A 490,509-nucleotide genomic window follows, 5' to 3' on the forward strand; every position below is an offset into this window, starting at 1 on the left:
GGCTTGCTTCAGCTGAGCATATTAGTAATTCTTGTGGTAATACCTAAATGTTTTTTAGCAGTGAACTTTTGTCAAAGATTAAAGAATTAGGAAAACATCCATTTAGCAAACCCGGAAAATAGGCATATGGACCATGCTCCCACAGAATCTGTTCCAAGGACTCTGAATCTAATAGCCTTAACAGAAACTGGATTTTTTCATTCCTGGGATGATATAAACCTTTGAATTTTTCCTCATCTACATGAAGATATTTCCAAGATGACAAATGAGGATGCCTTACCTAAATATCTGTGGTTTTGACCTACTAACCTTCCTCAGTAACAATATACCCTCTCTCTATATTCCTGTGATATGTAATCTTGAACCTCGGTAGGATAAAAATGATAGAGCAGAACCTCCTCCAAGGATGAATTTTTAGGACTATATGTTGTTTGACAATTAGTTCTGTCTATTTGTGGGGTCTCCTTAATCCATGCTTCCAAATGAATTGAGTTCAAATACCACATCTGGTTTACCATTTGTGTGATCTTCAGCAAGGCAGATGGGGGGGGGGGGGGGTGGCGGCGGTATTTCTCTAACTTTAAAATGGCAACACTGGCCTCTGAGGTCCTTTCCAGCCCCACATCTATGATCCTTCTCTAGTACAGTGAGATCTGAGTGCATCACATGGAGCCTTCTTGGAACTGCCCTGGTTGCTTCTAAGCTTTCATGGGTGAGTCAGCGCTGAAGAACCTGGGTGCTTTGGGTGATGAAGAAATCCCCTTATCAGGTCTTCGGATCCAGATGGTGGCAAAGAACATTTATATCAAGAGGACCAACCACTATGCCAAAAAGATCCACCCACTGAGTCAATTTTTAAAAGGAGAGATAGCTTCTTTCTGTCTCTTTCTCATATATAGATGAGACAGATAGACAGATAGACAGATAGACAGATAGACAGATAGACAGACAGACAGACAGACAGACAGACAGACAGACAGACAGATAGATAGATAGATAGATAGATAGATAGATAGATAGATAGATAGATAGATAGATGGATGGATGGATAGACAGACAGACAGATGATAGATAGATAGATAGATAGATAGATAGATAGATAGATAGATAGATAGATAGATAGATAGATGGATGGATGGATAGACAGACAGACAGATGATAGATAGATAGATAGATAGATAGATAGATAGATAGATAGATAGATAGATAGATAGATAACGCCTCTCTCTGCCTCTTTGTTCTGTCTTGGTGCCTCTGTGTCTCCCTCTGTCTCAGTATCTCTGTCTCTGTGTCTCTGTTTCTCTGTCTTTTGTGTCTCTCTTTCTCTCTGTCTATATTGATCTCTCTGTTTCTGTCTCTATCTCTGTCTGACTCTGTTTCTATCTCTATTTCTCTCTATGTCATTGTGTCTCTGTCTCCATCTCTCTGTCTCTGCCTCTCTGTCTCTGTGTGTTTCTCTCTTTCTTTTGTGTGTGTGTGTGTGTTTATGTAAAGGGGAACAGGGAAGAGGAGAGAGCAATATTACCCCTAATCATCCTTCAAAAATTAGCTGTTCGTACATACCAAGCCCAACTAGACTTTAAAGTTTTTTGCTCTGTTTCTTTCCTAAGCATGGGTGACTAAGTGGTGATCCTAGATGGACAACTTGTGAATTCCAGAGGTTGGGTGCTCTTAGGTCCCTCAGTTGGTGCTGGATGAACTGGTTGCATTGGTTGGTACTGGATGTAGAGATTTCCCCTTCCATCACTCTAGAACCTCTTGGGATTGAAGATGACCACTGAAGGATGGCCCAAGCCCTTACCTTGGTTGCTAGAAGACACAAACCTAGAAGAAAACAGTAAGGATCAAATGTAAAGATAAAATGCTTATGGGACAATTCTACAAAATGCTACATGTTGGATTTTTAAATATCAATATTCTGGAAGAATATAATAGCAATCATAAGGGGATGTTTCATATTTAAGTTTTAGCCAGTTGTGCCCTTATGAGTTTTTGTGTGTTTAGCATTGTGTGAATGTGTGAGAAAGGAAATAATTAAGTATCCTATATGTGATTGACATTGTACTTTGAGTATCTTTCTACTCACTCTTTTAGGTGAGATTCTAAGAGACGTGCTAAACCTAAGCTCTAAATGATTCTTCTAGGGACTCAAGCATAAAGTTTAAAAAGCCAAAGAATTTTTTTAAGAGCTTAATTCTTCCTATGAAACTAGACTCCTCCAGGACTGAACTTAGTTTGCATTCATGGGTCCAGAGCTAAGAGGGCCCCTTTGGTAGAACTATTAGTTTTGTCTCTCCAACTAGAAGTCAGGGATTCGTTCATATATTTAATCATATATCTCCAGTACATTGAATATCTACTAGGCTCTTACTTGATGGATAGATGGATATACAATATGTCTGTCCAATGGGTGCCCAGGTACTTATTTCAGCAACATTTTCTGTGACTAAAATTACTTACAGATTTCTACCTTCCAGCCCACCCTAAAGATTCTGATTTTAAAAATCCATGTTTTTCAAAAGAAGTTGATTCTGGCTTAATGCAAAAGAAGAGAAAGTCTTTTCCCGGGAAAGTCTTTGTTTTGTTTTCATAAAGAACACAAAAAACCTCAGCATGTCTCATTTAATGGTTTAGGAATTCCCTTTACCAAATCAGTTGAGCAACTAACTCTTCAATTTCTAGTTTTAGGGAGTTTCCTGAACCACTGTTAAGTGACTTCCCCAAGGTCATAGCCACCAGTTTCTACCAGAAGTGGGCTTGAATCCAGATGGCATAATTCCAGGCCAACTTTCAATCTACTAACTCACAGAGGACTCGTTACAATTAATCACATAAAAATCAAGCAGGTAAATCTGATAGAAGTCAAGAGAAAGGAGTAATGAATGTGGATGGGAGAAGATGGAGATAGAGGGGAGAGAGAGAGAAAGAGACAGACAGAGGAGGAGGAGGAGAAAAAGAAGGAGAAAGAGGAGAGAGAAGCTTGTAGAGGAGGCAGAATAATCAGCTATGAACCTAGATAAGTAGCTAACAAGAATATGCTTTTGGAACTCAATAGCTATTTGTTGAATAAATGGATGGATGGAGGAATGAGTGAATGAATGGGTAAGTGAGTGAATAAATTAATCAATGAGCCTAGATTTGGAAAAACAGATAAAGAGAGGGGTAGTAGTGAAACTGGCCTGATTGGAATTGAGTACATATGTTTCAGAGTAGAAAAAAAAAATTAACTTGGGAAGGCAAGATGGGGCCAAATTATGAAGTCTCATATTTTTTTTAAAGTTAATTAAAGGAATTTGGAGTTTTGAACTTGATGCAGCAGGCTGTATAGGAAGTCATAGCAGAATCCAGAACAGAAGAATGACAAGAAAAATGTTTAAGTTTAAAAAGATTAATCTAACAGTGGTCAAGCTTGTACTTCTTCCAGTCTTTGTTTAGGTCAATTCTTAGGATCACAGATTTGACCTTAGAAGAGGACTTTGAAAGTAATTTAATTCAATTTTCATCCTACTGAGATGGAAACGGAGGGCTAGGGAGATGAAGGCTTGCCCAAGGTCATGCAGGTACTAAGTAATAAAGGTAGTATTCAAACCCAAGTCCTCTGCCTCCAAAGCCAGCGCCCTTTCAAGGACACCATACTTTCTTCCTCTAGTAAAATTCTTCAACTGGCTGGCCTTCCAAAGGAAATCTAAATTCCTCATTGTTTCTTCTGGTTGAAAGGATCCAGTCATTCCCAGCTTTTCTGAGAGCTTGGTGTCTGAATTAGATCTGTGCTGGAAAGACCACTGAATTTATATCAGAAAGCCTGGCTTACTTTTTGCTACATGTGTGACCTTGAAGAAGCCATTCAGCTGCCACTTGCCTTCATTTTTAAAAGATGACTAGAAGAGGTCCTTTCCAACTCTAAGTCATATTCTCTTCAGGCTTGACTGCATTGCAGGTCACAGGAATACATACAGGAGAGGTGTGGTTAAGGCCCTGAACCAATGGAACTAGTTGGTAGCATCTGCAAGGTTACTTTTAGGTGATTTGGTTGCAGTCCCAAAGCACTTTCAAAAATAATTAACCACTTCCGACTTCGACACCTGGACCATTGGGAAAGGGGGAGCTGGGATGATCGTGCAGGAGTTCTATTTCTTTAGCCATTAAGCTTAGCATTTTGACGGCAGGGTAAAAGCTAGCTGGACCGTGTGGTGAAAGGTGCAGTACGGAATGTCATCCCGTTGTATGCCTCACGGTCCTTAGTGATTCTTTTGCTTGTTGCTATTTTCTGGACCCAGCTTTAGAATTTTCTTTTTAGTGACCTATGATGGATCTATTTGGGCAACTTGAGCCTGGGTTCTGAGGCCAAGTGCTGAAGGTCTCTCCTGTCTTTCTAACCTCCCCGCCTCGCCCCCCCCCCCCTCCACCCCAACACCGCCCCTTCTAGGAGGGCAAGAGGAGGCGGACGCAGTGGGCTAGGGCTGGGACGGGGGTCCATCCTGCCTGCTGTGTGCAAGGGCGCTGGAATCTTCAGGCCTCCGCCCCCGCCCCCACCTCCTCCTTCCCTCCGCCCCAGAGAGTGGGGGAAGGAGGGAGAGGAAAGAAGGAGGGAAGAGTTGGGGCGGGAGGGGCGCAGGGGAAGCCAGGCTGCGCTGACGTCACTGGGCGCGCAATTCGGGCCGGAGCCCTTTAAAAAAAAGCGTGAACTGGGAGATGTTGCTCCAGCCCTCCTGCAGCAGCCCCGCAGCAGTGGCGGCAAGATCAACGCAGAGGCCAACGCCGCGGTGACCGCAGCAGCTGCAGCAGCAGCAGCCGCAGCCACAGCAGCCGCCGCAGCAACCTCAGCAGCCGCAGCCGCTGCAGCAGCCGGCGAGCCCCCAGGCTCTGCAGTTTCGCGTCCTCCCTCCTTTCCCCTAAAGGGCAGGATCACAGAGCTCCCAGCTGCAGGCCAGCGCTGAGAGACTTAACTGGAGAAGGCGACCAAGTGAGGAGTCCAGTGGAGCCCCTCTCCTCCGCGGAGGGACTGTCTACCCGCCAGCTCTGCGGACTGCCCCGCTCTCCCTTAGCTCCTTCCCCTGCCCTGGTATCCCTGGCACCATGGACACTTCCCCGGCCGGTGCGCTCCTGTTCTGGGCGCTCTTGCTGCAGTGGGGGCGGCTAGCGAGTGGGAGTCCCGCGGAGACCCTGGCGGCCAGGCAGCTAGGGTGCCCTACCCACTGTCAGTGTGATCAGGACTCCAGGATGCTGCTCAGGGTGGACTGCTCCGACCTGGGACTCACGGGAGTCCCATCCAACCTCAGCGTCTTCACTTCTTACCTGTAAGTGCTCTGGGTTCAGGGTCAAGTGGTGCTCAGATGAAATGGGAACCTGGCAAGAGTAGGGGCGGGGGCGGGGGGTTTGTGCAAAAGAGGTGGCATTCGTGAGAGACTTGGGAGGGGGAGCCTCTCCTGCCTTCGCAGTGGGTAGCAAGAGGTAGCATCTCGAGTGGTGAAAGTTCGCTTCCACAGCGTGCGTCTAGACAGCGTGCACACTCGTTTGCAGACGCATCCCTCCGTCCATTCATTCATTCATTCATTCATTCATTTTACAAACATTTACTGAGCGCCCACTATGTGCAGGAAACATTTAGTCGAGAAATCTTGATGAAACGACCCGAAGAAAAGGCAGACTTCTACCCTTCCGACCACAATGATGAATGGTCAAAAACAAGTACTTATTGAACTGAAAGATTGGAGGCTTGAAGGCAATTCTGTCTTGAGCCTTACAGAACCCAGCAGCTGGACACTGAGTGTTCCATGAAGAGACTGATCCTTTCCTTAATCGCTAAAAACACAGCGATGAAAGTTTATTCTGAAAGGAGCTTCTGTAACTAGAAAGGGACTCCCAAACTTCCATCCCACTGCCTCCTGATGTAACTTTTTTTTTTTAACTTTAAAACCAGGTGATTAAAAATGGGGCAACCGCAGGACCTGATTAGACCTGCAAGAATGTTATCTTTACCTTTGGCTCAGGCGGGGAGGCTTTGAAGTTTGCCGGCTGCAGAGTAATCTTTAACTGATCTCCTATCTGGGAGGAAGAGGGAAATGGGAGGTAGGTAGTAAGAGGGAGGAAACAACGCTACCAGACCTGTGACTTAGCTCCTGCTTTCTGTCATCCCTCTACAAACCCCTCGTGTAAGTCTGTGCTGCCTCTGCCTGCCTCCGCGCCCCCCTCCCCCCTCCTTGGTTCTTTTCCTTTTTCTCCCTTTCCCTTGTAACTCTGGGCAAGTCACTTACCCTGTTTCATCCTCACTTTCCTCATCTGCAAAATGGGGATAACAGCACCTACCTTACGTGACTGTTGTGAGGATCAAATATGTAAAACTCTACGAATCTTAAAGCTCTATATAATTCCAAAATTATTAAGACAGAGAGGAAGTGGGGCTGCTTTTTCGTACGTGTCTTATTAGGAAATAAGGATCCGGCAGCATAGCAAGTGATTGGAAACGCAATCCTGGGGAAGTATGATATTCCCTGCGCTTCCCTCTGTCCCCTGTGAACGTGTAGGTACCGTGAACTTGAGCCAGAGTCCTGAGGTTGGCCGCGCTGTTTCTTGGCACTAGTGACATGCGGTATGGCTAGGAGTTGACACGTTTTAAGTTTTAACACGAGGTGTTGACGAAGCAGTGAGCCTGCCCCAAGACAAATGCAATTCCATTTTCCGCTTCTGTACCACACTGTGGCGTTTGGATGCCATGCTGTTTTAAAATTCTTTTTTTCCTTTGTCGTTTTCTGGAAGAAGAAGGCAGGAGATGTCAATGTTTTCCCCAAAGTAGCCATTCTTTTCCTGAAGAGGAAGGAGAGAAAAATGGTAATCTTTGAAATCATTCTTGTGTCTGCTTTAATATTGGTTTCGTAGAGATGACCACGTCTGCTAGATTTCGATAAGAATAGATGACACTCTTTCTAATTTACTCTGTTTTAAAGGCACTTGCCTCTTCACACCATGAATTATTATAAAAAACTGTGCCAGTCACTTTCCTATTAATATATTTAGTACACCGTTCAATCTGTATTTTTATAATATCAGAAATATGATCTTTACATTGACCATCCTTCCAAAAGTCACATTTCCCTTCTATGAACAGTGCTATCCCTACTAGAGAGTGAAACATATTGTGTTTCTGATTTCAAAGCTTAGTCCGGAAAGAAATCCACATATACTCTGGGAACCTCATTTAGTAATCTAGAAATAGTATAATGCATCAAGCTAAAGGAATTAAAGTTACTACATGAGAATTTAGTATCAAGCTAAAAACAGATCAATACATGACTATAAAAAAAATGTAATGTCTCCAAAGACAAATTAAATAATAAACTCTGATTTTAAAACTCATTCAAGAAGACAGAGAAATGGTTGGGGAAATGATGTAAAAACATACTTGATTTTTTTCTTCTGCTTGAAAGGGCATTTTCTGTACTTTTGTTGTCAAATATGAAAAACTACCTTCTAAAAAAGCCTTTTTCCACAAAACTCTGGTTGTAGCTTCAATATGTTTACCTGAAGTCAAGAGCTCACCTATTCTGGGGCCTTGTTTCTCTTATCTCTATATTATTAAAAAATGAAGCAAACTTTTGGAAGATGACTACATGGTTTTCCTTTTTTAGTTGAATATAGTAGGTGCTTAATATTTGCTTGTTGAATTGTATTGAATTTCCAAGTATTATTTAAACTAGTGATGCTTTTTCTGGAATTGCTACATTTTATTTTTACTGATGGATGACAATTTATAATCTCACATGAGAGGGAATTTTTGCCAGGGCATATGAAATTTCACGTCCAAAAAATTCTTATTACAGTGAAGCATTTAATGCTGATTTTTAACTTTCAGAGGAAGATTGCTAAATGGTGATATAGCTCCTGCATTAAATAACCCACCAAATGCTGCTAAATTACAGTGGCTAGTTGATTTATTGGAAAACTCTGCTATGTAGTTTCTGTGTTTGCTTTCCTGGTAGAGTTTAGAATGCCTATGGCCCTGTGGGGCCTGGTCCCATGTGTTGAGACTCCTTTGACAAATACGGGAGTTTTCTAAAAGACACTAAGGGTGGAATATGCCCTCTTTTGGTTACACCTAGTATTGTCCTATTTTTTTGTTTGTTTTAAGTACAATGACCATACCTCAAACCAATTAGAAAAAGAAAAAATGAAACCAAAGCAAAAGTGGGAGCTTTATTTTTCTTAACTCTGTCTGGAAAAAGATTATCAACTAGCTATGAATTCAACTTTTAAAATAAGAATGTTCCTGTAACTCTGAAACCAGTGCTCTTTCTACTATCCAATAGAATATGAGTCCTAAGAAAATCTTGTCTTGATTAGCCTGAGGGTAGGCTTGGATGAGAAAGTTAAAGAAATGTGCAAAGATTGAAGAGAGTGTAGAGAAACATCACTATTTTTTTTTTATCATTTGCAATTGATTATTAACATTTATTCAAGTCAAAATGCTTTCTCCTAACCCACCTGAAGTAAGGAACCAACCTTGCTCTACAGACTAACGGGGGTGAATTCCAACTATTTGTCAAATCACTATCCAGTAACTGGCTAGTAAGTTTTATTTTTTAAGGGTCTTATGATTCCTTAGCAGAAAGTGAGAGTTATTTGCTCAGCACTATTTATACTTTTTCTCTCCATGATTAGCTAAATTCTTAAACTGAAGCCCAACACTAGGTACCTCTGTTCCTGAACTTAATACCTTAGCAAGGAACAAATTGGACCATTGAACCTAGTAGAGATGCTGAAAATTCTTTCTACTGATATCCAGTGGACACAGACTCTGGTTTTTACTAGTAGAACCTCATAAAGTTTACTTACTGGAAAATGAGAAGCAAAATAAACTTATGATGTGAAAACAGATGAAAAAGTGTTTCTAACTTTTGATTCCTTTAAGGGTGTCTGCTTAGATGTTTAGTAGCTAAGTTTATTTAAATAGGTTCAGTTAGTCTGCATGACATATTAATATGTATTATGGATATGATTAAAATGATGCCCCATAACCCACTAGAGTCTTATTTAACCTGTGATATAAGTAGAAAAGGAAATTCTAACAAACATTCTAGGTCAATAAAATATTATATTCTTTTTTGTTTTTTAAAAAAGCATATAACTTACAGAATTTTTTTCCTTTAGCTACTCAGTAATATAAGAATGTTGATCACACAGATCAAATTTGTCACCAGTTCCCTGAGTAGCGGAGGTTTATAGTTAATAATTTTAGCTATGTAATTATCAGATAATAAATCTGGAAAGGACCTTACGGGATATAGTTTAAAAGAAATTGAACTTGATTTTATAGAGGGAGAAACTGAGGTCAGAGATGACTTGGCTAAAGTTACCCAGGGAGTAAATGACACACTGGAACATGAATCATGTTCTCTGACTCTGAAATCAGTGCTTTTTCCTATAGACCATGTTCTTGTAATAAAGATCAATTTCTGTTTACACTTTGAACTCATTTTAAGTAGGAAGTGTTCAGACACATCAAATGGTGAGTATATGCATGGTTCTAAAGATGCACAGCTCTGAATTACAAAGAATCTTTGACGCAGCTTCAAGATCCAAAAGAATTTTTTAAAAAATCTTTCCTTGTGGGAGAATAAAATACTATTTTTTCCTCTAACCTTCAACAAAAGACCTTAAATAAAAGCCCTCTAAATTTAGAAATTATATCAGCCATACAGTTTTATTTCTTTTCAAAAAAATATGCAGCATACTCTATAATCTGCCTTAATCTATTCCAAACAAAATTACTTTAAGGTCTTTTGGGGATTTGAATAAATGCCTCTGTTTTTGCAGGGTATCCAATATTTATTTGTAACATTTTTCATATATAGGGAGAATGAGAATTGGAGTACATTTTGAGCATAACATTTAAAGAGTTGAATTTTAATGAGATCACTTTAGGAAGTGAACTTTTATTTTATTTTGTCTATTTGTTGTTACATTTTGAGTTTTCTCATCCTTCCCTTCCTCCCAAACCTGTATTAGAAAAAGCTAACATTTGAAATAGATTTATATGTTGAACCATACAACACATACTTCCATACATCAGTTCTTTCTCTGGAGGTGGATAGCATTTTCCTTCATAAGAACTTTGTAGTGGATTTGAATTATCATATTACTCAAAACAGCTTAGTTACTTACAATTGTTTTTCAAACAATCTTGCTGTTCCAGTACACAACATTATCTTGGTCCTACTTGTTTCACTCTGCATTATTTCATGCAAGTCTTTCCATGGTTTTCTAAAACCAACCTGCTCATCATTTCTTTCAACACAGTAGAACTCCATCACAATTATATCAACTTATTCAGCCATTCCCCAATTGATGGGCATCCTCTCAATGTCTATTTCTTTGCCTCCACAAAGAGAAATATTTTAGAACAGATCATTTCTTTTCGTTTTCCCCGATCACCTTGGGAAACAGACCTAATAGTGGTATTGCTGTATCAAAGGGTATACACAATTTTGTAGTTCTTTGGGCATAATTCCAGATTGCTCTCCAGAATGGTTGGATCCCCTCATAGTTCCACCAATATTATATTAGTATTCCAATTTTTCCACACCCCCTTCAATATTTTTCATTTTCCCCTTCTATCATTTTAGCCAATCTGATGGTACCTCAGAGATGTTTTAATTTGCATTTGAGCGTTTTTATATGACTACAGATAACTTTGATTTCTTACTCCAAAAACTGCTGTTCATACAATTGCAGAATGACTAATATTCTTATATGTTTGACTCATGAGACCTTTATTCGAGAAACTGGCTATAAAAGTTTTTCCAAGTTTCTGCTTTCCATCTAATCTTGGTTACATTGGTTTTATTTGTATAAAATTTTAAATTTAACATAATCAAAATTAACCATTTTACATCCCACAATACTCTCTATCTCTTGCTTATGCATATCGTTCTCTTATCCATAAGTCAGATAGGTAATATGTTCCATACTCTTCTAATTTACTTATGACATCATCCCTTATGTATAGATCATATATTCATTTTGACCTTATCTTGGTAAATGGTGTAAGATATTGGTCTATACCTAGTTTCTGCCAGACTGCTTTCCAGTTTTCCCGGCAATTTTTACCAAATAATGAGTTCTTATCCCAAAAGTGTAGAGCTGTGTTTATTAAACATGAGGTTACTATAATCATTTGCTACTGTGTATTGTATACCTACTCAGTTCCATTGATCCACTATTCAATTTCTTAGCAAGTACCAAATGGTTTTGATCCCTTCTTGAATGAGTTGTTGGTGATATATAGAAATGCTGATCATTTATGTGAGTTTATTTTGTATCCTGACTTGCTAAAATTGTTAATTGTTTAAACCAATTTTAGTTGAATCTTTCGGACTTTCCAAGTATATTATCATACCATCTGCAAAAAGAGGTAGTTTTAGTTCCTGATTACCCATTCTGACCTTTTTCAATTTCTTTTTCTTCTTTTGTTGCTCTTGTTAGCATTTCTAATACAATACTGAATAATACTGGTGATAATGGACATCCTTGTTTCACTCCTGATCTCAGTGGTAGGCTTATCTCCATTATAGATAATGCTTGTTGATGGTTTTAGGTAGGTGTTTCTTATCATATTAAGGAAAGATCCATTTATACCTATGCTTTCAGGAGTTTTTAATAGGAATGAGTGTTATATTTTGTCAAAAGCTTTTTCTCCATCTATTGCTATAATCACATGATTTTTGTTTATTTTATTTTATGTAATCAATTATGTTAACAGTTTTACTTAAATTGAATCAGCTTTGCATTCCTGGTATAAATCCCAGTTGGTTACAATATATAATCTTTGGAATATATTGCTACATTCTCCTAGCTGGTATTTTATTTAGGATTTTTGTACTAATTAGTGAAAATTGCCTTTCTCTGTTTTTGTTTCTCCTTGTTTAGTTATCAGTACCATGTTTGTTTCATAAAAGGAGTTTGGTAGAACTCCTTCTTTGCCTGATATTCCAAATAACTTATTTCATATTAGAATTAGTTAATCTTTACATGTTTTGGTAGAATTCACTTGTAAATCCATCTGGTCCTCATGCTTTTTTCATAGGAAGCTCATTTATGGCCTGTTCAATTTCTTTTTCTGAGATAGGTTTATTTAGATATTCTAATTCCTCTTCTGTTAATCTGAGCAGTTCATATTTTTGTAAGTATTCTTCTATTTCACTTAAATTGTTAAATTTATTGGCATATAATTTGATAATATTACTTTAATTTCATCTTCATTTGTGATATATTCACCTTTTTCATTTTTTATACTAGTGATTTGCTTTTCCTTGGTTTTTCAAATTATATTAATGAGTGATTATCTATTTTATTGTTTTTAAAGTTAAAACCAACTCCTAGTTGTATTTATTAATCCAATGTTTTTCTTGCATTCAATTTTATTAATCTCATCTTTAATTTTCAAAATTTCCATTGTGGTGTTTAATTGGGGATTTTTTAATTTGTTCTTTTCCTAGTTTTTTTTTAATTGCATACTCAATTCATTGATCTGTTCCTTCTCTATTTTATTGGTGTGAGCATTTAAAGATATAAATTTTCCTCTAATTATTGCTTTTTGTAGCATACCATAAGTTTTGTTATGCCGTCTCATTATTACCATATCTTTAATAAAATTACTTATTGTTTATATGATTTGTTCTTTGACCCACCCATTCTTTAAGATTAGGTTATTTAGTTTCCAAATAATTTTTAATCTGTATTTCCATGATTCTTTGTTAAATACAATTTATTGCATTATGATTTGAAAATGATGCATTTAATATTTCTGCTTTTCTGTATTTGACTATAAAGTTTTTATGCTCTAATATATGGTCAATTTTTGTAAAGGTGCCATATACCACTGAGAAAAAATATATTCTTTTCTATTGTCTTTCAGTTTTCTTCAGATGTCTATCATATCTAACTTATCTAAGATTCTATTCATCTCCTTTCTTCTTATTTATTTTTTGGTTAGGGAAACAAACTTGTAAAAAAAAATGTTTAAAATGGCACTTCCCATGAATGATATTTTAACAAATATGTATCATTTGTGGATTTTGTCATAGAATTGTGGATTTGAAACTGGAAAGGAACCTTAGAACCTGTCTAATCCACATCTTAATTTTACAGATGAGAAAATTAAGGTCAAAGGTGGTTAGGCAACTTGCTCAAGTTCACCCAGGTATCACTAGAGGTGGGATTTGAATACATGTCTTCCAACCCCATAGGCAATGCTTTTTTCACTATACCACGTCTGCTTTTCTAGATCCATGGCTGCAAATTTGGCTCTAAATGTGTGAGACATGGGAGGAAATTAGGAATCTGACTCTAAGATACCATAAGATGTCTTACTGGGAAGAAGTTTAAAGTGTGAATATCTGTATGTCAAATAATAATACATCTAAAGGTAATTTGGGGAAATTTCCTTTATGCCATGGAAATACCCCTTCTTTCCATCAAGGCAAAAACTTTTGTAAATAGTAAAGAATTCATAGGACCAGGGTAATGTTAGACTCCTTTGACCGATTTTTTTTTAACTTTTCTTCCTATGCATTTTTTTCATGGAAAAGATGCTTAGACAAAGCAAGGAAAGGTAATGTGCACAACGGAATGGAAAGAACAATGATTAGGAACATGTTCCTTAAGTAAGAACCTTTGTAATAAAGTAGAATTGTGCTCCTGGAAGCATTCAGTTTCTCAGAGATACTTAAAAATAAGGGTAACCCAAAAGTTGATGTGTGACCTATTGTTAATATCTTTCATCTGATACAGTTGGCTGTATGGGCCAGTCTCAACAGGTATTTGCCTGAGGCAATATTCTGCAATACCACCTAAGCTGGATGTTGTAATAGCTAAACGTTATTAAAACAACAAATTCATATAAATTCAAGGCATCATTGATAGAAATGTTTCAAATACCCTCAATCATGTTAAAAGGTTTCTTCTCTTTAAAATGATAATACTCAGATAAGACCATGCATATTGAGATATGTTTTGAAAGATTAAGCCCTATAGAGAAACCCTCAAGTGAATATTGGTCTGACCTCACAATTGGTGCCTCCTTACAGAAAAGGGAATCCCCTCTCCTAATGTCTAAGCTAATCTTCTCCCATACTGTGATTTTTCCACACTAGACAGCACTCTCATTTTGTATCAAAGCAAAGGATGGGAAGGTGGGGATTATTCAGTGTAGACTGATTATTAACTCACTTTTATATAGTACTAATGTGTATGTTGTCAAGAAATCCTCACAATTTCAGCCCTGAAAGGTGGATGATACAAGTATAATTTGACCCATTTTTAAAGATGTGGGGATCAATCAAAAAGCATTTATCAATCACCTACTATGTTCCAGGCACTGTGTTAAGTGCTAGGGAATACAAAGACAAGAATGAAATAGTCCCTGCCCTCAGGAAGCTTTTATTCTATGAGAGGAGGTGAAGATGAGAGACACAAAAACAGGTTTCATTCTGAATTAGAAAAATTTCTGTTAAAAAATTCCCACTGCAGAACACCCTCAACACCCTCTGGCTTATCTGTTGTATCTTCTTCCCACTGATGGGCTACCCCCATTTCTATATTTCCTGGTCTGACGCTTTATTTTTCAAATCTACATTTTCATTCACCCAAGACAGAAATGGCATACACAATCAATTTCACAGGATACATTTCTTATCATCAGTGGGAAGAAAACACAACAGAGGAGCCAGAGGGTGTTGAGGGTGTTCTGCGGTGGAAATTTTTTAACAGAAATTTTTCTAATTCAGAAATGTAACCTGTTTCACACAATGATCAAAAAACGATTTTACAATAATACTAAGATGTTTTCATTCCTAATATGGAAAATGTCAATAACTTTAGCCAACATAAATAAAAGCTTTTGGAAGGTTTTCTCAGTAATTTTTAAGAATGTAAGACTAAAGAGACTAAATACTTTGAGAACCACTGGACTTTATGATCTCCAAAAGTCCCCCCTGCTCTGAGATTTTAAGCCCGGAATTATGATGCTGCTGAAATTTGCCTTGAGCTCCTGAAGAGAAACAGCCCCAAATCATCTTGTGATGCCATTCCGCAATACATGATCTATATTAATATTAATATTCATTCCAGCTTTCTCAGAAACCTAGTCAAATTCCTGGGGCCAAGCATCCACTCTCTCTGATCCAGCCGCTCAAATAACAATGGAAGAGCACACATTCTGAGTTCAAATCTAACTTCTGATGCTTAACACCTAGGTGCTTTGGGCAAATAACTTAAATTCCTTGGGCCTCAGTTTCAATATTTATAAAATGAGGGGCTTGGATGAGATAGCTGAGGTCCCCTTCAAGGTTGTTTTTTTTTTTTTTGCTTGTTCTAAAAGGGTCTCTTTGGGGCATGAATTACCTAGAAAATACCAATTTCTACTACACATGGTCATTAATGTTTCAGAATGAAATATTGAAAAATACTTAAAGGGAAAAGTGTGAAAAAAAGAAATAAATTTTCATTCTGAATTATTTATCTAATAATTATACAGAAATAATAATACTTTATGGATATTATCTTAGTAGTCCAGCTTCCCTTCCCTTCCCCTCAGTTAGGTAAAGTTAAAAACTCAAATGAGATTGACTCATTTCAGAAAGTCCCTTCCATGTCTCAGAATAATCAGGAATAATTCAAAGGAAGGCAGTTATTTTACCAGACAACTGGTTACTCATATGTCTGGAAATGGGAGAAGAAAGGTGGTGATAGTGGTATGGTGGGGAGAGCTTTGTTCTTGTCTAGGGAGGTACTGACCTATTGATCACTTTTTATAGTATTCTGACAGCTGTTACCATTTATCTCTGACTTGGAGACAGTGAAGGAAGATAGTGTTTGCAGTAGAAAGCAATTTTTTTAAAAGTCACATACCGACTAAAATCTTACTCCTAAGCTTTGAAATGTATGTGGACACATCTGAAATATCATGGATAATTTTTTGACATCTTATGTCTTTTATCTCATAATTTCTTAAATGAACATTTCTCAGCAAATTGATTTTACAAAATGCACTCCTGAAAAGGAAAGCCTTCTAGCATAACCAACCACCCAAAAGGTGGTCTCCTTGCTAGCCATAAACAAGACATTCTATCTCTTGGTTCAGGACATTTTCTCTGACTCTTCCCTTTGCCTAGAATGCTCTCCCTTCTCATCTCTGCCTATAGGCTTCTTTGGTTTCCTTTAAGTCCTAAAGGTAGCTAGGTGGTACAATGGATAGAGCATCAGGCAAGGAGTAAGGAAGAGCTGAGTTCAAATATGGCCTTAGATACTATGTGACCTTGGTCACATCACTTAACCCTGTTTGCTTCAGTTCCTCATCTGTAAAATGAACTGGAGAAGGAAATGGCAAACCACTCTAGTAAGTGCCAAGACAACCCCAAAAGGGGTCATGAAGAGTCAGACATAATTGGCCAACAACAAAGAAGACTTTAAATCCCTTCTCAGAACGATATTCTTAAACACATAAAATACAATAGGATTACAAAGGACAATAATTATGGTGAAATATAATTATCAAAATACATTTCTTAAAAATACAATTTTATGGACCCTAGTTCAAGAATCTCTGTTTTAAAAGGAGTGATTTTTTTTCTTGCCTACAGATTTTTTTTTTGTCTATCATTTTAATCTTTCCTGTCTTCTAAGACAGTGCCAAAAAATAAGTGTGTGTTTCAACTTCTAAAGAACATTAGTCAGGAAAAAAAGAAACTCTCTCACACACGTCCAAATAGAAAAAAATCCCACCCCCAAACCCTCTTTGTACCATTTCCTCTGTAGAAATGATACCCATGTTGACAAGGGAATGATGGGGGGCGGCCCGATCTTTTAAGTAGAGAAACTCTGAAGAGCTAGCTGAATGGAAGGCACCTTCCTTTTGGTTCGGTAGCTGAAATGCGGAAGAAAATTGTCCAGGCAGAGGAAGCCCAACTCCAGCTGGGAACTTGTGGACTGAGCTGACCTTCCTACTCAGCATGCCAGCTGAAATTAAGTTTTCCTCAAGTGCTCCCTTGTTAACCCAGGCCTTTCTGTCGTGTTGCTCATCTTTCACAACTGGAAGCCAAGTGATTCAAATCCTTACTCAATTTTGCTGCCAAATTCCTTCTCTCTCCCCTCCCTTTCCTCACTTTTTCTTTATAAAAAAAACTCAAATACATATATTCCTCTCCAAATTCTGCAATAAAAAGGAATGCTTTACATTTTACTCTTAAGTAACTGATAAATTCTCTTTTCACAATCTCTTTTTTTTTCTTCTCTTTTCTTTTTTTGACCCTAAAAAAAATTGGGCAGAGGCCTTCAAAAAAGATGCTTATTTCCATTCACAGAATTCACAGTCCTTTGATCTATAAGCCACAAAAGTGAATTTCTCTTCAGGACAGTTTTTTTTAAAACCACACATGATCTCAGATGGAAAAAATGGGAAGAGATTGCTGCATTCATAACCTTAGCATGTTGCTGAGATATTATTTTAAAGGCAGTTGGTTCATATGGTCTCTGATGTATCTTTCAGTGGACTTTGTCTTGCTTCAATCAACGTTATTTTAATATATTTATGGTTTCAACACACCACACACTAGATGGGAACAAGTTTTCAGGTTAGCAATGTAGGCCTGTGATGTTTAAGAGAAGTTGGTTATATAATAAACTAGAGTTTAAGGAGTTTGGCATGAAAGTAACCTTTGTGAGTCTTACTGCATATACAGGGAATACAATTAATTCCCAGAAGCTTGAGAGAAAAATCTAAGACAGCAATATAGAATGAACCCATTTCAAGAAAACAATAGTAAATGAAAATGAAGATTTACATACATATGTATCAAAAATTAGGATTTTCAAAAGCATTTAGACATTGAGATTCCATGGTGTGTTTAAGATATAACTCAAGTTATCAAATGTTGGTTAGCCCACAATGTTACAGAATTCCATAGAGTTAGAGGAGTCATTTAGTCTAAGTCTCTCATTCTGCATAGTAGTCTCTCTCTGCTCATAGCAAATATCCACAATTTTCATCGTGTTTTGGTTTTTCCCTTCAATGCAACTTTTATCTCTCAGTAGAAATATGGGCAGTTCTTAAAGGAGATTGAGGGTAGAGGCAGATTTAGGAATCATTTGCACATAGGTGAAGTTACCAATGTAGTTATGTTCACTAAAAGGGAAGGTAAGTGACTTACTCAAGTTCATACAGATAGCAGGTGTCAGAGCCAGAACTCGAATCCAAGTCTTCTGACTTTTCCTCATTCTCATGACCAATGCATATTTCTGTTTCTTCATACCAGAAGCATATAAAATTACCCTTAAATGTTGCCTGAATCTATACTTTGGTATTTGTAGAATTTAGAGACAGAAGAAACTTTAGAAGTCATCTCTCTAAACCCCCTCATTTACGGAAGAGGAAACTGAGGCCCAGAGGAAAAAAATCATTTGTCCGAAGTCATACAGCAAGCCACATGATACAGTGGAAAGAACCCTAGATTTAAAGCCAAAGGTTCTGGGTTCAATAACTGGGATCATCCACTTACCACCTATGTGACCTTTAGCGAATCACTTCTTCTCTCTAGATCCAAGTTTCCTTACCTGTCTAATAAGTGGTTTGGAACTGAGGACCTTGAGAGTCAGGTAGATGGCCCAGTGGATAGAGCACTGGGTCTGGAGTCAGGAAGACCTAAGTTCAGATTCTGATTCAGGTACTTGTTAGCTGTCTGACCCTGAGCAAGTACCTTAACTTATGTGTGCCTCAGTTCCTCAATAATAAAATAGAGATAATAACAATACCCCCTCTCAGAATTGTTGTGAGAATAAAATGAGGTAATAGTTGTAAAGCACTTAGCACAGTTGGTTCTTTGGTTGTAGTCCTTCATTTTAGCCCAGGGCCAAAATGATGTCACTGCATTAGAGTCAAGTCAAGTAGGTCCAACTGTGGCTGATCAGACCAATACAAGATTGGAATGCTCTACCATAGGTCAGGCACGAATAGTCAATGTGAACATTTGGGGTAGATTCTCTAAATTTGCACATCCCTCACTTCTTTTGAACTACTTCAATTCTGCTTTGCTTTTAGAGCACGGCACTTTCTCTGATGAGGTCATGCCATACTAGGCAGTCCTGTGCCGGTGTCTCCCATGTTAGACAATCAGTTCCAAAGCTAAGAGAGACCTTGAAAGTGTCCTTGCATTTTTTCTGACCACCATGTGAGCACCTGCCCTGTGTGAGTTCTCCATAAAATAGTCTTTTTGGCAAGCATACATTTGGCATTCACACAACATGGCCAGCCCTGCGGAGTTGTACTCTTTGCAGTAGAATTTGAATGCTTGGCAGCTTAGTTCAAGTAAGGACCTCAGTGTCTGGTACCTTATCCTGCTAGGTGATCTTCAGAATCTTCCTAAGACAATTCAAATGGAAGTGATTTCATTTCTTGACAAGGTGCTGGTATATTATACAGGTTTCACAGGCATACAAAAATGAGGTCAGCATAATGGATCTGTAGACCTTCAGTTTGGTAGTCAGTCTCTTCTCTCTTACACTTCCTTTCAGTCTCCCAAACACTAAGCTAGCTCTGGCAACGGGTATGTCAACCACATTATCAATGTGTAAATACCTGAAAAGTATATTGCCAAGGTAAGTGGCAATATACTTCTCCATTTGCTTTAACTGATGGTTCCACATATAGATTGTTGTTTATCTTTCATTCTTGAAGGGGACCATGACATCAGGAAGGTAATGCCATGACTTGCAAATGAATTGGATTTAAGTGAGGGAGGGCTGGTGTGGTGCTGGCTAATGGAGCACCTGTGTTTTCTTGGTGTTAACTGTTTGGTCAAAATTAACACAAGCAACAGAGAATCAATCCATACTTTGTTGTGTCTCAGCTTAAGAAGTTGTGTTGAATATACAATCATCAGCAAACAAAACATCATGCACCAACACTCCCTCCGCTTTAGTCTTGGCTTGTAGCCTTTTCAAGTTGAAGAATTTATAATCAATATGGTAGCTGACCTAAAAAGTATGGGAGCAAGCACACAGCCTTGTTTCACTCCGTCAGTGACTGGGAAAGCACAAAAGCATTGTCCATTATCCAGAACCCAGGCAAGCATGCTGTCATGAAATGGACATATAGTACTGACAAACTTCTTTTGGGAAACCAATTTTGACTAAGTTTCTATACACCCTTATGATTGACAGTATCAAAAACCTTGGTCATATCTACAAATGTTGTGTACAGACCTCTGTCCTTATCCTGGCATTTCTCCTGGAATTATTGGACAGCAAACACTGTATCAACTATTCCTCAGCCCTTTTGAAGCTTCCCTGGTTCTCAAATAGATGCACATCTTCCAGGTGAAGGATTAGCCTATTAAGGAGGACTCTGGCAAGAATCTTGCTTGCAATCATTAAGAAAGAGAGCCATCCCCACCCTGTGATTGTCACAAGACAATCTATTTCCTTTGCCTTTATAGAGATGGATGACATCCTTGAACTCCTGGGGGAATAACCTTCTTTTGCCATATAACCCAGAAAATTTCTGTCAGTTTTTGTAAGAACAATGGACCCTCCACCTTGTAAATTTCAGCTGCAGTAGAATCAGCATCAGATGCTTTAACCCATGAAAGGAGCCTAATGGCCCTCAAAATTTCTTCTTCAGTTGGAAGTTCAGCTAAGGAGGGATTGACTTCAACCTGAGGTTAACAGTCAATGACTTCAGCATTGATTGATGATGATCTGTTGAGACTTTATGAAAGTACTCCTATCTCTCTAGGATCATGTCTTTATCACTAATCAATATGACTCCATCAGCACTGAGTAATTGAGATGAAGTTTATGGGTCTTTGGCCCATAAATAGTCTTCAGGGTGTGGGCAGCTAAGTGGTGCAGTAGATAGAGCACCAGTGCAGGAGTCAGAAGGACCTGAGTTAAAATCTCACCTCAGACACTTGACACTCACTAGCTGTGTGACCTTGGGCAAGTCACTTAACCCCAATTGCCTCATCCTGGGTCATCTCCAGTCATCCTGATGAATATCTGGTCACTGGATCCAGATGGCTCTGGAGGAGAAGTGAGGAAGGCGACCTACACAGCCCTTCCTCACTCAAAACAAAGTCAAGTGCAAGTCATGTCATTATTTCTCCGATGGCATGGTCTTCTTCAGCAACGAAGGATGAACACACACACAGTCTTCAGGGTACCATAAAAGTGCATTGATTGTTACTATCAGCATAAAACTTGATTTCATCTGTCTTCTTACTGAGCCAAGAATCCTGCATCTCTCTTTACTTGTACTTTACTTTTGATGGCATTAAATGCTGCCTTCTTAGAGATGGATGAACAATCCTGCTGGTAAACCCTCTGGAGTTTTCATTTAGCAATTTCTGAATTTCCCCATCATTTTTGTCAGACCAGTCTTGATGCTTGTGAGTATTCTGACCCAGATGAGCAAAATCAGAGCAAATCTCTAAAAGCCACCTACTCCTTTTCTGCTCCACTATTGCCAAGTTTACGTTGGCTCAACTTTCCCTCCAAGTTAGCAACAGACTGTTCCCACTCAAAAATACCCTCTAATCTATTGACATTAATTCTTCTGGTTGTCATTTGCCTTGGGGCAAATTTTTTTGAATGCAAACATTTAACTTGGATAGGATAAGTCTATGATCAGTCCAGCACTTTGCACCACACATTGCCTTCATCTCTGAGGTCACAGTTGGGTAAGTAGACAATTTTTAGGGCACTCTTTCTAGACCCTTCCTCCCACCAGAAAATGAGCAGTATGGTCTTTAAAAGGCTGCTCAGACACCCAGGGGGCTGACAAATCCCACTGTCACTTCCAGTGAAAAGACCACCCTCTAGCCTAGGCCACCTGTGTGCAGGGTTGTGACTGCAGAACCCAGTGCATCTACACTTGGTACTTTGTCGCTACAGGACTTTGAGATAGGTAAAAATGGTAAAAATGCTGTGGGTGATGTCTTTTGATTTGTGCATATATTGGATTTAAGTGAGGCAGAGTTGAATGAAGCTTTCGACCTCACTCTCTCCTCCAGAGTCACAGTGCAGTGGCAGGACAGAGTCAAGATGACTGGTGATGGCCTGAGATGCAGTGGATGACCTTGATGTTCTTGATGTCTAACAAAGTTCTAAGTGTTCCACCAAGCCTTCTTCAACTGCCTTCATGGCTATTGGAACAAATTATTCCCATCCACCCCTTCCACCAAATGATGTCTTCACAGGCTTGGGGTAGACACCCCATTAACTCCCGATGGGTTTGAGACCTGTCTACTGGTTTAGCCTGTCTACTGAAATGGTTATACTAGGGTGTGACCATTGTGCATGCTACAGCTTCTCGGAGTCATAGGTGAGAATTTAATATGTCGGGTGGACACCAAAGGTCGAAAACAGCTCTGAAAAAGTGCTCAGCAGCCTTCACACCAGAGTCTTCCCTGAAGACACCCTCCACCCCATGGTATACAGTAGGTGCTAAATAAATGTTTCCTTCTTTCCTCTACTGCCAAATTGTGTGTTCCTTCTGTAACCTGCTGTTCACATCAGGTGACCTCATTCTCCTTGTCAGTGAAGTTCAGTCATTGCTTTAAGTGTTCAAGTCAATAAAGATTTATTAAGCACCTACTATGTGCCAGACACTGAGTTGAGGCTTTGGTTGAGGTTAGAATCTTAAAAAGAGGTGAAATGTTTGGAAGTCTCTTAGAAACAAGCTGTGGAATAATTAGGAGTAGTTTGTATTTGTTAATTCCTACACAATCTGGTGCACATCACATTTACTGTTGTTATATGAGCTATTCCAAAAGTCCTGTTGCTTAAAATTGCCCTAGGAATGAAATGAGTATAAATCCAGGTGGAGAAAGATGGAGATTCAAGAATTAAACCATTTCACTTTTCTAGATATATTGAATTAACTCAAAAAAGGGAGTTGTTGCAGGTGTGCTAATTGCTAACTGCAGCCACTACTTACCCACCTATTTGTAGCCTACTCAATGTCAATAATAATTAATAATGATAACTTGCATTCATATAATGCCTTAAATGTTACCCTCTGGATACAGTAACTCAGTATTTCAGTATTGCAGAATTATCATCCCCATTTTACAGAGGAGAAAATTAAGGCTTAGAATGAGAGAGAAGCGACAAGTCCATGATCACACAGCCAGTGTTAGTGGCAGGATTTTAATTGTCCTTCCTATCTGATCATTGCTGCTGTTGTTTCTCCTTTGTTCTTAAAGAAGACCAATGGCCTGAGGAGGGTGATGTCTTGAGTTGCAGAAAAATAGGATTTAATAAAGGGATTTGTTCTGCAAAGTCTGGATTCAGTCAAAGACTACACTTGAGGATCTAGAGGGCCATGTGTCCTTGAGGCCACGGGTTCCCTACCCCTAAAGCTAAGATCTTATCCGCATCTTAGAACTACTCATTCAGTAGTTAAAGGCTAGGCAAGAGTTGAGGTAACTGTTCAGAATCAGCCTCACTCTCTCCTCCAGTCATCTCCAAAGACCAGATATAAATCAAGAAGAATTACTGGCTCAGGATACAATGGGAGATCTTGCTAAGGCAGGGGCGGGAAACCTGAGGCCTTAAGGCTACATGTGGCCCTCTAGGTCCTCAAGTGTTGCCCTTTGACAAAATCCAAACTTCAGAGAACAAATCTTTTTAATAAGGATTTAATAAATTTACTTATTTTAAATTTAATTGTATTTATATGTAATATATAATTTATATACAAATATATAATAAATAATAAATTTAATAAATCCTTAATAAAGAGATTTGTTCTGTAAAGTTTGGATTCAGTCAAAGGCTGCACTTGAGGACCTAGAAGGTCAAGTGTCCTCAAGGCCACAGGTTTCCTACCCCAAAGTTAAGATCTTTCCCACATCTCAGAACTACTCATTCAGTAGTTAAAGGCTAGGCAAGAGTTGAGGCAACTGTTCAGAATGAAGGAGCCTTGAGAAATGAATAAGAGAGTTGGAGAAAAGTACCAACGAGACCTGTGTTCCCATGCCAGAGGAACAAGAAAACCTAAGGATGGGCATATGAGTTAAAGGGTGAAGTGGTGAAGCAGCAAGTGATATTAGACTCTTAAGGAGAGATGAAAACGTTTGGAATGGTCTCTTAGAACTGAGATGGAATAAACAAATGGAAGTAGCTTACATTTCCTGATTTCCTATGCAATAGATTCACATGGAATTTAATGGTGTTATACCGGGTGTTCCAAAAGTCTTACTGCAGTTTTAAGCTCTTAAAACTTGAGGATTTTGGAATACCCTGCAGTATAGATCTAGAGAAAGGCTTGGAATTTTTTACAATTCACTTATTCCCAATTGCCAAACCATATTCCTATATTCATTGAAGCTTCCTATCCCTCACTTGCACTAGCTCTGTTACCCCAGGCAAGTTATGTCATCCTGTTGCCTCAGTTTGCTCATCTGTAAAGTGAGCTGGAGAAAGAAATGGAGTACCTTTGCCAAGAAAACCTCAAATGGGGTCAAGAAGAATCAGACATGACTGAGCAGCAGCAGCAGCACCCCTCATTTTCAGAGGGTTTTAGACAGGTATTTGATTTGCTTTTCACCCTTCACCCAGATATTTCCATCCCAGTAATTTTCTTATAAGCTTAAGGAAAAGTGTTATTAGGTGGAGGGGGGTATCCATAAGGGTGAGATCATCACAGTCATATTTGCCCACTTGTGGGATCAAAGACAGCCTGGAACAGTAGAATGAACACTAGATGTGGAATTAGACTCTGGAGTTTGAATCCCAGCTCTTCCACTAACTACCTGCGTAACTGTTGGCAAAGTAATTCAATTCTCTAGGCCCTAGTTTACTCATCTGCAAAATGGGGGAATTGGACTAACTGATCTCAAGGGTCTCTTCCAGATCTAAATCTCCAGTTCTATGATCTTAGCTCAGAAATCAGGAGCAGCACCAGAGTGAGGGACCTGGAACCCACACCTCCACTCCCATCCCCCAGCCTTAACCTTCTAGGCTTCATGCAGTCTAAGGAGTTCAAGGTCTTTTCTCCCCCAGTGAATCTTCAGTTTATCACAGAAGGAAATAAGACTCTATTAAATTAGCTTCTCTAAAGCTGAAAGCATATCTCATTTGATGATTTCAAAGTTCTTTGGCACCATAAATAACTGATAGCAAGTAATCTCCATCTTGCCGTCACTACCTCTTTCAATGACTTCTATATCCCAAGTAGGAACATGGACAAGAGCTATAAAATTTGGGAGGGAAGACAGACTTAAGAGGTATCTGCAGGTATGTGAAGCCATGGCTATAGATTGATGAAATGGAGAAGAGAAGGAGAGCATTTGCTACAAAAAAAAGAGGAGATGAATGCCTAGACATGAAAAGTCATTGAACTCCTTTCCTCCGCAGAAGAAAATAGAACCAACTTTCTGCTGCAATTGGTATAGCGGAAAGAGTAGAGGCTCCAAATTCCAAGGACCTGGGTTCCAATCCCATCTCTGAGTCTTTTTACCTGGGAAAGTAATATAACCATTCTAGGCCTCAGTTTCCTTATCTTTAAAGTGAACTTGGCCTGTAAGCTGCCTTACCCCACTCGATCTATAGTTCTATAACGTCACTTTTGCTCTCTAGGTCTCAGTTTCCTTACCTGTAATGTGAGAGGTTTGGTAGCTTCTGAGGTCCCTTCCATGATCCTATGAAGTCACCTAAGCTCCCTGGGTCTCCATTCTTCATCTGTGTAATAAGGGGATTGGACTATATCATCTCCAGTTCTGGATTTATGATCCTATAATCTTAAATCCCTTAACCTCCCTGGGCCTCAGTTTTCTCATCTGTAACTAGGTGGTCTCCCTCCTAAAATCCCAAAATAGTTTATTGGATTACCATGTATTATGGTTGGGAAATCTAATTTGGAGAAAGTATGTTATAGTAAAACAAGTTCAGAGGTCAGAACTACTAGCTGACTATATTTGGCGCAAATTCAGCTGTGGGGACCTTGAGGGATAAGCCTTTATAAACAAACTGTAAGATCAAACTAAGCAGTACTGACCCTTGCATATAATGCAGAAAGCCTCACAATTAGGTAGTAAAAGACTATGAAATGTAATCTCTATTGATAGGGAATTGGCCTAATTACCCTAATAAACCGATTAAACATCTTTCTGTTAGGTGCTGTGTAAGGGCTTTGGATGAATCAAAGCTAGGTCTAAGAGATGCTAAAACATTCAAACACAAAATAAAAATCATGGCCAGATTTCTTTTAAATGTTGCCAAATGGAATGTACTAAATCCAAGTGTTTGTTAGGACGTAGGTGAAATATTCAGAGAGGTGACTTCCTTGTTCATTAACTTTTCCGACTCTTATAAGGAGGAGAATTCCTGTCCCCATCACTCTATCAAAACTCCCCCTTTTAAGTCAAGAATGACCTCTTTGTTGGCCAGTCCAACACTTTTTCCCCCACCTTGTCCTCTTTCTCCTTGAACTCTGTAAGCTTTGCCACTATTGAGTCTTACCGTTCTCAACCTCCTTCTATATAAGCTTCTCCTTGATTGGCTTCTGTAACTGTAATACTGAACTTTCACTAACTCCTACCTCTCTGACTACCCCTTCTCCGTCTCCTTTGCTAACACCTCCACATCCCCCACTTCCACATACTATTTTGTTATGAAGAAGAGTTCTTCTCTGCAGTTTTTACATAGGATATTAAGTAAGACTGTCTCTTCCCTCTTGATTCATCTCTCCCATATTCAATCTTTCTTCCTTTTTCTCCCTACTGTATTAGGAGCTCCTGGCCAGCTTGATGAATCTTCCAATCAGATTGATAAGATCCAAGGGCCAGAACCTTTATCAGAAAGGTTATCTCCCATAGAGATAAACATAAAGACTAGCCCCTTACTGGGATGACTCATGGAATTCTTCAAAGTTCTTTTCAACAGTACCTGCTTTTTCCTTGCTTGATTCTTAATGAAAGGATATTTACTTAGCTGTGGTAGGGAAAGGATATTCAGTAAGAATACAGTATTCACTCATATAGCTGCAGGTTCCATCATTTGTCATATGGAAGGTTACCAAGGACAGGATTTAGTGATTCATGGAGCAGTGGAAATCTGTCAACTGTGAGGGGCATTAAATCTTCATAGGACGGCCTCTTTTATTTCCTTAGGAGAACCAAAAGTTGTATTTAATGACTTGAGTAGTAGCTTTTTGGATCAATCAAGTATCAGGGACATCTGGGTACAATACCCAAATGGATCATCATCAGTTTTTTGCCACTATTAGCCATAAATGGAATTTGTATTCCCAAACAACCAAAGTCTGAGAACATCTGCTACTGTGGAGAGCTGCTCCTAGCCCCATATCTTCTGACCTTGAACCAGACCAGCAGGCTGATGACAGCAAAAGATAGATTGTCAACAAGAATTGGAAGAGAAAGTTGGCAAGAGTTTTGAAGAAGAATGAATGAAAATGCATTTATTAAGGGATTGCTATACAACAAGCACCATGCTACTTGGGGTATGAATTAAAAGGCAAAGATAATCCATTACTTAAATGTCTTCCTATTCTAAAGGGAGAAAACACACATAGGGGAGTGGTGAGGAGGGACATGCACTTTGGTCTGAAAAGTTCCAGGAATGGTAAATGCAATTCCTTGTGCCCTCTCCACCTAGGTACTAGAAAGTACCTCTATGGAAAATGGAGGCAGCCAGATAGCATAGTGGATAGAGCTCTGGACCTAGTATCTGAAAGACTTGAGTCCAAATTAGGTCTCAGACACTTACTAGCTGTGTAACCTTGGGCAAATCACAACTACTATTTACCTTAGTTTCTTCAATAATAAAATGAAGGTGATAATAATAATACCTCCCAGGGTAATTATGAGGATCAAATGAAATATTTGTAAAGCACTCAGCAGAGTGATTGACTCATTGTGGGCTCTCTATAAATACTAGTTATCATCATCATCATTAAAATGGCCCTTCCTGCCGAGATTCACACCGTAATCTCACCAGGTTGATAAAGGGCTTCCCTGACCAACTCCTATTATACTACATGACAACCCTAAACCTTACTTAGCATACAAGGGCATATCCAAAGGGGAGTCATAGTGTGTCCTACCCTCCTCCTCCCCACCCCATTATGCTCTCCAAGGGCTGCTTTCTCTTTTAAGAATGGCTATACACAAAAATAGAATACATAGGGGGCCACTTTCCTGGTCACCATAGGATCAGAGATTTATTGCTGGAAGGGACCTTTAAGGTCATCAGTTCCAACCCCCTCATTTTAAAAATGAGTAAGTAGGCCCAGAGAGGGTAAGAGACTTCCCCACAGTCATACTACTAACAAGTAGAAGAGATAAGACTTAAACCAAAGTCTTCCTATTTCCAAGATTGGCTCTCAATCTAAGATGTCATGCCATCTCCCAAACTTCAGGTGGCAAGGGATTGACTCAGCTGATCTAAGTACAGAGGTAGAGATGGCAGTGCTATTCTTCTTCCAACACCTGGGCAAGTGCATTATGTGTGTCCCACCAGATCCAAAGGGAGGAAAGAATGAATCCAATGTGTAATTTTGTGTCTGTTGTTATAATAATGACAAATCCCATGTATGTAGGGTTCTATAGTTTATAAAGTAATTTTATCACCAAAATGATCACAAAAGGGGCTGAAGCAAATACTGGGGAGAAGTGCTTGGTCAAATATCAAAGACACCAAAGTCATCCCAGGCCATCACTGATTGTCCTGACTTTTATCTCATCACTGAACTTTGATGAGTCTGGAAGAGAGAGTAAGGCTGATGACTGTGGAACTCTGACTCACTTAAATCCAATACACTAGCAAGTCAAGATATCACCCCTTGATGTACTTGGCATCCTTCAAAATTGAAGGATAATCAGCAAGTCTAATAGGGAATGGGCAGCTAGGTGGAACAGTGGATAAAATTCCAGGACTGGACTTAGGAAGGTTTACCTTCCTGCATTCAAATCTGGCCTCAGACACTTGCTAGCTGTGTGACCCTGGGGTAAGCCACTTCACCCTGTTTGCCTCAGTTTCCTCATTTGTAAAATGAACTGGAGAAGGAAATGACAAACTACTCCAGTATCTATGCCAAGAAAATCCCAAACTGGATAAAGAATTGGAGGCACCTGAAAACAACTGAACAGCAATAGGGGGAAATGACACAAATACAAAGAATGTTTGCTTCAGAATGTTTTCTTCCTTTGATTTCCTAAGTAGAGTGCATTCCAGATGGTGCTTTCACCAACACAGGGAAGGAATAATAATCTTTAAAAAATACCCTCAATAAAACTTTTTAAAAAACCAACAGAGGCATCATACCTCCTTAGAGCAGTAGAATATCTCATGATGAATCTTTGCAACCATCTTTAAACATAAAAGCAGTTGATTTGACTTTCTTAATCACAGGGAAAAAAACCCAAACCTGTTTACTAACAGATAACATGAAGACCAAAATTCTCTCTCCAGGGAGAAAATGAACCAGCTTGTTTGGCTCTGTGACAAATGACAAATTACAGGTTCAGTGAAGATAGGGAGGAACCATTTGTATATGACCTGAGAGGTATCCTGAAGAAAGCTGAGTAAGATCTGGAAAGAAATGTAAGATATCAGGACTTGGGACTGAGTATCTATCACTGGTGCTACATTGTTCTCAAATTTTCTCTTTTCTAGATTTCATATACCATTGTTAAATGTAAGCTTCTTAAATATTATGACTGACGACTGTTGTTTTTGTCTTGGTAAGCCGCAATTCCTTTCTGATTGTCAATGTCTTTTTTAATTTCCAAAGTGAACACAATACTCCAGATGAAGGATAATGAGGGCAATTGTCTGTCACTCTGCTTTGTGATCATCTCCCTCATTCTGAATATTGTTGGCCAGTCATTTCAGTCATATCCAACTTTCTGTGGCTTGATTTGAGATTTTCTTGGCAAAGCTATTGGAATGGTTTGCATTTCTTTCTCCAGCTTATTTTACCAATGAGGAAACTGAGGCAAACAGGGTGAAGTGACTTGCCCACGGTCTCACAGTTAGTAGGTAACTGGGGCTAGATTTGAACTCATGAACAAGAGTCTTCCTGATTCCAAGCCCAATGCTCTATCCACTGTGCCACCTAGCTGCCAATTCTGAACATTATGCTTCTATTAATTTGCCTTGTCATGTCATATTGAGCTTATAGCTCACTAAAACCCCCAGATCTTTTTCATGAATTAATGAATGAAAAAGTGTTTAAGTTCTCACTATTGTGCCAAGACTAGAGATACAAATAGCTCATTGAACTGTTGTACGATCGTACCTATACCATTCTGTATTTATGCAGTTGGTTTTTTGAGGTCAACCAGCAATTCTGAGAAAGGAGAATGTTAGAGCTTCTTGGACTATCTTACATGTGAAAGAATAGTCAGATCACTGAGTTCCTCAAGCACTGACAAAATAAGAGAGTAATTTATTTGACACCACCTGGAGCACCAACTTAAGGAATTTTTCTGCTTGTGATATGTTATGTCCATTATATTAACTTGCATTTGGCTTTTTTTTTTTTTGCAAACTTGACCGATTCATGTAATGTTGATCAACTGAGATGTTAGGTCCATAATACTGCCCACAACGACTGTCAAAGATAACAAATCTTAGTGACAAGATTATTAGTCTTAGAGTCAGTAGACCTGAGTTTGAGTCCCAATTCTGACATAATCATTGGGTAACCCTGGGCATCACTTTGTTCCCCTGAGACATGCATTTCCTTAACTGTAAAATGAGGATAATCATTCTTGTGTCTTTCCTATAGCATGGTGGTAAGTCTTAATTTAATTAAATTTTATTTTAAGATGAGCTAATATTATTATTTCACATGAGAAAGTTGTCCCATGATGTGAAGAGCACATTATAATTACCCAGTGTGCAATGAAAAGATTAACATTTTTCTGTAGAACTGCAGGACAAATGAGGCAACCTATGGTGTGAAAAGATGCTGGATAGATAATGTAGCAAGGATGACAGATCACAGATAGACCACCTGACAGATTGGATTCCAAAGGACCATAAACAAATTATCTAGCAGCTCAAAACTCAATTGGATAAGCCAGCATTTCAACAATTAAAACAAAGATAGAATTGACAAATGTAACATACTCAATTCTTTTGTTCAGAACTTGGAACACACAGAGCAGCACTTACTGGTAAGTGTGGTATTGTAGTTCATCTTTATTAGGAGCCAAAATAATGCAGGATGATCATTTGCTAAAGCTGAGAAGAGATGTAGACTGGTATGCATCTCTATTTTCCAACATAAATAATCATTCAACAAGAAGAAAAGCAAAGGAGCAAAGTGATAGGAATTCTAAGTGTGCATTCAAGAGATCCTCAAGTATGGAAGCAATTTCAAAGGTGGAAAAGACTGTAAACAAAAGTGACAGAGATTGTGGAGGGGAAAAAAAGGAAAAAGAAATGACCTGATGGGGGGGGAGGGGGAATAAAGCAATGTCTCAATAAGCATACAACTGCTGATGTACCACAGTTCCCAACATGCCACATCACAGACTACCATCTCTCCCATGGGACTGGCTCACCAAAAATGTTTGGTTCAGTCTGTTGAGGTCTCAATTTGTAAGCAAAGTGAAAAAAACAAAATTGACTTTAGAACCAAGTTGGGTAGAATGTATTTACTCCATATAATGTGTCTACTCCAGAAAATAACCTACTTATAATCTGATAAAAGAAGCCACATACTAACAATGAAGCTAAGCCTTACTTTACCAGAAGTAATTACTAACTTGACATTTGGCTAGTATCTAATACTCAAAGTCATTGAATGATGTTGCAGGTTTAGAGGAAAGAAGGCCTTCCTCCCCCCCCACCCCCACCCCCACCCCCTTGAGATTACAGACCTAGAAGGGCTTGCTTGCTTCTTTCTCTATACTGAGCATTATTTAAAATGACTATTTGTTTTACAGTTTAGAAGACTCCACAGGTAGCCTCAGGAGCCTATTCAATTCATTAACATTAAATCAACAAGCAGCCCCTCTTCCTGTCTCTTTCTGGCGGGATTAATGGATGTGGGCAGGGTTTGGGCAGCTCATAGCAAGCCTCTCACTGAGAAAGCTCCCAAGCTTGACTAATTCCTCACAGTGCTAACTTCATAAACTTACTTTAGGCTTTTTAACTTTGACTGAAGATTAAAGGTAATGACTTCATGCTGTTACCATTTGAATGTGGGATACTCCAAGAACTGTTCTGCTTAATAACTGTGTATGTGTGTATATATGTATATGTGCATATATTTTAAAATACAGAAATATACATATATATTTTAAAATACAGAAAGAATAAACATAACTTATTTAATGAATATATCTTATTAGTCTAGGTGCATGGGTATGTGTGCATGCATAATCTTTAAGACTGTATTTGGCATATATCCCCATGAACATTCAATAATGTAATAATATTAATATAAATAGAGATGTTTATATTATCATAATAATATAAATATGACTACTTATATTATTATAATAATATAACTATTTATATTATTATAATAATATAAGTAATTATATTATTATAATATGTGTTCATATTATAATAATATATTATATTATAATATGATATAATATGTAAATAATATAAAAATTAACAAGAAGAATGATAGTAATAATAATATTAACAATCACTGGTATTTATACAGAACTTAATGGTTTTCAAAGCATTTCACATGTGTGTATCAATAATGTCATTTGATCCAGTCAGCCAAATTACAAAATAAATTTGGAAAAAAACAAAGAGGTAGAATCATATTCCAATTGTAGTATCTAGGCATGTGTTTGTAAAATGTAAACATGAAAGAGCATGGTTAGAGTATCAAAAGTGCTATGATGTATTCTGGTTATCTGTGAAGGCTTAGCTTCACAGGGAATTTTGAGTTTAACCCCGCCCCCCTAAAGTTGAGTATGATTTCCCACTTAACAAAATTGATTGTCTGAGAAAAGACTTTCATCACCTGTAAAGAATTCCACACATGACTATGTTTATATCTCTTTTTTCTCCCTAGACAGTCTTAAATTAAATTCAGAATTCGAAGAAAGGCATACAAAGAGAGGGGGAGAAAAGGGGAAAATACAATATTTCCAGCCCATCTGACAAGACTACATAAAAAGCCCCTGATCAAAGGGTCTTAAGTACACTTTACTGGTGTGACAAACATCATTTTTATCCTTTTATTAGATTTATTTTTCTTCTGAAAACTGCAGCGGGCAGTGCAGCGTTTGTGAAAGAAAGGTGGCAGGGCTGTGTTCTTTGATTCCTAATTAACACCTTTAGTCTCCAAAGAGAAAGAACAGAAATACCATAAAATGTTGCCTCTGCATTGTTCTTCCGCTCCGTTGGTTCGCTAAAAGTCGGCTTGGGCACTGGCAGCTGCGATAAAGGACCAACTCAATGGATGTTTTGTATTGTGCCTACTGGAGTGAAAGAAGGCAACCATTTTATTTTCAAATGGGCAGCTGCATAGTGATGTTTAAATGGAGCTAAATGCAAGATTTACTGTTAATTTATAGTAATTGATTATAAATAAAGAAAATACAGTGCACTTTCAAGTTTGTTTATGTGAGCTCTCTCTCTTTTTTGAAGTAGTCTCAGAAAAGAAATTTGGTAGAAGAATATTAGGGACAAAGAAACAATATTTATAACATGGGTCAATGACTAAAATGCTCTCTGGAGAAGTTAGCAACAAGGAAAAGCATTCATGCATTATTTTAAAAAATCAAAATACTAACTTTGCAACATCCAAGCAAATATATTCTTTAGAAATTAACATGTACCCTTTGAAATGCAAAAGCTATATGATTACACTACATATAAAAGGTTCACTTGGTTAACATGATCATCACTACATATACACCCTTTTCCCATTTTATCAAAATCCTAAAATTTGCCTGGATGGGTGTTGTGTAAGAATTCATACACTTCCCCCCCCCCCCCCCCCATCTTTTTTTTCTCTTCAGAGTATAGAGTTGTATTTTGCCTTGGTTAGCAGAATAAAAGGGGCATTTAACTCTGGTCAGATAAATCTCACTCACATTCAAAAAAATGCAATTAAGGAAATATGTAAATCTAGATGTTTCATCAAATGCTAGCTAAGGGGTTAGTAGTTCTTTACTCACACAATGACTGAACTGAAGAACTTTAATGTCTGTATGAGGACCATTGTCCCAGCAGCAGTGCCTGTTGGAAACAGAGTCCAGCCTGGCCGTGGGAAATACCTACATATTTGACACAGACCCTGTTTCTGAGAGAAAAGGGGGTGGAATAGAAAGTATGGAGATTTTACTGTTGCATTCTAATCAGCCATGATCTGCCTAATTTGCTTTGATCAGGAAGATAAACTAATTTTCCTATAGGCTGGATAAAAGTAATTAGCAATCCAATGCTTTCATGTGATTTGAAAGGGACCAAAGAAAGGGGGAGCAGAAATTGTAATGGTGGGAGCTAAGTACATCTTTGCGGCTCATCTGAGAGCATTGTGAGTTCAAAATAGGATGCTGACATAGAAGAGAGGCTCAGGATAAAGATAGTTTCATGGGCCGACTGCCATTGTCAACCCGTGATCTACAATACTTTGTAACTTAAACAAAATTACGGAAGGGTGATTTATAATTGGTTTCAGCCAATTCCTGCTCTTTTGTGGGGATTCTTTTACCTTCCTGTGAAAAGGTACAACTACAGTCTCACCAAAAACATTGTTACACTTTCACAAAGTTCAAGATATTTTTACTTTTACATTTTATTGCAGAGTATCATGTGATTTATTTGAACCCCAAGCCACTGTTCCAATGAGATACGTGGAACCGGGCATTTTCTATCAGAATTGTGATTCTAGAGATGGAGAGAAAAAGTCTGGTCAGCTATCTAACTCTAATACGCTAGAGTTTGACAGAGTGGGCGGATCCTAGACCTTTGAAGCAAGAATCTCTGGGGTTTTTTTCCTTTTTCTCTTTTTTCCCCTAAACACACAAAACTATATAGTTGAGAGATAAGAAGGGGTTTGGGGGAGGGCAGGGTAGAAATGGATATTTTCAATGGCCAAGGAAGTCAATCTTTGGTGTGACCTTTTTTTTTTTGTTGATGTAACCTTTGCATCCTGGTACTACTTCCTGGTGTACACTCCAATATTTGATGCTACATTTGTAACTCTGTTACAGGTTTAATTGCCTTTTTGGCTTCCATTCTTCCTTCTGCAATGTTTTGGGGCACTTGGCTAATTTGTATTTCATGTCAAATGCTATGTACCTACAACATAAGTGGCTCTTTTAAAAGTTTCTCATGAAATTAGATTGCACTGAATTTCAACATTAGGTAGATATGATGGCTTCAATACTTTAAAGACTGATCATTTCATAACCCCTCTGCAGATTTACAGAGTGACTCTGATGTCTTTAGAGGAGTTCCTCTGGCACAGGGACTCTTTAGCTGGGTTCATGGGTAGATTTAAGGGGGTCTGTAAACTTGAATGGGGGAAAAATTACATTTCACTAACCTCTGATTTCTTTTGTTATCCTGTGTGTTTTATTTAATGAATTGGGGAAAAGAAAAACCATTATTCAGAGAAGAGGACCGCAGGAAACTGTAGCGTGCCAAAGGGGGTCCATGACACAGAAAAAGTTAAGAATCCTAATTGCGGCAGCCAGCTTTCTAATGATAAACTTCTGAATTTCACAAGCCTAGCCCAAATTTTTCAGGTTTGGTAAGATCTGACAATGTGATCAAATGCTGGCAAAGTCCTTGAGAGCTCAGAATCACACTATGGTGAGAAGGTGAAGTTGGACATTATGAAAGATAGATTATATAGTAATTCTATAATGGGGGGAATTTGATAAATCTGATTTTGAGGCTTTGTCATTTTATCTTGCTTTTAGGATGTCACCATTTCGAGATTTCATGGGTGTGGGTACTCTATTGGTGCATATCATAGCCCCTCCATAGCTTGGTAGAGCATCTTTGTAAATAGTTTTAGTCACATACACACAAAAAATAAAATCATCCATTGACCATATTTCTGCCAATCTGACTAATCTTAACTAGTCTAGTTTTAGATGACTTAACTAGTCTTAAAGGACAAGCATAGAGCCAATAACACACCATTCCTGGAGTCTTTTCACATGGATGGAATTTGTGAGAGTTTATGCTCTACAGGGTTTTCTGTATGCTCCAGTGAGACATAGGAATAAGACTTTAGTGGAGATATGTTTGTTTTTAAAATTATTTTAAACAGAGCAATATTGGTCTAATGAATTGTGGGTGTGGATTCAAATCCACTCCTGTTCATTAATTGTGTGATCTTAGAAAATCAATCATTCAGCAAACATTTGTTTATAACTGCTATGGGCTAGACACTGTACTAGATGTTGGAAGTACGAGACAAAAATGAAATAGTGCCTGCCATCAAGAAGCTTACATTATATAGAAGGAAACCACATGGGCATATGTGTAAAATGTATACAAGGTAAATCAAAGGTAATGGATGGAGAGAGTACTAGAAAGTCATTGAACGTCTCTGAGCCTCAGTGACTTTATCAAAAAAAATGAAGAGTGTGCTCTCAGTGACTTCTAAGGTTCTTTCTACCTCTAAATATTAGAGAGAGGGGGTGGAATGGAGGGAGAGAGATTGAGAGAGAGAGATGATGATGGTGGTGGTGGTGGTGGTGATGGTGATGATGGTGGTGATGATGAAGAAGAAGAAAATAGGAAGGTAGGTAGATATAACAAGATTAAGATGAGAGGATAAAGATGATAGATGGATGGATTAGAGATAGGTGATAGAAAGAAAGAATAGAGGTAGAAATAAAGGACAGGATTGAGATGCTAGATAGGATAAGAAATACTAGATGACAGGACAGAAATGAAAGATGCTGGATAGATAGAGATAGAGACAGATGATAGGTAGATAGATGAGAGAGGTGATTCAAAATATCAAACACCTGCCCTCCTCATTACTTCTAAAACAGCCAAACTCCAGTAAAGAGCATTACATTCTCAGTGCCTCCATTTCCTCATCATCTTTAATCCCTTGCAATTTGACTTCTTCCCACACACCATCGTTCTTGTTGTTATACTGTGTTGTTGTTCAGTTGTTTCAGTCATGTCCAACTCTTCATGACCCCATTTGGGGTTTTCTTGGCAAAGATACTGCCATTTTAGTCTACAATTCATTTTAAAGATGAGGAAACAGGCAAACAGAGTTAAGTGAATTGTCCAGGATTATACAACTGGTAAGTTTCTGGGGCCACATATGAACTCAGGTCTTCCTGAATCCAGGTCTGGCACTCTATCCCCTGCACCACCTAGCTGCCCATGCAATATTAGTACCAATCAATTGTATTCCACAGACATTAAGCTTAAATTTCATACTAAGTGATACGGAAAAAACAGCCCAGTTTTTGCTCTCATGGAGTATTACATCCATGAGGTGTAATAATAGGGGCTTTATACATCATGTACAAATATACATGACACAGGTCAAAAGTAATGGGAGAAATCCAGAAAAGGTGCTCTTGGATCTAACATAGAAACAGATCCTTGAAGGCCATACTGACTTACAAAACCACAAATTTACATTATTTCTGTTGCATTGTATGTTTATTTACTTTATTGAATATTTGCCAATTACATTTTAATCTATTTGGGGGAGTTTTGCTGATGAGTTTGACATCTCTGCTCCAGGAAATTTTGAGGAGGAAGAAATAACTTCCAGCTAGCAGAGTCAGGAAAGTGTCATGAAAAATGGGCACCTAAGTTAGGCCTCTGAAAAGGAATTGACACAAGCCCAGATGAGGCAAAACATCCCTGGGAGAGGCATTGAGTTTAGAGAATATAGGAAACATATGAATGGATAACTATAACAACAAGTTATCATTAAGTATATATTGTTCAATCATTTTCATGACTCTATTTAGGGTTTTCTTGGCAAAGATACTGGAGTAGTTTGCCATTCCCTTCTGTAAGTCATTTCACAGATGAGGAAACTGAAGCAAACAGGGTTAAATGACAGCTAGTAAGTGTCTGAGGTAGGATTTGAACTCAGGTCTTCCTGATTCCAACTCCAGAACTCTTACCTTCTATACATCCTAGATGACTCTGGTCTAGCCTGTCTCAGTTCTTACTGAATATCCCCACATATATATCCCACTGGCATCTCAAAGGTAAGAAGCCAAAAGCAAGCTCTTCTCCAAAAGACCAGCTCTTAATCTTTCACTTTCCAATTTCTCTTAATAGGCTCTATCATTTTGAGTCACCCAGAATGAATCATAATTCATTCCTCCTTCATTTCTCCCTACTTTCAATTGGTTGCCAACAACAAGCAATCTTACCTCTAACATATCATAATTTTTGCATTTCTGGTGCTACCATATTAGTCCAGACTCTCATTATCTCTGGTCTTGACTATCAAAAAAACCTTCTAATTTTGCATTATAGCTGTTTACATGCATCTCTTATGTTCTCTACCATATTATCAACTCCTTTAGGGCAGGGATCATGTCTAACTCATCACTGGATATTCCCTGGCATCTAGGGCAATACTTTTTAAGTTGTACATGTTCAGGAAATATTTGCTGAATGAATTACTTACCCTGTTTTAGCAGATCAGTGAAGTCACTATGACTCTCCCCTAAAAACTAACTGTACTTCATCATTGATAAATTATTGAGAGAAGGTTATGAACAAGTTTTTATTAAGTGTCTACTGCATACTAAGCACTTTGCAAGAAATAACTTAGTTCATCCTCAATAACCCTGGGAGGTAGGTGGTATTATGATCCCCATTTTTGCAGTTTGGAGGAAACTGCCAGAATCATAGCGCTAAAAATGTCTCAGTCGGGATTTGAACTCAGATATTCCTGACTCCCAGTCCAGCTTTCTGATCATTGAACTACCTTTCAAGAAATTTCAAAGCTGCAGACTTTGACAGCTTCAAATCCACTATCAATTCTACAACACAAAACCAGATGATCCAAACGGGACTCGTTCACTTCCACATTCGCAAGTTATTTATTTCCTCCTTTATCCCTGTAAATGCCTAAAACTACATCTACAAATTAAGAATATAATTCTTAACAATAACTCAGAGCAGAGGTGCAAAAGTTTTCCTGTGAGTTTAGTAGAAATAAATTATATATCATTATTTTTCAAGGTCTTCATTGGACTTAACTTGACATGTGGTCATATAAGTGGTAGAAGAGGGACACAGAAGGGGGAGGGAGGAGGGAGGGAGGAGGAGAAGGAGAGAGAGAGAGAGAGAGAGAGAGAGAGAGAGAGAGAGAGAGAGAGAGAGAGAGAGAGAGAGAGAGAGAGAGAGAGAGAGAGAGAGAGACTCTAGCACTGAGCCGAGAAAAAAGGGAAATGTGGCCTCTGACCTGGTTACAAGAAAAGAGAAAGCCAGAAAGAAGAAACTGTTGCCAGGACTGGCTAGAAGCCAGACTCAGACAGAACATTGCAACCCCTGACCCAGGCACAGAAAAACAAAGCCAACCAGACAATCCTGTATGTGGCCTTCACAATCACCATCCCATTACTGCTGACTGTTGCCCTTGAGAGTTGGTGGTAAGATTGTAACACTTCACCTTTTGCTTTTCAAACTTGCATTGATACATTTCATGGTCGTTTGGGGAATGCCTTCCTAATTAAGGCAGAGGTGCTTAACTGGAGGTCTATCAACTGTGTATTTACCGATTTTATAGTATATATGTGTATATATGGTATAAATATGTGTACATATATATGTGTGTAAACATAGAGATGTTTATATGTATTTATGTATATATGAATATAAAATATAAATTGTTAAAACTGTATTTCAATATGATTGATTTATTTTGTAATCCTATGCATCTAAAAATCTCATTCTGAGAAGGGGATCATAGACTTCATTAGCCTGCCAGAGAGTTCTAACACACACACATGCACACACACACACACCACCCATGGTTAAAAACCATTTCTTTAGACCTGTTTTAAACCAAGAAAGTCCAACTCTATTAATAACAGAATTCTATCTTCTCAATTCAGTCTCCCTTGATCATTGCTTCCTTTTCTAATACCTATGATTCTGGAGAGATCTTTGAAACAAGGTAACAATATATTTCTAGTCTTCTCTTCCAAGTAGCTAGGAGATACAAGGTATCAGCAGGGTAGCTAGGTGATGTAATAGATAGACTGCCTGGTCTAGAGTTACAAAGACTCTTCTCCTTGAGTTCAAATCTGGCCTCAGACATTTATTTGCTGTGTGACTTTGGGTAAGTCATATAAATCCTTTTTCCCTCAGTTTCTTCATTTGTAAAATGAACTAGAGAAAAAAATGGCAAACCACTCTAGGATCTTTTCCAAGAAAACCCCAAATGGGGTCCCAAAGAATTGGACACCACTCAATAATATCAGCGGAGATTACAAAGTAAGATGTTAACCTTAGTCAGTTCTTTCTCTTGAACCTCTCTAGTCCAGGAAGAAAAACTCCACTTCTATTTCTTTTCATGTCAGTTTTATACTCACCCATGTGTCACACCCCTGAGATGCAGGCCTTTGTTTCCTTCACTTTACCCTGTAAATAATGAAAACACAGAAGCACTGTTTTTGAACTCCTGTAACGCTTTTGCCCACATGTTCTATAAATACATGGAAAGATAATAGATAAGATAAATTTCCACTTTACGTAGGTATTATTCACCCATCAGATCTAGACATGAATTCAGTTTGTCCTAGATCTGAGGCCTACTTTCTATCCACCACCTCAGTCTGCCTGCCTCTGCCATACATATGGAGCAAGCCATTTAACCTGTGAAGTGCCAACCCTATCCCCCCACTCCTGCCCCTGCTTCTCCTAGGCAATTCTGTGATACAAATTGCAGAAAAAGTGTTGGGCTACAGTGGTAGAAGGGATTTCCTCATCTGAGTCCAAGTATCACTGAAATCACACAGGTCTAATCCCTACCCCTAAGGTTTACGTATCCTCTTCTTGTGCCTTAATATAGTGACTCATGAAGGTACATTCCTGAGGGCTGTAATAAAAGATCATGAGCTCCATTAGAACAAAAGCTCCTTGAGGACAGAAACAGGGTGTGTTGTTTTTGGTTTGGGGGGTTTTTGCTTTACTTTACTTTGTAGCCCAGTTCATAAAATGCAGTGCTTTTTAAAAAAAAAAAATTATTTATTTTATTCTGAACTTAAGAAATAAAACAAGCATTTCCATAACAGTAGAATAAAAAAAAAAAGTTGTACACGGAACTACAAATCTATTGTGTACAACTTTTTATTCTTTTTAAGTATATAATAAAATTATCATTATGTAACTTTCTTTTTTCCCCTTTTTTCTCTTCCCTGCCTTAGATATGTCTACCATTAGACACAAATATGTATACATATATATATGTATGTATATATGTAAAACCATTCTATACATATTCCTATTAGTTCTTTCTCTATATACAGATAGCATCTTCCTTCATATGTCCTTTGCAGTTCATTTGGGTGGTTAATAAATGCTTGATAACTAACTATTGTCATACCAAGACAAGAAGTCTTTGAATTCAGTGACAATTTGTAGTCTCATTATGTCTTTTATCCAAACACCAACCAATCTAATTTGAAAGGGACTTGTTACCACAAGCCACCAGGTGATTATTTTTTTAAGCTTCTGCTACCTGTAAAAACCACTTCCTGAACCACAGAGTGGTTTTTATTTACATTGCCAAAAGGGAGGATTACCTGTGCAATGAAGCTATGAGTCATTGTCATATAAATAGATTTGCCTAAAACATAGTCATCACCATATGCTTAGAGGTGGGATAAAATGAAGAGGATGACCTTTTTGTTCATGTTTCTAAAATAAATGAGAGTCAGGATGGTATAGCTGATAATGAACTGGTCTCTGCAGCCAGGAAGACCTGGGTTGAAATCTCTTCTCTGACCCCATCTGGCTGTGGGACTCTGGACAAGTCTATATTGGATTCTGGGCAAATATCTCAGTGTTCTAGGAAGCTCTCAAAGAGTCCAAGTTCCAGAGAAGGTATCAGCTTTCACTGTTGAGAGGAATTTTATCATCTAAGAATTCCTTACATTAAAAAAAATACAGCTGCATTTTCTATCCCTTCTAAAATAATTTTGAAAACATACAACCTTTTACCTAAAATTTTTTCAACCACATAAATGTGAGTTTGTGTGAATGTGTCTGCCTTTCACAGTAAATTCCTAAATGCCAGGAACCATGTCTTTGTAATGCTATCATATATGTGTGTATATGTATATAATATGTGTATATGTATATATGTGTATATGTATATGTATTTGTATTGCATGCATGCATTTATATATGTGTATGTGTGTATATCACACCTGTAGATTATTCAACAAATATCGGTTACCTACTATATATATATATGGGAGATAAAATGAGTAAGGTAACAGCCCTTGACCTGAATAAGCTTACATTTTGATAAAAGAGACAAGGCATACTCACAAATATCTATAACACAAGGCCAGTAGTCATATGATAAATGGCAGTTAGTCACTTGGATTAAATAATAGTCAGCCAACAAATAGTTATTAAGTGTCTACTAGCATGTAGCTTATGTAGTAACTCCCCAAAAGAATAAGGTTAGTCTGATTCTTCTCATTTCAAAAAGGGTTGATTGTGCAAGAAGGGGATCAGCTTTTGAGTCAAGTGATTGTGATAAAAGAGAAACAGGAACCAACAGGCCAACCTGGGAGAGGATGGATCAAGGACCTCCATGAGCCTAGTAACAGGCAGCTTCTAAGAGAGAACCTTACCTTGTTGGTGAAGCTGGGTGGTATTTGGAAAGGAGATAAAAGTGGGGAATGATAACTAAATAACAGGAGATTGAGAGAGTGTGCAATGATGTGCCTGGGCCTGGAGGGAGAGCTATTGTGGACTGCTTCAGGTTGCAGCGGGAAGAAGCAGAAGCTGGTCAGAATGGTGAACTGAAAATGAAAGCCACTAGCTTCCATGTTTCTAGGATCTAAGTCTGAGTAATTCTGTAAGTTTGGGGACTGTGCCAAATATGGAGGGGGGGGAGAGGTTGGAGAAGAGCACCTACCCAAAGAGACTCAATTGCTTTGACCTGGTATTGTCTGAATCCATTATTACTTTAAATAAAAATCTGTTTTTTATTTAATACCCTTCATAGTCTAAGTACTTGCAGAAGGGCTGAAGGTCCTTTGAAAGGAGTAAAATAAGCCAGATATAAAGTTGTTACGGTCTCCCTTGGTTGTAAACTAGAGAAATTTTGTGAGTTATACCTAAGCTTTCATATCAGAAAGGATTTTCTGATAGCAGGTCCTCAGGTGTAAGACAAAACTTTCCTTACTATTACTATTATTAAAGTAATACTTAGAATACAGATGAGTTCCTTAAGGCAGTTAAGAAAAAGCAAGCAAAGCTGAGGGTTGATCTTGAACCTTAGAGGATGTCTACATTTAATGAAGGAAAAACCAGCAGACAAAAAAAGATCACTCAGAAAGCTGAGAACCATTCTTGCTATCACAGAAGTCTGTTACATATGGTACTAAGGTTTGAGGGGATGTGGGAGTCAACAGCATCAAGGACCACATAGAAATCAAAAAAAGATGGTAAAAGAAAAAGTGGTCATTTGTCAGGAAGGAGGAAACTGACCTAGCACCACGCACCATGGGAGAGTTTCAGTCCCATAAAAACATGACTTTCTCAAGGATGAAAACTGTCTTTTGTCTTTCTTTGTCTCTCTAACACTTAGCACAGTTCCTAGAACAAATGAGGCACTTAATAAATGTTCATTGATGAACTGGATCTAAGTATGATGATAGCGGTGATGATGGTGGCAATGATCATTTAACTTTTATAGCACTTTAAAGTTTGCAAAGTAATTTTATTATCTCACTTGAGCCTCACACCCACCCTGTAAGGTAAACACTAGTATCCTTATATTGCAGATGATGTAACTGAGGTTCATAGAGGTTAAATGACTGATCCAAGATCATATAACTAGAAAGTGTCCAGGTAGGATCTGACCTTGGGTCTTCTTGATGTCAAGTCCTGCATTTTAATTCTCTACATTATCAATCAAGAATTTTGGCAGTCAAATGAATTTTCATTTTTTGATTTTGTTTTGCCCCATTCTTTTCCATGGGTGGTAAGGAGATCTTCTGTTCAGTTATGCTACTGGTTCTTTCACATATTTACATGCTTTCATCATTTCCACAGTGCCAGAGAAGCTTAACGTCTAGGATTCTGCATCCTTATTCCTTTGCCCTTCTTTAGAATAAGACACCTCAGAAATAACACCCATTATTTCGCCTTTATGCCCTAATTCCGCCTCATCAGTCTTTTCCCTTCCACCATTTTAGTCACCCAATCCACCTACGCATCACACTTGACAAATGAGCTCTCTTCTCCCCCAATTAGGTAACTCAGAACCTGATTTTTCAAATTCATAACCTGGTCAAGTGAAAGTGAGAAAAATTTTCCTGTATTTCCTATATTCTTATTGATTCTTTGCATCTAAATGACCACTTCCTGACATGCCAGAAAGACTGAAATGACAAATTAAATTTAAAAACTGTAGCCAAGGTGCTTTGTTGATCTTTAAATATAATTCCTCAAAAAGTAAGAGATTCCTTTTTTACTGTAAAATACCAAACTGTTAAAGGTCAATAATGTAAAACAATTTCTTCACCAAAAATGCACCTGGAAAAATTGACCTAAAGTCAAAAACCAGACTACTAGTATAGGTGAGTCAGTCTTCTGCCTTTTCATAGCACTAGGAAATAATCCTGGATTAACTATTGAATAGACTAGGGTTTGGTTTTGGATGGAAGTTCCTTGCTTTTTTGTGGGAACAAAATCTACTATGTTTAGTTGCAGAGTAATCTTTTATGATGGCAGGTAGATGACCATAGTGGAGAGAGGGGACAGGATAAAAGGAAAATGCAGTGATGCGTTTCCTGTATTATTTTTCCATTATGCTCCCATTGAATTTCTGCCATTGACAGTCTACAGGGAGAAGAATAAGGGAGAACAAAAGTATATTATGCTGAAAGAGGGGGATCTCCAAACTGGAGGTAAATTAAATAACTCAGTAAAAAGAGACATTGACCTTAGAAGTTTCAGGACCTAAGCTCAAATTTATTTCTACCATTTACTAATGTGACCTTAAGCAAGTTATTCAGCCTTTAAGAGCCTCAGTTTCCTCATCTGTAACATGAGTATGTGTGTTTGTCCTTTGTTGCCAAAGAAGACCATGCCATCAGAGAAATAATGACATGAATCGCACTTGACTTTGTTTTGAGTGAGGGAGGACTGTGCAGGTCACCAGCCTCACTTCTCCTCCAGAGCCACCTGGATCCAGTGATCAGATATTCATCAGGATGACTGGAGATGACCCAAGATGAGGCAATTGGGGCTAAGTGACTTGCCCAAGGTCACACAGCTAGTGTGTCAAGTGTTGGAGGTGAGATTTGAACTTAGGTCCTCTAACTCCTGTACTGGTGCTCTATCCACTGTACCGCCTAGCTGCCCCTACTCTGTAACATGAAGAGGTTGACTAGATGACCTTTAAGGCCTTCTTGTCTATGTCTATGATCTTAATATTGACAGATTGAGTCTAAAATCATTCATTTAAAAAATAGCTTTGACCACAATCAAGAAGGAAAATCATTAGACCCCAAGGGTCAAGGTAGCAGCACAAGCAATGACTCTTGGAAGCAGTACCTGGCAATCTGATCCTACAGTGCTGCTAGTAATTAACATTTCTAGTGTCATTGGTCTTCCTAAACTAGCCATTGTCATTCTAAAGACATGAAGTTGAGTGTTGTATAGTCATGATGTAAAGAAATCTCTGATGCAAACAAACCAATACAACGTTGGGGTGTTTAAGAGTCCTGTATCTTCTCCTTTTCTGTCAATCCTCTGGGAACTTCTTGACTCAAGAGGATTCCCACAGTCTAGCTCTTGTGTTCTATATTATAAGGGAATAAGTTGCAAGGTAGTCCCTTGTCTTCAGGTGGGGGCCATCCTGACCTATGTCTTGCCAGTAGACTCCAAGAACTCTGGAGAAGAGAGTGAGGCTGATGACTTTGCACAGCCCTGCCTCACTTAAATACAATTCACTTGCAAGTCAAGACATCATCTCCTGATGTCACTGATCTTCTTTGAGAATGAAGGATAAACAGCAATAATAGTCTGTCTTTGGAGATAATTACTAAAAATTTAGGGCAAAATGGGCACCAGGAATTCAAACAGGAACCAGAAGTGGTGACTGCAGGTTCCAATGTCTGCTACAGGTTTGATTCCATTTTCCCTGAAAGGTCAACGAATTCCAGACACCTAGGTCTCTGACGATGGGTAAATAAGGGACATTACTCCTATCAGTATCCGATCCTTTTGAGCTCCTTGGGGAGAGCTAGATAAGGCTTAGGAAGGGTGATAAGGATATATGCACATGGGTCATGTTTGTTCTCTGTTCACCAACATCTTTCATGAGCACTATCCACCCTATAGCCAACAATATGGTGGGACATGGAAAGCTGAAAGTATCCCAGATTTAACGGTTCCTATTTTGATTTGTTTTGTTTAATTTGTAGAAACTTGCTACATAAAAGTATAAATATATTGTGATGGAATATTACTGTGCTATAAGAAATAATGAGCTCAATGATCTTAGAAAGGCAAGAAAGACATACGTGAAATGGTAAAGAGGGAGGTGAGCAGAACCACGAGAACATTGTATACAGTAACAGCAATATTGTTTGAAGAACAACTCTGAGCATTTTCAATTTGGATATTTTCAATATCCAAATTAAAAATAAAGGACATACACAGAAAGATGCTATCTCTATAACATATATGTGTGCATGTGTGTATATGTGTGTGTGTATGTAGGGGGGGGTGTATTCCCTCGGTCTTCCAACTATTTATTTAGTAAAATAGGAAGCATAGCCTCTTTGGGGGCATCTTTTTTGTGAAATAAAGCTACATCAAAGTCATAAGGACTCTTTTTGTGTGACACTTGGAGCTACCGAAAAAGTAGAAATTTGATGTAAAAGCTGAATATTTTAGGGATAAGGGACTTTAAAAAAATGTTTTATTAAAAGATTAGCATTACTCATCTAAACTAAACTAAAATGGTTTGGTAACTATTCATATTTTTCCTGGTGGGACCTGGGATTTCACTGATACAGGAAATGCCCTTTATCAGTACAGATGAGCAACTATTCTTCAGCTCTTAATTTTAATGAGTTTCCTGGGAGCACAGGGTATTTAAGAAAGAGATTGGCCCAAGATCAGAGAGCCAGAATGTATTTGAAGTAGAACCCAAATTCAAGTCTTCTGGCTCTGAGATCAACTCTGCTACACTGTACTATTTGTCATACATTCATACTAAATTAATTCCAGTGCATAAAATATTGCAATAAAATTTTAGCTATTCCCTCTTAGTCTGAAAGAAAGGATGAAGGGAGGGAGGGAGATTTTGCATCAAGATCAGTTGAGGAAAGACTTTTTTTTACTTGATTCTAGATGGTGGCAAACTAGTTTTAAAATTTATCTTGAATGAGGAATAATTTTAGATTCCATGCTTCTGGAAGTGCCTATAGCAGATCTGACTTGACGCTATAGGGCTCAGGTCAGTGCTGGGAGTATCTTTACAGAAGGTAACAGAGAGGGTCTGATTGTGGCCCTTTAAGTTGGAAATTTGCAAGTCATTGGTTTTCTTGTAGGATGGTTCTATTGCTTTTTATCTATTTGTACATTCTAGTGTATGCTTGTTTTATTACTATTATTTATCATGTGCTAATGGCTAACAGAAAAGAGGGAGAGATGCATGGCTATCCTCAGTTGACCTACTTCACAACCAGAGAAGATTCATTGTTATTTTAACTCTCTCTTGCTTTCATAATCATACCCTTTCAAGGATTAATGTCATTACTCCACTTGTATGACTTTGTGTAGGGAAAAGAAAAATATGAAATTGTTGAGGGCTAGGATGGAATGCTGTTGGCAAAGTTAGGATAGAACTTCAGGGAACCTGTTCTTTGAGACTGTGCTCATTATCATCCACAATGGCTCTCCAGGCTCCCCCTACCCCTACCCCCTCCATGTTGCCGTCTCCATGAGATAAACAAGAGACCTAGGGAATATAAGGGATATGTAAAATGGATGCCCTCTAGGCTAACCTTCCTTAAGACAATAAAACTGGCCAAATTACTATGAGCAGATTGTCATATAGACTTAGAGTTTCTGTCCTTAAATACCCTGACCCTCAGATCAATAAATGGAGTTGTCCTATCTTCTTCCACCTGCCCATGTATCTTTCTTTTTCACTGCTGTCTCCGAGCCATGTCATCATCATTTTGTCTTCTTCTGAGTATGTATTTTGATCTTCCTTGTCACCATAGTAACTTGCTGTGGTCAGAATTTTTTATCTTTTGTTTTTTAATTTTCCCAGTCTATCACCTGATTTTTAACTCTTAGTTAAAGTAGGACTCTGCTTCCTGGGTAGAGGGCACACTGTCCCAAGCTTCAGGGGTTTTGTGCAGCTGTTTTCAGAGATACAGGAATCTATAAGTTTTCAGTTCTTCCAACATTAGATGATCTAAGGAGAGATGTTTACGACTCTCCTGGCCTGTGTTCTAGTCTGTGAATGACCACAAGCACTCTTTTCTGCCCTGGAATTCTGGGGAGAGTCCTTGCTCCACTGTAGTCACAAGATTGTGAGTGCTACTGCTCCTAGGCTGAACTGCCACCCAGGATTGTGACCTGGATCCGAATATGGGCAAAACAATGCAGTCCTGCTTTGGTGCTAGCAAACAGCCCTTTGTAATCTCCTTCTGATCACTTGTTTGACCCCTTATAATTTGTGGTCTGAGAGCTCTGGAAACAGCTGCTGCCACTGCTGACTTAGTGGCTCCAAGGGCTTGCTCCTGGTTTGCTGGGTTAGGGGCTGTGCTGGCATAGCCTGTACTGTTCCACTCTCACCCAGGTGAGACAGACCTTTCCTGCTGACCTTCTAAGTTGTCTTTGGAATCTGTGGGCTGAGTGGTCTGAAAACCATTACTGCTGCCAGTGATTCAGTTGCCCTAAGGTCTGTTCCATGTTTGCTAGGGCTGGGACTGTGCTGGTGCAGCCTGCTCTCTTACCCTAGTATAAGAGACCTTTACTGCTGACCTTCTAAGTTGTCTTGGGCTGGAAAATTGTTTCACTCTGTCTTTTGTGGGTTCTGCCACTCTAGAATTTGTTTAGAACCATTATTCACAGATATTTGGAGGGGTTGAGAGCATAACTCAGGTGAGTTCCTGCCTTTACTCTGCCATCTTGCATATGCAACTTTTTAAAACTATAAGTTGCATGGACAGTGACAGTTTGCTTTGATAGAGGGTGTTTGTTCTTCTGGGAGCTCCCATATAAATGAAATCGCAGGTCCAGTGCCTATCCATTCACTAAAGTGATGTGATCTTATGCAATTTACTTACCTTCTCTCGACTACCATTTTTTCCTCTTTAAAATGAAGGAGCTGAACTAGATGATCTCTCAGTCCTAAACCCAACTCCTATGAAGAAGGTAGCAAGGTTAGGCAGAAAGAATACCAGCTCTTGAGTCAGCAGTTCAGGCTTCAAATTCTCCTTCTTACTCTTACTACCACTGCGACCTTAAGCAAGTCAACTTCTCCATCTGTAAAATGAGGGGGTTGGACTGGTGGGCTTCCTAGCACTAGATCTGTGATTCAAAAGTGGCAAGTTCAGCTCTCTAGGCCTCAGTTTCCTTTGAAAGTTCTGCAAACTATTATTAAGCACCAGCTATGTGCAAAATATTGGAGATCAATTCAACACTAACCATCGCTGGCTCTCCAAAAGTTTAATATTCACAATAACAGTTCAACCCTCTGAGACTAAAAATTTTGAATCAGAGGCAGACCTGTACCATTAGAGGATGTTTTACAATCAGGAATGAAATTCCAGTTTTTGTCACGTTTAAAAAACCCCCAAAACAAAAATTCTTTTTTTTATATGATGTTTTTCTCCCAATTCTATGAGGTCACTAATACAAGTATTATTGTCTATGTGCTTCAGATGAGGGAATTGAGGCTCTAAGAGGTTAAATCAGCAACTTGTGACCATACAGTTAACAAACACCTGCAACAGATTTTAATGAGGCCTGCAGACACCTAATTCCAAGCACTTGCTACATCGGACTACTGAAGAAAGCAAAGACTGTAGCAATTCATATTTAGTTATATATGAAAATAAAAGCTTTTGGATGAGGGGATCTGGAGGGTCAGATTCCATCTCTTCTGATTCCAAGATTAAGCTTTGTGACAGTTTGTATAGCTAATGATATTTGCTGTTGGCTTGATTGTTATCTGGGGCTGGGGTGGAGGAGTTGTTTGATCATCGGAAACATCAAAAAAAGAATCTGGGCATTTTGATTGTGGACATCAAAGCTGATGTTTGCAGTTGACTAGGAGGGCCAAAGCAATCGATGGCCTTTTGGGCAGCAGACAGGGAAATGTTATGTAACAGAAGTGAAGACTAAACAGCTTTGCCCCCACAAAAACTACAGTTGTTTCTCTGACATTGTGCCTTCTGCCGCAGAGCTTTCTGAGCCATCTGTTGCCAAAAGGGAGGGAACCACCTTTTAAAGTAAAAAGCTCCACATTCAGTCACAAGGAGTTCTATCATTCCACTGTTTGATTTCTTAGAATCAGATGCAGTACAATAGAGAAGCCAATATAGGCTTGTTGGATAGAAAACCTTCCTGGCATAGCCATTCAAAAGTAAAACGGGCTGCCCCCAGAGGTGATGGGGTTGCCACTCAGGCTAGGACTTCAAGCAAAGAATGGAAAAGCACTTATTTGGAATGCTTATAGAAAGAATTCTTGTTCAAATATTAGCTGGACTAGCCATTGAGTTCTTGTCAAACTGTGAGTATCTGTGATTCTGTGATATGAGTGAGAGCAGCAACCTGGAATAATAGACTTAAACTGAAGCCTCTGAATGGGTATATCTTGGCCAGATGATAATCAAAAAGAATTTAATAATTTGGGCTTTTTATACAAAGCTTTCTGGAGATTTCTGAGAGCCTGGACTAAAGGAAACCAAGAATTTCTTGAGCATTTACTACGTGTTAGGCATTGAGCTAAGTATCAGGGATACAAATACAAGCAAAAAAAGAGAGACAGTCCCTGCCCTCAAGGAGCTTATATTCTAATGGGGAAAGACAACACGAAATGGAACTGAAGAGAAAGAGTAGGGATGATGAAGGTCCCTGGCATGGGGTCGTGGTTTTGTAGTACAGAAAGTAAGAAGTAGGTGATCTGTTCCAGGTGGAGGCAGCCCCAGGCACTGAGGGAAGTTCCAAAATGATTTTGAAGTACAGAAAATCAGGAACAGGTCCAAGATGGAAATGAAGGAGTAGACAAGATTATATAATTATATATGATATTTAATAGAGCCTATAAATTTGGAAGCACTCTTTAATATTGTTGTTGTTTTTCAGTCATTCTATCACTTGCAATGCTTTATAACTCCATGGGCCATAGCACACTAGACCTCTTTATCCTCCACTGTCTTCCTAAGTCTGTCCAAGCTCATGTTGGTTGCTTCCATGACACTGTCTATCCATCTCATCCTTTGCCATGACCTTTTCCTTTTGTCTTTAATCTTTCCCAACATCAGGATCTTTTCCAATGAGTCCTGTCTTCTCGTTATGTGACCAAAGTATTTAAACTTTCATTATTTGACCTTTCAGTGAATAGTCTGAATTAATTTCTTTAAATATTAACTGATTTGATCTCCTTGCTGTTCAAAGGAATCTCAAAAGTCCTCTCCAGCACAAGTCAAAAGTGTCAGTTCTGTGGTGCTCAACTTGCCTTATTATAGTCCAACTCTCACAATCATGCACTGTTACTGAAAAAAGGATAACTTTAACTCTATGGGCATTTGTCAGCAAAGCAATGTCTCTGCTTTTTAGTATGCTGTCCAGTTTTGCCATAATTTTCTTTCCAAGGAGAAAATATCTTTTAATTTCATGGCTGCAGTCACCATCTGCAGTGATCTTTGAGCCCAAGAATACAAAATCTGACACTGCTTCCATTTCTTCTCCCTCTATTTGTCAGGAAGTAGGACCAGTTACTAAGATAGTAGGGTTTTTTAGGTTAAGCTTCAAGTCAGGTTTTGCATTTTCCTCTTTTGCCCTCAGCAAGAGGCTGCTTAATTCTTCACTTTCTGCCATCAGAGTGGTATCATTTGCAGATTTTAACATTACTATCATTATTATAAAATAATATTGCATTTATAACCAATTACTTTTCCAAAGTTACTTACATATATAACATTTATACCATGTAAGCAGTCTAAATCAACTACATGCTATCTTCCTTAAATATTCAGAAAGGCACTCTTACATTTGGGTCCCAAAATTCAACTTAACCAGAACAAGATGAAAACACCAGCTTGTCTGAAACATATTTAGGGTTTTATTTTGGTTTGGTTTGAGTTTGGGTTTTTTGTGGTCTGCAAGATATGAATCAGTTATATGATATTGTAGTCAAAAAATATTATTCAATAGTGGGCTTCATTCAGAGAAGAATAACTTCCAGGGCAAATGAAGTAATAATTTTCATATTATTTGTCCTTATCTTGGATATTGTGCTCAATCTGAGGCATCTCTGTTTAAAAAGAATTAGCTGGAGTTCACAGAAGAGTAACCAGGTTTGAGTCCATGTCATATGAGGATCATTTACAGGAACTGGACATGGCTAATTTGGAGAACAGAAGACTGGGGGAAGAAGGGAAGAGAAATTATATCTGTGTTTATATATTGAAGGACTCTCATGTGGAAGTGTGACTGCACTTCTATTTGGTCTGAGAGGGGAGAACCAAGAGGATGGATGATGGAATGAAGCCAATTTAAACTTGATGTCAGAAAAATACTTCCTAACATTAGAGTTGTCCAAAAGAGGAAATGGCCTCCTGAAGAGGTGGTACAGTACCCTCCTTGGAGGTCTTCAAAAAGGGATTAAGGGATCCCTAATCAGGCATATTATAGCCAGGATGCCTTTTAGGGATGGATGGAATCAGATGGCCACTAACATCCCTTCTAACTCTTAAACTCCATGGTTCTGTGATTGTGCAATGTATCATTATAACGATTATCTTTGGAAGAAATGAAAAAATCACAAACAATTCAATATTCCGTGAAAGCATAAAAGAGAATTATATAAAGAAATGTGAACTTCTGTTACACATAGGTTGATATTATACATATATTTGTATATGTGTGTATGCATACATATACATACATACTATATATGTATATAACACCACCTTGTCAAATTATATATATGTATATATTTACATATTAAATTATATATATACATATATATATAATTTAACAAGGTAGTGGCAAATTTCTCTGTTCCCTTCTATACCTTTTTCAACTTTTTATATTCACTTTAAATGCTCTATTAATGCCAAATTTGCATATCTATCTTTACCCACTAACTCATTCCTCAAAATAGAAACTCTCCCTTGTAACGAATGTATATAGTCTAGCAAAACAAATCAACACATTAACTTCAAAATTACATCTCAATTATCCATCTTCTAAAGGCAATATCTAATTTGCACACCAGGTGGAGATCTACTCAAGCCACCAACCAAGTGGTCTCCCCAGAGGTTGTCTGGCACATCTGTAGGTTAACCACCCAAATGTCTACAGTATTTTCTGGGGTTACCAGAAAACACTCAGCTGCAATGTCTAAATTGCCCCCATACCACAAAAGTGTCAGCCTACAAACCACTGTAATGAGTTGACTGAATTTGAATTTAACTAGGAAATGCCATGGAATATTGCTTTTAAAATAAAACTAAAAAGTTGAGAATTTCTTATTCTGAATTCCTACCCCACATCTGAAATCTCCTCTTGCTCCATAACTCCCACATTTACAATGCACAGGCACTCAACATACTCTAGGTACACAGTTTATTGAACACAGTGAAATTTGTCTTTAAATTGCTAAATATCTTCCCATGGACCCTACAGTGTCTAACCGCCTCCCTAACCTCCTCCTTCTTACCCTTTCAGTTTTTTCAGATATGTGTGGTCATGATCTAAACTAATTACATTTGATAAAAATAAGCCAGGACAAATAGAGGGGCTAATTCACTAAAGATTGCCTACACCTAGCTTTGGAGGCCTAATATCCTGTTTTGCAATATCAAGTTAGAGTTGAAGTAAACAATGTTGAAATATAAATGAGACTGCTATATCCAAGCTGAATGCTAAGGTGGTTGAATTCTTCTAACCACGCTCATACAGAAATCATGGAAAAGTTGAATAATGGGGAAGTGTTATGTGTCTGGAATCCTAGCTCTGGACTATGGAGTATAAACAAGACAAGCCAGAAGCAAAGAAGGGTCCTTGGGCTATTCCTAAGCTCAGCAAACTACCAGGATTCTGCATAGCTCACAGTGTCAGGTTTGGGGAGACAATCTCTTCTCCTAGAGATTCCTATCCTTACCTTGGCTTCCAATCTAGGTCAGTGCTGCAGTGCTGGTAGAGATCTTTGTCCTCTGATTCGAGTAACCACTGAGGGATTCTTGGGCTGTAGCATCCTACCACCAATGTTGTTACCCAACAGTCCCTGTGTGACAAACAGGAAGCTCCTTCTAATTTCAGTGGCTCTCTGATTTCCATTCCCAATGTAAGAGAGGCAGTTGGTCTCTGACCATCCCTGCATCCCAAGTTAAATTAAATGTAAAAAAGTATATACATCCTGCATTCTTCAAAAAATTGTATAAAAGATTTTTTTATTTTAATTGCAAGGTATAATTGACATTGACCAGTTGAAGATTGGCCACACCTCTCTTTATCCTAAAAATCTAGTTTGTCAACTCTGCAGTCAGTCTAGATGGCAGCCAACAATGACAAAGAAACTAGCCTGTGAGTGGGAAACAGAAGCAAAAGAATCAATCCACACAGGATAAAAGTTAAGTAGATGAAGGGTGTACATTGTTTTGATGATGGCATAGTTTATCAGTTCATATACATATATATATATATATTCTGATAAACTATGCCTGCCATCATATATATATATATATATATATATATATATATATATATGTACATATATATGGAAAGCACTTAGATCATACAGTCAGTTCATCTGTCTATCTATCTAATCCATTGATACATGTGTGCATGCATACACCAATAGCCATGCCCATCTTGTTCTTGTGAAACTGATTTATTTTTTGGTACCCAAATCTAATATAGCCTTACCATGGGTTTCATATCTCATGAGCCTATTTAAACTGCTTACACTGTAGTGAATCTAGTGTTATAAGTCATCAGTTTCACAATAATAAAAGGCTCAAAGTGTGCTATTATTACTAATTAGATATTAATGTTAAATAATGCTAATTTATTGTTACTGTTGTTGTTCAGTCATTTCAGTTATATCTAACTTTTCATGACCCCATTTTGGAGTTTTCTTGGTAGGCATAACTGGAGTGGTTCGCCATTTCCTTCTTGAGCTCATTTTACATTTGAGGAAAAATGAGGCAAACAGGATTAAGTGACTTGCCCAGGGTCACACAGCAAGGCAGTATGAAACCAGATTTTAACTCAGGAAGAGGAATCTTTCTGACCTGGTACTCTACCCACTGTACCACCTCACTGTCCCAATACTAATTTTTATACTTTTAAAAATATATATCAAATGCTTATATATTATTTATATATTTTGTATCCATATACATGTGTATATTCACATCTCTATATACATATGTGTGTGTAAATGAATGACAGGCAATGAGTTGTAATATGATGGCCTCAGAACTTAGAAGGGGCTGAGAACAGGCTGTGGAATTGAGCAACATTTTCAATGACAGACTATTTTCTGATGTAAAAAAAATCCTTTTAACTTTTCAAAACCCTGTCATTTTCCACTGAACATTACAATACATCTAAGAAGCAAAAGTGAGGACTCCAACCTTATGTACTGGATTGGAGATCTGGCCACTGCTTTGGCTCCTCACACTGCTTGTCACCCACTGGGAACATGCTGGTGTCTCACAAATTCCATAACCCCTATCCTGGGTCCCTATAGAGATGAAATATCAAGGCAATGACACCTGATACATATGCATCATCTTTTATGTCCACTACAATGCTATGAGATTAATAAGGCAAATATTATATTCCCATTTAAAAGATTAATTTGCTAAGGTTCAGAAAGATGAAGAAACATGAAATGTTCTTTCTATAAAGCCATGCAGTCTCAAAAAAGAAAAATTATTCTAATGTACTAAAAAACTCTCACATAAGAAAAAGGAAATCCAGAGCATGGCATTTTTGTCTCAATAAAATGTAAGAATGCTTTTTCAAAGAAACAAGTTAATTGTTTTTTAAAATGCTCCAGTAAATCATTTGCAAGAAATAGGTAGGGGGAGGAGGCAGGGAGATAGGAAGAGAAGCAAAAAATAATAAAATAACCCTCTTATTTTCCCTTGTTCCTTTTTTTAATCATATTGTTGGTTAAATGATAAGCAGGTAGGAGAGATAATATTCCAGACAGGTAGTAAAACACAGTTCAAATAAAACTGCAAGTGATATAGAAGAACCAAACCTTTTTCCTTGTAAAATAGTAATGTCATTGTAAACTTGTCCGTCTAGGGTTATGATCCAAACTAATTACTCTTGATAAAAATAAGCCAGGACAAATAGAGGGTCTAATTCACTAAAGATTGCCTGTGCCCAGCTTTGGAAGCCTAATATCTTGTTTTGCAATACCAGTACAGAGTTGAAGTAACAACCTGGAAATATAACTGAGGAGATTGCTATGTCTACAAGGGGAATGCTAAGGCTTTCATGTCTGAATGGGTCTTTTAATAGAGGCATGATTTAGTCTGTGGAAAAAGTCTTAAATGGATTTTTATGTGTAGATTACTGGGAAAAACTGAAATTAATAGTTGGGTTATTTGCAGTAGAAATTATTTTAAAGATTTACTGTTTGTTGACTATAGCATTTAAGCTTTCAAAGTCATTAATATGACCTTGGAAAGGATTTTAAGGGAAATCTCCTACTTATGGAGAAAAACTTATGGTATTTTTTTTTTGAGACCTATATGTATATTACAGGGTGTGCTGATCTTTCTTTGGATTGATTATGAAAACTGAACCTTTCCCATAAGTCTATGAATTTTGTTAACCTCTCAATGTACTTTTAACATTACTTTCCATATAGAAGCTAAAAATAGCTCCAAATGCAATTATTCCTTTGCAGATTTTAATGGAAATTGATGTTTTGCTGTAACCTTCAAGTGATAAAATTGCTTGCTATTTCAAAAGAAGTTGCTTACCCTAGAATCTTAACTGTTGGAAGCCACCTTAAGGAAGTTGTGGAATTCAACTTCCTATCCAAACCAGGAATTGCCTCTATAGTATCCCTAATAGAAAGACATTCACCTTTTTAATACTTCCCTTTAAAAAGAAATTCATAGCTCCTTCTAGTCATTATAAAGACCTTCCTCAGATTATACTGAAAATTGCTTCCTTGTAACTTCCTTGAGAGTCAGCTAGTTGGTACCATGGATAGAGCACCAGGCCTGGCTTGAGGAAGACCTGAGTTCAAACTCATCCTCAGATTTTCACTAGCTGTTTGACCCTGGGAAAGTCACTTCACTTCTGTCTGTTTCAGTACCATCATCCGTAAAATGGGAATAATAACAGCACCTACTTCCCAGGATTAGAATGAGGATAAAATGAGATATTATTTATGAAGTACTTTGTAAACTTCTAAGTACTATATAAATCCTAATTATTCTTATTCTTACTTTCCCTCATTGATTCTAATTTTTTCCTTTGGAGCAGCACAGATACTTCTAATATTCTGAGTTCTTTCAATCATTTTTATATGACCTGGTTTCCAATTCTGCCACCATCTTGGTTGACCTCCAGACATATTCTAATTTGTCAGTTTCCCTCTTAAAATGTGATATCTGAACATGCAAAAGCATGTTATCCATCTTTGTCATAGTCACTGACAATCAGCTAATTGTCTATGTGCTTTTGTGGAAGTAAAAAAAAAATGTATCTCAGACTTTCAAAATGTATACTATTTTCAAAAGTACCATGCAAATAGGGTTTTATTGGCCATATACATCACTTGTGATGCCATATTTTTACATTTTATTGAGGAAATGTGTCTTAGTGGACAGAAAGTCAGCCTCAAAGCCAGGAAGACATGGATTTGTCTCATCTGGGATACATATTCACTGCATGACCCTAAGCAAATCAGTGTTCTGCATTGGCAGAAAAAGTTTCCTCTGATGGCATTTCCTTATACTAATGTAATCATTATTTGTATATCTAAATCTTGTAGATCTTGTATATAAATTTGTATATCTAAATCTAAAATAAATATCTTTTGTGATTATGAGCATCACATTTCAGGAAGATTATTAAGAAACCAGAGAAGTGTTCTCCAGACCTTTCTGATCATGCACTCTTATCAGTAAAGAATTTTTGAACTTGTATTCAAAATGTGTACATATTTGCTTATTTATAAACCATATTCATATGCTACTGTACAAATAATAATTTACAATACAGAACTTAATCAAAAATAAAGAGGAGATAATACTTGATCCTATAGTCAATAAGAAACCTGAATGAGTAAAGGAGTAACATGGTCACACCTACCCTCTAGGAAAGTTTCTTTGGCAACTCTGCGAAGGGTGGATTGGAATGAAAAAAACTTGAGACAGGAAGCCTAATTAGGAGACTACTACAATAGTCTGACCAAGAGGTGGTGAGATCCTGAACTAGGGTGATGACTAAGTGAGCAGAGAGAAAGAAATAGATGAAAGAGAGACTATGGAGGTAGAAGCAAGTTTTGGCAACAGATTGTATATATGGGATAATAAAAGGTGAGGAATGAAGAATGAAATTGGTAGCTAGTATGGCAGTCTTCAACAGTAAAAAGAAAGTCTGGATGAGGGATAGGTTTAGAGGGAAAAGACAATGTAATGAGTTTGAAGATGCAAATCAACACCTGCTCATTTGGGGCAACTTACTCTGATCCACCCAAAATAAAAAGGGGGGAGGTGAGGATCTTACTCACTGGTCACTGCCCCAAAGCTCAGAGCCCTCCTTCTGAACCATGAGGTGATTTGCTGGGTATGCTGGTGGGGGTGTCCCAGTGAGATTTGCTGAATTGCTGCTGTGGGTGGCCAGATTAGGTATCAAGAGATCAGAAAGAGGAAAGCTGAATACTTTCACAATAAAAGGAGAGAACAGAGTAGAGAGGTGTTTATGTTAGAGACAACCCCTTTGATTATTCTCAGGGAAGGGTAGAATGCAACCCATATTCCCACCTTGTGATTAGTTCATCACATACTAGTTGGGGTCAGGCCACAGCCTCCACTTTGGAGGCCATTGAACTAGAGAATCAATCAATCAGTAATCATTTATTAAGCACCTACTAGTTACCCCTTTGGAGCACTGTGGTGACAAAACCAAAACTGAAAGTCCCTACTAACAATGAAATTACATTCTATCAGGGGAAAAGAACATACAAAAGAAGGCAGGAAAGGGTGGGAAAGGTGGAAGGAAATCAAGGAGTACCTGGTAGAGAGGTACCATTTTCTATACTGTTAAAACCAGGCAAGGTAAAAGAAGTGATCCAGGAGCCCAGTTTCTGACTTTTACAGGAAGGCATTGGGAAGTTTAGTTCTCCACCCTTCAGCTTTCCAAACAAAGAACAAAAGAGCCTAAAGGAGGTAGAGTCAATCAGGACTTGAATTAGCAGCATGATGATGAATTTAGAAGTGATTAGCTTAATGGGGGGTGGGGGAAAGTAGAGTATCTTGTTCTCTGGAGTTGAAACTAGGCAAGGCAAGAGAGGAGTAAGAGTTTTTAAAATTTATATAAAATATATACAAGGTCATTTTGGTGGGGAGCCACTAGACACAGAGTGGATGAGGAAAAGTTACAATTTAAGAAGTGACTTTTTTTTTAAAATTAAATTTATATATTTAACTTTTAACATTCATTTTCACAAAATTTTGGGTTACAAATTTTCTCCCCTTTTATCCCCTCCCCCCCCCAAACACCAAGCATTCTAATTGCCCCTATGACCAATCTGCTCTCTCTTCTATCATCCCTCTCTGCCCTTGTCTCCATCTTCTCTTTTGTCCTGTAGGGCCAGATAGCTTTCTATACCCCTTTACCTGTATTTCTTATTTCCTAGTGGCAAGAACATTACAGTTGATCCTAACACTTTGAGTTCCAACTTCTTTACCTCTCTCCCTCTCCACCCCTTCCCTTTGGAAAGCAAGCAATTCAATATAGGCCAAATCTGTGTAGTTTTGCAAATGACTTCCATAATAGTTGTGTTGTATAGGACAAACTATATTTCCCTCCATCCTATCCTGTCCCCCATTACTTCTATTCTCTTTTGATCCTATCCCTCCCCATGAGTGTTGACCTCGAATTGCACTCTCCTCCCCATGCCCTCCTTTCTATCATCCCACCCACCCTACTTGTCCCCTTATCCCCCACTTTCCTGTATTGTGAGATAGGTTTTCCTACCAAAATGAGTGTGCATTTTATTCTTTCCTTTAGTGGAATGTGATGAGAGTAGACTTCATGTTTTTCTCTCACCTCCCCTCTTTATCCCTCCACTAATGAGTCTTTTGCTTGCCTCTTTTATGAGAGATAATTTGTCCCATTCAATTTCTCCCTTTCTCCTCCCAATATATTTCTCTCTCACTGCTTGATTTCATTTTTTTTTTAAGATATGATCCCATCCTCTTCAATTCACTCTGTGCACTCTGTCTCTATGTATGTGTGCGTGTGTGCATGTGTGTGTGTGTAATCCCACCCAGTACCCAGATACTGAAATGTTTCAAGAGTTACAAATATTGTCTTTCCATGTAGGAATGTAAACAGTTCAGCTTTAGTAAGTCCCTTATGACTTCTCTTTGCTGTTCACCTTTTCATGGTTCTCTTCATTCTTGTGTTTGAAAGTCAAATTTTCTTTTCAGCTCTGGTCTTTTCATCAAGAATATTTGAAAATCCTCTATTTCATTGAAAGACCAATTTTTACCCTGAAGTATTATACTCAGTTTTGCTGGGTAGGTGATTCTTGGTTTTAGTCCTAGTTCCTTTGACTTCTGGAATATCCTATTCCATGCCCTTCGATTCCTTAATGTAGAGGCTGCTAGATCTTGTGTTATCCTGATTGTATTTCCACAATACTTGAATTGTTTCTTTCTAGCTGCTTGCAATATTTTCTCCTTGACCTGGGAACTCTGGAATTTGGCCACAATGTTCCTAGGAGTTTCTCTTTTTGGATCTCTTTCAGGCGGTGTTCTGTGGATTCCTTGAATATTTATTTTGCCCTCTGGTTCTAGAATCTCAGGGCAGTTTTCCTTGATAATTTCATGAAAGATGATGTCTAGGCTCTTCTTTTGATCATGGCTTTCAGGTAGGCCCATAATTTTTAAATTGTCTCTCCTGGATCTATTTTCCAGGTCTGTTGTTTTTCCAATGAGATATTTCACATTATCTTCCATTTTTCCATTCTTCTCTCTTTGTTCTGTGATATCTTGCTTTCTCATAAAGTCATTAGCCTCCATCTGTGCCATTTTAATTTTGAAAGAACTATTTTCTTCATTGAGCTTTTGAATTTCCTTTTCCATTTGGCTAATTCTGCTTTTGAAAGCATTCTTCTCCTCATTGGCTTTTTGAACCTCTTTTGCCAATTGAGTTAGGCTAGTTTTCAAGGTGTTAATTTCTTCAACATTTTTTTGGGTCTCCTTTAGCAGGGAGCTAATCTGCTGTTCATGCTTTGACTTCATGTTTCTCATTTCTCTTCCCAGCTTTTCCTCTACCTCTCTAACTTGATTTTCAAAATTCTTTTTGAGCTCTTCCATGGCCTGAGCCCATTGAGTGGGCTGGGACACAGAAGCCTTGATTTCTGTGTCTTTGCCTGATGGTAAGCATTGTTCTTCCTCATCAGAAAGGAAGGGAGGAAATGCCTGTTCTCCAAGAAAGTAACCTTCTATAGTCTTATTTCTTTTCCCTTTTCTGGGCATTTTCCCAGCCAGTGACTTGACCTCTGAATATTCTCCTCACACCCACCTCGCCTCCTGATCCTCCCAGCCAGCGCTTGGGGTCTGAGACTCAAATGCTGCTTCCAGCCTTAAGGCTTTTGGTGGGGGTGGGGCTGCTATTCAGTGTGAGATTAAGTTCGGGTGGTCAGGTTGGGGCAGGACCGCCTCTCAGGCTCAGTTCCCTCAGGGGGTTTATGCATAGACCTTCCACAATGGATTCAGGCTCCCGCCCTCTTGGGGAGCCCCAGTCTGCAGCCACCTCTCAGCTTCTACCTCCCAGGGGGGCCTGAATTATGGGGGCACCCCACTCCCCTCTCAACCTGCCAAAGAGACTCTCTCACCAACCCCTGTCACCTGTGGGTGGAGGTACTTGTGCGGCTGCTGGAGATCCCATCCCTGAAGCCTGCTCAGATCTGTTTCTCTCGGTGCCACGGCCATGGCTGCAGCAGTTCTGGGCTGGGCTCTGCATCTGCAGCGCAACGGACCTTTTGCAAGAGGTTTGCAGGTCCCTCTGTGGGTGGAGGGACCCACGTGGCCACTGGAGATCCCTTCCCTGAAGCCCACTCGGATCTTTTCCTCTCGGTGGCACGGCCGCGGCAGGGCTGCACTCAGCTCCCAGTCCCGGCACCCAGTCCACAGCATGAAGGACCCCCCGCGAGAGGTTTGCAGGTCTCTCCGGAACAGAAATCTCCCTCGCTCCAATGTTCCGTGGCTTCTGGGTGCAGAATTCGCCGTGAGTTACTTCCCTGTAGCCGTTCTATAGGTTGTGGGTTCGGAGCTATGTGTATGTGCGTCTTTCTACTCCGCCATCTTGGCTCCACCCCTTAAGAAGTGACTTTTGAGTTGAATTTTGAAGGAATTCTAAAAGATAGAGAGGGGAAAAGAATGAATTCCAGGCATAGTGGTCAGCCAACGTAAAGGCATTAATATTTAAGATGGAAGGTCACATGTGAAGAACCACAAAAAAAGTCAATTTGGCTAAACCATACAATGCACGAAGGGGAATCATGTATAATATGGCTGGAAAAGTAAAGTGGAGCCAAATCTTGAAGGACTTTAAGTGATATGAATCTGTATTTGATGCTAGAGGTAAGAGGGCATCATAATTTATTGAACAGGGGAATGACATGGTCAGACCTGTGTTTTGGGGAAATCATTTTGGCAGCTGTATGGAAACTAGATTAGAGAGTGGAGAAATGAGACAAGGAGAAAAGAAGACAGAAATGCTAAATGTTGCAATGGAAACTGACTAAGATGAGGGAACTGAAACCATATATAATGAGAGTTAGCTGAAGGTACTAGGTGTGTTTGGCATGGAGTGGGGAAGCAGGGGGAATGGAAACATGATGACTTTCTTCAAATATGTGAGGGATTGTCATATGGAAGAAGGTTTAGACATGTTCTGCTTCCTTCCCAGAGGACAGAACTAGCAACAATGGACAGAAGTTGCAGCAGCAAACTTGAGCTTGGAATAAAACAAAATCTCCTAACAATCAGAGCTACTTAAAAGTGAAATGTGCTGCCCTGGGCTTCCAGGGGAGGCAGTAGATTCCTCCTCTCTGGATATCTGTAGGTACAACTTGGTGACTTCTTATTGGATTTATTGTTAGGGGATTCCTTTTCAGATACAGCATGGACTAGACTGAGGCAGCTGGGAGGCACAGTAGATAGAGAGCACTGGACTTGGATTCAGAAAGACCTGAGTTCCAATCCAGCCTCAGACACTGACTAACTATAAGAGTCTGGGAAAGTCATTTAATCTCTGTCTATACATTACTTTATTTGTAAAGCTGAATAATAATGGTATCTACCTCCCAGGGTTATTGTGAGAATAAAATGAAATAATATTTGTAAGGCATTTTATGAAATTTAATGCCCTATGTAAGGAAATTCTTAAAAAAAAAAAAAAAGCCTGTGTCTCCCTATTACAGCTAGGATGGAAGAAGCTGGGCTATTCATGAATCTACTCCCACTACTGACTGGCACAGGAACTTTGACCCACTCCATTTTCAACTTAAAATGGTTTGTTCCTCCTCAGACAATTTGGTGTCTATTCCCTCTGCTCTTGGAGGCTCACCACACTGAACTTCGTGTGGACACTCAATTGGCATAGCTCAATATAACTAAAACTCCTCAGCTCCATAGATCTGCCAGGCTTAGCCTTCCCAGAAAACTGTAATTACCAGAGTGTGCTACCACACCTGGCTCCCTTTAAACTCTTGAGATTCTATGAGTCTTTGATACTGAGTCATCAAGGAAAAAATTAGTGTAACTCTTAGTGTTATGTTTTAATTCCTTCAAACTTGGTAATTTACATGTGATTAAATCTTGACTCTGACATTTATTGACTGTGAGCAGTCATTTAACTCTCTGCTCTTCAGTTCCCACACTTGTAAAATGTGAGTAATAATATTTACTCTACCTACTTATCTGAGTTATTGTGAAAATCAAGTGTGATAAAGTATGTAACGCTCTTCATAAGCCTTAAAACATTATGTAATTATAAACTATTATTGTGGTGTAAGTGATAATTTTCAGCTAATCAGTCATTCTGGATAAACAGTTTACGTAAAAATATAAATAATGTGCCAAAATGCCTTGCAAATAATAGGCACTCTGGCAATAATTTCTTTAACACATGCATGAATCAATCAGCAACATAGCCCTGTATTCAGTCAGCCCTGCAAAGGTAGAGAATCTAAAGAGTGTGTTTTGGTGGATATCTCAAAAGCATTTCTATCACTGACCTACCCTCCTAGATGGACATGGAACCCTACCATAAAGGTTTCTCTTTGGGATTTAAAAACAAAGTCAGATACAAGTATGTTACTTAAGGAAGAGTCATTGAGGACTTCTAGCTTTCCTTCATTAATGGGTTACTTGAGCAGATCTTTTGATTGTCTGTTTAATAAGAAAATTGGACCTCAAAGATAAAGGTGTGAGAGATGTTAAGTTTAATGCAGGATAGAGAAGAAAGGTGAATGACAGCAACAGGCTATAGGCAGCCATGACACAGTCTTAGGTAATCAGTAGGAAGGCAGGCTACCCATAGTGAGGGCTGTATCAATGAGGAGGCTGGGCCACAAGCACAATGAAGGAGAAAGAATGCATTAGGCCAGAAAAGATGATCCTATACCAGATGGTTGAAAATAAATTTCTGAGTAGAGGGAGCAGTCAGAACGATGGAGTTCTGTTCTGGACTTTTCATTTCATTTGTTTAAGCGGCCTCCTTATGAGAATATTCACTCTGCAGATGCATATTAACAATTACTCTGAAATCTATAGTCTTAGTTTTCTAGACCATCAAGAGATTAAGTAATTTGCCCTGGGTCACACAGCCAGTATGTGTCAGAGGCTAGATTTGTACTCAGATCTTCGAATTGCAAGGCTAGCTCTATGCTATTCCATGCCACATCTCCAAAAAGGTGGGAGGGACATACAAAAAGTTGAGGTGCATGCAACCTTCATCTACTTCACAGTCAGTTCTTTGTATCTCTACAATGGTGTTTAATGTGTTTTGCAATTCCAAAGTAGTTTAGCCTTATAAAGATGTGTCCAGATATCTAAATTCCTGGTCATCATGTAAGCAAAACATCCATATCATTAACTTGGTGTTTCCCTTTTCATCCACATGGATACTTTACTTTGGCTTTGGAGGTCCTCTCAGCTTGCCTACTTTTATAACTCTAGATCAGGAGTTCATCTTTTTTTATATCATGGACCCTTTTGGAAGTTTGGTGAGGCTTATGGACCCCTTCTCATAATAATGTTTTTAAATGTATAAAGGAAACTATATTGAAACACAATTGTCAAAATATCTTTTTAAAAACAAATTGTTGGTGAATACTACACAGATTGGACTGGCGATCATACTGTACCAAAGTCATTCATTCATTTAAACTACAGTCATTTATTAAGTACATATGTGAAAAGTAGAATGCTAGGCATTGAGAAAGGATCACTGAGGAAAATGTTAGGGGGAAAGTCGGTGGTTTATTGGGTTGAAATCTTTATATAAGTACCAAACTTGCCTCTCATATACACATGCAACTCATTATACACTATTATAAAATGCTACATTGGATTTGACTCTATTTTAGATTAAATCACAGCCTCCACATACATGATGATGTATTTCTCATTATGTAGCAACATATAAAGTAGTATCTTCCTCCCCATTGACAATGTGATGGTTTCACTGCATTAGAAATATTGGCAAATTTGAGGACATGTGGCATGTGTCCTCCATAGGAGTAGGTTGCACAGACCTACTAAACATGGCACATTCTTCACCACGATTGTATTATCTAGTTGCTAGAAGAGTTTGTTATGTCCAAGAAAGAACAATGTAGAATGTATATTGAATTGATAATAGAGTTCTGATACCATTAACTCGAGTCATCCATGAGCTCTATAGGAAGCAGAGAGGGAGCATGTTGCTCTGGATTTGACATCAGAAGACCTGGATTCATATCTTCCCTCTGCTGCGTATGTGACCTGGCACAAGTCACTTCACCTCTTCAGACCTGCCCCCATCTATAAAATGAAAGGATGGGACTCAATAAAAATCAATAAAACTCATTAAATCTAAGTCCCTTCCATCTCTAAATTGCTATTCCTATGATCTCTGATAACCTCCACTAGGGCAACAACTAGCGTTTTCTGACTGCTTGAGTGGGAGAAGACAGAAAAACTCTTTTAAAGTGTGGCTACCTGCTATATTTAGCCCAGAGGAAAAGTTGCCTCATAAATCTCTAAGAGCATGACTAAATTATTGAGTAGCAGAATAAATGCTATTGAAAATTATGAGTCATCAAAAAGTTAAATTTTTTCAGTTTACTCAGGCTAGGTAGACAGAGAAATATGGAATATCCTTTGACAGAGTGTCATCTAATAGGTTAAAATACAGAAAATTTGGTATTTAAAGGAGATGCCTTCTACTTGCTGGAAAAGCCTTAAATATGAAACACTTCATTCCCTAACCATGGTCATAAAAAATGTGTTAGTGCTTTAGTACATCTAAGGTGTGCATATGAGGGATTGGTTCCAAGAGTCTTCCTCAATACCAACAGCAGGTAAGTCAATTACCTACTGATACTTAACATTTGGGTTGATATACTTTGGTTTGCATGACCTCACTTCTAGTCTATTTCACGTGACAATACGCAGCTACTCATTCTAATCTTGTATGGTTTCCCATTTGATCGCCATGTTTGGGATCAAAAACATCATAGCCACTGACCATCTGCATAAACAGGCCCGGAAGAGAATGAATTATATAATGCTTGAACTTGGAGGATGAGGAAAACATACTTCATAGCATAGAGTTACTTTAAAGCTTTAATATTAGCCAAGCCAGATTAAATTGCCTTTGGGTTTTACAGACGCAGGAGATTCCATTGGTGTGCTTTTCAAAGCAAAGACAGATGATATTAGGAAATAAAGCATGAGTGCTCTTGCCTTAATCTGTCCACACTAATGTTTTGATCTATGACTAATCTGAATTGTAAGTGGGGTTCAAGAAGATCCTGCTAACCAGCCTGAGCCCAGCAAACACTGGAGTCTCCAAATATATAAAAATTGTAAGACTGCCTGACCACAAGAGAGAGAAAACATGAGAAGAATTGTTCTGGTTTAAGCCAGTTAGTGTGTCCAGCTGAAAAATAATGCTAAATATACACAGGGATTGATAAAATTTCACTCTTCACTTTCAAATAAGAGAGAGAAGAAGAAATTAGAGTATCATAGAGTTTAGAGCTGAAAGAGACCATAGAGCAGGGTTCTTAAGTTGGTTGTTTTTTGTTGTGTTTTTTTGTTTTGTTTTTTTTTTGTGGCATGGACACTTTTGGCAATCTGGTGAAACCTATGGACTTCTCGAAATCATATTTTTAAATTCATAAAATGCCTATGATTGTAAAAAAAAAAAAAAAGCTAATTCTATAAAAATACACTTATCAAAGTGTATTTGGGGACCCAAAGTGTAAGTTTGGGGACCCAAGGCTAAGAATCTCTGCCTTAGATGCTATCTAATCCAGCCCTTTCATTTGACAGACAAGGAAACAGAGGCACAAAGAAGTTAAGTGACTTGGAAACTACTTCCAACACCAAGTACAGCTCTTTTTTCATCATACCCCATTGTCACTAATAAACCTCACAATTCCTACAGTGTGCTAGACACTGTGCTAAACATTTGCTTTCATAACATTTCTTCATGCTTCCTAAGTAGGCATTTGGAGGACAAATTAAGGGGTTCAGAAATGAATTACCAACTCCTGGGCACATTCTAACAGAACCTGCAGCAACTTCAGAGTAATTTATTCTAATTTTGTCCAGTTTCCCAGTTGATCACTATGACTGGAATCAAAAAACAACATAAGCATTGACCATCTGACCAAACAGACCTGGTAAAGAGAGAATTACATAATACTTGAACTTGAAAGATGAAGAAAACATGAGGATGGAGAGGGGAGGGAGATAGTCCTTTAATCACTTGCCAATAAGTAAAAGTAGGAGCTTTTTTCCTTCATTTCTTATAACTAGAACAAGTCTGTTTTCTATTTGATCTAATCGCCTTTGTTTTTGCCAGGGAAATTTCCTTAAATTCACCTTCATCATTCACCTACAAACTGCCAGGTAACTGGCCTTGAAAGTAATGAAGATGTTGGTTCATAGCCTAACTTGGGTACTTAGTAGAGTGTGACCCTGGCCAAGTCATTTAACATTTCTGTACCTTGATTTCCTCATCTGTAAAGTGAAAGGTTTGGACTCAATGACCTCTAAGGGCTTTAATAACTCTAGCTCTAGTATGCTATGAAGTTTCTTCTCAACCCTTTTCTTGGGACTGTAGAGCAGCTGAGTGGTACAGTAGTTGAAGTGCCAGACCTGGAGTCAGGAAGATCTGAGTTGAAACCTGGTCTCAGATATTACTAGCTATGTGACCCTGGGCAAATCACTTAACCCTGTTGGTCTCAGTTCCTCATCTGTAAAATGAGCTGGAAAAGGAAATGTCAAACCACTCCAGTATCTTTGCCAAGAAAATCCCAAATAGAGTAATAAAGATTCAGACATGACTGAAAAATGACTGACTGAACTTCCTGACTATAGCTCCTAGTGCCAAGAGATTTCTTTTTTAAGGTAGAAGATTTGATGTATAAAAATAAAATGTATATAAATACAAATGTGTAGAATATAAAAATATGTGTGCCACAAATTTCCTAACATAAAATGATTATTGCAATTTTATTTGACTGTAAGTTTCTTTAGGAAATTATCTATACCAATTATCTTTGTATTTCTGACATCACCTTGCCCTGTACCTTACACATAGAAGAGGCAAGTAAATATTTATTGAATGTATGTATGAATGATATAGATGCTGATATTCATCTTACCATAAAGGAGTAGTTCTTTTCATTGTTGATTCATAGGAATGCACAGCTACAGAAAGTTTCAACCTTATATGATCGGGGGATTGGGAGCTAGAAATAACTATAGATACATCTGGTACAACTTCTTTATTTTACAGATGAGGAAATTAATTCCCAGAGATAGGACATATTTTACCAGAGATTACAAGGAGATGATAATGATGATGATGATGATGATGATGATGATGATGATGATGATGATGATGATGATGTTGATGATGATGATAATTATTATTATAATTGTTACTAGCCTAAACCAGTAAATTTATCAGTATGGGTAAGTCCCAGTATGGGAACTCCCTTCACCAAATGCAGACTTCAAGGCATGCCCTCTATCCATACCATACTATCTCTCTAATAATAAAATTAGCTAACATTTGTTCAGTACTTGAATGTTTTCAAAGTTCATTACACACATCAACACAAAAAGGATGAAGTAATGAAAATATTGGTTCGGTAGGTGCTGATGTCTCCTTTGTTAACTTGGAGGAGGGAAAGTAATAGTACAGTCTATGATGTTTTCCATTCTTGTGAAATTCGTCCTCTTTAAAATGCATTAAAAGTCAGTTTCTGAGTACCTTTATATTGGCTCCAGCACGTATTCCTTCTGTGTCTATTTGATTGTATCCAGCCATTCTTCCTAACTTAATTTTGTTAAATCACATTGGATACTAACATATTAAAATCCAAATGTGATGCTTGTACTATCATTGGTGATAAAGCTCACTGCGGAAACATGGATAAATCGGTCTTGTTTTTCACCTATTTATTATCCTTCTAATTTCATCTATACATCTTTTCACCTAGCTTAGTGGAACCTCACGCAAAGCTTGTTGCAGACATTATTCATGTGTGTTGGGGCTGGGGTAGTTGATGTTAGGTTGACAATCTGAATTCTTAAAAGTTTATATGAGAATAACATTTTTATGTGTCAGTCGTTAGACTCAAAAGTCTTGCCGCGGTGTCTGCTTATTTTTCCATTTTCTCAAGCCTTATAACATATTAACCAACCATCATAAATGATTACTACCTTCAGTTGTTTTTGTAACCTAGGCTGGTGACTTATTGCTTTCCAAGGCACTCATAGCATGTGAATGAGCAGCCCTGTAGCATATTTGGAGGAAAGTCATATAATGATTTTAAGGTCATAAATGATATTTGGAAAAGCAATAAGCCCCATAATTAGTCTCTAGAATTAAATGGCACTTGGTTGATTAATTCAGCTCATTAACTTTTCTGTGTCTTTTTTCTTCTGTTTTCATTTTTCTTCCTAGCTGTTGTTCTGCTCTCTCTACTGAAGTCTTGGTTAAACTGAGTCAGAGGAGAAATATTTCCCTGAAAGATTACTCATGTGTAAAATACTTATGTCAGGAAGGCATTCCAGATTTAAACAAAGATAAATATTGATTGCTAGGAAGAAATTCACATGAGAAAAGCAAAAAGTGCTATTTAAAAGAAGTTTTGGCATGATTTAAATCAATTCTTCCCCCCCCCCCCCCCTTTCTAACTAAACCTTGTTTTCCTAAGATTGCTTTAGTTTAAGGGAGGTTTTTAATATGAGTGCTAAACTGTGCATTTCAAGCAATAGGCCTTTAATAAATGCCTGTTAAATTTAGCCAATACTCAAATCTTAGGTAACTCAAAATGTTTTTAAAACCAATTTACTGTTCACCTCATAACAATTTTTATTTTGTAGAGAATCGCATTTAGGTTTCAACTTGTGGCATATAATCTCTTGGATGTATCTGAAAAAACAGGAATTCATTTATATCCATCATTTTGCACATATTCCTATATATTATATATGTCAGAGAAGTGTAAAATAACCTTTATATACCATTGGGCCATTTTAAAGCCACCAAATGCTTTGGAGGAAAGTAGAGAACACGTTGTCATTGGAGATGTTAGAAGGTTTGAGTCCTGCTACTTTTTAGCTGGGTGATCTTGAACAATCTTCTCCACACAATAGCTTCTACAGTAACATATATAGGATTATATATCAGTACCCACAGAATTTCACATGTGTGGGGAATTTCTCTTATGGAAACTTTCTGTACATACATATACATATGTATATATGTATATAGCTGTTGCATGTCTGCATGTTTCCAATTTTTTCCTGGGGCATTGGGAGATTAAATGGTCACCCAGCCAGTATGTTTCAGAGACAGGACCTGAATTGAGGTCTTTCTTACTCCAAAGTCGATCCTCCATTACCACAGGACACTGTCATCATGGTCCTTAATAAGTCTTCATTGAATTGGGTCATTCTCCTCTGTATATGAATATATAGTATATATGAGAAGCTGGATTTGAACTCAGGTCTTCCTGATTCTGAGGCCAACTCATTTCACCAAAATGGGAGGCGGGAGGAGAAGATGCTTATATTAAAAAACAAATATTATTTATATATTTGAGCTTCAACTATTAATAACATTCCTCATCTCTTACTATCTACTAGACCATAAGCACCATGAGATCAGGAATCATGTCCTATCAAAACTTCATATCTCCCCCAGTGCATCACAGAGTAAACATACCCCAGTAGACTCATAATAAATGTCGCTAACTCCTACTACATAAGGTTTTTATGCAAATCATATTCCCTCAAATAGGACCCCTTAGAAACAGATATTATTGTGGTTGTTTTGTCTTAAACTTGTGATGTCATCAGGGTAGGGAACCCCCAGTTTAGAAAGTTCATCTTGCATGTAGATGATAGCCAATAGTCTTAGTGAGTTGCACTGAGGAGTGAAATCGCATGCATGCACATAGGTATATTGCCAGTACGTGTCAAAGCCAGGACTTGAACCTTGAGGTTCCTAACTCAAAAACTGGTCGTCTATCCACTATATCCCACTGTCTCTCTCCTACCCATAATAGGTGCTTAATAAAGGTTTATTAATTTTAATTGGATTGAATCATTCTCACTTACATGTGACCATACTACTATTCAAAATAATTCATGTGTGATAGTGGAATTCTGAAAGTAAAAAGAGTCAGCAGTTCCCATGACTGTGACGTCTGTGGATTTATTTCCTGAATGTTCATGGAGCATTTAAGATGCGTGACGATGACTGAAGAGCTCACAGGTGAATTACCAGCTATGGGGGCATAAGCCAATTAATTCCAGGAATACTTCTGCTCTCCTCTAATGCGGCTAGGAACCAAGATTAAATAAACACATTTGCAGTGCATTTAATTTTATATGTCCTACATGCAATAGTTTTCTCTTAATGCTTCTTGGAAAAAATATAACCTTCATACTATAAATATCCAAATCAGTTATTTAAACTGCTATCTGTTAAACTCCCTCCCTGAAAACTATATCATTTCAATGCTTTTGTTTAGAATTTCTCAAAAAACATTGAAAAAGCTCCATTTATTTTCAATTTGATAATATGAATTTTTGTTGTTTAAATCATTTCAGTCGCATCTAACTCTTTGTGACCCCATTTGAAATTTTCTTTGCAAAGATACTGGAGTGGTTTGCCATTTCCTTCTCATTTTACAGATGAGGAAACTGAGGTAAACAGGATTAAGTGACTTGCCCAGGGTCACCCAGATAGTAAGTGTCTGAGGCCAGATTTGAACTCAGAAAGATGATTCTTTCTGATTCCAGGCCTCGCACTCTATCCATTGTGCCACCTAGCTGCCCTGATAATATGAACACCAATGATTTAAATCTATTATTTATGATTTCTTCTCATCTGAACTTTTTTTACTTGCTTTTTTGAGATGTGCCTACAAATGAACAAGGCATTACTGTGGTTTCTTGGTAAGTGAATAATTGTAATGACTAACAATAACTCATTTGCAAAATGCTTTAGATGCCATTTTGTTTGTTTGCTTGTTTCATGGATTGCCATGGCTGGAGAATTCATAACCTTATGGTCAATCTGCTGATGGCGAGTCACTCTATTACTAGCTAAATTGTTCTTCAGACAACAGACCCAAAGATCTCATAGGCTTTCTGGTGAAACTTGTTAGGGTTTTCACTTCTCTGGCACAGTGTTCAAGAGCTCAGGGTACTTTGCATACCACAATGAGGTATGAGAACTAAGTAGACCCTAGGCTTATAGGGCAACTAGGTGGCAAAGTGCATAGAAGACTGGGCTTGGAATCAGAAAGATTCATCTTCCTGAGTTCAAATCTGGCCTCAGGCATTTATTAGCTTTGTGTCGTTGGACAACTTTTGGCCTCAGTTTCCTCATCTGTAAGGTGTGTGTTCATCCATCATTGCCGAAGAAGACCATGCCATCACAGAAATAGTGACATGACTTGCACTTGACTTTGTTTTGAGTGAGGGAGGACTGTGCAGGTCACCAGCCTCACTTCTCCCAAGCCATCTGAATCCAGTGACCAGATATTCATCAGGATGACTGGAGATGACCCAGGGTGAGGCAATTGGGGTTAAGTGACTTGCCCAAGGTCACACAGCTAGTGAGTGTCAAGTGTCTGAGGTGAGATTTGAATTCAGATCCTCCTGACTCCTGCACTGGTGCTCTATCCACTGCACCACCTAGCTGCCCATGTGGACTATGTAATATTTTGACTTCTGAAAAGCCACTTTTTTTCTTTTTCCTTGCATTCTGATTCTCCATTGCAGTCTGATTATGTGAGGTATTAAATGAGTGATTTCCAAATACACTTACTAGGAAAAATAAGGATAGCTAATGGCTAGCATTTATATAGCAGTCTAAGATTTGCAAAGTGCTTTACAGGTATTATCTCATTTGATCTTCACAACAACCTTAAGTGGTTGTGAAGGTGCATTCTGTATTATTTTCAACATTTGTCTTTAATTCAATAATACCAGGGATAGGATCTAGAACTGTGATTTCAGTTGTCATAGGGAACTTCTGACTAAGGAAATTCCCCCTACCAATTTAGGCTGGCAACTTCAACTGATTGTTTTAGAGACTTTGAATTTAGAGTTGTCTGGAGAAATGCAAAATAAAAGAATTCTGAGTTGTCACCTCACACCCATCAGATTAGAAAAGTTTAAAATAAAAAAAAAGGAAAATAACAAATGCTGTAGATGCCATGGAAAAACAGGTACATTAATGTGATGTTGATGGAGCTGTGAACCAGTCCAACAATTCTTTTTTTTTCCTTTCTTTCTTTCTTTCTTTATTTAACTTTTAACAGTCATTTTCACAAAATTTTGGGTTCCAAATTTTCTCCCCTATTGTCCCCTCCCCCCAAAAAAACACTGAGCATTCTAATTGCCCCTATCACCAATCTGCTCTCTCTTCTATCATCCCTCTCTGCCCTTGTCTCCATCTTCTCTTTTGTCCTGTAGGGCCAGATAGCTTTCTATACCCCTTTACCTGTATTTCTTATTTCCTAGTGGCAAGAACATTACAGTTGATCCTAACACTTTGAGTTCCAACTTCTTTACCTCTCTCCCTCTCCACCCCTCCCCTTTGGAAGGCAAGCAATTCAATATAGGCCAAATCTGTGTAGTTTTGCAAATGACTTCCATAATAGTTGTGTTGTATAAGACTAACTATATTTCCCTCCATCCTATCCTGTCCCCTATTACTTCTATTCTCTCTTTTGATCCTGTCCCTCCCCATGAGTGTCAACCTCAAATTGCTCCCTCCTCTCCATGCCCTCCCTTCCATCATCCCCCCCACCCTGCTTATCCCCTTATCCCCCACTTTCCTGTATTGTAAGATAGGTTTTCATACCAAAATGAGTATGCATTTTATTCCTTCCTTTAGTCGAATGTGATGAGAATAAACTTCATGTTTTTCTCTCACCTCCCCTCTTTTTCCCTCCACTAATAAGTCTTTTGCTTACCTCTTTTATGAGAGATAATTTGCCCCATTCCATTTCTCCCTTTCTCCTCCCAATACATTTCTCTCTCACTGCTTGATTTCATTTTTTTAAGATATGATCCCATCCTCTTCAATTCACTCTGTGCACTCTGTCTCTATGTGTGTGTGTGTGTGTAATCCCACCCAGTACCCAGATACTGAATAGTTTCAAGAGTTACAAATATTGTCTTTCCATGTAGGAATGTAAACAGTTCAATTTTAGTAAGTCCCTTATGACTTCTCTTTGCTATTTACTTTTTCAAGCTTCTCTTCATTCTTGTGTTTGAAAGTCAAATTTTCTTTTCAGCTCTGGTCTTTTCATCAAGAATGCTTGAAAGTCCTCTATTTCATTGAAAGACCAATTTTGCTGGGTAGGTGATTCTTGGTTTTAGTCCTAGTTCCTTTGACTTCTGGAATATCCTATTCCATGCCCTTCAATCCCTTAATGTAGAAGCTGCTAGATCTTTTGTTATCCTGATTGTATTTCCACAATACTTGAAGTGTTTCTTTCTAGCTGCTTGCAATATTTTCTCCTTGACCTGGGAACTCTGGAATTTGGCCACAAGGTTCCTAGGAGTTTCTCTTTTTGGATCTCTTTCAGGCGGTGATCTGTGGATTCCTTGAATATTTATTTTGCCCTCTGGTTCTAGAATCTCAGGGCAGTTTTCCTTGATAATTTCATGAAAGATGATGTCTAGGCTCTTTTTTTGATCATGGCTTTCAGGTAGGCCCATAATTTTTAAATTGTCTCTCCTGGATCTATTTTCCAGGTCTGTTGTTTTTCCAATGAGATATTTCCCATTCTCTTCCATTTTTTCATTCTTTTGGTTTTGTTTTGTGATTTCTTGGTTTCTCATAAAGTCATTGGCCTCCATCTGTTCCATTCTAATTTTGAAAGAACTGTTTTCTTCAGTGAGCTTTTGAACCTCCTTTTCCATTTGGCTAATTCTGCTTTTGAAAGCATTCTTCTCCTCATTGGCTTTTTGAACCTCTTTTGCCAGTTGAGTTAGCCTATTTTTCAAGGTGTTATTTTCTTCAGCATTTTTTTGGGTCTCCTTTAGCAAGGTGTTGACCTGCTTTTCATACTTTACTTGCATGTCTCTCATTTCTCTTCCCAGTTTTTCCTCCACCTCTCTAACTTGATTTTCAAAATCCTTTTTGAGCTCTTCCATGGCCTGAGCCCATTGGGTGGGCTGGGATACAGAAGCCTTGACTTCTGTGTCTTTCCCTGATGGTAAGCATTGTTCTTCCTCATCAGAAAGGAAGGGAGGAAATGCCTGCTCACCAAGAAAGTAACCTTCTATAGTCTTATCTTTTTCCCTTTTCTGGGCATTTTCCCAGCCAGTGACTTGACTTCTGAGTATTCTCTTCACACCCACTTTGCCTCCAGATCTGCCCAGCCAGCGCTTGGGGTTTGAGATTCAAATGCTGCTTCCCAGCCTCAGGGCTTTGGGCAGGGGCAGAGCTGCTATTCAGTGTGAGATTAAGTTTAGGTGCTCAGGTGGGGGCAGGGCTGCCTGTCGGGGCTCAGTTCCCTTAGGGGGTTTATGCAGAGACCTTCAACAATGGATCCAGGCTCCTGCCTGTTTGGGGAGCCCTGGTCTGCTGCCTCTCGAGGGGGCCTGAGTTATGGGGCACCCCACTCCCCTCTCAGCAAGCCGAGAAGCCCCTCTCACCAACCTTTGGGGCCCATGGGTGGAGGGACCCGCGCGGCCACTGGAGATTCCATCCCTGAAGCCTGCTCGGATCTGCTCCTCTCGGTGCCGTGCGGCCAAGGCAGGGCTGGGCTCAGCTCCGGGTCTGCAGCACGATGGACCTTTGGTGTCTGTTTTCAGGGCTCTCTGGAACAGAAATCTCATCTGCTCCATTGTTCTGTGGCTTCTGCTGCTCCAGAATTTGTTGGGAGTTCTTTTTCACAGATATTTTATGGGCTGTGGGTTCGGAGCTAGTGTATGTGTGTCTTTCTACTCCGCCATCTTGGCTCCGCCCCCCCATCCAACAATTCTTGAGGACAATTTGCCCAAAAATCTGTACATATCCTTTGACTCAGCAATATTACTAGGTATATAACCCCTAAAAGTTTGAAAAAAGGAAGGAAAGGACCAATATATACAAAAATATTTATAACTGATGGTAAAAAAAAAAGGAACCAAGTAAGAGGGGAAGGTCTTCAACTGAGGAATGACTGTAAAAGTTATTGTGTTTGAATGGGGATGGAATACTGTTGTTCTATAAGAAACAATGAAGGAGATAGTTTCAGAGAAACTCAAAAAGATTGGTGTGAACTGATACAAAGTAAACTGAATGGAGCCAGGACAACAACTTATATAACACCAATCTTGTAAAGACAAACTACTTTGAAAAACTTGGGAACACTGATTAATGCAGTAACCTAACACAGTCCCCAAGGACATGTGATGAAGTATGCTACCATACCTCCTGTTAGAGAAGTGATAAATTCAGGAAGATCGAGACTTTTCTTTTATACAAGGCCAATGTGAGAATTTGTTTTGTTTAACTATACATGTTATAACAGGGGTTTCGTTTTTCTTACTTTCTTAATGAATTGGAAAAGAAAGGTGGGAAGGAAAGTAGGCAGATTTTCATTTTTAAAGATTTTTATTTTTAAAAAGAGTTGCCTAGAAAATTAAGGGTTAAGTAACTGTCCCAGAGTCACACAATCAGTATATGTCCAAGATGGGACTTGAATTCATGTCTTCCTGGCTTTTATGATAATAATATTAATGATGATGATGGTAATTCGCATTTTTATATTTTTAGGCTTGCAAAGCATTTTTCAAGTATTATCTCATTTAATCTTCACAACGATCTTACAATTTAAGTGCTGTTATTATTATCCCCAATTTACAGATGAGGAAACTTAGGGAAAATTAGGTGCCTTGCTTTAGGTCATGCATCTAAGGCAGAATTTGAATTCAGGATTTCCTAGACTCCAAGTCCTGGGATCTACTGACTATGCTACCTTGCCACCAGCTCTCTATCCACTACACCCAGCAGGCAGAGTTAAATATCACTAGGCCATGGATCAAGGAAACATTCCCCACTAATGAGAACAAAGCAATAGTAGTATAATGTTTTCTGTTTGTTGTTTGGAATATTTGGGCTTATTGCTTTTAGAAGTTCTCATGAATGGGCAGATAAGTGGATACAGCACTGTCCTGGAGTCAAGAGGGACTAAGTTCCCAAATCTGGCCTCAGACACTTACAAGTTGTATGATCCTGGGTAAATCGAAACCCTGATTGCCTCCAAAGAAAAGGTTTCCCCCAAAAACAGGCATTATTGTATCCTATTTGCAATGACTCCAGGGAAGTTAATTTAGTAGCAGAAAAAAATGATACTTTTTAAAATTAAATAATTATTCCATGGGATTTTTTTTCAGGTTTTCAAGTTAGTTATAAAAATTGATAAATGAAAAGATACCTCTCCCGACAAGAGTGGCCTCTACAACAATGTGGAATGGTTCCATATTATAGGATGAGAATTCAAATTAAATGGCCCTGAGGTTGAAAACACCAAGTAAGAAAAGTAGCTGGAAATAAGACTCTGAGGAGAAGGCCCAGGACAGCCTGAGGCAACCTCTCTGGAAATGCACTTCAAAAATGAAAGTGTCTCGTCTAACCTGTTGAGAGCCTCTGTTTGGCAGAATGATTTTCAGAAAGATAAAGGCTATTATACCCTTGGAGACATATTTGAAGTGATTGTTTTAAGATAATTTGGGAATTGGCTTAAGGCACTTTTTTATGATTAATTAAATGTTTTTACTGATGCTCCTTTTTATAGCTTTGATGTCATTTCCTGATGATTCATATACCCCACCCCCAACAGAGCTCACTCTGGAAACAAAGAAGCATAGCTTAGCAAAGCAAATGCACACACCGGACTTGTCTGATAATGTACGCCTAATTAGATTCCAATAATCCAGCCTCTCTCCACTGAGAGGAGGGTGACAGAGCTTGCCAGCTGAAGTCACTATTTGGACCAAGCTTCTCAGCAAAGAGTCGGCTTAGATTGAGGCAGAGTTTGGGCAAGGGAAGAGTGAACTATATGATGATTTTCATTTGAAGTTCACTTTAATATAGATTTAAGTCTGTAATCTCTCATAATGGTGAGAGTTCAGGTCCCGTTGAATTGACATTCTCATACTACCCACTTCCATCTTTGTCCAAATTGCCAAATCATTAATTCACTCGATTGAGTCATAAGGTCATCAACTTAGAATTGGACAGAAGAACTTTAGAAGATCATTTAATACAGAGATTTCTAAAACTTTTTATGTGTCATGGTCTAACAGTCCCTCTCAGATTGTCTTTAAATGCATAAGATGCATATGATTGCAAGCAAAAACCAATTATATTTAAATTGTCAAGTCCTAAAATAAGTCAAACTTGTGAGTGGAGGAATAAAGTGTCTTTAATCCAGATAATGGAGTAGCAAGCTTGCTACCCTGGAGGATGTCCCACCAGCACACTCATAGGAAAAGGTTCTTATACTTTTAGGAGAAAAGTTGGAGGGGGTCACAATAGTTAGCTAGACCTGGTCATGAGATGCTAGTCACCCTTGCCAGTTGGAGCAAAGAAAACCCATTCATTCTGGTTAATTTACCCTTTGTGCCATAAATCTCCATGAAAAGGACCAGAACATTAGGAGCTGAGATCCAGCCCAAGCTTAGTTCCTTTGCAAAGCCAGGTTTCAGGGTGGCGACTTAAGGTGTGGTTCAACTCAACCTAATAGAGAGTAAATATCTCAAGAACGGGAATACAACAGCATTACTAGAATTCTGACATTAATAGTATTATTAAGAAGAGTGGCAGGTAATAAATAATACTATTTAATATAAACAACTTTTCTGTCAAAATACAGTTGTCAAAATATTGGGAGGGAGGGAGAATCAAGGACTCCAGTGTTAAGAACATTTGATCCAATCTCTCATTTCACAAATGAGAAAGGAGAGGCCCAGAGAATTTAAATGATGCACCCAGAGTCATGCTGGAGCAGAATTGAGATTTGAATTCAAATCCTCTGATGACAAATGCACACCACCATAATAATCCTCAGATTCCTGGGATCTTTCACCTGCCTGAGAGATCTGATCTAATCTATTGGTTAGCCCATTTAGCTTTCAAGTACTGAGTTGTTTGACTTAAAGATAATTCTAGTTTTGGGGGACTTCCCTATTCACAATTACTGGTTCAGAGTTTCAGTTATTCATTAGACTATGTCTGCTTGTAAACCAGTCTTTCTCCTCCTGAATCATGAAGATTTCAGGGACAGTACTCCTGATTTGCTGTGGCTCCCTTAATTCAATTCAAGCATTTATTAAGTGAAAGGCATTGTAGAATACTAAGAATAAAAAGGCAAAGCTGGAACAGTCCCAATCCTTAAGGAGCTTAAATCCTACTGAGGGGATGTGGTGTGTATAATTAGGTATAATGCAAAGTATAGAGTCAAGGGGTGGGAATGTCAAGTAAACGAGAGATCAGGTAAAGTGTCCCAGAAATATCCAAAGACAGAGAAGACATCAAAAGAGAAGTCATCAGAGCACCATTTGAGTTGAGCCTTGAAGGCAAGACAAGATATCTAAGATGGAAGGACTTGGATTGGTGATAAAGATGGAAAAAGTCAAAAACTGCTAGAAATTCTCCAACACCTGCCAAAACAAAATTCATCTTAATTCATTTTAAGCTGTTTTTTTTAAAAAACATTTGTCACAGCGCCTTGAACATAGGTGCTTACTAGCTGTTTAAAACAGGACTTTTGTTATAAAGTAATGACACCACTTTCCATATGCCAAGAAAAAAGTCCTGCTATGACTTTACTGTTATGGTACACAGATCAACACTTTTTGGAGGAGGAAATATTGTTGCAGTGGTCTATAATCATTTTTAGCTAATGCAAAAAAAAAAAAAAAAGATTCCCAGAACTTACCCTCCACCCAAAACAAAACAGAAAAAACAAAACCCTTGCATAGTTAATCTAAGACCATTAACAAGGAGAGGAATAGAGGTATTGCTCAGGACTATGAAAGAAAACATTCTGATAAGAGACTGTGTAGAATGCTTAGAATTTGGGATAAGAAAGTAATATAGATGACACAAAGAGACCATCAGGCATCTAGGTAGAACAGTAGATAGAGTGCCAGGTCTGGAGTCAGGAAGACTCCCCTTTGTAAGTTCAAATTTGGTTTCAGGCATTAGCTATGTGACCCTAGGCAAGTCATTTAACCCTATTGGCCTCAGTTTCCTCATCTGTAAAATGAGTTGGAGAAAGAAATGGGAAACTATTTCAGTATCTTTGCCAAGAAAAGTCAAAACAAGGCCATGAAGAGTTTCCAAATCAAGTCCCCTATCCACTACACCACACTGTCTTTGGCTGTCATCATACCAGTTTCACAAATATATAACCAAATGCAATGCTGTAGCTGATTGAGAAATCTGACTGATTCAGGAAAATGTGGTGGTTAAGGGTAAATGTTTAGCCATTATGAGGGAGGGTTCAATGTAAAGCAATTGCTTCTCTGTAACAGGGAGAATAAAGACTAGGAACAGCCAAAATTTCTTGTTTACAAAACTTTTTCAACTACTGGGTCTCTACTGGACTCTGATTGATTAATTTCAAGTCTTTTCAAGGATTTGGGAAATAAGAAAATGTAGAAGTGAGAAGGTAAAGGGCTCAACATGAGAATTCTTTGTGAGCAGAGTTAATGCATCACAGGTACAAAGGGATCTTTGGGAAATTAATTTTCTTCCTTCGGCTACTATTCTCTCTCCTACATGAATTATTTCAAGAGCCCCTGACCCAAAATCCATTTCCTTAGAACCTTTGAAGCAAAATAAAAAGAGCAGCAGGGCGGAATGAAAACAGGAGAAAGATGGAAAGTATGTGGATGGAAGGGAAGTTAAACCTCAGCCTGCTGCCCATTCCTTCCTAAACCCCCAAACTCTCATCTCTAAATTTCCTTCACCTTCCTCATTGTACCACATCCACTTCCACTCTTACCTCACTCATCTTGCTCATCACCTTTTCATTTCCCTGTCTCAGATCCTCAGTTTCTTCAAGAATCCTTCTGGCTCTTTAGGCCACAGTTGTTACTCTAACCTCTCAACTACCTAGAATCTTACCAGTGTTAAGAGCAGTTACATCTTACTACAGATGCAAATTTCAAGCCACACCTAGCAACTGATGATCTTGTATATAGAATTACATACATATATATGTATATGTGTGTACATATACATATATATGTATGTATATATATGTATGCATATTATATTTCCTCATGTGTGGGAGATTCCTTCACTCACAAAGAATACCATATATAATAATAATATAATATGTAACAAATGTATATTGTATAGAAAATAAAACATTTTCTAAGACAAAAGTGAAAAATCACTCCCTTTGATGGGGGAAAAAGAGGTACAGAGACTCTAAAATAAAGATATACTTAAATAACTGTATTTTCTCTCTGTTCTTGCTGCCTGGAGGAAAGGAAGGAAGAGTGCATAAAGAGAGAGGTTGTAGTTATTCTGTCTTTTTGCTGACATTTGATCATTAATAGCAGTAATCTAAAGCAGCTAAGAAAGAATAACTAAAATAGCATTCATGGTACATAGTTCTGAAAGTAACTAGTATGATATTGAATCATGTGTGTAAGAGAAAAGAATCCATCAAAGGAAAAGAGTGGGAAAACTAAGGATTAGTAGTTAAATTACCAAAATCTAGGCATTTAATTAAATATTTGTTGTTCTTGCTGTTCAGTCATTTTAGCCCAACTCCTCATGACCCCATTTTGGGGTTTTCTTGGAAAAAATATTGGTGTGGTTTTCAATTTCCTTCTCTAACTTATTTTACAAATGAGGAAACTGAGGTAAACACAACTAAATGACTGGCCAGGGTCCGACAGCTTATAAGTGTCATGATTGGAACTCATGAATCTGAGTCTTCCTGACTTCAGGCCCAGCACTCCTATCCACTGTGCCACCTCGCTGCCCTTAATTAATTAAATATAGCTCTTCAAAAGTAGTATTTTTTGTGACACAGAGAAAGTCCAGGTTCAAGACTCAGGGCTTCAAGTCACCTGAGCACAGACAAGTCACTGAACCTCCCTGATCCTTGATTTTTTTCTACATGCAAAATGGATGAAAAATGATTACAATTCTAGTATTTTCAAGAGAGTCAAATATATTTTTTAATCCATTTTTTTCAATTGGCGAGCATTTATTTTCTTTCACTGAAAGAAAAGAAAAATACCATGGCAAGGAATAAATTTAGTCAAGCAAAACAAATTTACACATTAGCCATAGCTAAAAATGCATGTTTTATTTTGCATCTTGAGTCTATCACCTGTCTCTCAAGAGGTAGTGGGTAGCAAGCTTTATTGTCAGTGCTCTGGAATCATGATTGATCGTTGCATTGATCTGAGTTGTTATATTTTTCAAAGTTGATCATTTTTTATGATACTATTATTATTGTACAAATTATTCTTCTGGTTCTGCTCACTCTCTGCCTCAGTCCATTTGTTTTAAGCAGCAAATAAAAATTTTAGACTCACTATTTGGGAGTTATGGCTATACAAAGGAATCAAACCTAAAACAAACCAGTTAGACAAGATGTACATGTTTCATTCAAGTAAATATTTGAATTTGAACCTAAATAAAAGTAAACTAATTATCTTTCTCAACTTTCCACATAATTTCAGTTATACAAACCTGGCCCCTGGGTAGTACAATACTAGCATTTAATTCATTTTTGACCCCCCCCCCCAAAAATACCAAGCCCGGACTGGCTGCTTGTATAGCTAGATCTGAAGTCAGCCATGTATCTTTTAGTCTCCAGACTATGAGTTGCAAATCTGGGTGATTTTACAGAAGGATGTGAAATACAGTAAAGAAATATAAAAGTAAAAATTAGATTAAACCTAATTATGTGGAATTTAGCCTAAAACAAAAATTGATTGAGTTCTGCCCGGAGTAGCTAGTTGTTTCCTGAGCCAGGAACTACTGTGGAACCCCAGCAGGAAGTGTGCTGCATAGCAGGATCACATTACCCCCTTGTTTTATGGTTCATTTCACTTATTTAATGCAATCTGAGAACCTGCAAAAGGAGCATGCGAGAAGGGAGGAAAGTTGTTGTTTTTTATAATTGAGTTTCTTTGAATCAAAATATTTGTCTTTACAAGGTGCTTAAAGTTAATAGGCTTTTTACAGATACTCAACAAAGGCATTTTTCATCCCCCAAATAGGATCACCACTGAAAAATGTATTTCTCCAGTAGTTGAGTTCTGTGTTCTTCATTCACCATCTTACATGTTCATTTTTGAAGCCAGGAGGAAAAACTTGACTACCTTGCCTCTAGCCACTCTGAATGATTTTAAATGTTAGTTGTGAGCACTATTAAGGCCTCTCTTTGTGCTGAGGCTGATTGTTGCGTTAGAGAAATCAGGATGGCTTTTAAGATGCAAAAGAGCCATTCATTAGTCTTGGCAAAGGCTCTGGTTCTTTCAAATGTATTCCTTGAAAATGTGTGGAATGAACAGCTGGATATCGCCACTGCAGCATATGTTGTATTAACACTGTCTGTTTTTCCCTACAGTGATCTCAGTATGAACAACATCAGTAAGCTGTCCCCAAACCCCCTGCACAATCTCCGCTTCCTGGAAGAGTTGTAAGTATCATTGTATTCCTGATGGGCACAGTCAACACTGGACACATGGCTATATTTGTCCCTCATACTTACTGTGGGAACCAGATAAAACGGTGCAAGAAAGCTGTCAGCACCCAATGCTTTTGGCACATGAGGAAACACTTATAAAGGTTTAAAAAAACCAGATTCCTTGTGATTCTGGAAATGAACTTATTAAAAAAAAAAAGTTAACGGTGAGGCTACAACTTTCTAAGGTGAGGCTGAGCCAAGCAAATTAAAATTTTAAAACAAGGGCTGTTTAAAAGAGCTGGATGGCTTTTTGGAAATAGTTAAGCAGCAGGATATTAAAAGTTTGAATACTGGTTCATGTTTATTAAAATAGCAAGTAAGACCATAATCAAAACCAAAAACCTGTGGCCTCATTCCGGTTGTGTCAAGGACAATTGAGTCCACATTTCATAGCACCGAGACTTCTTGTCCTAATCACTTTTAATTACTATTTCCCTACTTTCAAATTTAGCTTCCCTCAAGGCTAACTAGTAAAACATGACATCCCACAAAGAATTTAGAACTGAACTATTACAAACTCACTGTAAAAAAAATGTAGGCAGCAAAAATTCCTTAACGATACACAAAGGAATTTTGATTAAGACTGGTAATCACTTGCCAGAAGATAAAAGGAACTATGTACACCAAAAATCTATATTTTAAAAAATTCATCTGAAACTCTTACCCTTTGGAGGGCTGAAGATTAATCAAGTGATACCCTGTGGTCTTCAAGAAGAGAGTTTGGTACCACCAGTTGTCGAAATCCTTTGATTATTGATTAAAGGAATTTCAGATCTCTTTTGAAAAAGATTTCCTTATAAACCCAAAAAGAGCCAGGACCCAATCTGGGGAGTAGTTTAAATTGCTAGTTGACCACAAAATTCACTGTTGGAGGTGGAAATAAATCTAAGATCAGAACCAAATTACATTATACTTATTTCTTTAAGAGGAAATCATCCTCAAATTTCAGCTTTCTGGCATTGTCTCTCCTATTTATCTTTGGATAACTCCACATTTTAATCAACCTCTCTGTGCTCCTGAAATCAGTTGAATCAGTACGTTATTATTAAGGGTTATCTTACATGTCTAGATTCTATAGCCAACTCTTGATTAGTCCTGGGATGAATCTTGACCTAAATTATCCAGGTGTCTGGTTTTTCCTCCACTCTCTGGCTCTTTGCCTGACTTCTGGCTGTTTAACTGCTCATTAGCACCTCTCCTAGAGAGTGCTGAGCAGGAAAAGTAAGAGAGGCTGCTACTTGTTAACAACTTGTATACACATTTTCATGATAGATAAAGTTAATTCTATTACCTGAATTGTTTTATGTTTGCTGGGTATATTTCAATTATCTGCATTTATCCTCTTTCCTCATTGCAGTGAAATGCATTGAGGAATACACAGATGATTTTTCCCAGAGATATAGTCTCTGGAAACATTTTAGGCATGGATTTTATCATCTTATTTTCTTTCGCTCACCCAGGTTTATGGTGGAGCCCTGAGACATTCACTTTCATTGAAATTTTTCTGGTCAATCCAAACATAAATAGTTCTTGACTTAGCCTCCCAATTTGCTCACAAATTTACTTGACTTCATGAAATAGTTTCCATCTCTATCCAAGAGATCATTTCCGATAAAAGCCACTGAAGATTCTTCAAATAATAATAAATGGAAACCATTTTTTGTATAATCCTATTTTTGTACTTTGTGTGCAACATTTTGTCATAATTTGAGTGCTATTGTGATGTGTGTCTGGCATGGTGCTTCAGACTAACATTTTAGGGAGTCAAAAGAAAAAAACAATTTTTCATTTCTACTTCCATTATTAGTTAAATGGTTGACTTCACTTAACCAATAGCTCTTTGAATTCATTCTTCATTAGTGACACAAAGAAATAGGATTTGTTGAACCTGGCAGAATGATCGATTGTACTTGGTTTACTCTTTTGTTACCAAGGCTAAATATTGTTGATGACCATGGTAGTGGCTGGTAGTGGGGATGGGGATGCATTGGATGGGAAAACAAAGAAAAGGAGGAAGGTACAAAACAACTGTTATTACCTACTATGCTTATAACCATAGGCAATTAATTTCTCTAAGTCTCAGTTTCCTTCGACAGGAGAATAGATGATCTCTAAAGTCCCTTTCATGTCTACATTCTATAATACTATAACTTGTTTATTTGCAATTTGATTCTCAATTCTAATTATTTGGTTATTCATAGAAACCTGTGTTTTTCAACTCTATGGCTCTGGACAAATAATAGTCTGTAGCAAAATCCTTACAACTTTTACTGTCAAAAATCATGTCTTAACATCTATAAACTCAACAAACTAACCTGTCACTCTCTTCCTTCTTCTTTCATTATGTTCTTCCCATCCCAGCTTCTTTCTTTCTTCGGTCTTCTAGATGTCAATTCCCAAACCTCAGAGAGAAGCACAGAGGCTATAGACTTGAGTGAATTGAAGCAGGAATTTTGCATGTTATACAACAACATAGTTTGGGTTCAAAAATACCTATATAAAATCTTTCCTCTTTATGGTAATTAATGTCTATCACAAAATTTTCATCTGTTTGGATTTCATATATCTTATATTTCAGAGTAGGGATGGAGCCTCAGTAAATAGTTGGACATGCAAATAAGTTTAAGAAATAGTATTTATGGCCATCCATAAAGCCAAATATAAGTATATGTATGTATATATATGTACATATATGTGTATAATATGCACGTGTGCATATGTGCAATTAATTCTGTGAATCCATGTAGGTAGACACTGTTTCTAATGGCAAGGATTATAGTCCCTCCATTATTTCTCATCCTGTGACTTTGTCCATATCTTTCCATAAATCCTCTTTAGTAGTTCTAACCTCACAATACAAGCCGTTCTCCAATTATTTTAATATTTCATGGAGACTATTGAAGAGCTGGTGTTTGTAAAGAAAAAAGTCAATTAAAATGAAGATCCAATGTTGCCTATAAACTCCCATTATCTATCAAGTTTCTCCTTAGTATCTTTAAATAATCTATATAGCATATAAATCTTTTAAATGGCAATTTTATCCTTCCTCCATAGAAGAAGAAGAATATTTAATCTATATGGATCATAAACCTCCTAGACAGTAAGATTCTCCTGTGGCAGGAGTCCTTAATCAAGAGTCCATAAATGGGGGTGGGGGGTGGGTATGGGTTCTATTTTAATGACTGTATTTGAATATAATTGGTTTCCTTTGAAATTCTATATATTTTATTTTCTGCATTAAAAACATCATTCTTGGAAAGAGTCCACAGGCTTAGCCAGACTTGCAAAGAAGTCCATAACTCAAAAAGTTTAGGGACTACTCTTCCATAGACAGATATACAACACTTTCTTCAGACTACTTCCTCAACTTGCACTTGCAGATTAAGTCCTCAGAGGGTAGCTGCTACCTGAAGCTTCTAGGAGTGCTCACTTCTAAAATTATAGCTTACAAGCCCCCACTAGTGCATTCATTGACAACAGTAAATACAATTAGCTCATAGCAAAAGTATTTACTGAGATGCTATAGTAAGAATAGTAACAAAAAAAGTCACTCCCTATGAACTTCTATATGTACACTCTCCCACAAATATACACAACGTCAATCACAAGAGTTAGCACAAATGGAGTACAATAATCGTGAAGCACATATGCTGCCAAAGCTCTCACTGCTGTAGTATTGCAGGGTCTCCACAAGCAGCTCCAACCTAAGTGCAGCAGCATCCCTTGGGCTCTTGTGGTCTGCTTCTCTCCTTTGACTCCAGATTGCCAGAGCTAGTTATCTCTTGAATATACAGCTGACTCTCCTCTGCTACCTGAGGATTACTTCTTGATGTTCCTTCATCCCTCTGTTGACTACTTCTCTTTAATTATGTCTATTAAGAATGTGCATTTCTGTTCCCTGCTAAATGCAGTGTCTTCTACTGTTTGAGTAACTGTACTCCAATGTGATATTGCTAATGAGGGAAGGGACAGAGAGAAATCTCCCCTCTTTCTTCCAAGGTATTCCCCCTTAGGGTATAGGGAAAGGCAGTTCATCTCCTTTTCTACCTCTTGGTTTAAATTCCCTTGAATGAATCATAGGTCTAGCTATTTATAGCCTTGATGAAGCATCCAAGTTTTCTTCATCCAATAAGACTGCTTGCTCTCCTTAATTCTTTCAAAGAAAAATGCTTAAAAATTCACAAAGAGAACACCAAGAAAACATTTGTAAGCACATTAACACCTCATTACCCTTTATCTTCAGGTTAGAGACAAGAAGGCTGCTTTTACAGTATATGACTGACTGAGACTGGACTGAACTGGCCTGTGGTTCCCTTGCTTATACCCCGGTCCTTTGATCTAGGCAACCACCTTGACCAGACTTTCAGTCTAAGTCTGTCTTATTCCCTTTATGCACAAAAAAGAAGCAACAGGTAAACCCTAGTCACAAGAGCAGTGTCTTTCAGATCCTGTAATCATGCCTAGCAAATATTCTGCAAGCGCAATACACTGAATAGTCTCAATGAACTGAAACAATTAAATATAGAGAGATAAAAACCAGTAATGAGTGGATACATTATGTGGTTGTGGTGGTAGATGGATAGATGTTGATCTACTAAGCCACACTTCATAGTCAACCCTCCTAGAGCCACATCAGAATAGAGATTGCAAGAGCCCAAGTTTAAAGCTATACAAGACCTTAAACATCATCTAGTCCAGTTTCTTCATCTTACAGATGAGGAAATTTAGGTCCAGAGAAGTCCTTTGACCCACATAGTAAGTGAAAGAGACTAAATTTGAACTGAACTGACATTCTCTAACTACAAATCCAACACGTTTTCCCTTGTACCATCTGCCTCTCTAATCAATAAAATACATACTTCATGGATAGCCTGTTAGCTTTCAAGCGAACAAGTAATTGGCAAATCCCATGGTTAACAACTATTAATTAATTAATTAACAACTATTAATTCATAGTTGTCCTGAAGCTTTCAAAACACTTCCTTTGAGAGATGAGGTGGTATCTCACAACAAGCCCACATGAGAAATATAATCAAAATTGTCTCAGAAAGGCCTTCTCTTTCTAAGAATGTTTTAGACATTATTGCTATTGAACTTCTATTTTATTCATTTATGATTAAGCTCAGATTTTCAATGTAGTTCACCCTGGGCTGCATTCTGAGAGCCAATGTTCTTTGTAACATAAATTTTTATTCCCTTCTGATTTTCTTGTGAGTATAGAATGGTTTTGTGTTATTTCAATTCCCTTCATATTTCAAGGTTTTTCTCTTGATTGCTTGTAGAACTTGTTATTTATGAATTGAATTATGAAATTTCCAAGATATCACTATATGTCTTAGAGTTTGTAGTCTTGGTTTTTTTCTGTAGATCAATTTGCATTTTCCAACTAATATTTCATTTTCAGTGCTCAGAGGTTCTGGGCAATTTTATCGTATAATTCTTGCATCATGATATGAATTTTTTTTTACTTGAAAGTTTCTCCTGAGAGATCTATAATCCTTTTGTTTTCTCTATGCATACTATCTTCAAGATCAAAATGTTTTGTTCAGACAGAGTATATTTTCTTCTGATATTGGTTTTTACTTCTCTGTTGCTCTTCTTTTAGATTGTCCTTCACCTTTGTGCATTTACATTCTCAGTCAGTTCTCTCTTTTGTTTCTCTGGTGAGACTTGCCATTACAGATTCAGGTTCTCCTGTTCTGTAAACTATTTTTGCTGTACAAGTCGTAAATTCTGTTATCATACTTCTTATTTCTCTTCTAAGTCACCTAGGAACAGTGTGTTATAATTCCATGTCCTGATCAAATTCCACAGAATTGTCTCTCTCATCAAGAGCTGAGTCATTTTCCTTTGTTTTACAAGTATTTATTCAGATGCCTGAACTCAATTACTAGATCTAAAAGTCATATTTCCTTCTACCCTTAATGTTTTCCCTTTTGACTTATCTAATTATGTTCAGGGTCATTGAGTTTTCTTATTCCTGAGATATTTCATAATTTCTGTATATTTCTCCCTCATTTTTCCCTGTTACTCACTTTCTGACTCCTTCCCCTCTGATGGTGGTTCCTCTGGGAGTTGAATCTCAAAACCTCGGTCTCCTCTGACAGTGGACAATTCACAGTTCACTACTCTAAGTCTTTTCCCCTATGTAACTTTTGGGGGAAATATAGCTGGCCCCAGTTGGGCTCTTTCCCTCAGGCTTAGTGGAATGTCACACAATCTGCCACACATGGTGTCTTTCCTATTCTCTCTATTCCTCAGTTCCCTGGCTTGGCAGTTCAGAGAACTGCCATACTAGTGCCACTGCAGCTAAGAATGGCAGTTGTCATTCGGAGTTTGGATGTCTAAAGTCTCTGAGAGGAGAGTAGTATTATAGCATTGAGCTATTTTAAGCTCAGATCCTTATCCTGCCTCTTTCCACTCTCTTGAAGGATTAATGCTGCATGGTACTAGCCACTGCTGCCCTACTGACATTGCACAGCTAGCAGCCTGGATCTTCATGGCACTGGAATAAAAGAGGACAAGGTGTGGGATTATGCTTTGTTATAAGCCCATAGGTTGGATCTTTGGGTCAGCTAGTCCAGTCTCATTGACTATAATGTGGTGGGTTGTAGGGGTTCCAGGAGAGCTCTGTTAATGGGTTTTGTTTGGTTTGTTTTTACCTTCTTTGGGGTTCCAAGTGTCCTAAATCATAGAAAGAGCTGAACTTGCTTTACTTTAGGTGTATAATTTCTCTTGGGGAGGTGTGAGAAGCTGTGAGGATCAGAGAAAATGTCCAGTCCTCCATCTTGTTGGTTATATGACCTAGAACACTCTCTCCAAAAAGGCTTTCTCATTACAAACTCAATCTTTATTGGAACACTGAAGTCCTCATGACAAATGGGTGGTAACAAATGTTGCCATAAGGCACCAGACTCCTAGGAAAAGAAGACATAAACAGACATTTTTCCTTGGCTACTTCCCTGTGGGATAATACAGTCATTCTACAAACACTCCAGGTCACAAAAAGGAACAAAAGTTTGCCAGCCTAATTAAATTTACTGGCCTACAAACAGCCTTTCCTCCTTATTAAATATTCCCAGGAGCATTAGTTCTACAAGTTACACAATGGAATAGTGTGTTTCAACTAGGGGCCTGGTGCTGTCCACTATCCCAGTGCTGAACAAACCTTCTTCTTTAATCTTCATCACAATCACTGAATGTGGTACTGAGGCTTCTTTGATTTGCTACACTATTAGCCCCCTTCCAAGTTAATACACAGAAGGACACAGATACACAGGAAAATTTGCTAGAAAGTGTTGTGCCATTGTTGTGTGGCATGTAAATCTGGAGATAATAGAGACATTTAAGGAGAAAGGACTTTTACTGTTCCAGTTATCAGATAAACAAGCTCCCTAGAACTCCCTGTGATGTCCCCCAAACTGCCATGTTACTCTTCCACTGTTTCTACTGCCTATTAATACACTCAATTCTATAGCCACTTTATAATAGGGATTACTTTAGGAACAGCAGCCTCAAAACCTGTGCTATCTTCAATAAACACTTATTAAGGTAATCTTCTGGTAGCCATGCTGGAAACTACCCATTCATTGAAAGGAATGAACGTAGAAGGCCTTCCCTCCTCTGAACTCCATTTTAATAAATTTTCCTTGATACCTTAAAAAAAAACTTATTAATCACCTACTATGTGACAGGAACTGAGCTAAGCACTGGGGACATAAAACAAGAAAGACAGTCCCTGTCTTCAAAGAGTTCATAAACTAATGGGGGGAAAAAACACACAAAGGAAACTGAAATGGGGGAGAAAGTCCAGGGGGTTCCCAACTGAGAGGCATGATGCTGCCTAGAGTCAAATCAAGCAGAACTGCTGATGGAAATTTGAGAGCTGTCTAGAAAGTTCAGCTCCCAGTCCTCTATTAAGGAAAGCTTGGGGGAAGTTTAGTGCTCCATTCTTCAGTTCTCCAATCAGAGGTAACTGAGGGAGTTGAGAAGATTCTGATTATTCAAAGCTAAGTTAATCATCACAGAATGAGATTCCAGGTGACTAGCTTTTAATATTGGAAGAGACAGGATGTTCCATGTAGACAAAACTGAGCAAAGCCACTGATGGAAAGTGTATATACATATGTATAGTGCATATGCATACACACATGAAATGCCTACTGTGTGCAGAGACAAAAAAAATTTGTCCCTGCCCTCTTTGGACTTACAGGCTACTAAGAAGTAAAGTAATATAGAAGGAAGTACTTGATAAATATACACCTCCTCCCTTTTCAAGGTGACTAGTATTAGTGTTGGTAGATTTTGTATAATTCTTTAAACAAAAGGTTTTTTGAAATGCTATTGAGATATAAAACATTTGTTTCATCATGGTATAAATTTAGAAGGGGCCACATATAAATATACACACATATTATATATATTCTATTTACACAAATAAGATTAGTGTTCCTATAGTATGCTATTTATTCATCTACATAATATTAGTACATATTTTAATATTTAAGTTTTAAAAAGCCTACAACTACACTAAGATTTTTGGGACACCCTGTATATCTTTGCTAACCAGACCTGTGATATGTCAGGTCATCATCTTCTCTGCAACTTTTCAATTTAGTGAGTTGCCTGGGCACTGAGAAATTAAGTACTGGTCTCTAGTCATACAGCCAACATACTTCAGAAATGGGACTTCAGTTCAGGTCTTCCTGCCTGTGAGGCTGACTTGCTATCCACTACACCATTTGTTCCCAGCGTTTTTGTTCTTTAAACTCCTTTCAACAACAACAGCAAAGTGTTGTGAATCTCTAGGATTATATTACATTCTATTCAGAATATTCCTTTTTAGCTCAAACTCCTTGGTCCACTAAATGGGAACCATTACATTATGCCATACTGCTTCTCTGGGCAGCTTATGTAAATAATGATTAGGCAGATGATAGGCACTTAATAAATGTTTATTAATCAATTAATTGATTGACTGTAATATAAATGAAATAATTTCTAATAATATAAATGAAAAAGAACATTAATGTGAAGCTGCCTAATTGTAATAACCAGTCTTGGCCCTGGAAATTGTAGGATGAAACCCATCTCCCTCCTTTTGATAAATAGGTGGGGGACTATGGCTGTGGAAAACTTCATACACTATCAAATCTCATCACAGAATTACTTCAGTTTATTGAACTGTTTAACTTTGTTAAAAGGAAACCCTCAATAGGGAGTGGTAGTGGTGGTGGTAGGCATATCTTGGAATATCAACAATGTAAAAACTCAGAAGAATCATTGAAACATTATTTTTAAATCTGTATCAAGTTAGTTCATATATCAAAAATATGCCTACCAAGCTCAATAATTGACTTGAAATATTATGTGAGGCATTTATCAGGGAGCTTATACTCTTTGCCAGTTATTGAGCTTTGTCTATGTATATTGTTGACTGTCAAATAACCTTTTTACATTTTAAAAATTAAAAGTTTTATTGATGCTTTTTTCATTTTGCATCTTGGCAATTCCAGTTAAACCTACTATCACTATCACTATACAGGTTTACTCTGATTTTAAAGATTCATCAAGCAAAACTTTTTTTTGATTCTTTGGAGATGTCAGGATATTCAGTTCACTGTGGAATGATGCTATAAGGAGCTAAATATGAATGAGCACTCCATATTAACAAAACTACAATAAACTGCTAACCAAAACTGGCTTTCACAATGACCAGGTCTATCAGTATATGAAATATTCAGCACCTGTTGTCCTTTATTTTCTACCAAAAGGAGGAAGACAGGATCTCTCTCTCTCTTGTTGTCCAGGGCCAGTATTGCTCATTATAAATATGTTAAGTTCATCTTCATTTTAATGTTTTTTTTGTTTACCTTTTCATAATCCTAGTTTATATTACTCTCTTGGCTCTGTTTTAATGGATTCTGTATTAACAACTTTCATATGTTTCTGAAATTCATCCTAGTCATCATTTCATCATGGTTATGTTGGGATAAAAATATTAAAAGATGAGGTACCCAAATGTATTTCCAAAGAAAGTCTTTTGCATGAGAGCCAACATTTTTAAAAAGTCACCAATACAGGTTTGATTTACAGAACGACTATCTGTAAAGGCAAAGGAAGTAAGCCAATAGTGATGTCAAAAGTAGTTAGAGCAAGGATGAATGAGACAGATCTGGTTTCCTTTCACGTATTGAAAAGTTTGTTCTTCTAGCACAAAAGCAGGATACAGTGGGCAAAAATCCAAGCAATTTCTTTTTTACTTTAACTCTTATTCAGGAGCCCCAAAGCAGGTGTTTTAAGCAAAACAGAACAAGGGAGGAAATGCAAGTTCTTCTAATTGTTGGGTGTTACAATTTTAAAAAATTTTTAATAGAATGATTTTACAGTAAGGGTTTCATATAACATCCTTTTTGCCCAATGATGCAACAAAGCCATCTTTCATTTAATTCTGCCCACTTAGCAGGTGCAAAACAATTTGTTGCTATTAATATTACTTTACAGACTTTGAGAGCTTTCTCCTTCATCTTTCTGAAGCTTTTCAGGTGGACCACAACAGCACACCATCTATTATTGGATGTATTGTGTCTGCGTCTATTGTTACTTGGAGACTTACTTTTTCCTTTTGCAAATGGTCTGATTATGGAGTAAAGCCAACTTATTTCAGGAAGTACATGGCTATATAATTCAACTTGCATGAAGAATAGAATCAAGTGTAAAACATTCATACATCAACTATGCATTTTATGTTGCTTATATTACTACCAACATTTAAGGGGAGGGGGAGGAAAAGAGATGCTCCTACAAAGGAAATTAGAAATAGAAGAAAACTTTAGTCAAATGTGCACAGATGTCCAGAGATAAAAACAGCAGCAGATGAGGATAATGGTCATCACTACTCATCTCTTTAAGGATTGCAACATGCTTGGTCAATCTGGTAGTTCAAAAGCAAGTAAAGAATTATACCTGAAAATTGTTCATTACTTTGTATATGGTTGTCGCCGTTGGTTTGTTTATTCTAATGCCCTTTTCCTTCAAGAGTGAATGAGCATTTATTTTTCAAAAGAAAAATTTAAACCATCACTTAAATTACAATGTGGAAGTGGAAAGATACAATGATGTACTCTGTTGTTCATGGATGATAGATAGGTAGATAGATAGATAGATAGATAGATAGATAGATAGATAGATAGATAGATAGATAGATAGATCGATTACCAGGTAGGAGAGCAACCAAGGACACATCATAAATTTCTTTATCTGATCCATACTGGCATGCAAGACCAGAAGTTGAGCTCTCATTCCATATATATAGTATTCTCTCCAATGAAAAAAAATCCTCTCCCTGTTGTTAAGAGGAGGTTATCCTCCAGGAGTTCAAGGATGTCTCCATTGTCCATCTCTATAAAGGTAAAGGGAATAGATTATCCTGCAACAATCACAGAAGGATTTCTCTCTCAGTTATTGCTGGCAAAATTCTTGCTAGAGTCCTCCTTAATAGGCTGATCCTTCACCTGGAAGATGGTTTTATACCTGAAAGCCAGTGTGGTTTCAGAAAGTCCTGAGGAACAGTCACTATGATGTTTGCTGCCTGACAACTCCAGGAGAAATGCCAGGAGCAGAACAGAGGTCTGTACACAACATTTGTAGATCTGACCAAGGCCTTTGACGCTGTTAGTCATGAGGGCTTATGGACAATTATGTCAAAATTTGGTTGCCCAAAGTTCATCAGTATTGTACCTCAATTTCATAATAGCATGTTTGCCTGGGTTCTGGATAATGGACAATGCTCTCTTGCCTTTTTAGTCACCATTGGAGTGAAATAGGACTGTGTGCTTGCTCCCATACTTTTTTAGCATGATGTTTTCAGTCATGTCAAATGCTTTCAATGAGGATGAACACAGAATCAAGGTCAGCTACCATACTGGTGATAAGGTCTTCAATTTGAAAAGGCTACAAGCCAAGACCAAAGCGGAGGGAGTGTTGGTGCATGATTTTCTGTTTGCAGATGATTGTGCACTCAATGCTGCCTCTGAAACTGAGATGCAACAAAGTATGGATCAATTCTCTGCTGTCTGTGCTAATTTTGGCCTAATAATTAACACCAAGGAAACACAGCTACCACCACACCATTCATATGTAGAGCCATCAATTACAACAAATGGAGAAGTTTTGAATGCTGTGGATAAGTTCACTTACCTTGGTAAGGTACTTTCCAGGGATGTACACATTGACAATGAGGTTGACACAAGCATTGCCAAAGCTAGCTAAGTGTTTGGGAGGCTCCTAAGAAAAGTTTGGGAGAAAAGAGGTATTAGACTGATTACCAAACTGAAGGTCTACGGAGCCATTGTGTTGACCTCATTGTTGTATGCCTGTGAAACATGGACAGTCTACCAGCACCATGGCAGGAAACTGAATTGCTTCCATTTGAACTGTCTTAGGAAGATCTGAGGATCACTTGGCAGGATAAGGTACCAGACACTGAATTCCTTGTTCAAGCTAAACTGCCAAGCATTCAAACTATGCTTCAGAGAGCACAACTCCGATGGGCTGATCACATTGTTCAAATGCCAAATATGCACTTGGTGAAAAGACTATTTTATGGAGAACTCTCATTGGGCAGGTGGTCAGAAGAAGTGATACAAGGACATTCTCAAGGTCTATCTCAAGAACTCTGGATTTGACTGTGCAACATGGGAGACACTGGCACAGGACCACTCAGTATGGCATGCCCACATCAAAAAGTGCACTCTGCTCTTTGAGCAAAGCAGAATTGAGACAGCACAAAGTAAACATAGGATGCTCAAATTTAGAGTATCAACCTCAAAAATTCATATGAGCTATCTGTTCCCAACCTGTGGTAGAGCATTCCGAGCTCAGGTTGGTCTGATCAGCCACAATCAGACACACTAAACTTCTCTTTATTAAGGTCATGTCATTTTGATCCTCTGAAAACAAAGGACAACAACCAACCAGCTCAGACCAATGGACCTGGGATCTCTGGACCTCTGAAGCTCACAAAGTTACCTACAAAACTGAATATACCCATCTTGGGAATGATGTTTACTCAGTTATGTTTAGGGATGGAACACAAAGTTTAAAAAGGTAGTTAGAGACCCCTAGAATGCTTAATTGAGCCTCCTTACTTTAGCTACTGAGTGGGAGTCATTGACATGCTATTGGGGGGAGGGGAAGAACAGGTTCCTCCCCTTCTCCCCACAGGAGAATTATTTGCTTTATATTTTGGAGAGTTAAACAAAGAAAGCAATAACATAGAAGGTCCCTTTCCTTTTTTACTGATGTGGTACCCTATCCCCTGCTGGCAAGAATCAAGGGGAGGATCAAGGGATTAACCAACCACTCAGGGTTTTCCAGCCTTGGGACGTATAGGGTTGACCAGAAGCAGACAGGGCAACTCTACACATGATCCATGTTCATTATATATTTAAATTTATTCACCACTATATACATATAACATTGTACTAATAAATTGTCTATATCCTAAAACACAGAAAAGAACCCAAGAATGATATACTAGAGATGAAATAATATTTTAAATTTTAGTTTCATCTATTAACAGTGCCAAAGAAATATTTTTGCTCTTAAGAACATTGTGATTAATAGATCATTATTTCAAAACTCCTTGTGTATGTTTTGGAGTAATAGGACAGACTAACAAATGGGTAAGTATATTAGTAATTGTTCAGTTATTTAATATTCTGTAGCTATATAAAAAGATAATTTTTTTCAAAATGTTTTAATTGAAAGATTTATGATCCAACATCAAACGATAGGTCCTAATAGTGAACAAAACAGGTTTTTCAGCACAAGTGATGTCTGGATGTGTGGCTAGTCAGTGTAAAAAATGCAAAAACAGCAAATAAAATTGAATTACCTATAATTTCAACCTAGCTGAAAGTTTTCAATATAAATCTATTCTTATTCTTAGTGTGATTTTACTTTGTAGACAATATCATACCTTAATTTCTTATCCATGTTTGGATATCTTAATTGTGTGTTTGTATTAGGGTGAGGGTAAGTATAGATGGACCACAGAGTATCAGAAGGGAAATAATGCATAATAAGTCTAGAGAGGTGGGCTAGGACCAAATCATAAATGGATTTCATTGCCAAACAGAAGAGTTTATAGTTGATCCTAGGGATGATAGGGAGCCATTAGAGTTTGTTGAGTAAGTCAGATCTATGTTTTTGAAAAAATAACTTTGACAAGAGTAAAAGGAATAGATTGGCATGGGGGAGGGACTTGAGTAAGGTAGACCAATTAGAAGGCCATCCCAACTTATTTTGCATCATTCAAAATAAAAAAGGGAAAACACTTAGTGGTCACTGCCCAAGAACTAACCCAACTTCTGAATTATCACTCCTTTGGCCATGATGTCATCTAAGAAACAGGAGTGGGGAAGGAGAAATTTTCCCAATTAGACCTCCACAGCAGTTGTCATGAAAGCCTGGATCTGAGTTAGATTATAACTGAGAGTCCAGCACCAAAAGAGACAAGGTAGGGATCTTATATATAACAGTAAAAGAAGTTGGAGTGTGGCTATGTTGGAGACAAAACCCATGATTGGTTATCTCAAGGAAGGAGGGATACAACCTTCTTTGTTCTTATGATTAGTTCATCATGAACCCCTAGGGGTTTTTCCACAACCCCCAGAGGACTATGACCCCTATTTGGAGATCACTGCTCTGGAGAGCTGCCCTCTCCTAGTACAACTATAACTGATTTATTCTTTAAGTCATTCAGTTCATTTTCTACTTCCTAAGATTGTTTCATCTTGACATAACCAAAAAACAACTTGTGCGAAGGCAAACTGACAGACTAGATCTTTTTGCATTGTACCTTGCAGAAAAAGCAGATAGCTGGTACAGTGGATACAGCACCAGGCCTGGAGTCAGGAAGAGCTGAGTTCAAATACAGTAAGTTCAAACACTTACTAGCTGTGTGACCCTGGGCAAGTCACTTAACCCTGTTTGCTTCAGTTTCCTCATCGTAAAATGAGCTAGAGAAGGAAATGGCAAACAATTTCAGTATTTTGGTCAAGAAAATCCCAAATGGGATCCCAGAGTCAGGCACAACTGGAACAACATAACAACAACAAACCTTTCAGAAACTTTAAAATCTTTATGATGGAAAGGGTCTTAGCAATCATCCTGTCTGGGCATTCCTAATATGAAGTCCATAGGCCCAGAGGGTCTGTTGATAGATTTCCAGGGATCCATAAATTTGGGAAAAAATGACATCTTGATTTCAATATTTTTTTTCTTTTGTAATCTCATGTATTTTATGAATCTAAAACATGATTCTAACGTTTCACCAAAATGCTAAAGGAGTCTATGATACAAAAATGGTTTAGGAATCCCTGATCTAGTCCTACCCCACCTCATTTTCCAAAGAAGGAAACTGAGGTCCAGAGAGCAGAAGAGATTTGAACACAGAGAGCAGAGGATCAAGAGCTAAAAATCAAATCTTCTGACTCCTGTATACACAAGAGTGATTTTTACTACTTCAGCTTGCCCTTCTCCACCAACAGAAGGTTGATGGAACAATTAAGCTAATGTCTCCATAAGTGAGATTGGCTCAGAGTCCATTTGACTGCTGGCAAAAACAGCCACAATCCTCAAACGAATCCAAGGCATTTCATGAGCACCTGCAGCATTGCTAGGGAAGAAACATGGGCAGGGAAATAAATGAACAGCATGACTTGGAGCAACTTTGTAAACAAGATGATTGGTACAGGAAGCATCCAGGCAGGTGTGATCCAGTCTTCTATTTCTGTTCCTTATGCAAGGTTTACAAATCCTGCCAGGTGAATCGCACCTTCAAACACTGCCTCGTGTGAACTGTTTCCAGGAAAGGACTTAGGCATCCAGACTCCTTCAGTTAGCTCTATTTGCTCATGGAAGTAGACTTGGAAGGCATGGAGTAATGAATAAAGGCCCAAAGCCATGAGAAGAGAAAAAAAACTCATTGGCAAATAGACCCAGGAGATGTGAAAGAATGAGCTGAAACTAATGATTGTTTTTGAATTGAAGGAATAGTTCAATTATCCTTACACAACAAAGTACTTTTAAAAATGTTTTCTAGATTTTACTACTTCTTGCATAATAAGAAAGTGTGAGAGGGTAGTAAACGTAAGTAATTATCTTAGCATTGGAAGGAAGGAAACAAAGATGTTTTAAACACCTACTATTTGCTAGTTGCTTTACAAATATTTTCTCATTTGGTCCTCACAACAAAAGTAGGTGCTATCCTCATTTTACAGTTGAGGGAAACTGAGGCAGACAATAAATAAGTTATTTTCTCAGGGTCACGTATCTAATAAGTATCTGAGGCCAGATTTGAACTCATGTCTTCTTGATTCCAGACCCATTATTCTATCCACTTCACCACCTACCTGTCTCTGGACACCATCCCCTTATTTTCCTCATAAAGAAAGCATCATCGAACAGTATCCAAATTATGAATACATGCTCACTTAGGGCATAGTGTAACAGAAAGCACATTAGTCTTACAGTCAGAAGACAAAGGATGAATCTTGACTAATGTTTATTAACTTTATAAGCAAGAATATCAGTTAGCATTCTGAGCCTCAGTTTCCAAATCTATAAAATGGAGATAGATCAACCAGTAGACAAGCACTTACTAATGAGTTACTTCATAACAGGGACTGTATTAGGCAATGGGAATAAAAACACAATAGTGAGACAAGCATTCTGATGGGAAATGCAGCCGATTCACTGGTAGATTCAGACAAAGAAACATGTTTACATAGAACTTTTGTGGCCCTAGTAAGTACTATGCTAAGCACTGAGGGGCAGAAATACAAGGAAGCAAGACAATCCCTGCTCTTGGAGAGTTTGTATTCTAATGGAGGAAGGGGCAGTTAGGTGGTACAGTGGATAGAGCACCAGTGCAGGAGTCAGGAGGACCTGAGTTCAAATCTCACCTCAGACACTTGGCACTCACTAGCTGTGCGACCATGGGCAAGTCACTTAACCCCAACTGCCTCATTCTGGGTCATCTCCAGTCATCCTGATGAATATCTGATCACTGGATTCAGTTGGCTCTGGAGGAGAAGTGAGGCTGGTGACCTATATAGCCCTCCCTCACTCAAAACAAAGTCAAGTGCAAGTCATGTCATTATTTCTCTGATGACATGGTCTTCTTTGGCAACAAAGGACAAATATGCACATTCTAATGGGGGGAAATAATAAATGAAGAGGACCTTCAAGGGGGAGGAGATACAGGTGAGCATGGTGCTATAATGACCTAGAAGTGATATGGAGACCTGGTTCTGGGCAAGATAAGACAAAATCCCACTCGTCCCAAGAGCAATGTGCAAGATTCTTGGGCAATGAAGAGAGCCTAGCCAGAATTCAGGCAGCATGGTGTGGAGAGCCAGGAAGTAACATATGCAAAATAAATACACAATGTATTAAGATTATAACATAGGAATGGGAAGAGGGTATTGATATGATGGTTATTCTAGAAAGGAAATTCCTAGCACTTGTTAATGGATTAGATAAGAGAAATGATAGAAAGTGAAGTCAGAGATAACTCCAAAATTTTTAATGTAGAAGATAGCATGAAGGGTAGTACCACTGATAGAAAAGTGAAGCATGAAAGAGGAACAGGTTTAGCAGAAAAGATAATGAACTCAGTTTTGAACATGTTGGATTTGAGGGGAATGAGTGAAAAATGCAGGTCAAGATTTCCACTAATGCAGAAATATGTTTTGATGTAAATTGATGTGAATTTGAAGTGAAGACTTGATGTGAATAATAGGTATCATATCTAGTGTCCTCTTAATGGGTGGAGGAGGGGATGATGGAAGGGAGAGAATCTGAAACTAAAAATAAAATTGAAAAATACATTTTTAAAAGGATTTCTTATAGACAGTGATTTTCAGGTCAGGGTAAGGAGGAGAACACTAACTCAGGACATCACAAAAGGTTTCTTTAAGCGTCATGTTTAAACTGAGCCTTGAAGGAAGTCATGGGTTTCAAGAGGTTAAAGGCAGGAATGTGGGCAAGCCTGAGGGACATCCTGTACAAAGGCCCAGAGATGGGAGATGGAATAGCATGTAGAGGGCACAAGTAGGCTAGTTTGTTGGTGTACAGGATACATGAGAGGGTAAAATGTGTAATCAGCTTTCAATAGACTTGGAGCCCAAATGGGAGAAATTTTATTTTATATTAAAGGCATATGGAGCCACTGATAATCCTTGAGTAGAAGAGTCATGTGAGCAAACCTATGCTTTATAATGATCAGTTTGACAGCTATATAGAAGATTATTAAAGATGAGAGGGACTGGAGGCAAAAAGAAAATTTAGGAGGGTCTTAGAGGAACACAGGCAAAAGCTGATGGGAGCCTGAAACCAAGGAGATTTCAATGCAAGTTAGAGGAGATGGATGAAAGAGATATTGAAGAGTTATCATCTACAAGACTTAGCAACTGATTGGTTATGGGATATAGAGGAAAATAAAGATTCAAGTGTGACTAAAATGAGGAAGTTTGGGGGATAATGGGCTTAACGGAAATGGTGACTTTTGTTCTGAACGGATGAGTGTGAGATGCCTATGATAAAAATAGTCAACAAGAAGCTTGGAGATATGGGAATGGAACTGAAAAACACAGGGTGGATATGTACAGCTGAATAAATATGTATATCTGCATAGACATGATAATTGAATCTATGAGGGCTGAAAGAGAATATAATGAGAAATAATATAAACAGAAAAAAGGAAAGGGTCCAGGACAAAATCTTGAGGAATATCCAAGGATTATATCCAAGGATAAGGATCTAGCAAAGGAGTTAAAAAGGAGTGGTCAGAAAGGGAGGAGAACTAAGAGAGAACAATATCATGAAAAGAGTATCCAAAAAGAGGGACTTGACAACAATATCAAATTCTTTTCTGTTGTTGTTCAGTCACTTTTCACCTGTTTCCAAATCTTCATGACCCCATGTGGGGTTTTCTTGGCAGAGACATTAGAGTGGTTTGCCATTTCCTTATCCAGCTCATTTTACAGATGAGGAAACTGAGGCAAACAGGGTCAAGTTACTTGCTCAGGATCTCACAGCTAGTAAGTATAAAGTGTCTGAGGCTGGATTTGAACTCAGATCCTCCTGACTCCAGGGCCAGCTGCCACAGCTAAGCACTTTTTACATGTGGTATTACATTTGACCCTCACAACAATCCTGTGAGGTAGGTGCTATTATTATCCCCATTTTACAGGTGAGGAAACTGTGGCAAACAGATTTACCTAGAGTTGGGCAGATAGTAGGAATCTGAGGCTAGATTTGAACTCAGGATGTTCTGACTTCAGACCCAGCACTCTATCAATCCAAAGCCCACCAAATTGCATTTTACAGATTCAAAAGGCACTCTTTTTCTATTTATCTTTTCATCATTATGCAAATTTCAGTAGATTGTTTAATTCAAATACCCTCAAAAAGAAAGGAAGAGAAGTGGAGTCAGCTGCTAAAAGCATAGGCTGGCCCTTATGACTTAGATGGAACACAGCAGCCACTACCTACATTATTAACATATATGAACCATTTTTACTTATCTATAAAATAGTTACAATAATGCTTACATTGTCTATTTCACAGGGTGGCTGTGAAGAAAATATTTTCTAATCATAAAGGCAGTATATAAATGTGAGCTATTATTATTCTTGGAAGAAAAGTACCTGTCATTTGATCCTTTTGCCCAATTGTAAGACACTCTTGAGAGATATGTGACTTCAGACTTGCAGAAAAATTCTCCTACGTAGCAAAAAATATATATATGCCAAGAGATTAACTATGGCAATGCCTCCACCATTGAGTATTGCCAGGTAAAACACATAATATTTACACTAAAAGTACATAAATATTACTATCCTATAACTTTTTGCTAACCGGAGTTTCCCTGGAAAGTAAGAAAAATTTTATGATACATGTAATTAACACTCAATCTCAATATCTCTTTCTATTTTATTTAGCATCCTTTGTCCAAAACTTCCATCTGCAAAAATCAAACTCTAATGCCTTCTCCTGATTCTGGAAGCCATCCTTAGTCCTTGAAGGCTATACAAGAAAAGGCTTCATAACTTTCTAGTGGGAAGAGAAATAGAGTCAGAGAGACTGGTTCCAGCCCTGGTCCCATTATTTAATCTGGAAAGTCTTACAAACTCTAAATCTATGGATCTTAAGTATACACGCAACAACAGATCATGTCTGCTATACTAATCAAATAAGTACAGAGAGACTCATCAGCAAAAGATTGGTCCTAAATGATGAATTTTATGGTCATAGTAATCCACAAAAGAAATAAAAAATGTCTTTGAATCTTGTGTGCCCTGAATCTTGTGTGCCCCTTTTCTGCTTTCAATGAATTACCAAGTACTATTTTTTTTGAGGCAATCTGAGTTAAGTGACTTGCCCAGGGTCATGCAGCTAATAAATGTCTGAAGCCCAAGTACTATTAATTCTACTTCTATGATGTCCTTTGCATCCATATTCTTTTTTCTATTCCCATTGTTACCCAGATAACACAATCAACCTGAAAGATTCCAGCACCATCATCAGTGATTTTATTGTTACCACCTTTTTAGCATCCAAATTCATCCTTTCTGTGCTGCTATCAAATTAACTTCTTATACAATGATCTGGTCTCATTATTCCTTTGTCCAAAATTCTTCAGTAGTTTTCTACTACCTACGAAAGTGCAAAGCCTTTGATCTAGTATTCAAGATCCTCTGCAATCGAGCCCCACCTTACCTTTTCACATGCTGCCGTATTGTAGAGAGGGGTAGTTTTCATTATCCCTCTGCACAAACTCAGTATTAGAAGCTAGAGTAGGTCCCCAGAAGGGTGATCAAGATAGTGGTAGAGAAGATCAGCTAAAGCAACTAAAGATGTTTAGCCTGGAGAAGGAAGATTTCAGGGAAGACATAATCACTGTCAGTATCTGACACAATAAGGGGCATAGTGTTCCTGGCCTGGACTCAGGAATACTTGAGTTCCTGAGTTCAATCTGGCCTCTAGCTGTGTGACCCTGAGCAAGTCATTTCACCCTGTTTTCTTCATCTTGCCTCATCTGTAAAATGAACTGGAGAAGGAAATGGCAAACCACTACAGAAGTTTTGCCAAGAAAATCCCAAATGAGATCATGAAAAGTTGTATATGACTAAAAATCAACTGAACAACACTGAAAAGAGGCATAAGCCTTTATTTGCTTGGCTCCAGAGGGCAGAACTAATAGGAAGAGAAGCAGAGAAGCAAATTTGACCTTGATATAAGAAAAAAAATATTCCTAACCATAGAACTGTCCAAAAGTGAAAAGGGATGTCTTCATCACTGGAGATCAACAAGTGGAAGTTAGATGGTACCATCTCAGAGGTGTTGTAGAGAGGGCTTCTATTTACATTGGGACTGGACAACTATCATAGGTTCCCTTCTAATCCCAACCTTCTATGTTTCTGTGTGATTCTGTGAAATGCCCCATGATGCCTTGCATGATCTCTTAAATAGGTAATGACCTTCCCCCTACAGTGTATGTGCTACCTGACTTTGCAACTCACTAATGTACTTATTCTACATTATCTGATCCCTCCTTCCTTTCCTATATTTTTATATTTTATTCCCCACCCCATGTACTCTACATGCAACTACATTGATCTGTTTGCTTTCCCTCAAAAACAACATGTCATCTCTTGTCTCAATGCAATGCATACTCTAACCCCTCATCTCTATCACTTAGTTTCTCTGGCTACCTTCAAGAATTAGTGCAAATATCACCTTCAGGGAGTATTTCTTGATCCTCCTTCACTCAGCTAATAGTCCCTTCCCTTCTCAAATTACTTCTCATCTATTCTATATATATCTTGTAAATACTTAGCTATTTACAAGTCATCTCCCCATTAGATGGTGAGCTTTATGAAGGGAAGGATGGTTCTTTTTCTTTGTAATCCCTTCACTTAACACAGTGCCTGATACAAAGTATTTAATAAATGCTTCATAAATGTTATTATAACAATTTATACATAATAGATTTGCAGTTCCATGTGCAATCATATTTTTTAAATCCAACTATGTTACAGAAATGCTTGTTTTATTTCATAAATTAAAAATAAAATAAATAGAAAGCTTCCTGGCTGATGATATGGTGATCTGTGTTTGTGCCTTATTGGACTGTGAGATCCACAGAGCAGAGACCATCTCTTATTTAAATTTTGAACCTGCTACTATTTTACTCTCTGCAAATAGATAGTTGATAAACATTTGTTGAAAAAATTACTTTTTAAATGAGGCCCACAGAAGTTGAATCAGTTCGCTGTGCTAGCTAGTAGAACCAGGTCTTTGTTATTTCCTCCTTATTTGTTGAAGATTATAGCTGCAACATGAATGAATTGCTTTTTGGTTTTTTATAGCTCCTTCTGTTCTAAGAGATATTTTGAATACTGTTCAATTCCATGATTCAATTCAATTCGATTTGGTCTTACTCCCTGCTTCATCCCTTCTATCAGGGGAAAAAAGGAAAGGAAAAGAGAGGAGAGGAGAGCAGAGGAGAGGAGAGGAGAGGAGAGGAGAGGAGAGGAGAGGAGAGGAGAGGAGAGGAGAGGAGAGGAGAGGAGAGGAGAGAGAGGAGAGGAGAGGAGAGGAGAGGAGAGGAGAGGAGAGAAAGGAAAGAAAGGAAAGGAAAGGGAAAGGAAAGGAAAGGAAAGGAAAGGAAAGGAAAGGAAAGGAAAGGAAAGGAAAGGAAAGGAAAGGAAAAGGAAAGGAAAGGAAAGGAAAGGAAAGGAAAGGAAAGGAAAGGAAAGGAAAGGAAAGGAAAGGAAAGGAAAGGAAAGGAAAGGAAAGGAAAGGAAAGGAAAGGAAAGGAAAGGAAAGGAAAGGAAAGGAAAGGAAAGGAGGAAGATGTTGCCTATTAAGCTTGCCAAAACACTAAGCTACAGGATTTGTAAATTCACAAGTCGCGTCTACTCAGTTAACTCTGACCAATTTCCCAACTACATATGAACTTACTGTTCAATAAAGAAATATGGTTTTTTAAGCCTCTTTGTGGATCATAAACAGGAAAGAGGTCCCAGTTGCCTTCTAAATTCAGAATCTTTCATGCTTCTATTATACTATTGTCCCTTGCTTGCCCAAACCTTTTAAACAAATCAGAAAGCTCTTCTTCTCTGATCTTTGCAAGTGTAGCACTCCCTCTGAGCTACTTCCCCAGCTTGCACTCCCCTTTATGGGTTGGGTCCTCAGAGAGAGGTCATTGCTCCAAAATCTTGGTGTACCCAGTGGGTCTATACTTGTGAGATCCCATTGGTACACTTCTCCTTAATAACCAATAGACATAATTGACTCAGAGCAAAGGTATTTGCTAAAATGGCATAGGAAGAACATTCTTTTCCATAAAATCTAGGATGCATTCTCTCATTGATATACACAGCATCCATGAGAAGAGGAGGCACAGAGTACAATGGTAGTGGTGTGCCCATTTAGGAGCACGTGTTTTCAAGGTAACACATGCTTCCAAAACCAAACAGGTTTGATGTCCTATCTTTCCTTGTGGAGTACTCACATAGTTCCCCTGTGAGTACAACTTCTTTCCTGGGTAGGTTGCTCAGCTGGACTCCCAAGGGTCTGCCCTTCTCCACTGATCACCTGAAAACTATCAGGGCTAATTCTCTCTTGAATCCATGATCAGCTCTTTTTTTGCTGCTAAAAGTCACAATCCTTAAAAGCTACTCCCAACCCTGAATCTTTTCCACTCTATGTCTTTCCTGAGATTGTGTGTTTCTGCTCTCTATTGGATGCAATGTCTTCTTTTGGGTAAAGGACACCATGGCCAATTGAGGTAGAAAGGAGAGACTATCTGACCTCCCATCTTCTGCCCTCTTATGGCAGACTTGCACAACTTGGTAGTAGCTAGAGATCAAAACTAAAATAGGCAAAACATCTTTGGGCCACAGACAGGTTAGGCTAGAGACAGACAGACAGATGGTTGGTTGCCATCGGTCATGTGACAAAGAGGAGAGTGTCCAATGACAACTCTACATTTTTCCGTGGCCCCTGAAATCCTTTGGCAGAAGTGACCCATGGGTCATATGTTATGCTGGCCTGTCTTACAGTATAGATGTAAATGTCGTACTCTATAACCCAGATCTGATGGCAGAGCTGGTACACTCGGCATTTTAAGGTGTTGTCTGGGACATGACCAATCATTATCCAGTCATGGTTAGATAACTATCTGCTCTTTGTTTTCCGTGATTATATCCTGGGTCTCCTGGGTTGAGAGAAGTAATATTCAGAAACTAATTCCACTACACAAGAATAAAGGATTTTTAGGAAGTATTTTGAGGAAGACAGAAGAACATGTATTTACCTCAAAATCAGAGGACAGTGAGAGTAAGTTCATGAGCAGTGAAACCATTAAAATTTTCCTTCTTTGATGAAAATTAAGTATTTCCCATATGAATGCATCTTGCTTCTCCATTTCAGTGGCACATTATGCTGATTTTACCCAGAGTTCAGGAATTCAAATGATCAGGTACTCAAAAGAGTTTTGCATTTAAAAATCCTAAACTCAACCAACTCACAGATGTCAAGCTGGAGGGGACCTTAGAGATGGACTATTCCAGAAGTTCTTAATCTTTTATTGTGTCATGGACCCCTTTGGCAATGAAATGTGAGAATAAAGTTTTTGTTACATACATTCATAATTAAAAGAAATGCTAAATTTCAGCTAGAGGTTAGTAAAAATAAAGATGCAATGTTCTCCCATCTTAGTTCACTAACCCCCAGAGATCTATTCACAAATACCTTCAAGGTCTGTTAAGAACTTCTAACCTAGCTAGACCCTTATTTTACAGATGAGGAGACTAAGGCGAGAGAGATTAAATGGCTTACCCAAAGTTGAACAGTTAGTACATCACAGACCCAGAATCTGATTGAATAGTCTTAGAGATCATTCTGAATGAGTGAAGACTTGGAATTCGAATGATTTCATGCAATTCTCTGATCTATTCTGATCTATAGCCTTCAGAAACTCTTTATTGTCTAAAAGTTCAGTTCCTTTGTCATTCAGTTTTCCAAAATCTCACACCAATCTCTTCATGCATTTTACACTCCACTTAAACTGAAATACTCTGAGTTGTGTCCTGTGCATGCTCTAAACTTTTCTATTTGCTGTTACTGTGCTCCTTCCCTGTGCCTGGAAAACCCTACTTTGCCAAGATTAGCTGTGGAATTCCAGCTTAGTGTTTAATGCTCAACTCTCTTGCCACCTTTCCCTCTCCATGAAGCCATGTCTGATTCCTGCCTCCATGAGTAATATTCCCTCTCATCTCACATAGTACTTTGTTTTAGAGCTTTTGTATATAATATTGTACATTATAGTTATCTGGTTGGCATCCCGTCTCCCTGTTAAAAGTGGCTTCATAAGGGTAGAGGTGATCTCTTAAATGTCCTTCTCCTTATTACCCAACATAATATTTTTATACACAATCGTGCTTAATAAATGTTTGTTGAATGAATGCTTCTGTTAAATAGCTTTACTAAGTGTAAAGTTGTTGTATAGTTTTTAGAAATTATGTTGGCAAAGAGAAGTCACAGGTAGTGATGTATGAATATGTTATCAAATATCACATCAATTATTCTAAAAACAATCACAATTACAAACTTTCCATTCTTACTGTTTTAAAAAAATATATCCTCAAAAAAGGTGGGAGGTTTTTATTTTCTTGTTTTTTTCCTGTTGATTTTCTTTTCAGAATGTTCATATCTCTACTGACAGATAGAATTTAGGATAGCCAGGGGACCTGCTGTGGCCCAAAGAGTCCATTATATGTTCAGATTGATTCCAAAGGCCCAGAGGAGGAATTGATCAGAGCTCTCTTCCATATTACTGTTCTGTTTGGCTCTGAGATTGAGCCTCAGATGGCATGTCTCCAGACATCCAAGAGAATGCCAAAATATGATTTTTTTAAATGCTGTTCTCTGCTTCCCAAAAATAATCCTATCCAAGGCTGCAAAAGTCAAAACTCAGCTTTAAAGCAAAGGTACAAACAACATTTAGGACCTAGCAAAAATGAATCCAGATTTGAGAGTGAAAGGAAACTTTGGCAAACATGTCAGCTATCAAAACATGATGTAGAGGACAAGCCCAGTGAAGATGATTAGAAAAGAAAGTGATTTTCAAAAGAAATACTAAATATTTCTTGAATTCATTTGGAAGTTCTAGTGGACATTTTTTTCTAAAACTCCAGTACCCTCAATTGCAAAATCACTTGTCAGTTAGTAAACTGAACTACATACATGTTGACTTGATGTAGGGGTGGCTAAGTGGTGACAGTACTGGTCCCAGAGTCAAGAAGATTCATCTTTTTGAGTTCAAATCTGACCTCAGAAACTAACTGTCTAATCCTAGGCAAGTCACTTAACCCTGTTTGCTTCAGTTTCCTCATCTGTAAAATGAACTGGATAAGGATATGGCAAACCACTCCAGTGTCTTTGCCAAGAAAATTCCAAATGGGGTCACAAAGAGTCAGACACAACCAAACAAGAACTTCTTGATTCCAAGTCCAGTCCCCTATCCACTACACCACACTTTCTTTGGCTGCCATCATATCAGCTTCATGAACATATGACCAAATGCTCTCCAGACAGAATCAGGAAAAGACCTGGGTTCAAAAGACCTTCCTCTGACACATACCAGATGTGTGACCATAGACAAGAAACTTAACCTCTCAATGCCCTAGACAACTTTAAGACATGTAACAACTGGAAAAGGTATCAGATCTTGAGTTAGAGAACCTTGATTCAAATCTTGGTTCTGCCATTAATTACCTACATAACCTTGGATACAAAGGCACTTGGCCTCTCTGGTCTTCAGTTTCACCATTTGTAAAATGAGGGTATTGGACTAGATCAATGGTTGTTGCTGTTCAGTTGTTTCAGTCAAGGCCAACTCTTCATGACTCCCTTTATGGTTTTCTTGACAGAGATACTTGAGTAGTTTGGCATTTCCTTCTCCAATTCATTTTACAGATGAGGAAACTGAGGCAATCAGAATGCAGTGACTTGCCCAGAGTCTCACAGCTAGTAAATGTCTAAGGCCAGATTTGAACTTAGGTCTTCCTGACCCCAGGCCTGGCTCTATATCCACTGTACCACCTAGCTGCCCAGATCAATGGTATCAAACTCAAATATAAACAGGGATACTAAGCCATACCTAAGAATCCTTTTGACCTACATATTGACTTAGAAGCTCCAGGTGTTTATAGGTTTCTCTTTTTTTATTAATAGATCAACACATTAAAAACAGATATGACCTAGTTTTTAATTTGGTTCAGCTGCACTTAGAAGTGTTGGGGGATTTTAGGCTACCCGTCTGACACTTGGGTTATTATGTGACCCTAAATTCCCTTCTAGTTTTGCATCTATATAATCTGTTATGTTGACTTATCAATGAGTAGCTCATCTGGATCAGTGGGGGAAGTTTCCATACCCCCATATTCCCATGCTGATGAAATCATCATTCCAGAATATAGATATGTGCATATATATATATATATATATATATATATATATACATATACATACATATACAGACACACACACATCACATTGTTCCACAGGAAAACAAAGATACATTATGTATCACATAATGATGTGAATATACTTGTATGTGTGTATTTTGTATATGCATATATATATGGTGGTCACATTTTTCCACTAGCTGATATATGTATGTATATACACATACACATATACATATACATGTGTGTAATGTATTTTAAAATATAAATATTTAAATGACAGCCATATTCTTCTACCAGCAGATATATATGTATATACATACGTGTGTGTGTATGTGTAGAGAGAGAGAGACATGTTCATACATGGCAGAAATATTCTTCCACTGGCAGAAATATATGTTTGTGTGTATATATACATGCATATATACATCGTGTATGTGTGTATATATGTGCCACATTCTTCCACTGGCAGATATATAAATACAGACACAGATATACACATATATGTGCATATAAAAGTGGCCACCACATTCTTCCATTGGCAGCTTTTGAAGTTTGCTGTACGGTACTAGCTCTCACCTGGAATTTAAAACAACAGTGACAACAATTTAATCTACAGTGAAAGTCATCAAGCCGATTTATAGTGAAATTAACAACTGACTGTGTTTCTTTATCCCCTTGCATTCCAGCTGCCAATAATTTGTTAATGTACAGGATTTGTTTTTCATAAAATAATCCTGATAACTAAACAATACTCAACAATTTTTATGGCATCTGTAGACTGAATCTAATTGTGTTTTGTTTTTTTTTGTTAACAATGACATTAATTCCACACGAAAGGAAATGTATTGATAGTCACTCCCTCTCTTTTGACTTCTGTAGGCGACTCGCAGGAAATGGGCTGACAGGCATCCCCGAGGGAGCGTTCGCTGGTCTTTTCCGTCTTAAAGTACTGTAAGTAGATTATGCAGTATGGTGATCTATTTCTGATTTCAAGCCTGAAGTATTCCAGGGAGCTAATTAACTTGTAAAGTTTGGATCCCTCTAATGAACTGTTTAGACCACATTATATAATCCATCTGGAGGCCAAATATACCGCACCATAAAACTTCATTGCACTTTTCTATATTTGTTTATGGAAAAAAAAGTTACCACCACCCTCACAAACCCCAGCATTGGATGAGAGTTAGCATTAATGCTTTCTCCAAAGTAGGCTAATAATCAATTAGTATATGGTTTACCAACGACTCTTACTTTTTAGAATATTTTCTCAAAGGAAGAGATCTTTGGGGTTGGCGCGATGATGAAAAATGTAGAGTGGCTTTAAGCATTTTGAGAAGTGATTGAATTAGCGTCCCCAATGTTATTTGATAATAGACTAATTACACATTTGGAGTTGTTTTCCCGGTCTCCATCAACTATATCAAAAGGATATAAATATCAAGGAACATTCTCCATGTGGCCTAAAGCTGAGTTCCAGAATTGCAGATTTCCAAACAGTTTAGCATGTCACAGTGGAAAATAATGAGGCACCCTCAAAATCAGGAGTACCTGCGTTCAAGTTCCACCTTTGCCACATACTGATTGCATAATACTGGGTAAATATCAAACTCTCGATGCTCTAGGTAATAATCTAAGGCTATAAATTGGAGAAGGGTAGCTGGGTGGTGCAGTGGATAGAGCTCCCAGACTGGAATCAGAAAGACTCCTCTTTGTGAGTTCAAATCTGGCCTCAGACACTGACTAGCTGTGTGACCCTGGGAAAGTCACTTAATTTTGTTTGCCTCCTGTAAAATGAGCTGGAGAAGGAAGTTGCAAGCCACTCCAATATCTTTGCCAAGAAAATCCCAAATGGGGTCACTGAAGAGTCATCAGATATGACTGAAAATGATTAAAACATGAATAAAACAAAGAACAGGTAACAACCTTCTTTAGTAGAGAGAGTTTCTTCACCCAGGAATTCCCTCTATCATAGGTTCAATCCTTGACCCTATCCCTTAGCTTTATTAGAGGCAGTTGGTGGCACAGTGGATAAGAACACTGTGCCTGCAGTCAAGAAAACCTAAGTTCAAATCTGACCTCAGATGCTTACTAGCTGTGTGACCCAGTGTTTGACACATAGTAGGTGCTATATAAATGGTTATTCCCTTCTCCTCTTCCCTTCATTAGAAAACCTCTGAGGTCCTTTTCAGTTCTTGATTTATAATTCCATGTCCACATGCCACATCTGTATTAAAGAAAACTCTTTGTTCATGGGAATGAATGAAGTATTTGTTAATCATTTATTGTGTGTAAGGCCCTGCATTAAGTGCTGGGTTTACAAATAGAAAAGTCAAACAGTCCCAGTTCGCAAGGAGCTCCCATTTTATTAGATATTAGAATCTCAGAGCTTCTCATCTCTCCTGTTGCTTTTTTAAAATTTATTTTGTTCATAGATATCTTTTGTTTTGATATCACTTTTATTTCTGAATGAATTCCTTCTCTGTCCCCTCTCTAGGAAATCATTTTCTGTAAGAAAGAATTTTTTTAAAGGGAGCAGGGGGAAGTTCAACAAAATTAACAAACACATGAACTGTATCTGACAGCACTTGGCATCTAGTGTTTAATAAATTCTTGTTGACTGACTGTTGACTGACAATAGAGACAATATCCCTCCATTTGGGGGCTTGTAAGATATTCATGGGTTATTCATTCCTATTTCTCCATTATACCATCATTTGCCCTCCCAGTGAACCCTCAAAGGTGATTGAATGTTTGGCCTGTTTGCATCTGGACTGTTACAAAGGGCCCCAGTCCCACAGGACTTGGAGACATAATGATTACAGAGATTCAAGATGCTTTGTTGTTTGCAGATTCTGAGGACATATGGTTAATGGTTCCAGTGGTGTTCCAAGGTGTACGATCTGTCTTAAAACCAAACAAAAAATCCACAAACCATCTGGTTTTAAGGGGAGTTCAGTTGTCACTCTCCATCAGTAATTGCATCCTCAATCATCAATTTCTTCAATGGAGCACTGAAAAGAACATGAATAAATAGGGAAGGAGGACAGAGAAAGATGCACAGTATCAGACCCCTAATGCCAGAAGGCAGCAATCATAAAACCTAATGTTTGTGGAGGGAGAGGACAAAGATCAGGGTCTCACAGACACCTCTCAATTCAAAAATGGGTCTACGCAAGGCCACATGTGGTGCTAGGGAGGAAAAAAATAAATCTCTTGCATTCAATCATCAGGAAACTTAAGATTCTCATCCTGGCTTAGTTAACCTGCTTGCAGCATGAAGGTGAGCAAATTCCTTCCCTCATAATATCCTACATCTGCAAAGAGGGAGAGGATACATTTTCTCATCTTTTCTTATCTCCCTTTCACTTTCAAGTTAGCTCTTCAGGCCAGGGGAAGTCCCCTGGGTAAGTAAGAGTGAAAACGCAAGTTGGAATTAGTCTGGTACGGCTTTAAAAGTCATTTGGTCTCAGAGGGCATTTCCTATTGTTATTCCTTTCTTACAATGTTTAACTTAGAGAGAGGAACATTTAGGCACAGTATATTACATTTAAATAGACAGCTCTTATTTCCACACAAAAATGAATTTGAATGCAAATATTTTTTTTAATCAAATTCAGAAAAGCAAATAGTTTTTAGTCACCGTAGATGACTCATTTTTTTTTCCTTTTTAATAAGTTGTTTTGGTGCCATATAGGCAATTTAAGTTGCTATTTTCCAGACCTCCTAATCATTCTGGTGATGATGACATCCAATACAACAAGCATTTATTAAGTGCTAGCTACGTGCAGGGCATTGTACCATGTATTGGGGATATAAAGACAAAATGATAAAAGAAGGGGTACCTCTAGAGGGGATGATAGAGCATCTAAAAGGGTAAGCATATACATGATAATTTAAGGGGGTTGGGCATAAACAACTAAGGGAATTAGAGGAAACTTTCCTTGGGAGATTGTGTCTGAACTAAGCCTCAAAGGAAGGTTGTAATCCTAAAAGGAAGAGATGAAGAGGGAGTTGGTGGTATAGAGGACATCTGTGCAAAAGTATGGAAGTAAGAGATGGTATGCCCAGTATGGGAAGAGCAAGTAGACAGTTTTAATAGAAAATAAAGTCTATGGAGAGTACTAATGGGCAATAATAAACCATGAAAAGTATGCTAGGGCCAGATTGTGAAGGGTTTTAAGTGCCATGGTGAAAAAAAAACGTATTTTATCCTAACAGCAATAGGGAGCCATTGATGTTTCTCATAAAGTGAAGTGATATGGTCAAACGTGTGCTCTAAGATTATTTCGGCAGTTTTGTCCACTACCAACCAGCTTCATGACACCAACCAATTAGACATTTGAAACAATCTGGATAAGTGACTTATTTCTGTTTGGCCTTGTATAAATATAGATGACATAATTACAGTGAGGGAACTTTTAAAAAATAAACTGATCAGTATCCTAATCTATGTTCTGAAAGCTTATTAAATAGTAACTAAATTTATTATGCTGCCCTCAGTGTTTGAGTTCATTTAACAAAATATTTGTTTAGTCCTAACAGACCAGGTCTATATAATTTCTAGTATATAAGTACAGTAGAACCTTGATTTACTATTTTAATTCGTTTCAAGATTTTGTTTGTCATACAATCTGTTCATATTGCAAAGCAAATTTTCCCATAGGAAATAATGTAAAGTTGGATGATCGGTACCACATCCCCACAAATATTCATATAAAAATAATTATTTGTAATTTTAAGTAAGATTTTTGTTCTTAATGTGCCTGAAATATAATAGCAATGATTAGTACACAATATAAACTGAAAATAAAATAAATTAACCTGCACTTTACCTTTGAAAAGTGTCTTGGCTGGTGTGAGGGAGACAAGAGGAAGGAGGAGGAGGAAAGATTATTGCTTAGAAGGAGAATCTCCTATGAAAACATCGGGGATTTCAGTGTCAGTAGTGTTCTCTCATGGTACTTTCACTAAAAGTAAGACTAACACTACTACTTTCACTTATTTTTCATTTTGTAGAATCACTTTCATGTTTTTACTCACTGATTTTTTTTTCTTTACATTCGCTTCTGACTAGGAATCGAAAGACACTTGTTTTTGACGTTTTTTTCAGAATGTCATGGAAATGTGACATTACATTATCTTTAAAAAATATTCATGGCTCTCATTGCTACAGCCTTATTTGAGTGATATTTTTCAACAAAATTTTGGTGTTCGTGCTGCGAGTTTTTGTTCATCCTGCAAAACAAATTTTGTGAAAAATTTTTCCTCCTCCAGCAAAGCATAGGTAAACCAGGTTACTCGTAAACTGAAATAATTGTAATTTTAAAATTGTAATTGGAGAGTTTAAAAAAAAAAACAACTTGAATTCTTATGCTAAAATTATCTGTTTAGGCTACCAAAAGTACCTCTGTCATAGGAATTAGATATCGATATGGATATGGATATTTATATACATATACATATAGATACATCCACAAGCCATTCGTCTTTCTCTTCATCAATGCAGTTCAATTCAACAAGAATTTTACAAGAGCATACTACATGCAAGGCACTATGCTAAGAGTTGGGGCTATGCTCTAATGTGCCAAATTATATTCAATCTCTTGGTAATCTCCGGCAAAGATAAAAAGGAAAAGGAAAAGAGTACCTCCCCTCAAGGAGCTTATATTCTACTAGGTTTCATTTTGAGTTGTGTACATATATGTTCTGTATCACTGAATTCATAAAAAGCATATATTAAGTGCTTACTATGTGCCAGGCAGTGTGCTAAGCACTGGAGATACAGTTCTTAAAAATAATAGCACAGTTCTAGCCCTCAAAGAGCTTATAGTCTAATAGGGGAACACAAATCTTTTGGGGAAGTGGAGGTCAAGGAATCAACATTCACTTTCCAAAAGTAGCTGTTGTTCAGTCATGCCCAACACTTTGTGACCCCATTTGGGGTTTTCTTGGCAAAGATACTAGAGTGTATTTCCTTCTCCAGTTGATTTTATAGATGAGAAACTGAGGCAAGCAGTGTTAAGTGACTTGTCCAGCTAGTAAATATCTGAGGCCAGATTTGAACTCATGAAGATGAGTCTTCCTGATTCTAAACCCAGTGCCCTCTCTACTGTGCTGCCTAGCTACACCTCAGAAGTAATGGTACTATTGTTTTAATTACTGTGAGAGGAAAGAATAGATAATTGGACAGTGAGGGTGGGGGGAGTGCCTGAGCAAGGGCAAGCAGATGGCAAGATGGTGGCTAGATGGAATGTAGAGAGAAGCATGGTATGGTATCTGATCTGCAGCCATCCAGGAGATAAAGTGGGCTAAGCAGGCTAGTTTGTACTCAGTCATCAATCAAATGGACTGAGCCCTAGGGTAGGAGCTCCAAAAATGAGTGGGTTAACATTCTCAGGACTAGAGACATGAGTCAGTGGAATGTATGTTATATACTAAGCAACATTTTGAAAGGAGACTTCAACCTGACTGTCTAGTGCACCAAGAAGGCACTTTCATACTGTTCCCCCGCCATCATCACCATTCTGTACTCTTCATTTGATCTGCTTCCATTTGAAAGTACGCACATACAATCCATTGGCTTTTTTTTTGACAATTGCCTAGAAATGATCTCCTTGAAAGCAAGGACCCTAACTAATTTATCTTCATATCTTCTTCCCCCAGTATCAAACATGCGGCATGCCAGCAGAAACAATAAACTGCTTCAATACCTATTCCCTATGTATTCCAAAGTAAGAAACCTTTCTTATTGACAAGTTAGTTTGTGTCTATACAAAGCAGCTCAGTATTCAACACTTTTAATCATAGTAAGCATTTATACAGAGCTTTAAGACTTTCAAAATGCCTTACAAATATTATCTCATTTGATCCTCACAGCAAACCCTGGGAGGTAGATGCTATTTTAATTGCCATTTAACAGTTGAGGAAACTGAGGCAAGCAGAAGTTAAGTGACTTGCCTAAGGTCATAGGGCTAGTAAGTGTCTGAGGTTGAATCTGAACTCAGGTCTTCGTGATTCCAGGCCCAGAGCTCTATCCATCACACCACCTCACTACATTCTTTTCTGATGAATTTGATAGCCCAGATTGATAACTCTAAGCTCATTGCGTTCCTTTCCCTTTTCTTCAAGAGGAAAATGTCACCAGTTACTTCCACAACCCTTTACTCTGCCAAAATACTTATAGACTCCTTTCTACAGGATGATGAAGTTTATGGACCCCTCTAGGGAAAATACCTTTAATAAATAAAATAAAATACATAGAATTAAAAGAAAATCAAAATTTAGTGGGGAAAAAGATGTAATTTTTTTCCATCCATGGACCCCTTCAAATATGTTCCATGATTCTTTGACCTCTAGTAAAGAATCTTTGATACAGACAGGCTTTCTAAAGATGGATTTTCCAGGTCCCAGTTTGGAAATGTTTCTGTTTTATCTATAAGATTGTTAAAGTACCACCAGATATGAGAATGATCAGGATGTTTACGTGTATCTTCAGATCTGTGATTTCATCAGTATGGACAACTCCCAGTGTGCAAATGTCCTCCACCAATACAGAACAACAACTCTTCTGTAGTAAAAAAAAGTTGGCTAGGCGTTTGAAAGTTTAATTGGTTTGTCAATGATTGCACAGGCAACCTATTAGATATAGGACTTGAACCCAGGTTTTCCTTCCAGCCACCAACGGTGCCAAAGTCAAATATACATAAGGAACCCTGCAAGCTGGCCATATTGACTTAGTTTTAAATTGTAACATTATCTATGTTTTACTGTATTTTTAAAATTTTTGATATATTCCCCAATTACATTTTAATTTGGTTCAGACAGCACTTGAGAGTATTGTTGGCCCTAACATTGTTTGTACAAATTTACAAGGTATCCCAAAAGTCACAGTGCAATAAGGCTTTGGGGATACCTACTATAACAGACGGGAACAATAAGATTACTTCAAATGAATACTCAATGCTTAATAGTAATCTTTTATTTCTATTTTAATTACAATATCAATTAATACATAACAATGCATAATGTAGAGTTAATAGTATAATATATAATTTATGTGAATTAATTATGCTTATAAATTATAATTGATATATATTTAATAGGCTTCATGTCCTTATTTCTTTTCTCCTCCCTCCCTTTATTAATCTCTTATATGAACACAGTATCTGCTGTTATCATTATTATAAATAATAACTGGTATTTTGCTCATTATCATTATAAATGTTAATTAGCATTTGTATAGTTCTTTAAAGTTTATAGAACTTTTCTTACAACTTCTGTGGGGTAGATCATTTAAGTATCAGTTGCATTTTGAAGATGAGAGACTGAAAGGTTGAGTGACGTGCCAGAATCATCAAAGGGAATGTGAGAAAAGAAAAGAAAGAGGTATTGAGAAGTTAGGAAGAGAAAATGCAAGGAAAAAATTGGGGCCAATATTTGAAACACTTAATAAAAGCAATACCCCCATGTTGGCCAAATAAGCTTTTCATCCAAAATCCTGTAAGAGTTCACTGCGGAGAGTGAGGAATATCTCGTACAGACTGTCCTTTCAAGATCAAGGACTTGGCTCTAGGCTGCTCAGAGCCCAGTCCAATGGCATTTGTCCATCACCTCCTGAACCACGCTATTCCCATGGGGCTGCGAATTCTTATTGTGAAAAAAACCAGTCTATTCAGGCAAGGAATGATTTGCCAGCCTGCCCTCCCTGGACCAAAACAAAGCCTCCATGGTGGTGAGCAGTAGGGCTGTGTTGGGGATAGAATTATATAAGTAGCTCTGTAGATTCAGACTTGGGCAGGCCCTGGGAATTCCTGGGCATTGACACACAGGGGCAGATTTTGCTTCTTCTTGTCTGCTGGAATTTGCTAAGAATGGGGGGTGGGGGAGCAGAGGGGTTTCTCCCAGAATCTCAGAGTCATTATGTGACCTTTCAATAAATTACTTCATCTCTGTCTCTGCTCCATCTTTATCAAATCATGTGTATATACATATATGCATACATACATACACACACATATATATATACCTATATCTATAATATGCACACACCAATAAAAGGGGTTATAAATAATTGTCCAGTTACTGCAGCAGAGGGATGCTATATGAATTAACTAATGTTTATAAAGTGCTTTGAAAGTCCTAAAATGAGAAGAATTATGGAAATATGAAGTGATCTTTTACCTTCAGAGAAAGTGTTTCATTTTATTTTCTTATGCCAATATGGGTGAGAAAAATAAATTTACAGGGATCTAGACCCATATTCAGTTAATAGCCTAATCTATTTATATTCAAAGCAGTCATTTCAGAATCCCTTTTTTAAAAGAAACCACTAGCTGTTGTGAAAGCTTTTTTCATTGTACTCCAAAGTGCTATAAAAATCTTTTTGTTTTCTCCGGTCAAAATACCTTAAGCAGAAACAGAATTTTCCAATTAATGCATGCCAATGATTGTTGAAGATTTATAAGAAGTTAGAGTTAACTCACTTTTTTTTGCCTTTTGGAAAGATAAATGCAAAAAAAAAACCCCCCACACATTTTTTTAAAAATCTTAAATTAAGATTAAGATTTAAATAATAGGATTGATACCATAGATCAGCGGGCTTCACAGAAAAAAATGACTTGGAAATGGAATCTCAGCACATGGAGTTATCATGGGGTCTGGGGTGATAAATCAATCACCTGACAAGTATTTATTAAACACCTATTCTATTTCAGGCTGTAGGGATACAAATCCTGTCCTCAAAGGATCTTACATTTTACCATGTACCTAGTTAAGTACATACAAAACAAATGTATAAATACGGAATGAGCTGAACTTTGAAGGAAATTAGGAATTCTAATAGTGGAGGTGAGAAAGGAGTGCATTCCAGGTATGTGAATATTCTGTGCAAAATCAGAGAGAAGAAAGTGCTATTCGTGAAGAACAGAAGAAAACCACCAAACCTGGAATATGTGTTTATTTTTATTATCAAAGTCCTAAATATAATTCATTCTTAGAGACCAGGTCTATATAGTGGCAGAAAAGGGAGGGGGAATGAAGTTATAGAGAAGGTTACCTCTATATCTATCCCCATTTCTTTCAACTGACTGATATTCAACTCAATTACATATAATTATTAAATTTCAGAGTTGAAAGAGACCTCTATGAGTATCTAGTCCAACCCATGCCCAAAAAAGAATTTCTAGTATAACATCCCCAAAAGATGATCATCTAGCCTTTATTTAAACATCTCCATTGAAGACCCGCCCCCCCCAAATCCAGAGAAGTGTATCTCAAACCTTTTTGTGTCTCAGGATCCCTTTGCACTCTTAAAAATGATGGTCCCAAAAAACTTTTGTCCATATAGGTTATATCTATTGATATTTGCCACATTATAAATTAAAATATTATTTTATAATAAATAATTTATAATATAAAATATTATATTTGCTATTATTATAAAATTATTATATTATTATAAAAATGTTGATATTGTGGGGTCTTAGGTGTGCTCAAGGATTCCTGGTTCATACTGTGAGAATCACTACTCCAGAGAAATCTTATTCCTCATTAAGAAAGCTCTAATTGTTAAGAAGGATCTTTTTTTCCCATACTTTTATATTCCCCAATTTTATATTTTTATATTCCTCATAAGTTGAAGCAAACTTAAAATTGCTGTTTTTAAATTTGTACCTATTGCCTTGCCCTCTGAGGACAAACAGAAAGAGTCTAATATCTCATCCCCAGGATAGTCTTTCAAGTACTGGAGAACAACCATCTTGCCCTCCCAGATGTCTTCTCCTGTCTAAAAATCCCTCTTCCCTTCAGCTCATTCTCATATGATTTGGACTTGAATTCTTTCACCATTTTGGTTGCCTATCTCTGGTCCCTTTCCAGCTAATCCATATCCTTCTTAATCTGTGATGCCTGAAACAAAAAGAATATCCCAGATGTGGTCTGTCCAGCAAAATATATAACAAGATTATCACCTCCTCATTTCTGGAAACCATGCCTCTCTGAATGCCACCCAAGGACACAGCTGACATATAATGAACTTACAATCCACTCAGACCCTCCAAAACTTTTTCAGACAAACATCTTGGGAACCATCGCTTTCCCCATCTTGTACCTGTGAAGTAAATTTGGGGAACCAAGTATATGGTTTTCTACTTATCTCTTTTCATTTCATCTTTTGGAAGATTATGTGAAGAATGAACAATCATTTGAAATACTGCAATTCATAACCCAAGCCCTACACTCTCCACAACTTGGTAATCATTTTAGGAAGAAGGTCAGATCATAACAATCTTAATGAGAGATCAGCAAGTGCAAGGTGATATAAGGGGAATTCAAGCAGTACTTTGTGATGACCAGTTAAGTGTAGCACCTTGACAGATCTTAGTTTCTTCACTGAGGAAGAACTTAATGCATACGTTCAGGTTCTGGCTCACATTTCTAGTGTCAATTCTAAATATTGCTTTGTTTGAACCTAACTGCTCCAGGCTTCACTGGTTCAATGAACACCCTCACCACTGGATAATAATGCATTTGACTTCTTAAGGAGATTTTAAATTCCATTCTTCCTCAATTTATGAGCTTCTGGTACTGACCAGCATCTTTAAATAGTTTACTCTCTAATTCATCCTCCACACAGCTGCCAAATTAATGTTCCTTGGTCACAGCCCTACGTCATTCCCATACACAAATACCGAGAGCATTGAACAGGCTCGAAGAGAAGGTATGAAAACTCCTCAGCCTGCCATTCAAAGACCTTCACAATCTGGCTGTTACCCATCTTTCTATTCCTCCCCTTCACTCTCTTTATGGGAAGGAAGGAAGGAAGGAAGGAAGGAAGGAAGGAAGGAAGGAAGGAAGGAAGGAAGGAAGGAAGGAAGGAAGGAAGGAAGGAAAGAACTCCAGCTCCTGCACTTTCTGCTATGCCTCCTACTACCCTGGAAGTGTCCCTGCCTGGTAGTTCCTCAGACTCTAAAAAAGTCTGTCTTTATGCCTTTCCATAGGCTAAATTCCATTCCCAGAATAACTTGTTTTTTTCACTTCCTTGTGACAGACTCCTTACCTCTTTCCATGGTCTCCCCGAGAAAGCCTTTCTTAAACCCTCATTTATTATTCAAAGAGTTCCCCTCTGAATTATTGGATATTTACTTATCTATGTTATACAGTAGAACTGTGTCTGGAAGTGAATATTTGATAAAAGCTCTATGAATTCAATTGTATTGACATTTTTTATCATGACATAAGATTTTAGTTTATTAAGCTTATTAACAAACAGGATCCCATTTAAACAAATATATGACATCTTCTTGTGGCCAACATTATTCTCTCTGTTCGACTGTAGATAAATTTCAGTGAGTTCTTTCATTAACATCAATCACTTTCTTTGCTATTTACATTAATAGCGTACTTCTGTGATTTTTTTTCATACCAGTATGCTGCAGAATAATCAGCTAAGACAGGTCCCCGCAGAGGCTCTCCAGAATTTGAGAAGTCTTCAATCCCTGTAAGTATAATTGAAATAACACAACCATGTAGGATCAATTTGGGCTCAGGAGATCATTTAAATGTTGAATTTGCCTATTCAGAGTTGATTCACCACTAGGATTGTGGGATTTAGAGCCACAAGAACCCTTAAAGATTATTTAGTCTAATCTCCTCATTAGACATGAGAAAGCCAAAGCCCAGATGGGTGAAGAAGGAACTTACCCAGGTAGGTGAGTAAACTAGGATTCTAAATCCATTTTTATTTCATTATTTGGACTCATTTGTACTAACCTGTAAAATGAAGGGGTTGAATTAGTTCTCTCCTACAGTCTATGACTAAGTTCACCAGCTTTGAGTCATACTTAAATGATTTATCATTACTAATATTAATCAAAAGTACCATGACATAGTGGATAGAGAACAGATCTTGGAGTCAGATAGACATGGGTTCAAGTCTCACCTCTGACTAGCTGCATGACCTTGGGCAAGTCACTTAACCCCCAGAAAAGACAACCCCAGGAAAACTGTAAGACTCTTGAGTTGCAGAGCAGATTTGGGTCTGCATTGGCCAAACAAGTATTCTTGCCAGGAATTGCCTCTGCCATTGAAATCATAGGTTTGAATGAATATATATATATGTATATATGCAGGTTATTCAACTATGATTTTAATATAAATATATTATACCTAAATATTCATGTATACATATTATTTAAATATAGTAAGCCTGTTTTATATGTTCTATAAATGTATAAATAATTGTGTTTTTTAAGTGTAGATATATCATGTATTTACATGAGAAAGAGGAGATACTCAAGCATCCTTTGCAGTTCTAAAGTGTTCCTCCCTCAGGAAGAAAGCCTTTTTTGATATGTTTTCAGTGCTCTCTTCCTCCTCCAATAACTTATTTACTTGTCTTCTGAAAGGCATGTCTCTCCCCTCATCTGATCAATGATGAAGTCAGGGATCATTTTTTGGTTTGGTCTTTGTATTCTCAGTGCTTAATACAGTTCTTTGCACATAATAAACATTTAATAAATGCTTGTTGAATTTCATGTAATATTTACTATGCACACTCACTTAAACAAGTGAAGGGAAAACGAAAGTTGAGAGACTGGGACTCAGAAACTACATGCCAAAATCATAAAGACAAGAAAGACACCATAACATAATAGAAATCACATTACATTTGGTTGGACTCAAAAAACTTAGGTTCAAATTCCTGTTCTGATATTTATTAACTGTAACAACACAGGCAAGTCATTTAACCTCACTGTACCTCGGTTTCCTTATCTGTAAAATGGGAGAACTGAATCTTGCATTGCCCACCTCATTGGGTTCTTGTGAATCAATACTTTGTAAATTTTACTTGGCTAATCGCTAATAGTGCTTTATTAAAATAAACACCTAACAGGTCTAACACCCATTTCCAAAGCCTATCCTATAGAGGATAGAATTATGTTACTGTAAGGGCAAAATTAGCATTCAGGAGTGGAGGCTGGCCATTTGTGAGAAACTGAAAAGATTGAGTTAGTAATGGAGATGGTTTGAGAGAAACTACGGACAAAACAGTAAGGAAGAAATGGGGAAATATTTTGGAGAGATTGGTGTTAATTGCTGTTTTATAACAAATCATTATAAAGAAAGTTTTATGAGAAATTTGTCTGAGAGACAAGCGTTATGACTTGAAAGAAGTTATAGAAAATATAAAGAAGAGGGAGAAAACTTATTTTCCTCTTGGAACTTTTATCTTTCAAAGAAGATGAAGAAAGTTCTTGAGGAAAACTTTACTTGGTACCTTGAGGGAACTGAATGGCAGAATTTTGTTTTCAGAAATCACCTGTAGTTACAGTGAGGTAGAAGTGACTTTGGCTATGGTCATTCTCACCAGATTGTAAATAATTATTTATGTCTTTATGTCATTACTGATTACATTGTTAATAAATATTATATCCAGGAACTTCAATATTGATTTAGTCTTGAGGTCGGGAGTATTGATATTGAGAGAGGTATGAGCAACTGATTATAAGGAAAGACATTTTTGGAATTTATTAATTAAACATTTAGTAAACTGGGGTGGGAGCACTAAGCTAATTAATTAATGATAGATGTGTTACAATTTAGTAATTAATGAGGAAATATCTAAACATGCCCCTAGATTTATCCTAGAATTCATAATGAGACCAAATAGAGGAAGCAGTGAAGTAGTAGGCCTAGTGAGTGACCTACAAGTGATTATGGTCTATCTTAGACCCCTCTAACATTAATTAATATCCTGAGTTACTATCCTGAGCTAATATCAGAATATTAGCACCTACCTCCAGGAATTCAGCCAAATAAATTAAATACCAAGGGAATAATTCTCTTTCTATCATCTCTAATTCCCCACCACACCACCAAGCCTTAATCTTTCAGAGTCTCTGATTATGGAAATAAACCATTGACACTTCCAGGATTCATAGAAAGCGGATATCTTAATTAGCAGCAAATTCTTTCCCTTTCTGCTTAAAGAATTCAATGTCTGCATCTGAATCTCAGTCTGTAATGGTCTCAATACTACAAGAAATGAAAAGTAAACGTTCCCCATCCCTACTAAGAAGTTGGTGGTCTCTGTCATACATAATTTGCTCATAATTTTCATGAGATTGATGTCAAATTCTTTCGATAGATGTTGATACACAGTTATTCCTTTCACATCAGAACCCTCACAGTCTAGAAAATCCATGTAGAAATTTTTGATCCTCCTTTCATACTAGAGAAGTCTGAATTTTTTCTTTTTCTTTTATAGGGTGTTTACAGCATTAAAAGAGAAAATATATTGATATGACAATACGAAACATATATTTTATGCGTTTCTGAGTTTCTAAACTTTTTCTTTGTCATCTACTGACCTTCATATGTCATCTGTGGCTTCCACAAAACTCCCCAAAAATTCCCATTTGATTTCTTATGCAGGCCAGCAATATATCAAAAGCACAATATGGAAAGCCATAATGTGGAAAAAGTAACTTAAAATAGTGAGAGTGGATAGACCAGTAGCCTAGAGTCAGAAAGACCTAAGTTCAAATCAATCTTAGACAGTTAATAGCTATGTCACTAAAACCTACTTACCTCAGTTTCCTCAGCTGTAAAAAGGGAACAATAACAACAACTTGTGAGGCTTAAATGAGATGATATTTATAAAGTATTTAGCACAGTACCTAGCATAGAGTAGGCACTAAATGCATGTTGCTAAAATACGGATGAACCCTAACTGATCATTCAATGAGTTGATGCTATGATGACTTGGAATATTTCTAAGTGTAGACAAAAAGTTTGAGATGATGCCAGCAATACTTTGTCAAAATTGTGTCCAAAAATATCAAATTTTTAATATGTATGATTTTATTCAAAATTTAAAACTGTGTAACTTTACTTCTCTTATGAGAATTAATTTAAATTTGTTTATAATCTATTTCATGCTTTCATGTATAAATATATACTTAGACCAGTCTATATCTTGATGCCTCTTAGCACAACCTTTGCTCCACTACATCATGCTGCCTCATGTGGATATAAGACAAATAGTCTGAGAAATATGTATATATGTATACATACAATATTACAGAATCACAGATTTTAGAGTTAGAAGGGACTTCTATCTATTTCCAACTAATAAGCAAAAAAGAATCCCTTTTAGAGCAGGTGGAAATTCTCTTCATTCAGAACCAATTCCACCTTTTGTTACTTCTAACTCAAAAAAAAGTTCCCCTGACCTCAAGCCTAAATTTGCCTCCTCTCTGTTCTAATTTCAGTTGCATAGGAAGCACACTTTGTTGAGAAAATTTTTGGTTTCTAATCTTAAATAGGGGAGAAGAAAGAGATACATTTACCAAAGACCTAATAAAGGCAATAATAAAATTGCAAACAATCATTTGAAAATCAGTGTTCAGAATCAGTTGGTTAATAATTACTAGTGCAGTTTACTCAGTTCTGGTTACTGAAATGACATGAGAGAAGGAGCATAAGTCTTTCAAGATTATTCTTTTGATCTTTTCCCCCCTAAAAACAATAAGGGAAATTCTGCATTGGAGATTATATCCAGCTCTTTTTTATTTTTTTTTTAACTTCAAACATACAAAGTCTTTTTGCAGTTCTCGTCATTCTATAGGTATTCTGGACCAAAGATAAGCAAGCCAACAAGGGCTCTTTGTTGCTTAGGGAGGATTCTGTTGAATGTCCAAGGCTGTTCCTCAATAACATGACAGTATCTTTGGTTCTTTGTTGCCAACGCCTTCGCCTGAATTAGAAAAGAAGAGGCCGAAAGAGCAAAAAACTATGCAGTTGTGTTGTCTTTGTAAAGGCCTGGTATCTAGTGACCAAATTAAAATCAAGATAATGGCAGTGGCCAACGGACGCTTTAAACAGCTGGGAAGCAGACAGAAGATGGAAGGATAAGCACTGGTAACCAAAAGCCACTATCAGCTGAAAAGAAAATCACTAGCAAAAGTGAACTCTTTGAGGCAAAGGAAACCATGATCCTTTTGTTCTCCTCAAAACTAGGGCTGAACTTCTCTGATAAAAGTGGATGGGTTTGGTTTCTGACTTCATACACTTCAGCAGTTTTCTGTTCACAAGGTGTCACTGGCTCAGGAAGTTCTAATGTACCATACAAGTACTCCTCCTTTCCACAGAGGACAGCTATGTTTACAAGGTTTCCAAAAATCAAGAGTTAATTTGATACTTATCCCATCCTAAATAGAGGCATCGAGGTAGATGCATTAACATTGGTAGGAATTGGATTTTATCGATTTCATTAGACGTGTACTCATCAGGATACTACTTTCCCAGGTTTGGATTCCTTGGGATTAATGAAAGTTGTCTCTGAGCCCTGCTGTGTATTCCTTTATTAATCAAGGCTTATTAAAATGCTGTTATCTCCTGATCAAATTTGACTGCAATTTTGATTGTCAAAATTTTTATTACTATTTAACAAACTTAAAATTTTCCTTATGAAAAATTTGTATATAAAACTGTGAATCTCTATCACATACAGCTTAGTTTTTTTAAGTGTATCAAATTTAATGTCAAAGCACTAACACTGCCCTTGAGTGGGACCCTTGAACTTCCTTTTGCTCTCTTTTCAGTATTTTATAAATGTCTAATTGATAGTTCTCTTTTTTTTTTTTTTACATCACTCATTATTATCTCTCTACCCTTGACAAATCCTCCTATCCACTCCCACAATTAAGAAAAAAGAGAAAAACTTTTCCTGGAAATAAGTATATTCAAGAACGACAAATTCCCACACTGGTTTTGTCTAAAACTGCATATCCTCATTCTGCCCCACTAGTCTATCGCCCCTGCCAAGAACTGAGAAGCATGATTCATGATCAGTCTTCTGGAGTCAAAACAGTTTTTAATGCAAAAAATTTCTATGTCTTTCAAAGTTGTTTGATTGACACGGAACTAAATTTATAAAGTAATTTCTGTAGTATTATCGTTTATATTACATTGGTGTGGCTCAGCCTTGAGCAGTTATTACTTCTCCAGTTATTTGAATCATCCTTTACTTCTGTAAAAAATGTTTGGTAATTGTGTTCATAAAATTCTTACACGTATCTTAGTGAGTGGACTCCCAGATACTTTAAGCATTCTGCAATTACTCTGAATAGAATTTCTTTTTCTGTCTCTTCCTACTGAGTTTTGTTGGTACTATACAGAAAGAATGAAGGTTTTATAAGTTTCTTTTATGTCCTGCTACTATGCTGCAATTATTTATTATTTCAATCCATTTTGAGTTGTAGCTCTAGGGTTCTCTAAACGATCGTGTCATCTGCAAAAAAAAAAAAAAAGATAATTTTGCATCTCCTTTGCCTGTGTTTGTACCCTTACTTTCTTTTTTAAAATCATATTGCTATAGTTAGCATTTCTAGAAGCAAATAAAATAATAGTAGTGATAACCAACGTTCTTGCTTTATCTTTGATCTTATTGGAAAGTCCACTGAAATTTCACCATTATTGACAATGCTAGGTCTTGGTTTTGGATATATACTGCCTAACAAGGTAAGGAAAGGTCCATTTATTCTAATCTTTTTAAGAATTTCTAACAAAAATGAGGGCTACATTTTGTCAAAAGCTTTTTGTCTGCATCATAAATATTATCATGCAATTTTTATATTTAATTAATTGTATTTATCTAAATAAATATTTTTTCTTATGTACCTCAAATAAGAGAAATAGTAAGGTCCTCATTTCTTCCTCAATGTTTTCTTTTACCCTCCATTTTTTCCTCAATTAAAACCAATAAGATGGAACAAAACTACCCCCTAGCTCCTATGATTCCCTTTCTTTACTCCCTCTGTGACCTATGAAGTTAGTGGGATCCTGAAAGAAAAGTCATCCTTTCTCCACCTCTTAGAATATAAGCACTTCATCATCATTTAGCCACTTCCAATTATTAAAATTTAATTTCCCTCTCTAGGTTTCTCTGATGTTTGCCTTTCAAATATGCTAAACAGCTATCAACTTTTCATAATACTTGAAGGTATTCTTTTCTATTAAAGGTTCAGTTTTTCCCCCTTTCTGTAAGATTATGCTTAATATTGTAAGGTAAGTTATTCTTGTTTGTAAGTAAGTCTTCCTTTTACTTTTCCTATGTTGCATACTAGGCTCTTCTCTTCTTTATAGTCATTGGTAATGAATATTTTGTAATACCAACTCTGGTTCCTTCACACTTTGTTTCTTTATTTCTGGCTATTTGTGTTTCTTTTCTTTGATGTGGAAGCTCAGTACTTTATGGCATTCTTGAACATTTTCTGTTTGGGCTTGTTTGCTTATTTCTAGAAGATAAACACTGGATTCTTTCTATTTTGACTTTCCCTCTGGTTCTAATATATATCAGCAGTTTTCTTAGATGATTTTTTAAAGTATGGTATCTGGGAGAGGGGTGGTATTTGTTTGTTCATGGTTTTCAAAGAATCTGATGATTTTTAATTAACTCTTCTTGACCTGCTTCTCATATTAGTTGTTTTTGATTGTAGACATCTTACATGTTCTTTTGATTTTTTTGAAAACTGTTCAAATAATTCTTGTGCTCTCATGGAATCATTGAGTTCTTTTGGCTTCGTTGTATCAGGAAGACCACCACTTGGGTATGGTTTTTCACCTTCTTTTCTAAGCTATTTATTCTTCTCTTAACTTTTTCCTCAAGAGCTCTAATTTCCGTTTTTATCTTTGGCTTCATTTCCTTTAGCTTCTTTTAGAATCCCTGTGTCCAAACCATTCTTTTCCCTGAGGCTCTACTTGTACTTGCTGTGAACATTCTCTCTTCTTCTTGGCTTACCTCCTGGTTTATTTTAACCCATAAAAGTATGCCTTCACTGCATTCAGAGTTTTTATTATATCTTCAGCTTCAGTCCCTAGATTGAGACTTGGTACTGGGGTCAAGTTCCATTGCCTTCTGTGCTCTTGGATGAGGTTGGAAAGCCCTATTTAGTCTTGTCCCCTCTGTGGAGTGGACTTCACTGCTATTTGTAGTTCTGGAGGGGGCTACTAAGTCCCTCACCTTTGAACAAAGTCCCACAAGCCTTAGTTTTTGGTAGTATGGTAGTTATGATTGCTAATGTATCTAACTACATGAAAGATAACAAAAGAAAGATACATTGTGCATGTGAGTAAATTAGATATTCATTTGACTGTGTATGTAGGAAGCAGGCAATCTAAAGCATCTTTTGACCCATTAGACCAGCAACTATATTTTGCCCTTCTTTGTGTCTCCAGTGCTTAGCACAGTAACTGGCAAGTAGTAGATATTTAATCAAAGTTTATTCACCAATTGAATGAACCCACCCAAAGCATTCCAAAAATCAAGAAGTTTGAATGGCCACAACTGTCTACTTTACTATGTCAAAACATACAGAGCCTCTTCAGTGAAAGCTTTCAGAGAGAGGGTCGTAGTACTTGCCCGATAATCAACGGTCAAGTTGTATTTCAAAAAACACTCTTTTCAGTTCATTTGTGTACAAAAGAAATCCACTTTTTGTTCTTAATGAAAGCATATAGGGTTTTTTTTATTCTTTTCTACCAACTATATGATTATAATACCAAAGAGAAAGAAGGAAGGAGCAAGTGTCAGAACCAGGCAGTACAGTGCCTTCACAACATAGATCATGTGTATTTTGCCTTTTGGCAGCAAACCTGACTGCCCTGGTCCCAGAAAAGATTTTTTTTTTGGTAATGTAATCAAATATAATTTAATTTCCTTTTCTTCTGGAAGGGAGTAGAAAATGTAATCAGAATTCACAGTGAGTTACATTTCACTGAGGAAACTTTTGGTCTTAGAGTTATTTGAGGACTGGGGTCAGATTACACTGATTTAGTGGTAAGTCAAATCTTAACCCCTCCCAAACCCTGGCACCTTGTGAGTTAATAACTTAAAAATAACAGTAATTATAACTGACATTTACTTAGTTCTCTCTGATTTACAAAAGGCTTTACATACACTATTTCACTCGATACTCAAAACCCTGTGAGATAGCTTGTACAAATATTATCCCCATCTTATAGATTAGAAAACTAAGATTCAGTGAAGTAAACTACTTATGCCTAACATCACAAAGCTAGTAAGTGACAGCAAAATCCAATCCTTTAACTCCATATCCAATTTTTTTCTACTCCAACGGGAAAGCAAGTCTTAATTTTTGTTACTATGGTAGTCAGTATGATTAGTTTTCAGACCAGATTTTCTGACCAGATTTCTGACTTTGGGCAAATCATTTCACCTCTGTGGGCCTCAGTTTCCTTCTCTCTAAAATGAAGTCTCCTCAATTGCTAAATCCTAGAATCCCTAGGAAAAGGCAAAAAGAACCTGAACAACTTATAGAACTATGTAAAACCAGTGAAGTTGGGCTATGACCTTGTACATTCTGGTTTTCGGAACTAGTCTATTCTCAAAGAAGAATTTAGATAATTGCACAGAAGAGTCAAGTGATTGGGGAGAAGAGAGAGAGCAGGAACAGTAAGAAGGTCTGGGTGTTGACTAACTCCCTGAACTATCATCCTGATGGACCACATTTACTACTTAATACGTTTTCTAATATGGTAAACTTTACTCTGAACCCCTAGAAAAATGAAGCCTTCCTTCTCAGAAAGCAATTTATCCAGGTTAGCTCATTTAATAGCCTATGTAATAACAGTGATAACAATCAGTACAATAATCTAAGACAATTCTGAAAGATTCATGATGAAAAATGCTATCCATATCCAGAGAGAGAGACAGGGAGAGAGAAATCTGATGAACGTTGGGTACAGATTGAAGCTTACTTCTTTCACTTCATCTTTCTGGCTTTCATTTTTTTTCTACATAGTTAATATGGAAGTATGTTTTGCATGACTTCACATGTATAATTGATATCATATTGCTTTGCCTTTTCAATGAGTGGGGGAAGGAGTGGAGGGAGACAGAAATTGGAACTCAAAAAATTTTTAAATGCATATTAAATAAACAGTATCATTTTGGAAGCACACAAAATTAAAGCAATAACAATAAAAACGAGAATTTATATAGCATTTTAGAGTTTGCAAAGCATTTTATGTTTTGTCATGTAATGCTCACAGCATCCCTGTGAAGTAGGTGCTATCATTATCCCCATTTTACAGATGAGGAAACTGTGATCAAGACAGGTTGGGTGCCTTGCTCAGGTTCATACAGATAATAAGTGAGCAAAACAAGATTTAAACTCAGGTCTTCCTAACTCTAAGTCCAGTCATATAGCTGCCTTAATAACAATAACTATCCCCTCACAGTCATTTTTTAGATTGTATCTCAGTGACCAAGGAAATTCCTGATGAGGAAATTCCTTTTACCAATGCAGGTCAGTCAATGTTGGGCAATTTATAGTCTCAGACTGTTGTGAAGGGAGTACTGAAACATTAAATTAAATTATCTGCCCAGGATCATACTATAATCAATGACAGTGGTGGGCCTTAAACTAAGTTTTCCTGACTTAAAGTCACTCTCTCTTCATTGTACCCCATTGTCTTTCATTGAAAGTATTCATGAATAAGAGGGATCACCTGACTAGGGAAGGAAGTAAATAAAAGGAAGAATGAAATTCTAGAGGCATTAGAAACCAGCATACATGAAAAAGAAGTAGAACTGTGTGGTGCTGAGTCAGTTTATCACCCTTTTCTAAGTTCCTACCATGAACCAAGTGCTGTGCTAAGCAATAATGATACAAGGAAGGGCAAAAGACAGTTTTTGCCCTAAAGGAGCTCTCAATATAGTGGGAGAGACAACATGCAAACAATATGTACTGAAGAGACATAAAGAGAATAAACTGGATATTGTCCCAGAGGGAAGGTACTAAATTGTGAAGGATGGGGAAAGGCAATAACTGGAGTCAGTGCAGGACATGGAGGTGTTTTCACCTAAAGAATTCAAGAGGTAGTTGAGTTTCAGACCCAGGATAAAAAACAAGAAGGAAACCTTTTTGCATATTGGCATATGTCACTATTGGCAATGTAACTATTTCCTCTATCTGGTCACAGGTGGGTGAAAATAAAAGTATAAAGCTGCAGAACAAAGGGCATTCAAGCACCTTCCTCATTTTTCCTGTGACTGTGGGAAAGTAAGCTAGTTAGTCAATAAAGATTTATTGAACACTAACTATGTGCCAGACTTTGTGCTAAGCTCTAGGGACACAAAAAGATGCAAAAGACAATCCCTGCTCTGAAGAAGCTCACAATTTAATAGGGAAAAGTCTGTTAATCTCTCTGAGTATAAATTTTCTCATATGTAAAATGGATTCTCATTCATTCAACATGTATTAATAATAACAAGAATAGCTTTTAACTGACACTTTAAAGTTTTCCAAGTGTTTTACAAATTTATTTTATTTGATCTTCATAACAACCCTGAGAGGTAAGTACCATTACTATCCCCATTTTACAGATGAGGTAACAGAGGTAGACAGAGGTTAAATGACTTACCCAAGGTCATACAATTAATAAGTTTCTGAGGTCTGATTTGAATTCATTTATTAAGAACTTACTATGTGTGAGGCACTATGGTAGGCACTGGATTTACAAGAACAAGAATTTTTTAAATCCCTGGTATCAAGCAACCAGGTAAATAAATACAGTATAGCAATAACTATCCCCTCACAGTCATTTTTTAGATTGTATCTCAGTGACCAAGGAAATTCCTGATGAGGAAACTCCTTTTACCAATTCAGGTCAGCCAATGTTGGGCAATTTATAGTCTCAGACAGTTGTGAAGGGAGTACTAAAACATTCAGACAGGTAAATAAATACAGTGTAATTTCTTTTTTTTTTTTTTTTTTGGATAGGTATAATTTTACTTCTTTTTTTTTTAGATTACAACATTTATTTCCACAAAATTTTGAGTTCCAATTTTTCTCCCCATCTCTCCCCTCTCCCCACCCCATAACACCTTGCATTCTGATTACCCCTTCCCTCAATGTATCCTCCATTCTATCACACCCCACCCTTCCCTTATCCCCATCTTCTCTCTTTTCTTGCAGGGCAAGATAGATTTTTATACTCCATTTCCTGTATTTCTTATTTCCCAGTTATATACAATAACAATTCTCAACATTCGTTTCTAATGCTTTGAATTCCAACTTCTCTCCCTTCCTCCCTCCCCATCCATCCTCACTGAGAAGGCAAGTAATTCAATGCAGGCTATATATGTGTCATTTTGCAAAAGACTTCCATAATAGTCATGTTGTGTAAGACTAGCTATATTTCCCTCCATCCTACCCTGTCCCCCCTTTATTCTATTCTCTCATTTGACCTTGTCCCTTCTCAAAAGTGTTTACTTCTAGTTACTCCCTTCTCCCTACTTGCTTCTAGAATCCCCCACACCCCACTTGTCCCCTCCTCCCTTACATTCCTGTAGTGTAAGATAGATTTTCACACCAACTTTAGTGAGCATGTTATTCCCTCCTTAAGCCATATATGAAGAGAGTAAGCTTCACTTTTCCCCTCTCGCCTCCTCCCTTTTCTCCTCAATTGAACAAGATTTTTCTTATCTCTTTTAAAAGTAATAATTTCTCCCATTCCATTTTCCCTTTCTCCTTCCAATATATTCCTCTCTTACCCCTTAATTTTATTTTTTATGGATGTCATCCCTTCTGATTCAACTCAACCTGTTCTCTCCAATTATATGTGTGTGTGTGTGTGTGTGTGTGTGTGTGTGTGTGTAATCCCTCCACCTACCCAAATACTGAGAAAAGTCTCAAGAGTTACAAATATTATCTTTCCATGTAGAAATGTAAATAGTTCAGCTTTAGGAAGTCCTTCATGATTTCTCTTTCCTGTTTACCTTTTCATGCCTCTCTTGACTCTCGTGATTGAAAGTTGAATTTTCTCTTCAGTTCTGATCTTTTCATCATGAGTGCTTAAAAGTCCTCTATATAATTGAATGACCATTTTTTCCCTTGAAGTATTATACTCAGTTTTGCTGGGTAGGTGATTTTTGGTTTTAATCCCAGTTCCTTTGACTTCTGGAATATCCTATTCCAAGTCCTTCAATCCCTTAATGTAGAAGCTGCCAGATCCTGTGTTGTTCTGATTATATTTCCACAGCACTCAAATTGTTTCTTTCTAGCTGCTTGCAATATTTTCTCCTTGACCTGGGAACTCTGAAATTTCACCACAATATTCCTAGGAGTTTCTCTTTTTGGATCTCTTTCATGAGGTGATTGATGGATTCTTTCAATATTTATTTTGCCCTCTGGTTCTAGAATATCAGGACAGTTTTCCTTGATAATTTCATTAAAGATGTCTAGGCTTTTTTTTTGATCATGACTTTCAAGTAGTCCCTTTAAATTGCCTGGATCTATTTTCCAGGTCAGTCATTTTTCCAATGAGATATTTCACATAGTCTTCTATTTTTTCATTCTTTTGGTTTTGTTTTGTAATTTCTTGGTTTCTCATAAAGTCATTAGCTTCCATCTGCTCCATTCTAATTTTTAAAGAATGATTTTCCTCAGTGAGCTTTTCAAGCTCCTTTTCCATTTGGCTAATTCTGCTTTTTAAAGCCTTCTTCTCCTCATTGACTTTTTGGACCTCTTTTGCCAATTGAGTTAGCCTATTTTTAAAGGTGTTATTTTCTTCAGCATTTTTTTTGGATCTCCTTTAGCAAGCTATTGACTCACTTTTCAAGCTCTTCCATGGCCTGAGCCCATTGCATATTCATTTTGGAGGCACTAGATGCAGAAGTCTTGACTTCCTCTGATAGTATGTATTGTTCTTCCTCATCTGAAAGGATGGAAGGAAATACCTGTTCACCAAGAAAGTAACCTTCTATGGTCTTATTTTTTTTCCCTTTTTCGGGCATATTCCCAGCCAGTTACTTGACTTCTGAATCCTTTGTCAAGAGGAGGATCCTAGTGCTCCTCCTCACCCCAGGATGTGCTCAGGGCTGAGATTCAGATCAGCTGCTTAAGTTCCCCAAGGACTTTAGGCCAAGTGCTTCACAGATGGATGCTGCAGCTGCCACCACTACTATTGCTGCCACTACCACCGCTGCTGCCTGGGGCCAGTGCTGGGGGAGACCCTACTCCCCTTTCTCCCCTCTCACTGACTTTTGAAGCTTTCTTTGGCACTTGTGGGTTGAGGGATCTGAGACCCTCCCTGCTGGGGATTCTGCCCCAGAGGCCTGTTCCTCCTGGTGCCATGTGGCCAGGGCTGGGCTCTGCTCCACTCAGCATCCCATGGGATAGACCTTTCCTGTCAGCCTTCCATATTACCTTTGGTTGGAAATCTCTTTCATTCCGTTGTTCTGTGGCTTCTGCTGCTCTAGAATTTGTTGAGAGTCATTTTTTTACAGGCATTTTATAGGCTGTGGGGGAAGAGCTAGAGTATGTGCATCTTTGTACTCTGCCATCTTGGCTCTACCCCCATACAGTATAATTTCAGAGGAAGGACAGACCTTACTGGAAGAATGAGGGACACCACACATAAGCTGCTGAATGAGTTAAATCTTGGAGCAAGCTCAGTATTCTGAAAGGCAGAGCTAAGGTGGAAGTGCATTCCAGAAATCTGGGACAATCTGTTCAAAGGCACCAAGGATAAAGTGTCCCAATTTGTCTACAAAAGAGAATAAGAGGGGTTGCAATGTGAAAGTTAATGGAGTCAAATTTTGAAAAGTCCAAAATAATACTTGCCCAGCCTACTTCTTTTCAACTCACCTAAAAATAAGTCCTTGAGAGTTATCAGGGCATATAAAAGTTAAGTGATTTGCCCAGGTTTACTCAGAAAGAATCCAAGGTAGGAATATAACCTATTTCTCACTGGCTCCAAGTCCAATATCCACTATGCCCAGATGCCTCCAAAATAACAACTCAAAATGTACAAAAGAAATGAAACTCTTGATTTAAAAAAAAAAGGAATATATTCCTGTACCATTAAGGATCAAGTCTGAATTTCTGAACAAATTTTAAATTCAACAAATATTTATCAAACCCTGCATACCAGCATTCTGCTAGGCACTGTAGGGTATATTAAAGAGTTTTAAGATGGAGCACATTGCCCTCTTAATTCTAGTTGCTTCCCTTCTACATTCATTTCCTAATCCTATATATAGCTTGTTTGCATGTTGTCTCTCCAACAGACTGTGAGCTCCTTGAGGTCAAGGGCTGTCTTTTGCTTCTTTTTGCCATCTTTTGTTTCTTTGCTATCCTCATTGCTTAGCATAGTACCTAGTGAATAGTAGGTGCTTAATATTTACTGAAGGACTAATTGACATTCCTCATAATAAGCCTGTGATGTAGAAAGTAAATCCTCAATTTACAGAGGAGGAAGGTAAGGCTCAGAAAACTTAAGTGATTTGTTTAGGGTCATGTGACTAGTAAAAGAACAGAGCTGATATTCAAAGCCATAGCTTTTCAGTTCAAGTCCATGTCCAGAGTTTCTTCACCATACTATGATAGGTTCTTGGCCTTCAAGGCACTTACAATCTTAAGGTAGATGAAGACTTTTAAATATTGAATACATGGAAAATAGTATGAAAGTAAGCAGAGTCAAGAGAGGAAATATCCATAATAACAATGTAAATGAAAAGAACAGCAGTCTTAAAACAATTAAAAATCACAAGGGACAAGCATGGACCCAAAGAAAAGATACAATGCACCTCCTTGGGGTATATGTATAATAGTGGAATCTCTGGATCTAAGGATGTGAACATTTTTGTTTATTTTTTTCTTAACAGTTTCACATGGTAGGGTGCAAAAGGCTTGACTGGACTCAAAGGATTTGGTTTGCTACCACCTGATGACCTTTCTTCATCTGAAAAATTAACTAGATGACCTCTGAGGGGATTGGGGTCATTTCTTTTATTTTCAGACAATTTTGATGTACTGTTTGGTTTTGCTGAATTTTGTTTTCATCTCATCTTCCTTTTTTCCCCTTTTAAAAGAATTCTTGTTATAAAGATGGTTGTCTGGGAAGAGAGTGATATAAGGAAAAGTACAGGCATATAAAAACAAAAAATACCAAATACATTTAAAAAAAGAAATAGACAGGGAAGGCTTCAAGAAAGAGATGAGATGAGCCAAGCCTTGAAGGTCTGGATAGGAGAAGGACATTCCAGGTAAAGTGGGAGATATGAGCAAATGATTATTGATCGATCTAAGCAGAAATGAGTACTGGCAGGTGTGGGTGATGACGAAACCAACTAACTAGAGAGTAGATAGTGAGAGATAAGATTAGATAAATAAATTATTGTAGATTCTTGGCCAGGGAAGTAACATGATAAAAGAAAGATTATGAGAGCAATAATCTCCCAAAGTTGTTCAGAAAGGATCAGTTAAAGAGAGGAGATCAGTTAGAGGTTCTAGGTGGTATAATGGATAGATTGACTTGGAATCATGAAGACTTGAATTTTAATCTTATCTCAAAAACTCTCTAGCTGTGTGATGCTGAGCAAGTCACCTCTCTGGGCCTCTATAAAAGGGGGTTAAGAGCACCTGAGTCACAGAATTTTTAGGATTAAATGAGAAGATATCATGATGAAGATCAAATGAGATAATAATTTCATTATTGTAATTGCTACATAAATGTTAACTATTATTATTATTATATGTAAAGCTCTTTGGAAACCTTAAAGCATTAATGAAATATTGACCGCAGAATCAGACTTCAGTTCTTGAATACCTGAATATAGACTTCAAGAATTTGTGATTTTCACAGGCCTGAAAGAGGTCACCAGACTTCCATTCCAATTTAACAATTCCTCTAGCCAAGAAAATTGGCTCCTTGTGGCCAACTCTCTGTGATAGGAACGTGACTCATTTAGACCTTGGACAGCAGTCACAGAGTCAGAAGATATTAGGTCACACTCAAAACCTATCCAGCTTGATAGGACCTATAAGAGCTGGTCTGACCACCTCAAACCAGAAACATCTCTTCCCATCCCCTATGTGCAATGATGACCTAGGAGTGAGACAAATGACAGAAGATTACAGTTACAGAATTGCAGAAAAACTGCAGAAACCATTTAGAGCAGGATCTGTGGGTAGGAGTAGTCTTTGTACTTAGATGGGAAGAAAAATGTATCTATTTTATTATGATCAGTTTCCTTTATAATCCTTTGTGTTTTATTTTATGTATTTAAAAATATGGCTCTGAGAAAGAATCTACAGGCTTCACAAGAGTACACAAACACTCACACACACACACACACACTCACACACACATACACACACACACACAAAAGGGGGAGAGGTTAAAAACCCCTGAATAGCCTAGTGCCTACTCAAAGTATAAACCTTGGTTTTTAATTTATCTATTCAGTGATTAAAGACTTGACTGTGGGAATTAAGGCAAAAGTATGAATACAAGAGATATTTCAAAGAGAGAATGGAGAGGACTTAGTAAGGCAGTTAGATAAGCAGTGGATAGATCTCTGGGCCAGGAATCAGGAAGACCTGAGTTCAAATCCAGCTTCAAACACTGACTAGTTGTATGTCTGCACAAATCACTTAACCCTCTCTGTCTCAGTTTTCACAACTGTAAACTTGGGGGAGGGGGATACTAATAATACCTACCTTCCAGAGTTATTGTGAGAGTCAAATAAGATAATATTTATAAAATGCTTAGCACAACACCTAGCACATAGTAAGTATTTAATAAATGTGTTTCCCCACCACCACTACCCATGAGCAAGTAGATATTGGTAATAAAGTAATGAGAGACATTCAAGATTTATCCCAAGTTTTCACATCTGATTATCGCCTACGAGGAGAATATTGATACTATTGAAAAGAATGAGAAATTGTTTTCTGTGAAGAGAAGAGAAATTACAGAAAACTTTGCCTTTCTCAAATTCTCAGAGACTTAGAACTAGAAAGAACCTCAGAGGTCATATGGTCCAACCCCCTTCTTTTAGAGATAAGAAAACTCGGTCCCCTAAGAGATTATGACTTACCCAAAGTCACACTGATAGTAAGTGGCAAAGTAGGAAATTGAAACCAAGTGTTCTGTCTCCAACCCTAAAGTGGTTTTTTTCTGTTGAATTATACTGCCCCTCTAACAATTTAGTGTAGTATTTTCCCCATTAAAAAATCACAACCCTAGAAATGCGATGACACGAGGTATCATAATCAAAGTTATATTACTTGTTAGAACATTTTGCTGCTTAAATGAGGATTTTTTTTTTTTTTACATATTGTAAATGCTCTTCTACTGTCTGCTTTGCACATTGTGTGGATCTGGTAAATTTTAGATTTGAATGCTGTATTGTTTCAATAAGCCCATAGCATTTGTCAATCCAAAGTAGGTGAGATGGATGGGATTTTACCTTTCCAAAGCCCCCAGGTTCAACACTGATCTCTCATAATATCTTCCACATGTAATCTATTGGAAAAGGCAAGTGAAAAAAATTAATTTGGAAAAGAACTCCCCCCAAAATGAGACAAATCAGAAACTAACCATTACAAGTAATCAGTGTGTTTGTGTGACACCTATAGAGCTACTGTGTACCCAATACATGCCAAGCTGTGTTTGGACATGGAACCCCAGAGAGTCATATCATTTTATATGACTGTTGGGTGCCAACTACAAGAACATCAGGTACCACACAAACATTAGACCGCAACAAAAATTGTCCCAACATTAACGGACAGAACGGATACATATAGAGCAAATGTCATGATAGTAAATAATACCATCGCAATGAAAATTCTCTTTACAATCAATAAAATTCCAAGGCATGTCCTGGGAACAGATTGATTTCAAGAAATTTTTTCATAATATAATAATGCATATATCTCCCTTAACTTAAGTATACTAGAACTGGTCTATAAACTGAAAGCCTTCCATAATTAGAATGAAGTAATGACCCAGACTACTGGAGTATCTTGCCCTGAGCAAATTCCCTTTTGTCTCTCCTCTGCTTAAAAATTGCTTCCCTCACCACCACCCCCAAAAAAACTCACTAAAATTGAACTATGTATAGCAGAGTTAATTATTTAAAGGCTGTTAAAGAACAACTAAGTTGTTAACCTTGTTCTTCATTTACCAAAATACATACTAGGGATGTTAATGACATAAAAGCCAAGGTTGTGTGTGTGTGTGTGTGTGTGTGTGTGTGTGTGTGTTCTTTTAATCTTAAGAATCTCTAAATAGCTACTCTAAAATAAACGGGACTGGAATAGAGTGCCTACAGGTTCCCATCCTGCTCTGGGAACATCTGGGAACATCTATGAACTAACTGTATCATTTTTAATGTCTTTATTCTTTTTGAGCAATCCATGTTAATAATTGACATTATTATACCTTATCTCAGATGTGGAATTAGCCAAGATCAATAGCTTATCTTTTGACAGGTGTTTTCTTCCTTGTGGTTAACTGTTCATCAAGGGCATTAACAAACAAAGGCAGACATTTATGGGAGACATTAGTAAGATATTGTATAAGATACATAAAGAAGCAATTTGCAGAAAAACGTTGATTTAAAAGAAAAAAAAATGGTACTAGTAACATGGAATCTTAAAACTTGGAGGTCATCTATTAATTCAGTTTCTATTCAAAAGGTTGGAGTGTGTGTGTGTGTGTGTGTGTGTGTGTGTGTGTGTGTGTGTGTGTGTGTTTGGGGATTTTTTGACAAGAATTTTCCAACATCAAAGCCTGAATGATTTTCCTTCAGATATAATCACATCAAATATAAGCTTGCATTATTTTTAAGTATATTTTTAATTCACAGAACAAAGCAAGCCTTTCCATAATATAGTACAATAAAAAAGATGATTGCACATGAAACTGCAATTCTACCATGTACAACTCCGAATACACAATAAAGTTATGAAATTTTTTTTCCCTTTTTTCCCTCTCTCCCCATTCTGCCCTAGAGATGACTACCATTAGAGACAAATAGGTATATACATGTTAAATTATTCTATACATACTTCTATCCATCAGTTCTTTCTCTGGATGCAAATTATGTCTTTCTTCATATGTCCTTTATCTTTAATCAGTGTATTTATAATAGTCAAAATGACTTAATCGCACAAAGTCATTCTTAAACAGTATTGCTGTTTCTGTATATGATATTCTCTTAGATCTGCTCACTTTGCTCTGAGTAAGCAATGGAAAAAAAACCCAACCATAAGTATACACTTGCCTTATGCAGAATACATGATATGGCAACGAAAAAGGGTACTGGACTTGGGCAAAGATCAGGGCTTGGATTACCTGTTGGATCACCTCAGCAAATAATGTAACCCTTCCGAGCCGAAGCTTCTTCCTTTTTAAAATGGGAATAAATGACAAATATTATGTGTGTGTATATATGTGTGTGTGTGTGTGTGTATAAGAAAAGATGAGATCAATGATTTTAGAAAAACACAGAAAGGCTTGCACAAAATAATGAAGAGCAAAATGAGTACAACCAAGAGAAATATTTCTTCCAGTAATAGCAATACAGTACAGTAATAGCAATATTTTTTTTAAGAATGACTTTAAGCAAATATGTTATTTTATCTATTTTAAGTACCTAAATTAGCTATAAAGGACATATGAAGAAAAACTATCTGTATCCAAAGAAAGAACTGATAAATAGAAATATATATAGAATAATTATATGTATATATTTATGTGTATATATATATTTATATACCTATTTGTATCTAATGGTAGCCATCTCTATGGCAAGGGTGAGGGGAAGAACGAAAAAAGGAAAAATATTTACTTGATAATTTTGTTGTATATTTGAAAGAAATAGTCAAGTTGTGTATAGTAGATTTGTACTTTGGAATACAATCTTTTTTTATTGTACTATGTTATGGGAATTCTTGTTTTATTGCATAAATTAAAAAGAAAAGAAACAATGCGGATGATAGTGTTCACACAACTCATCTCAGAGGTCTGTTATGAGGAAAGCGCTCTGAACCTTAAAGCATCCTGTAAATGTGAGTTGTTGTTATTTTATTATGAGAAATTAGAGAAATATTCACCCCAGGTTGCATGTCAATCTGAAACTGTTTCATAGCTTGCGATCCTCTGGCCAATATGGCATAAATTCCCACCTTGGAGGCCATCTAGTCAAACCCCCTAATTGAATAGGTAAGAAACTTTAGCTCAGAGAAGTTCTTTCTTGCCCCAGGTCACACAGTAAGTAAATAAACATCAGAAGTGAAAACGTGTTTGTGGGATCAGAGATTTTGAACCAAAAGAGACCTCAGAAGCTGTCTCATCTAACCTCCCTCATTTTACAAGTGAGAAATTGAAGCCGAGACAAGTTCAATGATGCCAATGAGTTTCTGAGATCAGGTTCTGACCCAAGGCTTCCTAACTAAGTGCCATACACTATCTACCATGCCATCTCTCACCATAACTCATTTAGCCTCTGATGCTTTGATTTATAAAAAGGGGGGGGGCGGAGCTGGGCAAGATCCCAACTGTAATCCCAGCTACTAGAGAGGCTGAGGCAGGCCAAGATCTTGCATTCAGGGGTTTTGAGATGAAGTAGACTAAGACATTTGAGTTGGCTGCACTAAATTCAGCCTAATGATGAGCCTCTGGGACATTGAACCACCAACTTTCCTAAGCTGATTTTACAAACCAGCCCAGATTGGAAATTCAGCAGGTCAAAGGTCCCATGCTGATCATTAGTGAGAATGTCTTGAGTTGCCACAGCATTTTCGAACCTAAATGAGGAGACAGTCTAAGAAAGAAAAAAAGGGAAGGGAAGGGAAGGAAAGGGAAGGGAAATGATATGGTAAATGTAACATGAAACTACATTTCAAAGGTGTTTTCATCATCTACTCCTGCTTAGTTACTCACACTTTTCTTCACATGTTGACAGATACTGGATTTTCTAAGTTGATTTAAAGATACTATAAAGCTTATGCAGGAAACCAGACTGATAGAACATGAGCCCTTTATTTATCAACTAGGACACACCTTGTACCTTGCCACCTGCTTTGTCTGTGACTCTTCCTAAGAGCCACCTGTAGGTGTGATAGGAATTAACTACTCACACCTATTCAGCCTTGGAGTCCTCTATAAAGATTAAATCTGGTAACGCTTCCAAGTATGGATCATCTCCCATTCTCTGAACTCAATTTAGACCATGAACACCCTGTGTCTCTCGGATATACAAAGTAGAATGTCTCTTTGAGAGTCTATCATGTGGGGTATTTTCTAAAAGTGAGCCAGAAAACCTCAAGCTAAAGGCACGAAAAAATACATGCTTGAAAATAACTCATATTTCCATAATGCTTTTAGAGTTTGCAAGCACTCTTCTATGAGGTAGGCTGTGCAAATGTCATTATCCCCATTTTATTCATGAAGAAACTGAGATTCCAAAGAAATTTAAGCAACTTAATAGGATTAGCTAGCATTTCTATGGCACCTAAAGGTTTAAAAAGTGCTTTACATGTGCTGTCTCATTTGATCCTCACAACAATCCTGTAAGGGAGGTGCTGTTTTCATCTGTCTTATAGATGAAAAAGCATAGAAGAAGCTTAGAAAAAATTCAGTAGTTTTGGAATAACGCTTGCTTTTAAGTCATTTCTTAGTCATGTCCAATTCTTCATGATTCCATTTGGGATTGTCTTGGCAAAGATACTGGAGTGGCTTGCCGTATCCTTCTCCAGCTCATTTGACAGATGGGGAAAGTCAGGCAAACAGAGTTAAGTGATTTACCCAGGGTCACACAACTAGTGTCCAAGGCCAGATTTGAACTCAGGAAGATGACTCCAAAGCCAGCGCTCTATGCATTGTGCCACCTAGTTACCCTTTGATAATTATAGTCAGCATTTATATATAGAACTTTTAAGATTCATAAAGCACTCTATGTATGTAATCTTATTTGATTCTCACAACAATTCTGCATGGAAGGCGCTACTGTTATCTCCATTTTACAATAAGGAAGGTGAGAAGTAGTTGTGATTTTCCTAGGGTTGCATAGTCAGTAAGGCAGGATTTGAACTCATGGCTTTCTAACTCCAAATCTAGCCTTCTATCTACTGCTTGCCCAGGACCCAAGGCCACAGAGCTGGAAACCATTGAATCCAGGAAAGAGTCAAGTCTCCTGATTCTAAATTCAATTAAACAAACATTTGTTTCTTAAATACTATGTAGTGTAGTTGAAAGCATGCTAGACATGGATGCAGGATGTGGGTTCAAAACCCACTTCAGATACTTATTAGTTGTGTGACTTTAGGCAGCCCACTTAATTTCTCTGGGACTAGACTTCACTATCTATTAAATGAAGGAATTGTATCCAATGACCTCTAAGCTTTCTTCCAGCTGTGGCTCTAAAATATTAGGTACAAGGTACTATGCTAAGCACTAAGGCACAAAAGAAAAGGGTGGAGTAGAGAGGAAAGAGAAGGGAATGGTCGCTACCCTCAAAAGGCTTATAGTCTAAAATATACTTTTCCACTAGTGTATCATCATAAATCTTTCTAGTATATCATCATAAATCTTCTTGCCATACCATGTTGTCTAAGAAAAACAATGAAACCTTTTTGTGCCTTATACTAGGCCGCAAAAATGTTGTAATTTTGAAAATGAAACCCAGGGATCATCATTTAGACATTCATCTAGACATGTCCAACCTTGCACATTTCCTTTGAATGCCAAATTGATCTCAGATATTAAATGCACCATGCCCTAGATATGATTATTAATTATATATTGCTAATTGTATAATGGCATGTAAAAGACAAGGGTACTGTCCAGGGAGAGGGACTGGATGACATCTAAGTGTTATGGTCAGTTTCCTTATGAAAATTCCTTTTTTTTTAAAGGTCTTGTTATAGAGAAGCCCAGTCTGCAAAGCTAAGCTCTTATGAGTGATTTCTAAAAAGGCACCAGAAAACATTGACATTTCACTGACATTTAAGGTTATTAATTTGTGCAGCCTGAAGCAATTCTGGGGATAGCTTTGGAAGCTTCTTGTCATTTCATAGACTACTTGTCATTTTTACCAGTGGTAATAAAGAAGTGAGGAGGAAAGAACACTGACTGGAGTCAGAGGACCAGGGTTTACAACCCCAACTTTGATGCTTATTCACCTGGTAAACTTACTCAGCCTACCTGGGCCTTGGTTTCCTCTACTGTATATAGAATGAGGGGCTTGGACTACATTTATAAATTCCTGATCTGATGATCTTTTCTCAGTCTTTCCTTATTCTTTTCAATCTGTCTGCTACATTTGACTCTACTGACTACCCTCTCTGATTTTTCATGACTCTTCTGTGTTCTGGTCCTCCTCCTACATACCAGCTCTTTCTCAGTCTCCTCTGCTAGTCCATCCATAGCACACCCCATAACTGTGGGCATTCCCCAAGGTTCTGTCCTGGACCCTCTTCTTTCTCTATCTTTGTGATCTCAGTTCCCATAGGTTTAACCATTCTTCCATCTAAACTCTCCCCTCTTCCAGACTTTGCTATTTCTATCAAGGGCACCACCGCTTTTCCAGTCTCCCAGCTTTGTAATTACAAAATTATTCTGAAGTCTTAACTCTCTTTCACATATCCAATCAGTTGCCAAATATTGCTATTTCTGCCTTCAGAATATCTCTCACATCAAATCCCCAACCTCTCTCACAGTCAACCCCCTCTCTCTACTCACCCCCTCTCGCTTACTGTTATAATAGCCTCCTAATTGGTCTCTCTGCCTTAAGGCTCTCTCTACCCCAGTCCATTTAACTTAAGCACATGAACATGTGACTTTTCTATTCAGTTAACTAGAATAAAATGTAAACTGCTCTGGTCACCTTTTAAAGCCATACACACACACACACACACACACACACACACACACACACACACACACACACACACACAAACACACACACATATACAACCTAGCCCCGATCTGTCTTCCCCGCCTCATTGAACAATACTCTCCCTCTGGAATTCTGCCATCTAGCCAAAAAGGTCTTATCTCTGTTTCTCTCCCATGACATTCCATCTACTATCTTCTTGCCTTTGTCTTAGACATCCCCAATGCCTGAAATGCTCTCAACTCCTTCCCTCCTCCTTATAGAATCTCTCTCTTCCTTTAGGATATGTCTCAAGGGGAAAGGATTCTTCTATACAAAAATAGGTATAGCAGCTCTTTCTACAGTGTGAAAAAACTGGAACCTAAAGGAGTGCCCATCAATTGGGGAGTGGCAGAACAAATTCTGATGGATGAATGTAAAAGAATGTTGTTGTTCATTTAGAAATTGTGAAAGTTACAGTTTTAGAGAATCTCCAGAAGACTTCTATGAACTGATAATGGAGTGAAGTAAACAGGACCAGGAGAAAATTTGACATAATGATCACAACATTGTAAAGACAAATAACTTTGAAAGACTTTTCAATTCCAAAGGACTAGTCATTTTTTAGACACACAAAATATAGAAATTTGTTTGACTATGCATATTTGTTGCAAGAAATTGTGTGCGTCTATGTGTGTCTGTGTGTATTTTCCCCATATAGGGAGGTGTGAGGGAGAAAGAAAAAATATTAATCTAAATGTATTAATTGCACCTTGACTCCTCAACTGTTAGTGCCCTCTCTCCCAAACTACTTTGCACATATCTGCATGCTTAACTTTATGTTTATACTCTATGTATAGTACATAAATGTATTATATATGTATAGTACATATATGTATTATATGTAATTGTTTCCTCTATCAGAATGTAGTTTCTTGAGGATAAGGCTTATTCCACTCTTTGTACTTGCATTGTACAGCACAGTTTCTAAATAAATACTTGATTGATTATCTCTCTGTAAATTAATCAGATTAATCTATATAATGTATGTAATATTAATATATTGTATGTAATATATAACATACAGATTCAACTAAATGATATAATACTGACTGGTATTTATATTGCACCTAGCAAAGTGCTTTAAAAATATCATCTTATTTGATTCTTACAACAACCCTGGGAGGTAGTTCACTTTACACATGAGAAAACATTAGATTGTGAGCTCCTCAAGGGCAGGAAATTTCTTTTCCATTTTTTTTAACTCCAGTACTTAACATAGTACCTAGCACATAGCAGGGGCTTAATTAATGCTTACTAACTGACTGGCTGACTGACTTAGCCAGAGTCACACGGTTACTAAGCATCTGAAGCAAAATTTGAACTCATGTCTTCCTGATGGCAGATCCAGTGCATTGTGTCATCTAGCTGGCCCCAGTTTGTCTCCTGAGCTTCAGTTACAGCAATTGCCCATCAAATATTTCAAACTGGATGTCCCAGAGGCATCTGGGTATATACTCAGTCCTGTCTGATCCTTCAGGTTCAGAAATGGAACAAAATGAAATACTTATAAACCATTTTAGCAATTCACAAAAAGAGGTTTACTTAGTCATAGCATGGAATTATATTACTTATCAAGGACACAATATTGATTGCATTGAATGCAGTTTCCTTGTGTTTGTGTTGGCCATACTGGTCAAACTGAAGAGAGCAACCTCTTCATAGATTGGCTTTTTATACTTTGGCTACCAGGTAGTTTATCAATAGACTAAGCCTCAGTCTCCTGGGATAATTCAAATAAGTCTCAAGGATAATTTTAATACCTTTCAAGGAAAACTAGCCAAGCCTTACATGACAGCTATTGTTCATAGGCAGCTAGATGGCTGTGCGTAGAGTGACCTGAGGACAGGAAGGCCTGGGTTCAAATCTGCCCTCAGATACTTACTACAACTAATAATAGCTAGCATTTATATAATACCTACTACTTCCAGACACCATGTTGAGCATTTTACATATATTATCTCATTTGATACTCACATAACTCCAAGATGGGTGCTATTATATTATACATTGCATAATAGCATTATAATATACATTATATTCAATGTTATATTAAATTATAAATTTACATTATAAATAAGGAAACTGAATAAACTGAGGTTAAATAATTTGCCTTTGGTCCCACAGCTAGTAATTGCCTGAGGCTGGTTTTGAAGTCAGTCTTCCTGACTCCAGGCTAACTACTCCATCCACTGACTGTACCACCTGCTGTGTAACCTAGAGTTAGTCACTTCAATATCACTCAACCTCAGTTTCCCCATCTGAAAAAATGGACCTATGTCCACAATGTCGTATGGCTCAAATGAAATAATAGATGTAAGAATGCTTTGTATACTATATAGTGATATTCAAACACTAGCTATTATTATTATCATGCCACACATTTAAAGCTTTACATGTCCAAAACAAAACACGTCTTTCCCCAAACTCACCTGTCTCCTAAATTTTCCTATTTCTATCAAAGACTTAACCATGCTTCCATTCTCCAAGGTTTGTAACTTTGATATTATCCTCATTCCACAAATCCAAACAGTGGATAAATCCAGTAGTCCCTAACTCCACAACATTTCTTTCATGGGTACCCTTCTCTTTACTCACACAACTAACACCCTATTTCAATCCCTTAATACCTCTCACCTAGATTATTGCAATACCTTCTTAACTGGGTTCCCTCCCTCAAGTCTCTCCCACTCCTCATTCATAAGTTCTCTGATGAAATTACATATTTAGACCAAAAACAAAACAATAATTTCAATCTTTAAGTAATGGCAATTAATGATAATGAAAACATCTTTAAAATAGAGATGATTTCTTATTTCTAAGGCCAAATACTAAATACACACACACACACATATATATATATATATATATATATATATATATATATATATATATATATATATATATATATATGGCTTTGCACTTGGTGGACATTGTTGAGTTGAAATGGAATTGTTGAATCAATTGTGCTCTATAAATGTAATAGAATACTATTTTGCCATGTGGCTTTATGTAAACTAAAGGGTGGCAAGTATTCTCAAAAAAAACGGAAAAACAAAACTCTTATAGCAAATGTACGTAGTCAAGCAAAACATTCCTACATTGGCTACATCCAAGAATAAATGTAATATTTTGCATCTGGAGTCCATCACTGGATAAACATATATATGAAAGGGAAGAGTTCAGAAAACCATAGGAAGACATAAATGAACTGATTCAGGGTGAAATAAGCAGAAGCAGAACAATTTCTACAACCACCACAGCACCATAAAAAACAAACTCAGAAAGACTTAAGAAATGTGATCACCAACCAGAAGATTGATGATAAACCCATGCCATGCCCCTCTTGATGGAAAGGGGATGGCCTCAAGAGGTAGAATATACCATATGTTTTTAGAAGGGGCCAATGATGGAATTTGTTTGCACAAGATTCATCCACTGATTGGATTTGTGTGGGGAGGATAACATCAAGGTTACAAATTTGTGTTTGTTACAAGAGTGTTACTTTTCTTCCCACCTCCACCCCGCCATGGAGGATTGAGTTTAGAGGAAGAAAAAATTAATACCTGTTAATTGGAAGAATACACAGAGTGCCTGAAACCTCTTAGTTCACATACCACCATATCACAGTTTAAAAACAAAAAAAAGTGCTGTACTTCCAGTTAAACCAAACAATTACCACCCAACCCCTAAGCAAACTTTTACTGATTTTAGAACATAAGCCTAGTGTTGCCTGGACAGCAGAGGAGAAACAGTATCGAGTTTTCCTAAACATTTCCAGCTCCGTTTGTTGACAGAAACTTATGCTATTTTAGAAGTGGAGTTTCTGCTGCCTGCCATGTCAGTTATTATACTGGAAATTTAATTGTAAGAGGGCTTTGACACTGAACCTTTAAAATTTGTTCCAATTGACCTTCTCTGAGTTATTTGCCAGAATCTGGCCTAGTGCCTCAGGAGGGATGATTTGTTCCCATTCAGTGGGTAGGCTTAGGGACCAAGAGACAGAGCTGACCTGACATTATGGGGACTTAAAATGAGGAAACCCCTTCAAATAAAGAGATTAGTTGCCTACCCTAGAGAGTTTCCCATATCTCCAAACTGTTTGAGTTTGGTTTGCAGAGGGATTATTTTGTTATCCTGGTATGTTTCCTACATCTGTTTAGTCTTAAGGGCTTCCAAAAAACATTTTTCAGAATCCATTTGTACTTTTATAAATATCCTTCTAGTCTATAGCAAATTTTAAAATGAATTCTTAAAAAAACAAAAAGATTTTGAAATGGACTCGTGTGATGGTCGGGAGCAGAAAAACATGTGTATAGGACGTCAGAAGCATATAAAAATCATGTGGCTTTTATAGATCACCTCTACTTCATTCAGGATTTCATCAGACCAGCATGCATAACTTAATGTCATTTCAAGGCAAGAAATGAATGTGACCAATTTCCAACCCTTGCCAGAGTTGGACCCAAGTGAAAAGAATGTGTCATATGTGCACCCCCTGCTGGCTGTGGTGCAATAACATCTCATTAACCAGCCATGACATTTAGACAGACTTGGCCACATGAACAGCAATGACTGGTGAACAGAAAAGGAAAGAAACACCAACAAGGCCATCAATTTTATTATTCACTGGAAATATCAGTAGAACTTTTTTCCAACAAAAATGAAGGGGGGAGAAAAGCTAGAATCAGTAAGAGATGTTATCAGGTTTTGGATTTGTTTTTTAATGGTATGGAATTTTATTAATTTAAGGGTATTTTAATGATATTAATGGTATTTTAATGATAATGGCACTTAATGGCATTGATTTTTTCAAATGATTTTAAATGGTATTATTTAGTGGCAGCAGCTAAAAAAAACAACGAACACTCCTCCTTGGTCAACAATGTTCTTTTGAAGTCATTGTAACTCCCATTAAAGCTTGAGATAATCATTTCTGGGGCTTAAGCAAACTAGCCAGTAGCCAATAGGCTCATCCATCTAGAGCTGATAGGGACCTTACAGGTTAACTAATACAGATGTGTCAGACTCAGATAGAAATGGGAGGTAGAGGGGTCAACTAATTTATACCTTTTGACTCAGCAGGTGATCAGGGACAAAGGAAAAGAACCTATATGTTCTAAAAGAGTTATAACAACTCTCTTTGTGGTAGCAAAAAATTGAAAATTAAGTGGATGGATGCCCATCAATTGGTGGGATGGCTACATGAAAAGACTTGCAAGAAATGGTCATTATCCTTCATTCTCGAAGAGTGCCAAAATGACATCACTATGTTAGAGTCAACTGTGTGTCCAACTGTGGCCAATCAGACCAACACAGTTTGGAATGGTCTACCACAAATGGACCACAAATAGTCCATGTGAACATTTGGGGTAGATTCTCTAAATCTGCACATCTCACCCTTCTTTTGAGCTCCTTCAACTCTGCTTTGCTCACAGAGAACAGCACCTTCTCTGATGAGGGCACACTGTGCTCAGCTTTCCTGTGCCAGTGTCTCCCATGTCACACAATTATTTCCAAAGTTCTCCAGAGAGGCCTTGAAAGCGTCCTTATATATAATAAAGAGTGAAACTAGCAGAACCAAAAGAATGTTGTTTCTAAGAAAACTGTGAACGACCAAGTTGTTTTGGGTATATGAATATTCAAATTAACTACAAAGGATCTATGAAAGAAGGTGTCACACAATTCCAGAGAAAGAACTGATAAATAGAAGTATGTAGGGTATAGTTTTACATATATTTACATATCTGTCTCAAAAGGCAGCCTTATCTAGTGTAGGGTGGAGAGGGAGAGAAGGAAACAATTTGGAACTTAATTTTTTTAAATTACATATTAGGATCTTTTGGTCCATATATTGATTTAGTTTCAAAATGTAATGTCATCTATGTTTTATTGCATTTTTTAATTTATTTTGTTAAATATTTCCCATTTATATTTTAATCTGTTTCAGCAATATGTGGGCATGTTGTAGTCTCCAGGAGTCATGTATTTGACTTCTCTAATCTAGTTCAACCCCCTTATTTTATAGATGAGGAAACTAAGATCCAGGGATGATAAATTATTTACTCAAGGTCACCCAGGGATGGGTTTTGTACAAATCATAGGCAGGATTTGAACCCAGTTACTCTGATTCCAAAATTAGCAGTCTTTCCATTTCACCAATATGTCTTTAATTTGTGGGCAAGAGATAGGCAGTCATTTTATATTACAGATCTATTTCCTGGTTTCATGAAAAAAAGCTAAAAAGTCAGCAATCCTAAAACCTCAGTCTTCTGAAATGATGACTTCCTCCCAGTGAAAAGTCTACAGACTGAATACCACTGAGAGGAGACTGATTTGAACTTCAGGTCCAACTTGACTGGTAGTCTAAGACACAAAGAGAATCCTAGAATCAGAATTGTTTAGCTGGTAGGGACCCAAGAGTTCATCTTGTTGAACAGAAGAAGAATACAAGAGAACAAGAGAGAAGATACCATATCATGGAGTGGTTCGTAAATGGTCTATAATACCCATTTTCTGTTGTAATTTATAACAAAAGTCCAAATCCCTTTTTCTTATTTATCAACCAATCAATCAAAAATGTGAATTCTCAGTATCAGGAGATCCCAGGGGCCAAAGAACAAGGGCAGAGGAAAACCTTTTTTACATACACTTGGATCATCAGTCCATTACCACATTTCAAATAAGTTTGTGGCCATGTTTCCACTAACATTTTGCTTTCTTTTTTTTCTAAGGCGTTTGGATGCCAACCAAATCAACTACGTCCCATCCAACTGCTTTAATGGCCTGATCTCCCTGAGACACCTGTGGCTAGATGACAACTCTTTGACTGAAATCCCTGTCCAGGCTTTTAGGAGTTTGTCAGCATTGCAAGCCATGACCTTAGCTCTGAACAAAATACACCACATACCAGACTATGCTTTTGGAAATCTCTCCAGTTTGGTAGTACTGTAAGTTTTATTGAATTGTTTTTCTAAAATAAGAAAATGTTCTACTTTTACTATATAACACAGATTTTTTAAATGCAGAACTCTCAAACTTTGATCAGAATTTTAAGGTATGACTTTCCTCCTACCAATGACAAAACATGCACATACCATGGAATGGCTTATAAATGGTCTATTTATTTAATATCCATGTTTGTCCCAATTCATAAGGCAAGTCCAAGTCCCTTTTCCTTATTAATCATTTCATCAAATATGTGAGTATGTACAATGTTCAATGCATCTGTATTCTGAGATGTAGATTTATTTTTTTATTTAATTGAATATTTTCTCAAATAGCATTTATAAAAATAAATGATCTTAGGAGCTAAGAAGACTGATTATCAGAGATGGGTAGATTTATTTTCTTATATAATTGAATATTTTCTCAAATAGCATTTGTAAAATAAATAGTCATACAACTAGGAGCTGTGAAGACAGTGATTATCAGAGGAGTGACTGTAATAGGTGGGCCAGACCACTGAGATAATCCAAGTTACATCAGATTAGGCATCTGGGTGATGTAGTGGATGGAGCTGGGGGCCATCTGTAAGGAAGATCTGAGTTCAAATCTAGCTTTAGACACTTTGGCAAGTCACTTAACCTCTATTTGTCTCAGTTTCCTCAGCTGTAAAATGGATATAATAAGAGTAGGGTTGTTGAGAGGATCACATGAGATCACACATGTGAAATCACTTTGCATAGTGTCTGTCTTATAAGGTACTTACAAGTTTGTACTCCTTCAGTAGGAAATACTGAGCTTAGAACCTAGGTAGCAAGAATAAGAAGCTACCAGATAACACACTTCCTTCTACCTGCCCCCTACCAGTACCCTGTCTTCACCGTCCCTAAGCTATATAGTGTCTCAGTCCTGTCTTGGCTCTTCCTATCCCCCACTCTAGTATAGCAATAATCTCCAAAAGTCTTTACTCTATGCCCCTTCCCTTAACTAGATTTGTCTTTGAATGGTGATTTGAGGGTTATTTCTTACTGCTTACCCTGACCGCAAAATTGCTAGTGATAGCTCTGAATCAAGTCAAGCCAAGTCAATACGCATTTATAAAATGCCTACTCTGTGCCAGGCACTGTGCTAAGTCCTGGAGATACGAGAGCAAACACACAGACACATACCCCAGCTCTCAAGGAGCTATATAGAATAAATAGTGGTTCAGGGAAATGGGAGTTGGTTAACCTCATGTGAAGTACTAATAAATCTTTTAGAAAATGAGCCAGAGTCTCATAGGATAAGCAATTTATGGTAATTTTATCATGTAATTTCTCATGCTAACCTGGCTATCATAATGGTTGCAACGTGCTTTACATACATTGCCTCATTTAAAAGACAACTAATATGTTGTTCTTCAAATAGACAGATGATACTGACTCACTATTCCTTCAGGGTCGGAATTGCCTTATTCTTTAAATTTGTACACCCAGCATTTAGTATTATGCCTGCCACATAGTAGGTGCTCATTGATTCATTGATCGATTGATGGATTCCTAGGACATAAATTCCAGTGGTGGTGGATAGATTGATATGGATCCTTTCATACTTCTCTACACAGTTCATCTTGTGACTGATTTCCAAAATTCATGTGAAGAGTTTAGAATTTCACCATGTAATAAAAGCACTCTATCTAGTCCCTATAGGGAGCAAGTCTATGACTGATCCAATGAGCTAATTATGTGGTTATTCCATATCTCCATGACATTAAGAGAGCTCATCTCTTTGGACAACAAATCTAAGCTGTACATTGTCACTTGATATTGATATAGGAGTGGGTTATTGACTGAATGCCCTCCTGAGTACATAGTGAAAGCCTTCAATTTTAATATAGACCTAGGTTAGTAAACCAAGGACGTTCACAAACTGTCCTACTCCTCTTTAGGTCCTGCCTTCAAAGAATTTGGGTTTAGTGATGACAAGGAAGCCATCAAGTCAAGGCAAATCCTCTGAATCATCCTTTCCAAAACCAAACTCTCTGTCTTGTAGGGCCCAACCAACCTGATAGGATTTTTAGTTACCTGTATAATGTTTATGTCACATCATTATGTATTTTCTGACTTTCCAACTCAAAAGAAATCAATATCTACCTATTAAATTTAAAGTCAAGGTACGGAATCAGCTGTGAAAGGAAAAATACAGATCTTTTTCTGCAAAGCATTATTTCTATGTGTTTTCTTTTGATTTTACCAATCAAAATGTTTTGCCTACATCCACTATGTTCAATGTGCTCCCCTGACTGTGTCCTTAATGTTCTCCTACAGACATCTCCATAACAATAAGATCTACTCCCTGGGAAAGAAATGCTTTGATGGGCTCCACAGCCTAGAGACTTTGTGAGTTGACCTCTTAATTGTTTCCCTTTTTCAGTGTTTTCATTAATATGCTGAAGAATCAGACCAGCTTTAAAACCAAAATGTGCTTTTTGGCCTTGAGTATGTTGTTTACAGAGGCTGTAACACACACACACACACATACATACACACTCATCTCTAAAAAAAAAAAACAAAAAAAAACTGGGATTTAAAGGACCAATAATTTAATCTGGAAAATAATAAATTTATTAGAGAGTGTATTATCAGCTAACCAAGACACATTATGCTGAATCACTCAGTCCATAAACATTTATTAAAGTGCCTATTATGTGCCAGGCACTGTATAGTGGAAATCACAGTATGATTAGAAATAAATTTATTTTAAAGGATCAATTGAATGTCATCCCTCGGGTTTACTATTACTGGGTTTAGATCTACCTTAACAAGGGAAGAAGGAGAAAACGTCATCAATAGATACCTCAAGGAAAATCAATAATGATCACTAAAGTCATATAGAAAAAGTTAGGATCCAAATTGAGACAGTTCAAAAGAAGTCTAGAAACTCAGTAATGACCTTTGTATCAGGCGTAGATCACAAAATAATACTAAGGATGACTGGAGCAAAGAACAATTAACCATTTACAAAGAATTTTGTATGTGTTATATATACAAATTTGTACATTCTGATACAATAGGGAGGCTGATAATCCCAAATCAGATAACCACTGGCTTCTAAGTCAGCTCCAGACTGACCAAAATGTACCAGGCTTCTAACAGCAGCTAAAGAAGTTTCAACCATTAGGTCCTCAAATAATCAAGCAAGGGGAATGTGTTCTATAGTATCTGGACACAAAGTAATCTAGACTGATTTAGATGCCCCTGGTCTACATTATTGGTTCAAGTCATGAATGAGGAAGAGGAAAGCCTCCACCATCACTTCAGAATCCATTACTCATATCCAAGTCTAGTTCAACACAAAAGCTAGGGGAATAGTGCTTGTGATTACTCTAGCTTCTCCCACAATTTTTTTTTTTTTTTTTTTTTTTTTTTTGCTGGGAGCCATCTGTATTGGCCGCTTTTATGAACAGCAGGAATCAGTAATGGTTCGCCTTACAGAATCAAATAAAGGATTCCTCTCAGGTCCCAAGAGAATAGGCAAGCAATGCGTAGAATGAGGGTAGAACTATCATGTTTTGGCAATTGTTAGAATGCCCTACTAATTCTAAGAATTAGAATGCCTTACACAAAGAAGAGCTAGGAATCTTGACAACCATAGATTAATACACTAGTTCCTATGCTTCTGGATTCCTGGTTTCATTAACAAATATAAGCAAATTTCAATAGTGATCCCCACTACATTCTCTTTGTTGTTTACTCACAAAGAACTAACTGAGGACCTATCTGGGAAACTTAACACCCTAAGGCTTCATGATGATAATATTTGTCATAATATGAAGTATTATAATACTTGCAAAGTACTTAGTATCTGGTATATAGTAGACACTTAACACACATGTGTCCCTTTCTCTTCACCTTCTCTTCATATCAAGTTTGTGCAAAAATTTCTTTTTTGTATGAGTCTGTAGAAGCTGTGGTTCTCCGAAAGTACTACTTCCCTCCTCCCCCCTACTAGAAATCAAGTAATTTATAAGGGCCCAAGCCTCATTTAATCAAAACATAGCATCTGGAGGGATTTACCAACAGGAAGGAAATTTATGTCCACAACCAACATTATTTCCTGCCTGCCATGTGGCTTAGTGATGGTTTGTACCAGACAAATGTGAATCATGATCGGACTCAGTCAGATTAGCTCACTTTGTAAATTAACTAACAATTCTTCTCTACAGAGGAATATCCAACCACATCTGATTAGCTGACCAAAAGTCTTTCCTGAGTCCTCTGGGAAATCTGCCATACTCAAAGACTAAGAGACAATTATTCTTCTTTTATCAAAGTATAGAAGAAAGGTATATTAAGTCTGGAAAGCATGTTAAATTGTGAATAGAAGTGGAAAGCCTGAGGATATCTTTCTCCAATGATCGCTGCCAAATCTTTCCATTGCTAAAGGGCAAAGAATGGGATGACAGATTATAGGTATAAAAGGAGAACTGAAGTATGTTACCAATGATGGCTTGGGTGCTAGGAGTGATGGAAAAGATCATAAAAGACATGCATAACTGGAAAATAAAATCATTCAGTCATATTTAAAGAGCATAGTGTGACAAAAGAACAGCCGGAATATATGACAGTTTACAAAATGGGCAATTTTTTTAAAAAGAGAGGAAAACTCTCTGTTTTCCACTCCCCATACCCCAAGAAAATAAGCTCCACTATGGAAAATTTATGAAAAGATGTAGACAATAATTACATAGGGGAAAAAAGGTTTGGTGAGTGGGTTTTAATCTACACCTAGAGAGACAGTTCCCACATGGAAGAGATCACAGCTCTTTCAGAGTACAGACTAATAGGATAAGATTGAAGATAGAAATGTTTGAGTCTGCCTTCTCTCTCTCCATGCTAAAGATAGAAGATGTTACTTGAGTATCTTCATGGACTCTTTGCCTGATCAATTCTAACATTTTATAATTGAGTTTTACTTTTCAGGCTCAGGATGATATATTGCTTTGGGCTTGAATCACTCATATTTCTGAGAGAATCTTGGAGTCAGTATGCATGTAAAAGATAGAGATGGACATTCCTTTTAAAGGTGGAAACTCCAGCTGCTATAAAAGTTAGTCAGATCATCCTCAGGCAAAATTCGGAAGCCAGATACTAATTAAGAATCAAGGTCCATGGTCATGGAGAAAGGAATCCAGGAGGCCCAATATGAAAGAGGCAAGCCATGGCTTGTTGGTTGATCAAAAAAATCAAAGTCCAACAAAACATGGTAGAGTAGGTTTCCATTGGACAGAGGAGCCACCAGCCCTGAGAGGGTCCCTGAGTCACGGAATTTCAGCTGGAAGATACCTCAAAGATCATCTGGTTCAACTTTACATGAAAAAGAACCCCCTCTCTGAAGTCCCCAATGTAGAGTTATCCAGCCTTTGCTTAAAGGCTTCCAGAGGAAGCACAACCTACTATTTGCCAAAGGAGTTCATTCCATTTTTGTCAAGACCAAATCTGTGGCTTCACTGAATGAGGACCTCTCAAGGGTGAAACCCCCTTTACCAATAGAGATCAGCACCTACTTTGCAACTTGTCATCTTATGAAGCTTCCTGGAGATAACAGGAAGTTAAATGACTTGCCCAGGGTCATCTATTAGTATCACATATGAGACATGATGACCCATCCCCCAGTCTTCATTCTCCAGACTAAACATACCTATTTTATTCAAAGGATCTTTTACAAAATCAACTCAAAATCCTGTGAGAAATGCCCATGTGATTTAAGGAGTTGGTGCCCAGGCAAATTGCCTCCTAATTGAGCCTAAGCTTTTGTCAGTGAACACTGATCTATCTCACGTCTTAACCATCGTAGGGCCCTGCTGAGCCCTGATTCAGCAGCACTTCCATAGTTTCTGATCCAAAAGTGTCTAATCATTTAAAAATCATCTGCCTGTGTACAGCACAACCAACTGCTTAGAGCAAAGGTAAAAGTCACCACTAACTTAAAAAGAAGAATAAAGATGAGAAGAATGCAGTACATTAAATTACAGCAGTTAATACAACCTTTTTGAGTAAAATGCTAGATGGCAAAAATGGGAAATGTATTAAAGACTCTGTTGCCTTCCACAGAAAAAAATTAACCAATGGAAAAGCCTGATGAAATGACCCTTCTCTTTAAGGCCAATATGTCTATGAATGTCACTCATGCCAGTCTCTCCTATCTTCTCCAACAGAGAGCCCCACTATGTCCCCATTCTCTCTTTAGTCTTTAATTTCATCATACCTACCACCTAAAAAATGTGCCCAAATCTTCTCCACCTTCAAAAAATCCTCACTACATCCTACCATCTCTGCCAGCTATTATCCAAAAATCTCTTTCCTCCTTTTCAAAGCCTCCATGTCATCTCCTCTCTCTGTTTTCTAAACCCTCTGCAATCCAGATTCCAACCTTCTCATTCAACTTAAACTCATTTCCCCCAAATTTCCAATTATGTTTAAACTTCCCTTTCTCAGTCCTCACTCTTCTTGATTTCTCTGCAGTTTTTGACACTGCTGACCATCATTTCTCCCCTGGATTTTTGTGACCCTTCTGTCTTGATTCTCCTATCTTCTTCTTAATCTCCCTTGTAGGATCTTTATACTAACTGGGTATTCCCCAACGTTCTGTCCTAGACCTTCTCTTCTCTCTCTGTCCTCCCTTACTTGGTGATCTCATCAGCTCCCATGAGTTCAATTATCATCTCTTTGTAGATGATTCCCAGATCTATATATCTAGTTCTTATCTCCCTCCTAAGTTCCAGTCCAGCATAACCAAATGCCAAACAGACATTTTAAACTGAATTCCCATAAGCATCTGAAGATCAACACATCCAAAAAAGAAGTAATCTTTTCTTCCAAAGCAATTGGCTCTTGAGAACTTCCTTATCGCTGTAGAGGATACCACTATGTCCCTGGTCTATCATATTTGCCATGTCAGAGTCATCCTCAACTCCTCAATTGACATTGAGTGAATGACTTCACTAACATTTACAATCAGTTGCTGAATTTTGTCATTTTTACCTTCCCAACATCTTTTAAATGTATCCTCTTCTCTATATGTGCGCAACTTCTATCCTAGTTTTGGCCCTCTTCATTTATTTTCTAGATTATTGCAATAGTCTTCTAATTAGTCTTCTTGCCTGAAGTTTTTCTCCATCCTCCACAGAGCTGGCAAAGTGATTTTCAAAAGCATAAATCCATGTCATTACCACTATCCAATTAATTCCAATAGCTATTACCTCTAAGATCAATTTTAAACTCCTTTTTTTGGCATATAAAACTTTTCACAATCTGATACCTTCCTATCTTTCCAGTATTCTTACATTCTATTTCCCTCCATACCCTTTACAGTCCAGTGACAGTGACATACTACACTGAGGACACTCCATCTCCCACATCTATGACCTTGTAGTAGCTGTTCCTATCCTTGGAATATTCTTCTTCCTCACCTCTTAGAACCCCTGGCTTACTTCAAGGTTCAGTTTAAGCACCACATTTATCAGGAGTCCATTCCTAGTACCCTAAGCTGCTAGTGTTTTCCTCTCTAAGGTTGCCTTCCAACTATTCTGTATACATCTTACACACACACACACACACACACACACACACACACACAATTTGCATGACTGCACATGTAAAATCTATATCAAATTGCTTGCCATCTCAAGGAGAGGGGTTGGGGATGGAGGAAGGGAAAAAAATTTGGAACTCTAAATTTTTTTTAATGAACATTAAAAATTGTTGTTTACATGTAATTGAGAAAAATAGGAAAAAACTAAATGTTAAAAAAGAAAGATTCATAATGGGCAGGAGTGAAGCATGATCCTATGGTCTTTTTCATTTCTTGGTCACAAATATTTTTGATATAATTTTTACCATCTTCCTACCTTACCAGTGTTAGCAAATAAGCCTTCTCTTGAGTTTGTTTAGAGGATCCTGTATATTTCTTAATCCTCTTCAGTGGACCCTAATGCAGATGTTATAGGTATCTTCATGGTGGTCTATCATCATTTGAGATGAACAAATGTTCCATGAAATGATACTTCTTGATGCTTTTAAGTCTATAATAGATGTCACTTACAAAAACTCTTTATTTACCTGTAAACCATTTTTGCATTTACCTACAATTTATTTTTTGTCCTCTGGTTTTGTTCATGGGAATAAATGAATATAAATATATTATTTATTCATATTATATATGAATACATATTATATTCATGTCACATATGAATACAATTATTTATTCATTTTATACATGAATAAATAATTGTATTCATGTTATACATGAATATGAACCAGTATGGATGTGGTTCAGTTCTGATAGGATATCAAATTATTAAACTTTGTATCCTACTTTTTAAAGTGCCTATAATTAAATGAATGTTCATAGACAATCCAACAATTGTATGATTCTTAGCCCTTATTGCCCCCTTTGCTTCTTTTCTACAACCTTCATTGCAATAACAGAAGAGAGATATACATGATTGTGTACCATTTAATGCTTTTATATATTTCATAAATCAGCATGGTGAAAAGAATTCATTACAGGACAATTAACCTTCTGATAGCTGTCTATACTTAACAAGGCTTGTCCTTGGACAGAAGACATAAGTTATCTACTAGGCCTGTGCTTGAAGCTTTGCCTGTTTATATGAACCTACTGGTACAGTCTTTGTTGACTCAGGGCTAACTCCACAGCATAATGAGATGTTACAATACGGTTTTTGAGAAGATCTGGAAACAATAAATAAGCCAACATAAAATCTCTGTCATTAATGAAAATATACAATACAGCTCTTAAGAAATTCCTACTTAAAATAGGTACAGTCTGCATTATTTTCTAAATGGAAAGTCAAAAATATGATCTGTTTATTTTCACAGAGATTTAAATTACAACAATCTAGATGAGTTCCCCATTGCAATCAGGACACTCTCAAGTCTCAAAGAATTGTAAGTATTTGGCACAAACTTTATCAGGGGAATTTATTATAAAATGTTAATGACTTTCATTTAAAGATATTTTAACTAAATGTGGAAAAAACAGAGACTTCAAATTACGTATATTTTTTTCCTTCTATAGGTGGCTAACAGAAAATAGCATCTATGGATTGTCATGTGTCTTTCCCTAGAATATAATCTTTGTTTTCTCACATTCTGCTATCTCACTCTGTTCAGTCAACAGATTTCTCTTGCAATGGTGATGCTTACAATGGTAGTGAATATTGAAGGCAACTCAGAAACTTGCAGAATAATCTCATGGCTAAATTCATGCTGAACTAAGTTGCATTTCTAAATGCTGTCTTTCCATAGGAAAAGATCATATTTTACCAAAAACAAAACCAACTAGTAGCTTTTCTTTTACTTTCTAGTCTATAATTAATTCTCTCTATAGTTGAAAATTAAAATATTCAGTATTAAAAATGTTCTTATACAGTAAGATAGATATACATAGAGCTTTATTTTTCTGACCTTGAGAGAAATTAGGTATATATATGTATTTACGTACATACACACACATGCACACACACGTTATATAAGGAAGGGCAAGGTTAGAAAGTAAACAATAGCTAGAAAAACTCTGGAGGGTCACCATTGGTAAATCCCATATGTGACTGTCTTAAATGCTTAACTTTATTCTGGAAAGTCACTATCATATGTGGGCTGGGAAACTGAAGATTTTCCACACAAATGATTCAGCCAGACATTTTCAAAGGACTCAAAGATGCTATTTACTCCATCCCACTGCCTTTGGGTCTAATTTGTCCCAGAAAAATGAGAAGTGATGTTATTACAAATCTCTGGGGGTGATGGAATCTTCTTTCCTTCTGAAGTTCATGCTTCATTGTCAGAAAATCCCTCCTGAGAACTACCCTACAACTATACTATAACTTCAATCAGTTTCTTCTTTTTCCAGCTTCCAATGAGATCAGGAAGAAATGATGATCCCCACCTGATGGATGGGGGGGAAAAAAGAGTTGTATTCTCAAAGACTTTTCTTGGTTTTTGCCTTATTTGTAAATCAAAGGAATTTACTTTCTTTCTCCAGCAGTGGATTGTGTTTTCACATAAAATGCCAGAGTTTACAATTGTATTTTTAGTCTGCCTAGAACCAATGACATCACAAAGTGATGTGCATGAATTGAATTTAAATGAGGCAGAGCTGCACAAAGTCATCAGCGCCTCTCCTCCAGAGTCAAAGTAGCCCAGTGGCAAAACAAGGTCAAGAAGACTGGTGATGGCTTGGGAGGCGTTGGGTGACCTTGCTCTCTTCCTCTATACTTGATCAGATGCCAAGTCTTTTCTTTTCTGTCTCTGCAAGATCTCTTGTGTGTGTTCCTTCTCTCCAGTCACACCACAATCAGACTTTCATCACCTTGCACCCATACATTGGTCTTTCGGTTTTCATAGCTTCCCCTCACCAATCCAATCTCTAGGCTGAGAGCAAAGTGATATTCCTCAGCTACGGTCCTAACCATGTCACTCCCTTGCTCAAGAGGCTTCAGGGGAATTAAAGACAAACTCTTCTATTTAGCATTTGAAGTCCTTTACAATCTCATTCTAACCTATCTCTTTCCCCCCGCCCCACCCCCCACCAATGCACTCTCCATTCCAGTCAAACCAATGTATGTGCTGCTCCTCATAATTATGTCCTGCTTCCATCACCTGTCATCTTCCCTTGGACAGGCTGTCTCCAAGCACAAAATGCTCTCCCTCCTCACCTCCAGTGCTAAGAATTTTATTCCCTTTGAAAGTTCAGCTCAAATACTGCCTCTTTATTCGAGTCCTTTCCTGTCTTCCCTCCCCACCTCAATCACACCAGTTTTCAGTATTTCTACCACTCCCAAAAAATTACCATGTATTTACATTATATGTTTTTTATATTCATGTGTCTATGTTTATATTTCACATAGAAAGTCACATAACAATCAGCAGAAGTTATTTTCTATTGGTCATTGATGGAAGAAATTATATATATGTATGTATATATATTAAAATTTTGAAGTGTCTCTATTTTTCTTTATTTATGAAGCTGCTGGATTTTTAGGAGTGGCTATAATATTGCTTCCCCCATCTTAGATGTGAGTTCTTTGAGGGCAGGGGTTCTCATTTTCTCATGCCCCAGTAGACACCTAACAGCCACTTGAATTGATGGCTTTATGGGACCTTCTATGAATTAAACCTTGTATCTAGTAATAATAGCAAACATTTCCATAATGCTTTAAAATTTGCAAAGTGATTTTCGTATATTCTTTCATTTGATCTTGACAGCAACCCTTCAAGACAAATATTATTGTCTCTATTTTACAGATAAGTAAACTGAGGTCGAGGGCAGTTACATGAACCCGGGGTCAAACAGCTAGTAAATATCAGAGGCAGAATTTGAACTCAGATCTTCCTAGAACCAAGTCCAGCGCAGTATTTCTACAGAGAACTTTATACTACCTTCTCTCCCATCTCTGTTCACTTCTTTTTCCATCTTTCTCGTGACACATTCTTTACTACTATATTAAGACTGTTTCAGACCAAAACAATTTTAAACACTGGGGTAGTGTCTGAGTGGAAGGGAAAGGAAAAAGAAATAAAGGGAGGAAAGAAAATTAATTCAGGCCATTTATTCTTCCTAAGAAATATGGAATAAATATTAAATAGAAAACAGGAATCCATTCCTCCAATTCCCCCTATTAGCCTTATTTGGTTCATCAATTCAAGTCAACAAATGTTAAATGCTTAGAGTTTAGGAGATACTATGCAAGGCCCTGAGAATCCAAAAAACAAAGATAAAGAGGTTACATAGGTACGTGTATATAGACAAACATGTATAAGGATACATTAACATATGTAGCATGTATAAGGACAAGCTAACTTCAGGAGAGCATGCACTGATAATTGAGGATTAGGGAGGGGTCCTCAGGAAAGGCTCGATATTTTAGGTGCCATTGAGCTATTCTCTAAAGGAAGCTAAGGATTCTAATCTAAAGTCGGGAAGACCTGAGTTCAAATCCTCCCTCAGATACTTATTATCTGTATGACCCTGAAACAATCATTTAACCAGTTGCTTCATCGCCAAAAGGCAGACAGTAATGGCATCTATATCCCATGGCTCTTGTGAGGATCAAATGATATAATATTTATAAAGCCCTTAGCCCAGAGCCTGGCAAGTAGTGAACACTATAGAGATATTATTATTGCTGTTAATTATGATGCAGAAGTCCATTCCAGACTTGGAATATTCAAAGACACAGAGACATAATATGGATTGTCGAACATAATTAACAACATATAGTTAGCAGGCATGTTTGGTTGGAATGAAGTTTTCTCTGTAACACCCTCTCATAGTATAATTTACCTGTGCGTATTTCTTGAACTCATTTTTGGATTTGCTGTTGGAAACAGCTTCCTCACTACATGAGAAAGGAAAAAACCTAACTATAAGCTGCATGAAGATAAGGAGAATGATCATCTAAAATTGGGGAGAAACAATAGTGCTTAGACTTCTTTAATGAATGTTGAATTGAGTTAAATGGAAATTGAGTGAGCAAACTGTATCTTAAAATAGAAACCTTTACTTATGAATCATGATCATTAGGAATGCTTGTTTCCTCCACATATTAAAGAAAAAACTATTAGATTATTTTCATCAGAACACTAATACTGTACATAGTATGATTTTTTTTCTTTCTAGGGGATTTCACAGCAACAATATCAAATCAATACCGGAGAAAGCATTTGTAGGCAACCCTTCCCTTATAACAATGTAAGTGATCACATAGAGAGTGGTTTTTTTAGATTTAACGCGCATTCTAGGTTTGTCCATGTTGTGTATTCCTGGTACTACCTAAATGAAAGGAGATGTGCATGTATAAAAGTGGAACTGAAAAGGTTTAATGTCAAGTTTGGATGATAACATGAAAGGGGCATTGATAAGGCAATCATTCAGTAAGCATTAATTAAACACCAACTGTATGCCAGACATCATACTAAATTCTAGGGATACAAAGAGAGACAAAAGACAGGCCCTGCCCTAAAAGAGTGTAAGCATGATAGTGTCTAGAGAAGGCAACCATTGAGGAAGAGCCTGAGTACATGACAAATGAGAATCAATTAAAAGAACCTGGAGAAAAGACTCAGTGGAGACAAGCTCACAAATTTGCAAGGATGTCAAGGATTCAACTTGTTCTGTTTGACCCCAGAGAGCAGAACCATAAATGGCCCAGCAGAAGACCAATTTAAGATTGATGTTGCAAAAGTAGAACGGCCTGCCTAGAAAGGCAGTGGCTTATTCCCTTCTTGGAGGTCTTTGAGGAAAAGCAGTATAGCTATTGAAGTATAATGTAGTGGGAGTCTCTTTCATGAGTGGGTTGGACAAGATGACCCCTGAAGTCCCTTCCATTTGAACATTCTGTGAGTCTGACATTTTGGCAAAGTAAAAAAGTATTAGAATCCCACTCTGAAGCAAGAGACCATCAATCTGTTGTCAACCAGAATAGTAGTCATGATGGTCAAACCATCCACACGTTTTAAATATGCTGCAGCCATTGGTTTTCTGCCCAGGACTGCCTGGCTATATTTCTATGTTCTGGCACCCATCTACCCAGCTCCTGAAAACATTTAATTAAATAATTTTAAATTAAATAATTTAATAAAAGGATTAAATTAATAGGATATCTGTATTTATAAAAAGAATAGCATGCTTTTTCAAAAATGGTGCCATAAAGGATACATTATAATTCTAGCACAAGCAGCATAAAGATGGTAAACAGATATGAGTAATGGAAAAATGTCGCCCACTAGAATTTCATCCAGTGACATAGGATGGATACTACAACTTAGGATGTGGGTTGCATTGTGGTATTAAGGAGAAGGAAGCTCCAGGTATTAGGAAAATTAAATCAGTTGTGCAAAGTTAATGACTTGCCTTTGGGCAGCTAGATGACACAGTGGATACAGTGCCAGACCCGGAGTTAGGAAGACTCATCTTCCCAAGTTCAAATCTGACCTCAAATACTTTCTAGCTGTGTAACTCTGGGCAAGCCACTTTAACCCTCTTTGCCTTAGTTTCCTCATCTGTAAAATGAGCTGGGGGGAAAAATGGCAAAACAACTGTGTTTACCTAGAGATTTAGATCTTTTTTTGTTCCCCTAAAACTTGCCAACATCTATAATCACATGAGGTTTTAGCCGGTTAAACAAGAACTCTGTTTACCAAGTCCATTGCGCCAATTAATATTGTCTCACTTGTCCTGTTTCGTAATTCAGGAAACTATACATTCATAGTGTCTGTCTCTATTGACTGTCTACTACCTAGGTAATGATTTCTTTATGAAACAACAACAGCAAAAATGTTAAGGACTTAGTCCTCATTAACGGATGTTAACACATTCAGTGGGAGATAAATTAGCATTCCTCTATTTGTGTTTCTTCAAGGGCCACATTGTTGATTTTTAATCACTCTCTTGACGTGCTAATATCTCCTAATGAGGATTTACAACTTCTACAATTTACAGAGCTGGTGAGCCAAGCCAATATCTCCACCTGGGCTACATTATTAACTAAACAGATTATATCTCAATCTAACAAATACCATCACAACCTCTATATAACAAAATAATAAATTCCAGCCCATATCTTGTGTATTTTTAAAAATTTTCAGTAATGGAAAATTCCAGCACAACTAAATATCTTACTTAATACCTAAGACTTTGTTGCAGTTTGACCTTTGGGTATATTGTTTTTATGTGTGTTAAGACCTTCATCTTTCCACATTTAACAAACACTCCAAGATCTAGAATTGCCTATCAACTAGTAGACATTTGACCCATGTTGAGTTGATACTTTTTTAAAATGTAAAAAAGAACAATGAATCCTTTTATTTCATTGTATCTTAGGGTTAGAACTGGAAGCAATCTTAGAAGTCATCTGGCTCTGCTGCCTCATTTTACAGACCAGGAAGTTGGATCCCAGAAAGGGATTTGTTCAAGATCGTAGAATTTGCATAAATAGTCAAACCAGCATTCAGATCTAAGTCCTTTCCATTATTTTACATTTCCTCTTAATTCTTAGTAATCCTCCATCAAATCTTGGTATCATGGGATCATCGATCCTATCCAGGAGGAACCTTAGAGCTTTTCTAATCCTATTTTCTCATGAAGAAACTGAGGTACATAGAGCTTAAGGGACTTGCCCACGGTCATATGGCTAGTATCTAAGTCAAGATTTGAGCCCAGGTGTTCCCAGCTCAAAGTCCAATTTTGTCAACCACCATGCCATGCCTTGAGAGATTTGTAGTTATTATACATAGTACAACATTCTTTACATAAATCTCTAAATGTAACTTTAAACTATTGAAATTCACCTATCATTTTGTAAATAAAATTGCTTCATGCTACTTTTTTTTTAACCAGACTTGTGATTTCATCAGAGAAGAAAAATTCCTCCATAATGCCAATTAACAACCCACTGGCAACTTAGGGACTCATGTCAGGGGCAGGATTTGAACCTGGTCTTCTGAACTTTATGTCTGGCTTTTTATCCACTCCACCACAATGCCTCTGTTTATGTGATACATTGCAATCAAAGTTATATTAACGGATGTAATATTTTTGTTGCTGTTTCAAGCATCATTTGTTTGCTGTAAAAGCTTTATACTAACACTTAACATATTTTTATTTTTTGGCAGACACTTCTATGATAATCCAATCCAACTGGTTGGGAAATCTGCTTTTCAACATTTACCTGAACTGAGAACACTGTGGGTTCTTACTTCTGCCAAAGACCATTTTTCTGAAGAAAAATTATGCCTCTCAGCCTCTTTCCCTTAATAACCATAAAGTGTGTCCTTCCCTTTAGGACTTTGAATGGTGCATCGCAAATTACTGAATTTCCTGATCTGACGGGAACAACAAGTCTGGAAAGCCTGTAAGTCCGTGAGTTCAGTTGCTTCATATTGTCCAGAATAGATGCACTTCTTTGATTCTGGCTAGCTGTAACCTCCATGACTCATGTATTCCATTATGTAATCTCTGAATAAAAGAATGTGTCTATTTTGTATTTCAACAGGACACTGACAGGAGCACAGATCACCTCTCTTCCCCACACCGTCTGTGATCAGTTACCTAATCTTCGAGTGCTGTACGTTTCAGTAAGGTTGATAATATGATGTAAATAGAAAACTTCCTACTTAGATGTTGCATGGGGGGTCTTTTTTTTAGTAGTTCTTTCACAGAGAAAATTCTATTCTCACAAGTCTCAAAGTCTTCTTTTCTCTACTATTCTTTTTTTGGGCCAGTGAGCACTGAAAGGGCATTCCTGCTCCCAGTCCCACAAGTGGGGTATTTGCATATGTTGGTGTGCATACCTTTTGTTTCTGGGTCACACAAAATGACCATTAATGTCTCAGTTGGCAAGAGTTTCCTTTCAGAGACAAAGGATATAAAACAAAATAAAGAAAAAATTAACCTTAACCCTTAAGATTTAGTAGAGCAGAACAAAAATCTATAATGAATCATCAGTGCAAGAAAGACGTCAAAATAGAAGTAGAAATGAACTCTGCATCATTTTGTACAAGCCTTCCCAGGTTTCTCTGAAGCCATCTCTTTCATTCTTTTTTATGACAGAATAGTATTCCATTAAATTCATATACCATGATTTGTTCAGTCATTCCTAAATTGATAGGCTACCCTAACTTTCCAGTTCTTTGTTTCTACAAAAATTTTAAGAGTTGCCATAAATGTTTGTATGCATGTGGATCCTCTCCTTCTTTCCTTGATTTATTTGGGGTATAAGTCCATTATTTTGTCAAAGGGTGTGCACAATTTAATAACTTTTGAGGCATAGTTCCAGATTACTTTTCAGAATGACTAGACCAATTCACAGCTCCACAACAGTGTATTAATGAACCTGTTTTCCCCCTGCCCCTCTAACACTGTCTATTATTCATTTTTTGCTTAACTCTGCACATTTTTATAATGATTTTGTTTCTTTTTTTTCTTTCCATGAAAAAGAGTAGGTGGGAGAAATAGAAAATAGATTTTTACTCATTGAAAAAATAAAATTAAATATTTAAAAAATGAAAGCTTACAGTTGGTGGACCCACACATACTGCTAAACTCTACCAAATACTCTTCCTATAATGTAGGTAGGACATTATCTTTGAATGTCATGGCTAAAGTTTAAACTGTTTGTATAAGCTATTTAAGCCTTTTTCCTCCTTTCTCAAGATGTTTAAGTCAAGTGAATTTTTTAAAATGCTTATGAAATATCTACTATGTGCTCCATATCTACTGGCAATGAACTCATGCATGGAAGAGATGATAAAGACTAATCCTTCCCTCCCTTCTATTCCTATACTTTCCTGTCTCCCACTCTAGACATAAGAAAAAAACACAATAAAAAGGGAAGGAAATAAGCATTTATGTAGCACTTACTGTATGCCAGAAACTGTGCTAAATGCTTTACAAATATCCCATTTGATCATAAGCCTAGTTATTCACATATATTTTCTTTCATCAAAATAATAATTAACAATAGCTACTGCATATAGCACTTTCTTGTTTGCATATATTACCTGATTCACTCCTAATAACAATCTTTCTAAGTGGTATTATTATGCCCATTTTATAGATAAGGAAACTAAAATATATTTTAAATCACAAATTAACATGATACAGAAGATTCATCATTTTAATGCTGTCATAAAATCTTTGGTGGTATGCTTCCATTTAATTGAATAAAAAAATTAACAGGAATAGACTAAGCATTTATTACAGCATTGACTTCATGCCAGCCACTGGGCCAAGCACTTTTCACAAATGTTACCTCATTTGATCCTCGTAACAACCCTGCAAGATGGATGTTATTCTCTCTTTTACAGCTGAGGAACCTAATGTAAACAGGTTAAGTGACTTGTCCAGGATCGCAAAGCTAGCAAGTATCTGAAGCTGGGATTGGAACTTCAGATGACTCCAAGCCCAGGACTCTTTTCACTGCAGTCACTGCCTGACTATGTGCACAGCAGAAATACAGTATAGGATGGTGGATAGAAAGCTGGCCTCAGAGTCAGGAAGACCTGTGTTCAAATCCTGCCTCTTACATATTCTGGTTTATATGAAACTAGGAACAAAGTGAAATATGGAGTTTAAAATAAGCAAGAGTGGCTGGTTAGAATATAAGGATGCCTTATATACTACTCTCTTTCCAAGTACAGGGATAATAAAAGGTTAAGGAAGTGAGTCAGTTCATTAATTTGTGTCTGCACAAGTGAAGAATAAATTGCACTTTCACTTGGGGAAGACACTAGATTTCCTGCTGAAAAAGAGCCAGATTTCTTTCAAAAACTTGGTGAGCCATTCCAGCTTGATAACACTGTTTAAGCTCAACGATTTCACCTGGTAGACTTTGTAATTTTACAATTATTGGTGGATGACTTACAAAACCAAGCTTTTCCACTTCCTTTTGGGTGTGGCTTCCAAAGAAGCATCTAGAGAAACCACACCCGGACACCTGTAGCAACGTTACTCATTGATGTTGCTTACGTTAAACCCCATGTTTCACTTTGTTCTCAATAGTACACACTTTACTTCAACTCACTCAGGGATAACCCTGTCAAAATACACCTTCAGCTATGGATGCCTCCCATTTTAATGAGGACAATAAGCATCTGTCCACCTCTTCAGTATCTGATTCAGAGGAGCTGGCTTACACTCTGGTCTCTCCTGAGCCTCACCCTTCACCTTTTATGTCTGCCTCTGTATGGGTATATGGGGTGTTGGGGGAGGACTAGCACCTGTGGTGTGAGGGTCTGCTGAGCCCTTTCCAGAGCTGCTCATCCACCTTTAGTGTCTACCTGTGGCTCCAAGAAGCTGTAACATGTGCAGTGGCCACACCTTGGGAAAACCATCTTGGCAGATAGGCTAAAACAGGTTGAGGGTAACCAAGAGGCCTCAGTCCCTTTGGTGAGTTAGGGCAGTGCTTACCCTAATCACATGAGACTTCCTGTGGCAGACTGGGTGAATGAGAACAGTTTATTCCGACAAAAATGAAGGCAGCTGAAGCAGGTGCCATGGAGCACTTAGAATTTGGTCAGGCTTTGAAGACTCCAAGGTTACCCACTGCATCCTGCGCCATTGACAGTCATCTTGACTTTTGTCTTGCTGCTAGATTTTGATGACCCAGAAAGAGAGAGTGAGGCTGATAATTTTATGCAATTCTGCCTCACTTAAATCCAATTCACACACAAGTCAAGACATCACCCATGATGTCATAAACCCTCTTCAAAAAAAAAATGGATCATGTGACACTGGATAAGTCACTTAATCAATGTCCCAAAGCAATTTTCTAAGGCTGTAAGCATCTACAATGGAAGAAAGTTTCTTCTTCAGGGATTTCCTTCTATCAATGAATTCACCCCACCAAGCACAAGTGATACAAAGATGACATATTCTTGTTCAACAAGATTTTTCATTGAGAAGAATATCAATCAATCACCGATCACTTATTAAGCACTTAATATGTACCAAGCACTGGAAATACAAAGAAAAAGCTGGAAATCTCTTTCTGAAAGAGCTTACCTTCTAATGAGGGAAGCAATATATATATATATGTATATATATATATGTACATATATATATATACATATATATGTATATATATACATATATATGTATATATATAAGTGGATATATACAAAGAAAATGGAAAATAATTTTAGAGGGGAAGGTATTAATACCTGGAAAAATCAGGAGAGGACCACTGTAGAAGGTGGCATTTGAACCAAGAACTGTAAGAGTTTGAGGTAAAAGGAAAAACATTTCAAGCATGGGTGTGTATGTGTGTTCATCCTTTGTTGCCGAAGAAGACCATGCCATCAGAGAAATGATGACATGACTTGCACTTGACGTTGTTTTGAGTGAGGGAGGGCTGTGCAGGTCACCAGCCTCACTTCTCCTCCAGAGCCATCTGAATCCAGTGACCAGATATCCCTCAGGATGACTGGAGATGACCCAGGATGAGGCAATTGGGGTTAAGTGACTTGTCCAAGGTCACACAGCTAGCGAGTGTCAAGGGTCTGAGATGAGATTTGAACTCAGGTCTTCCTGACTCCTGCACTGGTGCTCTATCCACTGCACCACCTAGCTACCCCTCAAGCATGGGTAACAGATAATGCAAAAATCATGGAAATGGAAGATGGATGTGTGTGTGTGTGTGTGTGTGACATCAAGTAGACCAGTGTGGCTAGAATATACAGAGTGCATAGAGGGGAGTAGCATGTAAGAAGACTAGAAAGATAGGAAACCATCAAGTTGTAATGATGCCTAGCAAAAGACTTCATATTTTATCTTGGAGGTACCAGAGAACTTATTGTTGATCAGTCATTTCAGTCAACTCTTCGTGATCCCATTTGGGGTTTTCTTGGCAGAGACACAAGAGTGGTTTGCCATGTCCTTCAGATCATTTTAGGAAACTGAGGCAAACAAATTAAGTGATTTGCCCAAGGTCATACAGCTAGAAAGTATTGGAGGCCAGATTTTACCTCAGGACTTCCTGAGTCCTGGCTCAGCACTCTATCCACTGAGCCACGTAACTCCCCAAGGGAGAAACAGTAGAGAATAAATAGGAATAAATAGAAAAATAAATAGAAATAAATAGGAATTGAGGATGGGGAGATGGGGGAGAAACCTGTAACTAATACAAATCCTTGTTTGGTATTTTAGACCCTAGTTTTTAGTCTGGTAACAGCCAGATGTATTTGCACATTACTACTTTTCCTTCAGGTACTCTAAGGACTGGTCAAACAGGCTTACTTGCTTTTCTCCATGTACATTATTCTAGCTCCCAACTCTGTGCCTTTAGGGAGAACCCTTCATGCCCAGAATGCCCTCCCTCCTCATCTCTTCCTCACAGAATCCCAAATTTCTTCCAACACTTAATTCTAGTGCCTGCTCCTAATCAAAGTGTCTCCCAATCCCATTCCTCCTAGTTGTTCCTTCAACCTGAAATTACTTTGTATTAAGCTTGTATCTATTTTATATTGACTTACCTGCCCCTTAATGGAATGTAACCTCCTTGAGGCAACAAATGTTCTGTTTTTGTCTTATATCCCCAGAATTCTTCACAGCGATTACAGGGATCACAGCAAATAGTGATTAATAAATGCTTGTTGAGTAAATATGTAAATGAAGGATAGGTGTGTTAACATTGTTAAGTTAAAATTATATAGCATCCCTCAATCACCTGGCCATTTTATGCCAAGGAAAACTTAGAGCTAAGCAATAATATGCTTTCCTTGATATATAAACTGGTTGCCACTAATCCACTATCGTATACTTTGAGTTGCATTTTTCCCATAATGGTAATAGATTTGAACTGATATGTCCCCATGGTTTTACCCAGCCCCCTTCAGTGATCAATGCAACACATTTCCATAATGCTTAACCAGGGTAACAGGCGCAGGGTTAGTTGACCATCAAGTGTACCTACCTGGCCTTACCAGACCTGTAAATGTGGGCTCATTAACAACATGATCGAACCAATTGAGGTCACCAACCAAAAATGGTCACAAGAGGGCTGTCATCACTGTCCTGACCAGCCACCACTACAGATGATTGCACCTGTATAGCAAAAATACAAAAAGAAAAGAAAACCCTAGCCATACTTGGTTGACTAGCAAGTTGGAAAAAAGTTAGCACTGCTACTGTCACCATTACCTCCAACATCCCGTGACTGCAGTGTCAGACCACTCTGAAAATGCTCTACGTGATCTGGCCAGTATGTGCATCACCAGATATCAAACACAGATTTCTCACACGTACACCAAATATATCATCCAGTAATGAAGAGACCATTGCAGCATTTGGTGGAAAGAAGAGTTTTCCATTAACAAAATGAAACTTAGCAAGTTAACATGCTTCTTAAGGTCATATTCTATACACAATGTTGTGCTTAGAGGCAGGGAGAATGAGGAAAGCTCTTTAGAAACCCCTCCAAACTGTCTCCAAAGAAGGAAATAAGGATAGATTAGAACCATGTGAATTTAAAAAAATATTTTTCTACCAGAGAGATTTTGTTAAATACACTATTTTCTTTGCAAAACGAAATGCCTGTTGATGTACAGACTTAGTCTACCTGGAATCTGATGAGGTGAGGACTTTGACTAGTTGTTGCTTGTGTAGGAATCAAATAAGAAACACAACTGTGACTTCATTAACACAATAGTCTAATGTCTAATATCTTTAATCTCATTTCAGATGTGGCATAATACAATAATAATACAATAATTAACCAATATGCTGACATTTCCTCTTATAATTATTCCACAACATTGGGTTTGGTATTATTGATGGTAATTATTCTATGTTTCTTTGTGAATATGCCAGGAGTCCCATATTTAAAGCATTAGGTCACTCTGAATATGTTAAGCATTAAAAGCCTTTCTAGTCATTATAATTTTGGCATCAATGACAAATTGCTGGGGTGCCAATCTATTCAAATGATTCTTGGACATATTATAAATATTTCCATGTTCTAAATATGGAAGTAGAGCTAGTAGACAGCACATAACTCTTCAACTATGTTGACTCAGACAAAGTAAAATAAAACACTGAAATAATAATTTGAATAATTCAAGGAAAAAGTAAAAAAAGATTATTGTGGGATTTTGCTTTTGCCAGAATTATCTAACTTGAGAAACAGTGAGACATAGTATATAGACAGTTGGCCTTAGATTAAAGAAGGTTTGGTTCAGATCTTAGCTCTGATATATACTAGCTTTGTGACTCCCAATGAGTTACTTCTCATTGTCATCAAGCAACTCTGTTAAGACAGAAAAAGTGACAGAAAAGATGTCCATCTGTATTAATAGAGAGAGATTCAGCACTGGAAGTTCCCACAGCATGGAAAAAGTCACAGGTGTTATTATCCAAAAATACCCACCATCCAAAAATACCCAACATTACCTATATTATATGCCATCTGATCATATATAATTTGGTCTTTTCCTTCATTCTGTTTGGGCAGACACTGGTTTTGTGTCTTTTATTATTCTCACTCAAAATGATCACTGGACATGCTTCCTTAGAATTAAGTTAAGTAGTTTTTCATTGCAATAAATTGCATACTGTTGATTTGTATACTAGTAAGTCAGCATAGTGTTAGGGGTAACTAGACTTGGGGTCAAGATGATATGGGTTTGAGTACAGCCTCAGACACTTAATCTCTGTGTGACTCAGAGAAAGTCATTTAACCTCTCTATGCCTTATTTATAAAATGAGGGGATGGGTCTCAACAGTCTTTATAGATCCTTCCAGTTCTAAATCTACGTTCCTCTAAGGGATGCTATTTCCTGCCATATCCCTCTTCCCTAAAGCACTGATTAGGGTGTATGAGCGGGCACTCAACAAGAATTTTTGGTCTTCAAGAAAATATTTGACATCTTCAAGCAACATCCAAATAACTCTCCATTGAGGATATTGTGACATCAGGGGATTCTAGCTCAGATATGGGGTGGATGAGAAGATTCTTGGGATCCTTTCCATCCCTAAGGCTCTGTGATTCTGCTTCCAGATGAATCAGTGACAATTTTTTCCTTTACTCTTCATGAAAAAAAGTAATGTCAATCATCAATTTGTTGACAAACTCTTAAAGAATGTTGATCAACCTTTGACAGATTGTTAGATGAAAGTAAACCACCATGATGAAAATAGACAGGACTTTGTGTTCAAGAGAACTCAGTTCTAATCACTACCACTAATTAACTGTAAATTTTGGGAAATCATTTAATTTCTCTGGGCCTCAGCTTCCTCATTGTCAAATTGGAAGGGATTAAATGATCTCCAAGGTCTTTTCCAGCTTTAAAATTCTGATTTAATGACTCCAGGATAACATTCTTGATAAAATTCCAAGGAGGCTGTGTGTATATATGTATGTGTGTATGTGTATATAATACGCACATACACATATGAACATGTATATATATATACACATATATATTTATCAGATGTATGAAGATCAAGAACAGCTGGGTGGCTCAGTGGATTGAGCTCTGGGCCTAAAATCAGGAAAACTTGAGTTCAAATCTGACCTTAGACACTTACTAGCTGTGTGACCCTGGGCAAGTCACATAACCCCATTTGTCTTAGTTTAGTCATCAGTAAAACGACCTGGAGAAAGAAACGGCAAACTCTACCATGGAGAGTTAGACACAACTAAAATGACTAAATAACAAATGAGGATCGAATGAGATAGCATAGGTAAAGTGCTTTACAAGTCTTAAAGCACTATGTATGCTAGCTATCAGTATTATATTTATTGCTATCATAATTATCCCATTTTATACTCACAACACCTCTGGGAGGCAAGTGTTGTTACAGAGAGATATACAGATACAGACATACATATGTACATATATTTTATATGTAATGCACATGTGTGTGTTTATATAATGTATATATGTATATGCATCTATGTGTATGTGTATATGTGTAAATATGTGTGTGTATTCCAGTCCATTATATATAATCCAACCTCCAGTCCAGAGTTCTTCCCACTACACTTGGAAAATAGGTTACAAGAAAAGATGAAAGAAATTTTTCCCTTTGGCAGAGCAAGATACCAGGAAGTTGCTCCCGTAGAGAATTTTCAGTGTCTCTGTCTTCTTTGACCTTACCTTCTTTGGGAAAAGAATTGTATGTGGCAATATGAGGAGCAGATGGCCATAAAATCCATGCTTAATATGGTCTAAACCTTTCTGTGGCAAAAGACACATAAAAAAGGCTTCATCATTATGTAGCCCATTAAGGTGTGTGAACTAAGGATCCAAATGAATGAAACAGCAGTTCATAAAACAGCTCAGGCATTATTCCAGTTTTAGAAAAAAAATAGGTCTGGTTTCAATCGATGTATATGCAATGTCAGTCAAAAGTGTTGTGAAAAAGTTATAAAATTTGGGAATACAAAAGACTGAATAAAATGGGCCAGCTACTAGTTCCCCTACACATGATATTCCATTTCCTACCTCCATATATATATGCTATCATCATGTCTGGAATGCACTTTCTCCTTAGCTGTTTCATTGTAAAGCTTTAACCTTTGCTAACCTCCCTAATTGTTAGTGATCACTAATTTTGAAATTCATATATATATATACATATATATGTATATATATGTATATTCTTCATATTTACATATCTGTATACATATTATATCTTTCCAAAAATAATGAGCTGATATTTCTATATGCTTACAAAGACAAAGATATATATGTGTATATACATGCATACATATGTAGCACATACATATATTCATACATAGCAACTAGGTGGCCCAGTTGATAGAATGTTAGACTGGGAGTCAGGAAGACCTGAGTTCAAATTTGGTCTCAAACGCTTATAAACTGTGTGACCCTGGGCAAGTCACTTAATTGATGTCTGCCTCAGTTTGTTCATCTGTAAAATGGGTACAATAGTAACAAGGCTACAAGGATCAAATGAGATTAGTAAAGTGGCAAACCTTAAAATACTATATAAGTACTAGCTAGCTATCTTTATTATTATTATTACAAGTTTCTTATTTTATACTCACAACTTGGGGAGACAAGAATTATTATTACTATCACCATTTTACAGACAAGGAAACTGAGGCAGATAGAAGTGATATGACTTGCTTAGGTTCCTGAGGCAGAATTTTAAACTCAGTTATTCCTACCTCTAAGTTCAGCATTCAATTTGCTACAGCACATAGCTTGCCTCTAGAATATGGTCCTGCGGGGCAGAGGCTATTTACTTTTTGTCTTTTGCACCCCCAACTCCCCACATGGTATTAAGCCTGTAGTAAGCACTTATGATTTTATTGAATTGAATCAAGCATGTAGAATTATGTCTAAGCTAGAAAAGTTGGTGCAGAACTCTCCTGGGAATATCACATCACTATGTAAAGTCAGCTCTCAAATTAAAATCCACCAGGAGAAAATCCATGGGGTATCACTCTATGTCACAGATTACAGTTCTTGTATAGGTTCAGAGTTGTTTCTTAATGGTCCATTGGACAACTTGCAATCTACTCATTTTTTTTAAAAAATGAAACAGAAAGCTTATAATACGCTGTATTGCACAATAAAAGAGCGTCAATAAGAGGGCTTGTGATTGACAAAGAGGGAGAAGTTTTACAGATCTAGACAGGAATACAAAAAAAAAAAAAGACCTAAATTCAAACTATGACTCTGTTACTTTCATTGTTGTTGTAAATGTCATGGCCAAGTCATTTAATTTTCCTGGGCATCAGTTTCCTTATCTGTAAAGTGGTATGTAAGCCTGGCCCCAGGGCGTGAAATTCTCCCCCTCCTCATGCCCACCTCTTAGGATCTCTGGCTTCCTTCAAGATTCAGCTCACATGTCACCTTCAGAAAGTTTGATCCCTGTCTGCTAGAACGTTCCCCCTTGAAGGTGAGCCTCCATCTACTCCCTAGACATCTTTTATCTACCTGATTATTTATATTTTGTCTCCCCAACTAGACACTGGGGATGGAGGCTCACCTCCATCTATTCTGTATATATATTTTACATGTACCTAATTGTTCATATGTTGTTTTCCCAAGTAGACTTTAAGCTCCTGGCCCTTTTTTGCTTTCCCCAGAGCTTAGCTTGGTATGTAGTAAGTGCCTAACAAATACTTATAAATTCAAAGTTAGAGTAGATAACAACTAAGATCTCTTCTAATTCTAAATCTATTATTCTATTAACTAGCTCACTGGGTTGTAGGGCTATTGATTTTTTTATTTTGTTTAATTTAGTCAATTCATAGTTTGGGAAAAAACTATCATTTGGGTTTCATTTGGAGTTCAGAAAATTGAGGTGATTTTTTTCTAGTTTCTGTTTCATAGTTCAGTTTGGGTTAAAAATCTCTGGACTATTAGTTCATGTTTGCAAGTCAGGTACACTTGACTCATCTACATGTAATGAAATACACTCTGTTCTTTTCTAAATTCCATTTATTTCAACAAACTAAATATGAAATAAAATGATAGAATTACAAGTATAAAAAAATTTTAGTGACCTCTTTTTAAATAAACATGAAATTTTCAGTTATGTAAAGGCTATCTAGTTTTAAGAATAAGAATCAGGCATGAAAATGTGAACTAATTAATTGATAAGATTTTTAAAAAGACAATTTTATATCAATATTACTTCTCTCTCTCTTTCTCTCTCTCTCTCTCTCTCTCTCTCTCTCTCTCTCTCTCTCTCTCTCTCTCTCTCTCTCTTCTCTCTCTTTCTCCCTCTTTCTCTTTCTTTCTCCCCGCCTCCCCTAAGGTTTCTGCAAATTACCATGGCTTGTTTTTGATTAGTTGCATTATGTTATAAATAACTCCAGATGTTTCTGTTATTCTGTAATCTGCTGAGTTTTAGCTAAAGTCTTTCTAGAGGTTTCCCCCACCCACTCCCAGTAATGATTGATTTCAGTTAGTGCTATGTTATTGGTTAGGGTTTTTTAATTGATTTTTAACCCAATAACTATTCCTTTCAGTTAGAGATATTGCAAGTCCTGGGGTCAGATGCAATATTGTTTATTTAACAAGACTCATTTCAGTAAAGTAATAGCTACAAAGTTTGAGGTTGTCACTGACAAAATATAAATAGACTCATTAAGCAAATTATTTAAATTGATTAAAGAAATACAATATCTACATTTCAGTAAACAGGCAAAATCTACAATTTAATCCAATAATGCCCATAAATGTATTATTGTATAATTCTTGTGGAAAATCCAGAGTCTACCTTTTAAAAATTTCATCTTGAAGAAGAAATGAAACTGAAATCTGTTTTGTTTCAAGTAATAAGTAACAGATATTTTCCTTTCTGATACCTCTGTTTTTCAGGGATCTATCTTACAACCTGATAAAAGATTTACCCTGTTTCTCTGTTTGCCAAAAACTTCAGAAAATGTAAGTGTACCAAAAAGCTTCTCTAAATCATCTCTAAACAAAAAAAAATTAATTTCACAATGTGTTCTCTCTTACACAGACATTACACACACTCACATATACATCCATCTGTTGATTCACTTCAAAGACATTTCCTACTTACTTTCCTGATTTATAAATAGTTAAGCTATAAAGATGACTGGGGGCTTTTTAATAGATTTTTTGAAGGGAAGCAATCAGGGTTAAGTGACTTGCCCAGGGTGTGAGGTCAGATTTGAACTCAGGTCCTCCTAACTCTAGAGCCAGTGCTCTAACCACTTGATTTTTTTTTTTTAAAACAAACCTGGGGTTTCATTAGTATAGGGAATTTTCTGAATAAAAAATTTACTCTACCAAGGCAGGTAGGCACCTTCTTTGTAATTAAAAGGCTTAGAGAGTTGCCCAAAGTACTAAGAGGCACTAAATCTCTCAAAATCTTACCTGGGATTACACAGTCAGTATCTGTCAGAGGTGAGACTTGAACCCACGCCTTCTTTCTTCCAAGGACACCACCATCTAATCCATCCAATAATCATAGTTAATATGTATATATTGCTTTAAGGCATGTGATGTACTTTCCATCTATCATCTCTTTAGATGCTGCTACTTTACCTCTGTTTTGTTGTTGGTAAAACTAAGGTAAAAAGACTTAGACACTCAACTAGTGTCCAGGCAGTATCTGAGGCCAGATTTCTCCTACTGCTGAATCTAACACTCTTCCCGCTTTGATGCTATGCCAACCTCCAAATATATCTCACCCTAAAAGAGTTGCCTAGTATTGGGAGTAAAGAAGAAGGGCATTCTGATTTCAATGATATTACTATTGCTTGATTTTTTTCTTTTTTTAGAACTTCAAGAAAACGAGTCATAACCTATGATCCTACCTGGTCTTTAGTACTAAAAACAATATTACCCAACTTAATCTTAACCTTATTCAACAGATTTGGATCCATATTCAACAGATTACATTTTCAAAAAATCAATTCCTTCTTCCAAAAATAAAAGAGTTAACATTAAGGGTATATGAGTGTGTGTTATGTTGTGTGTATGTGGGTGCCCACATGTGTGTATACACACATATGTATGTGTGCATTTTGTGTAAATACACATATATTCTAAACTGCCCTAGGCTTAAAGGAATCTTCACAGTGGTAGTTGCCAAAATGTTTGCAGCCATGGTTGCATCAATGGAATAAGTGTATTATCTGCTTAAGTAACTCTTTCAAAAGTAGTGACGATATTGATGCCATGGAAGACACATTGGACTCAGATTTAGACTATGTTGCTTGACCATGGGCAAATCACTTGGACTCAGTTCGGTCATCTGTAAAATGAAGATAATAGTCACTATGCCTATCTCATAGAATTGTTAGAAATGCCTTGTAAACCTTAAAGAATTCTTTAAATGTGAGTTGAAAGGAAGAGTGCTTTAGAGAACTGACTAGAATCAAGGAGACCCACTTCTGACACATAATGCATGGATGACCCTGCATGACCAGAGGTGGGGAACTTTTCAGTGTCCTAAGCAACTCTCTAACGCTAGAAGTTGAGAAGAAAGTATTGACTTGTATTGGTAGAGGAAATTCCTCGTAGAGAGCTCCCAGCTCTCTGTTCATTTAAAAAAAATCCATCGCAGAACCTTATAATCACGCTTCACATATATTTCTTAGAATCAAAATTGTTTAAAAGTTCTTTGATGTTTGTAATCTTTAAAATGAATAAGACGTTCAACTGTCATTTCAGCATCCTGCGTCATAATGAAATCTATGAAATTAAGGCAGATACTTTTCGTCAACTGATTATGCTTCGTTCACTGTGAGTATGGCCAAGAGGCTCCCTCCCTCACCCACAATGGTTTCAGCTTTTTTTCAGCAACTTCCCCCCAAAAAATTAGTGGATTTCTTTTCATATTACACTCATTTCTTTTTATATTATGCTCTCATTGTTGGACTCCCTAGCATATATTTGCCAAAGAAAAATAAAATATCTTTTTTATCCTGCTGATAATTTCCAGTAATAAATTTGAAACTGTGAATTTGCAACCACAATATCTAATAGCCTAAAGAAGTTAAACATTAATAAACAAGAAAAAAGCAAAGCTGTTCAGTCATCTGCAGTATCTGTTTATTATGTAGTTGGTAATTGGTGGTGATCGGTCAATATGAGCAACAGCAGGGATGAAATGGGTTGTAAAGGTCCTTCCAGAATTTTCTGCCAACTTGTCTCAGCTCCCCAGCTCCCGTGTCCTACTAGAGAATATTTCCGTAACTCAGTCAACTAATAACTGTAATTGCATTATGCCTGGGTTGTTGTTTTTCTGGTTTTTGCCAAAGCCGCAAAAGCCTTCATATATTTAAAAAGCTGCCTTTAATCATAAGAGCTTACATTTACACAGTGTTTTGTAGATTACGATAACCCTTTGAGGCAGATACCATGAGTGTTGCTGTCTATATTTTATGGATGAGGAAAACAAGTCTCAAAGAATTTAAGGGATTTGTCCAAGATTGCATGGCTAGAAAAAGACAGAGCCAATATTAAAACCTAGGGGTTCTCCTTTCAAAGCCAGAATTCTTTCCACTATGCCATGCTGCCTGTTTTTAAATAACTTCTAATATTCTTTGCAACACAAGATGCAAAATTCTCTTAGGTCAGGGGAGGTGGTAGAGAGCAAAACATCTTTATTAATTTTTAAGTTTAATTTTAGACAAAGACAGAAAATGAAGGATAAGTGTAAAGTGATTTTTTAAAAGCCTGACTTTTTAACAAACATCATCAGAATAAGTTTTGTCATGTTTGAAGTGGCACTTGAGATGCCAAATTGTTTTTTCCAATGAGCTCAAAATGTCTGGACTTAGATTTTTTGAATTGCTTTCAAGGAGTCACCTCCCTCCACTTCTTTGTAGAGTTGGAGGAATATAGATATGGAACTTTGCAAATAATGTCAGATTTCATCAATAGGTGGCTTAGTTTTGCTTAATTTTTTCTTGCTCTTTTTTTATTCTTTGCCACTTAAGGGATGGCTTGGAAAAAGTGAGGAGGAATACCTTAAGAAATATAGGTGATATAAAAGCCAAAGATATCAATAATTTTTTCCAAAGAGCTGCCTTTATGAGCTACAAAGCTATTCACATCCTTAGACTCAGTGATTTTCCTATTAGGGCATAGAAGGGTGATGGGGAGAAAGACCTGTCCATACCAAAATATACTTAAAGTTACTACAACATTTATATAATATATGACAATGTAATATAGCACTACTCATAATAGCAAAAAGTTGGAAACAACCCAGGTATACAACAACTGGAAAATAACTAAACAAATTTTTGTGCACATAATATCTATATATGTGTTAGTATATATACATATATGGACAGATAGACATAGATAGATAGATAGATAGACGGATGGACAGATGGATGGCTGGATGGATGGATATACACACCATGAATTCTGTCTTCCATATGAGACTGGGCAGGTGCAAGACATTGCAAGGACTAAAGACTATCACCCAAAAAAGTGAAAATAGTGTATCTTAACAGCCTAGGCAAAAACTGGCTACTGATGTGAGAGTCATTTATGAATCAAATGTCTTTGCAGTTAAACTTTAATATGTTGAAGAAAAGAGCAAAATCAACACCAAGAAACACGAGAAATAGAAGTAGGTTTGTCATGAAGTGAGAACAGGCGTAACAGAGGGTGGATAGCCTGAGTGTAACATTGGGACCCATGGTATACCAAGAAATCTAGAGGAGGACTCCCAGCATGTTGAGTGGAGTCCCTGTGGAGGGTTTATAGAAGGATAGAAATAAAGAGAGGATTTCCAGTTCCCCATAGGTAAGATGAGAAGATAGTAATAAGAAGATAAGAAGTCTTGCAGATTCTAGTAGAGTAGAAGGCAACAAGCATGCTCCCAGAGATGGAGAGCATGTACCTGGCTAAATCTGAAAAGGCTCATGCCCATCTTGGATGTAGAGTGACGAATTTTTCAGCCACAGAACTCAGGAAAACCTCTCCTGCATGATCTCTTAGGCAAAAAGACCAAGAAGTAATTCTCAAAAAGACCTTTTAGAGAGGGGTACAATTGTTGCGATCTGCTTCGGTAATGAAATTCATTGAATACTGATGAAATCACAGGTAAATATAAAGAATACAAGAAATGTGGGATGACATATGAGTGATATGATGTTTTTTTTAAAAAAGAACCAAAATAACAGTAAGCATGCTAATCATGACAATGTTGAAATATTCTCTTTTTGGGGGGTTCAGACTTGTGATTTCTGTAAAACCTCCACTTGCCTAGAGGGTTAAGAGGTTAAGTGACTTGCTCAGGGCTACATAGTATGAGTTACAAGTACGAATTGAAAGTAGGTCTTTTGAACTTCAATACAAATTATCTATTATTAATTCTCTCTGGGGGTCCTGAACTGTGATTTCTGTGACATAGGGAACTATTGGCATATTTCCCAATAAGAAAACTCTCTCTTGTCTAAGACATGAAAAGATTAAATGAAATTCTCACACAGTCAGTATAAACCTTTGACCTCTAGGATAAACCATAAAATCCTCAGTCTATCATGTATTTAAAGCTTTCCACAATCTGGCTCCCACCTCTCTCTGCAATTATTCCCTATTTCTCTCTTGTACAAACTCTCCATCACAATCACATTGACATACTGGTTTTTCCATTCCTCATGGATAACATTTCATTTCCCATCTCTTTATTTTAAATAGGCTATCTCCCATGTTTGATGAAACAATACACATTCTGGGCACAGGGGGCCTGGCGGTCTCACCCTTTCCCTTTCCCCACTAAGGGCCCCCTAGCTCTGAACCCATACATGGGGGTTGGGAGGGTGGGAAAGGCTGATCTGTAGAGAGAATGAAGCTCTTTTTTCAAACTCTTCTGAATTTGGTTGCTGCTGTTGCTTTTAACACCTACCTGAGTCCCAGCGAGACTCACTTAAAGCTTAAGTTAGTTCAGGTCTGTTGTTTATCCTTAATTCTCTAAGAGGATCGATGCTATCAGGAGGAGGACGTCTTGACTTGTAAGTAAGTTGGATTTAAATGAGGCAGGTTAAGGTCTAAAGTCTCCCTAGAAGAGCAGAAAGAGGAGATCAGAAAACTACTCCACATACAGTACGGAGCTTGACTTATTTATTTCGTCCACTCAAAAGAAATGTGTCAGCTACAACAGACTCATAAGTAGACATTAGCCAGAAACCTAAACATAAAGTGTAATATAACTACTGTTATACTCTCCCCAGGGAGGGGGGAGTTATATTTAAAACACCAAACATGAGATATTTTGTGAGTCTGCTGAATGGGCCTTTCCCTTTCTCTTCAGCTCTATGGACCACCTCCAACAAGGTCCATGTCTTGGTACAGGCAAGGCCAGGATTTGGGGCTCCTTGTGTGACTGGTAGTTTTCTTCCCCAAGGAGGTTATAGTTGCAAGACACTCCTCCTGCTGCCAGTCAGCTCCAACTAAGGGACCCAGAATCTTGCAGCCCTTCCAATTTGTCTGTCTCAAAATTGCTGTTCATTCGACTTTGTTCACAGAAGGAACACAAAACAAAGAAGTGGCCCAGGCTAAGGCTAACCTAGGCAAGACCTGTACTTGATGCCATATGCTCAAAGTTTGTGATATCTGTCAAAGATGGGACATGGTACCCTTCCCATTCCTCATGAAGGGAGATGCAGAGAAAGACAGAAAGATGAGACAGAGAGGCAGACAGAGAGAAAGAGAGGCAAAGACTTAGAGAAACAGAGACAGACAGAGGGAGAAGAGACAAAGGAGAGGGAGAGACAGAGAGATGAGACAGAAAAACAGAGAGAAAGCAATATATGTATACATAGAGAGAGAGAAGAGAGAGGGAGAGCCAGAGACTTAGAGAAAGAGAGAGGAGAGAGACAGAAAGAAGAGAGGATGGGGGAGATATGTGTGTATATATATATATATATATATATATATATATAGAGAGAGAGAGAGAGAGAGAGAGAGAGAGAGAGAGAGAGAGAGAGAGAGAGAGAGAGAGAGAGAGAGAGAGAGAGAGAGAGAAACTTGCAACATGGTCTAGAAATGGAGGAAGAGTGAAAGAAGGCAGTCATTCCTTTTATAAAGTATATTGAGTGAGAGGCTCATCCTGGTTCAGTGGCCCAGCACTACTTGGATATGGAAAGATAGGGGGACATAGCAAAGAGACACACCAAGGGACCATGTGCAATGCCAAATCTTTTGTCACTGAACCAGCACCTAAGGCCCATTGGAAAGAACCAAGACATGTCACCAGTGTGACTGAAGCGGAATGGGTTTCTCTGATTAATCCCGTTACACTAGAATGCATTCACTCCTTACCTCCACCTCTGAGAATCTCTAGGTTCTTTCAAAGTACAACTCAACAGCCATTCAGTTACTAACAATCTCTCCTTCATGAAATCGCATTTATTTATTTAATCTGTGTATATGCTGTACTTCAATATTGAACATAAACTCCCTCTTTCATTTTTGTCTGTATCCCCAATGCTTGGCATAATGCCCTGATTTGGGGAAGGGTAAAGGGACAGACCTGCAATTTCATTAATAAAGGTAACTCCCAGTAAGAAAATTCCATCTACCAATGTAAATATGAACCTGATTTGAAGTTTTTGGTATTAGAAAGTTGGTCAAGAAGTTAAATGATTTGCCCAGGCCACAACAAAACCACGTGGGTCAGTGTCTTCAAACTACATCTGTCTGACTTCAGAACCTGACTTGTCTACCCACTTGACACTACTTCTCACTTGCACATAAGTGTTTAACAAGTTTAATAAATGTTGAATTGAGTTAAATTCTTGTAACCTTTGCTGTCTCCTTCTAGTCACTAATTTGCTGAACTCTTTACGATAAAAAAAATCAAAACTACACGAGTGAAAATCAATCAATCAATCAACAGTTATTAACCACCTACGATGTGCCAGGCACTGCGCTCAGGTGTAATTTCACACATTCATTCTGGATTTGTTTTAAAGCTTAAATAGTGAAAAGAGTTTACATAATTTTCCTACTCACTTTTTTTCTAGGGATCTAGCTTGGAACAAAATTGTCACTATTCACTCCAATGCTTTCTCCTCTTTGCCTTCTCTGATAAAGCTGTAAGTATTTTATTTCATTTTTCTTCTGTTGCATAGATTGTGGTAATTTGGGACCCTCTAGTCAGTAAAAAATTCCAGTTGTTCCAATGGCAGCTGTAACTTGTATTTCATGCAATTCAATAAGCAGGGTGAACCACAATATCTTGTCATTTCTTTCCACACTTTGCTTTAACCATCCCTCTCTCCTACTAGGGCCCTCAAAGGACACATCAGATCTTTGAAAGGACCCTTAAAGAATGCTAAGTAATAAGGACAGTTTTTCAAAACAATCTCAAAACTCAAAATTGGTGGAATGAAATGAAATTAACATCCTGTTCATTTCTGAAGTCCTTTAATTCTATTATGTGTTATTGAGTGGAAAAGAAAAAATTCTTACCTTCACTCCATTTTTTCCTCATTTTTTTTTCTTCACAACCCCCCACCTATCCTTCAGTCTCTCTTGCATCTTTGCAAGTAGGGATCAGTGCATTCTTTGCATTTGTATAACCAACACCTAACAGTACCAGGCTTGTAGATGGCACTTGACAAACATTTGTTGACTGACTTCTTTCCTATCTCCTTTTCTCTCCCCCTATCATCTGATACAAGGGAAGGATTTATCAGTCAGGAAGGCAGAGCAACAATTCCATGTCCTCCTCCCCATCCCCATCACCAATCACCATCACAGTCCTGGGCAGGACCAGTCTCCAACTTAAACATACAAATTCCCACCACCTTGTCTATACTTACAAGGCAAAAGAAAATGAATATAGAACTTGCTCTTTGGGTGGAAATGAGACTGTTTTCTTTTGCAACTGCAATTTTAAGTGGAAAGGTCATTGGGAACGAAAGCCCAAATGGCTATATTTACTGCTGTATACATTAAAGTATGTGGGCATAATATATAAAAAGATTCCTCAAACAGTTTCCAATTAAATGGGGCCCTACTTGGGAGAGTTTTTATTGAGGAGTATAATAATCTTTAAGCTGTTTTTTTAACATAAAACGTTCTATGCAAGTAGAGACAAAAAAAACTAATTTTTGTTTGATGTTATGCAGGGATCTATCATCCAACCTTCTGTCGTCTTTTCCTGTGACTGGGTTACATGGTTTAACTCACTTGAAATTAACAGGAAATCATGCCTTGCAGAGTCTGATATCATCTGAAAACTTTCCAGAACTCAAGTGAGTTTGTCATTAAAACTAATAAGATTCATTTGTGTTCACGTAAAATAATAGACATATAAGAGCAGTTCTCAAAATTCATGAGGTCGTGGAATCTTTCAGAAAAGTATTTTATATCCTGAGTAGGGTTCTGGGAAAGAAAAGGAAGATGATAGAGCATCTTCCTATAGATCTTATAGAACCCAAAGGTCTCCATGAAATTCACTTTGAAAACCATCAATTAAAGCTAGAACATATAATTAAAGAATAGTCACTTCATAAATTTGGGAGCAAACATTTAGAATTGTTCAATTCAGTTAGATTTTCTTTTGCAAAGGGGGTTGGGGTGGCAAGCAATACCCATGATTTCATCAGTGTGAAGAGATTCTTTCTGCTGATTCTGACGAGTGGCTCATCTCTAGTTTAAGTTGTAGAGATTTTCCTGAAACACTGAGAAATTAAATGACTTGCCTATGAACACATAGGTTATATGTGCCAAAGGCAGAACTTTAACCAAAGATCATTCTGACTCCAAGGCCTTTCTTCCCATAATATTCCTTCTACCCATTGTACCAAGCTTGCCTATCTCTGTTATGGACTTCTAAAAATTATATAATAAATTTAAACCTGAATGAAAAAGGAATGCTCTTTGAAATGTTGCATACTAAATGATAATGACAAACCTCCCTGAGAGTGCTTTATTTTATTAATGTTTTTGGTGGAGTGGGGGAGATAATCAGGGTTAAATTGCTCAAGGTCACACAGCTAGTAAGTGCCTGAAGTTGGATTTGAACTCAGGTCCTCCTGACTTCAGAGCTGGTGCTCTCTCTGCTGCACACCTAGAGGCCCCCTGAGAGTGCTTTAAGGGGGAAAAAAAAAAGACTCATTACAATTATTCCTTCCACATCATGCCACAGCAATGTTGGAAATCCCTATAAAATATTTTGGTCTTCCCTTTGTACCAGAGAAGGTCTGAATTTTTTTCCTTTTTTATGGGGTGTTTACAGCACCTTACCATAAAATTTGGGTGCTACTATACAATTCTAGGCATATATTATATGCATTTTTCTATGTCATCTGCTGGCCTTTGTGTGTCATCTGTGGCTTCCACAAAACTCCCCCAAAATTCCCATTTAATGTCTTATGCCCATGATACCAAAACCATGATGGGGTAAGTCTTGATGTGGAAGGGATAATTGTATATGTTGTTTCCTTAGATGTGATGGCCTTTTTTTTTTTTTTTTGCTTCTGTTCTTTCCTCCACAGGCTGATGGAAATGCCTTATGCTTACCAGTGCTGTGCATTTGGGGCTTGTGAAAACCTCCACAAAATTTCTAATCAGTGGAATAAAGGTGACAACAGTAGTATTGATGAATTTCACAAGAAAGATGTTGGAATGCTGCATTTCCAAGGTAAGACCAGCTCCCATCCCACTCACAGAACAACAGGGATAAAAAGAATTTTGAAAATTTGCCTAGTCCACCTCTTTATCACCGCCCCCCCCCCCCCAAGTCCATCCCTAAACTACACTATTTTTTTAAAATGTCTTGGGAACCTATTCTAATATTTACTCCTTGCTGTAGGGGAATTCTTCACATTTAGCTTAAATCCTTCTGGCTAAAAAGTAGTTTTATCTTCAGTGTAGATTACAAAGAGGCCTCTCATAAAAGATTTCCACAGACATTAAAAAGGACCCTCTCCAGGTGGATTCTGTTTACTTTACCTTTCTTGAACATGCTTTCATCATTTGTTTTGACCGTCTGTCTCCTACAGACAGGGCTAGCCGGGAAAAATTTCTGATGTCTCAGTAGTACCACAGAAACTTGCCATCTCTATTTCTAAATCAGCTGATTAAAAAACAACCTACCTCCACTCTCCTACACAAACATGAACAGCAGGAAATGAGATAATGTCTGTAATGAAGGACCTGGTGTTCCTTGATGAAAGACATTAATTAAATTGAAGGCAACGTACCTCACACCATACCTGTGGTAACTAAGAGAAGCTGAAGGCACCAACTACTTTCCCTTACAACTATAGCCTTGCATGTTAGTACAAACTCCAAAATTCCTGGTTTTTACATTTCAAGGCTTTCAATATTACTTCTGATTCACAAGCAGTCTGTAGAATTCAGTCTGTCTGGAGGTGATTGATGTTTTTGCTCCTACGGTCATTACACCATTTTACTCGCTAGCTTTTTCATCCTAAAATATGGATTCCCTTTTTTCTCAGAAGGGCATCATTTGGAGACAGTCATCTAATTTTTAATGAATCCAACTGAAAAAATTACAAGGCTCATTTCTGTGCCATTAATAGTACTGGGCCACTGGATTTCCAATTTTGTGGGCTATAAACCTAAGCAACAAAAATTTAAAGGTACATTTAACTCACCATAAACGTACTACCCCAAAGTACTGCTATATGCTACTCTGGGCACAACTGGAATTTTGTGATTGTTTCTGGGAACAAAATTTTAGTAAGGACATTGAAAAACTGTGGGAAGTCCAGAGACAAGTGACTAGGATGGTCAGAGTCCTTGTGATCATGCCAGGTATAAAGCTGAAGAAAATAGGCATGTTAAGAATTAGAGAAAATAAGATTTGTGGGAGCGAGATGATAACTATCTTCAAAGATTATAATGTAGAGGCAATTAGATGAACTCTGCTTGGCATGATCACAAAGGACAGAACTAGGAACTAAGAGTGGAAAGTGCAATGAGGCAAATGTAGCATTTTTCATGTTAAAGTCAAAGACCTTTGAAAGACTTAAGCTCTTTCCTCTGAGATTAGCTCCAATTTACCCTATATATATATATATATATATCTCCCATTAGAATGGGAGCTTTTTAAGGACAAAAGACCGTTTTTGCCTTTCCTTGTGCACTCTAGCATAGTGCCTAGCATTTGATAAATATTTGTTAATTGTTGATTCATTAAATTCAGTAACCACTTATTCAACTAGGGTCTACTGTGTTTAAATTAATTTTGCCAGTCATTGGGGAATAAAAAAGGCAAAAGTAAAAAGCAGTCTCTTTATGAGGAGCTTATATCCCAGTGGAGGATACAACATAAATGTATAAGTAAACACAAGGTAATAGAGGAGGAAGAAAACAACATCGAGACGAATCAAGAAAAGAATGACTCATACTAGCTGATGTTTATTTAGTACCTATTACATGCCAGGAGCTGTGCTAAGCACTTTAGAATTAATTATCTCCTTTGATCCTCACAACAGCCTTGTGAGGTAAATGCTATTATTAATCCCATTTTACAGTTGAGGAAACTGAGGCAGTGACTTGCCCAGAGTTACACAGCTAGTAAGTGTCTGAGACCAGCTTTGAATTTGGGTCTTCCCAATTCTAGACCTGGCACTCTATCCACCGTGCCAACTAGCTCTATCCCATAGGATACCTTTGAGGCAGACAGAGGTTAGGTGACTTATCCAGGGTCACACAGCTAGGACGCGTCCAAGACTGGATTTGAACTTGAGTTTTCCTGACTCCAGGCTCAGTGCTGCCTAGCTGCCACTTTATAGCAGAGAGAAAGAGTTGGATTTAAAGAAGGAAAATATGAATTTGGATCATAACTCAGACATTCACTTGTTGAGTGACCCTAGGCAAGTCATTTGATCTCTCTGAACCTCAGTTTCCTCATCTGTAAAATGAGGGGGTTGGACTCAATGACCTTTAAGTCCCAGAGTAGCTATAAATCTATGACCCTATGAAGTCAAGACTAGAGAAGGAAGGAAGGAAGGAAAAGAGAGAGGAGAGAGAGAGAGAGAGAGAGAGACAGAGACAGAGACAGAGACAGAGACAGAGAGAGTCTGACTTTCTAATCTCTTACCACTGATTTATTATCTGATACTAGATTATATCATATGCACGTATGACTTAAAATAAACTGCTTTTAAAAATCAGCTACTATGCAAATAAAGGCAGATGGGTGGCACATTGGTTAGAGAGCTGGTCCAAGAGTGAGGAAAACCTCAGTTCAAATCCTTTCTGAGGTATTTGCTGGGCAAGTCACTTAATCTATCTGCCTCAGTTTCTTCATCTGTAAAATGGGGATAATAATAACACTTACCACCAAGGGTTGTTGTGCAGATAAAATGAGATAATATTTATGAAATTCTTAGATTTCTAGAAGGGGATAGGAAGAAGAGGGCATAAGATAATTCATGCCTCAACTCCCCATGATCCTGTCCCCCAAAAAAAGGGTTGCTCAATTAAATTCTCAGGGACTTCTCACCCATACAGATGAACGTGATTTAGAGGACTTCCTTCTTGACTTTGAAGAAGACACAAAAGTCCATCATTTAGTACAATGTTCACCACCTCCAGGTAAGAAATTTACAGGAACTTGACTCTGAAATATTTTTTATAGATAAGAACCATAGTTGGTCCCCAAAATTAACTTCAGAACTTCTACTTTGGGATTGGATCCTGGCAAGGTCATATTGTGGAATCCAATGACATTTTAGTGTCAATATGTTGGGGCAGTAAAATCTGGAGATTCGCTGAGTCTCATCACAATTCCTCTTCTTGGTTTCCATTTCTGTATTCAAATTCTAGGTGTCTATCCCTCAGTGCCAAAGGAGATGATTTTTACCTGGACATTTTTGTAAATTCAAGTAGTAAGGAATCTTTTGATGCAGGTTAACAGTGACTCAGTAGTTGATCATATAAAAAGATAAGCATTTTTAAAAGATAATTGCAACCAAACATTAAAATAATTGTTGATATGTATTTGTGCACACCACTATACACAGTTATTAGACAATAAATATTTTTAAGACATGTAAGTCAATTTTCCAAATATCTGCTTGTCCATTAAGTATGAATTACTAAGTACATAAGGAAAGAATATTGATCGTGTTGGATTTGGACTCAGAAAGACTTAAGATCAAATCCAGACTCAAATGCTTATTATGTGTGTGACCCCAGGCAAACCACTTTAGTTCTATCTGTCTCAGTTTCCCCATCTGTAAAATGGGAATAATAATAACCCCTACCTCCCAGGGTTGTTACAAGAATAAAATGAGTTAATATTCAGAAAGTGTTTCTCAAACCTTAGAGCACTATGTAAATACTATTATTAAATATTATTATTATTCATTCCTGTGAGTAAAATGGACTGCTAAAAAGATAAACACTAGGCATTTGGTATTTGTTTACAACACTGATGGTGATACATTAAAAAACTATTTTGCTCCTCTCTCCAGAGCATCAAATGTTACGTAGGTTTTATATGCTACAGACTTCCTCTTTACTTGTAGCTTACTTTTTATATAAGGAAACATTGGCCTGGGATGATTAGTTCTCCAACCATCAAACCTTTTTTTTAAAGTATGTTTTTATTTATTTCATTAAATATTTCCCAAGCACATGTCACAATTTTTCATTAAAACATTTATTTTTTTTAAATTTTGAGTTCCAAATTCTCTCCCTCCCTCCTCCTTGAGAAGGAAATTTGATATAAATTACACATGTATGTGAAGTCATGAAATACATATTTCCATATTAGCCATATTACAAAAGGAAACAGAAAAAAATTGTTTTCTTTTTAAAGTAAGCTTCAATCTGTATTCAGAGCTCATCAATTCTCTTTGGAGGAAGACAGCATATTTTATCACGAGTCCTTGGAAATTGTCTTGGATCATTTGTTCATCAGAATAGCTAAGTCTTTCACAGTTGATCATCCTTACAATATTGCTCTTATATGTATAATGTTCTCCAATGTTCTGTTCACTTTGCATGAGTTCAACCGTCAAACTTCTTGAAGACAGAGGTGTGGGTGTAGAAGTGTGGGTGTAGCACTAGACAAAGATTCTGGGAATTTGTATTTTAGTCCTGATATATATATATATATATATATACAGAGAGAGAGAGGTATACATATATATGACTTAAAAATCTCAAATTTCTCTGCTTTTCTCTATCTCTCTCTTGCCATTTCAGGGCCCTTCAAACCATGTGAACATCTATTTGGTAGCTGGTTAATCCGAATAGGAGTGTGGACCATTGCGTTTTTGGCTTTTATTTGTAATGCTTTGGTGACCTCAACAATCTTCAGATCTCCACTGTATATTTCCTCTATAAAGCTTTTAATTGGATTGATAGCAGTGGTAAACACCCTAATGGGTGTCTCCAGTGGTGTCTTGGCTAGTGTCGATGCATTAACTTTTGGAAGCTTTGCCCAATATGGTGCATGGTGGGAGAGTGGAATAGGTTGCCAAATCACTGGTTTTCTGTCCATTTTTGCTTCAGAGACATCTGTTTTCCTACTTACACTGGCAGCCCTTGAACGTGGGTTCTCTGTAAAATGTTCTGCAAAATTTGAAACCAAAGCATCTCTTTCCAGCCTGAAAGCGATAGTTCTGCTTTGCTTTCTGTTGGCCCTGACCATCGCTACAGTTCCCCTGCTCAGTGGCAGTGAATATGGTGCGTCTCCCCTCTGCTTGCCCCTGCCTTTTGGAGAACCCAGTACTACCAGTTATATGGTAGCTCTGGTCTTACTGAACTCCCTTTGCTTCCTTGTGATGACCATCACATATACTAAACTCTACTGCAGTTTGGAAAAAGGAGAACTAGAAAATATTTGGGACTGTGCAATGGTGAAGCACGTAGCTCTGTTACTCTTCACCAATTGCATCCTTTATTGTCCTGTTGCTTTCTTGTCCTTTTCCTCTCTGCTAAACCTCACATTCATCAGTCCTGAAGTAATTAAGTTTATTCTCTTGGTGATTGTCCCTCTCCCTGCTTGTCTCAACCCCCTTCTCTACATTCTCTTCAACCCAAATTTTAAGGAAGACATGGGGAACTTCCGAAAGCAAACATTCTTATGGAAAAGAACAAAACACCCAAGTCTGATCTCTATCAACTCAGAAGATGTGGAGAAACGATCCTGTGATTCAACCCAAGCTTTGGTCACCTTTACTAGTGGCAACAGCTCTTATGACCTGACATCTTGTTCAAAAGGGCCACCATGTTATCCAATGACAGAAAGTCGTCGTCTTTCATCTGTGACATTTGTTCCTTGTCTCTAATGTGAGTTGTAAGATATAAGGAGAAAATGTTTACAAAATTTTCAAACCCCAGAGAGGAAGATGGGTGGTGTAGTTGGTGGGACAGGGGTACAGCGTTCTTGATATCTGTTCCATGCACCTGAGAAGTGGTACCTTAAAAAAAAGTTGACTAGAACATTGATTCTTTTTTAAAAATCCCCCCTCAACAAGCGTGAAAAAAAATTGCAAACTCACTGACATTCAGGATCATAAATGAACTGAAGGCATTTCATAGTGCCAATTTGATTGTTTTTATCAATAATTGATTTCTTTTACCAGTACAACACAAATAGAAGAATTAAATGTTCTTCAAGGATTCACCATAATTTTAATCTACTTCTCCCTCCATTCATCCACAGAGAGTTTTAAAAGAAGACAGTAATCCACAAAGTAGGTTCCATAAGTTCTAAAATTCTTTAAAGGGTGGTTGAAGTGGGTTGGAGAAAAGAAATCAAAAATCATCTTTTTTACTAAGCATAAGATATGACAAAGAGTATTCTGATTCTCTAGATTTATGCATAGAGAGTTTTGTCTCCCTTCCATCTTTTCTATCTATGACAGGCCTCTTTCAGATCACTAATCTGCCTGGCCTGAGAGTGAAAGCTGTTATTAGCATACTCATATTTGGAGGGTATTTTATACATAATCCTATTTGCTGTTTCAGACACTAGAATCTGGTCTAAAAGTCAGTTCATCCTCCAGTACAATAGAACTGTACAAACATTTCTAAGGCTAAATGAACTCGAATTATTATCAAGAAAATAAGGGGAAAATGGTTTCCGACTGGCTCATTCATCTTTAATGCCCTGGTGCCCAAATCTGGGGTTTCAGGATCTAAGTTCATTGCCGGCAATGGACATCCATAGAAATGACAGCAAATAGATTTGGGGGGCTTGGGGTGGGAGGATGCTTTTAGCTAAAGACGATAGCAGTCAGGTGTTTTGAGTTCACAGGCATGGTGGAAAGGTGATCTACTATAGCAGAGACATCTATTAAATCAGTCTACATGAGAATCTCAAATTTACTAACTCTAAAAGCTATGGCAATAAGACAACATGAAGCTAGAGAATGAGTCCTGACACCCCTTTGGTTCCATGAATACAAGATCCCTTTCCTTAGCTTGATTTTTAGCTGCATTCCATCTCGGCTGCACTGCTTGATGTCAGTGGCATTCTCTCCCCACTTTTCCATATTTAATACATGTGTAAAATGTTTCGAGAAGCAAAATAATAAAACACGGGAAGTTAAAAGATTAATTCATAGCTTCTTTTATCAGAATGTTATTGGTCTACCAGGCATCCAAAACAAATAGCTATTGGGTGGGTTTATTTTTATAAGCATGTTTGAAATATTTTGATCAGATGTTTTAATTTGGAATTGAAAAAATGCATTTATGAGATTTTTTATAAGATGTGTAAATATAGAACTGTATTTATTATTACAATATGATACAATAATCATAAGGGATACAACAGTAAACCATGTACAGTTGCAGCCTCCTACTTAGATATTCATTTCCTGCTCAATTATTTTTCTAAATTTATTATATGTATGTAATATATGTAAATGTGTAGTGCCTGTAAATAAGTTACACACTTGCTTTTCTATTGGTATAAGAAATAAAACGAATTTGTAATAAAATGTGAGACTGAAAGCCAAGAGCATTTCAGCTTTATCATGGACCACAAAAGCAGATGTACAGTCTCTTATTTATTGGTGTTTAAGTGTGGTTGCTATGAACAGTGTTATCTCACACCAAGCCAAGTGGAAATTGGAAACCCCAGTGCTGTGGGTAGTTAGGACATAACTTGTGAAATAAGCCTTTCACAGAATCAAAATTGAAATATCTTTGCCATCTTTTAGAATGTTGCTGCTGAAGTTGCTGTTGATGTGACTGTTGTTTAATTATGGTTCATAAATCACTCTATCATTAGGTTATTGAAAGTCATCATTATAGGCAATGGTTGACTTTTTGTAGCCAGGACCTTCCCAGGTCCTAAGATGTTTTAACAATGAGAGAGGGGGAAAAAAGACCCACAATTAAAAACACAAGGCTAAATGACAAATAAGACTAATAAAGACTCAACATGTTCAGCCAGAGTACTTCTGTAAATTCTTCCTTTCAAGCAGTTTCATTATGTGACCATGGTAAGGCCAAAGCATGAGGGCATATGATTCTCCAGGCCCATGGCAGGAAAAAAACACTCTGTTCTCTTTCAAATTCCTGTTAGCCAAGAAATTAAGGAATATAATGATCTCCCAGAAGCAAACAAGTCAGAAATCCCTGAGGGCCTAGTCTTCATTTATCAAGCTCAAAGAAGCTAGCCCTGTAGGCTACCAGCCAAAAAAAAAAATCCCTCAGTAGTGATTTCGTCCTCTGACATAATAAAGCAGCTCCATTACACCAGAGAAAAATGATGATTTTTGTATCTGGCTTAGCGTTATCACCAGAATCAATACTTGTTTACTGAGCAGTGAACTTACCCATCTTGTCAGTCTCATTTGGGGACAAGCCACATTTCAACTTGATCCTATTGACAGACACCCAAAGTGATCTCATATAACTTGGCTTGTCTTCCATTAAAACAAAGTTTTGTTTTGTTTTGTTTTCCTTCAGATTTATGGAATCACTGGATCTCTTGAGTTGAAATGTGCCTCTGAGGCCTTCCAATCCAATCAATATTTGAACAAAAGTCCCCTCTCACTTTTTTTTTTTACAACATCCCCAATTAGCAGTCATCTACTCTCTTTGAAATTTTCCATTGATAAGTACTCAATGAGGCAATCCATTCCACTTTTGGACTCCATTTTTCCTTACACTAAGAGTAACTCTGGCTCACTTCAGCTTCTACAATATTGCTAATAGTTGGGTCATCCAGAAAGAACAAATTTAATCCCTTTTCTACATGAAAGTCGTTCAAATACTTGGAGACAGCTCTCATGTCCTCCCTAAGTCTTTGTTCTCTGCCCCTCTTAACCCAATGACTAACTGTAAAACAGCTGTCATCCTCTGCAGTATGTAGGTTCCAACAAATGCTCTAAAATGAAGCATTTAAATTATGATGTTTTCATAAATGCTGGCAAATATGTCACAAAACAATCTTTTTTCTAATGTGGAAAAGCGTGACTAGGTTGAAAAAAAAATCAGTGTTTTAACTCAGGTCAATAAAATCCGTGTTCAAGTCCTGTCTCTGACACTTCCTCCTCTTGGTTATATGACAATGGGGAAGTCAATTAACCTCTCTGAGTCTCAGTTTCCTCATCTGTAAAAGAGGATAGACATGGCACCTACCTTGTAAGGCTATGTCAAAGCTCAAATGTGATAGTATTAATTAAAGTGCTTGGCAAATTTGAAAATGCTAAATAAATTTCAATTATTTGTTATTATTGGATCATAGATTTAGAGCAAGTAGGAATCTTAGAGATCATCTAATCGAATCTCATCATATTACAAATAAGGCAGCTAGGACCCAGCCAAGTTAAGTGACAGCAGACTCAAGGTCACACAGTGCCAGAAGAAAGATGTGAAACTGGGTCCTGCAACTCAAAATCCTTGGTACAGCTGGGTGGGATTTGAACACAGTCCTTCATTGACTCCAAGCTCAACTTCCTATTCACTATATCTCAGTATTTTCTCTTCATATACTTACCTACTTTCAGTAATCAACATCTATTGGGCTTCTAAATTCTTCAGCTTCCCTTCTCAATCAGTTTGCCTCTTGCCCCTCAAAATATATATAGCAGCTGATAAGACAAACCCCAAAATAAAACACAGATTAATTTCCTTGAAAAACAAAGACTGTTTATAATTTGTGAGGAATTTTTGGCATAAATTTCTGGCACAAAACAAATATGTAAATCTTATCAAGGAAGGGGCCTATAAATTAAGAAAATACTTTTAACGCTTGCCCTTAAATATTCAAATACAAGTTATCAAACAAAGAAGATGGAATCAGTTTATATAAGTACCCCTCCTGGTCATACTGAATTGATACCAGGTCCCTTAGACTAACAGGAAACAAAGGAAAGCAAGAAAGAAAGGAAGGAAAAGAAGGAAGGAAGGAAGGAAAGAAGGAAGGAAGGAAGGAAGGAAGAAAAAATATCTAAATAAAGGAATGAATAAATAAGAAGCAAGAAAAAGAGAGCAGGTACCTTGCAAGCCCAGGAAAGAAAGAGGAGAGGTGTGTGGGGTTTAACCTTTCCTCAAAAAAAAGGGGGAGGCTGTAGAGTACTTTTAGCCTCCAGGACCCAAAGGAATGAAGGGACTGCTTCAGGGGATGTCAGAAAGAAGAGTGAAAAAGGAAGATCAGAAAAACTACTTTCTAGGGCAGGAGAGGAAAACAGTGGAGGAATAAAGACCCTACTGAAATCCTACTGAAGAGAGGAAAACAAGTGTGGAAGGTTTTTAGCTGTTCCAACCACAGGCCTATAACGCAAAGAGAAAGTGTCTACGTGAATTTGCTCTTTAATGTTGCATTTTTAATTTGCAATTGAGTCAAGAGCTAGACTGAAAATTAATAAAGTCCAACCAAAATAATCTTCACATTCTTGGATTTTACACAGAAAGTAGATGCAAGATAGTACACTGAAAATTACAGATGCTCCAGTTACAACTAGCTTACATAACTTCAAGAAAATCTTTTCATCTAGGGAGTATAGATCTGAGGTGGTGTAACAATTCTCATGTTGTCTGGTCTTTGGTGAGGTTTTAGCTTCTGACGTTTTTAGCTAACTTTGACATAATGCTTACTATGGACCAGGTGCTATGCTAAGCACTCTGCAATTATTATCTCATTTGATCCTTATAATAACCCTGGAAGGCAGGTACTATTATGATCCTTATTTTACAGAAGAGGAAACTGAGGCAGACAGCGATTAAACGACTTGCCCGGGAACCCATAGCTAATAAATGTCTGAGGCCACATTGGAACTCAGGACTTCCTGACTTCAGGTCTGGCACTCTATCCACTGCACCACCTGGCTGCCCAGTTCCTTGAAAGTAGGGACTTTCATATTTTGCCTTTGTGTTCTCAATGCAGAGCACGGTTTCTGGCCCATAGTAGTTTTGTAATACATATAATAATAACTAGCTAGCATTTACATAGGGCTTTAAGGTTTATAAAGCATTTGCAGATGTTTGCTTATTTTATTTGCACAGCACCCCTGGAAGGCAGGTGCTTATCATTATCCTCATTTTACAGACAAGGAAACTGAGGTATAAAAAGGTGAAGTGAATTGCTCAGACTCACACAACTAGTAATTGTCTGCAGTCAGATTTGAACTTTCCCTTAAACTCTCCTACAACAAAAAATTGAGGGAAAGAAAAAGAATCCCTTGTTACAAATAAGCATCATCAAGTTAATCAGTCAATAAAGACTTAAGTGCCTACTGTGTTCCAGGCACTGTACAAAGCACTAGGGATACAAAGAAAAGTAAAAAAATAGCCCCTGCCCTCAAGGAGCTAATAGTCTAGTAGGGGGACAACAGTCAAAGAACTATGTACAAACAAGCTATACACAGGATAAATGGAAAATAATCAACAGAATTAATGGGGGACCTTCCTACAGAAGGTGGGATTTGAATTGGGATCCAAAGCCAAGGAAGCCAGGAGGCCGACATGAGAGGGGAGAGCATTCTAACCATACAGGACAGTCAGTCAAAATACCCAGAGTAAAGAGATGGAGTGTCTTGTTCAAGGAACAGTAAGGAGGCCAATGTCACCGGGTTAAAGAGTACCTAACGGTGACTAAGGTGTAAGATTGGGAGTTGGGTTATGAAGAACTTTGAGCAAAAAACAGATTTACTATTTGATCCTAGGGAGTCACTGGGATTTATTAAGAGGGATGACATGGTCAGAACTGCACTTTAAAAAGATTCCTTTGACAGGTAAGTAGAGAAGGACTGGAGTGGGCAAAGACTTGAGGCAAGCTGACCCACCAGAAGGCTATTTCAAAAGTCTAGATGTGAGGAGATGAAGGCTGACCCAAGGTATCAGAGGAAAGTTATATCAAAGTCAGGGTATCAGAAGGGCAACTAGGTGGTGTGGTGGATAGAGTGCAGAAGCAGGAGACCTTAGACACTTACTGGCTGTGTGACCTTGGGCAAGTCACTTAACCCTGTTTGCCTCAACTTCCACATCTGTAAAATGACCTGGAGAAGAAAACATCAACCACTCTAGTAATTTTACCAATAAAACCCCAAATGGGGTCATGAAGAGTTAGAAATAATTGTACAATAACAACAGCAGTATCAGAGGAGAGAAGGAGGAGTATGTGAGACATGTTACTAAAGTAAAACTGGAAATAGATTGGATATAGGGGCTGGGAAAGAGCTAATAGTCCACAATTACACCTAGTTTGTGAGCCTGGATGACAAGGAGTATGGTAATGCTTTCAACAGTAATAGAGAATTTAGGAAGGGGAAGGGGTATCTGCATGGGGATGGGGGGAAGAGATGAGTTCAATTTTGGACACAAATTGAAGATGTCTACTGGACATTGAGTTTGAGATGTATAATAGACAGTTGGAGATGTGAGACTGGAGGACTAGAAAGGTTACTAACTAAAGGACAGCAAAGAGGTTAGGGCTGAATTAGTAGATATGAGATTCATCAGCATAGAGATAATAATTTAATTCTTGGGAATTAAGGAGATCACCACATGAAACAGTGTAGAGTGAGAAGGGTACCAGGATGGAGCTTTATGGGATACCCACAGATAGTGGGCATGACCAAAAGTATATGTCTATTTCTGCACCTTGAGGTGTAGGTGGGTAAGCAATAGGCTTATCCTTTGGAGATATGGCTGATTATTGCACTAATCAGAATTCCTAAGTCTTTCAAAGCTGTTTTTCCTTATAATGTTGTTGACCCTGTATAATTTTTCTCCTAATTCTGCTCACATAATTATACATCAGTAAGTACAAATCTTCCCATGTTTTGCTGGAACCATTTCTTTTTCCTTCCATTTCTTCTGGCACAATGGTATTCTATTACATTGATTATCACCTGAAAAAAGATTAGCAGAAGACAAGACTGGTGAAGAGTCTACTGGCAGTAACCTTGACACTTTGAGTAAAGTGAATTTCATGCTAAGTAAAATAAAGAATAATGTTAATCAAAGCAATGACCACCATTCAGCAGTAATCAGGGCAAAAACCTCCTACTCCTTAAAGAACTCATTGTTTGCCAAGAATTCAAATTATCAAAAGGAGCCAGGAAAACTCATCATTAAATAATTTGGGAAATGCATCCGAATACAGCACACTTCATTAGAATTTTTCTGGACTCTCTTGGAATATGTCAATTTCAGGAACATTAACAAACAGAAATGAAGATGTGACTTGAGCTTCAGTATAAGTGGTCTAGTGCTTGAAAAGAAGAAACTAAGCAAAGTTTTGTTCACAAAGAAGGTTTTCATAATTCAATGATCTTAAAACCATAATTCTCTAATTCTAACTTTATGATGGAATTGAAAAACAGTGGTGGTTCAGATTAGGCTGATGTTTTACATCAATCAGTCTGAGAGGTAGAGCTATCAATTTCCAGCAAAGAATTAGAAGCAAGCTCAACCTGAGGACTGAAAGTAGGGGTTAGGCCAGGGAAAGTAGATGATTTTCCAACTCTTCTTGAGACAGGTCTTCATGGTACAACTTTATTACTTGGTTTACAGTATTGGAAATTCTCAGATTAGATTACATCCATATAAAAACATAAGTACAAAAACACATTCCAAAGTCAACTACAAATGATCTGAACAGCATCCATACCACTATATCACACACACACACACACACACACACACACACACACACACACACAGTAAAAGCATGTGAATAATTCCAGATTTTTCTAGTTCAGTTCATCCTATATAACTATATATAACTATAAAAATTAAATAAAGCTAAGAATGAAAAATATGGAACCCAGAATATTTAGTATATAAAATAGTTTATTTCCATTTTAAGGATTTATTTTTTTTATGACTGCTACATATTTACTAAAAATCTAAATTCTGTTCTTCAGGTGGAGGAAAGATGTTCAATTAACATTTATGACCAAATCTGACTAGCCCACTTAGCAGTTCATCTGATGTGATAAACCACCATGGAAGTCAATAAGTAACCAAAGGGATATTATCCACATAAACAAACATTGTGCTTTCTCTGGTCTTTTTTTTTTTTTAACAAGAGCAGAATTAAGGGTTAGAAGGGAGCTTTGATCTTAGGTAGGGCAAGTACCATTGTTTCTTATTAACAAAACTTTCCCAATGGAAGAATGAGAATTCCTGATATGCTGTTTTGTTAGGATAATTAGAAAAAGACTGTGCAGATCTGTCTGCCCACTAAAATCTCTGGTGCCCTTCTGCTTTCAAGTCACTCATTTTTTTTTCAACTGGAAAACTTAGTAAGGAGGAAGAGTTGAAATGTTTTCCATGCTTGCCAAAAGAGCCTAATCCTGAGAACACTGGATATGGACAACAGTTATCCTTCACAGCCAACCTTTGCAATGTATGAGGAATTTGTTTTGTTTAATTTTTGGAGGGGCATGGGGTTGGATAAGAAACAGATGACTGCACCTTAAACAATAATAAAAATAATAGCTAGCATTGATGTAGCACTTTAAAGTTCTCAAAGTTTTACATATCTTAATTGATCATCACAAACACCCCTTTTGAGTTAGATGATCATCTCTTTCAGCTTTCTCAACCATCTCTGAAGAAGTTACTCCTCCATACCTCCAAAAAACTTTTCAATAGCCTCATAAGGCTGATAAACTGTCCTCAGTCTCTTCATCTATAAAATGGAAAGGGTGGGATTAAATACCTTGGAAACAGGAGTTTTCTATACCAATGAAATCACAGGTCCAGTTCCTATTCCTACCTACACAGATATTACATGTATGGATATTACACATGGATATTACAAATACACTCAGATACTCAATAGGGCTTGTGATCTCATCCATTTTCCTCCAACCATGCAAGTCAAAAAACATCCATGCTTGCCTATCCTGTATAACTTTCTTCCATGTTCTCCCAAAAGTTCACCAAAGTGAGTCCACCAAAAGATAACAGGCTTTCCTGTCTTTTTTTCCCAATGATGCAAGGTTCCCTGTGGAGCATTGTGGCCAAACACATGTTATCCCTTGCTTGTGCCACACAAGATAATGTATTATCATCATGTCAATTTTGACTAAGGAAACCACTCATCTAAGTTATTCGGATTCTCAAATTGAGTCCTCCTTGATTTTTCCCTCTCCCTCATTTCTCTAGCCAATCCCTATCCAGTCAAGTGGTTTTCCAAGGTCATAGAAGAGGTGGAATTTGAACCCAGGTCATCTGACTTAAAATCCATTGCTCTTTCCATTTTACCATAATTTGAGTTGTATTCTCTGAAGCCAAGGAGGATACTGTAACATCTCTTCAATGTGAGGGTCCCTCACATATATAGTCCTCACATTTCCTTCCAAGGCTTTTCAGATGAAAATTAAACATCTCCAATTTATAGAACTATAGAATCTCATCATTAGATGGAACTTCAGAGGCCATTGGATCCTGAATAGAGATTGGTTCTACAATATATCTGATAAGTGTCCATTACACTCTCTATGACCTTCCCTGATCCAGAATTCACTCTTCCTAAGGTGGCTCATCCCACTTTTGGAATGTGATCCAATTGTTAAAAAGCTTTTCCTTATATGAAACCTAAATCTTCAACTTGTACTCATTTCTTCTAGTTGAGTTAAATCTTCTCTTCTACAGGCTCAGTATCCCTCATTCCTTCAACTGAATCTTCTATTAGATGGTTTCTAGTCCCTTCACTACCTATAAATCCCCACATACATACACACTAGACACCATCCACTTTTTCATTGTCCTTCCTAAAATATGTCCATCAGAAATCTAGAGGGCATCTGACCAAGATAGAGTACAGTGGGGACTTAATTTGCCAACTTGTTTTTGAGTAGACCTTTTCAAAATGAAAAGCTGGATTTTTTTTGTGGTCTTTAGCATTTTTCACAAACCTCAACTCCTAATAGAAAGAGGCTTCAATTTAGATTCAAGAGAAACCTAGATTCCTCTCCTGGGTCAGACACTAGTTGTATGAGTGAATTTGAATAAACCATAAGTTAGACCAGGACATTTCCCTGAGTCATCAAAATTTAAAGGCTGTGCTTTGTCCCCTGGCATGTGCAGGTTCTGTGCTTCTTAATCTTTTTCTGCCCCACCTACCTTAATGTCTATGGTACAACCTCCCTTAATCATCACCCATATGAGGACATAGAACATAAGGCCACTGCCAGTAAATACACTGAGCCCATGATCCATATATACCAATCCACACACCCCCACCCCATCCTCCACAGTCATATCACAATAATATCCTCTCCTGGGATCCAGTAGCATGTAAGCCCCCATTAGGTCATTTTGCTGGAATTTGGAAGTGAATGAGACTGTCTCTGGGGTAGATTATCTAGATTAGGGATTATCTGCACTCATTGCTCCTTTTCCAAACTGCCTGCCTTTGGACTATTTCATTGTTTTCCTAGCACTTTGTCACAGGGAGACTAGAGACTCAAGGAGTTGAAATTTCAATTATTCTATCCTGTCATTTTTGGAGCAGATCCAATAAAAATCAGGAAACATGCTCCTAATGAATATTTAGAATGAGTTTATTAAACTGTCTTGCATTAGCAATGCTTTCTCCGTGCCTAAGCCTCTGCTACTTATTACCTGGGTGTGCTATATGGGACAATGGAAAAAGCACTGGCTAGAGTGAGAGATCCTAAGTCCCAATCCTGACTCTGATGCCTACCCATTTGTGTGATTGTAACAAAGAGTCACATAACCTAAATGGGCTTCCATTCCCTCATCTGCAAAATGGAGTAGGACTAAATGACCTCTAAGATCCCTTCCAACTTGAGAACTATGATCTTAGGATAACTAAAAGTGGATTAAATATAACTAATCTTGAGTCCTGGTTCTCAAAGAGTAAGTAGCTTTCTCCCTAAATTTCAACACAAACTAAGATCAGTTAAGATGCTGTTAACCACGATTTCTGAGGACTAAGTGCTGAGGAGAATGGTTTTCCCAGCACTCCCCTCTGGAGCCCACTGATCCTTGGCAATCTATAACCCTAATGCCAAACCTATGCATTTATTCTTTTGCCTCAGGTGGTGAAAAACACCCAAGAGTAACTTGGAATGGCCTACTGAACCTAAATTGGAGTCGGCCAGTTCTTATTTGTATTTTCCCAATTATGAATCAGTGCTGGAGGCTTGGCCATGGCTATGGGCATGTGTTCTTTATCAACTCAGAATAATGAAATTATATCCCTGAGAAGCATGTTAAGGTTTTGCTACATCCCTCTGCATTCATGAGGGGTTTTCAAAAAGGTTTCCCAAACCAATCTCAGAAATAGCATTACATAGGAATTCTGTTTTTCTAAGCATTTTCCATCTGTTCTCTTATCTGAACCTTACAACATCCTCACAAGGTAGATAGGGTAGGACAGGGACAAGGATTGGATCTGTGGATTCACTAAGATAAGGAATTCCTAAAAACTCTCTCTATGAATTTAAGAGTTCTTTGCAATTTAAGGTCTTAGAGCTGCCTAGAACACAGAGAGGATAAATGAATAGTCTAGAATCACCAAGACAGTGTCTATCTCAGGCAGGATTTTAACCTAGGACTTTCCCAGTTCTTTCCCAGCTGCCTATTGGGATAGTTATCATTATCCCAATCTTAGAAATTTGGACAACTACACTTGAGTGACTTGTTAAGGTCACATCTTATGATGGAAGGAGGTCTAGCACTGATATCTGCTATCAGACTAGGATTTCTTCATATTCCCCATCTTCCTTTTTCTTCTTGTCTGGACTTTCTGTTCAACTAGCACAGAAAAACCAGATCTGTATTCAGGCAGACTCATAAACTTGGTAATATGATGTGCTAGGCTGAGTGTTTGTTTTGGCTGCACTATGAGATATATGACACATCCCTTTAAAAGCATACAATTTGCTGTGCTGTCCTCTCCCCACCATGTCTTCCTAATTGATCTGGACCACCTACAGTAGGCTGACCATTAGCTGTCACCACTTCACTTCCATAGGGGACTATTTCACAAAGTAAGAACCCATGGAGAAACCATGCAATGGGATGATCACAAAAGGAAACAAACTATTTTTAACCTCACTTTTGATCATGGCTAAGCTAAGAGAAAAGAAAAGAAAAAAATCTGTCAAAAAGCCGTTGAACTACTGCTTATGAAAGATATTCTTGAAGAAAGGGTGTAAGTAGAATTATATTTTTATATGTCTACTTGATTTTGCATTTTACAGACATTGATTCACACAAGAGAACCCTCAATGAGTGACTCATTTGGATGGACTCCAAAAGTCATTGTATCAGCTTGCACAAAATAATTAAAACACCAATGTTATTCTGCTGTATTTGTGGGGTACCCTTCCCTGCTATACACAAACAAATTGTTGGCTTCTATGTACAGTAAGAGGTTTTTAGTCTGGAAAAAAAAAACCTGTCTGATATCTCTGCCAAGGTCATATCTCAGCTAAGGCCAATATGAATTGACTCTAGAAGCCACATGCTCTGGGATTTATGCTCCCTTGATCAAACCAGGAAGTACATGCTCCCAAGCCTGAGCAAATATTTTTGTTCTCCAACTCAAGTATTTTGTTCTTGGCATTACATAGTTCCGAGCTGATTGCAAACATTTCTGGTATTTGGGGTAAAATATATCCTTGGGGGTGGTGGGGAGAGGAGGGAAAAAGCAATTTGAATCACTCCTCTGATCATCTCTGGATAGTGTTCTTCTAAGTAGTAGGAAAAATCAACATGACTCCCCCGTGGAATAATACTACTTTATGTTTTGTTAGCATTTGTTTCCTCTGAGTATTCTGGATCACACGTGGTTACCTGTGAAACTCTAAGAATCTGACACTTCTGAGATATGGTCACGGAGATTTTTGGAGATACTATTCCAATCAGATCTTCCACATACATTTACATGCCCATGTTGAAGATTTTTATGTTTGCAGCACAGGAAGCTGAAGGTTTCAAGTCTAAGTGGACCTTCCAATAGCTAGGTTCATGTATCTATGATACACAAGGGAAGTCATCTTCATGATTGCCTTCAAAATCATTCAGTTTCATGTTTATGCCCTTGAAAAATGTATATAAATCTTCTCCAGGTCTCTTCTGATAGAAATATTAAATTGCATAGTCCAAGATTTAATTTGGTTTCTCTTGGGAAGGGGGTTCACATCAAAGAACAAAACAATTTCCCCAAATTGTGAAATGGGGACACCTTCCCACTACACATCTCAAAGATGCTGAGAGACTGTTATCAACAGCTTACTCTTTGATCCTGGGACACTGGTCTCCTAGCTTTTCTTTAAACAAGAACCTCCATCTCTCAGCTCTAGGAATTTTGCTGACTGGTCTCAGTCCCTGGAATGCTCTTCCTCTTCATCTCTGTCTTCCTCCAAGTCCCAGCTAAAATCTCATTTTCTACAGGAAACCTTTTCCAATGCCTCTTAATGTTGATTATTTCCTATTTATACATACGTAGTTTGTTGGCACAGAGCTATTTACATGTTGTCTCCCCAAATAGATTGTGAGATCCTCGAGGGCAGAGAATGTCTTCTGCCTTTCTTTGTATACTCAGGCACAGAGTAGGGGCTTAATAAATGCTTATTGACTGACTAAAATTCTAAAATACCCAACCCACTTCCCACCCCAAAGACCACCTTCTCAATTCTGAAGTTTTGCTCTTACCAGTATTGTTAACAACCAACAAACCAGGCAGCAGCATATTTCAGGAATTCTGTCCAGCAGCAACATAACTCAAAAGATCAAAGTATATTGGGGGGGGGGGGAGGGTAGGTGTTGAATTCTTAGGTATTCTGGTATCTTCTGCAAACCTATTTGAAATAAAGGGCCCCTTGATCTGTTCTCCTACCACCTAATTTTTTTTTTTTTTTAGCAAGTGTCAAGTGTCTGAGGTCAGATCACATCCTCTAAATTCCAGGGCCGATGCTCTATCCACTACATTACCTAGCTAAATTTTTAAAAGAAAAGCCAAATGAATTACAGGTGGAGATAGATAGCAGTACTATAGTAGTGGGGGATTTTAATCTTCCACTCAGAACTAGATCAGTCTAATAAAAAAATAAATAAGAAATCAAGGAAGTAAATAGAATTTTAGATAAGCTAGGTATGATACATATCTGAGGAGAACTGAGTGGGAATAGAAATGAAATAAAAGACCCAGATGCCTGTGACTAGTAGAGTTACATCACTTGTATCAAGTCAGTTGTATGGCTACAGTTAGGACAGCTAAGAAGAGGAAATTAACCAAAGGTCATGATAGTTAACATTTATACAGAATGTCCCAAAAGTCTTTTTTTGTTGTTATTTTATTATCCAAACATCTAACTCTAGTTTTAAGCTATTAAAAATTTAAACTAGACTAAGACTTTTGGGACAGTTTTAAAGTTTATAAAGCACTTTAGCTAATCAATTAGGATTTATTAAGCACTTGTGCTAAGTGTTGGGGATACAAAAGCAAAAAAAAAATTCCATAAATAGTCCCTGTTGTGAAGGAGTTCATACTCAGAAAGTGATCTCAGATGGAAGACGCTATGATTAAGGAAGACTGGGAAAGGCTTCTTTCAGAAGGTAAAACTTTAGCTGAGACTTGAAGAGAGATAGAGAAGCCAAGGGATGAAGATGAGGAAGGAGAGCATTCCAGGTACTGGGGACAACCCATGGAAGTGCTCAGTCAGAATATGAAGTATTATGCTAGAGTAATAATAGCAAAGAGGCCCATGACACTGGATTGTATAGTACATGGAATAAGAGAACTTCTAAATAAACATATATATATTATCTATAATTACTGGAGGTGATAGTTTATTGACTGGGGGCGGGGGGAGTGTTATGATCAGACCTGAGCTTTAGGAAGATCAATTTGACAGCTGAATGGAAGATTTTATATACTCCAGCAAGCTGCTAAAGCTGAGACAGATTAATTTGCCCAGGGTCACACAGCTGGTGTCTGAGACAGGATTCAATCTTAGGTCCTTCCATTCTCAAATCCTGTATTCTCTTTACTATGCCACAAGATGCTTCTAGTCCCTCTGCTTCCAGGAAAAGTTTTTGCTCAAATTATTGGCATACTTGAGATGCTAAATGGTTACTTTCCCTCCACCTACTCATCATGCTACCTACCCTCCAGCCATCAATCTCAACTATCACTCCTCCCCAAAAGCAACCATGGATGTGCCCCAGAACCCTGGAACCTTGTATTCCGCTAAATAGGTCTTATCATATTCATTACAAGGACTTCTCACTTCCAAGCCTTCTCCTCTCCATCTCCCTCCCCCACCCACCCCACAGACTTTCTAACTCCTCTTTATGTGTTGTCTTTTTTTTTAAAATGCAAAGTCTTTGAGTCTTGAGATATTTGTCTTCGTATCTCCAGTGCTTAGCACAGCTCCTACAAGAAGTTAATACTTTACTTTTCTATCTTGACTGGGAATCAAAGAACACCACAGTCTCCAAAGAATCAAAATTGCCAATGAAGGACAGGCAAAAATACTGAAACGTTTTCATTACCAATGATGAATTGTGTGGCACTGTACAATAAAAATAAACAATAACATATAAATAATAAATAAAACATTAATAATAAAAGACATCTAGACTTGCCATCAGAAGAGGGGGTGTGCCAATCATTGAACAAGAATGACAGATAAAATGGAGTGCAACAATGCTAACTACAGAAGGTTAGGACACCTAAAGACCTCAGGGATGTTATGAAAATCCCTTGAAGAAAATTTACAAAAGGGCATGGACAAGAATCACACAGGATGAGAAGATATGGGAAGATTACCACCTGCACCATAGGAGGGATCAATGAGATCACAAATCTCTTGATATTGACATACTGAAGACTAAATATGTTCCATAGAACTGATCCTGACTTTAAAAGTCAGAAAAGTTCACTTTTCTCATCCTCTCATTATCTTTTGATTTCTGGTGTGCATTCGTTCTTCATTGCCAAAAAAGACCATGCCATCACAGAAATAGTGACATGACTTGTACTTGACTTTGTTTTGAGTGAGGGAGGGCTGTGCGGGTCACCAGCCTCACTTCTCCTCTAGAGCCATCTGAATCCAGTGACCAGATATTCATCAGGATGACTGGAGATGACCCAGGATGAGGCAAGTGGGGTTAAGTGACTTGCCCAAGGTCACACAGCTAGTGAGTATCAAGTGTCTGAGGTGAGATTCAAGCTCAGGTCCTCCTGACTTCTGCACTGGTGCTCTATCCACAGCACCACCTAGCTGCCCCATGTGGGGGTAAGGGTACAAAGGAAAAGGGAAAGATCAAAGAAAGCACAAACTTTAAATATGGGTAACTGAGTGAATGGTAGTGCTGCTAAAAAAGGAAGGGATAGTCAGAAGGGGAGAAGAGCTAAGGAAAAAGACTTAATGTTGGACATCTTGATTTTGAGAAACCAATAGAGTTGTCCTATAAATATGCAATGAAAGTTTATATCTCAGGAGGTCAAGATAAGAGATACAGATTTGGGAGTCATCTGGGCAGAAATAATAGTAAAAACCATCGAAGTGGATGAAATTGCAGAAACACCATAGAAAAATGGAATGAGGATAACATGGAACACCACACCACCATTGAGGGATTAGGGCAACAGAGAGATTGGAGAGATAGAATTGAGAGAGTGTAGTGTTTTAGAAATCAAGGGAGAAATCATCTAAAAGGGAAAGGTAGTCAGCACCCAAAGCTCTAGAGGTCAAGGAAAATATGAACTGAAAAAGGCTTTAGGATGAAGTGATAAAGCTATCAGTCAACTTTGAAAATCATCTCAGTATAGGTGGGTGATAAGGAGGCAGAGGCAACAGTGGATGAGGAAGAAATAACTTTAGTGAAAACGCAATAAAAATGAAAATAGTAACTGGATGAGGAAAAAGGGTGGAGCAGAGGCTTTTTAAGATTGTGGAATGAGAGTTGGAGCTATGTGACCCTGGGCAAGTCACTTAACCTTGTTTGCTTCAATTTCCTCATCTGTAAAATGAACCGATGAAAGAAATGGTAAACCACTCCAGTACCTTTGCCAAGAAAACTCTTGAAATGGTTGAACAACAACAGCAAAGAGTAGGAAGTGAGTTACAGACAGGAATAAATAGATTAGACTTGGCAAAAAGCAAAGGCATCTATCCTCAAAAACATTGGAAATAAGCAAGAGAATGGATGAAGACACTGCAGAGATGCCATAAAGTGTGGAAGAGGGGAACAGAGGGAGTTGCTCCTTGGATGGATATCATCTCAGTTTAGAAGGAAGTTAAACTCACCTGCTTTGACTTGGGTAGGGATGGAATTTTAGGGATGAAGAAATTTTTTAAAAATTGGAAGAGTACCTCTGCACAATGAAACAGGGAAGCAATGAAGGGGAGGAAGGGAATAAGCATTTATGTAGTGCCTACTATATGCCAGGGACTATACAAATATCTCATTTGATCCTCACAACAACCCTTCGAGATAGTGTTATGTTCCCCATTTTCAAGTTGAAGAAACTGAGACAAATAGAAGTTTAGTTGCTTGGCCAGGAACAGAGAGCCAAGAAGTGTCTGAGGCTTGATATGAACTCATCTGCCTGACTCCAGGCACAGCGTTCTATACAAGTGGGGCCGCTAACTTCCACTGTCAATTAGACTCAAGGATTGTTCAGCAAGGGTCCAGCTTTAGTTAAGAAACATTAATTTATAATGGAAGAAAGCACAAGTTTGTAGCATTCTTTAACAACGTGGGCAAGAGTGGTGATTATCAGTTAAGGCAGGTTATCCTGAGTTGTGGATTAGGTCAGAAATGATGGAAGGATACAATTGTGGACAAGAGGGGAAGAGGGGTTTAACAATCTTAGATAGTAAATCACTTGAGTGGATTTTCATGGAGTTAACTGAGCATGAAGGCAGAGTAAAGACTGTAGACCAAAAGAAGGGGAAAGGGGGGGAATTGTGATACTATCACAATGAAGACAAAAAGCAAGTTTAATGCATCCTATTCATTCCATTTTCCTAACACTTTCCATTCACCACTATTTCTAGGAAGAGAAAGGCACATTCACTTGATCACCTTCTGGTAAAATATCTTTTCAGGCATTGCTACCATTCTGAAATAGCTCTCTCTAAAGTCACTGACAACCCTCCTTAATGCTAAATCCAAAGCTATTTTTTTCCTTTCCTCATCTTCCCCCTTAACAAGTCTCATTGACTTCTGACACTAAGAACTGTCCTGCCTTGATGTGGTTCCCTTCCTAATTGAGTGCATCTTTTACTGCCTCCTCATCCTCCTGCCCCTTAAAACTGAGCATCCCTAAGATTTTCATCCATGCCCCTTTCTTTCTCTATTTTCTTTGCCTTGGTAATTTTGATAACTCCAGTGGCTTATTAGGCAGAAAATTCTCAGATTTGTAGCCTCATTCCTAACTTCTTCCCAGAGCTCTGGTAGAGTTCCGAATGATGTCCCAAGTTAAACCCCATATTTTCCCCAAAGTTTGTCCCTACTTCCAATTCCTCCATTTTTGTTGATCATTTTACAATTCCTGTCAAATTGAACTTTCCTCAACCCCTCCTCTCATCCTGCCTTTGGACTTTTGTCTACACCGTACCTCTTCCCCTTTCATTCCTTTCCGCTGGACTTATGATGGACATCTTTTCTCCTAATTGGGGGATCCCTGTGGGTGGTGGGTGTCTGGCTCAGTAGCCTCATTTCCACTTAGTAGTGTTTGGGAAGTGTTGGGTGGAATTTCTGGCTTTAAAACCAATCACCTACTCTCCACTACAAAAACTACAGGAGTCTGAATTATCTTTGGTTGAATAGAGACTCAAGAAAATTATGAGTCTATGAGCACAGTATAGGTTTAAGTCATGTACTGCCTTCCAACTTTATTCTCGCCAAAGAACTCTACTTTCTCCACAAAGAAAAAGTAAATATTTGCATTTTCGAAGAGTCATTGCCTGTTTGTCATTCCTAATCACCCCTTCTTGCCAGGGTGCTGTTTCTTTCCCCATTTAGTTGTTGCACCTGGAGTTTCCTAATTCTTTATGATGTAGATTTATGCACCCTTTAATTGAAAGCAAACCGCCTTAGATAATTCAATGACAACACTGTTACAAGGTTCATTTTCAGTTACAAGGTAAACACAAATTACCATCATCAAATACTTGGGCTATGTTCCCTAAAATAAGGAGAAAAATAAGTTGCCATCTGTCACTGTTCTACTTCATTTACTAGAAATCATAGTCCAGAATTTACAACTCATCTCCCATTTGTCCCCCAGGGATACTGGGGTTCATTCAGTTAAGTCTCAACTCTAACAAGGCAATCTTTAATTCCAGATCTGCCTCTGTTGCTTATTTTCTAGTTATTCTGAATGTAGCATATTTGTACTGCTATTTGCATGTAGTCTCCTCCATAAGACTGTGACCTCAAGGGTTATGTTTTTATGTTTGTTTTTTGTTTTTTATCTTTTGCCGTTCTTTGTACCCTCAGCACTTAACACCATGCCTGGCACATAGTAGGGCTTAATGTTTAATGACTAACAGCATTGCCTTGTGAGATTTTTCTCATAGCTTAACATTCCATTTAACAATTAAGCTTCTTAAAAGCAAAAAACAAAAACAAAACACCTTAAGCTTGAGGAAGGAGAAAAATGTCAGCCCCAAACTTTATCCCACTTGTATCCCATAGTTACTGTATGTTAAAAGGGTACAATGGTAAGATTGGAGGCAATCTAGGATTGATTTACCAACCCTTAGGTTGTGTTTTTAAGAAGCTTCATGGCTTTTCCAAAGAGAATGTGGGGGCCAGCTGTTTGACACACGTTATTGTAGGAACTATTGCCAAGATAGGTCGTACAACATACAAGAGCTGCTGTCCCCTACTGTACTGTCATTTTGATAAGCATCTTTTAATATCCCAACATCAGTTGACTTCTCTCCTGACCTCCAGTCTTGCAACTACAACTGTCTATTGGACGTCTCGTCTCTTAAGAGGAAGGACAGTCAATGTCCTGATGCAGGCCCTCATCCCCTCACATCAACTATTGTAATAACTTCTGGTTGGCCTCCTGGCCTCAAGTCTTTTCCCATCCTCTCTACCATTCAATAAACTCCAGGGACTCCATATTACCCCCAGGATCAAGTATAAAATTCAATTTGGCTTTTGTAGTCCCTCGTGACCTAGCTCCTTCCCACTTTTCACCCTTCTCCATACCCCACGATCCAGTGACACTAGCCATCTGGAGGATCCTCTCAACACTTGCACTCTCCTGCCAGTCCTCCAAAGTCTAAAATGCTCTCTCTAATCTCCCCCTTCTGGCTTCTTGTGTCAACTAAAATCCTACCTTGCACAAAAACTTTCAGCCCTCTCTTAATGTATCTATTTTTATTTTGTAGTTTGTGTTCTCTAGATACACATACACACTCCCCCTTCCATTAGATTGTGAGTGCCCCAGAAGCGTTTTTTGCCTTTGTATCCCATGTTTGGTGCAGTGCCTCACGCATAGCAGGTGTTTAATAAACACATTTGACTTGGAAAAAAATTTGGAATCTTTTATAGAGGCTCAATGGTTTTCAGAGAACTGTAAAACTTTTAAGTTCTCAAGGTCAAATAGTCTATCAGTCTGCCTCCAGAAACAAGGATATCCTCAACATTCCTTATCTGATAAACTGATCTGAGGGGCTAATTTGCAATACTAAGTCATTCAGACTAGATGCTAACCCTAAAACACATAAGGGAACTTTCTCCCTTTTCCTTTACTGCTATGCTGCTTTTTTTTTGCATCAAGTAGCATGTGATTAAAATCGTAAACACACATATCAGATAATTCCAAAAACAATCCCAGGGAAGTGAGTATTCAAAATCAAGTAGGGATTTTTGAAATTACTTTTTCTGACATATGAAAATTTAGTCATGTCAAGTTTCAATTACACAATGAAGTGCTTTAAAATAAAGATAAATGTGTAAGTAAATCAATTATCAGGCACTTTGGAAATTATCTTTATCATAGAATGCATTATACCATTTTCCCCCAAAAAATTCATGTTCGCAAACTGAGCTTGCAGCAACAATTTAGGTCAGGTATTCCAAATGACTTGGGAAAGACACCAACACCTAAGATGAGAATGAAACATATGGCTTTTGAGAGATTTTTTTATATAACCTAGTAGCATTCTTATGCAGGTCCTTGTTCTTACTTAACTAGAAGATAAAGCCTATGTGTTTTTTTTTTTTATTTAGTTCCATTATGAGTTCTTTTTTTTTTATCTCCCAAGAATCCTAAACTTCCAAGATTTAAGTTCTAAAACATGGCACTGCTGCCTGCATTTATAGGAGACTAATGAATTTTTTTAAATTGTGTGGTCATTTTCAATTTGTTCAGTGGGAAAAGTCCTCGATCTGGAGTCAAAAAACCTTGAATTTGAACCTCATGTCCGCCGCTTATTATACCTTACTTGCGTGACCTTGAAGAAGTTATTTGCCTTTTCAGTTAAGAAGTTAGGAAGAGACGACCTCTTATATAATACCTTTTGAAATCTTTTAAGTCTCTTAAAAGTCTTGACAACTTTTAAATCTATGATCATATCACATTAGGTCAGCAAGATGCATACCACGATGTACTAAACTAATCAGAAAATGCTTCTCCCATAATTAGAACTGGGAATGACAAGACCTGGGTTCTATTTTCCCAGTCACTTCTGCCATTTCCTCTTTAATAATCTTGTTGAGCCTCAGTAATAAGTAGAGTTATAATGATGACACATATCTACCTCAAAAGGTGAAGGTCAAATCAAATTATGTATATAATGCACTTTGTAAAGTGTACTAGACAAATGTAAAATATTTTATCTATGTTACCAGTGTATGCCGATGACATTTTTGATAAGCAAGTATAACATTATTGACCCTAATTGGCTTGTTTATAATACAAAACAAAGCCTATCACCTCATATTTTAAAAGCTGGATTTCTACTGTATGGGAAGTTATGTTCAAGAGTAAATTATGTATGTGATTATATGGTAAATGTTGTGAAAGACATCAAATCTTTCCTAAAATGTGTGAAGTGAATAGATAATAAAGACAGAAAGTTTGTTTTAAAGTTAACTTATATTCAAAATATTTTGTATAAACAATTATAATACTACAGAGTAGTATTTTAATACAAAGCAGTTCAAATATTAACTGTTCTTTTAAACTGTTAAACTTTATTATAAATTAAAATTTCTTTACAAAAAAAATTGCACATAATAATTGACCACTTGGGTTCTGATGCACTGGCATATGTGATCGTTTCTTTATCTTCAAGTTAAACAGTCTCAGCAACGAGTCCAGAATGCAGAAGGGCAGTGAATAGCCCTCTGAGAGCCTTCAAGTGCACTAGCAGACTTGTGGCCATGGCAGTTACACTTTCCTTAAGATGGACTGCTTTTGTTTTATATCCTGTAATGAAGAATCTCAAAAGGTTTAAAAAGGAAAAAAAAAAATGGACTGTTGGGTTTTTACTGTAAACACAGCCCTAGGAACTAATCCCAAACACGGATCTCTCAGGCATCAGAGAGTGTCAAGTGAATCAGGAAACAGCACAACGTAAGGGGAGAAAAGTAAAATAAAAATAACAAAATAAAATAAAAATAAATGTCAGTCACTTTGATGAACTATACTTACGTACATGATGTTATGAGAATCTGGAAGGGCCTAGAAGCAGGCCAAACAGGAAGTCCATTTATCCAACTGAAGAGGGTCATGTTCATTGCTTCTGGTTTCAAGGACAGGAGATTGTAGGGGGGACTTGATATGATCAACAATGCTTGTCTGCCTTAGACAGACGTTAGCCAGGGATCAGCCTAATCTTGAAGAATCATTCAAATGATTTTGGCAATTATTAATAGGACTTAGGACTGACTGCACGCAGTGTTCAGTGATTCTTGCTTTCTGTTTTGTAAATGTTTAAATTTAAGAGCTCATTTAGGCTGACTCCAATCTCTTGGCACTTGGAAACTAGTTTTCTCAGGTTATCAGTTTTACCTCCTCCTGATGCTTCAAACAAGAGTTGCTGTAAGAGACAGGGAAGCAGACAACTAAGATTGAGCTAAAATTTGGGCATTACCACATCAATGGATATGGCACATGCAGAAAAATTTTAGGAAACTTCAAGTTGAAATGAAAGGTGAAAACATTACATCTTTCCACAGTGTTGCACACAGAGGTAACTTCTGAAAGGCTCTCTGATATAAATGGTGGACCTGCAAAAAAGATACACACAATTCCATCAAACATGACAAAATGTCCTATTTTAACAAAAACTATTCAATCAATAACATGCTTTAGTCATCTGACAAATCATTAACCCACAGTGATCAAAAGCCAACTTACACATGTTATATTTTAATATACAAGATGGCTGCTTAAATTTGGGCATTAAACAAAGGAAACAAGCTTTAAATCCTTGAATTTGAATATTTAAATTTGTTACTTTATACAAATGATTTATCATTGCCAACTTACCTCTCTCTGTCCTTTTAGAAAACTCTCGGCAGCAATGGCTCTGAGAAAAAAGGATATAGAAAAGGAAGAAAATTATATATCTCTGAACATAATTAAGATGCCATTACTGGCAGAATAGTGATTGTGGGATCAGAGTACAAAACTTCCTGAAAGTAACAGGCTATACTTCCAATGAGGATAACCTATAGTGAAGAAAAAAAAATCCAACAATTTTTATCAACTTAACAAGAAGACAACATTCCAGTTTTTGATTATAAACAATGTTGATGAAAAAGACTGATTCACTATTTAATAATGAAAATTACTATAACCTGTAGAGGAGCAGGGAAGAAAAGGAGATTGCAAAAACAAAGTTACTACAAGGAGCACATTTCTAGAAGAATTACAATCATAAAAAAGGCACTTGAAAGATGTCATTTTAGTAGTGCCTAGATTACTTAATAATTGTTTTCTTCAAAGAAAACAAAGGTCTCCCACTTTTTAAACCAAGTATAAGAATTAGCATTTCCTCTTGGTATCCAGGAAAAGGAAAAAAGGATGTCGGATTTCAGATTTACCTGTATGATGCAAATCTTATAAACAAAAGTAATAACTATGAAAACATGTATATGACTGTTGCATTACATTTTCCAGATGGCCAGGCATGTTGGGATATTATATGTAAACATCTTGGCTTGTAGTTTCAGAATCTGAACATTGCTTTCTTCCCATTCTTGCTGGAGTAGCCTGCAAAGTACATTCAGGAAAATGAACAGATCATTGCAACCATTGAAAATCCAAATATAGTACATGAAGAGAATCATGTTGAACAAAAGTGCCATATCTAGTTAATGCAGCTCCACCAGGTAAAAAAGTAAGAAAGATTTTCATCAAATGCCAACTGAGAAAGTCAGCTTCTATAATATCTCTGCTACCTAAGAAAAGAAGAAGTCAAGAATCTTGACATGTGAGAAGTAAATTCTTGCTTCTCCTAACCATACAGAAAGAGCAAATAAGATGGGAGAAAATGAGATATGTAAGGTACTTTATCAAAATCTAAAAGTGTTATATAAATATCAGCTATCTCTTCACATAAACTTTCTCAGAAAACCAAAACATCTGAAGAGAATTATTCCACCAACTTATTGTTATTTTCTGGTCCATTTTCTTCCTGAATCCTGCATTTAATTGGGAAAATAACATGGCCAACTTAAGGCTCATTAAATGAAAATGTAAAAGTCCCTAAAATCATAACTAAGCTGGTTTTGTATTCCTCCCTCAAACAAAAGGACAAATGTGGACACAAAAAAGAAAATGTCTGCCAGCAAGAATGAATGATTCAAGTACTTAATACTTTCAATATAAGGCATACAGAAAAAAGTGGCCCAATTTTCTTATTCACACATTATATGTAAAAAGTTGTATTTCATAATACTGGCTCTTAAATGCAGTAGATCAGTCCCTTTACTTTTGAACCTATTTCAATTAACCACAAAAAACTATTGGCTGTATTGTTCTTAAGTCTTACTTCCTGTTTGTTTTTACCACTTCCAATGTTCACGTTAACTGAAATATGGACACTTCAAAAGAAAGATAAACAAATATACCTGATATACACTTAGGCATCTTGAACTCCATCAGCAACACCTGTGACTTATGAGATCAGAGGATCACAGATTTAAAGCCTGAAGGGACCTTAAAGGTCATCTCATCCAAGCCATTCACTTTAGATAAAATTGAGGCCCAGAGGAGTTAAGTGATTTGCCTGAGGTCACTAGGCCCAAGGCAGAGCCAGGACTCAAATCCTGGTGCTCAGGCCTTAATACACGGCTCTTTCCATAACTCCACATTACTCACTAGGATGACCATACCTTGGGGAAATTTTCTTAAACTTCTTGTGGATAGTGGGGGACAGCAACACTCATCTTAGAACCTAAATGTCCAGAGTGGCTTTTCTGAACTGAGGGTTAAGAATCTGGGGTGGGGAGGAGACAGAAGGAGTGGAATCATTCTTATGGTCCCAAGAACTAATCAAAGTCTCCTAAGTTGTGCCCTAAGGAAGAGAGAGATCCTGGACAAAAATGCTATTCAATTGTGTAAAAATCTCTCTCACAACAACCCAAGAAGAGATTTTTTTTTTTAAATAAACTGGATGTAAATTACCTGTATATATTATCCACAGCAAAGTTTTATAATCTTAGGCTGTCTTTTTCATGTCACCTAGGATATTTCTCATCAGGTGGTGAATGATCCAAGGAATGAAAACCAATTTCAATATTAATCTAAAAGCACATTTTAGAGGTTTGGGAAAATAAAACGTCCTAGAGAAAAAACTATACTGAACTCAAGTTAAAGAAATAATAATTTCTGTATTGTCTAACACTTTTATTTATACTAGTAAAATTTACTTACATATTTATACTTGAAGGATTTAAAAGTTCTGTGACACTCATGTGAATGCTCTAACGTTAATGTTATCCTTATAAGCCGCAAGTTGCAGATAGCAATGGAAAAATGTCTGAAGAACAGCTTTTTCTTAAACTTCAAAAAATGTTTTTTTAAAAGAATAATAGCCACTAAGGAAATATTTATATACTGCTCCTTACCTCAGTGCAAGTCCGGGATTGGTTGGCATATTTGAGCAAAATCGTTCCAAGATTTTGGAATGCTGGGACTTTGGAACACAACTCAAATAAAAGAAAATAATCTGTAAAGTATGAAAACAGGAAAATGAAGGTAACTAAAAACATACTATCTAGCTACCTACAAAACATACAAAATTATTATAACATATGGGGCTATGAACTAGTTATCACTACGAATTAGTTGTTTTCCATACATGAATAAGTAAATATGGTCTACTAATGAGAGCCATGTACAACAAAATACTATCTTTACTTGTTATGGAACCTTCAGCAAATCATAGGCCTTCATTATGTAGGCCTTAATGTCACCTGACATCTTGTTTATAGAATGCCTGTGTTTAAATGATTTAATGTTTATAAGTGGTTTAAACCCTGGGATAAAGACTATTGTAGAAGTACAAAACATAGACGTTAGGTTATCCTGATTAGCAAGACTATCTCCTAACAATACTATAAAAGAGTCTATTTTAAACTGAGAAGTTTCAACAATTTTGTAGTGGGTCAGTATTTTATATGGCTTAAATTATATGAACAGTAAGATGAACATGAACAAATCAGTATCATCAGTAATTTCTATTTCATCTGAAAATATGCTTAATTTTAGGTTGTTTTCCACAACTATATTTTCATCATAAAATATTACCAAAAGCAGCTACATTTAATTTTAGTAAACTTGTTAATTTAATCATGATTTCCTATCTCAATAAGTGGAAGTCAATGAACTGTGATGTAATCTAGTATAAAATAATTTTTGAACTGCAAATGTCTAGGTCCTAATCAAGTTTTCAGTTTTTTCCCTTTCAAGAAAAAAAGTTACTTTGAAAAACAAACATGTTTTGCTGTAATACAATCTTATAGCACAGTTGTTCTGGATAAGAAAAAGAGACATTTGTTGCCTAAGACAAACTAGGCCAAGAAAACGTTTGATCTTAAGGATGATCAAAATCAACTATGAAATTAGAAAGGGAAATTCATTGCAAAATAACATTACACATCTCACCCTATTATGAAACTCATAGTTGGTCCAGTAATCAGCAGTACTAAAAGGAATTGGGTAACGGGTAGGGACTGTCACCAAACATCTATTCACTAAATCCGTAAAAATTTTGAATTCTTGGACTTTATTTTTGGATCCAACAGCTCTAGTATTTGCAAAGACAAGGTAACTGTGAAAGAGAAAAAAGAAAAGGAACTATTTTAAAATTCTGTAACTTGTGAACCATGCATTTAAATAATAACATACATTTTGAAAATCCAGCTTCACACTAAGAACAGAACTTACTCTATCCAGATGCTCTGTACCATCTCAGAATGCATGACTGCCCCTAGAGCTGCCTCATATGCATCTACTGTTTCTTCAATACTTGACTGAAGAGAATGACACAAGCTATTATGACAAGAAAGAAAAATATTACATCTCTACAGATCAATTCTTAATTTGCACAACTGTATTAAAGTGAAGGAAAGGCAAACTTTAGACAGACATTACAGAGCAATCTTCCATTTGATCTTTATGTTAACCATTTATTTGCTGATTCACCTCAGATCATATATTATAAAAAACGTAAATAAAAACTTCGATATTTTATTTCCAAATTCCTTCAAGCTTGCTTTTAGATTACACTCTTAACTTCACTTTAATTTCTCATAATTGTAATTTAATAAATGTTGAATGCATGCCTGGTATGTAATACATCTTTCTCCTCACACTAGATAATCTCTCACCAGTAGATCAGCCACAAATACGGGACTTGATGGGTTAACATCTCATCATCAAAATTTCCTTTACACAAAGGTGATGCAAAGTCAAATGGCCCAGGAACATTCAACAGGTATCTGAAAACAAGAATGTATACTATTGTTTGAAATAGCTTTTTACAGATAAGTAACTCAATTGTGTTTCTTAAAAATCTAAATTTCAAGTAAGGTGAAGTTGGATATAGAGATCAGTGCTATGATTCTGTAAAAAAATCAGAACAATTAAACAAGACTTCAGAACTAGAACCAATTGTATGCAAGAAATTCAACTATGATTAAACTCACAATTATGAAACATTGGGAAAAATAAAAAAATACATAAATTATAAATACAAACTCATAAATAAAATTATTGCTGAGAAAATTGAACAGCAGTAGAGTAAAAAAAGTTAAAATCAATATTTCACACCACATACATGAATTCCAATTGATTCAATGATCTAAATTTTTTTCTAACATCAAAAACTGAAAAAAGAGTAATAGTAACTCAAATGTGGTGAAGAGATCCAGTTGTGTCCATTTGTATGGACAAATGAAAATTAATCAACAACAAAATAGATGGATTTAATCATGTGAAAATAAAAGCACTTTTATCCAGCAAAAAAGAAATGTTGACACTTTTTAAGAGGAAAATATTTGTAACAATTTTGAGATAAAAGTCTGACGTCAATTCAGCATCTATGAGGAAAATACATGAATTTATTGAAAGATAAGTTAAAATGATTTGAACTGGCAATTCAAAAAGTAACCAAAACAGAAACTGCTCTAACTCCCTACTCAGGACCGCAAAGTAACAAGTTTGAGATAATATCTTTCAAAACTGTCAAACTGGCCAAAACAATTAGAAGCAATAAAACACAAACATTAGCAGAGCTGCAGGGAAAAAGGTCCTTTATTAGAAGGTGAATCGACTTTTGAGCTGGTACAATCTTCTTGAAGAGCAATTAGCATACAAATGGAGTCACAAAACTGTATTCTCTCATTCAGACAAACTTTGCGCTAGAAATACTACTATTTACAACACTTACCTCACAGGGCTATGAATAAAGTGTTTTGTAAACTTTAAAACACTATATATAAGTGTAAGCTATGATCTTGAGGATATTTTTAAAAGAAAAAAAAGGCCAATGTGTACAAAAATCTTCATAGCTGCTGTTGCTAATGCCAAAATGCTACATGTCCAATAACTGATAGCTGAATTTTTAATCAATGCAAGGGAATATTATTGCACTGTAAAAAAAAAAATGAAAAACATGGAAAATACAAAAATGCACTTATTTATACATGAGGACAAGTGAAAAAAAGAATTAGAATATGCACACTGACTATGATTATATCAAAACAAGAGCAACAAAACTTCATAAACACACAGCAAATTTTCGATCATACTTAATAAGATTAATAATTTAAAACTTTTTTTAAAAAAATGAATCATTGTTCTATGTCCTGAGTCTCTTGAAAAAAGTCAATGACTGCAAAAGTTCTTTATAAACTTTGAAGTACTACAATTTTGTGAAGGACTATTGTCAAATATAGAAACATTTAAGATGAGTCTTTGTATGTGGCTCCTGGATTCAGTCTCACAGTAATAACAATGAATCTCACTACATTTACTTTATTTACATATAACATTATTATTTGTATACATACGTGTGTATATATACACATAAATACACACACACACACACACACACGTTGCTCAAATAATTGCCTTCTAAACTTTCCTCCAAACACTGCCCTTTAATCCATCCTCTGCATTTCCTGACTCATAATCCTCATAGCAAGTTCCTGCATGGGCAGGAACCCAATTTTGCCCACCTTTTTTATCTCCTCCACTGCATATCATAGTATTCTGCATAAAGTATTTGCAGAATTCAATTTCTAATCCATTACTTAGATCATGCCACTCTCCTGCTCAAAGTGTCAGTGGCTCCCTACTACATAAAATTATCAACTCTTTATGCTGGCATTGAAGTATGTATACAATCTGACTTCCAACCTACCTTTTAAATTTTACCTTACAACCCATTTTTTAAACATTTAACATTTCAACCAAATGAGAATACTCTCATTTCCTAGATTTCATCCTACTAACTCCCATCTACAAGTCCTTACTTATAATGCCTTCCATACATATAAAGGATTCCCGTACTTTTCTAGCTGCTAAAATCCCTCCTTTTCCTAAGGCTCCCTTCCTCCATGAGGTTCTGAACCTCAACTCCCTTCCAGCTAGAAGTAATCTCTCTACCTCAAGCTTTCTTCAGTTTGAATTCATAAAGCTCTTTCTTTACATAGAGCAGAAATCTGCCTGCAAGTTTCCCCCACTGGCCCATTTTCTGTCCTACAAAGGCACACAGGATATCTACCCTTTGTTCTGCCTAAAAAAAGCCTTTCTAACAATTGGGGGGGAGAGGATGAGAAGAGCAACAAGCAAAAAACTGTGAGGAAAGTAGGTTTCTTACCTTCCCCATGCTAAATGCTTTCAATTTCTCCAACTGGGATATGACACTGAGTTCCCTGTTAAAATTACCTCAGCCCTCTAGAACCACCCCACAATTATTTCAGATGTGGCCTGACATAGCAATGCAGAGTACAAATATCTATTTCCCTTATTGAGGCAACTAAATGGACTTGGAGAAAGGAAGACCTGAGTTCAAATTCTGCCTCAGATAGATTACATTCTAGATGTATGATCCTGGGGCAAGTCATCTAATCGCTTTCTGCCTCAATTTCTTCAACTGTAAAACAGGAAACATCATAACCCCATCTCACAGTTGCAGTAAAGACCAAATGAGATAATATCCTTAGCAAAGTGTTGGCATACAGTAAGTACAAAATAAGTGCTTGTTCCCTCTCCTCTCCCCCACCAAACTGCTGCCGCAGTTTCTAGTAAGTGGCCCAAAATCACAACAGCACTTTTTGCTCTTTACCTCTTTCATACACTAAAAAGATAAAGCTTTCAGATGAATTTATTCCAAGTGTCCTTGTCATTGACTTTAACCTAAATGTAAGGTTTTAAATTAAGTATCAATAAATGTCAGTACAGCACAAGTGCTACATTGGAATCTACAAAATATTCAGCCTCTTGGCCTTAAAATATTTTCTTGCTTTGCCTTTCAGCTCTGATATTATTTTTGCATTCTGCCTGTCTCCACTATACTCCTTTACCCCGAGCCCTGGCTTTATTGTTGAATTCTTGAAGTTGGCTATCGGCATACCTTAACTACTGCCTCCTACTCAGTCATCTGCCTTTTTTGATCCAACAGCACACCCTGTCTCAGTTTGACTTCCAATTGCATTATATCTCAAAGGACTGTTGTGAGGATCAAATAAATTAATAGAATTATTGAACAATTTTAGGTACATAGCAGGTACTTAAAGAATGAGTATCCATCTCACCCTCCATTAAGATCGTCCATTTGCTTTCTCTCTTTATGCATGCCAGCCTATTTCCTTGTTCAGGTTGACACATTTTCATAATTAACTCTCTCACCGCTTCTGTATCTTAAAATACCACTGGTAACATGCTGTAGCCTACTTGCATTCATCATTATCTTTATACTCCCTTTTGGATGGTTCATGGTATTCCATTATTTGCAAACAAACGCAGCACTAGAATAATAATGGCATTAAAATAGATGGCCTTTTTATAATGGCAAAAGCAGGGTCCCTTGTTACTTCTTCACTTTGGTCAAGGACATTAACACAGCTTCTCACTTACATAATGCCTAGCAAAGACTGCTAAACCCCCAGGCATGAGTAAAGGCAGAGGCGACCAAGTAATTTTCTAATTACTATCAGCAAGTCTCACATGAAGAATAAATCAAACCAGTGAATCCACTGTTTTAAGTATACTCTCCAATTACCACTACAAAAACCTACCGAAAGAGGTCTATGGGATTATGTTCCTCACACCCAAGTTCAAAAAATGGTGAAATAAATTCTCGCAACAATGGAAGAATACTGTCAGATCGGTCCTATTAAAAAGAGAAAGAGAGAGAGAGAGAGAGAGAGAGAGAGAGAGAGAGAGAGAGAGAGAGAGAGAGAGAGAGAGAGAGAGAGATGTATATTAGCTCACTCAAGTTAAACTGAGACTTAGTGTTCTAGGACAAATAAGTGCAAATGAAGCCCAAGCCCATATGGAAGGAGTAGGGGCACAATGCAGTCAACTTTTTGCTATTTCATGGTCTCCAAATGCATGCAAACCTCTTCACAACCTGCCCCAGCCTACCTTTGTAGTCTTATTCCATATACTCTAAAGTCCAGTCACGCTGGTTGTCTCATTGGTACTCCCATACAACACCCCACTTCCAATCTTTGCCACTGCTGTCCCCCACATGTGGAATGTACTGTCTTCCCTTCACTCTCAAACACTATTGTGTACAGCCTCCAAAGATGACCTCACATCTGTTTTACATATACCTATAAGGGTACATGCTGTTTCCCTCCTATAGGATGGAAGCCACCTAGAAGGCAGAAACTGTTTTGTTTTTGTATCCCTACATGCCTGGAACATAGTAGGCATTTAATAAAATGTGTGCCAATTAACTGAAAAACCACAAACTTACAATTAACTACAGTCAGTTCTAGATTTAAAATGTGAGCTACACACATTGTTTTTCAAATTTGTATACCAGACTTTACCTTCGAGATAAGGAATTTGCACAAATGATAAAAAACCTCTGCATTCTGAGGATGTTTTTCAAAGGTACTAAGCCACACTGCACTGGCTTTGTCTTGCTGGTCCAATCGCAAATATAAAGCTACAAGGATTTCCAACAACTGGCAGTTCACAGGACAGGATGCCAATAAAGATCTACAGAGCTCCACTGCAGACTCACACCTTTAAAATAAAAGATACTGAATAAGATGAAAAGATCAACCTTCAAATGAAAGGTCAATGGTTTGCAAATTAAAGTTTACCTGTCTAGGAGCTGCAGCAAAGCAATCAAGTTTGTGTACAGTGGAAGACAGACTTCTATTTTTTCAGCAACAGCAAGGCTTTCATCAGTACATGCTTGAATTGCATCTGCATCAAAAAAGGGCAACAAAATTCTTCTTAAATTTAACTAAGATTACAAGAATATAATACTTACAAGATTATAATACTTAAGGACTTCTGTCCACAGGATAATCCAAAAAGTCTGACCACCACCTCCATGTTGTCATTACTTTCTTTTGCTTCTCTGAACTCCTAAGCTCATTTCCAATAGCATGTACTTTAGAACTTTTCCCTACTCAAGTGTTCCTTACCAGCTCCCCAACCCTTGTGTTACTCTTAGCCAATGATCCTGTCTCCCCGTGCCTCCTACATAACTGAAAAAATTCAGACCATACTATGTGGGCACTCATTAATACAATATTAATACATTAATATGCTCTTCATTTCAATATGTTTTTGTCTCTTCAACTGTTCTCCCTTCTTTAACCAAAGTCTCAAAGTAAGGTGATCTTCCTTTGTCCTCTAAATGTCCTTAGGGCACTAGCCCATTTATCATCCCTTCTCCACCAGCGCCATTCCTTCTCCCTTCAGACACTGTTAGAGTTCCCTGACTCATCATCCCCTAGCTATTCTCATTACCGACTTCATTCCTCAACCCACTGAAACCTTTTTTTAATATCTACTCTTCTTCAGTAGCAGTCTTAATATTACCAGTGACTGGGGCCTCTAATCCAATCCAAAGGCCTTTTCTTGGGTCCTTATCCCATCCCCTTGACCTCTGAAGCAGAATCTGACATTGATGAACATCTTCCCCCCATCCTCAGATTATCTCTGATCTTTTTTTCCTTTCTTCAATACTCCTCCCCTTCCTACACACACACACACACACACACACACACACACACACACACACACACACACACACACACACACACACCCACACACCCCAATATATAGATATATGGCAAAGTTTTAACTTGGGCCTCTGCTTTCTCTCTGAACATTAATATTTCTTCATAAAACACCTTATGGCTTCAACTATGAATTCTATGGTGATTACTCCCAAAACACTGCCTTCAAAGGACCAACTTTTCACCCAAGGTTAAGTAACTTATTTCCAAATGTGTAAAGGGTATTTAAATGTGTCACATTGCCATTTTTAGTAACATATATAAAGCCAAACTCAACATATTCTTTTCCATCAAACCAGCTACTCTTATTTCACTAAAGGCCCCATTAATCACCAAAGTCTCAAAACCTTGACACCATCTTGGACTCTTCCCCCCATTTATTCTTCATATCTAATCAATACATCAATTCTTTCAATTCTTCCTTCATTCACTCAGAGATTCCACTCTAGCCTAGGCTTGTAAATTAACTCTTAGCTGATTTTTCTATATTAACAAATAGGGGTCTGCTACATGCACCTGAGCTAAAGGACAAAAAAATACAGAGATTCAATAAAACACAGACCCACCCTCTTAAACCTTAAAATACAGTACAGAAATAAAACACATACATACACACAAATAATTCAGTTAAAACACAAGACAGAGTATTTGATGGCCTAGTCCAGAAAGGCTGACTATGGATATTAAGGAAAGCTTCATCAAAAAAGATGACATCTGAGCTAAACCTAAAAGAATGAGCAGAATTACTATACAAATACAACTGCAAAGTACTCTTTACATATATACAAACAGACCTAAGTTAACCACTCATGTTTGGCCTGTGCCAATATAATAAAAATGGCAATACTACCTAAATTATTCAGTGCCATAATTAATTACAAAATTTATCTGGAAAAACAAACAAACAAAATACTCAAAAGAAATAAAGTTTTAAAAAGCAGAAAGCAAAAAATCCCAAACTATTCTATAAAGTAATATTCATCACAACTATTTGGTACTAGTTAAAAAAATAGAGGTCAATCAGGGGAATAAATTTAGCCATTCAACATAAAAAAAGAAATAAACATAGTAGCATAGTATTTGATAGACCCAAATAACACAACTGTGGGGGTAAGGATACATACATTATTTGACAAAAAACCTGAGGAGGCAGACACACATTAAGTGACTTGCCCAGGGTCATGCAACTATTGAACATCTGAGGCAGGATTTGAACTCATCTATTTCTGACTCCCGGCCTAGAGCTCTAACCACTGTGCTACCAAGCTGCCTCAACTATGGTTGTGGTTGTCCTTCATTCTCAAAGAGGACCATGGCAGCAGGAAGGTGATACCATGACTTGTAAGTGAATTGAATTTAAGTGAGGCAGGACGAAGCAAAATCACCAGCCTCATTTTCTCCTTGGGAGCCAACTGGGTCCAGTGACCAGATATAGATCAGGATAACTGGAGATGACTCAGATTAATTGTAGTATCCTGCCACTAGAGAGGATGAGGATGGTAGACCACTTGAGCTGAGGAGTTCTAAGTTGCAATGTGTGTGTACAAACTAAGTCTAGCATCAATACAGGACAGGGAGTTGCCAGGCTGCCTAAGGAGAGTGAACTAGCCTAGGCTGGAAATGAAGTGGGTCAAAGCTCCCATGTAAGCAGCATTGACAGCAGGCCTGTGACTGGCTATTGCACTTCCATCCTGGGTAAGGTAGGGGAGATCCAATTCATTTGTCCCCACTCTCACCAAAAAAAATTAAAATGGAATTATGTTGTAATAAATGACAAAAAGGATAGTTTCAAAGAAATTTTTGAAGACATATGTACTTACACAGGATAAATAGAGCAGAAACCATCAATGCAATAAGCAAACAAGAGTTCAGAGAATGAATGATAATGAATGCTTCCCACCTCCTGACAGAGGAGTCAAGGCAAAAAATGATATATATGTATTTGGATAACATACGGATTGGATTTGCTTGCATATGATTATTTGTTATGAGAACTTTTTTTTTTTTTTGGAGTAGGGAAGAACAGGCTGGGAGGGAAGAACTAACAAGAATGCTACCCCAGAAAAGTCAGTCATTAAAACACTTTTTTAGTGCACAGAAGAGAACAAAAGGCAATTCAGAGGGTAATGGGAACAAATTGTGGATTTTTTTTAAAAAAGCAAGCTGCACAATTTCCCAAATAATCTTCTTCTGTTCCACCTTGTAAATGTAATGTTCTTTTAAAATTTAAATGTGAAATAAAATTAGAAAATGGGTAGTATTCTTAACAAATAGAAATAGAAAGGAAGCTAGAGACGGGCACAGGAAATGAGAAAATCAGACAATAAATATTTATTAGGTATCTACTATATACCAGGTATTATGCTAAAAGCATTAAGAGCAGGCAAAGAAGTCTAACAATTTTGGCTGTGTACATGAGAGACAATGAAGACCAGATTGGCTGAAGCCAAAGACAGTACTTTGGCTTGGGAGGTGTAGTACTGTATGAACAAAAATGTATTTTTTCTAGAAAAATATATTATGAAGGGTCTTGAATTATACGCTAAAGTATCTAAACTTCGTAATGAGCCACTGAAGGGTTCTGAATAAGGGATATATTAGGAAGCCTCATCTAGAAGCAGAATGAAGGATAATTAGAAAACAGAAAGATAGAAATGAGAAAAGCAGTTGAAAACTCACTGTAATAGTCCAGGATGGATGGTAATGAAGCTCTTACAGGTTGGTATTAGTGGGAAGAATTGATAAGTTGAAACAATTGAGACAGAGAAATCATAAAAACAGATGAGGGAAGGGGGAGAAAAAAAATCATGATTATGACTGTGATTGATGGAAAGAATAAAGAAGAGGGAAACTGCTTCCAAATCCAGTCTATACTATTTTCACCATGCTGCTCCAAGAAAAAAGTCTGCATAGCTTAAGGGTCTCCATAATTAGCATAAACTCAGAATCTTCCTGACAACATAGAAATGGCTATTTTGGTCTTTTAGACCCCAATTTAGGGGAAACTTTATCTATTCTACTTTGGGATAGTTCATAATAAAGCTTTTCCTTTAAATGACATCTAAAACTGTCCTGCCTTGTTAACTTCTGTGCACAGTGCTTTCTTAAATCCTTGCCAGTGATAATTTAACATCACCTGTGCTCCTAACATTTCTTAGGTTTTTGCAATGCTTCCCAGATTCCTTCTAGCGTGATAGCTTGTATCCCTATCAATCACCATGCAGTGTGACATGTCTTGTGGGGTTCTAGCTATCCAGTTCTGGATACATGCCCCTGCAACCACCACTACTCCTCTCACCTTATTCATGATACTGAAGTGTACCTTTAGAGTCACATCTTTATTACTTGGAAGACAAGGAAGTGCGGCTTTTGGGGTGGAGGTAGGGGGCTTGCAGCTCCTTTCCTTTTCGAAAATGACCTCACATTTAATGCCAAGTATTCAGGGGTCCTCCTTCCCTTTCTTCATCCAACCACATGACCCAGGTCAGGACTCACACCCTTTTCTTCTCTGTGTAGTCACTGACACCTTTCTGGAGAGTGTGTGTGTGTGTGTCTCTGTCTCTGTGTGTGCATGTGTGCGTGCATGTGTGTGTGTTTAAAGATCCCTTCAACCTCTCTGACAAACTGGGAAGCATACAGATGTTTCTCAAGGCCCTTGAACTTTTCTGGATGGAAATCACTGCTCTGGGACTGCTGAGAGGAATCACTTGGCTCTGATAGATATAGACACCTGACCCATGCAGGTAAATGCAACATCACAAGTTTCACTAACCACATCGGAAGTGAGATTTACAATCTCTTCTTGTTTGCACACAGAGTTTCCCCTTAGTGGGCTATTGTGGCAGATTCCTAGGGTCTCACATGACCATCTTATTAGCATCTACACAGGCAGTCCTTTTTCTTCCCCTACAGACCTCTTCTCTGACCTCACCAATTCAACTTACTTCTCTGCTCTACCCTGTTCCAACTCTGGTCCTACTGGTTTTGATCCACATCCTCCTCAGCTACCTCATTTACAGACAGTGCCTAGTTTAGTGATGGCCTATAATTTAGTAAAGACTTGTTGCTGTACTCAAGAAATATTAATTCAAGATAGTTACAATACACTGCCTTTAAAATCTCCATACAGTTAACTGTATGCATCAAAGAAGAGACCAGGTCTTAACAGCCCTTCATTACATAATCTATATTCCCTGACTAGTTTTTAACATGTGGCAACATCTTAAATGGTTATACAGTATAGGTTCTAGTTTTTCAAATGATAATTTCACTTTCCAAGAATAAATGCCCTATAAATTCACTTCTTTATTCATCTACTGATCTATCTTCAAGGGTTTATTTCTACATATCAAGCATCACATAATGAATACGATATATGAATATGACATATGATATATGAATAACTGTATGAAATATTTACACTCATTCTTACTAGTGTATTCAAATGAACTGCTGAATTCCTGAAGCACCTGAAAGTAAATTTTCAACTTAAATAATGACGAGTCTCAGCACTGGTGGTCATGTTTTGCTCTAAATAATTTCAAAACTTGTAAATACATACCTTCAAAAACAGCTACTAACATGTCATGATCAGTCTTCACATCTTGAGTGGTTTGCCATGGTATTAAAAATGGCTCTTTGTTAACAATTCTTGAAGGATTGGCATTAGATGGATCATAAAATTTCAGAGGAAGAACGTTGAATTCAATGAGATGTATGTATGCCAGCCAAGCCAAACATCGATCACTTGCTGAAAGGTGTTCTGCTATAATTCTCTCATTGGCCGATTTCAATGCATTCTACATAAAATGAAAAATTAATCCAAAATATTTTTTAAAAATAATGACACACTGGACTAAGATTCAAAAAATGGAGGGCAAAGAGGAACAAAACTGACTTATTTCTGAGCAGTTATATTTTTGACAAAAGCAATCAAAAATCTGACAAGGAACACAATGTCAAGAGTCCAAGAAAAACATTTAAAGAAGGAAATGGTGAAAACTCTTTCAAGAATATGTACTGAATTAAATGGAGCATTTTTTAAAGTCAAGTTTTCTTAAATGAGATTTACATTTGTAAAAGACCACTAATTTTAATAAATGAAGATTATATGCTATAATATAAATTTATTCTGATACAGTTTTAATACCAAATTAAGATGAAGTTCAATAAAATGATACAAGAAAAACATGCGAACAGTGGCTTAATGTTCAAAATCTGCTTCAATAAAGTAAAATTAAGATTTACCATTTTACCACTAGTGGTTAGTGATACTGTTCTTAAGGTTCAAATCTAGAATAATCCAACATGAGGAAATTGTCAACCTATGTAATAAAGTCTTCACCACACTATTAGTTCAAATGTTAGAAGTCAATGCTCACCTGTAAGAGGGCAAGGGCATTTTGGTACCTTCCTGTGAATAAGCTCAGTTGAACTCTAAACAAAAGAGACTCCAACAGCTGAAAGGACAGAAGATCTGAATCCTCACGCTCTGCTGCTTCCATAAGGAACTGAAGCATCCTACCACATACATAATCCTTTCCATCAAAAGTGGTTTCTAGGTTCAAAAACTGTCAAGAAACGGTTCATACAATTAAATCATACTTTATATACAGAAATGAGCCGTGATTATTGTTGGTTTTATTAAAGTAGTAGCCTAAACTTACAATTTTCTAGCATTTCTTTTAGTAACCAAACGCATCTAAGCCATGTTTCAAGAAACCATAAGTTAGAAAGTCAAGTTTAAATGGAAATGAGGTGTATAATAAATAGGCATATAATAGAATTATTATGTAGTACAATTTTATCTTTTCTTTTATCAAGGATCCAAAAATTACTACTAACTTACTACCAAACTGACTGAATATAAGTACTAACAAAATACAAAATGGATTTCTTGACTGAAATTCTTTTTTTCTATTAAGATTATCTTCCTCAAGAGGACAAGTAAGAAAATGAAATTATCTTCTCCTTGCCTAGCCTAAATTGCTATGAATCCTAAGGAAGTAACTTATCCCTGAGATTATTAAAAACAGAGCTATCAGAGGTCACTTTCTCCTGACATCAGTTTCACCAATTCAAAGGTGGAACCTTTGATGTAATCTAGTTCAACCCCTTCAATTTGCAGTTGAGGAAACTGAAGCCAAAAGAGGTGTCTGGTTTTAAAAAAAAAAAAAAGGTGAGATTAGATGATTGCTAAGGTCCCATCCAGCTCTAAATTTTATGATCCTATGAATGAGAAGCTACTTCCAGATTAAAACATAAAAAGATCTGGTCAGATGAATTCGTTTGATTACCCCAATATTTACTTCCTATGTATATCACTGTAATTCCAAGAAAAATCTGTGCCAATATTTACTTACAGTCCACCAAATTTGGTAATTTGGAGCATATTCTACGGCTGTTTCACACATCTCTTGCACCTCCTCTTTAGTTCCTCTTTTTGAGAACAATCTGAGGTAATGGCACCAGATTTCAGAATTTTCTTTGTTGTTCTCCAGTGCTCGAGCCAGAACATTTAAAGCTGCATCCAAACACTCTGAGGAAGAACTGTGTATTGTTTGTTGTTAGTTTGTATGTACACATGCACAGATGTGTGCATCTATACGTGTAAAATGTGTATATATATATATATATATATATATATATGCATGTTAAATAGTTTTTTAAAATTTCTTGAAAAATAACAAGATAGGATATATGTACCCACAGTTGCCAATCTAATAAACTTTTTTTAATCTATTTATTTCTGATTTTTGAAAAATGGGCTTCTTACACCACATGTGCAAATTGGTAATAATTTATACTATATCTATCCACTAGGTACTTCATATGAATTAGATATCAATTTTCTTAATCACAAGGTAGATTTCAACCAAGAAAAATGTATTTTTGAATCTAAAACACTTCCAGCTATGAACTGAACAACAAAGAGATTACTTTTTAAATGAATGTTCAGTGAATATTTATCACAGATAAAAACAACACAGCATTATAAAGCCACAGGTTTATCACCTTCAAACGTGCCTCAAGTCAATGCTCAGTAATGCCTTTTATGGGTTTATATGGGTCCAAGAAAAGTTAAACAACTCTCTCTCAAGGTTGGCTACTGCCAATTCAAAATATCAAAGCATTCAATATAAAAGACCTTTTCAACAGTCAAGGACCTGCTATCTCCTGGAGAAGATAATTCTCTCTCTCATGATCCTATTCATAAAATAAGGTACAGTTCTTTTGGCCTTCACTCAGTGAGTCACAAAAGAAAACATTGTAATTGATCCCTTCAACACAGGAACTACCCATAAAAAACACTAAATGAGTACAAAACTCAAAAGTATGCACTAAATTAACATTGTTACATTATACCCTAAGGAAAATACTTCTAAAACTTATCTTAAAATTTTAATTAATGCATACATCATTAAAGTATGATGATAAGAAGATAGACAAGTAAGAAAAATCTAATAGTACAACTACAATCTGGACACTTGCATCAGAAAAAGCGTATCCCATAAGAGAACATTCTACAACATAATACTTTTGTCAAATTTAGTTTCTAAAGTCAGAAACTTCCTTCGAATGTTTCACACAATTCATCACATTTGTGACTTAATTACAAAATAACAATTAGCTTTCAGGATATTTTGATCACATTATATCTATAGATTCTGCAGTGCTTAAATTTTCTTTTACTTCTAATCTGGCCCTCCTACACCCACACACCCTACTGCTGCCTACAAAAAGGAAGGTCACAGACACAAATGGAATGAGAAGAGAGGAACAGAAGATGAAGATCCTTTACATGAGGGTCATTTCTTCTTTCCCTCTTTCTGTGGCAAGTTGTCATCACCCACTTACATAGTGAGAACATTCTTTCGTCTTGCCAAACACACACAGGCTATTGAGAGCTTTCAGAAGCTATTAACATTATTATACACAGATCAAATGCCCTAGGTGTGTGGGAGTACATTTAAGTGAATATATCAGCTTTTCTTTAGCTCATTAATCACCATAATCTATTCAATTAAGACTGAAAAAAATGTCAGCATACAAATTTAAGATGTAGCTTTAACACAAATACCAAATAAAATAATGCTGCTCAAAATGCCCCCAAGTCAATTCACCAAAATTTGCATTTCCTTAGTCAAAACCCACAAACTTTGCTGAAATGTCTTAAAAACTTTAATTTGCCCCCTCTTAAAATATTTAACAGGATGGAATCCCAAGTGGGAAAGTTCTTGTTTTACCATCATCTTTTAAATTTGATTAACTGTCATTTGACATTTTTACCAGCAATTACTCCATATAGCATCAACTATTTTCCATTTCAACAACTTCCATGCTGAACTAAGCCATCTGGAGTTAATGCTCCAATATAATTTATTACTCATACTAAGCTCATGTACAGCTCAAGATCTAATCTTAAACCTTTTTCTAACTGCTTTTAAACAATAAAGTACTTGTGGCTTTGACAAAGAAACAAAGACTCCTTTTAACACTAAAAAGGAAACCTGATTACTACAGGTGAAATAAACCTCAAACACATAAAAATATAAATGTACAACAGATTTGCTTACACAAAGATAAGATTGACCTACCCTTCGTTCTGATTTAAGTACTTGTATGCAAGTTTGATCCAGAGCTGTACATCAGAAGGGTTTTCAAGCACACTTGCTTCCAGGTTAGAAATGTCATCAGTCTCATTTGTAAAGTATCTGACATCATCAGGAGTGACAACAGCATCCAAAACTGGAACATTGGTCTGGTGTTCAGGTCGGGGAGCTAAAAGGGAAAATATTATTCAGTGGAAAAACTCCTTAGCTCCTAGACGCAGAACTGAACTAATGAAAAGAAACTGATTGCCTAAGGTAAGATAATTTAATAATGATAATAATACTAGCAGCTAGCATTAATATAACACTTATTTTTATATGTATGTATACATACGTATAAAACATTTATACAGCTGTGTACCTACGTACACACACGTACGTACACACACACACACACACACACACACACACACACACACACACACACAAAACATAGCTTACTATGTGTCAAGCGTTGTGCTAAGCACTTTAAAACTATTATCTTACTGGATCCTCACAAGAACCTAAGGAGGTAGGTGCTATTATATACCCATTTTTTGGATGGGGAAGCTGAGGCAAACAGAGGCTAAGTGACTTGCCTAAGGTCACATAGCTATTTAAGTTCTATGATCAAATTTAAACTCAGGTCTACCTGTCTCTGGGTCTAGGGCACTCGATACACAATACTACCAACTGCCCCATCTCATCTGAGGCATTCAACAATCAGTTAAAAAAAACATCTTGTACTCTCTCAAGATTCAGAATCTAATGAAATGAAGCCGAGTTGTTAACAGTGAGAGATAGATCCTGTTAATTATATTCTTCATAATTTTGCTATAAAATGACTTTTTCTTAAATAAAATGAAATTTTAAAATACCATACACTCCTCCCAAGTTGGAGGGAGCCTCAGAGGTCATAATGTCCAACCCCTGACTGAAAGTATGAATCTGTTTTTTACCACCAAGTCATCAATTAACCTTCATTTCAGGACCTCCAAGGTCAGTAAATTCACAGTACATGAAGGATACCATTACATTTTCAAACAGCTCTGACTGATAAGTTCTTTCATATAAGCAATAAAAAGCTGCCTCTCAAATTAGTTCCTTCTGGAAGCCAAGCAGACTAAGCTTAATGTCTGGTCAATCCAACAGCCTTCCAAATATATGAGGACACTATCATACCTCCCCCTCCCCAAAGTCTTTTCTCTAAACATCTCAGTCCTATCAATTCATCCTCATTGGTATGATTTCAAATTCCTCACCACACTGACTAACTTCCTCTAGAAGTGATGCTCCAGCTCACCAATGATCTTTCTAATTATGTAAGGTCAAAAACTGAACACAGTACTTCAGAAGCAGTCTTACCAAACAAGAATGTGTTACCCTTTATTCTCAATAAAATACTTCTATTAATGCAATCTAAGTTAACCTGCAGATTTTGTGGCTGTCACACCACATTAAATCTGAGCTCTAAGAAATGTTACAGATATATAAATAAATAAATGGTACAACTAAATAAGAGTATACTTTTCTCATCTGGGTAGTTTCTTAAATTCACATAAATAAGTCAGAAATTTCTTTGGAATCAAGATTATTCCAATAAAGAAAATCATCATGCAGAGCTCTTAGAACAATTTCAAAACTGACTTCTGTATCTTAATTTTTTTCTTACCATATTTAATAGGTCCTGTAGATTGTTCTTCATCACTGCTACTGTTACTGCTATTATCTGAAACAGGTTTTCTCCAAAATTTTGGCCTCCATTTCCTTTTTTCCTTATAAGTTGTAAATGGAGGTGCTAAAACAAAAAGAACATGAACTGGTTGAGATACACATTGTTTGGGAGATAACCAAAGCAATAAGTTACATAATGAAAATGTCAGTAGTTACATATTATATAAAGCTATGTGTACTTACAGAAAATATTCTATACAATATTCTATACAATGTCATCTGAAGAATTTGTTCTCTAAAGATTCACTATATAACATTACAAACTGCATTTTCATTTAAGTTACCACAAAATAGTATATTTTAAGTACAACTTAAGGAAAAAGTACTTACTATGACCTTTACTTTCATTGATATTACTAACAAGAAGAACAGCCATCTGGTCCATTGACATTCGATCTTTGTTTACACCAAAAAGTTTTTCAATGTATTTTTCTGAAATTAGAACAATGCTATCTTCATAAATAGTGTTACAGTTCATGTATTTGTATTATACTGTTTCATGAAGTTTGAAAAGCCCAGGAGCACATTTCTCCACTCCCTTCAAGTCTCCACAGACAAGAAATATGGGTGAATTATCACCAAAAAAGTGTACAGATCATGGGAATATAAGAAAGCTAAAATAAGAAATATGTGAGATGGTAAAACTGGTTAGGAAGCAACATAAAGAAAATGAAAAAAAGGCAGATAAAAAAACAGCAAATAGAGTTAAAAACAAAAAGAACTGTACAATGTCACTTAGTAAGTAAAACTAGAATTCTATCTACCTAAGGCAAAGCCTATGTAATCTAAAAATTTCTTATCTTACAGCACCTTCCACTCAATGAAAGATGGAAAAATAAACTTAAAGATGCTACAGATGCAAGAAATTGGCTATTCTAAATCAAAACCAGAGCGTATCGAAAGAAAATTTTAATGGAATTCAAAATCCCATTATCTTGGTTAGCCAAGACAAAGTGCAATGTAAAATAAAAAAATAAGGTCATTCATCAAAATGAGTGATACAAAAGAGAAGAATGTTTTATTTTGAAGTACTAATGCAGTTCTTAGATTATATGTCAGGTTTAAAAGAAAACTCCTAACAAGAAATATTTATTTTATTACCTTTTCATACAATTTTTTAAACTGTTATTTTTTTAAAATACTGTCCAAATCCCAAAAAGATCCATTAATTTTTAAAAACTGCACCATCAATTTGGACACATCGGAAATTACAGAAAATGTAAATTAAGCTATAAATATAAAATATATTTTAATAAAAAAACAATTACATAGTTTTAAATTACATAGTTTTAAAGTTTTCAAAGCATTTTTTATATATTCATTTCATTTGACCCTCACAGTAACCTTGTGATGTGGGTATTACAGGTGCTATAACCATTTTACAGATCAGGGAACTGAGGCTGAGTAGTAACTCAGCTAGCAAGCCTATTGAAAAAGCTGTGTTTTAAGAAAATCTTAGTATTTAAGAAATGCCAATAATAAATAGTATGAAATTTAGGATCATAAATGTAAAGCTTGAAAGAACATTGGCAATCATCTAACCTAATCCTCTCCTATTTACAGGGGAGGAAACTGAGGCCTAGAGAAGTTAAAACACCTGTCCGAAATCACAGTCGTTAAGTGTCAGAAGTGATATTGAACCCAGAACTTCCTGGGTTCCAGCACTTTGCCATGTTTTGCTGCCTCCACACTAACAATGATGAAAGGCATTAGGATGTTTTTTCCTTAGAAAACCTAACTACTCAGCCTTCTTGGCTGAAAAGAACTGAAACCACATGGAAAGTTTCATTTTCGTAGACAACCACACTTGTTTTTCTACTTAAAATAATTAAGCATCATTATTTTATGTGCTGAATAATCTCTATGGATAGCGTTCCATTCAGTTTTATGGAAGAGACATACTAAATAAAATGAAAATGTCATTTTAAGTTTGTTAAAGTTGACAAAGATTAAATTTAAATTCTGCATCTTTCCAGAATTAAGGGGCAATCTTTTTTTTCAGAAGTGAAGCAGAGTGGAAGGGAGGGATTTGGAATGGGGTAGCCTGACTTCAAACACTATGACCTTAAGTTAGTTAAATGTCTTCATCCCCTGGGTCTCAGGCTCCTCCACAGTAAAGAATGAGAACCTCACCTAGAAAACTGCCTGTACCAATGACCATCCCCTCTCCAAACAGCTCTCTAGTGAGGACTTTTAAGTTCAAAAACTGCACAGGTCTTTATGGGTGTTTTTTTTTTTTTAAAAGGCAAATAGTTTTTAAATCACAGAATCAGAATAGCTTCTCTGGACCTTATACAAGAGCCAAATGCCACCTGATGTGATTAGAAAAATTCTAAACTTTCACAGTAACACTAAGGGAGATCAAGTCCCCTGAGTCAGCTAATTAAGCAATTTTAGCTACAAATGGATTCCAAATATAGAAAGATTTAGGATTTTCACACATTAAGGTTTTCAGGGGCATCAATAAAAGCATACAACTAAAGTCCTGATCTACTCTCCAGGGAGAGTAGCATAGTAAAACTTAAAAAACAAACCTAATTTAACTACTGCCACGCCAATAAAGTACATAAAAAGTGATTTCTACTATAACCTTACCTAATATCTATGACACAAGTCTCGTGTTTGACATTTCTTTAAATGACAAAAATGAAGCAGGGGCTTGCATAATTAACATTAAGTTTCTTTCCATAGAGATTCAAATCCTTAACAATCTAACTATTACTGTTTTTAAATAAGCTGACATTTCTAAATCAAGAAAACCTATTGAATTCATTTAAAGAAAAAAGAGAATTAGATAGAAAATTAAATTTTTAAATTTATCAGATTCATATTTTCACTAGAAAACTGGGGCAGTGGGGGTGGGGGAAATGGCTGATAAAAACCTGTTGCAACTGTAATTTCTTCTTCTGTGCTTTTCTCAGAACAACCAATCAAAGATAAATTGTAAGACAAAATGTCCTGGAACAGCTGTTTCCTGGTAAAAGTGCAATCTTGCATGTGTTGCCTATAAGTAAAATGACAACAGCACAAAAGAAACAATTGTGTACAAAGTTAATCGATATCAAGACTACAGTTTCAATTGAACAAAATGTTGATGACAGACCAGAACTTACCATTGACAATCATCATCATTACATGTGCCTGTTAAATCAAAACGGCAGAAACACTGTTTCGGTTCAATCATATTACTGTACGACACTGAACTGAGGTAAAGCTTTTCCTTGGTTCGAAAAAAAGGACTAAATCTAAGAAAGGAAAGAAAAGTAAGTTAAAAAAAAAAAAGCAATCCAGATAAATTATTTGATCTTCCATTTTCTAAAATTTTGCATCTTATTTCTAATAAAAGTTTATTAAGCAGATGCTGAAGTGACTTAGGAAAACATGGAAAATAAGTAGCAATGGTATGCTACATATATACTCAAAAGAATTAAAGTAAAAAATGAGAAGGAAAAATCTTAACACCAAGTAGTCACCTGTACTTTCTAGAATTTCAGTTTTATCATGGAGCTTATCAGATCTAAGACATAACAAAGTATAACTCATAATTCACCTACCATAAGCTGCCTGAACATGAGGCAGATCACCACCAAACATCACTTCAACAAGGTCCTTTAAGCTGCCCCAAGCCAAATAATGAACAAGTAATTCAATGAAAACTACTACAATACAGGAAAAAACAAACTACAGTAGAGAAAACTACTTCTTCAGCCAGAGCTTATGGGCATCAGGAAAGGAGGTTTCTCTCAGAGTCTGTCAGTGGACGAAAGACCCAAGGCAGAAAACACATGGCCACCTAGCTCTGTGGAGGTCAGAAAGCCACAGCAGGCAGCAGGTACCACAGCACACAAGACATCCCAGGTTCCCTGATACTGTACCAAGTTAGCAAAGAGGGCAGTTAAGCTCCAGCTCTCTCAAATTCAAAGATGCATGGGGGCCTACCCCCAAAAGGTTGAGGTCAACACAAGCAGGACAGTTTTGAATTTTACATACAAGCAATATGGAGGTTCAGTGTCTGCTGTGATAGTCATCCTGTTCACTAATTTTTTTATTTAACTTAATTTTTAATTTAACAATAATTTTACTTCCTCTTCTTTATCTGATTGTTATAGTCTTTTACAAGAACCAACTTTGATAGGTTTCTAGTTCTAGAAGTCTCTTCTTATTAACAATTTCTCTTCTAATTTTAAACATTTCATTACTTGCATAAATTTTGGGTTATTTTAATTGCACATTCAATCTATTAAGCTTTTTGGTTTTTTTCTATTTTGTTAATGTATGTTTCAAAGCTATAATTTTTCTGAAAATAGCATCCCAGAAATGCTGATTTATTGTCTCTTGGTTATCCTCTTTCACACAGTTATTGTTTCTATGACATATTCTTTGTGCCATTAAATATTAAGTCTCTGCTTAGTCTTACATTTTTTGCTCTTGCTCCCTGTACTAATTATGATTTTCATTGCATTATTGCCTCTAACGGATATCAAATGCAATGAGTTTAGCATTTCTTTCTTACATTTAATCATTTTTTCATGACAATACAGGCTGTTTTTTAAAGGTACCATGTGTCATCCCAGGAGAGATGTCTCCTTTAACCTTCCCATTTACAAGATACCAAAGTCTTTCAACTCTCAATTTTTTAATAGTTTCTTCAGTGAACAAGTTCTTTGACAAGCTTTGTTGCTTTGAATCTTTATATTCTCCAGAAATGAACACAGGGCCTAACAGGGAGATGGTGCTAAATAACAGAATGCTAATTGATTTTCCCCCTTTAATCTGTATGTTAGATTTGTCTCACTCTCAGCAAGAAATATTCAAATCTATTAATGCTTTATTATTTTTTCTTTCTTTCTTTTCTTTTTTTTTTTTTTACAATATGTCATCTGTTGGATGAAGTTAACACTGATAGTGGTTCTTTGTTTTATGGCTCCTTTTAAGCATAACACATTCCTTTTTTATCACTACTAATCTCATAACTTAACCAGAATACTGACTACTCATGGATAAGCTACTTTAATACAAGAATAACAAAGCTACCTAAATAAATGTAGATTTCATGCTATATCAAACTAACAAAAGTTTACTTGACAAAGCCAAACAAAATAATAACAATGTATTTGGAGAATTAAGAAATGTAAAACTTAAAGGAAATAAAGAAAAAGTACTAGTGGAGAATAGCATTTCAGGCCTCAAATCACACTATAAAGGAGAAATGATCAAAGCTTTGTGGTACTGGTTAAAAAATACAAAAGCAGATTAAATAAGGAAGATTCAGAAATAGATAAATTCAATAACCCAGTCTTTGAAGAATATAAATTACCTAGGGAACTTACTCCCTAATTGACTTAGAAAATTCAAGAAAACTGGAAGACATCAAGTTTAGGTCAACTTTCTTACACCAAATACCACCAGAAACTCAAAATGGAATAATAAATGTCAGATTTAAAGGATGTGTTGGTTAATTTTGTTCAACAGTTTTGTTTCCCCCTCTCTTTTCCCATTCTTTGTCATAAGAGATGACTTTCTTGAACCTGGAGAAGGGAAAGATACATTGGAAAACGTAGGTGATAAAAAAACATAAAATAGGGGAAAAAAACCTACTTTAAAAAGAAACAAATACAGCATATAAAGAAGATATAGTACATGAGCAACAGTATGAGGCAAAACTTGAAAGGTACAGTGAACTCTTTGAGCAGAGGAATTGTGAAAAACAAGGTGAAGTATCAATTGAAAGAGGGATGAGAGATGAGATGACCTGACAAACCTGAAATCATCTAAGTGAGTGCTAACGACAGCCAGAATAGGTATATGAGATACTACTGGTGTTTAAGAAGTTGTTGTATTTTTTTTCCTAAACATGTCAATGGCTAATGTAAACATAAAGTACTACCTAAAATTTTTCCCAAGACAGATAATCAATTGAACTCTATTTTTTTTTACATAATTGAAATTTGAGTAAAAGGAATGAAAGCTCTGGGTTCAGATCCTGCTAATACCCACTCTTTTATATGAGTGACCTTAGGCAAATAATGAAACTGAGTCTGCAAAATGAGGCATCAAACTGGTCTCTAAGATCCCATTAGGTTCTAATATCTGTTCCACTATCTGAAACCTTTAAACAATACCTTACCCTTAGGACCACCAATTAGAAACTGTACACAGCTAAAACTCCTTACCATGGTTGGTCCTGTAGTTTAAAAAAATGTCACAATCCTTTCACGAATAATCATCATCAATTCTGACAGCTTTTTCAACTATCCCACATTCCTACCATCATCTCCTGCCTACTCTCTTCTCTCTCACACATCCTCTTCTCCTATACCACAGAGTTAAATCCTGTTTTCTATGACTCAAGAGTTAATTTAATTGTCTGATAAAGGAAGTCTATTTTTATAAATGTACTTGCTTTTCCAATGACAGCAGAAGAGAAACAATGAATGCTTTTTCACCTGTAGGACTTAAAAACAAGAAGAGGGCTATGGTATGGTCCAAATGGAAACGGTTTCCCTTCTGTTTGTTTGTTCGGTGATGTAACAATATCCACATCCACAGAAATTTCCTAGAAACAAACCGAAAATGTTTCATATGGCAAAAAAACATTTTAGAAAGCAAAATTTAACTTTTAAAAATAAACTGTAACCTACCTGACCACACAAAACCTTTTCTGAAATGATGGAAGTACTTTTTGAAATCAGCTCCTTCAGGCTATCTTCATTAGCATGCAATCTTTTCAATTCATCAATATTTAAACCAAGAAAAAGTTCAGGTTTCTCCACAGTGTTTTTACTAGGCTTGTTTATGCATTCCTTATTAGGTGTATCTGTGTGCTTAAGGTTAGGTTTGGTAAAGGAACTGGATTCTCGGAAAGATCGCCTTCGTTCTCTGCTTGAAGTAGACAAAATTTCATCATCAACATCATTTTCTTCACTGTCTAGAGTCAGTTTGTCTTGCGTTAGATCATGAAGGGAAGGCTGAGGTAAAGAAAATTCAGGTTCTTCTTCCAAAACAGGGGCTGTATTTGACTGTTCTTTTGTTTTAAGAGCACGAGCTTCTTTTAGCTTTTGAATCTTTAGAGCATATTCATATTCTAGTTGCTGTAATCGTTTTTTTTCCAACGCAATCATTTCCGCAGAATGCTTTTTTGGACTTGATGCAGGGGAGCTATCTAGTTTTATCATTTTGTTTGGCTAGAAAGAGAAAACATTAACTTTCACATTTTCTGTGATCTCAAAAAATATTAAAAAACAGTTGTCCTTTACTTTCAGTCAGCTACTTCACTCAAGTCTAAAACAGTTTTTGTGACTAAATTCTGAACTCTCCAAGAGGCATGTACAATTACAAATCCATTAAAATAAACTTGTATTCTCTCGTTAATAATAGTTATAGTAGCTACATTTATATAACACTTTAAGGCTTGCAAATCACTTTACGTATATTAACTCACTATCCTTGAAACCAATATGAGTGGAAGGGGTTGTTATCATCACCCTTAGTTTTCAGATAAGGAAACTGAAGCAAAGTTAAACAAGTTAAGTGACTGGCCCCAGGTCACACAGTAAGGATCTGATGGAAGATTCAAACTAAGGACTCCTAACCGACTCTAGAAATGGTAGAAAAAGGCTGAGCAAAGGATGACAAGCCTCCCACCCATAAAGGTAGTAATGCTGTAAGCAACTTACTCCAAAGTAGTCTTGCTCCAGTTTACGTTTTCCTATTTCTTTACTAGCCACTGCTTTTGCTCGAGCAAGCTCTTCTCCATATTTTAATGCCAATGCTTTCTTAACTGTTACTCGTTGCTGAACTCTGTGAATCTGTAAGTATAAGAAAACTTCTAAAAACCTATTAAAGAAAAATGTACCTTTGAAGTAACAGCCTCTTCAATTCGAGAAACTTTTAAGTTGATTATAAATGAGATTTTTGTATGTAATGAAATGTGGTATAGGGACTGAACATACTTAGTGGGAATTTTTTCTTTTTAAAATGAAGACAAGTAAATTCTATATGAATTTACAAGGGTCTCTGGACCCGGTGAGAAACAAAGTGTGTTGCAGATTGAGGGCATAAAGCAAAAGTGAAATTATAGGTGTTTTAAGCCCAAAATGTAGTATTACTTGTTCCTGAAGCTTTTTTAAAAACATCCTGTTAACATTAAGGATTTTTTCAGTTGCTTGAAGCTGTTCTGTGAGTTTCACAATCTTTGTTTCAGCATTCCTAACAGATTCCCTCTTCTTAGCTTCTTGCTGCAAGAGATTCTTTAACACAGACTCATCTTTCATCAGGAGAAGTCTAAACGGGGGGAAAAAATAGAATTAGACCAATATTATCAGAAGAAAAGAACATAGAGACTACACAGCACAAAGTGTACATCAACTAGTTAACCATCTAGGGATTAAAACAAAAGAATAAATGGAGATTTCATAGTCTTATGCTTTATAATGAAATTTTTAAGCCTTCAAAAATAGCCTTTCTGACTTAAGGTCTAAATAAAAAAATGCTGTAAATGACCAACATGAGAAATGCAAATCAGAACAATTCTGAGGTTCTGCCTCACAATCATCAGACTGATACAGATAACCAAAAAATGAAAATGACAATTATCTAAGAGGCTATGGGGACACGTGTTGGTGGGCTAAGTGGTACAACCATTCTGAAAACGCAATTTGGAACTATACTCAGAAAGTCATAAACTGTGAATACCCTTTTACCCAGCAATACGATTACTAGCAATATATTACCCTACTCTCCCCGCCTCTCCCACCAAGAGATCCAAGACAGACGTAAGGACTGACATGTGCAGAAGTATTTACAGTACTTCTTGCTATAACAAATAACTGGAAACAAGTTGGATATCTATCAATTCAACAACAGATGAACCAATTATGGTTGTTATTATTGCACCATGAAAAATGACAAAAGGGATAAATTCAGAGAAAACTGGGAGGGGAGGACAGGTGCACTGTCAAATAAGTTCAACTATTAGAACTGACAGGGGCAGCTAGGCGGTGCAGAGGATATAGCATGGCCAAGGAGTCAGGAGGACCTGAGTTCAAATTAGACATCTAACACTTGTATGACCCTGGGCAAATCATATAATCTCAACTGCCTCCAGGAAGAAAAAAAAACAAAAGCCTTACAATGATAACATTGCAAAAGAAAACAAATCTGACACCTATAACTACAATCAATGTTCAATGACCAACAATATTCCAAAACCACGATAAAGTACGCCTCCCCCCTCAGGAGATATACACTTTTGGACACAATCATTCCAAACACAACTGTTTTGCTTTGGGGGGGGGGGGGGGGGGTAAGAGGAGAAAGAGTTCAAAATAGAGAGGTACTAAGTGATACCAAAAAAAAAAAAAGCATCAATGAAACATTTAGAAGCAAGTGGACAAGTGAAAAGCAAGACAATACTGGTAATAGCAAATTAAATATCCATTTCTTAAAAGCTGCTTATATTCATGATGGGAAAAGGCAATCCACATCCAGAGAAAGAACTAGAGTCTGAATACAGATCAAAGAATACTATTTTTTCTCTTTTTGTTTTTTCTTTCTTGTATTTTTTTCCCTTTTGTTCTGATTCTTCTTTTGTAACATGACTAATATGGAAATTTGTTTAATATGATTGTACATGTACAGCCTATATCAGATTGCATGCTTTCTCAGGGAGGGGAAAATTTAGAACTCAAAATCTTATAAAAATGAATGCTGAAGACTAAAAATAAAGAAATAAAGAACAAGTAAAAGCTACTTATAATAGATTCATGATTCTAGGCCCTTGGGTGTGGCCTTTTGACTAAGCTCAAGTTTTATGAACAAATCCTTTACAGGGATTTCTTCTGTGAAGTAATTCTTTCAATTAAATCCAAAACTGTTCTAAAAGATCTCAATCATTTTAAGTTTCAACACATTATCATTAAGAGAGGAACAATGTGATAAAAGTGAATAAAGAGCTGGCCTTGGAATCAGGAGGACCAGGTTCAAGCTCTACTTTTATCTAATACAAATTAGCTATGTGACTATCAGCAAATCAAGTTTCTCAGTGCCCTGGGCAAATCTCTAAAACTAAATTACATGGCAAATGTTAATCTGTATTAGTAAAAGGATTTTCCTTGTGGGAAGCCCCTTATACTAATGAAATCAGAGGCTCTGTTTAAAAAAAAAAATCTAAGTTCTGCTTGTGAAACAGAATAACAATTCAATAAAACACAACAGAAAACCTCCTCCCTAGCTCTCCTCAAATTATTGCTATTATTTGTTAAGATGATAAAAGACTTACTTGTGTTTCTTAAGTTTTGCTTCTGCATCTGTCACCTGCTTAGTAACCATTGCTATTCTACCAACCCCATCAATTTCACCGTCTGAGTTGGCAGGAGATGATGAGCTTGTCTTCAGCTGATCTGATTTTATTAGACGCTGTTTCTCTCGACTAAAATCAAAAGTAAAAAATAAAAAAGAGTGCACCATTACTCTAAGAATCAAAATTAGAAGGTAGAGGAACATAGAGTAAATAAAAACTTTAAAACAATTTAAGTTGGTAAAAACTTTAGCGTATACACACTAAACAATACACCAAAAACATAAATATTAAAAAAAAAACCCTGATTTGAATAACCAGAGACAGCCTCCTTAGTACCTGCTGAACAATCAAGCAAGTAAGCAAGCATTTTTAGGCACCTGGGTAGCAGGCACCATATCAGTTGCTAGGGAATTCAAAATATTACTCACTCCTATTTATTTTTGTTCTACAGTGTTTCCTCACTGTGGTATAAAAAAACAAAACAAGCAAGAAATATATTCACTTCTATATGTGATTATCTGGCTCCCCCTCCTGGGTGATGGGTATAAATAACATTTAACCTGGCTGGAACAGAAAAATCTTCAATCATGTACCACACAGACTTCCATGTTTAAAGTAGACCATTTTTTAAAAATAGTAAATACTTAAAAAAAAATAACTATAACAACGCTACTCACCTGGCAATCTCTTCTTTTAATAATCTATACTCAATCTTTTTGTCTTCTGGTAAAGCTTCAGGTGTTCTCATAGGATCATTTTCCTTTTCTGATTTTGGTGGTGCTTTTGGTTTTGAAGCCTATGAAAAACCATTTGAATGAAGTTAAGTAGAACATACTCCAATAATAAACATAATAGAAACAGATGGAACGTTTCTAAGTAGGCAAATTTTTGTAAATAAAACACTACCTCTTAGCACAGTAACATACTTATTTTCTAAATAAGACTCTTTTAGGAAAACAACAAGACTTGTTATTTTTGAGAATATGATCAATCATAAGTAAGATCCCAACTCCTGTGTATTTCTTTTGAATTTCTCACAATGCAAATATTTAATATCTCCAAGTTTTAATCCATCAAAAATATATCTTAAGAATTAGATCACCTAATTCACAGGAAAAAAAATACCTTTATTCTTTAATGGGACAAATAGATCATCACTTCTTCCTCCTTCCACTGTCCCACTTACCTCTGCAGTCCGTCTTGCTTCTTTAATCATGGATTCCAATCCTCCAAAGACACTATTCGTTGAATTGGAGGGTTCCCCATCAGATTCACTGTCATCAGAGTCATTTAGTGTTACCACCACTGACTTATGTTTAGGAAGCTGTAAATATAATACATTTGTTAGTGGTAATAGATGTTTCTTCTCTAAAGAATAGACATATACTCACTAAGAAGTTAGAAAGGACCTTAGACGTCACACAGCTCAAAGGCATAACAATCACAAGTCTCTTTTATAAAATTCCTAAGAGTCATCCAGTTTCAGCTTTGTGACTCTCAATGACAGAGAACTAAGTACATCACAAGGCAACCCATTCTATTTTAGGGTAGCTCTCCTTGCTGGATGAAATCTACCACCCTATAACTTCTAATCATCTTACTTTAGTCCTTCAGTTCAAGATAAGATATGTAGCTTTCATTTAATCCTATCCCAACCTGTCCTGGTTATATTCCCTAAAAACCTTCCCATTCAATTGTGGATTTACCAATTCTTATACATTATCTATTACCAAAAAATTATTAACCCATTTTAAACAAAAGTACAACCCTTACAAAAATATCCATTACCCCCTAAAGTTTTAAGGATTTACATGTAATTAACCAAAACTATTATCATTTGCTATGCCGTAAGAATAATCTCAAGTTCTTTGTATTTCAAACCACAAGCAAACGGTACTTTACTTTGTCAGCTTCTAATTGGAAAAAAAAAAATGAATTCTTGTATATATGGTTAATGCCATAGATCCTACTACAGAATAAAAAAATGAATCCAAAATTCTGTTTTATTCCTATTCAAAGCCTCCCAAAAGCTATTCAAGTGATATTCCTAATAAAGTGCCAAATACAATTTAATAGCCAAAGAGACTCACTTAAAATCATCTGAAATAAGTCATTCAGGTGTCCTAACTTTACAGATAAAGAAAGTAACATGACTCCAATCCAGTTCTCTCTTAATGCTAAGCCAGGTGACTCTGCTACACTCTGCTTCTACTCAATTTAAACTGTTATTCATATTCTCCCTTCATACCTGCAGGCCAAAATTATCTCCAAATTATCTAGACTTAACAGCCAGGAAAAACTTGAGCCCTGTTATTATTACTTGCTGTGTAACCATACAGTCAAGCTACTTTTCCTTCCCCAAGCTGGTTCTTCTGAGGAATGAGAATAGTACCTCAAGTACCTAACTCATATAATACTGCAGTGAGTATAAAACAAGGTAACAAAAGTGTAAAGTGCTTTGTTAAGTTTTAAAACACTATATAAATATCAGCTATCATGATTCTTATTTTTCTTCTATAAAACCTCTGATATAACACATACACAGATGATTCATTTGGGAAAAAGTCTGTTTCACATGGAAGAACCACAATCAACTTTGCAAGAAGTCAATTAAACCAACTTAAAAGTTTCTTTGAATCATCTAGGTTGTATGTGTGGCTTAGAAGAGAAAACAGCAAAGAGGAGTAATTATAAAGCATCCATTCATTTTACTTCTCCCAACCTGAAACCCCAAGCTGACCTCATCTGGTGGTCTACAAATCACTACAAGCTCATATGGTCATTTTGTACAGACAAAATTCTACAGCCTTTGTTGATCACTCAGCAAAGTATTCCCAAAACAATATTTCTAAGCAGTTGAACAGAAAAGCACATTACTACCACATTTACTAGCAATCTTAACCTTAAGAAGTTAGTTAACTTCATGAAACAATAGGAAAATTTTCCCAATTTTGGTATTTCAGAAAAAATCTCTAAACATACATTTTGGTAGTTTATTTTATTTTTAAAAAGATTAAGCTATTTTTTACCGATATCACTGTACGTGGAAGACGAGGTCCTCTGTGAAACTTGGGGTTCTGTATTCTAGGCTGAGATACAGTGTTAATACTGACTATTGAAAGGTTGCTTCTTGGCACAGGCTGAGAATTGTTGGGAACTGGAGGAGAAGGTGGTCCGCTATTACTGGATGTTTCCTAAATAAGGAAATAAAACATGTAAGTTTTCATTTTTAAGTGGAAAAAATCACATAATATTTAAATATATCTACATTGTTATCCGTATTAGACTCATTCCAACTTCAATGAAAAAAGTCAACTCCAAATAAAGAGCGAAATGAAAAACAAAGCTAATTTGGTTCAACGCCGCCATCTAGAGGTTCACAGTGTAAAGTTACCTCGGATTTAAAGGCTCTCTTATTCGCTAGAGATTTAAGTAATTCCTCCCGAAGCAGCATTTCTTCTTCCTCCTCTTCGTCTGCGAAAGGTGGTTTGGGAGGCTGCTCGGGGTCCTCTGGAGGAAGGGGTGGCAGAGGGGGAAGAGGGGGAGGAAGCTCAAGAGAAACACAAATACTTTCAACGTAAGGCTGGTTCAAAGGAGGCATAGCCTAAAAAAAAAGAAAAAAGGATTTAGCAAATAGCAAACAATAAACACTAGCACACTTTTAATAGAGAAAAGAACTTTAGATCATTGTTGTTCTGGGTGTGATTGTCTTAAATGGAGAATTTAAAACTTTTCTCACCCACCCATTTAATCTGGATTAAAAGCTCCTCCTTGGCACATTACTCTGGAACTTTCATGTACCTAGTTTACTTAAGGGCTAAAGGCCCTACAACTTCTCTTACTCCCTAAAACTATGAGGAAGACATTTAGTTAAGGTAAGGAGGGAGATAAAGCAGAGTCTCACTCCATTCCCTCACAGTCCCAATGCGGACTGATGATGTTACCATCCACTAAAGCAAATATCTAACAAAGGAGGGGCTCAATTAGGGTGCAGAGATTCTCTCCAGCTACAATATAGGAGCTTCACAAAAAACCTGGACTCACTCCATAGAGGTCAGGAGGGAGGAGCACTGAGGAATATGTAGAGGAAAGGAAGGAAAATGGATGTCCCCTCTAAGGAATTCTTGAAAGAGATCTTGCTTCCCTGGTTACAGACTGTATTTAATGGCATTCACTAGGGTCTGTATAAGCTCCAAATTTATTTAATTGTAACAGTTACAAAAAGAGAACTTTTCTTCAGTTTGTTTTAAAAAGGACTCAGGAATTCCAGTGGCTATTCAGAAGTCTTTCCTGATCCGTTCCTCTCCTTTAGTGCTTTCTCCCTACTCATTACTCTGAACTTATTTATCTATACACATATAACGTCCAAAAAGAACATAAGCTCTTTAAGAGCAGAGCAGAAGCTGTTTCATTGCTTTGGATCCCCAGCACTTAGAACATTAAGTAATTAATAAATGTTCACTAAATTAAACCAATTATTGTCTAAATCAATCTTCTGCAACATTTAAGAAGCAAATTCAAAGATCTGGTCCTAAACTAAGAGAATTTTGGAAAGATCAACCAAGACTGTATATATACGTGTGTGTGTGTGTGTGTGTGTGTGTGTGTGTGTGTGTGTGTGTGTGCGCCTAGATAGATAGACAGCTAGATATGTGTACATAAAATCTATGTACATAAGATAAGATAATATATTATCACACAAGGGTGGGCAACACTGAGGTGCTTGTTCCTCCTTCCTTCTGACTGGCTATACATTAATTATACTACCCTAGAGAGCTGCTCTTTTCTCATTCTTTTATATAACCATGAGTCTTGCATTAAAATTTTTGTATAGATACTAAAATAGAAGTTAACTAAATAAGGGCTTGACTTTCCTTGTGTCACATAGTCCAAAACATGACAAATTTTGGAAGCTAGAACTTGACCCTTAAAAATAAGACTGCTCAAAATTCTGGAAGACAGAATTTAACCCAAATAAAATAAGATTGTGCTCACAATTCTCTGTGCCAAGGTATCATGGTAGAAATTAGATAAAAATCAGGAAAAAAAATTAAGGCAAAATCAGTGTCTTAATAAAAAAAATAACTCAGGAATTATAAATATTTTATAACTTTAAAAATCTTGAAAACAGAAATTTGAACTTCATTTTCTTTTTCTGTGGAAATTACTAAATATCAGAACAGCTTCCAATGACAAACTCCTGAAGAAAACACAAGTAATTATGAAACCAAAACTAACTAAATCAATGAAGCTATGACAAGGGAAGCTAGCAATTGGGTAAAAATATGTTCATTAATCATTTCTGATAGAAGTCAGATACTAAAATACTTAAGAGAAAAAGACAAACATAACAGACCAAAAGCCTTTTCCCTAAAGGTAAGTAATCAAAGGCTATATAAACCATTCACAGAAATTGCAACTAATTAACAAATCACTAATAAGTGAACTGCCATTTAAAACCCTGAGATTTCACCTCCACCTAGCAAAATGGCAAAGACAAAACATGGAAACAGTCATTGCTGGAGTGGCTGCAGGATGACATATGAACTAGTATACTGTGGTTGGACTGTGAACTAGTCCAACTGCTCAAAAAAACAACTTGTAATTATGCCAAAAAAGGGACTCTTTGACTTTCCTCCCTGCTGAATATATACCACAAGTGGGTCAAAGTCAAAAAGAAAGACACCCTATATGCCAAAATATTCACATTTGCCACTTTTTGGAAGCAAAAAACTGGAAACAAAGTAGATGCCCATCAAGTGGGGAAGAACAGATAAAAACCAATTGTGGTACACAAATACAATGGGATAGTATTGTGCCAGAAAAAACGATGAATATAAATTCAGAAGCCTGGGGAGACTTACGTGAACTGATGCAAAACACAGTAAGCAGAACTACAATGACTACACTGAAATGAAGTTGTGTAATTAGAAAGACTAAGAACTTGGCCCCAGAGAAGGAAAAACAAAAATCAACTTTCCTCTTTTTTTTTTTTTTTGTTGAAGAGGTGGAGTAATGTATCATGCGCCTATAAACCACTCAATACAATGTAATGTATTCGTTGGTTTCAATGAACTATTTGGTTTTGAAAAATCTTCACTACATAACTCAGTGGGCATTAATGGAGATGTAAAAGCAAAGACACAAGCAAAATTTTTTCCCGAAAACAGAAGATACATATAATTAAATTTGTAATCTATGATCCCAACACTTGCGGAAACATAACACTCTATTAATCAGTTTTCTGTGCAACAAGTACAAGTAAAGGTTCAGATAATCCAAAATTCTGATTCGGTTTTGGAATGACAATTTCATTCAAATGAATATTTGCTCAGGTAATCTCAAAATCAATTTCTATTTTCTTAGCACAAACCAGCGGAACTGCAAAGAGATGTCCAAAAGCATACCAAGACAAGCTGTAAAGAAGCCAGAATAGGCTTAAAAAGTGATGGAGAATGACCTATCGATAAATTTGCCTGCAGTCAGACTCAAGAATATAGAATATATACATGAATAAACATTGTCTGTTTTCAGTAATTCCATTTTAAATATACATTCATTATAAAATGGCATTTAGTTGCTTGTTTATACTTTTCCATACAAATGAAAATCTTTTGACTGAAATGATAAAAAGGAATGAAGTAAAACATACCAAAAGCTGACTTACTGAAACCTGAGGTGGTGGAGGCAAAGAAATAGGTGGTAACGGAGGAAAATAGCCCAATGAACACTCAGGGAAGAAAAGAGGCTGTACTGGAGAAGCAGCTGTTTAACAGAACATATTCAGTTATTGTAAACACTTTTATTACAGAAATATTCTAACAGAAAATAATTTTAAGATATTTAATTTAATAAAAGGTAAATCTCCCAGAGACCAAGCTAAGCATAAATTTAAATTTTTATCCAAGATGCCCTTTAAACCCAAGAACTCCATCTTTTAAAATCTTTCCCAAACAACAGAGGACTGACACTAGTGGTCTGACTTGGTCTCCCTTTTCTCCTCTCTGCCCTGCCCAACACTGCTTTTCTGAGATCAACCAGAATCTGCCTTCACTGAAACCTTCTCTGACATCCTCTTCTAAAGGTGAGAGTGGTAGCTCCCCTCTTAAAATTCTCACAACCCTTTCCCGGGATCCAGCCATGGCATTTCCCTCACCTGTCCTCATATCACAATCCAAACACTGTTAGAGCTAGAAGGAATCTGAAGAGACCATAGTCTATTTGCTCATTTCTTCCTGTTGCCTATGTTTTGACAAATTACTAACAATCTCTTTTATATAAACTATTCCCTTTACTTTCACTACTAATTAGTATATCTTACAGTTGATGACAAAGGAAAAAACTCCATAGGTTTGATATTTAGATGTTTTGTTATGTTTTCTACTCTCATTTCCTTATCACATTTCCCTCCTCTTTATTCATTTGGCTAAATAAACCAATGTTCCCCCCTCTCTCCTTTTTTCATTCTCCTAAGTCCACCAAGTCAAAAGTTAATCTAAACTTAAAAATTCACTTAAAAGAGCAACTCTCTTTCAGTGGAAGTCTTATTTATAACCAAGAGGTAACAAACTTCACTTCTCTACCTATCTGGTGAGATAACAGGGGAGAAATGAACTCCCAGAGTTCATCTGTGCAGTCTGTCACCTTTGGCCACCAGGTTAACATCCATGCTTCTTGGATTTTTAAGAGTTGGTATGGTACGCTGTAGATGCTCAAGGTTATACAGCAGCATGCTCTCATCCTTCCCCCTCCCCCCACCTCTGTATCTCCCATGCTCAGCACAAATACTGTCACACAGTAAATGTTTTTTGAATATGTTTTATAGAAGAGGAAAATTAGGTCCAGGGAGCCAAAGTATAAAGAATAAGGCCCTGGAAAGCTAAGATGAGCATCCACAGAGGATATGTGAGACCAGGTTCTGACTCTAAATATCATATTCATTATCTCCACTAGTTATTTCCACCCATCATTCCCCCATTTGACTAAGATTCTTGAGGCCAAAATCTGTGTTGTTTATATCTATCCATTTCCTAGCATTGTGTAGGCTCTCAAAAAAAATGTATGCTGAATGGACACTTCAGCTCTGTACATAGCTCCACAACACAGTAGTTAGTACCAAAATAGCATTATTTGCCTTTTTACTTAAAATACAAAAAAATACCACCTTGAGCATACCAGAAAGATGTCACAGAAGAACAACAGTATTCTAGCAAAGAAGCTTATTCCCTCACTACACTGAAAGAAACCAAGGAATTACGTAAGTGACAGGGAGTTACCTTGGCCTAATGAGAGGAGCCTCAGAACAAGAGTTTAAAGACTGAACTTTTTAGTTCCAAATCTGCCACCTCCTACCTATACAACTTTGGGCAATCACATGGTTTAATAAAGCTCTAAGTTATCATTTCCACATCTATCCTCAGGATCCAAAAATCTAATAGGATCCAAAAATGCCAGTAGGAAATACTTCGAAATAATCACATAAATGTCTATTCTGTTGGCTTTGGACTTAGAAAGAACAGTCTTCTCTTGATGAACTATAGTAGAAAGTACTCTAAATGTACAGTAATTGCTAGGCAGAATTTTGCATAACATAAATTAAAAATGAAAATGGACTTATCACATCTGTCTCTCCTAGGGTACCCCCCTCAACAGCAGTTCAACTATCTGGCACAATCCTTTGGTTTCTTGGTAAGAGGTTTCTTACCTTTGGCTCAAATACAACAAACTCAAGTATAAGCATGAGCTATTTAATATTGGGACAACTTTAAAAACATTTGTTGTTTCAAGTAAAAGGTGTCTTTAGAACGTGCTAAAAGTCCTACTGGTTATACTAACCCATTGAAGACTATTGATTTTGAACAACTCTGCATTTCTTTCCAAAATTTCTGGTTAAATAAAAATTTTCTGTTTTGTACTTCAAAGGCACAAGAAAAAGCCCATTAAATAAACATCTTTACCTGGAGAGTTAGTTTCACTATCTGTATCCATTGCAACTTCTTCATAATTGTCATACTGGTAGATGCCTCCGGCACTGTCAATAGATTGCTTATCTAAGGGTCTTCTCAGGTCTGTATCTGAAGACTAAACACAAGAGAATGCTTTCATCAATTTATAATGCCTTTAAGATGTCTTTGTCTTAAGTAACACATATGTATACATATATATGTATACTTACATACATTTGTGCCCACGCACACTAGGTAAAATATATAGATAAAACAAAATATTAATAATAATGAAATAGCTACAAATATTTAGGGGGAGGCAATAAGTAGGAACACATATGTGTGTATACATATATACATATACACACACACACGCACACATACACACACACACGTTAGACAGGCATTTCTTCCCCTAATTTAAAGAGAATCCATTCTAATATCAAAGATATTGTGAGTTACACTGAAAAGCATGATCAGTAAGAACTACATTAAGTCAGAACATGGATCTAAAGCTTAAAATGACTGAAAGACTACTTGTCTCATTTTACAGAGAAAATTTAATTAAGTGATCTGCCCAAGATCACAAACATAAATTAATGTCAAAGAAAGAATCTGAAGCCAAGTCAATTGACTACAGAGCCAGGATTTTTAGCAAATTTCTCCAAAGTTCTCAAAAACCATGGATTAATTTGCACATTTCTTTAAAATGACATGACTACTATATGACTCAGTCTTTAACCTTTAGGTACTCAATCAGAAACTAATAACTGAACACAGTTCATTTCTTCTCTAAATACTAAAATGAGAAAATTGAGCTTAATACAACTTCACCAATTCTAATTCCTTAGGAATAAAATATATTAAGTGAAATTTGAATTGTGTGTATATCCACAGATATATACACACACACATATCTATACCTATAAAAAAACACTTTTGTTGGTTTTAAATCTGAGTTTTTAGTAATGAATGACATTTTGTCAATATTTTATAAGATGTTTATTTTCCTCAAGACACCAGCCAAAATTTAGTAAAACACAACATTCCACATACTCATGCCTTATGACAGATCTATGGCTAAACTAACCAAAAAAAAAGAAAAAGAAAGAGCCAAAAAGCCTCCTTATGGTAAATGCTAACCCAGCATTAATAACACTTCTTTCCTTGTTTTCTCTTAAACCACCCTAATCTGTACCTGCATTCTAGTCAATGCAATGTATTGTTAATCTTGCTGGCCTATACCTGCGCATGCAGGACACTAGTAGTAGGCACGTTAAAGGGTTAGTAGCGGTCTTCTGTTCTTGAGAAGGCCTGAAACCCCTCTTTTGCCAAGATTGATGATGCCTTACTTTGCTTCTTGACCTCCTCTTTCCCCCTACTAGCTTCATGAACCGATTGTACTGCTCTTCTTGATTTGAGAGATCTCGGATTTTCCGGATTTCCTCTTCCCTTTTTCTTCTCTCCTCTTCTTCAGCCTGTTTCCTCTGATCCTCCTCTTTCTGTCTTTCTTGTTCTTTTTGCTGTTGTAGTTTCTTCCATGCCTTTGTTTGCTGTTTTCTCAAGGCCTGTTTAGCTTTAATGGAGAAAATTGTGTTAAAATGTGTTTCACTGAAAAATATTGAAGTACCACTATGTACAGAAGTGAATTCTGTTTAGGCTTTTCAGAGAAAGTTAAAAAAAAAAAATGGGCTACCAAAATTAGGTGTACCTCAATGCCCTTTTCAATCCTCAACTTTTTAGAAGGCATTGTGTAATCTCCTTGTGACCCAGTAAGTTTGTCACATATTCTGTAAACTGCTTTCTGGCAAGCTTATCCTAATAATTCAGTGAAAAGATGTTTGTATAAAAATAAAATCACCTGTAGTGCTAACTTTTTTGGCTGAATGCGTTTTTGTGCTGGTTTTAATTTTTTGCTGAATCGTTTTCGTCTTTGTCAACTTCTCTTTGCTCTCCTTCATCACCTGCTGTTCTTTCTGTTGCCACTTTTTACTGGCCGACTGAAGAGCCAGCAGGCGAAGCTGCAACTCAGAGAGCTCCTCTTCATCTTCTCCAAGTTTCTTTAAAAACAAGAAAGATGCAGTTATAAAATTTCTTTTAACATTTCAAAATATTACTGCCACTATCCTGGCCCCCCCAATATTCCTCCCCCACAAGAAGCTTACTCTTTCAAGGTAATGAAATTTTTCTAACTCTTCCAACTTTTAGTCTACTTTTAAGCAACATTAAATACAAATTCCAAGAAATCTGTTGTTTCAGTATGTTTTGCATGTATGATATAAATTTAATTAGAAACATTTAATGCCCATAATAAAAAAAAACTGGAAAATTAAATTATATACAATAGAATATTTCACCTTAGTCTTTTTAAATGAACCCAAGCAAAAAGCAGGAAAGGCGAAATAACAGCCAAGAACTCCTAAACTAAATGTAAATAAGTCAAAAAAAAATGCTGAAGAAATAAGTTAGAAAAAAATTTTACTCATCTTCCCAGGAGGGCCAAAATGGTATCATTAATGGTATGGACAGAAGAAACAGTTAAAAGTCAAAACATTTATTAAGCACCTACTTACCTGCCAGGTACTGAATTTAAGTGCTTGGAAGCACAAGGAGAGGTAAACAAAAAACAAAACCAGTCCCTGGCTCCCAAGGTCCTCATAGTCTAATGTGTCTAATAGTCTAATCAACGATGTATGAATGAGATATAAACAGGATAAATCGGAGACTTATGTCTTCAAAGGAAGGCACTAGCATTACCAGAGACTGACTAAGAACTCTTGCAAAAAATATTATTTTAACTGGCACCAGAAGACAGTCATGTGAGAAAGAGAAGAGGTGAGGAAGGAGAGAATTTCAGACACAAGAACTGCCAGTGAAAATGCTCACAGTCATCGATAAGAGTGTATGATAAGGAATAACAAGTACACTAATGTCACAGGGAGAGGAGTAAGGAGTAAAAAGCTTGAAAAAGTATCTAGAGGATACCAATAAAGAAGGAGGTAAAGGTAAAGAAAAGGTACAAAGCCTCCTAAAAGGACCTTTTTATTTCCAAGTCTTAGGCTACAATGCTATTAACAATTAATGTAACTCTTCAAAGTACATCTCGAAGTGCTACTAAGGGAAGTCAGATTTCCCCAATCCTGTCAAGGATGTCACTGCTCCCTGAAAAAGTGATGTGAACATGTGCCCCAGCTGGCAACTCTGAAGAAAGCAGAAAGGTGAGAAAGAGAGAAATTCACTGCTAACTCCAAAAAATCACCTATCATAGCAAACTATTTAGGTTCCACATCACATTACAAGCCTTAATAATCCAAATAGAGAAGCAGCATGGCATAGAACTGTTGATCTGACAAAGCTGGATTAAGTCCAGCTTCAACAAATAGGGCCAAATGACTATCACTTAACCACCTCGCAGTGCCAGGCAGATTAAACTAAAAATTTTTATATTGAAGAGCAAGTGTCAATCTGCATTGTAAGTATTTCCTCAAAAGAAATTCTCTACAAAGAAAAATTCAAATATAGTTTTAAAAAATGCCAACTTTAAGAGTATTTTTTCCTATTACATTTTAAATTTCTTTTAGCAGTTTGAAAAAAGGAAAAATTTTTATAGATCTATATTACATATCCCAAAAAACTTGTGTTCTTAAGTAAAACTGATCAGAAGGCAGTTTTTTATTTCTTAATCACTGATTTCATCATTTTGTAAATGATCAACTTGAAAGATGGTACTTTTTTCAACAGAACAGTAGAGAAAAATATCTAACATCAGTAATTCATCTGCATTTTAAAACTTGCATAACATCACCCTACCTGCAAAGTGACATAAGTTGCTAAAGAATTTTTAGTATCCAAGTCTCTCAAGATCCAAGATAAAAAAATTTGGTTGCATTGAATCCCATTGTACTTTGTAGCACAGGACAGTTTGTTTTAATTTTATATGTATATGTTTTTACTGAGAATGGCTTATTCTATAGGGTCAAGGAATATTCAGTATAGATTTTCTTAAGTCCTAAGAGGTGAATTCTGTAAAAACTTCCTCATGTTCTGGATAGCAGGGTTAAGAGATCAGAAAATGAAAATTCTGCTTTCCAAATATATCAGGCAGTGTAGTATGGTAAAAAGGGCATGAGAATGGAAGTCAGGAAAGTCCTAGGGTCAAATCCCACCCTCAAGTGCTTAATCTATCTCACCCCACTTTCCTTATCTGTAAAACGAGGCATTGGGGCAGCCAGGTAGTACAGTGGATAGAGCACCAGTGCAGGAGTCAGGAAGACCTGAGTTCAGATTTCACCTCAGACACCTTACACTCACTAGCTGTGTAACCTTGGGCAAGTCACTTAACCCCAACTGCCTCACCCTGGGTCATGTCCAGTCATCCTGATGAATGTCTGGTCACTGGATTCAGATGGCTCTGCAGGAGAAGTGAGGCTGGTGACCTATACAGCCCTCCCTCACTCAAAACAAAGTCAAGTGCAAGTCATGTCATTATTTCTCTGATGGCATGCTCTTCTTTGGCAACAAAGGATGAACACACACACCTCGATATCATTAAAACATTCACTTTTTCTTTTTAGGCCTAAAAACTTGATTTATAGTAAAGAGAGCACTGCAACTGGCATCAAAGAACTGATTTCAAATTCAGCCCTGCTACTATCTATGACAAGACATCCCTTAACTTCTCTGGGGCTCAGTATCTTTCACCTGGAAAAAGAAAAACTAGACTACATAATGTATAAGGATCCCTTTCCTGCTTGATGGCCTTTGAACTACAGGAAATGTCTTTTGCTATTAAAGTCAGATGCCAGTAATAGTGGCAACCCAAGCACAATTCCATTGCATGTAATAAATTCCTTCCAAGTACCATAAAGACCTCTTCTTGTCTGACAGGACCTGGAACAACTGGAAAACTCTTTTTTTCTGAAATCCCAATTTTCTCACAGAAAAACAACTCAAAATGTATGAAAATGATCTGCCTTAAAGAATAAATGTTTTCAAATATTTTGGATTATGTTTGTCCAGAATTCTGATCCTATCTTGTATTTATACTCAGCCTTTGTTCCAAATATAGACAGACCCAACTCTGCCTTATGTAAAACCTGAGTACACACTATAATCAATGATATTTTCAGTTTATATCTACAATTTCCCCACATACACACACACATACTTTTAGGGAATTCAGACTATATTCAGACTATTATGGTATTTTTCCTCCAAAAATCTTGAAAATTAATCAGCAATGACTTGTTACCATTTTTCACAAATGGAAGGCGTTAACACTTCTTTCTATCAAATATAAAGAAAATGGCAAATCTTATGTAATTTTGGGGGGAAACATTTATAAACTACCACATGACAACTGACTCTCCACTTGGTCTGCAATTTTTTTTTATGTTCTGTAAACTGCTGTGGAAGCCTCAGACTCTCCCCTCAGAAAGGAAAGGGGATGCCATTATTTTATTTTATCTCAAGATCAAGCAATTATTTTGCAACTAGCCTTTATTGAATTGGAAAACGAAAGTTATTCTTTCATGTTGAGACCCCAGGTTTCATATACAAATACAATGTTTTGGCCTGTTGTGGCAAGAACCTAGAAAATTGCGCAGAACCCCAAAATAGGTACTCTACATTTAAGTTTCAGCTCTGCACTAAGCTGAGGCATTAGTTAGCCTTCTAAATTAAGAAAGTTTAATGAAAGTGAATATTTCTTAAAGGACTTTATATCTTCAAGTATTTCTTGTTGGGCATGGTTCACAACTAATGCTAGAATAACTATCAGAAGAAAAATTTCAATGGCAGTTACAAATATGCTCAAAACTCTTTTCTCCCCCAAAATCATCCTGGGTCTAGAAAATTTTTAAGCTAGAAAATATTTTAATTATCTCTAAGTCCAACCCCTTATTTTACAGATCAAAGAAATAAAGGCCCATTATGGCTTACTTGTTCAAGATCTTACACCTAGCTGAGTGAGGCTCCATAAAACACATTTACATAGGTTACTAACTCAAAGACTTCAATGGAAATCACTGAAGCTCCAGGTTTTAGAGAGTTAGAAGAGATTTCCAGAAGGACATAATCTGTACCACAATGCATCACATTATTAATAAATTATGATTAAGCACCAACAAAAAGTTTGAGCCCCGAGTTCATTTATATTTTCCCTAGAACTACCTACCCTCTTTAACTAGCAGAATCTCAGACAGATATGTCTTAAATTTAAAAGATAAAAAAATCCAAGACATCTCCAAACAAAGAAGAATTCAAAGTAAGCAAGCTAAATAATAAGCAAAATGGAGGTAAGGTAAGTATGAGAATTAATGGAAAGGAAAAATAAAAGTATGCTTCTATCAAAGCATTCATGATAGACATTTGTACGGTGTACATTATGAGATATTGATCTGTATGTGATCTGTACTTCTGATCAATTAAAATCAAGTTGCTGAAGTTGACCAGTTGTTGTCAGGGATTCCTGTTTAATTACTTGGGTTGGCTATTTGACCTCAGCGATCCCTTCTCTCTTGAGACTCCAAATTTCTCTTTCAAAACAAAAGCAACCCAATAAATAATGCTTCCACATCACTCCAAACCACACAAAGCAAATTCCTTACCTTTTCAGAAAGGAGATCTGAAGTGCTAATCTTTCTCGTTAAACTTTGTTCTTTGTCTTCTAATCCTTAAAAATAAGATGGCAACTTCTGAATTTTCAGTTATACACAATAAAATTACAGAAAAAACAATGCTTTCTATGCCAATATTAAGACTATGGGATCATTAAAGTTAATGCCAATAATAAAAACAAAGGGCCAAATATGTTTTATGTCTCTTACATCACTTAAAAGAAAGTGCTAGTAATAAAAGGTTAAAGAAACTCCTACAATACATACCGGTCAATTTTTAAATTTTAACATTTTGATCCATTTTGTTGTACTTTAAGAAAGAGAAAAAAAAGAGAAAGTGCCCTAAAACTGCTTCCAGACTTAATATAAGTACTTTCAAACCACCTGGGGGGGGGGGGGGTAGGGAGAGAGAGAGAAAGGGGCCAGGATGGCAGGACAGTTTCATTAAAAGAGATTTTACAAACTTAGAAAACAAAACTAGGACAAACTGTCACCTGGAAGATGTGAGCATTTAATTTATCCACAGACTATACGGGACTATACTAAATTGAAATCTCAAAAAGTCCTCCGTTAATCCCCAGAGCAGACACAGCATAAGTAGATACACTGCAAAGTTTTATAATCTAAATCCATTCACACACATGTCCAGATTTTCCAGGATTAGGCCCAGATTTCTGGTAAACTGGTAGAACAGAGAAGCAGATGGTAAAGCATTTGTGTTCCAAACATGATTCCACTGCTAATGTGGGCACTGCTCATTAGCAACAAATCCATCAAACTTATTTCAAGTAGAACATGGATTAGTAACCAAGCAGCATTAGATTTCAAATTCAGAAAAGGAAAAACCGAAGACATTCCACAGAAAAACTTTAGAATATCATTAACTGCTTTAAGTTTTAGAAACTAAGAAGGTGAATTTCAACGTACAATTTAACAAGAGTTCAAGAACTAAATAAAAAGTGTTGGCCCCTGCTTCCATATATTTAAGTATTTATTCTACACAATTCCCAACTAGTAGACTCAGGAACCCAGATAAAATGGATAGTGCAGGGGGATTGGGAGATAAGATCTGGACTTCAGTTCCAGCTCTGGCTCTAGTTAGAGTATTGGGTAAAATTTAAAAAGTGGAAGCCAAACACATAAACCATGATTGAGAGACTGGCTAAATAAAATTGTAGTATATGCATAAAATGGAATATCATGGCACTCTAGGAAATGACAGAGATATAACTCAGAAACTGAAGACTTTAACAGAACTGAGAAAAATTAGGAAAACAATTAACACAATCACTGTGATAACATATAGAAAAAAAAATATCCCTGAAAGACAAGATAACTCAGTGCTATCACCAATCTTGACTTTGCAGGGCTGCTGAAGTATGTCTCCCACCTCTCAGCGCTGAATTGGTAAACTACATGTGCAGAACAAGGCAAGCATCAGTCATGGCCATTGTGCTTTTTTTTCTAGGAAGGTGGGGGGAGGCAAGGCTGGGAATGGTAGAAATGTTTTTTAAAAGCATCAATAGAAATTTTTAAAGAAGTTTCTTCATTTCTGAAGTGGGAATAACAACATACTACCTTCCTCATAGGATTCCATTATGGATATTTCATTGAATTTGTGATCTCATGCACTGCACATCGTATGTATTGTCCCAGAGTGAAGACTATACTTCATGTGGGCCTCTCCTCCACATCCACCCATGTGTTCTCCACAGAGACCCAGGCAATGTTTCTTTCTCTAGATCTCCTGATATTGGAGATTTTAATAAACAATGCAGGCTATCAGTCAGTTATCCCTCACTCTTTCTAGTTATGTATCACTTTAGTTAGATTTTTTATGGTACTTCTGTTTATTCTTAGTTGTTAACATGTTGCCCAATCATGCCCACCACAAACCCCTCCCAAGTCCACAAGGCATCCCTCAGCGTTGATTCTTCAGAGTTTCATGACTCAGAGCCATAGAAGCTTCAAGAGAAGATTGAGAATGTTAAAAAACTGAGACTTTGTTTCAGAAAAGTTAGCTCCTAAAAGCAATCCAGTGCACTTGGCTCCTCCTGCTTACTCAACGTCCATCAGAAATGTATGTCCAGGATAAATGCACTAATACTGATTGCTATAGCTTGTCCATACTAATATCATAATTTGGGCAATAAGCTCTTGGACTATTCCAGTGTAGATAGACCAAACATGTGATTATGAATCGTTTAGGATATTCTGAAGTATTAAAACACTTGATACAATCAGCACAATTTAATCCACAAACAGGAACACCTGGAGAAACCTCGTCATCTATGAGGAATTCTTCAATTTGTACTCTAAGCTGGACATCCTCCATGACAGTATATTAAATGCCTTTGGTGAGCATACTTTTATGATTCATCTGATAATAATCAAAAGAACCCAAAAAACTCTGTTATTATCATCTTCAAGGAATCTTATGTAACACTGATTTACGCATAGAAGAAGACTTCTTAGAAGAGACTTTAAGGCAAACTTTTTGCTCTGCCAAATCAAAGAAATCAAGAAATAATAAGCACAGTACGATCTTGTATTCTCTATCCCTTCATTAAATTGTGACTGTAAAGATGAGGCTTGCTGCAGTACAGTTTGCAAAAGTCTGGTCTATTCCTTTATCAAACCTTCATTAAGGAAGACATCAATGCATGCAAATTTTATTCTCATAAAATTGGTAAAGATGGGACCACATGGACACAGCGGTTATTGGTATTTTCTTGCTGGTTTTTTTTTTTTTGCTAGTATCTTTTGTCTCCATTTTCTTGATAGTTTGGAATTTTTCTCTTTCAACTGAAACTAATCCCTCAACGGTCCCAAAACTGTATTGCATAGTATTCCTATCTGGATACTTAGGTCCAGCTACTCTTTTCATATTTTCATATTTTTTGTCATTTCTATTTCTTGATACAACACATTGAGGACTGTGATAAGAATCCAAATGCTTGTATATGTTTTTCATCTGTTCATTTTGTTAAATATATTGTGACACTATGAAAAAAGGGAATTATATAAAGAATGCCATATTAGAAAGTACTTAAAGTAATACTGCTAATTTTTAATTTTTTTTTAAACATTAAAGCAAATGAGGAGTAGAAACTGAGGTCATAGAAGACCCATCAACTGAGGTCACAAAAAACCCTTCAAGTTGGTCTTACTCCAAGTACTATAATTCAGACTTCAGAGCCACAAAAAGGAGGTTGGGGGGGGGAGGGAGGCAGGGAAGGAAGGAAGGGGGGAGGGAGAAAGAGAAAAAGGGAAGGGAGGTGATAGAGGAGAGAGGGAAGGTGGGAGAGGAGGATGGGGGAAAGAAAGAGAATAGAAATAGTCCTTAGAATATTTTCAAGTTACTCCACAGATTGTGACCTCATTAGCAAAGACTTAAGAGTAGGAAATGAGAAGCAGGGTAACTATAGAGCAAGGGTCAATAAAACTCTACTCTCCCTTCCTTCATTCCTTTGAGGATTTTATTAAAATACAAATACCTCTGAGGAAGTTCAGACCTTAAGTCTCTTAGAAGTTAAGTAACCAGTTAACCACATAAGCAGCAAAGGACCAGAGAGTTAAAGGCTTTCTTTCACAACCTGCCCAGGGTAGGCTGCAAGACTACTAAAAATCATCTCTACAGTGATAATATGATATAAACTGCCATTGCCTATTTAAAGTCTGACTACAACCAGTTGCAAACAAAATGGAAACTGCCAAATATTGCAATTTAATTACATGCAAATGCCAGTACTGGTTCCTAAGATAGTCAGATACAAACATGGACTATGATAACCGACCTGGGAATCACCAACAATGCTGTTAAATCTTTTAAGTTCTTAATTAAAAACTATTCTTCATTATTTTAAATTTAGGGGAATAAAATTGAAACCAGTTTCCACATACCATATTTTTAAATTCTAATGCAAAAACCTACAAATACAAATTAGGTCACTAAGCGACCTAAAAAAGTTGTTACAAAATATGACACTAATAGTTCAGGGATGAGTAATTTCAATCCCACCAACACAGACTGCAACACATTCTACTATTTAGCGGACGAGTCTTTGAGGGCTACAGCTGAAAAACTGTCACTATGAAACCAACTTGTTGATGAACCCCTAGGAATTTAGTTAGGTTGATTCTCTAACAACAAACATACAACCCATCAATTGCATAACATTATAGGAGGTGAATCAAACCTGCCTTAATTTTTCTAAAATAAAATAACAAACAATTACATCAGAGTGGTACCATACAAATGAAATATTCAATTCAGTTACCTTGACTGGATTCTGTAGGTTCTGATTTTAGGCAAAGCTGTTTTGTTCCATCTTTAACTTTTTTCAATCTGTTTTTATCTCCTGGTAAAGTCAATTTTTGCCTGAGAGGTTTCAGTTCAAATGCCTGAAAAGTTTTAACCTGTTTTTTCTCCTCAGGAGGAACTTCTTTTACTGGGTCCTTTATAATACTGACATTCTCTGTAATTATTTGGTCCTCAGAATTCATTATTTTAGGATCATCTTGTATATTTTCTTCTTTGTTACTCAAAGCCAGTTTTTCATCCTTATTAATACATTCAAGTTCCAACTGAATTTGCTTATATTTTAAAAGTAAGTCTTCAAAACTTTCTTCCCCACAGTTTTCATTTTTGGATGAGTAACTCTGTTTTCTTGATGGAGACCTTCCAAAACTTTTAGCTGTACAGTCCGTTAAGAAAAATTGGTTCAACAGATTTTTCCCATAATTCTACTTAAGAAAAATACTTAACTTTCAAGATTCTTCCTTTTTGCTGGAGTTCTTCAATTATATTTTGTATGAAACAAGAATTCTAAAATTCTTAAAAGATTTTGTGATCCCTAAAAATATTAATTCAACATACATGGATTAAGTAGCTGTAATATTCCAGGTAATGTGCTGGGCACTGGGGATACCAAGATGAAAAAAACATAGTCCCCACCTTAAAAGAACTATTGGTTGTAAGGCAGCCACAGTACACAAATAAGTATGACATGAGGCAGAATGGGGGAGCAAGGCAGAGATCCAGAAACAATGCTATAAGAAAATCTGAGGGAGAGAGATCACTTTCAGCTGGGAACAACAGGGAAGGCTTCGTGGAAGAAGTGGCAGCTGAGCAGGCCCTTAAAGAAAAAGAGGGAGGACTTTCAAGGCATAGTATACAACCTGCTGGGAAAGTACAGGATGAAATCAATGACCAGACAAAGAAAATAATCATTATCAACCCCTACCTCCACCATTTAATAAATGTTTGATGAAACCTCTGTCAATCTACTAGAGTCAAAGCTTAATTAAACATTATTACTTGCTATATGAAAATAATCCACCTGGTTATGTTAGGGTACTAGCCCTAATATCAATGGCAAGTTAGTCTGGCCTTATTAGAAGCATACATTAACCCAACAATAGAAAAATGGTTTGTGAGGTCCCTCCACGGATAATCCTCAGCACAATCTATTAGACTTGCAAATAATCAAGAAATAACCTATTTTTCCTGTCTTTGTCTCAAAAGCAAGAATTTTAGTTAATTGTTTTCAAGACACAAACTGAACACTATTTTAAAAGTGGAAGGCAGTAAGCCTTGAATTACCAGATCTCAAATTATACTACAAAAACAATAATCATCATAACTATTCAGTACTAGCTAGAAAACAGAGAAGTTGGTCAGTGGTACACAAGACCCAGAAAAAACTAAGCACTGTTCAGTAAAACCAAAAACCCCAACTACTGGGACAAGAATTCATTATTCAGTAAAATATGCTAAGAAAACTGGGAAAAAAGTCAGGTAGAAACTAGGTCTGGGACAACTCACACCATGATACCACAATAAGTTCCAAATAGATACATGATCAAAAAGGATTCCTTTAGCAACTGTGGATAGGGAAAGAAACAGAGAGATAAAATGAACAAATTTACTGCACAAAATTGAAGTTTTTGACAAAAACCAATGCAATTAGGAAGGAAATGATTAACTAGGGGGAAAAAAGCTTTAAAGCTTTTCTCTCTTATAAATCTAACATTAGATATAATAGGGGATTTATACAAATAAATAACAAGCCATTCCACAACTGATAAATTGTCAAAAGACATAATTAAGCAATTCTAAAAGAAGGCAAGCTATCAATAACCATTTTAAAAATGTTTCATATCACTAATAAGATAAATGTAAATGACAAATTGTTGGAGGGGCTGTGAAAGGACAAGCACAGTAAAACACTGGTGATGGGAGTAAAATGGTGGCACCATTCTGGAAAATATTTTAGAAATACACCCAAAAAGTCACTAAATTGTGCATGTCCTTTGACCCAGCAATACCACTACTAGTCATATATCCCATAAAGAGATCAAAGACTGAAGAAAAGGATCAAGATACAGAAAAACAAGATACATAGCATTTTGTGGTGGTGGTAGTAGCAAAGAACTAAAAACAAAGTAGATTCCCATCAAATGGGGAATGGCTGAACAAATTATGGTGAATCTATGTAATGAAACATTATCCACTTATCTACCTATTATAGTTTATATATCAGAAGTGACAAAATGGCTTCAGAGAACCCGAGAGGACACTTGTATGAAATGATGCACAGTGAAGTGAGAACAAGAACAATTATACAACTTCAACACCATAAGGAAAAGAACTATAAAAGACATAAAAATTATGATCAATGCAATGACCAACCTTAACTCCAGAAGACTGATGATGAATCATGCTTCCCATCTCTTGGCAGAGAGTTGGACTAAAAGCACAAACTGAAACATACATTTTCAAACATGGCCAATGTATTGATTTGTTTTGCATAAATCTACTTGTTATTAGCAGCGGATTTTTATTTTATGAGGGAGAAGGGAGACAGACATTATGAGGAGGAATAGGGAATAAGTAACCATAGCTTAATAAGTAATCACTAACAAAACAAAAAGAGCATCAATGAATCATTTAAAATACACCCCCCCAAAAAGCAGAAGGAAGTTCAAAAGAGGACATGATAAAGAAACTGCAGTACTGAAACTATAAAGTTAAATTTAATATCTACTTGCGGGGTGGGGAGTTCTATGTAAATCAAGGTTCATGGTGCTATACAAAATCCTCTTTTTTTGTATAGGGAAATGTTCATGTTTGTCAACTTCATAATAATGCCATCAAATTTTTAAGACTAACTTCCTCATCTTAAACACTGCTTATGTTTAGATTTAGAACCTATTCAACAAACTGAGAACCAATACAGCCAGCAAGAAACAAACAAAAAAAATTGAATTATCTTTAAGGATCATTTTCAAAAGTGACTGGACCATAAAGACAATATTCATTTTTCATTCTGAAATTTTTCTCATCATAAAAAATTCTTAAAAGTCAAAAGTAATTGTCAATACCTTACAATTGTGTCAATCATCAATTTGCTTCTTGCACTTAAATGGGAAAAAGTGTCAAATATTTCTTATACAACTTTGCTGAAATGTTCTTTTGTTTACAAGTCATTTAATGGTTCAGTTGTGACTTAAACCTATGCCTCAGCTTCCCCTTATGTAAAAACTAATGGCAATGCTTTATAAGTGTTACATATATTTCATATGTCATGCATATCATCAGCTACCATTAGTCACTTCTAGAACTAATCAAAGTAAACAAACCCAACAAAGGAAACACAGAAAATGGGAAGGAAAGGGAAGAATAGGCTTTACCCTGATTAAGAAAATGCTGATAAAAGGAATGGGCTAATACTAAGCTTACGAAAGATTGTCCTCCTCTACAGCAACCAAATTGAACACTCGAAAATTCAGTAAATAAATGAATAAACCTTCTAAAGCCATCTATGTAACTGACACTCCAAATCCTCAATCTGACCATCTTGAAATCTGCAATTCAAACAAGAAATAAATGAGGTATTGCCCCAACAACTCAAAAGACCATTACAAGTTCCCAATTTGCATTCAATTTGTTTCACACTGATACAGTGGCTTAATCAAAGTCAATCCATGTCTGGTTTCATAATTCCTGGAAGCCACATGCCTGCCTACCATGGGCCATTAAAAAAAATACAATGAAGTATATTAAGATCAGAATTAGATCATAGTTTTAGTGCTGGATGAGAGTTCAGAATGATTCCAAATCCCTCATTTTTACAGATGAGGAAAACTGAGGCACATTAAGCAGTTAAGTGCCTTGCCCAGGTTCACACAGCTGATACTAATACATACATACATACATACACACACACACACACACACACACACACACACACACACACATATGCTTGCACTCAAAAATTTCAAAGGTATCAAAACTTAGAAGGGGACATGAACTTTTTTTTTAGTTCTTGGCTTCTACTTTTTCAAAAGCTAAGGGTCTAGTTAATTGCTTTTGTTCTTTTGTATGACTGCTTAATATTTTTTGAAAATTTTTTTAATATTGTGAAATACATTTTTTGAAAGAAGCATCTATTTACTTTAATTACAATTTGAAAACAAGTCTCACTAAAAGAAATACTTGATAAATTAGCATTTATCATATCTACTATGTTCCTGGCACTGGGCTAAGAGCTAGGGACTCAAAGAAAAGAGACAGTCCTTGCTCTCAAGGAGCTTAGTCTGATGGGGGAGACAACATCCAAACAACCACATATAGATAAACAACTGAGGTATCTCAGAGAAAAGGCAGTAATAGGATTAAAGAGGACTAGGAATGGCTTCCTGCAGAAGACAGGACTTGAAGCTGAGACCTGAAGGAAGCCAGGGAAACCTCAAGGAAGAGATGAGGAGGGGAGGCATTCCAGGCATGGGAGACCAACAGAATAAATGCTCAGAGTAGGAAGATGGAAGATCACATGCAAAGTATAACACGGAGGTCAGTGTTGCTGGATCCCGGGGCAGGGGGAGACACAGCATAAGAGTTCTGTAATTTCATCCAAATAATATCCAAGACTCCTCATGCCATTCTTAATCCCTGTGGGACTTGGAAAAGCAAGTTAACTTCACTAGGCCTCATTTTAAAAAACTAGAGTCAACCACAGGTCCCACTCAGCCCTAAATCAAGGACCAAAACACAACATGAAACAAAAAGTAAACTGTGAAAACAGTTGAAACATTCACTTTGTATCTATGAAGTGAACCATAAAGACTATTGCAGTCTTTTTCATACAATCTTTGCAGAATGAAAAGGACTTTAATGTATTTAAATGAAACAATAATAATCTCTAAATATACTAATAAAGATGTTCAAGAATCCAAGAATTTGTTGGTTACGGTATTCCTTTCACCAACAGAAGATTGTAACTCCTTTGAAACTAGTCTAGGATTGCCATGTTCAAAAACTCCATCTCTTTGCTGCTGCCCTGGCTATGTATTTCTCCAGCCTTGGCTAGGCTTATTCCCAGAGGGCAAACTCCTAGCTGTGGCAACCTGAAACTTACACCTTTTAGTAGAATCTGAAAGTGCTTACAGACTTAAGAACTTAAGAACCTTGAGTCAACTCAAGGTGGAACTTTGGTAGAATAGGAATATGATGGGCTAATGTAAATGGTTTACTATTCCAAATTTTGCTTGCTTATTTCACAAAGGTGGTAAGGAACTGCATTCTTTTCCAAACACATACAAATCCCAGTTCAAAGACAGATTATCGATACTTCACCAGTAGAGGAATATAGAAGAAAAACAAACTAAAGTATATAAAATCTTCCTTTAGGTACAGCATCTATGAAAAGAAAAGCAACACAGCAAAGTGACAGTTAACAGGGAAAGAATCTTATCCATTCCGAGTAGTTTTCTGCTATTAAAGTAGTACTAATCAATGAAACAAACATCCTTCTCCTTTCCATGTTTTCCTCAAATTGGTCGTATTAAGTATGTAATAACTGAAAAGGGGGGGAGGGGGAGAATACATCTTTTTTTTGTAAAAAGTTAATTTTTATTTTCCTAACCCCTTGAAATGACAAAGTGTTGTATTTTCAATAAAATCTCTGAGGGAAAATGGAAGAGGGTTATAGTTCTATATAAAATGAATATTCTTCAGCTTTTGAGGAATACCTCTATCATGTCAATTTATATCACTTATCTCTACCCACACATGTAGAAAGGGACCCTATGTCTTGTATGGACAGTTTCTGCTTCTGGAAAGCTGCTCATTAAAATAAAGCTATCCTCCCAGGTCAATGAAATAACTCCAATAATGAGCAACACGCTATCATTTACCAGACTTACATTAAGGTCTCCACTTTCTCCACATTATTGGTGGTTCTGAGAATGGTGGGTTTTTTGTTTTGGTTTGGATTTTGAGGGGAGAGTTATGTATGGGGTTTCTCTTTGTTTAAGCTGTAAAGCAAGCACCCCTGAATTCAAAATGTCTGCAATTAAATAGTTTCTGCTGTGTAACCAATGCCATTTTTCAATATCTTAGAACATGGAACATTTTTTTCCCTCTTTATCTCAAAGTTGTTTGAATAAGATAATGGGAAAATACTTCTAGCACCAAATACAACCTAGAGCCAGGTTTGAAACTTCTTAGGTTTGACTTTTCTGTCACTTAATACCACCTTAACTCTCTGGGCCTCAGTTTCTTTACACATAAAATGAAGAGGCTGAACTAACTGACTTAAAAGGGCCCCTTCAAGACTCTAAATCTGTGATCCTACGATCCCAAGTCACCATTAAAATCATCAAGATTAAGAAAGAAATTAGTCAGGGCTAGTGAAATCTCGGACAAATCTATAACAGAACAGTCCACAAAACAGCATTTTTTTTTGCTTCCTTATTAGCTAATTCATAAAGCAGTTCCACTACCTATTAATCAAGATTTTGGGTCCAAACTTTTCAATGTATCTTTTTTTATACTATTACTTGTAAAGGCTCATACACTTCCATAAGATGAACACAAAAAATATACATGGCTGGGACAAGATTCTTCTCTATATAACCTTCCTTTCTGAACACACCAAAACACCAATGACTTGGCAGTCACACTGGGTAAAACAAGTTTTACCCAGGATTAATTTTCCTTACAAACTTTTTTTTTCCTACACAGAAATAAGTTTCCAAAATGTGTCAGTTTTTCAAATTAATGTCTCCCTACAACAGGACCTCTAGAGGTCTCTCCTAATCACATCATTCTATGAAATCCACTTGAAGGAAAGCAACATTGCAGAAGCCTTCAAAGTCTCATTTAAAAAAAAAATAAGTTAAATGCTACACACCCACAAATGAATCACTTCACTATGGGATTCATGCCAAGCAATGACGAATTAAAATGAAAGTGCTTAGTAAGTTACACCTATGTAGTTACCACAAAATAAGATAGTTCATAGTCTGGTTTTTGTTTTAGGTTTTGTTTTGCTTTTTAATTTTAAAAAGTAATAATGGACTTGGAAAAAGATATGAATAGGTAGTTTTCAGAGGAAGAAATTAAAAATATCTATAATTATGTAAAAAAATTTTCTAAATCACTGATTAGAGAAATGCAAATTAAAACAACTCTAAGGTACCACCTCACATCCATCAGATGAGGTAATATGACAAAAAAGAAAAATGATAAATGTCGGATATGTGGGAAAACTGTTAACTGTTTACGAAACTGTTAACTAAAAACTGTTAATTAAATGTTGATAAGAGTTGTGAACTGATCCAACCATTCTGAAGAGCAATGGAACTATGCCCAAGAGGCAACCAAACAGTGCAAACTCTTTGATTCAGTAGTATCACTGCTAGGTTTGTATTCCAAAGAGATCATAAAAACAGGAAAAGGACCCATATGCATACAAGTATTTATAGAAGCTCTTTTTGTGGTGGCAAAGAATTGGAAATTGAGGGAATGCCCATCAGCTGGGGAATGGCTGAACAAGCTGTGGAACATGAATGTAAAGGAATACAATTGTTCTATAAGAAATGATGAGCAGGCAGATTTCAGAAAAACCTGGAAAGACTTACACGAACTGATGCAGAATGAAATAAGCAGAACCAGGAGAACATTATACACAGCAACACTGGGTGATGACTAACTATGATAGACTTAGCTCTTCCTCAGCAATACAATGCTCTAAGATAATTCCAAAAGATTCGTGATGGAAAATGCTGTCTCCATTCAGAGAAAACTATGGAGTTTGAATGCAGATTGAAGCATACTATTTTCACTTTTTATTTCTTTCTCGTGGTTTTTCCCTTTTGTTCTGATTCTTCTTTCACAACAAAATCACTATGAGAAATATGCTTAACATGATTGTACATCTATAACCTGTATCAGATTGCTTGCTGTCTTGGGGAAGGGGAGGAAGAAAAATTCAGAACTCAAAATTTTACAAAAATAAATGTTGAAAACTATTTTTGTATGTAATTGGAAAAAGATAAAGTATGATTAAGGAGGGTAAAAAAAAGAGTAAAGGATGTAGAATCTGACCTAATTTCTAAATGAAAAAAATATTCATTTGCCACTTTCTGTGTAGCCTTAAACCAAGGGTTCTTAACCTGGAGCCAACGCTTTTGAAAAAATATTTTTGTAACAATTTCTACATAATTGGTTTCCTTTGCAATTATATGTATTTTGTTTTACAAATTTAAAAACATTATTCTGAGAAAGGGTCCAGAGGCTTCAATCAGAGCCCCAAGGAAAGTTAAGAACCCCTCTGAGGGGTTTGAACAAAGAGGCAAGTTTAGACTGGATTTAAGGAAAAATTTCCTAACAACGAGTTGATTCAAAATGGAATGGATTGCCAATGAAGACATGGCTTTCAAGCAAAGATCACGTTCTTTAGAAGAGATTCTAGTTTCTATTATCCTGTATATATAGCTTGGCTGCACATATTGGTTTGCTTGATGTTTCCACCTCTCCTGTTCACCCCCCCTCCCCCACTGTAAGCTCCTTGAGGGTTAGAGTGCCTAGCACATAGGAGGACCTAAATAAATATTTACAGACTGACTGAATATACAAGAGAACACCTTAGGGTCCCGGCAACTATGTTATTATATGACACTCTGAGCTTTAATCTTTCACCTCTATCTTTGCTCCCAAACTCCTCCCAGTTCTAAATCTTATGATTCTGTTTCCAAAGGATGAACACTAATTCTTAAGAACACCAGATTACTCACTCTATAATCACACAGGGTGGTACCTGAAGACAGTAATTTTTTTTAAAAAATAAGAATCAAAAGCTTAGCTTTCCATCCTAATCCCTCCCAAGACTTTAGTCGGTAGTCAAACTTACTAAAATAAGTCTCTCATCCATACTTACCCTAATAGGAAGATCTTCCTGTAACAAACAGCAAACACCAAAGGAAAAAAGTGAAAGCAGCTAGAACTACCAAGGAGACACAATTCTTAATAACAGGGGTTTCCCTGTAGCTCTTTGGGGAGCATTTTCCCCCTTCACTTTTAAAGGCAACAAGAAGAGAAAGCATTAAATAAAATTGCAACTTGGGTTCGACAAATGAACGGAGTAATGAGAAATTTTACAATTCTAAGGAGTTCAAATCAATTAAACCTGGTACAAAATTCCTATTTACTTACACGTGTGTATCGTACTCCTCCAAATACAAGTTCCTCCAGGGTACTGACGCACTCGAGCGGTTTGGAGTTTTGGGGGGTTTTGGCAGGGGGTTTTTTGTTTGATCTTTTCAATCCCAGTGCCCAGCACAGCCCGTGAGCGATTCCCGTTTGTGGAGGGCATTGTGAAAGTAGACAAGTCAATGAATATCCCGCAACAATAAAACACGGCATGGCTTATTACAGGGCTGCTCCTGGGCATTACTTTTCCCAAGCCCAGACTTCGGGATGCAGGGGGGGAAGGGTTGCGAAAAGAGCAGGAGAAGATCCCCAGAAGCCAACAGCCCCGACCACCCCCACGGAAAGGATACAGCTCTTGCGAGGAGAAGGCTCCCTCCAGCTCTGGCCGCCGCTGCCGAAGCCCGATCCCCCTCCTCCCGCCGGGGGCCTGCCGCCCGCCGGCTTGCCGCCCCGGTCGCTGCTGCTGCCTCGCCCGCGGCCCCAGCGGCCCCCGCCGCGGTAGGGCCGGCCTCGAAAGCGGAAACGGTCCAGGGCGATGTGGCTGCGTTCCCAGAAGGACTGCCGAGGGCTGCCCTCCGACAGCGAGGACGACGACGCCATCCGCATGGGGGGCGGGTGCGAGCGGAACGGCTCCTTAGGCCGGTAGCCGCCGCTGGGCCCGCGTAGAGGGCCACGCTCCGACGGGTGCCGCGAGCGAGACGAGAAACTCCTCGGCGGCGGCTGCGACGAGGCCGACGACGACGACGACGAGCCGCCGCCGCCGCCTCCGCCTCCGCCGCCCGAGCCGGAGCCACCGCCCCGGGGCGGGTGCGGAGGCCTCCGCCGCGGGTACGGCAACCCGCTGCCTCCGCCGCCGCCGCCGCCGCTGCTGCTGCTGCTGCTCCTGCTGCGGGCCTGGCTGTTGTCATCGTCGCTGATCTCCCCGTCTTCCAGCTCCCCTTCCTCCTTAGGCGAGAGGCCGCTGGTGGCCGGGGTCGCGGCGTCCGGGGCCGCCATCCACGGAGCAGCCTGGACTCACGCCGCACCCCCACCGTCGGGGCAGCCGCCACCCAAAAAGAAACAACTCACCTGCTTCTCTTTTCTTTCTTTCTTTCCTTCTTTCCTTCCTTCCTTCCTTCCTTCCTTCCTCACTCCCCGGGCTGGCCGGGCCTCACCCCTACCCCGAGGTGGACGCTTTTCTACACCGAGGGAGTGCCGTCCTCCAACTTCCCCCGCCACCGCCGGCCACCCAGCTCCTTCTGTGCCCCTTTCGAGATAGATTCCCGGATCTTCCGCCAGGGCCTCGCGAGAAAAGGCAAGCGAGGAAGGAGGCTGGAAGGAGGCAAACCGGAAGTGCCTTCCCGAGGCCGAGGCGACACGCGGTTCTGGATGGCTCACGCGGTGATCCATCGGGGCGCGCGGGGCATCATGGGAGGTGTAGTTTTTCTTTCTCTCCTTGCCCCTTCCCGTTATTCGCCCTTTTGCCGACACCCTCACAAACCCCCCCGCAGACCCTGAGTCGGTTCCCATTGGGCGAATCTCCTTAGTCTGCCCCGCTGGGGCGATTTTGGAAGCTACTCTTTCTGCCCGAGTTAAAAAAGAGGGGGAGGGGCAGAGGGGGGCGGTCGATGTGGAGGAAGGGCGCTGCCATCTTGGTGAAGGAAGACAAGGCTGCGTGAACTCAGGGACCGTCTGCCCTGCGGGTTCGAGGCCGCCATCTTATTAAAGGGAAAGAAAGCCCCTGTGGAGTAGGGACCTAGCCCCTTTCCCAAGCCTGCCGGGGATCCCCGGCGCTCCCTCCCGCCCGCGATTGGGCTCCGCGTCGGTCGGATGAGGGAAGTCAGAGAGATGCCGACCAACTGCGCCGCTGCGGGCTGTGCCGCGACCTACAACAAGCACATAAACGTCAGTTTCCACAGGTAACAGGTACCGGTCGGGAGGGACTGGGCGGCCAGAACCAGAACCGCCCGCCGCGGCTGTCTTGGATCCCGCCCGGCGCCACCCAGACTCGGGGTCGTAACGCGGCGTCCGTGGATAGATTTCAGGGAAACCGTGAGCTTCAGCGGGAGAAAAGTGTCATTTTCACAAGTTGAAATGTAGCATTTCTTTCAGTTGACAATGTTTTAAATACACTATTATGTGAAGGGATACCTAGCTTTACCAGCCCCGACACACGTGTGTGTGTGTGTGTGTGTGTGTGTGTGTGTGTGTGTGTGTGTGTGTGTGTGTGTGTGTGTGTGTGTGTGCGCGCGTGTGTGTGTGTGCGCGCGTGTGTGTGTGTGTGTGTGTGTGTGTGGAGTAGAAGAAAGAAAGAAAGGATGGTAGGAGGAAGAAAGGAAGAAGAAGAATACAGGAGCAGCCGAGCTTCTGGAAACTTAGGGCCAGGCAAAGAGAGGCATCTTTCAGCTTGGTTGGACCAAAGAAGTCGTCCCCATCTGGAAAAACAGTTACTGCCCTATTAAAATTGGGCAATGCCGCATTCCAGAATTGACATCAAAGTTGATTCTTCTGAGGGGTAGCGGCCAATGACAATCGTGGTATTGCTCTGAACTTTCTGTTTAACAGAAAACCTAAAGCAGGGCTTGGTGTCTGTTCTACCCTAGTATTAAGAAAGGCAGAGTTGTTTCTTTGCCAATTGCTTTAAAATAAAAATTCATCAGTTCTGCCGAAACTCCTGTATCTTCTTTATGCTTATTTTAAGTACTAAACTTTTTTATAGAAAGGCACTTTTAAAAGAACTGTGTACAGTTGGCCACTAAAAATATATATAACCTTTGAGGATATGTGTAATATAGTATGACACTTGGAGGGGGGGGCACTTTTTACTTTCCCCACTCTAACTGCTGAGTACCAGCTGTGGGACTTGTTTTCTAGTATCAACCGCTTTTTCGAGATGCTGGGTAGGGAGGAACTAAACCTGTGATTTTATTAGCATAGGGAACTCCCAGTGAATAAACGTCCTCCACCAAAGTAGATCAGCATTGGCAGATGCTGCAAATAATACAGCTAATAGTTTTGAAGGCATTGAGAAGTCAAGTAACTTGATACAGGGTCACATAGACGAGTATGTGTCAGAGGCAGAACTTGAAGTTGTCTTCCTGATTCTGATTGTGGCTGTCTATTCACTACACCAAGCTGCCTCTATTTTTTTAGTGAATAGGCCTGGAGTCAGGAACACCTGAATTTCAGTTCTTACTTACTAGCTATGTCACACTGGGTAAGTCACCCTGTTTGCCTCAGTTTCCTCATCTGTACAATGAACTGGAAATGGCAAACTACTCTAGTCTCTTTGCCAAGTAAACCCCAAATAGGATCACAAAGAATTGGATAGGACTGAAAAGACTGATCAACCATAACAAATGTTTAATAAAATTTGTTGAATTTATTGAAATGATTTTTGTTCAGATTAAATGTTTAAAGAGAATCCTAATTGGTTCATTCAAACTCCAGTGCTAGTCTTCAAAATTTCATTCTAATTCTCAGTGCTTAAATACTCTCTGGGAGAATGTGACTTAGTGAATTTAAGACAGTCTTTGCATTTGGAATACCTGGATTCAAGCTCTAGGCAACTCTCTAAAAAATAAATTGAAGGTAAATTGCTAATTTGTATTGTGGGAGTTTTCCACTGTAGGAGTTATTGCAACTGATGAAATCACAAGTCAGGAAACAATAACAAAAATATTCTCCATCAACATAGATAATCAAAAGATTTTGGGGAGGTTGGCAATGATCCAGACCTGTCACTTGCCCAGTACAGTAATCCCCTTGTAATTTTTAGTCTTAAAGAGTTGCCTGGAACCTCATGAGATTAAGTGACTTGCCTATGGTAACAGCTGATAAGTGACCAAGAGATAGAACTTGAACCAAGTTTTCCTTATTCTAAGGATAGTCATCCATCCATTATACTTCAGTGCCTCTCAATCTAAAAATTATCTTGGAATATCACTGACATGACCCATATGACTACGTTTAAGGAACACAGCCCAGGTCTGGGCTCTGTGATTTTAAGATAACCTTCAAAGACAAAGGTTTGGAAAATAATACACCTATGAGGAAAGGATGACTTATTTTTATAATAATATTATTTTTATAAATATTTGTCTTCAAGACTTGTTTGATGGGCTACGTACAGTCATGAAGAGGTCTTAGAAAATGACACTCAACATTCCCTTGTCTTTCCTAGGGAAGAGAAAAAATCATTTAGGGTTTATTGACACAATCAGGAAATAGTGGAATTAGGATCTTTGAAATCAGCCCACATTTTTGTCCTTGGATCTGATCCCTTAAAGGGGGAAATAGTTACGAAAGTGAAAATGCCTCTAAACTTTTTAATAACAAAGAACTACTTTTCATATCCCAGAAACCTTGAAATTTCCAAGAAAGTATAGCTACAAGAAGTGAAAGAACCTTTACCATTTTCCTTACTTCTTGCTAGGAAATATAGGCATAATGGAGGTCATGGTGATGACAGCTTTCCAGTGTGGATCTCTCCTCTTCATGATCTCTTAATATCTCCAATATTTTTTTGCTCCCCAAATAGAGCAGTTTCATTCTCATTCCTCTTCTAGCAAGTTCATAATGATTAACACTTCCATTAGAGGACACTCAAAGTAAATTTGAGATCAAATTGATCAAATCTAGTTGTTTACAGGATTTCCAGATCAATAATCTCTCCATTATCCTGTTGAGTTTTTTCTGAACAACGTAGAAACACAGGAAGACATTCCATATGTGTGTTCATCTATGTCAGTAAATTTTTAACTGAACTAAGAACAAGGTATTTATTGGAATTTAAAATCTAATTGGACCTATCAGTGATATTTCTACTGTTTCATGAGAACTGTGATTTCTATTGGGATGATCAGTAATGACAAAGTATTGATTTCAACACTTACATACAAATTAACTAGAAACTAAAATACAAATTTTAGAAATTGAGGTCATTTTACCTAAGTTTTCTTGACAAAATGAGTGTGTCCATTTTGCCTTTACCATTATGCCAGCAGCAGTAGATGGCATAGCTAAATTATTCTAATATAATAGTTCTATGCACTTGATAAATGAATATGATTAAAACAATTTTAGACTAGGAAAAAAATTCCCTTTTTCTGTACATCCTAGGGAATCTGTTGAGAAGGATGTATTCTTCCAAATCACAGAAATCACCTTAGTCACGCCTTCATAGATGTTGCTATTTATTCAATCTTATGAAAGTGAACATGAATTATTTTCATTAGAGTATGTAAATCACTTCAGTGTTAATATTTTTAGGCAAATATTTAAATGTAATCAACATTAAATCACTGTTTATTTTTAAATAATCTTTAACCACTAGGATTACCTGAAATGTTGTCATTTCTCCAAATCAGTTGGCATTTGAGATGTGTTTTGTTCCTTAGGTTTCCCTTAGACCCCCAAAGAAGAAAGGAATGGATTCGTCTGGTTAGGCGTAAAAATTTTGTGCCAGGGAAGCATACTTTTCTTTGCTCAAAACACTTTGAAGCCTCCTGTTTTGACCTAACGGGACAAACAAGACGACTTAAAATGGATGCCGTACCAACAATTTTTGATTTCTGTACTCATATAAAACCAATGGTAGGTGACACTACTTTCTCTTTTCCTTTTTCTGCCTCCCCCAACTCCTCATTTTTGTCATCTCTGACATTGACTGTCCTTTACATAAGAAAGCAAGACTACCTTGAATGCCACATACGATCAAAAAAGTTGTCCTTATTGTTCTTACTTGTCAAATGTCATTTTTAGAGATAGAAGAGAACTTGAAAATTTGACATCAGAGATGTCAAACACTAAAGGAGTAGAACTGCAACATTCCCCGGCTGAGGGAACCAAATTAAAATGCAATTGAGAAATATTTAACAAAATTAAAATACAATAGAACATAGATAATGTTAATATGTGATTTTCAAAGTGAAGTCCTGTTTAGTGGCTTCCATTTCTATTTGAGTTTGACCCCACTGACTAGACAAACTTCTTCATTTTATAAACAAGAATAAAGGGACCATGAGAAGTTAAGTGCCTGGCCTTAGGGCCTACAACTAGTTAGAGTCAAGTTGCAGACCTAGTCTGACAGAGGTTCTTAACTTGGAAGCAATGAAATTTTTTTTCACATATTGACAACTGTATTTCAATATAATTGGTTTCCTTTACATCTTATATATTTGGAATTTATGTTTAAAAACATTAATCTAAGAAAGGTCCATAGGTTTTACCATACTGTCAGAGGGGTCCATAATGCACAAAAAAGTTAAGAACCTCTGGACTAAAAAGAAATCACCTTTCTCCCCATATTCTTTGTTCTAGGGACACTGGCCTCTTCGATGTTCCATGAACTAGACACTCCATCTCTCAGCTCTGGACATTTTCTCTGACTGTCCCCCAAGCCTGTAATGCTCTCCCTCCTCCATTCTGACTACTGACCTCCCTGGCTTCCTTTAAGTCCCAACTAAAATCCTACCTGGCCATCCCCTGGCTACTTCTTATTCAATGAATGGGTGTTACCTCACCCTAAGTGAGTACCTGAATAGACCTTGGCCTAAAGGGGACAAGGTCTCCCAGTGCATCCTGGGTCATCTCCAGTCATCCTGATGAATATCTGGTCACTGGATTCAGATGGCTCCGGAGAAGAAGTGAGGCTGGTGACCTGCACATCCCTCCCTCACTCAAACAAAGTTAAATCAAAGTCATCATTTCTCCGATGGCATGGTCTTCTTCAGCAATGAAGGACAAACACAACAGTGACAAAAATCCCACCTCCTACAGGAAGCCTTCCCTAACCCCTCTTAATTCCAGTGTCTTCTTCTCTTTATTATTTCCTATTTATTCCATATATGTAGCTTGCTTTGCATATTTTTTGCATATTGTTTCCCCCATTAGACTGTAAGCTCCTCGAAAGAAGGAACTCTTTTTTGCATCCCCAGCACTTAGGATAGTACTTGACACATAGTAGGTGCTTAATAAATGTTTATTGAGTAGGTAAAGATATAGAATATTAGAACTGATGGAAAGTCTTTTGATTTAAAGTCAGAAACATTTTCCACCTTCCAGATTTCTTCATTGTACTTCATGTCATTTGAAACAAGCCAATAGCTTTGAAATCATGTGATATGTATATTGCTATGATATCATTTTACTTTGTTATTACTTGGGAAGCTATTTCAGTAGTAAAATGGTGAGGGCCTGAACTAGTACATAAACATAGAAATAAAAAGAACCAGGGGTGAGGAACCTATGGCCTCGAGACCACATGTAGCCCTCTAGGTCCTCAAGTGTGATCCTTTGACTGAATCTGAACTTCACAGAACAAATCAAAGGCCTCATCCAAGGACCTAGAAGGCCACATGTGGCCTCTAGGCCAAAAGTTTCACAACCCTGGACTAGACTAAAAGGAAACATTACAGAAGAAGAATTAATGGATGTGTTAAAGCATAAATGAGCCTCTTCTAAGTGCAGCTGGAAACAAAATGTAATTAGGAAGCACTTAAGAAAATAAATGAAAAAACATAGATAATGTTAACATGTGGTTTTCTTAGTCTTTATGGGAACTGACTTCCAGTTTATTGGCCTTTTTCGGTTTGAGTTTGACACTATTAATTTATCCTGTTTTTAAAAATAACATGTAATGCAACATTCATATATTGTTACCTAGCCTTTACTTCCCAAAATAGTTAACAGTGTACCATAGGAAAATTTTTTTGTGTAAAATTTTCTTCAGTATCTGCTTACTACTTTACGAGTATAGACAGAACCCAACAAGCAAAAAGCAGTTTTGACCCTGGATACCTAGTCATTCTGACAAGAAAAGAAAGAAATATTCATTGTTACCATTTCTTGTACTCTCCTTTCCTAAAATTCCAGAGTGTCAGAACTGACTGTCTAGACTGGAGGGTAAAGGATACATTTTGTTCTTGGGTAGTCTCAAAGGCCTAAGGATGGAATGAACATTGACAAAGACATCCATTTATTCCTTCTTTGGTTAGAAACAATGAACTGATTGCCTCCTCTGCTCCAAAGGCACATAACCTGGGGTAGTAAGAAGTCTAAACTGGCCTATTATGATTGAAAGTACTCCAGCCAAACCGTGAAATAAATTAGTATAGAGAAACCTGTCTCCATCCCAGCAAACATTCAGTTTTCAGAAGTCCAGGAGAATGTTAAAAATAAAGCACCAGAGACACAGGAACTATTCATAGCAGAAACTCCGAAGTGAGACTGCTTGTGTGAAGTTCTGTATGACAGGGATTAGATTCACCAAGTCCACGGGTCTTAGTCGTACCTCCTCAGTAAGTTGGTGTTTTCTGTATTTGCTCAACACTTTGAAGGACACTGAGCAACACTGGCTGACTAAGGGGATAGAAAGTTGTCCCTCCAGGCTTCTAAAAGCCCCTGCACTGAATGTCTCAGGTTAACTCTAAAACCAAGTTGGAGAATATTTGCAGAGCTGCAGTGATTGAGGGAGCTGCCTCTCTGAAAGCTTCCTGTACCAGTGAAATTTTAGGTCCAGCCAAAAAATAAATGCTTCCGAACAAAGTTCGGAAAATGGAACTTCTTTTGTTTCAAATTTCTTCTGTTCTCTAATTCCATCTGTTTCTTGAATTAAGAATTCTACTATTTCATAATTTTAGCTAAACTTTATAGCAACATTTGTAACAAAAATTTAAAACATTTAAAAATTTGTAATTGTATACATTGTATTTTAAATATAGCAAATATGATAATTTTGTGAATAAATGAACAGGATACATTTTATGTTCCTGAACAACATGATCTTAGACTTTAAGACTCTAAAGTATGTGTGTGTACATATGTATGTCTGTACACACACACACACACACACACACACACACACACACACACACACACACACACACACACCCCTTCAAAATTCCATTTCCCCCAAAAAGAAAACTGGCTTTTTCCCCCATTAGTTAAGAACTTAAGTCACTTGGTATGCCCACATTTAGCAAGTGAAAGGAGAAAGTGTTGTCAGAGAAGAAGCCTGTAGATAGGAGAAGAAACAAAAAGTACATTGTTTTGGAAGTCTAGGGACAAGTGAGGACTGAGTGATGAAACACTGCCGATATCAAGGGCCACAAAGACCAAGAAGGCTGCAAGCTGGTCCCTGGAGACTTTTCAGAGAAACCTTTAAGGAAAGAGATGGAAAAAGAAACCTGACTCCCTAACAATAAAGGAGTAGATCTAGAGCAAGTGGAGAAACTGGGTACAGTTCATTCTTTTAAGAAATTAGAGGGTGGGGAATTTGAAAAAGAAATGGGGTCAGTAACAAAGCAAAATTTTTATCAAGAAAGTTTTGTTCTTCCAGACATATTAATTTACCATTAAGACACGATTACATAGGAATATAGACTGACCCTGTAGTTTCATTAGTATAGAAAACTCCTGAGTGAGGAAACTGTCTTTACCAATGTAGGTCAGCACTTTAGTTATTGACTATTAGTCAATAAATATTTAATAAATGAATGGAGAGAGTGAGCCTGCTATGTATCAGGCACTGTGCTAAATTTTGGAGATACAAAGAAAGGCAAAAAAACGGTCCCTGTTCTTGAGCTCACCATCTAGTGGGGGAGAAAGCACGTGAGCAATGAGCCAGTATCCAGAAGAGGGAGACTGACAGAGTCAGAAGTTCCTCAAGAAGGAGGAGGATTAAGAAAAGGCCATTAGATTGGGCAATTCAGAGATCTTGGGTAACTTGGGAGAGAACAGCTTCAGATGAATGACAGGCTAGGAAGCCAGACTGCAGAGGTGAGAGAGTGAAAGGAAAGGAAGTGGAGGAACCTCTGGTAGCCAGCCTTCTCCAGGAGTTTAGCCACAAAAGATAAGAGAGATATGAACTAGCTAGTGGGGCCCTTTGAAGCCAAACTTCACACAAAGGGCCACCCTTGCTCTAGGCAAAGGGCCTCAATGCAGTAAAATATGAAAGTGGGGAAGGAGAGGCCTTGGGAGGTTTGAGGAAAGATGATAAGGTTTAGAAGAGCCAGTTAGTTGATTGGGGATGTATAAGATTGCCAAAAGCACGCTGATAGGCCGAGGGCCCAGGAGATCCGTTTACATAACCCGTGGCCAAAGGCCTAAAGGAAATAGGAAGAGAGTGGAATCGAGCTCTGGAAGAGGGACTGATTCTCCCTCAGACTGAAAGGAGGAGAAGAAAACATAATTGAGAGCCATTCATATGTTTGTGTGGAGAGGTGTGCACTGCTTTCTCAGGTTAGTTGAGTTTATTGTGGTCATATGTGGTTATTAGTTAGGTTTATTAAAGTTAAAATAAGCTTTAAAATAACCCAGAGTTAAAATATTCTTATCTCTAAAAAGAGATTGACTCTCTCATGGAAATGCTAGACTTGTTATGATTGTAATGGTTAGGTTTATTAAACTTAAAATAAGCTTAAAAGTAACCCAGTTTTGATCATCATAATATTTAAAATATTCCTAAAGTAAACGTTTTTATATACATATATGGACCCATGTATTTAAAAGAGGAATGAATAGATTAAGTGGCTTGTCTAAAATCTCATTGAATTAATGGGTAATACAAGATTAAAAGTTTGATTATTAGTTCTTCAGTCTGTTGGACATTTCTATTATATAAAATGTGTCATACCTTTTCATGAGGTAAATAAATTAAAATTATTTCATTCTAAAACCGGGCAAATTTACTTTGAATTTATGAAACTCTGTAATTCATGTATAACATTTTTCATTTTATTCTTTGCAGAAACCCAAGTCAAGAAATCTTCCTAAGAAAAACTCTTGCATCCTAATAGAACCATCCAATGTGAAATCCAATGTTAGCTGTCAGCAAGTTCTACTTGAACACAGCTATGCCTTTAGGAGTCCAATAGAGGCAAAAAAGAGGATAATTCAACTGGAGAAAGAGATAGCAAGCTTAAGAAGAAAGATGAAGAACTGCCTGCAAAAAGAACGGAGAGCAACACGGAGATGGTTCAAAATCACATGCTTGGTGAAAAGTTTAGAAGAAAATAACATATTGCCCAGGGGCACATCAGAACACATCTTGCCAAGTGCCTTAAGCGATCTTACATTTCCAAACTTCAAAATCCTTGTACGGGATCAGCCAGATCAAACATAACAAAATCTCTAATTGAAGGCAGCTCCAAGGCAAGGAGTCTTCTTTTGACATTAGCCAGAACTGAATTTTGTGCCCAGCCTTCACTAGATTCAGAAGTAAAAGTTATTTATTGGAGATAGGCTAAAAAAACCTATACTCTCAGCACAGTTCTACTTGAAATAGCATAATTTTCTGGATGTTGCTTATAAAGACTATTACTTATTTTCGTGGAAAAAGTAAACCCCGAATGAAAACTTAATTTTACTATAAGCACAAGTGCCTTACAACAATACCTGCTCTAACTGAAATTTTTCCTACACGAAGAAATCATATGTTTACAAGTTTATTTATTGGGTTTTTTTTTTTTTTAAGAACCTGTTTTTGAAGGGAAAGTCTGTATGCCAGGTAATTTGTTTAGGTCATTTCACAGGCTTACTTTCTGTCAGAAAAGGAATTTTCCTTGTTGAACTGAGTTGGAGGAGGGCTTTTATATTCTAAATATGATGCTGAAGTACATTTTCCAAAATTAAATGTAACCTTAGAAAAGTACCAGCTCTTGATTTAAATTGTGGTGGTTACTGACTTGGCAATATATGGTGAATTACTTTACTTATCATAATGCCTTTACCTTTTTCTTATATGTAAAAAGGGATTAATAGTGACTTCTCCCATAGAAATATTAGACTTGCAATGATACACTAATTTAAATGTTAAATACTCTTTGGATGTGAAGTGCCATTGAGTCAATCAGTTGAGAAAAGGCCAAGCATACCTCATATCTACTCAGATGGGTACTTTGGCACCTTGCGTTCCAAGAAAAACACACACACACGTCTGCGAAACATTGGCATTGAATCCATCGCCTGTTTTTTGCCAAAACAGCTAAATAATTAGATATTACTGCTTTCTCATAACATATGTTTTTAGTTTTATGCTCTTGTGTATTAAGCAGTTTTTATATGTGTTGGGATATCAAAGTTGTTTATAAAGTATTTATTTTACTACTTACATAGGTACTCAACTCAGAGCATAGTGATTTTTTTCCACAAAACACAGTAGCCTTTCAATACAGAGGTGTACTTAGCCATGTAATGTCTTGATAACTTATAATCTGTTTTAAAATGGAATCAATTTATAGACCATTAAATCAACATACACACCATGAAAATACAGTATTAGCAAGGATTCGCTCCCTCTGCCACCTCCATTTTTCTTCAGGACAGCATCACGCTGTGACCTTCCTTGCATATGGAAAAACAGGATTTTAATGATTCTTTTCTAAAACAAATCTATGCATATGGTACTCTTTTAAGAACTATTGTCTAACTGAATCATTCAAAAGGTTTGCCTTGTTTCATAAATTATATTTATTCAACGTTTTGTATTTCAGATATCTGTGAACAAAATCATGGGAAAGTTCATTAATTATTAAACCAAATTTCTTAATCCTCATTCAAATGTATGATATTACATTGCAAATATAGTATAATGCTTAACCATAGATGGTTTCACATTCTTTCACATAAGGGGTTTGTTTTATGTGAAAAAAGCAAGTCAGACATATCTGGGGGTTTCTTTTTTTAAAAAATGATACTTGTTTACATTCTAGTAACCATAAAGAAAACTAATTCAATTTTTCACAAAAGATGGTTCTCTATAATGGAAGATAACTGCTCACTTTGACAAAACGTGTACTGCTGGAGAGAACAAATAAATACTTCTTATCAGAATTTGTGTATCCAAGCATGACACTTTTAACTCCCAAAATTTAGGCCAGATGTAAACTCCTTGGGGCAAAGACTGCTGTTTTCCTTTCTAATGCACAGTATCTTACACATAGTGGGCATTTAATAAAAATCTATTGAATTAAATCTCTAGTACCTAATATTAGTATGTTTTTCAGTATCCCCCAAGAAGATTTGACAAATTCAGAAGGAAATAGTTTATTTTCATTCTTATTGGGCACTTGTCAGAAATACCTGTGTAAAAACTTGTGTGTATTGAAAAACTTTCATCTTTTATATAAGTATTATCCAGTGTTAGTGTTAAACATGACTATTATGTTTTAGTCATGACCTGTCTTTACATCTTTTCACCAGTTTCTCATCAGCAAAAATGATTGTTCACTAGTTCTATACTTTAGCTAAAAGTGGTCACATACTCCTTTAAACATGATGTGTATCTTTTAAAATTTTAGCTAATAGTCACAGAAGGACCAGAGTAGTACTCATTCTATTCCTGTCTATTAGTTCTAGGTCACAACACGTAAATGAAATGGCTGTAAAGTTGTTAGCAATGTCTCTGAAGAAACATAACACTACAACTACAAGCATTAAAGCTTTTTGAAAAGATAACCCAATACTGTGCATTATTATTGTGGGTTTTTTTTTTACTCCATTTGGGATAAACCTCTAGAATTCCTATTCCTACAATACAGCTGCTGATAAGACTTTTCTCTCAGATATCACATATGTCTGTGTAATTGTTTTATTATTTCAAAATCATACACTGGCTGCATTACCACCTCAAATCAGTCTTGTTAACCAGTCTCCAGTCAGAAATAGTTCAGGTTTCCTACTTCAGAACAACTGTGATTTCATCACTTCTTTCATGTGTTTCCACATCTTACTAAACCATCTTCACCAGTTGCTCTGGTCCAAAAACTTCCCTTGTGCCCAATCTCCTAATGATGGTTTAAGAACTGCATTTAGAGTCAGAGAACCTGGGTTCAAATCCCATGCTTATGTCTTATTAAATGGGTGATCCTGCAAAAGTCATTTTGCTTCTCCTGAGTCTCAATTTCCTTTTCTGTAAAATGTGAGATTGGAATACATAACCTCTAGAGTTTTGCTCCAAACCTATGATCCTAGGTCTGACCATCTGGCTCCCCTCCTTGATCAACTCCAGTAGCTTCCTGTCACTTCTGTGATATAATATAAAATATGATTACATTGTACAGACTTTCACAACCTGGATGCAACCTACATTTTCAACCATGTTCGATATTACACTGCCTCGGACACTACTCTTCAGTCATACGAACCTCTCTGTTCCTCACATGACATTCCATCTGCATCTTGGTGCTTTTGCACTGGCCAACTCAAGGACAGACTGCAGTCCCTTCTTCCTTATCTCGGTTTTCCTTTAAGATGAAACTCAAGCACTATATTCTACATGAAAACTTTCTTAATTCCCATGACCACTAATGTCTACTCTCCCAAACTCCTTATAATTTAACTACTTTGTATACATTTGTACTTATTAACTTTATACTGCACATATTTTTGTAAGTATTTCTCTTCCCCAGTTCTAATGTAACTTCCTTGTAAGAAGGGATTGTTTCATTCTTTGTACTTGTATCTCCATATTGACACATTTGTTTTTCGGTCGTTTCAGTCACGTGCCACTCTTTGTGGCTCTATCTTGGGTTTTCTTGGAAAAGATACTTTAGTGGCTTGCCATTTCCTTCTCCAGCTCATTTTACAGATGAAGAACTAAGGCAGGGCTGGGAAACCTGCAGCTTCAAGGCCATATGTGGCCCTCTAGGCCCTCCAGTACAGCCTTTTGACTAAATCCAACTTCAAAGTTTGGATTAAAACTTTTTGAAAAGATAGCCCAATACTGTGCATTATTATTGTGTGTGTGTGTGTGTTTTGCTTCATTCATCACTGGCCTGTAGAATACCTATTCCTATAATACAGCTCCAACTTCAAAGTTTGGATTCAATCAGAGGGCCACACTTGAGGACCTAGAGGGCCACATGTGGTCTCCAGACTGCTGCTTTCCCACCCCTGCACTAAGGCAAACGGTGAACTGAGCTTGCCCAGGATCACACAGTTAGTACATGTCTGAGGCCAAGTTTGAACTCAAAAAAACCTTATAGTCTTAAGGAGTTTTCTAGATTACAGTAGTGTCATGGTGTCCAAATAGCCCCAATAGTGTCCAAACACAGCATTCTATCCACTGTGCCACCTAGCTGTCCCAGCTTGGCATATACTAAGTGCTTAATACAAGCCTTGTTGATGGACTTTTGATCCTTCAACCTCTTCTGTCTTAGCTAGAATGATCCTCAGATGACTGATTTAAAACTTTATTGCTGAGCCCATACTCAAAGCTTTTGCAACTTCCAGTACAATCTTTCATACACAATGTTCTACTGGCATAGCTTTTGAAGACTGGTGCCACCTTCATACTTCCATTATCAGAGTAGGATTTTAGTCATGGGCTCTGGTTCTATATGGCAAGGACTCTAAAAAATGAAGTCGTATTTTCTCTATAAGGTGGTATTCAGATCATCCTCTCTCTTCTCCCTTTTCCTGCCCATGTCTCATTTTAGCCATACATCAAAACAAGACTTGAGCAAAAATTTTAAATAGCTTTTCATCTCCCCTATAAAGTAAGACAGGGTACAGAACCTTAATACCTCTGGTCATGATTATTGTTTGAAAGATGAGTTTTGAGTTTGCTTGTCAATGTTTAACTGTTAAATTCTATTTTACAATATTAAATTTTTCTGTTTTTTTTTTTTTAAGAAAGCTTGTTCTCTCCTTTTAGAAGAGTACTTACCTTTCAATGTTTAGGGTGTATAATACTTTTGCCCAAAGCATTATTTTGCAAACAGTTGTATACTATCAGCATAAAATATATGAAAGTTTTTAATGTGTATTGTTAGCTACAACTCCCCTCCCTGGCAAAATGAGCTGCCATTCTATTATTTCCAAAAGATAGAGTAACCAAATATATAGACAGTTGGACAAATGTCTTCCTAGATTTGACTTCTACAGGGAAATGAATTGCAAATTGGAATAAAATTAAGAGTTATTCAAAGGGATTAGTGTATTCTTTAAAGGAAACCCTCGATAGACTTTTCATTTCTTTATACTACCCTAAGTTCTTTCAATGCATTTGTTATCACTTAATTTTTTGTTGGGCAAATTTGAGGCAGTTAAATCTATCAGCTACCAAGTATCAACTGCCCATTTTGTCAGGGTATGCTACTTTCCAGGGCAGCTAGGTGATGCAGTATATAAAGCACCCTGACTACAGTCAGAAAGACCTGAGTTCAAATTTAGCCTCAGACATTTACTAGCTATGTTATCCTTGATAAGTCACTTAACCTTGTTTGCCTCAATTTCCTCATCTGTAAAATGAACTGGAGAAGGAAATGGCAAAACACTTCAGTATCTTTGCCAAGAAAACTGCATATTCCAAGAAAACAAAGAGTTGACTATGACTGAAACAACTAAACAACAAATTCTACCTTCTAAGAGCTTCCAGTCTTAAGAAGACCTGATAAAGTCAAACATTTCAGAACATGGGTGAAATTGCTAGGCTGTGCTCTTCATTTGCATTTAAAGAGTTGCATGCCAGAGTGCCTTTAAAAATTTCCCTACCAGCAAATGCATATATGGAGGTATCATTACCATATTATAAATATAGTTCTATTCCAGAAACACCTGAAACTCTGTAAATAGGAAAGAATATTTAATCATAAGAACAGGTTCACATAATTGTATAAAGGGAAAAGCTACTGACACAGCACAATGTCTCCAGGGTGCTACACTATGAACCAAGCTAATTCTGCCATGTTTGAGAAATACATTTTTTTAAATGAAAGAAAAACATTTTAAATTATCTACCATTAAGAATTACTCTTTAAGCCCAATTTATAGGAAAGCATGTTTAATTTAGAGTCATTTCAGCCTTAAGCTAGAATGAACTATATTTTATGGGAGCTATACAAAAGTCAAAAATTAGACACTGATAAATACGGAATAAGAACATTACAGTATTACCTCTATATCTTAACAATGTTCACATAATATATATAACACACATACACATTAAAGACTCCAGTTTAGCAAACATTATCTACTGTGTAAATTGGGGGGTTCTTAGTCTTTTTGTATTTTATAGAACCCTTTGGCAGACTGGTAAAACCTCTGGGCCCCTTCTTAGAACAATTTTTTTTAAACAATTGAAGGAAATGTTATATTTTAGTTACACACTGGTGAAAATAAATATGAACTTTTTTCCTATCCAATTCACTGACCTTCTGAAATCCATCCATGGACCATCTGCTGGGAGCTAAATGATATAAGGTTTCAATAAGATACAGACTACCTGCTCTCATGGAATGGACAATCTATTTTTTACAACTAAAATATTTTATTGGCTTCCTATTGCCTGCTGAATAGGTAATGATTTATGATTTCCCCAGTATAGAGAACTCCCAGATGCAGAAAATCCCCTACCAATGAAGGCCAGCATCCTGAATATATTATAGTCTTAGGGAGTTTTTCAGATTATAGTAGTGTTGAATTAAAAAAGAAAAGGGGTCACTAAATGATTCATAAGCATCCCTATCTGTTCACATATTATCTTAGAAAACCACATATTAAAAATTATATTTGTCCTTATTGTTGTTTAATCATTTCAGTTGTGTCTGACTTTTCATGACCATAGTTAAGGTTTTCTTGGCAAGATGTCGAAGTAGTTTGCCATTTCCTTCTCCAGTTCATTTTACAGATGAGGAAACTGAGACAAGCAGGGTTAAGTGACTTGTCCAGGGTCACATAGCTAGTAAATGTCTGAGACTGGATTTGAACTTTCTGATTCCATGCCCAGCACCACCTCCCTATCTTTTATCTATATTCTATTATATTTTTATTTATTTTGTTAAATATTTCCTGATCGCATTTTAATCTGGTTCTGTCTAATCCTGAGTGGAGGTTGCATATGAAACCTTTAATCTAGAACACAAAGAGGTTATGACATACAACTAGAATTCATGAGTTCATTAGAAGTAAATAGAGATGAGATGGAAGGGTAGGTGGAGAGGAATCAAGGAAAGTTTCCTGAAGGCCTTTGACAAGCTACTAGAAGTGTATGGTAGGCAGGAAATCTGAACTTTATTCAACTAGCAACAGGAAGCCAATGGAAGATTTTGAGCAAAAGAGCATTATGAAAATTTCATGTATAAGGAAACTTAGTTTGAAAGTGGCCAGAAGAGTGGAGTGGAGGGGTGACCTGCAGTTCATCCTATGAGGAAACTTTTTGCCCACCTTAATGGTCCAGAGAAGGGGTGAAAATGTGGGAGACATTGATGATATGGAATCAAATAGAGTTGATAACTAGATATAACAGGTAAAGGAGAAAGAACAGTCAAAAATAAACAATGTTTCACTTGTAATGTTAGATAAAGATGACTGCTACTGATTAAAATTATCTAATTGGAAGAAGTTGGTTTAGTAAGAAAAATCATAATCCACATTTTAGACATTCTAATGAAATTATTTCACAAATTGTGTACCCAATGATTGAGGAATAGCTGGATAAGTTGTGGTACATGAATGTAATAAAATATTACTGTACTTGAAGCCAATACAAGTATGAAGAATGCAGAAAAACGGTAGACTAAAGAGAGAACTAAAAGGACAAAATACACATCCACTATAGAAATGTAAAATATATGAAAAGACAACAAAACCCAGCTCAAATGCAATGGACAGAACTGGTTCCAAAGGACTAAAGTTTAAACACATCCTTTCTGTTAACACATGGCAGATTACTAACAGGGAGGCAGGCAACAAGCATTTATTAAGTACTTACTAAGCTAAGCGCTAGTTATACAAATGTAAGCAAAAACTAACAATAATAATAGTTAGTATGTACATAGTGCCTGCTAGGTTTCAGGTACTTGGCCAAGTCCTTTACTTCAATTCTAATAAGGGAAGCTGAAAGGGAGGGGTGGGAGGAAGAAAGGTCATCTTGGAAGTCCATGATGGCAAAGTCCCAGACACTCAGAAGTTTGGCCAGGAGGAAACGAGGCATGACCAGCCTGGGGCAGTCCCCCCAAATGGAGGCCCCCAAAAGGAACTCACCAATGGGGGAAGGGGACTAGCATGGTGGAGGGATGTGCCAGGGTAAGAAGGTTCTAGATGCTGAGAAAAGGTGAAAAATAAGAAGGCTATTGATTGTTAGTAGTAAAGTCCAGGACCAAAACATAACTGGTAAGGGAATGTACTCTAAGGCAGAGGTTTAAAACTCATGCAAAACTCCCCCTGTCCAACCCAGATTAAAATGCAGTTGGGAAATATTTAATAAAAATTTTTAACAATTTTTAACAATTTAATAATTTTTAACAATGAAGGCCTTCAAACAATTTTTAACAGAATAGATGTTAACATATGGTTTAAATCTATATCAGGCCTGCAGAGATCCATTTCTATTTGCATGTGACACCACTGGTCTAAGACATCAGTTAAATTTCATTTAACCCATTTTATGGGAAGATACTGGGGGAAGAGCTAGCAAGTTACTAGGACATCAAAATATCAATAAAATTTATTTTTCAGAAACCACAGACAGGGTACATCTAAAATTCTTGCCATTAGAACTCATTGTGTTTTAATGGATGGTACTGTCAGTGTTTGCTTAATAATAAACTGACAAGAGCTAAGAGAATCAATAAACGCTTATTAAGTGCTTACAGTGAGTCACAGAAGAATTGACCATTGCCTAAATGTGATAAAAGGAGAACCAGAGTCAGCAGTCAAGGCTGTATGCCATACCCAAAACTACAGATTTCCTTTAATTTGTAATACAGTTTACATCTCATATCAGGATGACTTCCCCTTCACCTTGAACTTTAATGTCTTACGTTGCTTTGCATTTGCTCAAAAAAAAAAATAATTGCCTAATAAAATTTTGAGGCTTTTTTTTCAAACTTATCATGACTCAATTGGATAAAATAAATAAATAAATAAAGGCTTCTTCCATACTTTAGGCCTGGACAGATTAGGACTGCAGATTAGATCAAGTTAGTGGCTCTTAAAATAGGAGGGGCTGCCAATCCAATAAATCTGCAGAGCAGACTATTAGACAATAAGAGATGATCTGGGGTTTAGCAAGTTAACATCAGTCTCCTACTTGCTTATTTTTTTAATAATAATAACAAAACTGATATATAGCATTTTTAAGTTTGTAAAGCAATTTACATTCAATAGTTTACTTGATCCTCACAAAATCCCTGAGATGTAGATACTACCAGTATAATTATGCACCTTTTACAGATGAGCAACTTGAGGCTGAGTGGGTTAAATTATTTGCTGTTAGGTGGCATGTGAACCCAGGTCTTCCTGACTCCAAGTTCAGTGTTATTCACTGGGCCACAAGGCTTCTTCATCACTCTTTGGAAGACATATTGATATTTGACTAAATCGGTAGAAAAAGCCTGAGTTTGTGCTTTTACCATTAAACAAAGACTGGTTCTTGATTACCCCTCAGCTGCATTGTTTTTCTGGACCAAATTCTCACCTATTTCCTCTTAACCTTTTTGCTTTATCCTGAGCCAACTCTAAAGGGCAGCCCATAACAACTGCCAGGTTTGGGGTTTTTTGGGGGGAGGTAATCTGCATTTTGGGGAGCTTTTTTTTGAGGGGTGGGGCAGAACAAAAAGTAGTAGAAATGAAGAAACAGAAAAGCAATAACCTATTCCTTGTAATGATTTTGCCTATTGATAGCACCATAAGAATATGTACAGCTTGTGCTGTGAAGGTAACTCAACTTTTTTCAAGTATGCTACATTTTTAGGCAAAGGAGGGAGAAATTAAGGTATATAAGCAATAAAAGAATATACAGTTATCCCTTCCATATCATGAGTTTCCCCATTGAGGTTTTGATATAGCATGGGTTGGTGTAATAAATTAAAGGGGAATTTTGGGGGTGTTTAGCAAGAGCCACAGATGTGCAAATGACACATGAAGGTCAACAGACAATACAGAAAAAGTTTAGAAACTCAAATATATGTATAGTATTGTATGGTATCAATATATTTTATCTTTTAATGCCATAATAATTCAGACTTCTTCCCTGATACGAAGGGAAGGTCAAAATATTTTACCTGGATTTTCCAGATCAAGGGGGCACTGAGCTCCTAACCCCATCAATGTGAAAGGGATAACTGTAGAGTGTAATATAGAGTCAGTAATGGGAGTTTCATACTATTCAATTCAATTCAAAAAATATTTTTAAGTGTGTACTAAGCATTGTGGTCAGATGCTATGGATACAAAAATGTAAAACTGCAACCATCCCTACATTCCAGTTCTGTAGGAAATTTGCAAAATCATATTTGGCTCCTTTGATGAGCACAACTGAAACTTGTCATGAGTTATCTGAGTCATATATCTTTTTTTTAGGTTATAGATGTACAATCATGTCAAACATATTTCCATATTAGTTTTGTTGTGAAAGAAGAATCAGAACACAAGGGAAAAACCATGAGAAAGGAAAAAAAATAAAAATAGTATGCTTCAATCTGCATTCAAACTCCATATTGTTTCTCTGAATGTGGATAATATTTTCTACCATGAGTCTTTTGGAATTGTCTTAGATCATTGTATTTCTGAGAAGAGCTAAGTGTATCATAGTTGATCATTGTACAATGTTGCAATTACTAGATACAATGTCCTCCTGGTTCTGCTCACTTCATTCAGCATCAGTTCATGTAAGTCTTTCCAGGTTTTTCTGAAATCTGCCTGCTCATCATTTCTTATAGAACAATTGTATTCTGTTACATTCATATTCCACAATTTGTTCAGCTATTCCCCAGTTGATGGGCATCCCCTCGATTTCCAATTCTTTGCCACCACAAAAAGAGTTGCTATAAATACTTGTGTGCATGTGGGTCCTTTTCTTGTTTTTATGATCTCTTTGGGATACAGATCTAGTACTGGTATTGCTGGATCAAAAGGTATCTGAGTCATATATCTTGACATATGAAATAAAGACATTTTGTTTTTTCTTTTTCATGGATTGCCATGAAAAAAGAAGTTTTTAAGTCAGATAGCCAGATTTGTGATGATGTGCTTCTCTATTGTTTGTTATTTGGGTCCTTGGAAAATAGATAAGAACTGTTCCTGGGGTCATCTTTGAAGGCTTTCTGATATGACAAAACCTGCAATGAAGTTTGTGCTCCATTGGCAGAACCTTCAAGGATCTGGGGTCTCTTCCAGATGAAACATCAAAGTAGGACTTTGTATAAAACTTGATAAAACCCTCCAAGTCAAATTGACATACATTCTGGTACTTGATGAGTTCAGTATAAAGATAAGAAAATGTGAGGATGAGGAGAAATGTGTTACTCAAGAAAAATAAAATGAGAGAGGTAAAAGAGATATAAATTACATATAATCTTTGTGCATCTATATCAGGAGTTCCTAGCCTGGAGTCTGTGAACTTCAAAAAAAATAGTGATATCTATATTTTAATATAATTGGTTTCCTTTATATTCTTATGTATTTTATTTTATGTTTTTAAAAAACATTATTCTGAGAAGTGGTCCATAGACTTCACCAGACTGACTAAAGGGTCCATAAAGCAAAAGTGGTTAAGAATCCTTTCTCTATATTATGAGTACTTTATAAAAAGGAAAGAAGAAAGGAAGGAAGAAAAATAGAAAAAATTGGTATGCTGAGGGAAACATACCAAGATTTATTAACCTCTTACTATGTATCTGAAATTGTACTGGGGATACCAAATAGTGCCATGAAGAATGAAAAAAGTGTTTGTTTGTTTTTTAAAACATATAGAAAAGACTTATTATTCATGTGATAGGTATCTCTGAAGTCAGATGTCTATGTCCAGACTACTGACTCGTCAGAACTAAGATCAAAATTTTAAATAATAAAAATAACAATGAGAAAATATATGGAGCATATGTAAAAGATCACTGATCCATTTGAGTTAATGCCAGTTTCCTAGGAAGATACAGAGTTCTAATCAATAATTATGGCATAGGTTCAGTAAATAACCCTCAAAAATCTTTTGATCCTTCCATCCCTGCTATTATTTTATCTCCTGCCCTTTGTGGCCAAACTCCTTGAAAAGTATGTCTATAAATAGGTGTCTCCACTTTCTTCTCACTGACTTCTTAACCCTTTACAATCTGCCTTTCAACTTCACCATTCATTCCAGCAAAACTGCTCTCTCCAAAGTTACAAGTGATCTCTTAAATGTCAAATGCAATAGTTTTTTCTCAGTCTGCATTCTTCTTGACCTCTCTGCTGCCTTTGATACTCCTCCTGGAGTATCTATTTCTGGATACTCTCTTCTCTTGAGTTTTTCTCCTCTCTTGGTTTTCCTCCTACCTCTCAGAACTTTCCTTTTCAGTATCCTTTGCTGGATCTTCATCCAGGTCACTCCCACTAAGTATCCCACAGTACTCTGTCCTGTGCCCTCTTTTCTTTTCATCTTCCTCTGTATTACTTTACTTGATGATCTCATCACCTCCCATGGATTTATTTACTATTTCTGTGCTGATGATTCTCAAATCTATCATGCCCTAACCTCTCTGCTGACCTCCAATTTAATATTTCCCACCGCTTTTCAGATAACTGGAACTGAATATCCAATAGCCATTTTCAACTCAACATGTACAAAACTGGATTCATTATCTTTCTCCTTAAATCCCCCACACACCTCCCTTGAGGGCAACACCATTGTCCAAGTCCTTGACACTTGTAACCTAAAAGTCATCTTGGGCTCTTCACAATCTCTCACACCCCATATCTAAGTTGTAGTCAAGGCATGCTGATTTCACCTTTACAATATCTTTTGAATATGCCAGCTTCTCTCCTCTGGCTGGGCCATCACCAGTTGTCTTGACTTATGTATGTATTGCCACTGGACTCCAGTGATGCTGGAGGAGAAAGTTAGGCTGATGACTTTGCTCGACTGTGCCTCACTTAAATTTAATTTACTTAGCAGCCAAGACTTCTGATGACTTCGGTCCTCTTCCAGAACAGAAGTACGAACAACAAACAACAAACAATTCTCTCCTGTGACATTGCCACCACTCTGGTGCAGGTTCTCATTACTTCCCACCTGGACTATTCTAATAGCCTGCTGGTACTTCTGCCTGTCTTAAGTTTTCCTTCAGTCCAGTTCATCCTCCATTTAGTCACTAAAGCAATTTTTCGAAAGCACAGGTCTGACTACATCACCTCCCTACTCAATAAACTCCAGTGGCACTCTATCACCTCCAGGATCAAATATGAAAACCTCTGCCTAATGTTAAAAGCACTTCATTTCTTAACCCTTCGCCCCCTCACTTTTCCAGTCTTCTTATCCCTTACACCCTGCCTCATACTCTTCAAGTCAGTGATACTGGCCTGGCTCTTTCTCAAACCAGCCACTCCATCTCCCAGCTTCAGGCATTTTGACTGAGTGCTACCCATGTTTGGAATGTTTTCCCTCCTCATTTCTGCTTACTGTCTTCTCTAGCTTCCTCCCACAAAAACCTACCTTCTACAGGAAGCTTTTCCCAACCCTGCTTAATTCTAGTGCCTTCCCTCTGTTAATTATTTCCTTTTTTTCTTATATGAAGCTTGTTTATACATATTTATTTGTTGTCTTCCTCCTTAGACTGTAAGTTTCGTCATCATAGGGACTGTCTTTTGCCTCTTTTTGTATCCCTACTGCTTAGCACAGTGCCTAGCACACAGTAGGAGCTCAATTAATGGTTATTGACTGACAAAATATAGACTGACAATTGTACACAGGTTAACTCAACTACAGATAGAGACTACAAAGTGTGGCACAAAGTCTGATTCTCAATAATGATAATAATTGCTGATGTTTCTAGAAAGCTTTAGGTTTGCATGTTCATTTACTTACACCTCATATGAGCCTCATGTCAATCCTGTGAGGTAGGTACTACAGGGTACATAACTTAACTAACATAAATTTGTAAAGGTCAACCTCTAATCCCTACAATCTTTCTGATGTCCCTTTTCTTTCACAAAATTCCCATCTACGATCTTGCTGAATCGTTTTTTCAGTCATGTCCAACTCTCTGTGACCCTAATTTGGGGTTTTCTTGGCCAAGATATTAGAGAAGATTGTCATTTCTTTCTCCAGCTCTTTTTACAGATGAAGAAACTGAGGCAAATAGGGTTAAGTGGCTTGCTCAGGGTTACAGAACTAGTCAGTGTCCAGAGCCAGTTTTGAACTCAGGAAAAGGAGTATTCCTAACTCCAGGCCAGGCACTCTTTCCGCTTTGCCACTCGCCTGCCCTTATTTGTGATGTACAAATCAGCAAAAATACCAACTTACCTATTGAGATAACATATAACAAATTTTATTTTGTTTTGTTGATAAGATATGATGAGACTGATAAGATAGTCAATTATCACTGATAAGATAAATTCAGTATGTAAATGCCATAGTCTTTAAGTTTAGAAGAATTATTCCAGTCAATCATCTACTATTAATTAAATGTCTACTATGGGTCAGTTATTGTGCTAAGCACAGGAGATACAAAAAAAGAGGCAAAAAACAGCTCCTGCTCTCAAGGAGTTCACAGGCAAACGAGGGTGATAACCTGGAAACAACTAGGAACAAACAAGATATATGTGTACAGAATAAATCAGGGTAGTCTCAGAGGGCAGGCACTGAGAGTAAAGATAACCGGAAAAGGCTTCTTGCAGAAAGTAGAACTTCAGCTGAAACTTAGAGGACTCATAATTGAAGAGACTTGAGCACAAACTTAAGAGTTTTGAAAAATATTCTCAACTCACTTAAGTGTAGCTTTGGCAGAGAAAGAACTGAAAATTTACTATTATTAAACAGTTATCATTAAATTATTAATTTAATTAATAATTAAAATAGTAATTATTAGATAACTAATATTGATATCATGTTTACTATGTGCCAGGCACTTTGCTAAGCACTTTATAATTATCTCATTTGATTCTCACAACAACCCTGTGAAATAAGTGCTATTATTATCCCCATTTTACAGATGAGAAAACCAAGACAAACAGAAGTTAAGTGACTTGCCCGGAGTAACACAGTTAGTAGGTGTCTGAGGCTGGAATTGAACTCAAGGTCTCTCTGACTCGGGGCCCCTCTAGGTAGATATATATGAGTGAAGTTTTAAGCAAAATAAGCTTTTGGTAGGAAGAACTCCATGTAGTCTACTGAATTCAACTAATACCTCCTACATGGTTAAGGTAAAAGAAGCATCTTGAAGGTCATCAATTTCCTTATCTGATTTTATAGACTATATAGCCAGAGGCAGGTCACATATGCAGGAGTTTCATGATACCCAGAGGAATCCAATAAGCCTAACACGAATACTTTGAAGAGTATCCTCCTATCAGATCATTGTGGTCTTGTTGGAAGCTCTGCCTCAGTTTATATTTCTGTTTTCCAACAGCTATATTAATAGGAAGTTGATGCAAAAAAAATTATCTGATTATTCTGATCATTATTCTAGTGAAGAAATAGCTGAGGTGAAAGTGAGATAGGCTGATTCTTCTTCATGTCCAAAGAACACCCACATGCTGCCCTCTGTGCTTAGCGTAGAACCCAAGAACATTAGGGTTTATCTTGAAGTCATTGAAATCAGTGGGAGTCAGAGGATTTGGTTTCTATTTTGTGAACTTGGGTAAATTATTTCACTTCTCTCTGCCTCAGTTTCCCCATCTGTATAATGATAGGGATTAGACTGGATGACCTCCAAAGTGCCTTCTATCTCTAAATTTATGATCCTGTTTTTTACAGATGAAAGTGAGACTCAGGTGAAGTGATTTGCCCAGGGTTACACATTGCTAAGTGTCAGAGGCAAAAGTTGAACCCAGGTCTTCCTGACTCCAAATCCAGCAAACAAGCATTCTGAGGCTTTAAATTCCAAAGGGTCTCTTCTGTTGATTGAATACATCTTACCCCCTTGTAGCATCGTGATTTCATTGGGTATCCACTATTCATTCATTTCAGCATGTCTGACTTTTTGTGACCCCATCTATAGTTTTCTTGGCAAAGATATTGGAGGTTTGCCATTTCCTTCTCCAGCTCACTTTACATATGAGAAACTGAGGCAAACAAGATTAAATGACTTGCTTAGGACCACATAGCTAGTATGTGAGGTAAAATTTGACCTCAGGTCTTCCTGACTCAAAGGCTGTATCCACTGGGCCACAACGCTGTAGGGGACAATTTATGTGGAAACCTCTATCAATACAGGTCAGAAAACACTCTTCAACTTAGAAGGGGTCACTGAGGTTGTGACACAGTCACACAGTGTATTAAAGGTGGGACTAGAACTCTTTATGTACTGAAACCAACTTTGTATCCACTGCACCATGTGTCTCTCCCAATAAACAAACCAGATAAAAATAATGCAATAGGGAAACATTGGTCCCACAATCTATATGCTAAAACAAAACAAAACAAAAAAGCACAATTTTTACAAGACAAAATAATAAATTTGTTTGTTGACCCTGGAATCAGAAAGAACTGGATTCATATTTATCCAGATGCTTACTTAATCCTTTCCTGATCACTCTTCTCCAGGTACTGCTGTCTCCCTCTTCCCTGAGTTTGCCTTGTATTTATTTTGAAAATGTAAAATAAACATTTCCCAGGAGTCCAATAAAGAGAAGTCCTGAAAGTCAGGAAGACCTGGGTCTGAATACTACCTCTGATACGTACTGGCTGTGTGACCCTGGGCAAATGACTTAGCCACTCGACGTACCAGGCAACTCTAAAATTAATGGGTGTAGATGTTCCTCAGTAGCAGTTTCTTTGATGGAAGTTCCCTATACCAATAAAATCATTAGTCTTATCTAAGTTTATACACTTTGCATAGACTTCGATGCCTGAACTTTACCTCCTCCTTAGAATACAATTTCCTTTGGGGCAGGCACTATCTTTTGCCTCTTCCCCACCCACTTTTGGATCCCGGAGGACCCAGCCCAGTGCCAGGCGTATAGTAGCCACTGGACAAGTTGACGCTTAGTCATGGTGTGATCACCAAACAAGTCACTTTGCTTACAGTATCATCTCAGAAATCTGCAAAAGCTGCAAATCGGGGTTTGACTTTATTGTTTTGCTGATATCTAGATTTAAAATGATGGAAAAAAAGGTTAATTATGTAGATGATATTTATGGGTACTCGAACTTTTTTTTTAATTTGGAGACCCCATTACTAAACATTTACCAACACACTACTGCAGCCTTGAGTAGATCGCCACTTGGTACAGTGGATAAGTCCTGAGTTTAAATCCAGCCCCAGTAGCTGTGTGACCCTAGGCAAGTCACTGAATCTCAGTTTCCTTCTCTCCAAAATGGGGATAATAATAGCACCTATCACCCAGACATCAAGTGAGAGAATCATTGTAAAGCCGCTTAGCTTTAGCCAGGGCTAAATGGGCGTTGCTGTAATTATTAGTATTCACCACTTCTCTGGGCCTCAATTTCCCCCTCTGTAAAACGACAGATTTTTGACTCCATGACTTCCATGATAAATTGATAATCCCATCCACACGCGAAGGTTCGTGCGCTCTCTCAAGGACGCGGGCGCTGCAGAAGCGAAGCGAGGGCCCCAGTCGTAGCCCCAGACACAGCCCCCCGCCCCCACCACCCTCTGTCGCGGCCTTGGCCTTGACCTCAGCTCGCTTCCCTGCCCACCCACGTGAGCTCAGCGCCTTTCCCCGGTGCCTGATTGGCTCGGCTCGGAGCATGCGCGGGGAAGGCCGGGTCGGGAGCGGGCGGAGTCGGGGCTCGGACTGGCTTCGGGAGCCTGCGCTCCTTCTTCCCCGATGCAGCTAGGGGCCTTTCAGTAAGTGAGCAGCGCCTGCCAGGGGTTCGGGGGCGAGCCGGCTGGACACCCCGCCCCAGCCCCACGGCTGCCCCGCCCCAGGGGCCCTGCGGCGCGGCTGGCCCGCGCTGCGAGTCCCCTTCTCACCTGTCCCTGCCTCGGGCCGGGCGCGTGGGAAGAAGCCCCCTGGGAGGCTGCAGCAGGAGGGGCCCGGGCGCCCCCACCCCCGGCCCAGCCTAATTGGCTGCAGGGGACCCCCTGCTTCCTTTCCCTGGGGAGGGGTCGGGGTGGGGGAGGATCCTTCCCCTCCTCGCCTCGGGCGGCCAGGTGACGGGAGTGGGCAGGGTCGGGCGCTCACCTGGGCTGCCTCTGCGGCCGCGTTGTCCTCCCGAGCCCGGAGCTGCGTTTGCCGTCTGACAATCGGCTTTTAACGGCAGCTGCTGCAGACTGGAAGCAGCCTTCTTTTTAACCTTCGGTTGGATACAGTATCCATTTGGAGGCTTTTTTTTTTTTGCGGGGGTGGGTTTGTTTATTTGTTTGTTTGCCTTTACTCTAAAAGGCCATGTATTTATTTCCTTACCAGGTGACGGCTTTCTTACATCCCATGAAAGATCTTGAGGCCAATATATGCAAAGGATATTTAAAAATGATGACTAATATAGTTATCCTGAGCCTGATTCTTTTCATTTCTTTATCTTTCTGGATTATGTCCATGACCGCAAGCACCTATTATGGTAAGTGTAAGTTTGTTCGTCTTTAGCTTCCAAATTATATTAAAACGGCACCTTTGCTACCCCTTCATCTTCTCAGGTGCATGGCTTTTAGCAGGTAAAACCTTAATTCCCAATTACATTATCATTACAGTTGATCCAGCCAGCTAACTTGAAAAATAAAGGCGTATTCACTGTGTTTCTGCCATTGTGGCCCTGAGGGGAGGTGGTGTTGGGGGGAAGGAGAGTTTGGGGCGGCGGAGAGGAGTGTGTGCGTCTCAGAATAATATCTTCTTGGCTACTCATAATTGAAGGAAATGCTACATTTCACTTAGAAGCTAATGAAAATTAAGATGAAAACTTTTTATTTTTCTCAATTCAAGTTCCCCAGTTCTCTGAAATCTATCCAGCTTATAAGAAGCCCCTGCCTTAAATCATCTTCGAGCTTGAAGAGGTCCCTCCTGGCTCCATAAATGCCTGCCTAAAAATTGGCAGGTTTCCTAACATGACCATTAATAAACTGGAATACTTTTATATATTTTTTCCTTTGGCCCAGACCCATGATTTCATTAGTGTGATGGATTGTCTGTGAGTAAATTCCCCCTACCTTGGCCAATCTGTACCTGTTGTGCCACTTAAAGTCTTGGAGAATCTTCACATCAGCTAATAGGTTAAGTGACTTGTCTAGAGTCACCTAGTAATTTATCAGAGGTAGGACTTGAATGCAGGTCTTCCTAACCTTAAGGCTGGCTCTTTATCTACTGCACCTTGCTGCTTCTCTTGATCACCACAAATACTTGAAAATAAAACTATTTCAAATTAAATAATTATAAATTTCTTTCAGTTGGAGAATGCATGGAAATAATAATAACTAGTGTTTATCTAGTTCTTTAAGGTTTGTAAAACACTTTACAAAAATTAGCTTATCTGAACTTCACAACCACACTGGGAGGCAGGTGCTATTTGTAATCCCCATTTTCTTGATGAGGAAACTGAGGCAAGCCAGGTGAAATGACTTGCTTAAGGCCATATTTGAATTAAGGTCTTCCTGACTCCAGGCCTAGGACTCCATCATGTACATCGTTGTTTGTTTGCATGTTGTCTCCCTCCTTAGACTATGAGCTTCTTGAAAGCTGGCGCTGTATTTGCCTTTCTTTGTATCCCCACCACTTCGCACAGTACTTGGCACATAGCAGGCTGTTGGTAAATGCTTTTTAACTCCATGACTACCCTCTGTGCCACTTAGCTGCCTCTTGAAAATTGAAAGACATTTACTAAGTCTTTACATCAGGTATTGTGCTAAGCTCTGAAGATACAAATACAAAAAACAAAACAAAACTAATTTCTGCAGGCAACTTTCATTCTAATAGGGAAAGAACACATTGGGGAATGGGAATAAGGAAAGAGAGTTTGAATCTGGGGAGACACTGATGATGATTTGATGAAACAGTCAACTGAACTGATTTCTTTTTTAAAAAATTAATTATTTTTAACTTTTTGTAAAAAAATTTTGAGTTCTGAATTCTCTCCTTCCCAACTCTCCCCCATCAATTGAGAAGGAAAGAAATGTGATATCAATTATATATGTAAAATCATGCAAAACATTTCCATATTAGCCATGTTGCAAAAAAAGCAAGAAAATTAAATAAAGTGAAAAAAGTATGTTTCAATCTATTTTCGGATTCCATCGATTCTTTCTTATGAGATGGATAGCATTTTTCATTGTAAGTCTTTTAGAATTGCCTTAGATTATTGTATTGCTGAGAATAGCTCAGTTATTCATAGTAGATGCTGTTACTGTGTACAGTGTTCTCCTGGTTCTGCTCACTTCACTTTGCATCAGTTCATGTAAGTCTTCCCAGGTTTTTCTGAAAGCATTCTGCTCATCAATTCTTATAGCACAACATCACAATCACATGTCACAACTTGTTCATCCATTCTCCAGTTGATGAGCATCCCCTTAATTTCCAATTCTTTGCTACCACAAAAAGCTGCTATATTTTTGTATAAATAGGTACAGCCCTCGAGGTGGTATTGCTGGGTCAAGGGGTTTGCACAGTTTTATAGCCCTTTGTTGGACATAATTCCAAATTGTTAGTAGTATTGATTTTCAATCAATAAACATTTATCAAGGAGCTTACAATCTAATGGGAAAACAGCATGCAAACAAATATGTACAAAGCAAGCTAGGAAATAGGAAATAATTAACCGAAGGAAGGCACTGGAATTTAAAGAGATTGAGGAAGGTTTCCTGGGACTTGAAGGGAGCTGGGAAGGTCAGTAGTCTAAGTGAAGGAGGGAGAGCATTTTAGGCACTGGGAATTGACAAAGAAAATGCCTAAAGCTGAGAGATGGGAATTGTCATCTTCCTGGAACTACCAGGAAGCCAGTGTCACTAGATCTAAGAATATACATTGTATAGTATAAAGTATAGTGTAAAAACTAGGGGGCTAGGTTATGAAGGGCTCTGAACACCGAATGCAGCATTTTGTATTTGCTTCTGAAGGCACTAGGAAGCATAAGTGGGCTAATTTGCCGTCCCTTGGTTTGGAAGCAAGGCTTCTAGGCCTCAGGGCAGGAATTCCAGAAATGAATGGATTAACTTCACAGGGGCTGGGTGTACAATATTGTTTCATTTAATATAACTTGAGATTCTTAGTGTATAATCTGTTGAGATTTAAAGACCAGTGAAACCACAAAATAGTTTCGTGATTTTAATTTAGGGCTTTATTTTTGAATAATTTATAGTACTTTAATTTTTCACTTTTACTATAGAAGAATTTCAGAAAGAAAGAGTGGTTCTTTTTGTAATTTGGGTTGGGTTTTTTGGTGGAGAGGGTCATTTTTAAGAGGATACTCTTATTTGGTGCTTTTTTTTTTTTGCCTGAAGGTAATTTTAACATTGTTTTTGACATTCTAGGAGTTTGTCTTTGATCTTTTGAAGTATAGGGATAGGAACTGGAGCTTTGGTTTTATGAGTACAGGGAATTTACTGCTAAGGAAATTTCCACTACTAATTCTGGTCTACATTTCTGCAGTATAAACTCTTCAGGGGTTGCCTAGGCCACTAAGAGGTTTAAGTGACTTATCCCAGATCACACAGCATTGGTTCCCAACCTGTGGGTCAAAGACCCTCAGGGGTAGGGGTGGTGAAGATTTCTTGCCAGAGGTTCTCAAATCTATAAATAAACAAATATACCTGCCCTAGCTCGAGTACGTAAGATCTTGCACATATAACTATTACTGGTTTTTTTAAGTGTGTGACTAACTAAATCATATAAAGCATTACTGAATTTATAGCAGCTTTTAAGATAATTTGTCAGTCAATGGATAATATAGTCAACGGGCATTTATTAAGTGCCTACTGTGTACCAAGTAGGGTAGCTAGGTGCACCAGTGCAGGAGTCAGGAGGACCTGAGTTCAAATGTCACCTCAGACACTTGACACTCACTAGCTGTGTGACCTTGGGCAAGTCACTTAACCCCAACTGCCTCATCCTGGGTCATCTCCAGTCATCCTGATGAATATCCGGTCACTGGATTCAGATGGCTCTGGAGGGGAAGTGAGGCTGGTGACCTGCACAGCCCTCCCTCACTCAAAATAAAGTCAAGTGCAAGTCATGGCATCATTTCTCTGATGGCATGGTCTTCTTTGGCAACAAAGGACGAACACACTGTGTACCAAGCACTGTGTTAAGGTGAAGAAGAATAATAACATAGTAACCATAATCCTTAATTGGGGATCCATGAAATTATTTGACATATAAAAGAGGTCCTTCTTGCACAAAAAGGGAACCACTGCATTATACCATTGTAACTTGTTGGTGATCAGGTTGGGAAGTCTGCCAAAGTCTAAACTGATATTTACGTAGCCAAGTTGACCCTCCCCAAGTTTGAAGACTTTTTTATTCAAAACTAGCCGTGAAAGTTGGGGTTGGAGGAAAGGGGAGAGCAAGCATTTCTAAAGTGCCAGGTACTGTGCAAATGATCCTCGCAACAACCTTTGGAAGTAGATGCTATTATTATCCCCATTTTACTGTTGAGAAAACTGAGGTAGACCAGTTAAGTGACAGGCTCAGGGTCACCCAGGTTCTAAGTGTCAGAGGCCAACTTTGAACTTAAGTCTTCCTGAACCCAGGCCTATCAGGTCTATTCCACTGATCCACCTAGCTGCTTAGGCTATTTTAATGCCAGTTTGGATAGGCTCCATTCATAGGCTCATCCATCTACAAATGCAAGTATCAGTTTGGTGTCAGTTTCTGACACTAACCACTAACCTCGCCTATCTTTTAATGAATATAATGGAGATAGTTGCAGAGTTGTGTCACTTTGACCATATTTAATAAGATTTTTGCTATTAATTTGAATTTTTTCAGGTTCCTTGCACCCTATTTCTCCGTGGCGATGGCTGTTTTCTGTAATAGTTCCTGTTTTGATTGCATTTAATGGCTTAAAAAAGAAGAGTCTGGACCACAGTGGTGCCTTAGGAGGTATTTATTTTCTTGTAGCATTTAAATGAGCTGTGGAATGAATGTTTGGCCTTTTCATATCTGCTTGTTATATGATTTTAAATCTGTCCTTCTTTCTATACTAAATTAGTATCTGTAGAGAGCATCTTTCTAAACTAACCTATGGCGTTTTAGCAAATGTACAATATGGAAATGTTAATAGATTTTATGTTATTCTACTTCTTGCTTTTTAGTTATGCGAAATGATGATTTTGAAAATAACCTTTCATGAAGATACAAAGGTTTATGATTTATTCAATGTGGGGGATTCCTTCTACCAAGGTCGACCCAACCTATCTAATTCTATCTAATAACCTATTTAATATATAAATCCTCTAGGGTGTTGCTTGAGTCACATAGAGGCTAAGTGACTTGCCCAGGGTCCCAGAGATAATGTGTCAGAAGTAAGATTTGGAACTCTGCCTTCCTAACTCGGAGTCTACCCATCCACTAACTCATATAATCTCTAAATGATAAACATGTGTGGTTATTTATTCTCCTATAATAGAAATAGGTCATGAGACTTAAATTACAGTTCAAGAATTGTATCAAATTTGACTTCTGAATCAAATGATTTTTCAGTAGTTAACGAGGAAAGAATCTTCAGGACTCTTGACCACTTTTATCTTTTATTTGGGATAATTGCTCTTTTGCTTATAGCCTTAGGAGCAATCTTCCCAGTTTTAAGGCCTGGGGATAGTCTGGAAGTGTGAAGCTTGGAAATAGCCATCAGAAGTGATGTGGGTAGAATTTTGAAGATCCAGGGTAGCCATTGGACAGCAAGGATTCTGTGTAGTCTGGGATGATTTCCTTAAATCTTAAACAAATATCCGACCAGGGCTGTGGTTATACATTTACCTGACTATTCAGAAACATGTTGAGTACCGTCAACATTAAGATATAAGTGACAGTCAAATCAACAAGTACTTTCTAGAGGCTGGGCCCTATCCTAAAGTAAAAATGAAATGGTCCTTGCCTTCCAGAAGCTTTAGGGGCTTCTATCAGAAACAGGACATAAAGAGGTATATTCAGAAAACATACAAAGTATAATAGACTGCATCTAGATCACTTCGTCCTTTCTAAGAGACTTCATTTTAATACTATTCAGATAAAGCTATGAGGAGAAATGTGAGGCATTCTCTTATTCCTAAAGTACCCCTTCATTACATTACTGATAATCAACTGCTTGCTTATACTATGAACATTTAATTATTATCTCATCTACCTTTGTGTCTAATAGTTCCATACTGATCATTGAAAAGGAAAGACACTTTTTCTAACAAGGTTTTTTTTTTTTTTTAAAGAATGTGTGATACTGGCTTCAAATCTTTACACAGGTACTATAGATATTGATGCTCTATGTATTTAAGAGACAGTGGAATCTTGGAGTGACTGTTATTCTGAGAGGAGTCTGGGAGGAGACTGAGAATTTTGGAGAGACTGTTAAACTAATGACTGAAAAGAGAACAAAGGAATGAGAGCAACAGAACTTCTTTTTTGAGAGAAATGGATTTAATTCCTATCCTTAAAAGAAACCTAAAGAGAATTTTTCAGAAGATTTTGTACTAGGCATCCTCATGCTGTTTCTATACACGATGTCTTTCTCCATAGAATTTAAGCTCCTCAAGAGCTTGCTTTTGTGTTCTGAGTACTTAGCAAAGTAGGCTAGGGGCAGCTAGGTGGTGCTGTGGTTAGATCACCAGTGCAGGAGTCAGGAGGACCTGAGTTCAAATGTCACCTCAGACACTTGACACTCATTAGCTGTGTGACCTTGGGCAAGTCACTTAACCCCAACTGCCTCATCCTGGGTCATCTCCAGTCATCCTGATGAATATCTGGTCACTGGATTCAGATGGCTCTAGAGGAGAAGTGAGGCTGATGACCAGCACAGCCCTCACTCACTCAAAATAAAGTCAAGTGCAAGTCATGTCATTATTTCTCTACTGGCATGGTTTTCTTCAGCAACAAAGGACAAACACACTTAACAAAGTGCCTGGCACAAAAGAGGTGTTTTTATAATATGCTTATTGTCTGATAGATTACAACATTTTAAAAACCTTATTGCTCCCCTCAGTTCTGTTTGATAATATTGATATTCCTATTTTATAGATAAGGAAATTGAACCACAGAAGTTATAAGTAACTTGGTGACATAGTTTTGTAGTTAGCAAATTGCAGACCATAAATTCAAACCCAGGTCTCCTAACTTTGGGGACACACAAGTTCTCAGCCCAGCAATGACATTACTTCATTTGATATCATGCCGATGTTGAGTCTCTAAACCTGGTTATTTGATGTTGTTAACTTTGAGTTCAAAGAATTGAAGTATTTCTAACTAGTTTGCGATGAATGAATAATGGTAGCCTTAAATTCTTAGTTTTCTAAATGTTCCATTTAAAAAAGGAGATTTTTTTTAAAAAAAGTTTTATCTAATAAAAAAAAGACATAAAAATAGTTTCGTATATTTGAGTAAATTCTTCCATTAAACAATTTACTAACCTGTGATTTCTCTGAGGGATGGGGGGTTAGGAAGCTCCTGGTATTGTAATTCCCTTTACCAACTCAAATCTGCAGTTTAAGAGCATTATGTCAATGTACTCTAAGATTAACTGACTTACTCAAGTTCACACAGCCAGTAAGTGACAAGTATGACTTGACTCCAAATCTTACTGACACACACAGTGGGCCTTTCTTTCTACCAGGCAACCTTGCCTTTCAGGGAGAAACTTATGGAGCTTTAATAAATAAATGAGTAAATAAGTGCTGACAATTAATAATGGTAAATAATAAGCTTTACTGAGCTGTGAATCTAGCATGAGTGGATTGAAGTTTTGTTCCAAAATGCTAGGTAGTGCAGTAGATAGAGCACTGAGTTTGGAATCAGGAAGACTCATCTTTCATGAGTTCAAATCCAGCCTCAGACACTAGGTCCAACAGAGAGTTGGACACGACTGAACAAAGCCAAAAATCTATGTTTTGGGGGCAGTTAGTTGGCACAGTGGATAAAGATCTAAAGTCAGGAAGACTCATGTTCTGAGTTCAAATCCAATGTCTGACACCTACTAGCTGTGTGACCCTGAACAAGTCTCTTCACCCTGTTTGCCTCAGTTTTCTCATCTGTAAAATAACCTGGAGAAGGAAATAGCAAACCATTCTAGTATATCTGCCAAGAAGACCCCAAATGGGGTCATGGAGAATCTGATATGACTGAAACAATCCAACAACTAAAGCTCCAATAGATTAAAACAGCACCAAAACTTTTGAGAATCCCTGTATTGAGTCATAGAGGAGGTGGCATATAGCAGGAGTTAAGAAATAAGGTTCCATGATGTTTCTTTAAATTTAAAATAAATATAATTGAGTCACATAGCAAGAGAGGTGACATATAATAGGAGTTATGAAATAAGATTCCGTGAGGCTCCTCAAAATTTGAATTGGAACTTCCTTAATAGTTCCAATAGAGGAAAAATGTACTTTACATGTATTATAGCTTTTCTTTTTATTATTCTGCTTTCCTTCTTTCTCCTCTTCCCCCAGCTCCAAAAACCAAACCAAAACAGTCTTGTCTTAAACTCTGAACTGTCTTAAAATCCTATACCTCAGGGGCTTCAGTAATTACTTGAGACTTTAATTGAAACTCATCTCTGAATACTTAAAACTGGAATCAGATACTAATACCTCTTCTATCACTTATTAAATATGGAAATGATGAGAGTGATCTTCAGAAAGTGTTTTCATCTGGACTTGACCCTGACCATGAAGTATACAAGTTAATTAATGGGGAAACAATTATTTAATAAAGTATATTTCTAGATCACTTTTCAAAATTGTTATTAAAACTTTTTCTTTACATTTTGACTCGAACTTACCTTTTGAGCCTTCTGATACATTGCTACCATTCACACATTCTACATACTCATTCATGTGATCCGCTGCTTCCCACCTAGCTGACCCCATACCTGGTACATGCCTCTTAGCTTTATTTAATTCTTCCATCCTTGCTGTTTCTGTCTGCTGGATTCTTCTTTTGACTGAAAGCTTGTATCCTTTCTACGTGTGTGGTCCGTTTAGTTGGTGAAACAGTCTGCACATCCAAAAGTGCTGTGCTCTATGCCAAGTGCTTAGTCCTGGGCAGAATGGAGCTCTTGGTTTTTGATCTTTACCTTTGGTGTTTAAATAGCCATGTGTATGCTGGAGAAGCATTTTGGTGACACATGTCACCTTTGTCTCCTTGTGCACTTCTCTTGGTCCTTGGGGCTCTAGATTTCTGTGGTGAGTCACTGATTGACATTGGTGGCCTCTTTTCAATGTTAGGTAAAAGCCCACTTTCTTTTCAAGTTGAGGTGGTGGTTGAGTTGAGTGGAAAAGAAAACAAGAAATATCCCTTATAGGGACTTGATTCAGCAGCATGTCAGGTATCTGCAGATATGAGGCTATAACTTAGCTGGTAGATCCTGTCCAATTTCATTCCCATCCCACATTGCAAAGAGGAGGTAGGCAGGAGTCATGGAGGTTGAAATTCCAGCATTACTTGTACGTCCTCCTCCATTTTAGCACAGAGTGGTAGAAGAGGCCTGGAATGGGAGTCAGTTAGAGGCCTGAGTTTGAATTCTACCTCTGATACAAATTAGCTACAACTTAACTTTCCTGTCTCTGCAACTTTAAAATAAGACTAATACTGCCTAGAATTAAGACCAATAGTAATAATAATAGCCAACATCTCATTTGATCCTCGTACCAACTCTGCAAGGTTAGGTGCTTTTATTATCCTCATTTTACAAATGAAGTAACATGCATACAGATCAAAGATCTGGAAGTTCCACATCATAGGATTTTAGCAGAGGTATAGATGGTGTAATGTATGTAAAAGACTTTGTAAGTCTTAAAAGACTATATAACTGTTAGCTATTGTTATTTGGAGGCAGGTGCGGCAGTGGATAGAATTACCAGAAGAATAGGCTGGTTTTTGAAGAGGCAGAGGAACTAGAGACTAAATTGCCAGCATTTGTTGGGTTACGGACTTCAATGACATTGCTACATTGACTACGCTGAAGCCTTGACTTTGTGGATCACAGCAAAATATGGCAAGTCCTCCAGGAGATGAGAGTACCAGATCATCTTATTTGTCCCCTGAGGAACTTATATGCAGGCCAAGAAGCAACAAGTAGAACTGAACATGGAAAAACTGATTGGTTTAAGATTGGAAAAGGAGTATAGCAAGTTTGTATACTCTTACCTTAGTTATTTAATTTATTTGCAGAGTACATTACGTGAAATGCCAGAGTAGGTAAATCAAAAGCTGGAATTAAAGTTGCTGGGTGAAATACCAACCATCTCAGATGTGTAGATTATTCAGCTCTGGTGACAGAAAGAGAAGAATTAAGAAGCCTCTGAATGAGAATGAAAGAGGAAAGTATGAAAGCTAGCTTGAAGCTTCACATCAAAAAAACCAAGATCTTGGCAAGTGTGGTTCCATCACTTCCTGGCAAATAGAGGAAGAAGAAATGCGAGCATTTTATATTCTTGGGCTCAAAGATCGCTGCAGACAATGTAGCGATGGAGTTTAAAGGCATCTACTCCTTTGAGAGAAGCTATGGCAAATTTGGATAGAATCCTAAAAAACAAAGATATCACTTTGCTGACAAAAGTCTGTAAAGTCAAAGCTATGGTTTTTCCAGTAGCATTGTATGCCTGTGAGAGTTGGACTGTAAGGAAAGCTGAGCACCCACAGAATTGACTTTTCTGAATTGTGGTGCTGGAGAAGACTTTTGAGAGTCCCTTGAACAGTAAGAAGGTCAAACCACTCAACACAAATTAATTCAGGCTATTCACTAGAAGGTCAAATACTGAAGCTGAAGCTTAAAAATTTTGGCTTCATGATAAGAAGATAGGACTCACTTGAAAAGACCCTGATGGTGAGAAAGATTAAAGGCAAAAGGAAAAGGGAATAGAAGAGGATAAGATGGATAGAGTGAGTGTCTTGGAAACAATGAATGTGAACTTGGACAGGCTTGGAGAGAAAGTGGAGGATAGACGGGCCTGGTATGCTGTTGTCCATGGAGTCAGAAGAGTCGATTGACTGAACCACAAAATTATTATGTTGGCTTGCTAACTGAATTTTCCTATTGACACCCCTTCCAGGGAATAGGAGGTAGGACTTTGAATAACATGATAGGGTCTAATCCCATTTCATTGACAACAACCAATAACTCATAAGTGCTTAATGTTTAGGATAAAAGCTGATTTACCATTCAGAGCTGTGAATTTAGCATGAGTGGACTGAGGTTTCACTCCCAGATACAGAGGGTACAACCTTAACCAGCAGTCATTCAAAAGCAGTCTAGTTTAGCATGACTAGGGGACAGGGTCTAGACCTGGGATTTCTTTGGAATAGGAAACTCCCACATGAGGAAAATCCTTCCCCTAATGCAAGTTTGCACTTTCTCTACAGCTTGTAGACTTAAGAGAGTTTCCTAGAGCATTGAGGGGAGAAGAGACTTGCCCAGGGTCACAAAGCAAATATATCAAAAGCGGGACTTGAACTCAATTCTCCCTGAACTCTTTCTTATCTACTCTCTAACTTAGAAGTGTAACGAGTTAAAGTAGCAGACCCATGCCTCCCCTCCCACCCAAATGGATTTGTGATTCACAGTGTAAAGATAATACAAGAAGTAATTAAGATATAATTGATCTGAGGCTTTTTTGCTGCTTGCCTAGGAGGCAAAATTGCTTTCTCTGCCTCTTTCCCATTGGGCTTTAATGACCTCATTATTTTTAAGGCTTTAAACTAGTGCACCACTTATCCCTTGAATAGAAAAACAATCTCTAATCACACATCCCCTGCTTGTTTCACAATGTGAAGTCATGTATTCATAGGAGTCTTGTGAGGAAGACTGTGGAAGGACGTAGATAAATGCAAATTGATGATTGATGATGGTGAAGCATCAGGTGAGACCCCAAAGCCCTTAATCCCTTTGGATACCTGTCTTGCCAGCATTTGAGTGTTTACTGATGAGAAACCAACTAATGTGCTAAAGAGGCAGTGCTTTCTCAGTGAAGACTTTTCTTGCTAATTTTCTTCCACTTAATAAGGTAAAGATAGTTTTCAACATTCACTTTTTTCCCCAAAATTTATTAATTTGTTTGTTTTCAGTTTTCAGCAATCACTTCATAAGTTCCAAATTTTCACCCCTTCCTTCCCCAGGATGGTATGCAGTCTCATATGGGTTCTATGCATATATTCCTTATTAAACACATTTTCACATTAATCTTGTTGCATAGAAGAATTAAGATGAAGGGGAGAAACCATGAGAAAAACAAAACATAACACAACAAAGGAGAAAACAGTCTGCTTCATTCTGCATTCTAACTTCATAGTTCTTTCTCTGGATATGGATGGCATTTTGCATCATGAGTCCTTTGGAAATGTTTTAGGTCTTTGCATTGCTGTGAAGGGCTAGGTGTATCAAAAACAGTCCTTGCACACTGTGACTGCTACTGTGTATTAGAATGTTCTCCTGATTCTGCTCACTTTGCTCAGCACCAATTCATATAAGTCTTTCCATGTTTTTTCTGAAGTCCGCCTATTCATCATTTTTACAGCACAGTAATATTCCATTACATTCATATACCACAACTTGTTCAGCCATTCCCCAATTGATAAATGGTCAAAGGACATGAACAGGGAATTTTCAGAGGAAGAAATTAAAGCTATCTATAGTCATATGACAAAATGCTCTGAGTTACTATTGATTAGAGAGATGCAAATCAAAACAACTCTGAGATACCACATCACACCTAACAGATTGGCTAACATGACAAAACAGGAAGATGATAAATGCTGGAGATGACGTGGGAGAGCTGAAACACTAATTCATTGTTGGTGGAGCTATGAGCTGATCCAACCATTCTGGAGAGCAGTTTGCAGCTATGCCCAAAGGGCTATGTATACCCTTTGACCTAGCAATACCACTTCTATAGCTATATCCCAAAGAGATGATAAAAATGGGAAAAGGACCCCCATGTACAAAAATATTTTTAGCAGCTCTTTCTGTGGTGACCAAAAGCTGGAAATCTAGGGGATGCCCATCAACATTCACTTTTATAAGAATTTGAATTCCAAATTTTTCTGTTTCCTTCCCCTCCCCCCTCGCTAAGACAGCAAGCAATCTGATACAGGTTATACATGTACAAATCTAATCATATTTCTGTGTTAGTCATGTTGTTTTCTCACTTATTTTTAAGATAGAATTTGAACATCCCTCTCATCAAATCCAGTGGTGTCAGAAGGAGGCAAGATATTTGCAACAATCTCCAGCTGTCTAGTTGACTCTTAAAATCAGTCTCTGCATTCTGTTCTCCACTCCAATAAAGTCTAAATTAACTCTAAAATCTTTATCCTGCTAGAATTCCCCATAAAACTTCAGATAGGCTTTGTTCAGATGTATCCAGTTCTTCATGACCACAGCAAACCAGGCCCTTCCATCCTCTATCTCCCAAAGTGTATCCAAGTTCATATTCTTTGTTTCCATGACACTATATCCGTTTCATTCTCTGTCATCCCTTTTACCTTTTGCCCTCAATCTTTCTCAACATCAGGATCTTTTCCACTGAATCCTGGTTTCTCATTATGTGTCCAAAGTATTTAAGCTTCAGTGTTTGACCTTCCAGTGAATAGCCTGAATTAATTTCTTTTAGGATTAACTGATTTGATGTCTTTGCTGTCCAAGGGGCTCTCAAAAGTCTTTTCCAGCACCACAATTCAAAAGTGTCAGTTCTGTGGGCCCTCAGCTTTCTTCATAGTTCAGCTTTCACAGCCATAAACTGCTACTAGAAAAACCATAGCTTTCACTACACAGATCCTTGCTGGCCAAGTGATATCTTTGTTTTTTAGTATACTGTCCAGGTTTGCCAAGGAGCAGGTATCTTTTAATTTTATGGCTGCAGTCACTCTCTGTGGTGATCTCTAAGCCCAAGAATATGAAATCTGACACTACTTCCATTTCTTCTCCCTGTTTTTATCAGGAAGTGATGTTGCCAAGTTGCCAAGATCTTAGTTGTTTTTTTTATATTAATTTTATTTATTTTTAGTGTTCTACAATCACCACCATAAAACTTAGATTTTTTTTCCCACTACCCACCCCCCTACTTCCCCCCTCTCTCCTTGAGATGGCATATAATTCTATATAGGATCTACATATACATTCCTATTGAATACATTTTCTCTATAATCGTGCTGTATAGAAGAACTAAAATGAATGGGAGAAATCATATAACAAACCAAAACATAATACACACACAAAAGAAATGATCTGCTACGTTCTGCGATTAAATTCCATAGTTCTTTCTCTGGATGTGGAAGGCATTTTGCCTTAGAAGACCATTGGGAATTTTTTTTTTAAGTCCTTGCATTGCTATGAAGTTCCAAGTCTACCAGAAAAAATTCTCACACACTGTGGTCGTTTCTGTGCACAAAGTTCTCCTGGTTCTGCTTCTTTCACTCAGTATCAGATCATATAAGTCTTTCCAGGCTTCTCTGAAGTCTTCTTGTTCATTATTTCTTATAGTGCAATAGTATTCCATTACATTCATATACCATAATTTATTCAGCCATGCCCCAATTGATGGGCATCCCTTTGATTTCCAGTTTTCGGCCACTACAAAGAGTGCTGCTATAACTATTTTTGTACATGTGGGACCCTTTCCCATTTTTATGATCTCTTAGGGATACAATACTAGAAGCGCTATTGCTGGGTCAAAGGGTATGCACATTTTTGTAACCCTTTGGGCATAGTTCCAAATTGCTCTCCAGAATGGTTTGATGAGCTCACAGCTCCACCATCAATAAATTAGTGTTCCAACTCTCTCACATCCTTTCCAACATTTATCATCTTCCTGTTCCATCATGTTTTCCAATCTGATAGGTGTGATGTGCTACCTCAGAGTTGTTTGGATTTGCATCTCTCTAATCAATAGGAATTTACACCATTTTTTTCTTGTGACTAGAGATATCTTTCATTTCTTCCTCTGAAAATTGCCTATTCATATCCTTTGACCAAGTTGTTTTTTTTTTTTATGTGAAGTTTCAAACCAGCTATTATACTCTCCTCTTTCACCCTTACCAAGAGGTTTCTTAATTCTTCTTCATTTTCCGGATAGATAAACAATGACAATACATGCTGGCTGGAAGAACTTCTCAAGAAAGTTGATGGAGTTGGTCTTAAGTCTTGATAGGTTGTTGTTGATGTCTTATGATTATAACTTCTCTAGTCAAAGCTGATCTTTCTGGTATGAGAGTTCTTCCCCAGGGTCCACAGATCTCTATGGACAGATTTCAGGGAATCTGAGAAGTACAATGGGAAAAAGAATAGAATTTTGTTTTCACTAACCTCCAACTAAAATTTAGCATTTTCTTCCATTAAGAGTTTTTTCAAAACTTCATCTGAGAAAGGATCCATACTTTTGACACCCTACCAAGAGCCCGTTCCTACTGGTTTGTTTTTAGTATTAATAATAGGACAGTTGTTTTCCTAAAAGATATATTTAAGAACTTCATAGTGATGTTAGAGGCAGAGTAGGAAAAAAAGAAACAGTAGAGAGGTTAGTCTTTATTAAGGAAAGTGACCCAAAAAGGGTTGGGCACATCTGGAGACAACCAGTATGCAAAGGAATGAATTAGCCTGTCTTTTAAAGTCAGCCCTGGGATAATAAAGAGGTGACCTCAGAGACAGAAAGGGCTGGATTCAAGTCCTTGCTCTGACACATCCTGGCTCATTGGCCATGGGCAAGCCACTAAACCTTTTTAAGTTGTTGAGAAAATGCCTACTGTATTAGCCAAGAGGGAGTTTTCTTCGGTGGGCAGCTTCTCATATCAGTGAAATTATAGTCCAGTTCTTATCCTATGTCTTTAAGGAATCTGTGCCTTCAAAGGGTCTACTTTCTTCACTAGGACCTTACATCAAAGTACAGTATTAAAACTATTTCTTAATTAATACTGTCTTTTAATTAATACTCAGAACATTATCTTAGTCTCTAAGTATGCATTTTAAGCAGTAGTATGAAAAATGAACATGGATTGGCATGTGTGTATACACACATATGCTTACATGCATACATACATATATACCTTATGTCACCTAAAGAGAAAAGGAAGATATGGCTTTTTCTTTTGAAATAAATTTTTTAGATCTTAATTAAAGGTAGTGGGGGAGGGAGGTGGGTGCAGGGGATAACTAGGTAGAGCAATGAATAGAGCACTGGGCTTAGAATCAGGAAGACTCATGTTCATGAGTTCAAATCCAGCCTCAGACACTTTCTAGCTATATGACCTTGGGCACATTCTTTAACCCCATTTGCCTCAGTTCTTCATTTATTAAGTGAACTAGAGAAGGAGATGACAAATCACATAAGTATCTTTGCTAAGAAAACCCCAAATGGGGATCACAAAGAGTCAGACACAACTGAACAGTACAGTTATAGGGGGATTGTGGCCCTCATATTCCAGAAATTTCTCTCTCTCTTTCTCTTTCTCTCTCTCTCTCTCTCCCCCTCTCCCTCTTCGTCTCCCTCTCTCCCTCCCCCCCCCCCCCACTAAAATATCAACAGCTATATTTATCTCCGGGATAAATATTTCAGTCAGTTAGCAATTTATTGATTGCTACCGGAGAGGTGGTAGACTATAGGTGTAGGATAAGGCATGCATCTTCAGACTTGGCCCAGTACATGTTGATATGTTTGGCTTACCTGCATTTCTTTGTTACAAGAGAGAGTTCTGTTTCAGGATAGGAGCGAATAAGAAGTGAAATCAGTGTAAAAAAGAGGATTAAAAACTTTTTTATAAAAATTATTGGCTATATGTTGTCCTAGAATATTGTGTCAGGTTATTATGAAGTGATACATTGGGAGGCAGTTTGGTACACTGAATTTGGAATGTTGGGACTTGGGTTCAAATCCTTGAAGAGAACAAGAGGATAGTCCCTGTTTGTAGTATCTTAGTAATATTGTTGGCATTAAAATTTGTTAGGGAATTTTCAAAGCTAGTGGGAGATGGAGTCAAGATGTCAGAGTAGCAGGAAGCAAGGACATTGAGCTCCCTCTCTACAGAAAACTTCTAAACAGACCTAGAAAAAGCACCAGATTGAATCTTGATAGGGAAATCCAAGAAAAGGTTACAATGAGTCATTTTTCCTTCCCTGACCAGCATGGGAAATGAGGCCTGTAGACATTTTGCTGTTGCTCTGACTCAGACCCAGGTCTTGAGCTTGCAGAGCTCAAACCAGGGAGTCAACCATCAGACTTTGTCTTGGGAGCACTGAAATCTTGCAGGTGCCCAGGCTAAGCTGTCTTTGATATCCTGAAATAAAACTGTCCCATAAAAGAAGCAGCAGAACCTGCAGAGATATTCCCTTGAGAAGCACACAGAGCCTGGTCCTTAAATCTAGTCTGAAGACAAAAAGTATTCTGGAAGAATGTGCAAACAAACAAACAAAACCCCTGAAAAGCTACTTTACTATGATGGCCTGAATGCTTAAGGTACAAGAGCAGAAGAGCATGATTCCAAAATATCTACAAAAAGAAAGCCTCAAAGGAAAACAGTTGAGTACAGATTCAACTGGAATTACTGGAAGAAATGAAGCAAGAGTTTACAAAAAAGAGTTTAAAATGTTTTTTATCGATGAAATGGGAGTGCTCGGGGGAAAAATTGGAAAAGAAACGAGAGCTATGGAAGAAGGAATTGGAATATTGATGTGCTCGGTGTAGAATGAGGCACGTATTTCTGGACATGGCCAGGGCAGAAATTTGTTTTGAGTATACATGTTTTAAAAGGGCTTTTGTTTTTCTTTCATTCCCAGTTTAGGTAGGGTGTAAAGGGTAGATATGTTTGAGTGGATGGGAGAGAAAGCAGAATTATGCTGATTAGGAAATATACATACACTCATATGTTGTTGTTGAGTTGTTTCAGTCATGTCCTGATTTGTAGCCCCCATTTTTGGGTTTTGTTGGCAAAGATTTTGGAAAATTGGGAATGTCTTGGCAGGTTCTGTTCATTCGTTTCTGGGACAGTTTTGCCATTTCCTTCTCCATCTTATTTTTATGGGTGAGGAACAGAGACCAAAAGGGTGAAATGACTTAGCTCACACAGCTAAGTGTCTGAGGACAGATTTGAACTCATGAAGATGATTCTTCCTGATTCCAGACCCAGAGATGTGTTATATTTTTCATATTTTATATTATATGTAAGAGTTTTTAAGTTGACAGAACCATAGAGTCACAACTATAAAAGGACCTTAGGGGTCATTGCATCCAACCTTTTCATTTTACAAATGAGGAAACTGAGGCACAGAGAAGTTGTGACACAGTAGATAGAGAGCTGGACTTCAAGTCAGGAAGACCCAAGTTCAAATCCAGCCTCAGATAATTACTAGCTATGTGACCTTGGAAAAGTCACTTCACTTCTATTTGCCTCAGTTTCCTCATCTGTAAAATGGGCATAATAATAATAGCACCTTCCTTCCAGGTAGGTTTTGAGGATCAGATGAAGTAATAGTTGTGTAGTGCTCAGTGTAATGTCCGGTTCAGAGTAAGCATAATGTAAATGTTATTGTTACTGTCATTAAGTGACTTGCACAGGATTCATTTGAGGATTTGAATTTAGGTTTTCCTAACTATCCAGAATGCCACTTGGCTATGTTCTATGGTATAAACTGAGCACCTTCACCCTGGGAAATGACTAGATTTAATTGGGGTGAATGATTAGCCAGGTGATTCTTTTTTTTTTTAATAAGCATTTATTCAACCACCTACTAGCCTCCGTGTGTGTATGTGTGTGTACACACACAATCTCACTTGATTTGTTATAGTTGGTTGAGGAGTGACATTGTGAGCTTTTCCTAGCAGACTGGGGGGTGGGCATGGAGAGAGCTTTTCTATGCTAAAGAAATCTGTATCATTTCCCACCTATTCTAAATCAGCCACAGTTAAGAAGCTTTTCTAAATTCCAAATACTGCCCTGTAACTGTACTGCTCACTTGTATCTGATTCTTTGTGACCCCATTTGGGGTTTTCTTAGCAAAGATGTGAAAGGGTTTGCCATCTCCTCCTCTAGCTCATTTTGCAATTAGAATATAAAATATTCTATTTGCCTCCTTTTCCTTTTTTGTATTATTGGAATTGTTGTGGGGCTTTGTTTGCCTTTTTGTCTTCTTAATTTCTTTTTGCGTTATTAACTTCCCTTTGGCAGGGTTCTCAGATTAGTGTTTCAAAATAGTTGAAGAAAATGCCAAGTATAGAGGTTAGTGAAAATAAAGAAAGCATTTTCCTCCAAGTTCATGGGCCCCACATCTAAAACCCCTGCTCTATCAGAACATATAAATAAATGTAGCATCATTCTTATTCTTGTTTTACTGAATTCAAGAAGGGAGATGTCAGCCAGTCAAAATGTATTAGTCTTACGTTAAATTTTCTTTTTCTCATAAGAAAACTTTGAAACTCCCTGGGAAATATATACTTCCCATGATTTTTTTAATACAGGAAAAATATGTTTCTTGCTCTAAATATTTTCATTAAAATGTCTCCAGTGAGGGTTTCAAATTTGGTCTTTTACGTGTTCTGCATTTTTTCCTCTTCTAATTGTCATTTCTCTTTGCTGTCCTTCCTCTTTCCTCATCCTACTTCCTCTTTAAAGAATAAATAAGATGGCAAAAAGTAAAGGATAAAGTCCAATGTTGACAAGATTACAAGGAGATGGGTACTCTAATCTGTTGTTGAGGGGATTGTAGACTGGCAGAAATATTTAGAAAACAATAATCAATCAGTAAACATTTATAAGCACCTAGTATGTACCAGGCAGTGTGTTAAGCAGTATGGCAAAATGCAGAAAACAATAATAAACATTTATAAGCACCTCCTGTGTGCTAGGTATATACTTAGCAATATGATAAAATGCTGTAAATCATAAAATTGATCACACCTTGGCCAAAGTCACTTAACTTCTCTGGGCCTCAGTTTCTTTTTCTTTTATAAATTAATTTTACTTATTTTCAGTGTTCTACAATCACTACCATATAACTTAGATTTTTTTCCCCTTCCCTCCCTTCCTCTTCCCTCCCTCCTCAAGACAGCATACAATTTTATAAAGGTTCTACATATACATTCCTATTAAATACATTTTTACTGTAGTCATGCTGCGTAGAAGAATTTAAATGAATAGCAGAAATCATATAACAAACCAAAACGTAATACACAAAAAAATGATCTGCTACATTCTGCGATTGAATTCCATAGTTCTTTCTCTGGATGTGGAAGGCATTTTGCTTTAAAAGACCATTGGGAATTTTTTTTAAGTCCTTACATTGCAGTGAAGTTCCAAGTCTACCAGAAAAAACTTTCGCACACTATGGTCATTGCTGTGTACAAAGTTCTCCTGGTTCTGCTCCTTTCACTCAGCATCAGATCACATAAGTCTTCCCAGGCCCCTCTGAAGTCTTCCTGTTCATCATTTTTTATAGCACAATAGTATTCCATTACATTCATATACCATAATTTATTCAGCCATTCCCCAATTGATGGGCATCCTCTTGATTTCCAGTTTTTGGCCACCCCAAAGAGTGCTGCTATAAATATTTTTGTACATGTGGGACCCTTTCCTATTTTTATGATCTCTGGGGGGATACAGTCCTAGAAAAGATAATGCAAGGTCAAAGGGTATGTACATTTTTGTCCTCAGTTTCTTCATATATAAAATGAGGAAATAAACTAAGCCTTTCAAATTCCTTCCTGGTCTAAATCTATAATCTTGTTGTCCCTTTGATTCAGTCTTTCCATTACTAAAGTTCTCCCAAAAATACCTTGGAAAGGAAAAATGGCTTGGTGAGAAATATCCATAGCAGCCCTGTTTCTTAATAGCAGAATATTTACTAGCTACAGACTCCATATTTGGCAATGGGAAAATGGTGAATTATGATATATTGATGAAATATTATGGGGCTGTTAAAATATATGTGAAACACATAAGGAAATATGGACTTGGAGGAGGTAAAACAGAATAAAGTCCTCAGGACTAGAAGTGTACACATGTTGGGGGATATGAAAGAAAAAAACCAAGGAAAACAGAAGCAGCTTTGGTGAAATTTGGGGATGACCTGGGATAGAAGTGGGGGGAGCCATAGAACAAAAGCATTATTTTTAATTTGTGGGGGTTCTACTGGATTAAAGACTTAAGGGTAAATATTGCCCAGTTTTTTCCATTTGATTGTTTTGTTGACCATTAATAAGTTTGGTTTTTTTGTTAGGGGCAGGGGAATTGGTTGAGGAAAAGAGTGTCTAGATTTATTATAGTACATAGAAATTACCTCCATCAGTAAAGATCTGCAGCCCATCTGTAACTGTCTTAAAGGTATCTGGGGATTGATAGCTCAGCAGATTTGCCTGTGAATGTGTTAAAGTATGTGTTAAAGACAGTTCAGGAACAGGCAGGATTTACTGATTCCAAAAGCAGGCCTCTAATCATTCCTGTCCTCATATATACATATATACATACATACATATATGTGTTTGCGTGTATATAAATTTTTAAGAGTAGATAGGAGAAGGCTAATGATACCACTGGCAAGGATCAGCATGTAGTACCTGAGAATTCATCTTCCCTTTACCAAGATTATATATTAAAAATCTCTGAATTGGAAGGTTAACCAATCTAAGCCACATTGAAAGCAAGAATTCCCCTTGCAATATTCCTGATAACTGGTCATTCAGGCTTCATTTTAGTACCTCCAGTTTTAGGGAATCCCTCTGTACATTATTTCCAGTTTATCTTGTATACATCTTATCAGTAGTTTGCATATTATCCCATTCCCCCACTTCCCCAATCCCCATTGGACTGTGAGCTCCCTGAAAGCGGGGATTCTCTTTTGCCTTTCTCTATCTCTAGCACTTAGCACCGTGCCTGGTGCATAGTAGAAGGTGAGTAAATATTTTATTGACTGTTTATTAACAGAATAAAGTGTTACAGCAGTCAGTGGGTTAGGGGCCAGGACAGGCAAAGGCTGTGATGGGTGGATTTGGAACAGAGGCTGGCACAGATTACAGAAGTGAGACAGAAGACTCCTCAGCAGTATTTGTTGTCACATTGTTAGATTTCTTTTGAAACTGTTCCTAGTAGGGTGGATGGAAAGAGTGGGTGTCCTTGACGCTGCTGAGCAGGATTTACCAAGTACCAGCAAGAAAAATAAATAACACTAACAAGCAGAGAGATGATGTACTTTTAGAAAAAAAACAGGCTTTCTCTCCAGAACCATTATCTGTGGGAAAGGATGCACTTCTGCCCTAGATGACCTGTTTTGCTTTGTAACTACTATAACAGTTAGGAAACTTTTCTTATATCATATAGAAAACTGACTGTGTAGCTTCTGTCTACTATGTAAATAGCCTAAAGTGTTAGACAATGCATAAATCTAGCAGTGATTTGATGTTGGTTATAGGATCAAGCACTAGAAATGGATTAATGTTAATTATTATTAGAGGTAGCTAGGTGTCATCGTGAATAAAGCACCAGGCCTGGGTTCAGGAAGACCTGAGTTCAAATTTGACCTCAAACACTTACTAACAGTGTGACCCTCAGCAAATCGTTTAGCCTCTGTTTGCCTCAGTTTTCTCATATGTAAAGTAGGGATAATGCACCTACCTCTTAGGGTTGTTGTAAGGACCAAATAAAATGCTATTTGTACTTAGTGCTTAGGACAGTACCTGGCACACCATAAGTGCTGTATAAATGTTGTTGTTCTTCAGGCCTTTCAATCATGTACAACTCTTTATGACCCATTTTGAAGCTTTCTTCGTAGTGCTACTGCAATGGTTTTCCATTTCCTTCTTCAGCTTATTTTTACAGATGAAGAAACTGAGGCAAACAGGATTAAGTGATTTGCCCAGGGTCACACAGCTAGTAAGTGTCTGAGGCCAGATTTGAACTCAGGGAGATGAGTTAGCTATTATTAGATTATTTACCTGCTGTAGGACTGGCTAAGCCACTTAATCTTTATTTGCCTCAGTTTTCTCATCTGTAAAGTGGGGATAATAATAGCACTTATCTCCTAGGGTTGTTTTGAAGATCACATGAGATGATATTTGTAAAGGATTTAGCCTAGTGCCAGGTACGCAGTAGGCACTATATACATGTTAGCTATTGTTATTGTTATGATAGCATTATCGTTAAAGTTCACAAAGTTTTTTTTAGCACATATAGTCTCATTTTATCCTCACATCAACCCTGTAAGGTAGGTCCATTTCACATATGTGGCAACAGAGGCTGAATGACTTGTTTAGAATCACACGACCAGTAAGTATCTAAGGCAGAGGGTCAGGCCTTCCTAATTCAAACCCAGCATACCTCCTATTCTACCACCTATCTGCTTCTAACTCTATGCATTAGGAGACAGATTCTAGTCCTAGCTCCACTAATAAAATGCAGCTGTCCTCAGGCAAATTATCTAACTTACTTGAACCTCATTTTCTTCACCTGTAAAATAGGAATAATAAGGACCCTGCCTCCTTCACAGGGTTATTGTGAAAATGAAAGTAGTGAATATGAAAGTTCCTTGCAAAGTATAATGATTTTAGTTTCAGGGCAGAAGCTAATAATGTTATTTTTATATAGCACTGTTTGTGAAAAAAGGCTTTAAAATCTACCACATTTATCTGATAGACTGCTGTCTGGGTTCTAAAGTAATAACAGGGTGTATTTTGATATTTCCACATTAATTACTAAAGTTGCATCATTTATTTAAATAGTTCTTACTAGGACCACATGGCTTTACAAGTGAATTATGGCAGTCATTGAAAGAAAACTTAATTCCAATGTGATATAAACTGTCTGCAAAAATAAAGAAGGTATCTTTCCAGATACTTTCTGTGAGACAAATATGGTTCTTTTTGCTAAACCAAGGAGAGATAAAGCAGAAAAAGAAACTATAGAATGAGATCTATAGTAAATAGTGAGGAACAATATTAGTAAAGAAGCTTTTTATATATTTATATGTATATATATGCATATGTATATGAGGTTTACATCAGGAGTGAAGAGTGCTTCAATATTAGAAAAATTATAAATGTAATGATATAACAAAGTAATAAAACATATCTATAAATGCAAAAGAATTTATTGCCTCTTAAAAGTACAGTAACAGCATCCACAGTCTCAGTGGGAGAGACTGGTGAAGCTGGTGTTATATTTGTTATCCAAAAAGAAAGAAAAGACATAAATGGGCCTGAAACAGCTTTGGCTTCTCTCTCTGTTTACAAATATCTAAATTGCTAACTATAAATTTTGGAAATGTGTATTTGAAATGATAGGAAAAGGTCATCAGTTTTATTTTTCTTTCTCAGAATTAATGAAAGTCTAGACTTAATTTTTTGTATTTTTTTTATTGTGTCTCTTTTAGGCGTAGTAGTTGGATTTATCTTGACCATCGCAAATTTGAGCTTTTTTACTTCTTTGATGACATTTTTCATTACTTCCTCAAAACTCACCAAGTGGAAAGAAGAAGAAAAGAAGCGCATGGATCCCGAATATAAAGAAGGTAATTTTTGTCCTATCTGCTGATACATAACGAGTAAATTGTGCTTTACCATAAAATATCCCAAGCTGTCTGCCCTGAGCTTGATTCTTTTTTTTTCTTTTCCTAAAATGTAAGCATGTTTGGCTCTTATGATATGATTAAATTTATCTGAAAGTCATATATCATAGCCCAGAATATAGTTCTTTTTTATAGAATTCTAGAACATTTAATTTATTATCTTTTTTTGAATCTGTAACAGCAGATAGCACAGTTTATACCAAAATACATTTTGTCATTCCTCCTTATTTTAGTCAGTACTGAACACATAAGGATTCCACAATCATATCTTCTGTTGCCTTTCACAGTTTAAAAAAAATACACATCCCTTTTGCAAGTGACTTTTATCTTTAAGTATTTCCTTTTGAGCCTAAAAGCATGTCTTAATTGTTTTTTTCTGCAGGGGGGCAGAGAAATTGGATTCAGGTTTTCTGTAATGGAGCTGTCCCTACAGAGCTGGCGTTGCTCTACATGATAGAAAATGGGCCAGGTGAAATCTGCATTGATTTCTCCAGACAATACACCGCTTCCTGGATGTGTTTGTCTCTCTTGGCTTCCTTGGCCTCCTCTGCAGGAGATACATGGGCTTCAGAAATTGGCTCTGTTGCGAGTACTACCCAACCAAGGCTGATAACAACCTGGCAAAAAGTTCCAATTGGTGAGGCATGACCTTGGTTTTTAAATCTCTTGGTTTAATGTCTGTTTAATCTTATTGAGGCTTTAAAAGTGAAGACTTAGCCAAAATTGGTAAAGTTTCTCAATTTGTTATTAATGTAAAATATTTATATTAATATAAAATAACATAAGTGTATTAATATGAAATGTTATTAACATAAAATTTGTTATTAATATAAAATATTCATAGGCATTTTCTAGCTGGAGATAGAATCATTTGTCATAGGATTATAGATTTAGAGCTGGAAGGGACCTTAGAAGCCACTGAGTCAAGGGCAGCTAGGTGTTACAATGAATAGAGCACAAGCCCTAGAGTCAGGAGGACCTGAGTTCCAATTCGGCTTCAGACACTTACTAGCTGTGTGACCCTGGACAAGTCCTCCAAATTGCCTCCAACAAAAAAATGAGCCCAGTCCCCTCATTTTACAGATGAGGAAACTGAAGACAAAGAGGTTAGGGACTTGCCCAAAGTCACATAGCTAGGAAATATCTGGGGCAGGATTTGAAGTTAGGTGCTCCTGACTTCAAGGTCAGCACCCTATCCACTACACCAAGATGCTTCTCTGAGAGATTTAGAGGGAAACATCAGAATCCATGAAAATATCTGTCTTGGGATCTCAGGAGCCAAAGAAGAAGAAAGAATAAATGTTCTGGGTAGCCCATTGTCTTTTGTCTCATAGGAGACAATCCTTCCTTTAAAACTCGTCTTGGTTTATGAAGTTACCCAAACCTTCTTCCCTTCAGCTTTTAGAGAAGGTCATGTTGAATATCAGAACTCTTTTCAATGATTTCCTGTCTCATGTCCCATTCAGTGGGCCATTCCAGACCTTTTCTTCTCATGTCAGACTTCTATAGGAACCTATATCACTAGGGGTACAAACATCACTTTGACCACAACAGGGAAGACACTCCCTTCCAATGCAGCAGAGGTATCCTAATACAGCATCCCTAATGGGATGCAGCAGAGCATCCCTCAGGCTTAAGGATGGACGTTTAGACCCTCATCCTTGAGGATCAGAAGGCTCTTACTCTCTTTAGTGAAGGCAGGAGGCCCTACTCACAAATAGACACCTACCTGGAAACCAAGTCTTAGCTTTGTTCAGCACCTCATTAATCTAAAGAGAGGTAACATCGGTCAAGCCTTTACCTATTACCCACATAGGTGGTTCAGTCGGATTCTGAGAGTAAAGGAAAACTTCAAGAGTCACTACAGGAAGCTTTATTAGCCACAATACTAACATTTCCAGAGGGTAATGAGCAAAGCCCAGAGGTCAGCAGTGTAAGTGGGCAAAACCTATTAAAGGAATTAAGAAGGGGAGAGAGGAGGAATTCCTGGTGCTTCAGCCGAGGTTGTGAGACAACCATGCAGTCAAGAGACTGACAGTCATTGTTCCATTACGGTTTTTATAGGATGTCCCCCCAAACATCTGATGGAGATAGGGCATTAGGGATATTTCCCTGTGCATCTGAACAGTGACGAGACTTATTTCTAAGCATAAGAAGGATCACCCAGTGTTCTAACTTTAGACAACTTGACAGTAATGGACTCATGCCTAAGAACAAGGTAAGGGGATGGTAATTTATCAGAATTTACAGTCAAGAGAGGCCAAGGCATGAGGGATTCAACAAGTCAGCTAATAATTGTCCATAGCAAATTAAAACTACTTCGCAAATCAGAATAGAAGGTGGGTCCCAAGTGACAAAATAGAGTTTAGGATATGCAAGCAAAACAGTTTTCCACCACTACACCCAACCCTAAGTGAGCTGAAGACCTTATGATCGCACTTCATTGGGGAAAGTAGAGACCCTTCCCAATGAGCTTCCTCTTCCCTTCTCTACATCTCAAAACCCCTTGACATTTCCAGAGGTGGCTCTCCTTACCACAGCCAGTCGAGGTATATATGATCCCATCCCTGCTCAGCTTTTCCCACAGATTGCCCCCCTGCCCCCACAGTCATCCACTCATCTTCAATCATTCCTTGTCTAATGCTTCCTATAAACATCACTCCCTTCGTGTTTTCTTGGGTACAAATAAATTGGCTTTCTTACTGTTTCTCACACTCATCTCTTTTCTCTGTGCTTTTGCCCAGGCAGTCCCCAAAGCCTAGAATACACTCCCTCCTTACCTCTGCCTCTTAGAAGTCCTAGATTTCCACTTCCAGCTGTCTTTTCTGTGTTCTCTTCCCCTATCATTAGGTAATCTCCTTGAAGGCAGCTATTCTGGTGTTGGTCTTATATCCCTAGCACTTAGCATGATGAGTGGCTCCAGGGTAAGCACTCAGTAAATGCTTTTTCATTTATTCAACACTTACTTCAGGTGTCTACATATTACTACTATTACTAATAGTTAATATGTATATAGCTCCTACTGTGTGCCAGGCACTGTGCTAAGTGCTTTACAAATATGATCTCATTTGATTCTCATGACGACTATGGGAGGTAGTTGCTGTTATTATACCCATTTTACAGATGAGGACATTGAAGCAGACAGCAGTTAAGTGACTTGCCCAGAATCACAGGGCTGTTTAGTGTCTAGGACTAGTTTTGAGTTGAGGTCTTCCTCATTCCAGGTCCAGCTCTCTTATCCGCTGCTGCTCTCACGTGATGGCTTTGATACTCTCCCTCCCCCATTTCTCATCACATTTATATCTGTAATTGTGAATAGTAGTCTTAATGGCTATTAAATTCTCATTAAGTTGCCCAGGATAACCAATGACATTTCTTAGTTCAACGGGGATGTTTTCTGTTTTTTAGGTACCAATGGAGGGGTCACTGCAGTCGGCTTTCTCTCCAGCTTTCTTGGTGGGTCCTTGGTGGGCATGGCCTTCTTCTTCTCACAGCTGATTTTTGTGAATGATCTGGAATCTTCTGCTCCCCAATGGCCAGTGGTTGCATTTGCAGGAATGGCTGGTTTGTTGGGATCAGTTATTGACTCATACTTAGGAGCGACAATGCAGTACTCTGGTAAGTGCACTTGCATTGCCTTTTAATCTTCAGTTTAACTACATTGGTCTGTAAGGAACTGGGGAGAAGATGCAAAAGAGTGAAAGGTCAATCCATATATAAAGTTTACAAAATTGATCATATTCTTTAGCTTATGATCCCATTCATAAGGGATACAGTTGTACATAGACTTATCTTTACCAAAATATTAGTAGCGCTTTTGTTTATAAAAGTGAAAAATTAAACTCCAAGCCCAACAGCTGGGGAATGACTGAATAAGTGTTGAAGTTGTATCTCATGGAATAACTCTTAACATCAGCAGGAACTTCAGAAGCAACCCAGCAGTTTTACAAATGAAGAAACTAAGGCTCAGGGTGGGAAATGACCTGCCCAGAGTCACTCAGGTAGAAAGTATCAGAAGCAGGACTTGAACCCAGATCCTCTAACTCCTGACTCAGTGCTCTTCCCTTGTGCCATTCAAGATTGCAGATATAAAGGACACAAAAGGCACTTGGGACCTATGTGAAGTAGTCTCAAGTTGAAGTATGGAAGAATATATTCTGTCTGTTTTTAAAAATAACCATTGAAAATCTTAAATGTATAGAGAAACAGCATGACATATTGAATAAAGGCTCAGCTTTGGAAACAGGAAGGACTGGGTTCAAGTCCTTCTGACACATTAGTGCCTCAGGCAATATAATTAAAATTTGCAGATAAATTTCTAGTCTGAATCATTTGGAAAGAGTTTTCTTGATTACTGAAATCGTGGTCCAGACTTTCCTTTCTCCCTTCCTACCCTTATGCAGACAGAAAAGATAATAGGAAAAAAACAGAGAGCAGAGAAGATCTTGTAACTGTTTAACCTTCCTTTTATGAAAATGTAAATACTTTAATTTTTATGTATGATTTTATTCTTCACTTTGTTCATGATTATATTTCTTTTACTTGATCATTTCTGTTTATTAATAATAAAGTGACATCTTATCTGTGAAATGAGCTGGAAAAATAAATGGCAAACCACTCCATTATCTTTGACAAGAAAACCCCAAATGGGGTCATGAAGAGTCAGACATGACTGAAACAACTGAACAGCAAAATTATTTTATTAAATATGTTTGCTTTTACAAATCTCCATGGTGAATCAATAAACATTTATTAAGCACCTGCAGTGTGCTAGGCATCATGCTAAGAGCTGGGGTGGTGATGAAATTATTGCTTTAACTTGACCAACAGGTAGACCCTCCCCACTAAAGTCCAAACCTGATACCCTTTCCGTGGCTTAGAGATCTGAATGGTTGAGTGCGTCTTTAACAGGTGGTTTACTTGTACCTCATTTCAGTACTTTTACCTATAATTTGTGAGCTGAACCTCCAACTCTGTTTCCTTCCTTTCTCCTTCAGGTTGGGATGAAAGCACTCGCTCGGTTGTCAGCCAGCCAACTGGTGAGACAAAATACATATCAGGGAAGCCTATTCTCGATAACAATGCTGTGAACCTGTTTTCTTCCATCCTCATCGCTCTCTTGCTTCCTAGTGCAGCATGGGCTCTCTGGCCTATAGAATGAATTGTTGTCAGTTTACATTGTTTGGAGACCAAAACTGAGTCTAAGTTGAACTTTGTATTTCCAAGATTTGACCTCAAAACAATCATTTGACCCACCCCACTTGTAGGGATTTAATTGATTTTGCATTTTATCTTCCCATAAACATAAGCTTCATGCAGCAGCCAGAAACATTCAAGGAAAGAAAAATTCAACAGGAAAAAACAAAAATCAAACATATGTTCCAGGACCTGAGTGTGCAGTTTTCCAATTGAATGGAGCTGGTGGAGCAAAAAGAGGTCTTTTCTATTGTCTTCTGGAGCTGAAAACATGCTGCTTCTGTGGCATCCTTGCAATTTTGTCTACCTAGGATGGGAAACCAGAAATTGCATGACGTCTAATCTGACTCATACCAAAACACTACTCTGCCTGCTGCTGGCTTACTATATCCATTTGCAGTATTTTAAACAAGTATGTGTTTGGAAACATAAAAAATTTTTGGAACTCTAGACTTTCCCATGGTTTTCATGAATCAAACATAAATAGTTGTTCTATGTTTAAATGTCATTTTTAGGTCCTAGTAAGCTATATCCGTGTAAGAGCATTTATATTCCTACTGTTTAGTGGAAAAAGTTTAATAAAATAGATAGTTATACTTGTTCTTATGTCTATTAGAATATAAGGGAAAAAAACAATCCATAAGAAAAAAAACATGTCTTGCATGTGTTTTAATGTAAATCACGTGTATCCTACTGGCTTTTTTTTTTAAAGTTGCTATATAGAAATTAATTTATTGATTTTAGTAGATTGTTTCTGAAAAACTCTTTGATAATAGGCCTTTTTTTCTTAAGTATCTGTGAACAAGTATAAGATGCCAATTTACTGTTTCCATTTGAGGTGTTAATGCTTATTTGCAATGGTACTACTGGAGTCATATTAACTCCTAACTATTTTCTGATGACCTGTGAGGGACTCATTGGAAGGTAAGTGTTTTTTGGTCACAGAGACCTACTGCATTTCCTTTATATCATTTTCCCAAGGTTGCTTCCCCACTTGTCACTTTTATTTCAAATTTTTATTTAACAAGTCTATTTCCTTCTTTATTTTTCCACTTATACCCAAATTTTTATAGATTCCTGTTATTTTTGTAGCAAACTGTTTTCTTTTGGCAGTTTTTTTTTTATCAAAGAAAAAGCAATTCAACTACTCTAACCAACATATATCTTCTGAGTCTTACTAAATCTGCAGTGTTCCATACCCATAGCAAAGTGGGGAAGAGGGAAGTACATTTTCTCACTATTGGGAAATGATGTCAGAAGGGAAGAAGAGGGCCTCAGTGGATGGCCTCAGTATTTCTGGATGAGGCCAGATTCTTCAGCTGAAAAGGTGATAGGAAGGAAGAGGTAACTTGAAAGAAGTCTGAGAAGAAAACTTTTGGAACAGCTGTTGTGGTGTGTAGATTAGGAAATCTATTAGGGAGAATAGTAGAATTGTCTTGCTGCAGCAAGGGCTCAGTTGAGATTAGATAACATAGATTTGTAGTGGACCCAATGATCATGGTTCCATGATTAGTGACAATGGAACAAGGGATGTGAGAGTAGAGTGTAGAGCAGTAAGATTTGTTCTGTGAAATTTGGATTCCGTCAAAGGACCACACTTGAGGACCTAGAGGGCCACATGTGGCCTCAAGGATGAAGGCTCCCCACCCCTGATGTAGACTCATGAAGAGTCACAATTGGAAAGGGAGGAGAGAATAGCCAGAGCAGGGGTGATGACCTGGCTAAGTAGGGAGAAGGTGCAGAGGGATTGCAAGTTTCTTTCCATCACCACCTCCCTTCTACCAACCTCCCTCCCTTTTCCCTGACTACTTCTTCCCTCCCTTCTAATCACCCTCTCCCTTTTCTTTCCCCTTTCCCCTTCTATTGCCTGTAGGGCAAGTTAGATTTCTGTACTTAATCGAGTTATGTTGCTGCCTCCTTGAACCATATCTGATGAGAGTAAAGCTCAGACAATGCTCATGTCCCTCCCTTCTTTCCTTCTACTATAATATGCTTTTTGTGCCTCTTCATATGATGTAATTACCCTTTTCTGCCTTCCCCTTTCCTCTTCTCCCATTACTGTCCCTTCATACCCTTTAATTTCGTTTTTTATCTTCACATCAATTAATTTATACTCTCTCTCTATGTATATCCCTTTTAAATGTCATAATAAATATACATTTCTCAAGATTAACAAGTATTATCCTCCCATGTAGAGTTGTAAACAGTTTGCCCATATTGAATAACAAGTTTTTCCCTGTTTACCTTTTTATGCCTCTCTTGAGTCTTGTATTTGAAGATCAGATTTCCTGTTGATCTGTGGCTTTTTCATCAGGAAGGTCTGAAAGTCCCTTATTTCATTGAATGTCCATCTCCTTGCCTCAAAGATTATGCTCAGTTTTGCTGGCAAGCTCCTTTGCCTTATGGAATATATTCCAGTCCCTTCGATCTTTTAATGTAGAAGCTGCAAGGTCCTGTGTGATCCTGACTGTAGTTCCTCAATATTTGAATTGTTTCTTTCTGGATGCTTGCAGTATTTTCTTCTTAACCTGATAGTTCTGGAATTTGGCAACAATATTCCTTTTCATTTTCAGTTTGAGATCTCTTTCAGGAGGTGACTGGTGGATTCTTTTGATGACGATTTTGCCCTCTGGATCTAGGACCACAGAGCAGTTTTCCTTGATGATTTCCAGGTTCTTTTTTTGATTGTGGCTTTCCAGTAGACCAGTAATTCTTAGATTTTCTCTCCTGGATCCATTTTCCAGGTCAGTTGCTTTTTCAATGAGATATTTTCCATTTTCTTCTGTTTTTTCATTCTTTAAGTTTTGTTTGACTAATTCTTGATGCCTCATAGAGTCATTACCTTCTTATTGCCCAATTCGAATTTTTAACGAGTTATTTTCTTCAGTTAATTTTTGTACTTCGTTTTCTGTTTGTCCAATTTTCCCAGTTAAGTTTTGTACCTCCTCATCCATTTGGCCAATTTTACTTTTGAAGGAGCTGTTGTCTTCAGTGAATACTTTTTTCATTTTGTCAATTATATTTTAAAATCATTGGACAGTTTTTCTTCTACCTTTCTAATTTGGCTTTTAAAATCCTTCTTGAGCTTTTCCAAGAATGCTTTTTGACTTTGAGACCAGTTCATATTCCCTTTTGAGATTTTAGATATGGGTATATTGTCAGTGCTGTCCTTTTCTGAATTTGTATTTTGATGGTTTTTGCTTTTCTGATTTGCTTCTTCCTCATGGTAGTTGCCTTTTTCCTGGCTTTTAAAGTGGATCTCTGCTTGTAGGGCACAAGGGGCCCTGTCTCATATTTTTTATGCTGAGAATTTGGGGCCTGGTTTCTGGCTTTGTGTATTGCAGCCTCTGGTTCTTTCAGCTAGAAACTATATAATGCAGCTTACCTGGTGCTGAGCTGACTGGTGTGTGCCAAGGCCAGGTGAAGTCTATCTGACTTTAACTGGGGTTACATTGAAGCTCACAACATGAGGTGTGGGGGAATGGTGGTATGGCCACTGGAGGTTTCCTCCTCCCGTAGAGCTGAGTTAGAGCACAGGCAGGCTGGTGAACCTTGTCTGAGCTGGTGTCTGCCAAATTCTCCTGGACGTGCTAAGGCACACCTGGGGTCCTGGTGTTGGCACTTACTATCTCCACCCCCCTGGGGCTCAGGCTCTTCTGCTGGTCCACTGAAATGGTGCTTGCTGGTACGCTTTTGGTCCTGCACTGGTCCCTTTTAGCCACAGGAAGCAAAACCCTTCCCATTGATCTCTCTAGCCTCCTGAGCCAAAAGACTGCTGTTCACCTTTTGATGGTTCCACTATTCAAGGCTTTTTCCTGGGGCAGTATTCTCTGAGTTTTTCAAGGTCAACAAGGGGAGGATGAGAGCACTTAACAGTTTACTCTGCCATCTTGGCTCCCTGAAATTCAAATCGGTGACTCTCAGATATTTAGTCTGTGATCTGATTGCCCTAGATGTGGCTACAGCTTCTGCCATGGGCCCAGTGTTTCTCTCTCACTCAGTTCTGTTGGACTCATGTCCTGTGCTGAGAGGCTTGGGAATCCACACTGCCACTTCTAATTTAGTCCACCTGGGGCCATGCCTGGGGCATGACCAAGTCTGTGCGAGGGAACCTGGGCAGTCAACACATTGCATGCTCCCCTGTCCCCATGTAACAGATTCTTCCTGCCGAGGTTTTGGGCTGTCCTGGACTGGAAATCTGCCACACTCTGTCTCCTATCAGTTTCTGCCACTCTAAAATTTGTTCAGATTCACTTTTTAGAGGTATCTAAAGGAGTTTGTGGCAGAGCTCAGGTGAGTCCCTGATTTCACTCTGCCATCTGCTTACCGATTGCAGGTTCATTGAAGACAAAGAGTAGGTCTTGAAAGGGTTAAGAATAAGGAGAGATGGAATAATTTAATAGAATTAATTGAATAAACAACAAAGCTGTACTGTTCTTAGTGAAGCTCCAGCTATAATAGGAAACTTGGAGGTAGTTAAAACTGCTTACAAATTCTTGAAGCCCAATAGCAGTTAAATATTGTATAAAAGTATTAAGTCCTAGAATGATGGATTTGAACATTCATGTAAGAATGCAGAGATTTCCTACTCTGGGAAATACCTTACCAGAAGAATGGGAAATCCATTAATTTCTTTTGCATTAAGGAATCATGTGGTAGGAGAGGTATATGGTATGAGAAAAGGAATAAAGAGAAGAAAAATTAACATATCAAGAGGAAATTTTAAAATCACCACCTCTGATCATGAAAAGATTTGACAATAGGGCTATAATAGATTTCATGTAAGAGTGTAAATATAATTCATTTCCGTTCAGCAAACATTAAACACCTACCCCTGCAAGACTTTTTGCCAAGTCCTGAGAATACAAAAACAAAACTGTCCCTGCCCTCAAGTAACTTACTTTCTGCTAGAGGGATTAGATGAATGGATGAAAAGCACCAATTTAGTGCTTACTCTTAGGAATACACAAGCAAGCTAAATCCTTTGCCCTCAATGAGGTAGCTAGGTGGCACAGTGGATAGTGCCACACCTAGAGTTGGGAAGATGAGTTTGAATCTAGTGTCAGATATACTTAGTAGTTGTGTGACCCTGGGTAAGTCACTTAGCCCTGTTTGCCTCACTTTACTCAGCTGTAAAATGAGCTGGAGAAAGAAATGGCAAATGTTTCCAGTATCTTTGCCAAGAAAATCTCAAATGGGGTTATGAACAATCAAACACAACTGAAATAACTGCACAACAACTTTGTCCTCAAAGATCTTACATTTTATTCCAGGAGACCACCCACATTGGGGAGTTTTGGTGTGGGAAATCACAAGACGATAAATAAAGCAATTTATTGTTCAGTCAACCCCAAGGCCCTTGTATGCTCCACTATCTTGAGAAGTCTGTCCATGTTCATTGCATCCATGACACCATCTATTCGTCTTGTTCTCTGCCATCCCCTTTACCTTTTGCCTTCAGTCTTTCCCAACATTAGGTGTTTTCCAAAGAGTCTCATTTTTCCACCATGTGGTCAAAGTATTTAAGCTTCAGCTTCAGTATTTGACCTTTCAGTGAATAACCTAAATTAATTTCTTTAAAGACTAACTGATTTGATCTCCTTCCTGTCTAAAGGATTCTCAAAAGTCTTCTCCAGCACCACAGTTGAAAAGCTTTAATTCTGTGGGCCCTCAGCTTTCCTTCTAGTCCAACTCTCACAGCCATACCTTTCCACTAGAATAACCATAGCTTTGACTATACAGACCCTTATGGCAAAGTGATATTTGTTTTTTAGTATGCTGTCCAGATTTGCCATAGCTTTTCTTCCAAGGAGCAGGTGTCTTCATTTCATGGCTGCAGTCACCATCTGTGGTGATCTTTGAGCCCAAGAATATGAAATCTGACACTGCTTCCATTTCTTCTCCCTCTATTTTCGAAGAAATGATGGGACCAGTTGTTAAAATCTTAGGTGTTTTTTGATGTGAAATTTCAAGCTGGATTTTTTCTCTCCTTTTTCATCCTCTTCAAGAGGCTTCTTAATTCCTCTTTCTGTCATCAGAGTGGTATTGTCTGCATGTCTGAGATTGATAGCTCTCCAAGCAACCTTAATTCCAGCTTGTGATCCATTCGACCTGTCATTTTGCCCGATATAAGTTAAATGTGACATATACAGCCTTGTCATACTTCTTTTCCAATCTTAAACCAATCAGTTGTTCCATCTTCAGTTCTAACTGTTGCTTCTTGAGCAAAATACAGGTTCCTCAGGAAACAAGATGATCTGGCACTCCCATCTCTTGGAGGACTTGCCAAATTTTGTTGTGGTACACACAGTCGAAGACTTTAGTCAATGAAGTAGAAGTAGATGTCTTTCTGGAACTCTCTTACTTTCTCCATAATCCAGTGAATGTTGGCAATTTGGTCTCTAACTTCTGCCTCTTCAAAAACCAGCCTACTCTTCTGGTAATTCTCAGTTCATATATTGGTGAAGCCTAGCTTGCAGAATCTTAAGCATAACCTTGCTGGTGTGTGAAATAAACGTATTTGTTCAGTAGTTTGAGCATTCTTTGGCATTTCTCTTCTTTAGGATTGGGTTGTAAATTGATCTTTTCCAATGCAGTGGTTGTGGCTGAGTTTTCCAAATTTGCTAGCATATTGCGTGCAGCACTTCAACAGCATCATCTTTTAGGATTTAAATAGCTCAGCTGCAATTCTATCACTTCCACTAACCTAAATGTAAGCAGTGCTTCCTAAGGCTTCCTTGACTTCATTCTCCAGGATGTCTGTCGTGATTACTGGTGATGTTAAAATTTTTCTTGTATAGTTCTATATATTTTTTAATAGAATAATAGGGGAGTTCATTTTGCCTTTTGTGGAAGCAATGATAATGTTGATTCTGTGAGCCTGAGGAGGAAAGGGGCAGTGTCCATTTTGGCAAGGAGATAAATGAGGTAAGTGGTGGTAGAGGGAGAGGCTAAAGTGACATGGGTCCATGGAGTAGTGACCCAAGAGGATTAACTTCTTCTAGGTGAAGCCATTAGTGGTTCAGTTTGTTCAGATGAAGGTGAAGACACATGGGTCCAGGAAATGAAGAGCCAAGTGGCTTAGCTCTTCCAGGGCTTACAATATATACATAAAGTATAGAAACAAAAGAAAAAAATGATCTTTGTAATAGAACCATTTTATTTAGTTGACTTGTGACTTGTTCTAATTAATTTAGTGCTTTAGAATTGGTGATGTGGATGTTTTGTGTTATAAATGGATTTTTCCTAACTGTAAAATACTTCATTGGGGGAAAAAGTGTGATCAAACATAATTTCTTGATTGTTGTCAAACCAAGTTACTTAAATTGAAATGATTTTCAATTTTTTTTTGGTAAATAAATGAACAACTTTTAAAAATATAAAAATGTTCTTTTTCATCCATGGACCTTTACGCTAACTAGTAGATATTTTTGGTTGTTTTTTAGCTTCTGAAAAAGCTGAGGCAAGTTGGTTCAGGATTTTGTCATAAAAATATATTAATTTTATTTCAGTGTTAACATCAGAAAATGATTTCCATAACTTTTCCCCACCCAAATTAAACTGTCCTGAGTTTTTTTCGTCCTTAACCGTTGGCCTGCCCATACACTTACTAAAATGGGAATCTGTGCAGTGGACAAAACTTTTCTTCCATCTTCACAATTCCTGTAAGACACTCGTTAAGGGCAGCAAAAATCCAGAACTTCCAGAACCATTCTCTCTAGCTCCAGAAGACCAGTCAGCATAGTGACTGAGTCTTAGAGCAAGTGTTCTGAGTCAGAAACTCAGAACTGAATCAGTTCTGAGAAGCTCAGCAATTTGCCTAAATGGTAACAGTTGAAGGAGCTTCACCAGACTTGGCTCCATGACCAATTCATTAAACCTTCTCTATCTTAGTCTTCTCATCTGAAAAGGGGGAACAAGAATACTTGAAATTCTGCTTCACAGGATTGTTCTGAAGAGTATGTTCTTTAAATCTTAATGCACCATATTCCAGTTGCTTAATATTCTTATTGTTAGAGACTAACACAGAAGCTAAAAAGGATGGTATTTTTTTCATAAAAACAGCTGACGTTTAAATAGTTCTTTGATGTTACATAAATAATAACCTAGTGATGTAGATACTAAAAGTTATCTACACCAAGCAGCTGGTGGTGTCATGGATGGAGCTCAAGGCCTTGACTCAGGAAAACTTGAGTCCAAATCCAGCTCTAGGTACTTACTAGCCATATGTACTTGAGCAAATCACTAGATTCTCTTTACCTAAGTTTTCTCAACTGTAAATTGAAGGTGATAATAGTACTCACCTCAAAAGACTGTTTTGGAGATCACAAGAAATAGTTGTACAATGTGCTTAGTATAGTGCCTGAGACACACTGGGTGTTAAGCATTTATTCCCTTCCCTGTTATTATCTCCATTTTACAGATGAGGAAACTGAGGTTAAGTATCTTGCTTGTCATCACATAACTGGCAAGCATTAGAGATACGATTTAAACCCAGGTCTTTCTAACAAGTCTAATATTCTGTCAGCTACACCATTCTGGCTCCAGACAGACATGGCTATAGTCATTAGGCATGTGCAGCTTTTAGAGGGGCTTTTAAATTATATGGTTCCTGAAACCACAGAGAAGACACTAGACTTACATAGCTATGAAACTGTCATGGAATAGTGCCATTTTTAAAGGTCAACCTGTAATTTCCACAGCCTTTTCTCTCTTTTACAAACTTCCTATTAATGATGCATAAAGTAGCCAATAATTCTGACTAACTGTTGGGATCTTGATATAAAAATCTAAATATTCAGGTATGTCACTAGGATCATCTTTTAACAAATTAATAGAGTTTAACAGAACAGTTTTATAAAAGTTTTGGAAAATACTCTATATTCACTTAAATTTCACTTTTGTTGAGAAGGAATCAGCTATATCACAAGTGCAAATAATCTCTTACAGCAGAGTGTTTGTCTAGTACCACAAAATAACCTTTCAATAGGAAGAGTTCTACGCAACCTGAAGAACTCAACCAAGATTTCTTACATGGATAGACAAAGGAGGCATCTTGAAGGTCACCAGTCTTCTTACCTGTTTTTAAAATAGAGAGGTTGGGATGGGGAAGATGGATCAAGGAATCTTGGAACAATTTGTCTCTCAATCTAGTGAAATTAAGAATGTCAGACATTTGTTCAAAGGCAGTAGGTTTTTAATGGTCCATTTGCATACAAAAATATCAGTAAGTTTGGTTGCACATTGACAGAGACCATGGCATGGTCCCTAGGTCTGAGTTTAAACCTGGGAACCAATCCTGCTGAGTAAACATGGAACCAAGCTTTGGAGGAATAACTCAGCCCTGTGAGGACTCACGTGTAGTTGTACTCCTAAAAAAAGTACAAGAAGAGATTCTTCTCTCCTTCACTGACCATTGACAATAGTATCTCACCTCAAAAGCACATGGTTGTAGGAGGTGTCATTACATTGCACCCTTAGAAGGAAATTCAAGAAAGTTGTTTACTGAACCCTGCTGCTGAGGAGATGGTTATTCTTAAGAGCCAAGACTCCAAAGAAGTGGAATTGGCCTTCTTGTGGCAGAGAAAAGTATTTGAATCAACGGAAGAAATTGCCACTTTTCTTAAAGATAGTAACCAACATCAAACATTCATTTTGTAATAAAAATAATCTTCCCAAAAAAGTACGTATTTGGTGGACTTTTTAAAAATTTAATACTCTAAAATCAGTTCAAGATCCTCAAATTCATACTCATCTAGAAAGATAAAATGAACCCATTTATAAAGCAATCAAGCTTCGGGTCTGCAAAATAATGTTTTTGATATGTTACTCAGTTTAAAAAATACTTGTGCTGAAAATGAAGTAGAATAAAAACCTACTTATTAGTCAGTTGACCAGTCTGCAAAAGAAATTCTCATTTTATTAAAAGACCTAGATATAGGAGTGGATAAGGAACTTATTGGCCCTAAGCTGATACGATAAGTTTGGTCTTAGTCCATTTGGGCGAGAACAGTTAATAGACTTGTCTTGTGATGACACTGAAACAAACGTGAACTTGATGATGATGATTATTGCTTACCTTATTTAATATTTTGGGTACGCATACATAAAGAATGCTCTAGTTTGAGAGAAAAGAAAGGGAGAAAAAGAAAAAAATTTTAAGAGCTAAAAGTCATCTCTTAGGAGTTAATAATTCCATTTTGTTCTATTTTTGCTAGTGATGTCTCAGCACATCTTGCTGGACAGCTTAAAGCAGAATATCTCCTTTCACCCAAATCATTTTACAAAAGAGGATTGTAGAGGGCATTGATAGTTTAAGGAAATTGTTTTCTCTTCATCCTATCAGATAAAACACTTAATGTCTAACCCGACAGTTACACAGCTCAGTGGACAGAGCACTAGGTCTGGAGTCTGAAAGAAGTTCAAATCTGGTTTCAGCCACTTGCTAGTGGTGTGGCCAGGGCAAGTCACTTAACCTCTGATTTAATCCACTGAAGAAAGAAATGGCAAACCACTCTAGTCACTTTGCTAAGAAAACCCCTTGGACAGTGTGGTCCATGAAATCATGAAGAGTCAGACATGATTGTGCAACAAGAAACTGCTTAACAAGTGCTTGCTCACTGATCAGCTAGGTAATTCTTTCCTTCTAGCAGCCTCTTTGGTTTTGGGGGGTTTTTTTGTTTTTTTGTTTTTTGGTAATAAGAACTTTTTTCTTAAGTACACTACCTGCTCTGGCCAAAGTGGGAGAGAGGGAGGAAGGAAAGAAAGAAGAAAGGGAAGGAGGGAAGAAGGGAGGAAGGAAGGAAGGAAAGGAAGGATGAACTGACTTCCAGAAGACAGATTTATTACACTCAGAGTGTAGTATGCTCTACCAGCACTTTATGGGGAATGCCGCATTCACAATTCAGCAAGCAATACTTATACATTATGTAAGACAAAGAAAAAATATGTGGTTGCTTATTACAACATAGCTGACCGTATAAAGAAAAAAATACTTTGTTAAAGGAAAATGTATTTCATTTGCTACGGGAAATAGATGAGGGAGTTTTCTTGTTCCTATAGCTAGCTCACTAAATCAAAGGGAACCAACCATCTGTCAGACTAGATAAGGGAGGGGCACATTCTAGAGTCTCTGAAATCCTTTTTTGCCAATTAAGTCTTTTTTGTACCAATTAGAGAAGGAAAGAAAGAGACTGAAGAAAACCAGCTGCTACAGCTGGTCTTGAAGTTCATGCAAGGGCCATATACAAGAAAATAGCTGTTACAGAACAAGATGGAGTCAGTTATTTTCTCCCAGAAATTCACTTCCAACAAAAGGAAGAAATAAATTATACTGCTATTTGTAACATCTTATTTGTGTAAATTGGGGTAGTAGTAATAAAGGCAAAATAGCTGTCTCAATTAGTACTTGAAAAACAGTTATAAACAGCAATATCCTCAATAATACATTTCAAGAAATTTTGTGACAAATCATGTGTCTATCATATTCTTCACAAATATGAAAACAATTATTTTATGAATAATTATAGGGTATCCCAAAAGTCTTAATGGCCTATTTGTTTATGTTACCCTATTTGATTGTATTTTAAAGAATTCTGTGTGTTAAAATTGTAACAAAATCTAAACGTTTGAATAAAATATAAGCTAAAAATTACTTGTAGAGATTGCTTTTTGAAATGTAGAGTGAGGTCCTTTTTTTTTTTTTAATAAGAAAGGACTTTGCTACTTATGGCTTTGAAGGTACTTGCTTAATCACAGTCTCTCTCTTTTTTAAATTCCTTGTGGTCTTAAATACTTAAACTCTACTCGGACATTTCTTGAGTACACAGCCCTCAAAGATAAAAGGCTTTGGGAGGAGTACTAGGACAATTGCACCTATACATGAGTAATTAGGCACACTAAAATAATTTGCATATTATCTCTCCTATTACACTAGGAGCTTGAGAGCAGGGACTAACCTTTGCCTTTCTTAGCATTCCAACATTGTCACAGAGTAGCTGGCACATAGTAGACTTAATAAAGTATTTATTGAAAGACTGATTGACTGCCTATAGGGGAGTGCAAGGGCTCTATTTCCTCCTCAATCTGTTCAGTCATTTTTCAGTCGTATATGAAAACCCCCATTTGGGGTTTTCTTGGCAAAGATACAGGGGTGATTTAATATTTCCTTTTCCAGCTCATTTTATAGATGTGGAAACCGAGGCAAATAAGTGACAACTAGCAGTGTCTGAGGCCAGATTTGAATACAGGAAGATGTCTTTCTGGTTTGAAACCCCCTTAGCCACCTACCTGCCCTTCCTACTCCAAAAGAATGTTAAAATGAAGTCTCGTCGTGCTCAATTAATTTGTTCCTGTTGACAAAATTGCTACTTAAGGCTTTGTACATTTATATAAGTAGCATACACAGATGACCCAGTGGATAGCCTGCTCGGCCCAGTGTCAGGAAGATCTGAGTTCAGATTCTGCCTCAGATGCTTATATCTGAGCTATGTAACCCTGAGCAAGTTACTTAATCTCTGTTTGCCTTAGTTTCCTCATCTGTAAAATGGAAATAATAATAACTCCTACCTCACAAGAGTTTTGTGATAATAATTATAAAGTATTTAGCACAGTGCCTGGCACATGGTAAGTGTGGCATAAAATATCTGCTATTATTTTTATGAATCATGGCCAAGAAAAATAGAATTGAAACAGAGAAGAATATCAAATTCACAAATTGTAGTAAAATGTTCTATCTTGAGTAAAACCACTAGCAGACTACTCAGCTATTCAAACAGAGTTGTGATTTCAGAAATATGGATATTTCTTTCAATAATACAGATAACTCATTCATGGTTATCTATGGTTGTCTATGCTGTAGGACTCTTGTCCATATCCTCTCATAAATTCACCAAAAGAACTTACCCATTGTCAGTCCAGGAACAACATGAACATAATTACAAAACACTTTTCACACAAAATCAGTCTTAAACAATTGGAGAAATATTAATTGCTCATGGCTAGGCCGAACCAATGAAATAAAAATGACAAGTCTACCTAAATTAATTTACTTATTCAGTGCCATACCAATCAAACTACCAAAAAATTATTTTATAGAGCTAGACAACTCATCTGGAAGAAAAAAAGTCAAGGATATCAAAGGAATCAATGAAAAAATGTGATACCAAACTGTTGTACAAAGAAGTAATCATCAAAACAGTCTGGTGCTGGCTAAGAAATAGAGTGATGAATCAGTAGAATGGATTAGAGAAACAATGCACAGTAGTAAATAATCACAGTATTCTAGTGTGACAAACCCAAATATCCAAGATTTTTTTTATAAGAGGTCACTATTTAACAAAAATTACTGGGAAAACTGGAAACCAGTTTGGCAGAAACTAGGTATAAACCAACATCTCTCACTGTGTACTGAGATAAGGTAAAAATGACATAGACATAGACATAGACATCTATGTTATATCATAAGCAAATTGAGGGAGCATGGAATATTTTACTTGTTGGATTTATGGATAAGGGAAAAATATATGACCAAATAAGATAGAGCATATTATAGGATATAAAATCGATAATTTTGATTATATCAAGTTTAAAAGGGTTTGCACAAACAAAACTAATGCAGCCAAGATTGGAAGAAAAGTGGAAAACTGGGAAAAAAATTTATGGCAAAGTTTTCTGACAAAGGCCTCATTTTTTTTTCGCGTTGAACTACTTTAATGGTCTCAAAATTCTGTGACAGATTTTTAGTCAAGTTGTTTCCATTTAAAAATTACTGATTTTAAAAACTAATAACTTAATACTGCCACCAAACAAATGGTCCAAAAAACATTCCTTTCCTCCTGAAGCTTTTATGATGCATTGTAAACATTAACCAGGCTTTTACTATTAAACTTAAATATTCAACTGAGACAAACAGTTCTGAGACCATTCTTCCACCACTGATTAAGACTTGGGTGGCAGGTCTTGTATATAATATTCATTCAGCCTTCTGGGCAGATTTTGTGACCTTGCCAGCTCCAGCAGCCTTCTTGTCAACTGCCTTTATGACACCAACTGCAACAGTCTGCCTCATATCAGGAACAGCAAAACGACCCAGAGGAGGATAATCCGAGAAACTCTCCACACACATGGGCTTGCCTGGAACCATGTCAATGATGGTGACATCACCAGATTTCAGGAACGTAGGACCATCTTCCAGCTTCTTACCAGAACGATGATCAATCTTCTCCTTCAGTTAAGCAAACTTGAAAGCAATGTGAGCAGTGTGACAATCCAGAACAGGTGCATAGCCGGACTGATTTGGCCTGGATGGTTCAGGATAATAATCTGTGCAGTGAAACCAGCTGCTTCCATAGGTGAGTTGTTCTTGCTATCACCAGCCACATTACCATGACGGACATCTTTGACAGACACATTCTTGACTGAAACCAACATTATCCCCTGGCAGAACCTTACTCAAAGCTTCATGGTGCATTTCAACAGAATTTACTTCAGTTGTAACATTGACTGGGGTGAAGGTGACCACCATGCCTGGTTTTAGAACACCAGTTTCCACTCAGCCAACAGGTACGGTACCAATACTGTCAATCTTGTAGACATCTTGGAGGGGTAGACGAAAGGACTTGTCAGTTAGATGAGTTGGCAGCAGAATGCAATCCAAAGCTTCAAGCAGTGTAGTTCCATTGGCATTACCACCATTACTCATTTCTTAAAAACATAGAGAACCGAGTCAAATTTATAAGAATGAATCATTCCTCAATTGATAAATTGTCAAAGGACATGAACAGTTTTGAGAAGAAAAAAATCAATGCTATAGTCATTTGAAAATATAGTCTTAATTACTATTGATTAGAGAAATGCAAATGAAAACAACTCTGGGGTACCACCTCACACCTATATGATTGACTTATGTGACAGAAAAGGAAAATGATAGATGTTGGAAGGATTGTGGGAAAATAGGGCCACTAATGCACTGTTGGTGGAGTCATGAATTATCCAGCTATTCTGGACAGTAATATAGAACTGTGCCTAAAGGGCTATAAAACAGTGAATACCCTTTGACCCAACAATATCACTACTAGGTCTGTATCCCAAAGAGATGATAAAAAAAAAAGAAAGATGAACCACATGTACAAATATATTTATAGCAACCCTTTTTGTGGTGGAAAAGAATTGGAAATTGAGGGGATGCCCATCAATTGGAAAATGGCTGAACAAGTTGTCATATATGATTGTGATGGAATACTATTGTGCTATATGAAATAATGAGCAGAATGCTTTCAGAAAAACCTGGGAAGACTTACATGAACTGATGCAAAGTGAAGTAAGCAGAACCCAGAGAACATTGTACACAGTAATAGTAATATTGCACAATGATCAACTGTGAATGACTTAGCTTTTCTCAACAATACAATGATCTAAGACAATTCCAAAGAACTTGTGATGAAAAATACTCTCCATCTCCAGAGAAAGAACTGATGGCGTCTGAATGCAGACTGAAGCATACTTTTTCTTCTTCCTTCCTTCCTTCCTTCCTTCCTTCCTTCCTTCCTTCCTTCCTTCCTTCCTTCCTTCCTTCCTTCCTTCTTCCTCCTCCTCCTCCCTTTTCTCTGCATTTTCTTTAGCAACATTGCCAATATAAAAATATTTTGCAGGACTGCACATGTATAATCTATATCAGATTGCTTGTTGTCTTGGGGGTGGGGGAAACTGGAGAGAGGGAGATAATTCAGGACTCAAAATTTTAAAAATGTTAAAATTTTTCATTTACATGTAATTGAGTAAAAAAATAAAAATTAAATGAGGAGAAAAAATTCACCTAGTATGCCAGAAACTTTTATTACTTTCTTTTGACATTATAAGATATCAGTTTATAAGGTAACACATATATGGGCTATTCTCAGGTTATCCCTTGCTTTTGCCATGCCAGTATCTCTTTGTTGCTCTCCTTTACTTTGTTTCTCCTTTGTAGTTCCTTCATCATGTGTTTCAGCCTGCTCGTATCCACCATACGCTTCTCTATTATGCTGAGTGACATTCATTTTAAATTTTTCAGAGACCAGCATATTCTATGACTCAATGATTCAACAACATCAAAAGACTATTGTTATAAAAAATGTGGGTCTTTCAAAGTTGACAAAAAGAAAAATGACAGATGCTAGTAAGGCTGTAGGAAAACAGGTACATTAATGCACTGATGATGGAATTATGAACTGGCTTAGAAATTCTGGAAAGCAGTTTGGTGGTATACCCCAAAAGCTATTAAACTGTGCATACCTTTTGACCCAGTGATATAATTATCAGGTCTGTATTCCAAAGAGATTAAAGAAAGAGAAAAAGGATCTTTGTGTACAAAAATATTAATAGTAGCTCTTTTTGTGGCAACCAAGAATTGAAAACTGAGGAGATATGCATCAGTTGGGGAATGTCTGAACAAATTATGGTATATGAATGTGATGGAATACCATCATATTGTAAGAAATGGTGATTTCAGAAAAGCCTGAGAAGAGTTGTATGAACTGATTGCAAAGTGAAATGTGCAAAACCACAAGAACAATTTTTATAACAACAGTATTGTAAAGACAAACAACTTTGAACGACTTAGGATATTTGATCGTCACAATGACCAAACACAGTTCCAGAGAACTTATTATGAAAATGCTCTCCAACTCCAGGGACAGAGGTGATAGAATCAGAGTTCAGACTGAGGCATATTTTTTTTATATGGATGGATGTTATGACAAAGCAGGAATTTGTTTTGCTTGCCTATATGTATTTGTAATGAATTTTGCTTTTCTTGCTTTTTCAGTGGAGGCAAAAAAGGAAAGAAGTTTAAACCTGAAAATAAAATTTCTATTTTTAAGAAGTGGGATTTGTTTCTGGAAAAAATGTGGAGTCATTACAGGCATCTTGCATTTTCCTGAAGGCAATCCAGACACTCTTCTCCTATTTAATTCTAGGTCCAACTCATTGTCCATTTTTACTGTCTGACCATGAAATATATATTGATGGATAAGCTCAATAGGTTATCCATTTATCTGCATGTCATAATTGGCAATATTAACATCACACATTTTTCATCTGCTTGATTTTTTCTTTGTAGAAAGCTAAGCCAGAGCCTTTGAATGCCTCCTTCTTGTTTGCACAAGACTCTGAGGCTTAGTGCATCTAGCAAGATACCATCTGCAAACAGGATGACCCAGAGTACCTCAACATCTGTAGAGAATCCCCCTTGAACTTGAACCCTGCACTGGATCTCCTCCATCATAGTAGCAAATACCTTTAGTAAACATACCTTTCTCTGTTTCATGGTTCTGTCAAGGAATCTTGAATAATTTTGATATGTGTGGGACACATTCTTGTTGGAAGAGAGCTATTGAGCTGTTAGAAGAGTTGTAGTGTTTTGCTCTAAGAATAAGAATATAAAAAGAAGAATAGCTATCATTTACATAGCATTCTTATTTATATAAGTGTTTTATATATATTATCTCATCTTATCCTCACAGCAACCTTGAGAGGTAGTTGCTACATTATGATCCCCATTTATAATTCAGAAAACTGAGGCAGAGGTTAAGTGACTTGCCCAAGGTCATACAATTAGTACATGTCTAAGGCTGGATTTGAATTCAGGTCTTCCTAACTCCAAATCTAACACTCATCCACTGCACCACCTTCCTTACTCCATGAAATTAAATACCTTTTTATGATCAACAAGTAATAAATACAGTGGTATTCTCTGGTATTCTTTGAATCTTTCAGTCAATTATGTGTTGGTAAAATGTGTGCTACTGTGTAATATTGCTTGTGAATATTCAGTCTGTACTCATTGAAGATACTCTCAGTGCTCATGGAGATTATTCTTATTTTTTTTTAAGTATATAAATGGGGGGTGGAGCTAAGGTGGTGGAGTAGAAAGATGGACCTGCTCTAGCTCTGCCCCATAGCCCATAAAATACCTGTAAAAATGACTCTAAACAAATTCAAGAGCAAAGGAAGCCACAAAACGACAGAGTGAAAGAGATTTCCAGCCCAAGATAGCCTGGAAAGCCAACAGGAAAGGTCTATTGCACCAGGCTCAGAGCGGAATGCAGCACAGACTGGGCCACGGGGCATGAATAGGACTGGAGCAGGCTTCAGGGCACAGAATCATAGGTAGCAGCTGCAGTTTCCAGATTCTCAACCCACAAATTCCAAAGACAGGTTCAAAGGTCAGTGAGAAAGCTCTTTCAACTGGGTGAGAGGGGAGTGAGGTCTGGTCCCAGACCTGGCTCTAGGGCAGCTGTAGTCAGTGCAGGAGCATCCACTTTTGGAGCCCTTAGCCTAAAGACCCTGGGGGAATCAAGCTGCTAATCTGAGTCTCAGTCCTGAGTGGTGGTCCTGGGATGAAGAAGAGCAGTGGTGTGGTGGAGTTGGTAGAGGCTCTGGAGAGGGAATCCTACTCACAGATCCTGGGCAGAAGAGTGTATGTGATTGCTCCCAGACCAGAGTGCAGGCCAGGAGAGGAGTAAACTCCTCTCCCTTGATTGTGCCACCTTGGAGGAACTGAGAACTTACGAGTCCCCACAGTATACCCTCCTCTTGAAGAAGCACTCAAAAGTTAAGTAACTGACTAGGAAAATGCCCAAAAAAAGGGGAAAAAATAAGACTACAGAATGTTACTTTCTTGGTGAAAAGGTATTTTCTTTCATCCTGTCAGATGAGGAAGAACAAAGCATACCATCAGAGGAAGACATCAAAGTCAAGGCTTCTATATCCAAAACCTCCAAAAATATATATGCAATGGTCTCAGGCCATGGAAGAGCTCAAAAAGGATTTTGAAAATCAAGTAAGAGAAGTAGAGGAAAAATTGGAAAGAGAAATGAAAGCAATGCAAGAAAATCATGAAAAGCAAGTCAACAGCTTGCTAAAGGAAATCCCAAAAAAATACTGAAGAAAATAATACCTTTAAAAATAGACTAACCCAAATGGTCTTTTGATTTTGTAAACTGAAGATCACAGATGGGGCAACTAGGTTGTTCAGTGGATAGAGCACAAGTGCAGGAGTCAGGAGGACCTGAGTTCAATTCTCACCTCAGACATTTGACACTCACTAGCTGTGTGACCTTGGGCAAATCACTTAGCCCCAGTTGCCTCATCCTGGGTCATCTCCAGTCATCCTGATGAATATCTGGTCACTGGATTCAGATGGCTCTGGAGGAGAAGTGAGGCTGGTGTCCTGCACAGCCCTCCCTCACTCAAAACAAAGTCAAGTCCAAGTCATGTCATAATTTCTCTAATGGCATGATCTTCTTCAGTAATGAAGGATGAACACACAACCCAAATGATGAAAGAGATCCAAAAAACCAATGAAGAGAAGAATGCTTTAAAAAAGCATAATTGGCCAAGTGGAAAAGGAGATTCAAAAGCTCACTGAAGAAAATAGTTCTTTAAAAATTAGAATGGAGCAGATAGAAACAAATGATTTTATGAGAAACCAAGAAATTACAAAACAAAACCAAAAGAATGAAAAAATTGAAGACAATGTGAAATATCTCATTGAAAAAACAACTGATCTAGAAAATAGATCCAAGAGAGATAATTTAAAAATTATTGGTCTATCTGAAAACCATGATCTAAAAAAGAACCTAGACATCATCTTCCAAGAAATTGTCAAGGAAAATAGCCCTGATACTCTAGAACCAGAAGGTAAAATAGAAATGGAAAGAATTCAGCATTTATCTCCTGAAAGAGATCCCAAAAGGAAAACTCCTAGAAATATTGTAGCCAGATTCCAGAGTTCCCAGGTCAAGGAGAAAATATTACAAGCAGCCTGAAAGAAATAATTCAAATATTGTGGAAATACAATCAGGATAACACAGGATTTAGCAGCTTCTACACTAAGGGATTGGAGGGCTTGGAATATGATATTCCAGAGGTCAGAGGAACTAGGATTAAAACCAAGAATCACCTACCCAGCAAAACTTAGTATAATACTTCAGGGGGAAAAAATGGAATTTCAATGAAATATAAGACTTTCAAGCACTCATGATGAAAAGGCCAGAGCTGAATAGAAAATTTGACTTTCAAATGCAAGAATCAAGAGAAACGTGAAAAGACAAACAGGAAAAAGAAATCATAAGGGACTTATTAAAGTTGAACTATTTACATTCCTGCATGGAAAGATGTTATTTGTAACTCATGAGACCTTTGTCAGTATTAGGGTAGTTAGAGGGAATATATGCACACACACACACACATATAATATATACATAGACAGAGGGCACAGGGTGGACTGAATATGAAGGAAGAATAACTAAAAAAATAAAAAATAAAAAAATAAAATTTTCTGTTGAATGGAATGTACTAAGAGTAAGAGAAAGGGAGAGGTAGAAATCTAGCAAATCATTTCACATACAAGAGGGAAGAAAGAGCTTCTACAATGGAGGAGAAGAGGGGGGAGATGAAAGGAAATTGAGCCATACTCTCATGGGACTTGGCTTAAGCAGGGAATAACACATACTGAATTGGATATGGAAATCTATTTTACCCTACAGGAAGCCAAGGGGGAAAGGGATAGGAGAGGGAAGATAATAGAAAGGACAGCAAATTGGGGAAAGGGATAATCAGAAACAAACACTATTGTGGGAGGACAGGTCAAGGGAGATAATGGAATAAATGAAGGGCAGGATCGGACAGAGAGAAATGTGGTTAGTCTTTTACAACATAAATATTATAGAAGTGCTTTGCATTGTTACACATGTAAGACCTATATTGAATTGCTTGTTTTCTCAGTGAGGGAGAGTGGGGAGGAAGGGAGAGAATATGGAACTCAAAGCTTTAAGAATGAATATTAAAAATTGTTTTAGCATGCAACTGAAAATTAAGCTATACAGCAATGGAGTATAGAAATCTCTTTTGCCCTACAGAAAAGTAGAGGGGAAGGGGGAGGAAGAAGGGTGGGTAGTAGAAAGGAGGACAGACTGGAGAAAGGGGTGCATGCTGTCCTGGGGTGGGGGAGATGGGGAGAAAATTCTGAATTCAAATTCTTGTGCAAATTCACTTGTGGAAGTGAATGTTAACTGAAAAATGAATAAATTATATATTAAAAAAATTTTAAATGTGATAAAAGTATATAAATGGGAAAAGTAGGCCTATAGAGCAATAGTTGGTATATGCTGAGGTCCCTTCTTCAGTAGGACATGAAAAAATAAAAATATGTTTAAATTTCCACATGCCATGCATTTCAGAATTTAAACCTAAGTCTTTCCTGTGGTCGCACCTCTAAGGCCCTGCTGATACCATCAATCCCCATTTTCACATCCATCCCAGGGTAAATAATTTGAGAGCTATACAACCTTCTCATTCCTCTCATCTCTTCTCAACCCCCACACCCAGGACTTGGCAGGTAGTGAGTATTCAATTCACATTGCTAATCAAATTTTCTACACCCAAACACAATACAATAGCCAAAGTGAGATAACAAACCCTTGAATTTTAATTTCATGTCCTAAAATGCTGCTTATAGATAAGATACTAATTCTTGTTGCTCTGGTATTTTAAGGGTTAGGAGACTTGACAGCAATCCTGTGAAGTCTGTAATGAGATTCCAAGGATGACAAACAGGAAGAGCATGATCAAGTGATTGGCTCATGATAAAAGCAGCTCCTAAGGTGTAGAGCTGGGATTTGAACCCAGATTGACATTGACTTCAAGTCCAGCATTCATTCCCCTACACCTTTGACAGAGAAATATACAAAATAATCGGTAGAAGGTAATGAAGTTAAAATTCAGCTGTTCAGTCATTTTTCAGTCCTGTTGACTCTTTGTGACCCCCATTTGTGGTTTTCTTGACAAAGATACTGGAATGATTTGCCATTTCCTTCTCCAGGTCATTTTACAGATGAGAAAACTGAGGCAAACAAATTTAAGTGATTTGCCCAGGGTCACATAGCAAGCACATGTCTGAGATCAGATTTGAACTCATGAAGATGAATCTTCCTGACTCCAGGCCTGGCACTCTATCCACAGTGCTGCCCCATTTTGCTGCTACAATTTTGTGTTATACAAAACATTTAATTCAATTTAACAAACATTTATTTAGCACCTGCTATTTTCTTAATAAAAGAGACTATATGGAATAGTGGATGGAGAGTCAATTTAGGACTTAGGAAGACCTGGTTCAAGCCCCACCACTGACACAATACTACCTGTGTGACTCTGGATCAATCGCTTAGCTGCTCAGTGACATTGGCAACTCTCTAAGTCTGTGAGTTAATAAAACAGTTGCAGATCTGCATTGGCTGAGGTAGTTTCCTCATTCAGAGCTCCAAGACCTTTGAAATAATAGATCTGGGTACAAAAGTAAAAACTAATAAATTATGCTAGGTACTGAGGATAGAAAAACTAAAAGGAAACCAATCCTGTGCTCAAGGCAGTATAGCATCACAAGGGATGCCCACAGTTGGTGGAAAGGAGAAGGATGATGATCTAGCAAAGGAGACTGAAAAGTAATGGTTAGAAAGAAAGAAGGAGAATTAAGACAGAACCATTTTCTGGAAGTCAAGGGAGGGGGAAATGACTTAGAGGAGGGGATGGACCACAGAGTCAAAAGGTTAGAGAAGTCAAATATGATAAGGACTAAATCCAATCTCACATTGGATTTAGCAGATGAGATGGTTAGTAAATAACCTTGGAAAAAATAGAGATTAGATTAACGGAAACCATTCAAACAGTATTAGGCAAAGTTTATAGAAAGTAGCATGTGTTTTACAGTAGGGAAACAAAACTTACTCAGCAACACCAAGGAGATTTCCCAAGAGAAGAGCAAGTTGAACTGGTATTTTTGCTAGCTGGCATAAGCAAAGCCAAGATGCTGCCTAGCAACTGCACTGACAACTTAAGTAATAGGTAAAAGTTCTAGGTAAAAATCCAATTTTAAAAGGTTCCCTAGCAGATTCACTATTGTGACCTTTGGGAAATATCAATTTGGCCAGAGGTTCCCTAGTCAAGATGAATTAAGGGTAATTCTTACAATTTTTCAGACAAAACCTACACGTTTGTAAAATGTATTGGATGGTGTAATCTCTCTTACATGTAGGTCTGGGAATGTTCCTCTCTACTCTAAAATCTTCAGCGCCTACTAAGTAAAATTTAAACCCCTTTACCTGGTATTCAGAATTTTTCACAATCTGGCAGCACACTTTCTACTCTTATCTTATCTTATACTCAGTGAATATTCCTTCCAAAGTCTCAGCCCTTCCAAACACACATTGAGCTCTTCTGTCTCGGTCCTTTTTCTCATTGTTCTCTATGCCTAGAATTTTGTTGTTGAGTCATTTGAGTCATGTATGACTCTTCATGACCCCATTTGGGATTTTCTTGGCAAAGATACTGGAATGATTTGCCATTTCCTTCTCCAGCTCAGATGAGGAAACTGAAGCAAACAGGACCAGGTGACTTGCCCAGGGTCACACACAATATCTGAAGCCAGATTTGAATTTAGGAAGATAAGTGAATCTGCCTGACTTCAGGCCCAGCATGCTATCCACTGTGCTACCTACACTATCTTTCTCCAAATATTTACCCATTGAGTTCCTACTAGTCCTTTAAAAGTTGAGTCAAATGCTCGTCACCTTCTCCATGAAACTTCCTCTGAAAATATCTGGGGATCAACTTTTCAAAGCATATAAATGGTTTGTATAGATTCAATTATGAAGTACTCCTTAAAGAAATAAAGCATAGATTAAATAACTGGAGGTATATTCAATACTCATGGGTAGGTTGTGCCAATATAGTATATACTACCAAAATTAATTCACACTTTTGAAACTATACCAATAAAATTACCAAGGAGATACTTTATAGAACTTATAAAATAAAAACAAAATTCATTGGGAAAAAACAAAAAATCTATAATATCAAGAGAAATAATGAGAAGTAGGGACAATGGAGGAATAGCACTTCTGGCCTTCAAACTGTTATAAAGCAACAGTCATCAAAAACTATCTGGTATTAGTTAAAAAATAGACAGATCAATGGAACAGATTAGATAAAGGAAATTCAGAAACAATAGAGTAAAATTCATAATATAGTGTTTGATAAAGTGAAAAACATAAATTACCTAAGGGAAAAACACCCTATTTGATAAAAACTACTGGAAAAATTGGAAAGAAGTATGGCAAAAAATTATGTTTAGACCAGTACCTAAATTTAGAATGCATGGTGAAATGTGGTGTAAGGGATATGCAGCCTTAATATTAAAGATCATACTATAGAAAAATTAGAAAAACAGATCATATTCTTTTCATAATATATTCAGTATATTTTTAAACAAAAGACAGAAGAAATTACAAAAGATAGAATAGATAACTTTGATTGCTTGAAACTGAAAAACATCTGCACGGACAACATTAATGTATTTAGGAGAAGGGAAGTTATCAAATAGGAAAAAAAATCTTTGTATCATATTTCTCTGATATAGGTTTGGTATCCAAGATATATAAATAATTAATAAATATATATGACTGAGAACTACTCCCCAATATATATATCATCAAACAACTCTCAAAAGAACTGCAAAGTATTTTTGATCACATGAAAAAATGCTCTGTCATTAATAATAAGAGAAATAAGAAAATCAAAATAGCCTTGAGATTTCATCTTACACCTGCAAATTGGCAAAAACAACAAAAAACAGCAATATTAGAGGAGTTTTGGAATGATAAGCACACTAACACGTCACTGGTGGGAACGTGAAATGGTACAACTCTTTTGGAAAGCAGTTTGGAATTATGCAAGTCAAGTGATTAAAATTTCCATACCCCATTACTAGTCTATACCTGAAGGAAAAGTCCCGTATACCCCAAAATACTTAAAGCAGCACTTTTTATGATAACAAAGAAGTAGAAACAAAGTAGATTCTCTTCAGTTGGGGAACAAATTGTGATACATGAATACAATGGAATGTTATTATTCTGTAAGAAATTATGTATATGATGAATGCAGAGAAGCATGGAAAGATCTATATGAACTGAAGCAGAGTCAAGAAAACAACATACATAGTAACTATAAGGTAAGTGGAAAGAATAATGACACACCAAGAAATCAAAAGTAAATATAACGAAATTATAAAGATCAAAGAGGACTCAAATAAAGAAGTGGAATGTCCACAGGTGTTACACATCGAACATATTTGGACTTCTTCAATACATTGATTAGTTATGCTGACTTTTTCTCTCTTAAAAATAGTATTTGTCATATAGGATGATGACTTTGGGAGGAAGAAAGGAAGGGATATATGGGGCAACCATAGTGATGTAAATAACAGAAAATATCAATAAAAACATTTTTAAAAAAAGAAAAAGAAACTTCCTCTGGCCCCAGGCTGGTAATAAGCCTTCCTCAGACCTTTTATTTTTCCTGTTCTTGAGCACATCTTCATGAAAAGTCATGTATTATAGTTGTCAGTGTTTGTATTCTATCCCCTTAAAAGACTGCAAGTTTCAATTGAAAGACTGAATCAATGTAAAACCTCTTAATGTATATAAGGACATTTTCAATTTTATAGTCCCGTGAGAAACAAAAAATAAAAACATATTTTTTGATACTAAACGAAAATTTCCAGTGAACTCACAGAAAATAGACTAAAAGGAAATCATTAATTCTTTTCATTTCATGGCTTTTACTTAACCTGGAACAAATGACAGGAGCATTGAGAAATTTGAGAAAAGAAAGGTAATTTCATAAAATTTGTCTGGGATAACCCTCAGTTTAAATTTGTAAGACAAATTTGGTTGTAACAGGGAGTGCTCAGGTTGTAGAACATGCTGCATGGGGAGAGATAGGGATCTTTGGATCATAAGATTTAGAGATGGAAAGGACCCTAGTGATCATGTAGTCAAAGTTTGGTCAGGGGTCCCCAGAGACCTTTTAGAAGGTCTCTAGGGTCATAACTAATTTTTTCAGTAGTACTAAGGCATCTAAATTTATAAGAAGGTAAATATTAATAGATATAACCAGGAGTGTATTGGAGCCAGCTTGAACCTCAGAGGAACCAGGTTATCAAATTTTCAATGTAAGCATTTATATCTTTAGAAAGCAGAAAAAGTGACAAAACAGGGTTTAATTTGTTGTTTTGTTGATTATCTAGACTTAAGAAAATAAAGGAGAATATGTTAATAATGTAGATTAAACTTTAAAGTATGTTGTGTGTATGGTTCCCCACCTCCCACTCCCAGACTACTGTTAAACATTTACCAACATAAGTCTGGTAAATGTTAAACATTTACCAACATAAGACCACGTTAACATAAGTTCTTTTGTGGTCCTCAATTTTTTTTGAGTGTACAGAGGTCCTAATTATAAATTCCTTGAGGTCAGGAACTGGTTTTTTTCCCTCTTTTACATCCCCAGAGCTTAGCACAGTACCTGACATTTAGTAGGCACTTCATAAATGTTGATTGATTGAGATAAAAAAGTTTGAAAATTGGTGATCTGGTCAAACCACTTTATTTTATAAATGAGGAACTGAGACCCACAGAGTTTAAGTGATCTAGCAGATTGCAGGGCTAGAATCCGAACCCAGATCACCTGGAAGGAGGAAGCTGCCTTCTGGTAACTCCCTATTTTAACTAATCACTCTTGCTAACTAGATACTAAACTCAGTTCTTTCTGAGTGCTAAAAGATTCCAGGTTCACTGGAGCAAAGTCCTGATTGGTTTGGTCTAGTTACAGCTCTGGTGAATCTTAAACATTGCACTGAGTTTTGAAACTATTATAAAAAGCTAGACAAAACATCTAAATGCATTTTGAAAAATTCAGATAAAATTCAATAGTCCTTTCCATTTTATTGGTGCTTTTCTGAACAGTTTCAATATGTGTTTGTCACATTTTTGTTCATCCTTCATTCTGGACCAATGGACCAATGACATCAAGAATGTGCTGTCTTGATTTGCAAGTGAACTGAATTTGAATGAAGCAGAGCAGCAGAGAAGTCATCGGCCTTGCTCTCTCCTCCATTTGTCAGAATCCAATGGCAAGACAGGTTTGTCAGATTAAAATAGCATTAAGGAAAAAAATAGAAATAAATAAAAATAAAAAATAGCATTAAGGTCCTTGAATCTGTCCAATTCAATTTTATGACAAAAATGTATTTGTAATTTTTTAAAAAATGTATAAGTATATATATATATATTCATATATGTGTGTATATATACACATACACACATATATACATATGTATGCACATATATGTGGCCAACAAAAATATTTTGATTCTTCATGCAGCCTATTTTGAATCTTGTCTTCTTAGATAATCAACTCATATAAGTTGTTGGGATTCCTTTTTTAAACAAGGCCCCGCTGCTCAGGTAATATTGCTACAGAGAACACATTAAATGTCATTTGACTTGTATGTTAGTAGTTTCTTTTTTAGTGTGAAGTGGAAATATTAACTTTTCTACCCCTTGTATATGTGTTTTTCTTTTTGGTTTTTTTTTTTTACCCCTGGATTTGTGCTTTTTCTAGCAACTCATATTTCTAGAAGATAGGTAATACAAAAAGATAAATGTTTTTGTTTTCCTTACAGATTTTTGACCTTGGGTAAAATGCTAAATTAGATAGCTGATACACAAATGAAACCTATCCAAATGGCCTGGAGGAAAAGGTTCTGGAATGTGGTGGAATCCCCCTTGGATCAGGATGGCCTCATGTTTTTAAGGAAATTGTTATAATACTGTGCTTTGGTGCAAATGTCCTTCAGGTCTTGTGTGGATATCTGAAACAAGTATCTGGAAAAACTAGTATTTACTTTTCTTCTGCCTTGAGGAATTTTTTTTTTTTACTAGAGTGACATTACATGGAATTGATTTTTATGAAAAAACTATGCCAGACATTCTGGAGAATGAAGTCAAATGGGCCTTAGGAAACATTGCTGACAATAAAGCTAGTGGAAGTGACGAAATTGCAACTGAGCTATATAAAACCCTAAAAGATGATACTGTTAAAGTGCTGCACTCAATATGTCAGGAAATTTGGAAAAGTCAGCATGGTCACTGGATTGGAAAAAATCAGTTTACATCCCAATCCTAAAGAAGGGTAATGCCAAGGAATGTTCAAATTACTGAATAATTGTGCTCATTTCACATGCCAGCTAGGTTATGCTTAAAATTCTGCAAGCTAGGCTTCAGCAATATATGAACTGAGAATTACCAGAAGAGTAGACTGGTTTTTGAAGAGGCAGAAGAACTAGAGACCAAATTGCCAACATTTGCTGGGTTGTGGAGAAAGCAAGAGAGTTCCAGAAAAACATCTACTTCTGCTTCATTGACTACACTAAAGTCTTTGTGTGTATCACAACAAAATGTGACAAGCCCTCAAAGAGATGGGAGTACCAGATCATCTTATTTGTCTTTTAAGGAACATGTATTCTGATTGAAAAGCAACAGTTAAAACTGAACATGAAACAGCTTATTGGTTTAAGACTGGAAAAGAAATACAACAAGGTTATATATTGTCACCTTATTTATTTGACTTACACAGACTACATCATGTGAAACACCAGGCTGGAATTAAGGTTGCCAGGAAAAATATCAGCAATTTCAGATATGCAAACTATACCACTCTGATGGCAAAAAGGAATTAAGAAGCCTTTTAATGAGAGTGATAGAGGAGAGTGTAAAAGCTGGCTTGAAGTTTCACATAAAAAAAACCAAAAGTCTGAGATCTTGACAACTGATCCCATCACTTCTTGGCAAATAGATGGAGAAAAAATAGAAGCAGTGTCACATTTTTTTGTTTTTTGCTCTTAAGATCAAATATTACTGCAGACAGTGACTACAGCCATGAAATTTTAAAATTGCTCCTTAGAAGGAAGTTACAGCAAATCTGGACAGCATACTAAAAAGCAGAGACATTTTGCTGACACAGACCTGTGTAATCAAGACTGATTTTTCTGGTAGCAATAGGTGTCTGTGAGAGTTGGATTATAAGGAAAGCTGAGTGCTATAGAACTGACACTTTCAAATTGTGATGTTAGAATCCTTTGGACTGCAAGGAGGCCAAATCAGTCAACACTTAAAGAAATTAATTCAGGCTATTCACTGGAAGGTCAAATACTGAAACAGAAGCTTAGGTACTTTGGCCACATGATGAGAAGATGGGACTCATTGGAAAAAAAGCCTTTTTTGGGGCAAAATTGAAGGCAAAAGGAGAAGAGGATGGCAGAGGATGAGATGGATGGATACTAGCATGGAAGCAACAAACATGAGTTTAGACAGACTTCTAGAGACAGTGGAAGATAAAAAGACTTGGCATACTGTGGTCTGGGGGATCCTGAAGAATCAGATATGACTGAACAACAATAACAATGAAACCTTTAACTGTGCAATTATCTTTTTCATCTCATGTCATCCCAATATTAAACCTTAACCAACAGGATCCTGGGATCAGACCCACTCCTAACATTAAGTCTTACGGATCTTGTTGCTAATTAGCATGTCTTGTTGCTAACATTTGAATCTCATCAAAACATAAAGTAGTTTTCCAAGCCTGCTAAACAAGTGTTTAACTATCACTTTACTCCAAGCTTGAGCCTTATCCTCCTCTGAAAGTTTGTGCTCAATTGCTTCCCCAGTTCCCCATTCCTTTTACCATCTCAACTGCAACCAACCACTCTGGTGAACACCCCCAATGAGAATCTGATGGTGGATGTTGCCTACTGTAGATCTCCAGATCATTTGAAAATACAAGGTTACCTGACCAGGAAAGGAAATACAAAGTGGAAAAGACCAACAGGGGTCCAGGCACTAGCTTATATAGTGAAGTCTAAGCTTCATGTGGGATATGAAAGGATGGGGATGGGAGTGAAGAGGATGAACACAGCCTATCCTGTCACCCTCTTGTATTGGAAAGTCAAGTCATAGGAAGTAAAAACCAAAATGGAAACCTACAGGAAAGGATCAAAGGAACATTCAGAGTTTCCAATAACATTCTAAGACAAACAAATCCTTTCAGTGGTGGGCCACCCTGTATTCATTCTCAAAAGGACAAGAAGTAAGTTACTATGTCTTTGGAATCCCTGGAAATTTCTAAAGTTCTGGACCTTTGTTCCAAGGATGACCTCTATAAGCTCATTTGACCTTCACCTTTACTGAACTTTATCAATTTTATCAAAAGTATCCCTCATTTACTAGTTTAGTCATCCTATCAAGAAAGGAGAGGTTAGCCTGGCATGACCCTGTTTTTGATAAAGTCATGCCAACTCTTTGAAATCAATGATTCCTTTTCTAGAAATGGAATCACACATGTGAGGGACAGCCAGTGAAAATGCAAAGTCCAGAGGTGGAGTGTCCTGTGCAAGGAACAAATGGTCATTGTAACTGGATCACAAAGTATTAGGGAGAGAGGGAAGGAGTAAAGTATAAGAAGACTGGAAAGGTAGGATGGGGAAAGAAAGAAAGAAAAAGAAAGAGAGAAAGAAAGATAAGAAAGAAAGACAAGAAAGAAATCTAGCCAGTAGGACCCAAGTTAACTGGGCAGCTTCTGGCCATCAAAATTTATCTTCTTTTGGAGAGGAAAAGGAAGGGGAGAGGGAGAGGTTGAAAGAGAGGATAAGCTGAGTTACCCAGCTACCTGGGTCCCTATTCAGTCAGCTTGGTCTACTCACAAGTTGTGTTCATCTTTCATTTTCAAAGAGGACTATGACAACAGAGAAATGACAACATGACTTGCACTTGACTTTGTTTTGAGTGAGGGAGGGCTGTGCAAGGTCACCAGTCTCACTTTCTCCTCCTGAGCCATCTGGATCCAATGACCAGATATTCATCAGAATGACTGGAGAAGGCCCAGTGACCAATAGTAGGTCCCTACCCAAACACTACTTAATGGTTGCTGTTTGGGTCTGATGGCTCAGAGTGAATGTAAATAGTAATTGTTTCTCTTTTGGTCAGAAACCCCAAGCAAGGGTCTTCTAGTCCCAGTTTGATTTTTTTTTATTAAAGGGGCCATGCCTTGGCTCACTTCTTGAATAGCCCTAATCACTGAATAGGTGTTGCCTCAGTCAAATTGAGAACTAAGACTTTAGCTTAAATAGGCCAAAATCTTCCACTGTCTGCTGGGTCATCTCTGGTTGTCCTGATCTCTACCTGGCCACTAGACCCAGATGGCTACAGAGGAGGAAGTGAGGCACTCCCTCACTGAAATCCAATTTACTTGCAAGTCATAGCATCATCTTCCTGATGTCATGGTCTTCTTTGAGAACAAAGGACAAGCTATAGCTATGTACAAGGCACTGTGATAGGCACTGGGATATAAAGACATAAGCAAAAGCAATTCCTGTCTTTAAATATCCTATATTCTCCTGGTGCAAATTAACATAAACATAGAAGTCACCAATAACAACAACAATAACAAAATCTACCTCTTATGGAATACTTTAAGGTTTGTGAAGCACTGTGCCTATGTTATCTCATTTGATCCTCACAACAACCCTGGGTGGGAAGTGCTATTCCTATTCCAAGTTTACAAATGAGGAAACAGAGGTTGAGAGAGATTGTAATTTGTCCAAGAGTAATTTGTATAAGGTCAAATTTGAACTCAGGTCTACCTGCCTCCAGGTCCAGCACTCGTTCACTGTGCTACCTGGCTGCAATGCACATACACACAAACACACAGGCACACGTGTGCATATGTGTGTGTGTTTGTATGTACAGAGGCTTTACTGTACATATTCAGATCACCTAATATGGTAGCACCAGTACCCTCCTTCTGGGAGAAGACATCTTCCATTCCCTTAACATATAGGCGACAAGAATCTTGTAGCCAGAACAGTCTGAGTCTTTGAAATTATGAGACTATGACAGTCATGTTCTCTTTTTCTTGTAGCATCCAAGTGGGTGAAGGTCCATGTCATGGGCACTATAAGCTGAGAAGGTGATGGAAAGGGCTATCTTCCCTACATCATTCCTTTTAGTATCTGTGGCCTCTCAAAATGGTTTTGGTCTGGTCTGGTCCTTTTTTTTTTTTCTTTTTTTTTGGTCTTTTCATTTCTAGGCATAGGACATAGAATGCCCAGATCTGTACTCAAGCTGTAGTGACCTTGAAACCAAGATTCTAGACTAGATGTTCACCCAGCAAGCCTAGCAAGGAAGCCCACAGAAACCAGGGTGCTTGGAACTCAAGTCCAAGTGGAGCTTTGCACTTGGAACTTGGTGGGACTGTGCTGTATAGAAAGCAATCTAAACTGTTACCCTAACCTGCTTCCTGTCCCCAGAGATCGAGATGGTACATGGGGGAGGAATGTTTGTACGTTCATTCTTGCTATATCTTTGAAATAAATATTCCTTTGTTAAAAAAGCTAATCCACCTGTTAGTTAAATGGATCTGGGGAGTAGGGGTCCCTAAAATGAGGGAATACAACTGGCAGAAGCTGGACCCAATGCCAGAGAGTCTGAACACCCTCCTAAAGCACTTTAAGGGTATTAGAGTATCCTCAAGAAGAGGTAAAATGTAACATCCCTGGCCTTCAGGCAGCATGGTTCAAAGTAACCATTGTCACATACATATTCAACTCTATTATATATATAAAAATAAATACAGCTATAGAGAAGGGCCCTTATGGGATAATCAGGAAAGGCTAGACTATCTGCAGAAGCCTGTCCTAGTGGTTCTCCCAAGGAATACCAAATTTTCCTGATATTTACTGGGTCATGCCAAAACAGTGTTCCAAATAACGGTTCCAAAAGAAGGTGATTAGGAGTTAAGAAACTTGGGCTTTACTTGCTTATACATTAACTTTGTGGTTTGGGGCCAGTCACTCAAGCCTGTCCCATTATCTATAAAACAAGAATGATTAAATCTGCTATTTGTGCTTCACAGAATTTTTTAAAATTTAATTAATTTGTTTTCAGTTTTCAACAATCACTTTCATAAGTTTTAAATTTTCTCCCCCTCCCTCTTCACTCCCTCCCCAAGATGGCATGCAATCTTACATGAATTCTACACTTACATTCTTATTAAACACATTTTCACATTAGTCATGTTGCATAGAAGAATTAAAACAAATGGGGAAAAACATGAGAAAAACCAAACCACGACATAACACAAGAGAAAATACTCTACTTCATTCTGTGTTCTGATTCCATAGTTCTTTCTCTAGATTCACAGAATGTTTTTGAAAAACAAATGTATCGGTGTAAATGAAAGTTCTTTGAAAAATATAAAGTTAAATGCTAATTGCTGGTCAAATCCTTCATTGTTATGATGACACCAACCAAGATAGCAGATCCCGCAGGAAAACTTTATATTTAGAATCTGACAGGAGAAGACTACCAACTTTATTTGCTAAACCAACATATCCATACAGAAATAGAGTTAAGAATGGGAGTCCTTATGTCAACCTGATTAGTTACTAACTCACTCGGGGGGCTTCTGAGATGAGTTATTTTCTGTCCATAGAATCAAAACAATGCATTTTTAGCAGAACATCAAAATTTTCTGAATAATACATTAGGAAAGATTCATGAATTGACTCAGATTGAAATGAAGAGATCCAGAACAATTTATACAATGACCACAACAAAGCAGTTACAAATGACTTTAGAATTTTAATCAATGTGGTGACCAGTCATAACTTCAGAAGACTGATAGGAAACATGCCTCATATCCCTCAGAAGAGAAGTGATTGACTAGAGGTGTAGAATGAGACATTAATTTTCAGATATAATTAATACGTTGATTTATTTTGCTTGACCAAACTTACGGAAGGCTGGAGATGGGGATGGGTAGATGGAAGGGGAAGGAAGAGTATGGAAGTCATGATAGTAATATAGAAAGTGTTAACAAAACTGTTTTAAGACACACAGTAGATATCAGAAAGTTCAATAGAGGACAAAGAGAAACAGGAAGGAACTGACTGGATCCACTACAAAATTATTATTTAATCTTAACTGGGTCCCACTGTAGCAAGGCAATTACTCTATTCTCCCCTAATCAATTCCCTTATCCCACTCTCCACATCCTATTTCAGACCTTCTTATTCCTCAAGCCTCTCAAGCCACCCATTTCCCACTCTTTTTGCTAAGGATTTCACCTCATGATTCAGTGATAAAATTAAGACCTTTTTCTAAGAGCTTCCTCCTTTTTATTCCTTCTCAACTCACTTTATTTAGACATCTTCCCCAACTATTTTCTTTTTTTCTATTACAATTTGTTGATTTTTATTTTATTTTTTCTTTTGGAGTTGCCATATAGAAAGTTGTAATTTTTTTCAATTAATAAGCATTTATTTTTTCTCCCTTATACCTTTCCTCTAATGAAAACAAAGAAAGAAAAACAAAACTCCCAACTATCTTTAGTTTAGTTTAGTTTACTTCCATCTACAAACACACCCTCACATCCCTCACCTTAAAAAAAAAATAAAAACAAAAAATAACCCTCAAGTGAACTACCCTCCCAGCTAACTTACCTCTCCTCTCTTTCTTAAGTAAATTTCTTTGAAAAGTTCACTATAATCAGTGTCTCCATTTGCTGTCTTCTCACTGTCATAACCCTCTGCAATCTAACTTCTAATTTCATCATTCAATGGAAATGATGTCTCCAACTTTGCCAAAATTTGTCTTATTGTCTTAATTGTCAGATCTAATGGCCTTTTCTCCATCCTCATCCTTCTCTGCAGCATTTGATACTGTTGATGGCCTTCTCTTCCTCCTGCAGATTCTCTACTCTCTAGATTTTCATGACACTGCTCTCTCCTGGTTCTCCTTCTCCCTGGTGTAATTGTTCCTTCACAGTCTGCTTTGCCAATTTTTTCATCCATATCATGCCCACTAACTGTGGGTGTCCCCCAAAGGTCTGTACTGTGGCCTCTTCTTTTTCCCCTCTATATTACTTCACTTGGTGATACCACCAGTTCCCATGGTTATTATCTCTAAATTATTATCTCTAAGCAGATGATTCTCAGATCTTTATATCTAGCCACAATCTTTCTCCTCATCTTTGGTCCCATATCACCATACTGCTTTCTGGACATTTTGAACTAGATGGCCCATAGTCATTGCAAACTCAACGTATATAATATGGAATTATTATCTTTCCCTCCAAGCAATCTCTCATCCAAACTTCTATATTGTTGTCAAGGGCAGTACCATCCTCCCCTTCTTATAGGCTTTCAATTTCAGTGTCATTCTCAGCTCCTCACTTCCATATGGATGGATGTTTGGGAGAGGGGAAGGAAAGAGATATTGGAAAAAATATTGGTTATAAAACAGTATCAATAAAATTATTTTAAAACAGTGGTTTTCTCTTTTTAACTTGTATTTAATTTTTTCCTCAGTTAACAAACATTTATTTTCTCTCCTTTCCATTTGCTTTGGGAGGTGAAAGGGACTGTTTATAATAAATTTCTATAGTCAAGTAATGTATGTCCAAAAAGTATGGCTCACTTTATATCTAAAGACCATTATCTCTGTTAAAAAATGAATAACATGCTTTATCATAGTATAGGCACTGCATTGATCAGAGTTCTTAAGTCTTTGAAATTGGATTTTTTTTTTTTACAATATTGGTGTTATTGCTTAATTTATTCCCTTCATTCTGCTCACTTTACTCTGTATCAATTTATACAAGCCTTCTTCCATGCTAGTGCCTTGAGCCTTCCAGCTCCTTCTAGGTGCAGTGTGTTCCCCAGGGAAAGGTTTCAAGGGACTAGGTTGGTGTCTTTCATCTGCCTCACAAAAAATACTTCCATTTGTACCAGTAAAGGAATCTTCAACCTCAGTCTGCCAGCCCAATACCCCAACTGAGATATAGAGACCCTCTAGTGCAAAAAAGAGCAACACTCCCTTCAACTTCAGGCCTTCTGTCTCCTCCGATGCTTGTCCATTGAAGGTAGAGGACTGACATCCTCCATTCAATAATGAACATTTTCATATCTGGTCAAACTCTTCACATCCCAGAGACTCTGAATTTCTATAGATCACCATCTAAACTACATTCCAGACTCCCTTTGACCCCATTTTTTTCACTCTCATCCCCCTCAACTCTCCCACTCCCAAGTTTAGTTCAACTCCACCCAGCCCTTCCACTGTGCCTACTGGAATGTCTATTCCCTAGGCATAAAACTTCTCTTCATCTATCACCCACAAATTTACCACCTCCATGTTCAAGAATTCTGAAAATCCCTTATCCAACCATAATCTATTGACTTTTCACCTCTCCTTTCACCTTTCCTCATCTAATATTATTCTTAATCTACAACAGATAAACAGCCAGGGCCTGCAGTCACTAGCACAAGAAGCTGGAGACCATCTCCCATCCATCCAGGAAGCAGAGCTTAAATTAAAAAAAAAAAAAAGGAAAAAAGGTCAAAAAAAGGAAGAACAAAAAATATCAACAACAACAAAGAATCTATCCATAGAAAGCTATTATGGTGCCAGGGAAGACACAAACTCAGAAAAGAATAACAATGTCAAAACACCTATGGGCAAAACCCCAAAGAAAAATGATAAGTGGTCTCAAGCCAGAAAGAACTAATGAAAGAGCTCAAAAAGGAGCTTAAAAATCACAGGAGAGGTAAAAGAAAAATTGGTAAAAGAAATGGAAGTGATGGAAGACAATTGTGAAAAAAGAATCAATAGCTCAACAAAGTACTTAAAAAGTAGAATTGGCCAAATGGAAAAGGAGATACAAAAATCCACTGTTGAAAACAACTCTTTAAAGAGTATAATTTGCTAAATGGAAATGAAAGTACAAAAACTAATTGAGGAAAACAACATATTAAAAATTGAAATTTGGCAAGTGGAAGCTAATGACTCTATGAGACGTAATGAATCAATCAAACTAATTCAGAAGAATGAAAAAATGGAAGAAAATGTAAAATACCTTATGGGAAAAATAACTGACCTGGAAAATAAATCCAGGAGAGAAAATATCAGAATCATTGAACTACGTGAAAGCCGTAATCAAAAGGAGGAACTGAATAGCATCTTTCAAGAAATTATCAAGGAAAATTCCTCTGATGTTCTGGAACCAGAGGACAAAATAGACATTGAAAGAATCCACCAATCACTTCAGAAAAGAGATCCCAAAATAAAAGTGGGGGAAGAGTACTGTGTAAGTTCATGGTCAGTGAGTGTCAGTTCCTGGGTTTGGGTTTGTTTCTTTGCCTCATTTTGGATTCTAGGTGCCCTCAATCTGCTTAAATTGTTTTATCTTGGTACATGATTCCTATTTTGAAGAGATTAAACAGGGCATGGGGATCAGAGGAAATGTCTAATCATCCATCTTGTTACTCGTGAAACCCAGAAATCTTTAAAAAAATTATTAATTTTTAAATCGCTAAACTTAAAAAAACTTATGTAACAAAATTCATCTTCATGTATAGTATTCTTTTCTGTTCTTTATATATCAAAATGTTCATATTAGTTAAATCCATAATAAAAAGGAAGGAAAGAAAGGAGAAAAGGGAGGAAGCAAGTATTTATTAAGTGCCTACTATGTGCCAGGCACCATGCTAAGTGTTTTAAAAATATTATCTTATTTAAAAAATATATACCAGAGTGTTTGAAATCAATCTTGACTTACAAACTGATATATATATATATATATATATATATATATGAACTTAGATTTAAGGGACCTGGATTTCGCATAGATTTTCATTCCTCTAAAAGAGATAACTTGATAACTTGTCTATAATCTTTCCCTTTTTGAATCCTCATTCATTCCAACAAACATTAATTTAAATACCTCTCATATATAAAACATTAGGCTCTGATGATGCAAATATGAAAGTGAAAAAAATCATTCCTGCCCTCCAGACATTTATACTAGTTTTTATTCTTCTGTAAATATTGTTTATCTCACCAATTAGATAGTAAGATTCTTATGGGGATGGGCAATGACTTACAATCATCTCTTCCACAGGCACTGGGCAATTACTATTCATTATTGCTTACTGGTTGACAAAAGGTTCTTCTCTATACTCAAACAACACCCCCTGCCTACTTTAAATGTTTTAAGGAGGACAAAAGCAATTTATGATATGATATTGTTTACATTGGCCACAGGGAATGGTGCTTTTTAAAGAGTAAAGGTAAGCTAAACAAAAAGAATGTCATACCCAGAGCTGAACAAACTCTCCCTTGTGCTTAATATACTAGAAAAATGGCTTGAGTTTCTAGATTCTTTCTAAAATATGCTCCAGGGCATAGGTGAATGATTCATCATGAGTACAAGAATTGCCGCTAAATTCCCTCAGTTTAAGATAATGATCTTATTACAGTGCTTGCTTCATTCATCTTGAAGAAATATGAAAAGCAATTCTGTCTTCCATACAGAAGATAAGTTAAAGTATACAAGGTTGGCAGAAGCCATTTTGTTAGCTATTAAAGTGAAAATCAAATGGATTTTTTGGTTTAGCTTTGAGATTTCATCAGTACAGGAAATTCCCTCCACAGTTAACAAATCAACAATTCATCTATGAGTTGTCATTTTATATGGGACACACAAAGTTTAAATCCTTTGTGTAAATAGTTACATAGCTAGTATGGTAATTGTCAGGGAGAAAACTTCAGTCTGGGTCTTCCTGATTACCAGGTTGACCTGCTATGCCATGTCAAATTTTATTAAACATCTCAAACATTTCAAAAATAGTCTGCAAAGCTGTCAACAATAGCAGGGAATGGAGATAATATTTACAATTGAAATCTATAGATTGCCCAAAACCTAATTATGGATACAAATATTATAAGTAGGTCTCTTCATCTATTTGCCTTCTGGTGAAGGGGTAGCAAGCAAAGCCACATGGAGACAGCAGGAGAGAAAAAGATGCAAAGAAAATAGATACTCTACATATATACAGTAGCGCCAATAATTTCGACATATATAAAGGATAACATATTAGTGACATGTAGAAGTAAGTGAGATGGGGTAACAAGATGATGTATTTGACTTGGGACATGGCTTAACTGGATACTCTCAAGGGAACATGGAAGGAAACTAAACCATCCCACTTCCCCTTATGCAAATCGGGCAAATTTTTCCTTAAGAGGTAGTGAAGCCATCTGAGACTTAATTAGCTCAGGGGACTAAAGGATCAGTGTGCTGTTACCACTTTTTGAGAACAATTTTCAGAACAAAGCAGCCACAAGATGATTCAGAACCATCCTGGGGTAACTCAAGCAAGGGAGTTTCTGTTGAACCAAATTGTGGTGTTTTCAGTGCCTATCTTTGTTGAATATCTTTCTGCTGCTATGCCTAAGTAAATCACCTCTTAAAAATATTGAATGACTTGTGAGCATCTCATTTTGTTCCAGCATTGAGTTCCAGCAAACTGAGTCAGATCCAGCCTGAAACAAGGGAGAAACAGAGGCAAAAAGGAAAAGGAAGTAGGGCAAGAGCTGACTCTGTCTCCAACTCTACCTTTCAGTATTGGTGTCTCTAAATCTCACAGAGAAAGAGAGCCTCATGCATAATGGTCTTTAGCCAAAATAGAAGGGAGAAGTCCACAATGGTCTTTTGAGAAGCTGCTCCCATGCTTTAAATGTTTTAAATTCAATTTAAGTTCAACAAATGTTTTAAATTTTCTCCGATGTTCCAGGTTCTGTTTTGGATGATAGAGCTATAGAGACAAAAATGAAAGCGAGCCCTCAAGGAGATTACATTTTATTGGTAGTCAGGCAGAGTGAACAATATATGTAAAGAAAATTAAATAGGAAATACATGCCAAGTAATTTCCTGGGCTAGGGCAATAACGTCTGGAAAAACAAGAAGTGGGCTCTTGAGGGAGGTAGCATTTGAGCAGAACTTGGAAAGAATCTAGAGAGTCTAAGAAGTGCAAAAACTCAATACGTATTCAGACTAAGAGAAATTCAGAAGTCAAGGGTACTGAGGATTAAAATTTGAAGAAATTTGAGTTAGACTTAGTAAGTTAGTGAATTAATTAGCTTCTTGTAAAGTCTGATTTCCCAAAGCTGGCACTGGGGGGATAGGAGTGGAGAAGAACCAAAACTTACCACCCACAAATGTTCCACCTCAACAAACAAAAGCTCTGAAATCATTTATCACTTATTATCTTATCTCTCCCCATGTCTTACCTCTCCAAACCTGTTCTTCTTCTTCATCATCAATATCTCTAATCCCTCCATCTCTCATTACTCCCCCAAACTATAACCCTTGCTCCTCTTTTTTCCCTTCCTGATCTCGAATCAATAATTCACTTGTTCAACTCTATACTTTCCTCTGCTCGCATCCTGCTGAGACTAATACCTTGCTAAACCCTAACTCTAGATTACTCCCAGAGACTCCTGTCTTCCTCTATTCCTACTCACATGCTGTTGAATGGAGTTGGAGGAAATTAGCAACCAAGCAGATTGAGTCTGTTACAAATTTATGTGCAGCTGTGTATTTTGGATCAGTTCCTACGGATCAGAAAGAGATTTCAGGAGAACTGAGTGGATTTCTGATTTTTTTTGTCTTCTTGCCTTGGAAGAACCTAAGATATTACACAATTTTAGTGTGGGAGGGAAGCCGTTGTGGAATTTCACCAGCCAGGAGTGGGTGAACTTGTCTGTAATGAGATAAGCGTGTCTGGCTGTAGAGTGTTAGAGGCAGGGAGATGTCCTTAGAAGGAGTGAAAGATTCTGGAAAGAAACTGGCATAAAATAAACAGCACCTCAATCATGTCCCTGTTAAGAGATAGCAATCAAGAGAAAGATTTGAACCTAAAAAATATTTCCCTAGACTAACAATATTTAGGAGGGCAGATACATATAATTATAGTGCAGTAACATTCCTCCTCTTCCCTGCTTCCACCCCAATGAGAACAGGGTGGCCAGCCTCATAGAATCCATTCTCTTGGAGAAGTATGGGTGGAGGAGATTTACAGATATCTATTCATGCCTCCTTGTTTGTCATATCTAGCAGACCCATGTGGATACACATGCCCTACATGGGCAGCAGACACACATGTCCTTGTTGTGTTCATCCTTCATTGCCAAAGAAGACCATGCCATCAGAGAAATGATGACATGACTTGCACTTGACTTTGTTTTGAGTGGGGAAGGGCTGTGCAGGTCACTAGCTTCACTTCTCCTCCACAGCCATCTGAATCCAGTGACCAGATATTCATCAAGATGACTAGAGATGACCCAGGATGCACAGATACTCACTTAGGGTGAGGTTTAAGAAGGGGATGGCCCCTCTAATGAGGAAAAGAAAAATAAAGACATCAGGCTGGGAGGTGCCCATGAGATGTCAAGACATCTAGATAGTGGAAAGCATGTTGGGTGGAACTCCTGTGAAGGACTGAGGGACAACAAGGGTGAAAGTTTCATAGTGTAGGCGTTCATGCATTGGTTATCCTCTTTATTGTTGGAGGGAACATCTGCCAACATTAGATGATAGATTCATCAGAATGATAAAGTGTTATTGAAAATGTAAGGAATGTCTTTCCCTTTCGCAATAAAACCTCTCCCCCTTGGTCTTGGGTCTCCTCCATCTTCCTCTTCCTGCCATCTTTTAGAAATAGGTCCTGTTGGTTACCTGAATACATCTTTTCCACTCCTCTTGCTCCCATTCTGAGGACTGGTCTGTTACATTTCATCTGCTTAAGAGAAGATTAAAATTGAAAACAAAATGTGAAGAAAAAACTTTATATTTAAGAAAATCATTTGGTAATTTTAACTTTTTATCCCTCTTTTTAATTTCACAGTTGTTAAAAATTCCTCAAAAGAATTAAGGAATATGTAGATATCTGGCTCAGCTCTATTGTTGCCAATACTAACTGATGTTGCTTATTGGATTGGAAAACCAAAATGTAACTCTGTTCCCATGCATATATAATAAGGTGCATCAAGAATTCCAGTGTGGAAAAAAAATAAATCTTATGCTTTAGTTATTTGAAAATTTAGCTTATAAATCAATATTCAGGGAAGTAGAGCCAAGTTGGTAAAGTAGCAGAAAGATGTATAGTCACACTTCACTCCTCCAGGAATGTAAAACAAAACCCAGAGTACTCTAAATAAACCTAAAAAGCACTCCAGATGGAGTTCTGATGGGGAAATCCAAGAAAAAAATCAAAGTGAGCAATTTTTCTGGTCCACATTGTCATAGGGAGATAGACAAACAATGAAGAAGTCTGGTCAGGAGTGCCATGTCTAGCACACTTAGAAAGACTGGATTCCAGGCCAAGAGGAGGTCCTAGATCCACACTGAGGCACCAAGAAGGGAAGAAATGCCAACTGACAGTTTTGTCGCCTTCTACCCAATTCTAGGTGATAGATCTAAAGTAGAATAAAAAGAGGATCTGTGCCTAGGGGTTGTATTTTGGTGCAAAGAGTGATCATAGGTCCCAGGTGGGTTATTGAGAGAGGACCAGGTTCAGAAGTCACACAGCAGGGTGTGGCTTAGACCTCAGGAAACAGAGCAGAGTCTAAGTTGCATCTTATCTCTCAGTCTGAAACTTAACAGAAGAATAACTTCTGTAGTGCAGGAATTCCAAGTCAGATGAGAACCTGTAGTTCTGCCTGAGGCAGTAGAAGTTTCCAGCTGAGAGGGGCTGAGTTCAGCAGCAATCTACTATTGCTCAGACGGCAGCTTGTAGAACTCAAATGGATTGGGGAGGGGGAGGAGACAACCAAACTTTTTCCTGTTTTAGATAACTTTGTGAATACTTTGAGGAAATAGTGAGAACTAAGTGAACCCCACTAACTCCATCATGTGACAATTCTAGAGTTAGCTCATTTCCCTTTCTGTTCCACTATGGGTCTAGTCCAATTTCTGAATTGTGAGAAACCTTTATTCTATTATTCTAATTGTGAACTACTCTTACATGGCTAGAAAAGCTGGAACTCCTCTACCTGTTGCTTAGAGATCCTTAACGAAGGACCTAGGTTATACTCACTAGAGACCCAGTCAGATCTGAAGATGGATGCAAGGAGTTTTCTCACAGTTATAACATCTCAAATAACCCACACGTCTTATTTTAAAACTGGCCCTGTACCAGTCAATCGGTTATTGTTTCCATGTTCCTTTGATTGAATACAGACACTTCTGGGGAGTGGGACAACTCTTTTTCTGATTTCAGGGAATTGTACCTGTTTGTTGGCTTTCTCCCTCCCAATTTAGAAAGTCCTTTATCTTTCCCCCAATTAGAAATCAAATTACCTAATTTTGTATCCTGGTTTGTACATGTTGATTGTTTCCTTTTAATTATCTAGTCTTATTGGATTGTTTTTAATATATAAAAATCTGTCTTCCCCTATGGGGGCCCAATGCCAAAGTCGTGCCTAGTCCAGATTTGCCATGTAATTAATATGCATTGCTTAATAAATAAATATGCTCAGAAGTTTGAAACTTTGTTTCCTCAGTTATTTCATTTTTCATTCACTACAGCAGAAAGTTTTCAGGGCCGCATTCTGAGCTGTCCCTGAAATCCTGTAATAACACAGCATTGAATGCCCTAAGAAAGAGGCAGCAGGACTAGCTCAGACATTCCCTCCAGTAGTACAGAGAGCCTGCCCCCAAAATCAAGTCCAAAGTCCAAAGGTAAGCTAGGAGAATAAGCAAACAACAACCAATAAATTCTGGCATTAAAAACTATTATGGTGACAAAATCCCAGAAGAAGAAAACTCCAAAATATGTATAAACAAAGCCTCAGAGAAAAACACAGCTTGCGCACAAATTCAACTAGAATTCATGGAAGAGATGAAGCAAGAATTTTTTTTTAAAAGTTTAAAAATTTTTTTTATCAAGGGAATGAGAATAGTAGAAGAAAAAAATTGGAAAAGAAATGAGAGCTCTGGAAGAAAGAATTGGAAAGGAAATTAATAGTTTGGCACAAAAACTGGAAAGCTTTGCCCAAGCAACAAACTCCTTGAAAATTAGAAAGGACCAAATAGAAACCAATGACTGCATGAGACATTGAGAAACATTAAAACAAAGTCAAAAGACAGCAAAAAATAACAGATGTGAAAATAGTTTGAGAAGAAAAAATTTAAGAATCACTGGACTCCTTGAATTCCATGACCAAAAAATAAATAAATAAATAACCCTAAGCATCATTTTGCATAAAATCAAAATAAATCTTCCCAGGCCTCTTACAACCACAGGGAAAAGTGGAAAAGACAGAATATACTTGTTGACTCCTGAAAGAAAATCCAAAATGAAAATTCCCAGGATAGCAAAAATCCAGAGTTTCCAGGTTGAAGAAAAATTACTGCAAACAGCCAGAAAGAGAGATTTCAGATACTGATGTGTTATGGTCAGGATTACACATGAATTAGCAGGTACTACATAGAAGAATGGAGAGTTTGGAATATTATACTCCAGAAAGCAAAGAATATGAGTTTATAGCCAAGGAAACTGGGTATAATCCTACGGGGGGGGAAATGGACTTTTAACAAGATTGAGAACTTTCAAACATTCCTATGCTATGTAGAAACTTTGAAGTTAACACAGTTGTTAAGAGAAATGTAAAAAGGCAAACACAAGCAATGAAAAAGGAATAAGAAAGACAAACTAAAATGCTCTAAATCACTATTTATTAGAGAGATACAAATCAAAACAACTCTACACATCTCACTTATCACATTGGCTAACATAACAAAACAGGAAGATGATAAATGTTGGAGAAGATGTGGGAGAGTTGGAACACTAATTCATTGTTGCTGGAGCTGTGAGCTGATTCAACCATTCTGGAGAGCAATTTGGAACTATGCCCAAAGGGCCACAAAAATGTGCATCCCCTTTGACCCAGTGATATCATTTTTAAGACTTTATCCCAAAGGGATCATAAAAATGGGAAAGGGTCCCACACATACAAAAATATTTATAGTATAAATATAAAATATTTATAGTAGCTCTCTTTGTGGTGGCCAAGAATTGGAAATCAAGGGGATGCCCATCAATTAGGGAATGACTGAACAAGTTGTGGTATGAATGTAATGGAATACTATTGTTCTTTAAGAAATGATGAACAGGAAGACTTCAGAGAGGCCTGGAAGGATTTATATGAATTGATGCTGAGTGAAAGGAGCAGAACCAGGAGAACTTTGTACATGGTAATAACCACAGTGTGTGAGGAATTTTTCTGGTAGACTTAGCCCTTCACAGCAATGCAAGGACCTAAAAAATTCCCAATGGACTCTTGAGGCAAAATGCCTTCCACATCTAGAGAAAGAACTGGAATTGGATCACAGAATGAAGCAGACTTGCTTTTCTTGTGTTTTGTTTTGTTTTTTCTCATGGTTTCTCCCATTCATTTTAATTCTTCCATGCAACATGACTAAGGTGAAAACGTATTTAGTAAGAATGTATGTGTAGAACCCATATAAGATTGCATGCCGTCTTGGGGAGGGAGGGGGAAAGAGGAGGCAAGGAGAGGGGAGGGAGGGAGAGAAAGATCTAAGCTTTATGGAAATGATTGTGGAAAACTGAAAACAATTAATTTTAAAAAAAGAAAGATAAACTGCTTACATTCAAATATTGGAAAATGATGCATTTATTCCCTTTGAACTATATCATCATCAGGGATCATAGATGGTATCTAATTTGACAAGATCTTTGAGTTATTCTATTATGTCTTGATTTTCTTAAGACAAAAATGAAAAAAGAAGGGAAGAGGAATATAGCAGGATGGGGGGGGGGGTACAAAAAGGAAGCTTAGGAGAAATTCTCATAATCAGAGTATACAAGTAGATATTTATACAAACATGGAAAAAAGGGTGGAGAAGGCTAACACTTGAACCTCATTCTCACCTAAACTGGTAAAGAAGGGAATATACACACACACACACACACACACACACACACACACACACACACACACATGAGTACAGAAATATATTTCACTCAACAGGGAAAGAGGAGGAAAAGAGGAGAAGGGAGAATTAGAGGGAAAGTTAAATAAATTAAGGGAAATTTAAGAAAATAAATTAAGGGAAAGATTAGTACTAAGCAAATCACCCTCTAAACATATTTGTAGGTGGCAAAAAATGGGAATCTGAGAAGGTACCCACAAATCAGAGAACAGCTGAATAAGTTGTGGGTAGAAGGTACCCACAAATCAGAGAATAGCTGAATAATAAGCTGAATAATAGCTGAATATAGGAAATAGGAAAAAAAGTGAAGGGCATGCCTTAAGAAACCTAGGAAGATATGTATGAACTGATGGAGCATGGAGTAAGCAAAACCAGGAAAACACTGATATGGTAACGACAAATAAATGAAAAAAAAAATTAGAAACTCTGATTAGAGTAATGACAAATCCCAATTCCAGAAGACTAATGAGGAAACATAGTACCTACCTCCTGATGTAATAGGTGAAAGGCTCAGTGTAGAATGAGACATGTATGTGTGTATACATGCATATACTTGCATACATACATATATACACATTTATAAGTATATGACATGGCCAATACAAATATTTGTTTTACTTGACTCTACATGTTTGTCACAGGAGTTTGGTTTCTCTTTCATTCTCAATGGTGGAGGAAGAGTGGTTAGGGTGGAAGGGGGAAAAGATAGATTTTGGATGTATTTTTAGAATAAAATATAATTTTAAAAGATTCACATTCAGACTAAACCATTTATAATTATAATGACCAATCTTGGCCCCAAAGAAAAGACGAGAAAATATACCTCTCTTCTTTCTTTGCAAAGGTGAAGGATTATAGATGCATAACATTACTTACATGGTCTGACTTAGTTGATGTGTTGGTTAGTTTTGCTGCACTGCTTTTCTTCTACTTATTTTTTTCTTTGTTCCGAGAGATGGTACCCAGGGTGGGAGAAGGGAAAAGATGTATTCATAAATAAAGATTGTGTAAAAATAAAATATATTAATTATTTTTCAAAAAATCTTACATTCAAGTATACATTGCATGATGAAACAAAGCAGTCTTGCCCTCCTTTTAAAAAAAATCTAGACATTGTTGTCTATATATTGGTAGGTATAACTAAGTGTGTGACTCTAAAGGTTTGGCATTCTCAATGACTTAAAATGGGTCTTGAGAAACTAATTCTTTCTGAATTTAATCTGGGGTACATGTTGTTTGGAGTCAGAAGGTTGATACCATGAGATATAGAATCAATATCCTCAGAACCATGAATCAGTTCCAGGGTGAGCTGTTACCAAACATTACAAAGCTGCTTGGTTATGAATGACTCTTTGATATCATCCTCAAAATTCTTTGTTTCTCCTTCCTGCTCCTTAGATCACGGTCTTGAGCACTGTTATATGCTATTATACAAGTGATGCTGGGTTTGGTTTTTTTTTGCAACCCCTAAGGAAGTCTTGTCCCTTCCTTTTAATGTGGCAATGTATGATAGTCAGATGGTAACCCAGACATGTCTTTTCCTCAAGCTTGTGGGTATGCAATAGTCTTTGTTTACCCCTCTGACCTTTATATAGGAATCATCTGCTTCTTCCAAGTACCTGTTTTTTGATGTGGTTTTTTTTCATTGAGTTGCCAGTGTCTCTTTGTGGCCAGTGACTACAATTACATCATAGTGAATTCTACTATCAGTTACAAGCATTTTAACTATGGATAAACAGCTCTAAGGGATGGAGATAACTCCAGATTGTAAGTTTTCAATTCCAAATAAACAAAGTTGAAATACAAACATAAAAGCTGTACCTCTGAAAGTTTGATGAAAGCCCTGTATTTCTTTCCCAAATATCTAACTCTATCCCTCCTCCTTAATGTTTCATTTTCTTTCTTTTTAAATGGTATCTTTTACTTTTATAGCACCTTCATTTTTTCATATTACTTTCATTTTCTACGTTCTCACTTCCTTGGCTTTCTCCAGGTATCAACTAAAATCCTATCTTTTGCAAGCAGCCTTTCCTGATCCCCCTTACATACGAATGCCTTCTCTCTGATGATTATCTCCAGTCCTTTATCTATGTCTTGTTTGTACATAGCTGTTTGAATGTTGTCTCCTCCATTACACTGTGAGCTCCTTGAGAGCAGGAACTCTTTTTTTTTTTTAATCTTTCTTTATATCCCCAGTAGCACATAATAGGCTCTAAATAAATACTCGTTGACTTGAACTGAATATGTCCCTCCCTCCTCTCCTATCTAGTGAGCTGTCCCTTGTTAAAAAGAATAACAAAGATAGACAAAGGGGAAAAGCAGTTTAGCAAAAGCAACTATAAAGGTAGGGTATAAATTTGAACAAATTAAGTCATCCTTCCCCACTTAAGGTAGGCCCTGGTGCTTTAACCAGGTCAAAATAATGAATCAATCTCAATCATAGACTTTAGTCCCAATGAATCATAGGCTTTAGACTAAGTGCAAAATGTTCTAGAAACTGGAGCAACATTTGAGAGTAGTCCTATTCTGATAGGCTGAAGAAACTGGTTCATATCATATGGGTCACCTGTAATTATCAAGCAAATTGAGAATCACAGGTAATCGAGAAAAGGGAACAAATGTATTCTAGTAAAACTATGAAAGGAACCACTTCCAGGGTGGGGAACAAGACTTCTTGAACTTGGCCTCTGCTTCCATCTCTCCAATGCCTTCCCACCACATCTTTGACCGCAGGAAGACTTTTCAAGCTATGAACAAGTCTGGAGGATTTTGGAATTCCCATCTATGTTCTAGTGATGTCAGTGTTTACGTTGGGTGTCAAGAACACACTGAACATAGGTTCCACCAAGAACGCAGTAAAAAAATTACATAAGGGAGACTTCTTGAACATTCTATGAAAAAGAGAAAATGACTGGAACTGTGAATTACCCCTCTGTTGCATGTACTTTCTAAACACGAGCCCACATTCCTCCTAGACTCTGTATGTACTTGTAGGAGCATGTGTCACAGAATTTGGTGGGGAGGGGAATGTTTTCTTCATATGGTACCACCTTATTAAATATGCCTTTCTAAAATGCTACTTAATTCTAGTTAACTAAATTGATTCTCATTTGATAAACTTGGGCCAAAGCACATCAGTGTTGGCTCGTGAAAATGTTAACTGGCACTAGAAAGATGCTCTAATCCCTCAACATTACCATAGAACTCTGAGGCAAAATAGTAGCAGAGCCCTCTGCACCTGATTCATCTGGGCAAGTGGGAACTCCGAGCACTCACTATACAATCAACAAACAAAACAGGTTGACCAGTGTAACCAATATTTTACATCTATAATCCGGAATCATTCACCTCTACCAATAAGGGAATGTTTTTTCAGTTTTTCTTCAAATTCAAGCTTCTTCATCACACACCAGCACCCCCATTTGATCCTGGTGCACTCAGACTCCAGGCTGATATATTTAAACACTTTGCCTTGTAGTGATTTCTAGACAGACTGATAGTCTACCTTTTTTTTTTTAATTTATTTATTTAACTTTTAACATTCATTTTCACAAAATTTTGGGTTCCAAATTTTCTCCCCATTTGTCCCCTCCCCCCACCCCAAAACACCGAGCATTCTAATTGCCCCTATCACCAATCTGCCCTCTCTTCTATCATCCCTCCCTTCCCTTGTCCCCATCTTCTCTTTTATCCTGTAGGGCCAGATAACTTTCTATACTCCATTACCTGTATTTCTTACTTCCTAGTAGTAAGAACAGTGCTTGACAGTTGTTCCTAAAACTTTGAGTTCCAACTTCTCTTCATCCCTCCCTCCCCACCCATTCCCTTTGGAAGGCAAGCAATTCAATATAGGCCATATCTGTGTAGTTTTGCAAATGACTTCCATAATAGTCAGGTTGTGTAAGACTAACTAAATTTCCCTCCATCCTATCCTGCCCCCCATTGCTTCTATTCTCTCTTTTGATCCTGTCCCTCCCCAAGAGTATGGACTTCAAATTGCTCCCTCCTCCCACTGCCCTCCCTTCCATCATCCCCCTCACCCTACTATCCCCTTCTCCCCCACTTTCCTGTATTGTAAGATAGGTTTTCATACCAAAATGAGTGTGCATTTTATTCCTTCCTTTAGTGGAATGTGATAAGAGTAAACTTCATGTTTTTCTCTCACCTCCCCTCTTTTTCCCTCCACTAATAAGTCTTTTGCTTGCCTCTTTTATGAGAGATAGTTTGCCCCATTCCATTTCTCCCTTTCTCCTCCCAATATATTTCTCTCTCACTGCTTAATTTCATTTTTTTAAGATATGATCCCATCCTATTCAATTCACTCTGTGCTCTCTGTCTCTCTACCTAGATACTGAAAAGTTTCAAGAGTTACAGATATTTTCTTTCCATGTAGGAATGTAAACAGTTCAACTTTAGTAAGTCCCTTATGACTTCTCTTTGCTGTTTACCTTTTCATGCTTCTCTTCATTCTTGTGTTTGAAAGTCAAATTTTCTTTTCAGCTCTGGTCTTTTCATCAAGAATGCTTGAAAGTCCCCAATTTCATTGAAGATAGTCTACCTTGAGAGACATTATAGGTGAGAGACATAAAGATACCAAGCAGAATCATAATCTCATATATTTCCTAAGGAGACAAACCTTGTAATATAGATTCCATAGGTAAACTAAGTCAGGTTATAGATCAAACTACTTAGAGGGCTCACCATGGACTAATTTGAGAGGAGAGATTTGCATGTCACTAAGGTAACTAAGAAAACTCAGCAAACATAAAACCATGAAACAAAAAGTTGAAGAAATAAAATTATGATCATCAATACTAAATAACATCATCTTCTTGTAACCTGGTAACTCATTCTCAATGTCCATTTAATTAGCACATTTCATCTAGAGTCCCAGCTATCCCATGTAGTTGTCTGATCCCTGGAAATATCTCCTCTTGGACATTCTTGAATAGACCTCTCCCTCAGGATGACTCTGAAGAAAGTTTCTCCTAGTAGATCTGCTTCTCTAGTTCCAAGTCATTTGCAGAGATTCCTAGATAATTCTGCTAAAATTCTGCATCAATACAATTTTATAGGTTTTTTGGTATATTATTTATTTATTTGTTTATTTTTAGTTTTCAACTTTCATTTCCACAAGATTTTGAGTTCCAAATTTCTCCCTATGTCTCCCTTCCCCTACCCCCAGACAGCTTGCATTTTGATTACCTCTTCCCCCAATCTTCCCTCCTTTCTATCACACCCCTTCCTTCCCTTAGCCCCTCTATTTTCTTGTAGGGAAAAATAGATTTCTATTCCCCATTACCTATATATCTTATTTCCCAGTTGCATGTAAAAACAATTCTCAGCATTTGTTTTTAAAACTTTGAGTTCCAACTTCTCTCCCTTCCTCACCACCCATTCCCACTGAGAAGGCAAGCAATTCAATATAAGTTATACAAATGTAGTTATGCAAAAGACTTCCATGAAAGTCATGTTGTGAAAGACTAACTATATTTCCCTCCATCCTATCCTGCCCCCCATTTATTCTATTCTCTCTTTTGACCTTGTCCCTCCCCAAAAATGTTACTTCTAATTACCCCCTCCTCCCATTTGCCCTTCCTTCTATCATCCCCCCACACCTCACTTATCCCCTTCTTTCCTACTTTCCTGTAGTGTAAGATAGATTTTCATACCAAATTGAGTGTGCATGTTATTTTCTCCTTAAGCCAAATGTGATAACAGTAAGCTTCACTTTTTCCCTTTCACCTCCCCCCTTTTCCCTTCTATTGAAAAAAGATTTTTCTTGCCTCTTTTATGTGAGATAAATTGCCCAATTCCATTTCTGTCTTTCTTCTCCTAATATATTCCTCTCTCACCTCTTAATTTTATTTTTTTAGATATCATCCCTTTCTATTCAACTCAACCTGTGCCCTCTATCTATATGTATATAATCCTGCCAATTACCTAAATACTGAGAAAAGTCTCAAAAGTTACAAATATTATCTTTCCATGAAGGAATATAAACAGTTCATTAGTAAGTCCCTTATGATTTCTTTTTCCTGTTTACCTTTTCATGCTTCTCTTGATTCTTGTGTTTGAAAGTCAAATTTTCTATTCAGCTCTGGTCTTTTCATCAAGAATGATTGAAAGTCCTCTATTTTGTGAATGACCATTTTTTCCCCCTGAAGTATCATAATCAGTTTTGCTGGGTAAGTTATTCTTGATTTTAATCCTAGCTCCTTTGACTTCTGGAATATCATATTCCAAGCCCTTCATTCCCTTAGTGTAGAAGCTGCTAGATCTTATGTTATCCTGATTGTGTTTCCACAATACCCGAATTGTTTCTTTCTGACTGCTTGCAGTATTTTCTCCTTGACCTGGGAACTCTGAAATTTGGCTATAGTATTTCTAGGAGTTTTTCTTTTGGTGTCTCTTTCAAGAGATGATCAATGGATTCTTTCAATATTTGTTTTACCCTCTGGTTATAGAATATCAGGGCAGTTTTCCTTGATAATTTCATGAAAGATGATGTCTAGGCTTTTTTTTTTTTTTTTTTTATCATGGCTTTCAAGTAGTCCCATAATTTTTAAATTCTCTCTCCTGGATCTATTTTTCAGGTCAGTTGTTTTTCCAGTGAGATATTTCACCTTGTCTGCTATTTTTTCATTCCTTTGGTTTTGTTATATAATTTCTTGATTTTTCATAAAGTCATTAGCTTCCATCTGCTCCATTCTAATCTTAAAGGAGTTATTTTCTTCAGTGAGCTTTTGGATCTCCTTTTCCATCTAGCCAATTCTGTTTTTTAGGGCATTCTTCTCCTCACTGGCTTTTTGGATCTCTTTTGCCATTTGGGTTAGTCTATTTTTTAAGGTGTTATTTTCTTCAGCATTTTTGGGGGCCTCCTTTAGTAAGCAGTTGGCTCATTTTTCATGATTTTCTTGCATCACTCTCATTTCTCTTCCCAATTTTTGCTCTACTTCTCTTACTTGATTTTCAAAATCCTTTTTGAGCTCTTCCATCAATTGATATTTTTTTTGGAGGCTTTGGATGGAGGAGCTTTGACTTTATCTTCTGTTTGCATGCTTTGGTCTTCCTTGTCACTAAAGTAAGATTCTGTAGTCTGATTCTTTTTCTAGATTTTGCTCATTTCCTCAGTCATTTACTTGACTTTTGAGCTCTTTGTCAAGGTAGTTCTCTGCTTCCAATGGGGGTGGGGGGTGTACTGTCAGCCACTGAATCCCCCCACAATCTGTGGGCCTAGAGCTCCAACAACAGTGGCTGCAGCTGCCCCTGCTGCTGCTGCTGCAGGGTTCCTCTGTCCCCTCCCCCCCAGCCACCCTGGTGCTGGGGCTGGACCACTCCACTCTCCTGCACTGGTCCCACAGGCTTTTTCCACTGACCTTCCAATTTGTCCTCAGTGTTTTGGGATCTTGAAGTCTGGAAATTGCCACAGATGTGAGAGAGTCAGTCTCCCCAATGACTTCTTGGGTCTTGTCTGTACCAGTGCACAGCCCATGCTGGACTGTGCTCTGCTCCCAGTATGGTGCTATAGACACTTCCCAGCCACCTTCCAGGCTGTCTTGGGCTGGAGATTTGCTTCACTTCGTCATTCTGTGGGTTCTGCTGCTCCAGAATTTGTTTAGAGCTGTTTTTTATAGGTTTTTGGCTAGGCTTGGCAGGAGCACTCTAAAAAGTCAGTGCTATTTCTCTGCCATCTTGGCTCTGCCCCTCAATTTCCTAGTTCTTACAGAAAACATTATGGTCCTGTTGCTTTCTCAAAGTTTCTAATCCATCTAATTAGAAAAATTTTTGCCAGTTGTACTGAACCAGTCTCTAATCTACAGATAGCTAAAGCCTAACAGAGCAGAGGAGGCAAGAGATAAGAGAGTCAGGAATCAAACAGAAGTTAATTTTCTATTGTGAGAGAAATGGCTTGCAAGTGAAGTTCTCCTTTCTAAGAAGTGGGACTCACTCACTTATGGCTGGGGTAAGATTTTTAAGCATGAAAACTATAAATGGCTGGACAAAAAACATAGGTATTCTTGGGTCTTGTGTAAACAGTTCTCCTAGTTGTTAGAGTCATTGAGTCTTGGGGTTTTTCAGTGGGGCATGGAACCAGGGTTAGCATGACCAGGACTCTTCACTCTTGAGCAGCAGTGGGGTACCTGATTCAGGTCAGTAGGCAATTGCAAGCATGGGAAATTGTTAAGCATATGAAGGAGTCTGATTGATAACTTCAGATAGAGTCTTAGCTTCCAATTCAGGGTGTCCTGGAAAGTATGGAAACTCCAACAAAATCTAAATCATTAATATAATCATTACACACATCATACTGATTGACATAGATATTATTGAAATGATTTTCATCATTTCTACATTTTACATCTTTGTCTTATCGCCCACCCTCATCCCTTTGAGGTTATTATTCCCATATCACCCTGAAAGAATGATATACTTCAAGGATCTAATCTTTTACAATAATATATAACTATTGGCAAATAAATGGCACATTAAGAACTCATTTATCTAATTAAATAGGATATAGTGTTGACCACAAATACAGAGCAATAATAAGATCTTTCATATTTGTGTCCTATTATATTATCTTATATTTTTTAGTATCAATTTGTTAACTAATAGATTTAGTATTGCGATAGCAAAACCTTCCATTTTTCACCTACCCTGATTATAGAATTTTGCTATGGAAGAAAAAGGGAGGAACATAGTTATAGCAATATCAAGACTGTCCCTTTAAGGGCACAGATTAATCTGACATAAGCCATAACAGGGGAAAAGTCTCTTACTTCTGACTGATTCCAGGCAAGAGTCATAGTTAATAGACAATGATATGGCAAAGTTCTACATTATTCACAGAGTATCAGAAGTCAGACTCAAGATTAACCACCAGGGAAGTTCCTTGTTCAGAAAAGAAATAGCACAACAGAGAAACTAAGTCAAGAGGATCTTACTTTAGTCTACACCAAGGCTGTCCTCTCAACTTTCCCAGACACAGGTATTCACCTGTAGCAGTTCTAAGACTGTACTTCCTTTGGACAACACATGACATTTCCCTTAAATGGTGGACTACTGGCTTAATGACCCTTCAGAAAACTATAACTGAAATCAAAAACATTATCAAATTGCAGTCCCGTGAGCTTGTACCTCAAATAGCAAAATTTCATTAATCACAACTTAGGGCTAAACTCTTCTTTTCATTCTTAACTCTCTCGCTACATATACTATATCTATACATGTATATATAGTGTTATATGTAGTTAACAACAAGCACTTATAAGGGCATCTTATTTGCCCTTTACATATGTTTTAAGAAAATTACATTCTAGAGTTTCATATAAACAGTGAATACATGATAGTAGACTCCTAACCCCAGAAAAATATTGACAATAAGAAGCCTCCAATCTATATTGCCTATTCACACTTAAGACATGATTGAAATATTTAAATCTAAATGTACTGTTACTAAGTTGACTCAAAGATATAACTTCAGCACAGACTATTTATTAACAAGTACAATTTCATCATTTTCAAAGTGATACCAAAATAAAAAAACAGATAAAACTCACTCTTTACTATCAGCAAACCTTTACGCTTTCCCCACTTTGTGGAATAGATCAGTACACAAGACACAGTAGTCAATGATTATAGTAATTTACTGTTTGATAAACTCAAAGACTCCAGCTTCTGGGATAAGAACTCACTATTTGGGGGGGCAGAGCCAAGATGGCAGAGTAGAAAGACGCACATACACATAGCTCCAAACCCACAACCCATAGAACGGCTACAGGGAAGTAACTCATGGCGAATTCTGCACCCAGAGGCCACGGAACATTGGAGCGAGGGAGATTTCTGTTCCGGAGAGACCTGCAAACCTCTCGCGGGGGGTCCTGCACGCTGCGGACTGGGCGCCGGGACTGGGAGCTGAGTGCAGCCCTGCTGCGGCCGCGGCACCGAGAGGAAAAGATCCGAGCAGGCTTCAGGGACGGGATCTCCAGCGGCCACGCGGGTCCCTCCACCCACAGAGGGACCTGCAAACCTCTCACAAAAGGTCTGTCGCCCTGCAGACGCGGAGCCCAGCCCAGCCCAGACCTGCTGTGGCCGCAGCTGCGGCACCGAGAGAAACAGATCTGAGCAGGCTTCAGGGATGGGATCTCCAGCAGCTGCACAAGTCCCTCCACCCACAGGTGACAGGGGTCAGTGAGAGAGTCTCTTTGGTGGGTTGAGAGGGGAGTGGGGTGCCCCCATAATTCAGGCCCCCCGGGAGGTAGAAGCTGAGAGGCGGCTGCAGACAGGGGCTCCCCAAGAGGGCGGGAGCCTGAATCCATTGTGGAAGGTCTATGCATAAACCCCCTGAGGGAACTGAGCCTGAGAGGCGGCCCTGCCCCAACCTGACCACCTGAACATAATCTCATACTGAATAGCAGCCCTGCCCCCGCCAAAAGCCCTAAGGCTGGAAGCAGCATTTGAGTCTCAGACCCCAAGCGCTGGCTGGGAGGATCAGGAGGTGAGGTGGGTGTGAGGAGAATATTCAGAGGTCAAGTCACTGGCTGGGAAAATGCCCAGAAAAGGGAAAAGAAATAAGACCATAGAAGGTTACTTTCTTGGTGAACAGGCATTTCCTCCCTTCCTTTCTGATGAGGAAGAACAATGCTTACCATCAGGCAAAGACACAGAAATCAAGGCTTCTGTGTCCCAGCCCACCCAATGGGCTCAGGCCCAAGAATTTTGAAAATCAAGTTAGAGAGGTAGAGGAAAAGCTGGGAAGAGAAATGAGAGACTTGAAGTCAAAGCATGAACAGCAGATCAGCTCCCTGCTAAAGGAGATCCAAAAAAATGTTGAAGAAAATAACACCTTGAAAACTAGCCTAACTCAATTGGCAAAAGAGGTTCAAAAAGCCAATGAGGAGAAGAATGCTTTCAAAAGCAGAATTAGCCAAATGGAAAAGGAGATTCAAAAGCTCACTGAAGAAAATAGTTCTTTCAAAACTAGAATGGCACAGATGGAGGCTAAGGACTTTGTGAGAAACCATGATATCACAGAACAAAGAGAGAAGAATGGAAAAATGGAAGATAATGTGAAATATCTCATTGGAAAAACAACTGACCTGGAAAACAGATCCAGGAGAGACAATTTAAAAATTTTGGGACTACCTGAAAGCCATGATCAAAAGAAGAGCCTAGACATCATCTTTCATGAAATTATCAAGGAAAACTGCCCTGAGATTCTAGAACCAGAGGGCAAAATAAATATTCAAGGAGTCCACAGAACACCGCCTGAAAGAGATCCAAAAAGAGAAACTCCTAGGAACATTGTGGCCAAATTCCAGAGTTCCCAGGTCAAGGAGAAAATATTGCAAGCAGCTAGAAAGAAACAATTCAAGTATTGTGGAAATACAATCAGGATAACACAAGATCTAGCAGCCTCTACATTAAGGAATCGAAGGGCATAGAATAGGATATTCCAGAAGTCAAAGGAACTAGGACTAAAACCAAGAATCACCTACCCAGCAAAACTGAGTATAATACTTCAGGAGAAAAAATGGTCTTTCAATGAAATAGAGGATTTTCAAGCATTCTTGATGAAAAGACCAGAGCTGAAAAGAAAATTTGACTTTCAAACACAAGAATGAAGAGAAGCATGAAAAGGTGAACAGCAAAGAGAAGTCATAAGGGACTTACTAAAGTTGAACTGTTTACATTCCTACATGGAAAGACAATATTTGTAACTCTTGAAACATTTCAGTATCTGGGTACTGGGTGGGATTACACACACACACATGCACACACGCACACATACATAGAGAAAGAGTGCACAGAGTGAATTGAAGAGGATGAGATCATATCTTAAAAAAATAAAAAAAAAATGAAATCAAGCAGTGAGAGAGAAATATATTGGGAGGAGAAAGGGAGAAATTGAATGGGACAAATTATCTCTCATAAAAGAGGCAAGCAAAAGACTCATTAGTGGAGGGATAAAGAGGGGAGGTGAGAGAAAAACATGAAGTCCACTCTCATCACATTCCACTAAAGGAAAGAATAAAATGCACACTCATTTTGGTAGGAAAACCTATCTCACAATACAGGAAAGTGGGGGATAAGGGGACAAGCAGGGTGGGGGGGATGATAGAAGGGAGGGCATGGGGAGGAGAGTGCAATTCGAGGTCGACACTCATGGGGAGGGATAGGATCAAAAGAGAATAGAAGTAATGGGGGACAGGATAGGATGGAGGGAAATATAGTTAGTCCTATACAACACAACTATTATGGAAGTCATTTGCAAAACTACACAGATTTGGCCTATATTGAATTGCTTGCCTTCCAAAGGGAAGGGATGGATAGGAAGGGAGGTAAAGAAGTTGGAACTCAAAGTGTTAGGATCAACTGTAATGTTCTTGCCACTAGGAAATAAGAAATACAGGTAAAGGGGTATAGAAAGCTATCTGGCCCTACAGGACAAAAGAGAAGACGGAGACAAGGGCAGAGAGGGATGATAGAAGAGAGAGCAGATTGGTCATAGGGGCAATTAGAATGCTTGGTGTTTGGGGGAGGAGGGGATAAAAGGGGAGAAAATTTGTAACCCAAAATTTTGTTAAAATGAATGTTAAAAGTTAAATAAATAAATTTAATCATATATAAAAAAAGAACTCACTATTTGACAAAAACTTCTAGAAAAAGTGGAAAATAGTATGGCATAAAATAGGCATGGACCAACATCTCACACCATACATCAAGATAAGGTCAAAATGAGTACGTGACTTAGACATAAAGGGTGATACCATAAGCAAATTAGGAGACCAAGGAATAGTTTACCTGTCAGATCTATGGAGAAGAGAAGAACTTATAACCAAACAAGAGATACAGAACATTATGAAATGCAAAATGGATAATTTTGATTACATTAAATTAAAAAGGGTTTACAAAAATAAAACCAAAACAACCAAGATTAGAAGAAAAGGAGAAAGATAGGAAACAATGTTTATAGCCACTGTTTCTGATAAAGGCCTCATTTCTCAAATATATAGAGAACTGGGTCAAATTTATAAGGAAATAAGACATTACCCAATTGATAAATGGTCAAAGGATATGAACAAGCAGTTTTCAGATGAAGAAATTAAAGCTATCTCTGGTCATATGAAAAAAATGTTCTAAATCACTATTGATTAGATAAATGCAAATTAAAAACAACTTGAAGTACCACCTCACACCTATCAGACTGGCTAATATCACAGAAAAGGAAAATGATAAATGTTGGAGAAGATGTGGAAAAACTGAGACTTTAATGCATTCTTGGCAGAGTTGTGAACTGATCCAACCATTCCGGAGAGCAATTTGCAACATGCCCAAAGGGTAATCAAACTCTGCATACTTGTTGATCCAGCAATACCACTACTAGGTCTGTATCATAAAGAGGTCACAAAAAAGGGAAAAGGACCTCCATGTACAAAAATATTTATAGCAGCTCTTTTTGTGTTGACAAAAATGTAGAAATTGAGGTAATGCCAACCAATTGGGGGATGGCTGAACAAGTTGTGGTATATAAATATAATGTGGTATATAAATATATTGTGCTCTAAGAAGTGATGAGCAGATGGATTTCAGAAAATTCTGGAAATACTTACATGAACTGATGCTGAATGAAGTGAGCAGAACCAGGAGAACATTGTATATAGTAACAGCAACATTGTGTGATGATTAACTATGAAAAACTTAGCTGTTCTCAGCAATACAATGATACAAGACAATTGCAGAAGACTCATGATGTTTCCATGCTATCCACAACCAGAGAAAAGTCTGAATACAGATTGAAGCATACTATTTTACTTTTTTCTTTTGTTTTTTTGTGGCTTTTCCCTTTTGTTCTGTTTCCTCTCTCACAACATGACTAATGGGAAATACGTTTACATGTATAACCTATATCAGAATGCTGATGCTATCCCAGAATACCTTGCTGTATTGCATCTGAAGAGAGGTCATAAGAAAAGGTGCTTTGGGGGAAGGAACCTCTTTGAGGCTATTTGGGGAGAGGGTTAAGGAGAGGGTTATTAGCACTGTATTGAGATACCTTTTTCTTTTTAAATATCCCTGTTCTGTACTTAGGGAGAAAACTTATTAGAATAAGATCTTATAACTTGTAACAGTTTCAAAATGTAATTAGCATATGAAACCTTGGCTATGAAAGGGCCTGAGAACGTGAACCAATTCTATGTGGAGAGAAATGGAGCTGACACATTGCTAAGTTACTTTTAAATTAAATACAGAAAATAAGGTTAGGGATGTAATTAGGACTCTTTGTTATTGTGTTTTTGGTCCACTTCTTACCCATTGAACCATAGCATATGCCTGTAATTCAATACACATGACTATTTATAATTGTGAAAAGCTAGACCAATGTACAGTTTCCATGAGGCCAAATATAATAATAGCTGAACATTATAGTTCTCCTACTGCTAAAAACAAAGAAGAGGTCATTAGCCACCACACCCAAGCATCAGATGATTTCTTACTTTTGTAGTATACTCAGACCCAGGTAGTCATCTTTCTCCTTCTTGCCCAATCTTCAAAACCATGGCTACCTTGATGGGGGTCAAAAGGTTGAGCAGTGATTCAAGGAGGTAATCAGGAGCAAGGATGTGATAAAGTGTTAGTTTCAAAAGATCTGAGGCTCACATACAATCAGTTCAATTCTTTTGAGAAAAAGCTGATGATGCTACCCCTAATCTCTTTCCACAAGTACCTGCAAAGATTGATATTAAGTCTCCTTTAGAAATTTTCCATATTCAAGTCTTCCTTTAGTGTTTATTTTAGCCTAAATTTACCTGTATTAAGAATGATTCCATTTAGGCACCTTCTTGGAGTTTACCTATTCATTGCTGAACTTAGACATTTTTTTTCCTAGTTTGACAAGTCTAAGGAGGGTCTTGGGACTCAGCTTCCTTTTAGCATATCATGCTATTATCAAGCTTATTGTGGATTAACTCACTTTGGCAGTAGAGACTTCTACTTAATAAGAAACCAACAAAAAATTTTAATTTATCAAGGAATTTTTATGGATAGCTTCTAAGACAGAAAGCAGACACTGAATTTCTAAAGTTGAGTTACTTAAAGCACATATGCTTCCTTGACAGGTTTCTATAAGTGTGTGTGTCTACTCTCCCCCACAGATCCAGTGTGATCCAGACTTACATTTGGATTTTATTGTATTTATTATTCATATATTCACTTTAATGTAAGAGTAACTAAAGTGTTATTTTATCTTTCATCCTATCTCTAAATAAATCACTGTTTAAGATTTACATGTGTGATCATTGTGAGTGACTGGTTGGGAGTTACTAGAAGCACATTGGCAGAGGCTAGGGATCTGAAATGGTGAATAAGAAGAGTTTATTCAACCACAGCAGGACTATGCCTGTGACCCTGAGAGAATCTGAATGTAACTGTATGGGAAATCTAAATCTGGTCCTGTGAGGGAAGATTAGAGACAGCAAACCAGTCCAGAGACAGAGTCCAGGCTCCCTGTAAGCAAGGATTGAGGTGCTACACTGTGGGTGGCTGTCCCACATACCCATTATAAAGCAATGCAGTCTCCCTTCATCACATATAACCCCATCTAGAATTTCATTCCTACTCTCAAAACCACTGTAGGTGCCCAATAGATAACAATTGTCAATAGCTGGAATTTCTCAGGTCCTACAATCTTTTTCTGGATTTAGGACTGGATTTCAGTAAAATTAGTTATGAAGACTCTCTTTACAATTGAATTAAGACAAAATTCTAAGCCAAACTCTCCAGTGGTCTCCAGAAAGGCCAGATTGCTATTTATCTGGTTCATTATAAAGATACACTGCGAAAGATAGCATCCTGAACCTTACCTACTTTCATTCGTAGCTTCAAGGAACTAGAAATGTCCAAAGACCAGGATAAGGACTAGAGCAGCAAATAGCAACTAAAGATGGGAATGAACGAGAAATTATAAGCAATAGTCAAATGGAAAAGAACCATCTAGGTAAAGTGGAGAGTCATGGGTTTCAAATCAGAACTGTTAGGATTAAATCCCATCTCTGTCACTTATGACTTGTGTTGTTGTTCAGCCATTTTTCAGTTGTGTCTGACTCTCCATGACTCTATTTGGGATTTTCTTGGCAAAGATACAGGAGTGGTTTGTCTTTTCCTTCTCCAGCTCATTTTACAGATGAGGAAACTGAGGCAAACAGGGTTAAGTGACTTACCCAAGGTCATACAACTAGTAAGTGTCCTAGGTCAGATTTGAACTCAGGAAGATGAAACTTCTTGACCCCAATCCCAGCATTTTATCCACTGTGCCAGTGTAATCTTATACAAATCACGTCATCTCTCTAGGCTTTAGTTTTCTCAGCTGTAAAATGAAAGGTTTGTACTAGATGACCTTTAAAGTGTCTTCTAGTTATAACTATATGAATCAATGAATGTGGATTTTGTTATTGTTAGGTAGAAAACAGCAGAACTTTGGAACAAAGTTTTGATGGCTTAAGTTGTGTTATATGGGTCATGGCTGTAGCTATGAATGCAATAATGCTTACTGTTGAACTGTTAATATCTTATCTTTTTGAAGAGGTTAATCGGGAGGATCATAGGATCGCAGATTTAGAGTTGGAAGAGATCTTGGAAGCCACTGAGTTTAACACCTTCATTTTTTTATAGAAGAGGAAACTGAGGCAGGCAGAAATTAAATGACTTTCCCAGGGACAGGCAGTAAATGTCTGAGGCTGGATTTGGACTCTCAAAACTAGTGACCTTTCTATTATACCACACTGCCCCTTACCTTATAAGGAATACAAGGAGATTTGTCCCTCAGGTCCCCATGAGTTATGGCAAAGACCAAGGGACTTAAAATTCCCACCCACCAAGGGGCCACATTTCCTGGTTTCTGTGGTTACCAGACAAGGTTCTCACATGTGGCAAGTGACAGGAGTAGGCAAACAGTGCCTTCATGGGTTTGCCTCAGTTTTGACCCAAGGTTTGTTTATATTAGGTTTAGGGGCGCACATACATATATCATAAACATAATATACATATACTTATGTACATCTGTCCATCTCTATATCCATATATAATTATACCATATATACATATTAATATGTATACATCCATATATGTATTATGCGTCTATACACACCCATATCATAAACATAATCACATACACATACTTATACATTTATCTTTAAATACACATATAGTTATGTGTATATATACACATATGATGCGCACATGCATATAGATATGTGTACATATGTATTGTGTACACACATACATATATGCCAGCTAGGTGGCTCAGTGAGCACAGGGCCTGGAGTCAGGAGGACCTGAGTTCAAATCTGACCTCAGGCATTAACGAGCTGTGTGACCCTGGGTAAGTCACTTAAAATCTTTTTGCCTCATTGCAGAAGAAAATGGCAAACTACTCTAGTATCTTTGTCAAGAAAACCCCATGGACAGTATGGTCCACAGGGTCATGAAGAATTGAACACAGCTCAACAACAACATATAGACATATGTATGTTTATATACACACAAATACACATAGTGTGTATATACATGTATGTATGTATAGTTTGTGTATCTTCTCTCTGATTATATTTTTCTCTTCACAGAAACCTGTGCTTACCTAGGAGTATGATTTTAATATTCTTCAATCATCTCCAAATGGAGTCAGTATCTCTTCTTTCTTCTTTAGGATTTCTAAAAATATTACCTGAAAGAATAATAATTTTTAAAAAAGGAACCAAGAGCTTACCTGAATCAGGTTGTAGCCTAAGGCACATATCATCTTCATTTGACAGATGAGAAAACTAAGCGTCAAGGAAGTTCAATTGCTTGTTCAGTGTCTCTTGGCTAATAAGTGACAAAATTCAGGCTTCAACTATGGTCATCTATTCATCTTTCATCTTCTGTCCACTACCTAAACAGAATTTTGATTGCACTATTATCCTAGTAAAACATGCTGGGCAGACTCTACGAAGGACAGGCACTACTCTGCAATCTTAATTCTATAAGACATATTTTCCCAACTTGGGTGAAGCATAATCCTTCCCTACTATGTTTCAGCTCAGTCTCTAAAGTTGGGGAATAGATTAGTTGCGTAGTTTAGCTTGGTTCTCATAGAGAACAGGTTCAGTTCCAGATCCAAAAGCCTCCTTGGGTTGGACTCCCAGGCACCCTGGCTTCTCAGGGCTTCCATGCTAGGTTGACTGGCTATACCACTCTGCCGGCAATCTTGGTTGCATTTTTATGGCTCACATTTCCCGTCCTATGGGGATCACTTCCAGTTCCAGAAACTTAGGATGGACAACACAAAACCAACACCTCCAGGCCCATTTCTTATAGGAGATGGTAAAGGAAGGAGAGCAGGGGAAGGGTGACCCTTTGTCTCTCACTGGTTCAGTTCTTGGCATCCATTCTCAGTGCAGCAGCAGGTGAGTCCCAAAAAGAGGGAAGCTGAAAACATGGCATAAAAAGGGTATGACCCTCCAGCCCCCAAAAGGAGCAGATGACTCAGTCTTGCCAATTTTAAAGCCTCAGGCTGTCAATTAAAGGAGGCCACCTCCCAACCACATGGTAGGGGACAGATGCAGCAGGCTCCATGTTAGGCAACCTGAGCAAAAAGTTCCCACAAGAGAATCTCACATTTAGAACTGGACATGCCCAGGGAAGCACAGGTTACTGAGGAGTGTGTGTGTGTTCTTCCTTCATTGCCGAAGAAGACCATGCCATCAGAGAAATGATGACATGACTTGCACTTTTTTTTTTGAGTGAGGGAGGGCTATGCAGGTCACCAGCCTCACTTCTCCTCCAGAGCCATCTGAATCCAGTGACCAGATATTCATCAGGATGACTGGAGATGACTCAGGATAAGGCAATTGGGGTTAAGTGACTTGCCCAAGGTCACACAGCTAATGAGTGTCAAGTGTCAGAGGTGAGATTTGAACTCAGGTCTTCCTGACTCCTGCACTGGTGCTCTATCCACTGCACCACCTAGCCACCCTGTACTGAGAAGTAATTCATCCACAAGTACACATTAAGCATCTACAAAAAAATTATAATAATTAACAATATCATTTAAAGAGAAGGAGCTTTGGTATGGTGGGTAGGTAGTTAGTCTCAGAACCAGGAAGACCTGTCTTCAAATCCTGCCTTGGACAAACTGGTCATGTGACCCTCAGCAATCGTTGGACTTTTGGTGCCTTTGGAGACTCTGAGAATCTAAATGGCCCAGCAGGTGCTGCCGAATTAAGTCGGTGGAGGGAATTTCCACAGTTGGGAGTTTCCCCTTTCAATGAAATAATAACTCAAGTTCCTTTCTCTAATATTAGCAATAGTACTTTAAGGTTTGCAAAGGGCTTTACAAATATTCTCATTTGCTCTTCACGACTCCCTAAGGTGTTGGTAGATATGTAACACAGACAGGGATAACAGAAGGGATAATCACAATTAAGCAAACAAACGTACTCTCCCCACATGTGACAGGCATAATCATCCCCCCACTTTGTACCACGTTTGTCTCTGGGGACTCTCTGGGGAGAGGAAGGGGATTAGGTTCATAGGTTTAGCTCAGTTTCCACAGAGCACCGCACTAACTGCTATTATTATTTCCATTTTGCAGATGAGGAAACTGGGGCCCATAGCTAGTTAAGTATTTGTAGCAGTATCTGAATGCCTGTCTTGACTCCAAGGCCTGTGCTCTATCCATTGTGTTAATTTTTTGTTGCTGTTGTTAAGTTGGTTTTGAGTCTTATAAGATTTTTCATGACCCCATTTGGGGTTTTCTTGACAAAGATACTAGAGTAGCTTGCCGTTTCCTTTTCTGCTCATTTTACAGATGAGAAAGCTGAAGCAAGCAGGGTTAAGTGATTTGTCCAGGGTCACACAACTATTAAGTTTCTGAAGCTGGATTTGTTTCTTGGCTCCAGGTCCAGCACTATATCTACTGTGCCACCTGGCTGCCCCCTATGTTAACTTACCTCTCTCCAAATAAAGATATTATTTTGGAAGAAGAAGAGGGAAATATGTGTTAGCAGCTGGAGGGGAATTGGGAAAGGCCACATGTAGGAGGAGGTGGTCGTTTGATCTGAATTTAAAAGGAATCAAGAGATCCTAAAATGTAGCAGCTTTTTTGTTGCAATACATTCCTGAAAGCCCTGTGCTTATATACAGCTTCACGGAGAAGATTCTAATTTCCTATAAAAATATGATTTCTGGGTTTTGGATTCCTGAACAAGGATTTAGGAAAAAAACAAGTAACAGTTAAGATCAACAACATGTCATAGAGACAACCATTCTGTGCCTACACTTATTTCAAGGTGCAAAACTATGTTCCATGTTCTATAAAATAGGTGTAAACATCTTCTCATTGATTAATCAGGGAATCCTCCTTGACAGACTATAAAATGTATACAACAAACACAAACAGCTCTCAGGGGTTCCCACCCATTGGGAAAATGGTTTAACTAGTTATAGCATTTGAATGTACTGAAATATTAGTGCTCCATAAGAAATGAGGAAATGCACAATTTCAGAGCCCACTGGGATGATTTCTATGAAATGATGCAGAGCAAAGTGAGCAGAACCAGAACAATTTTTATAATAACAACCACATTATAAAGAAAAACAGCCTTGAAACATTTTGGAACTCTGGTAAAATCATGGACAAACCTTTCAGAAGGTCAAAGAAAAAGATGCTATCCATCTATTGCTACAGTAACGATAGATTTTAAATAAAGAGTTGTTTCAGCAATGAATGTTAAATGGACAATGAGACATATTCCCAAGTCTAGGGATGTGTTTTGTTGGCCTCTGCATGTTTATGAGGTCTTCTTTTCTCTCTCTCTCTTTTTTTATAGTTTGTGAGGGGACACAAAAGGGAGAGAAAATGCTTGTTAATTGGGAAAAAATATATAATTAAACTGGGTTGGGGGTGGTGGTGGGGTGGAATCAGAAAAAGAGAAAGAAAGGAGAGAAAAACAGCTTTCCTTTCCCAGCATTTGTACTGGTTGTCAGTGCTAGCTTTATCTGCGCTTAAATCCAACCTTTTCAGTTGGATTTAAATCCAGCCTTTCCCAGTCCTCCTTAGACCTAGAGCCTTTCCTGTAACACAATCCTGATTCATCCTGTACTTAGAAGTAGTCGTGTTCATGTTGTCTCCTTTGCTACACCGGAAGTTCCCTGAAGGCAGGCCTATCTTTTGTCTTTGTATGGTGGAGCACAGCAAAAAGCAAATGACATAGGCTCTTAATAAATGCTAATTTACTGATGGATTTCCTATATAAAACTAATGTATTTCCTATAAGGTTCATTAGAGCTTTATTGAGAAAATATAAGTATATATATAAAATTTAAACACAATGTATACTATACATTAAAACACATATATGTGCACACATACATATACACACACATATACATACACACATACACGTATATACACAGATACCCATATACATACACACAGACATGCATACACACATAAATACATATATACAAACATACACAAAATGCACAAGACACAAACATACGTATACACACATGCACACACACGTACGTACATAAATGCACCACACATACATGTACACACACATACATATATACACATATACATAAATATACATATACGTACGCACAAAGACATGCATACACATCTAAATACATACATACAAACACACACAAAACACACATACACACGCACACACAAATACATGTATACACACATGCACACACGTGTACATAAATGCACAGCACACATATACATGTACATGCACGCACACACATACACTATACATGTACACACATGCATGCACATACATACGTATATACATATACACACATAAATGTAAATACGTCGGTGAGGACGGAGTGCACGCGGGCGTGGGGGAGACTTTGGGGCTGGGGCGTGGTCCCCGCGCTCACGAGGCTCCCACGGAACAGGAGGGGCGGGCGCCATCGAGTCTCGCCCCATCCGCGGGTGGGCGGTGGCGCGTCTCTTCCGGGCCAGCTCCCGTAGCCCCGCCCCGTCACGTGAGCGCCGCGCGTGACGTAGGAGGAAGAAGACGCCATTAGAGGCAGTCGGAGTGGGAGCGCTCTTCCCCCAGGCCCCTGACGTGGAGCGCGCTCCCTCCTAGGATCCGGGCTAGGCGCTCGAGGTCCTGCCCGCCGGCTGGGGGCCGGGAGGCCGGCGTCGTCGCTGTCATCGTCGTTGTCGCTGTCGGCGGCGGGGCCGGGCCTGAGCCCACGGGCGGCGGCGGCGGCGGCGGGGGGGGCTGGGCCTCGGATGTGAAGGCGCCGCCGGGGCTGCGCTGCGCGGGGCTGGGAGCTCGGCTCGGAGAGGAAGCGGCGGGCGGGCAGGATGGCGGCGGCGGCGGCCGGAGGCGGCGGCGGCGGCGGGGCCGGGGCGAGCGGCGGCCGAGCCTACTCGTTCAAGGTGGTGCTGCTGGGCGAGGGCTGCGTGGGGAAGACGTCGCTGGTGCTGCGCTACTGCGAGAACAAGTTCAACGACAAGCACATCACCACCCTGCAGGTGCGCGCCGGGCCCGGGAGCCGGGGAGGCGGGGAGGCGGGCGGCCGGGCAGCCGGGGTGGGGGCCGCGCCCCGACGCAGGCCGCCCTGTCACCTTGGGGCGCCGTGCCGGTCAGTAGTCACCAAACGTCCAGGGAGTGCCCCCCAGATCCGCCCAAGCTGCGCTGAGACTTTGGGGATGCTCAGTATTAAGCGCTTACTAGTGCCTGCTAGATAAAGCCTTCGCCATGTGCCAGCTAGGTAGATGAAGCCTTAGGGGCTTTCCTTGTGGCATAGAAATAAAGCCTTCATTAAGTGCTGACTGTGTGCTCGATAGATGAAGCCCTTACTATGTGCCAGCCAGATAGATAAAGGCTTAGGGGCTTTCCTTGTGGCATAGAAATAAAGCCTTCATTAAGCGCCGACTATGTGCCAGCTAGGTAGATAAAGCCTTAGGGGCTTTCCTTGTGGCATACAGATAAAGCCCTGACTATGTGCCCGATAGATGAAACCTTTATTAAGCGATGATTGTGAGATGAAGTCTTTATTATGTGCCAGATAGGTAAACGCATTTATTAAGCTTACGTGTGTGGCAGATAAAGAGAGCATTTTGAAGCACCTGCTGTGTGCCAGGCACTATGGTGATACAGAGAGAGGCAAAGGCCGGCCCGGCCAGCTCCTGTCCTTGGTGACACACGCGGTCAGCTAGGGCTTGACAGCGTCTCGTGTTCAGAGGAGCTGCGGTGGTTTGGGCTTCTGAAATCAGAAACAGGTCCTGCCTGTATGAAACTGACAACTGACTTCATAGCCCGGTGATGACTAAGTATTTATGCAAGTTCCATTTTGTTCCTCCCATCTTTGAATTCTGTTCCGATCGGCTCCACTGGACTCTGGAAGGTGTTTGAAGTGACCGAGTAGGTTACAGGCAGTTTCATTTGTTGCCTGTGTCTGCCCTTTGGCTCTTACTGCTCTTCTCTGTGAAGTTAGCCAACTGAAAGAAACTGAATACAGTTGCACCCTAAAATTAAGAAACACAGCGCTGTAACTTTTTTATGTGTTCTTCTGCAATTACTTCATATGGTTAAAGTGCACTTCACTGAATTACAATGTAAACATTGATACAGAAGTGGAGGTAAGAGTGGATAGTTCTCCGTCTCCTAGGGAGGCTTGGTGTAGACTTTTGTCAAGTAACGTGGGCAACTTACTTAACCTTCCTGGGCCTCACTTTCTTTGTCTGTAAAATGAAGGACTTGGAATAGATGTTTTCAGATATCTACAAACTGTTGATCCTGTGAAAAATAGTCAAACAAGAGAATAATACAAAAGCAAATAAAACTTTGAGCTGGAAGAGAAATTTTTTCAGTCATTCAGACTTTTATCAACTCTGTCAAATTTTCGTGCCCAAATTGGGATCTAATTTCAGAATAAAATGAGAAACCATGTAAAGAGATTTTTAAACTTCAAAGTATTATAGAAAAAGCTAGCTATTATTGCTGTTATATTGTCTTTGGTAATTGCGTCCCTGGTGTTTGAATGTATATGTGTATGTATCTGTGCATTTTAGTGCTTTTTAGATGCAAAGGCCCAATTATTTTTCCATTGGTGGTGATTGGTGCTTATTCAAAAATTCAGAAATCTCCAGTGTACAATAGAACTTGAAATACTCAGAATTCTCATAGGTAGAGGCTCTTTTTTGACACTTGGACCAAAAGAGAAGTGGGCTAAAGTAAATTTTGGTAGCTGTATATTTTAAACATTTACTCTTGCAAGAGTGCCAGTATGTATTAAAGACTTAATAATATTAAACAGTGTAACAAATAGGAATCCTGTGCACGGTTCACTAAACTCTATAAGATAAATAAGAATCAAAGCCTATAAATTAAACTTACGTTTTGAATGACACTTAAACATACTTTCTTGCTGTTCTAATGTGAAAATAGAAGATAACAATTTTGAAGTTTCTAATGTGTTTTGAATATTTGGCCTCCATCCTTGAACATAAAATAATGGCACTTTGATTTTAGCTGCCTCCACCATCCGCTAAGCACTTACACCAGCCTGGAGATAGTGATCATGTGTTTCTGTGTACCAAGTGACACCATTAGGCTATACACAGATTGAGAGAGAAATTAGAGCCTTCCAGTTTTAAACCTATGGCTGTGTTTTAATTTTAGTGAAATTCCAATTGGATAGTATCTTATTTCAGAATTCTGCAAACTACCTGTTGAACTTTGGGGCTTAGATCAGTGGAGATATCTATGTCTATATCTATATCTGTATCTGTATCTATATCTATATCTGTCTATCCACACACATACATGTACATATGTAACTTATATTTTTATTATTTAAAATATTTTATATATTTATATTATAGATACATATATGTGTGTGTGTGTATATATGTAAGATTTAATAGTATATTGGGACACTTTGATGTTGGGTTGTTTTGGTTTTGACTTCATATATCCCTACCTCCCTCACCCTCTTTTCAGAGAGCAGCAAACTCTAAAGATGCCACTGTTTTTAATGGTAAAATTTGAGTGTTAAGTTCCATGATATAGTGGGGCACAATATAGGGAAGTTCCAGTGTAAAATACAGAAATGGCTGGATCTTTTAAATGAGGTCGTATAGTAAGTTTAACTTCAGAATGACAAAAATTTGTATACCTTTAATTTACAAATGGAGAATGAATTTGATATGTTAGAAGAGAACGCTAGATTAGGAGTCAGAAGACCTGGGTTCTTAGTCTTGCCTTGGCATTGTATTTGTTGGCAGACAAGAAGAAGTTATTAAGCACCTTCTATATGCCAGGCACTCTTTTGTAAATACTTTTACAAATATTATCTTGCATGATTCTCACAACAACTTGAAAGTAGATGTTATTTTTACATCTGACAAAACTGAGACTGACAGAGGTTACTTGACTTGACCAGACTTCAGCTAGAACCTGAGACTGGATTTGAACTTGGGTCTCCCTGACTCCATACATATTAAGATAAAACTTTTGAGTGCTAGTTTTCTCATTTGTAAAATTAGGATTTGCTTAATCTCTCAGAGTTCTGGGTAACTCCTGACTGATAAAATTTGATGTTGATCTACGGAAGTGGATAGGATTTTCATACCAGGAGTTCTGAAAAATATGGGAATCTGAGATTTAAATCCACTTTTTTCTCTTCTCTCTCTCTCTTTGCTGCCATAAAGGAAATTGTTTTTTTTTAATGCTCACTTTCTAAGTGAGTTGGTCTACATCCTCAGAGCAAGCCTACCAGTTAAGATCTAGAAATTGATTCTGCTGTTTGCCAGCTAGATTCAGGTCAATATAACCTGACTTTATTTGTCAGTAAGATTGATATTTTGAGCTGGGACAGCCACTTTGAAGTTGATAAGTTTTTAGAAATCTGCATACTATTTTACTGCCTTTACAGACTAGGGCAAGTGTTGGATCACTAACAAGTATGATAATACATATTTGCAGGTGCGAAAGCTTCCTTGCTAGGCATATTCACAGAGTTTACTTTATTTTGCTCTCTCTATTCTCTTAACTGTTCTTTGTGGCACAGGACGGGAGAGAGATATGATGGATAGAGGTGGGCTACAGCACACAGCCACCATTCTGCGGGTACCAGTGCAGCTCCTGGGTGATCTAGTCCATATCTTGTGACTTCTGATCCTCAGCTTGTTGCATGACACCCCACCCCTCTCTTCAAAAGAGGAGAATTTACGCCCACAGAATATTGAAGAACTTGGGTAAAGGCCTCTCTCGGTTTGGGCCAGTCCTTTGGAGGAATTATGGTGTAACATGGATGAAATAGTTTAGGTTGAGAAAATGGGTTACAGCCTTTAGGAAAGACAATCCACATCCCTTGAGATCAAAAAACCTCACTGACGTTGAAGATATAGATGACATATTTATGTTTGTGCTTAGCACAAGACTCAGCAATCATATAACTGAATTCATGGTATAGGTAAATTTCTTTTCTAATAGTAGAGTGTTTGATTAGTACTTTGAAAAGTGCTATAGCACTTCAGAAATGACTTTGGTCTTTTGAAAAGGATTTGAAAATTTGCTTTGTTCCTAAACTGTTTAGAATCTGATTAGAAATTAAGCACAGTTAGTAAAGGATAAGAGTTGGCTTGATGTGACCATTGATCTCACTTGGTTTACTGTAGTCATTTCATTTTTATAAATTATCTGTCTAAATTCTTTGAGGCATGAGATTAATTATACTAGCAAAATGTTGGCAAGCATTTTAACTATGAGTAAATCTACATAAAAATCTGTCTAACCAATAATATATTGGCTAGGAAGATAAAAATTTGTCAGAATTGAAAAAACTATGCAGAAGCGAAGAAATCTTAAAGATGAATCACTTAGTGTAACAGACTTTAACTAGTTAATTGCATACCCTCATATAGATCCTTAGGTATAAATTTTAAAACATCATGTTTTGTATTCTAATTTTAACCTTTTAGTACTTTACTGTGACACTTTTAAAACAATATATGTCTGTGAACAAATCAAGTATTCATAAAATATAATAGATAGTATGGCTCCCTCTCCCCTACTGTCATTTATTCCTCCTGCTAGTGAGCTTGAAAGCTGTCCATTATTATTTCAAATAGAGGTTGAATAGCTAGCTGGAGGCAGCTAGGTGGCACGGTGGGTAGAATGCTAGGCTCAGAGTCAGGAAAACTTGAGTTCAAATCTCACCTCAGAAACTTAGTAGTCAGTGGGATTTTTTTGTTGATTTTTTTTCATGCAGTTTGGTAGATAAAGCTGGAATTAAGAGAATTGTACTGCTTCCCTCAAGAATTTTTACTAGATAAAGAGTCAGAAAATCTGAGTTCTGTTCTGAGCAGTTCTGTGTTCACTGCTAATCTTACGACCTGATTAGAAGTCACAGCCTCTGAACTCTAATTTCCTCATTTATAAAATATAGAAGGTAATACTTGTTTTTCCTCACAGAGTTCTTTTGAGGATCAAATAAGGAAATGTGACCCGGTGAGGAAGAGAAATTATTTCATCAGTCATGTATATCTGATATTAGTCAACTGAATCTTTGAGGGCTGGTACTGTCTTTTGCCTCTTTTTCTATTTCCAGCATTTAGCACAGTGCCTGGCTTTGTGATTCAATACATGTTGATTAATTGATTCCCTTCTGTCCATATTCAAAACTTCTTTAACTACCAATTCTTCTTTTACCTGTCTCAGGAGACAATTTCCTTCTTAAGCCTTTTTCCTTTCCAAGACTAACCAATTTACCTGTGCTCTTAATTGGATCTGAACTTTTCCCCTTCCCGCCTTTTCTGATATCTGGCTTCAGTAATCTCCTCTTTTATTTTTAAAATATTTCCTTCTCTACCAATTCGTTTATCTTTGCCTGCATTCATGTTCATGGCTTTCCTGTGCTCAAAATAAAAACCAAATACCCTTCTTCCAAAGCAAATCCACTCTGCTAGGCCCCTTATTATTTCATGTTACCCTTCCTTGCCAAATTTTTAGTAAGAGACTAATCTCACTTTTTCATAGCCTGTTGAAATCTGACCTCCTACCTTTAAGAGGCATCCATTTCTAAGAAGTCACTTGTTGCTTCCTAGTTGCCAAAACACATTGACCTTTCCCTAGGTTAATTACCAAATACATAAGCCCTTTCCTAGTCCTCACTCTGAATTTTCTGCCTTGTTTGACACTGACTACCCCCATCCCTTTTTAATCCTTTCTTTTCCTTTGGCCTTCATGAACCTCCTTGTTATTTTACTTTTGTGGTTAATCCTTTTTTGGCTTGTTTTCACTGGTTCTTCCTACCTCCTTTTCTTCATTGTTTTTTCTTTGGTCCCATTCTCTCTATATTTTATCTTTCTTTTCACTTTTATCCACTTCCCCAGCATTAGTTACCACATTTGTGCAAATGGCTCCCAAATCTCTATCTCTGTCCTTTAATGATAACGTATTTATCTGGCAACTTAAACTATAAAAATTGTTCTCCTTACATTAGAATAGCTAGGTAAATAGAATAAATATTATCTTCCTTTTACAGCCAAGGAACCCAAAGTTCAAGAAGTAAAATGACTTGGCCAGGGTCATACAACTAGGAAGTCAGGGTTAGGATTCTTATTATATCTCCACTACACTTCATATATTTCTCAGGTGCTGAACTGTCTTTACCTGAGTGCCACGGCACTCCAGAGTCTCAAACATGTAATTTCCAAAACTGAGCTGCTACCTAACTTCATTTCTTTTGGTGGTATTCCTCATCTGTCTAGTGAACCAGACTAGATATCTTGAAGTTATCTTTGGTTATATGGGGGTGAAGGAAAATAAAAATATATTCAGCTTCCAAATTCTGTTGACTTTTTTTCTCAACAGTGTATCTAATCTGCCTTTTCCATCCCTCCTGCTACTATGTAACCCTGACCTTCATTCCATTCCATTTAAGAATATTGCAATTGTATTGCCTCCTGATGAACTGGTCTCTCTTCCAATAATTTACTATTACATTTTTCTCTGATAGTCACGTGTATTTAACATTTTAAAAATACAAAGCTTCTTATATTTGTCCCTTAATAATCTTCACTGATTCTTGTTGTTTACTGAATAAAGTCCAGTCTATTTAGTTTGACTCTCTCTCTCTGTATAATCTGACTCTAATTTTATTTTTCAGTTGCCCCTCTTACACATAATTTATGTATCTCCCAAACTGTACTCTCTACTGTTTCCAAAACCCATTTTGCCTTTTCCTACCTCTGTAGTGTTCCTGACCCCTAGCATGCATTCTTGCAACCTCTCTCTTTTGGAATCCTTCCTGTCCTTCATTGAAAGTAATCTCCCTCTCCTGAAATCTTCATATAGCCCTTTGTACTTGCATATTTTGTATTTGGTTTTATATAATTTATTTGTGTGACATTTTCCCAACTAGATTATAAATTCCTCAAGGTCAGGAACTGTGTCTCTAGTGCACATAAATATTATTTGAAATACTTTGACCTACCTTGAAACCACTCTCATAAGATCATATCATGCTGCCATTTGTTATCTCACTGTGCCCAGGAGGCAATTCTGAGCTCTCCAAAACTATGTCAGTAAAGCACAAGCTTTGTAAGGCGAGGTTAGGACTCACAGACCTGGACTATCCCACCTCAATACCAGTGTGCTTTGTTTGGAAGTATAACTGATGCTAAAAAAAAGTGGTTCTGATTGTATGCACATGGAAGGAATCTTATGTTGGTAGTAGCACAATTTAAAAACATTTAGGGAGAAATTAAAGGAACCAGAAGACTTCTAGCACTTTGGGTAAATTTATATGGTGGCTATGTAGAAAAATGGCCAAATATTACACAGGATGAGAAGGCATGAACTTAGGGTTAAGCAGTTCTGTTCCTTCTACATAATAGCCCTTTGAATAAAATATATTCAGTTTCCAAGTATGAAGATAGGTATGATTCTCTACCTGCTCCCACACCTCCCTCCCTTTTGCAGGATTCCCAGGGGCCAGGGTAGGAGTTCCAGAGCTATGGAATAGGAGAAAAGAAGGAAAAGAGATATTTTATGCAAAACATGTTTTCCAGTGTAAGAAATTTTGCCTACAAAAATCATGATTTAGAAAACAGACACAAAGAATTATTCAGTTTATTTTACTTTTTGAAGTTTTATTCATGTGCTTTGTTTTTATAATACAAACATTTATACGCACACACCCCCACTCCTTCAGAGATCTCTTATATAACAAAGTAAAACAATTAAGCTAAATTAACAATGCAATGACATTGTCTAAAAGTGCATACAGCATTCATATCTGTGGTATTTGCCCAAACCTCTCTTTTTAAATTTTTTTTAATTAACAGAAGTTTGTTTTCTCTCTCCACCCAGCACCCCATTGAAAGAAAACAGAGAAAAGTAAAACAAATTCCTTGTAACAAATACCATAGACAAGCAAAACAAATAAATCTATCTTTGCTTACATACATGTCCCATTCTGTACCCCTCTGTCTGCCAGCTCTCTTGTCAGGAGGTGGGTAGTATGTTTCATTAGTGATCTTTTGGAATCACTGTATTGATCAGAATTCTTAGAACTTTCAAAGTTCTTTACAGTATTGTCATTGTATGAATTGTTCTTCTGGTTTATTTCATTTTTCATCAGTCTTTTAAAGTCTTCAAGACTTTTTATACTATTGATGTTATGGTATAGATTGTTCTTAAACATATTTAATTTAATGATTTGTAAAGGATCCATAACTTTATTTTTATTGTATAATATAGTATAGTGTATTCCATTACATCCGTATACTTAATCATTTTTCAAAACATTTTTAGCATAGTGTTAATTGTACTCTAGACCCTTAAAACCAGGTAAATGTATCTTAATGAAAGGATAACTATAAGGTTCTTTTATAGTGAATTTCATTAGTACATGTAACATAATTTTACTTTATGGTTTGTGTTAACCAAGTTCTTTTCAGGAACACATCTTGGTCCTGAGATAAATGGAGACATACATATATTATGGGATATTCATCAGTCATTTCTCAAGCATTTAGTATTTCAGGGTATTGTTACACCTGTAGCACATGTTTAAAAAGCAAAAGGCATGGTCTATACCCTCAGTTTTAAGAGATTCTTAGGAAGAAGTGATGTATTTAAAAGTTAACATTCCAACAAAACATTATATAGTAAATGGAAAATGAGTGGTAAAACTTCATTGAAAACATGAGTGAGATGGGTCATGAAGGTTGGATTGTGCTTAGATAAACAGGGAAGACTTGGGAATACCATAAGTAGGCAAAGTCAGTGACAGAGGTTCAGGGGATAGTGAAAAGATCTAGTCTGTCTGGAGTAGAGAGTTCAGAAGGTAGTAGAAGATAAGTTAGCTGTAGAAAGACAGGCAAACTAATACACAACAGTGTCTTGAATTGGTGCAAACTTACTGTTAAGCAGTTTCGAGCAGTGAGGGAAAAGTCACTAAACAAGTCTCACATTTCATTCATAATCCTGCTACTCTGCATATGACTTGAGAAGCATCCATTTAGCTATGCATATGACAGTACTTTCTGTGAAAGCAAAAACAAAACCAAAAAAAAAAATCACCAAAAAATTGTAAACAGTGTGGGTACCTATAATTTATTTGGGAAATTCTTGAGTATACTGTGGTAAATGAAGTCTTTTTCTTTAGAAATGATTAATATGTAGAAAGATTAATGAATTGTTGCAGAGCAAAGTAAGCAATTAGTTAACTAGCATTTATTGATCAGGAGAAGATAATGTAGTTGAACTCCATTTAATTATAGTAACCAATGTTGGTTCTTGAGAACTAAGGATTTACACATTTCCCTCTCTGAGGTTAAGGATTGGTTATAGAATGTGGTGTGTACTTGCATGCTTGGTTGCTGGTTTTATTTATATGTGTTATAAATGTTTTGTATGTGATATAAAATTAACTGATAGTGATAGTTTGAAAATAACAGGATGAGTCAGTTAAAACAGCTTTTTTTTTCTCTTGAGCGATAAAAAGTCCATACTAGTGAAAGTATTTTAGATTTAACAAGAAGTTCTAGGAATCTTTAGTTGTTGTTTTCTACTGAAAGCTATAACTAGTTCAAGGAAAAAAAACCTTTTGTTATGGTTGATGTATCTTAGGAATAATCTGGGTAGATCTGTAATGTCCAGCAGATGCTTTGAGTCTCAATTTGGAGATCAAAGCAGTGTCTTCACACATTATAATTTGTTGTTCATTCGTTTCAGTTATGTCCAATTGTTTGTGACCCCTTTTGGAGTTTTCTGAGCAAAGATACTGAAGTGATTTACAGTTTCCTTCTCCAGCTCATTTTACAGATGAGAAAACTGAGTCAAACAGAGTTAAAAACTGAGTCAAACAGAGTTAAATGCCCAGAGTCACATAGCTAGATCAGGCCAGATTTGAATTCAGGTCTTCTTGACTCCAGGCTTGGTACCTAGCTGCCCAACACATTCTACACAGAGTATTTGTATGATATGATGTCTTACTCCCTCTACCAGACTTTAATCTTGAAAATAAGGAAAATATCTTAATTAAACTTTCATTCTCCTTAGCAGTGAGCTTTGCAAATAATAAGCCTTTAATGCATAGTTTGGTTTGTTGTGTTTTCTGTTTTTGCTAAAATGTGATCAATTCAGAAGTCTATAATAGATCAGTGAGAGGTAGAAATACCAAAGCAACAAAATGCAGGTCAAAGTCCTGTCATTTTGTTACTAGGACAAGTCATTTAAACTCTTTGTACTTCATTTCCTTCAACTGTAAATTCTTCGCTAAAATTCATTGAAATGTACTATTGACTCAGAGGAGGTCAGAACTAAGAAGGCGACCTGTCCAACCTATGTTTGAATCTCCTCTACCACTTACCTAGTAAGTGGTTTTAGCACCTACATTGGAAGAACTCTTAAAAGGGAGCCCACTGCCTCTGAAAATAACCAACTTTAGATAGTCTTCTGAAGCATCTTCTTTGAAATTCTGTAAAAGAGGATGAAAAAAAGGCCATTGTCTGTTTGTCCTTCATTTTTAAAGAAGACCATGACATAAGAGAAATGATGGCATGGCTTGCACTTGACTTCGTTTTGAGTGAGGGAGGGCTGTGCAGCCTCAGAAAACATAGACAATTTCAGTAGAGTTTTTAGAAACCTCAATGAATGTTGAGCCACCATGACATCATGATCCCATGCTACTTTAGAAGGTTGAAATGGCATTAAGAAAAAAAGAGATAGGAAGAGGAGGATGACTAGATAAAATATGCCCAGAGCAGGTCTGTGCTGCAGGTGAGATAATTTAAGGACATTAAGGGGTTTTATTCTCAAGTTATCTGAAAGGGGAAGCCCTAAGGTTCAGGAAAAATGGACCCTGGACCTCATCGTTATCAAAATGTAACCAGGAAAATAATAACTACTGACCTGTGTATCTGCTTAACCATTTCTGTAGATACTTACAGCAATACTCTACTTACTTGCCAAAAGCATCCTTGATGAAAGTATGGTAAGGGAATTGTCAGACTTACACAATTGACTAAAAGATGTGGGGAGTACATTATCTCAATGTTCTTGGTTGTTTAAAATATATATATTTAGCAGAACAAATTATTAGTCATTTTTAAGACTGTCTTATAAAATGTCTTCTGTGTATATCTAAAGATTATAAAAGATCCCATGAAAATTCTTAAAATAAAAAATTTTATTTAGTGCCCTGACTAGTCCCAATTAAAATGTAATGGTGAGATATGTGTTCAACAAAGACACTTGCAAGTGTCATAGAGAATGTACAGTATAGAGTCTAAATGAGAAAGAATTTTTCTAGCTTATAAGTCCCTGTTATTATAACATTGTGGTGTTTGCCTCAAACTTTTCAGCATTGGACCTATTATCATGTAAGGGTTCAGCCTAATTATCCACACTGGAAAAACCTTGTAGATAGGAAATATCTGTTGTCTGAATTACAATGTGTGCTTGAATGGATAACTCATAGAACTAGTCAGTCATTACAGATATCTTGGACAGGTACTGCAAATAGACAATGACCCTGTTCCATAATTGAACAGTAGGAGAAAGGGCTGGATTGTCTTTGAGATATTGCGCAATGCTTTGATGACGGTAAATCTCTACCTGAATCAAAGGTCCAACTTTTTACTAACCATATTTTTCTTGTATTACTATATGACTATATTACTGTATGAATGATGTCACCATCTCTGAAGAATGAAAATTAAGGTCTCCCAAAAGACAGTGGAGAAGCACACTGTGGACATGAACAGGATACAGTACGTTACTGACCAAGAATTTTTCAAGATAAGAGTAGTATAAAGGAAGTCATGGGAATATATATGATCAGGCAAGTAGGTGGTCTTGTCTTGTAGTGAGTAAAGGATGACAGGTATACACACTGTCATTGTATGCTGGCATGCACACAATGCCAAGACATCAACAGGAAGAATACCAGCACAATGAGTGGATCCTCTATGGAAGATTCAGGAGAATGAAGGTGGTAAAAGTTACACAGGATAAAAAGATATGGGTGGGGATTATGACTTTCAGTTTTGGAAGGAGCATTCACATTAGTGAGATTGTAAATGCGTATGTTTGCAACTGGAGCAAACTCTGATAAAAGAAGTGCAATATCAAGCTGGTTAATAGCTGTTTTTGGTCAAAGGCAAGCAGTGACTATGAAGTAATGAGATGTCTTCTTTTGTGGCCTATAAATTGGCATAGGCAGGTCCTACAACATTTTACATAGGTTACATTGTTCAAATAAAGTGCTCAAAATGAACACTTTGGGAGGTTAATATTCATTTGGAGATATGTTCTGATACACACTTAATACTTAAAGTATCCATGATTTTTCTCTAGCATAGGTTATTCTCTTCATAACCACAGATAGTAATTCCTGGTATGACTTCATAGATGATCTTAATGAAATTCTTTGACTGAAAAATTAATCATCCTCATGAAGCCATTCTGTTGTCTTGGACAAAAGATCATGTCCATTATAATCCATATATTAGATCTGTATTCTTTCTATCTTGATATAGAACTTCTAGGAGTTTGTGTTTTGCTGGCATGGCCTTCAAAGAGTCAGTCATTTCCATGTTATGAAGAAACATCTAGGTAGAACTTTCATCAAAGTCTGATATAAAATCCCATTATTTTATAGCCAATTTTGTGTGTCCTGTGGTGCCAGTGAGATTAAAAACTCCTGGAGAATGGGACCAGATTGTTTTATACTCATTAGACAAAGGGCACATTGTATAGGAAGTATTCTCTGAAATGTTGAGTTCTGGAAGTTTTTTAGCCTGACGTAGTCCTACACATCTACTGTACAGTTATCCCTATCCCATTGCAACTTTCCCCATTGCGGTTTCAGAATATCATGGGTCAGCATAAGAAATTAAATGGGAATTTTGCAGAAGCTGCAGACAACACATGAAGGCAAGCAGACGATAGAAGAAGTTTAGAATCTCAGAAATTCATAAACTGTATGTGTATAGTATTGTATAATATCAACCCAAATTTTACAGTAAGGTGCTGTAAACATCTCATAAAAAAAAGGGAAAATTCAGACTTCTTCTCTTGATGAAGGGAGGGCCAAAACTTTTACCCAGATTTTCCAGATTGAAGGGACACCACACCCTTAATCACTGAAGTGTGGAAGGGTTAACCATAGTTGTATTTTAACTTGAATTGAAACTCAGCCACTTATTTTTTCTCCATCAATTTTTAATACTTTATATTAATATTGTTTCTTAGTGTTTCTATGGGCATGATACAATATTATTCTTCTATATGGAACCCTATAATAATGTATATATATATATATTTCTCTCTTCTAGGCATCTTTTCTAACAAAGAAGTTAAATATTGGTGGGAAAAGAGTAAATCTTGCAATATGGGTAAGTTAACCATTTTTTTGTGGCAAGTTTCGATGTTTCTGGAATTGTTTAACCTAAGTAATCAGAAAATTGGGACTTGAGCTATTTGAATTTTTGCTGTTGTTAATTTAAGTTCATTCTTTCTGTTGAAAATGTTTCTGAAAAGAAATTTTAGTGATTGCAAACACAAGTGTTTAAATAGCTAGACAAGATCCAAAGAGATTTTCTATCTTTAAATTTCTTTGTTTATAGTTTTGTTTTTGAAGTGTTATAGCAGATAGTTTCTTCTTCCAACTTTTTTCTTGTTTTTTCAGAAAACATTTTTTCCAACCATCTAGACTTTTAAAAATGTCAATCTGCTTTTCTCTTTTGAGTAAAATATTCTGAACATATTTGAATTTTTGAAGGTTTTGTGGAGTATCAGGCAAGGTTGTGTGGAATAAAAAGACCCTTACTCAAAATTTTAAGTAAATGAAGAGGCTTCTCAATAAGAACAGAAAGAAAAAGATTTAGTACAATTCTCGAGAAAGGGACGTCCTTCCACCAGGTCGGGGGATCTTACAGAAATTGAAGCATAATTTTTATACCCTAATGTAGAGAATCCCACCTCCCCACTCTCCCACCTCTCCATTGGCTGGGAGGCAGGCTTACAATCTAAGCGCAAAAAACTAGACAAACCCTGGGAAATCTTCACCTATCCCAACACAATTACCTCATCTAATATCTAACTTAACTGCTGATGTGGCTTTAGAAAAGAGGGGAGGGGGAGAAGCGGGAGCTGGTAGTGTTGTGGCAACAGTACAACAAACAAAGGGGAGATTTGAGTAACTTCCAAGTTTCCGCTACAGCCCACAGCACTTTCACAAAGAAAGCTGGTAGCTGGTAAGGGGTGAGTGCCAACTGACTGTCCACAAGCCCTGGATACCTGAAACTCAGGTATCCAGGGAGAGAGGCCTTATGGAAGAGAAATTTTATTTAGAAAATCCAATATTCCCCATATTTTTATTATGAAAAGTCTTCACAATCTCCTCATCTCACTCAAGGTCTTTATTTAGATGAGAGGAAATAAAGCTGAGTCTGTACTGGCAAATTTACTTACTTTAGAAATAAAAACTACATTTAAACATTTTAGATTCTCCTTACCCCAATATTTCCATTCTCCTCCTCTGGAGTGTCTTAGGTTAAAACAGTTGTATTTTAACAGTTGAGCTTTTGAGCCTATATAATCAGAAGAATTTTCATGATAACAAATCTTTTGTCTAATCTAGGACACAGCAGGCCAAGAGAGGTTCCATGCATTGGGTCCAATTTACTACAGAGATTCAAATGGAGCTATTTTAGTTTATGACATTACAGATGAAGATTCCTTTCAGAAGGTATTGTTTATCTTTTTTTCTGATAGATTGTATTTAATATTGTGTAGTCATAACGAAATTGTTTTGTGAGACAATTGAGTTAAACTTTTTTAAGAAAGGGGTTGTTTTTTTGTTTTTCTTTTCTCTATGACCTGATATAATGCTTTGTGCATAATATGTGCTTAATGTTTCTTGAATGAGTTACTGTTCATTAAATATAGGGTAAAGATACATAGTCAAATAACTGGTGACTAAAGTGTTTTGAAATGGGGTAAGGTGTGTGTGTGTATGTGTGTGTATACATATGTATGTACATATTTATAGGAGTCTGTTAAGATATCTGTTAGTTTTTCATGTATTAGGAAAAGGGTCACCATGATCATTTAAATAAAATTACAGGATAAAAATTTGTAGCCTTAATGAGCTTCTATTAACCCATTTCCTAAAGCAGTGTTGTCATACTCAAATAGAAATAGAATCTTGTGGGCCAATTATTTAGAAAACCACAAATTAACGTTAACTTTGTGTTGTATTTTTGTTTATTTTATTCAACACTTCCCAAATGCTTTTAATCTGGTTCCTGCAACACCTCCTGTTTGACACTTGGTCAAAGCACCCAATAATTTAGTAGTTTGGCCAAGAATTACTATTTCCCACCAGCTACGCTCCTTGAATTCAACATGTTCCCAGGAAACTCGTTATCCAGGAGATTTCATCAGCTTTGGTATACTTACACCTCATCAGTATCTTCAGTAACCTCAGCACTTCTGATTGGAGGGCAGAGCAAAAACTCTTTCCAAAGCCATCATTTAAAGAGGACTCACAGTTTAACAATTTCCCACTAACTCCTTGGATTTGACTCTACCATCATCATACCCCTGTAGTACCTTCCGTTCCTGTCCCTGGCATGAGCGTGTCCCCCTCCCCCATTCTTATCACCTTTCTTTTGTGTGTTGTCTTCTCCCATTAGATTGCTTGAGGGTAAGGACTGTTTTATTTGTATCCAGTGCTTTGCACGATGCCTGGCAGTAGCAGTTGCTTAATAAATGTTTATTGAATTGAAGATAAAATGTTGACAGGTGAAGAAAGGAAGTTTAAAAATTGGAATTGGTGTTCAGGAAATCAGTAGAGGTAAAGTTGTAGTGGGTAGAAAGAACAGCATGTTTGGGTCCTTTGTCCTTCTGTGAAGTAGATGATGGCTTTGTGTAAGAATTTAGGGTAGGTCAACTATTTTTAAAAAAATCTTTCCTACTACCCTTCCCCTTCTAATCCAGGTTACAAATGGTAGATCTCTTTATAAATGTTTTGAGGCCAGAAAGATTATAAATGGGTTGGCTCAAAACCTTCTACTGGATTCCCTTTCCACTTAAGGAATTGTGGACAAATGAAATACCAGTATGCTTTTTCTTAAATTTCTACTTCCTTAATGAGAAATATGTAACCAAAGTGGGTAATTTTGTAGTTGAAAGTACTTTTTATCTAATTCCAGATAAGAATTAATTAATTAATTAATTTGCTTATAATTCAATAAGCTTTCTTTAGTGCTGAAATATTTAGCTGACTCTTTTATCTGCTGGCTATTCCTACTTCTAATTTTGGCTATTCTTGCTTGCTTGAAAGCAGTATAAAGACATGCAAATTAGCCCTTGAGTGTTAATAGCTCATGGAAAAACTGCCCAGGAAGTGGAAAAATTTTAAGTTAGCAGCCAGTAGCTTTTAGAATTCCTGTTGTCTTGGTGTCGTTTTATGTCAATATCATTCTTCCTTGGCCTGTTAGGTTTGAGTAATTTAAGATGACATATTGGTAAAATGTGAGGGAACATGTGAAGGCTCAAAGAATAAAAGAAATAGGCAAGTATTTTGTCTGAGTAAAAGTGATTTAAAGGGCGGGAAGGTCTTTTGGAGGTTAAGTAGTATATAGAAAGTGGTTAGGAAGAAGGCAGTGAGTTAGTGAGGGGTTGTATGATTATATAAATAAACTAAAGTAAAAAGAATCTTTTATCAGGTTGAAAAATGTAAATGCAAAGCTACATTTGTTAGAGTAGGCCCCGTGTGAGTTCTGTCATTTCATTTGAGAGGTTGAGGAAGGGTATAAGCATTATGATAATACTATCAAATCTCCCTGTGGGGAACAGAAAAAGGTTAAATGGCCCACAGGATCACAGCCTATATATTATTGGAACAAAGACAGACAATGCTAGACTGAGAAATGTAGGGCATAATTGCTGTTGAGCAAGTAGGAAAGGTCATATCCCTTTTTCTTTAGTAGATCAGAAATCCTTATAGAGGTTCTTCGGAGTGTGTTCTGTGGTCCTACAGCAAGAACTATTGGAAACCTGAACTGCTTTTTGGGGAGTACTGGGAACATAGGTGAAACTGTTCTTTAAAATTTTAATATATTTTGTAGGTTTTGGCTGAGCTCGAAATGATTTGATTAGATTGGACCCCATTTTGACAAACTTCAAAGGAGTATTTTTATACTAATTGTATTGTAAAAGACTTCAGAATACTCTTTCAAATGAATCATTTTTTGATTCATGTAAATTATGATGTTTTGCTCATAGAGTTATAGGATATAGGAATGATTTGAGAGATTGTTTAGTTTCCTTTTCCTGCATCTTTTTTTTCTATCAGAATTGTTTTTCCTTTCTGTATATCTTGTTGCTTTTAAAAAAATTTTTTTTAAACCTTGAGGATGAGGTTTAATTATAATGTAAGAATCTTTGTACACAATTTCAGAAGTTAAATTTTTATTTTGTTATAAGGTGTGACTTAAAAGAGTGAGAACTGAAGTTATTTAGTTAAGTAAATTATTTATAAAAACATATTATGTTAATAACAAAAAACTGGTCCAAGGTTTGCCCTGTATTTAAATACATACTTTTTGTATACACAGGTAAAAAACTGGGTCAAGGAATTACGGAAAATGTTGGGAAATGAAATCTGTTTATGTATAGTTGGTAAGTATTGTTTACTTTAAAATTTTTTAACTTAGTCTATGTCCTTCAGATTTCGTGGAAGAAGTACTTGCTTTTTAATGTTCCTAAAGTTATGTCAGAAAGGGAAGAAGTAGTCTTTTAAAACAGCTCAACCTAGAATCAGAATTTCAGTGTTGAAAGTTTTGAAATTATCTGGTATAAACTTTGTTTTAAAGATGAGAATGTTGAGTCATAGAGGGATTAAATAGCTTGACCTAGGTCACTTTTAGCATTACCTTTTTTTGAAAATTGACTTGAGTGGGTTAGCAAATGATTCATTTCAAATGTAATATTTCAAATGCCCTTCACTTTTGAAAAGACTGCTCAAGATAACTTACTATCTTAATTAGAAAAATCAACCTCATTTAATTAAATTTGCATTAATAAATAGTATGAATCATTTTTTTAAATGGAAAAAGTTACTACTTTTTTACTGGTCTAAAGAGATAGCAGAATGATAACATACAAAAAACACTGAGACCGTAGACTAGGGTTTCATTTCTGGCCTGTTCAGTTTACTATTCTTGTGACCTGAGCAAATCACTTAACCTTTTCCAGCCATCTCACTTGTTAAAATAGTGAAGTTATTTGCCCTGCCTGATTTACAGGGTTTTTGGATTGAAAGAGAAGGTGAGTAACATTTTGTAAATGTAAGCAAATATAAGCCACTAAATCGGTATAAATTCCTGTGATTTTATTGGTGAAGCATTGTTACAGTGGATAAAAAGCCAGCCTTGGGTTTAAATCTTGCTTCTGACATATGCTGACTGTATGACTCTGGATAAGTCACTAACCTCTCAGTGCTCCATAACAATTCCCTAAGATTGTAAATACCTAAGAGGTGCTGATCTCAATTAGTAGAGTAATTTTCTCATTGGGAGTTATCTAAACCAACAGAAGCATAGATATAGTTCCAAAAAATTATTTCTTAGCTATTTTCTTCATTAGCAAATCAGAATTTTAGTTATAGGGAAACTTGGTACTCTTCTAGTCCAAACTTCTAAACAGTATTTAATACTGTTTTGGAGGCAGCTAGGTGGCACAGTGAAGAGAATTGCTGAGCTTGAAACCAGTAAGATGTGAGTTCAAATGTGACCTCGTACACTTAGTAGCTGTGTGACCCTGGGCAAGTCACTTAATCTTTGCCTCAGTTTTCTCTTCTGTAAAATGGAAGTAACAATAGCACTTACTTCCTGGAGTTATTATGGGCATCAAATGAGAGACTAGGTAAAGGAATTAGCGTGATGTTTGGCACATATTAGGTACTATGTAAATAGTAGTAGTAGTAGTAGTAGTAGTAGTATTTCCTTATGGCATTCCTTATAAGTGGGTATCTAGTTGTGATTTGAACATTTTCAGTAACAAACAATCCACTCTTGTGCAAAGCAGACCATTTTTCATCTGCTCTAATTGTTAGCAGTCTCTTCCTTTATAGTGAGCTGAAATCTGACCCTCTAATTTCCATGTTTTTCTGACTTAAGCCAAATGGAATGAATCTAATATTTTGTCCAAATAGACTTTGATATATATTACATTCATGATCCTATCAACAAAGGTTCTCCCTCCTCTGATACAGATCACAACCTCTCCATATCTTTTTATTCTATGTCATTTTTGTACATATCTTTCTGTAAATCTTTGTAGAGATCCTAGAGATCTTCCTCTGAATCTTTGTGCCTTTTCTAGTATAGCCCATGGACTGTCCATCTGTGACTATTTATGTTTTCTACACGACTAATCTATATTTCATGTTTGTACATGCTTTGAGGAATGTATTTCTTGTGCTTCAGGTATTATTTGCAATATACTGTAGCCTGCTTACACGTAATCATTTATCCTTTTCTTTTTTGGCATGCCTACAATTTTGGTTCTTTCAAGGTGGTATTATGTATGTTTCAACCATGTTGTTATGCTCAAAGAATAATGATGTTTTAAAAATGGACTTTTGTAGCAAAGAACAATTTGGGACCATTAAAAGAACTACATAGTTTCTTAAATGTGATTTTATTCCATTCTGGGCTCTATTAATTGTCCTTTTGTGTTACCTGCCCAAGAAGAAAGGTAGATTAGCTGTTTGTTTAACCAAATATTATAATAACATATATTTCATGCCCTACTCCATAGTCATTCAGAAAAGATTAGCCTTTCCATCTACTATAGTGGTATTAAATTACAGACAGAATCTTGAAAGTTACATATTGACTTAGAAAACCACAAATTAAAATTATGTTGTGTTTTTATTTATTTTGTTAAAAATTTCCCAGTTACATTCTTTGTCTGTTCACTTCTATTTTGTGGATATTATTTTTATTAATCAAAGTATTATATTAACATTGAAGCCATGTTATCTCAAACTTGTTAATTTCATCCCCAAACTCTAGGTCTTACATGCTTACCCAGGTATTGGCCACCTGTGGGCTTGTAGAATTAGCTTTAAAAATGCTATCACGACTCTTTATTTTTCCCAGTTACATTTCATTTTGTTAGTTTTGGCTAGTACCAGTCCTGTTGATTGATTCAAATTTTTATTTTTGTTATTCAGCTTATTTTAACTTATAGCCTTTGGTTATCTGGAGATATTTTTGTTCATATATCTTTAAGTTAATTTTGATATGAATCAAAGTAATAGAAATAGTATAAGAGACCCTTTACTTCTGTGGGTTTTCTTTCTTTTTTGGGAGGGGTCTGGGTATGAAACTGAAGCTAGTATTTAGATTTATTTACCTGAAAAAATTAAAAATTATTTTGGAATGCTGACTAAAGATCTTAGTAATCCTAATAAAACTGTCATAATGCGTTAAAGTTTGCAGTATGCTTTGCAGTCATCCTGTTTGAGCCCTTGTGAGGGAGACGATACAGGTATAATCCTCTTTTATAGGTGAGGAAACCAAGGCTCAGAAATTGAGTAATTCATTCTTGTCCTGCAGCTACTAAATGTCAGAAACAGGATATGAAGGGATATTTTGCTGCTTGCAAGTGTTGTACCACTTTATCTTTACTGTGCCACACTGCTTCCAGGAATTAGGTATTTTGAAGTATTGTGATGGAGAAACAACCTGGGTAATATACATAGAAAGCTAGCATTGGAGCCTGAAGACATGAGTTCAAGTTTTGTTTCTTCTGATATATATTAGCTATATGATCCTGAGCATTTTCATTAACTTTTCAATACTCTAGACAACTCTCTGACACTATAAATTGCAGAAAAAGTGCCAGCCTGTATTGGATTGAGAAACTTTCTTAAACCAGTGAAGTCACATATTTAGTTTTTATCCTTATTATGACATGATCCTACCTAATTTTTAAAGGGGGAGAGGAGAGTAGAGTTGAATATGTTGGCATTGCTATATTTCTACATTTATTTTAAAAAACATAGTTTCTCAGATTCATGACTCATTATGAGATAAGTAATTAGAGTCAATAGCTAAGAACAAGAAAAATTATCCAGTATCCATTGGTCCTATGTCAGTCATTTGAGATTAGTTAGTGAATTGAAATTAGCAATGAAAGTAAGGGAACACATTTTCAGAAGGGTAATTTAGTTATAGGAAGAGGGTCTATACTAAAAACATATGGGGGATTAGAGGTTCAGTATTGGCATCAGGTACATTAGTTAGCACAGGCATGATGGATTGAGGTGGGAGAAAGACTAGCTTTCAAAAACCCCAAACTTAGACAGTTACCTCTTTTCCACCCTGCCCTGACCAAGGAAGAATGAGGTGATCCAAGTTCTGAAACCCAAAAGAAGACGATAGTTTTGGGGGATTTTTCAATACCACAGCCAGTGGATCAAGTATAAAATAAACTCAGAAAGTGGGGAGAGGGGATGACATGTAAAATGGAACTATTTGCTGAGGTCCCAGAACCCATAATCAAGTACTGGGGGAATGATTCCCAAGGGTTAAGACAAGATAGGCCAGCCAAAATCATAGCATGATCTATAAATGAACTAATATCAAAGTCAAACTTAGCAGATAAGGCAGGGCCAAAGGAGGACTAAAAAATACTGGCCTAGTGCGTTGAGGCTAATGTTTAACAAAAGGTTTAAACACTGTGAACCTTGAAGCATGATAAACCGTTACCCTTTTTGATGGTTTTTGTCTATCTTCTGTCCCAGTTGTACACCTGCTCATGCAATGCTTTGTAAACAACAAAGACGATGTTATGATACTCTGAGGGAACAGAAATAGAATGAAATTCAGGTTCTTTTGGCTTCAGGCTCCTAGGGTTTAAGGAACCAAGGAAAATGAGGATGAGAAGTGGTCCTAAGAACTTAGTGGATTGTGCTGGCCAGAGGGATTCTGGGCTGGTTTTAACAAAGTGAAGTGTCTTCGTAAGGGAGAGGCTGCAGAAATGCCTCTGAGGAACCCTGGCATTTATAACACCAAAAGTTCAACTGTAGGGTGGATAGAAAGGCCTAGGAGAAGTCCTGTTAGCTTAAAGAGAATTGATGAGATTTACATTTGATAGCAGAACATTATTTTACTATAACTTTAAGCACTTGAAAGTTTTATGATCATAGTAGTACCTGTATTTGTGACCTCATGTCATGAAATAACATCATGTAGAAATTGTAAGAAAATTTCCCTTTCAAATGGACTAACTTTTTCAGTTGGTTATAGGCCTGTAGAAGTTTTGCTATTAACTCTAATCATTGCATATTCTGATATTTTCTTCTTTTGTCTGAATTTTTCACTTATAATGTCAGCTAAGCACCAAAAAGTTTGTAATCTGTACTATTAAAAAAATTGTGAAGTAGTTCTTGTGGGTTTTTGGTGAAAATGAGCCATTACTAAAAGTATTTAATTTGTTTCCCAACCAGGTAATAAGATAGACTTGGAAAAAGAAAGGCATGTTTCAGTTCAAGAAGCAGAAACGTAAGTTGTGATTTCTTGCTTAAAATGAAACTGTAAATTCTCCCTCCCCTCACCCCCAAGTCTTTAAATAGTTTTCTTTAATAAAGTCCTATCCTACCTTGTTGTAGTGTAGTGTCTGTAGCTACAGTGTATTCCAAAGCTCTTCTTTTTTCTCTCTACATTCTGAATTGGTAATCCCTCAATCAGGGTCCTGTAGGTTCAGTTTTCATTTTTATGCAGATGTTTCTAGAATCTATGTGTTTGAAGCCCTTGTCTCTTTCCTAAGTTTTAGTCCTATAACCAGTTGCCTGTTGGACATTTTAAAGTAGATAGCCTGCAGTTATCTCAGGCTTAGTATGTCCAAAACAGAACTCGTTTCCCTCTGACCCCTTCTAAATTTCTCAGTTTCTGTCAAGGACACCACCTTTCTTTATGTCACCCAGGTTCAGAGCCTCATTGTCATCCTCAACTCCTCACCCTCGCCCCAAATCCAGTCATTTGTCATATCTTTTCATTGTTTAGCATCTCTCATATATGTCCCCTTTCCTTCCACTCACCAAGCCTTGTTCAGTCTTACATTACCTCTTTTAGTGATCTCTTAATTGATCCCCTTGCCTCTAGTCTCTGCTGAAATTCATTCTCTACATAGCAACCAAAATGGTTTTTCAGAAGTTCAAGTCTGACTTGCTTACCATCTTATTTAAACTGCAGTGGCTACTAGTTACCTTTGGAATCAAATAGAAACTTCTGCTTTTTATCATTTTAGATCTTTCCAAAACTAGTCTTCAACCTACCTTTCCAGCCTGATTACACAGTATTCTTTCAGCCAAATTAGACTTCTTATCTTAACTCACAGGCAACCTTTGTACTACCTGGTCCCTCATTAGTAGAATGCTCTCTTGGAATTATATTTTCATTTCAATTCAGTATCACTTCTAATGGGAGGCTTTTCTTGCCTCCTCCTACTCCTCCTTCCTCATTCTTCCCCCCCCCCCCACTTCCTACCCAGTTTCCTTGTATTTGTGTTGTCTGTGTTTATACATATATCTTTGCACATGAGGGCTGTTAGAATGTTGACTTCTTGTGGGGAAAAAGTATATTGCTTTTGCCTTTATATCCTCAGTATTCAACACAGTGCCTGCCACTTAATAGACTCTTATTAAGTGCTTGATTGGAGCCATTGCTTGGTTGATAAATGGTCAAATGGTATGAATAGACATTTTTCAGAGGAAGAAATCTAAGCTATCCATAGCCTTATGAAAAAGGGTTCTAAATAATCAGAGAAATGCAAATTAAAACAGGTATGAGGTGGTGACTAAGTTGACAAAATAAGGAAATGACATACTGGAGAGGCTGTAGGAAAACAGGTACATTAATGTACTATTAGTGGAGTTGTGAAATGATTCAGCCATTCTGGAAACTAGTATGGAACTTTTCCCAAAAAACTTTTAAACTGTGTTTACCTTTTGACCCAATGATACTGCTGCTGGGTCTATTCCCCAAAGAGATCAAAGAAAGAAGAAAGGACCCATTTGTAGAAAAAATATTTATAACAGCTCTTTTTGTGGTGGCAAAGAATTGGAAAATAAGGGGATGCCCATCAGTTGCTAGTGGCTAGATAAGTTACAGTATATGTATATGGTGGAATACCACTATGCTGTAAGAAATAATGAATGGTTTCAGAAAAACCTGAGAAGATTTGTATGATGCCGAGTGAAGTGAGCAGAACAAGGAGAACAGTTTATACAATAACAACAACATTGTAAGGACAATCAACTCTGAGAGACTCAGGAACTTTGATCAACATAATAACCTACCACAGGTCCCAAGGACTTAGGATAAAATATGCTCTCTGCCTTGAGATAGAGAAGTGACTCAGTACAAATTAAAGCTTATGTTCTTTTCTTCCCTTTCCCTTTCCCCCTTCCCTTCTTTTTCCTTCCTTCCTTTTCCTCCTAGCCCACTTTCATACCTCCCTTCTCTCCACTCTTTTCTTCCTCCTTTCCTTTCTTTCCCCCTTCCTCTCTTCCTCTTTCTTTCTTGGATATGGCTAATATGGGAATCTGTTTACTGTGACTACAGATTTATATTACCCTTTGTTTTTCTTGCCTTCTTAATGGATTTGGGATGGACGGGCCAGGGGAGATTTGTAACTGAAAATAAAATATTTTTTAAAAGGAAGTTTAAAAAATTGAATGATTGATTGGAATTGACCTATGCCTGTGCACTGACACTCAGACTTTGTCAGGTTCTCACAAACCCAAAAGCCCACAAAATGGGCTAAGTGATTGCTAATTTCGGAGGGGTTTATCATGCCCAAGTGACTTCAGCATACTGAATTTTCTGGCTGTAGGAACTCTGTAAGACCACCTAAGGCATAGAGGAGTTGTGTTGTGCATCAAGTGGAAAGAATGCTTACACTAGCAATCCACATTCTTGAAATAATGAAGTGAAGTATTTGGGCAACACTTGTTCGTTTATCCACTTAGTGTACAAACATTTATTATATCCTGGCCTATTATTTATGTAACTCTTGATTACATCTCTGTGGATATTCACTCTACTGGAATAGATTATATGCCTTCTCATCATATGTGATTATTGAGAATCTAATTTACCTCTACTTTAAAAAAAGAATACAAGATGATGTAAACTGATAATGATTGGCAATAAATGAATGAAAAAGCATTAAGTTTACTATATGTTAAGTTCTGGGGATACAAATAGAAAAAATGAGGCAATCCTTGCTCTCCAGGAGCTCAGTCTCTTCTGAAGAAGTAACACCTAAAAAATTTAGCTGTAAGATGTGTGGAAAGGCCCAGAAGACCTAAGGATACAGAAAGAGGATGAAAGGCAAGGCCTCTGCATTTTTAGCTCCTTATATGAGTAAATCAGGTAGCTTGGTATTTGCCTGTTTGGAAAAGCAAATTCTTTCTGGGATTGCAAATTTAGAGTCTAATGATTTATTCCAAGACTGCTAAAGTTTGTAAGTGTTGAATGTAATTTGGCAGTCAGAGTCCAAGATAGTGACTAAAGTATCAGTCAGTCAGTAAACATTTATTAAGTGCCTGCTATGTGCCAGATGCTGTGCTACATGCTGGCGATGCAAAAAGAGGTAAAAGACAGATCCTGCCTTCAAAAACTTACAGTCTAATGGAGGAGATAACATGCAAATAAATATATACAAAGCAGGATACATATAAGATAAATAAGAAATAGTTAATGGAAGGAAAGTATTACAATTAAGAGAAGTTGAAAAAGACTTCTGCAGAAATTGGGATTTTAGTTGGGACTTGAAGGAAGCCAGGGAGGCTATTAGAAGGGGATGAGAAAGGAAGAGAATTTTAGGCATGGGTCACAGCCAAAGAAAACGTCCAAAGTTGAGAGGTAGAGTGTCTTGTTTGTGGAACAACCAGGAGGCCAGTGTCATGGATTGAAGAGTACATGTCAGGATGTTCAGGTGTGAGAAAAATGGAAAGGTAGGATGGGATTAAGTTTTAAAAGGCTTTAGATGCCAAACAGAACATTCTGTATTTGATCCTGAATGCAGTGAGGTTGAGTAGTAGGGAGATAACAAGGTTAGACCTGCAGTGTAATCACTTTAGTGGCTGAATGGAAGATGGATCAGAATGAGGAGAGGGTTGAGGAAGGCAGACCGACCAGCATATTACTGTACTAATCCTGGCATGAAAAGAGGGCTTACACTAAAGTGTGGCAATGTCAAAGGAGAGAAGGGGGCATATCAGAGAGATGTTGCATAAGTAAAGTCAACAGGTCTTAGCAACAGCGTGGATGAGGAGGAACATGTCGAAAATGACTCCACAAGATTGTCAGCCTGAGTGATTGGGAGGATGTTGGTTCAATTTACAGTGATAGGGAAGGGGTATAGGGTGTGCGTGTGTGTGTGTGTTAGACATCCAGTTTGAGATGTCTGAAAGGCAGTTGGCGATGCAGTAAGCAATGTTGGAAGTCAACAGAGTCTGGGGCAGGTTAGGTAATTATTAGCTTTGTTGTTCAGTCATTTTTTTGTCCTCTTTCACTTTTTATAACCCCATTTGGGTTTTCTTGGCAAAAATACTGGAGTGGTTTGCCATTTCCTTCTCCAGGTCATTTTACAGATGAAAAAATTGAGGCAAAGAGGATTAAGTGAATTGCCCAGGGTCACACAGCTAGTATCTGAGGCCACATTCAAATTCCAGAAGATGAGTCTTCCTGTCTTTAGGCTTTGAACTCTATCCACTATGCCACCTAGCTAGTAAGTGTCTGAGGCCAGATTTGATCTCAGGAAGATAATACATAGATCTAGCTGCCCCTGTCATCAGCAGAGAGATATTAATTAAATCCATGGGTGCTACTGAGATTACCAAGGTAGTATAGAAGGAGAAGAGAAGAGGGCTCAGGACAGAACTTTGAAGGATCCTTGTTAAATGTTTTGATCAGGAGGAGGATCCAGCAAAGAAGACAGAAAGGTGGGAGGAAAACCATACTGATAACAGGCTATTGAATTTGGCAGCTAAGAGATCATTAGTAACTTTGGAGAAAGCAAATTCCAGTGAAGTGATATGATCAGAAGTCATATTATAAAGAGTTAACAAGAGAATGAGAGTAGAAAAAGCAGAAGTGGACACTGCTTTTTCAGATAGTTTATGTACAAAGGGTAGAAGAGATACAGGACACTGTTAGTGGGTCTAGAAAGATCAAGTAAGGGTTTTGTTTCCAGAATGGGGAAGACATGGACATATTTGTAGGCAGTAGGAAAAGAACCAGTAGAGAGGGAGAGATTGAAAATAAGTAAAGGAGTGGGGATTACAGAGGGGTCAGTCTGTTGGAGGAGAAGAGATGAAATGTGAACAAGGGAGAGGGGTTAGCCTAGGTAAGGAGTAAGGCTACTTCATCATGTGAGACAAAGGTAAAGGAGGAGAAAGTAACAGAAGGTGTCTGAGTGATAGGAGATGAGGAAGAAGTGAGAAGAGAGAGTTTACTGTGAATAATCTCAATTTTTTTCTGTAAAAATATGAGGCAAAGGTTGTCAGCTAAGAGAATGGGGGGAGGGCCAATTGAGGTTATGTAATATAAGTAAGATCTACTCAGAATTGTTGTGTGATTTTTTTTTTTCTCCACCTTCATTAAGCAGCACATGGGCAGAGGTGAAATTGATGAATGATAGGAGTGATCCAAGACTGGGGCTTGGGTGGGTGTAATTGGTGCTATGATAAAGGGGCTAAGGATTCAAGAGAGGGGAACAGTGTAGAGTTGAATTGGTTCACCAAGGAGTCAAGGTAGGGAGAAGACAGCAGGGCAGATGGCCTGGGAGATAATTGAAGGGTCATGGGACTGGAGGTTATTGTGAATATACAGTGTGGGAGCATAGGGAGAGGTGAAAGGGACAGTAGATTATGGTTAGATAAGGGAAATCCAGAATTCTTGAGGTGGAACATATGTGGATGATGGCAAGATCAAGGATATGATCATTTTTGTGTGTGGCTAAGGTGGGGTAGGGTAACTCATAGAAGTGAATTGAGCAGTTAGGATATTTGAGGTAGAATCAGTATGTATACGAAGTCTCCTGGTATGAAGGCAGGAATTGAGGAGGAGAGAAAAATTGGGTCAGGTACTGAACCCATTAAAGAAGGAAGGACAGTGACCTGGGAGTTTGTAGATAATAGTTAGGATTTTGAATGTGTGGTTGATGAGTAGCATGAACATTAACTGAAGAGAATTTACTACTGAGTGATGGAGGAAGGGGAAGAACTTGGAAATGACAATGAAAAGCAAGGGGTATTCCAACTTCTTCATCTTGAGCTGAGGAAAATGAATGAAAGTGCAGTCAGTACTGGCAAGGGTGGCCAGGAAGGTTGTGTCATTAGAGGGGAAGTTCAGTCTTGTCTGACTGTTTATGGTCCCATTGAGGGTTTTCTTGACATAGATGTACCATTTCTTTCTCCAGCTTATTTTACAGATGAGAAAACTGAGGCAAACAAGGTTAAGGGATTTGTCCCAAGTTAGACAGCTAGTATCTGAGGCCATATTCAAACTCAGAAAGATGAGTCTTCCTGTTTCCAGACCTTGTCCTCTATCCACTGCACCACCTAGCCACCTCTAGGTTTTAGTAAGAGCCAATAGATGCACAGAATAGGAGAGGAAAGATTTAGTATGAAGGAGAGATTGTTGCCTATGAGACAGGCATTCCAGAGGACACAGTGGAAGGTTTGGGTGGAGTTAGATTGAAACTTTGACATGGGAGAGAGTTGAAGGGGATAGAATGAGGAATCAGGTGCTGGATGAATGGGGAATATGGTTCAGTTGATCATCTACAGCAGTTCAGAGACACTGAGATGTGAAGGGTATGACCAAGTATTATTTTAATCTCCTTGTCCAGTCCAGCCCAAGACAGCTTTATACCCACTAAAGTGGAAAGAAAAAGGCTTAGGTTGTTAGTTACATCTTAACTATATTATTTGGAGGTGGGAGGATATAAGAACGTTGGTTGAAATGCGTTCACATTTGTCAACCATTGAGTCTTAGATCTAAGCTTTACTGCTTTCCCACCCCTATGTTTGTGTTTATCTTTTTTACCATCACTTCATATGTTTCTGAATTTCCTGTTAGTGAAAATGACATTTTTACATCTGAATACTTCAAGGAGTTGTGATTTGATTGGTCTAGGTACTAGACTTAGCATTGTTTATGCTTTGGTTTTGGTTGTTGTAACAATGACAACCACCTTTTAGGTTGCACACCTTTTGGTGATGAGAATTTGTATATATGGTTATGAATAAGTTTTTTCATGAAAAGTGAGATTGAAAGTATTTGAAAAAAAAAAATCTCTTCATGGAATCATACACTTTTATAATTGAAGGCTCCTAAAAGATCATCCAGTTTCACCTGTATCTGAGCAAGAACTTCCACATAGATAAGTTAGTGGATTATTAATGTGAAATTGAAGTATCAGCTTTGATTCACATTTATTATTATTTTGGAGTATATTAAGACAGCTCAAAATAAGTATGGACTAGGTTGAATACTACATAAGACATAGACTTTTTTGGCACCTTATAATTTAGTTCCTTTTTTTCTAGGTATGCAGAATCAGTGGGAGCAAAGCACTATCATACTTCAGCCAAACAAAACAAAGGAATTGAGGAACTTTTTCTTGACCTTTGTAAAAGTAAGTGCATTCAGACTGAGTATGTTTAGAAATGAGTTACTCTTTTTATTAGCAATATTCCTCTGTGATTGTGGAAATGAAAGGCAGTTTCAGTTTATATTGTAGTGCTTCTATTATAAAAAAGCTTAATTTCTATGGTATTAGTTGAGGCTTGGCTTCCCTTTGCAAGGAAAGGGGAGTATGGTATTTGAATATCTATTGATTCCTTTAGACATTTAAAATTTTCTACTTATATTTTTCACAGATACTTTCTCTTTATCTTGATAATGTTTTTATTATGTAGAACTTGTTTGCTTCATTGCATCCATTTACCTTTTCCATGATATTTTCTTCTGTTAAAAAAAACTCATCTAATTTCCATACTTGAGATAAATTTCTCATTCCAATTTCTTTTGGTTTTCTTATTTAAAAAAAAGCTTAGTGAAATTCATGATCCAATGGGGATTTTTTTGTGGTTTCATTTTTTTCCCATGTAATCTGTCAGTTCCCTACAAAGGTTAAATAATAATAATACCCTTGATACAACCAGTACATTCTTAGGAATTTGCCCAGAGCATTATCAGGAAAAGGTATTTGGGTGGATATTTATAGCAGCACTTCTTTGTAATTATAAAACTGGAGATAACTTAACCGTCCAACAACAGGGTAATGGTTGAAGAAATTGTGGCTTATAAATGTAATGGACTGTTGTAATGCATTTAAGATCAGTAAGTAGGGAGAATAAGAGTCTAGTAGGCCATAGCAGATAAAGAGAGCAGACTTTAAAGCCAGGAAGACCTGATTGCTCACACATACTGACTATGGCCGTGTGGGCAAGTCACTCTACCTCTTGATGCCCTGGCAACTCTCTAAGACTTGGAAACAGTATTGATGCTTACCTGTATTGGCAAAAGGAGTTTCCTTATCTTGAAGTTCCCTGTGTGGATGAAATTACATGTTCATTTACTATTCCTAAATAGGAGAAATAAAAAAGAAGTCATGAAAGACCTTTGTGAAATAATAGGAACCATAGAAATAGAATAAGAAGAAAGTGTATACTAATTAAAACCTTATAAAAGAAGTCTTCAGGCACATAGGGACAAGTAAAGTTGGTGAGGAAATTGGAGGTATCATAGAGCAAGTTATAGATGTTTTATATCCTAATTTGATTTATTGTCAAATAGTTGTTACTTATAAAGCAGGATGATTTTTTTTTTTTTAGTGTCTTGAATTTATAGTATTCAACAATGTTCATCAAGGAACCCTTTCCCTAGTTTTTATTTTCCATAAGCTTATTAAGCCCTAATCTCTTGTGTGTGTTTCCCTCTTACAAAGTGGGAAGAATAGCTGTTGTGCTTTTCCACAGTCTTTTCCTTTATTTTGTATAATATCAAGTAATTTTGGTTTAAGACAAAATACTTTATAGTAGTTGAAGAAACATGGAGTAATTGGCTAGTCATCTTCACAGCCCAATATACTTGGGTTCAGGTCTTTCCTGTGAAATATGTGTTATATGTATGTTGTATGACCCTGGGTAAGTCACTTAAATTCTTAATACCCCACCAATGCACAAATTTGTTTAATTAACTACATATTTTTAACAGAAGTTTTGTTTTTCTTGCTTTCTTAATGGGGGGGAGGGAGATGAAAGGGAAAGAAGACAGATTTTTAAAATGAAAATAAAATATCATTTAATTAATAAAATTTTAAAACCTTAGTACTCCAGGCATCTCCAAAGGTCTAAGTTGGAGATTTGTATTAGTAAATGGAATTTCCTCTCCAGAAGTTCCCTGTCTTGATAAAATGACATTATTTCTCCATTTCTCCCCCTGTCACCCATAAAGTCTGTCATGGCAACTTCACCTTCATCATTAACTATAGTCTTAATTTTTTCTGACTAGCATTTTTAGAAGACCAACAGATATTTTCATTTCCTCAAAGCAAATGTTCTTTTCCCCCGGCATTTAATGTCTTGTGACTGTGATCCTCATACATAGATCTAAGTTGATAGTCTAAAGACGCACAAAATTCATTATAACTAGACATTAGACGTTTAATTTTTATTACGTCTTGGCACCATATTTGTAAATTCTTCCGAAACATAAGTTTTTCTAGGTTGGGGCTGTTTTAGCATTGCCACTTAATAAATGGTTGAGTTAAATTTAAAAAGTCATTTAAAAAAATTATCTAACATAGTAGGGTATTAACATCATAGAAATATCTTGGTTACTTGGAGAAAATAGGGAACCAGCTTCTTAAAGGTATCTTTTTTTCCCCTTCAGGAATGATTGAAACAGCTCAAGTGGATGAGAGAGCAAAAGGCAATGGTTCCAGTCAGCAGGGAGTGACCAGGCGGGGTGTGCAGATCATTGATGACGAGCCGCAAGGACAGAGCAGTGGAGGATGTTGTTCTTCTGGATAACTATTCTCTTAAAGAAAATTCTCAAAAAGCAAGAAAACAAAACTGTGGATCATTGCCCCCAATATGAAGACTGCCATATTCCAAGTCACATTCTTTTACCAATGGAGTTATAGAATTAACAGTATTTTAAACTTACATTTATAACACTGCAGAGACCTTAAGTGCTAAACTAGTGGAGTGTGTGACAAGAGAATTGGCGTTTTCTACAGCGGTTAACAAAGCAATTACCAATGGCCTTTTTACATATTTTTTTCCTTTAATGAGGAATAATATGCATGTAGAAAAGACCTACTTAAAGGCTTCATTTATATTCTTTTAAATCAAATCATTATTTAATAACTTATATATGTTGTTGTTGGAATGGTATACATTTTTGCAGCCCTTTGTATTTTGTGGTAGGTTGTGAATTGTATCATTTCTAAACAGCAAATTGATTTTTTTTTATTAGCAAATACCTGAAGTACTATTTTTGCAGGGTTAGCAAAAGCCCATAACTGTCAACTACTTTGATATATTCTATATTCATCCTGTATGCTGAGCTGGTAAAATACATTGTAAATTACATATTAAATATTTTATCTGCTTTTACGAGTGCAGGTGCAGAAACATATGTACAGTAGTCTTGTCAATGACTGTAAAGTGAATTAACATTTGGTGAACATGCGTAAGCTTTTGACTCCATAGTCTCCATATAGGTCATTTTCCCTTTTCACCCTTAAGTCTTCATATAGAAGAGGGTTTTTTAAAGTACTCACATTTTACTTTACTTGAATTACTGCTGCTGTTTGTTGCCACATATTTTGCCTCTTTCAACCCTTTCTGATAAACAGCAGCCTTTTGCTCTGTTGTTGAAAAGAAAGGACAGTGGCCTCTGCTGATTCTGCTGTAGAATGGTTACCTAGAAGTGTTTGAGTGGAGCATGTTGAGCTTGTCACTTTTGCTTTGGCTTCCCCTTAAGCTTTATATAAATATAAAACTTGTCTGTGGGCATGGGACAAGAATGTAACCCCCTTCTCCTCCCAGTAACAGCCACTAACCTACCAAGACTCACAATCATAAATAGTTCATTGTCTCCTACAGCAGCACTTTGAGGTTTTTTTGTGAGCAAGTTGTTCTGCAAGGAATGTTTATTCCTGTTCTAGTCTCCTGAGTTTGTGAAGGTAGTTTCATATAATGTGGCATAATTAACACTGGAAAGAATTTATTATAAAATTTATATTCTTGCACACTTTGTAAATGAATCCCACTTTAGTAGATTTTCTTTTGAGGGGGGAATAAAATTATTAAGATGTTTATTTTAATAGATTCAAGCAATACTTCACATAGAAGGAACACAGATTGTGGAAATTAACTGATTGTTGTGTTCTGGTATTTTTTCCATTTCTGTTATGTTTGGAAAATGAGTAAATGTGATGTCTAAGAAAGTGGAATGGCCCCTGGATTTACTTCTCGTAATAACCAGTAATACAATTAGAGATGAGCAGAGGATAGAATGATTGAAGTTTGAGATTTCTACAAAAAGTATGGCGAACTTCTCAAGTAGGTAAGATTAGGCTGAATGTGTTTGGTGTTATTAAGTCACACTTTTGCCAGTGGCCCCCTGAAAGAGTGGATTTGTTCATTTCAAGGTCCACTGTCTTCTTCCCCAACACATTTAGGAGGGGAGGTAAATGCCAGTGCTTGAATGAATGAACCTGCCTTCTTATGAGGATAGAAGAGCACTTTGCCTCTTCATTTCTTTCTTTTCTGTGCCAGTGACTTTTCTGGAGGGAATTCTTTTGTATCTTACTGCCTGCCTATTCCAGACAAACTTAAAAAATCTTTAGTGTTCAGAACTTGCCTAGAAGAGATGTACAATAAGCAACTTCCATAGGGGTGAGATGTCCTTTCTTTCCCCCCAAAACCCATAATTTAAAAGTTAGTGAATTTGAATGAACGCAAGTTTGACCATTATTCCTAATGAAATACTGTAAAGTAAAACAATATTAGTAAGAACATTACTTTTTTTGTAGTCAAGGCCTATAATTCACCTTGTGATGAGTGGTTTCTAATGGTATCATTGAATTTTTGTGCTCTACAGGTAACAGTGCATTATTGTCACTAATATCTGAGATGATTGATTATATTCTCCTTTTTCCCACAAATAGAGTTCTTTTATTTTTCTGTCTCTCTTTCTCCCTTTTCTCTTTTGCCTTACTTTGTATCCCCAGTGCTTAGCACAGTGCCTGCTACATTACAAGGCACTTAATCATTTAATTCATTCTTCCCTGCTTGTGCTTTAAAACTGCCAGGGATGTACACAAATGTAATAACTCTGCTGGTACTCACAGAATAAAAAACAAAAAGGTTCTGTTTTCTGTCCTACAGAAAAGATGGGGTGAAAAGAGAAGAAGAGAAAATTAAAAAAATGTACTAGCGTAAAATTACAGGGGAAAGAATTAATTTATGTTTATAAATATTTGGATATATCTCTATCCATCTTTCTAATTGACTAACGTAGACCATTTTTTTCACATAATGTTGGTAACCTGGAAGAGGCTAGAAAAGAGCTCATCGTAAATGGTATATAGGCAGGACTTGTACTTTTTAAATCAGTTCAGTGGCTATCAATTCTATACAAGTTTTTCTCAAATATGTTAAGAGAAGACTCAAGATATTCTAATGGTGTGTGTGTGGGAAAGATTCTCCCCTTTGTTTAAAAACAAATGGACAAACTCTGCCTTCAACTTAAACATATGCTGCTGTATTGTATTGAATTGAATGATTCTTTTTTTAAAAAGTACTACTTTTGTGTTGTGAAGTTTGTGTATTAAGATATCTTATTCCCTGTGGATATAAGAAAGCCACTGTGGGAATATAAGTAGCATTGTCATCCGAGATTAGCACCTTGTTTTTATCTGGCCAGGAATAAAGAAAAACTTAAAATACTTAAGAGGAATTTAAGGCAAATATAGATAAAATTAGAGAAGGGAAGAAGAAAAGGAGACTAGAAATTGAATATAATTTTGCCATCTGATTTCTTTTTCTTTATCACTAATTTATCATAGCATAAGACATGTAAAGAATGAATCATGCCAAGTTTTTAGAGTCTTTAAAAAAAAAATTGTTATACCATTTTTGTTTTCTTAGAACTTGTTTGATGGCTCCTGCATGCATAAAAATTAACAGTATCAACCTCTTCAATGCTTCTTTCTCACTTCTATTTTTTTACTTTTTGTATATGAAAATCTTAGAATAAAAAAAATTGAACAATATCTTGAGCTCTTTGGAGGAAAAAATAACAGATAGTAAAGAAATAAATGTAAGATAGATTTTTAAGATATAAAGTAAAGAAAGTAATTTTTAACCACTCAAAATCATAAAGCATCTTTTCCTAAAGGGATGTGAATGGCAGTGTCCTGGTATGTGCCTATTTAATGCCCGGAGGAAGCATTAACTAGATTCTCAACAGACTATTTCCTGATTCTATTCTAGCATTTTGTTTCCTTGATTTTGCTGATTTTGTTAAAAAGTAAAAACTGTGCCCCTTTGAGAATATGTATTTGCCCAGTTTAGTAAGACAGGACATTTGTTCTTTCTAAAAGTAAGTTGCTGTTAATATGAAAATCAGTGACCAAGAATGTATATTTTGAACTCAAAACCATTCTGCTTGTTTGATTAACTTTCAGACTTGGGTTCCTTGTTTCAAGGAGAGAACTAGACCTTATGGGTTATACATTGGCTATCACCGAATAGACTTTGGTTAAAATTTCAAAAAAATGGGACAGCATTTTATTTAATGAAAATGTCTTCATCCTTGACATAGAATCATGACACTCCTGTTGGAAAACCTTTAATGACTTGCCTTCTAAATAAATTTGAAAGCCCTCTGCAGTCTTGGTTCCTACCTTTTTCCAGTGTTTTTTCTTCTCACGTAAATTGAGCTACTTCCTTTTTAAAAAAGTAACTTTAAAATATGAACTTAAACATGAACATTTTGGTGTACAAAGAGCAGAAGAGGTGATTGTATATGAAAGTGAACTTGTTATGTAATTTTTAAGTATATATTAAATATAACACAATAGTAGCAACTGCTCTGATTGTGTCCCCTTCTGAACTTCTGTTCTCAAGTATATTTTAGAATTTTTCATTGATGCTGTCTCTTCATTACTTTTGCTCCCTGCAAAAAAAAAAAAAAAAAAAAAAGCCCTACTTTGTAATTTAAGACTCAAATCAACCTATCCTGCTCAAACTTGTCCATTTTATCTTCCAGGATTATCTCTTCTTTAGTTAAGAACTCTTCCCTCATTGATTGTTGTAAAAAGTATCTCCTCTGTCGTTTACATTTAGGTCATATCCATTCATAATTTCTTGTTAGCGTGTGAAAATATTTTCTAAACCTAATGCTACTTGCTTCCTTTTGTGCTTTTGCTGTAACTCTTCAATCATATTCCTTTCTGCTGAAATCCTATCATTAAAGGCCAAGTTCAGGTGCTACTTCCATGAAGCCTTTGACCCTGGTAGCCTGACCCATTTGATCTCAAATTGCAAATGATTTTTCCCTCTTGAACTTTCTCATAGCACATACATATTCAAATTTGCATCATTAGCTTATAAAATAGGCACTTAATTGGACTTCATGTAAGGAATTCATGGTATTGAATGGAAAATTATTCACTTTAAAGTCATTTAATTGTGATTGGATGAAAAATGTTTATTTTGAATTTCTCATTTCAACCGAGTATCTGGTATGCGTAGGGTACTATAGAAGGTACAAAAATAAACATTCCTTCTAGGAGGTTAGTGCCTAGTTGAATTGATATAGCATCACCCTTTTATCTGTAGATCATTTACCCCCATGACTTTTTTGTGGGGAGATTTGAGAAGAGTGTAGAGAGAGGCTATAGGAGCCTTGTACCCACTGTGGGGTTAGGGAAGGAATTAAGGGATAGGAAAAGGAGCATGATGCATAGAGGGAGGCTTGTGGGTGGGTACTAAAGAGAAAACTTCATCCACTTCCTAATTTCACCTAGGGTGAAATTAGTTATGACTAACTGCTTCTGTATTTCTGTTTTGATAGAGATTTTAATTTGCATTTGCTATCTGTGAGATTTTAATTCTTAATCCCTAGTTTAAAGTTTAAACTAGATTATCTTCATTTAACTGATATAGTAACTGCTTTATCTTTCTATAGAACTTTAAGGTTTACAAAAGCATATTCCTCACAGTATCCCAGTTGAAGTAGGTCAGGAACTGTTCTTATTACCCAGAAGAAGAAACTCAAAGCTCAGGTTTTAAGTAACTTAGTCACACAACTGGTAAAGAGTTGAAACTTGAATCCAGGTATCCTGAACAATCAAGTCTAGCATTCTATTTAATTGTATTGTACTTACTAGTGGAAGTTGGCTCAGAACACTGGCTTACACAATCGTTCTAAAGGAAAATCACCATACTAATTATTGGTCAAACTATAGTGGCTAGGGCGAGTTGAAGTTCAGTCAGGTTGTGTTATGGGTAGGGAAGGTAAACAACGTGAACAACTGACCTGGAGGTAGCTTAGTGGCAATAGAGTCCCTTGAGGCAGGTGCCCACATGGTGCAGCACAGCCTTTTATGGGTATGGCTTAAGTAGGGATAAGAGATAATGCCTTACAATCAAGCTGGGATAAATTTACAAATGTGCCACAGGAGAAGCATGGCTCTTTACTCTCTTTTAGTGAGAGTTGTTCAGCATAGAAAAGCATGGATGTTTGTAGTAGGTTGCTTGGTTATTTGTCTCATTTCTATATAATAGTACCTTCTAAAAAACTTGAAAATTTTGAATCCCAGTTTTTTCCTTAAGCATTTTGGTAGATAAATGTTTGGCATGTGCAAATAATTGCCAGATAAGAAGGGATTTCCAGGGTGGAGTTCCTGGCCTGAATGAGCTTTATGAACTGGTAGAGGTGTGTGACAAATAACTATTTCAAAAAACAACCACCCTACCTAAATGCAAAGAAGCAAGTTGAAATATGTCAGGACAAAGTTGCTGACAATTTTTTGTTTTCAGTTGTATCCAACTCTTCCTGATCCTATTTGGGATTTTCTTGGCAAAGATACCTGAGTGATTTCCCATTTCCTTCTCCAGCTCATTTTACAGATGAGGAAACTGAGGCAAACAGTTAAGTGACCTGCCCAGCGTCACATAGCTAGTAAATGTCTGAATTTGAACTCAGGAGAATGAGTCTTCCTGATTCCTGGGCCTGCACTCTATCTGCTGAGCCACCTAGCTGCTTCTTACAATTAGAACTCCTCCCAAACCAATGAGCTGCCTCAGCAGGTATTAGGTTCCCTTTTCCTACAAGTCTTCAAGCAGATGATGAATGACCACTTAAATTTGGGTATAGGTTAGATTAAATGCCTCTTGAGATCCCTTACAACTCAGTTTTGTGATCTTGTGCCTGAGAGGTTCAGACAATGCTATATGAAATCTAAAGCTGGGGGATAATAGGGCAGGATATTAATAGAGAATCAAATGAGGAGTAAACTTATAAAGCTATATACATATATTTGCATAGGTGCACACACATTCTATACTTCCAAATCAACATGAAAAGATAAGAAGATGGTATCTGTGGGCTTTTTTAAAAAAGTGATTTCAATTTTCAACAATCGCTTCCATAAGTCTTAAATTTTCTCTCCCTCCCTCCCTGAGACATAATGCAATCTTATATGGATTCTACGTATACATTCTTAGTAAACATATTTCTAGGGGCTTTTAAAAAATTGTTATTTTACTTTTGTCAGTAAGAACAATAGCATTTATATAGCTGCTACTGTGTTCCAGGCACTATGCTAAACACTTTACAACCTTCACAACAAACCTGGGAGGAAGGTGCTATTATTATCCCCATGTTACAGAAGAGAAAACTGAGACTAACTTGCTCAGATCTTCTGAGTCCAGACCCAGTGCCATGCAATCTATCTGCCCCTGTAATTAAGCATTTATTATTTCTCTCTACCACTCCTGGGGGGAGGGGGGTAAGGCTTGTAATAGATATGTATAGTCAAAACAATCTCATGTTAGCCAAAAATGATCTGTATCATCCATCAACCCTCTGTCAAGAAGTGGTTAGTAGGCTTTATCACTGCATTGGTCAAGTCAAGAAGCATTTGTTAATCCTCTACTATGTGCTACATAGCACCTACTGTGTGCTACAAAGGCAAAAACAATCCCTGCTCTCTAGGTGTTGGTCAGAGTTCTTAAGCCTTTCAAAATGGTTCATTTTTACAACGTTATATTTACTCATCAGTTCATCTGAGTCCTCCCAGGTTTCTCTGAAACCATCTTTTTCTTTTTCTTTTTTTTTAATTATTTTTTAATGTTTAACAATCACTGCCATACAATTGAGATTTTATCCCCCCCACTACCCCCCTCCCTCCCCACGACTGCATACAATTCTGTATGGGTTCTACATATACTTTCCTACTGAGTAGAAACCATCTTTTTCACCATTTCTTGGTAGCACAATATTCAACAAACATTTACATGCCTATTATGTTCTAATTTTTGGAGATGGAAAAAAGTCTGTGTTCACAAGGAGCTCACAGTCTGATGGGAAGACAACATGCAAACTGTACAAACAATATATAGTATAAATTGAGAATAGTCAACAGAGGGAAGACATAGAATTAAAAGGTATACAGAAAGGGTACCTGTAGAAGGTCTTATTTTAGCTGAGACTTGGAAGAAGCCAGGAAAGCAAGTGGTATAGAAGAGGAGGGCATAGGGGTTTGCCAGTGAAAATACCTGGAGTCATCCAATTCTATTTCATTACACCCATAGGCCATCATTTCTTTAGCTATTCTTGTAGTTGATGGGCTGCCCATGATTTTTCAGTTCTTTGCCTTTATATGTGTGTGTATGTGTATATATACATACATGTATATGCATATTATATATATTGTTCATATTTTTTCTCTTCATTTTTCTTTGGTCTCTGGGGTGTTAGCCTAGTGGTAGGATAGCTCTATCAAACATTATGCACAATTTAGTAATTTTGAGGGTCATAACTCCATATTGCTTTCCAGAATGGCTCGACCAATTTACAGCTCCATCAGTAGTGCATCAATGTCCCTCTTTTCCCACAGCCTTTCCAATGTGTCATTTTCTTTTGTCAACTCTTGTCAATCTAATGGGTATGAAGTACAAAGTCCATGGATTTTGAAAAGGCAACTTTTGGTTTGAAAAGATTTTAAAAAATTGTGAGTGGGAAAACAACTGGAAGAATTGGACAATGATGTTGAGATAAAACAGGACAGTATTTTTAGAGTTTTACAATTAATTTTTAATACATTTTTCAAGCCAGGCTGAATCGCAATGACTCACTCTGCCTTAAATGAAGCAATTAAGTAATCCTCAGGCCTAGTTTGCTTTTCCTCAGTGATGTCAAGATAGAAACAGATGCCTTCTGCCTATTCAGACACAGCTGTTCATCTTTTTTTTTTTTGCTTAGAAAAAATGCATTTAAAAAGCCATAAAAATATTTTCTTTGTCTTTCACAGATGTTGCCTTGTCACCAAGTGCCTCCCCAGCAGACATAATCCATTCCTGAGTCATTATAGGTCTTTAGAAAAGTGACAATAAAATTATGAGCAATCCATTTATTTCCAAACTCGGTATATAATTTTGGGATGTAATATGCAAGAGTGGTCAACCTTAAATCTCCCCTCCCTAGTAGTAACTGAAGCTTCTGGTTAAAAAATTAGTGGAAAAAAATATCTATTATTCCCCACTCCTCTCTTTACTTGTAGAATCAAGGTCTTGTTGATTCTTCATCTTGATTCTGTGTTACAGGTAGATAATTATAAAGTCCAAAGAGGATGATCTAGAAACATTTATTGAAGAGAAAATAAAATGAAACCTTCCATCTTTTAACTTTAAATGCTAGCGGTAGTTATCAAAAAAATAATTTCATTTGCCTTGAGGGCATGAAAGGTAATTTACTAATACAAATTGAAAAATGCAATTTTCATTTTTAATATGAACTAGATAAATAAACTTAACATGAAATTCTGTTTGGGTCATTATGAGGTTTTTTTAAAGGTAAAAAAATTCAATCTATAAAAGAAAAATGCCTTTTTTAAAGTCTTATATTTCTAACTCTTACTGCATATCATCCATCCCAAGAGGTATACTCTTTTTCTTTCCTGAAGTTTTTCATTTATATCAGAAATTGCTCAGGTAGTTTAGGAACATTTAAAAATACCCATACAAGGACTCAAAAAACTGTTGGGGATTTTCACCATATCCAAGCCCATGTGAAGTAGAATCAGAAGAATTAGAGACTTAAGCCAGGCATAATGTCATTTTCTTTTCCTTTTTAGTCTTATATTACATGCAGTGTTTCACATTAAGTACCCCCCCTCCCCTCACTCCCCCTTCTGCAAAGAAGCAGGAGGAGGTACCTTTTAATATCTATGCTTTGGGGCCAAGCTTGGTCATTATACTTTCTCAGCATTCAATTTTGATTCTGGGTTACAGGTAGGCAATTATTAAGTCCAAAGAGGATAGTCTAGAAACATTTATTGAAAAGATGAAACTTTCCATCTTTTAACTTTAAATGCTAGGGATAGTTATTTTGTTCAACATTTACGTTGCTGTAGTTTTGATCACTGTGCATATTGGTTTCCTAATTATGTTTAATTCACTTAGTCAACTAATTCATTTAGTTCACGTAAATCATAGCCTAACACAATTTGAATGGGAAAAGATTAGTCCAACATAAAAGTAATCCCCGCAATAATATGCGTGACAAATGGTCTTCCAACTTTTGTTGGAAGATCTCCAAAGAAGAGGAAACCATCATCTCCCAGGGTAGCCCATCCCACTCTTTAGACAGCTTTAATTGTTGGAGAGTATTTTGTTTTTAAACACCAAGCTTTAACTGGCCTCTGTAATTTCTACCCATGGGCTCCCAATGCTGCCTTTTCAGGCCAAACAGAAGTCTACTCTCTATTCCATGATAACTCTTCAAATTCTTGAAGATGGCTATCATTTCTCTTCACCACCCCCACCTTGAGTCTTCCCCTCTCCAAATTAAACATTCAACAGACCTTTATAAGGCAAGGACTCAGGGCTCTTCACAAATATGGTTGCCTGCCTCTGAACACTCTATAGTTTCTTAATATCCTTAAGCTGTGGTGCCCAGGACTAATCCAAAAAAAAAAATCATCATTCTCAAAACTTCTATGATGAAAATGAAGGGACTGGATTAGATCTCTGACACTTTTCAGTTCTTTAATAATTCTGTGAAAATAAACTATTCAAATGTTAACCCTGGTAGACCTGTCCTCCTTTCGTGGGTGACAAGTCTAAGTATCAAGCATAAGAACACCATCAACTATATTTTAAAGATATATCTAATTAGACAAGACATTTACAGTTAATAAGTCCAAAGCAAAAAATACCATTGCCAGGCAGAATTCAGAAAAACCTGGAAAGACCTTTATTAACTGATGCAAAATGAAATGAGCAGAATTAGAAAAACATTGTACCTAGTAATAGCAACATTGTATGATCAACTATGAATGTCTTAGCTCTTTGCAGCAACACAATGTCTAAGACAATTTCAAAGGACTCATGGTGGAAAATGCTATCCACATCCAGATAAAGAACTGACGGTTTCTGAATGCAGATCAAAGCATACTTTTTTCACTTTATTTTTTCATGTTTTTTTTTTTCCTTTTGGTCTGTTTCTTCTTTCATAACTGTGACTAGTATGGAAATATGTTTTACATGATTGCACATATATAATTCCAAATTGCTTACTATTTGAGCAACATGGGAGGGGAAGGAGGGAAAAAAATTTGGAATTCAAGATCTTGTAAAAACGAATGCTAAAAATTGTCTTTACATGTAATTTGAAAAAATAAAATACTATTAAAAATACCACCGGGTCAGCTAGGTGGTGCAGTGAATAGAGCAGGGGCCCTGGAGTCAGGAGGACTTGAGTTCAAATTCAGCCTCAGAATACACTTACTAGCTTGACCTTGGGCAAATCACTTAAACCCGATTGCCTCACCTCCCCTCTTCAAAAACAAAAACAAAAAAAATACCAATGCCACACTGTTAAAAAGTAGAGGCAAAGATGCTGAGCAAAAATGGGGTTTTGTTCCATCTGAATCAGAATACCCTAGGGTGGAAAGCATAAATCAAGATTCAGGGGGATCAAAGTCATATTGTGCCCAGCGTACAGGTGACAAGTGTGGGAAAAGATGTAGTCTCTTCCCTTAAAAAATGATATTTACCAGTATATAGCAGACACAAGGAGTATGCTAGGTTAGTGCTTTGACTGATGCCTTACACTGTAGAGAAATCCAAGAAATAGTTATGAGAAATTTAAGCTGTGGCATTGCTTTGGGCACATTTATTTCCATTTCTGGAAATAAATTATCAAAAGTTGACTACCAAATTATTCCAGCTACAAAATGTCTGAAAGATAATTTTGGAATTAATGAGAGTTGTTTAGTAAAAGTAAACTTTGGCAATCAAATAGATGATTACGCTTTAATGACAGTAGAATCCTGATTCAATATGAGTCATAGATAATAAAATTACAGCTCTAATGGACCCTATTAGAGATTGTCTAGAACAGACCCTTAATTTTATAAATGACAAAACTGAGAAAGGTGATATAAACTCTAAGATACAGTTACTTTGTTGCTTGGGATACTCCTATTTTGTGCTGGACAATAGGATGCCCAGTATGGATAGATTCTGCTGTTCATTTAGAAAAACATGAGTTATTAACTGGAGGGGGAGGGGATTTCTATAGTTTAACTAAGTACAATGTTCTAGATGAGGTCTAACATGGACCTATCAAAGGAACACAAAATATTTATCACTTATGGTATTATCCTCCTGCTGTTCTTGTAAGCTATTGCCCTCAATGAAGCCCAAGCACACATTAGTTTTTTTAGTGGCTGCATCACAGTGCTGACTCACATTCAACTTGCAATCCACTGATCCCCTAGATAGTTTTCATATCTTTCAAATCTTCCCATGTTCTATATTCATAATATTCATCATTTGTCACAGTGCAGTAATATTTCACTACATTACATTCATTTACCAGAATTTGTTTAGCCATTCCTGTATCAATGGGAGAATCTTGCAAAATTTTAGTTTCTTATTCTGTATCTCTTTTAGTACTTAGAATAGTATTCTGTTTGGGCTTCAGCGAGCAGTTAGGTGGTGCACTGGACTTAGAACCAGGCAGACTCCTCCTCGAGGTTCAAATCTGGCCTCAGGTACTTACTAACTAAGTGACCCTGGGGAAACTCTCTTAACCCTCTTTGCCTCAGTTTCCTCAGCTGTAAAATGACCTGGAGAAGGAAATGGCAAACCACTGCAGTATCTTTACCATGAAAACCCCAAATGGGATCACAAAGAGTCAGACATGACTGAAATGACTCAACAATAGCATGGATTAGAGTGCCTTCCCATGGTCCTTTACAAAACTGGCCATGGAGAGGGCCAGAGAAAGGGGATAAGTATTTGCCACTTTCATTTTTTTTATTTTACTATATATATATATATATATATAACTTCATAAGCAGTGGTTATATCCAAAGGTATTTGTGTTCCTTTGATATGGATTTTTAAAGAGGGCAAAAAATAGAATTACATTCTCTAGCTTCCTTCTGTCAAATACAAAAGTTGTTTAAGGTCTTAAATTGTGTTTCCTTGCTATAGGAATGACATCAATTTAATGGCATAATTTCCATCATTAAATGGGATTGAAGTTTGAATAATTTTTGATGCTTAGGAAAGACCAACAGAGAGAGTGTCGGCAGAATGAACAGAGTAATGCTCAAAGAACAATAAATATAGTTGCTACAAGTATATAAATGAAGCCAACTTTATAGAGCAACAAAAATTGGATAAAAAGTATTGAAAAACATTGGTAGTAAATTTTCGTAAAGTTATGCACTTTTTTTCCTTCTTATGAAAAGGAAACCACCAAAGTGTTCTGTCAGTTATTATTATTCTTTTATGTTGTTTTCTTGATTATTTAGGGAGAAGTTGTACTTGGAGGGAAATTAAGGATTTATATTAAAAGAAAATTTATCAACAAAAAATGTTTAAAACTCAATTCAGGTTATGTTGTATTATAATTACTGTTGTTATAATGGTTCAATAAACATTTATTCATAAAGCACCTACTATGTTCTAGACACTGTGCTAAGGATACAAAGGGGGACCATCTCCAGTCAACCTGATCTATACCTTGCCACTGGCTCCAAATGGCTCCAGGGAAGAATGTGAGAAAGGTGACCTTGCACTCTCACTTAAATCCAATTCACTTGCAAGTCATGGCATCATCTTCCTGATGTCATGATCCTCTTCCAGAAGGAAGGACAAATAATGACAAAGATACAAAAAAAGAACAAGAATGTTTCCTACCTTCAAGGAGCTTATATGTTAATGAGGGGCGACATATATAGATATAGAGAGATAGAGAGAGATAGAGATACATGCATGCACAATAACCTTAGAAGGGAAAGCACTAACAATTAGGGGGACTGAGAATTGCCTCCTATAGAAAGCAATGGATTTTAAGGGGTGGAGATGAGGAGAGAGAGCATTCCAGGCATGGGAAACAGCTAGTACAAAGGCACAGTGAGAAACAGCATGGGAGCCTGTGTGGATCAACCATACACTGTATGGAGGAGAGTCATGTGAAAGAAGATGAGAGAGATGGAAAGGGGATAGGTTGTAAAGAACTTTAAATGCCAAACAGATGAGGTCATATTGGATCCTAAAAGTCATGAGGGGGCACTGGCTTTTAGTGAGTAGCAAGGTGAGATGGCCAGGCCTGAATTTTAGAAATATCATTGTATGGAGGCTGGATTATAATTGAGAGAGATTTAAGTCAGGATGAGCAATTAGGAATCTGTTGCAATAGTCTAGGAAAGAGGTGATGAGAGGAATGAGGATGGTGACTACATGGATAGGGAGAACAGGATGGATGTGTGTGAGACACATTATGGCTAGAGAAATGACAAGATTTGGCAACTGAATGGATATTTGGGATGAGGGGGAGTGAGGAGTTGAGAACGATTCCAACGATGAGAATCTGGGTGATCTGAAGAATGGTACTACTCATGACAAAAACAGTGAAGTTCAGAAGAAGGGTGAGTTTTGGGGAAAGATAATGAATTCAATTTTGGACATACTGAGTTTGAGATGCTTATAGGACATCCTATTTGAACTATTTAATAGTTGGTGATATGGGATTAGAGTTCAGAAGAGACAGTAAATTAATACACCTTTTTATTATTTATCGTCTTTGTTATAACACTTAATATCCAGAAAATCCTATTTGAACATTATCAGTTCTCTTTCTAGTAGAACATAAACTCCTTGAGAGCAAGGACTCTTTTACTTTTGCATCTCTAATGCTTTACAATGCCTAGCACACAGTAGGAGGTGCTTCACAAATGTTTATTGATTGATTATTTAGGTAGATGATTAGTGAGATTAAGAGAACTGGTTGGGAGAAGTCTTCCTTGGCAACATACTGACTGACCATCTTGCAAATAGCAATTTACTCATTCATTCCAAATTTGAAAGAGAGAGAGGGGGAAGGAGGGGAGGAGAGAGAGACAGAGACAGAGACAGAGAGAGAGAGACAGACAGAGACAGAGACAGACAGAGAGAGTTTGTTTGCTTTACTGCCTGAATACACTGATATCTATAAGTTACATTCTGAAGTCACCACTTGTCCAAGTATAGTTCTTATTGATTAAACCCTTAAGACCCAATATCTACCATCCATCAAAATCCAATGTATATCAGACAATTTTTAACCAAGCTTTTTGGACTTACTATATTTGTGTATACCTAGCTTTAAAATGTAGAATTTCCATTCATAATTGTACTTATATATGTGTTTATACATGCATTTAATTTTTGAATCACTCCTGTGATTCCACTGGTATAGGACACTGTTAAAACTCCTACCAATGCAGCTCTCAAACTGTTCTGCTATTTATAATCTTACAGAATTGCCTAGCACATTGAGGGTCTAAGTGCCTTACTCCCCAGTCACACATCCTATATGCTTCAGAGGCAGGCTTTCAGCCCAGATATTCTTGACACCAAGACTGTTTGTGTCCTTTGTGTTACACTGCTTACACTCTGTTTGTCCATCTTGGTAAGGACCTATGTTCTCATGGGTTTGGGGAAATCTCAGAAAACAATTTGTGGTAGACAAGGCCAGCTGTCACAGTTCTGTAAATTATAGATTTAGAAAACTTCATGAGACTCTGAAAGGTTAAGTGAGTTAGCCAGAGTGTGATCACATCCCTTCTTAACTCTGAAGTCTGGAGTCCTCCTCTGAAATTACCAATGATCTCTTAATTGCTAAATCTAGCATTCTGTCCTCAATTTTCATTTTTTTGATCTCTCTGTAAACTTTGACATTGTTGACCCTGCTTTTCTCTTTATAGTCTCTTCACTCTACATTTTCGTAGCACCCTTTTCTTTTAGTTCTTCTACCAGTTTGACTACTCCCCCATCTCTTTTGCTAGATAGTCATCCAGGCTATGAATACCAGCCATGGATGTCCCCCAAGGCTCTATCCTAGCCTCTCTGCTTCTGTATACTATTGTGCTCAGTAATATGATTAGCTTCTATGGATTCAGTTATCATCTCTATGCTGATGATTCTCAGAATCTACGTACACAGTCCTATCTTTATTTCCTTCTCCAGTTTCTCATCTCCAACTGCCTGTTAGACATCTCAAACTGGATGTCCTGTAGATGTCTTCAACTCAATATTTCCAAAACTTAACTCATTTTATGTGGGTTTATATCCTGCAACTTTGAACTCATTTTCTTCTACCCAAAACTCTACCCTCTTTCTAACTTCCTCATTACTGTTGAGGGTACCCCCATCCTCTCAGAAACTCAGGCCCACAATCTAGGTGTCATCCTCTATGCCTCACTCTCTCTCATCCTCCATACTCAATCTATTGGCAAGGCCTGTTGATTTCCTGATAAAGACCATTGCAATAGACTTGGTCCATCTCTTTGCCTCAAATCCCACTCCAGTTCAGTTTTTATTCAGCTTCCAAACTTTATTCATCTTCCTGAAGTGCAGGTCCAACCATTTTATTCCCCTACTCAATAAATGCAGTGACTTCCTATTCTCCTTCAGGATTAATATAAAATTATCCATTAGACTCTTAAAGCCTTTCATAACCCCTTCCTTTCTTTCAAGTGTTTTTACATTTTACTCTCCTCCACATACTCTGTGAACCAGTGACACTGGCCCCCTTGTGATTACTCTCATAAGATACTCCAGGCATTTACCTTGGCTGTCCTCCATGCTTAGAATGATCTCATCTATGCCTCTTGACTTCACTGGCTTCCTTCAGGTATCACCTAAAATCTTGCCTTCTGCAAGAAGACTTTATTGGTCTTTATTAATATTAGGAGCTTCCCTTACTTAATTATCTCTAATTTATCCTCTATATATCTTGTCTATACATAGTTGTTTGCATATTGTCTCTCCCACTAGATTATGAGCTCCTTGAGGGCAGAAAACTTTCCCCCCCTTTCTTTGTATGCTTGTTCCTTAACACAGTATCCCAGACTTATCGACCTGATGAGTTGAAGTGGAACTTGAAGTCAGGACTTTGTAATTCTGAGACCACTTCTCTGTCCCTGTCTCCCTCTCCCTTTCTCCTAACCTCCCTGTCCCTCCTCTGTATTCCTCTGTCTGTCTCCAGCATACATACACCTATGGATAACTGAGTTCATATGGCTGGGTTCATGTGGCACTGGTTTCACATATTTCACAAGCATATAACGAGGTCAGCACAATATCTCTGTAGACCTTCAGTTTGGTAGTCAGTCTAATACCTCTTCTCTCCCAAACTTTTCCTCGAAGCCTTGCAAACACTGGGCTAACTCTGACAATGTGTGCATCAACCTCATTGTCAAGGTGTACATCCCAATAAAGTACACTACCAAGGAAAGTGAACTTATCCACAGCATTCAAAACTTCTCCATTTGTTGTAACTGATGGTTCCATGCATGGATGGTGTGGTGGTGGCTTATGGAGCCCTTGTGTTTTCTTGGTGTTAATTATTAGGCCAAAATTAGCATGGGCAGCAGAGAATTGATCCATACTTTGTTACATCTCAGCTTCAGAGGCTGCATTGAGTGCACAACCATCTGCAAACAGAAAATCATGCACCAGCACTCCCTCCACTTTCCATTTGAACTGTCTTAGGAAGATTCTGAGGATCACCTGGCAGGATAAGGTACCAGACACTGAAGCTCTTGCTCAAGCTGCACTGCCAAGCATTCAAACTATGCTTCGGAGAGCACAACTCCAATGGGCTGGCTACACTGTTCAAATGCAAAATGTATGCTTGCCAAAAAGACTATTTTATGGAGAACTCGCATGGGGCAAGTGATCACATAGTGGTCAGAAGAAGCGATACAAGGACACTCTCAAGGTCTCTCTCAAGAACTTTGGATTTGACTGTGCAACATGGGAGACACTGGCACTGGACTACTCAACATGGCGTGCCCACATCAGAAAGGGTGCAGAGCTCTTTGAGCAAAGTAGAATCAAGACAGCACAAAGTAAATGCAAGATGCGCAACTTTGGGATATCCACCGCAAATATTCACATGGTCTATCTGTGGCTGACCTGTGGTAGAGCATTCCGAGCTCATATTGGTCTGAACAGCCACAGTAGGACACACTGAAGCTTCACTTTATCATGGTGATGTCCTCTTCAAGAACAAAGGACAATAACCAACCAAGCTGGGCTCATATAAGGGAGTTTGCCATAGGACGTCATAAAGTGATATTGTGATACAGACAGCAGAGAGTTGAGATTTTAGTGTAGTTAATGCCTTGGAAGCCTAGGAAACAGGTGTAAGAACGTTTATCTCTAACTGGTTGCTTTGAGATATGCCTCGATTTAGTGGACTCTGACGCTTCCCTCTCCTACCACTGTGTGTCGCTGTGCTGCTGCCGCTGTTAACCCCTGCTCTAGATTCTGTGAATTCATTTAAGAGGCTAAAATGATATTTTCCACTTGAGAAACAATATTGGGAGGGAAGGGGGGGGGGGGGGTAAGGGAATCAAGAATTGATTTTTTAAAAAAGTTTATAAGCGAGACGAAATGTCTGCAGTTTGAAATGGGGTTTTTAAAATGCAGATTGGGTGGGTTGTAGTTGAAAAATAAAATAAGTAGAGATAAAACAGAACATATATTTGGTATCCACATAAACAATAACAGCTGAGGTAGGTTTATACGTATGTAATGGGAGTTTGGCACAGGTCTATATAACCCATGATGGAGTAGCCCACAGAGGAGGCCCTGGGGACCCCTGCTCCTGTGAGACAGAACTGGGTGCATGTGGGGGCATCCTTCATTGGCCTACCAAGTGTTTGGGAACAGCTTCTTTCTCCATTGTTGCATGGCCAGAATTGTAGAAGTCTTAAGATCCACCTTACTAAGTACAGCCTCTCTCTAGCACAAGGGGGAAGGGCCTGAGGGTCATCTTCTTTCCACCTTGGTCATACAGACATATGCAAAAGGGACTTGGTGTTTTGGTCTTGTTTCCTTTTTGTTTTTCAGTTCTAGGTGCGCGCAGTGGAGTCCTTGACCTAGGAGCTCAAGTCGTGGGGATCTTGCAACTGAGGATATTTGGCTGAATGTTGTAGTTGTAACCAGCCTAGCAAGGAAGACTTAAGGATCATTGGTCTGAGACATTAGCCTACCAAGGCTTGGATTTGAACTTGGAGGGACTAATATTATATAAGAATTGAATTAAATTTCTGGCCTAATTTCCTTTCCCTCCCAGGGGCTGAGGTGGTATGGAAGATTATGCCTGAAAGGTGTTGGGGGGGAAATGTTTATATATTTGCTCTTATTATACTTGTAAAATAAATATTCCTCTGTCAAAGCTAATGTGATGTTAAAGTGGTTAAGTGAGAACTGGGGTCTTAGAATTGGGGGAACAATCTGTGGAGCTCTGGACAATGGCAGAGAATAGAAACTCCTTCAACCCCTTCAGAGTATTAGAGAATGCTAGAGAAAGGTTGAAATGTAACAGATCCAGCCCATCAGATAGTGAGGTCAGAGCCACTCATGTCACACAGTACATATTATATACATGTGTACGTGTATGTGTATAGTGTGACAATAAAGTAATAAGATGATGTTTTCAGACCCATCTAAGCCAGGATCAGTCTTTTCTCATACCTTATATATGTACAAGGACAAAATGATTGCTTATATACCATAAACACTGTTTTGTTTTAGATTTAAACTGTAATAGAAGTTTTCTTATTTTATTATGATTGTAAAAATGAACCCCAAGGCTACCAGGAAATACATATGTCTAATAAAAGAAGCTATTAAATAAAATTTTAAGTAGCTACAGGAAAATGAATACAGAAACCCTTCCTGGATACCACTGTAAGAATTTTTAATCGAACTCTTAAGACTAAAATGCTTAGCTTTGTACATAGATTTATACATAGTAAAAATTAAGACATGTACAAAATTCAAGCACATTTCCTTACAAAGTATAGAGGGCTTAAGGGGTATGAAAGAGATAATTGCTAGGCATAATGGAGGGAAATCATTACTTAGCTAACTCTTTTTTAGGAACATAAGAGTTGCTTTTGGGAGTGAGAGGTGAGGAGAAAGAGCACTCATAAGGCTATTGTCCAAATCCAGGCATGGCATAGTTTCAACTATCAGCTATTTAAAATGACTTCCAAATCCATATCTCCAGTCTTGATCATTCACATTCTTTGTAGTCATGTATCTTCTAGTATCTAATTGGATGTTTTATCAATATCAAAAGCATTTTGAAAGTGGAATTTATTCTTTTCTTTTATGCCACATAGCTGCCCTTTCCCAATTTCCCTCTTACCATCCGCAGTACCAACATTTTCCAGATTAACTCGGAACCACTTTCAATACCTCTTTCCCTTTTACCTCGCTCCTCTGTAATCCAGTCAATCACCAAGTCCCACTGATTTTCTCTCTCTGCAGTGTTTCTCAGATTGCATAGCATCAGAATCTGATGCCAGTCTGTCTGTAAATCATAAAGGGTGGACGTCTGGTAGGCATTCTCTTAGCAGATAGCCAGTTAACCTCCCAAGGTAGCCCCTTCCACTTTGGGGAAGAATGTGTCTACTTTATTTTGATTTCTAAAATATAGAATCAGGAACTCCATCTAGCACACAATCTCTGGAAATTGCCTACTGAAGTAATAACTGTTGTGTGCAGAGCACGGTAATACATGTTGTAGGAATTCTGAAAGCTGCATAATATCTGTCTTTATAACCTTATTGCTGTTCTTCACTCATTTTAGTCTTGCCCAACCCTCTGTGACCCCATTAGGGTTTTCTTGGCAAGGATACTGGAGTGGTTTGCTATTTCCTTTTCCAGCTCATTTTACAGATAAGGAATTGAGGCAAACAGTGAAGTGACTTGCCCAGAGTCACACAACTAGTAAGTGTCTGAGGTCATATTTGAATTCAGGAAGATGAGTCTTCCTTGTTTTAGACCTGGTACTTTATTCTCAGCACCACCTAGCTGGCTTTATAAATGACAGAATTTCAAAGTTGGAAGAGACTTCAGTGGTCAACTAGGCCAACTCATACCTAAAAAAGGATAGATCCTCTCTATAAAGCAAGGATCTTATGATACAGATGGAGATTTAAGACATATACTGAAAGAAAAAAACAATGTTTTGATAAATTACGGGTATCATATATATGTATGAATTAAATATTGAAGAGTTGCAGAATAGAATAATACAGAAAATTGGGTAAGGTTTGTCAAGAAAAACTTCTTAGAGGAGATTAATCAATCCACCAACAAGCAGCTGTTAGACAGCTACTATGAGTCAGGCACTTTTGTTAGTTGCAGAAGATGCAGAGACAAGAGGAAACTGTTCCTGGGGGAACATTCCAATGGGAGAAATTTCATATGTGCATATATATATATGTATATATATACACACATATATGCATACACATATATAGATACACACATATATATACATACATATACGTATGTGGGTATATATATGTATGTATATATATGTTTCAGTATTTACACATTATAAGGTAGTTTGGAGAGGAAGAATTGTTAGTACAACTGAGTGTGTGAGGGAGATCAGGAAAGGCTTTATGTGAAAAAGGGAATTTGCCCTAAATAAGAGATTAAAAGAAGTGGAAGTATAAAGGGGGAGCTTTTCAGCCATGGGGAGAAACTGGTGTAAAGGCAATGAGAAGAGTTAGATTTCTGTGTGTGAAGTAGGCTAGACTGGCTGGAACATAGAGTGGGTAGGGAAAAGTAATGTGAAGACTGGGAAGATAGAAAGAGGTTGGGTGGGGAAAAACTTTAAATGCAAAACAGAGAAGTTTATATACAATAGCTAGTGAACCACTGAGATGTATTGAGTTGGGGAGGGGAAGTGTGACATGGTCAGATATATGCTTTGGAAAAATCACTTTGACAGCTGTGTAGAGGATGACTTGAAGTCACACAATCAAATGAAATAATACGTAAATCATTTTCAAAACAAAAAGACCTATTTAATGCTAGTTATTTTTTATTGCTGTTGTTATTATAGTGAGGAAAGATGAGCCAGGGAGACCAATAAGAAGGATTTTCAGTGAATAGAAAGAAGGAACCTTCTTTCTATTTTATCTTATATGAGAGATGTTATGAAGGTGGAAATGGTGATATTTGGCAGTGGGTTGGATCTGGGGGGTGAGGAAGAGTGACACATTCAGAATGACACAGAGGCTGCAAACCAAAGTGGCTAGAAGAATCACAGTATCTCAACAATAATAGGGAATCTCAGAAGAAGGATGATTGATGGGGGAGAAGGATGATGGATTCTGTTTTGGAGATATTGAATTTGAATTGCCTACTCAGGACATCTCGTTCAAAGTTTCTAGGAGATAGTTATTGAAGCAAGTCTGGAGTTTAGGAGAGAGATGAGGGTTGCATGTAAAATCTGGGAGCCATCTGCTTGCAATATATAACTGAATTCATGAGTGGTGATGAGGAGATTACAATAAAGAGTAGAGAGAGAAAACAAAAGAAGACTCAGGACAGAACCTTGTAATATATACAAAGTATGACGATTCAGCAAAGGAGACTGAGGAGAAATTGTCAGTCATGTAAAAGGAGAACCAGGAGAGAGCAGCATCATGGGTTTGAAGTAGGATCTGGATTGAAAGAGAATGGAAGGCAATCAAAATGCAGGGAATATTTGAAAAGGCATGGAATTAGAAAAAAAATGTTTATAGTGAACAGAAGGTAGGATGACTTGATGAAGCAGTGGGTAACAGGAAATGAGGCTGAGTTAGAGAGTGGCAAGTGGTTTGACAAGCTAAGGGCTAGACTAAGAAATTTATATTTGATTGTATTAGTGAGTCACTCTAGATTCTTCCCTAAAAACTGATGCAATGAAGTAGTTTTTGAGGATGTTTGTCTGCCCAGAACAGAAACAATCTACGTTCAGTCTGAGCTAATCAGGGTCCAAACAATAATCAAGTGGGGCTTGACCTGGGACCTACTGTTGGTCATTGTTGGCCAATCAATGAGAGCCAGAGTGATTTAGGTTTAAGGCAAGGTCCTTAAGAAAGAAATCTAGGCCATGAAACCCAAATTATCTTGAGAGTTTTCAACAATCAAAACAATCAGAGTACCCAGAGGTAAGGGTATGATACCCCATGTGGACGAAGGAAGGAAGGAAGGAAGGAAGGAAGGAAGGAAGGAAGGAAAGAAAAAAGAGCTGTGTTTCCCAACTGATCAATTCCAGTTGGGTCCCCAGTGGGCAGCTCCTACTACTACTCACAGAAGTTGTTGCTTGTCCTTCATTCTTGAAGAGGACCATGACATCAGGGAGGTGATGCCATGATATGTAAATGAATTGGCTTTAAGTGAGGGAGGACTGTGCAAAGTCACTAGCCTTACTTTCTCCTCTGGAGCCATCTGGGTCCAGTAGGAAGATATAGATCAGGACAACTAGAGATGGTCTTGGATGCAGTGGGAGATCTTGGCCTTTTTAAACTAAGGACTTTAACAGGTCTCAGTTTGACAGAGGCAACCCCCATTCAGTGATTAAGACTAAGTAAGAAATGAGGCAGAGAATGGCCTCTATTTCCTAGTAAAAAAAAAAAAAATCAATCTGGGAGAGGAAGAACCTCAGGGTTTCTTATCAGAACAGAAACAATCGCTATTTATGTTCACTCAGAGGCATCAGGGCCCAAACAATGACCAAATGGGGCTTGGCCTACTCACAAAGAGCCTCTGAAGATCTCCAAGGTGAGTAAACTCAACACCTCTCCAGACAGCCTCGTCCACCTTTGGACAGATCTGTTCCATTCATTCATTTTGATTTCTAAAATCTAGAAGTTGGAACTTATTCAGCACACAATCTCTGGAAAGAAGTGAGGTAAGGAAACACATCCTTTAGAACAGAGCAACTTTTTCTAGTGGCCATAGTAGACCTGTTGGCAGAGGCATGTGGTTAATCAAAGAATATGTTATTTTTATTAGTAGATGTCTGTCATAAACTTTGGCTCTTTTTTTGTGTATGTGAGAAAAAAATTATCCTGACCTTAAACACTAAACTTTCCCCTCACAAAAGTATCTGTATACACACAGGAGAATACAGAAAGAAAATTCTACATGAAACCATGAATTTCCATTTTATATCACTTGTTTTATTTATAAAGAATATAAAAATGTTATATGTTCCCAGAGGTTCCCCATGGCTTTTATTTCTTAATACATTTTAAGTTAAATTTTATTTTTTTAATTAACAATAATCTATTTTCTCTTCCTTCTTAACTCCTTCCCACACTAGGGAAAAAAAAATCAAAACCCTTGTAACAAATATGCATATTCAAGCAAAACAAATTAATTTTCCATTGGCAAGTCCCAAAAGTTTGTCTCATTCTGCACCAAGTCAATGCTTCTCTGTCAGGGGTGTTACTGCCTCCTCACACTTGATTAAGCACAAACAACAATCCTTCCAAGACTTATGAACTCATTAAAGTGGTTTCTCCTTACAACCATTAAGATCATAACCCTTTCACACCTTAGGATATATTTCTGTAACCAAAAAAAAAAAAAATTCACCACTTGTTGGCCAATCTGTTGAAGATAAACCTCTCTGGATTTAGGTAGAGAAGTAGACCTTCAGACCACAGACATTTAGTCTAGATGCCCAGTCCACCTTTATAGAACCTGTTGAAGCTTTTGTTATCTGGGCATTATCTCGGAGAAACCAAGGTTACCCCAGCACTGGGGAGAGACATGGAAGGTGAACTTTAATGGGGTTCATTACAAACTTCAATAACTTAAAAAAGCTGTTCACGCTAAAAAGGGTTTGCTCAAGTCCATTTCAAAGCTGGAGGCAATATTTTTTTCGGTGAACATTGTTGTGGAATATGTGTAGTTTCTTTTTGCTTTCCTGTAAAGAAATAAGATTAAATGGCTTCCCACAGGAATTGCTTTTTAAACTCAGTAACAGCATTAAATGAGAGTTGACTTTAGAACGGATGTTGCATTATTTTTTCAGTGTCTTTGCTTTTTACTTTCTAATGATTTGTGCTCCCTGACATGCTTTATCTTATGCTTGATGGATTGTGAGTGTGAAAAGAGGCTAAAAAGATTTCCTGTCAGCAATTTAGCATTATTTGTAATACACTGTAATCCAAATTACCATCTGTCATCCCCAGTCAAATTGTGAGGTCCTATAATTATATTTCTAGGCTTCTATTGCCATTGATTATAGCTACCTCATTTGTGTTTTAATATACCATGAAGAATTTCTCAATGGAAATACAATCTTGTAATAAGCCGGAGAACAAGTATTGTTCTGACTATTAGAACTCCAAGATAATTATTTCTGAGCAAATGAAAAGGGAGAAGGTAAGAAAGTAACACATATACAACATTTAAGGATGAAACAAGGTCGCACATGCAAAATTTCAATTTTCTATCAAGTACTTAAAAATAAGGGATGCATAACCTTTACAAGATGAAGTGCATTTGATAATTTAACCAGGTGGGAGGGGTGGAATTCTGTGTGAAAATAAGGAAGCATTTCATTCTTGAACAATGAAACCCAGTACCAGAAATCGAATCCAATGTCATATCTATCTTTGTTCAAATAATACATGAGTATTAGTGGGCATAAATCAATAGACATAAATCAGGCTTGCACAATCTTGCTGGCAGGTGGCTTATGGCCTTCAGGCTGCTTGTGATATGCCAAAGGATTTCCAGCAGCCAGCCAAAAATGTAGAGCGAAACATCCTTTATATGGAAAGGAAATCCTTTGCCACACAGGCTGTGCAGGCTACAGGTTGTGCAGGCCTGGCATAAATTAACCCCTCCACCTCCCAAACTTCATTGTAAGACGGCCAACCCCAGAGAAAGACAGATCTAAAGGATTTCTTTGTTTTTGAAGGAACTCTAATATTTTCCTTTCTAATAGTTCCATTCCCTTAACAGAAGTTTGTAGGCAAAAAATATTTTTTACAAAGTTTATCAAACAGCAAAAGGTAATTTATTAGATGACAAATAACACATATATGTGTGTGTGTGTGTGTGTGTGTGTATATATATACATATATATATATATACACATATATTTGTGTGTGTATGTATACATTTCTCTCTCTTTCTCTCTCCTACCACTAACTTAAGTTTGAAGAATCAAACATGACAGAGAGAAAAGAAATCTCTGTCTAAAATCTGGCTTCTTACTTAAGTGTCTTCTGCTCCCTAGCTCAGGAATCTGACCTGCTTGGCACCTGACTACTTCCTGCTTTCAACTCTGGGATCTGGTAGCATTTCCTCCTCCTTCTGACTTCTTGGCTCTTAGATCTTCCACTTGCTCATGGCCATAACATCACAGCTTCTTTATCTCTGACTTTATCTGATGGCTCCTAGGCCTTGAGGTTGCATAGGATTCTGACAACCTCTGCCCCGGTCATCTCACCTCTTACCCCAGGGAGACAGTCGCTATTAGGTCAACATGATTTAAAAATATAACCTACCTGTCAGAGCAGTGCTGGAGGGCCTTACGAGGGTACTTTACCCAATACAAGGTAAGCTCCTTTAGGTCAAGGACTGTTTAGTTTTTGTCTTTATACTTATCCCTTCCACACTGTGACTTTTCTCATCATGGTTTTGATATATCATGGGTCAGCATAAGAAATGTAAAAAAAATTTTTGGCATAAGAAATTAAGTGGGAATTTTGGGGGAGTTTTGAGAAAGCCACAGATGACATGAGAAGGCCAACAGATGACACAGAAAAAAGTTTAGAAACTCAGAAATGTATAAAACATATGCATCTGTATTGTTTAATATCAACATATTTTAACTTTTAATACTCTAAAAGAATACCCCATGAAAGAAAAAGAAAAAATTCAGAGTACCCTTCTCTGGTATGAAGGGAAAGCCAAAAAATTTTACACAGATTTTCTAGACCACAGGGGTGTAGCCTCCCCTAACCCCATGATGTGGAAGGATAACTGTATTTTCTAAGCTTTTCTAGTACCCTGTAAGTGCTTAAAAAGTGCTTTATGAATGAATTAATGTGACTGCTGAGGAATCTACTTGAAGGATCTACCAGGAGCTAATAGAGGAAGAGAATGCCAAATTTATGGAAGAAGCCAAGTTTATGGATGCATGTAGTTGGGGGATTAGGTAACACAGCACAGGAAATATAGAGAGAAATTTATGTGGAAGCCAGCAAGTACAACCATACCAAGGTTCTAGTCAACACATAACCAGGATCCTGAAAAGAGGATGCCAAAATAAGCCAGGAGATCAGCTAAAGTAGCTAGGAGGCATGCTTCCTCATTCATATTCTGAAGCTGTGATTGGTTCCTACATGGATCACAATTCTGAAATCTAGAAAAATTATTTTCCTTGACATTATTGTGGGCATTGTATACATTATTCTCCTGTTTTACTTTTTTAAATTCTGCTTCAATTCATGCAAGTTTTCCCAAGTTTCTCTAAATTCTTTATAGCTATTCTTGGCAGTGCAGGAATATTCTATTATATTCAGAGACCAGAGTCTACCTGTACTACCACTCCCCAAATGATGAGCACTCATTTTGTTTGCATTTCTTTAATAGTGCAGAAAGTGTTCCTTTGTACAGGTGAGTCCCTTAGTCCCTTTCCCTCTGTCTTTGATATCTTTTTTTGGGGGGGAGGGAGGTAATAATAGTGATAAACCCATATCATTAGGATATAGCACAGTCTAGTGAAAAAAGCATGATTTTAGAATCAGAGGACTTGGGATCAAATCCCACCTATGATGTTTATTTTGTGCATGACCTTAGTCACTCAAGCAAATCGTTAAATATGTATGGGTCTCAGTTTCTTCATCTATAAAACAGTAATATAGTCCTTGAGGAATCTTTTAAGTTTAAGTCTATCATCCAAAGCAGGAGAAGAGAAAAGGGCAGGAAACTAGGAACTGAAGGTAGTCTGGGTCAAAACTGTAACAAAGCCATATGAATAGTGAAAAGATGAGGTACTACCAAGAAAACTTTTGGGTAGTACCGATATCTTCAAGGATCCATCCTATATAAGCTAGAACCTTGTCATTTCTTTCTTTCGTTTCAGTAATATTCTTAGTATTCAAGGTCAATACTACTGAATAAAACACAATGTCAATACTTTCCACACACTTTACCCCAGTGACAGCTGACTCTCACTTGACTTGACCAGGGTAACATAGCCAGGATGTACAAGGGCCCAAACCCAAGTCCTCTTGGCTCAGAGGCCAGTTTCCTATCCACTACTCCACTCTGCCCCTTCTACATTTAAAGAAAATTAAATTGTTAACCGGTATAAAATGAATAGCAAGCAACCTCTTTTGAGCAAACTGGAAAAACAAGTGAAATCTAACTGGGCTCTTTTTCTTGGTAAACTGATGAAGCAAGGAGGAAAGAATTTTGAATTGCTGGTCCTTTATAATCATATTATGGTACCGCTATGGTTATTTCAACAAATCTTTGTTACTTAGCTTATCAAGCTGTATCGCTAGGATAGAATTCTACCCTTAGAAAGCAAAAACAATGTTGCCAAGGTAGAGGGAATGAATGAAAGGATGTAATACTTCAAATGACATGTCAGCTCAGGCAGCTGTGATAGGGCTTAGGGAGGGATTACCTTCGGGAGCTAACTGGCAAAGAGAGAAAATCAGGCTAGGTTGGCTGCATTCACACACTCTGGAGAGCACATCACAGAAGGCTCAATATCCATATGCACATATATGTATATATAAATATGTATTTATTAAGTACCTATTCTATGCCACGTACTGTGTATGCACACACACATATTCAAACATACATATACTCATGTGTATATAAGATATCTCAGAAGTCTTAGTGTAGTTTTAAGCTTTTAAATTTTAAGGTGTTTTTGTACATTAGACACACACGTGTATGTATGAGCATAACGTATGTGTGTAACTACTACCTAGCATTCAAATTATTCCATGGGCCTAAGCTCCTAAAGCTATAGCTTCTATGTGAGTCTCCATAGGTGAACTTATCTTTAATTCTGGATTGGATCATTACAGCGATGACCATTGAACCTGATTATAAGATTTCTGACTTATAGTCCAATGCTATTTCTTGAAGGTCCAAATTAGAGGAATTAGAGACGGTGTATCGGGAAGGTGGAAAGCAAGAAAAACTTTCTAATAATGGAACAGTTTGGAAGAAAGTAAATCAGCAAGAAGTGAAATTATGCTTTCTACATTTGAACTTTGTCAATACCAGAAAGTAAAAGTAGTAACTGAGCTCTATTGTGCAATGCCCCAAAAGACAATCATAAACATTGCGTGTATAATGAGAGCTAATGGGTAAATCATGGGTAACCTAAGGTAGTTAGGTACCTATTGTTTAAAAACAATTACAACAGCTAGCACGGACATGTAGAAATCAAACTCTGTCTTATTTGTCTTATTCAAAAGTCAGAACCACCAATACCAATAGACCTAGCAAATCCTGAGTCCAATGTGATTTTGATGTATATTTTATGACATGATGCAATATCACATAATGATAGTATTCCCAATGGAAAGATTTGAGCTTTTAGCAAATAAAAATTTGCTTTTGATTTTTGAGGAACATATTTTACATATGAACTATTCTTTGCTTTAAGGATAAAGTCCAAGAATTGTCATATTGAGGGGGCCCAGAAAAAGAAGACATAAACAATCTCTAAAACAAAGCTTGTTCAATTATATCCAACTATATGACCCCATTTGGGGTTTTCTTGGCAAAGATACTGGAATGGTTTGCCATTTCCTTCTCTGGCTCATTTTACAGGTGAGGAAACTGAGGCAAACAGGGTTGAGTGACTTGCCCAGGGCTGTCAACTAGTAAGTGGCTGAGGTCAGATAGATACTCTATCCACTGCACCACTTAGCTACTCTAAAATAACCCTTACCTGCAAGCAATTACAAGTTCATTTGTAGGATTATAGACACACACACGCACGCACGCATGCACACACTCGCACGCACTCACTCACACACACAGTCTTGTGGAGAATCTCAGGCTGTTATACTCCAATACTTTGGACTGAACATCTAAGTAGCTTCCAAGATGTGACTAAAGCATACAACAGAGCAATCATTTTCTATTTTCCTGAGACTTCTTGTTTTCTCAAAGCTTTAACTTGCTTTGTCACTTCTCTGAGAATGTGTTGTGGCTCTGTGGACAATATTCTGGCCCAGGAGAAGGAATATATGAGCTCCTAGAAGCAGATAGCATCCAGGGAGGTGAACAAGGACAGATCCAGAGTTTAGATGGTTCAACCACTAAGAAGAAGAAGAATTTTGGAGAAAGCAGATGGGAGAATTAGACTACATGATTTGGGACCTTGGGTAATTTCTAATGCATGTAGCTACTTCCATCCAACATTAGTTCTCTAACTAATTATTACTAAGAGTTAGGCATATTAGAAAAAAGGGATATTGGAGAAAGATTTCTAAAGGCAATAATGGAAATTAGTTAGAAAAATTAAACCTCTTCAGAAATTTTAACCTCATGAAAAATATAGAAAAATTAATGAATAAAAAAAGTGTATGGAGATTGAGAATCAAAAGAATAAAGCTTCAGAATTAAGTGGGAAGGAAAAAAGTTATTGAAGAGAGCCAAACAAAGAAAAACTTCTTAGAAAAACGTGCAGAAAAAAGAAAACAAACAAGCTGGAGGAGAAGAGAAGAGGGGAGATTGTTAGACTAACCTCTTAACTGAGAAAGGAAAAGAGAAAGTAGAAAAAGGGGAAAAGTAGGTAACTAAGGAAATAAAAGGAAGGAAAAAATAAACATTCTTATATGGCAACATTTCTATATGCCAACAACATAATCCAGGAAGCAGCAATACAAAGGGAAGTCCCATTTTTAAAAGTTGTTTGGTTTGATTGAACTCCCCCTGCCCCTTTTTGAAAATTATTCACTATAAGGGGAAGGAGGAGTGGAAAAGACACATTGGGAGATACTGATCATACAAATATAATTATATCAATATTTTGTATAAAACAAACTAAATTAGTACGGTCTCTACAGCTATTGCTTATGATTTCATATGAGGCTTTTTCTCATCAGAAGTTTTACTAAAATTTATTCAATTGTTCAGTATTTTCATTTGGATGTCACACAAAATGGAAATGCTGCATGACTGAACTTGAAAAATTGTCTGTTGCTTATCATAGCACATTTTGTTCACAAAGTTTAATAAGGATTTTATGATTCCTTTACTTTCTGTAATTACATGTTCTAACTGAGTGGCTACACATTTTCATGCTAAAATATAGTTAGATAATTAAGTATGGGAGAAATTACCTTTCAAACTCAAGGTGATTATATCCCTTCTTTTTTTGTCCTCCTCTGTACTCCCACTTCTATACAAAATATACAATGGGACATTAGCTGATTGTGAAAGAGGCAAGAAAACAGTAGCAAAATGAATCGAGACATATGACATCAAATTATTACTTTGACTTCAGGCAATTCTTTGGATGGTAGGTCAGGAATATTAAAGGGTATCATGAGTTTCATTTTTGTATGTAGACTTCTTGAGATGTTCAACTGTTTCTGGATAATGGGGCAAATTTGTACTTCATTGGATCTAGGATCTCATCGATGTGAGTAGTCTCAGTGTTAGGCAACAGTCTATCCACATCTTCTGTGCAGTTCTCTACATTCTCCTAGACATCCGTCACTGAACTTCTCGCCTATGTGCCAGAAACATTATTCTAAATACTGTTGCATTCCATTAGCCAAAACACACATAAGCTGTCTTTTTGGAGCAGAATTTGTAACAACCAAAGAATTTTACTTTCTTAGCTGTCGTTTCTTTTATCTGGCTCCTTCTAAGTGCATACATTGTATATTTCCATGAATTCATGTAGGACTTTCCATCCTTCTCTGTTTGAATTATATTTGTTATTTCTTACAGCACAGTAATATTCCATTGCATTTATATTTTTTACCCATTTCCCAATCAGTGAACAGACATTTTGTTTCCAGTTCTTTGTTATCACAGAAATGGGGACTTTCTTATCAATAACCACCTGGTAGTAGATTCTCTCAGTCAAAGGATATGGGCATTTTAGTCACTTTATTTGTATAATTCCAAATTGCTTTCCCAAATGATTGCACTGATGCACAGCTCTACCACCAATGCCCTACTGTGCCTATTTTCCCACAGTTCCTCCAACACTGAATAGCCCTATCTTCTGTCATCTTTGCCAGTTTTCTGGGTGCAGAGTAAAATTGTATGGTTATTTTAATTTTCATTTATCTTTATTATTAGTTCTTTCACTTCATAGTTAATAGTTTGTAATTCTTCTTTTGGGAACTATTCATATCCTTTGACTATTGAGGAATAACTTTTGGTTTTATACACACACACACACACACACACACACACACACACACACACACAGATATTGGTTACCTACAAATGGTGTTCCAAAAATCTTAGTGCAGTTTTGAGATTTAAAAACTTAAACTATTATGATTTTTGGGAGACATTGAATATCTTGAATAACAACCCCTTATCTGAGAAATTTGGCAAGGATTTCCCCCACCCCCATTCAACCACTCTACTTCTTATCCTTAATGTATTAATTTTACTTGTGCAGAAGCATTTCAATTTCACATAATTTTTGTTGATTAGTCATTTTTAGTCACGCCCAACTCTTCATGACCCCTTATGGGGTTTTCTTGGCAAAGATACTGGAGTGGTTTGCCATTTCCTTCTCCAACCCATTTTATAGATGAGGAAACTAAGGCAAACAAGGATAAATGACTTGCCCAGGGTCACATAACTATTAAGTATCTGAGGCCAGATTTGAATTCAAGAAGATGAGTCCTCCTGTCTCCAGGCTGGGCACTTTCTCCACTGTGCCATCTAGCTACTCATTTATATAATTTATTTTTATTTTATCTATTTTATCATTTGTGATTGTAGCTGTTCCTTTTTTGCTTAACACTACATCTCCTATGTCTATCTGTGGAAAATATAGAACCTGCTCCTCTTCTAATTTTTTTTATATTATTAAGCTCAATATTCAGGTCATGTATCTTTTTTTAATGTATTGAGGAATTTGGTATGAGATGTAAGTCTAAACTTACTTTCTTTCTGACTGTTTTCCAGTTTTTAGGGGGAAATTTTACATTTTACTTTTTACCACTAAGAATGATGTTGGAAAGTTCAATGACCTAAAAGGACTTAAAAAAATCTACTTATCTTTGAAGTTTTATAAACAAGAAAGAATACAGGAAAAGAGGAGGGTTTTATTTAGGAATAGGTGAAATCAGGGAAGAAATCAGAAGTTACCAATCCAAATTTTATTTGAACAAGAATTTTCTCTCTAATTTCTCTGTTCAGTGATCATTGAGCCTCTATTTGAAAATCATGAATTAGTCCATTCTATTTTTGGACAGCTCTAAATTCTTAGAAGTTTTCTTTTACATTGATCTGAAATTTCTTTTCTTTGCAAATTATATTCATTACTACTAGTTCTTCCCACCAGGCCAAGCAAAACAAGTCTACTCCTTCTATTTCGATAGCCCTTCAAATTTAGGTACAGCTATCATGTTCCCTTTAGATCTTCTCATTTCCGGGTTCTTTCATAGGATACATATATATCTTATATATATCTATATATAGATATATATATGCACATACATATATGTCTATGTGTATGCGTATACATACACACAAACACACACATATACGTACCATGTTGTCCTCCTCTAGTGATACTTCTCAATATTCTTTCTAAAATGAGGTGGAACCAAAAGAAAAATGACAAATGTTGGAAGGGTTGAGAAAAAATAGGTATATTAATGCACTGTCAGTGGAGCTGTGAATTGATCCAGTTATTCTGGAAATCAATTTGCAACAATGTCCCTAAACTGACTAAAATATGCATATCCTTTGACCCATAAATACTGCTACTAGGCTTATATCCCCAAAGCAATCACAGAAAGAGTAACACACACACACACACACACTTAAAAGCTCTTTTTGTGGTGGCAAAGAACTGGAATCTAAGGGGATGCCCATCAACTGGAGAACGGAATTAACAGAATACTATTAAGTGGCAAGAAGTAACAAAAAGGCTAGTTTTAGAGAAACCTAGGAAGACTTATAGAAAACGATGCAGAATGAAGTGAACAAAATCAGGAAAACAATCTGTATACAAACAATATTGTAAAAATAAACAACTTTGAAAGACTCAAAATATGAAACGCTCTGGTCAGCACAATAAACAAGTACAATCCCAGAAGGCTAATGATGAATTATGCTACCCACTTCCTGCCAGAGAAGCAATGAACTCAATATGCAGAAGGAGAACTACATTTTTTGGACATGCCAATATGGAAATTTGTTTTGTTTGATTATGCATATTTGTTATAAAGTTTTTGGTTTTTTCCTTTTAAATTTGGGGAGAGGGGAGAAAATGGGGGGATGGGAGGAAAACAAACATTTGTTAACTGAAAAAGTTTAATTGAAAATGCCCATAATCCAAAAAAAGATAAAATGCCAAAACACTACATAGTACTGCCTATGTGTTTTGACCTGGGCATAGTACTGAAGGATTGGCACCTACCTAATTCTGGACCCTAAGGTTGTGTTAAGCTTTCCAGGCTGCTGTGTCATGCTGTCATCTCACTCACTTAAGATCTTTGGGTAAAAGATCTTTTTTCACATGAATTGCTGTCTTGTCACACACACACCCTTCCTCTCCCATTTTGTATAGTTAGGGTTTTTTTTTTTTGTAACACTGTATAGGACTTTACTAGGTTTCATTTCATGAAATGTCCCATCTTTCAAATCTATGGAAATATTTTTATCTCCAGGCTCTGGCATCCAGCGTTAGTGTGAGGGCAAGCAAAGTAGGATCTTTGGCTGTTTTTGTTTACGCCAAGAAGTATAATGCCTCTGAATAATGTGATTAAGGAGGATCTTTCCCACCCATTGTTGAGAAGATTTGTAGGAAAGTCCATACCTTTTGTTAATGAGGCACTGGTTCTCAAGGGATGTGATAAACCTCTGGCTCTTAAAAGTGTATAAAGACTCTGAGATGTGGTTTTACTTTGGGGCTTAGTTTTTGGAAGAAGGTTTGTGTGCCAGATGAGACTCTGGGAAGCTGCTAAGCAGCCCCCAGGCTTTGAAAACCCAAATGTTGGTGCTTCCTTCTCTGGTAACTATAGTCAGACAGTTGAACCTCTCTGTTGATTTGTCATATATGTTTTAATTATGGTCAGACAGAGGAAGCTATGTCTGTTGATCTTTGATTTCTCTATATTTTCTCTGAAGTTCAGGGTGCTGACTCCCTTGAGCTAGGTGAATGATAGATGTGCTTGATTAAAGTGATTGTTAACCCCTCAAAAGTTGCCTTTCCTTTTAGAAAAGTAGATCAAAGCAGATCAAAAGTAGATCAAAGATAGCAGCCCCCCCCCCCCCCCCCATGAATGTTAGGATGCTTTCTGATACAGTCAGCTATCTTTTCCATCTTTGTGTTGTTCACAAATTTCAAAAGCATTCCTTCTATATCATTACCCAATTTGTTAGAAAAAATGTTGAATGTTGCAGAACCAAGGACAGATCCCTGGATCCCTCTGCCAGGAACTTCTCTTCCAGATTAATTAATGACTATTCTATAGTGTTGCACCTTTAACCAGTTCAGAATCAACTTACCTGTACTATTTAGCTCACATACCACCCTCTTATCTGTGCTGTTGTTTTTGAGTAAGGTATGTTTCTCCATATCCCTAGTACTCCCTAGAAGTCACATCACATCAAGTCTCAGTGACACCTCATGCTCAATTTAACTTCTTCCACTAAGGTCTCTAATTCACCTTATTGATTATCCATACTTTGTAAAATTGTATATAGCTACCTTAGGTCATTGGTTTTATTATTATCCCTATTTGTGGTTATTGTTTCCTGCAAATAACTAGTCCCTTTTGAGTCTTAACCTCCTTATCACTAAAATGGGGATAATACCTATATTGCCAGCTTCAAAGAACCTAACCTCACACTTGTGGATAAAATGAGACATATGTAGAGTGCTTTGTAAATCTTAAAGCAGGGGTTCTTGACCTGGGGTCTGTAACTAGCTTTTTTAAAAAAAAAAATTGGATGCCTACATTTCAATATAATTGGTCTCCTTTGTAATCCTATTTATTTTATTTTGTGTTTATCTTATTTAAAAACATTATTTTGGGAAGAGTTCCATAGGTTTCACTAGATTGCTAAAAGGGGTCCAATGACATATTAAAAGATTAAGAAATTCTGCCTTAAAACCATCAAAGCTTAAAATTGCACTAAGACTTTTGGGATACCCTGTATAAATGTCATTTGTAAAAATCATTATTATTCTCCATTGATATTCTTTATATGTTTATCTTCTGTTCTCTGCCATTTCAGGTTTGGAATATATATTTGGGTATCTTTTCCTTTCCTACATACTTTTAGTTTAAAGCTATTTTCATCAGATCCATAAGTCTCCAAATGTATGTGTGTGTGTGTTTTAATGGCCTCTCATTAGATGTGCTCCATCCCCAGCCAATAACTCATCTTTCTCTATCTTAAGCAAACCAGGAATCCAAATCCTATTCTCAGATATCAATTTCTTAACTCCTGAATTCCCCATGTGAAGAATAATATTGAATAGTGTTAACAAATCTTAGCAATTTCTGTCATAACCCAAATATACACCCTGAGAAATAGTATGCTTACCAATTATTCACACAAGTTCTTCTGTCAAAGCTGAGACAGCAAAATCCCCCATCACTACTGTATCATATAGCACATCATTCCTGGAAAACTGCAGTAGCTTTTGATTGGTTTCCTTGCCTCCAATCTAAACTTGTTTCAATCCATCTTTCTAAGTGCTGGAGGATTAATCTTCCTAAAACACCATCATGATAATGGTATTCCAGGTAAGCTCTGAATTCTTCAGTAGCCCTGGATTACCTAAAGGATCCATTCATTCATTCATTCAACTTCAGCAACTATTTATTGAGCATCTCCACATGAGTCCTATTGCAATATCTCATCCTAGGATGGAGGCAAAACTGTGCCAGTGTAGCATAAGTTATGGAAAGTTCCACCAAGCAATACAGACTTTGAGAATGAGTGTGATAAGACAGGATGCACCTGCTGTTCAAGGAACAACCTAGATTATAAGAGACAGCATATTGCCAGGGAACTGCAACAGAGCTAGGGATAACACTGTCTCCAATTCTGTATAGTTTCTTTCCACTTTTGCATTTTCAGCGGCAGAAAACGGGGCAGAGGTTGCTAAAAATTACATAGTTGTTAGACTTCTCACAAATAATTTAAGTGGTGGTACTCAATGTGTGGGCTCTGTACAACACTCAACACTTCTGGAAGAATTGAATCACTTTGATATTGACACTTTATACAAATGAAACTAGACAAGAGGAAGAAACCATAGCTACATGGAAAGTCAGCTTGCAGGCTTTCATTAAGGAAAAAAAAATTAAAAATTCACAGATGTAGAAGTCAAAAGGGCCTCAGTAGTAATCTAGTCTAACCTCCTTATTTTACAGTTAAAGATCATAAAACCAAGAGAGAAGAGAAGGAATAGGCATTTTTAGGCATCTAGGCTAAGCATTTTACAAACATTATCTTAAAAGCCCTCACTGTTCTATTTCCCTTAATAGTTGGTCAGCAGATAAAATTAACCCAGAGCAAAGGCATATACCGAGATAGCATTGTAAGGACAATTGTAACAAAACATTCCTTCAATGAGCCTGGGGCAAATGCTTCCACAAATACAGGTAGCATCAATGAGAAGACAGGGCACATAGAGTATAGCAGTGGTTATTGAATTGTATCTGACTATTTGCGACCCCATGGATGTGGGGTCTTTCTTGGCACAGATACTGGAGTGGGCTGCCTTTTCCTTCTCCAGTGGATTAAAGCAAACAGAAGTTAAGTGACTTGCCCAGGGTCCCATAGCTAGTAAGTGTCTGAGGTCAGATTTGAACTCAGGTTTCTCCTCATTCCAGGCCCAGTACTCTATCCATGGAGTCACCTAGCTGCCTCCTAGTACAGAAGCTCACAAATGGGGAATACACTGTCCAGGTAACTCACTCTTCTGGTATTCCAGGGTCCCTATGTTTCTTCCCTTCTCAAGGTATCCTCATGCTGCTTCCCTAGCTACTACCCCTCTGTATGGTGCCCACTCAGATGGATTCCGTGGGTCTGTTCCTCTCCACTGCTCAATTCCCAATGACCAGTGCTGACTTTCTTCTCACCCCATAGGGCCACGACTTCTCCAAGTTGGCTCCTTGGAATATGGCTTTCGTTTTTAAAGACACTATGAGAGGCTCACTGCCCTCTAATTCCATGAAGATTAATTAAAACACTTCTTCATGCCTCAAAAGTGGGCAAAACAGTGTAGACTTTCTTTGCACTTTAAGACTTTATATTTCATTGTCTCTGATACATGCCCCTTACATTCTGTCCTTTCTATTGGAATGGGGAGAGGTAGAAGGAAATGGTCAAGGGTCTCTTGATCAGCTCTCTCCACCTACCCAGATAATTGCAATTTCTCTGTCAATGTCTGCTGCAGATAATGAAGAAGAGAAAATTTGATAAGAACTTAATAAAGTTCGTCACTCTAAGTCAACATATGCCTTGATACTTGTGAAGTCAATGCAAAAGTGGGCTCACTATATCAGATTGCATGCCATCTTGGGGAGGGACCTGGCGAGGGAGGAGGAAAAATTTGGAACTCAAAAACTTATAAAAGTGAATGTTGAAAACTAAAAATAAATTTTTAAAAAGTGGGCTCAACTAAGGTGGAGGGAAAAACATATCAGCAAATAGGGATTTAAAAAAATTAAAACAATCCAAGAGACTTAGAGTACTCAGAATCCCTACACTTTGAAATTTTTTTAAGAATAAAATTTTTCTTATTATTCAATTGTGTCCAACTTTCCATAACCCCATTTTGGAATTTTCTTGGCAGAGATACTGGAATGGTTTGCCATTTCTTTCTCCAGCTCATTTTACAGATGAGGGAACTTCGGAAAACAGGGTTAAGTGACTTGCCAGGGTTGTTAAACTGCTAGTAAGTATCTCAGGCCAGACTTGAACTCAGAAAGGTGAGTCTTGTGACTCCAGGCTGGACTCTCTATCCGCTAGTGGCCACCTAGCTGCCCACAAGGATACTCCAAATTTAGCGAGCAAAAACTAATATCTTTAAAATAATGAAACTGACTTCACCTTACCAGATAGATAGTGCATGGTGATAGTTGGTTATAGCTGCCTATGAAACAAACAGAAACCAGAATCAGAGTATCTTAGGGATCAGCAGAGTTTCTGATAGGTTATAGCGGACATGGAACACTGCCTATACAGTCAAACTTAGTTATGTGTTGATGAGTTTTGTTCAATTGCTTTTTTTCCCTCTTTCACTGTTACAAGGGATGACTCAAGGAAAGAGAAATACTTGGAAATACTTGATGTAAAGAGAAAAGATAAGGGATTAGGGAACTCGCAGATGAGTAAATTTTCTCTACCAATCCAGGTCAACACATTCTCTGCAACTTACGGCTTTAGAGAATTGCCTAGTACAGTCTGGTCAAACTCAAATAGAAACCAGGGTTACTAAACTGTACTTAAGGATCTCTGCTAGCTTCATATTGACTTAGAAAACCGTATATTACCGTTATCTGTGTTCTATTATATTTTTAATTTATTTTGTTAAGACCTCAATTACATTTTAATCTGGTTTAGGCTACTTGGAAATGTTGAGGCAGTAATGTTTGACACCTCTGGCCTAGAGTACTAAAAGATTAAGTGACTTGCCCAGGGTCACATGGTCATTATGGGCCAACATTCATTTTGTGTTTTTTGCTTGCTTCATGGGCATGCCCCCCAAATACTTTTATAACCCACATCTTCTTGGTTCAGAGGCCAGTTCTCTATCCACAATACTACACTGTTTCTCAAAACCAAACTATATAAATAAAAAAATGGCCTCAAGAGTCATTTAGTTCAGTCTGACCCTGAACAGGAATTCTCCCTTAAGCATTCCTGACAAGTAGATATATGGCCTTTTCTTAAACCCCCTGAAGCAGCCACTTCAGCATAGTTTTAATTGTTGAGAATGGCTCTCAGCCTTGTGAGGCCTCCTGCTTCAGCAATGGTACTTGTAGGTGTTGGGGAGATTCTACTACTGTAGACTGAAAATCATTCTTTCTCATCCTAAGAAAGTCCCAGCCATCTTTCCATAAAAATTCCATGATAGATCCACACAGTGCACCAGAGATCTTCTTCTACATATATGAATTTTTTAAAGATGCTAGTGCAATTCATTTTCTCATCGGCTATCCCCTATTCTCCCTTTCTTTTGGGCCTACATATTCTCATAGCTCTTTTCTTTCATTACTTCCTCCATGTGAGTCATGGTTAGTAATATTTTGTAATCTCCTTATACTCACCTGGTGTTTTTTCATTCCTCTGAAATTTTGATTCTTACAAGATAACTGTGTTCCATGATTCACAGCCATAAAGCTTTAAAAAAATGAAATTTGGTGATAAGCACGTTGGCATCACTGAAAACGCTAAGCAATTTCCTCAGTGCAATCTAGTCTTATCTCCAAGTCCATTCTGGATCCGGAGTCTTGTCCTTCTAAAATGCCTTTCCAAAATACATATATTAACAGATTAATATAGTGTCTTGATGACCTATTACAATCTGGACAACACACATTCTTAATGTATTAGGTTCTTCTTGTGTGTGTCATTAGGCTGATCTGTTTTGAGTGACTTTAATCTCACTGAACAGACCCTGTATTTTTCCGTGGCTCAATGGAATCACCACATCACCATCCACAGACAAGAACATCTGGACAACAGAAGCTTGGAGGTAATTTAAAAATTAAATAAGACATGTTTCCCCGTCCCAGTGAAGATTACAGCAGGCTAAACTACAAACAAGACTCTCTACAATTTGGATTTATTACTCACTGCTACTGTCTATGTTCAGGTCAAACAGTTTTAATTACTGTCCCTTGAATATACTTTTGAGATTTCCTACCTCTAAGTCTTTGCCTATGCCATCTCAACTGCGTGGACTGCCTTTTCTCTTCTTCTTTGACTTTCCAAATCCTACTCATATTTCCAGACTCATCACAAATCATATTGTCAGTAAATTGTTCCCTAACTACCCCAATGTGAAGTAATCTCTCCCTATGCTGAACTGCTCTCGCTATTATTGTCTACATAATTAAATTGCCAGCTAATCAGGCACTGTTTCCTAACACCTCTATTGTTGTCTTGCACAATTAAAAAAACTGCTACTCAATTTGTCACGTCATTATGTCTTAAAAACTAAGGTGTAAAATGTTTTAAAAAAAGGATACTATTTTAAGTATCTTTGTTCCCCTCACAGTGCCCACTATAGTGCCTTACACATCGTAAGTATTCACATGTATTGATTTGTCATTCATTTATATCAGCATGATCTGTCTTTCCTTTCCTTTCTAGCACTTGGTGGTAATGACCAGTAAAGGGTTGCCTATATAAATCATACATCCTGGATTTGGAGAAAATCCCAATTTTGAACCAGATTTTGCCAAAAAAGAAGATCTTTACCAGATCATATTCCAATTTTTCATTAAGAAAACATATTTATTGGATAGGCTCCACCTAAATCATTAAGTACCTCCTGAAAAACACAGGTTCTGATGAAACAGAACTGCCCAGATTGAAGAGAGGAAGGAAAGGGCTAAGGAAATTGTAGATTACGGGGTTCTAGATGAGAATAATGGCATGTAATGATGATGGCAAAATGACATCACTATGAAACTGGAGCAGTGAGATGCAGGGTATATCTCTATTACTTGTTTTACAATTTGGTCTTAATGAGATCAGTTCTGCTTAAAATTCTTGGGGCTATATGATTTCACCTACTCTACAGAAATGTGTTCTATCTTCCTACCTAATTCGGTGGTAATGAATTACATCATGCAATACATCACATAATAGCAGACACCATTTAGATCCAGGTCACATGCGGGTTTGGCTTTTTTTTTTTTTTTTTTGGGCAAATGATAGAACTTCATTTCTGAGTCTTTCACCCTTACTCCACCCATTGGATAGCATCGTTTAGACAGTAATTGCTCCCATTCCTCTTAAGACCCTTTTTAAGTTGGATCAATAGCATGAATGTCATTACAAGCAAGACTACTGAGGAGAAGAACATAGTGATCTGCCCAAGGATACACAATGTATCAGTGACAGAACTGGAACTAGCACTGAGAAGCTTCTCTCTACCAGAGGGTCATGCAGATACAGTTGAACATTTACGAAGGCTGTATGTATGTGTGCATGTAAGCATACATATATGTATATATATATGTATGCATGTAGAGCTTCTAAGAGTATGTTATGTATGTGTGTGTGGTTATATACATGTGTAGGTATGTATATGTATACCCATATACACACATATTCACACACACATACATGTACTGACTATTACAAATGGTCGGTTATGTTATTTACTGTGAAAGGCAACATGATGAACTAGTCTTGAAACCCCAAAGGCCTGGGTGCAAGCCCCACCAGTTTCATGCACTGACTATGTGATTCTGCGTGAGTCACACTCTCAGAGCTCTCTTTCCTTATCAAAAACATGACAGTGAGCACTAGGGACCCAAAAAAGTAAAAGGTATTTTAAAAAATTATACATTTACACAAAAATACATTTTCAGGAATTTTTAAAAATTAAAATATTCAAATGATTTGGAAATTTTCTCTAATGTAGATTGTAATTCCTGTTCACCCTGGGTGATTCTTGTCCCATACCCTCACATAAACTCACCACAAGAAGTCCATTCAATATGCCAGAACCATTCCTTATTTTATCCTCTTTTTGGTAAAATATGTGGAGTCAGGTAGACAAATAAAGCACTAATTTCATCTGTCATCCCTCACCCTTTGGCATAAGCTCAGCCCATCTATTTATATTTCTTTGATATGATATCTTTTACTGCTGTTCTCTGATGTTCTTTATTGGCTATAGGTGACAACCTGATCAAATTTACCACATACCTCTCCATTGTTTTCTGTTTGATATTAATTTTTAGTTCTTCAGAGGTATTCCATATCTTGCTGCCAAATAATAACACTGATGGAAAGTAAGCATTCAAAATATGCCTATTTTTCCATGGGAAGTTTAGGATTAATTGAAAGAGTTTTCAGCTTCCCAAACACAATCCAGCCCACTCTCCTCCTCTTGTTCAACTTTGAGCCCAACTCATCATCCATTTGTATTGCCACTTCATAGTTTGCTTATCCAAATACATGTCATAATTTTTGTGGTAGACATTCTTAATAGTCTTTATCTTTCCTGTGTTGATGGTGTAACAGTAAATACCCTAGGATACCCAGGATGACCTGCTAGAACAGGTTCTTGGATCTGCTTTCTTAAAAGAAAGCAACTTTCAAGGGGTCGACCATCTCACTTGAATTAAACACATATCATTCACTTAGTTCAGGGGAAAAAGTTAGCACCCTGAACTTAGAGAAAATACAAACAGAAATTGCAAACAGACAAAATAGCATAAAGACCAACAGACAGGGCTTCTGTCTGACCATAAGCAATACATACATCACAGATCAACAGACAGAGCCAACTGTCTGACCATTACACACATACATAGCTACCAGAAAGGGAAGCACCAACATCTGAGTTTTTAAAGCAGGGTGGGTGGTGGGTGGGGTGCTCCTTAATGGCTACCCAGAGTCTCATCTGGCCAAATCACATGAAACTTCTTCCACTGAGTGAGCCCCAAAGCAAAACCTCACCTCAGAGTATATATAGAGCCAGAAGGCACCACAACCCACATGCTTCAGTGTCTAATTACCAAAAGGTATGAAAGCCTTCAAGCAAGCAAGCCTCTCCTAAGCAAGCTTCCCTTAATGGGCTCCACATGAGGCCTATTAAATGGGTGAGGAAGATCTTAAATCCCATTAACCTTACAGATGGTCAGTTCAAATTCTTTTGCTTGTACAAAGGTATCTTCCATGAGGCACCACACTGTTCTTGGGCTTGATGCAACTAGCACAATGTCATCTGCAAACATAGACAACTGGAGGACACACTGTCTATAGGGAATCCCTCTGGTGCTTGGACTCTGTACTAGATCTCCTCCATCAAAGTGGCAAACATCTTTAGCAAACATATTCCCCCATTTAATGATTTGCCTGATGTTTATAATCAGAGAGTCATTGAAGAGGGTTGTTTCTGTTATTTCCTTCAAAGTCTCTTAAATGATTTTTGACATATGGATGTGAGACAGTTTGTAAAAGAGCTTCTAAGGTAGCATTAAAAACTCTTCACAACCTGGCCCTTTCCAGTTCATATACATTATTTCCCTCCAAATATTCTACTGATCAACCTGGTGTTCCTCGTACATGACATTCTACCAGTGGTGTATGCTAGAGCCAGCTTATACTGACTCCCAAGTCAATTAATAAATTTTCAGTGTTAGCATTTATATCTTGGAAATGGGCAAATGATCTAAGTTAGGGCTTGATTTATTGTTTTGTTGATTGGTTAGACTTAAGAAAGTGATGATGTAAATATCAATAGCGTAGATTAAACTTAAAAATTTTTCATGCACACAATTTTGCCCCTGGAGAGATTATTAAACATTTCCTAGCACATCCTTAAGTACTGTTTTCTACATGAAGACTTTTCTAATCTTCTCAGCTACTGGTGCCCTCCTTTCCCAAACACCTTCAATTTATTTATATATTCTGTCTATAGTAACATGCACATATTATCTCTCCAATGATTGGCAGTGGACAAAACCTAGAAATGAGATATCTTAGAAAGAAGTTTATTAAATCATCCGGTGGACTGGAGAATTGAAAAAGGAATGGCCCACTGCCCCCAAAGGTCCATAAGTTATACATTATATAGGGTTCAAACAAAGAAACAAGGGAACAGTAGCTAATTGACCAGCACAGAAAATGTTTCCAGCTAAGACTCACGGGCTGTTTGAGGTGTATATCAGGAGAACACTCCTTACATTCATTCATCTTTGGATCTGGCTGGGTTTCTAGTTAACATAACCTAGTTAAGCATTAGACAAATCTGGTCTCTAAGCAAGATCTCGTTTCTTAGCCATGTAGAACTGGGCTCAAAGAATGCAATTAAGTTTTCCCATACCCACTAGAATGAAAGGTCCTTGAAAGCAACAGCTGTCCTATTTTTGTCTTAGTATCTACAGAACTGAGCACACTGCCTGGAACAGAGTAAGAACTTAATAAATGCAGGCTCTGAAACTGGGCTGAGTCCTAGATTTGTTGTTTAAAATGGCTTATTTCTATTCTTAGAAATAATGAAATTTCATCTCAAAATGACAAACTGTTTTTTGATTAAAAGCAAATTCCCTGATCTTACCCCACAGTACCCATACATCTCTTGTTTCCACTATCTATCTACTTGCATCTGCCTGTTGGTTTGAATCTAGCGAGCTAGTTCATTATGGAAATGTGTATGTCAATTTATGATCAGCCCAGTCCTAATCCTCAATCCATAGGCATGAAAGGGAAGTATTCATGTTTCTGACTTTCCAAACAAATTTTGAAGTTCCATTTTAATATCAAAGTTCTCCAGAGAAGGAAAATCCTTTGATAATCCAAGCCAGGGCTCAAAAACCATAGCAAGGACTTTTTCCTTAGACTTCTAGCTCACCTAAATTCCTTTTGTGGCAGTCTGACCCCATTTCTTCAACATTCAGTACTGATAACAAGTTGAAGGTCACTTTTCTTCATATAATAACCTTGTGTGTGCTTACAGAATTTAATTAATCTACTTTCTAACCTTCTCTATGGCTTAAAGAATCTCAGTTTTCTTTTGCTATTCCTCATAGACCCTGCTTTCCATCCCTTTAACAGAAAAGTGAAGATTAGGTCCACTTGCCAGTACAAGAGTAGATTTGACCTAACATTTACTAAGTTGAGAAAGGAGAAAGTCAACATCATTCAAACAGGATTTTCTGTCTGGTGCTGATATTTACTTGTTTAAATTTTTTTTTTAAAGCTGTGATCAAAAAAAGAGTAATGCATATTTATGGAATGAACCCAAATTCTCAGACCAAAAGAATTTATATGCCAAATTAATACCAGTCATAAAAATTCTTTCTTTGAAAAACTGGTGAGCTTCTCTTCTCTTATTCTTTACATATGACATATCATGTCCTAGTAGATAGAGTTCTGTACTCAAAGTCAGGGAGATGTGGTTTCAAATTCAACCTCTGAGATACTGTGCAAGTTCATTTAAGCTCTCTGTGCCTTCGTCTCCTCATCTGTATGATGGGTATAATAATACATGCAGTAGCTAATTCATGGGATTTATTGTGTGGCTTAGATAAAGATAATGGCTATAAAATACTTGCAAATTTTAAATTGCTATATTAATGTCAGGTATTACTAATTAATAGGTCTAAGCTCTTAGGGTATATTTGCATCTTATATTTTGGATGCCACATGCCCATATTAACAATTGTCTCAGTTCAGTTTTTGTATCCCCAGTACCTTATACACAATAAGAGTTTAGTAAATATTTGCTAAATTTGAAAAAAGGGAATTTATATATATTTTATCACAATCTTCCTCATTATAATCACCAGACATGTCAGTCAGAGGAGGACATAATCATAATTTAAATGATTTAAAAAAATAATTATAGATGAATGATTCTATATGTTGTAATGGTTTGAAAATCTTGTTTATTAGGTCACCATATAACATGGTTGAATTTTTGTAATTCTTGCTGGCTTGTGTCCAAGCTGTAGTTTTCTTTGAAGCTTTGCTTGTAAATGTTTTCATAATACTATTTTATGAGTTTTGAGCTTCTCTGTAACTACAGCAGCTTTTTATGGTCTTCTCCTCCTCCTCCTCCTCCCTCTTCTTCTCTTTTTCCTCCTCCTCCTCCTCCTCCTTGTTCTTCCTCATTTTCCAGTCTATTTCTTGATCTTGAACACTGTATTAGAGTCGGGCTCTACTAACCTCTGGAGAGAGGGAAAAGGGTTCAGGCTTCACGTTTTTTTCACCCATTTGTTTTCATAGGTAGTTCTGGGGGCCTATAAGTTTTCTATGCTTCTAAGTTGGTATGATGTAGGAATAGGTGTGGTCATTACTCTCCTGGTTTATGCTCTGGTCCTTACCTAGGTAGGACCCCTGCTCTCTCACAATCACAATTCTTCTCCTTCATGGAACTGTGAATTGGAACTGTGGCCCCTCCTTCCATAGGACTATAAGCCCTCCTCTTTACCATGAAATCATGACTCAGAACTGAGTAATGGGAAATGGAGTTGCCAAATGATGCCTGGTCCTGTGCCCAATGCTAGCACAGGGGTCTCTTGGAATCTTCTTCTGACCAAGTTTTCAATCTCTTACCATCTCTGGGCAATGGGAGTACCAGCTATTGTGCTGTTACCACTTTTGCTTTTAAGGCCCCTGGCTGGTGTTGCTGCCATATCTGTTTTCAGCTAACCCCTACCTCAGTGCCATAGACCTCTCCTTCTGACCTCTTAAGTTGTCCTGGGCTGGAAAAATGTCTCACCCCAACAAAATTTTATTGATTATACCACTTTAGAATTTGATTTGATGCATTATTTTAAAAGGTGTTTAGAAGGGAATGTTGGGAGAGTTTGACTAAAATATTCCTTTTATTCCACCATCTTGGCCTTGCCTCCCTTTTCCTGTTTCTCTAAGCAGTGTGATATGATCGAAATAACACTGGATTTGAAAGCAGAGGATTTGGGCTTGAGTCTTGGTTCCAAATGTTATTTATAGGCAAATCACTTACCCTCTCTGAACCTCAGTTGGATCATCTGTAAAATGGAAACAATAATAATCACACTACCTATCTCCCAGAATTATCATGATAAAATCACATTGTAAATGGTAAAGTACTCTAAGAAGGTGAATTATCATCCATATGAATAAAATTATGCAATTTGAGAGGCCTAGAAGCTACAGGGTGAAGTCTATCTATCCAGGAAAGAATGTTGTATGAAGTTTGCTCCATGGCAGAGATATGTTATTTTTCCTGCTTATCTGCATTGTTGAATGTATCCCACATTGGTCAGTGCCTGGCACATAGTATACATTTAATAAAAGCTTGTTGATGGATTAGTCATTGGGGTTTTAATTGTTGACCCGGTAGTTTGGGGGCATAAATTAAAAATTAATATTAGCACCAACTATTAGCTGAATGGAATAAATCCCATAATGTTTTCCTATTTTATATTTGTACTTCTCAGAGTACTCTTCTCATGTAGCTTTGTATTGCATATAATTAATATTTGTGCATATGTCTCATTTCCTTCCTTTAAGACAATTATCTTTCCTTTTCTCTACAGCATCAAGAATAGTGTCATGCATATAGGAGGGACTGAGCAAGTGATTATTGGTTGAATAAATGTCTACCTATAGAAAAATGGAGAATTAAGAC

General features: G+C 37.3%; 5 protein-coding genes and 1 pseudogene across 11 annotated transcripts; 4 read left to right on the plus strand and 2 right to left on the minus strand.

Annotated features, from left to right (window-relative positions):
• Positions 1 to 4,487: 4,487 nt before the first annotated feature.
• LGR5 (leucine rich repeat containing G protein-coupled receptor 5) lies at positions 4,488 to 201,378 on the plus strand. Of its 2 annotated transcripts, none has more exons than XM_072655379.1 (18): positions 4,488 to 5,297; positions 85,034 to 85,105; positions 113,584 to 113,655; positions 125,129 to 125,200; positions 156,196 to 156,411; positions 158,713 to 158,784; positions 165,289 to 165,357; positions 169,091 to 169,162; positions 172,084 to 172,155; positions 172,254 to 172,322; positions 172,464 to 172,535; positions 184,270 to 184,335; positions 186,097 to 186,168; positions 191,412 to 191,483; positions 192,522 to 192,647; positions 193,893 to 194,038; positions 196,882 to 196,965; positions 198,583 to 201,378. In XM_072655379.1, the coding sequence occupies exons 1-18, from the start codon at positions 5,077 to 5,079 to the stop codon at positions 199,668 to 199,670; spliced, it is 2,733 nt and encodes a 910-aa protein (XP_072511480.1). In that variant the 5' UTR covers positions 4,488 to 5,076; the 3' UTR covers positions 199,671 to 201,378. The 2 variants fall into 2 exon arrangements, with proteins under 2 accessions (XP_072511480.1, XP_072511481.1); XM_072655380.1 differs by lacking the exon at positions 4,488 to 5,297 and adding an exon at positions 42,368 to 43,051.
• A 20,602-nt stretch (positions 201,379 to 221,980) lies between these two features.
• On the minus strand, positions 221,981 to 284,308 carry ZFC3H1 (zinc finger C3H1-type containing). Of its 5 annotated transcripts, none has more exons than XR_011977271.1 (35): positions 283,571 to 284,308; positions 274,003 to 274,419; positions 269,714 to 269,778; positions 264,967 to 265,165; positions 264,458 to 264,681; positions 263,118 to 263,241; positions 260,813 to 260,925; positions 257,555 to 257,764; positions 257,190 to 257,354; positions 255,347 to 255,484; positions 254,838 to 254,956; positions 254,140 to 254,289; positions 251,969 to 252,143; positions 251,537 to 251,668; positions 250,502 to 251,044; positions 250,307 to 250,416; positions 246,974 to 247,105; positions 246,743 to 246,864; positions 244,191 to 244,292; positions 243,799 to 243,924; positions 242,133 to 242,316; positions 239,898 to 240,084; positions 238,917 to 239,105; positions 238,097 to 238,334; positions 232,606 to 232,711; positions 232,327 to 232,525; positions 231,565 to 231,659; positions 227,605 to 227,760; positions 227,207 to 227,311; positions 226,925 to 227,090; positions 225,886 to 225,986; positions 223,925 to 224,026; positions 223,301 to 223,340; positions 222,976 to 223,038; positions 221,981 to 222,848 (listed from the first exon to the last, which is right to left on the minus strand). XR_011977271.1 is itself a non-coding variant. In XM_072655382.1 (35 exons), exons 1-35 carry the CDS (start codon positions 284,214 to 284,216, stop codon positions 222,711 to 222,713), a joined length of 6,021 nt encoding a protein of 2,006 aa, XP_072511483.1. In that variant the 5' UTR covers positions 284,217 to 284,308; the 3' UTR covers positions 221,981 to 222,710. The 5 variants fall into 5 exon arrangements, 4 of the variants coding, with proteins under 4 accessions (XP_072511483.1, XP_072511482.1, XP_072511485.1 ...); XM_072655382.1 differs by having other exon boundaries at positions 227,650 to 227,760; positions 260,828 to 260,925; XM_072655381.1 differs by having other exon boundaries at positions 227,650 to 227,760.
• Positions 284,309 to 284,430: 122 nt separating this feature from the next.
• On the plus strand, positions 284,431 to 296,657 carry THAP2 (THAP domain containing 2). Its single transcript, XM_072655385.1, has 3 exons — positions 284,431 to 285,118; positions 288,599 to 288,794; positions 293,950 to 296,657. The coding sequence occupies exons 1-3, from the start codon at positions 285,030 to 285,032 to the stop codon at positions 294,322 to 294,324; spliced, it is 660 nt and encodes a 219-aa protein (XP_072511486.1). The 5' UTR covers positions 284,431 to 285,029; the 3' UTR covers positions 294,325 to 296,657.
• Positions 296,658 to 311,792: 15,135 nt separating this feature from the next.
• On the plus strand, positions 311,793 to 342,549 carry TMEM19 (transmembrane protein 19). 2 transcript variants are annotated; one of them, XM_072655388.1, is made up of 7 exons: positions 311,793 to 311,928; positions 312,491 to 312,641; positions 316,994 to 317,107; positions 336,558 to 336,695; positions 337,135 to 337,389; positions 340,161 to 340,370; positions 341,750 to 342,549. In XM_072655388.1, the coding sequence occupies exons 2-7, from the start codon at positions 312,512 to 312,514 to the stop codon at positions 341,911 to 341,913; spliced, it is 1,011 nt and encodes a 336-aa protein (XP_072511489.1). In that variant the 5' UTR covers positions 311,793 to 311,928; positions 312,491 to 312,511; the 3' UTR covers positions 341,914 to 342,549. The 2 variants fall into 2 exon arrangements, with proteins under 2 accessions (XP_072511489.1, XP_072511488.1); XM_072655387.1 differs by lacking the exon at positions 311,793 to 311,928 and adding an exon at positions 312,254 to 312,382.
• A 13,273-nt stretch (positions 342,550 to 355,822) lies between these two features.
• On the minus strand, positions 355,823 to 356,680 carry LOC140534398 (elongation factor 1-alpha 1 pseudogene; annotated as a pseudogene).
• A 53,411-nt stretch (positions 356,681 to 410,091) lies between these two features.
• On the plus strand, positions 410,092 to 443,821 carry RAB21 (RAB21, member RAS oncogene family). Its single transcript, XM_072655389.1, has 7 exons — positions 410,092 to 410,277; positions 423,601 to 423,660; positions 424,908 to 425,015; positions 427,891 to 427,954; positions 432,795 to 432,849; positions 439,908 to 439,996; positions 442,258 to 443,821. The coding sequence occupies exons 1-7, from the start codon at positions 410,107 to 410,109 to the stop codon at positions 442,395 to 442,397; spliced, it is 687 nt and encodes a 228-aa protein (XP_072511490.1). The 5' UTR covers positions 410,092 to 410,106; the 3' UTR covers positions 442,398 to 443,821.
• The last annotated feature ends 46,688 nt before the right edge of the window (positions 443,822 to 490,509 follow it).

This window comes from Notamacropus eugenii, chromosome 3 (genome assembly GCF_028372415.1).
Source record: "Notamacropus eugenii isolate mMacEug1 chromosome 3, mMacEug1.pri_v2, whole genome shotgun sequence".
Taxonomy (NCBI): Eukaryota; Metazoa; Chordata; class Mammalia; order Diprotodontia; family Macropodidae; genus Notamacropus; species Notamacropus eugenii.

Bases quoted from the DNA above. Each gene is read 5' to 3' on its own strand.
- ZFC3H1 (XM_072655381.1), bottom strand. From the start codon at position 284,216: ATGGCGGCCCCGGACGCCGCGACCCCGGCCACCAGCGGCCTCTCGCCT. The intron at 243,925-244,190 runs GTAAGTACTTTT...TTTTTGTTTTAG, and splicing joins CAATGAAAGTAAAGGTCATA to CACCTCCATTTACAACTTAT. The intron at 240,085-242,132 runs GTAGGTCAATCT...AACAATACACAG, and splicing joins TACTTAAATCAGAACGAAGG to TTCTTCCTCAGAGTGTTTGG.
- TMEM19 (XM_072655388.1), top strand. From the start codon at position 312,512: ATGAAAGATCTTGAGGCCAATATATGCAAAGGATATTTAAAAATGATG. The intron at 317,108-336,557 runs GTATTTATTTTC...TGTCTCTTTTAG, and splicing joins CCACAGTGGTGCCTTAGGAG to GCGTAGTAGTTGGATTTATC. The intron at 336,696-337,134 runs GTAATTTTTGTC...TTTTTTCTGCAG, and splicing joins GGATCCCGAATATAAAGAAG to GGGGGCAGAGAAATTGGATT.
- RAB21 (XM_072655389.1), top strand. From the start codon at position 410,107: ATGGCGGCGGCGGCGGCCGGAGGCGGCGGCGGCGGCGGGGCCGGGGCG. The intron at 423,661-424,907 runs GTAAGTTAACCA...TGTCTAATCTAG, and splicing joins GAGTAAATCTTGCAATATGG to GACACAGCAGGCCAAGAGAG. The intron at 425,016-427,890 runs GTATTGTTTATC...TTGTATACACAG, and splicing joins ATGAAGATTCCTTTCAGAAG to GTAAAAAACTGGGTCAAGGA.
- THAP2 (XM_072655385.1), top strand. From the start codon at position 285,030: ATGAGGGAAGTCAGAGAGATGCCGACCAACTGCGCCGCTGCGGGCTGT. The intron at 285,119-288,598 runs GTAACAGGTACC...TTTGTTCCTTAG, and splicing joins ATAAACGTCAGTTTCCACAG to GTTTCCCTTAGACCCCCAAA. The intron at 288,795-293,949 runs GTAGGTGACACT...TATTCTTTGCAG, and splicing joins GTACTCATATAAAACCAATG to AAACCCAAGTCAAGAAATCT.
- LGR5 (XM_072655379.1), top strand. From the start codon at position 5,077: ATGGACACTTCCCCGGCCGGTGCGCTCCTGTTCTGGGCGCTCTTGCTG. The intron at 156,412-158,712 runs GTAAGTTTTATT...GTTCTCCTACAG, and splicing joins CTCTCCAGTTTGGTAGTACT to ACATCTCCATAACAATAAGA. The intron at 172,323-172,463 runs GTAAGTCCGTGA...GTATTTCAACAG, and splicing joins ACAACAAGTCTGGAAAGCCT to GACACTGACAGGAGCACAGA.